This window comes from Erpetoichthys calabaricus, chromosome 2 (assembly GCF_900747795.2).
Source record: "Erpetoichthys calabaricus chromosome 2, fErpCal1.3, whole genome shotgun sequence".
In the NCBI taxonomy this organism is placed as follows: Eukaryota; Metazoa; Chordata; class Cladistia; order Polypteriformes; family Polypteridae; genus Erpetoichthys; species Erpetoichthys calabaricus.
In genome coordinates, this window is record NC_041395.2 from 221,967,650 (window position 1) to 222,544,191 (window position 576,542).

A 576,542-nucleotide genomic window follows, 5' to 3' on the forward strand; every position below is an offset into this window, starting at 1 on the left:
TAGACCTACCCCACCTCTCTACCCCCACTACAGCCCGCACAGTTCTCCCTCGAAATATGGGAGATCTTTATGCCCCACCTTGTAGAACACTTTGTCTGAAGAAGACCAAGGTGAGAGTTGCTATCAACATTTCAATAATAAGTTAAATTCCTGAGGGACACTTTTACTTGTTTTGGACAACATCTGGTGGGGCTTTACCCTACTGGCCCTTAATGCAGAAACGCTGCTGAGTGTGATTTTTACCACATTTAAAACATCGACCCCACATAGAAGTGGGAAAAGATGAAGAGGAAGATGTAGAAGAAAGGATATGGGGGAATTAACTGGAGGTAACACAGCCATTAACCCTTTTTCCTTCTCTAACTTCATCTCCAAGGAAACCAAACAAACATAAGAAGACTGATTTCATTTCATCTCCTGCCTCTTGTCTCGCCACGTTCAGTCTTCTCACTTAAGTAAACACAGATCTGTCACTTGTAGATCATGCAAAAGAAAAGCAAACTGATGTCATCTGAAACTATCTTTTCTTAACATTTTTCAACACACCGAAATACCATTAAATTGTATTATCCATGTCACCCCTTTCAAGTGTTCTTTGTTCTTTCATTACACAGCATCCAACAAGGTGCATGAACATGATGAGTTTGAAAGACTACAACTACAGGACAACCTGTAGGGACCAGCTTTTCAGAAAAAATTAAAGTTTTTTCATATCAGTTGTAATTTAATGGTTCATAAATGTGGCACCAAATGGTCCGAGTGACAAAGAATATAAGGTGCCAAACTGCTAGGTTAATCCAGAGGAGGCTTAGGTTTTAGAGTCCAAGTTAAGAAAGATGTAATTTCTGATGATGGAGTTGCTTGAATCCCCAAAATCCAATTGTTTGACAGAATCAACTGATCATCTGGCATCATCTCAAGGCCCTTTACAAAGCAGTCAAGAGTATAATACAGAAGTGAAAGGATGCTAAGGGCTGGCAGTCTGGCTGGGAGGACACCAGCTGGGAAGTGGAAAAGGGTGGCAATGCTGAGGACTGGGGATACTTTTTGGGCATCAGAGAATGCAGCATTTGGGATAGAAACGGCATGACTGGCACAGCATGTTCAGCGGACTTTGAAAAAATGGCAGCCAGGACAGTAGGCAGTCTGTTTAGGGGCCAAAGGCAGCTGATGAATGCTCGAGATGCAGATGGCTAAATAATAAGTGCCAGGAGCAGCAGGGGCCAAACGAGATGTATCACAAGCACTGACTGCAGAATATTGCCAGTGGTTGCACAAGGCAACAATTGATTGTGTGGAAGGTAGAGTGGAGAAAGATGCTGGATAAGTATTTTGCTCATTTGGACATAAATACATACAAAACGTGGGGTGTGTTGTAACAGTACTTTATGCTTTTTTCCACAGACAGAAAACCTATTAGTTTTTGGAGGAGCTGATGGAGAAAATATAATATTTTCTACTTCAGCCTTACTTTAAGAAAGGCTGTTTGCTCTCCTGGGATGACCAATTGCCCTCTGCTGTCAAAGCTAGGAGGGTGAGTCTCCAGAGACGAGTTTGTGTTTACTGTGTAAAAGGCAAAAAAAATAAAAAGAAATTAAGATAACCCCCCCCCCCCCAACACACACACACCCCCATACGCTGCCAGTAGTACACTGCCTCTAGAGAATCTCTACTGGGTTTTGAAGCACAGAGCCACACATTATTCATGCTGTGGGGATGCAGGCTGCAACATTAAGAAGAAAGCACTGAAACCCACAGCCAACATATGGAAAGGAACAAGAGTGTCAGCTTGCATTACCAGGTATCTCCAGCTCTATGAGAATTACAAACATATTGCTCTGATCTCATAAAACAATGATTCAGTCACCTGGGAGGGAGAGCTTCATTGAGTTACAAGCGTAACTGCTCTGCGTTCTGCGGTGAATTGTATCCTGTCAAACGCCATCAATATATTCTTTCATGTAGCATGTGGAATGGAAAATGGCGACCCAGTTAAAAAATGCATGCTTGTTATTTTTTTAATTGAGACTGGAGACTTCAAGAGAGGCCTGCAGGCAAATCCTTACCATGAGTGGTTTTATTTCCTCTGCACTGTAATTTTTACAGTCCCAACAAAGGAATTTCAGAGCAACCAAAAACAAGACTTTGGAAGTTTCAATGTATCTCTTTTCTTTGCACAATGGGATGGTGGCAACCTGGGAAAAATGCCGAGATGCTTCGCTCAGTCTAGACAGGCTTTGATCTGAATAAACTGAGTAAGGGTCCCCAGGATGAGCTAGGCTGCCGTTTAATTAGCGTTCTTCTCATTATAAGTTCATCAAGCACTGGTGTATGGTTACATAGGGGAATCCTGGAAAATAATAACACAAGTTTGTTCAATTATTCATTCAATCATTTTTGTGAAATATACTGTATCTGTGTAGGCACCATTGCTGTCCTGATTATGTGGACTGGCATCTTATCCTGAAGTAAGTGACTTCCTTGTGTAAATGGGTGCATGGATCACCTCTATGTAATTAAAAAATAATTTATCAGTCATTTTTTTAATCTTCATTATTATGACAGAATTCATTGCTGTGGGGAAACACTGGAATTAGAGAATAGAAAATAAATTGGCAACCAGCAGGATAGGTATTTATAACTGGATTTGACAGTTGTAAAAAAACAAACATCCATTCCTCCATTTATATCTTTTTGTCCAATTTAGATTCACAGGGAGCAAGACCCAGTCCTGACAGCAAAGGACTCAAAGCGGGAAACAATATTGGATATGGTGCCAGTCTAATACATAGCTTACTCACACATATCCCTGCACTCGTTCATAAAATACATGCATACCTACAAAACCAGTTTAATCCAGTTATCAGGGTATTAGCTTATCCTGGCAGTAATGGGTACAAAAACAGAAAAAAGCTGTGGACAGGCTATCAGTCTATGGCAGAGCCCACTTGTGCATATGCCAACACTCACACTTATAAAGGGCTAATTTAGAGTGTCCAATTAACCTACACAGCATGTCTTTGTGAATGTGTAGGGAAAATGTTAACACTCAGAGCGTATTTCTTGGAAAAACAGGGAAAAAATGCAAACTGCACACACACAGAAAAGCTGGATAAAGCAGTAATAATCATATATTAGTAATGGAGCTCATCATTGTTATTTATCCTCCCTTTCAAGGAGAATCTATCTTAAATAAATGACAAATGATCAGGCTCCTACGATTAAGGATAAGAATAAATTGTGTGTGTGTGTATACTGTATATACTCGGGTTGGCCATGTGTCCTAATACCTTTTCTCTTCCTCCCTCTGCAGACCAGAAGACTCACAACTGTTACATTACTGATATCACTTCCGGTGTCCATCCACTGAGACCCATCTCAACTTTTCTGAAGGACATAAAAATGGAAGCTCCGCCATCTTGAGTCTGGTTATTCATGAATGTGTGTTTTTGGTGTTTGTTGCTTTGACAACAGTTATACAGGGTTCACCATCTGGTTTCCCAACTCTTTATGACTTCCTTTGTGTTTTACTATATTTATATATTCAAGTTCTCCAAAAGGCTGGTTTCATTCTTTATTATATTTATAACAAACACACACAATTTTAATGAAAATAAACATTTAGAGGTCACTCGATTTCCAATTATTATCTCAACTAAACTGAACACCAGATCCATACTTGAAAGTCCATATCATTAACACTGGGAAAATTCTTGTGATGGTTTTTCAGTATGTCATTATACTTTTTGATGAGACATATTCCTCTTTCATCTGTGTCATTCGCTATTGTCATTCACACTGGCAGTTCACAAAATTTGTTGAAGATTGCATCATCTGTCTGCTGTTCTGTTGGCTTCTTGAGAAATGACTGAGACCTTTCTTTGCCTTTCCTGAAGGATATCAAAGAAGGACATTGTTCGTCCTGCTACCAGATCATCCAACTTCAGCTCTTCGGATTCTTTAATCAGATTTAGACACCGAGGAATGTCTGGTAATGGTAGCCACTGCAGGCATTGTCCCAGCTTTTCCAATTTTTCTGCTGAGACTCTATCATCAAGAAGGGCTAAATCAGAAATCAATTCGCCAATTAAGAAACCCACACAAGATTACATACATAGTAACTATACAAATAAAATGATCATAATGGAGCAACTTCTAAATGTTTCACAATCGGGCTGAAATTTCACAGGTAAGCAAATTATTCCTAATGAACAAAAATAAACCTTGTAGAGAAATGATGATTCAAAAACATCAACTCTTTGCATTTACAGTATCTATCTATCTATCTATCTATCTATCTATCTATCTATCTATCTATCTATCTATCTATCTATCTATCTATCTATCTATCTATCTATCTATCTATCTATCTATCTATCTATCTATCTATCTATCTATCTATCTATCTATCTATCTATCTATATATATATATATGTAGCACCTAGTGTGTGTGGGTGTGTGTTCACCCTGCAGTGGGGTTATACTGTAAGGTGGCTGGGATAGGCTCCAGCCACCATCTCCTTGCCACAACCCTGGTATGAATTAAGTGGGATAGAAAAGACATACAGTACTTTATTTATTTATTTATTTAGTATTGCATTTTTGCAAACTCTTCTCAGGAGACATGCAAGTAAGAATTGCATTGTGCTTTGTACATGTGACAATAAACTTTACTTGACTATGTTTGTTAAATGAAAGACCTCAATAATGGGATTGGACAGCAAAGTGGTGTCTAAAAATGCACGTTCTTTGAGGTAATACCTTCTTCTCTGGGAGATAAAGAAATGTGTTACACTTCTGGTACGGGATTACTACCATTCCTTTGACTTTTCAAAAACATTCCCCATGAAAGGCTGTTGATTCTTGAATTTTTGACACTGTCGAGGAAGATGCAAGGCTCCTGGTTTACAAGGAAAGTCCTTTGAACTCTGCAGTCTGGTGACATGTTTTTTATGGTTTGGTCTGGAGTAGTAGTCTTGTTATCTTGTTGTCATGCCTCTCATCATAATTTATAAAAGAAAAAGACTATATGTTTTGTGAGACACGCCTGGACCCACCACACTGAGACCACATCTTTATAAAAAGCACGAGTTTATTTTTCTCCACCTCGCACAACACACAGTGCTCCTGCACCAAACACTCCTAACACGGGCCTCTTCCACAATGTCCTTGGACCACCTTTTCTCTCTCCACAGGAGCTTCGTCCTGCTCCCATTCCCGACTCTAGCTCCCAGACTGTAGGAAGGCAGCCCCTTTTATGTTCACCCGGACATGCTCCAGGTGCTCGATGATGTTCTTCCGGCAGCACTTCCTGGTGTGGTGGAAGTGCTGCTTTTGCACCCAGAAACACTCCGGGTGTCCCTGGAAGAATCTTCCTCCATCTTCCCGGGTGTGGCGGAAGTGAATGTTTCCCAGGCTCCATGAGGTTCGGGGAGCCCCCTGGTGGGGGCCACGGGCCCCAACGGGCTTGAGCCTCCTTGCTCCTCTCCTGTGGTCCTCTCCTGATCCAGAGCGGTTGCGCCCTCGTGGCCCCTAGGACGTATACGCCACCTCCCGATCCTTCCAGGCGTCCCGGCTGGGTCTGTCGCCCAGCCTCCTGTGACAGTTTCTAATTTTCCCAACATAAATATTATAGATGAAGGCACTGAGATTTCACAGGTAATCATAGACATCCATGCTTCAGGATTTCAAATCTTTAGGGAATAAATAACTTGTTGGTCTTTCTCAAAAACTAGAGTCAGGTTACTTCTATACATGGTAGTCAAGTTCTAACGTGGGTCATGACTTAAAAGCAGCATGTTTTATATTAGCTGTTACTCATCAACAACATCATCAGACTACCCATTTGGGCTAAGTGAAGAGTTCTGGCTTATGCGTGTGGTCATCTATGGTCCTAAAAGTACTCATGGCCTGATCACCTTCCAGTCCACTAACTGAGCACTAGTAGCTGGAAGTCATCGAATGGAAATCAGAAGAGTTGTAACATGAACATCATGGGAGGCTGCTTATCAGGTAAGACACTGCAATGTGGGCCAACAGAAGCACTGAAACAAGCGGGTTGCAGCAGTACAGGTGAATAATGACAAGCACTTTGACAATGCATAGTCAGTGATGTGTAGACCCTCCGGATAATGTAGTGAAGGAATATTTTTTTATAAATTGCACAGCCTCTTTGTAAAATACATGCAATGTTATGAGTTTCTCCTCAAGGAGATCCTGTCATGATTCTTTTCTCATGCGGATGAAGTGTGGCACAATGATGTAGATCACAAAAATGAGATTTGGATGAAATCATCATAAAGATAAATGGGGTATTTTATTTCAAATATCAGTTGGATATGGCTTTGTGTTTTGCTGATTATCATTACAAAAGCAATTTTAGCTGCAAACCCCTGAAATTTAAAAGTAATGATTAGACCTGAAGGCAGAAGATTTGGTCTCTAAATTAAAACAAGTTTATTGTTTGTAAGTGCTTTGAATAAAATGGATATTCTGAGTAAGAGATATTACAGTTTTAACATATCTTCAGTGTATTTAATAAGTATATGAGGTTAATACATTTATAGTGATAAGGAGGTTTCGGACATGCCAGATTAATTTTAGTGATACATTAAAAAATGAGAGAGAAATATTTTAGACAGCCTCTAGATAGCATTTTAATAAGCATTTATTGTCAGATGCATCACTTAAGTTGATAACTACAACATCCGTTTGACAAAATATTGAACTGCCAGGGCTGTGACGCTGTGTCGGGTTGCCTTGGTTCCATGAAAATGCTGAAAATAGACAAACATGCAGCAGGTCTTTCAACATTAGCAACATCTTTTCTTCAGAAATTACTTTGCAATAACCTTAGTTTTATTTTTCAGTTAGAAGTGATCTCCGTGGGAACTAAAGTAAAGTGCTTGTCTCGCTCTCTTTTTGTCTATTTTGTAGTCTGCCTGTTTTTGACAGGCATATCACAAAGCATTAAGTGACATTAAGGGATCACCCACCCATGCACGCTTCCCGACAACAATGTCAGCCACAGATTTGCTAAAAATGCACTGGTAGAATGGAAATAGTACAGACATTTTAAAAGACTATGCCATTTATATGATTAAAGAAGATAGATAGATAGATAGATAGATAGATAGATAGATAGATAGATAGATAGATAGATAGATAGATAGATAGATAGATAGATAGATAGATAGATAGATAGATAGATAGATAGATAGATAGATAGATAGATAGAAAACATATTAATCCCAAAGGAAATAAGGAAATTGCAGGGTTACAGCAGCAGACAAAAACAAGCGCATATATAAATGTAAAGAATTATGATAATCTTAAGTATGCTAACAAGGTACAAATGCACATATAACAAGACGTCTCTATAAGTAACCTAACTATGTGTTAGTATTTACAACAACCACATTTATTTCTATCGTACAATTTCATACAACAATGTTGTTCAAATTGGTTTACAAGATAGATAGTATAACAGTTTACTCTGTTTCCTCATGTAAATCTTAATGGATGCCTTTTCAGGGAAGCCATTGACATAGCGACTGAAAACTCCTGAAGCCACTGGGTCGGCTTTGCTCTCTTTTTTGGTGATGACTATAGGCATATCACAAGGGATAATGGGCAACCAAGGGAGCCAGCCCAGCTTTTACAAAAAAAAAAAAAAAATTTTAAATGAGGAGCTAGCTTTCTAGTTGTACGGTTGGAAGAATAGATTATAATACATATCTGGAACAGAGTGGAGATTGTTTACCTGAAGACAAAAAGTCAACAACCTGAGAGGTTGTTCCTGATATTTACAAAAGGAAAAGTTATAGTACAGAGGAACAGAAAGGAGTCAAGGACCAACTTGCAGTACTGTAAACAAATTCAACCAACACTGATTGCTTTGGAAAGCCGTTTCTTGTCCTTAATCACAGGTACCCAGGAATAGACTGGTGGCTCCAACTGACAGGTTGGAAATGCAGTTTATTAGATAGATAGATAGATAGATAGATAGATAGATAGATAGATAGATAGATAGATAGATAGATAGATAGATAGATAGATAGATAGATAGATAGATAGATAGATCTTGACAATTAATTATATTTATGATTAACATCCTGTTCCGCAACAATAATTTACACTGCATAAAAATAATTTAATATTAATAGCTTATGCAGATCTTGTGTGTTTTGTGTAATGCAATTAAAAGATGGATTCTGTTCTTCCTACTGCTTTAGGACAATGCAGTATACAATATATGTGATCTGAAAACCTTCATAGACAGGTCCTCAAAAGACAGGATAGAAGATTTAACATTTTCCACTTTCATTATCTCTGCTTCATTTTGCAAGATGTTTCGCTGTCCGGAATGAGCCCATCCAGGTAGAAAGCATCTGCAAACAGCATTAGCTTGTCAGCGTTCTTGTTTCTCGGTTACTCGAGCTTGAAGTGAGACTTCCTGCATTAATGATGTGGAAGAAATTTATTGACACAACTTTTAATGCAACATGAATGGAAGAAAAAACGAGACACAGCCACAAGCAAGACTGAAGAAGGAAGAAAGGGATGTGCATCCGGCACCTCCAAGGCCCTGTGCTACTAAACCATTAGGTTCCCTTGAGCTCCATAGGCATATATTGCAGAAATGCATGATTTCTTGTGGTGTTGCAGGAATAGGCACCAACCCAAAATGGCTTGCTTAGATTTAGATTAATTTTCTTTTATACTCCTTTGAATTCAAAAGCAGGTAGGTCACTGCAAAGTCAAGCAACTGGAAAGGTGGTATTATTGGAATGACCTTTTCTATAATTTACTGCTACTGAGTTTATGATGATGATGAGCCAGCTGGAGTCTGTCTACTTCTTTAAGAAAAGAAATTATATATGAAAAAGCCAATGTCTTGATTAGAGATCACCATATTACCTCATTTTTCATTTTAATTCTCTCTCTGCTGCTTTATCGAAATAAAAATGTCCAAACAAAAACAAATAAGATGCATTACATAGTTTTTGTTGTGGTTATCTTCAAAGCTACCAATGCAACCTGTAATTGGGTGTCCCACCTTTATTAAGCCTAATGGACAGAAACCAACTGACTAAATCTCTGATGAATCCTGAAAAAACTTCATAGTCAAGATGTACTGCCTCTTTAGACATATTTGACTATCCCTTTACTTATTAAAGCCTTGCGTCTACTTCATTTATGATTCCTGCTTTGTACCATTTGCTGCCAGGATGGAGTTTGACAGTAGCTGAAAATATGATGGATGACTTTGCTGCCCATCTCAGTGTTCTACCATATCATGTGGGCACCAGTGGAATTTTCTTTCTTAGCATTACCATCGCTGCTGCACTGTCTGGACCCCAGCATGAGCTGCCACAGTGGGACTGAGTTCGTCAAGGTCATCATCTGTCACCTATTTATAACCTTTCTGTCTGACAACCATGCAGCCTTATGACAGACAGTATTCCCACTTATGCCAGCAAAACAATTCCAAACAATTCTCCTTTGTGTAAAAGTGTGCCTGCTGTGACAAAAAAACAACAAATGTCACAGCCACTGTACTTGAAGAAATAAAAAAGAGGCTTTATGTTTATTTTAAATTCACATATGTTTTATTTTTCCATTTTTTCAGTTATCAATGTCTGCCTACTCATTCATTTAACCATCTGGCCACCCATTATCAGCCCTGCTTAATCCATTTATTTTTAGGCCTGAATATTTTTTTATGTACAGTATAATAAAGATTGTAGGGTGGAATGGTGTTAATCGGAAGGATGCCTGTTTGAATCCTGTAAACACCGGAAGTGACTCTACTCCTTTGAGCCCTTGAGCAAGGCCCTTAACCTGCAATTGCTTCATCCTGGGTATGACGTTAAGCTGCATCCAACCCTGTTAGCAGGCCCTCCAATTTACAGGGGAAACTTGGGGGATTGGCACTCCTGCTGCCACAAAAAACCTCACACTGTTCCAGTGTGGTGCTGAGGTGTCACCCACTGCACTCAGGTCTTAAATCCAGGTGGTTTGTCTTGTGGTGGGTGCTGCAATGTGCTATCAGTGCATGCTCCCAACCTCTCCTCTCTCTATATATAATAAAGGTTAGGTCAGTATAGAGGCATTACAGTTAGCATTGCATCCTCCCAGTGTTGGGATCCTGACCTAAGTGGCACTAGTGTAGAGTTTGAATATCCTTCTCATATTTTCATAGATATTGCTCCGGCTCTTTCAATTTTTTTTCCCATATTGCAAAGACATGCTAGTTTAGCATGACTGGAAGCCCTAAATTCACTTTGTCAGAGTGAATGTGGCATTGGACGGACTGGAACCATGGCCAGGGTTCTTTTTTGCTACCATGTATTGGATTAGGTAGTCCGTAAAATGGATGGAAGTAATGATAATAGAAGTTTTGAGATACTTGATGACACTTTCATAGCCACTATTTTTAGAATCACAAGGAACAGAAATCTATCCTAGTCCCATTCAGTGGAAGTAGGAATCCATTTTGAAAACAATGTCCATATATCACTGGGGAAAATTATGTACATATATAAGAAGGTAGCACCACTGTGTCTCAGCTTCAAAGGAAAAGGTTTGTCCTGGTTGTCTTTTGTCCAGGTTTTGTCATTCCCCAACATTGTTTTCATATGCTGGTTAGGTTGATAGAAGACTCAAACTCCACAGCACTGTAAAAAGACAATGCTAATCTTTTCACCACTATACTAGCATTCTTTAAAGGCAAAGAATGCATGCTGACATATTGGAAACATTCTGAAATTGTCAAAAAATAAAATTATTTTCTGTTTTCCAAGCTAGCATTTTAGGAATTTCCTTAACGAGTCTTGAATGTTTCATAAAACCTAGGATCCAATATTTTATTAGGAGTGCACTTTCAGACTGGCAAAAGGCACAACTGAATAAATGAAAACCTATTTATGGCAAAATTGGAGGAGGATTTTATGTCAATGTGCCTCTTAAAACCAATGTTCTATCTCCATTACATTGATGATGTCTTCACAATCTGGACTGCCAGTGAGAAGGACCTCCTCCATTTTCATAATAAATACAATTCTTTCCAGCCCAACATAAGGCTGAAGCTTAATTGCTCAAAAACCCAAGTCAGCTTCCTTGACACCACCATTCACCTGAGAGATAACACCTTGTGACCTCTGTTTTTCACAGACCAACAGACAGACAGACAGACATACTTGAGAAGTGATAGCTTCTACCCCAAGCATATAAGGTGCTCCATCATTTTCAGCCATGCAATATGTTACAATTGTATTTGCTCAGACCCAACAGACTTGGATACTGCAGGAGCTAAGACAGGACTTCATTAGATAATTTGGGTATACTTCCAAAATAACAGACACTCAAATAAGAGCAGCTACTGCCATACCCAGAGACAACCTCCTGGAGTATAAAAAAACAAGGACAACAAGAACCACCGCCCCTTGTTGTCACCTATAACCCACATCTTGAAGCACTTCGAAAAATTATGAAAGAACTTCAGCCAATGCTAAATAATGATGAAACACTGAAAGATGTATTCCCAGAACCTCCCCTACTGAATTATTATTATTATTACTGGCATACAGACAACCACCAAACCTGCAGTAACTAATTGTTCAAAGCTCCCTAGGTGAACCGACTGATGATGGTATATCTCCCTGCCTACAAAAAAGATGTAAAATGTGTGCTCACATTTATAATACAGATTATATAGTTATACCACACAGCCAATAAGAGCATCTCATAAAGGGATCATTTTCTTGCAGAGTTATTATAAGCAAAAAAGAAAATTGAAATGAGCAGGAAATGGAAACATGCCCTATTAAGTACAGGAAAAACAGAAATGAGCAACCAAAGCCACAAGATTGAGTAAAAATCAAATGTCAGTGATCAAAAGGAAGTTCAAAAACTACTTGAAAAGACTACTACTAATTTTTTTTAAAAGATTGTATGTATATCCATAAATGTCAGCTGCATAACAGAATAGGTCACTTGACACCACTCAAAATATTACACAAGCAATAAAAATGAGATGTGAATCAAAATAAACCTATTCAAAACAGGTTAAAATAAAAATTAACCAATTAAAATCTTTGATGCAATAACTTAAACTAAGTAAAGTTGTATGTGTAAAACATTAATGTTACTACACATTACCAGCTAGTTCAGTTGTTGAGGGGTGAATTTATCAATCAACTTTATTTTAGATAGGACATTTGCTGGCACACAGTTTCAAGGTGATTTAAAGGGAAATTTGAATTAATTTCAATGTCCATCCATCCATCCATTTTCCATCCCGCTGAATCCGAACACAGGGTCACGGGGGTCTGCTGGAGCCAATCCCAGCCAACACAGGGCACAAGGCAGGAACCAATCCCGGGCAGGGTGCCAACCCACAGCAGTAATTTCAATGTAATAAAATAAAATATAAAATCACTTCGTATTTGATAGATTACAAGGAACTAAACTTTGAAGACCCTACAGAACTAAATATTACAGCAGGGTCAGGATATGCAGAGCAGGCAGGTAGAGAAAACAGAGTTACATGTATAAATAATTACAAAGGTAAGGGGGGAAGAGGTGATATTTGAAGTGTGATATAAATGGGACCACCAATGGTGCATCACAAAAAGAATTTGGAAAGACCTTCACAGATTAGGAGCCACTAAACTAAATAAGCATTCATACCCCTTGGGGGCAGAGCGCAGGGTCAGACTTTGTACAGTGCCCTTGGTGCAATTGAAGGTTAAGGGCCCTGCTCAAGGGCCCAGCAGAGTAGCATTTCTTTTGGCAGTAACCGGCATCCTTCGGGATGCCAGCGCAAATCCTTAGCCTCAGAGCCACCACTCCGCATCCGTAGAGCCACCACTCCGCCTTATTATTTTATTATAAGGCTGTAATATAGCAAAGTGTGTGAAAAGTGAAGGGGTCCGAATACTTTCAGAAAGCATTTTATGTGTGTGTGTATATATATATATATATATATATATATATATATATATATATATATATATATATATATATATATACAGTATATAGTCACACAAGTGCATATGGGAGGTAGCTAAAGTGCTCAAAAGAGGGTAATTCCATGCTGGACCAGGAGGTGGCAGATTGCACAAACCCTTTCTCTCTATCTTCTGCAGACCACCCTTGGGAAATTCCACCTGGGCCCAATGACATCACTTCCAGTTCCAGGTCCGATGACATCACTTTTTACATCTGGCTTTAAAAATGCTGTTTTGTTAGTCATACATCAGTTCTCTTCTGGACTCAACTGTGTAAAGAGATATTGTTGCTTTTTCCTTGATTTTTCAACCCAGTCTTCAAACTTTTTGTGATGTTTCTCATTTAATTTGACAATATATATATATATATATATATATATATATATATATATATATATATATATATATATATATATATATAAATAATATTACTAGCAAGATACCTGCGCTTCGCAGCGGCGAAGTACTGCCTTAAAATTTTTATTCAGAAGAAAAGTAAACCTTTTTAAACTGAGGGAAAATATACAAATAATTATTTGTTAAGGATCTCTTTGTATACCACGTTGTCAGTTTGGCCCTCCGGTTGTAATATGACCAAGCTGTGCGCTGAGCTTACTCTTGAGTATGCAACGTATAGTTGGTCATGTGAAAAGCAATCTTGCCTCAAATCACTGCCAACCTTTTGTAGGGTCTGTCCCTGAGACTTATTAATTGTCATTGCAAGAGCCTTACTGGAAATTGGAGGCGTTTGAATTGAAATGGGTTTCATCGATAACTTCACATCCAGCTTTTGAGAGTTTAAACATTCATAAACATCAAAGTGTCCACTACTCAAATTGTCACCTGTGAATCTAAGATGTTTAAGAGGCATTCGCGGTTGTCCAAAGGTGTAAAATATTTGGCCATTTCGGTACACTTGAAAGCGACAACCGAACAATTCAGCGGCAGCCATCAACTCACATGCAGAACCATAGGTGAAGGGCTTAAGCATTTCACTCTTATACTGCTCCTGTGTAGTATAATTATCTCCTGTACTATCATCAGTCCACACCTTGAACCTGTCCCAGCCATTCAATACATAAGACACAATCTTTCTCCGGATATCAAGAGTGAGCCTGATATGGCCGCGCAATATGTAACACAGAGAATGGAAAAGGCAGTTGCCATCTCTGGGCATGGAAACCACTCTGTAAGTGACAGTTGTTTGATCGATGGTGATCACCTCGATAGACATGTTAATGGGGTTACAGTTGGAACGATAAAGGAAATGCGTACCTGAACAATGTAAACTAAGTCTAAAATACCTACACAATAACTATAATCGTAATAAACGAACAATAAAACAGCAGAGAAGCCGTGGATTAAATAAAAAGGCTGCAGTTATCAGCAGGGAGACGTGAATACCGTGGCAAAGCAAGGAAGGGAATGAAGAGACCGGAGCGACAGATGGCCTTATATAGGCAGGCAGCCAACTACGTGGGAGGCGTGGGGACAGGGGACTATGGCAGGCTATGGACGTATATATGTATGTAAGTAGGATTCAGTTAGCGTTGGGAACCCGCGTACCAAATTTCTTGAAGATGGGCCTATAACTAACAAAGACCGTTGGAAAGTTCAATATGGCGGCTGACAGTGGCGTCATACTACCGAAATAAGTATGTACATCGGTTTTTGGTTAGTGCAGGGAAGCAGCCTACCAAATTTTGTGAAGATGGGGCAATAAATAAGAAAGTTTAACATGGTGGACGTTGTTGACCGTTTTGACCATTACGCGTAGAATTTCGAAATGAAACCTGCGTGCTTCCTTTTCATCGTCCCGGATGAAATAAAGTTGCAAAAATTTCCTGCCTTGTGCCCTGTGTTGGCAGGGATTGGCCCCTGTATTTAGGATATAGCGGGTTGGATAATGGATGGATGGACAGTTGTATGCATAGACCCATTTGCCCATTTTCATTTTTTTTCTTTCTTCAGTAATATTTCAGCAAACCCGAAGCTTGTCAGTTCAAATCCTAGTACTGACACCACTGTGTGACCCTGAGGAAGTCACTTCACCTGCAAAAAACAAAAGTAATGTAACAAATTGTACCTCAGATGTTGCAAGTTGCTGGAATAAAGGCATAAGTCAAATAGATAAATATGTATTATGCACATAGGAACTATTCATTTATTTTCAGTTAAGTCATCTGCAGCAAACCTTTATAAATGAGGGTTTCTCCTTTTTTCTCCTGTTTCTTCTTCATTGAGGTTTTCTCTTGGAGAGCTTTTTTCATTTCATTGAAAATTAAAGCAGCAGCTGCCAAAATATGTAGCTTTCTTATTAATTTTTCAACATTGTGTAAAATAACTTTATAAAGTAACATAAAAGGTTTAAATACTGGTTATCCTTTTACACTAAAATATTACTAAAGAGATACCAAAAAAGTAAAATGCATATGTTGTTTTTCTTTAAGGAGATTAAATATTACTGAAGAAAGAAAAAAAAACTAAAATAGCCAAATGGGGCTATGCATACGAACTTAAAAGGTTTAAATAAAACAGAAATATATACCTTTATTTTTACTTCCTTAACTTGTGGAGGGTGTATCCTGTAGCAAAGCCCTAACTTTTTTCGTGAAAGCCCGTTTCAGTCAATAAGTCTTAAAAACAGGTGTAAAGATATTGACAATAAGCTACGCAAACCCACCAAGACATTGGAATCGTTTAAATCAAGGCGCGAGTCGAAAAACACCATCCCATACTATTAGTTAACGATTAACACATTTCTATATTGCACATGTGTTGATATGTATGCTTACACACTGTTTCTTCTTCATTGAGGTTTTCTCTAGTATGTAGATCGGGGTAATTACATTCACGGCATTCGTAGTCTGAATCACAATCTGATTGTATGGGTGGTTACCTACCAGGTAACGCTTATGGTTGGCCAGCAATTCAGCTAACATCAGCCACGGTGCCTTCAGTTGTGAGAAGCAGATCATAGAATGGTTGAAAATAGTTTACTGTCAAATAATGCAAAGAGTATGCGACACGTGTTTCGCCCTAATTCTTGGCTCATCAGCCGTAAGGCAAGTGTAATTTAATAGCGGCGCGTCATTGAATAGCGGCACTGCAAGTTTAGTTTCTTTTCAATAAAGTCAGGCGTTAGGCAAGTGTCATTGAAAAGCGGCGCGTCAGTGAAGAGCGGCGCTGCAAGTTTAGTTTCTTTTCAATAAAGTCAGATGTTAGGCAAGTGTCATTGAATAGCGGCACGTCATTGAAGAGCGGTGCTGCAAGTTTAGTTTCTTTTCAATAAAGTCAGCCGTTAGGCAAGTGTCATAGAATAGCGGCGGTGCTGCAAGTTTGGTTTCTTTTCAATAAAGTCAGGCATTAGGCAAGTGTCATTGAATAGCAGCACTGCAAATTTAGTGTCTTTTCAATAAAGTCAGGCGTTAGGCAAGTGTCATAGAATAGCGGCGGCGCTGCAAGTTTAGTTTCTTTTCAATAAAGTCATGGCGTTAGGCAAGTGTCATTGAATAGCGGCGCGTGATTGAATAGCGGCGCTGCAAGATTAGTTTCTTTTCAATAAAGTCAGGCGTTAGGCAAGTGTCATTGAATAGCGGCACTGCAAATTTAGTTTCTTTTCAATAAAGTCAGGCGTTAGGCAAGTGTCATAGAATAGCGGCGGCGCTGCAAGTTTAGTTTCTTTTCAATAAAGTCAGGCGTTAGGCAAGTGTCATTGAATAGCGGCGCGTCAGTGAAGAGCGGCGCTGCAAGTTTAGTTTCTTTTCAATAAAGTCAGGCGTTAGGCAAGTGTCATTGAATAGCGGCACTGCAAATTTAGTTTCTTTTCAATAAAGTCAGGCGTTAGGCAAGTGTCATAGAATAGCGGCGGCACTGCAAGTTTGGTTTCTTTTCAATAAAGTCAGGCGTTAGGCAAGTGTGATAGAATATCGGCGGCGCTGCAAGTTTGGTTTCTTTTCAATAAAGTCAGGCGTTAGGCAAGTTTCATTGAATAGCGGCGCGTGATTGAATAGCGGCGCTGCAAGATTAGTTTCTTTTCAATAAAGTCAGGCGATAGGCAAGTGTCATTGAATAGCGGCGGCGCTGCAAGTTTAGTTTCTTTTCAATAAAGTCAGGCGCGCTTTGCAGTGGCGAAGTTCTGCTTTTAAATATTTATTAAGAAGAAAAGAAAACCTTTTTAAACTGAGGGAAAATATACCAATAACAATTTGTTAAGGATCTGTTTTTTTGTGAAGCTGCCTTTACACAGCCTGTCCACTGTTTTATAAACGAACGCCATATAAGGCCGTCCTTTCTCCTTCACAGTCAGTTCACGTGATTACGTGTGAGGCGTGATGACGCGATACGCAACCCCCGCAACCCCGCCTCCCACGGCCAGCGAGCTGCCATCCATTACTGTATATGGACAAAAAAGAGGTTCCAGTTATGACCGTTATGCGTTAAATTTTGAAATGAAACCTGCCTAACTTTTGTAAGTAAGCTGTAAGGAATGAGCCTGCCAAATTTCAGCCTTCCACCTACACGGGAAGTTGGAGAATTAGTGATGAGTGAGTGAGTGAGTGAGTGAGTGAGTGAGTGAGTGAGTGAGTGAGTGAGTGAGTGAGTGAGTGAGTGAGTCAGTCAGTCAGTCAGTCAGTCAGTCAGTCAGTCAGTCAGTCAGTCAGTGAGGGCTTTGCCTTTTATTGGTATAGATTAGTGCTGGGAATTGACTAAAAAAATTAACTAATCACATAATTGTATGGAACTAATGGTGATTAATCGCATCTAAGATTAAAACATACAATCATAAAATAAAAACATAAATTATGAAGTAAATACACATTGAATCCCAAAATTAATGTTGAATCAACACCAAATTAATTTTTTTAATTTAATGGCATAGTTTAAATTTAAACAATTATATCAAACCTGACCTTTTAGGAAAATACTACTTGAGCAAGTACAACCTGAATTTGAATGTCTTCCAAAAAGGCAAGATGAAAAGAAGGAAATAAGAATTAATTCTCAATTTGGTATGGCATATGAGACACAGAAGTGTCAAAAGAAAATTAAACAATTGAAATGACTGTAGATTGCGAATGCACTGCTAAAGACTGATTTAACTGAAATAAGCATCTCTTAAATGGGCATATACATCAAAATTTATGTTCATCACCATCAAAGACTTTATAATTGTGCTCTGAAGAAGTGTTTATCAAGTGGTGCACAATGATCTCTACCAAGGTGTGCCATATAGGACCACCTGTATGAGAGGGCAAAGGGACAACTCACCTGGGAAAATGTGTCCAAAGTGCTCACTAGGTGCTGTGTCTGCGAACAGCAACTTCCAAGCTGCTTTTTTTTCGCCGGCGTCTCTGATAGCCCCACCCCTTCGGACAAGTTAAGCATGTCAAAGAGATTTTATGCTTTTGTGATTGGTATAAAACTGGTGTGGCTTAGGATTTTTGGGTCAAACAGGGTGTACCTGGCAGCTGACCTTACTTGCCTTTTAACACTATATCCGTAGCCAAGATGGCACAGCAGTGCTTCCTCTTGCTTCATTGGCTGAACAAAGAAAGCCTACCTCTCCCAATTCTCACAACATTCTTCGGGTGCCATTGAGAGTGTTCTGAAAGGCTACATCACTGTCAGATTTGGGAACTGCAATGTCTCTGACTGTAAGTTCCTACAACAAATAGTGCACACAGCATACATGAATATTGGGGCCTATCTACCCTCCATTAAAAACATCTTTATAAACGGTTGCATTTGGAAATCATATAGACTTGAGAAGGATCACTCTAACCCCTCCCACTGTCTCTTTGTCCCACTTATATCTGGCAGAAGGTACTGTAGCATCCAAACAAGTTCTGCCAAGTTCTACAGCATTTTCTACCCATTGGCTGTCCGGATTCGGAACTCTGTGCTGCCCACCTGCCCTCAGATCTGCTTCCACTATCTTATTTATATGCAGTACACGTGTTACACTTGTTACTACTGTTGTTGTTTAATTGTTAGTTGTTGCTATTATCTATTTATTTTTTACTGTCTATTTCAAATTACTACTATCTATTCATTTACCTATTATTCATTATTTATTTATGTATCTACAGTATGTATAGCATTGTATACTTCTTTACCAGTCTTGCACTTGTCCCATGTTTATATATATGTTGCACTGCGGTTATTTTGTGTCACTGTATGCTGCAATACTGTGTATGACTGACTGGTATGACAATAGAGCCACTTGACTTGATTTGACTTGAATTAAACTTGCTGTATTCTTGCTATCGCTCATATAGAAAGACCACTTAAAGTGAATTGCATTTAAAGATGACAACGATGACTTAGCAGTAGATTTCAAACCATAGAAGATTTAAATATGTTATGAAAGGATACTTGAAAATTGGCTGGAAAAAAGCAAAAATGTCAAAACAGGTCTTTACAAGTTTAGTTCTAGACAGAACTGACTCTAGACAATACATGGCGGTTTTTAAACCTGACCGGGGAAGTGACGTCACTGGGACAGGAACCAGAAGTGGTGTTGTCAGACCCAGAACCGGAGGTGATGTCATTGGGTCTGTAACCGGATGTGACGTTGTCTGGCCCTGAGCCGAAAGTGACATCATCAAGCCCAGGCGGAATTTCCTGTGGTTGGTCTGCAAGGAAAAAAGAGAAAGGATCAGTGCATTCTGCCATCCCCTGGTCCGGCATGGAATTACCCTCTTTTGAGCCCTTTAGCTGCCTCCCATGCGTGCATGTGTGACAATGTAAACTCACAAATTAAAGTAATAAAAAACGCAAATTCAATGATTAACATAAACAAATAAGATAATATAAAGTCCATTAAAATTTTAATTAAGATATGGCTATGTGCCAAAGGAGAACAAGAAAATTAAGACTCCAGTCAACAGCATTACTAGGGGTCTACAGTGGATTATAACAGTCAAAGTAAGGCCAGCAGTCATAAAAACGGCACTTCAGAACAAGTAATTCACCTGAAGCTAAGAATGTTTCTGCCTGGCCAGTACTTGGATGGGAGACGTACCAGAAATGCTGGCTGCTAGAAAAGGTGTTGGTGAGGCCAGCAGGGGGTGCTTACTTTGTGGTTTGTGTGTGGATCCTAATGCCGCAGTGATGGGGACACTGTGCTGTTGAAATTGTGGCATCCTTTGGATGAGACATGAAACTGAGGTCTTGATTCTCTGTGGTCATAAAAGATCCTTGAGAATTCTTCATAAAGATTAGAGTGTATCCAGATTTCCTGGCTAATTTGCAGTCACAGCCTCATCCATCATGGTCTTCTATTCATCCTTTTTCTCTTATTGACTAAATGTCTTCCTCACCCATTCACCACTGAATAGCCAGTGTTTGGTGAGCATACTGGTACAGGAATTGTAAATTAAATTCTTTAGTCTCTTCTCCAAAGCTGTCTCCCATCCTTACCTTTCCTAGGTTCTTAAATAAAAAACGCACAGTCCTGGTTGAGCTGCCTAATACCCCTTATGGCCCAGCAAACAAATGACATTAGGCCATTGTAGGCTCAGTGTGCTCAAACATATTGATCCTATTTGGGAAGCCAATAATGTCCCAATAGTGGTTTAGATATTGGGGCAACATAGGCCCAGTGTGGGCAAACAGACAGAGAGGGCAGATTTGGTAAAGAACCTGAAAAAGTCCATACCTTACTAGTCCATACATCCATTTTCTATACCTGCTTATCCAGAGTAGGGTTGCTGGGAACCTGGGCCCTACCCCAGCAAGCAATGGGCACAGACTTGAACAGTCTTTGAAAAGGAGAATAGCCCATTACAGAGTGGATATACTCACACACACAAAGAACCACCAGTCCAACTTAACAGCATGATTGTGGACAATGGGAGAAGACCAGAGCACCTGGAGGAAACCAACATGGATAAAGGGAAAACATGCAGACTCCACGCAGAGAGGACCTGGGATGTGAACCGTGGTGTCCTTGCTCTGAGGCAGTAGTGTAGTCACTGCACCACCTCTTACTGCTCTGGTCCTTGAGTTTTTTTTTAGTTGCCTTTTTTAATTAATTAAAATATCAGTAATTTTGAAGATCCATCCATCCATCCATCCATCCTCTTCCGCTCATCCGAGGTCAGGTCGCGGGGGCAGCAGCTTGAGCAGAGATGCCCAGACTTCCCTCTCTCCAGCCACTTCTTCTAGCTCTTCTGGGAGAATCCCAAGGCGTTCCCAGGCCAGCCATGAGAAATAGTATCCTCCAGCGTGTCCTAGGTCTTCCCCGGGGCCTCCTCCCGGTTGGACGTGCCGGAATACCTCACCAGGGAGGCGTCCAGGAGGCATCCTGATCAGATGTCAGAGCCACCTCATCTGACTCCTCTCGATATGGAGGAGCAGCGGCTCCACTCTGAGTCCCTCCCGGATGACTGAGCTTCTCACCCTATCTTTAAGGGAGAGCCCAGACACCCTGCGGAGGAAACGCCGCTTGTATTCGCGATCTCGTTCTTTCGGTCACTACCCATAGCTCATGACCATAGGTGAGGGTAGGAACATAGAACGACTGGTAAATTGAGAGCTTTGCCTTACGGCTCAGCTCCTTTTTCACCATGACAGACCGATGCAGAGTTCGCATTACTGCGGATGCCGCACCGATCCGCCTGTTGATCTCCCGCTCCATTCTTCCCTCACTCGTGAACAAGACCCCGAGATACTTGAACTCCTCCACTTGAGGCAGGATCTCGCTCCCAACCCTGAGAGGGCACTCCACCCTTTTCCGGCTGAGGACCATGGTCTCGGATTTGGAGGTGAATCCAGAGAGATCTGAAGATCACGGCCTGATGAAGCAAACAGGACAACATTATCTGCAAAAAGCAGTGACCCAATCCTGAGTCCACCAAACCGGACCCCCTCAACACCCTGGCTGCGCCTAGAAATTCTGTCCATAAAAGTTATGAACAGAATTGGTGACAAAGGGCAGCCCTGGCGGAGTCCAGCTCTCACTGGAAACAGGTTCGACTTACTGCCAGCAATGTGGACAAAGCTCTGACACCGGTTGTACAGGGACCGAACAGCCCATATCAGGGGGTCTGGTACCCCATACTCCCGGAGCACCCCCCACAGGATTCCCCGAGGGACACGGTCGAACGCCTTTTCCAAGTCCACAAAACACATGTAGACTGGTTGAGCGAACTCCCATGCACCCTCCAGGACTCTGCTAAGGGTGTAGAGCTGGTCCACTGTTCCGTGACCAGGGCACAAACCACACTGTTCCTCCTGAATCCGAGGTTCGACTATCCGACGGACCCTCCTTTCCAGAACCCCCGAATAGACTTTTCCAGGGAGGCTGAGGAGTGTGATCCCTTCTTAAAGAGGGGAACCACTACCCCGGTCTGCCAATCCAGAGGCACTGTCCCTGATGTCCATGCAATGTTACAGAGACGTGTCAACCAAAACAGCCCTACAACATCCAGAGCCTTGAGGAACTCCGGGCGTATCTCATCCACCCCCGGGGCCCTGCCACCAAGGAGTTTTTTGACCACCTCGGTGACCTCAGTCCCAGAGATGGGGAAGCCCACCTCTGAGTCCCCAGGCTCTGCTTCCTCATTGGAAGGCATGTTAGTGGGATTGAGGAGGTCTTCGAAGTATTCCCCCCACCAACCCACAACGTCCCGAGTCGATGTCAGCAGCTAACCATCCCCATCATATACAGTGTTGACACTGCACTGCTTCCCCTTCCTGAGACGCCGGATGGTGGACCAGAATCTCCTCGAAGCCGCCTGAAAGTCGTTCTCCATGGCCACCCCAAACTCATCCCACGCCTGAGTTTTTGCCTCAGCAACCACTGAAGCCGCATTCCGCTTGGCCTGCCGGTACCTATCAGCAGTCTCCAGAGTCCCACAGGACAAAAGGGTCCTGTAGGACTCCTTCTTCAGCTTGACGGCATCCTCCACCAACGGGTTCGGGGATTGCCGCCACGACAGGCACCGACCACCTTACGGCCACAGCTCCGGTCAGCCGCCTCAACAATAGAGGCATGGAACATGGCCCATTCGGACTCAATGTCCCCCACCTCCCTCGGGACGTGGTCGAAGTTCTGCCGGGGGTGGGAGTTGAAGCTACTTCTGACAGGGGGCGCTGCCAGACGTTCCCAGCAGACCCTCACAACACATTTGGGCGTACCAGGCCTGAGGAGCATCCTCTCCCACCATCGAAGCCAACTCACCACGAGGTGGTGATCAGTTGACAGCTCCGCCCCTCTCTTCACCCGAGTGTCCAAGACATGTGGCCGCAAGTCCGACGAAACAACCACAAAGTCGATCATCGAACTGAGGCCTAGGGTGTCCTAGTGCCAAGTGCGCATATGATCACCCCTATGCTTGAACATGGTGTTCGTTATGGACAATCCGTGACGAGCACAGAAGTCCAATAACAAAACACCACTCGGGTTCAGATTGGGGGGGCCATTCCTCCCAATTACGCCCTTCCAGGTCTCACTGTCATTGACCACGTGAGCATTGAAGTCTCTCAGCAGTATGAGGGAGTCCCCAGAAGGTATGCCCTCTAGCACCCCCTCCAGGGACTCCAAAAAGGGTGGGTATTCCAAACTACTGTTCGGCGCATACGCGCAAACAACAGTTAGGACCTGTCCCACCACCCGAAGGCAGAGGGAGGCTACCCTCTCGTCCACCGGGGTAAACCCCAATGAACAGGCTCCAAGTCGGGAGGCAATAAGTATACCCACACCAGCTCGGCGCCTCTCACCGGGGGCAACTCCAGAGTAGTAGAGAGTCCAGGCCTGGCTCCAGAGGGGGGCCCCGGTGACCCGCGTCCGGGCAAGGGAAAACTCCGTCCAAATTTTTTATTCATCATAGAAGGTCTTTTGAACCGCATCTTGTCTCATCCCTCACCTAGGACCAGTTTGCCTTGAGTGACCCTACCAGGGGCATAAAGCCCCGGACCAACAGAGCTCCTAGGATCATTGGAACATGCAAACCGCTCCACCACATTAAGGTGGCGGTTCGAGAAGGGGAAATTTTGAAGATATACAATATATTGATTAATAAGGAAAGGAATAAAAAACACTAATGTGGCTTTAAATAATTCTTACAAAATATAAAATGCCTTTCTTTTGGATGTTACAACCCTGAACATGAAAATGCTACCAGTAATATTTATAAAAAAAATTGTACAATCTTAGCCAAAGTATCTAAAAATGATACTTTTTCATGTCAAATTGTTATTTGTAGATAAAACTTTATTTGTCCCTAGGGAAAAAGTTGGCTTTTTTGCAGAACCTTTTAAAATAAATAAATAGATAAATAAACATATTGTGACCACCACGGGGTGCCTCCTAAGCCTCAAATCCCAGATCCAACGATATAAAAACAGACCTGGGTGCAAATGCACATTTTTGATTTATCAAAAATATCTTTAACAGGTTTTTTTTTCCTTTTTATATAGCCAAATGCAGCACAGCAAAACAGCCATTTCTTTTCTTTCTCTTCAACTCCTCCCAAGCAAGTTTTGTCCAGTACCTCTCCCAACTCTGACTCAACTGGTTGAGATTGAGTGGGATCTTTTACTATGACCTGGGAGTTCTTCTACTAGGACATGGCCCATTGGAAGCACTTCCGGATCGACATGAAGTCCCTAAAAGTAGGGACTACGAATCATATACAGCTCCTCCTGCCGGCCCCCATGTAAAACAGGAGGGCTGCCCCATAGGACTACAGACCCCAGAATGCCCTGCGGGTGTCTGTGTGGGAATCCCCACCCAGGGATACTGCCATTTGGTCAGGGAGAAAATGTTCAGAAGTGTTCATCTACACTGGTCCTTCCACTGCACTGGCCTACTGGTTATTTAAGGATATTTCTTCAACCACAGTTGGAGTGCCAGTCCATGTGTGCCATCCATTACAATATATACACACAAATTATGGTCTGAACACACCCTAGAATGTCTGAAAAGGAACTATACTAGTGTATTGGCATTTGAATAAAGAAGCCCACGTCACAATTCTTGACACACTTCTGCTGAATAATTTGTTAACGGAAAGTCTTCAGTGTTACATTGTCATGGAGATAATGTGCAGTATTGAGCATAATGGCTGTCATGTATTCTCCCCCTCCTGAGGATCTCCTTACAGGCTCTGTTGAGGTATATAATAATCTGCCAGCATAAGATGGGGTGTTATTGCTAACATTGTCATCTCCTTGTTCTCTCTACAGTGCTGAGAACCCACACCGTGTGGTCAACTGAGTCTGCCCTTTATGGTTCATTCTCCATAAAAACCGAGTTTACTGGAGGGAGGTGAGAGTGTTGCCAAACCATCACCAAGCCAATGTGAAATTTACCAAATTTGTACTACCAGTGAATAATCCATTTTCGACCACGAGAGGAACTTTGCAAAGGGGTCCTTTGTAGCAGTCTCCACATTGGGCTAGTGTGGTGTTTAATTGGGAGTGTGTAGCTCACACATTTCCTTGGTCTACCCACAGGGGGCCATCTGTGTACATGTTTGCTGGGATAATTCGGTGACATATTTAGTGAGCAACAGGTGAGCAGGCCCTGAGACTATGTGCCAAACAAGAACAATCCAACCATTTTATTAGTATTGTCATGTGGACTGGAGCTTATCCCAACAGTATCAGGTGCAAGGTAAGAGTGTGAGTATGTTGACACTTCATCACACAGAACACCCACTGTCTGAAATGTCAGCCAGGATCCTGGGAAATTTCAACAATGCAAGAATAGCAGAACAGGGTGAGTGGATACATCATGGATCTGGATTCAAGTAAAAATTAGGTACATAGAATTAGAGATGAAGGCTACTGGATAATGGTACATAGAAACTACCAGTTTATCAAATGTTTGGTATTGAAGGCACTGAAGAAAGCAAAAACACAGTCCTCACAGTGCTGCCAGCTTTGTCCAGGTAAGAATAAGCCCTGTGTGCAGATAGATAATTGCATCCTTCGCTCCAGTCTTTGCCTGATAGGCAAACTGCAGTGGGTCCTGGTGGTCTACCACAACAGGACCTCTATAGTCCAGGTCTCTCAAAGGTCTTCATGATGTGAGATGTAAGTGACACTAGTCTGTAGTCACTAGGTGATGAGGCTCCTGCCTTCTTTGGAACAGGAACAATGCAGGATGTTTTACACAGCAGCAGCACTTTCTAAAGTCTTATGGACAGACTAAACAGGTGAAAGAGGACACCAGAAGGTTGGTCAGCACAGGCCTTAAGAACTGAAGGACTGATTCCATCTGGTCCTGCAGCTTTTCCTGCATGTAGCTTCCTCAGTTATCTCCTTACTTTGTCTTCAGTTATGGACAGTCCACACTGATGGTTAGAGGTGGACTTGTCACTCTCTATTCCAGTTGACATGGTAGGAGTTGTTGAAGAAGTAGGGATGGTGTGGGGAAACTGGTCATTACAAGAATGTGGCAGTGAGGGGGAAAATCGATTAAAAACTGGTTCAGTGTGTTAGCTTTGTCCACATTCCCTTCTAGCACCATAGCCCTCGATTTTTTGAGTCCAGTAATTACACCCAGTCCAATCTAGACATCCTTCATTTTATTCTGAGGAAGTATGTTTTCTATTTTAGCTTTGTAAGATTCATTTCCTTCACTCAGCTTTTCTTTAGCACATGTTGTACATCCTTCAGAGCCTCTTTGTCACCAGATTTGAATGCCCTCTTTTTCTCATTTAGGAGACCTTTTAGATCCTTAGTAATCCAGGGCTTGTTTTTTGGAAAGCATGACACTGTCTTTGTGGGTACCACTGAGTCGACACAGAAGATAATATAGTTTGCATAGTATGCAGGCAATGTGTGGTAAAAAGATTTGGCAAATTAACTATTATATTTCCTCACACTAACTTCATTCACACTAAAGATGGCTGCATCTCCTTGATAAATTACTTTGCCAGCCTTGTGGATACATTATATGAATCACTTACCAGCCTTGAAGGACACTATATGACACATTCCTTAATCTACTACAACATTTGTTTTCTTCTTTCAGAAATATAAAATGTAATCTGGAATATCTGTTCACTCATTCAGGGTCTATTCTACATCACAGATAAGACACAAACCAAACCTAAGAAGTAATTTGAAGCATAATGTAGTATGTCTAGATTTATAATCCACACCTTCTAAATGATAAGTGCCTGAATTAAGTTCATCTCATGACTTGAAATAAACAACAAGTACACTGAAGCCATGGCTGTATCAAATGAGGTATCCAAAACTAGAACTGTTCCAGCCAAATGTTAAGAAGTATATCCTTTCAGGAGCGGAGATGTCAGCTGTGCCACCAAAAAGCACCACAACTCTGCTACTCCGTCTCGCACTAGCTGCGGTGCTCTGCTCAGTTGCTTTCTAAAGACAGTGTGAAGCAGACATGCTGATGTGTGAGACGAACACAGTGAAAATTGGTACGAAAAGCAATTGGGTAGGTGGGAAATTAGTATGGTCCCCTAGGTATTCAGCTGGTGCGTCTGACGACCCATGAGATTTTAAGGTTTGAGGGGGGAATGATGGGGGAATGGCCTGGAAAGTCATTTTGACAGAATGACCAAAAACTGAGCTTTTATTGATACATGTAGGCGAGATGAATATTATGGAAATGCTTTTAGGATAATAAGGTCTCTGGGAAATAAAAATGAGTGCAGCCCTGAGGCAAATGTTGGTAAATGAGTACTGTGAAGCTTAAAGAAATAAACTGCCTAAGAGCGTATTTTGGATTGCTCTTATGGGAAAAGCTGTATTTGAAAACACAAGTTCACTGTAAACATTCAACAACACAGACCATTAAACTTACTATCAAGCCAAAGCCTAACAAATGAGAGGGTGAGAGGAGAACAGTCGTCAGAGGCATCTGATTTGTGCCGCTCCATGGCAGGCGAGTTCCGTGTTGCAGCTGACAATGCTCTTGTATCTGATACCCCAAACCCCCCTCCTTGTTGTAAACATTCGTCCTTCTAAATCTGTTAGTTTCATTGCAAGTAAACACAAATGTGTACAGACATATGGAAATGAGCACCCCACTGGAGAGATCCAAGTCGAGTCAGGCCTAGTTACACAATTCAATATTTCAATAAATGCTCCTGATATACCTGAACCTTGCATAGAGGCCACCATAGTGGAAAACACACCAATCAGGGATGGCTGGTTTTAGATAAGGGCCTCTTTACCACCAGCGCATTTAATGGACTGTAAGAAATGAACATGCCTGCTTCATGAGTTTTACTAGAGGTGTTTATTCTTGTACAATTCAATTTATCTGCCGATCTGCTGGAAAGGTACACTATATTGCTTTATATTACACTGAGACGTGCTAGGATTTTGAAAAAAAAAAATATTCCCAATGTCAAATAGAATCAAGGAATGTGCATCTACTAAAAGCAATGCAGCAACCTTTTCTGTGGACCTTCAGTGCAAAAGTACTTTGTACTGTTGATAAAAAATGTCATTTGCTTTGTTATAGAGTTGATTATACTGCACTCTCCAACTGACTTCACTAGTTTCTGGCTGAAGGCAGCAGCCCATCGTTTTTAGGAATTCAAATTTAAACACTTTCTTCACTTGCTCAACTGCTTCCCAGGATAAAACAAAAAGCAACCTCGTTTAAAAAGACAACTCCAATTATTACGTCTAACCTTATCCTGCCTGCTGATAAATAAACTTATGCCACCTCAATTGATATTCAGTTTACACCATAATGTTTGGGACAAAGCCACATTTTTCCTTGATTTAGCCCTCTGCTCCACAGTTTAAAATTACAAATCAAATGATTCAGATGTGATTAAAGTGCACATTTAAAAGGATTTGCCTAATATTCGGTCACACCATGTAGAAACGACAATATTTTTTTACATGATCCCCCAATTTCAGGCCTGAATAATGTTTTGGACAATTTCTGTCACAGTTGTTTGCGATTCCTTGGGTTTGTTTCATTGCTTCGTAAAATGCCTAGGGTTGCTTCTACAATTTGGGGTCTATAGTTGCCATTATTCAACATGAAAACAATGAAGCCATTATGAAGCTGAAAATCATGAATAAAACCATTAGAGACATCAGTAAAATATTGGGAGTACTTAAATCAACTCTTTGGAATATCATTTAAAAGAAAGAATATACTGGTGAATGCAGTAATCGCAAATGGACTGGTAAGCCAAAGAAGACTTCCAGTACTTATGACAGAGGAATCCCCACTATGGTAAAGAAAAAGCCCAAAACGCCTGTCCGACAGATCAGAAACAGTCTTTAGGAGGCAGATGTGTATGTGTCAGAGACTACTATCCACAGAAGACTTCATAAACAGATACACAGAGGCCACAATACAAGATGAACACCACTAGTTAGCCTCAAAAACAGGATGGCCACATTATAGTTTGCCAAAAATTACTTAGAAGAGCTTACAGAATTCTGGAAAAGAGTCTTGTGGACAGACAAGCCAAAGATAAACCTATGTCAGAGTAATGACAAGAGCAGAGTGTGGAGACAAAATGGAACTACACAAGATCCAAAGCACGTGGATGGTGGTAGAGGTGTTATGGCTTGGATAAGTATGGCTGCCATAGATACTGACACAATTATCTTCATTGATGATGGAACTGATGACAACAGTTGCACAAACTATTCTGAGGTGTATAGAAACCTCTTATCTGCTTAAATTCCAATCAATGCTTCCAAACAAATTGGATGGTGCTTTATCCTACAACAAGATAATGATACCAAATATACTGCTAAGGCAACAGATGAGTTTTTCAAAGATAACAAATGGAAAGTTTTTGAATGGCCATGCCAGTCATCCGATTTAAATCCAATGGAGCATGACTTCCATATGCTGAAGAGAAAACTTCAGACAACAAGCAGGAGCTGAAGATGGCTGCATTAGATGCTTGGCAGAGCATCACCAGAGAAGCTTCTTATGGAATGCATCTGATACTAGCAGACGTCAAAGTCCGAACCAAACCAGCAAAACCCAAAGTGATAACAAAAAAATATTAAATTCCTATACAAAGTTTCTTATCACGTAATGATAATTTACTCTCAATAATTACATCTGGAGAAGTTTTGTGTGCCACTATTTTAAACAGCACCACCACAATGTTGTCACGCATTGCGCAATCCAAGTGGTCACGTGATCACGAGAGGATGCCATAATTAACAAAAATGAAGTTGTGGCCATCCAAAACATCACAAAATAATGGTGCGGTGATGTCTCAGATATATTTTAAAAAAAAAACATCTAAACACAGATTAATGTGCAGCATATTCATTGAAATGCATTCTGCAATGTATACAGTCCCAAATCATAATGATTGAAAGAAAGAAAGAAAGAAAGAAAGAAAGAAAGAAAGAAAGAAAGAAAGAAAGAAAGAAAGAAAGAAAGAAAGAAAGAAAGAAAGACCTATTAAAAATAGAATGGTGCTGGAATGATTAGAAATACGATTTAGTCACCCCTTTATTAAATGCTTAGTTGCTAACATGTATCAGTAACTTCATAAGAAGTCAAGTCTCCCTCTGTCTCTCTCTTTCTCATTGAATATTGTTATCATATAATCATATAATTTAAATGAGACGTTTAAATGAGCCTTCACTATTCCAGTGGAATTCAACTGGGAAGCAAGAACTCAGTGGCACAGAATTAGTGAAGCCACATTTAAAAGATAATACAAAATACAGTATTGTGAATAGGAGACAGTAAGAAAGAGATGTTGGTTCAAGGACAAGAGTGGTCTCCCAATTTATCATCAACACATTGTAGAACATCTATTGTGAGACTCTGTTATCCTCGCTGAATGTCTTGATTAAACTACTTCAATTAGAAATAACATTTTTCCATTCATTCATTGTCAGAACCTGTTTATCTAATACAGGCTCCCAGGTAGCCATTCCCATATGAATGCTGCTGTCATGTAACACCATTGCATAGGCTCATCACCACACCTTTGGCTAAACCCATTTCATGCACTTCTGTCTGCACCTCTCACTTTAGGTCAAGCAAGTCAAGTGTAATTTGATGACACTGGAAGTGTGTGTGTTTATTAAACTAAAGTACTGTATGTTCTTAATTGCTATAACAAAGAGGTATGAAGTTTTATTTGATAAAGTTCTTACAAATCAAATCTAATTACAAATAAAATAACATATACTATTTCTTCAACAGCCCTTAACAAGCAATTTCACACAAACACAGTAAGACATATGCATCAGAAAGGTGAACAAGACCCTCAAAATGTTAAGTTCATGTGTCTCACAGCTTCTGGCTAAGTACTGTTTTGACAGTGCAGGGTTTGAATGGCCAAAGCTGTTTCCCAGATGTAAGAAGAGAGAAAAACAGTTGGGCTGGGATATGATCTTAATGGCTTTTTGTTTCTGTTCCACAATGTAGAGTAGATCCACAGTGGGTAGGTGGTGACCGATGTTTATAGAAAAGGTGCATGACACTTGTCGCAGGAGGCTGGGGGACACACCCGGCCGGGACGCCTGGAAGGACCGGGAGGTGGCGTATTTGTCCTTCGGGCCACGAGGGGGCAACCGCCCTGGATCGGAAGAGGACCATGGGAGAGGAGCAAGGAGGCTCAAGACCATTGGGGTCCGTGGTCACTGCCAGGGGGCACCCAGAGCCTCAGGGAGCCCGTGGAAACGTGTACTTCAGCCACACCCAGGAAAATGGAGGATGATCCTGCCAGGGACGCCCGGAGTGCTTCTGGGTGCAAGAGCAGCATTTCCGCCACACCAGAAAGTGCTGCCGGAAGAACATCAAGCACCTAGAGCACATCCGGATGAGTATAAAAGGGGCCGCCTCCCTCCAATCAGAGAGCTAGAGTCGGGAGTGGGAGCAGGACAAGGCTCCTGTGGAGATAGGAAAAGTGGCCCAAGGACAGAGACAGAAAAGCCTGGAGGAGAGGTGATTGGTGCAAGGAGCACAGTGTGCTTTGTGGGTTCTGTGTAAAAGCTTTAATAAACGTGTGTTTTGTATAAAGAAGTGGTGTCAGTCTGGTGTTGTCTGGGCATGTCTCACACACTCCATAACTGCTTTGTGTCCTTAGCAGACACATCACTATACTAGCTGTGTTAGAGAAGGCTGAAATATCCACAGAAAATGGTATGTGCTTCCTTCAGTACTCCCAAGAGGAGGTGCTAGAAATGGTACTGCTCAGAAGACCACTTAGGCAAATATATTTAAACTGAGTGCTGAACTTGACTCTTTATTCAGAAATGGAGTTTTTCACATTCTAGTTCTAGGCTGTTATTTCAACTTTTTGAATACTTGTGTTTTAAGAAGTCTTCTTTCTGACAGCTTGATCATGACTGCACCTACATTTGTTTGGTCTACTGTAGACATTTTTTTTAGCAAGTGCTCACTTGAAAGTATTAATTTAATTAATATGAATTAGTATCTCAGTGGTGTGACCTTCTGCTTGGGTCTTAGGAAGCATATCCTAATTCTCTTTGTTCACATGCAAAAAAAGGGAGTACCGAATGGTGGGTACCTGTTTTATCATGGAAGGTCTTAGGGCAGGGGTTCCCAACTGCAGGTGTCCGCATCCCCAGGGGGTGAAAGATGACATTTCAGTGGGTGTGGCAAAGAGGAAGGCTGCATAGCGATTCGCCAAATTTGAATGAGGTGTGTCGCCCGACGTTATTGTGGTGCAATCTGTGTCTAGCAGTGTGCCATCATTTGTAGATCATTTATTAGTGCTCCTGTTCTATGATATAAAAAGAATCAAGCATTGTGCCCACAATTGACACCTGTGAATGAGCTGCAAATAACTTTTTTTAAGAGAATGGGATTTGGACCGTGCAATGATCCATAGAGAAAGGCAAGGCCTAGTATTGATTTCTGTGCAAGCCCTGACTGTAAAACGTCACTGATTTTGAGGTTGGATTGACATTTTTTCCAGGAGGGGACAAGGGAAACCAAATTGGATACAATACCTGCTGCTTGCACTCTGCTGGAGGTCCTGGCAATTTTAATCGTGCAGCACATCTGTTTTTGAACTTCAGTGCAGGTATTATCAGAGAATAAAGCTTGTTGACTGTGTTTCATTGCTTAGTGGCATACTGGTACCCATTGCTTCATAAGGGTCTCCAATTCCCCCAAATCCCTCGATCATTGATCGTGTGTCATTTCCTTGCAGTGCTAGATGCTTAGTGGGATACCCCAGTCCTCGGATTGTCAATCAAGCTGTCTAATCTTCACTGGGGACACATCTAGAAATAAATGAGATTTATAAAGGTAAATTGTTCAATATATATTAAGATTTTATGCAATGAGATAAAGCTTATTTTTTTGGCTAAACTCTTCCACCTTTCCTTTATATTTGTGACCCCAGGTGACAAGATAGAGTACTGTACAATCAAAAGGATTATAAATTAACCTAAAGGTTCCTAAATATGCCCAAAACAGAAGCAGAGTAATATTAGTGTGACAAAATCATATCAATGCAACCTGGATAGTTAGCAGTTTGTCTTGCTGGTGTTATGATACTTGAGAGTTCCCAAGCACAAGGTCCCAAAAATTCCAAAAATTTTACTGTCAAACCCTGGCTAGATAAAACCACCTACAAAAATACAAGGAATGTAATCAAGGTACAGTAATCCCTTCTCCATCGCGGGGGTTGCGTTCCAGAGCCACCCGCGAAATAAGAAAATCCGCGAAGTAGAAACCATATGTTTATATGGTTATTTTTATATTGCCATGCTTGGGTCACAGATTTGCGCAGAAACACAGGAGGTTGTAGAGAGACAGGAACGTTATTCAAACACTGCAAACAAACATTTGTCTCTTTTTCAAAAGTTTAAACTGTGCTCCATGACAAGACAGAGATGACAGTTCTGTCTCACAATTAAAAGAATGCAAACATATCTTCCTCTTCAAAGGAGTGCGTGTCAGGAGCACAGAATGTCACATAGATAGAGAAAACAATCTCTAGCAAACAAATCAATAGGGCTGTTTGGCTTTTAAGTATGCGAAGCACCGTGGCACAAAGCTGTTGAAGGCGGCAGCTCACACCCCCTCCGTCAGGAGCAGACAAAGAGAGAGAGAGAGAGATAGAGAGAGACAGAGTTTGTTTTTCAGTCAAAAATCAATACGTGCCCTTCGAGCTTTTAAGTATGCGAAGCACCGTGCAGCATGCCGTTTCAGGAAGCAGCTGCACAAAAGATAGCAACGTGAAGATAATCTTTCAGCATTTTTAGACGAGCGTCCGTATCGTCTAGGTGTGCGAACAGCCCCCCTGCTCAATCCCCATACGTCAGGATCAGAGAAAGTCAGCACAAGATAGAGAGAAAAGTAAGCAATCTAGCTTCTCAGCCATCTGCCAATAGCGTCCCTTGTATGAAATCAACTGGGCAAACCAACTGAGGAAGCATGTACCAGAAATTAAAAGACCCATTGTCCGCAGAAATCAGCGAACCAGCAAAAAATCCGCGATATATATTTAAATATGCTTACATATAAAATCCGCGATGGAGTGAAGCCGCGAAAGGCGAAGCGCGATATAGCGAGGGATCACTGTATACATACTTGCAGCCAGGGTACCTTTCCTGCCTGGAGCTCAACTGCTTGTTTTGTGTCTTTGTTGTAACTATTTGATTTATTTGCATGTCTTACCATTTCTTTTGTTTATGATTTACTATATTCTCCATGTATTTTGTATGCGTATCAAAGCCTGTGTTATTTTCCATGTGTTTTTAGGGTGGTCCTCCAAGAGGTGTGGCCATCCACTGCAAGGTACTGACATCCACCATATAAATCTGGAGGGTCTCCCGTAGTTCCTGTTGGTTCTTTGTGAGTGTGCTTTAGAGATGGTGAGTTCCTGTGCCTTTTTCTGTGCATGTTGTGAATTATTGGATTTTCAACCTGTTTGGTTTCTTTTGGGTGCGGCACATGCGCTGTACCAGTGCATGCTGCCCATCCTGACCTCTTTTTTGACCTTGTCTTGGTTATTATATTGGCGCTTTGTTCTACTTGGATTGCCTTTGGTCCAGGCAGTTCCTTTGAAGTTTGTCTCTGTTACAGAACACTCTGTTAAGAATAAATCTTTTATTTTATAAAGATCCTTAGTTTGCACCTATTACTAGACAGCATTTGATTGGGATTTTCCCCTTTAGTGGGCATTTGTGGAAATGCTTTTTGGAATTTATTACGATTTGAGACTCTTAGTTCATGACAAATATATTGACAAAATTAGATGCTAAGGGTAATACACATAAACAGAAATACAATTAAAACAAACAAAAGAATCAAAAAGAAACAATGATGACACTGAACAGGTATTTGAACCCCAGCCAGATGAGGAATCCTGGCTGAAATGAAACAGCTAGGAGTGGGCCTTCATTATGTGTAGATAAGCAGGAGGATCTTTGTCTTAGGAAGCTGGTTGGTTTCTGTTCCGGCATGGAAGATGGAATGAAAGAAAGACAGAGACTCAGTCTCTGATCAGGCATGGCATCTGATTCTTCCTTGATGTACCTCTGTGATTAATTTATGCTGGTCTTGTGCTTCCTCAATGTACGTCTTGGGCCAGTGAGAGACATAGTGTAGGGACTGACTCTCCTGTCTTGCTCAAGCATGCCTTTTGACCAACCTTGTTTATCCATGACTTATACCCTTGAAACTTTTACCAAAGTACTTTTCACTGTAGCTCTTGGGTTAGGACAAATGGTTCTTATCTAGTAATGTCAAAAAGCTGCTATCTTTTTTAAGTAACCAGTTCAAACTCATCTTTTAAAGACATTATGTAGATAATTTCCACAAAATGTTAGATGTTAGAAATATACGGGAACAAAATGAAACGATAGCAACAGAGTAAGTTTCAGAAAATAAATGTGTTTTATGCAGTTCTTAAATCAGTTAATTCCTGAGAATAATGTTTTTTTCCATTACAGTTCAATAATGGCTTGATGGTATGGATGTAACTCACCATCCAGCAGGGAGCGTTAGCTCCATAAATAGACCAACTTCAGTGCATTGTGGAGAAGTTATTTGCTTACAGGGCAGCCTTAGAGCCACAGCTTCAACAAAATAACTACAATAACAACATAAACAATAAATTTATACTTAACTTGTAAGAAATATTTTTTCAACATACAAGTCCAAAATCAGGATCTGCCAGGCAAAAGAAATTATAGAAATGAACAAATTAGTTGGTGCTCTGTGTGCTCTGGCCCTAACTTACTCTAAACGTGGTTGGAGAAAGAAAGAATGAAAAGCTGCTATCATGGTATGGAGTCTGAGGGATGACCAGGTGAGCAGCTGTGGTGGTCTAGTGTATTAGGGGTACTCAAATGCCAAGATGCAACAACACTTTTTTTATACCTTTAAGATAAAACTGCCTTAAATCAATGTTTAGTGAGGCATGTTGGCACCACTCACACTACAAAATCTTGGGAACAAAATGTTTTTGCCGTTTTCTCCTGGAAGAATCCATTAAATATTTTTCTCACAGACTGATAGAGCATAATAATAAAAACAGAAAACAAGAATGAATAATAAAAAGGAAAAGTAATCGATGTAACATATAAAGTAGAAATAAAATTGATATGGTACAAGAAAGAATAATATGCCATAAGCAGGCTATTGGTTGAACGTCATGCCTGCCTACATCACAAGTTCTACTTCCACAAGCTGCCAGTCTTGACATTACTCATCAGGGTCTCCACTCTTTGTAACTGGTCTAGTCTGAAGCTCTAATACTCTAAGCAAGTCAAATGTGACATCCTTCATTCTCAAACCTGCTAAACACACTGTAGGACTGTGGGGGACTAGCATTAGGTACAAGGCAAGAACTAACCCTGGACTAGCCAGCAGTGCTTCACACTCTAATATGGCTGATGTAACACAAACTTTAAAGTTACTTTCCTAGGACATATGCATTAGACACACATCAGTCTGAATTCTAATGGTAGAAATATAGCATTGCTCAAATTGCCTTGAAAGCTGATTCAATGTACATTTTTTTTTACAAGAAAAAACGATGATTCTTATACTAATATTTATCATTTGGAATTTTCAGTGTTAGAGCAAAAATTGCCTTAAGGATTTCTCTTCCATTGCTGGCTTGTGTTTGAAGCTGACTTAGATGTAACAGTCAATCTCCGCTCTTTGGAGATTAAACTACACAGGGTACACATTCGCTTTTCTTCCTTTGCACTCTGCATGCACTCTGTCTGCTCCTCTGTCATAAAAATGAAAGTGCATTGGGACTTCGAATTGCCCCTGAAGGATTTCTTTTTCTTTAAACATTTTTGCTGAATTAAACTAGATTTTTATATGAGTGTTTACTCGTGCTTGATTTTATTACAAACATTTAATCTGATTTCAACCAGCATTAAATAATTAAATTTTATTTCTAGGATAAAAAGCTCAAAACACCACCTGATCCCTTTATTATACTGGGGAGGCAAGGAATAAAACCTGCAATTCTCTACAACACCTTTGTGCTCAAGTCTCTTAAAACCCATCAGCAGTCCTGGAAGTTTAAGTTATTGCATACATTGGAATTTTAATGCATCTTCTTTTTAACTCTTTCTATGTGAAGTGAACTTGTGCAATAAAGTCCTCCACTTTATGAACCCAGGAGAGCAGCTCCCCATTTAGTCTTTCTTCATGCCCCCTAAGCTGACAGGAATACAACTGGATTCTGAAAAGTCACCAGAACGTAATTAGGAACCAATTTTGACACATCTTCACAGACTGACGTGAGTCGCTGTGATCAAACTTCATCATTTACTGCAGATGTTTCATAAGTGGGGGGCAGGGGGTGTACGGTGTTGGTGAGCAACTAAGAGAAGAACTGCTGTGAAATCTAATTTTCTCTCATCAAGTGAGAAAAAGTGTGAAAAGAATGCAGTCTGTGTCCCTTGATCACCATGTGAACTCTGGCCTCTCTCTCACCCCACTCTGTTGCCTCTACAAGTCACGACGTGAGGAACTGAGGAATACAATATCAGTTGTAAATGAAGCCAATGTGATCCGTGAAAACAAGACCCTGCCGTTCTGCCACTCAGCAAGTAAGGTGTCACTTTGCCTGCAGAGCCATGGAATCAATCTGAATTCTTAAAGGACCAGAAATCAGGCTTCCAGGAGTGAATTATAATGTATGATTTGTTTTATTTTCCCATACGACAGATATTTCTAGAGAGACTCTGTTAAGGAACTCTAGTTGATCAGTGAAAATGAGGATTCTGTGTGTTTTTCATAGAAGAATCAATTCCTTATCCTTACAATGAGTAAAAAGAAATATTTGCCTTGTAAATTTCAACTAAAACTTGTAAAAGGTTCATTTTGCTGATATGCACCTTTTCCGTGATCTGTATTCATATATGTCAAGCGTTCAAATTCGAGGGACCTTCTCCATTTAGTCCCTAATCATATATAATTTTAACCTAGTCCAAATGCTGCCCCCCTTAGCCTGCAAAACTTGGCTCCATCATATAGCTCATATTTATAATGAGTAAGTGTATAGGAATTCTCTTGTTTAATTAGCCTCTGTACTCCTATAAGTGCTCATGACTTTCACTCTTAGCTAATTATATGTATTTGAGTAACTGTGTCTCCTATTCTATGAAGCAACACGGCTTCCCATCCAAGTCTATAACTCCCCACAAAAAATGTATTTGTTTATGATGCAATATGGCTTCATATGTTGGGTTTATTATTTTAAACACAAGAAAAGTTACAGTGAAAGTAACAATGAACTGCAACAACTACACAGATGACATGCAGCTTTACTTATCTATAGTACCTGATGACCCTGTTGCTGTGGGCTCTCTGATCCAATGTCTTAACGTATTTCTGAATAGGGAGAGTAGTAATTTCTTCAAGCAGTGGCGTAACTAGCTTGCTGAAGGTCCTACTGCAGTGCCCTGATGTGGGCCCCTCCTGTCTAGCATAACTCTTAGTAATTTATTCACATTTAGATTCTAGGGGCCAGCTGAACAGTGGCATCCATGACTGTGTCACTATCACACACTGGTGACAAACAAACCAGCTCTGTAAATGAAATTTGTAATAACTTTGTAAATCGCTTTATTATAGCAATTAGAAAAAATCAAATAAATTGTGGGACTGGAATTGGGAGGTGTGGGTAGTAGTACTAGTACATACATTTATGTAAATGGTGGACCCGCTTACTTTTCCAAGACATGAAGATGATTAAAATATAACATAAGCTACAAAGTAGAAACTGTTCTGTGCTATAAAATGAAGCAATTTCAATTTATAACAAATTAAAATGACAACACCGGCTGACAGGATATAACTACACAATTAACCTGTTTTACACAAGTTCTGAGAAAATGGACATCGTAAAGTGGTCATGCCCACAAATCCTCACGGAAGTGACATTAATGCACGGTAATACTAAGGTACACAATAAAACAGATTACAGATTTGTTAAACTGTTAAAGCTTACAAAAGTGTAACTGACTGACAAGTCACAAATCATATTACTTCTAATATCACTAGTACCTTAAAATACTCGTTTGCGTGCCTTCTGTTGTGCAAAACTTTCAACGATGTTTGACATGTCAAGTTGTCCAGCACACTCGTTTTTGATTGAGAGTACAGCCAAGCTACTAAATCTGTCTTGCGACGTGGTGCTTCCGAGGTAATTTTTGATGGGTTTTACCTTGGAGAACGATCATTCAGACGCAGCAACAGTCACTGGTATAGTCAGCAGTAACATGTAAAATGTGCAAACATCACTCAAAGTAGACGATGGCACACAGTGATCTATCAGCAACAGCTCAGCTACTTCAAAAACAGTCAACGTGATTGACAGTATGGATTGAATACATGCACAAAATGACAACAATTGAGCGCAAAATGCAGGTGAAATGTTAGTGCTATAGCATTCAACGAGAAGTTTGGAAGCAGCATACAATTTGTTGTCAACCATCGAGGTCAGAGTTGATGGTAACAAGACTGAATGTTGAAGCCACTGCATCAAGACTGTGAAAATGCTGTTTTAGTTAAGTTATTAAAAATGTTTAAAAAATCTATATGGCCCCAAGTGGACCCCCCAAGCTCGTAGGCCCTTGTGCTTTGCACAATCTGCCCAATCCATTGTTACACCAGTGTCTTCAAGGTAAATAAGGAATAAACAGAAATCTTAGTAGTTGGCAAAAATGGAACATATATTATTAGGACTGCATTTTTCTATATAAAAATCATTGCAAAGGTTAGGCATTTTACAACACTGCTGTGAAATTAGTTCACACTTTTGCTTTTAGCTAACTAGATAAGAGTAATACATTCCCAACTGGACTAACTAATAAAGACATCAATCAGTTGCAGCTAGTTCAGAATGTACCAGCAAGAATCTTAACCAGAAAAAGGAAATTAGAGTGCTTCTCACAAGTTTTAGCATTGATACTTTGGTTGCCCATATCCTTTAGAACCGAGTTTAAAGTACTACTAATGGTTTATAAAGCTTTAAATAATCTTGCTTCTTCCTATATTTTGGAATGCCTGTTCCTCCACAGTCCCTGTCTGCTTATTATTCCAAGAGCTAAACATAAAATGTTGAGATGGCCTTTTGCTGCCAGGCACCAAAAATCTGGAATACTTTACTATAGCCAAGCATAAACCATGATTAATTTTAAAAAACCTCCAAAAACACACTTTTTATTTTCTAACTAAATTTTAGTTATACTGTTAATATGCATTAGATGCATAGAATTATCATCTTCTTCATGGATTTGCAATTATTATTAATCTCGACTTTTCTCTGCTATCTACTGTTTTTTCTCTGGTAGTGTTCTGATCCACCACTGCCTGATCAAGGCACTTTGCAGCTGTCTGTGATTTTTGAATGAAGGCAGATATCCCAGCTGTCCACAAGATCCATTGCATCAAAACCTCTGGATCAAAGCCTGAAAACAATGAGGAACAACTTACTTTATGTCAGATAGAATGCCCAGTGAGGGCTCACCTGTCTGTTGAGCTTGGATACCTGCAGATTTTGTTTTTCTTTTTCTCCAGCTAATATGGAGTTTGGTTTTTGTTATCATCATACTCGTCTTTGGAGACTTAGAATTCAATACTACATATAAGGACTTTACCTTTCTACAAATTATATATCTGTTTTATGTAAGCCTGTATGGAATTTTTTTGTTATTTATTTATTATTAATATTAACTAATTTAATTTTTCTTTCATTTCTTGTAACTTTTCCTTTGGACATACTGTAACGCACTTTGAGCTACATCTCAATATATATAAAACCCATGTCTGTCTGTATGTCTGTTCGCTTTTCACGAGAGAACTACTAGATCAGGTTTTTTTCTATAATTTGCTTCAACATTCCGGTTGATTTTGCGACTTCTCTCATTGCACTACGAATCATAGTCACTTGCAGTACCGATTTATTTCCACGAATCTGAGAGACACGCAGAAGGCCGAGGGGAGGGGGGCAGGGCCCTCCTCACTGACATGCCAGCCTCAGGGCATTCCTTACCTTAGCTAGCGAACAAGAGAACTACTTAATGGATTTAGATTGGGTTTTTTTCTATAATTTGCGTGAATATTCTGGTTGATTTAGTGACTTCTCTCATTGCGCTAAGAATTATAGTTCACTTGCAGGAGCGATATATTTGCGCAAATCCGAGACAAAGGCTGCGTGTCGAGGGGAGGGGGAAGCATGACATAAGAAGTAGGGAGCCGGGGGGCCCTCTTCACTGTCCTGTTTTACTAGTATGTGGGCAACGCCATGGGGGATGTCTAGTATATATATATATATATATATATATATATATATATATATATATATATATATATATATATATACTGTATATATATTGTGATGGATGGCCAGGACCCATGCCCAGCTGGGACGCCTAGAAGGACCAGGAGAGGGATTACACCTCCCCTGGACCACAAGAAGGCAGCCGCACTGGTCTGTATGGGGGCCATGTCTTATTCCACCACATTCAGAACAGGTCATCCACCTGAAGCTAAACATGTTCGGGCCCAGCCACTTTGAATGGGAGACCAACCAGGAAAGGAGTGGGTTGCTGCTGGAAGTGGTGTTGGTGAGGCCAAGCATGGGGGTGCCTACCCTGCGGTCTGAATGTGGATCCCAATGCCCCAGTGCAATGACGGGGACACTGTATTGTACAAATGGTTCTGTCCTTCGGATGAGGCATAAAACTGAAGTTCTGATTCCCTATAGTCATAAAAGACCTCTTGACATCCTTCGTAATGAGTAGGGTCTATCCTGATGCCCAGGCTAAATTGTTCACCACAGCCTGGTCATTCTGGCCTCCTAGTTATCCCCGTCTCTGATTGGCTAACTATCTCTGACCCCTTCGCCACCTAAAGGCTAATGTGTGGTGAGCATACTGGCACAAAATGGTTTTCCATGTAGTTCATGAGTCCACATCTTAGAATATACACCTGGATGACTTCTCTTTTTAGCCTAAGTGCTTGAATAACCGTCCTTATCATCTTTTAATCCACCAGCCTATGAGCCTTTATTGTGTTTTATCTCAGCATATAAACTCATGCGACTCTTCTTCTTGGCCTATAAACCCATAAAGGTTTCTCAAACAACCTATGATTCTGCAAGAAGCTGTAAATAGATTTAAAAGCAATACTATGCTTATCAAGCTTAACCCACCGCCCACCTACAGCACAGGGAATTTTGTTGCCAGAAACTTTCAAAGAATATTATAATACTGCAGTTCAGTTCCATCTTTGTTTTTACTTCCTAGTATCTTTCTAGCTGTATAATAAAACTTCAGATAATTTAATTCATCACATTCATTTTCAATTGTATTTATATAATGATGAAGAAAATCCATTTAAAATAAACAGAAGCAGATAAGTGTTATCATGTTCCTCCTTTAGACAGATTATAATGTACTTGAGTGAGGCGATAAGTGGGGACAGAATTAGTTAGGCTGACCAGGATACTGCAGTTTATCTAGCCAGTACAGGCACTCATATTATAACGTGTGAAGGACAAAGGCAAAGGGCACATGAGGACCACTAATGGACAGAGCATTCATTTGGTTAACACTAATTCTTCTGTTTATGTCTTTAAAGGACTTATGCTAAAAAGATAAAATCATACAGTATGTAACAGAATTATTTCAATTTGTTATTACTTCCAATAGGCAACAGCATTTAATTTACTTCACATATACAATATTGGTGTTTTTTTCTTTAAAACAAAAATAGTATGGTATAAGTGAAATAGGACAGGGCACCCTTGGGTCCTAGTTTTGCAGAATTACCTGCTTCCAGGCTTGAGCTTTTCTCTCTTTTTCTTCCCTCTCTGCTGATATATTTTTCACAAGACACCTGAAAATAACCAATTTCTTAAAACACAGGGACAGCTTTTTATACCAGCACTCTGTTAACCCTTAACTACCTCAATGTTAAAATGGCATGACTCAATAAAGTCTTCCTGTATGACTTTACTTTACTGTGAAATTAGATTTTTTTTTCAGAAATTCATTATGTTTGAAGGGCACAGATTGGCTTCTCCTCACTATTTTCACTCTTTTTTGGTGCAGAGTGATGAAAAGTACTACCACTGGGATAACCATTCATAGCTCCCTTTACCTTCTTGTGGACCCCAGGCCCAGTATCCTGTTGCTAAGCCTGAGGGCCCATCCCCATTAACAGCAGGCAGCTTGTTGCGCTACAGATTTGACACGGGGGTTAATTGAATATTGCACCCCATCAATTCTCATCTACTAGTGCCCATTATGGCAAACACAAAGTGACAGTAAGAGGGCAGCTGGGGAGAATGCGCTAAAAGCCTGGAAATCATTGCGAAACAATGGAAAATGGGAGCGAAGCCCACTCCCTAGAAGAAGAACTTTCCAGAGCATGCACAAAAAAACTGCATTATCTGTAATGTGCAGATGGACTCCATTCTCAGCACTGCAGGGGGCCTCCATTGGTAAGAGTGAGCCCAACAAGAACTCAAAAGATCATGACTGATATAAAAGGTTTAATTTTACCTCACTGCATAGAAATGAGAGCTGGGATTTTACACCAATGCCTAGTCTCATTCTAAGCGATCCAAAGTGTGTGTCGCTTAACCCCTTAGAAGGTAATCGTGAGGAGGCTATCTGTTGTCCTGCAACCAAAGTTGACTCACTTCAAATCTGCAGCAGTGATGAGCTATTTGAGCTCTGAGTGTGATGAGGAAACCACTTGAGAGCTACTGTGACACCAAGAAAAAGGAGACAAGTGAAGAAAACATTAATCTAAGCTCAAAAAACGAGCCAACTGAGCTAGAAATCTTTTTTGTGCTTCCCTGCCATTTCTTCTTTGTTGTAGGTTAGGAAATAAATGCATATACTTTATAATTTAAACACAGACAAAACAATTTACAAAAACAAAATTGTGAAACTGTACAAAAGATAGAAAAAAACTGTGATATTCATGCATGCAGAAATATATAATATGTCACTGCTGAAAAAGCTGTGTGAAAAAGATAAATTAGTAAAATTATTTCATTCACAAAGTAAATGAGTTGTCACAAATTCTCATATTTGTTACATAGCTGTCTTTAAACCTACTGCCTTATGAATCCAGGCACCCGGTCATGTAAAATTTACTCATTGCTCCGAATGCTCTACACAGATTTCCTCTAGGGTCTCTGTTTTCCGATCATATCCCAAAAATATCTGTGAAGAGTATAAACGGGCCAAGAATGCATGCCAGGTATCAGTGCGAAAGAGTGTCCAGCAATCAATTGCTGTCCCATCCAGTATTGGAACTTGTATTTTCCCTTATACTTTCAGAAATTGCTCTGGGCCCCACAATCACTAAACTGGTTCAGAAAAAGATTACGTAGAACTTTATTAGATAGAAAGAACTTTATTTGTCCCCAGAGGGAAATTTGTCTTTAAACAGAAGCTCTTTAAACAAATAAATACAAAAATAGATAGATAAAAAATATATACACACACACACACACACACACACACACTATGGTCTGAAAACATAAAATGGATTGATATTAATAAAAGCTGAAAGTGATGGTATACATGGTAATGAAAAAAAAATCTTTATCTGACTGATTGAAATACTAATAACACAAGACCTATTCTACTGTCAAATAATAATAATAATAATAATAATACCATGTCTCTTTCTAACCCATTTAATCCAGACTTGGGTCATGGAGGGAGCTGGAACCATATCAACTAGCACAGGGCTCAAAGCAAGAACAAATCATGAACAGGGCTCCAGTCCATCACAGGGAGAACACACACATACATCCACCACCACACTAGGGCCAATTCAGCATCACTAATGCATATAAAGCAGAATGTCTTTAAATTGTTGGAGGAAACTGGAGCAACCATGCACACATGGGGAGAACATGCAAATTCAACGCAAACCCTATTCTCCTTTCTGTGAGACAGACAGTGCTACCACTGCACCACTACAGTATACCTCCAATAATACTACTACTACTAATAATAATGCAGTTCAGCAGCATACTGTGTATTTATTTGAACTTTTGTGGGCTATGAAAATATATTTCCATTAAAATACGTATGGTTTGTTTATTTACCAATTACCAAAGATTGCTATCACTAAGCCTTAAATCAAAATAAAAAGACAGGCAGGGGATGATTAACCTGAAAAACCATTATGGCAAAGCAAGAATCATTATTATGAGTGCATTAGTAAGAAACCTAAAATTCTCAAGAAATTACTTTTCCTTCTTTTGCAAGAAATCTATCTTTCCTCAGTTGGGTTTTGTAGTTCAGATGAGAAGCAAGTCTAATTCCCATCATTATATAATATGACTAGCCAAATTACCCACTGTTGCTGGGGGATATATTTGTGTAATGGGTTAAGGAAAGAAAGCAAGTATTTATATATTTTTGAAAGGTTGACCATTTTGTCATTGTTGGCAGAAATGCTAATGTCCCACCCATTGTCTGCACTACTAGTCAGTTTCTCAGCTCTCGTTAATGAAGAATATGTTCATTTTGTGTATGATTGGATTCCATAGCTCCTTGTTGAGTTGGAACCATGAACGCTACTACTTTGAATTTCCTGGTTTATCTGGTTTCAAAAATATATATTTAATTCCACATTAATAAAATGGATTGCTTATTGAATAACTGAATCCATGGACCACGGAAAACATCTACAGTTGGGGTGCCATGGGAGATTGGAGTTCACGGACATTGCTTCAGGTCTTTTTATTATTATAGGAGACAGCACCAGTGGCAGTATTTAATAACAGATAGATAGATAGATAGATAGATAGATAGATAGATAGATAGATAGATAGATAGATAGATAGATAGATAGATAGATAGATAGATAGATAGATGTGATTCAAAGTTGATTCATTTTTTATTGATTTAAAATGAATACAAATCACAATGTAGTATTGGCATCAAAGCCAAAAATTTTAACTGCTTCACCATAAAACAAACTTAAAGTAATGTCCACCAATGAGAAACAGTAAATGTTACTAGTGCAGTCCTCGGACATTTTCTTCCCACCATTCTGAATAGCAACACAGTATTTAGTAATGGTGTGCATGTCTACATGATTATTGACTTTTCAGAAATATAAAGTTGAGCTTTAATAAAAATGTAGTGTCATCAATCCATCCATCCATTTTCCAACCCGCTGAATCCGAACACAGGGTCACGGGGGTCTGCTGGAGCCAATCCCAGCCAACACAGGGCACAAGGCAGGAACCAATCCCGGGCAGGGTGCCAACCCACCGCAGGACACACACAAACACACCAAGCACACACTAGGGCCAATTTAGAATCGCCAATCCACCTAACCTGCATGTCTTTGGACTGTGGGAGGAAACCCACGCAGACACGGGGAGAACATGCAAACTCCACGCAAGGAGGACCCGGGAAGTGAACCCAGGTCCCCAGATCTCCCAACTGCGAGGCAGCAGTGCTACCCACTGCGCCACCGTGCCGCCTAGTGTCATCAATTCACTTCATAATTATTGTCAAACATGCAAACAATGCAAGAAATGAAGTCCTCATGTTTGACCAACACAGAGCAAGTCTGCCAGTTTTTGAGGGGCTTAAAGGTAGCAAAATGGGTCCTTAAGGGTTTTGGCAGCATTTTACACCCATTTTAGACCCATATATATTTCAAAACAAATGTCTATATTAAGATAACTGGGGAAAAAGTGTCTTTGGGAAATTCAAAGTGGCTAAACAAAGCCCAAAATGAGAGAAAAAGACAAACTGTTAGACAAAAGCTGTAATCCAGGGAGACAGTGAAATTGTTATCCAGATTAGTTGAGAAGAAAACGCAATACCCGTTGTCTGAGATGAGATCTCTCTTTGGACAGTACAGAACTTTGTGCACGGTGCTAATAGTATCCTCTCATCAGCCCCAGCGCATTCCAGATTAGAATTTTAATCCCCACGTCAACACTGGTTTTTGAGTTGCTCCCCACCCCATTACAACCCCTTTCTCTGAAATGCAGTATAGCCTTTATTTTAAGTTGGACCAACAGCAATGCACATGCAGAATTTATTGAAAACCAACCATTTTTGCATGATTGATGAACAAACAAACAGACAACCAAATGGACAAACATAACCAACATAGGGCAGCACGGTGGTGCAGTGATAGCGCTGCTGCCTCGCAGTAAGAAGACCCAGGTTCGCTTCCCGGGTCCTCCCTGCGTGGAGTTTGCATGTTCACCCCGTGTCTGCGTGGGTTTCCTCCCACAGTCCAAAGATATGCAGGTTAGGTGCATTGGTGATTCTAAATATGCTTGGTGCGTGCGTGTGTGTGTGTGTTTGTGTGTGTGCGCGCCCCGTGGTGGGCTGGCGACCTGCCTGGGGTTTGTTTCCTGCCTTGCGCCCTGTGCTGGCTGGGATTGGCTCCAGCAGACCCCTGTGACCCTGTAGTTAGGATATAGCGAGTTGAATAATGGATGGATGGATAACCAACATAACCAGCAACTTATGGTTTAATTTATACAGTACATAACCTTCTGACACATGTGCAGAAATCTCAAGACAATGGTGGCTGCTTATCGACCAGCTGATGCAACACTCAAGATTGTCAAGTAATGAAAGAATCACTAGTCAGTAACCAGGAAACAACTGAAACAAATACTAAAATACAATATATTAAAAATAACTACAGAAGTACCTTAAACCAGAGAAGAACCTGAATGCTGTCAAAATCCAATCCAGTCTTTCATTGTCCATCTGGGTTTTTTTTACATACTCCAGTTTTCCTTCACATTTCAGAAACAAGATCATTTATGATTAAAATTTGTGCACATTGGGTCCAATATGTCTTGTGATGAAATAACATCACATTCATGGAGACATTCTGCTTAAGCACCAAGCTCCCTGAATAGGATTCAGCTTCCAATTCAAAGTGGATTAAACAAAAACATGGATGACTAAACAGTTAAATCTGGCCTTTAGTCATAAGCTGTTAGCAGAATGAACATGGACTATCTTTACAAGAGGGGATTTGAAGATGATACAACAAGGAGCAGAGTCTCTGATTCGAATGGTGATATGTCTATCTGCTATCTTCATAATAAAGAAGTCCCATCTGTAGAATAATAAAAAAAATTAACCTCATACCTGATTCTGCTTACTGGCTTTCCTGTAACCTTAGAAGCAGACAACTTAGAAGAGTTGGGAGAAGCTCCCTTATCAACAGAGAGAAAGGAAGACAAAATGAGAGCAAGAAATTTTTCACAATGAATATGTTAAAGTGCCTGCTGGCAGTATGTTTATCTGTTTCTTTTCTTGGGAATTACTTACAGTAAACAACAGACTCAATTCTATAGCCAAATGCTTTATGCCTGCACTGTTTAGGATCTTTTATAAAACAAGGGCCCTCCCATCTACTCCCAGGAGCGCGCTACACTCCAGCCACTTCACGTCTCTGCTGCTCGCGTTGTCGGTGGGGGAGGGCTGCTGAACGCACGCTGAGGAGATGCTGTCTGATCAGCTGCTTTCTTTCTCCTGCTGCTGCCGAGCTGTGTGTTCTGCTTGTCGCGCTGTGCGTCGATCATTTAAAAGCCTGTACAGCAGCTGTCCTTTTGTCTCACTGCCTTGTCTCGCGTGACATTAAAGTGTCTCTCGCGGGACATCAAATTGTCTTCCGAGAATATCATGTATTGTCTCCTTCCAAGCCTTCCAAGACTGTTTTTTATAAAAAGAGAGATACAGTTACAGTAAGCAATTTATAGGCATTTGGAAAAAAAAACACAAAATCAGGGAACTTAAGATACACATTCCCTATTTACATTTACATCATTTAGCAGACGCTCTTATCCAGAGCGACTTACAACAGTGTTTGTTAGTTTTTTTTCACATACCCCTTGGGGTCAGAGCGCAGGGTCAGCCATTGTACAGCGCCCCCTGGAGCAATTACAGGTTAAGGGCCTTGCTCAAGGGCCCAGCAGAGTAGGATCTCTTTTGGCACTGACGGGGATTCGAACCGGCAACCTATTGGCAGTTCCTTTGTGCGTACAGTAATTGGAATAAGAAAGTTTGAAAACTGACAAATCGGTAAGAGTGAAGTAACTTCATTGTATCAGGATACACCTTTTACAAAAAGTCTCCGCTGAAGCCATTCATTGGGACCCTTCATTAATCATCCATGTCTTACAGTGCTATAACATATCCTTCCATAGCCAAAGGTACTTCATCAACACCCACCAGCCTCCGCTGTAGACACCCACATTGAACACAGCTTCATATCCCACACTGAACAGCATGAAAAAAATGGCAACCACATAGAAAACCCTTTTAGTAAGACTTTGTAAAAAGCTTGGAAATGAAATTGTGTCAACCTTATTAGGTTCTGTTTCTTTTCATGATATTAAGCATGCTTTGAGTTGTCGCCTGTTAGCAAAATGTTTCTTAGAAATAATAATTTAACAACAAATGCACTTTTTCAGAACCTTGTTATAGGTGCAGTACAATTCTGATATATTTTGCGTAATGAATGCATAGGACTTCTCTAGTCAAATCAAGAATTATAATTGAGAAAATACAGATTTACTCCCACCACGGCCTTGAACAGGAAAAACAGGTTAAGGAAGTGAATGAATGAATGGGAATGACTTCATGATACTAGCTTCTGGTTCTTAAGAAGGTCTGGGAACACAGTCAAAGTTGGAGTCTGCATTCAGAAAATATTGTAACCAATTGCAAAGCACACAAAGCAAAGACAATACAAATTAAATGAATTATGGAAGCAAAAAAAAGTCTGAAATTTGCATTCTGTAAAATGCCTCTCCTTCACTCAAAGTATTGCCAAGAGAGAACAAGTCAAAGCTGGCAGGACCTGCTGAACCCATTAGGTTTCAACTGCAGAAACTGCATCTTACATTATATTCCCAGGAGTTCAGTGATGAGCATTTCAAGGAGGGACCTCTTGGGGTCTGTGGAGGACTAAGAGTTGTTTCAGCAATGTCACTATGAAGACATGCCAAGGGGAGAAACAGTCAGGCTGCTGATTTACATCTGGGCACGTTGGGCAGGTAGTCTGATGAATCAACTACATTGATTATACATTTAAGGATATTTATTATTTCCACATGTTCTATCTATGTGCAGGTTATGAAATTACTTTGAAAAGGGGAATAAGAAAAATAATTTGGAAAAAGTACTTGTCTTTGACTAGAATCATCAATTAAGCCTTTGCACTTTCTTCAATCCAAAACATCAGTTACATTACAAATGGTAATTAAAACCCAACAATGTTTTATCAAATTCTAGTTTTCTGTTATATTTTAAAACTTTTTCCCATTTGTTCTTTCTTAATATGTATTGCATGGTGGTACAGTGGCTAGCACTGGTACTTTACAGATGCTGAATCCCATGTGCTGCACTTGCTGTCTGAGTGGAGCTTGTATATTCTCCCTGTGACTCAGGTATTCTGGATTTCATTCCATATTCAGAAAGGCATGTTTTCTAGGTTATCTGTCGACTTTAATTTGTCCTAATGTGGGTGTGTGTATAATGCTGATGTCACATTACATGACTTCTGACAACTATTAAACAGGGTTCTCCCTGAGACCTGAACCCTTTATGTTTGTCTTGTGTCAGTGAGTCACATCATATATATAATGTATATGTGCATGTATAAGGTTAAATGCCACAAAAAAAGGTTTGGGGTAGCTACCCCGTATAACCTAAGTTGGGTTTAGGAAAAATATTGAAATCGTTTTTCCACACTGAATTCAAGACAGAACTATTTATTTAATACAAAATGGCAGTTTTAAAGTCGAGCAGAGGAAGTGAGGTCTGCAGGGCTGGAGCTGGAATTGAGGTCATTGTAACCGGAACCAGAAGTGACATCATCGGGATCGGAACCGGAAGTGGTGTCATCAGAATCGGAACTGCCGTCATCAGGGCCAGGCAGAATTTCCCATAATGGTCTGCAGAAGAAAGACAGAGAGGGTTAGTGCCACCCCCTGGTGATGGACAGGTTGACAGATGAGATTCGACAGGAGTCCCTGTGGGCTATGATGTTTGCCGATGACATTGTGATCTGTAGCGATAGTAGGGAGCAGGTTGAGGAGATGTTGGAGAGGTGGAGATATGCCCTAGAGAGGAGAGGAATGAAAGTCAATAGGAACAAGACAAAATACATGTGTGTAAATGAGAGAGAGGTCAGTGGAATGGTGAGGATGCAGGAAGTACAGTTGGCGAAGGTGAATGAGTTTAAATACTTGGGATCAACATTACAGAGTAATGGGGATCGTGGAAGAGAGGTGAAAAAGAGCGTGCAGACAGGGTGGAATGGGTGGAGAAGAGTGTCTGGAGTGATTTGTGACAGACAGGTATCAGCAACAGTGAAAGGGAAGGTCTACAGGACGGTAGTGAGACCAGCTATGTTATATGTGTTGGAGATGGTGGCACTGACCAGAAAGCAGGAGACAGAGCTGGAGGTACCAGAGTTAAAGATGCTAAGATTTGTACTGGGTGTGACGAGGATGGATAGGATCAGAAATGAGTACATTAGAGGGTCAGCTTAAGTTGGATGGTTGGGAGACAAAATCAGAGAGGCGAGATTGCGTTGGTTTGGACATGTGCAGAGGAGAGATGCTGAGTATTTTGGGAGAAGGATGTTAAGGATACAGCTGCCAGGTAAGAGGAAAAGGGGAAGGCTAAGACAACGTTTCTCAACCTTTAAGTATTTGCGAACTGTTTTCATAACAGTTTTAATCGCGCCCCCCTAATGTTTTTTTGAAAGGAGCCCACTAATACCAAATTGTTCTTTTTTAATTAATGATATATCATAAATGCATATTTTATTATACCTACTTAACTTTTATCGACATTTATCTAACTCTGTATTTATTTTTCTAGTATCAGAATGTAGTTTAAGTTAATTTGTTTTGGTTTCAATAGATGTATTTTTCATATTTTTGATTATTGTTTTCTTTTTTTCACATCTTCGTGCCCCCCTAGGGGAGCCTGCCCCACAGGTTGAGAACCACTGGCCTAAGAGGAGGTTTATGGATATGGTAAGAGAGGACATGCAGGTGATGGGTGTAACAAAACAAGTTGCAGAGGACAGAAAGATATGGAAAAAGATGATCCGCTGTGGCAACCCCTAATGTGAGCATCTGAAAGAAGAAGAAGTGCCACCCCCTGATCCAGCATGGAATTACCCTCATTTGAGCCCTTTAACTGTCTCCTGCGCGCACATGTGTGACACAGGCCCTTCTTCAGCCCAGACCCATCGGGTTGGGTGTTGCTGACCGAGAGGTCATGAACTGCAGAAACAGCAGCAGCATTGGCGTGGAGAAAGCCTCGTCAATGAACAAGTGAAGAAGCTGTAGGTCAAGAAATCACCTCGTGACCATTGAGTTTGACTCAATGTGTAAGGCCATCCACTGTAAAGGTGCATGTAACCAAGGTGAACTCATGGCCCAAGAGATAGTACCTCATCTGTGTAATCGCCCATTTGATCACCTAGGCCTCCTGTTCCACCACCCGAGTTTCTGGCTCAAGAACATGACGGGGTGCTCAACACCATCAATCAATATAATTTGGAGTGAGAGGTAAGAAGAAGAACCACAACACAATCTCCCAGGCGGAACTCCCACAGAGATGTGCCCCAGTCATAATGTCAGGCCTGTGCTGCTTGCACCTCTTCCATGTGACTTTTTAGGATCGAATGAATGTTTCCAAATCTATCCTGTAACTGCACAATATACTCTAGTATATTTGAGAGGGGAATACCTCTTCCTCCCAACCTTCTTTTAAAATATCCAAGAGGCTGTGTAAAAGAAGTACAAAACGCACATAAAGGTTTGGGGTTTCTGGCCCCGTATACTGTAGAAAGTGATGAAAATACTTGTACATATCAATAAAACAGTTTTCATAACACCGTCCGCCATCATGGCGGATGGGAGAACATTTATCTAGCGGGACCGGAAATGGATGAATGGACTGATGGGAAGGAACCGAGATGGATGCTGGGACTGCTGACGTCATCGGGGTGAGACAGAGGGAAGGCGGAAGTGGCGTATTATTTTGCAGTGTTCAGGAGGATTCATGACGGCAGTGCATCTTTCTTTCTGTAGAAATAAAGAGAGAGAGGTTAGTACCCTGCCATTCCCGTCTGGCATATGATGTCGCGTTACATTTTGGATCGTTCCGCGGCTCCCTAATCGCGCATGCGTGACAGGCTGTAACAACTCAAAGGATGAAAAACCTGTAGAGGCTTGTGGGAGTTCCCTGTAGGCAAAAAGGATGAGTTCCTCCCTTCCTTGCTGATCACCTTGTGAAGCATCTGCTTGAGAGATTGATTAATCCTCTCCACTAGATCAACGGTTTGAGGATGATGCACCAAGGTCTTTCTTTATCCTAAGTAACTTGGGCGTTTCCCTGGACGTCTCTGAGGTAAAGGCCATCCCTTGGTCAATCAGGACTTTTTTTACGGATACTGACTCGTGCAAAGACCCTTACCAATTCCTGTGCAATGGCTTTGGAAGTGGTTGTGCACAAAGCTTCGAGGTATTGGGTAGCATAATCAACTAGGACTAAAATATATTTGTGTCCTGTGGCTGAGGGTTCTAGGAGTCACACTAGGTGGACCCTGATTTGTTCAAATGGAACATAAACAAGGAGAATGGGAACCAGAGGAGCATGGTCCCTCCTTGGAATTTGATGCATTTGAAACTCTGGACAGGACACGCAAAAGTGACAAACCTCCTCATTAATTCCCAGCCAATAAAATCAGAGTGTTTTCGGTCCTCAAATGGCTTCCTAGGAGGTGACTGTGTGCTAATTTGCAGACCTGCTCCGTTACCTGATAAAGAAGGTAATTTTGTAAGACAAAGTGAGGGCCCTGTGGCATGTGATGATGAGTGCATTGGCAATTAACCAGACCCATTGCATTTTTAGCAAATTTATGTGAATAATCATTCCGTAGTTCCCTTTTAAAGGAAGCCGGCCTCTTTCTAAAATGAAAGTACAATTGGGAGAGAGGGTCCAGGGTTGTGGTTTCATCCCGTACTGGTGATGACATTTCATTACACAACAGCGTGGGTATTGCCACATCACACTGAGTGGCCACATTTATCTCTCCTCCGGCTGTTTATACGGTGTGAAGGCAGCCTGGAATGTACATTCTTCATCCACCACTAGGCCCAAAAGAGGGTTTCAGAGTGGATGATGTTAAACCACTTTTTCTTTTAGACCAGTCTTGCCCCAGGAATGGAGGAGCGACCCTTCATAATTGATGAAACATGAGATGGACCTGTACCAGCGGGTTTCTCCAAGAATGCAGGTTAGACTGGTCTTACCCTTTAACCACTGTCGCTGCAACACATATCGGTGGGCAACAATGGAGATGTTGCTGCCAGAATCATGGAAAAGTCAGGGGGTTTGTGAGTGTACAACACCCTTCCTCCCTGATCCCCTCACATTCCCCTTTATCACCAAGCAGAGAACAAACCTGTGAATCTGGGGACTTCGGTGCTTACTCCAAGCGGTGATGGTTGAGCCTGTAATTTGGAACATGTTCCGTCTGGGTTAACTAAGGGATGGTTCTGCTGTTTCAGACTGCAATGCCACCCTAAGTCCTTCAAGGATCTTGATTAGCTCAAGGATGTTTTTAAATGGTTGTCCCCAGGCCTGCTGGGTGAAATGTTCCATTTAGCAGAAAATAGCAGGCCATTTGCTGTACTATCTGCTGAGTGTTGTTCTCATCTGGCCTTAGCCAATGCCAGCCCTAGCCCATATGGAGAATGCCTGTGAGTGGGTTGACCGCTCAGGGTCAAATCTATACTGCCTTAGTGACTTCACCTGCTGGTCTGGGGCTCCCTCATATTTAGTAAAGGATTCTGCCTTTGTGGGGAGGATGGCTTTCTCCTCTGAGAGATCATAAAAAGCCCTTGAGCCTCCCCTGTCTGGACAAGCCCAATTCTGTCAGCCCATCCCACACACTCAGAGGTAGGTAGTGTAGCCAAAAAGTAGAAGAAGAGTAAAAAGTAGTCATCCAAGAAATTACTCAAATAAGAGTAAAAAAGTATTTGGTGAAAGACTACTCAGGTACTGAGTAACTGTTTGAACATAATAAATGATTTATTTTTTAGAAATGTTGTAATAAGACAGACAAAAATATAAAATAATGTGCAAATTCTGCTATTTCCAAATAATAAAATAAAAAATGAGTAAAAATAAATAACATCTTTACAAAATAAAGATGCACAAATAACACAAAGTTCCAAATCTCAATTTTTCACAAAAAAGCTTTTGAAGCCAATACTTACAGTAGGTAACGTGTGTTTGAACAGTGCAAACTACTTACAGTGACAAGATATACTGTACACTGACAGGGGTCTGCAGCTTCAAAAAAAAAAAAAAAAAGCCAGTTTCAAATCCATAAAGCCGTGTCACTCTCTGTAGGCACAATTGCACGACTGCAGGGAGTTAATAAGGTAGTTGGAACGAGTCACACCTGCACGTGAGGGTGCGATCGTTCTCAATTGCTTCATTGGCTTTCTGCGGCGTTTGATTAAGGCCCACGGAGACGGAAGTATATATATATATACGGTTCGGCACAAAAAAAAGAAGGAGGAATCAAAAAAAAGAGTCTGTAGCGGACCGGCATCGTCACACACTTGCCGTCCAAATAGCATAGCTGATAGAAAATAACATTAGAACAAGGCAGCTTGTGCACGTACAAGAAGTTTCACTTTACCATGACTGTCTGTGTCTGTGCATGTTTGGTTAAAACATGCTTGTTCTTCACTCAGTGAAGTGAGGTTTAAGCTTCAGCAGGAGTTGGCTCTCAAGGTTCTTGCAGTGAAGCTGTGCGTTTAGCAATGAATACGAGCCCCGCATGACTAAAAGTCTCTCACAGGCTGCAGACGCAGGAAGTTTCTATGTGGTCATGTGACTGCATGGCTACGTCTGATTGGTGAAACTGAGTCATGTGATTATTGTTGCCATGTCTGATTGGTGAAACATAGTCATGTGATTATTGTTGCTACGTCTGATTGATGAAACAGTCATGCAGTAGATCCACTGGCGACTTATCTCTGGCAAAAATATAGCGTTATCTAATGTGTAAATGGAAAACAGTAACGAGTCGAGTGTTGCCCAATGTAGCGGAGTAAGAGTAGTGTTTCTTCTTCACAAATGTACTCAAGTAAAAGTAAAAAGTATGGTGCAGTAAAACTACTATTAGAAGTACAATTTTTTTTAAAAGTTACTCAAGTAAATGTAATGGAGTACATGTAACTCGTTACTGCCCACCTCTGCACACACTCCCCTTGGTATCTATTTTGCAAGACTATGGGTACTGGGGACAGAGCTTGCACCTCTTGCAGTACTCGCCTCACACTCAGAAACTTGGGTTTGGTACTCTCCCAACTGGACATCTGTATATGTTAGTTCCTCCAGGAGGTGTTTCAGGTCCTGTTCCTGGGACATCACGGAGCTAATTGGGCGGAGTGGTGGCTCTGAGGCTAAGGATCTGCACTGGTATCCAGAAGGTTGCCGGTTCGAATCCCTGTCACTGCCAAAAGAGGTCCTACTCTGCTGGGCCCTTGAGCAAGATCCTTAACCTGTAATTGCTCCAGGGGCGCAGTACAATGGCTGACCCTGTGCTCTGACCCCAAGGGGTATGCGAAAACTAACAAATTCCTAATACAAGAAATTGTATAAGGTGAAATAAAGAAAAAAAAAAAATCATGCTGACTAGGCCACTGTCAAAAGAAAGGACAAATGCCACAAAAAAGGTTTGGGGTAGCCACCCTGTATAATTTAAATTGTGTTTGGGAAAAATTGTGAAATCATTTCTCCACACTCAAGACATAACTGATTTATATGATACAAAATGGCAGCTTTAAAGTCAGACAGAGGAAGTGAGGTCAGCAGGGCCGGAGCTGGAAGTGAGATCATTGTAACCAGTACTGGATGTGACATCATCAGGACAGGAGCCGGAAGTTATGTTATCGCAGCCAGGTGGAATTTCCTGTAACTGGTCTGCAGAAGAAAGAGTGACAGGGTTAGTGCACTCTGCCACCCCCTGGTCCGACATGGAAGAGAATGTGTATTGTCATAAAATGACTCCAGACGGATACAAAGTTTTGGGGCAGCCACCCGTATATTATGTTCCTGGCTGCAAAAAGTTTTGAAATAAATCAAGTTGTTCACAAGACTGAGTCCAAAACAGAACTGAATAACTGGAAGTAAGATGGAGGTTTTAAAGGCTGGTGGAGGAAATTATGTCATTTATGCCGGAACTGGAAGTGACATCTTTGAGACTGGAAGTAATGTCACCAGAGGCGTGAGACCCAGAAGTGACATCATCAGAGACAACCAAAATACCGGAAGTGACATCATCACAAGCACCGGAAACTGGAATTGACGTCATCAGAGACGCTGGTACCTGGCGGGATTTCCCAGGAATGGTCTGCAAGGAACTGAGAGAGACAGTCAGCACACTCTGCCACCCCCTGGTCTGATGTAGCATTACAATTACTCAAGCCCTTTAGCTGCCTCCTATTCACACGTGTGTGACAGTAGGAATGGAAGTGAAGGTCTATGATATGGTTTACATATTTGTAGCTAGAGGTCCACAATGGGAGAAAATGAGTCACATATCTTAAAAATAGTTTTTTATTCCTAAGCTTTCAACAACCTGCCAGATGTCGTCATTGAAGGAAAGTGATTAGACATGCAGGAATCCAAGGCAAAATGTAGCATATGAATGGTGGTAGTGGAGGGGGAGGTTGTAAGGGAGGATGGTGGATTAATAAGGTGGGGTTCAGAAGGTGTTGGTCATAAAGTTTTTTTTTTAATTAGATATTCTTCTTCTTAAGCCTGTATATGATGGGTTCAAGTCCAAGTGTCTTTTAATAGCATTTTCATTTGACAACCAAGGTTCAGTCAGCTCTCTGGCACTTTTAGTGCTGGCCATGAATTTTACTTTCACAGTGTTCAGGTTAAAGGTGTGTCCAGTGGAACTTGTATTTGTGTAAATCAGAGACAGTGTGTCTTTTCTTCTGGCGACATTGCAATGTTCCTGTATATGTATGTGTTGCTTTTATATGTTTGTCCCATGTATACCACTGGGAATGCATTGCATGGAATGCTGTAAACTGTGTTTCTTGTCTCTGTGGTCGACTTTTTGCTTTTGATGCTGAAAAGGACAGTCCCTAAAGTGTTTGACAGTTTGTGCACTATCTTGATCCCAGATCTGGACTGGATGTGTGTTGTACTTTCTGACACCCCACAATGATAAGGGAGGGTGAGGTAAGTGCAGTGGGGGACCAAATTGGAGTAGACTGTTTGCTGAGGTCTGGGGTGACTCCTATGTAGGCATTGTTTTATAAATGTCTTGGGGTAGCCATTTGATGTGAAGATGAAAAAGATAATGCCTTTCATTCCTTTTTGTGTCCATTGTGTTATAATGGGTGTTAATCCTTTTCAATAAAATCCTAACACAATTCTATTTATGTGAAGAAGGGTGCTTGCTGGAAAAGTTTTTGTTTTTTTTTCTGTTTAACATTCCTTGTGATAAACACTTATAATTAAACTGGCATGGTTACCTCTTTCAATAGAAATGTCAAGGAAATTGATATATCTGTTCATGTATTTTTCCATTGTTCCATCAGATTGTGGTATGCAAAAGTTTGGGCACCCTTGGTTAAAAAGTCAGCCACAAAATAAACATACTGGTGTATGGTGTATTCTGTTATGACAGGTGAATTTTCAAAATCTCACTATGTGATTCTTGTTACTGAAAAAAAAACTGTGGGATTGTCTATGGCATAGAATCTGTTTCTACTGTTGCTTTTTGATTAATTTTTGCATTGAAGTAGTGGAAATTAATTCACATTTTATTGTGATCCCAATTTTGTGTTTTTAAAGGGTGCCATCATTTTCTGGTCATTTGTTTCAGACAACATAACATCACCAGGTCAAAGGTATCACTACTTGTCCAAGATTGTGGATTTTTAAAATGATTTTCTCTCCCTTCCTTCCTGTTTTTCGACTATTATTTTGATTCTATTTGACACTGAAATTGGGATTTGTTCTGGCTTTGACATTTTGATTGTATTCTTTCCCATTTATCAGCTTCATCTCCCAGTCCTTTTTTTCTCCAAATGGACAGAAGCCCTATCCAGGGCTGTTTCCTGCCTTGTGGACTTTGCTTCTGAAAAAGGTTTGCGCTGCCCACAATCCTCAGATGAATTATACATGTTATATTATAGTACATTATGTGTTTACATATTTACAGCAAAATTTTCATCATGGAATCAAAATTTTATAATTAAAGATTTATTTATATAAACAAAACATTAGCATGTAGTATTTGTCATTTGACATAATATCAAGTTATGTTTTCATTGAGATGCCTCAAAATATAATGGACCTGTCCAATGTTTCAGATAGATAGATAGATAGATAGATAGATAGATAGATAGATAGATAGATAGATAGATAGATAGATAGATAGATAGATAGATAGATAGATAGATAGATAGATAGATAGATAGATAGATAGATAGATAGATGGATAGATACTTTGTTTATCCCCAAGGGGAAATTAAAATTTTACTGAAACTCAAAAAACAATATATATAAATATTTTAACAGAAAACAAACCCAAAAACAAACATGGCTTAGATAATAGAGAGATGCTGCTGTCCATAACTGGGTTGTTGTTCCTGTCATGTTTTGTTTTTCAGCAAGTTTTTTAGATAGTATAAAGGCCTTCAATGGATCTTTCTTATTCAAGAAGAGTGGAAGCAGGTGCAGGGAATCTTGTGTAGTTCTCTCTCTGGTTAAGCAGACAGGCTATGAGAAGGCTAATTGTGGTCCCAGAATTGTGACACTTCCTTGAAAGGTTAGGGCAGTAGATACAGTAATGCCTCCTCAGAGAGGAGTAGAGCACAGCAGGTGGCTTATTCTAAAAGGCTAACAAATATTATGCTTGGATTGTCTAGTAGCATTGAAGCAGTGGATAATTTATGAAGTTACTAACTCATTCAGTTAGAGTAACACCGTCCTCTGGGGTGAAACATGGCCTCTTTACAGCTCTGGTGAATCAGGTGCACTAGAGCCTGAGGAATGCAATTTCCTGGTCAAGTGTCATTACTGATTCATGTCAACTGAATCATCCATCCATCCATTACCAAACCAACCAAATTCAGTCATGTATGCCGGAGCTTTTCCCAGCAGCCTCAGGTTCAAGGTAAGAATCTAAATGCAGCTCCAGCTCATTATAGGGCATACCCACTCACACAGCAGCACTTTCTCATATGGTATCAGTTTTATGGTATTAAATTAAGCTACCATTCTCTTTTGGAGTGTTTGAGACAAACTGGAGGATCCAGAAAGAATTCTATATGAAAAATGTGTCATTATTTCTTTGTGCTCACCTAAGCCTTTCATGAGTTTTTCCCTCTCAGATTTTTCCACAAGGTGTCATGAAAATACATGGATGTGCAACAAAACATCACATAAGCTAAGCAGCTTGAGCATGGGAAGGGTGCTGCATTCATCAAATGTATAATTGTTATTACTATTATTAAGCTATGTTTGACTGCTTTTCAATACAATTAGGCTTATCATGGTGCTAGAGAGTGCTAAAATGTTACATTTATGGGTTTCAGATCCGGCAGACTCATAAAACCACTGAAGGTTGTAGAGAAGTGCATGGTAAGGGCACTGTATTACAGGGATAGGGTTCTGTGTGAACCTGACAAAAATAAGAAAGGTCACTCCAGCAAGGGCAATAGATTTAGCAGTGCCATGGACAAAGTTGGAGTACCATCATGGAGTGGTAGCTCATAAGTGTAAGAAGACATTTACAGTTACTGGCTTTTATCCAAGCTTACAAAAGAGGTCCACATAGGTGAAGAGTAATCAAGGGGATAGAAATGGAACTAAACACTGGGGGACTTCTAATTTATTTCTGGCAGAAACTCAGTCTGTATACAATAGTCCCCAGCTCTATATTATGGTGGTCAGGATTCCACGTGGCGGTCTAAAATGTGTGATGAGATGCAAGATTGCAGAAACAGAGTCCAATAGTCCAATAGGGGCATCTCTGTTCTTACCTCAGATGTTACCTTTCCCTTGATGTTGCTGCTGGTGTCTCTCGGACTCGGAAGTCTATGTAAAAATGGTTAAGCCTGAGTGTCCCTTGGGGTAAGCTGTTATGAGTCGATGTAAAGTGTTAAGCGTGAATAGCATTAAGGACAATAACCTGTTGCCATCTTGTGGAATAAAAAACATCATTGCTGCAAAAAAATATGAATATTTCTATTCATTTTGCCACTCTGAGTGGGGATGAGCCTTCAACCAAAACACACAATGCCATGTAAACAAAAAACTGAAAGGCCAATATTCAAACAATCTGAAACTGAATCATTAATTGAAGCAAGCAATAGTGATGACAATGTGAATTGGTCAGTTTTAGCTGTTGACATGGATAGTGAAACTGATGCATATAGATAGCACAGTATAACATGACCACCATGATATGGCTGGTGACTTTAGTAGCATAGCATTGCAATAGGTGTACAGTATCTAAGAGGCGAAAAAGCAAAATGATTGTGATCAAGTAGAAGGTTAAGAAAGACATTAAGAAAGCCTCCTAAGCACTGTTCACAATGCACCAACTGTCAATGTTTGTGTCAAGGGAAATGTGTAAGTCACTAAGCTATGTGCTGTGGCAGCCTACGATAACACCATGGGTGGCATCGATCTTGTGGATCAGTTACTGACATTTGGTCCTCTCATGTGCAGGCAACACAAAAAAAGTGTAATAAAAGTGTGCCCCGACTGCAAAATTGGGCTGTGCATTGGTGACCATTTCAACGTAAATCACATAAAGGATGTGTTCCAAACTAAACATATTTTTTCTACTGTATTCATGTTGATGTTTTGGTATTTACATGTTTCTGCTATAGGAAATATTGTTTTGGGGTAATTTTTCTGATCATCAGACTAGGGAGCATGGAGTTGGGAGAACAGGAACAGGCAAGTGTCCATCTGGTGAGGTGGCAAATAAGAAATGGTAGGTTATAGTAGGTAATAGTATTGTACATTGTAGGTAATAGTTTATTTTCCCTTCATTGTTTTGTCTTGTGGTGGCATGGTGGCGCAGTGGGTAGCGCTGCTGCCTCTCAGTTGGGAGACCTGGGGACCTGGGTTCGCTTCCCGGGTCCTCCCTGCATGGAGTTTGCATGTTCTCCCCGTGTCTGCGTGGGTTTCCTCTAGGCGCTCCAGTTTCCTCTCACAGTCCAAAGACATGCAGGTTAGGTGGATTGGCGATTCTAAATTGGGCTTGGTGTGTGGGTGTGTTTGTGTGTGTCCTGTGGAGGGTTGGCACCCTGCCTGGGATTGGTTCCTGCCTTGTGTGCTGGGATTGGCTCCAGTAGACCCCCGTGACCCTGTGTTCGAATTCAGCGGGTTGGAAAATGGATGGATGGATGTTTTGTCTTGTGTGCCCCTTATTGTTAATCTGCCCTTCTGTAGTTTGTGTTGTAATAAAAACACTCTTTGTTAGATGCTATTTTGGGTTAGTGAAGTGCTCAAGCAACCACTTGAGGTCACACAGTGCTGCAGGCCTTACAAGTTCATCAGAAAATCCCAAGTCTATACCATGTATTCGAAATCAAGAAGAGATTGTGGAGAATATACAGTAGGTAAAGGATTACGTGAACAAAGAATTTAAAGAAATTCTTACAGCTTTATGAACAGAAAAATGCAGGGACTGATGAGCATTTTGAGTGTGCTGACTCTCCAAAAAGTTGTTTTTGAAAAATTGCTCCTCACAAAGCCATCATGCAGTGTAATCTTTGCCCGGCACTGAAAAGAGCAGCGCTTGCTAATTGCTCTGATTATGAGTCATGTCTAAAGATAACCCACATACATACGTGGGGTTGGAGTCCTGTGTGACTTTAATACTCAGCATTGCTACGTGCTCGAGCAGCTAAACTTTAGAATTCATAGACAGAGAAATAAATAACACACGCCCTACACATCTGTCTGTGTCAAATGAGCCGCTGGGACAAAAGGAGGCTCTACCAAAAGCTGTTAGGTTAACACAGGAACAGTAATACCATTCAGACAGATTAAAACTGGCTGTCAAAAACCCAGCGTATTGCACACTAAGTTTAAAAGTGGAAGTAAAGCAGAAAAAAAATGATCACCAACTGAAACATCAGGAGTCAAATAAAATGTGACAATTGGTAACTGTTTCCAATTGCCATGCAAGACAGCAAAGGCATAATTAGAAAGGGAAGCACTTTTGGATATATGAGTAAAATGTAAGTGCTAAATAAAAGCGTTAAGTGCTATTTGGGCATGTTTCACCAATTGTGGGAGTATAAGTAGAATTAATCTCAATTCTGTAATTCACATGGGCATTAGTGTCGTGCTTTGTTCTGAGGGTGGTGTTTTAGAGGCTTTGGTATATTAATCAGATGCCAATTATTTCATATCACTGAACTTCCTATTTAACCAGTTTGTTTTATTAATAGTATATGTGTTTAGCTCAGAAATATCGTCCATTCATTTTTGAACCAATTTATTTAAGTTATGAATGTAGAGAGGGGGTCACTAAGTTATACTAGAATGGAGCGCTAGCCCACCCCAAGGCACACTCACATATACCCACACACACTTACCCATTTAAAATTGAAAACTGGGATTATAACTGTACCACAGAAACATGAGGAGAAAATGTAAACTATAATCTGGCTTAAAATTGCAGACTTGAACTCTGGAACTGAGTGTTCCTCCTTCAAAGATATCTGACTCATTCTAAAAACAACAAAAAAAAACCAGTCAAAAACTTTTAATCTCGACTCAATCAATCTTTCAAAGAATGTACCATAAAAAGGAATTAATTCAAATTTTCTTTCAGTACTTTGTGGAAACCCCTTTGGCTGCAATTGTAGCTTCAAGTCTCCTTGGGTAAGTTTTTACAAGCTTTGCACACTTGGATTTGGACATCTTATTCCATTGTTCCTGGCAGATCCTCTCAGGCTCCTTTAGATTGGATGTCAAGCATTTGTAAACTGCCATCTTTGGGTGCGGTTTAAGTCTGGGATTTGGATGTGCCACTCAAGGGCAGTCAGAGATTTGTCCTGAAGCCTCTACAGTGGTGTCTTGGCTGTATGCTTCAGACCGTTGTCTTCCTGAAAAGTGAACCACTGCCACAATCTGAGCTCAAGCTCATTCAAGAGCAGGTTTTCTTTAAGGCTGCAGTCATCCTTTCCTCAATTCTGATCAGTCTTCCTGTCTATGCTGCTGAGAAGTATCCCTACCGCATGATGCAGCCACTATGCTTCATTGTAGGGATAATATTAGGCAGGTAATGAGCAGTGCTTGCTCTTTGCCAGACATAGTATTTGGAGTTCTGCCAATTGTTGTCTCATGAGACAAGACAGTTTTATCCACTTATGTTCTCAGAGTTCTTTAAATGTTATTTTCAAAACTTTAGACAGGAGTTAACCATCTACCATCTCAGCACAGAACTATCTGTTAGAGTAGCCATTGGGTTCTTGGTCACCTCCCTAATCAATGCCTTTCTTTCCCATTATTTCCCTTATTCAGTTTGGACTGGCCATTTCTAGGATGAGCCCTGGTGGTTCCAAACTTCATCCTTTTCACAATTATTGAGGCCACTGTCCTTCTGGGAGTTGTCAAAGCTTCAGAAATGGTTTTATTCCCATGCCCTAATCTACGCCTCACCACAATTTGATCAAAAACTTCTACAGACATCATGGCTTGGTTTTTGCCCAGACATTTACATACATTGACATTTATTTGCTTGGCGGATGCTTTTATCCAAAGTGACATACAACAGAAGTAAATATAATCGAGTACCATTAAGCTAGGGCCTGTTTGTTCAGCAAGTGTAGTAAGACAGATAACAAAAAGTTGAGAAGGTGTAATAACTAATAATTAACACTTATATATTTTAAAGGATAAAGCAATTAAACTTAACAAATTAACCAACAGTATAAAAAATTACAGAGTATATTTTTTCCTTATATTAATTAGAGAGATATTCACAGAACAGATGGTTTTCAATTGCTTCTTAAATACAGTGAAGGAGTCAGCAATACAAATGGAGGTAGGTATCCAATTAGGTGCTACACAGGAAAAGAGTCAAGCAGCAGCTTCAATGCACATGGGAACTGCTGCCAGAAGTGAGATGCAGTAGTCCAGATGTGACAAGACCAAAGTCTGGACCAGAAGTTGGGTGGCATTCTCTGTCAAATAAGGTCTGATCTTGCAGAAGTTGAATATTAAAGAAAGTGGAGTAATAAACTGGGAAAAGGCCATGTGACTTGTTGGACCTTATACAGTATGCACAGATGTGTGCATTTCTGAACAATGTACAGTCAATTCACTCCAATCAACTTCTAGATACATCTCAAAGACAATTAAAGAAAACACACTCTTAAAAATAACATTGCCAGAGTGGTTCTTCAGAGCGACACCATAGGGGAGGTTCCCAAAAGACCCATCCACATGAAAGTTCCAGAAAGAACCTTTATTTATTTAGATCCATAGCAGGCTACTTACAGTTGATAACCATGGGGAACAGATTTGTGAAATATCAGTAACTCATGATTTTAAAAGGACATACCATACATTACCACAGGCTATGTCTAGGTTTTCTTAATCTGTTAGTGTCTTGTCAGGTAGTCTAACATACATTAAACATCTCGGTATTTTTTCTTCATGTTAAGAAGTTTCTCAAAGCACAAAGAACCACCTTTATATGCAGAGAACTGCTCCCAGAATGAAATGGTGCTTTGTCAAGCAATGACTCTATGAGGAACCACACAACTCAATAAAGAACCATAAAATGCCATTAAAGAACCAGCATTTTTAAGAGTGCAGGATGCACATGGGGCGGCACGGTGGCGCAGTGGGTAGCGTTGCTGCCTCGCAGTTGGGAGATCTGGGGACCTGGGTTCGCTTCCCGGGTCCTCCCTGCGTGGAGTTTGCATGTTCTCCCCGTGTCTGCGTGGGTTTCCTCCGGGCGCTCCGGTTTCCTCCCACAGTCCACAGACATGCCAGTTAGGTGGATTGGCGATTCTAAATTGGCCCTAGTGTGTGCTTGGTGTGTGGGTGTGTTTGTGTGTGTCCTGCGGTGGGTTGGCACCCTGCCCGGGATTGGTTCCTGCCTTGTGCCCTGTGTTGGCTGGGATTGGCTCCAGCAGACCCCCGTGACCCTGTGTCGGATTCAGCGGGTTGGAAAATGGATGGATGGATGGAGGATGCACATGACCATGATTTGGAGTGCCACAGCAAAGTGAATACTTACATGAGGGATTTCAGTTTTTGATTTTTAATACATTTGCGAAACCTCCTGAAGACACAGTTTCACTTTGTCATTATAGATATTGACTCGAGTGCAGAATGATGGGGAAAATGGCTAGTTTATCCATTTGAAATTAAATTAAACACAGAAAGTGAAGAAGTCTGAATACTTTCTGAATCCACAGCACATTTTTATTTTGGTTCAGATTTTTTTTCTAGTTTTGTTCTTCTTATTTATTTTCTTTTTAAAACCAGATATTTAATGTTGAATTCCACTTTTAGTATGGAGTGAATTCATTTACATGTGTTCAACTCAACTACCTCTCAGGTTTGAATTTGATGGGGCCTTTCACAATTGGGCATTTCACATAGTAAAATTTAAATCCTATTATTATTATTATTTCAAAGACTTATTTATTTTATCAGCACCTGTTATACAATTAGGACTGCTGAGTCCGTTTTCCATGAGCCGTTCTATTACTTTCCCAGCAGTTGATTAACCATTTATAGTAATCATTTCAGTAACAAGCTCTCTGCTATCACAAAAAAAGCCTCTCGATTTAATTGAAGTGATTTTTTCCCTGAAAGTCCGTTTATTTACACTCCCAAGAGAGACTCCGTGCGCTTGAACATATGCCCATCGCCAAACAGCTGCTGCAGTACAGTATGCAGAGCCAATCTGAGAACTTACACTGTAGAAAAGATGACAGCTCGTACGTATACAGTACTCTGTTTAATGCTGCGTAGCTCTTATATACCCTTTAATGATGCCCCGATGTTGTTAATGAAGCGTCTTTCACTCAATCCTGAGCCACCACAACGCTGATTTTGTTGAGGAGATAGAGATATATAAAGAGAGTTGAAGTCTTCCTTATAATGACACATTGTTGGCAACACATCTTTTGCAGAGTGCGTATAAATTAAAAGAAAGCAAATGAAACAAGACAAATGAACTGAAGCGGGTTATTTCCATTAAAGAAAAAAAAACTGTGAAGGACACTGCCTCATCGAGATTTACTTTCTTTTTTTTCTTCTTCTTAGCTGTGCTTTCTCTGTCTCTCTTGCACGCTTCACTGACATCATTCTAGAGTGTGAATTTAAATTTGTCTCCTTTCTGATTTTACACGGCGTGTGTGTGCAGCCATCAAGTGCATTTATTTGATTGTATCAGCGGACAGTCTGTGCTTCCGAGGCGGCTGATTGGGATGTAAGTAGCAGGGCAGACTGCGCAACTCCGCTTTCAAACACTTCAAATAAAAAACTGCAAGGTGGGGCACCGACTTCACAATGACATGTTAATACAACACGGTACAAACTCTAAATATTTAAGGCTGTTCTTTTTCTTCAAGTATTGAATAATACGTACATTTTTTATTTATTGAATAATTTATACTGTATCTCCCAGATACTTCAGCTGTGCTTCAAATAAACTGGCCCTGTACAAAGAAGTGTGAGTAAGCCAGGCAATGAACTTTGAGATACAAAATTAAAGCAGTTCAGTAAAACAATGGATGGATTTCTCATGGAGAGCTTAGCACCTCTGTCTATCAGCTCCAGCAGACAATGAGATGTCTGTATGGAGTTTCATGTCACCACATCCTGCGTGTGTTGGCTGGTTATAGTCTAGTTTGCAAGTGTGCCATGAAATAGACTGACATCCCATCCAAGGCTACCTCCAGTTCCTTCAACGCATAATGGAGGGGATGGGGCATAGAATGTGATCAGATTTGGGGATGTTATGCCTTTTGGGCTGGACAGGAATTAAGGCATAGAAGTGATCATTGAGAGGACCATCGTTTTTTTGTCAGCCAAGCCTGACCTTTCTCTCCTTTTCTGCATCCATTGTCCATGCTGATAGTCACTTGGGGTTGGAGGTAATAGTTGCCTCTTGCTTCCCACTATCTTTAGCCGACATTATGCCATGACTCCCTAAGATATCAGGGTCTGTGTGAATGCATGGTCTTACACAAGAATAAAAATCTTAAACCTGGGGGGCTGGTCCCCCCTTGGAGTTTTGAGTCTTACCAGTTGTCATACACGTGCGCATGGGAGGCAGAAAAAGGGCTTGAGTAAGTGCAGTTCTGAGTCATACCAGGATGTGGCAGAGTGCACTGACTCTTTTTCTCCCTTTCCTGTAGACCATTCACGGGAGATTCCACCTGGACCTCTTGACGTCACTTCCGGGGCCAAGCCTATGGAAGGAGACCTTGCCGGCTCCGGCCCCTGTGATGTCATGTCCGGGCTCGAACCAATGGCTGAAGACCTTCGTGAGCCCGACCCCTTTGATCTCACTTCTTGTCTTTCCCTTTAAAAGCCTTCACCTTTTCCCTATTCCCTCAGTTCTGTTTTTGACTCGGTTTTGTGCACAGCAGTGCTATCATTTAAAAACGACAATTTGCAGCCAGGAAACCAAATATACGGTTGGCTTCCCCAAACCTTGCTATGGCTTTTTGTGGCTTTTGTGACACAGTATATATAATCAATGACTTTTCCACTTGGAGATTCTCTTATGGTCTTACATGTAGAGAAAATCAAAGACTGGTTGTGTGTGTCAGTTCCCCCTTGGCTTTTGTGAGCATCTTACCAATATATTAAATTGACAAATGTAGTTTTACACTAGTCCTACCAGTATATAAAATAAATGAGCTGTCCCCTTGGGCTTTCATGCACATCTAATATAAATGATGTAACAAAAATCAGGGGTATGTTATATGAAATGGACAAAAAGATCAAGGGTTACTGCTAGTAATCTAGTATATGATCGAGAAAAATATCAACGGCTGGGTGCAATAGATTATGGGTTAAGCCTCTGGAGCCCCCACCCTTACTGACACAACAGCTAAAAAACCACAATCCAAGGCCTGATGGATTTTAGCTTGCTTCTTAAGTGCCTCTGTCTCACAAGACAAAGCTCTCTGTCCCTCTTCTCCAGGCATTTTCATGGGCTCCCTTTACAGATGAATTCTCCACATGGCTCAGCGCAAGCAGATAACCTGTCCACAGACCTTGCAATACTGTAATAAAATTATTTGAAAATGAATGGTGGGGTTTCTAAATTTACAGTAAGAAGTGGTGGTGGAAGAGGAAGAGGTAGGCAGGCAGGTAATAATTCCAACACACTGAGACAATAAAAAATTAAAGCAGGAGGGTAGTGAGGAAGAAAACCACACTCACTTACCAGTCAGCTCAAACTCTGCTTACTGTTTAAAATAAACCCCATCAGTAACTTCAGGAAAAAGGATAAAGCAAAATGAGCTCCAGTATTGAGAAGATCTTTGCTGTTGGGTGGACAGTCATGAGATTTCGGCTGCATTGGCTGTCAGACCCTTACCATAGAAGAGAAACTCTTCACTGTGGGACATGGGATGGGGGGAGGTCAGATGTCTGACCCTTTACCTCTGTCCATGCATTCTGTTATAGTAGATGGTGAGATCAACCTTATATGGTGATGAATAATCAATCAATAGCATGTACTTAAATATAAACTGCTCAAAAAATTAAAGGAACACTTTGAAAACACATCAGATATCAATGGAAAAAAAAATCATGCTGCATATCTGTATTGATAGGGACTCGGTAATGTGTTAGGAACAAAAGGATGCACATCGTTTGATGGAAATGAAAAGTATCAACCTACAGAGGGCTGAATTCAAAGACACCCCGAAAATCAAAGTGAAAAAATAATGTGGTAGGCTAGTCCATTTTGCCGAAATTTCATTGCAGCAACTCAAAATCTTACTCAGTAGTTTGTATGGCCCCCATGTGCTTGTATGCATGCCTGACAATGTCAAGGCATACTCCTAATGAGATGACGGATGGTGTCCTGGGGGATCTCCTCCCAGATCTGAACCAGGGTCTGACAATGGGTCCAAGGATTTCATCCCGATACCTAATGGCAGTCAAGAAGCCATTGTGTAGCCTGAAGAGGTCTGTGCATCCCTCCATGGATATACCTCCCCAGACCATCACTAACCCCCCACCAAACCGGTCATGCTGAACGATGTTACAGGCAGTATAACGTTCTCCACGGCTTCCCCAGACCCTTTCATGTCTATCAATTGTGCTCAGGGTGAACCTGCTCTCATCTGTAAAAAGCACAGGGTGCCAGTGGTGGACCTGCCAATTCTGGTATTCTATGGCAAATGCCAATTGAGTGCCACGGTGTCGGGCAGTGAACACAGGGCCCACTAGAGGACGTCGGACCCTCAGGTCACCCTCATGAAGTCTGTTTCTGATTGTTTGGTTAGAGACGTTCACACCAGTGGACTGCTGGAGGTCATTTTGTAGGGCTCTGGCAGTGCTCATCTTGTTCCTCCTTTCCCAAAGCAGTAGATACCCATCCTGTTGATGGGTTAAGGACCTTCTACGGCCCTGTCCAGCTCTCCTAGAGTGTCTCCTGGAATCTCCTCCATGCCCTTGAGACTGTACTGGGAGACACAGCAAACCTTCTGGCAATGGCACATATTGATGTGTCATCCTGGAGAAGTTGGACTACCTGTGCAACCTCTGTAGGGTCCAGGTATCACCTCATGCTAGCAGTAGTGACACTGACAGTAAGCAAATGCAAAACTAGTGAAAAAACAGTCAGAAAAGGTGAGGAGGGAAAAATGTCAGTGGCACCCACCTGTTAAACCATTCCTGTTTTGGGGGTCATCTAATTATTGCCCCTCTAGTGCACCTGTTGTTAATTTTATTAACACCAAAGCAGCTGAAACTGATTAACAACCCCCTCTGCTAATTAACTGACCAGATCAATATCCCAGAAGTTTCAACGACTTGATGCTATACTGATTAAAAAGTGTTCCTTTAATTTTTTTTGACTCCAGATGAAAATAGTAAGGGGGGACATCTCAAATACTAGGGGAGGAATAGCAAAATAAAATCCTCACAATCCAACTGGTAAAAACAGTATGGGTGGAGGGGCTATTTGCTATTTCAGCTTCGACACAAGACATTTGCATCAGAACTGATAGTGAAGTGCCATGTATGGCAGCGTTGGTCCAGCATTCCCCAAATATATGCTGTGCTTTACTGTTTGTAATGCAATCTTGAAAATCAATAAAACATAATAATAATAATGAGAGGAAAAATAATCAGCCTTCTGATCTGCCCATTGAAAGAACAACAAGCTCATTGAGGATTGGTGTAATCAGATAAGGTGTGTCTCCCGAGCTCGGACTCCCAAGCTGCAGCTCTGTCTACTTCCTCTTTAGTCAAGTAAATGATTAGGTCAGTTTAATTATTGCTGGGAAACAGTGCACAATTATTTGTTCTGTAACTTTCCTATTAATAGCCTCGTCATTAACATTTCCACATGTGACATTAGAGCAGCAGCCTTTTAATCCGGTTTCACTGAAATCAACTCTATGAGTAAAAAATCCATAACTTGAGACATATTTTTAGAGATCTCATATTGTCAGTTTGACTGCCATTGATGAAATGTTGCTTGTCACACTGAAGCACCCCACTCCCAACTCAATGTACTCCTAAATAATGAATCTGAATACTTTATTCCCAGCACAGTGTGCTTCTTTAATTACTATGAGCCAACCCTAAAACAGCCTGTTCCATATTTTCTCTTGTCCTAATAATAACTGTAATATTCCTGACTTGGTCAGTGTAGCCCTAAATAATAAAGTTGAAATACTTAATTTTAAACATAATGGGATCACAATTATTATTCACGAACAACCTTAAAATACTTCTCTCTACCCAAATAGTAAATGTGAAACATTCCTATTTCTGATCGGTGTATCCCAAAATAATTAACCTTTGATGCTTAATTCTCTGCACATTGTGATGTTAATGGTAGGTGCCAGTTGTCAGATGAGCTAAAAGTAAGTTCTGTATAAAACAGGGACACAGCAATGCTAAAAAACAAAAAGAAACCCACACTGGAAGATATGTGACATGTCATGGTAGCGTGGAAAGCAATTTACAGTGAGGGGTGCTATATCCTCCAAATGGAAGGAGTATCCATCCATCCATCTGTTATCCAACCTGCTATATCCTAACTACAGGGTCACGGGTGTCTGCAGGAGCCAATCCCAGCCAACATAGGGCACAAGGCAGGAAATAAACCCGGGCAGGGCGCCAGCCCACCGCAGTGGAATGAGTATTCTGGAAGTAATTATTCCATGGACGCCAATGCAAGGGGAGCAAACAGTGAATCAAAGTGAAGTCTCCCAGGATGATAGATAATAGCAAGATGGGCTGATAATTTTATTAGAACCCATGCTATGCATTATGTAGAACAGACTACCTGATGGCTACAGGGAGAGTTGGGTAGCCCTTTAAATGGTAGCTGGGGCTAAGGACAGGTGGGATACCTGATGCTACCAGAGAGAGAATACAGAGGAAGAGGCCCCCATGACTTTCAGAAGAAGTTTCTCACCTCAAGGGTAGTTAAGGTAATCCTTATAGGGTGGTTTAAAACTTTTCCTTGGCCTGTGGCCCATGGAGTTCGGATTCGAAATATGAGATGGAACAAAAACATTACTGGGGGGAGGAAAAGAGGTCAGAGGAGTGACTAAGGGAGAGGGAGCTGGGCAATGGATACTTTGATGATATTTTACATGGGACAGGTGCCAGTTCATAGGCAGAGGAGCAGACCTGTGTAGGACACAGAAGGATTTATACTGCAGTAATTCCCTTCTCTTGGATTAGCTTCTATAAAAGGCTAACCCTTTTTTGCAACACCCACAATCTTCTTGCACCGATTCGCAACCATGTGCAATAGGAGAAAGGGAAGTTCACCAAGGGAAACTGTGGTCTTGTTCTTGCAGATTCTGTTGTGTTAACAAGTCTCGGCATTCTGACAATACTCCATGTGTTTTCACTGTGTGACGCTGTTTTATAGATAAATTTATTAAATTCCAACAATGGCAGTGCTAATGAAAGTGTCTTGCCAAGAATTCCTAAGAAAAAATGCATTGTGATGAGCTTAGTTGATTTTCAGTACATGAAATTAAGTGTTTATGGTAGCAGGGAGCAAAGGTGTGTAGTGAATAGGGTCAGCCGGAACCTAACCCCATTTTTCCCATAGGATCAACAAGAATTGAATATTCTTATGTTTTTGTACATTTTGTACTTTCCCCGTTTTCCTTATGTTTATTATTTGAACAATAAATGCCTTGTGGTTGTGCAAGTATTGACAACTCCACAGAATAATTGTTGGGGTGCCACCCTGCCTGTTCCCGTTTTCTTCAATGTCTTTTTTAAGAAAACAAAATGTGTGCTTGATGGTGTAAGTAACATAAAATGGATTTAACAAAATAGCCTCTCTGGGGCTTGCAGTGACAAGGCTTTCTTCTTTCTCCTTGGTCTGTGTTGTAGGTGACTCAGTCAGTTAAGTAACGTCTCTCTCTGGCCAGCTCAGAATTTCTGAGCTAGGGATTGGTAGAGGTCAGTTCCCCTCACTGGGCATCTTCTTGGTACTGTGGATGGAGAAGAAGAGGACATGATTAAAATTCTGAGCTGGAGATTGGAAGAGGTCAGTTGCCCTCACTGGGCATCTTCTTGGTACTGTGGAGGGAGAAGAAGAGGACGTGATTAGTGACAAGGCCCACTTTCATCCCAGAGAGGTAGTACATATCACAGGAGAGCCTTGAAGGTGATCCTCTGATGCTTATGCGTGACATCCTATTTTTGTGATACTTTGGCCTTCTCTGCCTCATTCACAGTATGGGAATCCTACCAGAGTGATCCCTACTGCCGATACTCTTTATTGATCTGAAAAAATCACATAAACAGCTCTGTTTGCCCCTAATAGCTGTAGTGTTATAACTTAACATAGCGCATTGCACTCCTAAATTAGGAACTTGACCTGAACTTTATTTTATTTTCTACAAAGCTGAGAAAGTGCTGCCTCTGATGAAGTGTATACTCTTCCAGACCACTTGAAAGTAAAAAACATGTTTGACATCTCAGACAAAAATGGGGAAATAAATCTTTTCTCAGTACAGTGATAACCTAATAATGAAACTGAAATACCCTGTTTTCAGCAAGAGTGTCATCCTAATAATAACTCTGACTTGACCCTAAATCATCCCAGTCCCTCTTCTCTTAATAATAATAGGAATAGGTCACCAATGACACACAGTGAACCCCCAAATAGTAGACCGTCATTCTTAACACTGTGCGCTCCTAATAATGAAGCTGAAGTAGCCTCCTTTCAGCACTAATAATAAGTCTTATTAATTACTCTCAGTCAACCTTAAAGCCAACTCCCTCTACCCCTTGAAATAACCGTGAAGTGGCCCATTCCAGCTCAGTGTACTCATAACCATGAAAATGATGTACTCCAGTTTCAATCTGTTGTGGCCCAGTGCTGAAGGTAAAATGACATTAGAACATTATTTGTACTCCTATTAATCTCAACCCTGTTATTCCTTGGTTTTGATTTTTTTTTAGATTTACTGTGTTGTTTTTATTGTGGTGTTCGATATGTATATTTCACAATGTGCTGTAATCTTGTGAAGCATCATGTAATAATGTACATTAATAGATCTATAAGAAATAGTTTCCTTGATTAACTGATTGATCCCCTCATAATTACACTGAAATGTCAATTCTCAGCTTTTTAGAGTCTAATAATTAAACCTACATTTATGACCTGTGTACTACTATTAGAAAATCTAAACTGACTCTTAAACACCCAATCTCCATCCTTTGCACCTCATTCTCCACCCTATGTAATTGTCCGCCCACTGTGAATATGAAACACCCCAGTGATTATTTGTGTTATTCTTAGTAGTCACACTGATATCAGGCTGCTCTTCTCCTTGCAGAAGCTGAATGAGGTGAATGTGGCAGACTTTCATGATGGCTGGTAAAAGTAAGTTACGCTTGACAAACACTTTAGTGAATTGCTACTAAAGACTAAAACATTCAACTTCAGTTGTTGTCAGCGTCTTCAAAATTCAATTTATAATAAAGCTGAACCTAAACTACTGGAAGGGCAGAAATGAATATCTAGCTTATGAACTGGAGTTCACACTGCTGCTCTTTGATATTTTCAACTCATACTTTAAATGCTTACATGTAATTCCATTTCTGATTAAATATTTATAAAATTGTACTTAAAAAGAAAACGTCAGTGTCCTCATATAAAGTAACCATCAAATTTTCCTTTAATAAATCCTCGTGGAGAGCCATAATCGAGGCACGTATTAAAGATTTGTCAGCTCAGATTTGCATGTGGATATTAAAAGTGCACAAAACAAAAGGAGCGAGCTTTCAGAATCCAGCGCTGTGCAGTTTTAATCAAAGCTGTCAGAATGCTTTGACCTCTGGGATGTGACAAAAGGAGTTGGGCTTCTGAAATTCAGCAGAAATGTTCACATTTATTAGGGGGACTTGTACACACACTGTGGTAAGAAATGAGGAAACAGGAAATGAGGAAAAACTTGGTAAAGTATTAGAATTCAGATGGAGCTAAACGTTTATAAGAAGGAGTGTTGTGTGTAATTTGTGACCTACAGTCCTTTCACCCCTCAACCCTAGACCACCAAAAGTAATTGTTCCAAAACTCTTTGCCACACTCCTCATCTTGCTTCATCCTTTCTTCTTTTTTTCTGCTAAAATGCAAGAGAGCAAGCAGATAGAGAGGGGAACTAAATTCATCCACCCCCAAGAAAGCCATCACATTTGTTATTGTTTTAATTGGGATAAATTGCAGGCCCAAAGCTTTACAATAGCCTTAAACCCAGTACTGGCTCTCCAGGAGCCTGCACAGCATGTGACATATGAGAAGGACACATCAGGATTTGCATCACATTTGCTCTGGTAAACAGACCCTGGGGGCTTTCTGTGAATAGAGAGAGTGAAAGAGAGAGAACACACACACTCCAAGATTGTATCACCACCACAGATTTGCTAAGGGGATGCAGCGATATTTAGGGGCTGGAGACTTCACACCATGTCAGGTGTCCAGTGTGTGTTTGATTGCTATTAGGGGCCTCTGCTCTGGTGCTCAGCTAACCTGAAACAATATGAATCTAGAGGGGGTTGAGCTAGGAACTGATAATTGGTAAACACAGACTTCAAGGCTTATGAAGAGACCTTTCTTGAGGATTTAATTGAAATTGTTGTTTATTTACCAGTGAAACATGCAGACCAGAAATACAATTCTACAAAAGGCTAGACAGTAAACTCTCCTTCCATTGTTTACAAGTGTTAGGAATTACACTTGATTATGAATTCTCCTGGAAGGATTGTTCTGGGGGATTATAAATAACTAGTTGAGCTACCTGGGTTTAAATCTATGTAATCAACACATAGACGTCATTTTTTATATTTGATACATGGGCTGTCCATTTGGTCTCGTATAATACACGACTGATTTCCTTACCAGATAAAGCTGCCAGTTTTCATTGCTTCCTCTCGGTGTTATTTGTCTAACTGACCACTCTTACAGTCAAAGTGATCTTCTGGGAAAAAGTGGTGATGGTTGCTACCATGTTGGCCTGGTTTTGTGACTCTATCCTAGACATGTTAGGGCTTTGTTTTCCCGACATTTTGTCAATTTATCATTATTTTAACTCATCCATCGGCCTCCACACAAAGTTAGCAGTCAATAGCATTACAGCTATAAACCTTCTTCACATGGCCAGAGAAAGTCGATACCATACTGACAACAAAATAGGCCGATAAGACAAATTTTCTTATTTTTAGGTCCTTATTTAATATTTTGTTTATCATTTTTGAGTTGTTTTTTGCCCTTCTTCTGCATGTTTTGCCTATTTTTAAATTTTTCTGAATAATTTCAGCAACCAGGCAGACACACAGACACACACATACAAACTTGTCCTTTTTTAAGGTGGATTGGCTTGTAAGGACAATGCTTTAATTGCAGTAAACTTTTCTGCCCACCACTAAATTGCCCAGCTGGTTGCTGATACCTAAAATTTTTTGAATTCACGGAACGTAACAGATCGATTTCAATTAAGACCAAGATCAAGGTTCAAGCCCCATTAGTTCACAAGTAGTTGTGTGACAGATGGACAGACACTAGCATTTTATACATATAGATTTTTTATTTTTTTGTTTTTGACATCTTTCAGAGTTTTTTGTAATTTTTGGTAGCAACCCCTTTTTGTATTAAATATCCCCTTTCTCGTGCCTTTAGAATTGTCTGTGCCTTGCTAAATTATTTTCTTGCCCAGTCCTCCCATCTAATGGATGCAATGAGCAAAGAACAACAGACTTGGGTTTAGGGAACGTATAATTATATACAGAGAGAAAGATTTTATTTATTGAGCATCTGTCCATTGTCAAAGCCCTTCAGAATTATACATCCATAGTACATTTGTTCAGATGCAGTTTTTACAGTTAGAGAAATGGATAGTTAAGTGATGTGATCAAGGTCAAACCCTGAGTCAGATGTGGGGACTAAACCAACAATCTTCCAGTTTAAACTCTAAATCTCCTGCCATTATGCCACACTGCTTGCCTAGTCTGCACACATCAGGTTTTATCAAGAGTCAAGGTCATTTCATTTCTGGTGAGTCCATATCCTTGATGAAGGAATAGGTGGGCACTAATTTTAACACAGAACACTTTACGGGTGGGCACTGTCTGTTGTTTCTGGATGAATACATTCTTTGGTTCAGCTAAGCAGCCCCAAAAATCTTAGAGGGTATTGTCTCTGAGAGATAGTAAGGCAATGTTGCAGACACAGAGTGTTGTGAAGCATTCACCCTTGATGGGTTTGAAACATTTTATTGTGTTACAATACCGTATCTTAAAACAGGATCAAACTTGAAAAAAAGCACTCATTTCAAAGGTAAATCAAAATTTGCAAATCATTTTCAATTAGTTGACATAGGTACTAACACATATTAGACTGTAGGTATGCACTAATGTTGATGCATCTTTGCATTTCTTTGTCAAGATGAATGCTGCTGATGAGAACTGTGCATGATGTAAAGCTTTGGGCAAGTGCTACCTGTGATTAAGTCATCTAACGTATACTACGCTGTATCACTTGGTAGTAAAGGACATGTCTGCCGTTGGAAACAAAAATGGGGTAGTTGAGAAAGAAGAATATAGAAAAGCTCAGAGTGCTCCTCAAATTTAATTCAGAAACAAGATGGGGTATCTCAAAAATAAAGTCCTCTTCTGACAGACCTTTGAGTGCAGCAGATTTTTAGATCCTGCCTGCAGCTTGGCAGCCACCACTGAGGCGGAACACAATGGGAATGCTTCCAGCTTTCTGGCAGGTATGTATTAATATGTATTTGTTCTGTGTCAGAAAGACAGCAGAGCACAGGTTTTGGGGAGGGGACTGTTATGCAAATGTCCAGAAAGTTTCCGTCTACTTTCCACTTGGATGAATACCCACCCCCCTGAAACACCGACTACCTTACACAACCCCCACGTCCATTCTGACAATCACCTCTTTGAGTTTCATCAAGATGAAGGCCATTTGCACCTGGCAACCCCTGGGGGATGGGACTGTACTGAAAATCTGAATCAAGAAAAGCTGCTTGGACTTCCCCTTCACTTTTAAAAAAGGTTATAGAGGTAGCATTGATGGTGATGATGTTGATTGTGATGACAAAATGTACTGTTGAGATTAATATGTAACATTTGTGTTAAAACCTAAACTGCTTCTAGTTGAGATGACTGAGAAAACAAAGTCAACTTATTAAAAATAATAAGGGTTTAAAAATATTAGAGAAAATAACAAAATGTACTAATGGGTTATAACAAATCTATCTATCTATCTATCTATCTATCTATCTATCTATCTATCTATCTATCTATCTATCTATCTATCTATCTATCTATCTATCTATCTATCTATCTATCTATCTATCTATCTATCTATCTATCTGCATCAGAAAAAATTTATGGCTTTGCTGATTTATTTGTTCCTTATTCATCTCTGTATACTTGTAAACTTATACCAGTCAATCTTAAATGAGGATCATGGCTCGCAATAAAAGAGGTCATGGCCTACCTGAGATGTGTTAGCTTTTTCCCTTAATTCTTCTAAAGAATCAGTTTTGATTTCAGAGAGTCAGACTCTTATAACACACAAATGAATGGCTTTCATATATGTAAATGTGAGCATGATGACCAAACACAGCTTATGTGTAGAAAAGCCATGACAGTAAAGAAATTTGATAGTCACCCCTGCACTCAGTGGTCAGTGCTGCTGCCCCAAGGATCCAGTTATCTGGAATTGAATCTCATTCTTCACATTATATGTATGTAATTTGCACTTTCTCCCCATGTTTACTTGCGTACTGCAATTAATTGCCCCTGAAAGGAGAAAGTGTTATATAGACTAGTATTAGGGTCTTGCCTGAAGAAGGGGCCTGAATTGCCGTGAAAGCTTGCATATTGTAATCTTTTTAGTTAGCCAATAAAAGGTGTCATTTTAACGTCTCACTATAGACTAGTATGTGTAAGTTGGCCCTTTGTGACTCTGTGTGTGTGTGTGTGTGTGTGAGTGATCCTAGATATAGATTGTCACTCTGTCAAGGCTTAGTTCTTGCCTTGTGTCAAGTTGGCTCTGCTTCGTCATGATCCTAATCTACAGTAAGTAAGAGCATTTAAGAATGCACATTATGTTGCACCTGCAAATTTATCTAAGTCACATTTTGTTAAATGTTCACTTATTATGCAACCAGACTGAACGATTGATTAAATTCATTTAAATACACTAAAAACAGATTTATTATGCTCCTTAATTCACTGAAACTACCCCCAACTGAAAGTAACCTGGTCTCCTTATATGCCCCGTGACCACCAAGGGGTGTCTGAGAACCCTAAACCACAGACACAGCAATACAGCACACAGTATATGAATAAAATGAAAGATATGTATTCACAAGGCATTTCTTCTCTCCAAAAATCTGCCGCAATTAAACAATAAATACAATTAACTAAATAATTCTTCCTCCGCTGAGTGTTGTCCTGATCTCAAATAAGTTCCCAGGTGAGGACGACTGCCATCTAGTGTATGTATGATAGATTTGCTACAGACTCCAGGCTATCGTTGGTTCATCCATAATTTGATATTGGCCAGATACAAAGTTAATTTTTTGTTCCGCCGCCCAATCCATCTGCGTTGTCACGCTAGCCTCCCATTTGGATAATGAATTATTTTTCATTCCAGCCAGGATGCCCCTTCTCCTCCTACAGTCCCTACAAGAATATACTGTTCCACTCTATCCTACCTGGGGCCTCATGTATAAATGGTGCGTACGCACAGAAATGTTGCATACGAATGTTTCCACGCACAAATCGCGATGTATAAAACCTAAACTTGGCGTAAAGCCACGCACATTTCCACGGTAACTCATACCTTGGCGTACGCAATTTCTCCGCTCGGTTTTGCAGACTGGCGGCACCCAGCGTCAAAGCAGTGCTACTGTTCCTGTGTGGTCTTTCTTAGATCCACATTCCTGACGCAGCTTTATAAATACACTGAAACTAACTGCATATTGTTTATTAGTGTAATGCATCTGATTGTAACTAACCTGCAGCAATATAATGGTCCAGGGAATAGCCATAGTATTCCAAATACCGTAACTGCTTTAGCGTTGTTACGCTCACTGCATCTTGTTCTTCTTTTTGCTGCTCCCGTTAAGGGTTGCCACTATGGATCATCTTTTTCAATATTACTCTCACTGAACCACTCAGAGTATTTATATCACTGTATCTGAGTGTGAATCACAGCAGCAGCTGATCGGAAAGAGAATTATCGGTATACAGTTTCAAGTACACACTACCTCAACCACGGCAAAAAGCGTCAAAGCCTTTCCTGTACGGACCTCGCGTTTCAGAAACAGTTTCATCCCAAGAACTATAAACGCACTCAATCAGTCCATCAAGTGCTCCTAATAGAACTGTTTGTACTTATAAGTACAATTACCTCACTGTAAACTTACACTACAGTTATAATATTGCACAACCTGCGCTACTTTATAAAGCGCGTATGATGACAATATCATTTTTAAGATGAAATGCAGCAAAATATGTTGCTTATAGTATACAGATAAAACTTTAACTTCATTTAAATAATCTGCATTGTTAATAATTAAACATGTGAGGACACGGTGCCGCAGCGTATAGCTGGTTCACGGATAGCTCCTGCCTTGCGCTGTATTATTGCTGGTGCTGACGCGACACTGGAAGGATAGACGGATAGAATAATTAAACATGTACTATGAAGATATTTCAATGTTCCTTAAAAGTTTTGAAGAATCGGCGTTCTAAGCTTACAAATGGCTTAACGTCTATTACAGAGCTGATTGTGTGGCGATTGGGTATTTGGAGAAAGAAAAGTACGTTTGAAAGAGACAGTACTTCTGTAATAAATTATTTCATCGAAGGTCGCACATGGCGCAGCAACCCTCTTGCGTGAGAAATCACTGCGCCACCGTGTTCCCATGTTTAAAAACATGCTTTCATTGCTATCATCATGAAAAAGATATCACGTATACATCTCAGTATTTTAATTATTCAGAGAGCTGTAATATCTCGAATGTAATGGATTCTGTGTCCTGTCGGAGAAAGAGAAAGAACGGAAGCACGTAGTGATTCACACACATAGAGCACATAGAAGATCAAATACAGAACAAAGCATTTAACGTGCTACTTGAGAAACTAGTAAAACAAACGATTTTAAGATGAAGTTTATGATGTTCTACTTTAATGGCAAAATAAACTACGTGATTAAAGTGGAAATTTTGAGATTAAAGTTGACATTTCGTGCTTTTTTCCCACTGTGTGCCTATTTGTTTTGTCTGTATCCTAATAAGCTTTCATATGACACTCAGGCGGTGGGCTACGACTCGCCTTTTCACGGCGACTTTGATATGTGATTTCTTTTTTATTTCGGGCACTGTGCGACTTTGTGAACTTGGATCTTTCAAGTTTCTCTGACACTCTGTCACTCGATCAACTTTCTTTTGTTGATTATACCACTGTTTAAACCAACAAATAGTACGTTTTTCCTTTGCCTCCACTTCGTATTCGCTGAAATTCTTATATTTTCCCCTGTGCTTTTCCCATTGTCTTTTCACAGAAGGCTATTTATATTGATTTGCATATTCAAAGAGGCGTAATTCTGGGAGGAGTTGGGGCGGGACAGAAGGCGCGTGCACGTGCATTACTTTTCACGCTGATCGGGATTTATGTAGTGGAAGAACGTGAAATTTTGCGTGCGCACAGATTCCTGCATCTGGATTTTTCTGTGCGTATGCACAATCCCGCTTTTGTGCTTACGCCATGTTATAGTGTGAGTTCTACGCACGGCATTATACATGAGGCCCCAGGTGACTACTTCTTCCAAAATATGCTACATTGGATGATGTTTCTCAGTTTTTTTAAAAGCTGCAAAATAGTGCCTCTTATGACCATCCATTATTCTGGATCTTTTCTGACTTTTTATTTTCCATTATGGGTTTTATAGATCACTGATTCCATTTCTGACACTTTTTTTTTTTTTCAAATTGTTTTAATATAGTTATAGCCTATTCACTTCTTTCCAACACCATTTTGTTTTTTTACAAGCCATTCAATTACTTTTGCCATTGGATTGTTATGAGGGAACTAATAGAAGTACACAGCATGTGACGTCATCATTGCAAACCTGCTCAGTTATCCAACATTACCGATTCCACTATAGACCTTTTTGTGTGTGTTTCATTGCTTAGAAGTCCCTGGTATTGATCCTTTTGCTAGGAATTCTGCCAAAATGAAGCACAGAAAGGGGTACAAACCACTGCCCCACCCCCCAAAAAAATCATAATAAATATGAATTTATTTACCATTAATTTTATTCACAGAAAAGACAACCACATGAATATAGGCTTGCCTAAAAAGGCAAAAATCTAAAGTAAACTAATCCAATAATCACAAAATCAGAATCATTGCCTTTTATGTTAGCAGGAGTCAAAACTAGGAAATCAAAAAACAAAGCACACAATCACAAACAGCAATCAAAAGTCAAAAACGCAATGCCAAAGCAGCTGATTCTTCTTCACCTTCAGCTTAAGTACTGCTGGGAGCCTCTAAATCAGACACCTGATTAGGCGGATACGTCCCCTTAGGTTCAATTTACAACAGGCACAGCAGATAACCAAAAACTTTAAGTATGTACTGAACATATAACCTATCAGGAAAATTAATTAACAACACCATAGCAAGAAAAATCACAATACTGCATAAATAAGAAGACAAAACAAAACTGAAGACCAGAATTAATATAGTATAATATACAAATAACAAAAAAGATTAAATAATCAAAAGATAAACTTGAGCCAAAGCAACAACCATGGCTTTACCATAAGTCTTTATTTGCTTCTTTTTCTCTACGACATTTCTGGCTTTAGTATTTGGTTTATTTTACTCTCTAATTAAGACTTTGGGCTCATGTAATTGACTAAGTTTCAACTTCTGGTCCCAAATCTAATCCACACTGCCTCCCGGACTCTCCAGGCAGGACACATCCAAACTACTCCACATCTACAGATGTTGCAGCACACATCTTTATAGCATTTAAGCTTTCAGATGCTATGTTCTTCATCTGGATATCTGCAACTCCAGTGACAAAATCAAACCTGAGTTTTGTTTTAGTTTTTAGTGACATGTTTAGACTAATTGAATTACAATAATATGCATATTTTTTTCACATAACATTTTTTAAGAGTATTACTAAAATGTATAATACACTATATGTATGTGTAACAATTTTTCACATGTCTCTTTAGATAAGAGTGCTTGCGAAAATAAAAATAATAAAATAAAAAGTTTATTATTTTTATGGTGTTATAAGGTTTATTTATCAAGGTAACACTTAGGATTGACTTGATTATTTCTAGTGCACCCAATGGCAGAGCTGTCACAATGTGGAAACTACAAGCCAAATAGCCATCTCCATTCATTCTTTCGACCAGTTACCAATAATATAACTTCCAGTTTGACTGTGATACATTCTTCTAGATGTGTTATGCATGACATACTGTGTTTCCAACAAAAAGTCTTGAGAGAGTTTCTCCAGAATAGCCAACCAAAGGTTTTCTCTACTTCAGATATACCTAGACCCTACAGATGAATTTTGCAAAATCTCAAACTCTAAAACATATGGAGATGTACTTCATGCTAATGTCCAAGTTTTCACTCTACCGGGAACAAGTATACACTTACAAGGGCTGCACATCACATCTGCTAAACATGGTAGAATATGATGATGATGCCAACTCAGGCAATGAGGGGCTGCAAGCCAGCTGGATCAGGGCCCTGACTTCTCTCAAGGACAGTTGGGCATTCATGAATCACAAAAATGTCTTAATTTAGTAAAAATGCACAGTATATACATGCATCACTTATACTTTATACAGATATATACAATGCATACTGTACATACATTACATTTATACAGAATATATGCAAGTGATATGTATGTGTTCTGTATGGTGTGTTCCTATAATTGCGATTGAATATAAAGATGTTCACAGACTTCTGTGTTGGTCTACCAACACAATAATAATAATAATAATAATAATAAAAATAATAATAATAATAATAATAATAATTAAACTGAAATATTTCAACTCATGGAATAGTGCTCCATCTTCAGGTTCCCAGACTGGTCAGTTGATCGTGCATAACCAGTACATTTTTGTGCATGTTTTTGCCAGTACTGTGATTTTCCTCCCACCTTCCCTAGATTTGCACATTATTCATCCATCCATCCATTTTTCCAACACGCTGAATCCGAACACAGGGTCACGGGGGTCTGCTGGAGCCAATCCCAGCCAACACAGGGCACAAGGCAGGGAACCAATCCTGGGCAGGGTGCCAACTCACCGCAGGACACACACAAACACACCCACACACCAAGCACACACTAGGGCCAATTTAGAAACGCCAATCCACCTAACCTGCATGTCTTTGGACTGTGGGAGGAAACCGGAGCGCCTGGAGGAAACCCACGCAGACACGGGGAGAACATGCAAACTCCACGCAGGGAGGACCCGGGAAGCGAACCCAGGTCCCCAGGTCTCTCAACTGCGAGGCAGCAGCGCTACCCACTGTGCCACCGTGCCGCCCTGCACATTATTCAGTGACTCTAAATTGGCCTTGTGCGGCAGTTTGCATAAATGTGTCCTGTGATGAAGTGGCACCCTTCTTTTTCACCATTTGCTACTGGGATAACCTCTGGACCCCTTTGACACTGAATTGAAATAAGCAAGTTTAAAATATTGAATAAATAAGCAGGTAAGTTCAGAATTGAACTCAAACAAGCTGATTCTGACAAAAACAAAATGAATTGATTCATACTTGGAGTGACATGGCAGTGCAGTTTTAAAAGGCTACTGACTGACAGGTTGGGGGACCAGTGCTTGATTCCTAGCTCAGTCAGAGGCTTTATGGATTTTAAATATTCTCTCTGGTTTCCTCGCATATCCAAAAGAAACAAATGTCATGTTAACTGTCATATTTAAATTTGGTTAGTGTGAAAGTGCCTTACAATGTCCTGGCATTTTATTTTAATTTAGAGTTGGCTCCCGCTTTGTTCCCAATGCTGTCAGGAAAGTCTTTACCATCCAGCGATCCTGAAATAGAAAAAAAGGATTCACAGAATGGATGGATGAATAGCCATTAAAGAATAAAGTGTTAGCATTGTGGAGGCATTCTGCATATGCTGAAGAGTTTCAGTTTTGCGGGACAACTTGCAGTTTCATAGCAGTTTATAAATTTGTCTGGCAACTGCTTTTCTTCTGTTTTTCGTTTGCTTAAGCCTCACCATAGAAATTCTGTATTACAGAATAATTGAAAGAAACCATTTTTTTCCTCATAATTAAAAACATAAAAATAACATAATATGAAGAATTCTATTATTTTAAAAGTGAAATGATGTGCTGCCCTTCAACCTGCCCAAGACAAAGCAAGCATTGAAAGAAAGAAAGAAAGAAAGAAAGAAAGAAAGAAAGAAAGAAAGAAAGAAAGAAAGAAAGAAAGAAAGAAAGAAAGAAAGAAAGAAAGAAAGAAAGAAAGATTAAATATCTCATCCCTATCAGGATTTCTCTTTGTGACAAGCAGACTTCTTGAAACTGTACCTTTCTCTGAATGTAATTTTATCCCCAACAACTGCAGGCACTGTGGGTAAGTACTGGAGCAAATATAGACAGCACAAGCAACAATGTCATTAGGGCAAAGACAGCTTACACCGTCATGCACAATGAGCTGCATTGTGTTACCCCGGTATGCACTAGAGCATAATTCCCAGCTGGGATTCAATTTGTGCTTGGGCAGCATTGGCTGTGAACGTCCAACACCTCATGCTGTTGCTCCTCTCTGTTGTGACCTACAGTATGTCATGATCATGATAATCCGTGGTCACATCATGCAATGACAACTGGGACCCAGGGGTAAAAGATAGTGGGTATTGACCTTTATGTCAACAAAAAATGATATTTCATTTCTTCTTACAAACCGTAAAATAAGTATTCTGGCTGCTTAGCCCAGCAAGTCAGTTTCTGCTGACCAATATCACCAAATTCAAAGGTGCATCTTTTTCTTTGGCTTCTCTGCAATGCCCTAACTCAGCACGGATTAACTAACTCCAGTAGCTGCTACATGTAAAAGTCAGTCTTTTGCATTTTTGATATCCCCATGTTTTGTGTAAGTGAGAAATAAATACTGCTTTTAGTTTTTTGTGCCTATAATAACTTAAACAGTAATAACTAACACCCACAACCCCCCCGCCCCCCACTACAACCGCCAGCGTGTTCCCTAGAACAGAACACATCTGTCTGCTTCATTGCTAATGCATACATTTTCTTCTGCTTGTACGCCTGTGTGCATGTTTGTGTGTGAGAATGCCAATCAACCCATTTTTAATTTATACAATGCCCTTTATATTGAAACAATCCCAAGATGGTTTACATGATAGTCAAGTAAGGATTCTTTCAGGTGAAGCTCTGTGTCACCCCCAGGGAGTGGGATCAGAACCTCCATGTCAATGTTTTCAAACCCAGCCCTTCATCTACTATGCCATACCTTCTGCCCATTCAACTATGTAAATGGAGGAACTCTTGCAGAAAAAAATGAATTTCTCATTAAAAAGTGTATTTGCCTGAAAAACTACAGTGGCAGGTTTCACATACTTTTATTAAAAATGTTTAGTTATTATGAGGTGTACATGAAGTGCATGGAAAACCAGTTGTTTTCTTTGGTAGCATTTTGACTTCCTTTCTCCATCATTACCTTCAAACCTATTAGTAGATTAAAGCGATTGGCAAGCTGTAACAAAATGAAAAGCATATTTCTATTTTTTCATAGTTTGTGGTGGTATGTGTTCTATTTACATCCTAGACTAGAGGTGTCAAACTCAGATTTTGGAGGGCTGAGGTGGCTGATGGGTTTTCTTTAGAGCCACATTCTTAATTGGTAACCTGTTTATGTAATGGAACACATTTCTCTTGCCTTAATTTTAACTGACTTGCTTTTTAACATTAAGAACCCTTAATTGTATCTTTTTTCCCATAACCATATTTAAACAATAAAAAGAGATGTAAACTAACAGGGGATCAACCAACTTGATCATTTTTGTACCTGTGTGTCCAATAAAATATCTGAAACTAGAAATATAAATGTATAAGACATATTAATCTGTTCTGGCCTGGTTTCTTCAGAAAAAAAGAATATTTTTTTGGAAATGTCTGGTAGAGGCGTATTGAGAGTCCTTTGAACTAAATAACAGGTTTCATTAATAGCAAGAATGTTAAGAAAGGAGGCCCTACAAAAACTAAGTATGTGACCCCTAAGTTAGCTGGTCATCTGATGGCTGCAGGTTAAGGTTCTAAATTTTAAAAATCAATTCAGTTAAAAGTTAAGCAAAAGGAGTATGTTCAATCAGAACGCTTTAATAGGTAATCAGTTTAGAAAACTGGAATGAAAACCTGAGGCCACTGCAGCCCTCCGGGATCTGAGTTTGACAGCACAGCCTGAGACTCCCACATAAAATAAATTGCATTCTCAAACCTGCTTAAGTCAATTCAGGTTCACAGAGCTTCATAGAGCCAGTTTGGAATTGCCAACTAGCCCAATACACTTGTCTTTAGAAATGTTCAAGGAAAGCAGGAGTGCTTAGAGGGTAAACTCATGCAATGATAGGATGAAAGTGCTAACTGCACAGGGAAATAAAGAAGTGTGGGATTGAACAGTGCTAACTACTGAACCACTATGCCATCCCGGGTATTATGTAGACTTGAAATTTGAACTTATCCATATCTTGTTGTAAAGCTAGGCTCTGCTCACAATGAATTAGTTAAGTCAAATATAAGATGGATGTATAGAAGGATTATAGAACTGTAAATGTTTAAATATTGTGAGATTTCTGAGCTCTTTTAAGACCCTCCCCAACTGTGCTGCACACCAAAATGAGGTTGACACGTCTGTCAAGGGTTGCTTGCCCGTCGCTGAGGCAACTGCAAGTTCACAGCCTCCCCACGTAACATGTCTGTCAACTGATGGTTGATGCGGAGAACATGCTAATCCAGCCACTGATCTGGACTCATCACTGCTTGTTTGCTGTGTCTGTCAGTATTGAAGTGGTAGCTCCCATCTGAATAAACACCCTGACTGTTTCTCTTTTGATTTTCTTGAAGCCTTTGGACTTAGCATCTTCTCTCGGTTGCAAGACAGTGACTCACGTATCACAACATAATTTGAATTAATATGCTTTCAGATGTTTATGACCCAGATAGCAATACACAGTTTTTATCCTACAAGAGAAGTCACTTATTAAACAACACTGTGCAGTTCTAGAACATATCAACAGGTGGTGTCCTATAGACCCCTACACTGATGTAAATCCAGTCTCATTTATTTATTGCATTTTTCCATCCTGGTGTGGCTAAATGATTCTCTATTGTACAATAGATACAAGGTATTTATCTTTTCTGCTAGCTCAATACATATTGGGAAATGGAGTGCATATATCTAACAAGAGAGAAACTGAATTGTTACTTTCCGAAAGCGTTTGTATAATGTAATGCCAAGGAAGAGTAAATGGTAAGTGATGCACTGACTTCAGGGGAAACACCACAAAATTTAATCAGGTGGTCACCGCACTGTGCATACTGAAAAGAATTATAAAAGGCCTTGGTACTTTAAAGAGATATATTTTTTCTGGTTGTACTCAAAAAATATTTTTCTATTAATTAATTTTTTTTTTTGCTTTTGAAATATTAATAGCAAAACCTTTTTATAATGCTCTGCAGCTACCTAGAAAAGATGCCTTATGAAAGAATAATTAATAAGTATTACCTTACATTTGAGTTTTTGACATATATTTGACTCCTATGCAAAGATTGGTTGTATGGTTTCTCTTGACTGTGTTTATAGAAGTATGAGATAGTAACTACTGGGATAGACACTCCATAAAATAATGGTAGTTGTAATTCTATATCCTTTGTAGAGTGATACATAATAATGTCCATTATGATTATGAAAGAACCTAACATTACATAACCTAACATTGTCAAAAACTCACAAGCAATCTAAATCAGGAGTTCAAAGAGCTGGAGCCTATCCTGGCAGTAGTGGGTACTGGGCAGAAACTAACTGTGGATGGATCATGAGTCAGCAATAACACCTCTAAGACCATCATGTTGAGCACAGGGGCCCCAAAAGGGTGTGTGCTCAGCCTGTTTCTCTTTACCCTGCAGACCCACGACTGTGTACCAATCTACAGTTCCAATCACATCGTCAAGTTTACGGACGATACAACCGTGGTCGGCCTCATCACCAACAATGATGAAGCCAACTACAGGCACAAGATGAGCCAACTGGTCCAGTGGTGTAAAGACAACAATCTCTTCCTGACCATGTTAAAGACCAAAGAGACTGTGGTCGATTTCAGGAGAGGTCATTCACAGCACCCCCCCCACTGACCATCAACGGTGCAGCTGTGGAAAGGGTGAGTAGCACCAAGTTCCTGGGGACGTGCATCTCCGAGGACCTCTCCTGGTTAGATAACACCACATCACTGGCCAAGAAAGCTCATAACCGCCACTACTTTCTATGCAAACAGAGGAGAGCACAAGTTCCACCCCCCATCATGTGCTCTTTCTACTGGGGCACAATCGAGAGCATCCTCACCAGCTGCATCTCTGTGTGGTATGGAGGCTGCACTGCCTCCTGTAGGAAGTCCCTGCAACGCATAGTGGATGTGGCCAGTAAGATCATTGGTGCCCCACTGCCTTCCCTCAAGGACATTTTCCACACCCGTCTCACCCGTACATCCATCAGCATTGCTGGTGACTCCTCCCACCCCTTACACTCCCTTTTTAACCTCCTCCCTTCAGGGAAAAGGTACCAGAGCCTCCAGCCCCGCTCCACAAGACTGTGTAACAGCTTCATCCACCAAGCTGTCAGGATGCTGAACTCTGTCCACTACCTTCCCCTCTTGCCCCCTGCCTCTGGACCGTAACAAGAATCACTATCTACCAAGTACCCTACCTCAGCTGGTATTATATATAAAGACTCAATATTACATCTGCTGCTAACTGTCTGTCTTTTTGTACATCTCATAAGCTACTCTATAATGCACCTTCTCATTTTTTACTATAATTGGCTTTTGCACTACTGACTATTGCACATTGTACACAGCTCCACTTTACAAATTCTAATGTTATTTATCTTATATGTTATACATTTATACTTTTTATATATATATATATTTTATTGTACTACGAAGATGAGAGAGAAACAGTATTTCGATTCTCCTGTATGTTCTGCACATATAGTGAATTGACAATAAAAGGCTATTAGATTTGATTCGATTAGATAAGGCCTGCTCAAATGCACAACCACACTGAAACCAAAAGACCTCCCAGACCCCCGTGGGCATTAATTTGGCAAGTACATATTTGAGAGGGAATCATTATAAAGTAATCTTTAAAAAAATAACGTATGTTCTTGATGTCTTACCATAAGTGTTTTGAATTAAAAGCACTTTATAAAGCTTAGTTGTAATATTTTTCTTGATTTCTCATTTTTGTCAGTACACATTAATAAAAGGCGCTATAGATAATAATAATCTTAACATTACTTGATTCTTTACATCTTTGAATCTTTTTGATATTACTCACAGAGAAAGGTGCTGTATAAAATAAAGACTTGTACTGCTAATTCTTTGCACTATTTGTTATTTTACTCATGTTATGTGGCAATACTACTTCTATTATTTAACAATTGGTTATTGATCTTGTCACACACGTGCGCATGGGAAACAGCTGAAGGGCCTAAACACTTGTAATTCTATGCCAGGCCAGGGGGCGCCGGAGTGTACTGACTATCTCTCTCAGTCCCTTGCAGACCTTTCCCGGGAAATCCCGCCTCTTGCCGGCCCCAAGGATGACGTCACTTCTGGACACGAGGACGCCACTCCCAGTTCCTGCAACGCTGACATGATTTCCTTTCCAGACCTTTAAAACTGCCATCTTGCCTCAGGACAGGCAGTTCTGTTCTGGACTCCAACCTATAAACAATTGTATCAAACGAAGCAATTTTGCAGCCGAGCATATTATACGGGTGGCTGACCCAACTCTTTATGATGTCTCTGACTCATTCTTGTGACAGTGGTGTAGTCGGCAGGATGCAGCTTTCCCAGAAGAAACCGGGAAGGAACCACGGAAGTACTCAGGTAGGAGAGTACCAGGGCCGTGTTTCCGGGTGGGTGGTGTGCTCAGCGGTCCGGAGTGGTAATAATTAATGGCCTTAGAGTTACAGCACTTCTGGATTCCGGCAGCAACATCTCTATTGTTGATTGCCGTTATGTACTACCGCAACAGGGGATGAGAAAAAAGACCAGTATCCGGTGTATACACGGCGAAACACGTTTATATAAAACCGCCCTGTGTGTCATCAGCTATGAGGGAGTAGTAAAAAAGTTCTCCGTGGCAGTCCACCCACACCCACCTTTTCATGTGATCCTAGGGCGGGACTGGTCTGACAGTAAATGTGGTGTACTGATAACCACTCCTCGTAACTCTGTAGGCCTAGTCATAGAAGGAACAAACCCGACTCAGGCTCTTTCCACGCCGTGTAACCGGCCGGAGGAAAGAGATACGGAAGACTCTGAGGACGACGGGGAGGTTCCTGGGCCGTCGCACATAAACACGTCATCAACCCGGGCCTCGACGAGCCGGGAGGACTCCCTGGCCCCTCTCTCCGAATTACAATTTCAATTCAATGAAAGACTGGCGTCTTTCAGGATAGAACAATGGAATGACAACTCCCTGAAGTTTGCTAAAAATGCAGTCGTGCTTGTCAATGGCCAATGCACTCATCTGCCCATGCCTTGCGACCCTCACTTTGTACTTGACAACGATCTGTTATATCGAGTAGCTGATCATGAGGGCGGTGTGCGGAAGTTGCTGCTAATCCCACGAACCTACCGGCGGCAGGTTTGTGAGTTGGCACACGCCCACCTCCTGGGAGGCCATCTAGGCACAGAAAAGACTTTAGAGCGGATTAAGCTCAGATTTTATTGGCCGGGAACAAATGAGGAGTTTCGCTGTTTTTGCATTTCTTGTCCAGAGTGTCAATTACGGCAAATTCCTTGGAAGGACCGCACTCCTCTCGTTCCCCTTCCCCTGATTGATGTTCCCTTTGAGCGTATTGGGGTCGATATAGTAGGACCTCTGGAGCCCTCGGCCCGAGGACATAAATATATATTAGTCCTGGTAGATTACGCTACCCGCTATCCAGAGGCAGTTCCGTTGCGCTCTGCCACTACTAAAGCTATCGCACGGGAACTAGTGGGTGTATTTGCACGTGTCGGGATCCCTAAAGAAATCCTTACGGATCAAGGGACGCCCTTTACCTCGGCAACGTTCAAGGACAACGGCCAAGTTACTCAAAATAAAGCACTTAAGGACCGCGGTGTATCATCCTCAAACCAATGGTCTTGTCGAGAGGTTCAATCAAACTCTCAAGCAAATGCTGCGCAAGGTGGTCAGCGGGGATGGGAGGAACTGGGATCAGCTCCTCCCCCTCGTACTCTTTGCTTATCGGGAAGTCGCACAAGCCTCTACGGGCTTCTCCCCTTTTGAACTGTTGTATGGATGACAACCCCGAGGGTTATTGGATGTTTTAAAAGAAGGATGGGAAGGAGAGGCTCTTCCCTCTGTCAATATATTAGAGTATATCGCACAGTTACGCGATCGATTCGGAAAAATCCGCCCTATTTTAAAAAGTTACATGGAAGAGGCGCAAGCAGCACAGGCCCACTATTATGATCGGGGCACGGTTCTCCGGGAGTTCCAACTGGGGGATTGTGTCATTGTGCGTCATTGTGTTGGTCCCTACCTCGCATTCAAAGTTGCTTGCCCATTGGCAAGGCCCGTATGAAGTTAAGGAGAGGAAAGGGCTCGTTGATTATTTGGTGAAACAACCCAATCGTCAGCCGAGCGAGTGGGTGTATCATGTTAACTTGCTGAAGCCGTGGAAGGAGAGGGACCCTGATCCCTCCTCTGCTCAGCCCCGCTCTTTCTTTGCTCAGAGTGACACCCTTAACTTTGGTCCCGACTTGAATGCTAAACAGAGACAGGAACTTGAGACAGCGATCTTGTCCGTTCCGGAGGTAGTGAGTGAGCAACCTGGAAGGACCTCTCTGATTGCGCACGACATAGTGACAGAACCCGGAGTTGTCGTACGAGAACACCCATATTGTCTTCCCGAAGCAAAGAAAGCAGAAGTGGAGCTTGAGATCAAGCGCATGCTGGAGTTAGGTGTGATTGAGGAAAGTTATAGTCCCTGGTTCAGTCCAATTGTCTTGGTCAGTAAGCCCGACGGGAGTTGGAGGTTTTGCAACAACTTCCATCGACTGAATAAAGTTTCCCAGTTTGACGCCTATCCAATGCCTCGCGTGGACGACCTCCTTGAGAGACTTGGACAAGCGAAGTTTTTGACCACACTTGACATGACAAAGGGGTACTGGCAGGTTCCTTTAACAGACTCTGCGAAGGCTAAGACCGCGTTTAGCACCCCTAGTGGGCACTGACAGTACAGGGTCCTCCCATTCGGGTTACATGGGGCTCCGGCAACTTTTCAGTGTCTGGTGGACAGAGTACTCTGGCCCCATAACGCGTTTAGTGCTGCCTATTTGGATGACGTTGTCATCTATTCCAGCACATGGAGGGATCATGTGCGGCAGGTGGAAACGGTATTGCGGACACTGGGTGAAGCCGGGCTTCGAATTAACTCAAAGAAGTGTTTCTTTGGATTAAAAGAAGCTAAGTATTTGGGCTACCTGGTGGGTCGTGGTGCAGTGAAACCACAGTGCTCCAAAGTTAATGCCATCCCAATACCAAGCGACAAGTGCAGGCTTTTCTCGGGTTAGCAGTGCACTACTACCGGTTTGTACCCCGGTTCTCCGAGAGAGCAGCACCCTTGACAGACCTAACAAAGAAGAGGGCCCCAAACCACGTGGTATGGACTGACAAGACTGCCGCTGCATTTTGTGACCTATATTACGTCAGCACCCATATTGAAAGCACCCAACTTTGCACTTCCTTTCATACTCCAGACGGACGCTTCGGACACAGGCCTGGGGGCCGTGCTGAACCAAAGTGTCAATGGTGTTGAACACCCCGTCATGTACCTGAGCCGGAAACTGTTGGATCGGGAGACCAGGTATGCGGCAGTGGAACAGGAGGCTTTTGCGATAAAATGGGCCATTACGCAGTTGAGGTACTACTTTTTGGGCCGTGAATTTACTCTGGTGACGGACCATGCACCCCTCCAGTGGATGGCCCATCACAAGGAGTCAAATCCGCAGGTCACTAGGTGGTTTCTTGACCTCCAACCATATAAGCTCTTGCTTGTTCACCGGAAAGGTTCTCTCCATGCCAATGCAGATGCTCTCTCTCGAGTCCACGACCTCATGGACAGGTCCGCCCGACCCACTGGGTCTGGGCTAAGGGGGGGCCTTGTCACACACGTGCGCATGGGAAACAGCTGAAGGGCCTAAACACTTGTAATTCTACACCAGGCCAGGGGGCGGTGGAGTGTACTGACTATCTCTCTCAGTCCCTTGCAGACCTTTCCCGGGAAATCCCGCCTTTTGCCGGCCCCAAGGATGACGTCACTTCCGACCACGAGAACGCCACTCCCAGTTCCTGCAACGCTGACGTCATTTCCTTTCCAGGCCTTTAAAACTGCCATCTTGCCTCAGGACAGGCAGTTCTGTTCTGGACTCCAACCTATAAACAATTGTATCAAATGAAGCAATTTTGCAGCCGAGCATATTGTACAGGTGGCTGTCCCAACTCTTTATGATGTCTCCGACTCATTCTTGTGACAATGTTAATTTAAATTACAATAATAATAATACATTTATTTATTTGTTATGTATACACATTCCAACAGCATGGGATACAGTTATGGATTATGATTTGCTTTAATTTTATTAGTGGAATGTCAGCAAACATTTAAAAATATCTAATCTGATGATGCTTGTCTCTAACTGCCTGTGTTAATAAAGCTGTTCAAAATATTGAAATATCAAATGAGTCTGACATAACATCATGTAAAGTGGGAGCCTATTGCACCTAGACCTACAGGAACCACTCCTTACATAATTTCAATAGAAAACATGTGTGTCTTTATGTAAATTACAGATACTGAGTATCTTAGGATTATTGTTTTTCCAATTGGAACTATTCCAGCTGGATGGCACAGTGGCTTAGTGGTTAGCACTAAGGCTCTCATGGATACCAGTGTTTTGAGGTCAAATCATACATGAGGTATTGTTCATGTGAAGTTTGCATATCTTCCATATGTCTGCATGGGTTTTCCTCCAAGTTTTCTGTTTTTGTTTACGCTTTACCAAATATGGAAAGGTTAATTAAATTGCTGATTCTAAATTGCCTTTATATGAGTGTAAGCGTGGGTGTGCTCATGATTGGGACCCTGTTCAGTATTATTTGAGGCCTTACAGTCAGGGCTGCCACTCCAATGATACTGGATATGATTAAACAGGTTTGACAATGTATATACTTTATATATGAACTATTACAGTAAAGCTTTCTGTGGTGTTGGTTAATGGACACCGAATACTTCCTGGTACAGAAATTTTGAAACTCAATTTTTTAAGGATGAGGAGCAGGTAAACCCCTTGATATGTGTCTGTCTGAGTGGTATTTTATAAATATCATCATACTGTAGAAAAAGAAGAACTTTGCATTTTTCTTTCTGGTTGTAATGCATTTTTTATGGCCTAGCAGTTAAGGCAATGGACTGGAAATGACATGGTGGCTGCCTCAGTGTCTACAGCGCACCATACTGTGTGATATTTTGCAACTTCTCCATGTTAGGAATTGTATAACAAAAAAAAAGCAAATTATACTCTGTTTGTAAATATTTTGGGGATGGCATTAGGGAGAAAGAAATGATATAAAATAGCTTGCTTTACTAGTATTTTTCTCTTCAGTCTATCTATGAACATATCAGCACATGATTAGATGTTTGTACTTTTCTTTGAATGTGCTGAAGGCAGATAATTTCAGAATGGAAGTAAACCTAAATATATTGTAAAGTAACAGGCAGAGTTTTGGGGAACCAGAGGGTCCCTGTTTAATCCAAGGTGTATGCTGGAAAAAGTGGCCAAAAGAAACAGCATGTGAGGGTGCCAAATAATGAAAGGAAACTTGCTTCTGAGCAGTCCGTCTCAGTCATTGGCAGTCATCAAACTGACAGCTTCCAGTCCCTGGTGGCTTTATGGCACTGATTCCCAGAAGGAATGGGTCCCAATGACGTGGACCTGGAAGTGACTGTATACCAGTATCTATGCTAAATCTGCAAAATTAATAAAAATTAATTCATCAGTACAAATGTGATAAAACAGGCAATAAAGGATACAAGCAAAATGCTGACTTTAAAACGTCTACAAAACAAGACATTTGTGAATTTGTCAGGTCAAGATGGCAAATGCTCAAAGATGTGTTGAGTAGAATCATCACTGACAGATCTCCATGTTGAAATCTGAAAACATGAGGGAAGGAGACAGGACTGGTGGGAATGAGATGTGGAATGGTTTGACATGAAATAGTAGCTTACCAATTGTAGAAGATTCATTTATCTTATGATAACATCTGTCTACAAGACTCTCTTGAAAAAATTACACACTTGAGGGCCAGCATTTCAAAAAACACACAGCAGTTAGACAGGCTTTCTCTCTTTCACATTTCTCTAAAAAAGATTGAATCTGTGTCACCATTGAGCAGCAGTCCAGCTCTTCGTTTTATCCACCAGACAAACAGATACTTTGTGGTGATGGCAAATGCTCTTGACTATGATGACACATGAACCACACATATATAAATTAAATGTAGGTCTCTGAAATAAACCGAATAGCAAAATATACTTACAAAATTCACTGAAATATTATATTGATGAGGGCGGCACGGTGGCGCAGTGGGTAGCGCTGCTGCCTTGCAGTTGGGTGATCTGGGGACCTGGGTTCGCTTCCCGGGTCCTCCCTGCGTGGAGTTTGCATGTTCTCCCCGTGTCTGCGTGGTTTTCCTCCCACAGTCCAAAGACATGCAGGTTAGGTGGATTGGCGATTCTAAATTGGCCCTAGTGTGTGCTTGGTGTATGGGTGTGTTTGTGTGTGTCCTGCGGTGGGTTGGCACCCTGCCCAGGATTGTTTCCTGCCTTGTGCCCTGTGTTGGCTGGGATTGGCTCCAGCAGACCCCCGTGACCCTGTGTTCGGATTCAGCGGGTTGGAAAATGGATGGATTATATTGATGATCTTTAAACATTTACGCATGATCGCTGTTTACTACATCCTTCCCAATGTATGCAAAGAATGCAATATCACCATCACACTAATGCACTACATATCAGTTTTCTTCCAACAAGAGAATGACTTTTTTAGTGTGCCAAGGGTGAATGAGAAGAATGTAATCAATCAAGTCATAAATGGTGATGAACAACAAAGGCCTATATTTGTGAAGTTTTAACACAAGTCTTAATAGATAGATAGATAGATAGATAGATAGATAGATAGATAGATAGATAGATAGATACTTTATTAATCCCAATGGGAAATGTAAGCTGCCCCAAGATATGCCTGAACGTTGAGTTAAATCAGCCATTAGCAATGCAGTTAAAGCTTAGAATTGCAGTGCTGTTGCTGTATTGATTGTGTAATTTTATTTTTCTATATCTATGTCTCCTATGCCGAGAAAGATTTTTTGTTGTGGGTGGTGGTGGTTTTATTTATTGTTGGATTATTAACTATTTATAATTCTTTGTGCCCTAATGTTTATGATTAGTCACTACCAAAGCACAATACACAAGTTTCTGTTAACATCCCAAATATCGTATACTTTCTCCTGAAGTATTGCATAAGAAAGTATTATATGGAGTTGAAATTGTAACTTCTTTTCTTTCTTTTTTCTGTATGACATTTACACATTTGAGGCTTTCTTGAATATATAAATATTTATAACATGATATATGTCTACATATTTGTGTGTCTGTCTGTGAATGGATTCAGTTATGAACAGATTAATGGGATGCTGTCAAATTGAACAATTTTATTACAATCCTGAAACAGTTGAAATTAATATATTTTGAACAAAATCGGTTTATCAACACGATGAACATAAACTCCTTTTTTTCCTGGGTGTTACCCCAAAAATGTCCTTTCAAAAAATAATTCATTGTCATGCACAAGCACTTCAGAGTCATCTTCAGGGCTCTAGAAAGGTAAACAGTTCCACTCTGAGCCATTAAAATAGTCTTCCTCTCTGGCCACAATTCAGATGCTTCAGGATGGGAAGAGCAGTGAGGCCACTTCCACTCTTTCACCAAGTCCTGCCCTTTTTGGAAAGACCAGATTAAAGGACCATGGCAACCGGAAGCGTGCATTCATTCTGAACTGACCTGTCTACTAGACACTCTGCATCTTTTTAGGTAGCTTTTGGCTGTGATTTATTGCATCTTCATGTGCCTTTTTATTTCTTGTGTTCATTTTTCTTCCATATTAAACAAGGTTGTCTGCTGACTCCCCAACACTTTATGTTGAACTTGTGTCTTCTCTTACATTGTATAAATTTATTGAAAATGATAAGGCTTTGAAATTTCTTAGATTTTTCCATGTAGTTCTAGTTTGCTATAATTTTATATTATATTTAGATAAAGGCTTTGCACTTTGAGTGTTTCTTAGTACAGTGTTTCAAGTGTAACTGTTAGGGAAGAAAAATATGTGTCTTTGTAATCAGTGAAAGACAGGTTAGAAGACCTGACATGCTCACTCTGTAAAAGCCCATGTTTCTTCAGTTGCACTTAGCAAACATCTATACTATGTTAACTCTTGCTAAGCAAGGACTGCTTTAGGCTTTGTTACTAGTAATTTTGGACCAGAGATGTGCTGCCAACAAGATCTTTAAAAAAATTGGGAGACCCCTCTTTAGCTGGATTTGAACTCTTTTTGCCTTGAGTGCTTTTCTCTGTGATTCCCTTTTGCAAATAAGTGGGGTACTTTAAGCAAATTCATGGACATGTCTTTTCATGAACTGGTGTCCCACACAGAGTCAGTTTCTGCCAGAATCAATTCCCCAACTCCATATAGAATAGGTTTGGAGAATGGATGCATAAAAAATTTGTTTACTCTGTACAGTCCATTATACTCCATATGTACAGTATGTGACTGCATTGTTTTCATATTTTTTCAAACACAGATTTATTTTCCTTTACAATCCCATAACCGTTTACTGCTTATACTCTTCTGCACCATTACATCCAGATGTGTGAGTGTGGCTGATTCGTTCAGCATGGCTGTGTCTTTATGTGGGTAGGTATGTATGTGTTTTACATTTCCCCTGTTTTTTTTTTACCTTGCTCATCGCGCTGTATTGTTATTAGTGCCAGAGCATATCCCTGTGTTTGTGTGTGTGTGTGTTGTCGTGAGCCTACGGTACGTGTGAGCGGGTGCTTGCACCCGCTTTGTTTAATGAAGCTGCCAACACTTTTTCCCCCTTGGCAGATTCACAGCACAACCTTCAAGAGCAATGATATTAGGGAGGTTACAACAGCTTTCAGCCGTAAGCTGAACAAATAGGAAGACAAGAAAATTCCTGGCAAAAAAAATAAGAGGAACACGAATAGTAAACATGAATAACCTTTACATGATGATGTGCCCAAATGGTGCGTCTGCTATTAACGTGTTATTAGAATAACTGAACATCCCTGGAGATTTAGTGCAATTAAAAACAGATCAAGGGCCTCAAAATTTTGTAAATAAACAAATTAATGAAATGAAAGAAAGATTCCAGCACTTCAAAACGTTTTTTTTTAAATGACAGTGACATGATGGAAAGTACAGACCCAGGCAATTCAATACAAATGCACATGAAAACATCTGCAATACAAGAAAACACAATGGAGTCCGACAATGAAATATTTGAAACTTCTAACACAGATAGCATCTGCCTTAGGGCTCTCCTGGAAGGCACTTTCCAGTTAAGCTTAGGGTTGATTCCACAATCCTGCAATTTTATAAAAATTCAAGTATTTCAATAGTTATGAATTGTTATTCTATGTGCAGTTTCTCTCCTTGGCATCCTGCTGTGGCACTTGGTGCTACTGGTATACTGTTCAGCTGCTGTTCTGAAAAATTAATTGAATTGATCTGTTTCACTTGCCAGCAAGTCATACTAAAGAGTAACTTGTTCATATAGATAGCTACAGTGGCTCTTCTGGTCTTTTGGGCAGTGTACCTCTTCACGTGATGACAGCAGGTATTCTTCAAAGTGGTCATCTTCTCCACCATATTCCTCCTCTTGTACACTTCTGATCTCATTCACATTCCTCACTTCCACAGTAATTCACTATACTTTGGTCACTCCTGAAAGTGCACCCTGCCTTATGTGATCTTGAACCCCTCATCATTACACATGGCCAGACGTCTTTCCCTCTTAACACCTCCATACTTCATTGGCCATCAGTGTCACAGTGTCAGGAAGCGTCAGGCTTGGAGGAAGTAGCCAGTAAATAAGACAGTAAGACAATTTATTTAATGATAAGATGATTTACAAAGATTGCCTCATTGGTAAATGCATGTTTCATTTCAGGTTCTGTCCCTACTGCCCTCAAAACTGCTGCAGTTACCTCAATCCTTAAAAAACCTGACCTGGATCCTTCCTTTCTCTCCAGTTACAGGCCTATCTCTAATCTCCCTTTTTTGGCTAAGGTGATGGAACACATGGTTGCTACACAACTCCATGCTTTTCTTGTAGATAATACACTCTATGAGCCTTTTCAGTCTGGCTATCGTACACAGCACAGCACTGAGACAGCTCTTCTCTGTGTAGTCAATGATCTCTGGTCTGTTGATTGCGGTTCCCTTAATATTCTCCTCCTTCTTGACTTAAGTGCAGCATTTGACACTGTTACCATAAAATCCTCCTGTCACGTCTCTCTGCTGTAGACATCTCTGGCTTAGCCCTTCAATGGCTCACATCATATCTTTCTAGCAGTTTGTTACACTCGGCCGATATAAATCCTCCATCTCACCTGTGTCGCATGGTGTCCCTTAGGGTTCGGTCCTTGGGCCATTACTTTTTCTAATTTATATCCTTCCTTTGGGTCAGATTATTCGCAGACATGGTCTTAACTCCCACTGTTATGCAGACAATATACAGTTATATCTTAGTACAGACTCCCCTACAGATTCACCTCCCAGCACACTCACGGAATGCATCACTGATCTTAAGCTATGGATGGAAAATAACTTTCTCAAACTTAATGCCAATAAAACTGAAGTGTTACTGGTAGGTCCAAAATCCCAACTTTCTAAGGCATTCAATTTCTCTATTTCTGTTGATGGTACACTTGTCAAACTTGCTCCTGTTGTCAGAAATCTTGGTGTTTTGTTTGATCATCACTTAACTTTGAGTTACACATTAGGTCTCTTTCCAAAATTTCATTCTATCATCTCCGTAACATTGCCTGCCTCCGCCCATTTCTGTCCTTGTCTGATGCTCAAACTCTGGTTCATTGTTTCATAATGCCTCGTATTGATTACTGTAATTCCCTCTTCATTGGCCTCCCTGCAAAATCTGTACAGAAGCTATAGTATATTCAGAACTCTGCATCTAGAGTCCTCACCCACACAAAGCATTTTACTCACATCTCCCCTGTTCTCTCCCAGCTTCACTGGTTACCAGTTCCATCAAGGATTAAATTCAAGATTCTGCTTCTCACCTTTGTGGACGATTTTTGTGACTGAAGACAGAGAAGAAAATTAAAATTAGTCAAAACCTTTTATTAATACATACCAAGCAAGGGTAAAATGTCAGAGAAACACAGTCCTAGGACACCGCACTTCATCTGCCTCGAGCGCAGATGTCCTTGTTCTTTTATACCTTTCTAATCTCCTGATCGTTGACCATGTAAGCAAAAAATAGCATCCTGACTCATTGTACTTTTCCAGTTTTGTAAAGTCATTACCCTAAAGGTATATTTTCTTGTCACACACATCATCAAAAGAAACTTCCAGAAAGTATACATGCTTTTTGTCACGTACGCAAAACACAAACAAGTTTCATCACTCTGTCCTATTTTCTATACACACATACATTTTGTTCAATTACATCTTTTTTTTGTTTCCACACTCCTCCCTTTTTGAACAAAAATGATGTGGGCCTAATAATTCTATCTTGAAATGGTTGATGAAGGGGAAGGGGGAGAGAAAGTGGAAGAAGCTATACGAGACATGCGCTCCTCATGTAGCATATATGCCCTTTCCATAGAGGCGGTAAAGTACTTAGATATTATATTGCAAAACAAAGGGATAATACAACAACCAACCAGGAGGAGGAGACAAAATGTCACAACCAAAGAAATAAAAACAGATCTTATCCATTGTCCCCAGGATCCGAAGGAGGATGTAAACCACTGATCCCAGGGATTTGTAATGCCAGAATTAGTGGAAAGTTCTGTAGAGAGAGCAGTGAGGCCTGCCAATGCACGAGTTATTGATCCATCTGGCGCGGTATTATTTGGAATATATGTACAACAAGCATCACCAAACATAGCACAAACACCTCCCTTTTCGGCAAGTAATATGTCCAAGGCTAGACGATTTTGCCAAGTCATCAGAGAAGTACGATCAAGCTGTTCATGTATACCTTCAATAGCGTCTTTGGTGAAGTTAAGGAAACGTTGTTGGTTATAATTAATCCAGTCTACATTCTTATTAATAGTAATTTGGGGTATGATAGATTCAAAACCGGCTGCGACTTGATTCCTAGCTTTAAATCTGTCTGGGACACCCCTAGGGACTCCAATAGCATCTATGTATACTCCAGGGCCATGTAAGGAGATATCAGTAGGCGTATGGAAAAGGGAGCGGGTATGTCGGAAATAAAAAAGGAGGTGTGGAATAATATGGGGAGTGAGAGGGAGGTAAGGATAGAAGTCTAAAAGGCATAGAAGTCTAAAAGGCATAACTAATTGGATTGGAGCACAGGTACCAGACCAATTAGGGGGAAAGGTGACAAATGAAAAAGTGGATGAAAGGGTAGAAATATTCATAATCCTAACAGGAGAAAAATCTGAACCAAAAGTTGGGGAGATGGGTGTGTGTGCCAGAGAATGAGGGGTGTTAGTAACAGGATTGTCAATCTTAATTAGAAATCTCCCTAAAGGGTCTGTTCCAGATACATATACCCCTAATACATAAATACCTGAGTTACAATGGTTGTCAGCACATACAATGAGAGGCATGTCCTTTTATGATAGAAAACCGATTTTTCAAACCTTATTTTTGGGCCTCAAAAGGTTGATAACCCCAGTCCTCAGTTCCAGTGTTAGCAAAAACCCATTGCCAGTTGTCGCAGTCACTTCCCCTCATACACACGTATTTGTCAGATCCGGTCCACTGGGCTTGTCGACCAGTCCCACAGTTGATAATAGAGCAGAAATCAAACTGCACTGATGTGGTGATTCCCAACGGGAAAGTCAAGGTGACCAGGGCAGTAGACAAGGGAAAAGAAAAACATAGTAGCACAGCAATCAAGGGTGCCATCTCTTGCAATGTGAGGCGTGAATCCAGGCAGGCAGTCCCTCAATTTTCACGGCGTGTGGTGTGGATAGAAGAATTTGGAATGGTCCTCTCCACCTAGGCTGATGCCAGTGTTTCCTCCGAGTATCTCGAACCAGGATCCAGGTGCCCAAACGAATTGGTAAATCCTTGGAAAGGGGGCTGGTCCTCCAGGCTTGATTAACCTGCTGGTGGATTTCCTTCAACGAGGTTCGCAAACCTGCAAGACTAGAGAAAATCATTGGGAGAAAAAGGTTTGTTATTGTGTATGAGTCCAGACTCCATCAGAGAGGGACCCTTCTTTGGACCATTTTCTCCTTTCGATATCCGTGGCTGCATTCTGTAAAGAAATAATTTGATTATCAGGGTCCTGGTCATTTCTCTGTTGGAATAAAGAAATTGGTGTGTTATTATATGCAGCCTCTTTAGCAAAGTGGTCAGCTAAATCATTCCCTTTGCTAGCAGGATCCTGTTTTCCCGTGTGAGCTTGACACCCAACAATCGCTAGCTCCGATGGTTTGGTTATAACTTCTAAAGGGATTCGATCAATTTCTGATGTTGGATGGGTTTGCCAGTACTGGTCTTAATTTGTGCTTAAAGGTTATCTATGCAATATATTTAAACGCGTCTTTTCCTTCATGCTTATTATTAACAAGGAAAACATACGTGCTTGAACCTTTATTCGTATCAAGTGTGCTGACCACTGCGTCACCATGCTCTTCCTTTATAGTACCTAAAATACACAACTTCCATTCATATCACAATTAGACACACACATTCATATCACAATTAGACACATTCCGCTTATCGCCAAAAAACTTGTCTCCCTTCTCATGTAATATTATTAAAAGAGCATTTTCCCTTCAAACTTGATCAGGGTTTAAAAGGAAAAATACCTTTGTATATTTACAAGCCTTAAACAAAAGTGGAGACAATTCATTTGCGCTAAACCAATTACACAAATCGATAATTATCTTTTTCAGTTTTTTAGTTAGAGCTCTCCAGGACTGGTCTTAAATTCCCTTAGTTTCCATAGTGTTCCATGATCATGGCAGACTCCAAAAGCATACCTGGAATCTGTATAAATTGTTACGATCTTCCCTTCGGACAGCTGACATGCTTAAGTGAGTGCTACGAGTTCAGCTGTTTTGTGCACTTAGCTTTATGAAATTTGATTTGCTTCCAGCAGGCGGTCCCCTTGGACCACTGCGTAACTGGTTGAGGGCGCTCCATTTTTCAATTGTAGCATTTGACAAAGTACAGAGTACATTCTGATACTCATAGGGATCCCTTTTAATACACTCTATAACATACAAAATCACCCAAAGCATTTTCAACACACTTCACCCCAGTATTATTCTATATTTACACTATATTTGGAAACAATGCAGCAAAGGAAACAGAAACAAATGGACTCTGAAGAAAAGCAAGTTACAGCAAAACCGCATTCCCAGAAAAAAAAGGCTACAGTCACAGAGAATATTAACTCACAAGAAAAAAGAAAAAGGACAGAAGAAATTTCATGAGAACTACATCCGTGCTTGCTAATACAGCTTCTGTTGTTGCAGCCACAGCACGAAGACACGGAGGAAGTGCTGCGGCCACTGGATCCAGTTTTTTTTTAGAAAAAAAATAAGTCACCGGTCTTTGTTTATCTCCATGTTGTTGCATCAGTACTGAATTCATAAATCCCTGCTTTTCGTCCACGAACAAAGTGAATGGACGAGAATAATCAGGCAAACCTAGCGCAGGCGCAGATAAAAGAGTAAATTTTGAGGTTACAGAGCCTTCTCAGCCAGTTGTTGCAACGGCTGTGCTCTTTCAGTAAAATTTAGAACCCACTGTCTGCAGTGGCTGTAATGCGATTTTACAGTTGTTTTGATTAGCTGCAGCTTAACTTTTAGAAACTTTATGGCCATTGTCCCCCAAAAACAGCAACAATTTCTGGGTATTCATTGTACAATTTTTTTTTTTCTTCTGTAGCGCTACTGTATCCCGTCCGGCCAAAAGCCTTCTATCTACATACTGTATCCCGTCCGGCCAAAAGCCTTCTAAATTTTTGGGCAAGAGCTTAACCATAAACACAAAGGGCTTCTCTGTATCCCTGAGGCATGACGGTCCATGTCCATCGGCGGTACCGCGTTTGACGAGATCGGGATGTACGGCGGAGATGCCAGCCTCTGCTTCGGGAGACAAAGGATATTGGGCACGGTGCGGGCGGAAGGAGGATTTCGGGTGGATCACCAGAGGCTCACGGTGGGCTATCCTTTGAAACACTACTTTAGTTATTAAATGGTCAGGAGTATCAAAAAATACCCGGAGTAACTTGTAACCAGTCTGTTCTTTCAAGGCATTTTTCCACCCATGGCCCTGTTTTCTCCCATTTAACAGTGTGAGATTTAGCTAAGGAAAAAATATGAGGCACTATGCCGCCAAGATAATATATGTGCTGTGAGCATGTAAGATGAACAGAAACAGCAGCCTTTGTGGATGAAATAAAAACACAGTAGATGTGAAAGGTTTCGGGGCAAATACCAGAAGTAAGGAAAAATTCTAGCCAGGTGGTGTCTACTTCTATAGGGAAGTATTGGGCAGTACAGTGTAAAATGTCAGGGGCCTGTAAATTGGGAAAAAACAAGGGGAAAAAGAGTGTAGGGCTTTGAGGAGAATGATGTGTGGGGAATTATCTAAAGTCCATGCTGCAAAAGAGGGTTTGGGGTAAGGGGTAATTTGACACAACAACTTGGGGGTTGAACAGAAAAAACAAAGCTGATTCAAACTTGAAAAAGGTGAGGTTGTCCAGAAGCAGTAAGCACAGTAACAGTTTCGTTCGAAGCAGGGACCTTTGCCAGCAAGCGAGTGGCACCAGTGTCGATTAAGAAAACAGTCTTAATGCCATCAACGAACAATGTCAGTAAAGGATCAGTCTCTGAATTATGGGTGAGCAAAGGTAGTTGAAAAGAGTGGCTGGAGGTCCCAGTGTTTTCCTATGGCCAGTATTGTTAGTCAGGGGTGTCAGAGGAAACAGGTGGAATAAGGGGAGGTGGGGGCTGTTGCTGTCTGTGAGGGCACTCCCGACGAAAATGTCCAGTTTCACCACAGGCGTAACAAGAGTAGGAATTAACATTGGGATTAAAGGGAGAGGGAATAAAAGGATTCTTAGTGTGGTCAACAGGAGGAGCTCTAAAACCACCTCGTCCTCTTCCTCGTCCTCGTCCCCTTCCTCTAAAGCCATATCCTCGACCTTGGTCAGGAGCATTCCTGGTATAATAGTTCATCTGTGTTGCCAATAATTTGGCATGAGAGTTCGATTCGGCCTGTTCAGCATGTCGTTTGACTTCATCAAACGTGGCACTTTCCCACTCAATACAGGAAGTGCGGACTTTGTTTTGTATATCAAAGTGCAAACCGGAAACAAAAGGTGGAACTGCAACTCGGGTGCGGTCATCAGCATTTCCCAAGCCCGAGTGATTAGCCATAAGGTCTTGAATCCTATGTGCCCATTCATCAACTGTTTCGTCTCTCTTTTGTTTTGCAGCAGAAATAAGGGACCAGTCCGTTCCTTTTTTATATGTTTCTGCAATATTTTGTCTCAACGCCTCCCATTGTGAGTTAAATTCGCCTTCTCCACCTATCCCCTGTCCTCGAGTTAAAGCTGGGTTCCATACCCATGGAATGTCATTGCGGACACCCCTGCTAACAGTGGCCCATGTGGTCCCAAACTTTCGACGAAGTACCTGGGTCCATTCAGCAGCATTAGGCTTATACATGCTATCTAATTGATCAAGTTGTTCAACAAATTTTAGTCCTCCTACTTCCTTTGGATCTGGAAGTGCATTCACGACATCTTTTAGTTCTTGGATGTCCCAATTCCGATTTATCATAACTGTTGTGGGATTTTGGGGTCCAGCTGGATGGGCAGGGTTATAATGGGGATTGGGAACTTCTATTAAAGGGCAAGTAAGTGAAGGATTAGAGGAGAAAAAAGTTGGAGCTGGTTTGTGAGTGGAGGTTTGACTTCGAGTGCATTTGGAGACGGGGGTTTGTCTAGTACAGGGTGGGTCATAGTGACCTGTGCCTGGGGAATCATCAGGGGAAACTTCTGCTAGTTGTAGTGCAGGGGGGGACAGTCGGAATGGGGAATAGAGGAGGGGATAATAGAGGTGTCTGAGGTCGGTTCTGAGGAGGGGAAAAAAAATAATAGGATAAATCTAAACCTGTTTTCTTTTCTATAAATTTTCTAGGAGACCCATTTTTACGGGGCGTCTGTTGATCCTCCGAAAATAATCCTTCCAGCACTAATGATTTTGATCCCCCTGTGCGGCGATTAACAGGCTTACTGTTATAAATTCCCATTATGTCCCCTTGCTCTCCTGGGTTCTGTATTTAATTTTCCAACTATATACTGATTCGCCTAATCCCTTGTACGTATGAATCAGCAAGGCATTAAGTGTGCCACTCACTAAACCTAAACTGTTCCCTTCTTAGTCCCAAGGGGAGACACCTAACTATCGATCCTGTCCCAGTTCCCAGGAGAACACAGTTTTGTTGCTTATTCTGTATGTAGATTTATTTATTTCGTCCTAACAGCAATCCTGTAATCTGTGCTCTTTTCGGTTTATATTTCCATACCACCCCGTTACTCGTCCCGTTAGCCTGTCCGCTCACATCCCCGGGTTCCAGCTCAGGTGACTTCGTGTCCGATTCGGTTCAAGTCTCCATCACCTTAAGCAACCCGTTGAGATATGAGTATGACTAGACGGTCAACAGGAAACTCGCCCTCCCGTTATTTAGAAAATAAAAAATATTCGGAAATCCCCCGGTGCTTACCCCAGCCTGGAAATGTGCAAGCTCTGTCTGGAAATCCGTTCAGTCACCGTGGATGTAGCAAAGAGGAGACCAGGGGCTCCTCACGCAAGAACTGTTTCAGGACAGGGCAGTCCTAACTTTTGCCGGAGCTGCATGCTCTGCTGCCGGATATCTCAAGTTAACGGCAGTCCGCTGGTAAGACGGATCACTGAAATGGTCTCGCTGGAGGAGTCGACCAGCCGTCTCTTGCCCCACGTTGGGCGCCAAAACTGTGGACGATTTTTGTGACTGAAGACAGAGAAGAAAATTAAAATTAGTCAAAACCTTTTATTAATACATACCAAGCAAGGGTAAAATGTCAGAGAAACACAGTCCTAGGACACCGCACTTCATCTGCCTCGAGCGCAGATGTCCTTGTTCTTTTATACCTTTCTAATCTCCTGATCGTTGACCATGTAAGCAAAAAATAGCATCCTGACTCATTGTACTTTTCCAGTTTTGTAAAGTCATTACCCTAAAGGTATATTTTCTTGTCACACACATCATCAAAAGAAACTTCCAGAAAGTATATATGCTTTTTGTCACGTACGCAAAACACAAACAAGTTTCATCACTCTGTCCTATTTTCTATACACACATACATTTTGTTCAATTACATCTTTTTTTTGTTTCCACACCTTCAAAGCCCTACATAACCTTGCCCCCCTCTACCTCACTCAGCTACTAGCGCCTTACACTCCTTTTCGCTCTCTCAAATCCTCAAGCAGTAATCTCCTTACTGTCCCATGCACCAGACTCTCCACCTTGGGAGGCAGGTCCTTCAGTGCTTACCGGACATTCCAGGTTGCCTGGCAAGGCTCCCAGTCAGCTCCACGAAGACTGACCACTGGTGTTCCTCAGGGCTCTGTCCTAGGACCCCTTCTCTTCTCCTTATACACAGGTTCTGTTGGGAATGTAATAGCTGGACATGGATTCTCTTACCACTGCTATGCGGATGACAGTCAACTCATTCTCTCCTTTCCACCCGATAACCAGCAGGTCTCAACCCGCATCTCAAACTGCCTTGCTGATATCTCCTCTTGGATGACTTCCCACCACCTCAAGTTGAATCCCAGCAAGACTGAACTCTTGTATATCAGAGGCAACTCATCTCCGAATCTTGACCTTGCAATCTCTCTTGACAACTCGGTTATCGTCCCCTCAAAAACGGCAAGAAGTCTTGGTGTCACTCTAGACGAAGAATTGTCTTTCTCTCCACACATCAGCAACCACTCCAGGTCCTGCAGATATCTCCTTTACAACATTAGGAGAATCCGCCCCTTTCTCACTACAGAGGCTACTCAGCTGCTCGTCCAGACCTTGGTCATCTCTAAGCTGGACTACTGCAACTCTCTGCTGTCTGGACTTTCACTAAAGGCAACACGACCACTTCAACTGATCCAGAATGCAGCTGCAAGACTCGTTTTTGATATTCCCAAATTCTCGCACACTACACCTCTGCTGCGGAACCTGCACTGGCTCCCTGTGGCTGCCCGCATCAGGTTCAAAACCCTAACACTTGCCTTTAAGGCCAAAACTGGAGCTGCACCACCTTACATATCAGCACTGGTCAAGCAGCGTGTCACTTCTCGCTGTCTCAGAACATCAAGCACTGCACGTCTCGAACCACCCTTACTTAAAAGAAGAGGACGACATGCATCAAGACTCTTTGCAGTGTTGGCTCCTCAGTGGTGGAACGAACTTCCTCTTGCTGTACGAACAGCGGAGACCCTCACTGTCTTCAAACGTCGCCTGAAGACACACTTCTTTCAACAGCACTTGGACTAAAGTCCCCATACTTTTTTTTTTCTACCCTTTTTTTCAAAAAAAAAAAAAAAAATTTTGTACTAACTTACTATTTTCTTCTAGCAGGGTTTTGTATACAACTTGGTCAGCGGTAACTTGTTTAATGACAGTAGATTTAATCCTAGCCTTAAAGACTGAAGAACAGTCGTAGACTACTAAGCACTGTTGTAAGTCGCTCTGGATAAGAGCGTTTGCTAAATGATGTAAATGTAAATGTAAATGTGCTATAATACCTCAACTCTGGAACTCTCTTCCTCAGTCTTTCCGAGATTGTTCCTGTTTCTGCACTTTTAAATCGTAACTGAAAACTTTCCTCTTCTACAAACTTAGAATTTTTTTTTACTCTGTATGCAAAGCGACCTTGGGTTTCTGAAAGGTGCTCAATAAATGTAGCCTATTATTATTATTTATTATTTAGATTTGTTGATGCTCACAGAAATAATTCCTCAATACAACATAAGGTATATTTCATTTACAAATATCCCTCAGGCAAGGATTTAAGCAAAACACACTTATACTCACGGATTACACAACTGTACATAATTTATAAGGTCCAGGTGCTAAGTTAATGCATCTTACAATTTGTGGGTAATTACTATAATGAATTCTAGTATTTCTGCTCTTTACTGGCCTGAGCCATTTCCACGTTGGAAGGAGAGAGAACAGAAAGTGGGTTGGGTGTCAGATGTTTTCTTAATGCAGTGGTCTGCAAGCATATGGCATGTGGTCCATGAGTTGACTCAGATAAACTTTCTTGCTGACAAGATCATACGAAATGGGCCTAAGACACCAACCAAGGAGTGCCCTGTCTGACTTTCTTATAAATGATAACATTTTTTACTTCTGTGCTACTCCATTTCACTATCATACAGTTATAGTGGTTGCTCCCTGTCTTTCTCTCAATTGACATTTCTTCAAGCTTGCAGTCTCTCTTCCACCCAGCCTAACTTCCTCACTACTTGAGACTCTTTTTTAAATCTACCTTGATGTTCACCTCAAGAGTCAACCCCTAAAAACATCAATTCCCTTAATTTCACATGGATGCTGAAGCACATTTCTTCTGATTGTGGTGCCCTGTGCAATGGCACCATTGCACAGTTTCAGATTGCAGGAACCTATAGCCATAACCGAATGACTGGGGGGTGGGAGAATTGGGAAACAAACAATGATGACTTCAAAAAATAGTCTGGTTTAGAGGTGCCAATAACTGTATACAATAATGTCTTGAAAAAATATATACAATTCAATGCAAGAACATTACAAAAAAAAAAGAGAAATAAGTGCAGGTAATATGTGCAATAATTGCAGTGACTCCAAACAAAAAGTGATTTTTCTTTCTCCTTCTTCTTTTACAGACAATTCACAATGGACAGACTGAAAAATAATTAAAAACAAAAAGTGAAGAATTAAACACAAAGACAATAATAAAAAAATGAGCACTCACAACCACAGATTACTTCCACCTAAAATATATTGTCACAAACTCCACAAAGAGCCATAGCAAGGTTTGGGGCAGCCACCTGTATATTATTTTCCTGGCTTCAAATTGCGAATAAATAACAGCACTGATGTGCACAAACTGGAGTCCAAAACAGAACTGAGGGAATAGGGAAAAGGTGGAGGCTTTTAAAGGTCAGGGTAGGAAGTGACGTCAAAGGGACCGGGATTGGAAAGGTCTTCAGCCATAGGCTCGAGCCCGGATGTGACATCAAGGGGGCCTGAGCCAGCAACGCCTTCCTCTATAGGTCTGGACCTGGAAGTGACATCAACAGGGCCAGGTGGAACTTTCCGTGAATGGTCTGCAGGAAAACGAGAAAAAGAGTCAGTGCACTCTGCCACATCCCGGTCAGATTCAGAATTGCCCTCTCTCAAGCCCTTTAGCTGCCTCCCATGCGCACGTGTGTGACAATATATACAAATCTGATGTAAATTGTCCTCACTAATACATACAAACTGTAAAATATGAGACAAGACCAGATGAATTGGGCTGGCACCTCAAAGGTGAATTCCATATAATTGATGGGAAAAAATAATGAATGATAGCAAATATGATACAGGTCTTTACAGACTGGAGTCAAACAACAGACTGATCCCCTTAAGAAGAAGCCTGACCGGAAGGAGTGTAAGCAAGAAACCGTGACTCGGAAGTGGCATCACTGAAGCTGCTTGATATGTAGGGGATAAAGGAGGAAAAGCATTAGGCAACAGTGCCAACCCTCGACTCGAGATGGAATTACCATTACATAAGACTTCAAACTGTCTCCCAAGTGCATGTGTGTGACAAAACTTAAGCACTCTTCTCTCTGCTCTACCAAATCAGTGAAAAAGTGTCTGCAAGTCCAAAGATCAGGCATAAGATGACCAATGGTCAGCTTCCTCACTTGCCTAGCCAATCTTTACTCATGTTTTCCAGGGTCCCCCAATAGCAAGCAATGTCAAGTCATTCACCCTATGTCTTCCACTGATCGGTTGCAGTATCATTATTTTAAACCTATACCTTTCCACCTTCTGCATGCAAATGTTTGCAGCTGCTCGTTCACGGCTTTGGAAAGTTACATGGGAACTTCAACTTCTTTTTATGCAGGCATATTCTTTGCCGGCAATGTCTTAAACTCAGTGCTCTGCTTTTTCCTTCTTGCAGCAGCTTTGGGTATGCACTGTCAAATGAATAGGCAGGAGCCAGTTTCCCTTATACTTGAAGCCTGGCTGCAAATTTGGGAATTGAAAGTACAATGGTACAGATTTGAGTCCACAATAAAACTGCCTGGATGAGGCAAAGATGGTGGCTTTAAGGGATGGCAGCGGAAGTGACGTCATCGGGGCCCGAACTGGAAGTTGTGCCATCAGGACCGGAAGTAGCATCATCAGGACCATGACCGAAGAGGGACGTCCTCGGGACCGGATGTGACATCCTCGAGACAGGAAGTTACATTATTGGGGTCATGACCAGAAGTGACGTTTTCAAGGCCAGGTGGAATTTCCCGTAACTGGTTTGCAGTGGAAAGAGAGAAAGGATTATTGCACCTCACCACCCCCTGGTCTAGTGTGGAATTACCCTGATTTGAGCTCTTTGGCTGCCTCCCATAAACACTTGTGCGACAGCACTTTGCCATTGGGTCACTTCAATTTGAAAGTATGCTTCTTTTTAATATAGTGGCGATGGATATGCACCTCGGCATAATGCCGGCTCAAGCTCAGGAAGCCCACTGATTTGTATGCCTCCAAATCATGCTTGTGCGACTTTGCCCCACCACAGCGTTCTTCCTCACTAGAGTGCTAAAATAACTGGTAAGTAACTTTTACCTCAAATATAACTATTTACCTCAACATGATAAGCTATACATAGCTATACAAAACACTACTTTTAAATTATCTGAGCACTCGGCTTGTCACACTGATGTATTAATTTTCTTGACATGGCTTTTGCTTTACTGTGTATTTGAAGTCCATGTGCCATAACACCATCGTCAAGGGTTTATTATTAACAATTGACTAAAATCTTGGACTTTGAACCATAAACCCAGCAAGATTCCACTGTTGGTCTGATAATGCAGACTTGTCTTCCAGTTTGACAGGGTTAAACACCTGTTAGGCTATAGATTCAAAGAGGGATGGTGTTTGACTCCCAGACATTAGAGAAGACACCAGGTAAGAGGCGTAGACCTGTGGGTTACACCAAAAAAAAGAAGCCAGCACATAGAGTAGCAGTATGAGAATTATAGAAAGAGCATTGCAAATTTGGTAGATTTATGTTTGTGTTGGGGATTTTGTTGTCTTTCTCAGGCCACCTTCAAAACCCATAACAATGGGAGTAGTGCAGGCATGAAAATTAAGGAGGTACTTTCCAAAAAAAAAAAAAAAATACATCCCTGCTAAGGTGTGCTAATTCACTGTTTGAGTTCTATGTAACATTCCTTCTTCTTTGCACCTAAGGCCATTATAATATTTTTGACATGACTACCTTTAGAAATAAGAATATGATAATTATAATGTGGAATGTACGGTAATTAGACCCATAGGAAAATTTTACTGTTCAAAGGTTGATCTTTGATGGCTCATGAGACTTTATAGAGATTCTCATTTGTGTTTCTTTTAAGAATCAACTTTGTCACAGATGTTCCTATAATTCCTTAGGAGAAGCAGCTTTAGACAAAAAACGGGATGCAACTAAGCTAAAAGAAGTCAAATTTGATTTTTAAAGCACGGCCTATTTTCTGACATCTCTTTCTAGTCTTGGTTTAACCTCGTTAAAGACTTTTTATTAGACTGATACCATTAGCCAAAGTGATGTAGACCATTTGCGATACAATCAGTTACACTTCTTTTGTTTTTCCAGTTGGAGCACAGACAGATGGAATGACTTGCTTGTGATCACACAGTGATGCCAGTAGTGGGATTTGAATCCCCAACATCTGAATTTGAAATCCAGAGTCTTAACCACTATACCAGACTGCTTGCCTTTTCTTCCAAACTGAGGATGTCCTAACTGGCAAACAGCAATAAAAATTTGAGCAACTAATAGTATTACTCAGAAGCAAGGACTACAGTAAAGTGTTTTAATACTACTGTCCATACATTTCACCATTTATTACTGAACACAGAATGCAAATACTTTGAAATCTGAAAAAAAAAAGATGATAAGACGCTACCTGGAAAATCTGAGCTCATTGTATGACTTGGCTGAGATGTCTGCTGAAATTCAAGAGGAGACTCTAATGAGAATATCAAGATAAAGCATTCAAGAGAAAAATCTGAGAAGCAGGAGGCAAAAGAAAATGTCTCCATTTTATTTCATTCTGATCTCATTGTTGTCTAGGAGAAACCAAAAAGAGATTAAGGAGATTGCTTTTTGATTTTTCATTCCTATGGGGAGGCTGTTGGCCATTGGTAGTCCTCGACATCGTTGACTTTGACAAAGTGTTGCTCAGTCCAAAATACTTTCAGAACCACAGTCTTGATGGTTAACATTTCTATTTGCAAAAGTGGAGTGAAAATGCAATGGGGAGGTGACAGCCATTAAGTTTAAAACTGGCACATGGGAATCTCTTTGTAGATGTGTCATGTTCTTTGCAGAGAGATAACCGTGTCAGACTTAGATATGATTTCTTTAACTTCCACTGAAGGAACAGCATCCGGCAAGCTTTCTTCACTTCAACAGAAAAGTTAACCTCCCATGTTAAACTGCTGCCATTGGTGCCACCCAGGAATTAAAATTCTCCACTGCCCCTAGAACCAGGTTATTGATGTATCCAAAATAAAAAGGACAGTCACGCAAGGGCAGCCCCAGGTGACCCAAATGTTTTTTGGCTTTTGTTTAACTGTGGTCTTAATATTTCTATTAAAAAAAATTGAATGATAAACCGCTTCAATCATGTGAGTCTTACTGTAACAAGCCCACTCCTCTTCTGTTCATACTTCCACACTTCTACTACATCCATCCCTACAGACAGACTATCTCATCCTGCCTGGAGGGTATTCTGCCAAGCTAGGTTTATTTACCATTCATTCTTTGTTCATTCATCCACTCTTGTGCTTCTTAATCAATATAGGGGTTGTCCGGACTACTGAATTTAAGATAATAATACGCTTGAAGAAAAATGCGGTAACTACTAGGGTATGTTCAGCGTACTGTTATTTTTCTTTTCTAATTATAATCTACAGCAGATGTTTTTCTTGCAGTTATTCATTTCAATCATTCAGTCATTTTTATTTTTAAGAAGTGCAGCCTGTGAAAGTAGTTTACAAAATAATTAAGAAAAAGCAGTAAATTGTATATTGAAGTACACTAAATTCCAGCCCAGCAGGAAAATTACACATAAGTAAATAAAATAACAGATATGAAGGAGAGATTTAAATGAAGATGAGGTAAATATCTTGCACACTGCTGTTTAGCCGCTGGTGTGTAAATGGACTTTCCTATCACCATCATTGGTTCTTCTACAAGATGGATTTTGCCATTTCTACCTCCTGTCCTGCCTCTTTATTGCCCCTTTCTTCCTAGCAACTCATTGCAATCTCAACACCTCATTACAGTGTCCCTGTATTAACAATTATTTTTGGTTGATTTGTTCGTTCATTCATTCCAATGCAGGCTTGTGGGCAACTGTCCAGGCATCACAAAGCAGAAACCAACCCTGAAAGAGAAATCAATGGCAAAGTCAATTTAGATTTAACTAACAAGCCAAACAACACGTGTTAGGAATATGGGCAGGAAACCAAAATGCTTAGAGAAATTCCATACTAACACTAGGAGAGTGGGCAGGTCTACAGAGCAGTGAAAGGACTGAGATTTGAAATCGGAAAGTTTGAGACAGCTGTGGGATCTTAGGATCAGTTCAGCTCAATTCCTTTATTTTTATACAACTCCATTTACAATAAGCTTGATGATAGCTGTTACTCAGTTTTCTAAATGTAAAGCAGCCCAAATATTCTCAGTATTGCCAAAAAAATGGGCTGCCTTTATTAAGAAAAAAACGATGATGTTTACACTAAACTTAAATTTGGGAGAATAGCTCCTGAAAAAATATATCTATTCTATATAAACATTTAACTAAAAAACAAGCAGAAAAATCCATGACTTTATGTTTGAGACAAAAATCATTCAAAGCATAAATTCATTTGAAGGTATTTGTTAATAATCCTGGTATATAGTAATTTGACACTTGAAGATGTATATTAAAATGAATCTTTTTTATAAATTTTAAAAAATATTTCTTCTTGTTTTTAAGTTAGGTCTCATGAAGCACCAGTCCCAAGGGGAAAATAAAAGCCTTAAAACTTACAGAATATGTCTATTTTTAAAGGCAAGAATATTATCAAATGATTATCGGTGTATTGAAACAACACACATGTTATAAATAAGCTTATCCATATCATTTAATTAATGAATAAAAAGCAGAACATTTCTTGCGATTAGTTATTCAGAAAAAACAGACTTCTCAGTACTCTACAACGCAAAAATTTCCCCCCTCTCTCCTACCACTGCCAAAATGACAACCATCCTCTGAGAAAAATTCCCTGCTCTAAATAAGACACAAACTGGACACCTAGAAAGGGGGTGTGGTAGCAATCAATCATTTCTACAATGACGGCAGTATATCCGGCCCACTTTTTACTACTGACCAATCATTAAAAAGGAGATGCACACCTATCAGTCTTTATTTCAAGCTACACATTCTCTCTTTGCATTTTCCTGGGCATGGATATATTTCATCTCCCAAAATAGTTTTCTTTGAAACACTTGATTCTTCAGCTTCATAATACCTTTGGGCATTTTGCTTCATAATATTGTTTGCAATCTGAGTTTTTATAAACAAGATGTTTACTTCCATGACATTAAAGCATGATTTGTTTTCCTTTGTCAATCATTTAAAATCGGAGAACTACACTCCGTGTGTTAGGACGGTGATGCATTTTTTACTGTTTTATTCATTACAAACACCATTCCTACATTTCAATAAAGAAAGTTCATCCTGTACAAGGCTTATTCAAGAGAGGTGAGGACAAAAACCTTTAATTTTTTATTAAAATTCATACAAACATCAATGTCTAAGTCTTACTGTAAATATACAGAGAGAATAGGTGACAAAATTCCAAAAATATTTCTGATGATCTATTGTATAATAGTGTTGGAGGAGAACAGGCATCCTAGCTGGAAAGGAGGACAGTTTATTACCTGGACAGGAGGCAAACACAGAAGAACAGACAGGTTGGCCAGCTGGATGAGAAAATAACTGTATGCCCATCTGGACTAATATGTTGTTTGGAAGCCATGAGTTGGGAGCAGTTCCATCCCCCATATGGCAGGTGGTAGCGATCCTCATGTGGCAGCCTACTTGGGACACCCGCAGGGGTGCTTGGGAATTGGAGTCCAGATGTGCTACCCTGTCAGGGTCCCTGGGTGCTGATCAAGGGCGCTGTTGGGGAAGGACCTCCCTACTTTCTATATGACCCTGAAGTGCTTCCAGGAAGGCAAGGTGTGGGACTGGAAGCATTCCTGGGTCCAGCTTGAAAAGAAGCAACACTTGACAGGAGGAAGAAAGGAGGAAGAACTGGTTTGATTTTGTATATATTATGACTGTTCCTAAAGGTGAATTTTGGAAAGGTGCTTGGTTTAATAAATATATTTTATTTAACCTACAAGTGTGCTGGGCTTTATTGTGTCTGTGGTTTGGGGCTTGGTGGCACCCCCTGTTGGTGACAATAGTAAAATTCACATTGCAGCACAAATGTTTTTGCTTTCAGAAGCTGTGGCCCATTGTGAATTAAAATCAGCATGGCTACAGATACTAATTAATAGATTTACATATCCATTGTGATCAGAAGAAGGTGGCTGCATATTGACCTGAAAACACCTGCACTGCCACTAGATAACACCAAGTCAATTGGTTGTCTACATTCATGGCACATAGTAACCATATGGATATGACAGCCGGATGATGTCTGAGCAATGTTGTCATTTCCCAAAAAAGAACATTGCTACCTTCTGTTATGAATCCCTGCTTCATGTGAAAACTGCAGCTTTTCTTGGCCTGTCATATCATCAGAGCTTGCATGGGACATTCTACAGTCTGCTCCCACAACATATTTTGGTCTTTCGTATGGCCACATGCCACAACTCATATCTGTTTGTATCACTATGATCCCCAGGTGCTTTCTGTGACAACAGCACCTTTGCTTGGCCAGTCATATTACCAGAACTTGTATGGGAGATTCTACAGTCTGCTCCTGCAACATATATTTGCCTCTTGTATCACCCCATGCCACAAATCATACCTCTCTTTATCAGCAAGATATCCCTGTGGGACTCTGTTTTGGATCAACACATTGTTCCTTTGCTCTAACTCTCATCTTTTCTGTATGCACATTTTCAAACAATTTCAAAAACATTCTTGTCAGAGAATGGTTGACAGCATGATATGATATTTGAAGAACATAATAAGTCTTTTCTTGAGGTTACGGTCTTATGGTCCTCTAGACTAGCTGCCCTTCCAGTCCCTGTAATGTAAAGACAGAAAACTATTTCTAGTTATTAAGTACTTTGCCTAAAGTGCTACTGTTCAATAGATGGCATGATGATGTAATCAGTCTTGGGTATGGCCTTTTGTCTTATCTGTTGAGTTGCATGGAAAGGAGAGATCAAAATTTCAAATTTGGGACTCACCATAATTCTATGGAAACACAAACAATTTAATTAGGGGTAGTATGTGAGTAACAAGAGGTTGATACAACCAAACACAAAAATGGGGCAGTTTGTTTGCCATAAGAAATTCCACACCAGCAGATCTTTAAAGAGTGATTCCAGCCTGATATTAGTGAGAATCCTTCACATTTTCTGGCAGATCACTCCAAAGCATGGCAGTCTTGTATCTTCAAGCTCCATAAGCTATGCTGATATTATTATAAGGAAACCAATCTTAGTGATTCCAGCTGGCACTCTACTGTATAAGCACTCAAGTAAAGAATTTATGAAAGAAGAGATGGATTCTAATTGAAGAGATGAATTGAGCATTGAAATAACAAGAAGGTCAACATGAAAAGATCTTACTGTTCACATCGGCTTATGTGCTGTAAAAAGTATAGTCATGTAATCTGTAGAAAAATATAAAGGAGTGCTTTGTAAATAAGTAAGTTGGTAAAGTGCTGAACAATATAATACAAGGCCATCGATCACTGTGTGACTTTGAGCAAGTCACTTAACAGCCCAGTGATCCAACCGCAAGCCTATGAGAACAAGGGTTAGGGGGTCATTTGAGTTGGAAAGATACAGGTGAACTTTGCAGATGTTCTTCAGAATGATGTTTAAACAGTAGCCAAGGTGTAACTTTTCAAATTCAGGCCACAGGAAAGAACAGTCTGTTCACAAAGTAGGATCAAATTCAATTCGATTCAACTTCATTGAGTGCAGACTCAAAACGCCTGCACTTATATTTAAAATACCACACAATAACAGCAAATTTACAAAACCATGCAACATTTTTATATTCACACATTACTTTAAATACACAGTAAAGAAAACGCCATGTCAATGATTTACAAAAACAAATCATGACAGTGTAAGTATATTAACATAATTCATTGTTCAGTTGACAATTTTGAGGAGAAAAACACAAAAGCTTCCGACAGAAGGATTCTTGGAGAAGAAAAATGTCTCATGGGGTAAAGTTTAGTTAACAGACAAAGTCACACCAAGGCCAACTGACCATCCTTCTTTTCTTGGGTATTCTATGACATGATAAGTATGTACTAAATCTAATAAGAAACAGCTCCAATCTTTATATGGTAGGTCACCAAGGCTCTCAATATCTCTAATGTTACTTTCAATGGGCACAAATGCAGCTCTGTTTTACTGATGGTCAGTTGTTCAAAGCTTTCCTGCCTCCATGCACTGAAATTGCTGAGGTAGCCAGTGAGTATGTCCATGCCATTCAGTAGTAATCATTATGAAAAGCGAACACATATAGCTATTGGGAATGTTGGAAAATCAAAAGGATGCAGGTAGACATTGTGTGACAAGCAGAAGAGCACTGACAGACTCTAGAGGAGAGAGTTTGTTGCTACAAGAAACTGACTAAGATGCCTGTCAGATGAGACAGATTCAGCAGATGGTCTGCTGCAAACAAATCTAAAAAGCTCTCACTTTTGTGTTTTGTGCTAGTTTTTAGGCAATATCTGTGAGAGAAGCTGCAGATTTCTTTCTCTTTGGATTGCTGGATTGTTCTCACTGGCTTCAAGATCATGATGATGCATTATTACCTCTTAAACAATATGAACAGCTTGCTTTATTTGTTTATTGATTTATTTTACAGATGCTTTAATAATCACTTCAGGATTTTTAAAAATGTTTTTATGAATGTTTCCTTAAAGTTAATAACTATAACTTAAAACTGTTTAATTTGGATGGCATTCTGGAATTACTATCTCACAGCTGTAACAGCAAAATTAATTTCTATAGCATAATTTCATAAAGAGTGTAGCTCAAAGTGTTTAACAAAACATAAAGAAAAAAATTACAGTTACAAACAACAACATTTATTTATATAGCATGTTTTCATACAAATTATATAGCTCAAAGTGCTCTACAAGATGAACAAATAAAAAATAAAAAAGGCAGTACTAATTAACGAAGAATAAAGTAAGGTCTGATGGCCAGGGAGGACAGAAAAAACAAAACAAAAAAACTCTAGAGGGCTGGAGAAAAAACAAAATCTGCAGGGGTTCTGAGGACACAAGACCACCCAGCTCCCACCTAGCATTCTATCTAACATAAATGATCTCAAAGTTAAAAAAAAAAAAGAAGAAATTGGGGGGGTATGGGGGTCCAAACAGCCAGGATAATAAACTAAATAACATAGTTTAGGCAATTTTGGGTCCTGTAATAGTTATAATCTGAAAAATCAAATTTTGATTTGACAGATACATGCTATGGTTAGATAGCCAGGCAGAGAAGGAAAGCAAAGACTTCAATTGTCATGAATGCCGGAGGGTAAATGTTGGTGTCAATGCCTTTGTTCCAAAGGCTTAGGTTCAAATCCAACCCAGTCACTATCTAAGTGGAGCCAGCACAACTACACCAGTTTTCGCACACATTGCTAGGAGATGCGTGTTAAGCAGATTAGTGTACAAGGGTGTTATTCTATAGACTGGCATTTTATCCACAGTTAATTCCTACCATGTGCAGGAAGCTCTCAGAATGCCCACCATTATGTAATAAAATGGGCACGTCTGGAGAATGTATTGTTATGTGTGTGCATATAGGGGACAGCTTAAGGGCTCTTGTGATTATAATTTCCTGCCATTGCAAGCATTGGCGCTGTGTTCTTTTCTCTTCCTCGCTTTACAGACCAGAAGAGTGAAATTTGTATTACCAGTGACATCACTTCTGGTGTCCGCCCACCTGCCCCAACTCATCCTACCAGAAGGACTCAAAGCCGGAAGATACACCATCTTAGAGCAGTTGAGTCCTGAACTCTGAAGTCTGAAAAGAAATCTATGCAATTATTATTACGTGTGTTTCTTGTTTATCATACCTTCAGTTATATGGGGTGACTGGGGTGGAACCCCAAATCTTTATTGCAGTCTTGTCTTTCTCTTACAGTATGAATAAGTGAATGAGTTAGCTCAATAAGGTGTTGCACTGCTTTGCCCAGCTGCAACACACTACCAGGCACACACAAGTTCAGTTTCTGGCCCAGCCAAAGTCTGTCTGTATCCTCTTCCTCAAACATCTAAAAGAAATGAGCCGTGTCAATTGGTGCAGATGTGCATTTAACTTTGCCCTGTGCTGTACTGGTGTCCTGTTAAGGTTTTGAGCCCGATGTTACCATTACATGCTCATAAAATTGATGGATTATCAGTTTTATTTATATCTGCACATTGAACGACTAGATATCACTGCTGACCTAGGGCTCTGCAGATCCTTGTCCAATTTTCTGTTTGTTCACAGACGGTATAGAACTTGCTTGTTCTCCCTGTGTCTATTGAAGATCTTTTTCCTGGGCACTCCAAGTTATTTTCACTTCCCATAGATGTGCAGTTTAGCTCAGCTGGTGAGTCTGAATCCAAGTGTGAGTGGGTGTGTGATTGAACTACCATTCTCTTTAAAGTTAGTTATAGTTTTGGTCCAAATTCTCCCAGGAAAGAAATTAAATGGGAAGCACATTCTGAAAACAAATGCATTTTATATCTAATTTTTATTTAAATAACTAGGGGGATTCGCCCCCTGCTCGCTTAGCTCGCCAACCACCCGGCCTGCGTTACACACCAGCTACTTCGCGTCTCTGCTGCTCACGTATGAATTTGACTTTCACCAAATAATAAATCTTTTAATTCTCGCAGATACGCCTCTTCATTGGGAAGAAACACTACTTTTTCCTGATGGCAACATGAATTAGATGATCTACAAGTCTCTGACTTAAAGTTTAAATCTGAACAATATATTCGATCTCTTTTCACTGCTCCGTTATTTCACTGAGTAATAATTTCCGTTTGTTTGTGCTAATGTGATCTTTACTATCATTTTTTTGAGACTTTTGAATTTTAGTACTTTCATTATCTCTAGCCTGCTCTGCTTGTGTATCGCGCCAACGTTTTTGAACCTCTTTACGACATTCTACTTTGTCATCTACTCTTTGTCTTTTACATCCGGCCCCGGGTGTGGTTAAATCTCTTTGCAGAAAGTCTCGTCTCACGGGACTTGAAAGTGTCTCTCTGAAAAAGTCTCATCTTGTTCCAGAATTTTTTTTACATAATAGAGAGATTTACTGCTCCTCTGTGTTGTGTTTCTCCTTCCTTTGTAAAACACCTAGCGATATTCTTCTCTGGGAAAGGGATTATAGGAATAACAAATTAATTTGCATGGAGGATCACAAATTCCTTTTCAATGCTTTTTCATTTTTGGAATGCCAGTAGACCTTTAAAGATTGAGCAAGTCAATAAAAATTGGACTTCAGCTCAATATCAGTGTGTGTCCTTCACATTTGTTTCAAAGTGTGGCAGTTTCCTAGCTTCAAAAATGGGGTGGCCAAGTAGTTAGAACTGCTGTCTCATATACTAAGTGCCCTGCGTTTGAGTCCTATGCTTAACAGTTTTATTTTTCAAGTTTGCATTTTTCTACACATATATTCACAGGTTTTTCATCCCACTTGCCCAAAGACACACAGGTTAGGCAAACTGGCGACCTTAAACTGGCTTTTTGTAGCTCTGTGTGTGAATGGGCACCCACAATTCAGAGCTGGTTTTTGCCTTGAGCTCAATGCAGTGTTACACTCTGACCCTGAATTGGGTTAGTGAGAATTTTTAATGTACTAAAATGAAAAACAAACAAGTCCATAAGCATTAGTGATTATTTTCTCCAACTGCATTTTCTTCCATGGCCTTTGTCTTGTTTATTCTGGGCTACGTTTCAATGGTGTAACCACAACAGCAGCAGCACTTTAATTGGCCAATAATCTTTATAAACTAGGAATGGATCCATAAGGCTAAAAGGAACAGTCAGCTATGAAGCATTGGAGTTCCCAGTTCCTTACATTTGCAGAGTCACAGTCAGCTTCAAATGAATCAGTTGTTTAAGTGAATACGTGGCACAGTGGAGTATCACAGAGAGTGAATGAAATGAGCGAATTACTCACTGAGATAAACTGAATTAAATGAATCGATTCAGAAAAAAGAATCAATGTGCCCATCATTACCGCATGCACTCTGATGCTTTCAGGAGCTCCAAGGGGCCGGGAATTTCGATTTGTCCAGACAAAAGTGACTACAGTATGAAGAGGCTGTGGAGCTAGAGCCAACACTGAATGCCAGGAGAAAAGGTTCTTTGGACAAGTGATTACACAGTTCATTATAAGTGCCGTGTTAACACTTAATTCAGTGTGAACTTTACCAGTCTGTGTGTCTTGAAATATGAGGCATGGGTATCCACAAAGGAGTTCATTATAGCAAATGTCAAGGAATATGCTAGTTTTAGTTGTATTTGTTCTTTTAATTTATCCTGTTCTATTGCTTTGTATCTTGTGTTGTGTACTTATTGAATTACTGTGCTTGATTTGCAAAGTTTTATCATGTGTATTGCTGTTGCTATTGCCTAATATTGTACATTGTAATTTTAAATTATAACTGCCCTAATTTTTACGCTTGCTTCTCCTGGTCTCTACTAATGGTTTATTTCTTGTATCTGATATGTGTTCTTATTCTTTAAATTGTACTGTAGAATAATTTCATTTTGTAATGGATGGAACACAGGGGAACAAAGATCCTTACCTGTCCAGGAGGCCAGTACAATGGAAGGACAGGGAAAGATGAATACTGCTGAATATTTTCTTCCTCATTACATCAGATGGCAGCATCCCTGGGTTGGGATTCCCACATAAAAGGTAGGAGGGCATGCTGGGATCTGTAGTCCAGTGGAACAGCCCTGCTGGGTTCCTTGTGGGCTGCCAGGGGAAGCTATTGGGATTCATAGTCCTTACTTTCATGGGTTTGCAGTTGACACATAACTAGTTCCAACAGACCAGAAGTACTGCCGAGTCATAGATAAAAGAAGATGCTTGATCTCAGCCAGGCAAGTCGGGAGAGGAGCTGGACAATACTCACCTAGGATGAGTTGAGGATAAAGGATAAAGCAAGCTGTTCATAAGAAAACACACCAAGCACACAATAGGGACATTTTATAATCGCCAATGCACCTAACCTGCATGTCTTTGGACTGTGGGAGGAAACCCACACAGACACGGGGAGAACATGCAAACTCCACGCAGGGAGGACCCGGGAAGCAAACCCAGGTCTCCTAACTGCGAGGTAGCAATTTAATAATGTAATACTGTTAATTCTATAAAGCTCCTTCTGGTGCCAGTTACTGTTAATACTGCTACATAAAATAAAAATGGAGTAATTGATTTATTCATTCATTTATTTATATGTTATATGATTATTTATTTGGGGGCAGCATGACTTCACAGATCCAAGAGTCTGGGTTCTTTTCCTTGCTCAGCTGCTGTCTGGTTGACATTTACAAATTTTCCCAGTGGGTTTTTCTTCCAAAAGCACAGTTACATTTCAAAATTTTAAAACGTTGCATTTCAGGTAAACTGGCCAGTCCTAAACTGGATAGTGTATGTAAGTCATGAAGCTGTGTCTCATCCCCAGGTGATTCCTCCAGGACAGGCTCAACCCTGAAAGGTGGAGGATTTATTCATAGTTTACAACAAAAGTATGAAACATCAGCTTCTTGTGTCACCAATGCACAACAACTGGACTTCTGAAATGCACCCGGGGTTGCATTTCTTCCTTTTCCTTTTGTTCATGTATTTTTGCCCCATGACTATGCTTGTTTTATAGTCCTGAGATATGCAGTTTCTTGAACTATAAATTGTATTAGTGTGAGTGTGCCTTGGGTGAACTGCCATCTCATCCAGAATTAGTTGGACTCATGTTCTTGTAAAACATTTGCTAGCAAGAAAGCTAGTTAAGATTGAGAGATGTCATGCAGGATTTATTTATACTGTTAAAGGCAGCAAACACCTATAAACACCCAGCAATTTTTTAAAGCTGCACCACTTCATTATAGGGTTGTGGAGATCCAGAGTCTGGGCACATGGCAGGAACTAGCCCACACCAAGAACGGCATTTGAGGGTGACAAAAAAGGGTGACTGCCACAAGCCCCATGCCTAAGGGGGACCTGCTTTTGAGGTCCACGTGTCCTGTTCAAGTGGATTTGTCAAGTTACAGTATATTCTCCAGTATATATATATATATTGTGAGGGATGGCTGGCCTGTCATCCCGGCCAACACCCCCATGCCATCAGATGGAGCTCTCCCTGCGGCATAGAGGTTCCCCAAATTCCAGCAGGGCCTCATGGACCTTGTAGTTTTTACAACCAGCCCTGCTGGATACCTCCTGGATGCTGGGGACCTCCAGGAGATGCTGTAGGGAGGCTCAGGGAATTCTACATGCCCTATAACCTGGAAGTACGTCATAGGCAAGGCGAAAAGGGAAATGACGTGCTTCCGGGATGAAGAAGAAGATTTTTATCTGACCCGGAAGTGATAGGAGATCACATGGACTGAGGGATTGGAAACACTTCTAGGTCAGGGAATATAAAAGGACTATTGGAAATCCCAAACGATGAGCTGAGCTGGGTGGAAGGGTGGCAATGCGTCTGGGAGTGGAGGATTGATTATTGTATTGATTTATATGAGTGTTGTGGAGAGGAGGGTGCTTTGTGCACATTATTATTATAATAAATTCAATATTTGGACTTTTATCTCTTTTATCTGGTGTCTAAAGTCTGGTCTGAGGGTTCAAGGGGTCGACAGTGCCTCGATTTGTCACTATATATATATATATATATATACTGTATATATTTGAGATGCTTCTAAGAGAAACCCTTTTAAAATGCCTCTTCAAGGTCAAATTCCATACATGTATGTCTTTGAAAACATTCCATAGTTCACCTTCATCGCCCGAAAAGGGTTGCCAATATAATCCCTTCCTAAAACAGGTATAGCCCATTAGTCGCTGGGTTTGCTTCTCCTATCTATAGAAAAAGACATTGCATCCAGATTAGACTACGAAAATGTCATTAACAGGCAGCACGGTGGCGCAGTGGGTAGCTCTGCTGCCTTGCAGTTAGGAGACCTGGGTTCGCTTCCCATGTCCTCCCTGTATGGAGTTTGCATGTTCTCCCCGTGGCTGTGTCAGTTTCCTCCCACAGTCCAAAGACATGCAGGTTAGGTGGATTGGCTTTTGTAAATTGTCCCTGGTGTGTGTGCCTTGCGGTGGGTTGGTGCCCCGTCTGGGGTTTGTTTTCTACCTAACCCCTTGACCCTGTAGTTAGGATATAGCAGGTTGGATAATGGATGGATGGATGTCATCAATGACTTTTCCAATCGGAAGGCAAGAAAAGTGGATTTTTGTCTCTGAACCTGGAAACCAGTAAGAGATTTCATGATGATACCTCCACGTTAATTTCACACTTCCTTTCGAAACACTGAAACTCAAATTTTATTTGTAGGTAGGCCATAAACATGTCCGAATATTAATGCACAAAAACATGTATTGCTAATGATAACTGGCTGACATGACATCAACGTGAGTTATGACTATGACATCCTGCATATCGAGACTCAGAGTATACTGTACTTGCAATTTGGGTACTTTTCTAGAAGAGGCTCTGTTAATTTCTGCATGACACCTCATCACATTTCGCACTGCCGTGGTATTGTCATGAATTATGAATTGCACTTTTTTAATATATTATATCATTATATTTTGATAAAGTCTGCATGTTATCTTGCAAAAATTTAGCTGAATACTGTAATGAGAAAATCCAGTGTATGTTAACATTATTTTTAATAAATTCATGTGCAAGTTTATACAGCCCACACATACTGGTAACAGCGTTTGACATAACCAGCCCCGCATGGGGTTGGTCAGTCCTAGGTCCTGCACACCCCTAAGTGGCCCACACTCACTAGTATTTCAAAGGTAATATGAAATTGCTACTAATATTTTCAGTGCCATTCATTTATTAGTGTAACAAAATGCTGATTCATTTTAAACATCTTTAAATTCTACCCTGCAGAACTGGAAGCAAAGGGAAGAAGCAGCCCTAGACAGATTGCCTATTTACTGCAGGGTGTACTCACTCATACCAGAGCAATTTTGGAGTCATCATTTATGCTGGTCTCATGCATTCTAAATGTGAAGTACTTGGTGGTGGGGATGGCAGTTTGTTACAGGGCACACTTACACTAGATAGCTATGGTAACCTCCATGTCTTTGAGAAGCAGGAGGAAAGTCAAAAGCAAGTGTAGGTTCCACGCTGTAAGTCGTTTGGCTGGGAATCGAACCCAGTGCCCTGAAGCAGTGAGGCAGTAACATTAGTCTTCACAATGCTTGTGAATGTGTGCTTCTGGCATTGAACAAATCAGAAACTTTATTACTTTAGTGTCTGCTCTGTGGGTTTTTCACTCATTAGGTCAATTGTGAGCACATGCTACTTAGAAGATGTGGCCTGAGGATGAAATAATCAGATCAAGGGTAGATAGTTATGTTCTGCTACTGAAAGTGTATGGAGAGCATTCTATTGATTGAAAAAACTTAACGTTCAAGTTAAGTTAAGTTAAGTTCAAGGTTTCAAGGCATCTATTTTATTCTCCCTGAATCTCAATGAAGGCATCATAAAGTATACTTTCAATGTAGACATTTCAAGGATCAACACACTTGTTATAAATAATATAGGAACAGATACAATGTTAGTAGTAGTGTTAAAATTTTGTCACATGTACAATGTATAGTGAAACTTTTTTTTAATTGCATATCTAGCCAACATGCAACATATGGAAACTCTCCGGGGTCAAGACAGACAAGAAATGCTTAAAATATATGGCTTCATGTTATTTAATTGAAAACACACATTAGTGCAGGGCAGAGAGAAGCAACACCAAAAGCTTTTGGAGAGGTAACAATGTGTTTGTCTGGTTTAAACATGGTCAGTGATGTTTAAAATGTTCCTCAAAAGCCATTTATTTCATCTGGTTACATTTTAAAGCCTGGTCATTTTCTTATTCCTGTTTGGGCAGTGGGTGTTTTCTTTTAAGATGCAGGCATTTCTGCTCAAATTATGTTTATTATTAAATGTCAATTTCACAATATAAACACAATTAGCATTTATTATAATTTCTCTCAAATCCTACTTAGGGTTTTTTTCCAGCTGTAAATTGGCTTGATATGAATGTGTGTGTGTGTGTGTGTGTGTTAGTGTGAGCTCTAATAAAGGGGCACCACAATCATGGTAAGTTTCTGCTTTGTGCTAGACCCTTGTAGAATCCTTGCTGGCAGTGACTATTACTCATAGTGAAATGCTACCTCTGATACACTGTAAAATTTATAGCATTTCAATGAGACTTAAACATATTATATGGTTGTATGCGTGTGAATAGGAGGCAGTTAAAAGGCCTGAAAGATAGCAATTACATGCCAGACCAGGGGGTGGCAGTGTTCACTAACCCTTTCTCTTTTTCTCCTGCAGACAAGTTGACGGAACTTGTGCCTGAACCTGTCAGCATCACTTCCAGTTTGGGGCCCAATGACATCACTTCTGGTTCCAGGCCCAATGACATCATTTCCCGTAACCCAGCTATAAAAATGCCATCTTAAACTCAATCTTTAAAGACCTTTGATTGCTGATTGCTGAAGTATACGGGGTGGTTACCACAAACCTTTTTCTCAGACTCCCTATTGTCTTTTCACTGTACTAATATACTTTAACACTGCTGTCTACCCTGTCATGCAACTACCAGCACAGCTCTGTAAAAGTTTCAGTTTGTTTTTTTGGGTGCATTTGCAAAAGGAATATATTGTTATTTTATTATGTTTTTTTACGTTATGTTATTCCAATTATTTATTCTTTTCTACATTTTCCTAGTGATGTTGTTGCATTTCCATTTTGAGTCTGTATTTTCTATGGACATTTCCACTTTGTGTGTTTTCTTTCAAGGGCTAAACCATTTTGCAGCTATGGATGTGCTACATTTGACTTGTGATGTCATCGTGTTTCCACTGTAAAAATGGCTTCTATATAATATAACACTGGGGGCTCTGCCCCCTGCTCGCTTTGCTCGCCAACCCCCATACAGGCCCTATGCACTAGTCATTTCCCAGATCTGCTGCTTGCAATGAATTGTGCTATGCTTTTGGATAAACACGAATATCAACTGTGTCTTTGATATCTCTGTCTTTCAAAACTATTATTGATGACGATTTATCACATGTTGGTTTATTACAGTATATACAGTATGCGAGTGTGATCTTTTCGATTCAAACAGAAATCCAAGAAAACTTCTTTGTCCGTGTTTTTCAGATAAATTTTGTGTAAAGTGCGATACTTTTGGACGTATGGATTTGTATCCATTATTGGCTGTAAAATTTCTAATATGTCTGATCGTTTAACTCTTTCGATTCTATGTTTCTATCGCTTCTCCGTGATCATAAATATAAACCTGACCGAATTGTGGTTACTTTGAAATTAAACTTGTAGTAGCTTTAATTTCATAGCATATGGTCCTGAATCGTGTAAATCTATGTTTTGAGCATTGAATGATGCGAACACAAACAGATTATTGTAGATTCAGATATTTTGCCTGTAGTGTTTGTGGATTTCACTTTCACCAAATAAAAAATCTTTTATATCTCGTGGATACACCTCTTCATTGGGAAGAAACACTACTTTTCCATGATGGCAACACAAATTAGACGATGTACAAGTCTCCGACTTAAACTTTAAAGCCGAACAATATCTACATACTTCTGTCGTATAACCTATGTCCATATATTCGATCTCTTTTCGCTGTTCCGTTATTTCACCGAGTAATAATTTCCGTTTGTTTGTGCTAATGTGATCTTTACTATCATTTATTGAGACTTTTGAATTTTAGTATTTTCATTATCTCTAACCTGCTCTGCATGTGTATCGTGCCAGCGTTTTTGAACCTCTTTACGACATTAAACTTTGTCATCTACTCTTTGTCTTTTACTTTTTGAGTTAGCGCTAATGCATTCTTTGCTATCATTTTCTGACGCTTTCGAATTTTAGTACTTTCATAATCTCTAACCTGCTCTGCAACATTTTTGAATCTCTATGACGTTCTACTTTGTCTTCTACTCTCTGTCTTTTATTTCCGCCCCCTCTTGACCTGTTATGTTTTCACTTCCACTTGATCCAGGCTGATTATAACTTTCATTATTTTCCAAATTTGCTCTTAGATTATTATTGTTCTTTTATGAATTCTTTTCTCTCCAACACTTTTGAGCCTTTTTTCGACGTGCTGCCCTTTCTTATTCGTTTAGTCATTGTTGTTTCATCTAGAACGTATAAAAGTATTGTCCAGAAAAGGAGTACATCGAAGGAAGCAAATAGATTGTATGTCTTGTATTAAAATGAGGAAAACGTAAAAATTTAAAAGAGCTGGGAGCACAGGAACCTTGTCTGACAGTAGCATTCACACGTATCAGAGGTGAGTGGACCGTGGGCGTGGTTAAATCTCTTGACACAAAGTCTCGACTCACGGGACCTGAAATTATCTCTCTGAAAAAGTCTTGTCTCGTCCCAGGATTTTTTTATATAACAGAGAGATATAATATAATATATATATATATATATATATATATATATATATGTGTAACTAGCTATGTTACCTAGAATAAATTTACAAGTATTTGAAATTTTATATTCCTTGCTTTACATGTACCTTCAGGATTTCTCCCATGTTTCTTGCCCAGTGAAGTCCATGTTTTTATTACCACCAATGATAGACGGGCCACCATTACTTGCTGTGAAAGCATTATTAGCATTCTTGACAATACTGCCTTCCTGAGAAGGCAACTCAAATTGCATGTTGGTATTTAGACCCTATGTTACTGTGTATGTCAGTTGGTTTGTTGCCATTGAAATTTTTACTTTTAATTTCTTTTTTATAAAAATTAAAAAATTGTTACAATCAGAAATTGAATTTCGCACCCCTAAAATATTGTGTCATCATCCCTACCACTAAGCCGCCAAAGCCAAACTGACCAAACCAGCCCAAAGCAAAAACTGACCAATCAGTTTGCTTGGAGGGACTGGACACACACACACACACACACCCATACACACACTGACAGTAGCATATTATTCTACAGTGGATTTGTAGTTAAAAGGTCAGCTTTGGTATCTATTCCCTGTCTGAGCTTTGCAGAAAGAAACTACCTTTTCTTAGAGACTCTGGTTACTGATCTTTTGGCTCTGAATACTTGACTATGATTTTTGAGTCACACTTTGGTTTTGACAACAGTATCTTTTTCTTTCCAATCATGAATTTACTTTGTTTTTCTTCTATGTTTAATCTCTGGTCCAATGACTTTCTAAAACTGCTGGCTCTACACCTCTTGTAAAATGTTGTCTGAGGAGACAGGCAAGTTTGAATTTCAATGTACTGTACAAACATAACCATTACATAGTGTACAAACTTTGATTTAATTAAAAATGAACCTCACAACAGAGTAGCACTCAAGAAATTAATCCAATTTCTTAGAGAAATATTCTGGTTTTAAAACTCATTTTGCATCTGCTTCTAAGTTGATTTTGTCCTTGAAATTCAGGTGAAAGATATAATAAGCTCTGGATTTCATCTGTTGTGACCACTCTGAGACATATCAGAATGTACATTGGGAAAGTAGTTGCAGAAAAGGACTGATGGGTATAAAGGAGCAGGCAAACACTTAGCCATCAAAATCAGATGAAAGTTTGTTGTTCTTGAGGCTAAGCATCTAATTAACCAACACACTAAGGCAAAAGTTTAAGGAGCCAAACTAACTAAACAACAATCTCTATCAAAGAGTTTGTTTGAAAATATCTAAAAGCTAGGGTGAAAAACAATTTGCATTGATGTCTTAAATACGGAGAAGACTCTGATGACACAACATGATATGTGACCTCTCTCTGTCATTTGACCAGCAGTGGCCATAGTGATAGTAAAGTACATGGCCACAGCCAAAAAAAAAGCAAATACTGTACAAAATGGTGGCAGGAACAACAAAAACTCATATAAAATGGCAGGGAGATGTTGACACTGTCATGATGATTAAAAATAAACAAACCCTCAAAAAAAAACCTATTGAAATACAAAAATGGTCATTTTTTGTTTCACCCAAGGGTTCTTCTGTAAGTGTGGTTTATTTTTCATTTAGATAAAATAAATTTTTGGTCATGCCTTATTCTTTTTGCACAATGTCTTTTGAAGGTGTCACATGGTCACAGTCGTCTTGCTGATGATATCATGGATGCAACCGTATTTATATTTGATGGCCACAGTTTGCATTATCTCTCGGAGGATACACAGCAATGAAAGCAGTTGTCTTTAGCAATAGTCAGTTTGGTTTTTAAGTAGGTCCTAGTGCTAGGTTTATGTTTGTAGTTTCGAATTTGTTTTGTCCCTGACTTCTGTTTCTTGACTTGCCCTATGGTTTTGATTTTGTGGCTTGACCCCTTGCTTCATTTTGACTACATCTCTGTCTTTTTGACCATCTCCTGGATTTGGTCATCATAATCCTTGGACACAACTTTCAACAGTAAGAAGTGATTATGAGCAGAAAAACAGCAAGATTCACAACTCTGACACTTACTAAAGACTACAAAAATTCTGTTGTGCTGTCCTTAAAGAAAGACCGCTTTGGATTTCTGACCCTCACTATCAAGTTTGTCCAATAGAACATTTACTAAGTCATTTTGATAGTGATATACAGATTTGGTTTATAGCCTTTAGTTTTCTAGGATCATTATTGTCACTTGTTCGTATAGTATAGTCAAATCCTTACTTTCACATGTTAAACAACATGCAATATGTCGGTGTCCATCTGCAATATGTATCATAGGGATGACTGTCCCGTGTGCCCTCATACCAGACCGGTACCATTTCCACCTCTTTTATCAGTCTTGTTCGTGACTCCCCAGCTAGCTCCTACCTAAACTGCCGTTCATTTCATAATGATTTTTATACCACCCTGCAGAAGTACTTCTCAATGTTAACCTTAAGCATTTTATTCATTAGTTCACGATTTATCAACCATTTGCCCTCTCCTGTCATCCTGAAAAAAGCAGCTCTCTAATTTTCATTATCTTATATTTCTAGCACCCTGACCAATTTCTTTCACTTTTCTCAGTTTGTGACCCTTCTATTTTAAACTTACCTTATTTGTTGGATTGCTACTAGTAGCTGAAGAAACGTTTTAGGATGTACCTTATTCATTCTCTGTATATTATTTCATGGACCCCAGTTGTGTGACACCTCTTCTTGACTATATTTGAGACCAGAGGCCTTGTTGTCATCCACAGTAAAAAATAATGCAAATACACAAATATTTGGTACAAATAAACAAATGAAGAAAACTTCATTACCCACATGACTAAAAAATCTGAAAATTCTATAGATCTGTTGTTGTAGCAGAAAGTGTATATAGCTTGAGCACTAATGCAATGCAATGACACAGATATAAGGGGGGTAAAAAGCCACTGTTGATGTCCTTTGTCAGTTAAATCTGTGGATGTAATTAATACGACACTTAGGTAAGAGCACATGCATTTCTCTACTCAAGTGCTTAGTTACAGCATGCAAATCAATGAAGCTTTAATGGTAAGCAGCCTGTTCCATATAGTGAAATCACTAATATCACCAGCATTTTATATGAGAATCATAAAGAAGAGCAGGTAATAAAAGTCAAGGCACTGAACATCTCTACTCAAGATCTGCATAAGAACCGAGAGCAGGTAGAACAAGTACTGTAAATCCATAATTATCATCAGAAGTGATAAGGGCAAAGACAGCCTTAGGTGAAGAACAAAGATAGAAACTGAGTTTACTTGAGAAAATATCAGTGCATAAATAAAAGTGAAATAAGGTGTCTGAGAATCAGTGTTAGAAAGTCAAAGAAAAGAGGTGGAACTTAATTTCTTTTAACATTATTAACCCCAAAAATGAAAAAAAGAAAACTCTTATTGTTAACTTGGGTGGCACAGTGGTAAGTGCTGCTGCCTTGCAGTAAGAAGACCAAGGATTGTGTCCCGGATCATCCCTACGTGGAGTTTGCATGCTTTCCCTGTGTCTGCTCGTGTTTCTTCCAGATTCTCTTGTTTCTTCCCACTGTCAATAAGCATGCAGGTTAGCAGAAGTGGTGATGCTAAATTTGCCCTAGTCTGTTTGGTGTGTTGTGTGTATGTGTGGTCACACTGCGATGGACTGGTGCCCTGCCCTGATCCTGGTCTGAATGAAGTAGGTTAGAAAATTACTTGACATATTGTTAACTTCTGATTAACAATGACATTGTTGGAATATCTGAAAAGGGATAATACAAACCTGCCATGACCAGTTCATTCTACCATTAGAGTCAGGTAAATATCTGGATTGTATCTGCTGGTCAAAACTGAACTCACTTTTCACAACTGACCAATGATGGGTCAATGCAAACTTTACACTCATGAAATTGTCTTGATGCATGACAACAGGGACTTTATTTGTGATCTCTGACAAACGATTAAAGTCCAATGACTTTCACATATTTGTACTAAGAATTCCTATAAACCCATAGGTGTAAAGGTGAACGCATCTGTTATAATATGTTTTGTTATTAAGTTTAATGTCACTGTTCTCTGTGCCCACTGTTACGGACTCATTCATACAGGCAGACCAAGTATGGTACACAGGGGCTCAGCATCAGCATTTAGAATTGCTGAGCCAAGCACAGGACTAGAGAGCCAAAGACAACTGGAGAATTGAATAGTCAGCCTAAAGACAGACTAGTATATTTCTGTCTTCTGTCGGCACACTATCCTCTTTCCTTGTTGGGAGAATGAGAACTGTATGTAGGCATTGTGCTCTTCCTGTATTTTTGAAGGTGGGGTTTGAGTCCTTTCCTGTCCTTGTTTGGATCCAGAGAAGGAGCCTGCACATGGAGCAACCAGAATATAAGGATGGACCTACGGCCAACGCTTTGAAGCTGCCGGGCGGAAGATTATGTCTTCCATCCTAGGCCGGGCGGAAGATTATGTCTTCCGTCCGGTGAAAATCCTTTCAGCGTGGCGACGAAAGATGGCAGACTGCATTGGTCAAGACCCCCACATTGCTTGATAGAGTCTGTCATAAGCTTCCCATCTGTAATACCGCGTGAACCCATCAGTAAAATTAGCTAGATTATTCTTTATACTTCTCGTGTAATCTTGTAACCATCATATTGCATGCTGGGTGGGGATAATACCTTTTTTTATTTAAAATTATTTAAACTCAGGTTAATTAAAACACCACAATTGAAAAGAACACATTTCCAGAGAGCTAATCCTTCTTAAGGAAACAGCATCTTTCATCAGTCTGAAGGCCACAAATTCCATTTTGATCAGCCAAATGAAAAATCAGGAAGTAGAATGCATAGAATGTAGTGAAGAAGAATAAGGAATACACATGCTTTGAACTTCACAAAACAGAAGAGAAGCTCATGTGTCTGATGCCTCATATTTTACATATAGTACCATAACAGAATGGGAAAAAATGAATTAAAAAGCAGGGACTGTTGATGAACTGTAGCTGTTAACCCCTCGTAAAATTCATCAGACAACAAGCCATTAACTGTCAGAAATAGGGGCAAGCATGGCTGTGCTGAGAGATTGATTCTTGGTCAGTAAATTTGACATGGGTTACGAATTTCAGTCATGTCATTTGACATGGTGCAGTGTCTGTGATTGACAAATCTGACATATCCCATGACCAAAAGTCGTATAATGTGATTAGATGCATTAAATGCATTTGTACTACAGTCACCTGGACCCCCTTGACAAAAAACAGGTGAACTTCATCAAACTAATTTTATGAATTCTAAAAGCAATTGGATGCACTGTTGATGGCTTAGGAGTGTCATATTAAAGGGAATGAATACTTATACTACCAATTAATTTGTGTTTTATATTAGTAGTTAATTTAGACCACTTTGCAGAGATCTGCTTTCACTTTGACATTAAAGAATCTTTTTCTGTGTATTAGTATCAAAAAGCCAAATTAAATCCATTGTATTCAATTTTGCATAAAAATAAAATATAAAAATTTCCATGGGGTTGTTGCACCTGTGTGTGTCGGAGGATCTCCTCACAGACTTGATAAAGGTATGTGATAACCTGTCTGGGGCGAGAGGGGGCATTGTTGCTAACATTCTGTTTCCCTTGTCTCCCTGCAGCAGTGAGAAACCGCCCAATGAGAGGCACTTTGCCCCGCCCATTCTGGTTCGTGTATTATAAGAAGCCCAGCTGTTTGGAAAGTGGTGTCATTTCCAATAAGAGCAACCTGCCAGACGGAGCGCTAGTGAATGACCCTTTATTTTGACAGCCAAGAGCCTATTACTTTGTAGTTGCATCCAACAGGCTATTTATTTTATCACCTAAAGGCGTGATTTTTGTTTTGGACTATGGTATTATATGGGATGACCCAGTTGGAGTCCCAACTTTCCTTTTGTGCTACGACTTTTCATTCCAGTACCTATCCACAGGGTGAATACATTTTTAATCACAGTATGATATGTTTTCCTTTAAAACTTTATTTTAACATATAAAATAATTAAAACAAAAGCAATATTTAGTTAATCAAAAAAACAATGGTAAAAACCCCAAGAGAATAATGCAATATATGCTTATAAATATTTTGCTACAATGAATCTTTCAGAAGCAAATAAAATTTTTAAGAGACAAATCTTTCAGTTTATCTTGAAATGCTGGAACAAAGAGTTACACATTGCTGACCCTTGCTGAGAGCTCCCTTTGAGAGACAGACAATTGTGTGAATCAGGATGGTCCTTGTAGTTTTCTTTTTAGTTCTTTTTCTTCTCTATCCCTTCTTCTGTTTCTCTTTCTGTAAAGCTTCTCCTGACCTGATGCATCATTTGAGAATACCACAAGTGTTAAAAAAAATGGATGATCTTAAAGTTCCTGCAATCAATTGAACAGTTAATTGTACGATCAGTCACTTGGCCTTGCTTTGATATAGTTCTTTTCCTGGTTAAGATCCATCCAGATCGCTAATAACAACACATATAGATGTATTTATATGGTTTGAATAAAATAAGTTAAATGATTCGTTCTGGGATATGCAGAGATGCAGCAGTGGGATTTGAATTTGCAACTGTTTTCAAAAAACTGGTTTTTTCAAAAATCAACAGGTTAAGTGTATTTTTATATGGTGCTTTTCAGCGAGTACAGGTCCTGCGAATGATAAATGTTCACAGGTTCACAGGCAATTACAGCTATGCACCACATAATGTCTGTTCGGGCAATGTCCGACCACAAATATGTCTGGGGTCTAATGAGGATATAATAGAGTTCAGAAATACTGACCAGAGAACAAGATGTAGTGGACATAAATGGATGTAGCAACTGCAACAGTCTCTCGCACACAACATGTGTGTCTTATGTCTCTTTTATATAAAGCAATTGTGCTGCCAGTACTGAACTGTACTTTCTATCATTATTTGTAATGTGAACTCTACCTATTTACAAAAACAAAGTTCATCATATAACAGTGTATGCTTTGACTCATATGCAGTAACACCCAGTCTCATGTAGCCGGAGCACTGTAGCACTCTCTCTCTGTATTTAGTCAAAACAGGTACAATACAGCATCTAATATAGCTTTGCTAATTACTGTACATAATACAGTGTTCGGCACAACGTCCAATCGAATAATGTCCTATTTCACAGAACAAATTGTGGAAGTTAAGTGTCGCATACCTGTACAAACTTTACAAATTACTAATTACATAATACAAACATATCAAGTCACAACAGTCCAAACTGATTAAAATAAATGTAACCAAACAATATTTGTCCATTAACACTGTTATTGAACTAAAGCTGGCTGACAAAGGCACAAAGGAAAACAAAAACTCTAGTCAGCAGCATCTCTGGTTAAACCTCAGGTTCACAGTCAGTTATAAGAGACAAAGTCAAAAAAGTCAGTTAGAGTCCTGAAGTCCTATACCAACTGGCTGCCTAGCCCCTCCTGTGCATTCTACAGTAGAGCCTCAGTGGACCATTTAATCTTATGATAGAATATTTCCACCCATTGATTCCAAACCTCCTAATATCTTAGGCATGTTTCCATGGGCAGGAAAACAGTGTGGTAATACAGCAGTGGCATCAAGTGTCACAACAGAGTGTGTCACGTGTCACAAGTCACAAGTGTCACAACAGAACAAGAAACAGAATAGAGGAGAGTTATGGTTCATATCATAGTACAGATGTTTTTACACAAATTACTATGAAATAAATTAAATAGGCACAACTAAGTACCTATAAATACCTATAAAGACCTATAAATACCTGGGAGTGCAGCTGGATGATAAATTAGACTGGACTGCCAATACTGATGCTCTGTGTAAGAAAGGACAGAGCCGACTATACTTCCTTAGAAGGCTGGCGTCCTTCAACATCTGCAATAAGATGCTGCAGATGTTCTATCAGATGGTTGTGGCGAGCGCCCTCTTCTACGCAGTGGTGTGCTGGGGAGGCAGCATTAAGAAGAAAGACGCCTCACGCCTGGACAAACTGGTGAGGAAGGCAGGCTCTATTGTTGGCATGGAGCTGGACAGTTTGACATCTGTGGCAGAGCAACAGGTGCTATGCAGGCTCCTATCAATTATGGAGAATCCACTGCATCCACTAAACAGTGTCATCTCCAGACAGAAGAGCAGCTTCAGCGACAGACTGCTGTCAATGTCTGCTCCACTGACAGACTAAGGAGATCGTTCCTCCCCCAAACTATGTGACTCTTCAATTCCACCCGGGGGGGTAAACATTAACATCATACAAAGTTATTGTCTGTTTTTACCTGCATTATTATCAATCTTTAATTTAATATTGTTTTTTTGTATCAGTATGCTGCTGCTGGAGTATGTGAACTTCCCCTTGGGATTAATAAAGTATCTATCTATCTATCTATCTATCTATCTATCTATCTATCTATCTATCTATCTATCTATCTATCTATCTATCTATCTATCTATCTATCTATCTATCTATCTATCTAATCGGTAGCTCTACTCAGGGTATTCTAGTCTAAAGTAGTGAGTCTTCAGCTTATGGTCAGAATTTTGGAAACTTTGGACAGACACAGCTACACTATTGATAGTTCCCAATGGAAGCATGCAAAATGACAACAGTAAAGGTCTAAGTGCTGTGCCCTGAATAACACCATATTTAACTTTTTTGTACATACTGAAATCGATTTGATAAATAGTAGGTAAACCACGCATGAACAGTACAGTACAGAGACCAATATAATTTTCTAGTCTATGTACTAGAATAGTAACTAGCAAATGATGTCAGAGGATTCACTTAAATCTCACTACATAATTGTTGCAGAACTGTCTTCAAAAAGTTTACTAAACAAACACACAGACAACAAAACTCATAAACAGAAGTTTCTAGGTAGAAAAGTGCCCAAAACTAAAATTCTCTATTTTTCATAGCTTAAAATTGAGAATTAATTGTGTGAAAGTCTTTGAATTAAGCAGGATTAATTATTTGCTGAATAGACGATACTGGGTGGCATGGTGGTGCAGTGGTAGCACTGCTGGAGTTCATGGTTCGCGTCCTGGGTTCTCAATGTGTGGAGTTTGTATGTTCTCACGTGTGATTGCATGAGTTTCCTCTGGGTTCTCAGGTTTCCTCCCACAGTCCAAAGACATGCAGGTTAGGTTGATTGGTAAGGCTAAATTGGCCCTAGTATGTGGCTTGTGTGTGTTTGTGTGTGTTTGCCATGAGATGGACTGGTGCCTTATCCAAGGTTTGTTGCTGGTTTGTGCCCTATGCTAGCTGGGATAGGCTCCAGCACCCCTCTGTGACCCTGTTCAGGACAAAGCAGTTTAGAAAATGACTGAATAGAAATGATACTATGATTATGTCATGTTTTTAGTGTAACATTTGGAATTTCCCCCTAATCTCTTGTCTTTTTTTCAGTTTATTTTTATTGTAATATTTGTAGTTTTGGCCTGGTTCCTTTTCCCACTAGCCTAAAATTTGGGCCTTCAGATGTAACCTGTAGAGCTCCATTCATTCCACTATATCTTTTGCTTTTGCTATTCAGCTCCCCCTTTCTGCTTCCCTGTGGCCTTCATTGGTCTTTTGACCATTTTCGTTTTGCTTTTTTGGTTTTGACTTTTGGCTGTTTTTTTGTTTCGGTTTGAAGTTTGGTTTTGTCAATCTGCACCTTACCTTATTGCTTGTGTTTTTTTCTTTGAAATTTTTATTTTTCTTGTTTATTAAAAATTTTCTTTTGTTACTTAACTTGTTCTTAAACTTTATTTTTGGTTTTGGAATGTTTTACATTATTTCAGATTTTGTTACTGAATAATTTTTGAGCTTTTTGTATTTCTTTTATTTAATTTAATAAAATAATTCATAGCTGTGTTTATTTCTTCTAGGGGTTATGACAGTTATCCCCACACCCCCACCCCCACCTTTTGTAATTTTATGCCTTAGGCTTTTCTGAGTGGTTAGCCTTTATGCCCTTTTTAAGTTTGTAGGCCGGAATCATAACAAATGGATTAAATAGGTAAGGAATCAATAATTTGATGAATACCATCTGGTTACAGTTGATTCTGAACTGAGGATTAAGAGGTAAATGAAAAAGACCATACAATCCTCTAAAGTAATTTATTTACGATAATTACTCAATTTAGTACATAAGTGTACTAAGAAAGCTAATCAAGCAAGAAAGAAGCAACACAAAGGAAATAACAGTGACTAGCAAACTATTAAAGTATTAACAGCTAAAATTTAAAAAGGAAAACGTCTCAAAAATTAACTCAAAAAATTTTAAATTAATCCTTTCACCATGAAGCTCAAAAAGGGGTGCAAATCTCAACACCACCAGGCAGACCAGAATTTTACCTTAGTCTGACTCCTCAGAGTTGGCATCACCAATGGCAGCAAAGCATCAAACTCAACAGGCAGGCTTCAGACCTGCATAGACCCAAAACAAATATCAAAAAAGGAAACCATTAAAAAACCTCTATAACTGTTTATTGAAAATATTCAAAGATATTTAAGAAAAAACTCAATGAAACCAAATAGGTTTAAGCAAACCCTCAGACAGAACCAGAGACATTACCTTAATTCCAAGTATGTCAAATCCAGCAAATTCAATGACACAAAGGAGCAAAGTTCACAAACAAGAAGTAAAAATCACTCCAGCTGCTTAGAGGTGGACCCACCTGTTTAGGCTCCAAATACATTTAGCAGGACAGAAGACAACAAACAGTATAACATGGACATTTAATATAGTACAAAACGGCATCATATTTAATAAATAAAATACATATAAAACAAAACCTAAAACACAATTAGATAGATAGATAGATAGATAGATAGATAGATAGATAGATAGATAGATAGATAGATAGATAGATAGATAGATAGATAGATTGAACTTTATTAGTGTCCGTGGGACATTAGACAAGTAATTACAGAAGTAGTAACTGAAAAATTATATTTAAACAGCAAAATATTAAATATACAAGGCACAATTGTGAGCCAAGGCAGCAACCCTGACTGTAACATCACAAAAATAGAGTGATGAACTCCAAAACCAAACACAAATCTAAGATCACTAAAGCCTAGTTTATACTTGATGACTCCACACAGCAAAAAATACATCAGATTTGGAGTTACAACCCTATGTGTGGCTGGAGTGCATGGTTTTTTCATCATGTGCTTCCCTATTTTTCTAACTATGTGGTGCAGTGCACATGGAAGCCGTGTATCCAAAATGGTGATCCAAAATGGGTGCCAGAATGATGAACAAAGTGCTGAATATCATGCAACAGGTCATCAAAATTCAAGGAAGAAATGCAAAAACATCTCTGAGGTAAAATACAAGTATAGATCATATTAATTATTACATACAGAATTAGTATATATAAATATACAGATTTGTTGAAACACACAGTAAAAAAATAGAAACAGATTAACATAAATGGAAAGCAACGATATCTGTTGCCACACATGTGTGCATGGGAAGCAGCTAAAGGGCTTGAAAGAAGGTAATTCTCGGTCGGACCAGGGTATGGTAGAGTGTCCTGACTCTTTCTTTTCTTTTCCCTGCAGACCAAATGTGGGAACCTCTGCCTGGGCCCTTGATTGTCTCTTCTGGTTTCAACCCTGAAGATGTCACTTTGGGTCCACCCCTGAAGACATCACTTTCTGTTTGTGGGGCAAAGTAGGGTGCTGCCTACAGCCAGATCTTAATAGTACCCAACAAATTGTCGAGCAGGTGGAAAGCTTCCTCCTTTAAACACCCAGCCCGACTATCTGGCCCAGCCAGTCTGGGGACAAACGTTTAAAAACATGAAGGACCCTTATCATGGTAATTGAGAATCTATAGGCAGTTTTGAGCTTGGGAGGTTCAGAAGCTCTGTGTGAAATGCTTCCCTAATACTGGGTCTTGCCGTCTCAGTCTGGAGCAGGTGCCAGGGATCCCTCATGCACCATGGTGGCGCTCACATAGTGGCAAGAAAGTTTGCGGGAAGGCCCCGGGAGGGAGGTGCTGCGCTCTGATCAATCCCCTGTCCACCCCTTACACTGGGATGGTTATTGTTAATGAATATAAGATTTCAGCTCTTTAGGATACCGGCAACAACATTTCTATTGTCACTCGCCTCTTAGTGTTAGTGTGACAGTGGTTAAAAATCAAGACCAGTCTGACCTGTGTTCACTGGGATGTCTGTCAATATAAGTCCGCTACCTGCTACATCTCATACGAAGGGACTTTAAAGAAATTGACAGTGGCTGTCTGTGACGATGCAGGTTCAGCTCCGTGCTCCCATCCATTGTGCGGGAGTCCTTGAACCCAACACCGTCGGTAATGTCACCGATGAGCTAGACAGTGAGGCAATAACACAGCAAGGGGATGATGTAAAAATGTGCAAAAGTGCTTTTATTACAATAAATCAAAACAAGTGTTCAAATCAAGTGCAGTGCATTCAAAATCTTCATTAAATAAATGATCCATAAAAGAAATGTGGAGGTTATAAACAATGCAAAAAAAACAATCCTTTAAAACGAGGTTAAAACTTTGTTCAGGAAGCAGTCTTTTAAAAAACAAATGCCAAGCCAGGTGCTTCTTTTAAACTAGCGTCTCACCTGCTTCTCCCGTTAGGGCCCTGCAGCAGGCGAGATGCTCTCTCTGCAGGTGACTGTCTCAATGTGCTTCTGCTCCCAGTCGCCGTACCGATCCTTGGCTCCGGTCGGCCCCTCCTGACAGTGACTTGGGACTCCCCAACAACCAAGGCTCCCACGCTGGGGACACCACGTCCCAAGTCCCGACTCCCGCTGCCTCCCGCGGCCTTAAGCGGAGAGCCACCCGTCTCCTGGTCACTCCCGTCCTTCATAAATGTAATATCTACGGTAGCGACCACATCTACTACTTCCCTGGGTGTCGGCCAAACACCCAGGCTGTCTGCTTAGCTGCCGCAAGCCTGCTCTCGCTCGCTTTCCTGCACCTGCTTTCTCTCACTCGCTCACTTCCTGCTTCCTTCTGCAACCTTCGTTTACTTTTCCTTTTTTCTTGTTCATCCTTCATCCCTAACCATCTCAGGCTTCTCTATATATAATGGACGTGGCAGCTGTGGCAATCAACAGCTCCACGGGTACAATTACGCTGTGGACCGTCCCTCACCTGTGCACTTAGGTGAGACACGCCCGCAGCACAAATCCACCCAGAAACCACTTCAGCCACACTACCATGCCCCCTAGCAACACCGCAAGCGCTGTGATTATTCATTTAAGACAAATTGGCCTTTGCTGGGAGAGCTGTGGACCCACAACACCAGACTGTCTTAGAAAACCCTCTGTTTCCCATGATACTAGGGTGAGACTGGTCTGATAATAAAAGTGTTTTTAACACTAGACACTCCGAGACAGCACTTGGGTCTAGTAACGGATGGTGAAAATATGTCTAAGGCTGCCTTCACACCTTGTACACAGCTGGATGAGAGAGCAGAGATGGTTGTGTGAGGTGACGTGGCAACTCCTAAGACGTCACACAGGGAGACGTCATCACCTGGTGCAACGACCACTCGGGAGGAAAGCACACCCCTTAAGGTTGAATCTGACCCGCTCTCCCAACTAGATTTTCAGTTTAGGCAGCTTCTTTTAAAAGGGAGCAATGGAATGATGACTCCCTTAAGTTTGCAAAAAATGCAGTAGTTCTCGTGAATGGCCATCGCACTCAACATCCTATGCCTCAAGGCCCCCACTTTGTACTAAATAATGATTTACTGTATTGGGTAACTGAGCACGAAGGTGAGATGTGGTCCCTGCTGTTAGTCCCACAGTCCTACCGTGAGCTAGCACACAACCACCTCCTGGGTGTCCACTTGGGCACCAAAAAAATCCTTGAGCGAATTAAGCTGGCCAGAAAACAACGAGGAGGTCCGCAGCTTTTGCACATCCTGCCCGGGGCGTCAACTGCGGGCAGATTTCTAGGAGGGACCGTGCTCCTCTACGTTCCATTCCCCTTATTGATGTTCCCTTTGAACGTATTGGAGTTGACCTGGTAGGACCCCTAGAGCCCTCGGCTATAGGACACAGGTATATATTAGTCCTAGTGGATTATGCCACCCAATATCTCGAAGCTGTTTCATTGTGCTCAGCTACGTCTAAAGCTATAGAATGGAAATTGGTAGGTGTCTTTGCGTGAGTCGACATCCCTAAAGAAGTCCTGGCAGACCAAGGGACGCCTTTCACCCCAGAGACTTTCAGGGAAACCGCCAAATTACTCAAAATAAAGCATTTAAGGACCTCGGTGTATCATCCTCAAACCTATGGTTCTATGGAGCGGTTTAATCAAACCCTCAAACAGATGCTCCATAAGGTTGTCAACGAGGATGGGAGGAACTGGAATCAGCTCCTCCCCCTCGTCCTTTTGCATATCGGGAAGTCCCACAAGCCTCTACCGGGTTTTCGCCTTTTGAATTACTGTATGGACAACAACCCTGGGCATATTGGATATTCTAAAGGAAGGTTGGGAGGAGGTGGTCCTCCCTTCCACAAATATATTAGAATGTATTGTGCAGTTACACAATAGATTTGCTGAGATTCAACCCTTTTTAAAGGCTCACATGGAAAAGGCACAAGCAGCTGAGGTCTGTTGTTATGACCGTGGCATGTATCTGTGGGAGTTCCGCCTGGGAGATCGGGTCATGGTACTTTTTCCTACCTCCCATTCCAAATTATTGCCTCATTGGCAAGGCCCACACAAAGTTAAGGAGAGAAAAGGACTCTCATCGATTATTTGGTGAAACAACCCAATTGTCGACCAAGCGAATGGGTTTATCATGTGAATTTGCTGAAACCGTGGAAGGACAGGAAATCTGAGCCCTTCACCGGACAGCCCCATTCACTCTTAAATTAGACCTTAACTTCGACCCTAATTTTACAACCCACCAGTGACAGGAACTGGAAACAGTCATCCTGTCTCTCTCGGAGGTATTAAGTGAAAAACCTGGGCAGACCTCACTGATTGCACATGACATTGTGACAGAGCCCGGTGTGATCATCCAAGAATGTCTGTATCGACTTCCCGTGATGAAAAGAGCAGAAGTGAAGTTGGAGATCAAGCCTTATGCTGGAACTAGGTGTGATGCAGGAGAGTCACAGTCCCTGGACCAGTCCGATTGTCTTGGTTGCTAAGCCTTACAGGAGTTGGAGGTTCTACAATAACTTCTGCTGGCTTAATCAAGTCTCCCAATTTGACGCCTATCCGATGCCACAAGTGAATGACCTCCTTGAGAGGCTAGGAAAGGCCAAATTTTTGACCACACTTGACATGACGAAGGGGTACTGGCAGGTTCTTTTAATGGACTCTGCAAAGGCTAAGACTGTGTTTAGCACCCCTAGTGGTCATTGGCAGTATCGGGTCCTTCCATTTGGGTTACATGGGGGACCTGGAACCTTCCAGCGTCTGGTGGATAAAGTGCTCCAGCCCCTCCTATAACTCCTATAGTGCTGCCTATCTGGATGACATTGTCATCTATTCTGGAAGGATCACCTACAGCATGTCCAAGACTTATGTTGGGGATTAGGGAAAGCTGGTCCACGGATTAATCCTAAGAAGTGCTTCTTTGGGTTAAATGAAGCCAAATATTTAGGCTACCTGGTGGGCCACAGTACGGTACGGCCACAGTGTTCCAAAATAGATGGCAAATCAAATAGGCCCTGTCCGAAGACCAAGAGGCAAGTTCAAGCTTTTCTCGGCTTATTGGGCTACTACCACCAGTTTGTTCCCTGATTTTTCTAGATTGCGATACCCTTGACTAATCTAACAAAGAAGAGGGCCCTGAATAATGTGGTATGTAATAATAACGCAGAAACTTCATTTTGTGACCTAAAACAAGCCCTTACTTCATCTTAATGGCTCCTAACTTTTCTTTGCCTTTTATCCTCCAGATGGATACTTCGAACACAGGTCTTGGTGCTGTGCTGAGCCAAAGCGTAGATGGTGTCAAGCACCCCGTCATGTTCCTGAGCCGGAAACTGTTGGATCGGGATGCCAGGTATGTGGCAGTGGAATGGGAGGCGTTGGTGATTAAATGGGCAATTACTCAGCTGAGATACTACTTCTTGGGCCGAGAGTTCACCCTAGTTACGGATGATGCCCCTTTACAGTGGATGGCTGTACACAAGGACTAAATGGCTTGAAAGAAAGTAATTCCCAGTTGTACCAGGGGGTGGCAGAGTGCACTGACCCTTTCTTTTTTTCCCCACAGACCAAATGCAGGAACTTTACTTGGACCCTTGAAAGTCACTTTCGGTTCCACCCCTGAAGATGTCACTTTCTCCAACTATCTTTAAAACTCACCATGTCTGTACCAAACCTCAGTTTAGTTTTGGACTCTAGTCTGCAAAGACAATTTTTCAACAACATTTTCAATTTAGCAGCCATTCTTAAGAATACGGGAGGATGCCCCAAACCACTAGTTTGTTTCAAGGCTCAATTATTTATCACACTGTCCATTAATTAATTGATGACTGTCAAAGAAGACATGGGATGAATGTTTCTTTGCCTGGCTGGGATGCTTGTTTAATGGAAGATGCAGTTGGGCAGGCATCCTGGATGGGTTGGTTAGTGGAAACTTTCACTGTCAGGAGGTTGTTATAGGGGAAGGACAGAGGGAGGCCGCCTCCCAGGACCATGTGTTCATCCAATAATGACAATATGCTGGGTGGGAACATCCCTCTGGAAATTCTTCCATTTGGACACTTGCAGGGCTTCATGGGAGTTGAAGTTCTGGTGGGCAGTCTTGTTGGGGTCCTCTGATACTGCTAGTGGGAGCTGCTTAGAGCAGGCTTCCCTGTCAAAGAGAGGTTCCTTCTACCCTGGAACTGGTTCCAGATGGCATCCTTGTTACACTGGAAGTGCTCCAGAATGACTCAGGAGAGGAGTTGGGGGGTGTGAACTCAACTGGGTGGAGTGGAGAAGGAAGAGTTGTATTGTTGGAATTGTGGATTGGTAAAAAAAATAAGCCTGTGAAAGGTACTTTGTAAAATAAATAAACTTTATTTGAATCTGGACTTCTCTTGGTGCAGTTGTGTCTGAGGTTTGGGGGTCACTGACACCCCTACAGTCCACAATGATCTATGAACAGTTAACAATGGAGGAGATTAAATTGTAAAAGAGACAGTCAAAGACAAAGTCAGACAGAGTTATAGTCCTAGAGACCTTGGCCAACTTGTCGCCTTCTGGGCATTCTATAGCAGAGTCAGTGCTGGACCATCCAATCTGATGACATAATCTTTCATTCCTGTCATTAAAATGTTCTCAGCATCTGAGATCACTGTTCTATACTCAGGAGAGCAGCTTGGCAGTAGAGCAATGACATCAAGTGCCACATTATGATATCGAGAAGAGAAACAAAATAGAGGATGGTCAGTAATGGTTTGCAAATATTCTATTACTTAAATTTTTCCACAAATGACTAACAAGCAGACATACAATATGTATAGCTAATTAGCACCTCGAGTCAAGGTATGCCAGATTAAAGTATTTAGTCTTCATCCTGGATTTAAAATCTGAGACTGAAGGGCATATAAGTAGGCAGATCATTCCACAGTTTCAGGACCCTGAAACTAAAAACTTGACTATCCACTATTAATTTATTAAACCTTGGAATCTTAATAGGCTAGCATCTTGAGATCTTAATGTGTACTCTGGTGTGCAAGTAATGATACATTCAGTAAGTAGGGCCTTGGACATTTAAGGCTTTATATGTTAAAAGGAGTGTTTTGAAATCAACCATTAGCTTAACTGGGTGCAAGTGTATGGACTTGAGAAATGGAGTTATGTGTTCATATTTTCTGGTTCTTGTAATAACTCTTACAGTAGCATTTTGAATTAACTGAAAGCTGCATAAAGAATGATTAGAACTGCCAGTGAGTAATGCATTCCAGTAGTCAATCCTACAAGAAATAAATGCAGGAAATAATTTCTCAGTATACTGCACATTTTAAAAAAATGTATTAATTTTCCAACATTTTTAGATAGTTGGATAGTTTTGTAATGTGTGTTTTAAATGATATGCTAGTATGAAAGATAATATCTAAATTGTGTGCTGATTTAGTAAAACTAATGGTGATTCCAACTCATAAGTTAAAGAGTGACAGAATGTTAGTGCAGTCAACATCATTCCCTTCAATAACGAATATGTCTGTTTTTCTGTATTCTGAGTCAACCTTTAACCCACTAAAACTATGAATGACACCATCAAAGAAACATTGTTTGGTGTAAAAGAAAGGTATAACTAGGTGTCATTTGCATATGAGTGAAGATTAATGTTATGTTTTCTACTAATAGTTCCCAATAGAAGCATGTAAAGTGAAAACATTAAAGGTCACAGTATTGAGCCCTGCGGAACACCATATTTAATTTCCATGTGTCAGCACATTTTTGTACGTACTGGTAATGATTTGATAAATAAGAACTAAATCAAACACAGTACTTGTGATTCCAATGTAATTTTCCACCCTATGTAGTAAAATAGAATGGTCAATGATATCAAATGTTACACTTAAATCTAACAACATAATTACTGTTGAATTTCCTTCATTAGAGGATATCAGGATGTTGTTTGCAACATGGATTAGTGTCATGTACTATGACTGGTGCAGAAGCCACACTGGAATTTCTCAAATAAATTATGATGTGTAATGTGAGATTGAAGCCTAGTAACTACTACTTTTTCAAATATTTTAAAGTGAAAGGTGTATTTGAAATGGGTCTATAATTATTAAGCAATTGTTTGTACTTGTACTTGTAAAATTTTTATTTTTATACTGTATTGAGGATTTGTTCCGTTCTGTGTATTGCACTGTATTGTATTGACCCCCTTCTTTTTGACACCCACTGCACGCCCAACCTACCTAGAAAGGGGTCTCTTTTTGAACTGCCTTTCCCAAGGTTTCTTCCATTTTTTCCCTGCAAGGGTTTTTTTGGGAGTTTTTCCTTGTCTTCTTAGAGAGTCAAGGCTGGGGGGCTGTCAAAAGACAGGGCCTGTTAAAGCCCATTGCGGCACTTCTTGTGTGATTTTGGGCTATCCAAAAATAAATTGTATTGTATTGTCTGATAACTGAAATTTTTAGTTCATTGGGGACTGTGCCATTCAGTATTAATAAAATTGTGAATGGGTGTTGCCAAAACATTGACTGAACTTTTTACAAGTTTAATTGGGACTGGGTCTTAACAGAACAAGATGCAGAGGACAGAAAGATATAGAAGAAGATATGGGAGCAGCCGAAAGAAGAAGATGAATTGGGACTGGGTCTAAGGAACATCTAGTGGATTTTATTTTAGAAATTAAAGTTATGACTTTCTGTTTTGTTGCAAAATTAAAATTACTCATCTTGTGTGCACGAGACGAGTCAAGGGTTGCTAATCTAGTATTAAGTTTGTGATGCTGAGATGTGGCTTCTTATACTGTCAATTTTCTCAGTAAACAAGTTCATTAAGTCTGCACTACATTGCTAATTTCTGTAGGTGTATTGCATTATTAGTTTACAATTCCCATTTGTTAGATTAGCCACAGTTCATGGGATTATTACTGTTGTTATCTACTATGCTAGAACAGTAGTCTGAGTTTACTAAAAAGAGAGCTTTTCTATACTTTGTAACATTCTCTGTCCAAGTCACATGGAAGACCTGCAGCTTTGTTGCTCTTCGTCTCCAGTTTTCGACATTCAATGTTTAAGAGTTTGAGTTCTCTCATTAAACCAGGGTGAGTTTCTATGCACTTTAATCATGTTTGTTTTGATGGGAGTTACTGCATCTAAAGCCTCTATCAAAGTCACAATATAATTTTATGTTAAATGATCCAAATAGTTTTAAACAATTATGCTTGAGTTTCTCAAAATATCTACAAATTTTGATGCAGAGTTACAATTTAGATTTCACACTGACCTTGTTTTAATCTGCGAGTGTACTGGTAAGGGCAGATCCAAATCAAAAGTAATTAAATAGTGATCAGAAAGAACTTCTTTTAATGGTACAATAATTACATTTTGAATCTCAACTCCATAAGTAATACTTAGATCAAATGTGTGGTTATAACTATGAATTGAACCATTGACAATCTGAGTTTAATAAATACAGTAAGAACATTTGCTAAAAGTGTCAGTTTCCCCATCACTATGTACAGTATATTAAAAATCCCCAGCAACACTAATGATTATAATTTATTGCTATATCGGATAAAAGCCTGCCCCATTCAGTCATAAACAATGAATATGGCCCTGCTAGTCTGCAGATTAAGACACAATTGTGTTAGAATCTGTTATATTTAAAACAAGCTCTTCATAGGATGTTAATTCTCCTAAATTTTTAGAAATGCTTGGAAGTTTATCACCTCTTTGACCAGTATTTAATGATTTATGAAGGAATGTATAAATGTTTGTTCATCTAAGAGAATAGTGTCAGATTTATAAGCTAGGCTTCAATGAAAGGACAGATCAGATTTTAAACTTAATATAATATCTTTTTTCTGAAACAGTTTTATTTACAAGACAGTGGATGTTTAGTAAGTAGCATTTTAAACTGCATGGATGTTTCTTTACTGGTGTTATATATTTTACTTTAATTTGAATAAGATTACTAAAACAGGTACCCCTTGTGGAGAATCAGATTTTAACTCTTGGTCTCATTATGCTTTTTACCCTTTATTTATCAAGTGATAGATTTTGCTTCAAGACTAACTGTATAAGACGTGCCACAACAGGGATTCTGGGTATCGGTTACAGGATAATAACAACAGCCTTTGATTTAAGATCACAATCCTAAGCAATTTTCAAAACAGTATCTAGAAAAGAGAATGAGAATCCCAAAAACAGAAAGAAAGGAGACAAAATGCCAGTAATTACAAAGAATAGGCAAAAGTGAAAAGGCAAAACTCACCAACTACCAAATGCTTATAATGTACCGCAGCGGAACTGAAATTTCCAAGAGCCTTTATAGGGCTGGGAGCAGCCACTCATCAGAGACTGACAGATCTTGAAGAACCACCTACAAAGCACAAGGGACATGCAAGAATATACTTTCACAAAAAAGAAACCAAACAATAAAAATTATACAATAATAAACATAAATAACATTAACATAAATGAAAATAACCAAAGGCCCAAAAATTAACAAAAAGGACATGACCCTGGCTTAAATATAACACAGTGGGAACAAGACCAAAAAAGCTTAGATTCAATGTTTCAGCCATTAGACTGAGGAGCTCTTAAATGAGGCATTAGGCTCCATTTAAGAACTGTCCAAATGGCATCAGACCTTTGGGATTAAATGTCTCCACCCCCCTTGGCTCCAAATCAAAGAACACAGATAGAAAAAATACTTACATGGGATTAAATTACTACAGAACATGGGCAAAACAATTACAAAATAATACTTAAATGAAGAATAATTACCAAGTAATAATTACATTTGCAAATGTGTCAAAAATGTCCCTACTAGTATTAAAGAAAAAAAAAGAAATAACACTACAAGACCAAAATCAGGGAACTGATCCCAGAATGATCTCAACACTATTTGAGTCCTCATTAGTGACTGACTACGTAAGTCACTTAACCTGTCTCCGTTCACATTGTACAACTATGTAGCCCAGTAACAGTAAATAGACTGGAACATTACTTTATAAAATTTACTTGATTGATTGATTGATGGATTCACTGATTGATTGATCACAATGGCCATCTCAGCATCCTAAAATAAAATTCAGGTAAACTGCCGTTCCTTACCAAGGAGTCATTTTTAAAATTGTGGGTCAGATGAAATTCAGAGATGTCATTCCCTCCCTTGGCAGACTGGAGCTTTGAACACAGTCGTTTTCGCTCAGTTGGTAGTTTGCCAGTGCCCTCTGTGTCTAATGGAGATTAAAACCACTCTTTAGCTGGCACACAGGAGCTCTTCCTGCGCTGCTTAGACAAATAAGGCTTCTCCAATCACGCCTCATTTTTTTTCAGCAGCGGTGACTCAGATTTCCAGGGCCCAGGGCAAAAACAGGAAATCTGTTGAACACAGGTAAGTTTGGATCTGCAGACTTCCTCTCAATTTCAACTCATCAGGACTTAGCCATGACTAGCAGCCCCAGTCTAATGAGCCGAAGAAGCTCCCCCATGTCAGCCATTGAGCTTCTGAAATACTTGATGCTCTGACAGCAGCAAAACACAAAGGAAATGCCAAGATTTTCAACACTTTCCTCAATAAAAAGAAAAATGTAAAGGCCACAGTGTTGTGTAAATCCATCATATGTTTTATTTCATTTATTTATTTTACGTAGAGTGCAGGCATGGCATAAAAATGATGTGAATATTAATATAATAGTGGCACTTCAGCGCCTCTGATTTATTGACTCAGACTTGAAGAAGAGGTTTGCCTCTTATGCATCACTTTATAAAATGTGCTTTTGGCAAGTGTTTGTATTAATAAAGAAGGCCATGATGTCCAGTAGCTAAAGTGATGTGGTTGATGGCAGGAGACTCCCAGCTGTTCAAGGCATGTCATAATTGATGTCTGCTTTGAGTTGGTCATGGTGGTTCTTCAAAATGCCAAGTTTAATAAATTAACCCTATTTATACACCAATAAGTAACATCCCAAGATATGTGAGGGGACACTTCCATTATGCTTGTACCTGTACTGCCAAATTAAGCTCCATATCACCTTTGAAATAGAACATAATAAAGCTCCTTATATAACAGCATCCATTTTTCTGATAATGTAGCTTTTACATTTTCTTATATACTTGTATTATGCACACCAACTTGCAATCTGTTCTCTTTCTTCTTAACATGGTCGACCAAAGATTTTACTAAGCCATTATTCTGCAGTTGGGCTCTTTGCAGAGCTCCTGCTTCTACTGTAGACCTGGCTGTTTTACACGGGGGTATATAATGGAGTGGGCTTTAAAGCCAGTGATGATGACACACACACACACACGCACACAACCATGCGCACACACACACACACCTCTCAGTACACTGCATATATACTTAGGTGAGCTGGCAACATTTATATAAAATGTTAGACTAGCTGGGTGGTCATCAAATTGATGCAACCTGCTGAGACAACATGACAAGAAACACCAGGTATGATACGTACTCTACATTATATTCACACTACAGTGCCTGCTGAGACAAAATATTACTCAGCTATAGCATCTTTCATACACATGAATGAAACGTTAATTTAAAAATCAAAGAACTGCAGCTTCATATTATTTCCCTTAAACAAAGTAAACAAATCACACCAGCATACAGACATATTCTTTAGCCGAATAAAATTCAGCTGTCACATTGAACTTGTACAACATTATGAGGTATGAATTATTGATTGGGAATACTAACCTGTGTTCAATTAATTATTGAGAAGAACCCCTAAGGAACAAGAACTGAGACAGACAAAGACATAGAGGAGGCACTTTGGACCAACAGCAGATTGCATGCCTTGGTTCAAAAACTGACATTAAGAATAACATATTTATCCTGTTTTCTCTGTCAGAAAGAACAACTAACACTGAAGCAGATTTTTTAACAGTTATGTTGTCCCTCATTCCTTTACTCATCTCAAGTCAACTGACCTCAAGCCCAACAATATCATCACCTGTTCTATTTTGAACTGTTCTCATCATTTGTGTACTACACAATTTAATGCTACAGTATGCACAATTCGTTCCTTTTTAGCTCAGAATTAACCAAACTCCTACAGTGTCGTTCTTCATCAATGGCTAAATTTAATGTAACAGACTGGCATTCTTCTTCTAGCTCATTTTTGTTCTTTACTTTGGACAATGGGAGTAAATGGGGTGAAAGGGTTGGCAGCCCAACTTTTCCATGGTTCTCCTCTCCCTTATTTGCCTTTCACGATAGATAGATAGATAGATAGATAGATAGATAGATAGATAGATAGATAGATAGATAGATAGATAGATAGATAGATAGATAGATAGATAGATAGATAGATAGATAGATAGATAGATAGATAGATAGATAGATAGATAGATAGATAGATAGATTGTGTCACGCATGGGTGTCTGAGGATCACCTTCCATGCTCAGATAAAATATGTAGTAACATGTCAGAACAAGAGGTGGGCACCAACACTAACAAAACCGTCTCTTTTCTCCTTTGTTGCTCTGAGAAACTGCCCAAGAAAGGCACTTCTGCCACACCTCCACTCAACAAAGCCATACCTTTCCAGTAGGGGCGATATAAATCCGAGAGCTCCCAGAAGATGGTATCTCAGTCAGATTAACTATGTCCCAAATGACAGAGCTCCTAGATCCAGACCTGCTCAAGAGAGATGTTAATTTAGAGAGACAGCTGAGGATTAAGAGCTAGATATTGCACCTGTTTTCCTTTGTGCCACCACACACTCATTTTCGTTTTTTGCTTTGGACACTGGGATTAAATGGGGTGACCTGGTTCTCCTCTCCCTTATGTGCCTTTCACAATCAATAGATAGATAGATAGATAGATAGATAGATAGATAGATAGATAGATAGATAGATAGATAGATAGATAGATAGATAGATAGATAGATAGATAGATAGATAGATAGATAGATAGATAGATTACATTACACTGGTTACAAGCAGTCAGATAGTCCTCAAAAATCAGTTGCTTTCCTGTGTCATAGCAGAAAACAGAAATCTCCAGAAGAGCCTATCAGTCTAGGTCAAACCGATAGATAGATAGATAGATAGATAGATATACCAAATGACCACAGAATCCACTGATATTTTTTATTTTCTCCTGTGTAAATTTTAATTATGTTCTTTCTCATTGACATCTGTTTTGAACCATGCTTTGCTGTATTGTGATTTAAATAAATGTTCACTTTATTTTACCACAGTTAGGAACAATAAGAAGCAAATTAAACTAAATAATGAGAACAAGAGGAGTCACTGTCCTAGAAACTCTCTTACCCAGACCAGTGCCTTTTACTGCCTTCCTATATCTTCTACAACACAGATGAGCTTTGCCCTTATCCTTTATCATTTTTCTTTCCTGCTTGTAATCCTTTCATAGACCAGGTCACTCGTCACAATATATACTGTATATAAATACAGGGTGGCACAGTGCCACAGCCATTAGCACTGCTGCCTCACAAATCAAGTATTATTATCCATGTGGAGTTTGTGCATTTGCTCTTTGTCTGTCTGAATGAATTTTCCTCCAAGACTCCAGTTTTCTTCTCACATTCAATAGCAATGTGCATTAGGTTAATGAGCAATTCCAAACTGTCTCCATATGAGTGTGAGATAGTTATGTGTGTTGACTAGTGCCCTCTCCAAGGTTGTTTTCTTCCTTGGCCCCAAAGGTGCTGAGATAGGCTCAAACCCACTACACTGCTGAATTTGATTTCAGATTGGGTTTGAGAATGATAAGATTATACTACATTTATATATTGCGTAATAAGAGATTAGTCAAAGATTTCGTTGTCCCAGGATGATATCCCCATTTAATGAGAAGAATGAAAAAGAACAAAGAAAATTGTCAAAATGTTGGTCCAGTATGACAAGAATTTGTCTCAAATTTGGCTTCCACTAAGGAGGACTCCCTTGACGGGAGCAGGCTCAAAAATGAACGCTGACTTCCAGCTGTCCTTCTTAACAAATAGGGTTATAACCAAATGGGCTGTGGCTACCAGGTGTAGAATGCAAGTGACACACTTCTATCCTTCACCACTTTTCCTACCTGAGCAGAGCCAGTAAAACACTCCCATGGCTTGCATGTGTGACAAATATCACGTGGCAAAAGTTTAATAAAACAAACAAAAGCTACATGTTCTGGTGTATATAGCTGTGCTTTTGTTCCAGTAGCACCACTTTGTCATCTTCAATTCCTGGTCATAACTTTGGGAGCTATGAGGTCTACAGACTGGAATTAAAGGGGGTGGCAAGGAGCTGGTGGCCAATACAAGGGAGCTCTTTGGGATCATTGTTTTTGCAGCTACGTAAAGAATAAACAAACAAACTGGTACGTGGCAGTGCAGCTCTTAAATCTATCCCTAGTGTTACATTTAAATTGGTTCCTGCTAGGCTTATGGTATTCCCCTACATGTGACAATTTTTCTAAGTAAATATAATTACTTACTTATACAGGTAACTTGTAATTGATGAATGAAATCTCTGATTGAAAATGGCCTACAGATTCCATTGTTCTATTGACTGAATGTGCTTCTACACAGATGTGGTCATTATGATAAGTAATTAAGCAATTAACATACCATCATGCTTCAGGTCATGTATAAAAATGCTGAGTAGACCCAGGTGCTCATTATGTTGTTTATCATGTCCGGAAAAGGAGATCTCAGTATCTATGAAAGAAGGTTGAATGCATTTGGCAGGAGATTCATTTAGGGGCAGCAGTAGACAAAAGCATAAACTTCTTTCCTGTGGCCTTGATACATTGATTTGAGTTGCAAAGAAAAACAGGCAGGCAGCTCTGAATCCCTTGAGGGAAAATATTAACTTAAGACTGAAGGAGGAGGAGGTATCATCAAGAGCTTCACCGAAAGGATATGCCATGGCCAGGTTACCCTGCATAAACTATTTATGATGCATTAGGTGTTTTTTTTATTTAATTTTCTTTTTTTTTTTTTTTTGTGGGTAAAATTATTTAAATAATACAAGCATTGGCCTACTGAACATGTCATCTGATCACATGAGTCATCCATCACAACATGTTGGTGGTCTAAGTAGGGTGCTAACCAAACAAAGCCTATGGCTTTTGGGCTGGGGTCCTCAGTGAAGGTTTCTGCTTGTATTATTATGTATTTCCCTGTCACAGACTCTTATAGAGGGCAAGGTAACTGCCAAGATTTGCAAAGCAAGTTCAGTCATGTGTGACGTGGTGAACCATTTTTATCTTTTGATAGTGGTGAAATATTCCAGGAAGATAATGCCCTCATCCACTAGATAATGATGGAGTGCAGAGAAGAACAATGATGTAATCCAAATACTATGTTCATTACAATCACAAGATCTCAATTCAAATGAATAACCAAATTTCTTAGAAACAAGTAAGCCCACGATTCGCCAGCGAATCGGAAATCCAAGAATGGCAATCAGTTTCTGCGTGATGAAATATCATGGAGGGTATATGTGGTGGTGTGGGCGGTCGCGTCCGGGCGGCTGTACAACCTGGCGTGCACACTTTACCTCAGGTTTAGTTCACAGGTCGTAGGCATGGTAAATTTCCATTTAATTCAATAACATGTATCCATACGGGCTCGTTTACAGGTTGTAGCCATACGGGCTCGTGTTTGTATTACTAATCATTGAGCTCCCTCCATTTGGATACGTGCCTCCTTTATCTGTGCTGTGTCAAAAGTGCGTTGTGGGCGCGCTCGTTCATTGTCCGGGCGGCTGTACAACCTGGCGTGCACGCTGCACCTCGTTTTGGAGCCGTGACTTCTTCGCTTGTGGTGTTTGTGAAGCACGTGGTAGGTGCCTCCGTTTATTGTTTGTATCCTAAACATGCCATACAGACTGCTGGCACATACATACTACTGACTCTGGGAGGCCGCTGCATTTGACTGTGGGTTATGGTGTTTGGGCGGTGTTTGGGCGCCACCTACTGATTTCTGGGAAGCCACTGCGTTTGACTCTGGGGCGCCGCGGCGCACTGTGCATGCGTGTTGGTGCCTCCGTGCATTTATTAAAACTGTGGATTAGTAATGTAGATTCTGGAGTTGCAGCTAAGATCAGTCAGGTCAGGTCAGGTTGGGGACCATTCACTGGTACACCACATGACGAAAAAGCTCAGGATCCTGGTTGCCAACCCCCCCAGGGCAGACACGCAGTCCAGTCCCATCCTCCAGAAATGACTATCTGCCGCAGCCAGGTGTTATGTGGGCGTCCCCTTGGCCTGGTCCAGCCATTCAGGTCCTCAACAATAAGGATCCTACGAGTTGGATCACCCTCTGGGAAACACGCCACATGGCAGTAGTGCCACAACTGACGCTCCATCACAATACAAGTAATGCGTCTCATTCGGGACTCCACGGGAAACTGCTTATTCGACATGAAATCAAACCAGCAGTACCCAAGGATTCTCCTAAGAGACACAATACCAAAGGAGTCCAGTCTAGTGTCCATGTCTCGCAACCATATAGTAAGACAGGAAGCAGCAGGACTCTAAAAACTCAGACCTTAGTCCTTTTGCATAGATATTGGAAGCGCCACACACCACTTTCCAGCAACCTCCTGACCCCCCCTATGCTCTTCCAATCCATCTAATGACTTCATAGGAAGAGTCACCAGAGACAGAAATGTCACTCTCGAGGTAAGCAAACTAACAATCTTAGCTGCATCAAAGACAGTATTAATCTACCAACATCAGCCAAACACCAAAGGATGGAATAACCCTCATGGGATGTTATCGTCCAGTGCTGTTCCGCATTCTAAATCCTATTAGACTAGAAGTGTTTTGTCAGCTTGTGATTGAAATTCACCTGATTCGTAACATTTACATATGCCCTTCCTTAAATGTGTCAGGTAATTGTTTCTATATTTTATATATTAATAATGGCTAAAGTCTTTAAATGTGAGGAGCACTTTCATAGTCAATGGGAAGTGTGCTGTTTAAAAATTAATTAAATGTATGTATGTATGTATGTATTTATTTCTTTATTTAGATAGATAGATGGGGAGACCTGGTTGGCATCTCAACTTTTCCTTGGTTCTCGTCTCCCTTATTTACCTTTCACGATCGATCGATTGATAGATAGTGTGGCGGATGGCCGAGACCCATGCCCGGTTGAGACGCCCCTTTGTCACTAGATCCGGGGGAGCAGCCATGGGAACCACGCTACGTCCCTTGGAACCTTTGTTGGCAGCCCCCCTGGGTTGCATCAGGGCCACTTTCGTGGAACACCGGAGCTCATCTTGGTTGGGCTCCATGGCCTCTGCCAGGGGGAGCTTCACAGAGCTTCACGGCTTAACAAGCCATTCGGGGTGGGAGCGCAGCCACACCCGGAAGTGCAGCCAGAAGTAGGTCAACGAGCACCTGCAGCACTTCTAGGTGGGCTATAAGGGAGGTAGAGGATGAAGCTGCCCTGGGAGGAGTGGAAGACAAAGTGTGATTTGGAGTGATTTTTCTTTGTGTGTTTTGAGGACTGTGTTGTGCTTGTGGGGTTCACGGGGAAGACGTGCCCCACAGGTGAAGGAAAAATAAATCTTTTTATTTATTTTACACGTGCCTCCGTTATCAGTCTGTTGGGTTGGCGCCAACCAAGTGCTAATATCATGATAGATAGATAGGATAGGTACTATATTAGATGGATGTAATAGTTGCTGTATATAGGATTCAAAATTGCAACTAAACAACCCTTAAAGTTCAGGTCATGCTATATGACCTTTCCAGAGATTTCCAAATGTAACCTTTATTTACTTAATTTCTGTGAGTTCAGTGCAATCATGTAGTTCGACATCCCCAATGACTTAGTCCAAGTGGTCTCACCTCACCATGAACAGGTTTGATTTTGTCTTAAGTTCTAGGGGTGGGCTCTGTGTAAGTGAGAGCTGACAACCAAGGAGTACAATTGCAGCCTCAGTGAAACATAAAGTGTGTGACTTGGACCTCCACATACAGAATTTTCATCGTCTAATGTCTTGTGTTTTAAGTACCACAACGTAATGGACAAAAAAAAAAGGCAATCATTCAAAAATTCGCCATGCCTGGAAACCATTTGTACAGCACTGGCATGGTCAGGCAGCACCTTATTGCCTCTTAGATAAAGAGTTGCACTTGTAATACCTTTAGAATTGTTAATTTGTGATAGTAAGTCATTATGGGGTCATCTCATTTGTCATTTGTGATTCTGAGTTGTTATTTGACATCCTCAGGTGACAAAATCGAAAGTCTTTACGTTTTACATCCCCTATGACTAGAAGTTGTGTAATGTGATGACAGCTTTTGGCTCTGTCACACTAGACAATTTTTCCAGCGATTTTCAGTCATACACTTTAACATAATCTTACAAAGTCTGTGCAATTGTGGCTCACTCCTGTGAAGTATGATATACCCAGTGATTCAATCTGACCATTCTATGTCTCACCCCAACTAAATCAAGCATATGGATTAATGTGTATAAGAGCTGACAACTAATGAGGGCTAATCTAGATCAACCATGCAGCCGCATGTTGGATGGGTATGCTTGTGGAGCTCACAAACAAAGGAGACGCTTGTCTGTCTGATATCTGGTGCTTTATGTACCATAACAGAATGGAGAAATGAAGAGAAAAGGACTAAGATTGTGGCTGATCTCTCCATATCTGAAAAACATTTTATACAGCACAAACAGTCAGGCAGTACATGATTGGCTATCATAAAAAGGATCAAACTCACGATACTCTGGAAATGTGATCCTGTGATGGAAAGCCATCGTAGAGTTGTGTAGCTTTCCATTCCTAGTGACCTTTAGTTGTATAATCAGACATTGTCAGGTGGCGATATCAGCAACTGTACTCATCAAATTTGACATCCTCTCTGTTTAGAAGTCATGTAATGTAACACCGGCTTTACACATGCATTCTAGTTTATTTGGACACACTAAATTGGCCTAATAGCAGGCAGTGTGGTATAGTGGTTAAGGCTTTGGACATCAAACAAAGAGGTTGTGGGTTTAAATCCTGCTACTGACACTATGTGACCCTGAGCAAGTCACTTCACCTGCCTGTGCTCTAATTGGAAAAACAAAAGAAATGTAACCAGATGTATCATAAAGGTTGCAAAGTGCTTTCAGTGAAGACATCAGACAAATAAAGGAATGTTAAATTAAATATTCAGATAAAGAAGACGGATAAATAAAAATGAATATGATATTGTTGGTAGAACCAACCACTGGTCACCCTCCTCAAATAGTTATGCTTCTATATTCAGAAAAGGTGTACAAGAGAAAGCCCCTAAAAGTGCCATTATACTAATTTAGAATATTTATTTGCTTGTACATTATTGAAAATGGTATGGTTTTCTTGCATTAAGAAATAGTCTTTTAACTGTGAAGATGCTTGATAGATAAAGACAACTCAAAAGATTACCTATCTAGCCATAAAAGCAGCCCCCTTCTAGCAGCTGCTACCTTACTTGGATTCTTTAGGGACTGTTAAAATAAAGAAAAGTACTGGTCAGAAACAACAAAGAAATATTTGAAAACACAATCTCATCAAGCACTTTCATCTTAATGTAAAATGAACTTTATTAAGCATATTTCACAGTGATACTGTTTATCGTGTAATGTCTTTGATAAATTCATAGTTGACAGATTTACATACTTGAAAAAACCCTGCTATGATTGCAAATGACAAAGCAAGGAAAAAAAATGCATATGAGCTTCTTTTGTGTTGTAGGTCAGTGACCGGAAGGGGAATGCCTTGTTTGAGATAAGAAACTGCTGAAGTGGGATAATTTCCCAACATCCAGTCACCAAAGTCATTCACATAGGGCTCCATGTACAGTATTTAAGTGCGTGTGTTGTGTACTGTATGAGTAAGTTAGCAGATTGAAGCGGCAGCCAAAAGGTGTTTTTTTTATCATTAAACATTGATTATTAGAGTAACTGCAACAGCAATAATCAAAATTTTTCAAAGACAGTGCATATTCACAAGTGACCCATTTTCCCCAAATTCTTCTGTTTTATTATCCATTTGTGGTATCTTCTGAATACTTCCTTTTGTTTTTGTATTTACAGTTTCTGCCGAAACCTTTGTTCAAGTTCGCTCCGATTTAATCAGGGTGCAGATGTTGCTTTTTTGATCTTCCCGTCTGATCTGCTGAGGCGAGACAAATATTTTTTGCTGCATCCCTACTTTAATACACAGCGGATCCACTCAGCTTTATTTATTTTTTAGTGGATGTATTTGTTGTTGGAGAAGTCGTGCTGAATGTGGCAGATGGGTAAGGCATTGCCTCCAGAGGAGCGGCTAACCTGGATATGGGATAAAGATAACGTAGTAATTCGGTGTAAAGATTTGCATTATTAGTTTTGATCAAGACGTAAATAAATGGACGCGTCGTAAAAACGTCCCATTAATCGAGAGCGGATAGAAAAGAGTGCTAGCGCGCCCCCTTGCGTCCAGCGTGAAAGTTAACAGTTGAAGGGGTTTGTTAAAGGAAAAAAAAGTACGATTTAAGCGTTTCAAGCAAACTGAACCATCTGTGGGTTCAATAAAAAAAGTGAAAGACCGTGTATATTCAGTGCGAACCAAATATCTGTTATTATGACTTATTCTAGTTTTATTAAAGGGATCGGTGTGCAGCTCGGATAAACCGGATATGTGCACATTGTCAGGGCCGGATTTATATGAAAAGAGGCCCTAGGCTATTCCACTTATGAGGCCCTTTCACCTTCCATTTTAAAGTTTGTAAATTACATGAGAGATAATAAAATTTTGCTAACAATTTGAATGTAGGCCCCTCTTGATCTTGAGGCCCTAGGCTGAAGCCTAGTTAGCCTATAGGAAAATCCGGCCCTGCACATTGTAGACACTGTGCACGTAAAACTGCAGTTCCTGGGTTGATCGAAACTTCCCCGAAGTGTAATTTAAAATATTGAGAACATTTTCAGAATTGTGTCAGCGCGCGTTAGTAACGTTCTACTTTTTGAGCCACGGCTTTAGTGCACATTTTGTAATGCGCAATTACTTATGCGTCCTATGTGACCACTGTGTTTGTTTGATGCGACTGCGTCTTTTGTTCAAGCCGCATGCACATGATAAGTGAATGTCACCCATTTTCAAGTCAGCTCAAACAGTGGAAGGTTTTTAGGGTGCTGAGCCAATAATAAATGAACGAAGCAATCCTGGACTGGGCGAGAGTCCCCTGCACAAATTCCCCTCCATTTTGTGTTTACATTAAATTATATATATATATATATATATATATATATATATATATATTATATATATATATATATATATATATATATATATATATATATATATATATATATATATATATATATATATATATATGAATTTTTTATGAACTTGTCGGCTAAGGCATATGTATTTCGATTTCACAACATTTCGGCATTCGACTTGATTCTTACTTAAACTGGAACAAACGTATTAAGAGCAGTTTGTAAATCAAGAAATGTACACATCGATTCCAGTGTCAAATCAATAACGGCAGTGACAGTTTTGGAAATGTTTTTGGATAGTGCTGCGATTCATCTTTCTTATTCCCAAAGCGAATTCATACGTTAAATTAAATTCACGTCAGCTAATGTAAAGCGAGAGCCATTAGCCAAGCTGAGCTAGTACTTAAGTGACCACCGCTCCTTTAACACGAAGCGGCGCCTTGGATCGCCTCTGTGTGGTGTCGGAGAGAATTGCACGATGCTGTCGGCGATACACTGTACTAGAAAGTAATAACGGTCTGAATGTGAACCTTTCCAATACAGGTTTCACCCACGTCGTTAATAAGAAATGAAAGCAAATAACATCGATCCTTTCTAAATAATGCTTGAAACCACAAAGATTATTCACATCAGTTTTCTTTTTGTTATTGTTTGGACATACGGACGCGCTTAAGGAAAACTGCATGGAATTATTACGATGACTATTTGATCATCTAGTCTTCAGAGAAGAACGCATTATAAGACGCTACCTTAAAAGGCAGCCATAGCGTTAAACTTGGAGACGGCAGGAGTGTAGATAATAACAATTTCTTTCTTTTTTTCAGTCATCCGTCCATTTTTAGAACCTACTTAATTTCACTCCATTTTAATTGTCGCGTGTCTCACCGATCACGGTGATTAGGCTGCGCTGCAGTTTGTTTACTCTTGTTAGAAGTCATTTTAATTTAGTAGCAGTGTCGGTGGAACACATTTTAGTAATTATAATAATAGTAGGTATAATAATGTGTGTGATGATGAGGATGATGACACCCACAATATTTAGAGCAAAGATCCAGTCGGATCAAAACATGTATCTCTTAATTGCTTCCTACAACTAAATCCCTATAGACTGGGAGTGATCTGCATAACCAACCCCTTTTTTAAGGCGGGTTTCTTTCTTTCTTTCTTTCTTTCTTTCTTTCTTTCTTTCTTTCTTTCTTTCTTTCTTTCTTTCTTTCTTTCTTTCTTTGTATAAGTAACGCATCGAATGAAATAATCCACACTTTGTTATAATAATCTAAAGTGCGGTGTAATAGATTATAAGTGAACTGCGAGTCATCGCTTCCTTTCCAGCGTTAATTCTTCTCTTTGAGCTGAAATCATCAGAAAACGTACAGGGATCCCGAGTACAGGGACGCAGATGCTAGTATAACGTATAGCATTCGGGTTGCAGAACTACATACACCATTACTGTGTTCCTAAATCATAACACTCGTGAGAACATAAGAACGCCTAACAGGTTCGCCGGGTGTATCACCGACTCTCCCCAGTTCGTACCCTAGATGCACATCCCACTGTATGGCAGGTGCGTGCGCTGTGTCATTATCTTTCTTCACGCTCCCTCTTTGCAGTTTCCACCGACACACAGTCAAGGCGCGTGCTGCTTCAGTCTCAGAAAAAAAAAGTGACTGTGCGCCAAACATTTAAGTGTTCAACACCCGCATCACTCTAGTTTCGCATTTCCATCCACGCAGGCACACAAGAGTGCCGTATGTGTCAGTGTACACTCTGCTCATCGTGATCCAGCCCCGCGCTCCCAGTGACTTGGGTGGCATGGTGCCCTCGCTCTTCAATCCAGATCCACATCTCCATCTACCGTAACGGATCACAGTGGCACGCTCTGTTATTGTCCATTCTACACCGTGTCCTGCGTACATGTGCAGCGCGTGCTTTCTGTCTTTTGCTCTATATTTCCGCATTTTGTGCTTTATTGCCAAACAGGAGTTATTGTAGAATTTGTTTCTTTCGTTACTCTGTATTTCCATTTGAGATCCTGCTCCGTATTTCAGGGCACGGTGCTCCGGGTTTTGCGAGGCGCTGTTCTTGAAACCTTCTTTGATTTTTTTTCCCCTCTAAGGATGGTTGCGTCGCGGATTGGTTGGTCGAAGTGGGACTCGGGAGAGAGAGCTGGAAGGCGAGATCTCTGACTCTGTGCGTCTCCTCGATTCTCCCTCTCTCGTTCTGTGTCTCTTTTTTTCCGTCTTCGTGTTTACACACCTTGGCATTGTTGAAGTGGAGCAGTGCGCCGGGAGGATGCCGGGGCGCAGATAACAGCGGAGCTGGAGCGTTGCGCACACTGGCGACTGGGCGCTTTCCCTCTCACTTTGTGTATTTTCTCCTGACTTTGCGATGCTTCACTGACAGACGCAACTTTGCGTTTTTAAAGCGAGGACAGCTTTAGACCCTTGAGAGCTAAGGAAGTTTGGCTGATCATAACACTTTTTTTGATTTTTCATTCTCATTTTTCGTTTATTCCATTTTTTGGAAAGGACATAGAAGTAACGTTTATTTTGATCCTGAAACATTTGTTTTTCTGTTCCGTTCACTTAGTCCCTAATAAGATTTGCCTCATCTTTAAACGCACATTCAACCGCACAAGTCGGCATCTGTTTGTACAAACGAGGCAATTATCGCGGCATCATTCTGTATTGTTATTACTGCTCACGGGTCCCCAAGCAAGCACTCTCTTCCCAGGCACTTCGTTTTCAAGGATCGGTTTATTATTTATTTATTTATTTAATCTACAAGAAACAACTTCCACGTTTATTTAAACGAAGAGCATCGGACGTTTGGCAGCGGAGGTGGAAGGAGGAACTGTCCAGGACCCCGGGGCCCGGAGAGTGGCATAGCCGGGGAGCGATGCGCACGTCTCGGATACAGGGCTCCGCGGCGCTCCGTCTCCTGCTGACTTCACTATGCGCTTGGAGCTTGTCGGATGCAGGTAAGCCGATTTGGGGTATGGTTGATTAAATTAAGACGAAATTGGTTACTTTTTGCAAGCCACATGAAAACTGACTTAAGGTAGAAGCATTGCTATTCTTATGGATTGAAGATATTATTTTCTGTGACACGCAGTTTTGCGGAGAGGCAAAGCATAAATGGCACATTAGATTGATACATAACAGTGTTGCTCAGTTTAGTTTAAGGAAATACTGTACACTATAATTATAAACGCGAAACAGAACCGATATTATTCTTTAGAAGAGGAAATGTATATGCTTTTTCAGCAAATTTGTGAGTCCGTAGGAGTAAGTTGATTTTAATCGTAGTTCTTCCCACGTGTTATTTCTCCCAAATGGATTTAGTTTCTGTTTGTGTAAAATGTATGTCTCACAGCCAAACGTAGCTGGCGATGATCGGCCGATTGGGCCTGTGTCTGCAGCCTTTAGCTAAAGTTCGGATGGAGCGAGCCCGTCCCGACTACCCGTACCATCGGGCAATGTGGGCAGCGTGATTCAGTCATCATCAATTTACTCGTTCGTGAAAACAGTCGCCAATGGTCAATTTGAGACTCACGAGGAAATGGATTAATTTGTCTTGAACAACTAAACATTTACCTAACACTATTGCAAACTCGCTATTTCGGAAAAAGGAGAAACGCTAAGAAAATACAAGACCCGATCGGCTGCAACCATCAGCCCAGTATAAAGGTACCCGCACGTGTTTAAAGATCTTCACTGCGAGTTTTAAGAAAGTGTGTCAAACTCGATCAAAAAGTAAATGCTCAGCATTCTGTTTTCACTTGATCTGAAAGAATATTTTATTAATGAACTTCATCTTAAAGATACAGATTTCCGTGATTAATATGTCTGCTATGTATCTGCCAGTGTTCAGTTATTCGGCGCAGTTGTCCGTTGATACGTGTTCAAATATGTTAATATGTGATTTTAGATATGTATGTTGTGTTATTTTAAAATACGATGTACGACGGCACTGTTGGATATTTCAAGGTCCGGCTTTTGGATTTCAGCGCTTTAAAAAATCCTGCACTTTTTTGTTAAAACAAAAGTAAAGTTTTTCAAGATAATCCATTTTTTAATTGGCATTCTATTGTTTGAAAAGTCACATTTGTAGAACATTTTGGAATTTTACGAACAAGAAAGTTGTTCTTATAAATGAGTAATATTTGGGTATAATCTTGGTGTAAAAGAACTGTCCATTTGCAGCTAGCTGCAATAACCAATCATATAGCCATGTCTATTAATAACTATTAATTGATTTAATATGTTGTACATAATGTCAGTAATAGTTAAAATTGAAACATCTGCTGCGGGGGTCATCCTTCTACACACTTGTATCAATGAATCCCAGATCTATCTATCTATCTATCTATCTATCTATCTATCTATCTATCTATCTATCTATCTATCTATCTATCTATCTATCTATCTATCTATCTTATTAAGAAATGTTTAGTTTCCGTAAATCTGATTGAACTTATGTCTTGCATTTGTATTCCAAATTCTAAAAATTATAACGCAAGTTGCAGGTATCCAAGAGGACGTGAGGGTCTGATCGCCTCCAACTTGAAAATGTCATCGCTAGTGATTTATATTACTATATTCCTTACATATTCTGAATGAAAAATGAAAAATATTGGCACCATGAGAGGCGTTGTCCGGAAAGGATGGCATTCATTTGTTAGTTGTATAAAGTAAACACTGATGGATATATTGCAACAACCACATATTATCTGTCCGTTAACACCAGGCGGATACGACCAAAAAACGAACTTCAAAAGTATAAAGCTGTAGTTTGTATCACTCGGGCCCTAAACATCACATTACACAGAGCGGCAATGCATATTTAGCTATATTGTTATATCAGAACATTGATCATGTTAATTAAACACTGTCAGCTTTACAATGAGATCAACACGAATGTTCCGATCGACTTTGTATCAGCAGTTAATGGACAAAGTGTCCAAAAATCGCATATATCTGGAGTCGTTTGTCTAGAGGCCTGGATATCTATCTATCTATCTATCTATCTATCTATCTATCTATCTATCTATCTATCTATCTATCTATCTATCTATCTATCTATCTATCTATCTATCTATCTATCTATCTATCTATCTATCTATCTATTAGCACGTTTATTTGTGTCAATCTATCATAGCGTGTCTTGTGGTAGTCATTGAAAACGCAAAATATCATATGGCTTAACGAAGACAGTCTTTAATGGGGCGGCAAATGCTGCCACATGATTAACTTCGTAATGGCATTACGCTAGACGACATCAACGTTTGTATATTTCAGCTATGCAAAAATGATCCAGACATTATCACATTTGGAGCAAGAGATAAAAATCCCATTTAATGCTATTATGTGGCAAAGACAATTTTCACATTCGCATAAATGTCGTTAGTGTCTGTATGGATACGCTTATGGTCTTCCAGCTGATGGTGGTGATTTCACGTAAAATATTACTTGGTGAGGTCACTCACTAATGGTGTGCTGAGTTAAAAGAGGTGTAATGGACGTCAACCGAATACATATGTGTTTTTACCAAATGTAAAACATTCAGGGCTCAACTTGTTAGTGTTTAAGAACGAAACCATCGGCGAGAGTTAGCAGTTTGCGTAACATTTGTGTGCAACTTTGCAGTTGCTGTCAGACTCAAAAGACGATTGTTGAGGAACTCACCTGCATCCTTTCTTTGCAGTCGTACATTAAAATCCACAAAACGTCCGAAAAGGTGGACCGTACTTTCAAATACATAATACAGTTCGTGTTTAGGGGAAAAAAGGAAGGACATAGGCGACCACACACAAGCCCAGCGTGAGATGATCACACACACACACAAACTAATCGTAAATGTTCAAATATTATAGTTGTTGATAAAATTATACTTCATATAAAAACAAGAAAAGATTTTAGCTGCTGATTTGGTGTGAAGTTTGTGGATGACATTGGCCCTTACCTATTGTTCAGTAGTTGCAAATAAAAGTCCGCAAATTCCTCTTCTAATATGCATGGTTTATATTACGACCAAGCAACTTGTTTCGATGCTGTGAAGTAGGCTATTGTTTAACAATAATGAATCAAGTTAATGGTCCTTGGCAGGATGCATTTAGCGGGTCCTGATGTGGGGTGGGGAGAAGCTTGCGAAGGCGTGTAAGAGTGCTGGAGTTTGTGTGCGCGTGTATGTGTGTGCCGAGTCGGGCGCTTTTGTGCTGCTCCGATGTTGCCACAGCGAACGACTGCTGGCGTGTCATTTGGCCAAGCGTTGAGCTTCCGTGTACGTGAGAGAAGATCGGAGTTCCTCGAGGTGTGCGTTTGTGGACATGGTCCGATATGAAAATAAAAATATTAGTGTTATCGCGTTTGTTTGTACAGTAAACAGCTCCAGATTGAACTTTTCTGCATTTTTGGAGGATTGGTTCGAGATAGTGAAACAGCAACACTTGTTAGATTTCTAAGTCAGATGCTGTAATGGTATTTAGTTAAATTAAAAAGAAAATGAAAAGCGTTGAAGCGTTCGTTTCTCACTTGAAAGGGCGCGTTTAAAATGTCATTTTTTCACTTTTCTGAATTCGCCAAAGCGCTTTCATAATCTGAAAATTGTGCGTTGTCAGGAATCGTTTTATGAATAAATAATAATGCCGAAAATGTGCGGAGCAGTGCAGAGCAGACGAAGATCATTAAATCCAGTCTCTTGGTAATAAAAGGCACTGTGTAAATCCTAGTTCATATTCTATGGTTTGTTATCCCGACCAGGATATTGAGAGGCTCCTGCACCCCGCTGATTCTCTTGCGCTGTAGGGAGAAGATTAATGATGGGTGGATGCGGCAGATAACCGCAAACTGTGCTTAGATTAGAAATAACGGTTCGCATTCGAACAGTTTTGGAGGCATACCGGTGTAATCACTGCGCACACCTTTAAACTTGTTCTTGCTTCTAACAAAGACAGAAATACTGGTTCATATATATATATATATATATATATATATATATATATATATATATATATATATATATATATATATATAATACAGATAGAGAGAGAGAGAGAAAGAGAGAGACAGAGAGAGAGAGACAGAGAGGCAGAGTGCCCACCGGCGCGCCCCATGCCATGCAATCTTTTACACTTTTTGGACTTTTTCATCAATCCACCAAGCCATCCGTCCCTTTATCCACCCAGTTTTTACTCTGTTTAATGCATTTCAGGGATAGAGCGGATACATATTTTTTTTTGTAGATTCTGAGCCTACAGAATATTTGAACGAGTATTAACGACTTGGAGTTTTCCATTCCCCTCTACAAAGGAAAATCTTTGCTAGACGGAAAGCCAGCTTTGCGGATCCAAGCATAACAATCATTTGATCTTCTGATTGTATTGCTGTGATTTATTTATTTATTGCTTCTGCAGACTATGCTTGAGTTAATTACACTGGAACTTAAAGTAAATATGCATATTCAGGAAAACCTCTTAGATAAAAAAAAGTCAATTGACAGTTCTGTTCTTTTTAGTTCTAGAATCCATAAAGGACACTTATATAAAAAAATGAAGAGTGACTTAAAAATTCTTTCCATTATTTTCCACGAAATACACTCATGTTGTTTTTGGCATGGTGGCACACTGCTGTTTCAGAACTCAGGAGTCCAAAATTGAAATATCTGTGGACTTTTCACATTTATGGCATATTTTAATGCCCCCCCTATCCCCCCCCCCCCCCCCAGTTTCCTCCCACCTCCCAAAGACTTGCAGTTTTGGGTGATCGCTGACTCATTTTAGTAAGGCCACTAAAATAATAGGTCTAGTATTTAGCATAGGGCAGAACACGTGCTCACTCCTTTTTGTATTCAATAGGGCACTGTTAAGGGGTTATAGCCCTCTAAAATATATCCTTGATCATTCTCATAGAGGTTCATAGCATATTTGAAATAACCATTAGGAGAAGACTCTTGGGGCAGGAAGAAACACTCTTTAATTTGTGTCCTCTAGATGGTGGTACTTTCTGCTCCTCTCAGGGTACATTTGTGCCTGGTGGATAGCGAAACAAGCGATAATTAGTTCTATAATAGGGGGATTGAAAATAGCAGGAAGACCAGGAATAGAATTGAAAGGGATCAGAGCTGTACTGAAATAAAGTGCTATAAAGTTGTCTTAAAATATAGATTTTGATGGTTTAGTAGACTGCTTTCCAGAGGGAAGGAAATGGACAACACTTCTCTGACCAGCATAAACAAAATGAATGTATAGATGACATACACCATCTATCTATCTATCTATCTATCTATCTATCTATCTATCTATCTATCTATCTATCTATCTATCTATCTATCTATCTATCTATCTATCTATCTATCTATCTATCTATCTATCTATCTATCTATCTATCTATCTATTAGACAGTCAGTCTATTTCTTTTCTTAAATACAGTCTTCATGATTCATTTTGCTTATGTTAATGAACCCCGTTCATGCAGGAAGCCTTGGTCAGAGCAGAGACAGGCGCATAGCAGGAGCAGTTCCTAGATGGGATAAAAGTTTAGCCATGTTACGCAGGGCAGATTTAGTTTTCTAGTCCACCCCAACAAAAGTTAAGCTTAGCACAGAACATGGGGAGAACACTGAAGACACCTTACCTGGAAATCAACAGGCCTATGTGGCATTAGAGATACTGTGTCCCGATCACAGCCCTATTTACATTACTTTGTGTCCAAGGTTAGTTATACAGGGTGGCCTCCATGATGTGCAAAGTGTGAATTATATCTGTATAAACAATTACTAAATAACGCTTTAATGAATATACAACAGGGTGTTTGTATTTATTTTATTTAAGGTTCACGTTATCTTAAATTGTATTGTACATACAGTAGTTAGAAACATGTTGATTTACATGTTTTTACTTTGTGCAGCCAAGAAAGATGTAAATTAATTATATGCTTGTTGCAACTTCCTTGTTTTGCTCCTTCATTTCCACTGCAATGTTAAATGATTATTTTGATTAACTAAAAAACCTTGAAGTATGAGCGTATTTCATTAAAAATAATCACCTATTAGGACCTTATCCTAATAGTAGTTAAATAATAGTAATAAGAAAAATTATACAAAGCACAATAATAGTTAAAAGAGGTAAAGATCTAGCTCTTGCTTTGAAATAGTAGTTCATGTATAAAGTTAAATTTAGAAATTTCAAAAAATTAAAAAACACTTTAAGTAGAGATTTGCAAGACCCCGTAAAACACACGCGATATACACTCTCTCTGTAGCCCTAAAAGCCTGGAGAAAACAAGTCACAGCAGTTTCTAATATCTTCACATTATACAGAAAGCTGACCAGAAAAGAAAGTTTTGACCTCAGGCATTCTTCGGGAATAAACAGAATGGCAAGGAAGCAAATAAAAATTCCAGCTTTAGATAAACAGTATGTTTAAAGTGCATTGGGATGGGATTCACAAATGTCTACATGATTTAAAAAGACTTCTTCCCCTTCTCTTAAATCACTTATAATGAACTTAGGGAGCAAAAGATGCCTTTCATCTCAGTTTAAGGTCACGGTGGCCTGACCCTGTCAAATCCCCAACACTCAGCTAGCTGTAGCAGGGGCAGTCCACTGGTCAGACAATGAAGTGCGATCTGGTGGGGTGTCCGCAGGGGGTCTTTGCCTTTGCTCAGATATAATCTGACACTCGTTCTCTCACATATGGAAGGGATTTTTTAAGAGTCAGTTTCTGTGTCGACAGGAAAGAGCAACCAGACATCAGTTGCCTGGAAGTTCTCACTCTGTCATGAAAATACAACAAATAAATAAATACTTGGAGGAACCGGTCGGCCTGCTTTAAAATGTGCCCTTAGGCTCATCAGTGGAAAAGAGCATGAGTGTTTTCATTAGTACAGCGCTCTGAAACGTGTATATAGTGCTCTGTCTGGGGCTTAAGAATTATCACAAGAAACTTTTATGGTGCGCATCTATAGTGAAGTTATTTGTAAATATTTTTGTTATTGGTGCTCAGGTAGTTTAGGTGATTTTCACGGCATCACAAATTAAGCCAAGTGACTGAACTACCAACTTTGTGGATTAAAGTCCACAGCCTTAGCCACTATAGTAAACTGTCATTGTAGGACAGCCAGTCCCATATTAAAAATGGATCTAATTTCAGCTTAGCTAAGTAGGCCACCAGAAATATTTAGATCACTGCCCTTGAAGCATTAAAGTTTTGTATGGTCATAACTCTAAGCAACATAATGTATTGACTCCCATCTAATATCATTTAGAAAGTTATACTGCTGAGCACCATCTCTTGGAAAATATTCAGTGTTCAGATGCCCCATTGATATTGCAATGGGTTCCTTTTGCTGCCAATACTTTAGTTTAGTGATGCTGTGTTTATTTGCTGTGTTCATTTGTTAGCCAGTGCGATAAAGCAACTCCCTTGTAAAGGATGGTGCAAGACAGATCTGCATCAGCTTCATGTCTCCACTCCAGATCACATACACATGGATGCTTGCAGACAAATGTTTGGTCAGAATATCATAACAGTTCTCCTTCAAGGGCAATTTCGAGCAACTGAAATGATACCAGAGTGTTTGAAACAGAATTATAATTTAGGTTACCACTACAATAGTTCAAAAAGTCTTCCTTAAACGAAAATGTTATCCTAGATTGTTCCATACAGTTCATATTAGTATAATGCTACCTGAAATGCTTTTCCTAGCTTGATCAGAGCTCCTCTTTTGAAATGTCGTAAAACGACAGTTCCTTTATCCGTGTGGTGGTATTACCCTGATTATTTGTTGTGTCTAATATACGGTACAGGCTATGCCATCATTTTTAATCCCTGCCTTTATAGCCATTCAAGTCCTGTTTATATGCATTAGCAGGTTATATAATTTTTCATTTGAGTTACGCTGTCTTCAGTGAACAACAGAAAGACAGAGATGTGGGGTGGGGGGGAAGAACGAAAGCTGCTTATGACTGTTGAAGAGAGAATTGAGATGCCAACATGATCAAACAAACAGGAGATTTCCCTTCTGTACTAAAAATCTTTCTAGAAGGTTTAAGCATAAGTAGCCAGTTAGTTTAGACAGAGCTGGTACTACCATTGGGACTACCTACAAGTATGCATCTGGCCTCTCTAATAGAATTTTATTTATATGGTGCCTTTCCCATGCTTAAGTTGCTTATTCATATCCTACATCCAGCTGTTCTTTGTTTAAAAGTTTGCTCTTACTTCCTGTGACTGTATGGATTTTCCTCTGGGCGCTCCTGTTTTTGCCCCACAGGTGCCAACACTGGCCAAACTATCCTTGAGTCCAGGACGATTTCCTGCCTTATACCCAGTGCTGCTGGAATAGTCTATGTCTCCCTGCTACCCAAAATTGGATTAAGTGGTCTTCAGAAAATTATGTTTTGTTATAGTCCCTTGACATGAACCCCACTGAGGGAAGATAATGGAGCCATTCTTCACTGGATTGAACAGAAAGTGAGGGAAGCATGCTTTCCACAGATACCCATTGTTCCTATACACCAGATGTCTTATTTTCTTAGGCTAAGGCGTAAACAGTAGACCAGATACAGATAAATAGGTATGAATGAAGGGCAGCAGAATGTTCCATTGGTAAAAGTGACTGCCTCACAACTGTGAAGACTTCAGTTTATTGCACAATCCTGGCAACTGTTCTCTTTCTGTCTTTGTCTCTTAACATTGTGGCTTCAGCCTGCAATTTAAAGACATTCATGTCATACTAAATGGTGCCTCAAAAGTGACCTGACATGAGTAAATGCACTTTTTAAAGGATAGGATTGGTTCCTACTGTACTTCTCATGCTGTCAGGATAGGCCCTGGTTCACCTACACTCTATTGTGGACTAAAACGTTTTATACTATATATGGACACTTCATAATTTTATGCAGGCAGTCTTCCACTTACTCAGAATTACATGTTTGTTTATTACCAATAACAAGCATAACTTTTGCTTGCTTTTAGTAGCAATTTGTTTGTACTTGTATGTATGATATATGACATTGAACATGTGTTTCTTGTCATGACACAATTTGGTGGAATTACTTAAATGAAAAAATAATTTAATTAAAAAAATAATTAAATTAAATTTAATTTAATAAGTTAATTTCAAAAATATTTGATTTATCAACTCAGAATCAAGGTAGTGATGATTAAAGGGAGTATTAACACAAAGGGAAATGGAAACATTTTCCTCTATTCGGTGTACCAAGACACAGTCTCTTTAACTGTTTGATCATGCGGCTCATCTGTTTGCCTCAAAGAACAGCAAGAAAACACGAGGTACTCCTAAGTTACATCTATCTATCTATCTATCTATCTATCTATCTATCTATCTATCTATCTATCTATCTATCTATCTATCTATCTATCTATCTCCGTCTGTCTGTCTGTCTGTCTGTCTGTCTGTCTGTCTGTCTGTCTGTCAGTCAGGCTGCACTACCTCTGTGCCTGTTGATTCCATGATTCCATTCTCAACTCCTAAATCTATAGTTATGGCAGAAAGCACTTCTACGGTAATCCCTAGCATTGCTGCCAGGGACAGGAATGCCCTGCTAAAATCCTAGGCCATGAACACTGAACCGCTGAGTCCAGTCCTTCTATTAATATTTCTGTTCTTTACGTCAATAAAAACACCTGTCCTAAACTGGATCTCTATGTTCGTAATTGCCGGAATTCATCTGGCCTATTATCAGGCTCATATAACCCTCCTTTTTTGTCTTGTGCCCTTAGAGTATTAACCTTTGGGGCATTCTCTGTAATGACAAGGTTTTACTGAAATTTATCTACAAGAACTTAACTGTACACAGTCTAAGTTGCTAGTTTGGATTTCATTTTTAAATGGCTTCTGCTATGCCTTTCTTCTGCTTTCTCACGCCCTATCTGTTCAAGGAACGTCTTTACTAGACATGCAGGTGATGCAACCCTTAATTTTTTATCCTTTTCTTTATCTAATCCACTTAATCAAACTCACAGACATAAATGGGAACATATCTGGGCAGCAGTAGGCAGGATCCAACCTTGAATGGGGCACCCGTTCATCATGGTGTCTCACAGGCATATACTTTATCATTTGAGGCCATTTTAGAGTCGCCATTTAACCTAACATGCACATCATTAGGAAGTGGCTGAAAAAAACCCGATACACACATGGAGAGATGTAGTTGCCAGACCTTGAATGCAGAATTCTGAAGCTGTGAGACAGCAGTGCTAACCACTGCACCACCATGCTGTCCCCTTTAGTTTATGGAAATTTTTCTTTTCTGTGTTCTGCTATACAGATAACACTGGCACAAGCACATGTGTTTATACATTGGCATGGCGTCACCACTATCAAATCAGTGCAGAAAGTCCTTTTACAGGAATCTTTTGGTGTGTCTTGTTGCCTTTGCCTGTTAAAGTGAAGCCAGATTATTATTTTTTTTTGTTGTTGTTATTTTTATTTTGGCTGTGTATAGCTGCCTTACTATTTTCACATGGCGGCACCGAAGGACAGATGATGATTTCAACTTCTATTCCCACCATCTGCCGGTGCCATTTGTTACCCCGTGGGCATCAAACACTGCCGCTGAGGCTGTCTTACCTTGCCAACCAACGGGCTCTGTAGTTGACAGGTCGGCTGAGCAATCCAGTGCCAGTTCTCTCATCTTTATTGGGCTTTGCCCAATCAATTTAGTGCAACCTTGCTGAGGGGCACAGGTGGCTTTTGCATTCTCACTAAGTGAACCACCCTGCTTTGCAATGCCTGGTACCTTAGTTGTGCCTGCCTCTTGGTATCTCAAAACAGTAGACTCACGAGGTATTCACATTTGAAATGAGTGTGAAACAGCACTTCATCGTTTCGTCTGCTTTGATATCTGTGCTAGAGTGGCAAATGACTCAAAAGACTGACTACTTCTGGACGGAAGCTGTTCTCTGTCTTCTGTACTGAGCTTAGTTGTTTTAAAAACATTCCATAAAAGTGAGGATAGCTGGTAACTTTTTCTTTCAAGGCTACATCCCTTTGTTGTTTCTTATGTCTATAATTAGACTGGGACTCCTCTGACATTGTGAATGACCTGTGTTAACCGTTGTAAAGATTTTCTTTTCTGCCTCAGTGCAAAGTTTTAGAAGCCCGAATAGTTTGTACAAAGTTACCCGGTAGATGCCTGGAGTTCTCATTCTTACTTTCAGTGAGTGCTATTGTTCTGTCTGAAGGGCAGAGGTCACCACAGCTGGGAGCTCACCTCCACTTTTGAATTGCGCTGCATTTAAGGACTGCCTAACCTTGGCTGTGCTTAAAAACTGTGAGCAGACCGGACCAAAGTTCAGACCAAGATGTGCTGAGCCTATTCGAGATGGAAACGAGTAAGACTACTTTTTGGATTGCCGAGCTGGAGAGCTGCCATCTTTCCAGGGTTGATCCAAAGTGGCCTAAAGCTTATCATGCCTTTTGCCTCCCTGAAGACTCGGCTTGCTTGTTAAAGGCTGTTTTGCTGGCGAGGATTTTACAAGCAATTCATGACCTTCAGTTCTTAACTGCTAAGAAAGTGGCACTGTGCCTTTTTTTAAAATATATATATATATTTTTTTTTTTTGCTTCGGTAATAAGCTCTTAACAAATGAATGTATTATTATCCTTCCATACAAAAAAAAAAATATTCTAACTGACTTCATTATTGAGCTGAGTGACTTCTGAAGGTTTTGTAGAATTTCGGTTGCATGGACAGGAAGAACTGGTGTGTGCGAGTGGAAGCAAAATGTTGGATTAGTGAGCTGTGGGTCATTAACTATGTACAGTATATAAGTATTGGCTCACATAGTACTCACAGAAGCATAAAGTAGTATTCGGTATTATGTCTGATAAACAAATTAGACCTCACAGTGTTTATTGTTCTTAGGATTAAGGTTTAGCCCCACCAAAAAAGTACAACAATTAGGGTTTAATGCTAGTTAGACTGAGTCCAAAATTTTATAACTGGCATCTTGCAGAGTGTTAGCCAATGAGCCATAACCACCAACATCTGTGAAGAGCACAGTCTCCTTTTGTGAGCAGACATTTTTCACTAGGCATGAGTGTGATCTTTCATTCCTTGGGACAAGGGATAATTAGAATTGGAATCTGATATTGTTTAGTCCCCTTAAGAAATCTTGTCCTCCCACTTTCCTTAGACTAACGTGATAAAAAATTGTTAATGCATTATACGGTGTTTACAATTTTGTTGTTTCTTAAGCTGCTTGTGAAAGATCCAGTCTAGGCCATGTGATAATTTGGCATCTTCTACTCCATATTGCCTTTCTGTAGGCCATTACTGGTTAGCATCTCTTTCTGTTTCTGGACTACACACAATACAATCCAATTTATTTTTATATAGCCCAAATCACACAAGAAGTGCCACAATGGGCTTTATCAGGCCCTGCCTTTTGATAGCCCCCCAACCTTGACTCTCTAAGAAAAACTGTAGTCGAAAAAAAATGGAAGAAACCTTGGGAAAGGCAGTTCAAAGAGAGACCCCTTTCCAGGTAGGATGAGCGTGGAGAATCAGTGCAGAATATGGTTTTCATTTTCTTTAAGTAGAACTCTAAGGTGCTAAGGTCTTCACGGGTTCTCAGTGCTGTCTCTGTGCTAGAAATGGGCTTGTCTTTTAGGACAAGTTAACAGAACTATCCATCCATCCATTGTCCAACCCACTGAATCCGAACACAGGGTCATGGGGGTCTGCTGGAGCCAATCCCAGCCAACACAGGGCACAAGGCAGGAACCAATCCCGGGCAGGGTGCCAACCCACCGCAGTTAACAGAACTATCCATCCATCCATTGTCCAACCCGCTGAATCCGAACACAGGGTCATGGGGGTCTGCTGGAGCCAATCCCAGCCAACACAGGGCACAAGGCAGGAACCAATCCCGGGCAGGGTGCCAACCCACCGCAGTTAACAGAACTAATTTATTTTATTTTCTAGACAGAAGCAAATATAAAACGGTGGTCCTCAATGTCTCAGCTTTGTCTGTTTTGAATGTAGTAGCTTGCATGCAGGGCCATTTTCTAGCATAGGCAAGCTACTACTTAAAGAAGGGAGGGTGATGAAGGCTGTGGCCACAACCAGGTATACCATGACTGTACTTTCAGGTTTTATTATTTATTTATTTATTTTGCTACAATAGGAAATCGTGACAAAGTATAACAAGGGATAAAGAGCAGACTGAGAATTTTTCCCCCCTAGTCTCCTAGTCCCAGGTTGTTTAAAAATTTATGCTACTCTAACTGATAACACTGCAAACAGCTTGCTTTTAATAACAGAGGTGAAAAAGACACCGGCACTGGAAAACAAATAGTGGAGTCTTTATTTTTCACAATCTAGTAAGCACATTAAAAAGAAAAGGAAAAAAAAAATCATTATGTGAGCAGCCATAGCAGCGTGATATACCAGTAGTGTTTGGTATTCCCAGCAGGAGATGCTGAATCTGAATCCACATCAAGGAGTAAGAAATATGGGGAACACTTTAGAACGGGAACTTGTTATAGCTGTTAGTCACTTATTGCTACCACATATGCCACAAACAAACTCTGTGTGGCATAGCAGTAAGTGACTAATAGATATATTATAAGTGACCCCTATATTAAAATTGATATTGCTACTTTGTAAGTCTTCTTAATATCAAACAAAGCATTGGTGAAAGTCTTGTGACAAATCCGTAAGTGACTGATAGATGCCCTATACGTGCTAAGTTGTCAATGGTATTTTGACATCAAACAAATCCTTTGTGAAAATCTTTTGACAAATAGAAGTGCTGTAAGTATTGTCTGTAATAATGTTGTCTTTGGTACTGTGTAAATTTATTTAATATCAAACAAAGCTTCTGTTAAAGTCTAATGACACACATTCAAATGACTAACAGATGCAGTTAGGCAGCTCTAATTGTGAGGTGATGTAATTAGTAATTTATATATGTTTTAAGATCAGTCAAAGGCTTTGCTAAGGTCCTGTTATGCAATAGTAAGTGACTAATAGATACCTTATAGGTATCATCGATGTTAAAATTGTCATTGGTGCATTGTAATTCTTATTACTGTTACACCGAACAAGGCCTTAGTTAACATTGTGACACTGCATTAAGTGAATAATTGATGGACTATAGGTAGGCCCCTATGTTGAAGTCGTCACTATCAATGAATATACAGGTAGATGCAACAGGTACACAATAGGTTGCCCCTATATTAAATCTCATACTGGAGCATGGGCATCAACAGTACAGGTTATTTTATCATCATCATCTGTGTTTTGTAAATCTTACTGAGATCAAATAAAGTCTTTGTTAAGGTCTCGTGACATGGCAGTAACTGGCTCAAATATGTATTTAGGTAGCCTCTATTCTAATAAAGATTCTAATACAGAAAGATCGTAGAATTTTCAGATTTTTTTCACTGATATCTGGTATACTGTGAGTTTGACCTACCATATATCTAATGTCATTACTGTACTGCTGAATTTTGTCTTCAGACTTTTCTATGTGCACCTTTTTATTCCAAAATAATCCCACCACTTCCGCCATTTTTAGATCAGCACTGCAGTCTTGTAACATATTACATCAGTTTTCATTGTACATCCCAGGTGGATCTGTACCATGCTTCAAGTTGCATCTAAATGCACGTTTGATTTGGAGTGCATTAGAAGTCATTTAATTTACAACTACAATTGGTATTGTAGTTGTAAAGCTAAAACTCATAAGACATTAGATTATGAAAAGTCTGCTTTGTTCTGCATCATATGTTAGTTCAGATGAGTCAGCGGTCATATAGTGTCTCCAAATCTTTTTGCTCCTGCCTTTCAAGGTGGTGTTTTGAGATCTTAAGGTCATAACCTTTCTATTGATTGGACAAGTATACTCTCCCATGCTAAACATTCCTGGTCTAAAATGTAGTTTAAAACATAAAAACCTTTAATGTTCTGAATCCTGCTCCTGCTTGAGTCAGATAGAGCCCAGTTGGTTGTGCTTAGGGCAAATATCAACAGGGTTAGCTGTATCGCACTTATTGGTTGCTCTGAAAAACACATACACACACACACACACACACACACACACACACACACACACATATATATATATATATATATAGTAAAATAATATGCCTTGACATAAGACAAAGGTTTTTGGGCAGCCACCCGTGTACTTGGCCTTGGCTGCAAAAATAAAGATATTGTTTAACACAATAGTGTACAGAACGGAGTTCAAAACAGAACTGATCAACAGAGGAAGGGAGATGGTTTTTATAGGGAGGTTGGTGGAAGTGATGTGGTTCTCGGGGCTGCGACAGGAAGTGACATCTTCAGAGCTGAGGCAGAAGTGACGTCTTCATATTCAGGTGGAATTTCCCGTGTCTGGTCTGCGGGGACAAAACAAGAGGGTTAAGTGCACCCCACCACCCTCCAGCTGGGCATGGAATTCCTTTCTTTTGGTCCCTGTGGATGGCTGCCATGCCAACATGTGTGACAATATATATATATATATATATATATATATATATATATATATATATATATATATATACAGTGATCCCACGCTATATCGTGCTTCGCCTTTCGCGGCTTCACTCTATCGCGGATTTTATATGTAAGCATATTTAAATATATATCGCGGATTTTTTGCTGGTTCGCGGATTTCTGAGGCCAATGGGTCTTTTAATTTCTGGTACATGCTTCCTCAGTTGGTTTGCCCAGTTGATTTCATACAAGGGACGCTATTGGCAGATGGCTGAGAAGCTACCCAGCTTACTTTTCTCTTTCTCTCTCTTGCGCTTTCTCTGATCCTGACGTAGGGGGTGTGAGCAGGGAGGCTGTTCGCACACCTAGACGATACGGAAGCTCGTCTAAAAATGCTGAAAGATTATCTTCACGTTGCTACCTTCTGTGCAGCTGCTTAGTGAAGCGACATGCTGCACGGTGCTTCGCATACTTAAAAGCTCGAAGGGCACGTATTGATTTTTGCATGTTTGTTTTTCTCTGTCTCTCTCTATCTCTCTCTCTCTCTCTCTCTCTCCCTGCTCCTGACGGAGGGGGTGTGAGCTGCCGCCTTCAACAGCTTTGTGCCGCCGGTGCTTCGCATACTTAAAAGCCAAACAGCCCTATTGATTTGTTTGCTTTCTCTGTCCTTATGACAGTCTCTGCTCCTGACGCACACTCCTTTGAAGAGGAAGATATGTTTGCATTCTTTTAATTGTGAGACAGAACTGTCATCTCTGTCTTGTCATGGAGCACAGTTTAAACTTTTGAAAAAGAGACAAATGTTTGTTTGCAGTGTTTGAATAACGTTCCTGTCTCTCTACAACCTCCTGTGTTTCTGCGCAAATCTGTGACCCAAGCATGACAATATAAAAATAACCATATAAACATATGGTTTCTACTTCGCGGATTTTCTTATTTCGCGGGTGGCTCTGGAACGCAACCCCCGCGATGGAGGAGGGATTACTGTATATATATATATATATATATATATATATACAAACAGTATATTGCTGTCTCTTGTGGCCTCTTTTTTACTACTGTTTGTCCTGAAGTTGCTATTTGCTCATATTCAATGACTTCTAATAACATTATCCAGTTTACTCCAATAATGGCACTGTGCATTATCAGTTTGTCGAACTTTTATTTATCTGAGCTTTCTAGTCCAACACTCTAAATTTGCAAGTGGATGGCTAAAGCTGTTTTGTGCGGCCTTAAATGCTGATAGGAAAGCTGGTGGTTCCAAGGCCCAGACACTGTGTTGACATACAGAAAGCGCAGATAACATCTGTCAGGAATCTGTGGAGACTAGACTTACAGACTCCTCTGTCTCCAAGCTGGGCAGACCTGTGTCCCATGAGACAGAGACTCTAAAAAACTCCAAAGACAGTATCAGAACTGCTAGATGTTTATACTGACTGCTGAGGCGCTCATGTAGCCATTTTGTTGTTGTTTTTTGGGTGTTTTATGTACTGTTGATACAGAATCAGAAAAATCAGAGCAGTATTGTACTAGCCTACCAGGCAATGTCAGAAAGCTTTGGCAAATATATGTTCTTAAAATGAGAGTAATACCTTTAGACATACATTATATTTGTAATTTATATGTACTGTCTGTTATTAGATAGCAAAACAAGTACATTTTGTATCACAGAAAAAGCTGTCAGAAAGAGCAAATGTAAAAGAAAAAACTGCAAGCCTCACCCTAGGATACTGGAGAATGGACATCCGGGAGAGTGATTTAAACTAATCCCAGCTCTTGCATGCCTTTTGTTGTCTACGTCACATTTACTTAAGCAGTAGTGTCACTTATCATCTGTTGTCTACATTTTGGCAGGGCAGACGCTGACTTAGATGTGATATTCTTTGCTCTTGGGATGTATCAGTTGACTTAGTATCAGTTGCCTTCCTTTGATGCCTACATATTGTAAAATAAGCCCCCATCTGTTTTTGGCAAGTTTGATAAATTCATCCATTATCTAACCCGCTTAATCCAGTTCATGGTCGTGGGGGGCTGGGGGGTCTTTCTGGCAGCATTGGATATAGGCTAGAAAGCAGCTTGGATGGGACACCATTCAGTCATACACCCATATTCATTTACATTTGCTGCTTAAATTAACAAGCATATTTTTTGGGACTGTGGGAGGAACGCTGGAATAACTGGAAAAACATCCAAATTGACAAGGGGAGAACATGCAAACTCCACACAGACTGGGACTAGGGTGTTACTGAGACTCCTGGAGCTGCAAGAAAGCAGTGCTTACAACAGAGGATTATAGCGTAACTTTTGTCACGTGCAGAGAGTACAGTGAAATTCTTACTTGCAGTAAAATTAAATGTAAAATTACAAATCCTGTGTTCCCCTTATGACATACATTGGCTGATTTGTATTGTGTTCTTCACTGGCTCAGCCTTTAGGGTTTGTGTAATCAAGCTGTAAGACAATAACATGAAGCATTCATCCATTTGCCTATCAATCGGGAAACCCCCTTGATTAATTTTAGGGTCACTGGGAGCTGAAACCCATCCTGATAGCATCACACACCATGAAGGAGTCATTCCTGATCAGGGTGCCACACACAGCCACTGCCACTTATACAGACCTAATGTAGAATTGCCACTTGACAAAATACTCACATCTTTAGGGTGTGTGAATGTAACTTCCATTGCTTCATATTTACTTTTTTGCTGTAGTTGAAACATTGTTTACCTCATCCAAATTCCAGTTACATAGACATTTTCCCTTTTATAGTAATACTAGTTAGATCCCTGTTGTTGTGCAGCTGGTGGGGGGTCACAGTGCTATGACAGTGGATGTAGAGTACAGGCCAAAACAACAACAAAAAAACCAATTTGTAAATCCTACCATTATAACTGAAATCCACAACACTTAAGAAGTTGGGTCCATTCTGCCATCTACTGTGTCCCAGCTTTTGTCAGTTTCTCTGTAACAATGAGGCTCCATTGCATTCCCCCAGGGCATAGAGTGTCTTCTTATAGTTTCATCATAGCTCTAGGCCGCAGGAAACATTCCACAGAGGAATGGAAGGCCTGCCAGGGTGTTGCTTCTTCACAGCGTCTAGCATTCTAGTAATGGGCACAAAGAGTACTGCTGTGTATACTTCGAAAGCTGGCCAGCTCTGTTAAGAGGTCTGTGCCTTTATATAAAGTCCAAGAAATAAAGAAAACGTTAAAGGCTGCAACTCAACACGAAAGTGGAGCTCATGTATTTGCACATAGCCTGTAGCAGTTCTTTGGACATTTCTCTCTGCTCCATCATCCAGCATGCAAATCGACAGTTGCTCTGTTCTTCAGGATAAATGTTTCCTGCTGTTGTGAAAGAGAAAGTGGGCCACAGAAGCTAGGAAGACAATTACATGACTATAAGCTCCATGGTTTTGCTAACCGTGTAAATGCCATGAAAAGAGAGTTATCTGTAAGCTGTTTTTTCGATATTTTCAGACATTTTCTCGGAAATATGTTGTTTTGTCGAGTATGAGCCATCAGTTTTGCACGTTTTGCTTGTTGCTGTGTCACGGCCTTCTTCATTTCTGCTGTGCAGATTTACAAGTCAACGGGAATTCATTTTCAGTTTACAACTGTGATGTTCATGAAATAGTAACTGAGCAACAATTGGAAACTATAAAATTAAATAACTGTCAAGCCACATGCTCACCACGTGGGAGGTTTTTTTTTTACTAGCCAGAGATATTAATATCAAACTTTTTAATTCAGCTAAAGTCTCTGGGGGCTGAAGCCTATCCTGGCAGTACTGGATTCAAAGCAAAAACCTCCTCTAGGTGTTCAGTCACAGGGTCTACTCACACACACAAATACCCACAGTCAGTTAATCTAACACTCATTTCTTTACGGAGCATGTGAGGAAAACAGGAATGTTTGGAGAAACACACACGCAGATAATGGGGAGAACATGCAAACACCACATGAACAACAACCAGGAGTAGGATGGAAGCTCAGGAGGCCTGGATTCATTAGATTCCAGCAGAAGTGCTAAGTGGGCTATCTATCATGCTATCCTAGGTTAAAAATTAGTAATTATATGTAAGGTTATCATACATTTTCTGTTTTTAGATGTTTTTCATTTTATAAAGTGTCAGAATTTAACACCAGTTCTTCATATCTGAATATATACATATAGAAATAACACCTCTGTGAAATTTCAGGATTTATGAAATTATTCATCCATCTGTTCATCTTTCTTTTTCTAATCCACTTAATTCAGAGTTAGGGTTTGTATTGAGATGGCGCATGTCCCAATAGCTTCGTAGGCAAAGCAGGAACTGTAACGGGGTGGGGTACCAGTTCACAGGACACATTTATTCATATCCTGTCCCTTTGGGTTCATTTTAAGTGACTAATTAACCAAAGCTACATGGCTTTCAGATGTGAGAAGCAAAATGTTACATCTGAAGAAAATTCACACAGACTGAACGTAAAAATTCCACATAGGCTGAGCCTGGAAGATTTGAATACATTCTTTTTATAACAATTACATGAGTAATCATGAAAGATATAAGTAATAAGTATGCCATTGTGTGCACATGCAGGATTGTCTTGGTCAAGATGGAAAATGTCTGTGAATGCTGTCACTTAGCTAATTGGTCTGTATCTCATGTACATGGTACAGACTTTATCTTACTCAGAATGACTGAAGCTTTTTAGTTTTGGAAAGCAAAAATGCAAGGCGTTTAGTTGGAAGATAAAGAAGAGTGTTATCTGATGATTTGCCTCCCAGAGAGTGGTTGTTGCTGTGATGAAGAATCCCATCTGTTTTGTGCAACTAGTGTTCTAATACAAAATATACTTGACTCCTGATTTGTTCTAGTAGTCTTTTGGGAGATGACTGAATATCTATTTGAGTCATTAAAATGCAGACTGTTTTTGTCATCTTAATGTTCGTCTATTCAACTTCCAAATCCACATATCAAGTTTAAGGTTACAGGGAGCCGGTGTCTATCCTGGCAGAATTAGGGACAAGGTGGGAACCAACTGTGGATGGAATAATCAATAAAAATGATTTTGAAAATTCTAACATGGGATTCCAGACTTGAAGGAGCTCATAAAAGGGATGTATGAGTTAATGGTGCCCTGCATGGGCTGGTGCCCTGCCCAGGGTTTGTTTCCTGCCTTGCGCCCTGGGTTGGCTGGGATTGGCTCCAGCAGACCCCTGTGACCCTGTAATTGGGATATAGTGGGTTGGATAATGGATGGATGGATGGATGGAGTTGATGGTCGTCATTAGTATCAATAATGCTTCAGAGGTAAGCCATTAGAAACAATGTCTGTGTACTGTGATAGAATTGAAATAATGGCATCTTCTTCTTTTGAGATTATGATTGTTTGTTGAAGAATTAGTGTAATATTTTAACTACTTTATAGTAACACTTGCCATGGTGCCTGTCGCAGACAGGTAATAGAATAATTAATAATGTTTGTTATCTCTTGCCTTACGTGTACTTTCTGCGCCTTTCCTCCATACTGGTGTGTGTGTGTGAATGCCTCTGTACCAGTGCTCCCTCTTTCAAGCATGTTCCTATAAAGCCTGCGTCTCATACTCTTCCATCATTTGTGAGGCAGCTTTCTCACCCTCCTGTCTGGTTTTATACTTGTAGTTTTTGAAGTCAACTCCCTTTGTGTGGTTCATATGCCTTTACTCCCCTCTGAGCATCTCGTACATCCTCCTCTGTCTTGCTGCCAAAGTCTAAATGATCAATCACTCCAAAGCCAAACTGACCAATCAGATTTGCTCAGAGAGACTGGACACACAGACCTTAGCATTTAATTATATGGCACATAATAGAAATAATGAGTCAATCCAGTACAAGAAGGGCACAGTCTTGTCAACTAATGCATCTCGGTAGTACTACAAAAACTATCTATTCATCTGCTTTCAAAATTGTGTAATCCAATGTTGTAAGAGGCTGGAAGTACTGGGCAGAAGGCTGAAATGAGGTATATATGGGATGCCAGATCACATTAACATACTGTCAGCCATACAACCCATTAATTAATCAAGCACAGATCTTTGAGAGGTGGAGAGAAAACCAGAGTATTCAGAGAAAAATTCAAGCCAACACAGGGAAAAAGGGCAAACTAAACCATGCAGAGATTTGAATTTAACTGTTTCCATAGACTATAATGTGTCATAGGTTTTGTGGAAGGAACAATAATTATATTTTTAAGTCCTTAAATGATAAAGCATGTCTCATAAGTAAATGTACTGTGTGCTTGTGAATATGTGTAAAAAGCGTATATTTTGTGGAATATTTGTCCACAGATCTTATTCTTGTCTATGAGCTGACATCAAATGTATGCATGTATACAAATAAGATGTAAAGCATTCATGCAATAAAAAGCAAATTTATTCATATTTGCATTTCTTTAATGAATGGGTTAGGGGGGCACATATACAGAAAGTAGGGCAGAGGCTTCAGATTGAGTGCCTGATGGGGTGTAACAGGGGAGTATTAAGAGATCACGTGTAGACAGTAGCTAGGCAAGCCAAATAGAAAGTTTTTAAAAAGGCAACTGCATGGCTACACATTTGCTACGTCTGTCCTTTTGCATTGCTTGCATTCACATTTTGAAAATGTATAAAAGTCATAACTGAAATTTGACGCGAGTTTGCAAAAACAAATAACACTGTGCAGCATCCATATAGATTAGGCTTGTCCCATTTTGTGACTGGCAGATTGTAAAGGTGGGGTGTGCTCGCTCTGTGTGAACGAGGGGAGGATGTGTGCAGAACAAATGGGCTGGCAGCAGAGAAAACAGCTCGTGAACTCGCTGAGGTTGAGCGTGTGCTAAACATTTGTTTTGTGAAAGATAATAGCACTCTTTGCATCGAGAATTTATTATATTATTCTGTTCATTGAGAAATTCTAGATATGCAGAAAGAAAAACATGCATTAGTCAAAAGGGAGGTTTGCCAAGAATTAAAATTTATTTCCAATTTCATCTGTATTCAGTAGATTTGCCAACCAGGTCTTTTTTTGGCAGGGAAAAACAATGATACATACACATACTGTACTGTATATGAGCTTTAGCACACACTGACAATGCGGTAAACAAAAACTGAGGATGATACTCAGATACAAAGCCAAAATAAATTACTGTCCCAGTGGCATCAAAGTAAAACAATACACAGTAGTGTTAGTCCTAATTAGCACTGGGAGGAGCTGCGCTGCTTACGCTGCCTCCTTAAAAAGCTTCTCTAATAATCATGTATTTGTGTATGTGTGTGTATATCTATATATATATATATATACACACACACATATATACAGTATACATACTATACTTAGTACACACACACACACAGTGTATATATAGAGACTATACATAGTACACACACACATGTACACACACATATATATACAGACTATACATAATACATACACACACACACACACACATATATATATATATATATATATATATATATATACAGTCTATACATATTATACATACTGTACACATGCATACAGAGTCTTCCAGTCTTCCATAATTAGGGAATCTAAGAAAAAATAAAAAAAATGACAGCTCTGTGTTACAGGTTTGTGCTCTGGATTCAGTCTTTGGTGACCTTCTGAATCTTATTTCCTTTGGGAATTATCTGGACTCGTTCTTGCTTACTTGAAGATGTATTGGGGACAAAGATACTAATACTATGATTATGAATGCCCTATATAATGTATGTATACACAGATCAACCACAGCATTGTAACCACGTTCCCAATATTGTGAATGTCCACATCATGCCACCTATACAGCTCTGATCCATCAAGACATGGTCCTCAATCGGATTGAGATCAGGGGAATTTGGAGGCAAAGTCATCGCCTTGAACTCTTTATCATCTTCCTCAAACTATTCCTGAAAATTTTTTATAGTGTGGTAGGGCACATTACCCTGCTGAAAGAGGGCACTGCTATTAGGGAATTTGGTTGCCATAAAGAAGTGTAAGTGGTTTTCAACAATCTTTAGGTAGGAGGCACATGTCAAAGTAACATCCACATGAATGCCAGAACCCAAGATTTCCCATCAGAACATTGCCCAGAGCATCATGCTTGCCTTCTTCCCATAGTACATCTTCTTACCAATGTACACTCATCTGGCTGTCCCCATGATCTAAAAAAAATGCGTTTCTTGCTCACATGCTTGTTGTAGGCACTTTTGGTTGTGGACATGGGTCAGGATATGCACTCTGAATGGTCTGCTCTATGCAGCCCTATGTGCAGCAAGCGGTGATGCACTGTGTGTTCTGTACCATTTCTCTCATAGTCAGCATTAAGTTTTTCTGCTTCTGTGGGATTGGATGAGACGGGCTAATCTTTGTTCCTCATGCATATCATAGAGTCTTGACCGGCCATGACTGGTTGCGGGTTTCACGGTTGTCCTGCCTTGGACCACTTTTGGAAGGCACTAACCACTGCATGCTGAGAACATCCGACAAGACCTGCCATTTTGAAGATGCTTTGACCAGTCGTTTAGCCATTATCATTTGCCCCTTTCAGAGTCGCTCAGATTCTTATGCTTGCCCATTTTTCCTGCTTTCAACACATCACCTTCAAGACCTGACCGTTCATTTACTGACTAATATATCCCACCACTTGACAGGTACCATTGTAATGAGATAATCAATGTTATTTACTTCACCAATTAGTGATAGATAGATAGATAGATAGATAGATAGATAGATAGATAGATAGATAGATAGATAGATAGATAGATAGATAGATAGATAGATAGTAATGTGGCCATTAGGGGGTGCTAGTGAGTTGTCTCCAAACCCGAATACGCCAGCTCAGGAAATTGAAAAAGTGATTTAATGGCAAAAAATTAATACTCAATGATAGGGGGTACATAAACAATGAATCAACAAAACAAATACATAACAATAACTAAAACAACCCCCAGGCCATCCTGATACAATAAAGTATTCTTCAGTAATCTGTAGGGGTGGTTGGGCCTTTTACACTTAAGAGACAACAGAATAAGGACTCATTCTTACCTTCCTTTAAGTTCTCTAGAGCCAGTCTAGCATGTCTTTATCTCGCCTGGTGAGCCTTTGCACTCATGTGCACTGCTTTTAATTCCAAGCTCCTTAGACTTTTGACTGGAATAGGGATTTTATTGTTCCCCCAGGGATCAATTTTGGGTCAAAGACCTGAATCAATTTCATAATCAGAAATACCCTACGAAACTCCTGTGGTCATCCTCTCATAACTCCCCCTGGTGGTCCAGAATGTCCCTGCAGTCACTGGAACCCGACATACATTAAAGGGGAAGACAACCCTGCAGAACCCTGATAATATAAATCAGGAAGGCATTCACAGATTAACACATCACCAAATAATATCTTTTGAATAACGTATTTGTGAGGTTCCTTCCTTCCCTATTTATTAGACCAGCATTCCTAGCAGCCCATTTTATTTTTTCTTTTTGCTGGTTAGCAGGCCATCTTTGATTGACAGCAAAGAAAAGAGACCAAAAATGGTTAATAGCTGGTGGTTAATGCATTTAGTGGTGCACCACCTAGAGGGCAGGTATAACAAATTGGAGTTCCTTTACTCTCTGCAGTGGCATTTCCAGTCGTATTTCCTTATCACACACTGTAGGGAGTCACCTGCTTTGATGGCGTATGAATGGAACTGGCTCTTCATAGGGGTTTAGAGATGCTAGAAATAGTTAATTTCATGGAAGTGCAACATAGAGTAGTGGAGACAGAGATGAGATATTGAGACTCACATAGTTTCAGTCATTTTGGGAATAAACCATTACGTGTATTTATTCTCCAGTCTGGTTATTTCCAATTCAGGTTGCAAGTCGCCAAAAAGTAGGAACCAATCCTGAATGTAGCACTCGTCCATTGCTGACTCCTGTGAGGTTTAGAATCACCAAACATCTACTACTATGTGATATGGAAAAACCTGCAATATCCATACGGATACTAGGAGAACATATACGTAAACTTCACAGTGACAGCTATGTGAAACCAGCAATCTGAAGCTGTAATAAAACAGAGCTAAACTATGCCTAAAAATTCACCCATAACATTTCTTTTATTTTCCCAGTTCATTTTTAACATTCAGAAGATAGTAGCGGTTTATCTACTTAGCCTAGACCTGAGAGGCACAGTCATTATGAAATGTGTGTCAATGGAACTTTGAGGAGAAATATTTGAGCTTATGAATAATGAATTTCTAAAACAGAATGTAAAAGATGTAACATTTATTAGTGATTCCATGTTTTGGACAGACATCAAACATTTAGCAGTCCTCACTTATACTGCAGATAAGGCTGATCCCAGCCATGCCAGTTTATAACATTCTGCACTTTTTTTTTACCAAAACTCTGGTGTTCTTTTAAAGGTTCTAGTTATATTCTATAAATTGCAACATATGCAAGTATTTGTTGAAACTTTAGACTTTTTTTGGCAGAGTGGAATAGTGGTTAGTTGTACTTCTTCACATCTCCTGTGAACTGGGTTCAATTTCAGACTTACAGTATGTTCCCCATTCTTAAATATATTTTCAATGATTAGTACATTGGATAGTCTGAATTGGCCTGCTCATGATGTACTGGTTGGGTTTGTTTCCTGCCTCAAGCCGTTTGTAGCTGGCCTAGTCTCAGGATTCCAGCAGTCCTGTCATGGACAAAGCAGGTTTAGAAAATGAATATGTGGCTGAATATTAAAAGTTTTGACAGTCAAATCTTATTTGGTTGAGTAGGGTTGACCAGCCAGCTCTGCTGTAGATGTTATCGATTGTCACATACTTACTTGTCCACTTTGTAGAACAGATTTAGTTGATTTTATTTGTTTATAAACCTGGGATGGAAGACAACCTTTGTCAACAGTGACAATAGGTAATAACAAGTGCATGTTGGGATTAAACTTTGCTCTAAACTGGTCCCGGGTTTTACTGCTTCCAGGCACCATTCAGGCCATGTGGATCATGTTACCGTCAGCACTGCTCACCAGGGTTCTGTTAATGGTCATTTCCCGTATGATCAGTCTCTTAAGTTTTATGGTTATGTACTAAGTTAGGAATTGATATAGGACTTCGTTCACCGCAGCAGTGCATTAGAGTTTTACTGCTAAGGTGGGACCAGCCAGGAATGCAGAGAATGGTTCCTTTGTGTTCTTTATACTGTATTATTCATCAATGTAAAGTGACCATCTTTAATATTTTAAATGTGTTTATAATGCAAAGATCCCCCCATTGGGTCCAGTTGAGCAGCTGCTGAGCTGCAAGGCATATTTCCTCAAGGGCAGCTGTTCACTCCCATTGTTTTGTGATATCAATTCATGGTGAATTGTAAGGTTGATCCACAAATCTTAAGAAACATGGGTCTCTGTCATGAAGGTAAAATGTTTTTTCCATTCTTTGTTCCTATATTAGTGGCTTTTAACCATTCTGTACCAATTTTCACATCTTGAAACCATGGTTACTCAGTACTACCCATTGGTGTTTCCAAGTATATTTGCCAGGTTGACATACTGGATGCTGGTGGGGACGGTGTATAATTTTTTTAGTTAAGTTTTTCCTCTGGCAATATTCTAAACTCTTATGCTCTTCTGGGGACAGAACTTCAGGTACTACAAGGTGATCAGTTTCTTATGGTGATTCTCCACGTTTTCAGAAGTGTGTCTTACATTGCCACCTGAGTCAACTTTATAAACACTGACTGGAAAAACTGTCTTCATTTAAAGTAAACATTACACAAAATTTTGATGTGAGGCAGCAGTAATGCCTCATCCTGCTACACCGCAGAAAATAATTTTATAAAATTGTATAAAAAAAAAGAAAAAAAATATATGTGCTTTCCATACATTTGCAGACTGTACCCACACTTGTACACATCTTACCTTTCTGGGACACCAAGTTGTATATTTACTATTTGAGAGAGCAGCCAGAATAAATAAATAGATCTAGTTATATATATCTATCAATCTGCTGTATACAAAATGTCACTGTCTGCATGTGTGTATGTGCGTGTGTGTGTGTGAGTGCTTGTTCAGTCCCTCCAAGCAATCTGATTGGTCAGTTTGGCTTTGATCTGATTAGTCAGTTGGGTTTTGGCTGCTCAGTGGTGGGAATTATGACACAATACATTAGTAGTTTAGTTCCTGATTGTGAAAACATTTTTTCTTTTTATAAAAAAAAGAGTTTATATGGAACATTTCAACAGCGACAAAGTGAATAAATTATAGAGCGAATTTGGGGCTGTAGATACTAGTGATGTAAACCCAGTTAGCCTTGAAAGATAGGAAGTATTTGCAAGAGTACCAGTGTTTTCACAGTAGGCAGCGGTGGCCTGTCTACCATTGATGTTGTCAAAAAGTAGACAGGAGATGAGTAAGGCGCCTGAAAATAACTGATCCTGAGAAACAAGCTTTACTGGAATGCGATCTAGAGAGGAAACCCCGGGCAAGAGTGGTTGAGACACAAGAGCATACCAAGATCAGGGGCAGGAAAAATGTTGAAGGTACATGCAAGGCAAAGAAGGTTTAGAGACACATGAAGATACCAAGGATAGGTGCAAGAGGAATGCTATTTTAATTTGTTAACCAAAGTTAGTACAGGGAGATAACTCTTGCTAGGACGAAGCAATCTGAACGAAACAATGTGCAATGTGCTCCTCAGTATATGGAGCTTCAATGAAGCCGGGATGCCCCTACGTCGAAGTGTTGAGGTAGTCGCCAGACAGCTGTTGTGATGTTTAACCTCCATCTGCAACTTCTGGGTCTAGGTCTCAGTCACTCGACTTTTCATCAGGGTGGTGGTGTACAGTATTGAGCAGCTCATCTTCATGGTGCGAACCTGTTGGGTCACCAATTTGTTTAAGCAATGTCAGAATCTACTGGATGATCGTGAGTTAACGGAAGGTTACTTCTAACAAGATGGAGCAATGTGTCACACATCGGCAAGGAGCATGGCAGAAACTGAGTCCTTCTTCGGCAACAAGGTAATTTCAAAGGGGCTTTGGCCACCATGGTCGCCGGATCATCTGACACCACCAGACTTCTTCCTTTGGGGTATGCACAAAGGAAAAGTCTATCGGAAGATATGTGGATATGTGGAAGATTTTTAGGAAAACATCTTACACTTGCCGATACATTCAGGAACATGGAGTGCCATGTCGAAATGTCTGGCAGAAATTGGAAACCACTTCCAGCATCACCCTTAATGCAATCGATTACACATATGTCAAGGTATATAGCATATTTTTTTGGTTCAGACTGCTTCATCCTAACGGGAGTTACAACAGAATATTTGGGGCCTCTTTCGAGTGAATCTCCCTATATATACTGTACATATGTATATACAGATTCTATGTCTTTATTTTATTTTGTTTTGCCACTTATCTCTCTCCTGCCCCACTCATTCATTAGGTTAATTGGTGACCCTAAACTGGCCGATATAAATGAGTGCGCATGCATTTACTACCAATGGACAGATGGTCTATTCACACTGCCAAGGCTGGCTCCAGTTCCCTCTGACCTTGTAATGGTCTAAATGGATTCTCAAATGCAATACCTTACACATTAGGCCTGGAGATAAATGACACCTTTGTGGAACGACAGTAATGAGTTTTACATCATATCATATTTGTAATGAATTTCATCCCGCTGCACAAGCACTTCATACAACTTTATAAATGTCACCTTGCTATAAACACGCTACAGTCAAGGTATGCCAATGTGTCAGAAAGGAGAGCTTTGTAATATTTTGGCTTGCTTGATGGAGAAAGTAGTTTAGCGGGAATTTATTAGAGTTGGTCTATTAACAGGTCAGTAAGATAGGCCAAGCTTTTCAGTTCTCCCTTACTGAGTTTTTAAAGTAATGTATTACAGCAGAGGTGGAGTTGGCTAATGGTTTCTAATTGGTGGAAACTCTTAATTTAAGTAATAGAATTCCTCTATGTGACTGAATAAAATTCCAGAGCTTTATCTAATGTCATGTATCCTAGTTTTTCAACAATTTCCACTCTTTTTTATAATACAGTAACAAGAAGCAAGTTTTTTGATTCTTGGGTGGAAAAAAGTCCAAATTTGTACTGTGCTTCTGGATTTATGTGCGCTTCACTCTATCTTTCAGTAAGGTTTTTCTCCAAAAGTAGACCAAAAAAAGATCTCCACCTTCATGTGAAGGAGTTCATAGCACTTTGTTCCTGCAGTCAAGGGAACCTAACAGAATCATGACTACCCATAAAATTGTAAAACCTACTTTATCTAATTGACGGTCATGGGGTGTAGCATTAGGTGTAAGGGAGAAATCAAACCTGACCAGGGCGTCAGTCTTTTATAGACCCTCCCATGTGCGCAGTCACCCAGGGCATGTTTACCTCTAACAATAAATTTGGCCCATGTGTTTGGGATGTGGAAAAAAGCTGGGAAACCCACAAAGACCTAGGGAACACATGCACCATTGGGTGGGATTAAACCACTGAGCTATTGTACCGCTCCAAGAGAATCAAGCAAATGAAAATATGGAGATGCATTTTTAGCAAATATAAACCAAAATTCTCATCACTGCAGTTAGTTCTCAGAAAGCTGATTAATCTCTCAGATATTAGTGCTGTCCTAGTTTTTATTTACAGAAATGGATCCCTTTTCATATACAAGAAAGAAAATACATTTGGGAAGGGGAGGTTCAAGATTTAATTTCATTTGAAAATAAATTCATATGTGAATTAACAATTTCTGCTATTTATAGAAAAAGACCCAAAGGTGAAAAACACATTAATGTTCACAAAATTGTGGGCTATGAAAATCATTTGTTGTGCTAAAAAATCACTTTCAGCAGTAGGCAAAGGTCCCTATTGGCCTTTACTTGAGAAGCAGATTTGGAAGTGTGAGTGAAGAAAATGTAGCAAAAAGAAATGATGCCCATCCTAGAAGAGTCTGTTTAAATTGTGGCCTCAAGGCTAAAAATGGCACGTTAGGTTATCTGGCTTGGTCCATGAAATTTAAAAGCATAATAATCATATCTATCTATCTATCTATCTATCTATCTATCTATCTATCTATCTATCTATCTATCTATCTATCTATCTATCTATCTATCTATCTATCTATCTATCTATCTATCTATCACTAATAGGTGAAGTAAATGCCTCATGGATTCAGTATCCTGAGATTTGATATTTTTCTTATCTGCGTAGAGTTTGCTTGTTCTTCCCACAGGTTAGATTAATTGGAGACTCTAAATTGACCTCAGTGAGAATGACTGTGAGTGTCTGTATGTGGCTGTCCTGCAATGGACTGTGATCTGTCCAGGGATGTTTTCCTGATTTGCATCTGGTGCTGTTAGGGTAGGCTGCTGCTGACAGTAACACTCAGCAGGATTAAGCAGGTTTAAGAATTTACGTAATTTATGTATTTATGAGAATGCATGCACACATAAATATACATACCTAAATATTGTAAAATAGATTGTTAATAAATAGTTAAGGTCCCTGGGAAAGCAATGCATAAGGTCCCATTTGTCCTGAGGACAATAATAAAGAAATAAGGTAAAATCAGTGCACAGTGCCAAGTTAAGATAAGTGCTTATGTGGGTTAGGATCTCAGTCCTACCTGGACCCTGGTTCTCAAATGAATGCTGATATTAAGTGTGGCATCTGTATATATATGCTCCAAGCCAGAAGGGTTGGGGCTTGTAATGTGTGGGCACAAGTTATGCCAGGTGTCTCCCTGTATCCTCTCCACCATTCTAAATGAGGAAATGGATGTAAGGTTAGTGGTTGTACTACACCCTGTGGCGACTGGCTTGGACACAGACAGGCAGACACGCTCATGTCACCCAACACGCGTTTATTTACAATACCTATTATGTACAAATGTCCATAAGTGCCACAAACCCCAATCTTCCCCAAAGTCCAGGCCAACCACTCTGCCTCTTCGGACCGCCTCCTTCTCTCTTTCTTGCACCTTGTCCTGCTTCCACCCGACTCCAGCCTCGAATGAAGGAAGGTGGCCCCTTTTATCTGTACCCGGATGTGTTCCAGGTGTGCACCGGCAATCCCGTGGACACGCCCCAGTGTGGCAGAAATGCCGGCTGTCCTTCTGGAAGCACTCCGGGTGTTCCCTCTCTGCTTCCCCCCAGCACTTTCTGGTGTGGTGGAAGTACTGGGGTCCAGGGTCCTTCAGACAGGGGGACGCCCCCTGGCGGTGACCACAGGCCCCTACAGGGTTGGGCTTCCAAGCCCTGTACCCATGGCCCCCAATACAACCAGGGCGGATGCCCCCTCGCGGTCTGGAGGAGGAATGAGACCTCCTCCTGTCTTCCTGGGCTTCCCGGCTGGGCATGAGCCCCGTCCGGGTGCCACAATCATCAATCTTTCTCCGAAATTTTCTTTGTCCACCACCTGTGAGACACTCCAGAGTATTATGTGAGTGAATTTATATATTTATTTTCATACATCTGTCCATCCATTTTCTAAACATACTTTATCCTGAGCAGGATTGCGGGGGAACAGAAGCCTATCCCAGCAAGCAATGGATGCAAGGCAGGAGAAATCCCTGAAAAGAACACGGGTGCAGGGTGAAGAAACACACACACCACACACCCACTAAGACCAATTGAAATATTGCCAATCCGCCTAGCCTGCATATCTTTGGAATATTGTAGGAAACTGGAGCACCCAGAGGAGTCCCACGCAGACACTGGGAGAACATTAGATTAGATAGATTAGATAAACTTTATTCCCATGGGGAAATTCAGATGCATAGAGCAGCAGAAACATAAAACAGATACAGATTCACAGGACAAATAATACAGTCAATCAATCAATACATGTATATCGTGCAGATATTTGAAAATGAACTCAATCAGTACATTGGGAGGAAGCATGGAATTGCCTGTTAGCAGTAGGCAAAAAAAACTCCCAGAGGCGCTTCTTAGCACACCAAGTTGGAATAAGCCTGTGATCATTTTATATATGAATAAAATGCAACATATATTGTGTGTGTGTGTATGTATATATATTGAGGCGGGCGGCTTGGGGCTGTGCCCAGCCAGGATGCCGAGAAGGACCAGGAGAGGGACTATGCTCATCAGGAGGCACATGGAGCACGTCCGGGTGGGGATAAAAGGGGCCATCTCCCTCCAGTCATCAGCTGGAGTCGGGTGGAAGAGGACGAAGCTTGGAGGAGTGGAGTGGAGGCGGTGAAGGAAGACAGGACTTGTGAGAAGCTCAGACTGAGGGTGTGTGGTGCAGGGGCTAGGTTGTGTGCAGGACTGGTTAAACTGTAAATAGTGTAAACAAACATGTTATGGGTTTGAATACTGATGTCTGCCTGTCTGTGGCAGGGCTGGTCTTTCACTATATATATATATATATATATATATATATATATATATATATATATATATATATATATATACAGTATGGATGGATGGATGGATGTATATGTGTGTGTTTATGTATATGTGTATATGTATGTGCATATCTATGTTGATATGTATATATATGTATATATATATGTTGATATGTGTATATATATATATATATATATATATATACAGTGATACCTCGCTATATCGCGCTTCGCCTTTCGCGGCTTCACTCCATCGCGGATTTTATATGTAAGCATATTTAAATATATATCGCGGATTTTTTGCTGGTTCGCGGATTTCTGCGGACAATGGGTCTTTTAATTTCTGGTACATGCTTCCTCAGTTGGTTTGCCCAGTTGATTTCATACAAGGGACGCTATTGGCAGATGGCTGAGAAGCTACCCAACTTACTTTTCTCTGTCTCTCTTGCGCTGACTTTCTCTGATCCTGACGTAGGGGGTGTGAGCAGGGGGGCTGTTCGCACACCTAGACGATACGGATGCTCGTCTAAAAATGCTGAAAGATTATCTTCACGTTGCTATCTTTTGTGCAGCTGCTTCCTGAAACGACATGCTGCACGGTGCTTCGCATACTTAAAAGCTCGAAGGGCACGTATTGATTTTTGACTGAAAAACAAACTCTGTCTCTCTCTATCTCTCTCTCTCTCTCTCTCTCTCTCCCTGCTCCTGACGGAGGGGGTGTAAGCTGCCGCCTTCAACAGCTTTGTGCCGCGGTGCTTCGCATACTTAAAAGCCAAACAGCCCTATTGATTTGTTTGCTAGAGATTGTTTTCTCTATCTATGTGACATTCAGTGCTCCTGATGCGCACTCCTTTGAAGAGGAAGATATGTTTGCATTCTTTTAATTGTGAGATGGAACTGTCATCTCTGTCTTGTCATGGAGCACAGTTTAAACTTTTGAAAAAGAGACAAATGTTTGTTTGCAGTGTTTGAATAACATTCCTGTCTCTCTACAACCTCCTGTGTTTCTGCGCAAATCTGTGACCCAAGCATGACAATATAAAAATAACAATATAAACATATGGTTTCTACTTCGCGGATTTTCTTATTTCTTATGCTCTGGAACGCAACCCCCGCGATGGAGGAGGGATTACTGTACTACATATATGCACTACATATATATATATATTGTCGAAGGAGGCTGGGCGTCAGACCCAGCCGGGACGGTTGGAAGGACCAGGTGGTGGCATATTTGTCCTCCAGGCCACGAGGGGGCAACCACCCTGGAGCAAAAGACGGCCACGGAAGGGGAGCAGGGAGGTTCAAGTCCATGGAGGCCCGTATCCACCGCCAGGGGGCGCCCCGAGCCTCACGGAGCCCGGGGCTTATTTACTTCCGCCACGCAAATGGACGTTGATCCTTCCAGGGTCACCCGGAGTGCTTCTGGTTGCTCTCCTGACACTTCTGCCACACCAGGAAGTGACGTCAGGCAGAGCACCTGGGGATCATCCGGGTGAGGATAAAAGGGGCTGCCTCCCTCCTATCAAAGAGCTGGAGTCGGGAGCAGGAGCTGGACGAAGCTCCTGGAGAGAGAGAAGGAGGCCCAGGGACAGTGAGAGAAAGGCCCAGAAGAAAGGTGACTGGGGCTAGTGGCACAGTGTGTTGTGCGGGACAGTGTTGTGTTCAGTGCAGGATTTACGTATAAGCTACACAAGCTATAGCTTAGGGCCCCCGCCTTCTTGGGGGCCCCCAAAACAAATTGTCCGAGTGAGCAATTGTCATATATACTTAAATATACTACAGCATTATTTGTCCCAATCAGGCCCGGCCTTAAGCATAGGCAAAGTAGGCGACCGCCTAGGGCCCCAGCATCCGGGGGGCCCCGGATCGACACCTTGGTCTAATTTTCACGCATTTCACAGAGCTTCCAGGGGGGCTCCGCCCCCTTCAGGGGGCCCCTGGACCCCCCTTTCGTCTAGGGCCCCATAATACCTAAGACCGGGCCTGGTTGTGTTGGAGAAAAGAGAAGAAAATAAAGCATGTCTTTTATAAAGATGTGGTGTCTGTCTGATGGTGTCTGGGCAAATATCACTATATATATATATATATATATATATATATATATATATATATATATATATATATATATATATATATATATAAAATATATGGTGTATTTTGATGGTGGTAGTCCATTTTAACTAATCCTAAAACTCTGCACGCCTCATTTCAGAAATAATCCTTATTGTGTTTCCTAGTGAACCACAGATCTGTAAAAGTTAGATGGATAACAAAGTATGGTCTCTGTTGAAGCTAAGGAGATTTCATTTTATTGTTAACTTTCTCTGTGTATTATTATTATTATTTCAAATTTGATTTATTTACACAGAGGTCCTTTGCCTGTCCAAAAAAGCATTGCATGCAAAGCTGGAATAGCCCTTGGATAGACTACAATTCTGACACAGCATCTACTCATACACCCACCTGTGTTCATTCCCAGTGGGCCAATTTTGAGGAACTAGCAAAATCAACAGCAAGTCTGTGAGAAACAGGATAAAACTGGACAGCCCAGACAAAATCTGTGCTACATGGAAAGAAAGTACCTTTGTTTCTACAGAGGGCAAGCAAACTTCTATCACTTTTAGAAACAGTTGGGCTCCTCTTCAGGTAGCTCAGAATGCAGCCACTTTAGAGATTGATTTTACTTTTGTTATCATTAGAATACAGTCGTTCCTAGCAAACGACTGATATCATTGTGCAGTCCTCTTGGTTTTCTGTTAATCTTCTAATCTCCATGTTCAGTACAGGGATACAGAATGTTATAGGGAGCCTGGGCCTTTCCTGGGCACCTCCATCAGACCATGGAAGCCCACACACGCATACAGACCCGCATTCAATTTCAGGTGGCCAGATATCCTAGCATGCACTTCTTTGGGATGTGGAAGTCACATATCATGTACTGTCTAGCCTTTATGCCTTTTGTACAGCTGTAAAAGCATAATTAACTGTGCCTCTTGTTTGTGGCTGAAGTTAATCTTAAATTTGCTAATATCTTTTTGGTGTTACAGGTGGTGTTTGCCAGTTTTGTTAACTGGCTGTTCGCTTTGCCAATCGGTGATTCTGAGTTGTGTGGGTATGAACACTTGAGTGGGTCCTGTGATGGGCTGGTTCCCTCTTTCAACGTTTGGTTCCTGCGTTTTGCCCAAATTGGATTTTAAGAATATAATTTTATGTTATTTATCACATTTCTGTTGTGCTTAAGCCCATTGTAAACATGAATAATGACATCTCTTTAACGCTAAACTGTTGGTAAGTCAAGTGATTGAAAAATGATCAGATCTGAGATGGTAGATTTTTTTTTCCCAGTTTAACATCATATTTGATGCTCACATATTTGTCTTTTCAAATCTGTATGAAAAAAAATGTACAAAAAATCATGTGCTCATTTTAGGCAAGCCCTGTACAGCCAGGCTTGCATGGCGCAAATGTAAAACGTTTTTCCTTTGGACCTGAGTGCTAGCTTCAGGCAGAGAAAAGCCACATCAGCACATGGTGTGAAGTTGAACTTCAGGTCCAGTCTATCACCTCTAATAAATAGCCATCCACTCAAGTGATTTTAAAAGCACTTTTAGCAAATGTGTTCTTTTTTTACTGCACCAAATCAGCTGGCTAAAAACTGCAAGACACTGGCGCACAAAGACCTGCCTAGAACCTGACAAATTTTCCTAAAGGAAATAAATTTAATTACAGGCATATATCACCTTTCAAGAAGGCGGTTACAACTGATTAGAGCTCCTCCAATGAAGCATTAGTAATCCGTCTCCTGAAACAGACACTCGCTCTATCCGAATGCAGAACACATTCTTTATTCATTTTCAGAAATATTTATTGTGAAATTGGTTTCTCTGTGTGGTTGCATAGTGGTGCAGGGATCAGCATAGTTTCCTCACAGGTTTGGTTCGAATCGCAGACTGGCTATTTCTTGTATCGTTTTGTTTTTTTCTCATTTCTCCCACATCCCTTTTATGTGTAGGTTTAGGTTTGGTTTATTAAGCAACTCTAAAATGCAGGATTTGTGGCAGTTTAGTTGGGTGCTTGACCGTACCCCTGCTCTCCATCCTGCGTTACTTCCTCCCTTGTGCCCAGTTCTCTCAGACTGGCTTATACCCCTAATGGAAAAAGCTGGATTTGAAAACGAATGGATGATTAGTCTGTTATTATTGTCTGCCAGAGTCGCTTTTATTGGAGCTGTATAATTAAACTGATATGGTCTAATGACAAATGAGAAATAAGGAATTAGTTAAAAAAGACAGAATTTCAAAATTACAGTAATCATGCTTACACAGCAGCCCTAATATAAAGGAAAAGGCAGAGATCATATGGCCTTTAACATTTCTTTATCTTGACATAATTTGATATACTATAAGTCTCGGGCCGTGCATGCCTGAGGACCAAAGCTTGAGGGCATAACAAATTAAAGCCGTGATTTATAGCAGTTATCAATTAAGACGATAAGCAGTTGTGAATTAGCAGGATGACTGCAGGTGGGAGCTGCAGGAGGCATGGACAGGCATAGCCAGGCACTGCAAAAAAAGCAATCGTTGGACCAGATTTGGACAGGGGCTGGCATGGCCAGGCTTTGGCAGGAACCACAGGAGTGAAAGCTTCACTTGGATTAGATCTGCGCAGGAGTCCTGCCTTTAAAGCTACAATCAGACCTTTTTGCTTTTTTTTTTCTCAGTTGTGCTGATTCTTCCCTCACTGTATTTTTCTAGTCGTTTTAAAAAGTCTTTCATTGTGATCTCTTTCAAATGAGCTCTCCTGCAGATCGGTTAAAAGAAAAAGGTGTAGGAGTGCAGAATGCAGCTGCTGTGTGCACAGAAGGCATTGTGATGAGGCTAGTCAGACATGGAACATTGCAGACCAGGGATCTTCATAGTGCTGAGATGTAGCACACCATGGCGCTATATGACATGAGGGTCATGGAAGTAAAAGGGAGAAACGGCAGGGAAGGCTTTGTAAATATAAGCCGTGAGAGTGACAGAAAATGAAAGGTAGCTATGATACATTGTTAAGCAGAGACATCCATCTTTTTTGTGAATCTGGTTTTCCATTCTAGTGTCCCCAGGAGCTAGTGGCATTGGGTACAAGGTAGGCTCACTCACACATGCAGCCACATCCACTAACCCAGAGAGATCCCACTCAGGCATGGAGCCAGGGAACCCAAGTCCCCAGAGCACTGAGGCAACCATTGCACCACACTGCTACCCAAGAATAGTGGCTCTCAAGTTCAGTCCTGGGTTACTCTGTGGCTGAAGGTTATTGTTCGTACCAGTTTCACAATTACTGAGTCATTTTACTTGAATTCATCTCTTTGTTGAACTTGCTGGTCTTTAATTTCGTCTGTTGCTCTGCATTTAGACAAGAGAAGTCGTTTAACACTTACATTTTTAAGAACGTTAGGCATATTTCTATTTTTGCCATTCTGTCTCTTTTGTTATTTTTCTATTAATTCTCCCTTTTTTTCTGTCGAGTTTGCTCCCTTAATTGTATCCTAATAATGACAATTAACAATGAGCACTACAGACATCCAGGCAAAAGACACTGAAAGCTGAAAGGCTGCAGCTACTGCAGTGTTATCCACTAGCAGGCTCATTAAGAAAAAAACAGAAACACCTGGAAAAGCAGAATGAAAATGATGGTGATGATGATGAAGAAAATCTTAAAAAACAAGATAAGAAGAATAAAATTATGCTCATGTAACATACATAAAAGTTTGCTATATTCTGATAAAAAGGTAGCAAACCCAGTTTTATAGTTCTGGATTGCTCCCAGAACACAGAAATGGGGAAATATAGCTTGCTTGATTAAGGGAGGAATTGGAATAAAAGTAGAAGTTGGTCAGGACAAAAACCTGCAGCCATAGTGTGGCACTGGAGCTACACTTGAGAATCACTGCCTTTTAGAATATACTGTATATGTTCAGTATAGAGGGTTCGATTTGGGTTGTGGATTATCATCGAGATTTTTATGTCCATCTTAAGCATTTCTTTAGCAGAGGAAGTTGAAATGGAGTTGGACACCCAGGGGGGTTGATTAGTTTCTAAACTAGTTTTGTAAAACTTACTTGTATGGAATGTTATTTGATTTTAATAAACTCTATAAAATTAAAAAAAAAAGGAATTGGACTCCCATAAGCACTATATAGTATGTATCTGAATCATAAATTAGTATCCATATTTGATGTTTGCTATTAATCTTAAATTGTCTACTAGCTTTGTGAGGTTCAGGGTCAGAGGGGCCTGCAGCCTATCTCTGTAGTATTGGGCACAACATGACAACCATTTCCGAATGGCATTCCAGTAGATATCAAATTAGTTCCAGTATAGAAAAGAGAGCTTTAAAACTTGACAGAGATGAACATTGATTTTTTTGGAGCAAAGCTAATGAAAAAGATGAGATTAATCATGGAAATGGAGTAACAATTGAGGGGCAGGACGTCTTTTCAGCTTGTGTCTTTGGATTTACTTTGCTACTCGATTTGGCTTACCTGTCTAATTATTGAATGAATAACTTTTACTTTACTATTTACTATACTCACATGATGACTTTTACTTTTAATGTGTCCATTATGGGGCACACTCACTCATACTGGACCAATTTAGTGTTAATAATTATCTCAATGTAGAGATGCCAGACATCTGGCAAAAGGACTTGTCCTTCTTTTTGACTTTGTGCCCTACGTCTGGCAGGCAAAGCTAAAAATCTTGAAAATATCTGGAACTTACATGTTGGCATACTGCCACTATTGCGTTTAAGGGGCTTGAGTGCCTGCATATCATGGTCTGAACCCCAGCCTTGCTCTTCCTATATTAGTATGATTGAAAGTCTAAGAGGGACTACAACTCCCTTCCTTGTATAGGCCAATATGTATTGGAGACCCCATGAGTAAAACTTTAAATGCACCCTCCTTTGTCCTCCTTTCCTGCTTTGTGTGTCCTCAGGTATATGGCAACCCTACCCAAAATGGGAGTTGATGCGAATGCATAAGCTTCACCAGGCCCGGTTTTAGGTATTATGGGGCCCTAGGCGAAAGGGGGGTCCAGGGGCTCCGCCCCCCTGGAAGCTCTGCGAAATGCGTGAAAATTAGACCAAGGAGTCGATCCGGGGCCCCCCGGACGCCGGGGCCCTAGGTGGTCGCCTACTTCGCCTATGCCTAAGGCCGGGCCTGGCTTCACACAGACAGTAACCAGGCTGGAATTTGAATCCAGTCTCCTATGACCAAACTGCTCCGTTTTCATATTTTTTATATCTTAGTTATGGCTTTTCATTTTTTAATGTTAAAATACCATATAATTTTGTCAAGGGAGAGAGAACTGAAGTTGCCGTAAGCAGGAAAGTAAGAAAACAAGGCATTTCTCACACCCGCTTAATCCAATTGAAGATTATACACAAATAAACATGCAAACTCTAACAGATTAATATGTGAATGCATGAAAATGTTAAAAAAAAAGCAGAATGTCGGTCAAAGGCAGTTAAATGATGACTGTGAGATAGAAGGTGGCACAGACACAGAGTCTGACAGCAAGCAAAAGGAAAAAAAGATAGCAAATGAGACTGAGGCTCTGAGGGAAATAGGAGAAGGAGATGAAATGATGCAGAAGAGAGACGAGGGAACAGGGAGCAGGAGAAATAAAAGTTAAAAAAAAAATGTAAACAAAGGGGAGATGAAGTGATAACAGTGAATGTGTGTAACTGCTCCAGTGATGTCGCTGCCGACTTCAGTGTCTAAATGTGTTTTCCTACACTGCGTTTACAAAGCACGTAGCAAAGCATTAGCTATCTTGCGTTCTGTCTGAATCGTCTTGTTTCCTAACATACTGTGCTTTATACTAATGCGTAATCCTCAGAGAAGCTGATGCAGATCCTTGTGTCAGCGTGTAAGTGTATTTTTATAAAGCAAGTGGACTGTCATTTTTCTGTACCCTTTGCGGTGATGTAATTACAGTCCTTGATTCGAGACGAAGCCCAGCTGGGTGGATGGTTCTCATGGCAGCCCTTGTTTTGTTTTGCAATAGCTGTTGGGACAGACTGAGCCAGGGCCTCTTCTGCACAGAAGTTCTTTTATGCCTTAAATGTTTCGAGGACATTATGTGTCTCGTTCTTCAGTGAGTGGCTCTGTTCAAAACCAGGAGGTGGTGATGAGTCCTGAAGAAAATATGAATCACCAAGGGATGAAACTCCGAATAATCTCCTCCGGTGCACAGACCAGATGGGGTACATTGTACGGCCCACAGATAACATCTCAATGGGAGACTTTTGTGCTCACTCTGAATGGAGTGTAGAAACTTCAAAATGGCTTTTCTTCTGCCTGACGGGGGCGGGGCAACACGTGGGAGGTTTCGTTGGTAAAATCTGAGTCGTAAACTTGTTTGATTTTCTTCTTCTTCTTCTTTTTTTTTTTGGAGCAGAGACTAGACGCCCCTGCCTTCAGGACACTCCCTGCAGTTCATTTAAAGTCCATTCCTGGGGAGCACAGGCTTCTGCTGAAACAACTGGAACACTTCATGTGTTATAATATGTTTATAATCCCGCATTGTCACAATGGGGTTACCCCGGTTACAAAGGTTGGAAAGCTACACAAAAGATTATTAAGGGGACACCCACTAACAAAATAATTCAGTTCATTTTTCATTGTGCAGCCCAGCCCACCAGTGTTTAAATGACAGGAGAAAAGTAATTTTATTTATTTTTTTCTCAGTCATAGTGTCTTACAATGTATGTATTGTGAGTGTGGGGTCTTGATGAATGAAGTGACTTGAACAATGTGGTTTCAAAAGTGCGTCTTGTTTTCTCTATCTAGGTTTGTTGAAGAGCAGCTATACTTTACCTCTTATGAGTATACTGCGTATGGATCAAATATCAGGTTTCTGACATCAAAACAACCTAAAAAGGCAACATAACTGAGAAAATGCTACCTTTGTCTTACAGATGTGTCTGTAACCTCCAATCATCCTTGGACAGAATCAGACCAATGCTCCCACTCTTTACAAAAATAATGGTTTCCTGAAAAAAATCCTTATAAGCTTATATTTCAAAAATCTAGGTAGGAAAGAGAGGTTTGGGTTCATTGATAATGTTTAATTGTTCATTGTTTATATCCTGTCATTTTCTCTTTATTTAATAAATCACAAAAAGTGTAATCACGTTTCATTTTAACGGGGTAAAACTGTATACATGTTTGAATCCCAAAATTGACACTCATCTTTCCTAAAGGGGACCCAAATTCCATTATAATGAAGTCAGTCACTTTCAATTATTAATGGTAGTTAAAAAAACACTCTTTAAAGTGGCATTTTTCCTTTATTAATGACTTTATATTATGATTGTTCATCGGCTCCCATTGAGCTCATTTGTAGCTAAGCTACTGTATTACCCAGCGTATACATACAGTAATTTGAGAACAAAACAAATGTATGCTACCCATTGTTTATGTTCACAGTAATTTAACAGTAAAGACAAATTAAATGGGCTCAAACATCATTAATATCACACTCATCGAACAAACTGAAACTAAACACAAGTGATGAGGGTGATCATGGCATCATTGCTGTGGACAAGTTGGTGATTGCAGCAGTGATGATGCAGAAGGAAATAATGAAGTGGCACAGAGTTCTTTGAACTCCATTTCTGGGTTGTCTACATCTTATAGCTGTTTAGATGCATTGCCCAGATGAAAATAATGCTGTGTAGCAACTGTGCCCAGATGAGAACAGTATATTGTATTGTATGCACACCAATGGGAATGGTGCCATGTTGCACCAAAGATGGAATAACACTGCATGAAAATGACTTGCAACTGAGATAAAGATGTCTTGCAACGAAAGAAAGGGTGCAGTAATGAAACCCACCGACGAAAGTGTGAAAAGTCTGAACTTCTTCTTCTTCTTCCTCTTTATCTTCTTCCACTTCTATGTGGGGTCAATGTCAGCCTTCTCCAAACAGCTCAGTCCTGCATCTCCTCCTCAGCCAAGCCCTTTTCCTTCAGATCTTCTTCTACTTTATCCATCCACCTCTGCTTGGGCTTCCCTCACTTTCTCTTCCCCTGTACTTCCATTCCCATCACTCTTTTGCCCACATATTTATTGTGAGTCCTCATCACATGCCCATACCACTTTAACCTACATTCCTGTACTTTCTTAGATATCTTTCCCACTTTTGCTGTGTCTCTGATTGTCATGTATACAGTATATGAAGAGTCAGCAACCTTGCTGCATTAGTATGTCTGTGGTGTGGAGCCGCAGTAGTGAGACTGCTTGCTGCTAGAAGACTCTGAGGTACTGGCACATCTCAGATCACAGTAGTAGAACAGGTACTTTTCCCTTAATTGCACATTAGATACGTTCTGCAGCTGAAATGAAGCAACTCTTAGTTCGTAACTGCTATGATATGTATCCGTTTTGTTATGTTCAGACTGAAAGAAAGGGTATTTTAGTCCTTGGTTGGGCTGTGTATGTTCCTAAAACAAGTGAATGTTTATCTCTATTTAAAGAACCACTCAAACATGATATATGACTCTTTTTGATGCAACTTGAATATAAATGTAGTTTTTCCCTTTCTGAAGAAAGCACATTTAAATTGTGTCTCCCTCTGAAGTAGCTGGAGGTGGTGTCTTCTTTTGAAGCAGCTAGGCCAGATGCAATTCTTTTGAAATGAATAGGTTTGGAATAGTTTGAATGAAATATCTCCGTTTGTAAGCCAGTGAAAATAAAGTTTGTCTCTGTCTGAAGCAGCAGGAAGTGGTGTCTCCTTTTGAAGCAGCTAAGTGTGGAGCAGCTCCAATGTGATGTGTTTCTGTACAGCACAGTCGGGCAGGTGTTCTTCCTAAAATGATGACTTTGGATGCATTTTGCAGCTTTAAGTTAATATCTTTGAGCACTCATTGAACAAGGGTGTAGTGGTCTGAAGTACCAGGGTGAGCTATGTGTCTCTTTCTCAAGCAGATGGATGTAGAAGTTTCTATTTTTGAAAAAGTTTGGTGTAGCTCAAATGAAAAATCTTTTGAAAGTAAGTGAAATAAAGAGTGTGTGTGTCTGGAGCAGCTGAAGGTGGTGTATCTGGGTGAGGGGTGGATCTTTTGAAACTGGTCAGATATGATCAACTTTGCTTTGTACAGCTTCAATGAAATGTATTAGTAAAGCAAATGAAACTAAATTGAGAACCTCTATGAAGCATCAAGAGCCACAGTCCCCTTTGGAAGCAACTAAGCCAGGTGCAGTGCTTTTGTTGTGAATTTGAACATACTGTCTCATTTTGTGTGCCAACAAAAGGGTAATGTGTCTTATTGAAAGCAGCTATGTGACGTGTACATCTTCTTTATTTGCTCATATTTGATAATGAAGGTTTTTGTGAGGCAACTCAAATGTAACATGTCTCTCTCTGTCTTAGGCAGCGGGAAGGGGTGCTAAGCAAATGACTGAAGCATTTATACATGATATAACTTTATTTGGAGAAGTTAAAATGTAAAGAAACCAAATTGAATTGTGTTTCCTTCTAAAGCATTTAGATGAGATGTGACTAAAACAGCTTTAATATCGTCCAATGTCTGTTACTGGTATAATGTTAAATGAAATGCATCAGTGTCTGGAGCACCGATAGTAGCCATAGTTTGACAAATTTTAGTTTAAGGGAAAATCCTTCCTTCCATGCACCCATTTTTGATCCTGCTTAGTGCAGCTCAAGGTCACAAAGGCCAGAGCCAATTCCAGCAGCATTGAATGGCATGTAGGATAGGGTATTACAAGCTTAAACTTTCAAGGAGTGCCTTTGGACCATGCTATTGTACTTGCTAAGTTGTTTTCATGTCACTGAATTATGTTTTATTATTGTGTTTGTTTCTTAAATAAAAAAAGAAGTGTAAAGTAATATGTAGATCACCAAAAATTCTAGTTTTTGCCAAACGGAGACTAGGCTGTTAGTGGAAGGAATCCCTTTGGTTTTATTGGGAAAACTTTAGTAAGTTAACTTTTCATAGGGACATTTTGAGTTGACAAAATCGCAAAGAGCTGAAACTTAGTAATTGCAGCACAACGTAATTAGTGACAAGCAAAGGTCAGAATACAGAGAAGTCAGAAAAACCCTGTGTATAAATCAAAACAGTGTTCAATAGTCAAAAAGGCAGAGCCAAAACTAGCAAAACAAATTCACTAACTCAAGGAAATGTAAAGATTTTCAGAGATTTAATCCTGAGTTATACAAAGCTTGTATATCTAAGTTATTGCAATGCCATCTTTTATAACAATCACTTGTTGACGTCAAAACTTCAGAGATAATTTCAGTAGCAACATACATATTGTATTACACAATTTGGCCATCACCATTCAAAACAAGAATGAAATGGAGGCACTCACTGTAGAAACACCTACTAAAATGGCATATCATTGAAAAAATAATAAAAATAATCATCTGAAAAATTCAGATGTGAGGGTCATTAGGCTTTCCGCCCTAGGAATCAAGTTACCCAAACTATTCTATAAAATTTGAGTAATTATTTACCACTCTGATGCTGATCTTTCTGATCATAAAATAGGTCTTTACAATAGCAATTGACAAGAAGAATTCATAATTAATTGCAGAATTACGGTATTTGAGGGTTCCTCTAGAGTGCCTCTTTCTCTTGCACGATTTTGCTCAAAAAATAATCAGCATATCGTTGACTCATAACAGGCTTAAGTTTCAAATTTGGTATTTTTCTGTCCATCCCTTTTAGCTCTAGATCGTCTTCAACAAACTGTGACACACAGACACACATACGCAATATTCCAGTGATAATGGTAAGAAAAATGCAATTAACAAATGGAATGATCATTATTAGAGCATTATTACCCTTAGAAGTGTAGACCTTTCATCAAGAGAAACTGCAAAAAAAAAAAAAAATCAAAGTGTCAGTGACTACAGTGTCCTTCACAATCCAAAGGGAAACTGATAGGAAGAGATCTGGCAAACCCAAAGTCACAACCGAACCAGAAGACACATTTCTGAGGGTCACCAGCTTGTGTGATAGGCACGTCATAGCATAACAGCTTCAAGCACAGCTTAACAGTGGTGGAAAAAATCAAATCTGAGCTTCTTCTGTGAAGAGTAGACTTTGTCCAGTTTGTAGTAGTCCACAGTCGGTATTTCAAGGCCCTATCTTGTCATTTAAGGAATGGCTATCTTATTGCCATTCACCCTGTTAAACCTGCAGCACAAAGTCTCGGTTCAGAGTGGTATTGCTTAACTCTGTTGAACCCTGAAGGTGATTCCCTCGTGTACATGTGTGGCAATACATACACACACACGCATGCGCACAACACACATACTGTACATATCACATGCATGCACACACACACACATATATATACAGTATATACGAGTAATGGCGCACTGCATGATAACGTGCAGTGAATACTCTTGACTTGAGCATTCATAGTTTTCCTACTCTTTCTCAGTACGTTTAGCATTTATTTGCTAAGAGGTTGATGCGCTTGCTGCTTCCTGAGCAGCTGTTCTTTTCTTCACCCTAGCGGCCTGCTTCTTCTCTTCTTTCGTCGGGCATCTTTTCGCATTAAAACTGATTAAGTCAGTTTATGTGTTGCAATTACTTAGTTCGTTTTCTTTTCATTTTTCACTTAAGCTGGCACTTAAGTCTTCAATCTGCCTTAAGAATGATTTAAGATATGAAGAGGTAGGGGAAGTGACGGCAAAGGTAGTAGGGATGAGAACGGCGCCCGTACGCATGTGCCATACGGCCACCCTCCTGGCCGCTGCCAAGAGTTGATTCTACAATAAAATAAAAGAAAAGAAAAAGAGAAATAAACTTGGAGGTCAATCATCATCCCGAAATCGGATAGTAGACGTCAGTATATGTATACCAAATTTCTGGTCAATAGGACAAACGATTTGCAAGCTACAGGTGATTTAAAATCCTGGACAGACAAACGAACAGCCACAGTAGTGTATATATTATATAAAGATATGTGTATGTGTGTGTGTGTGTGTGTGTGTGTGTGTATACCATATGTATGTATATATATAAATGTATTAATACATATATATATATATACATATAAATACATAGTTACATACAGTACATATAATATAATATCCATCCATCCCTCCATTATCCAACCCGCTATATCCTAACTACAGGATCACAGGGGTTGTCTGGAGATATAATATAATATAATATAATATAATATAATATAATATAATATAATATAATATAATATAATATAATATAATATAATATAATATAATATAATATAATTAACATGCAGACTTTTATCTGTTCTTTCATTGCTTCATGAGTATTCTGCTATTTTCTAATATGCTTCTATGGATCACTGAAATGCTTTATAAAACAATCTGGTACTTTGTGTAGTATTAAAAAAGTAAATTAAAGAAGTGTAAAGTCCTCATGCCTTAGTCATCTATCAAGACAATAAAAATTATTCTCCAAAGGACAATAAAAGTTACAGTACCTCTGAAGCAGTGCAAATGTGATCTATTTTTACAAATAGTTATGATATCTTATTGTATATAGAGTATATTGATGAGTGAAGTAACTAATCTAATCTATGGGAGCCAGTGCTGCTGCCTCACATGTTCATGAGCCCAGCCTAGTCATTAATAATATGGACTTTCCTCGTGCCTATTGTGTACCAGTGGGCTGTTTCCAGATGTTCAGTTTGTTCTTCCACACATCAAAGTCATCCACCCATTGTTGAACATGCTTGATCTGTTTGAGATTTGAGCCCAACTCAGCATTTCAAACAAAAAGCATGAGCAAATTTTGGATGGAACACCAGTTCATTACGGGGACACTTTCACACATACATCCACATGAAGTCATTTGGTGCCAGCATGGAGTCCCCTATTAAAAGTTTAGGTTCATTGTTAACTTTAAAGTGACCCTGTATGAGTGTATGGTGGGCAAGAATAAAGACTAGCACCCCCTGCTAGGTTGGCATTTGCTGTACATCTGGGTGAATCTTCAGTCTGTTGTGACCTTAAAATGAAAAACGTGGATCCAGTGGACAGTAGGGCCATCTACAGTAATATAAAGTGCATATTTTATTGCTCCATCTGTGCATATCAAACTCAACATACTTTCTACCACACTGTTTTTTTTGTTAGTAAAAACGCTTAAATTGTTAGATGCAAGCAGTATGAATGGTGCATTTGTCAACTGCTTTCTCTTTATGAAAGAAGCAGCTTAAATGCAATTCCAGGTACTCCTTTGACTACGCCATCCGTCTGTTTTCTCACCGACCACACGACACGCATGCCATTTTCCATGTTCCTCCCTGAGGCCATGCCGGCTTATTTCTTCCTGCTTTATTCAAACTCCCGTTGAAGGCTATTATTTTGCTTGCAGACTCAGTAATTAGGTTTATGACATGCTGCAGTGTCCCGTTGTGCACTGCACTCTGTCCTCCCCCCTTCTGCCCGCTTCTCTGTCCTCTTTCTGTCTCTTGCGTTTTATCGGCATGACAAGTTATTCAAGTTGCCCTTATCCTGCGTGACCAAGAGGTGTCCTCTTATTTTTGCTTGTGGATAAACATGGCGGCATTTGTTTTATTTATTTCCGAGCTCATATGCCTCTGCTTTGCTTATTATTATTTTTTTTAATCTGTTTCTGCCCCCATCCCCCTCAGGCTCCCTCTGTCTTTTAAACCTCTCCTCTCACTCCAGCAGAGCTCTGGAATTGCTACTTTGGAACAAGCGTGGAAAATCCCATTTTTCCAAGTTAAATGCTTATTAGCTCCATCTGCCTGGAGCAGTATTGTACCGTGCTGTGACCACCAGAACTGCAGAAAGCCGCATCTTAGCATAACAGAGGCAGCTGCGGGGCTATGTGGGGGACCGCCAAACAGAAATTATTGCACAGAACAAAAGCCAAGGGCCAGAAGGCAACTTGCAAAACAAAGTTTATAGTGTCGTCTCACGAGCATCCTTTTTTTTTTAACTTGAACAAATATGCAACTCTTCTCAGTCCACTTTATCTGCAAAATGGATCATCAAAGGGACTTTTGTGAATGCAAGTGTCCTCTTAGTCAATATTAACATTATTTTTCAGTATGCCTATCAAATGTAGCTATGCTTCTTTGAAAAAAGTGTATTATTATCAGAAACACCATTTTTTATATTTGTTTTAGGCTTCCGGGATGTTTTGGCATCCTGTCCAGAGTTGGCACCCCCTTTGCTGCTAGGACACTGAACTCCATTAAATGAGTTGGATGTTTTTAGTGCTGCAGTGAAATGTTGAAAAATCTGCTTTTATTCAAATGCTTTAAGTCTCCAAGGATCACTTGAAGGGCATTGTTCCAGTTAATTAAAGTTACAAAGATGGTGACCTTTTGAAATGTTTCATTACAAAGTTGACTTTCAGTCATGATGTTGTCGATTCCCTCGACATTGTTTTGGGGCAGGAAATTTTAACTGAGCTCCATTTTTAATGTGTTTTATTTAACGGGTTCTAGATGCCCAAATGCGCACCACCCTGTATGGCTTTAAAAGTGTTTATTTTTTAATGTATAATACCAAAAACTTAGGAAAATAATAAAAAACAAAAATTGACTGGTGACCCCAATAATGATAATTTTTTTCTGAATCGAAATGAAGGTGGAAGGAATCGCTCCATCCTAAAGTTTTAGAATGGAGTTTGCAATCAGGGTGGAAGAGTGGTTAGGCTTCTGTCTCATGGCTCAAATCCAGGTTTGCTCAATGTCTATGTAGGTGTCCGTTATGTTATAATTGAGTGCTCAGAACAGTCATCTAGGGTTGTCTCCCGCCTTATACTTAGTATTGCTGGGATAGGCTCCAGCTTTAAAGTGGATTGGTGTGCATCATTTACAGATGTATTGAGATAAGTGAAAGGTGCAAAAAACATTATGCAATAATTTGAAGATGTTTATATGTTTTAATTTTTGACAGCACCTTGGCTTTGACCAAAAAGGTTTTATCAGCAGCAAAACATCAGAATATTTCTGACCAGAAGGCTGACCAGCAGGTTTCAGAAATCTAGGATAAATCACACTCAGCAGGGTTTTTTCTCACTCACTGCTATATTCTTTCATTTTCATTTTGTGGTAGTGATATACTGTTAATCGGCACCTCCAAATTGACCTGTACTTGGGCAGTCCTTGGCATTGCTACCTCACTGCTCCAGAGTCCTGGGTTAAAATCCCATCTCTGGATCCTACCAGTGTGGAGCTTGCATGTTCTTCCCCAGTTTCTGTTTGTTTATCTAGTTTTTCAAAAATAATGGCTAGCTGTCTACAAAATATCACCCTGTCCAAAAAGAGCTAAACAAAAAACAAAGAAACAAGGGAGTATTTTGAAATGAAAATTATATTATGAATAAAAAACACTGGAATCTAAACACCTTATGAAATGCTGTACATGAAAATGAAAATATTACACAAAAAAGTGATTCATGTAGAGACCACAGAAGTCCTTCCAAAAGATCTGCAGATTCTCAATTTAGCAAGGAAATCAAGTATAAAAGGGTAACTGGAATATAAACACCTTATTATATGATGTACATAAATATGAAAATGTTACACAAACAAGCAGTTGTAGTAAATAATTCAAGCAGGAATAATCATTCATGTAGAGTCCATATAAAAGGCTAAGCAAATTTGTTTGTTCATCACTACACTTCACCATCCAAGTACTCTGTTTTCTTGAACTCATCTGAACAGTAAATCTGTCAACATTATTATAATGAGACACAGTATGTGACTACAGGTTATTGTGAGATTTAAATAATAATCAGGAGCTATGGTTAACGAAGACAGAGACGTAGTTAAGAAAGGTGAAAAAGTCAAAACTGGGAAATCAAGGATCAAAAGGGAGAGGCTCTAATTAACAGTTAAACAAAACAAAGTTAATACAGAGGCACAGACCAAGCAGGAGGGCCAAAAAGAAGCTAACTTCACTAAGTGAACTTTTTAAATGTCGTGTATCCACTGAAGGATAACGCATAATGTGAGCATCACGAGTTTATGACATCACCCTTGAGATGTCATCAGTGTGACGAACATGGTCAAGTGACGTTTGTAGTCTGCGTCTCATACACAAAAAAGAGAAAGATGTGAACAAAAAGCAAGTTTGTAAAATGAAATCAACAGAATCCTTACACTAAAAAAAACAAAACTCAAAATGCAAACACAAAAACACATACATAAAAAGTGTTAATATAAAAATTATGATTAGTTTTAGACAGAATTAGCAGCAGATATGTAGGTCATTCAAACACTATGTGTGTGAAAAAGAAGAAGACAGATAACAAACTTGATTAAAGCAACAATTCCATGTTATTTAAATAGTCTGTAAGGTTAAAGATAACCATGTTGCACAAATGAGATGAGAGGTCAGTGGGGAAACATTACAACTTGGAAATTTGAGTTATAAAGTTACCCTCAGTTTTCTATCATGTGCCAAATAAAACATTGAGTTGAAAGCTCCTCTTTTCTTTAATGGAACATCATATGAATTCATGGCCATGTACTTCTACTTCTAGTCTTTACAGTGCCCTAATTGTTGTGTTTCAGGGGCACAACAAATGATAAATAGAAAAAGACGCATAAACCAGACCAGGGCCTTCCCTATTCTGCTTACTTTACACTTCACCATAGGCAGCGTTACCTTTCAATAACACAGACAGGCTTCAGCCTATACAGTCCCATACAAGAGGTACTGGCTTTTGAAGTTCAAAACGCTAAAAAAATGCTTTAAGGATTCCAAAATACACCCAGAAATGTCTCTCAAGGGTAAGAAAACTGTAAACCTCTGTTTAGGAAGACCAACCCAATAAGGAATCTTTAGGATTTATTTTATATTCAACAAAAAAGGAACGAAAGTGGCAGAAAGATATGCCTAAAATGGCAGCCTGCAGCAAGCAGTCAAATCCAAAATCCAAGAATCAAAATTCCAAAGACAGCAGCAATAAATCTAGAAACCAGAAAATCAATATTAACTAATGATTATGCACGCTATGAGTGCCAGTGAACCACTGTAGGATCTGCATCCAGATCCAAAATATAAAGGCGAAGGGTGATCCTTTAGTAGTGACATCACATCCTCACTCACGTGCCATCCTCCCTTTGAGTCACTGTACCGCTCGTCATGTGTTTGAGCGTACCTTGCCTCCACTTACCTAGCGATACCTGTTTGTTCAGCAGACATTATCATCTAGAGATTTTTAAATAGTAACTTTTGTTGTTTTTGAGAGAGAGATCACAGCTATGTGTGTTTTAGAGGGTACCTGCTCATTGACAGTGATATCACGGCCATGTGCTCTTTTCCCCACGCGGGGGACGCTCTCCCATCAGAACTGAACACGATCAGATACAGTGGCAACGTTTGACATTGGAGCGTACCTGCCTTCTGCCTGGCCAGAGATACCTTGCCAACTTTTTACGTTTTTGGCAGTGAGATCACAGCTACATTCTCGCCCCTGATAACAAAACCAAAAATATTGTACCGTATATACTCGCATATAATGTTGGGTCTTGAAACCCGAAAAATCTATTATAAAATCAGACCCCGACTTATACGCCCATTCAAAAATACTACACTTAAGTTTATTTGTTTTTTTTTACATCTTCTTGTCTCCTCCAATCTCATATCAGTTTCTCAGATAGATCGAATTTTGTTGCAGCAGTGCAGTTACCATTTTCTTTCGCTACTTCAATGACTTTTAATTTAAAACCAGCTTCATATTTTCTTCTGATTGAACGCTCCATCATTGATAAGGGATGCTCTTACGGTAAAGGTGTATGAGGGTGTGAGATACAAAAAAACACAAAATAATGCAAACATCGCTTCGGAATAGTTCAGGCATTATCGTGTGATCATGTAGGCACAATACATAGAAAAAAGGAAGTGTGCTCTGTGGTTATTCTCTCAGGTGGGAGTTAGCATATCATAATATCTTGGACCAATAGCGTGAGTTTTCCGCATTCGACTTATACGACCGACATTATAAAATACCAGAAATTATATGGTAAAATCAAGTCCCAACATATCCGTGGGAGAACTTATCCGCGAGTATATACGGGTATATCAAGAGGCCCTCGGATACGAAAGCTATCAATATAAATTTTTCTCAACACAAATTATTACATTTTTTAAAATTTTTTATTGATTTTAAAGTTTGTTCTGTTTCACTACTACTTGGGTGAAGCCATGGGCGACAGACAGTAGATACAAATAATAAATAAACTAAATAATATTAACAAAATACATAATTACAATAGACACATGAAAAGTTTTATTTTTAAATAAAGAAAGAAAGCCCCAAAAAGGCGAACAAGCATAAGTCAGGACACATGCCCTGGTTGTAACATAATACTAAGTGGTTTGACATGTTTTAGGGCCTACTTCATCTCTCTTCTTCATAAGGGTCTGGGGCCTGCTATTAGCTCGAGGGGCCCAGGCAGTTTCTCAGCTTGTTTATGTTAAGTAATGGTCTGGCAATGCTGGAGGCAAGCAAACAAACAAAATGTGGATGAAACATCAGTCCATTGCTGTATAAAATCACACTAGATCCAGTTAATCTAAACTTCATGTTTTTGGGATGTGTGAGAAAAGCTGAAGGAAACCCCCCTACAGGCACGGGGGAATGTACAAGCTCTCCATGGACAGTGACCAGGCCCTTCTGTCACCATACTTCAAAAAATATCTATAGACTATCCAGTCTAAAAAGACTCGAAACGTTTGTACCATTCATTTTAGATGTTACTGGAAAGAAGTGGGAAGACAGAAGAGCTTGAATATTAAAAGGAGAAGGTTACAATGCTCCTTGTTAAAGATTTAAGCAGGAAAATTTAGGAAGTTTCATTTTATACATGCTAATGACCGCGGCTATGCTTATACATTAAAAAGTAAATTTGAAGGCCGCAATATCTCAAAAACAAGGACATCAAGAGAGGGATGAAGTATTACACAATTGAGTTATGTTGGTGTGATGTTTTTATAAAGCTGTGGGGACAGTTTTATGCTTTGGAAAGCTGGAAGGGATACATCCATAACAGGGGCTGCTCCTATACACTCAGCAGAGCACTGACTGTAGTACAGGTTACCAGAAAAAAAACATCCATCATTTCTATTCATTTCTCATTAGAGTGGGGATCTGACTTATCCCAGCACTCTGAAGCTAATCAGAAAAGTCTTTGCACATATTATAGGAGAGACTCTTCACATAATGCTAACAACTATAAAAGCCCTAAGAATTATTAAAAATTATGTTTTAAGTACTGTTTTTTCATTGGAGTGTATAAGATTAAATTATACACATTATATGCGTGGGCAGACTTATCAGCTCCACAAGTGTGAATGGTATTATTATTTTTTTTCATTAGCCTTATCATGGTTTCTGTCTCCATTCCTGCATATCCATCCCTCCATTTTTTTAATACTGTATTCAAATACAGGTTGGTGGGTAATAATAATAATTCTTTACATTTATATAGCGCTTTTCTCACTACTCAAATGACAGGAACAACTCCTGAACAGGTTGCCAGTCCATCACAGTGAACACTCATACACACACCAGGCCAGTTAACCCTAACATATTGGAATTTAGAATGTAAGAAGAAACCAGCATACCAAGAAGAAACTAAAAGAGATAGCACATAAGACAGTGAACAGGTCGAGTATCAATTAGGGTGAGGCAGCAGAGCTACCAACCATTATACCACTGAGCCACCACCACTTGCACATCTTTATGAATAAGTTGCTTCTGCTAGAATATACCTCAAAATATTTCCATCTGTTTATTCACAAAATTAGAAAGCAGGGCTTAGTGACTCTTGATGAAATGTTAATGAAAAATCGACTTCTGCATATGCGCCAGAACTGGAGATGTTTTACACTGTGTCTTGGATCATCGGGTCTGATCATACTGTCAAGTGAAACTCAGAATGACAGTCTGGAGAAGATTAGGTCAATCTCTGATGGCTTTGACTCCCCTGTGAGGACTACTGACACATTCTGTGAAATTTTAAAACATTTTACAGAAATACAATATCTTGACATGTTCAAGGAGCTCTATTAAAGTGAGAAAATACAGTATTTGATCAGATATGCATGAACGCCGTTGTACTCTAACAAGACTGCGCTGAGTTATAAGAGTCTAGAGAAACAAAATGAGTATAAACATGGTTTTGACTGAAAACTATGAATTATGTAAAAATTATGCAAATACTGTGACTGTTTTTGTTTTATTTTTAGATTGACTCTTATAATAATAATCAAAAAACAGAGCAGCTGTAAAGAAGCACATGATTGATCCCAGTAATTTCAGGCAGGTTATGATTGACGGGGGGGTTCACACTCAAGAGTAATCAGTCATTATCCAACCCACTATATCCTAACTACAGGGTCACGGGGGTCTGCTGGAGCCAATCCCAGCCAACACAGGGCTCATGGCAGGAACAAATCCCCGGGCAGGGTGCCACCCCACCGCAGGGCACACACACACAACCCACACACCAGGCACACACTAGAGACAATTTAGAATCGCCAATGCACCTAACCTGCATGTCTTTGGACTGTGGGAGGAAACCCACGCAGACACAGGGAGAACATACAAACTCCACGCAGGGAGGATCTGAGAAGCGAACCACTGTGTCACCATGCTGCCCCATGAGTGATCAATCGAACTCAAATGAACTTACCAGTGACTCAAGGCGCTTATACGGATGCACAAGGGGCTTGAGGGGATGGGAAAATGACCCGTGAGACTCAAATCCAGTTTATAATGTCCAGGTTAAGAAATGCTTTAATGCATTATGCAAGTCAGACTGGGCTTCATAAAGGTGGATGTTATTTTGTAGTGCCAGACAAGATACATGCAAAAAAGGTTATGGAGGGGTGTGAACTTGCTGATCATAATGAAGCCTTTGTTTAAACGTAGCATAACATATCCAGCTAGCTTGTAGAAAGCTGGAGGCTATCTCATCAACAGTGGAATAAGTCAGGAACCAAACCTGGATAGGTAGTACTGCAGTGCTCACTCACATTAACAGCCACACTTGCTCAAACAAATCAAGTTAAACTTAACACACATTATCAGTGAGATGCTGAAGAATTACTCGTTAAATCTTTCCCTAATTGGTCCACATGCCGGTTAAGTATCTTGCTCACGGGTACCAAAACATTATTGACAAGGCCAGTACTACATAGGGAATGGGCTCACATTATTTTGATAGAAACTTTTCTGTACTTTCAAAGTACAGAAACATACAATTATTGTTAAATATATTTCCAAAATTGAAGCAGTATTAGGTTAAGAGACTTCAACAGAGTCAGTGGCAAGTGGCTTATACCTTTAAGCCAAACTGCAGACAGTATATCTACTGTTTGATAAAACACTATTGTGTATGTGTGTGTTGTCACAAAAAGCAGACACAAGAGTCATAAAAAGGTTTAGGGCAGCCCCCTGTATAATACTCCCTGGCTGCAAATGGGTAAATTGCTAGCACTGATGTGCTCAGAACAGAGTCCAAAACAGAACTGAGTAGGTTAGTCAAATATGGTAGCTTTAAAGGCCAGAAAAGGAAGTGAAGTCATTGAGGGCTTAAGAGGAAGGGTCCTCTTCCATAGGTTCGGACCCAGATGTTATATCATCAAAAGGGCCAGAACAGGAAGTCTCTTCAGTCATGGGTTCTTCACCGGAAGTGACGTCATTAGGGCAATTTCCTGTGAACGGTCTGCAGGAAAGTGAGAAAATAGTCAGTGCACTCCACCATCCCCTGGTCTGGCCGTGGAATTACTCTCATTTAGACCCTTTAGCTGCCTCCCATGCGCACGTGTGTGACAGTGTGTTTGTGTGTGTGTGTGTGTGTGTGTGTGTGGTCTATCCAAGCAATTTGATTGGTCAGATTGGCTTTGGTCTGATTGGTCACTTTTGCTGTGATTGCTCAGTCAAACAGGAAGACAAGAAGTGTTGGGCAGGAGAAGTTAACATACATGAAGACACCAAGGAAAGGTATAGTAGGCACATTGAGAGTCGCCTCCAAACATAGGAAGTATTTACGACAACAAACATGAATGATGTTTTCATTCATAATGGAGGCCTGTCTGCCACTAGTGGTATTCAAAAAGCAGACAGCAGGAGTCTGAAAAGCAGGCTTTACCTGATCGTGATTGAGAGAGGAAGTACTAGCGAAGACAGACTGATACACACAAGGATACTGAAGAAAGGCCTAGGAGAAGCATTGAGGTTACACGAAGGGCACAAGATATCAAATATCAAATTTATTCTATTACCTGTCTTTGACAGGTAACGTAGATGGTAAATAATAGGATAGCTAACATTCTTCCATCCATTTTCTAAGTGGTTCGTGGGAACACACTGTCTTTCCCAAAGTATTGAATACAAGGCAAGAAGCAGACCTAGATGGGGCTTCAGTCTATCACAGTGACAGCGTGTAAGCACTTAGACACAGAATTGTCATTTGAACTAATGGGCTGCTCACTTACTGATTCAAGATTCCGGGTTTCAATCCTGTGCCCAGTCTTCCTGTGTCTGTATGGGATTTTCTTAAGGATTTCATCCCACATTACAAACATGAACATGTGGGGTTAACTGGTGCCTTTAAATTAGTTCTGTGTCAGTGTCCGTGAGTTTGACCTATGATGCACTGGTGCTATATCTTGACTTGATTTCTGTCTTGTGGCTGTTGGTACCTCGATAGGCACTGGCTCCTTACCAGTGTGAATGTCACTGTTATGTTATGGTAATTAATATAACATGTACATGTTTAATGTGTTTAATGAAAACCAGGACACCCAGAGGAAAACCTAGAGATACACTTGTTGAATGTGCAAGACCCATATACGCTGCCATTTGGACGTAAGTGTTTTTCTACTATGCCATCATTTAAAAGCCTTTGCACATAGCCAAGCACTACAGATATATTACAGATAATGCACCATGTGCCATTTTTAACACCCTTAGCCACCATGGTGAGCCTCATTCTTATTATTTTAATACTCATTTAGAATGTAAAGCAATCAGAAAGAATAAAGAAAGTGAAAGCAAAGTTAAATATGAAAAAATGATAGAAAACTTTGGAAGTGATCGTAGGCAATTGCACAGAGTTTCTAAAATAAAGATGTTTTTTTCAAAACTGTGCACCAGATGCCTAACCAGCTGCATAAGACTCCACTCAGCTGAAAAGGACAAGTGCGCCTCTTTCGTGCTCTGTTGCACACATGTGTCAAGGAGCCAGGTGGGTGGTTTAAAGAAGACGACATGGAAATGAGAATGCAACTCCTCCACCATTCAGTCCGATTCCATTCAATTCAAATCAGAACAATTCGCCGGGGTTCTTTCAGCAAGACATGTTATGACAAGTGTTTCCATACAATAACTCTGTATGAAAAGAAATATGAAAATGAAATGAAATGGAGAAATGCCCACGGAATATTAAATCGCCCCTAGCCCTGTACCCTTCACCACTCCGAGCAACAGTATGCACAGGCTCCTACATTCTCATCCCTGTCAATGGCAGGCTATAGAAGGTACCGTGGGTTTGAAATAACAAAAGAACCTCAGCAAGTGTGGACAAATGAATTGTCGGAACAAAAGTGTATGAGGGGCTGCGTGAGGCTGTCAGTGTGCAAAGAGGCAAAGGCTGCATGTGACGGTCTGGGTTGGCTGCAGCTGCCCTAATCCTCTTGTACCCGGAACTGTTGATAGCCATGACTGGAAGGAGCATGGGAATGAGGACAAATAACAGGCAATATATATATATTTATATATTTAAGGGTGGGCAAAAGTAGGTTTACAATTGTTTGTATGGAAAAAGACTGGCAGGCTATGATTATTACAATAGCTTTATTAACTTTATTAACTCAAAAGTATGTCACAATGGCACTGTACACTTAGGTACAATAAATAAATAATAATACAAGCATAAACTTTGTGTTTTGTGTACTCACAACTGTAAACTTACATTTGCCCACCCCTGTGTGTGTGTGTATATATATATATATATATATATATATATATATATATATATATATATATATATATATATATATATATATATTATATTCACGGCATTTGTAGTCTGAATCACAATCTGATTGTATGGGTGGTTACCTACCAGGTAACGCTTGTGGTTGGTCAGCAAGTCGGCTAACATCCGCCACGTGCCCTCTTTCAGTTGCAAGAAGCAAGCGTTACCTGGTAGGTAACCACCCATACAATCAGATTGTGATTCAGACTACGAATGCCGTGAATTTAATTACCCCGATCTACATGCTGTCAAATGAATGAACCACACGTCGTGGCGCAACGTTAGGGGCTTCGCCTCTAGCGCGGATGTCCGAGGTTCGATTCCCGTAAGGGAGTGCAGTGAGTGTGTACGCCTGATGAGCCCAGAATTAGGGTGAAATACGTGTCGCGTACTCTTTGCATTATTTGACAGTAAAACTATTTCAACCATATATATATATATATATATATATATATATATATATATATATATATATATATATATACAGTATATATAGTGAATATTCAGACCTTTCTGGTTCAAATCTGGTAAAGGTAATTTGGTACAAAAAGCCCATCCATCCATCCATTTTATGTCATGCATTATCTAATCTAAGAAACCAGAGTTTGACCCAGGTGCCAGGCAGGTGCCAACCCTGCCGCATGGCACAGCTTCACCATACATTAACTGTCTCTCTTCTTGGGCCCGTTTGAAGTTGGTAATTAATGTAACATGTCTGACCTTATAAAGAAAAGAGGAATGTCTGGGGAAAACCCCACATATGGTTAATCTAGGCCAGGCCATATAACTTATAACATACATCTTTAAGAGATAAGAGGAAATTGAAGTAAAAATCGACAGAAGCATGAGAGAGCATGCAAATGGTTACTGGGCTGGAAACTGAGCCTAGATCCTTAAAACTGTGAGGCAGCTTCTTCACTACTGTGCCACCCATAAACGCACTAGTAAACCCAACTTCTGGGAATGGATTCCTCTTTTTATTTGTGAAAGTGAATCCAAAATTTTTGAAACAGCTGCCTTTGTGCTCTGGGGAGAGTACAGTTAATCAATCTACACGTAAGATAAAAATTTGACCTTTGGAACACAAAGTATTCCTTTCCTGATTCTCTTTTTATATGTCTAATATTTCTCATTGAAAAGAATGGGAAAGAAATTATTCTGGGCTTATGGCAGTATGCCTATCAAATTATCTTGAATGAAGTCTGGTGGAGTCCGAGGTTCTGCATGTAAAAAAGATAAATGGCTGGGGTCAGTGCCACTGGGCTAGAAAGAATTGTCCTAGGAATATTCTTGCTATGTTTCATGCATGGTGGTGAGTGAAGGTTGAAATCCTAACCCAGTTACCATTTCTTCCCATGTTCTTCCTATGCGGAATTTGTTCGGGTACACTGGTGTGCTTATTCAGGTAAAGGACAACTCTAAATCAATCCTTTGTGAGTGAGTGTGCCCTGTGATGGATCGGTACCCTGTGTCGCACTGTGCACCAAGTTCTGCCAAGATCCAACAACCCTACAGGTGGATATGAACTTGACAATGGAGAAGGTAGCACCTATTAATGACCCTCTAAGCTGTGACATGAGACAAAGAATTGTCCAGACTCTGAGAGAGAGTCTGGATTCTGCCTGTCCCTGTAATATGTTAGAATTTGAACTAAAGCTAGTGACTGACATCCATGGTCATTGTTTTCACAATGGAAGAGTATTAGTCCTTGGCACTTATCGGTCCTGTGGGAATCTTCTTTTTTCAGCTGAAACTCCCAGGCTGTTTGGAGTGAGAGAAGATATTTTGTTTGAATAAGGGACAAACAGCTGTTTGGGGGGGACAGCCGGTGGGACCAGAGAGCCAGCCGTCTACTTTGAGCACTTCAGGTGAGCTGTGTTTTGTCAGGGTGGGGGTGTGCTCCGCCTCTGTGACACTACCTCACTGTTGATTTCCTGATAAGATCACAGTCTGGCGCCACTCTGATCGACAGATGGCCATGATCTGCAAGGCCATGCTCTTAAAGGAGCAGTGTGTGTAAACTTACCTGCACTCTTGAGCTCTGGTAATTGTAGGCGAGCTGACTTTCTGACACGCATTGTTCACTTCCAGTGTGCTGCATTGGCTGCTAAGTTTTGACAGACTGTTTTGTGACTTTTATTTTTCACTTAGTGAGTTGTATTTGGTGAGGTGTGTTGGCCAGTGTGAGCTTGTGCAAGAATTTAAACATGCTTAGCATCACTTGGGGTTTCCAAATGAGTGTGAACGTGTGCAGTATATGTGTGTGCCCTGAGTTCATTGCAGGGCTGGCTTCTATCTTGTTTCCCTAGGAAGTGCTGTGTTTGCATGTACATGAGTGTGCCCTGTTTCCCGAAAAGTGTAGGGTTTTTGGGAAGCTAGGCCCTGTATTACATAAGTGGGTTTAGAGCATGAATTATTGAGTAATTTGTGTTTTTTGTATACTGTGGCTATAAAACTGGTTAGTTGGATGATGCTTTTTAGAAAGTCCAATACTTTAGTGTTTGGTTTTGACGTATCAAATTTACCATACGGGATACAGTAAAGTGGCATGCATTAAAGTTTCAGGATAGTGCATATACTACTATGTGACCTTAGGTTTAGGAGCTAAAGCCATGAGCCCTGTTATTACTGCATTAGTTACCTATGCCATGTCTGAATGCCCCCCAAGAAGGCGGTTATGCACTCTAGTCCACAGGCATGGGCCATCTCTGCGAAGCTACTCGTCTCCCAAAAAACTGTCAAAGCTTTACCCCTGCGAGTTCAAGTTTCCATTGACCATAATTGCCTGTTTTTTGGGAAATTCATCGGTGCCGTTGCAGAGCCATGCTTGTGTGGCAGTTCACTGGAAAGATCTAATCTCTCCCCTCAGAATAGCGGCTATACGCAGTGTTTAGCGTCTCCAGAGATTACCCGTCTTGGCATTCAGACACAGTAAAAACACAGAGCATGTTGGCCTCCCAAAATGCGCAATGGCTGCTTTGTGATTGCCATTCACCTGGGTTGAACAAAGAGGGTTCTGTGCTTCTGATATGGCAGAGACTGAGGAAATATTTCTTTGTGCGTGTTTGTGTGTGTGTGTGTGTGTGCACAAGGGTGCAGCTGAGTAACTGTCCAAATGTCATTTGCAAATAAGTCAGTGAGATGAGAGGTTGAGGTATATCATGCCCACATATGAGGACCTTGGTACAATTGCGTATCTCCAGCCCAGTGCATCTTTATGATCAAACTGGATCTCGCATGGATTGAGTGTGTGTCTATGCGACACTGTAAATATGTGACACTCATGGGAACTGCTGATTGTCTAGCTATTTGTCTTTATATACTGTAACAAAGTATGAACAGTTTATATACACTATTAGGCGTGCCAAAGCCCACCTATGTGTTATTCACATGCTATGTAATTTTTTAGAGTTGCCACTTGTGATGTTTCTCACATCTTCCCACTGAGTTGTCTTCATGTCATTTACCAGTCAGCATTTTGGAAACAAATGTGTGGTTGCCTATGATTTTCTATTTGAGCTTAATAAAATATCAATCAATCAAAAATTACCTCAAATTTGTTTTAGTGAGAATTGACATAAAATTAAATTTATTTGGTGTGTATTACATCACTTTAAATACAAATCAGCAAAAAAATGTTATTCATAATATTATGTATAACTGACCTGGTTATTATTATCTTACATTATATTGTTCAGTGAGGTAAGAGGTCAAAGTTACATCATAACACAAACTAATTTCCCATCAGACTGCTCATATTTCCCTTTTGCCTCATAGTACACAAATGTAGCATTTGCATAGGGAAACTGGAAAATTCCCATTTAAACATGTCTTTAATTTAGTGAGATTTGCTCATTCACTTATGTTCATAGCAGTCACACATGACAGTCTCCGCTAAGTTCTTGAAAGGAGTGCAAAAGGTCGGCAAACACCTACGTCACAGCTGACTGTGTTTTTGTTTGAAGTAAAACTGGTTAGGTGATTATGAAAATTTGAGTGCCAATTCTATTCTATTATTTTTTTGCACAATATACTGAAACTGTAATGACATGATTGAGACCGAAACTAGACTGTGGATCTTTAACTTAAAAACTGCAACAATGATGTGGGGTCACTTTTTAGTGTCCCCTTTAGTTTCTCAAAGCTTGGTTCCACCAGACGGTCACCTCTTGCCATACTTCCTTACTGGTTTAAAAGCAGTGTTTTGCAAACAGACAATCCAAAACTATTTTAATGGAAATGAGCATAACAAATTTCTTTTTTGTTTTAGATGGAGAGTAGCTTTCATACTTTAGCCGCAGTCCAAATTTAGGACATTTGCAATAAAAAAAACAGACCTCCATGAAATGATGGAGTGACTTGTAGACATAAGCTGATGTCACATTACACAACCTTCAGTCATGGAGTACAGTATGTCTGGTTTGGTGACCACAGTCACTGATCTCATCGGCGGACCATGTCAGTTTACACGACTGAAGTTGCTACCCATGTCACATTACGAACTGAGTGCTGACCTTCCAGCACAGTTATACTCACCCGTTTTTGTTACAGCCAGTAACATGATGCCTGACGGAGCTGGAGCTGTACAAAGGGTTAACAGGCGCAGCGAGATCAACCACAGTCTCTGCCATTTTTTTCTTGTTTTCTATTCTGTTTTAGTATGTAAAACATGAGACATCACAAAGACAAGCCTTTCTTCTGTTTGCACGGTTCAGAACATTCAAGTTTATTCCTTGTTGCCATATTCTATGAATTGTATTCTCGGATGAGCATTCATTGGTTGTCAGCTCTCATGCACACAGGCCCCTCCCTATGACTAAAGACAAAATTAAACCTATTTGATTTTAATAGCACGAGTCACAGACTAGATGGAATGAGTCTCTTTGCACGTCACAGTAGGTGACTGGCTTCATGGGAGCAACACTGCCTGCCTCCAATTCACTAAGATTTTGTAAATGAAAGCTATAAGTAAAAATTGCTGGTAAAGTTGCGTAATGTGACATAAGTGTTAAGTGCCATTGCCACAGTCTTCTTCTATGAGTTCACTTGCCTCGGCATCAGAACATCGTATATGTGGATATTATTACATTTTGCATGCTTATATTTGCAGTTTTACAGTTTTCTTCACACATAAGCAGACTGAGTAAACTCGCAGGAATTCCACCCTTGCTTATTGGGTTATTTTTCTTCTTCAGGGATGCTAACAGAGATGTGACACTGCTTTTTCTTTTCTTCATAAATTTGCCGACAACAAACAAAAGAATTTTGCAAATTTGCTGTTACTGTTCTCAGCAAAGGAAAGCAGTCAAAATATCCTTTAACGTTCACTTTCTCATAATGAAATGGCGCACAGCACTTTGAACTGAAGCAAGTATGGCCATGGTGTACCGCGTGAGGGAGCGGTGGGAGATGCTGTCTCTCCCCAATGTAATTTAGCCTTTAGCTCAGTTGAGAAACTTATCCATTTGCTCGGACAGTGTTTTTGGGCCACTTGCATTGAATTACATGCAGATTTTTAAAAAATGATGAAAAATTTAATTTTTATTTTATCTCAGAAGCGAGAACTACCTGTATTTTGTGGGATAAGGCACTTTATAGGCACCGTCCCTATACAGACTCACAGCGGAGACACAGGTAAAATGAACAAAAAGACTTTATTTTCTTCAGCCATGGGACACTGTTTTCCCCGTGTCCCACTGGCCCTCAGCAGTCCCAAAAACACACACACAAAAGAAAAACACCACAAAAGCCACTCGTCTTTCTCTTCCACTCCTTCTAGGCAGCTTTGTCCTCCTCCTCCCGACTCTGGCGCGCCAAGTAGTGGCTGCAGGCTCCTTTTATAGCCCAGGAGGCTATGCAGCTCCCCTTGGCGGTGGCCATGGAGCCCCACAGGGATGAGCTCCGGTGTTCCACAATTGTGGCCCCGATGCAACCCAGGGGGGCTGCCACCGGGGGTTCCGGGGGACGTAGTGTTCATCCCAAGGCTGCTCCCCCAGATCCAGTGTCAAAGGGGCATCCCGGCTAGGCATGGATCCCGGCTGTCCGCCACAACTTGAAAATCTAAAAAAATATGCATCCCATATACCTTGAAGAAAAAAAAAATCGCATTATCAATCCAAAATGGCTCATTGAATTTCTGAAATGAGTTTCTGGTGTGCCTCCCAGAAAGAGAACTTCCCCAAAATGAACTATAGTGGCATAAATTATGAGGTAATTATTCAATATTTGTCTTTATTTCCATATCAAACAATGAAAAGTTTTGTGTGATTTTAAGCTTCTTTTACATTGTTTCTTATTCAAGTTAAGTTATGTTTAATTCAATTGCTTTTTCGTAAGTTATACTTTTCATTAGCTTTATATTTGGCAGCACTGTGGCATTGTAATTATTGTTTCCGTCTCATGGCTCTAGTGTTCAATGTTTGCTTCCTATTTCCCGCTCGCTGTTAATGTCACGTTTTGCTCCATTTCTCCATGTGCTTGTCGGTTTTTCCCAAGTTACTTCCCAAAGACATGGGTGTTAGGTTAATTGATCAGTCTACTGGGGCCCTGTTGGAATTGTGGGTACGGATGCTTTTAGTGGAGTGGCACTTGCTCAGCTCAGGACTGCAAAGCACTACAGTGAATGGTGAAGTTCACTTGGAGCACAGTTGCCATCTGTTTAGAACATACTGTATATACACCAACACATTACATCTTGCCTGTAGAAGGGGCCTGAGTTGCCTCGGCAGCTTGCATATTGCAATCTTTTTAGTTAGCCAATAAATGGTGTCATTTTGCTTGACTTCTCATTACATACTAGCTCAGAAAGGCAAGTAGTGTTACTAAAGACCTCAGCCGTCCTGCACTATCACTTTTCTCTGTCCTGCTCTCTGGTAAATTCTACAGGATCATTAACAGTCACACCAGTAGATTCAGGGGCAACAGGCCATAAGGTTACTCAACAACCAATTGATCTGACTAATGCATGTTCTTTTATAAGTATTGTATGTGTATATATATTTAGATAGATAAAGAGCTGGGATCCCTGCAGGGGAAGCCCGATTTTTTTTAGCTGATGATGTAATTGTGGTTCTGCAGAGAACGGAGATAAATGGCTGCTGTATCTAGCAGGCGTCATCAGCCTCTTGGTTTAGATAGATGCATCTCTCAGAGCAATCCATTTACCTTGGAAGAAGGTCCGGTAATGAATTTTGATTTCCAGTGATGGCGGGTTTACAGAGTTAGGGTGAAATTGACGTTGTGCCATAAGTGTAAGGTGGTAACAACTTTGAGTGGAACTGGAGTCATGAGGTGTCACTAAATTAAGCATTTCAAAGCCAAGTATCAGAACTGAAAAAATATATAGTTTAGCAAACAACAATGCTGTTCCAAGAATTGTAATCAGAAAACAGTACTGTAAATATCAATAACCAAAAATAAATAGGAACACATAACCAGATCCAAATTGTTAATCACAGTCAAAAAATTAGTGAATGGCCTCCCCTAGAAATTTCTCGTATACTCAGATATGGAGATGGATATTTGAGGAGTAAACTGCAAGACAAGGATATTTTTATATTATGTACATTAAACAACCATCAACAACAAATCAAATCAAATTAATGCACAATTATAAAAGTAAAGTTGAATAAATCAGACTCTGCAGTTGCATGAATAAAAAACTACTACTTCCGGTTAGCGGAAATAGCTCAAAAGTTGATAGAAATCTACATTTTGTACCCACTACTTGTAATAAAATTTTGTTGACCTAAGTGAAAGCGTATTCAAGTTATCGTGTTTACATACACATACACACACAGACAAAATTCCAAAAATGGTATCTTCGGACTCAGGGAGGTCTAAAACACTGAGATTAATCAAAATCTCGAAATTAAATTTTAGGAAGATTACAATGCTTTCTCTACAAGAAAGTAAATCAGACTCGGGGAGGTCTAAAACAAGTTTCAAGGTTGAATTTTTGGGTGATTACAATACTTTCCCTATACTTCGTATATGAGAAAGTTAAAAAAAAAAAAATTAATACAAAGGTCTTTAAGGAGAATCCAATATTGGACAACCAGGAAATGTATGATGCTGATTTTTATACCTTTGACCCAGTGATGTCATAGGCTGCACACTTCCAGGTGATCTTAACTAGCAATTAAGCAACTGTAGTGATCCATTCACTAAAAACTGCCCAAGTGATGTATGTCTTCCCAAGTTGCCAGGAAGGCAGACCATAATTTCCAGAGGTCTGCCTACACAATGGCAGCCTGAGATCCACCCAGACTGTCTTGCTTTGGCCTACACCATATCCAGAATGTGATTCTATATCAAAGTTCAAAAATGTATTCTTAAGAGTCCCAATCATATTAAAAATGCCCGACTAACCCTTGGCTAGCAGACAAAAAAAGGAATCTTTATAAAGAAAAAATATATTTCAGAAATGCTCTGTATAGCAAAAGAAAGCTCAAAGAGCAGAAAGGCACAAAAGGAGAATCCTTTAAAAGGCAGCCCAGTAACAAGCAGAGACCCAATCCACAATCTGAGCAGAATGGTCAAAAAACATAGTAATACACTCAAAAAATCAAGTAATCCAATAATAGTAATAAGGAAAAACATGAGAACTCACCAACACCCAGTGCATACAATATATTGCAGAGGGACTTCAATTCCCATGAGCCTTCATAGGGCTGGGAGCAGTCTGTCAACAGAGATTGACAGGTGGCCCTGCCTCTAGGGGATCCACTCACAAAACACAAGAGAACCAGCAGAATTAATTTAGGCACATAGGAACTACATAATAAACAAAACTGACTTAAAATTCATAATTAGTTAAATAAGACAAATAAATAACAATATTAATATTAACAACGATAATTAAAGGATAAAAACTGAACAAAATGGGCATAAAAAAGGAAGAGAGGAAACTGGCACACACATAACAGCAATGGCATAAGAAAAACAAAATGGCATCACTAGAGATCATTATTTATTCTCAGTATCATTAAAAATGTAATGTTTACAAAAACAAATGTGACCATGAGATTCCTTGACCTCTAAAATCCTTATAGCAAAGTTTTAGGAATTTTGAGGCCAAAGAGAAATTATGAAAAATCGCAAACAAAAAAGCCTGATCATTGTAAATGTCACACATCCTCCAAGGCAGAGATTCTTAACCTTTTTTGAGTCATGGACCCCTTTAAGAATCAGATGAAAGCTCTGGACTGCCATCCCCAGAAATATTCACATAAACACAGCTTTTCATACAATGAATATATGTGCTTTACTTATCGAGATTTGTTATCTCATATATATATATATATATTGTGACGGATGGCCGGGGCCCATGCCTGGCCGGGATGCCCCTTCACCACATCTGCCAGAGGGACAAGGGTGGGAAGCCCAGTATCTCCCCCTGGATGCTAGATGGCAGCCTCCCTGGGTTGCAGCGGTGCCTCGGACTCCCCCAGGGCTTCATGGGGGTTGGAGTTCTGTGCAGCTCTGTGGGGTTCTGCAGGCGCCACCGGGGGGTGCTGCAACAGGAGCTGCTGGCCCCTTGTGGGCACTGGTTTCGTCTTACCCAGAAGTGCAGCCGGATATCGCTAATCAACCACCTGGAACACTTCCAGGTACCCAATAAAAGGGAGCCAGCGACCACCACTCAGTGGCCAGAGTCGGGTGGAAGGAGGACAAAGCTTGCTGAGGAGGAGTGGTGGTGAAGGAAGAAGAAAGTGCTTGGTGTGATTTAGTGTGCTTTGGGACTGCGTTGTGTCTATAGGTACGGGGAAGGCGTAGCCCACAGATGAAGAAAAATAAATATTTGTTTTATTTTACACGTGCCTCCCATGTCCAATCTATATATATATATACAGTATATATATATATAATATATATATAGTGGTGTGAAAACTATTTGCCCCCTTCCTGATTTCTTATTCTTTTGCATGTTTATCACAAAATGTTTCTGATCATCAAACACATTTAACCATTAGTCAAATATAACACAAGTAAACACAAAATGCAGTTTTTAAATGATGGTGTTTATTATTTAGGGAGAAAAAAAATCCAAACCTACATGGCCCTGTGTGAAAAAGTAATTGCCCCCTTGTTAAAAAATAACCTAACTGTGGTGTATCACACCTGAGTTCAATTCCCGTAGCCACCCCCAGGCCTGATTACTGCCACACCTGTTTCAATCAAGAAATCACTTAAATAGGAGCTGCCTGACACAGAGAAGTAGACCAAAAGCACCTCAAAAGCTAGACATCATGCCAAGATCCAAAGAAATTCAGGAACAAATGAGAACAGAAGTAATTGAGATCTATCAGTCTGGTAAAGGTTAGAAAGCCATTTCTAAAGCTTTGGGGCTCCAGCGAACCACAGTGAGAGCCATTATCCACAAATGGCAAAAACATGGAACAGTGGTGAACCTTCCCAGGAGTGGCCGGCCGACCAAAATTACCCCAAGAGCGCAGAGACGACTCATCCGAGAGGTCACAAAAGACCCCAGGACAACGTCTAAAGAACTGCAGGCCTCACTTGCCTCAATTAAGGTCAGTGTTCACGACTCCACCATAAGAAAGAGACTGGGCAAAAACGGCCTGCATGGCAGATTTTCCAAGACGCAAACCACTGTTAAGCAAAAAGAACATTAGGGCTCGTTTCATTTTTGCTAAGAAACATCTCAATGATTGCCAAGACTTTTGGGAAAATACCTTGTGGACTGATGAGTCAAAAGTTGAACTTTTTGGAAGGCAAATGTCCCGTTACATCTGGCGTAAAAGGAAACACAGCATTTCAGAAAAAGAACATCATACCAACAGTAAAATATGGTGGTGGTAGTGTGATGGTCTGGGGTTGTTTTGCTGCTTCAGGACCTGGAAGGCTTGCTGTGATAGATGGAACCATGAATTCTACTGTCTACCAAAAAATCCTGAAGGAGAATGTCCGGCCATCTGTTCGTCAACTCAAGCTGAAGCGATCTTGGGTGCTGCAACAGGACAATGACCCAAAAACACCAGCAAATCCACCTCTGAATGGCTGAAGAAAAACAAAATGAAGACTTTGGAGTGGCCTAGTCAAAGTCCTGACCTGAATCCAATTGAGATGCTATGGCATGACTTAAAAAGGCGGTTCATGCTAGAAAACCCTCAAATAAAGCTGAATTACAACAATTTTGCAAAGATGAGTGGCCAAAATTCCTCCAGAGCGCTGTAAAAGACTCATTGCAAGTTATCGCAAACGCTTGATTGCAGTTATTGCTGCTAAGGGTGGCCCCAACCAGTTATTAGGTTCAGGGAGGCAATTACTTTTTCACACAGGGCCATTTACTTGTGTTATATTTGACTAATGGTTAAATGTGTTTGATGATCAGAAAACATTTTGTGTGACAAAACATGCAAAAGAATAAGAAAATCAGGAAGGGGGCAATAGTTTTTCACACCACTGTATATATATATATATATAATATATATATATATATATATATATATATATATATATATATATATGACATGTACAGAATATTATTAAACTTTAACGTAAACAATCTAAAAAAAGTCATGGGCACTCATTATAACTAAGAAATACAATCATCTTGTGCAAATGAAAACAGATCTACTACTACTACGTTTTCTACTACCATTACTACTACTACTACTACTACTACTACTACGTCTACTCTAAATCAACAGTACCATGCTGTATAGTGAATACAAATGCTGACCCCCTGAAACCCATCCATGGAACCGCTAGGGGTCCACGGACCTCAGGTTAAGAACCCCTGCTCTAAGGTGTCCTTGTCCACTGTGAAGGAACAGAATGGAAAAGATGTTAGGAACTTAACACTCCCAGCCTTCCCCCTGTCCCTCTCCTGACAGTTTCTTTTAAGCATTATATTACTGTCTCAGAAAAACAATTTAAGTTAAAATTTCATTGTACAATGTGCACATGACATTGAACTATTCAAAGCTAAGCACCATTAACTATAAAATACACGCACAGTAAAACATCTGTGAATAGATAGATAGATAGATAGATAGATAGATAGATAGATAGATAGATAGATAGATAGATAGATAGATAGATAGATAGATAGATAGATAGATAGATAGATAGATAGATAGATAGATACTTTATTAATCCCAGGGGGAAATTCACATATTCCAGCAGCAAAAATATTAAATTAAAGAGTAATAAAAAATGCAGATAAAAAAAACAGACAATAACTTGAATAATGTTCAACGTTTACCCCCTCTGGTGGAATTGAAGAGTCGCATAGTTTGGGGGAGGAATGATCTTCTCAGTCTGTCAGTGGAGCAGGACAGTGACAGCAGTCTGTCACTGAAACTGCTCCTCTGTCTGGAGATGACACTGTTTAATGGATGTAGTGGATTCTCCATAATTGATAGGAGCCTGCTGAGTGCCCGTTGCTCTGCTACGGATGTCAGACCGTCCAGCTCTATGCCAACAATAGAGCCTGCCTTCCTCACCAGTTTGTCCAGGCGTGAGGCATCCTTCTTCTTAATGCTGCCTCCCCAGCACACCACTGCGTAGAAGAGGGCACTCGCCACAACCATCTGATAGAACATCTGCAGCATCTTACTGCAGATGTTGAAGGATGCCAGTCTTCTAAGGAAGTATAAACCTAAAGTGTCCATAACTTGGCATAAATCTCTTCATTTAGGTTATTATCTGATTCTGTGCATTCTAGTTTTACTCCGTCAGCAGACGTTTTGGCAACTTTGTTTATTTAATGTGTCTTTTTGAGCTGGAATTGTAGTCATTGTCTTAAAAGATGAGGTCAAGGCTGCTCATTTTCAAAACACCATAACATTTGATTCAAAAAATATATATTTTTATGGATCAGTCTTTTCATTGAACATCCTTGTTAAAATAGAGGATAACATGTTTCACATGCCATGTCCTAGGGACAGCTGTTTGTGTGCCACTGACTATAGGTGTGGGACTTGGGAATGGTTTACTAGCACTTAAGTGTTTTGCTCATTTACAAATTCTCCCCTTCTACTACAATCCTTCTTTATTAAAGTATTATATTCTCAATGTCAATGTGTAGGTGTATAGTCTACATATAATACAAGCATCATCAGATGTGTGTCATGATATCTCAAAGGCTCAAAACCCATGTGCAGGTATGCGTTGACACTCATGCAGTGTAGTGTACTGTATGTCCACCATCATGTCACTGCTTACCTGATTGTGACCAAACTCTTCTCTCTAGCTGTGGTGTGGACCCGTTTCTAATAATTAGGTCTTATGCTCCCTCCAGCACAGAGCAATTTATACACTAATAATGATATGATCAGGCGTCTATGGGTTGGTCTTTTTAAAGGCATCATATAAATGCAATGTGTTTGTTTGTTTTTTCTCATTTGGTTCCATGCCTGTGTGTGTTCTGTTAGGCATGCAGTGGGTGCCTCTGTGCGTGTGTTCATGTTTGCATCATTTTAGTCAACAGTTTGTGTCTATATGTGGCTTTGTATACAAGTGTATATGTGACTCATAGCTGAGTGCTTTTGTTTGTGGAAATGTATCTGCTTATGCCTGTTTGTGTGACTGTTTGAGTGTATGTGGTTAGGAGAGAATGCAGGCCACAGGAATGGCCTCTTTAGTTTATCTTAGCACTACCTCCCACACTTGCCTGTATGTAAGGAGTGCCCTGCCTCGTTGTGGGTGAAGAGAAAGGCCCTGACGCTTGGGGGAATGTGAGAGCCCTCTATAATAAGAAGATATCAATGGGACATTTGGAGAGAGCTGCAAAGCAAATGTTGACCCTGGGTGCAGGCCCTCTGACTTTCCTGAGTACTGTGAGCAATTTAAAAGGGTTCGAGGGCTTTTCACTCAAAGATTGCCTGCGTTTCAAGTAGAACCTGTTCTCCATAGAGGTGAACTCCAGCCATCAGCTCGCTAATGGAGAGGCTGTATTACCATGTTAATGACCCTCTGGAGAGCGCTTCAGAGCTCGGAGATCGGCATGAGGCTGACAAGCAGGAGCCAGAGAGATCTCCGCTTCATTCGGGGGCCTCTGCCTGTCAACAGTCAGGAGTGAATCAATCTCTGAAATTGTTTTGAGGCCGAGAGCAGGCAGTATGAGAGCAGAGAGCAGCCAGGAAGAAAATACTACAAGAATGGAGAGCAGAGGAGTAGAAGTCAGAGTGAGAATGGGGAGGGTGCCTGTAGAGAGGAAGGGAGGCTCAGAAGAAAAGAGCAGCCACCTTTTAAAGGGACACAGAGAGTAAGAGACCTGCAGGATTATCTATCTATCTATCTATCTATCTATCTATCTATCTATCTATCTATCTATCTATCTATCTATCTATCTATCTATCTATCTATCTATCTATCTATCTATCTATCTATCTATCTATCTATCTATCTATCTATCAAATAGTTGTGAACCAACTGAAATAGCATAATTTATAATTAAAAAAGTACCATTAATAGATTACAATTCAATGCAATAAATGATATAAATAAAAGTTTAATAGCATACCTGTAGTGTAATAAATAAATTAATGTTTTATTGTCTGCGGTGGGTTGGCACCCTGCCTGGGATTGGTTCCTGCTTTGTGCCCTGTGTTGGCTGGGATTGGCTCCAGCAGACCCCCGTGACCCTGTGTTTGGATTCAGCGGGTTGGAAACTGGATGGGATGGATGGATGTTTTATTGTAGTAGTAGTAATAGCAGTTGTAGAATTGACACATAGACATTTTTTGTACCCACTTGTTCCAACAAAATGTCACTGGAGATACTGTTTCAGTAACACTGAATGCAAGATAGAAACTCCAAATAGGATGACAGTTCATCACAGAACACACTTAGGTTCGGTTTATACTTCACGCTCAGAACATGTATGCGCACACATCATGGCTGCCACACATTCCCAGTGTTCCTTTGATGCGTCTTCTGAGCACATCTTCAGAAATGTATGCGACACATGCGCAAGTTACAGTACCAGCAAAAATATGGGTGGCACGTATGTTCAAGTTTTGGTATGTGACGTTAGTATCGTTGCTTACTATCAACATGTGACGGTAAGCCACAATGCAGCTCCAACAGGATAAATATATGTGCTTCCATCTTTGATGAATGGTTCAATGTGGTAAAGCAAATCATCAAAATTAAATACTGACATATGAATGTTTTCATGGTGCTTTTCTTCATTCATTTTTCACATAGGCAATAAAAGTGTTGCGTATTCCCCGTCATAATGATGTGATGCATTTAAAATGCTCACATACTATGTTCAGTGTTGCTGTTGCCATCTCTTTTCACAACAGCATCAGAATGCAAAGAATTTTTATCTTTAACATCTTTAATCCCACAATTCACAACACATTGAAACTGGGTGTTGTTTTCTAATCATGATGATTTCTTACACTGCCATCTGGTGGCATCCTCCAAATTTACTTAAAGTACATGTGCAAGTGTAGTCATGCAGTCTATCTATCTATCTATCTATCTATCTATCTATCTATCTATCTATCTATCTATCTATCTATCTATCTATCTATCTATCTATCTATCTATCTATCTATCTATCTATTAGGGACCTGCAAAAAGTTGACTTGATGTTATTTTAGAGAAATTAGATGGATATGATTGGCAGAAAATTATTCAGCTCTTATTTGCTATTGTAGTAACCTTGCCATTATAAAACCCCTTGCAGTTTCAGACCTAGACCTCTCAGAGGGTGACTTATCAGTCTCAGTTTGGAGCAGAAATAGCAGAAATGAAAACCAGGCATTCTGTGTCCAAAATAGAAGTGTACATTGACCCATGTGGAAAACAAGCAAAATGGTTGTTTTAGACTGGTCTGTCTGTGGAGTCAATAGCATATATCTACAGTGACCTCGAAAGCTGAAGGACTTTACCGCTGATCTGAATCCTTTCTTCCTGTAGGTGCTGCATTGAGTACTCCAGAACTGTTAGGTAGTGTTTCCTGCAAAGAAGATACTGGAACACTTTTTAAATTTTCCCCTATAGTTGATATAGTTAGCTTTGGTGCCTGGGTTTCTATTAAAAGAGCCAAATGGCACTAGTTTACAGTCAGTTTTGTCACTGCAAGAGGCAGATTTTTGTCTGATATATTTTTAAATGATGGGGACCTCAGGGTTCTTTTTGGCTTTAGGTGTCAATTTACTGCAAAGAGTTGATATCAGTGGTCTCCCTAACTTTGTCAGTGGAATGGGAGTTGTGGTAGCTGCACGTCTATGGTTGGGATTTCTAGTTTTTTTTTTTTTTAACAAATAGTTAAATTCACTGTGTGTGTTTTGGGGGTATTGATACTGTACTAGAAAGTTTGAATGTTGTTATCCACTGTTTATTTAAAGCATTAAGTGTATTGGTGTTGCTTCACCTCCAAATATCTCAACTTCCATGCCTATAAACATTGGTCAGATAGTCATGTAGTAATTTAGCCAGTGAGGCAGAAAAGATGGCAGCCTCTTGTTTGGGTATGTTCAAGTGAGGAAGACAACTGTTGCATGTGTGACCTCCTCCTGACTCAGCATTCTGTGTGCACACAAAGTGTCACTATAGTGTTTCAGAAGGCTCTTACTGAGATCCTCCCCTGACATTGTACCACAGTCAGGGGCTTCCAGTGAAGACGTGACCCTGCGCCCCAAGGCATTCTCACAAGGCAGGGAGGCTAATTGGCTAGGAGGGTGGGGGTGGTAAGTGTCCCTGTCAGGGGAAAGAGATGTGGGACTTTGATGTGTGGCCAAGTCTGTTTGTAAAATTGAAATAAATAAAAAGGACATAAAAAAGACATTATTAAAAGCATTTTAATAGTATTAAACAATGCAAGGACATAGGACATGACTTAAAGGTTTGCTGTGCCAACTCATACTTTTATGTGCTTCTTGCATTGAAAGGGTTCAAAACCTTGTAGTAAATAATCCATTTAGCACACGCTGTTATTTCTCAGGCATCATGGGAATTTCACTTTGAGGGCATTGTTTGTTGCTCTGAAACCTCAATAAATGAATTCAGTCACACCTCACAGCAGGCCATCTACATAGACTGTGGTAAATTAGAATTGTTACTCACACAACCTTCCTCACTTACCCACTTTTCTAAAAAGGTAATTTAAGACCCCCATGTAGAATTGTTACAAAAAAGCTATGGTGAAAACATCCAATATTTTCTATTTCCAAATAAAAAAAAAAAACTTCAAAAAGATTGCCGAAGACTCCAGTCTGAAGAAGTAACATAAAAATGAAAAGGTGTCAATAATTCCCCTAAATATTCAATTGGTTGCACGCTTGGTTTGGTTTTAGCAGTTTTTATACCACCTATGTTTATCTTTTATTAAACCATGCTGCATTGTGGTGCTGTGGGTAGTGTTGCTGCATAATAACATTTGAACCCTGGTTCAGTTCTTGGCTCATATTCTTTACACATTCTTGCCATGTTGAAGTGGGCTCCTTTGCTATGGTTTTGTTAAGTCCTTAAGTCCAAAGGCTCTGACCTGAATGGTGGTCTTGTCCCATCTATGGCTGGGTCTTCCTATGCCATTGCTGCTGATATACTGTAGGCTTTTGGTTCCCAAAAACCTCAGCTCCTAGAAAATGATTTTTTCAGTGGATCAATCAATTGCACATCAAAACACATCTGTACCTTCATACATCAATACTATCAATTTCTAAACCTTTAATAGTGCTAAATAAGCAGTTTATTGCCACCAATAGGAATCTCTGTATTAAACTCACTGGAGCACAGGCTGAACCCAGGAGTTACCCCAGCCATTTTTTCTTTTTCTGCAGTATTCATTTAAGGATATCCAGGCAGTCGTCATTACTTGTGCTAGAGAATGAAAGTTGCTATGTTGATATCCAAAGGTCATATTATCCACATAGCTGAACTTGCGTGATGCTGGGGAGAGCAAGTCATGGATGTAAAGATCAAATAATAATAGTGCAAGAACTGAGCCCGGTGGCAAGTTTCCTGCTTTCACCTTAATAATCACCAGTAGATAACCGAAAGGTGTTTTTTAATGGAATGGTATTGAAATACAATTTTAGTCCTGCTTATCTCAGGATCACACTTGATCGATTCCTGAAGTACAAATCTCACATCAGCACACTAGTGGCCAAACTGAAAACAAGGAATAAACTAATCCAGAAGTTGGTTTGCATTCCTTGGGGAGCATCCAGTTGTCTTCAAACATCATCCTTGACAGTAGAGTACTGTGCCCCTGTATGGCTCAACATTTAACACACCAAGGATGTTGACATACAAATGAGTGCCACCATGAAAACCATCACAAGCATTGTGTACTTAACATCTACAGAGTTTAGATTAAATTAGATTAGATTAGATTCAACTTTATTGTCATTGTACAGGTAGAACGAAAAGCAGTTTAGAATCTAACCAGTCAGTGCACATAGTAGAGTAAGGAGCAATAAACAGAGGGTACAAATAGTACATTAAAGAGCAATAGACAGTAAGGTGCAATAAGTCAGCATACAGATGAGAATATATATCTATATGATATTTGAATTTACATGTAGTAGTATATACAAGGAAGAGTCGCATAGTTTACTGTCAAATAATGCAAAGAGTACACGACACGTGTTTCGCCCTTATTTGGGCTCATCAGGCATACACACTCGACTGCTCCTTTTTCAGGGATCGAACCTCGGACGTCTGCGTCAGAGACAAAGCCCCTTTACGCTGCGCCACGGCGTGTAGGTCGTTTATTTGACAGCCTGTAGGTCCGGAGTAATTACATTCATTGCATTCGTAGTCTGAGTCTCGACGACCTGAATTGTGTGGGTGTATATAGATATGAATACTGATCAGTTTGTACAGATACATGGTGCGAATAAATATAGAAATATAAAATATTTTATAAGAATAGATTTATGTAAACAGGTGAAAATATGCATAGAGTGCACTCAGAAATTATTCTTATTTAGAAAGGTCAGCATTGAGTGGTTTGAGAGTTCAAAATGGTGATGGTGTTATGAAAGAAACAGTTCCTGAGGCTGATGGCGCAGGACTGAAGGCGCCTGTAGTTCCTCCCTGATGGAAGGAGGGTAGACAGTCCATGGATGGCGTATGAGGCATCCTTGATGAAGCTGCGAGCCCTTCACAGACACTGTGTGTGCTGCAGGTCAGCAGTAGTTGACAGCGGGATGCCGATGATGTACTGGGCAGTTTTAACCACTGGGCAGGGCCTTCCTGTCAGCTATGGAGCAGTTGCCATACCACACCGTAATGTAGTTAGTCAATATGCTCTTGACCATGCAGCAGTGAAAGTTCAAAAGAATCTGAGCAGACAGGCAGGCAGAAAGTAAAGTCACTGTTGCGCTTTTTTAACCAGACTAGAAGTGCGTATTGTCCAGGAAGGGTTCTCAGAGATATGGAGGTCCAAGAATTTGAAGCTGGAAACACACTCCACCTCAGCCCCATTTATATGACACTCATTTATAAGACCCCCTTCTTTTGACACCCACTCCACGCCCAACCTACCTGGAAAGGGGTCTCTCTTTGAACTGCCTTTCCCAAGGTTTCTTCCATTTTTCCCTACTAGGTTTTTTTGGGAGTTTTTCCTTGTCTTCTTAGAGAGTCAAGGCTGGGGGGCTGTCAAGAGGCAGGGCTTGTTAAAGCCCATTGCAGCACTTCCTGTGTGATTTTGGGCTACACAAAAATAAACTGTATTGTATGGTTCTGTATTTACAGAAGAGGTGTACCTTTAAATGTCCACTTTTGATTCCACAATGGCATTGGTGGCAAACAAGCTCCAGTTTGTATACTGAAACTTCGGCTGTAAAGCAGAATCTTCCTCTTCAGGCCAGACTTTCATCGTTCTCACTGAAGGTCTCATGCATCTGATAAGTGGTGTGTATTTAGGGAGGAAGAGCAGGGAGAGGTGATCTGATTGTCCAAGGTGGGGGAGTGGAAAGGCCTTGTAGGATTCAGCAATGTTTGTATATATGTGATCTAAGATTCTGTCTCTTCGGGTGAGGCAGGAGACGTTTGGATGAAATGAGGGGAATACAGTTCTAAAGTTGTAATGGCTGAAATCGCCCACAGTAATGAAAGCCCCATTTGGATGTGCTGTTTGTTGTTTGCAAACAGCAGCAAGCAGTTCTTTCATTGCAAGCTTAGTGTTGGCATCCAGTGGTACATACAGTACACGGTAGTGATAGCAATAGACGTGAAAACGTGAAAAAGGTCTGCATTGATCATCAGGTATTCCAGATCAACAGTGTAATGACTTTTCGTTACAAACACATTGTTCACATAAATGCACAGACCTCCGCCGTTGATCTTACTGGTGTTCTCTATTGTTCTGTCGGCCCAGAAGACGGTGCGACCCCTCCAGCTCAGTAGCGGTGTCCAGGATACAGTCATTAAACCACACTTCTGTGAAAATCATGATCTTGCAGTCTGTAATACATATGTGTCAAGTGATCCAGAGTCCATAGTCTGTCTAGTTTTTTCCCCTCAGTAACATCACCCTGTTGCACCTCTGGCCTAAACAAGGTGTACTCCGTGAGTATAAAGAAGTAAATGAAAAATGACAAGCTGCCTGTCCAAAATTTACTTCTGGGCTAAAGTCAAGTAAACCATTGTTTGGGTTGCAGAACAGCTTGCTGCATGGGGCTTTAATCTATAACAAACATGAGAGAAATTTTAATAATAATAATAATAAATAATAATTCTTTGCATTTATATAGCGCTTTTCTCACTACTCAAAGCGCTAATTTTGGGCTAATAGCAACTGTAATTACTCCATCTTTAACAACACAATGAAGAGCAACTGTTCCAAGATAGTTCCAGTTTCTGGGTAAGGTATGGTGGAATTTTAACTGATTTCAAACACAGCACAGACGGTGCAACATTGCAAAGGTTAAGTGGGGCCTTTCCACTGGCCTTAGTTGTGTTTGAACTGACGATTGACGACATATTGTTGCATTGACCTGTGTTATCATAATGGGGCAACGTGAACATCTACCCAAAGAACGAAGCCATCGTCTAGCTTAGTCAATTAAATTTGAGAAAGAATCCAAGCCTAAATTTAACTCATTTTATATATATATATTTTTTTTTATTTCTGTAAAATCCATAAATAAATAGTCCCGCTAAGGTGTTGCCATTTTCTGATCCTCTCCCTGAACAGGATGTTACATGTTTGTAGCGCACATCATCTCCACATCAAGTCTATTCAAAGACACCAAATAACCTAAATAAAATAAACATGTGCTTTGAAAACCCAAATGGGTCGAACGCAGAATCATGGAGCTAGGTGGCCTGCATTAAACTATTGGTGTTGTTTAGTTTTTATTAATTATTTGAGCCATTTCTTTTAATTATTTGTCAGAAAGAGCATCACCATTACCATTACTCTGCAGTATATTAGAATACAAATGGATGCTCAGTGGTTAGCACTACAGCCACATAACTCCATTATCCTAAGTTGCAATTCCAGCCTGTCTGGAGTTTGCATGGTCTCTCCATGTCTGTGTGTTTTTTTCCTCCCAAATTCTAAAGGCTTGTGTGTTAGACCCTGTGTGGATGTGTATCACCCCATCCAAAGATCTTTTCTGCATGAACTTCCTATGAACTGGACAAAACGGTGGAAAAGTCAATGATTGGATGGATAGATGATGAATGATGTTAGGTGAGATCTGTTTTAATATATTTGGGCTCCATGTAGTGAGGATCTGCAGTAGCATTAGAAGCCATATACCCTCATTGACCTGCTGATGTACCCACCCAGCTCCATCCATTTCATCACCAGGCCATGCAAGAAATGGAAACAGGGAGTAATATACAGGGAAATAAGTGACCTGTTTACATAGCCTTATAAAATGTATAAAAAATTGGCAGCTATTTGTCTATGTACAAGAAAAATGGCTCAGATCATCCCACAATGTTCATGGTCATACTCAGAGTTTGCCCAGGATGGGGCCTGACTGCACATCACTTTTTAAAAGATTGTTTACTCTTGTATCTCAACAGATCTGTTTTGTTGGGGGGGGGGGGTTTGGGGATAACAGGAGAATTCTCAATTGCACACAGCAGCTTCTAAAGGCAACCAGATAGCAAAGTGTGAGAGGCCAGTCGTGCTGCTGCTTCATGCATTGTGGCACTTGACAGACATGGCTCCACAGCCTGCTGACCCTGAGGCTGGTTTGTGTTTCTGCAGCTGCTGCATGGAGGGAATGTGAGAGTGGGAGTCCGTCTGGAGCCGTCTTGTCTGCCAGCTCCTACACTGTGCAGGAAAGCACTAAGGTTTCAGCTTCACCCCCTTCTCTAGACTGACCCCTGACCCCGCTCTGCATTACGGATTTGTGGATTTTCTTTTTTTTTTTTTATTTATTTTTTTTTATGGTTCATCCCAAGATTATGATGGTCTAATCTCCATCATCTTCTAATTCAGATTAAATTTTGATTGTGCTTATTCCTTCATTACAAAATGGATTGGAGAGTCTTCTATTTATCAGGAGGCTATTGATTAATCTCTAAGCACCGGCCCTCTCCAGTTATCGGTTTGCGGGAGGCTGGTGAGTTGATAGGAAATCAGTACCCTAGTCACACTCTTCCTGTTTTAAATGGTGAAAAAAGAACTAAATTAATAAGTGCATCAGAAGCACATCAGGGTAGTAAACAAGAACTCTTCTGATGAAGTGATAATTTATTTCTGATGTGTGTATGTGTGCATCATAAAAGAATATTTGTTCTGTGGCTGGTGAAGCAATGCAGATTTTCAGTAAATTTAATTGGATTTGTCTGATGAGGAGAATGATATCTATTAAAGATAATCTGCTGTTTATACAATAGCCAGAGTGCACTGGCAGAAAGGAGCAAACAGCTATTTACGTAAATAAGATCTGCATAGCTTGTTGTTTGTTGCATACTGACTAATAGGTGATGTTTGCTAAATACCAGACAAATGATGGCATTGTAATCAATTCCTGTCTGAATAATCCCTGTGTCTGTTGTTTGATAAATAAATGATCTTACAGTTTATCTTTTCTTACTATGGAGTGCTCAGATGTTCCCTTGTATGTTCAGTAGCTGGAGGCCACTTTATTATTGTAATGGTGACTTAAAATGGTGGCTCCTTTTCAGAGTTTTCTGATTCCTTAACGGGAGCTCAAATGTTATTGACATAAAATCCCTAGAACTGATGCATCATGTACAGTGGCTCAGTGGTTAGCGATACCGACCTGCATCTCTAAGGATTTAGTTTCAGTTTTTTGTGGAGTCTGAATGCCTTACCTGTGTCAATGCAGGTACTCTAACTGAAAGGCATCTATTTTAAGTTCATTCATTCATTCATTCGTTCATTTATTCATTCATTCTCTGAACTCAGTTTATCCAATAAGGGGTTGCAGAGAATCAAAGCATTTCTTGTTAGCCTTATTCATTCATTCTTTTCCTTCTCTGCGACCTGCTAGTCTATTAAAGTTTGCAGAGTGGCAGGGTCTTTTTATAGCAGAATCAGCTGTAAGGCTAATGCATTAAAGGACACATTCAATCACACACACACACAGAACAATTGAGGGTACCTGGTTACCCCAATATATAAAACTCTTGAGTTGTGGAAAGACACCAGTGTATCCAAAAAATAAAACATATGGACACTAGGAAAACATTCAGAGTTCACACAGACATGACCATGTTGAATGGTGATGGTAAATTGGCAAATCTGATATCAGAGAATGAGAATGAAATTCTGATATCTCTGCAGTTGACTGGCTTTGCACCCATTACAACTGGGTTCGAATCCCCACAAACATGTACTAGAAATACAGACGATATGTGTGTTAAATAATTTGACTTATGTCTGTGAGTGTGACTGTGTGCATGATTGTGGCTGACTAGTGTCATTGGCACAGGCGCAGCTACCTGCAACATCAACAAGTAAACAGATTAGAAAATGAATGGATTTGTGAAAAAATTGTCCAAGCCTCACATCCCCAGCCCTAAACTGGTAAGGTAATGATGGATTTAAAGCTTACCAGTCAGAACTGGGGAAACATCAGTCGCACTATAGTGGTTTGTGGCGGTGTGTGAAGTGCTTGGGGTGAGGATCATCACCTTCAAGGTTGAGGTCATTGTTCTCAGTCTGAAAAGGGTGGAATGCCCTCTCCGTTTTGGGAATTAGGTGCTGCCTTAAGTTTAAGTATATCAGTGTCTTGTTCATGAGTGAGAGAAATAAAGCACCTGAGTGAGTACTGAAGCCACAACAGCCACACTTGTGTGGTTTGTAGCTGAATGAGGATCAGCACCTCCAAGTCTGAGCTCATGGTTTTCAGCCTGAATAAGGTAAGAGTGCTCTCTCTGGTTGGGAATAAGGTGCTGCTTTAAGCGGAGGAGTTTAAGTAACCTGGGGTTTTGATCACAAGTGAGGGAAGAGGGGACCAAGAGATCGACAGGTGGATCAGAGGGGCATCAGCAGTCATGCTTATGTTGTACTGGTCAGTCATGATCAAAAGAGAACTGAACCAAAAGGCAAAGCTCTCAGTTTACCAGTCAATCTACATTCCTACCCTTACCAAAGGCCTTGAGCTTTGGACAGTGACTGAAAGCAGTAGGTCATGGATACAAGTGATGGAAATGAACCTTCCATCACTGGGTTTGTGGTCTGAGCCTTAGAGATAGGATGAGGAACACAAACGAGGGAAGAGCCAAAGTAGAGCCGCTGCTGCTCTGCATCGGAAGGAGCTAGTTGAGGTGGTTCATGGATTTGATTAGGATGCCTCCTTGCGGAGGTGTTTTGGGCATGCCCAACTGGAAGGAGACATCAAGGTGCCCCAGCTGGCTTGGGGACACTACGGTATATCCCAGGATGAGTTGGAATAGGTGGCAAGGACAAAGGATGCCTAGGCATGTTTGCTTAGATTGTTACCCCCTTGATAAGCAGTAGAAGACAGATGGATGGATTGATGGATGGATTGGCACCCCATCCAATGTTGGCTGATTCACGCATTGCACCCTGTGCTATTGTGATAAACAGCTGCTCCTCGCCACCCTAAATAAAAATGGATTAGGTAGGTTAGGTCAGTAGATGGGTGGATGCAGAATATAATGCATCCTGCTTTTCTTAGGATGTCTTAATGATTTTATGACTGAACATTACTCTTACTAACAGATGCTGGATGAAGAAGGGGGATAGAAAAGGAATCCCTTCATATAACTGCCCAGGGGTGTGCATTGTGTGTCTTTTGAAAGCTCCATATACAGTAGTCTCATATACTTGTGTAATATCCAAGCAATCAATCAAACTTCACTTTTATAGCACCTTAACAAAGAGCGTGGACAAAGAGCTTTATGAAAGGGTCAAGAACAATATTAGTTAGACAAAAGAAGAAAGCACAATGCATCTAATATCAGCATTAAATGAGATGAATGCTTTCAGTGTAGGACCGGCTCTTCAATGAGTCGAGACAACAACAACCTCATTGAAGCCGCACAGGGAGAGGGCCAAATCCGCCGAGTGCTCCTGTTGAGCCTAAATTAAAAGGCAGGGATTTTCAACACCTATCAAAAAGGGGGTCTTTTTCTCCAGTTTCTTTTTGTCAGCTTTGAATAAATCACTGATCCCCATGCTGAGCCTCCCACACAGTCACTCTCAAGTGTGCTGGGCTCTTCAGATTGCCTGTTGGCTCCTCTCCACAGGCCCAGGGTTGCTCACTTGTAACATTTCTAACCCTTTTGATCCAGGGCCGCACAGGGACTCAAGTTCGAAGGCAGCCTGAAATGGAGTGCAAGTGTCATGATTGGTTTCTTTCTCAGTCCCATAGATGCATGTTAGGTTATATGACTGTGTGTGTGTGTGTGTGGGGGGGGGGGTTGTGTTCGTTCTAGGAATTGTTCCTATTTTGAGGCCAAAGGTACTGGCATCGAATAAAAAAAAAAAAGGTCCCTCTGTTTATTTTTATGTGACCTCTTTTGAAGCTCTGCTATTATTCCAGCCATACTTTTTAATTATATTCATTTAATCTTTAAATCGTATAAAGTAAGACTCGCACAGTCTCCCTGTACTATAGGTACACACCTCAAGAGTCTTAGTGAAGAGCGGAAGTCTGTGATGGCTTTGTGCCATTTGCTGTTTGAATAGGGTTTGTATTCTCCACACAATCTCCATTCTGAACTTTGGTAAGTAAGGCACTTGGGAGTCTTAACATTAGCTTTACAGAGCCTGTGGTTTATTTGGAAGCCTTCTGGCTCATGGTGGCTGCTCTTTCAGTCTGGTGTCGCTCGCTCTGCTTTCATCCATCTGAGTATTTATTAACAAACTGAAGGCCCATTTCAAATTGACACTACTGTTATAATTATAATAGTAGACGCTTTTAGCTTTGTATATTTATTAATGTCACAAGGTCTCTTTCATTCTTAATCTTAATGTTCTGAGGATATACTGCACACAGCGTACTGAAATGTCACAGTGGTTAGTACCGATGCCTTACAGTTCCACCAGCCTGAGTTTAATTTCCAGTCTTTGTGTTCTCCCATTGTTCATGTGAGATTTCTCTGGGTATGTCAGTTGTGCTGGTATGTGATTAAGTGGTGTCCCACCAAGCTTTGCCTCATACTGTGGACTTAATAATACCAGAATAGACTCCATAATGGAGAGAGAGTTCAGAAAATAAATTAGCACAAAAGCTCTCTCTCTCTCTTTTGCACCCCGGTTCTTTTCTGTGCTCTATTTTTCTTTAGTTTATTTTATTTTTCTGCTTTTAATTAACATACATGACCAAGTGAGTTTTTGAAATTAATTAATAAATAAAAAAAAATGTTTTATCACGACCGCCTCAGGAAACCTGAATTCAGCTCCCAGCCTGGTCACCATCTGTATGATGTTGGCATGTTCTGCCAGTGTCTGTGTGACTTTCCCTTGGTCCTCCAGTATGCTTGCTAAGATTGGCATTTGAGTTAACTAAAGTAGATTCTCAGTGGTGACTCTCACTGCATTCCATCTTAGGTCGGTTCCTACTCTTGACTCAATGCTGCCTGGATGGACTTTGACACTCAGCGATCCTATAATAGAAAAAAAGGTTTAGAATCTAGATGATAGTCAGTTTTACAATATAGATTTACTTTACTGCATATCACGATAACTGTGCGAATGATGTTCCATAGAACAAACATCACCTTTATCCTTCTAGTTTTATTCTTCCTGTCTGCTTAGATAAGCGGCAATCAACCTTTTGTTATCCTGTGCCTGAAATTTCATCAAAAGCCATGACCACATACCTTGTTAACTCATCTTATTACAATGGATTTCTGTCCACTCTCTTACAAAGCCCAGAAATGAAGCCCCTAATAAATACCAAGATTGCTGAACAGAGATCTTCAAAAGGCAGCCTACTCATTTTTCCAAGACCCCGCTGTGTTACTCTCACTGAACTATCATTCAGCTTTGTGGCAGCCGCACTCTGTCAATCTGTCTGTCTGGGAAGCATCTTCAGCCCAGAGATTCAAGTCCAGTCTTTGCTCTGTGGCGCCCTAAATCTGATATGGCTGCAGCCATGCTGTTTTGTCTGTTTCTGTATTATCCTGCCTCTTGGATAAATGGTCTTGGTGATTTTATCATCTGTATCTGCTATTATGTACTGTTTTTGCCATATAAAGTAAATTGCTCTGTAAAGCACTTTGTGATAATGCAAACTATAAAAGGTGCTATTAAAAAATAATGACTAAATTGCTTGTTTCTTCATCTGTCTGAATACTGGGTTACAGAGATTTACAGAACAATCCAAGTTAGCGTACATTCAGTTCTTTGTAAGAAATTTAGTGCATCAATTGAAGCTTGCCTTTGATTCTCTTAGTGAAACGGGGCTCTAACCTTCTGAGGTCAGCACAGTATGGGACATTCAGAGAGGCCAGCAAAGGGCCTGGGGAGATCTAGTGCTGGCCTCGACTCTACCCAAGCAGGCAGTTTTTTTAATCACACAGACACTTTTATTTTGCTTTATAGCTGCTAATACAGCAGGACTGGTGTAAAGTGGCGCTCGGATCAGTTTATCAGTTATCATCTCACATAAAGGTCAGATTTTATGAATTTTTAATGTAACTCCTCCTCCCTGACAGTTTCCCTAAATGTAATATTTCAAAACATGCAGGTTGTCAAGGTAGCACAGTTGTTAGCCTTGTAGTCTCACAACGCTTTTGATTAAGTTTTGATTAAGTTCTGTTTTTGGTGTCCAGTTTACATCTTCTTTCTGTGTTCAGATATTCTTTACCTTGAAACTTGCGTTTTTGACAGAGTTCATTTCATTCAATTTATTTTCATTTAGTTCTTAAATAGAAACTGTATAAATTAAGTATGAAAAAGTTGTCTGGGGACCATTTGCAAACGACTAATAGTGTTATGTCTGTCTGAGAGATGGCGTCGGGGTAAAGGGTCCGCCTCTGAGGAAACCGAAAACTCGCTTAGCCGCTAATAACACAAGCGAGGCCAGTACATCAGCAAAACGAAACCTCCGAAGAAAGACAAAGTCGCTTAGCCACTAACATCGGCAAAACGGTATCTCTTTTACTTTTCCTCCCGCCACTAATGCACATGCAACGCAAGCACGTTGGCAAAACAAATCCTGCTAGGAGAGAGATGCCCAGAGTAGTTCCTTTCAATTACCTGACATCTCTACATTTCAATTTTTTATCTGATGATTTCAATAGTTTCTAGGACTGTGGACTTTTTACAGCAAGGGGCTTACACAGCTAGTATTTGTATAAGTTTCACGAAAGAAATTCAGTGCAACTATTGTAATGGCAAGTACCTACTTTACTTAACTTTACTACAGTCAAACGTGTTGGCTACTAATTGCTCTGGTGCAGATTCATAAATGCAGTACAATACACAGCAGCAGACAATGATCACTAATCAGAGCAATGGCAACAAACAATAGTAATAAATAGCAAAGTAACAGTAAGTAACAGTATCTAACTAAAAAATAGAAGTGTCAGATATTATCAAATGCCCAGTGATGGACTGGCAGTCTATTCCTAACTTGCACCTGATATTGTAAAAATATGCCCCAGCACCCCCACAATACTGAACTGAATTACACAGAATTCAAAATACTGTGTTATGTTACAGTGTATGTAGCAAGAGACGCTGACATAGAGAGGTTGGGAGCATGCGCTGATAGTGTGCTGCCGCATCCACCACACGACAAACCACCTGGATTGGGACCCCTAGTGAGGCTGAAATGGAGATAAAAGGAAAGAAGGAAAGCAAATGTCAAAACGCGTTGGCTGAAGAAGAGTTGATTGGATGTTATTGACTAGACATTTTGTTCAGATTCCGCTTCCCATTAAAATCTGGCTTTATATGTTACAATTTATGTATCTGAAAGTTCATCTTCCACTGTTATGGCAACAAAACACAATAAGAAGCCTGAAGCTGTATAGCTCAAATTGTTTGTTTTGTTGGTTCTTGACAAATCAGTTGGTATTTACTTATATAAAATATACTGTACTCTAATATTACAGCAGAGATGTATAGTTGTATATAAAGTAGAGAGTGTCTGCTGCAAACAGAAGATGATCTCCTAATCAGAAGTTTGGGGATGGAGGCATTCTCCTGTAGCTATACTGGCCAAGACAGCCATACTCTGCACTTTGAATCCAGTGGTCTGAGCTCACCTAGTAGCGCTGAGTGAGTGAAGGGACACAACAAATATACTGTATTACCTGAACTGTCACCTTATATGTCACCTGACAGAAGTTCAACCAAGATGAACATTTTTCTAAGCTGATTGTCACATCTGTTGTGCCCCATCACGCATGTGGGTGTGGATATGTGGCATGTAATGGGCAAGTTCTCCAACTAGATAAAATTAAGCTTGATATCAAAATGTTATAAGGATTTGTCATGGATCCAGCAACCTGAGTTCAGATGTCTGTGTGGGTTTTTTCCAGGTACTCGTATACTTGAAAAAATAAGAATCAAGAATCAAATTGTACACAAAGTGAGACTGAGTCTGAGACAGGATTAAATGGGATACAGAGGGTGTGGGGTTTTATAGGGGACAGGTAGGAAGAATTGTGCCATTTGGGCTGCACTCAGAAGTGAGGTCAGGCGGGGGATTGGCTGGGAGGTCTGTGCAGGAACCCCAGGAAGTGGGGTTAGGTGGTCTTTTCTTCTGTGGATCTGCAGAGGAAGGAAAAAAGGTGTTAGAGTGCACTGCCCACCCTTGATCCGGTGTAACCATACATTTAGTCAAGCCCTTTGACAACCTAACATTCGCTTGTGTGTGACACCTTGTATATCCCAAAAGGCATGTGATTACAAATTAGGCTCTTACATTGAGTGGCTCCCCATCCAGGCCTGGTTCAGTTCTTGTGCCCAGAACTACTGGAATAGGTTTAAGCTCCCTACAGCCCTGAATTGGATTACGATGGTTTGAGAATGTTATGTTATTTAAAATTCTGAAAAGGAGTAAAAATTGAAGTAGGAATTTAAATAATACACTTAAAAAAAATGGCTAAAAAACCTTCCTCACTTTTGAACTACTTCTAAAGATGATGAGTATTATGCCTGCTGCTTTGGAGTACAGGATCATTTAGTAATTTGAATTTATTTCCAAGTACCTTCTAAGCCACAGTGAATGCATTTTCATTTCTAATGTCTATCATGACCATAGAAGGCCATGCATTCTGCAAGAACTGATTTGATTGTGGACAATATTTGCCTATTCTGATGTGTTATTGTGCCATTGCGAGAGATAATATACAGTCAACCCCGGGGTTACATTCCTAGAGCACCCGCTAATTGTGAAATATCACAAATTTTGGATGTGGCAAAAAATGCCTATAAATGCCTATTTTTATAGTTTAAACCCTAAATGATAGATAGATAGATAGATAGATAGATAGATAGATAGATAGATAGATAGATAGATAGATAGATAGATAGATAGATAGATAGATAGATAGATAGATAGATAGATACTTTATTAATCCCAGGGGGAAATTCACATATGCCCCCAGAACACTTTAATTTAATTTCAAACTCGGCTTAATACATTACCCTAAAAAATAAAAAAAAAAGGTAAACCCGTACTGTACAGTACTGTACTGCTGTGTCTCCTGCAGTGCTAGAATGTAAAATACCGGTTACCCCTATATGTACTGTAATTCATGCAAGCGCATTTTCTTTGGTATGCAATATCGTTTTCTTTGGTATAAGTAGGGTAAATACAGTAATAATTTAGTTTAATTTAATAAAAATACAGTAAAATGTACGGGTACTCACCAATAATGAATGACATTGATTGAAGATGATGATGATGATGAATTAGCTGTGCAGTATGATGAAGGTATGTAATGAAGATAATGACTGCACAGCAAAGCAGACGATTTACAGCTCCTCTGGTGGCACCTCTTCTTCAGGCACTTCAGGAGGAGTCTACCTTCTGACGGGTCTTCTTCTGGTGGGGTTTCGTGCTTTTCTTGAAAGGTTTGAGGATCATTGTGATGGGAAGTTGCTGTTGTTGTTTCTTCATGGTGGTGAGGAGGGTTTTATATGTCTGAATGGCAGCATCAATGCCACTATTAACTTTGAGAGCCAGAACCATATAAGGATCCTATGCTTTGGTTCATTGCTGGAAGCCTTTGAAGGTGCAGGGTGTTTGGGCGGCATATTAGGGCTTTAAGAAGAACAAAACGAAAAACACGAGAACACTCAGTGAAACACTCGAGATAGCTACATGCGGTAAACTGTTATGATGTGGGAATGCTGGGCTACATCTTCCGGAAATGCGTCATAGGGCAGCAGCCAATCAGCAGCAAGGAGAAATGAATAACGCTGTTTAATTGGCTACTTTCAAACCTCCCGTTTCTGAGTACAGGGGTACAGTATTTCACTATCCCAAGCTGCGTTTTCCTCTACGGTTGCTTTGTGTTCTCTCTTCAGTACTAAAAAATGTATATAGAGGAACCCAAAGTAATTTCCCCCATAGGATTGTATGTAAATACAATTAATCCATTTCGGACCGTACAAGCTGTATGTAAATATATTTTTTTAAAGATTTTTAAGCACAAAAATAGTTATACCATAGTAAACTAAATGTAAAAACATTGAATAACACTGAGAAAACCTTGAACAGAGAAAACTAACATTGCAAGAGTTCACACTACAGCCTTACGAACCACTCTCTGTAAACACTTTTTTTAATGAGTTTTAAGCACAGGGAGAAAAAACGAACATTTGAAAAATCTGTAATTTATACAAAAACTAACCATAAACAACCAAGAAAACTAACCTTGCATGAGTTGTGGTATGAAGGAAGTGAGGAGGAACTGGGTGGAGAGGAGATTACAGTTTTGAGGCAAAGTCCCTCTGCGCGATGCACGTCTGACTGAGAACAATGTACTGTACAGGGAGAGACTGAACACGTGCATAAATCACTGGCGCGTACGAACCAGAAGGGAAACGAAATAGAGGAAAAAGAGTTCATAGCGAATGCACAGGGAGGGACTGAACACGTGCGGAAGTCATTGGCGTGTATGAATCGGAAGGGAAACTGGCTTGTTTGTCACCCGAGTGTGTGGTCGTGAACAGATGCAAAAGTTTGGCGAACATTTTGGTCGTATCCCGATTTGTACGTGTTCAGAGATGTTCGTGACCTGAGGTTCCACTGTACAGTCTTATATTGTTTATGGAAATTTAGCTGAATTTACTTTAATATTTATGTTAAAAAATGTGTAAATTATATTATTCTTAATTTTGTTCTTAATAATTTAGTGTTAAAACCCATGAAAAATTATATATTGCCACAGATAAAGCCATAAAAAATTGCAGGGGATATTTGTAGATTCCACGAACAATTATTAGTTAGGTTCTAAGGAAAAATCCGCAAACGACTTATTTCGCGGGGGTCGACTGTACCAACATTTTATTGATTTTTGTTTAAATCAATGCAAAAGATTAATGACTACACAAAGCAGTGGCTTTATAAGTTAAAAGTAGTGTCTTTTTGATCTCCAGGTGAAGCCATCTAAATGTCAGTTCGCATTGTTCAAGCCCCTCTGACCACTCTATGCAGATCCATCTCAACTCTGAAATGGGGTTTGACCCTAATGCTGAAAGTGTGTTGTTTAGTCATTGGCTTTCTACAAAGCTGTGTACGTTTGCACTCCAGCATTTCTATATACATAGGGAAGTGTTAAATATATCTCAAAAAGAGCAAAATCGTTAGTGTTCTCCATAATTCAGTACACCATAGGTTTGGTGATCTCATTTCTCCCAGTCATTTTCATCGAAGTCCACATCTGGCTAGGGTTACAGAACTGGTTGTGTGTTAAATGTCTACACATTGGCAGTGCAATGGAAAGGACAATAGAGAATGACCTTCCCATCACTCTACTCTCAAATTGCCCACATTAAGCAAATTTTATGTGTCATTATCAATATTAAAACTACAAGCTAAATTACCCCTGTGCTGAAAGTTAAGAGCTACAGTTAGAATTATGGACTTAACATACCTAGCATTCATTCATTTAATGCTTTAATGGCTTGGCAGATGTTAAATAGTTTGTTCTGTGTGTTCCAGGTTTATGTTTTGAGCTTTTATAATTAATAAAATATAATGTTCAAAAATGGTGCAGTGTTTAGTGCTTGAGTTTTAGCTTTGAATCCTGGCTCTGAGCAGTCTGTTTAGAGCATGTACACTCTTTTCATGTCTACTGGGTGAGCGAGGTTACTTGGTATGAGTGTGTGTGTAAGTGTTCAACATCCAGAACAGTTTCTACCCTTGCACCTGATGGGCTGGGTACGTCATTTTAAGAATGGACTACAAAAATATATATTTTTTGTTTTAAATCCAGGACGGGTGGCAATTGTGATCAATGTTACTATTTTTTCCCAGTCATTTTCTCACCCGCTTAGTCCTGAACAGGGTCACAGCATATCCAAGCCAGCATAGGGTGCAAAGCAGGAACAAACCCAGGGCAGGGTGCCAGTCCATCGCAGGGCAAACACACAAACACACACATCCACCCCAGCCACACACTAGGGGGAATTTAGGATCTCCAGTTCACCTATCCTGCATGTGTTTGGACTTTGGGAGGTAACCCCAAACTCCACACAGGGAAGACTCATCACGTGAACCCTGGTCTCCATACTGCACGGCAGCAGTGCTACCACTGCACCACCATGCCATCTTTTTTTCCCAGTGGGATGTCTAATTGGTTAAGTAAAATCAAACAGAGTCATTTTTCAACTGCTTCAAAGGTCAACTAGCTGACCACCATGTTTCAGCTGATGAAACAATCACCACTGTTAGATTAAACTTTTAAATTCACATTTAAAAGAGTAATAGCGGGGATAACATGTTGATATATTAACATTCAGATATAAATTTAACACAGCTAGTTTAGCTGGTTATCAAGGAGAATAAATAACCGCATAAAGTACCTCTAAGATCTAAACTTATATGGTGCACTGAGAGTCAAAACAAAAAAAAATTCCACTTTCTGAAGCTACAATAACAGAAGGGAGTGTCACCTCCTGTAATATCTGTTTACAGAACAAAGATGGGAATGTAACATTTAGTCAGATTTACATGGAAATGGTAGTGTCCAAGCAAAACACCTCTATTACTTTCTGTAAGGCATCTGATTAACATTTGCACAGCCATGCAGACCACCTAATTTAATGAAGTATTGATTATTTCTGTTAACATTTCAATTATTGCTTCATATCTTTTGCAATTATTATCAATCACTGTTAACTTTGTTTTTAAAAGTCTGTCATATGATGATATTTGGTTTCAGGATTGTGACAAAGGTGCCATTTTTATTACTTATAATGTGCCGTAGCCCCCTCACTCGATGACGCAGCGAGACAGAAGTGCCATACTGCGCCTAATAGATTGCCTTGTGATGACAGCAATAATGTAAATGGAGGTGAGAAGTTTGTTTTAATGGTAAGGCTGAGCATTGGATTTAGCCTGTGTAGTACTTGATGGCTGGCATTTACTTTTACATCCCTCACCTGTACAGACTGAACTCCTGGGTCAGAGCGGCTCTTGTTCAAGAGCAGTTTCTTTGGGGAATGGCTTATACTTTGCTGTGCTTTTTCTAATGAAACATTAACTTTGCGAATGAGCTTTAAATGAAAGCATTACATTTGCTTCACTCATAATGTTCCATTTTACGTAATTCTCCTGTTGTGTGAGATATTGTAGTAATCTTTGGAAATGTCTCTGCAGTGTTTGTGAATTGCATTTTAAGCGATGCTGTTTAATTTTTAATATTTTTAAGCCCAATTCAAAAAGGTTACAGAAAATTGTGCTAGTCCGAAAACAAGTTCACCTATTTTGAAACCCGCTTAATCCACGGATGCCCAATTGCCAAAGAGGTAGTGATGCCAAAATGAGGTCTGTTTATATAGTTTTGCAATAACATTGCAGTTAGTGTGTTATAATAATGAGTTTTGAAATTTTACTTCTTCTAGGAAAAGTGGCTATGGAGAGGGGCATCGAGGCTGAAAAAAGAGAAATTATATGCATAATATAGCAGTTACAGTTAGAAGGCTTCATTCACACTTGAGCATGGGGTGCTCCCCTTAACTCCGATGGGTAAGGTGGCACTTTATAAATCAGAGGCCTTGTGTTTGCAGCCGGTCTGTCCATGTGAAGACATGAAACAGAGAAGGAGGGGGGGCGGTAACATCTATACAGTGAGTTGTAGTAGGTTAACTAATGAATCCTGGTTGACCACATAGATGGACTGGCATCCTGTCCAGTGTGGAGGAATATTTCAGACAAAATTAAATAAATGAACAAATAATCATCAAATGTGACAATAAATCTACTCTGTATATATAAAATCCTAAGCCTACTGTAAAAGTTCAACGATTTTGTGCAACGATTTTATGTGACTTTTTACAGTATGTCACAGGCTTATTTTTAAACCTACATATATATGTGTGGTATCATTCTTTTCAGAATGTATCTTACTTTAATGTTTTTAAATTATAAACTAAAAAATATCAAGAACTCACGTCCTGCGAGATGAGAATTTGTGCCAACAGATTTAACCACACCCAGGGCCGGAAATAAAAGACAAAGAGTTGGATAGCTGCTGTACAGGCTTTTAAATGGTTGAAGCGCTGTGCGAGATGCAGATCATGTGACACAGCAGCAGCAGCAAGCCAGTAGCTGATCGAGCAAAGAGGAGGTAAAAAAAAACTGTATTTGTTTCCCATTGTGTCACCGTTTAAGAGGGGGTTTCAGAGGAGCTACCACGTCTGCTTGGGGTGCGTTCAGCCACCCTCTTCACAAAACGAGCAGCAGAGATGCGAAGTGGCTGGCGCGTAGCACAGGCCATGGGGTTTGGCGAGCAAAGCGAGCTGGGGGTAATAATTCAATGTGTTACAAAATGTTTTTTGTTGCTTTTTTCTTTATGTATTTTCTAAATTATTTGTTTCAGTGGCACCAAACATAACCTGAAACACACCTTGAAATGAATATTGTCATTTTCACCTGTCAAAGCTGGGAGGGTGGGCTCTAGCAAGTACTGTGTTCTGATTGGTGAATCGTCTGTAGCAAGTAGGCTCACTGTCACAGCTTTGCACTGCCTTTGAGCCTCATTAGGATTCCCAAGGCAAGCAAAGCCCCTGCTCAGATTTGTGACTGTGCACGCCTGTGGTGGAGAGGGGTGCACGGAAATGTTGGCCAGAATTACAGAATTACGAAGTGGTTCTTTTAATACAACAAGCCCTGGATTCATCATCCTCTCAGCAGTCTGCCTCTGATGTGTGGTGTCTGCCTAGAAATGTGGCACTTGTTGGCACTCTGCGGACAATTTACCAATCAATACGCAGTATTCACTGGGGGCAACCAGGTGGAAAAGAAAGTTTTCATTTTATGGGGTATTTCATGTTGCATGTGGCGTCACTGAAGTAAGTAAGTGAAGAAATAATGAAATGCACAAAGAAATAAGCAGCAAAAAATATTTAATGACACATTTAATTATTTATGCACACATATGATTTGGTTTTTATTTATTTAGTGTTGCATTTCACAATACATGTATTCCTTTGCATATTTACTTATTTCAATTAGTCCAAAATAGTCTGCCATATTTACTACCTGGTGTACAGTCAGGATAAGGTTGTGTCATGCATCCAACCATTATCCAATCCACTATATCCTAACTACGGGGGTCTGCTGGAGCCAATCCCAGCCAACACAGGGCGCAAGGCAGGAAACAAACCCCGGGCAGGGTGCCAGCCCACCACAGGGTGTGCACACACACACACACCCACACACACATTAGGGACAATTTAGAATCGCCAATGCACCTAACCTGCATGTCTTTGGACTGTGGGAGGAAACTGGAGCACCCGGAGGAAACCCACGTAGACACGGGGAGAACATACAAACTCCACGCAGGGAGGACCCGTGAAGCGAACCCAGGTTTCCTTACTGCGAGGCATCTGTGACCATAAATTGAATTAGAGAATAAGGTAATAGAGAAACATCATCTCAGGAATTAATGATGATGTGCTTTATGAAAGGTGCTATATTAACTAAACATTGATCGAGCACATTATCACAAATGCAGTCTTTACTTTTTATCAGCTTATATTGATCCAAAGGACTTGGGCACCTTTTGGAATCCATTGCCATTACAAATCCTTATGCTGGAGAAATGTGTTAGCTTGACCTTGACATCCAAAAGATCAATGTCCCCCTCCCCAATACCGGCATTTCCTTGCTTTTAATTTGTTTGTTCCCAAATATGCACTATAGTTTCACCTTCTACTGGTGCAAAGATGAGTTTTCATTCAGTATCAGCTCAACCCCTTAGAATAAAACATTGTTAAGGGGGGGAGGGGGTGCATAGAATTCTACTGCTTCTTGACTAAAAGGGTCTAACTATGGAAAACGATGTGCAGCCAAACCCCCCCCCATTCACATTGTGCTGAGAAGATAACAGCATGCTGTATCTGTACAAATTCCTGGGCTATTTTATCTTTGTTTCATTTGTGTTAACCGTTTCATTTAATTGCATTATTGAATGTTTAGGTTATTTAGTGGTTTTATTGCATTGAATTAATGTCTGGCTGGAGGGCTGCAAATTTAAGGATTGAACTACCAGGCAGTTAAAGTTCACTTAGAAGGATGTGCTGTAAAGGAGAGGTCATCTGAGTCAAGGTGAGTCCACGGCCATGCAGGGTGAAAGGAAGAAGGCTTTTAAAATTATTTTTATTTAATTTTTTTTAATTTGATAAGTGCTAGGCAGGGATCGCAGTTAGGTACAGGGTCTGACCAGACGCTAACAGAGCTAAAAGCAATTCTTGTTTCTTTATTCCATTTTGGAATAAATTTCTCTTAATTTCTGTCAAATCTCTGTGCCATGTACATTGATTAGCACTGCTCACTCACAGAACAAGGGTCCTGGGTTTACATTCCAGCCCAATCGCCATCTGCATGGAGGAGAGAGTTCTGAAGGTCAAGTGCAGAGTTTGCTTGTTCTCCAGATGCATTATTAGAGTTGGTGTGAAGTTAGCATGTTTTCCACGTGCGTTCTCAGAGTCAGTGTAGAGTTTGCATGTTCTCCATGTGTGTTCCTAGAGTTGGTGTAGAATTTGCATGTTCTTCACATGCATTCTCAGGGTCATTGTAGAGTTTGAATGCCCTCCACATGTGTTCTCAGAGTTGGTATACAGTTTGCATGATCTCCACATGCATTTTCACAGTCGGTGTAGAGTTTGCATGTTCTCTATATTTGTTCTCATAGTTGGTGCAGAGTTTGCATGTTCTCCTCATGCATTCTTAGGATCATGGTAGAGTTTGAATGCCCTCCACATGTGTTCTCAGAGTCAGTGTACAGTTTGCATGATCTCCACGTGCATTTTCACAGTTGGTGTAGAGTTTGCATGTTCTCCATATGTGCTGTCAGAGTCAGTGTAGAGTTTGCATGTTCTCTATATTTGTTCTCATAGTCGGTGCAGAGTTTGCATGTTTTCCTCATGCATTCTTAGGGTCATGGTAGAGTTTGAATGCCCTCCACATGTGTTCTCAGAGTCAGTGTACAGTTTGCATGATCTCCATGTGAGTTTTCAGAGTCTGTGTAGAGTTTGTATTTTCTCCACATGCGTTTTTAGAATTGGTGTAGAGTTTGTGTGTTCTCCTCATGCATTCTTAGGATCATTGTAGAGTTTGAATGCCCTCCACATTTGTTCTCAGAGTCAGTGTACAGTTTGCATGATCTTCATGTCCATTTTCAGAGTCTGTTTAGAGTTTGCATGTTCTCCACATGTGTTCTTAGAGCAGGTGTAGAGTTTGTGTGTTCCCCATATGCGTTCTCAGGGTCATTGTAGAGTCTGAATGCCCTCCACATTTGTTCTAAGAGTTGGTTTACAGTTTGCATGATCTCCACGTGCGTTTTCACAGTCGGTGTAGAGTTTGCATGTTCTCCATATGTGTTGTCAGAGTCAGTGTAGAGTTTGCATGTTCTCTATATTTGTTATCATAGTCGGTGCAGAGTTTACATGTTCTCCTCATGCATTCTTAGGGTCATGGTAGAGTTTGAATGCCCTCCACATGTGTTCTCAGAGTCAGTGTACAATTTGCATGATCACCACATGCGTTTTCAGAGTCTGTGCAGAGTTTGTATTTTCTCTGTATGTGTTTTTAAAATTGGTGTAGAGTTTGTGTGCTCTACTCATGTATTCTTAGGGTCATTGTAGAGTTTGAATGCCCTCTACATGTGTTCTCGGAGTTGGTGTAGAGTTTGCATGTTTTCTACATGTGTTTTTAAAGTCTGAATAAACATTGCATGTTCTCTGCATGCACGTTTGGGATGTTCCTTCAGATCTTCTGGACGTGAATGTAGAATGTTAGTGAAATGTGACGATCTGGCTTTCAGGGATGGTTCCTGACTTGTTATTAGGCGATACAAGTATACACACCATCCCCTCCACTGTGCCCTTCTCTTACAAAATCCTTGCATCATTAGAAACAAAATATATATCACGTGTAACCTTAACCCTTTTGACATTTAAAGCTTGTAGCCTATGCTTTGAATATTTACCTGCCTCTCATTAATAGAAGCTAATCTTCGCTTTTCAAGCCCTAAGGCAGGTAAAAGTCATACCATAAAATATATAGCGGGCAAAAGTAAAGCCTTCTTGTTTGACCAGTGTTTATGCCCAGAGGCACTACTTAGTCTGGCCTCTGTGCGGTCACAACCCTGCCCATCAAGGATAGAGAACTGCTTGACCTCTGAGAATGAATGTCTCTGCGCCTCAGCTTCAGAGATCAGGCAGCTGCAGGCTGGAGCAGCCTTGCCAGTCCAGCAGCCTGCCAAGGTGGATCCCATTGAATGGACGTTAGCGGCTAGTTATGCAAGCTGTTTGAGTGATGCTAATTAATTTGGAGATGCTCACTGTCGACCTATCATTGCCTTCGCCTTCTCTTAATTCCCCCTGTATGCTTGCGTTTAATCTGTGAGCCGATAACGTGTGTCTCCCTGCGTTTGTGTTTTTCAAATGACTTCCCAGACTTTTCTCACAGCCGCTCCGGGGCCTCCATCCCTGCATCCTGTCAAATTTCTGCAGTAATTGCCTATTAAATAATTTAAATAATTTAAGACTAAGGGCGCTTCAATTATGCATTAATTTACATTAGTAATGCGGAGATGAGGCCTAAATGGACTTGCTGTTATTGTAATGGGCCCCTGTAGGATAGCCTTCCTATCTAAGTTATCGCAACGTACCAGGACCACGGGATTGAAAAGATGAGTGCAGCTAGGCCATGATGTTTTTAGGATGGGTCAGGATCTGATGCTTGTGCCGTTTCAGTGTGCGCTGCTTTAGATTTTGGTGACAAGCAGTGCAACAATAGTCAAGAAAGTGCAAATGCAGGGATGCCACAGACCCAGCATGCTCACGTGACTGAATGCTGCTATGGGATGGAGCTGAGGTTCTGCACGTGTGCAGCTGTGCTAACAATGTGGAAGGAAAGGCCAGACACAAGGGAGTTAAAGGTCTCTTACTTCTTGTGGTGATGTCATGGAAACATCTGAAGCTTTTTCCCATATCCTTTGATTTGGATAGCGGTGACCACAGACTTATCATCTAAGAGTGAATAACCACTGCTACTGTTGCAGGATGTTTGGCTGTTGGAAGCTGGCAAAGATGAAAGAAGTTGGGGAAATGTCAGATGTTTCAACCATAGGATGTCAAAGATCCTACAGACCTCATGACCTTTCAGATTAAAAAGATGTTGAAAATGGTATTGAGGGGATTTGGATATAATGGATAATAGGATGTCGGATGCCTTACTATTTAACACACCACCAGATTTTGCCAGCTTTGTGAAGTAACTGGTAAACATGAGGTTATGGAACTTGGAATTCATCGTGTAAGCTGAGGCTGTTCTTTGGTGTGCATGCCATTCTGTGATGGGTTCCTGCCTTGTCTCAATATTGTTTGGATATGCTGTGGCTCCTCAGAACCATAACTGAATTAAGTGGATTTGAGAATTGTCTGATGAATGAACAGATTGATAGATAGAACAATGGTTATGGCATGTCTCAGATGATAGTACATTGCAGGCATTAAAGTTGCATCAAGCAGTAAGAATGCAGCCTTCTCTAAGGCTTGCAGCATCACATTTGGGAATTACTGTCAGAGTTACAGAAAGCTGGTGGCAATTTCAAGTAAACAGAACGTTTATTATGTATAATATGCAGTGTCTACTCTATGCAACTGTAAACCATGTAAAAAGAAACGCAACAAGTGCCACAACACGTTACAAAAAGTAGCCACATCATATAGAAGACCCTGTTGTTTGGTTATTGAATATCAGATAAAACCAGATTCACCTCACAAAAGAACTGTGAAGACCAAAAGCCTGATTAACCATCAATCTTGTGTTCATTAGTCTGTTATGATTTTAGACCAATATATCTTCAAAAATACTTAATATAAGTTAACTAATGCCTCAGCAGTGTGGCTACGGCTGGATGCAACTTAAATAGGGCTTTATGTCACAAGTTGAAAGTTTTAAGTACTAATTATAAAAAAAACAAATTAATTACAAAAATACATCTCTCTCTATATATATAATCCAATGTTTGTCTGTCTGTCTGTCTGTATGTCTTTCTGCTTTTCATGAGAAAACTACTTAACGGATTTAGATAGGGTTTTTTTCTATAATTTGCTTGAACATTCCAGTTGATTTTGCGACCTCTCATCGTGCTAAGTATCATAGTTCGTTTGCAGCAGTGATTTATTTCTGAGAGACACACAGCGGGCCGTGGGGAGGGGGGCAGAGCCATTCTCACTCACGTGCCAACCTCAGGCGTAACTTACCTCCGCTTAGCTAGCAAACGAGAGAACTACTTATTGGATTTAGATCGGGTTTTTTTCTATAATTTGCTTGAAAATTCCAGTTGATTTTGCGACTTCTCACATTGCGCTAAAAATCATAGTTTGCTTGCAGGCGCGATATATTCGCGCTAATCCGAGACAGAGGCTGGGGAAGGGGAAGCGTGACATCAGGAATGGGGAGCCAGGCAGGGTCCTCTTTCCTGTTCTGTTTCACTACTACGCGGGTGGAACTGCATGGGATGGCTTGTTAAACATAAGTAGAAGCAATTGAAGGAACAAGTGAAAATTATTAAATTAACAAAAAATACAAATCAAGGACAAGAGTCAAAAGTTGTTTTTATAGCATTATATTTTGAAATTACCACAATGCCATTTTGTCTTTTCTGCGGACTTTGCAGTTTTGGGTGGTGATTGCTGGGCTGTGGGTCAGAAGTTATGTCTCATGATGCCACTAACATGACATGTTTTTTAGCCGGCAAAACTCCAGGCTGTTCAACCACTCAAATACTTGAACTGTGCTTTTTCTTTCTAGAAAACATTGGTTTATGAGTATCACAATCTGTTTTTCACTTTGAAATTGGTTTAGCAATTTAGCTTAGAAGCAGGTTACAGTTGATTTTCTGGTTTTAACTCTTGCTCTGTTCCTTGACTATGTTGTTATCTCCTAATCCATCTTTTCCACTGCTCACCTTGCTAGAGTAGTACGACTATGTGAATTATTTTATTAAATCTTTTAAATGAAGATTTCTTGGTAGTCCAGAAACAGATGAGCTGTTACACGGTAACCTGTATGGCAGCAAACATATTATTTTCATAACTTGGTCATATATCCCATGTGAAAACAACTTTCTATTAATTTTGAATGAACTGAATGACCAGGAACTGATTTATATTCACATGGAGGGGAACTATGGCTTTTGTGTATCCAAAGCGAAATTATCCAAGTGAAGCAAAAATTCATGCAAGTTATGTTTTCACCACAGAAGAAATTGAGACATTGTTAGACCATGCTTAAAAATTAATGGGAGAGTTGGCAGTCTAAATGACACAAATTGCCTTGGTTATTTCGCTCATAATGTCACTCACAGTTGTTAATTCCATGCTATTGTTCTTTTTATGTGCTGCCAGAGGGTAGAAACTGTAGTATCAACAGCCAGTCCCTCTATTACATACAATTGGAGTCTCCTCATGTCTCACAGATAGAGCAGTTGGATGTAGCAGGTCATCAAGAAAACGAGAACATGGCAAAATATGAAAGTGGGTCTTGTCATCTATGCTTAGTTTAGTTTCACTAGCAGAATAGCAGTTGTTCTTGCTGGTACTTGGATTGTACCTGTAGTGGCCAAATGTAATATGACAGTGGGCAGAAACATAGAAGCGCTGATTGTTCAAGCTCATATATTGGAGTCATTGGTGATTGATCGAAAGAGTGAATGTGAGGGGCTGGTGGAATTTCAAGCTCTGATGCCCACTCTTCTAGTTTTCTAGTCATGGCAAAACCTTAAAATACAGTTTTAAGGGGAAATGCATAACACATCCAATAACATTAGAGGTTTTTTTTAACTTTTCACACTAAACAGTTCTTTCAACTGCTAACAGTCACGTATTCCAAAAATGACTATTTTTAAATAAACTGTGGCCATGATTGCACTAGACTATAAGAGAAATTATCACATTTTCATACTGTCATGATATATTGCCAGTGTGATCACTCAAATCCTCAATGAACACCATGCATTCAGTGCTAAACTTTCTTAGGAGCAGTTGAACTAGTTCTCTGGGTAAAACACTATAAATACAAGACGTGCAAATCACCTGGAATGTCAGATTTGCTTCACGATAGCAAGCCTGAACACCTGGCCACAACCTGAACGGGCTGAAGGGTAAGCAGTCTTTTTCAGACTTTTTCCTTTATCCTATCACAAATCAGACTCAAGCTAAGCTCTGTTCAAGAGTGCAGTAAATTATAACCAGAGAGACTTGAATAAGGAGAATGGGGCACAATGCCAAATACAACTGTGAATGCTAACGGAGAACATTTAAACAATATGTGTAAAACATGACTAAATAAAGAAACCTAACCTAACCTAACCTAACCTAAAAAAACAACTTTTTTCATTACTCCATTGCAGATCCCTTGCTAACAATGGCACTTCTGCACACACTATATGAGTTCTTCTAAAAGGCTAACGGAATAGCAGCATACACAGGGATGTATCTCGAGACACTTTAAGGTTTAATGCAGAGGCAAAAATCTTCATTGCACAGTTAGGAACAAATAATTAAAAAAATTATTATTATTATTATTATTATTATTATTATTATTATTATTATTATTATTATTATTAACAGTCACTATCCCTTTAGCATGTCATAAATGAGAACTAATAGAGAATGGTGTCCAGTCTTAAGAATTGCTGCTCCGATACCCACCCAATTATGAGATTACTCTTATTAGTTGTTGTAGTAGTAGTAGTAATAGTAGTAAAAGTAGTGATAGTAGTAGTAGTAAAAGTAGTAGTAAGAGTAGTAGATACAAAGTAGCAATGTGTAAGACAGATATAAAACGTTTTAAGTACTCTGAGCCTAATATCTGATCTTTTCTGCTCTCTCCCCTTGTTGTCCTGTTCCTATAAGAATTAGATAGATAGATAGATAGATAGATAGATAGATAGATAGATAGATAGATAGATAGATAGATAGATAGATAGATAGATAGATAGATAGATAGATAGATAGATAGATAGATAGATAGATAGATAGATAGATAGATAGATAGATAGATAGATAGATAGATAGATAGATAGACACATTATGGTCTGAACAAACCCCTGAATGACTAAAAAGAAACAAAACTTCTGATATGCCAGTCCCAGTCCCAGTAAGGCATTATGCAGACATATTGCTGTTGGTATAAAGGAGCCCCAGTAGCGTTTCTTGACACACTGCTGAATAATTCATTGGGTGAAAGTGTAAAGTGTTAGTGTGTCACAGAGACAGCATGTGCAGCATTGATGCTGCCTTATGCTAGAGCTGTTCAGCCATTATGTTCCTTGCTGTCGTTGTGTTATATGCTAATATCGACTGGTTTGTTATATTCATTTTGCTCACTTGAGCGTGGTTCACTTTGCTGTGTCTTTGATTGCTGTTCTGTTTCCTATTTCACTTGCATGTCACTGCCATTCTTCTTGTTATGGTTCTGTCCACACACTAACTACAATGGACATTTAGTTGATAAGCCAAATAGAAGTTGCCACAGTATTGTGGCCCTATCTGATGGTCACATAACATACCTCAAATAGGACAATGGCTCCTTATGATGTATCAGATGGATGAGTCAAATGGCAGATGTAAAAGTACTGGCTGTATGTTGTAGTACTTGAGTTTTAAGAACAGACAGTGGAAACTGGCAAACACTGAAGTTGCATGATTAGTCAAGCTGTGGATCACGTGGCGTAGACCTACATCGAAAGGCCTTATCCCTGCCTTGTTAGAGGCACTGAATCAGCCTCAAGAGTAAGCCACGAACTCAACAACAGACATAAAGTGCTCTCCAGTTTTCAAAGTGTAAATGATAATCCATCTTCTGCCTCCCTGTGTTCGTTATTAAAAGCAGAGCACTTGTCAATTCCGAGTTTTGAGTCAGATGAACAAGCTTTGCTGCTGCTGAATTGAATCAACATTAAATAAAGCCTTTGTGTATTAAGTCCAGCCACTGCTATGGGCCTGAGCCATTTTTAATTGGCAGATGATGAGTCCTTTTAATTGAAAAGCAGAATGATTGCTGGAGCTGCCTTCTCACACAGTGCACACTGAAGGATGAGACCTTTTCTGTGCAGTTATATTGACTCCACACTGTCTGCTTTCATTTGTCGACATCTGCTTTCTTTATTTCTTTGTTTTCTTCCCACAAAGTTAATAAGCCCAACTAAAGCTTTACAGGCCAAGGTGTCATTTCTGTTCGGTGCCATTCGCTACCTTGAAAGATATCAGGCCTCAGAATTGCTGCAGCCTGCTTATCCTCAGGCAGATAGTGACACTAATGCTTCCTCTAATGAGTGTTTGCAAAACACTCACCACGGAGGAAGCTGCAGCCCCTGCAGTATAACAACACGCATGTGCACCCACATTAAAACGTGAAAATTCCTTTAGTCTTTTCCATTTTATGCCAGTGTAAGATGAATGATGAATAGGACAGGAGCTTTACATAAACAGCAGAGATTAGCATGGTGTAGAGAATGGTCTTGGACTCGAGGATGAGCTATGCTGAATACACAAGCACAAGCTTGACACAGTGATAGTGCCAAGGAGGGTGTTGAAGAGTAGCCTTGTGCTGGAAACAGCAGATGAAAGAAGATTTTGCAGGAAAGCATATATTCGTATGAGGTGAAGATGGCCAAGTGTCTGCTGAGGGGGGCCGAGGAATCAAAAGAGGATGTTGGGTGTTCCTGATATGTTTATGCTGAAACCAGTAGCCTGAAGAATGGTGTTGGGTCATAGGGATAATGAGTGGTGATGATGCTTATTGTTTATCTTGAGAAAATGAGCCCATAGAAATATGAAACACAAGGAGGGTGACAAGCTAATTGTTCATAGACTTTGAATGTATATATAAGTCAGTTTCTCAGAGAAGCCACACTTGGAAATGATGGTTACAGCTTATCAAATCAAAAAGAATAGTAAGTGAATCAATCCACAAAACACATAGGAGGCCACTTCTTAGGACTGTCACCTTACTATATAGCATTATCTGATCCTTAAATTTAATGGTAGTCATTAAACAGTCCAGATTAGACTTCACAGGTCCTCATAATTGCTACTAACAGCCATAGGCTTTCTACTGTATGTTTCTTTGCCACTTCTTCAGCTTCTTGCCCCCGCTCCATGTAATTGGTTGCAGTTCTTGGCAGTTAAAAGATTCAAGAAGAAACATTTCAATCTCAAAATATCAACTATATAATAAAACACTACGGTCTGGGCATGTGTGTCTGGGTTCTCCGAACAATCTGATTGGTCTGTTTGGCTTTGGAGTGATTGGTTAGTTTGCTTATGATGAACAAATCGAAAGAGGAAGTGCAAATGTGAGACACTTAAGGAGCGGTAAAGGTGTAGGAGGTACACCAGGAGCCGCCGTCAAAGGCAGAAGTATAAAAGGTCAGACAGGTGGCAAGCAAAAGTGTCTTGTAATGAGTCTGAGAAGAAGGTTTTATGGAAACGCGTTCGAGAAGAGAGGTTCAGACACACGAGGATACTGAGGAAAGGTGCTGAAGGTACATGTAAGTCAAGAGACATCAAATATTTTTACATTTATTCTATTACCTATCTAGGTAATGTGATTAGTAATATTATAAATGTTATATGTTTCCAGAGTGTTTATGTGTGTGCCATATAGTCGAAAACGTGCTACTCAGGGTTTTAGAACTTGTGTGTTCAAGTAGCCACTGGTGACTCCTTCATAAATCCTAGCAAAATCATATTTATCTGACAAAAAATATATGCAGAGCATCTGCATCTTGCGATTGTTAAAATGTTGGAGATTTACAGTCACACAGACCAATTAGCACGTTACTGCTACCCAGCATCACGCACGTCTCTCTTTTACCAGTGTTCACTCTTGGTGAACAGTGCATGTCGATTCATTGATCTTCTCACATCTGGTTTAGCAATCTACTTATCGTGAAAAATACCTTTTTTTTTTAAATTTGTAGGATGTGGGTCCTAATGAGTACCCCCTGAAAAGCACAATTTGATGATTGGGCATACTGTGTATGTATATTAATGTAGTCATTAGTAAACATTTCTAATAACTGCCTTTTCAGGGCTGCTTGAATTATTTGTATATTTTAGTGTTTTGCAAGGGCACTAAGGAACATTACTCCAGTGAATTAACAGGTTCTATTGTTTGCTTGTTTGTCAGAGTTTATGAATATACATAAGGAAAAAATGTGAAAGTTAATCAAGTATATGCTCTGCTTGTGTGAATGGATATATATATATAGATATATTCATGTTTGTATATATATATATATATATATTTATGAATGTGTGTGTGTAGGAGCTAGATCCCTTTGAGTGTATTCAGATGCTTAATTATTTGTATATTTTATAAATTTGCAAGAGCACCAAGGAGCATAGCCCCAGTGAATTGCCATACTCTGTTTTTATATGGATATATGAATAATCAAATAAAGAGTGCATAACCTAACAGTCTAGTTAGCCTTTTCTTTTGTCCATTTCATTTGTCCATACCACATAATAGGAGTACTAGCACTGAGATAAAAGTACAATCTGTTGGCCCCCAAGGGAGTGACATTGGAAATGGCTCTACATAGGGCATGGAGTCTCAACAGTTAGTGAACGTCCCTGGAAGTGCAGCATGGAGTAGTGGAGACAAACAGAAATGGAGCTGGAATCACATGGTGGTTTTAGACTTTTTGTTTTGATATTCTCTCCACCCCCCATCCCAATACTAACCCTGTAAAGTTTATTTTGAAGGCTCAGTTGTCCTGTTACAAGTCTATTTTGGTACCAGTTTTGTCCAGAATTGGTACCTGGCTGCAGTCCATCAAAATCCTGTATGGAAAAACAGGTGAAGAATGATTTCTGAAATGAAAAAATGGATTGAGCAAAATTCACAAGGTTCCCATAATGCATCACTGCATGCTTAGGTTTATAAAACACCGAGAAAATGAGATAAATAGTTCCACAGAGACTTTCCAAAACCATAGAATAGAAGCCTAGTCCTTTTTGTACCATATCTAATACAATTTCTAGGCCTGCTTAGCATGGGAGAGCTAAGCTGTTTATCCAATGTAAAGCTTCCCCACCCACATAAGGAAACAAAAGGGCTAAAATCAAAACAGGACACCTACTCAGGCATCCCCAAGGCACTATCCCTGTCACTCATCTGCTATTATTTTAAAAGTTACAACTGAAAAGTATAGAAAATGCTGAAATTGATAGTAAATATATTTTAATGGCTACTTTGATAGTGCTAATAGTACTACAAAATAGTAAATTTCCCTTAAAGAATCAGTGAATTCATATCTATCTATCTATCTATCTATCTATCTATCTATCTATCTATCTATCTATCTATCTATCTATCTATCTATCTATCTATCTATCTATCTATCTATCTATCTATGACAAAACAAAATAATCTATTGATGCTGAAGTATTATCTTCGGTCCTGGACGTCAGTCAGGACAATTCCGTACTTTCTCTCTTTCATGGCTAAAGGCTACCACAAGCTGAATGACTTTCTTAGCTGTTGGAGATGCTTGCCACACTGTAGATCTTTCTTTGCTTCCAACCATAATATTGTTATGTTTACTAAAGGAACAGTTGTGAGGTTCAGTTCTATATCAAAGAGGGACTGTCAGTACTATGTCAAGGTGATTTACTTCTCTGCTTCAGTGTCTGTTCTAGATACTCCATGGAGGGAGAATCTGAGAGTAGAAGGTGGCAGTGGGCCTGTGTGGTGGAAACTATATTTAAAAAAAAAATAAATTGTATTTTTGAGGACAAAAAGGAAACAGTTTTTCTTCTGTTTTTGTATTGTATTAGTCTGGGAATTATGTTTCAGTTTCCTTTCGGAATCTGTTTACAAAATTGATTGGAAATTTTAATATTTCTATGTTCATTTTTGGCACTACAGGTAAATACAACAAGAAAACAAAAGACATAAGATGCAGTTATTACATTTTCTACTTGGTGAAGCAAAATTGGTCATTTTGAAAATCTGTAGTAATAAAAATGTAGAACAGAGCCTACCAATGTTTTTTTGATTATAAAGTTGAATTTTTGATCAAGAATAATAATGGAGTTTGCCTATTATAAACTAATGAATAAAATGTTATTGCTTGAAAATGTGTTGGGGTTAAAAGGGTGCTGAGTTCTGTTGATGGACAGGAGATAAAAATTAATTTTCCCTGATTCACCGGTCACATGTTTGAAAATAAGGGGGTACTGAGAGGCTTTTGAACAGGCTTGGATTTTTTTCTCAACTCCTTGAATGTTGTTTTAATTTTGTATTATGGTAGCAACATTTTCAAAATATGACTGAAGCTGTTTATGAATTTTGAGTTACTAACCAATAGAGAAGTGCAAGTAGCACATTTGCTTTCTATAACTGATGCCATCTATCTATCTATCTATCTATCTATCTATCTATCTATCTATCTATCTATCTATCTATCTATCTATCTATCTATCTATCTATCTATCTATCTATCTATCTATCTATCTATCTATCTATCTATCTATCTATCTATCTATCCATCATGTGGCTCATCTGTTTGCCTCAAAGCATATGAGGAAAACACAAAGTACTCCTAAGTTAACTTGTGCTATCTATCTATCTATCTATCTATCTATCTATCTATCTATCTATCTATCTATCTATCTATCTATCTATCTATCTATCTATCTATCTATCTATCTATCTATCTATCTATCTATCTATCTATCTATCCATCATGTGGCTCATCTGTTTGCCTCAAAGCATATGAGGAAAACACAAAGTACTCCTAAGTTAACTTGTGCTATCTATCTATCTATCTATCTATCTATCTATCTATCTATCTATCTATCTATCTATCTATCTATCTATCTATCTATCTATCTATCTATCTATCTATCTATCTATCTATCTATCTATCTATCTATCTATCTATCTATCTATCTATCTATCTATCTATCTATCTATCTATCATGTGTGCTTGTCCATTATTTATTGCAGCATTGTTAAATTTTGATTTTATCCTACAACACTGAATTGGATTAACCAGGTATGAGAATGGCTCATTATGTTATGTTGCAACAGATTTTCTGTAATTCATGGGTATTCTATCTAGGGATGTTCTTCATTTTCATTACTTTATTCATCATTACTTTATTTCACTAATCCCCCAATAACACAAGTGTAGGGCATAACATGACATGGAAATAAACATGTGTGGCTCTAAAAACAGTTCATTGTTAACATTGAAGTATACTTACCATTAATTTTTTTATTGGGTGCAAAATTAAAAACAAATTGCATAGAGTCATTGCTAATGACTTGACTTTAGAGAGCTCATGGACATGAGAGCATTGAAGTGAAGCCTGAATAAGCAACCCACTGACTGTGCATATTTTTATACGTTTTCGCGGTGACTGTTAAACGCTGTGAAAATATTTACCGTTTGTTGTAATCGATCATAAAACTCTGAGCAGTTTCTTACTTAAGCGTTTAAAAATGTAATTAAAAAAGCTGAAAATGGTAAGGACCTTGAGACGTTCAATAAATAAAGTGAAACACTTGGTAAGTGTTCTTATTGAAGAAAAAAACATTAAAAGTGTCCCCCTTGCTTGCAGAATAAGGACACGCTTACATAAACAGGGCAGTGTAACTCCCTCCAGTGAGAAACTAAACGTAGACAGTGGTACCACAGTTAACTGTGGAATGAAAAAGCTTCTTGTTCTCACTGTAATAATATCACTGACTTCATTCTTTTGGGTCAACAAACCACAAGCCCTTGGACAAGTTTTTTATTTTTCTGCGGCTCGCATTTTTTTCCTTACCTCATAGTACTTTATAATAATGCCTCATTATATTGCACTGTGCATGTTTTCCACTGTAAAAGCACTCATAGACAACAAGATGACAGTTTGACGGTTAACTCCTTTTACCTAACATGTCTAAACAAAATGAAGTTTTTACCCTTCCCTGCCAATACACACACAATTAAAAGAAAATGAAACAGGAGTTACAACCACCTTGTCCCCATCCATATTTACTATTATGACAAACTGAAAGACAGGCAACTTTTTATTTAAAGAAAACCCTGATCCCATTTGCTTTGTTTTCCTTTCTTCCACTACAGTTTTTTTGTTCTCCTTGTACCTCAGCTTCAAGTGGCAATCGCACAGGGCAGTCAGTCTTTCTTTTTTTATATACTATTCTAAGGGATGCAAAACCCTTTTCAAAATGAACAAAAGTGCTATAGCGAATAAAATATAATACTGATTATTCAATACACGATAAAGAGAAATTTGTAAAGAGTCTGCTCAAGTGATGGTAGTCTATTGACAGTCTGAGTTGACAAAAGTGTAGAATTGGGATTTGTACAGTTGGTATGGATGGCTTTATTAGACCATAAAGTTACATGAATACCCAAGAAGAGGTGGGCTTTTAAAATTGACAAGACTGTGACTGGTATCCAAGCTTCACAGAAATAACTAGGAAGAGAGTTCTAGTGAGTAGGAGTATTCACTGAGAATTGTTTGATGAGAATATCAAGAAGGCCACCTGCAGGGGAACTCAGGGGTTTGTTGGGTGAATATGAGCCCAACTCCAACTAGTAATCTGAGTTTTTGGAATTAGCAGCCTTGTAAATCATTTATGTAAGATAAAATACTTTAAAGATAATATTTGTGATTTTAGATGCCAGCCCTTATGAGCCAGTTGCATTGCATTTGCTGTCTTCTTTTGGGAACACAGGTCTCAATGTTGCGTGTTTTTCCAGTGTCACTATCTTTTTTTACAGTGACTGTAACAAAGCTATATACTGTATACTGTTTCTCAGACTTCCTTTTGAATAGCAGTTGGTAAAACTGACCTAAACCCAAAGGTCTTAATCAAAATCATATTTAGACAAATCCATGTACTAAGGTTTTGTTGATTTTTCCAGACTAACAGACCTTGCAGCTATTTTTAACTATATTTTACAGTGTGAGCTGTATGTGTTTGCATACTGAAACCCATTTCATACATCGCAGAAGAACAAAAACTCCACTTGTTGATGACGTGTCAGTAGGTCAAGTAGGGAAGCATGAATTTATTTTCCCATCGATGGCTAGAAAAAAGTTAAAAGAGTTTTAATATTTTGGAATACAGGACCAACTATGTAACAGTGTCCCTTAACAAGGCACTGGAGCACTGAGCTGAAAATTCTGAGTCAGAGTGCCACCTTCTGGTCCAGCTGTGCCATTTCTTATTGGAAACCATTTTTTTATTAAGACATTTCTGTGTGCTAAGGAGGTCTCACCTTGCTTACCTACTGAGATCTGACAAGTCTCAGGCTGCACGCTAGTATAGCAGCTGGCTATAATTAGCTTATAGTGGTTTATTTTAGAGGCACAGCTTCAGTAAACAAAATGCCTCATATAAGAGGTACGGGTTTGAAAAGCTTGAGAAGGATAAACAGAATGAATTAGGTTGGAGGCAAGGAAGAACAAATGTGGTTGGCATTATTTATATAAAACCTATGAACACATGCTCTCTCTTTTTCTCTCTCACTGTGCATACAGTATATATATATATATATATATATAGATAGATAGATAGATAGATAGATAGATAGATAGATAGATAGATAGATAGATAGATAGATAGATAGATAGATAGATAGATATGTGTGTGTATGTGTGTGTGTGTCTGTACAAACACACACACATACACAGTATATGTATATTTTCCTCTTTAGAGGATTGATGGGTAGATTCATCCATGCATTATCAAACCCTGTTAATCCTGTTCATAGTCACAGAGCCAGAGACTATTATGACAGCATCAGCTGGTGCAAGGCCAGAAACAACACTGACTGGAGTGCCAGGCTTATCGTATGCCAGACTTTCACATGCACTCATACCCCCCATACCCTCACTTACTCATATAAGACAGAGGTACAGTATATATATATATATATATATATATATATATATATATATATATATATATATATATATATATATATATACTGTATATATGTATATATATATATATTTAAATTTTGCATGGACTCACATGTGAGATTACTATTACTACTACTACTGCTACTAATTTGTTTATTTATCATGTGGTTCTATCTATCTATCTATCTATCTATCTATCTATCTATCTATCTATCTATCTATCTATCTATCTATCTATCTATCTATCTATCTATCTATCTATCTATCTATCTATCTATCTATCTACACTAACTGAGCAAATTATTAGTAGTGACCTATATATAAAATAAACAGCTGTCCAATGGCCCAAGCACAAAGTAATGAAATAAGTAATCATCACTGATGACTCTTTGCTAAGATCTGTTTGTGGATCTCCATTGTACAGTAGGTTCAGGTGTACATATTCCAGCAGCGGCCGCATTTATATGGTCCTAACCAGAAGGGGCGGGGCACCTCAGAGGAAGGAAGCTGGAGTCAAATGGTGTCTTCTCACAGCTGATATATATATACATATATATACAGTGTATATATATATATATATATATATATATATATATATATATATATATATATATATATATATATATATATATATAGTATAGCGTATTTTTAACACCAGATACTTTAATACTTACGTGAAGACTTATGTATAGTAAAGTTCACATGTTGATTTAGGACATGAGTATGCATGACACCACAAGCTGCAACAATGGGGTCCATAAAATTTCACGGACTTTTTTTCTCATTTTTTTTGTTTTGGACTCGCACAAACATACATATTATAGAGGCTATAGAGAAATTGGTTAAAATTGCAAATACTTTATATAGCCCAAATAATACAGGTATTGATAAACTACCTCTGCATCATCATTTCCATAAACTTTACATTTTTTTTTCCAAATAAACCTCCCCCCCCCATTTTTTAACTAAAACAGAAGGTCAGCCACAACATGATTAGGTGAGTAAAAGCAGATCAGCAGTGAAAAGAAGTGGAAAGGGATCAAAAGAGCATTAGCTATAATTAATGGGAACAGGGCTCTCATCTGCCTGCGAGGCAGGGTGGCTTTGGAAAGCTGACAAGATCAATATTTCTTCCGTATGTGTACATATTTTGTCCATAACAAAGAGGTAAAGATCAGGCATTAGGCCATGAATACTGCTGCAGCACTGATGCTTTGTGCTAAAATGACTTGGGTCTCTTTTAGTGTAGTATTTCATTTAATCTGGGTTGGTAATAATTTTTGAATTCCATATAAATATACAGTATATGTCAAATGCAGATTCTGTCCCTGCACTGCCTGACTCTCTAATCCCCCACACGTCATTGTCACGGGAACAGTGGGATTAGGGTCAATGGAGGATAACTCCAGACCACCTGGCTTACAGGTGTTGACTGTTTTATCAAGCTCTGGAACACATTGGTTTTATTATAGCTAGAGATATGAGGCAAATCTCTTGCCTATCTGGTTAGGGCTGATTGATCAAAAGCCTAAATAACTTGGTAGGTGGGCTTTTAGTAGATCTTTGCATTTGTAAGAATTTGTGCTAATCCATTTGTTAGTTTGTTTTCTTTTTATAGTTCAAGATGGCACAACACTTACTGCAGATTTTAGAACAGAACTTTAAAACAATGTAAACGCTGAACAAAAGGCTACAAAATGTAAGTTGCCACAATTAAGCAAATAGTCCTCAGACAGACCTCACATAATTATCTGAAGTGATGGACACAAAAAACGATATGCACGTTTTAATATAGTAAGAAGGTCAAGTATTGAGCTTCTTCATTCTGTAACTGCACTCTATTACATCCCATTTCCTGTTGACCAATTGCCTTGCTTCCTCCTACTTTTCATATTTTTTAGTGATTAGGAACTTCAAATTACTACACATTAGAACCTATAGTAAAGTGAAGCTCTTCAAAATTAGAGATAATATGAACAGAATTATTGCAGGAACTGGTGAAAGCAAAGTATGTTTGGGAAGAAATCTGTTTTCTTAGAGGAGCAGTGTTGCAAATTGGATGAAATTTGCCCTTCAATTTATTAAATCACGTCCCTCTGCACGTGAACCTCAGGCACCATGCAGCCTCTCTGAAGTGTTCTCCACTACAACACCTTATCTTTTATACATACAGTTAACAGTGACAGGCTGCATTAACGATAATGGTGGTGGGGTTTGGTTTTCCCAGATGGATGATTCGATTTCAGTTTCAATCATTTACTTACAATCATTGACTTACAAGAAGATAAGCATAGATGATTTGGACGTGTTAATCATATCAAGGGTTCTACTAATCCTGGTGTTTAAGAGCTCAGTTGGAATGAAATCTGTGAGGGACTGAAGCCTTTTAACCTTCAGATATCCATAATACACACAGCACAGACATTATGGATAAACTAAAAAACTTGAGAAATGCATTTGGGCCATTAGGTGTTATTCATTTTAGCTAAACTTGTTGTGCTAAGGTTGGCTCAAATTCTGCCTTTTAGTGGATTACCTTTAGTTGGCTTACTGTTTTTATTCCAAGGGCAGCTGAGTGTTCCCATTGTGAGTGGCTCCAAAACACTTGTTATGTCAAGAGCAGGTCAAACTTTTCACTGCCCAGCTCAAGAAAGCTACTTAAGAAGGAGATGAATAGTGACTTAAAGAGCAATGCACCAGATGATCCTGCTGGCGAAGTGACTGAAATTAAACCAGAGCAGCACATTTCACTCTCCAAAGTAATACGATCCTTTGATCTTAAAGGGTTGCTCATGCTTGAGCTGCCGGCACCTTGGTGCACACTAAGGACCCCAAACATACATGTAATTATGTTTTATTTTCTGAGCCATCTAAAAGATGCCATCCGCTGACTGATCTCACTGCTGACTGCGCTTACAGCAGCAATCCCAGGTGATCACCTCTCTGATGCAAGAAACGGTAACATCCGAGACGTTCACTTCCAGCCTCAAGCAGCATTACTCACGTGTCTGCTCTACATGCACTATATGTGTCCCCTTTTTTTTTTGTCATATTTGGTCCTTCATTTCTTCACATGACTGAACAGAGATCAGCTGCTACTTCTGCGGATGCATGTAAGATCAGCCTTATGCAAAAGGGAGCTGCTTGGTCCCACTTCGTCTCTGCTTTCTATTTCATTTGGTCTTTTGGTGTGCATAAGCAGATTCTGATGTAATTTGGCGGCAATTCTGATCAAAACATGAAGTCCCAGGTGAGCAAAGGGTCAGCTGATACACACATATTCGCATGCTGTCACATCCACACTGCTGTGTAGTATCCCATGAACTCAAGGGTGCCGGTTCAACTAAATAGTGAAAATAATTAATAACGCTCGCTTTTGTGTTTTATTGTAAAGTTTATATTGTCTGTCATAGTTTTGTGTTATGGAGCCTGTAATAACAAATCCTGCTTCAACCTTCGTCCTCCAATTTTGTTTTCGTTTTTCCCTTCTAAGATCTCAGCCTTAGGTATGTCCTATGGTGATCCTGATTGGGAAAAAAGGCATTTTTGAATCCTATTTCTTTTATGCTCAGGTTTGTGTGGATGTTCTAATGTTTATGTTTATATTTTCATGTCCGTCCTCTAATGCTAGTTCAATTTTTTTCATATGTTTGCTGACCATGTGAGAGATAATCTACATGATGCACAAGTGTAGAACTATAAAACAATGATATTCATACATTAAGCAATCCTGGAGGAGTAATGTATGATTTCTGATCAGTCCTGTGTAGCACAGAATGTGTGAACATATCTCCTTTGCGGTTAATTTTCTGAAAGTACAAAAGAATAATATATATTACTAGGGGGCTCTGTCCCCTGCTCGCTTTGCTCATCAACCCCCGTGCGAGCGCTATGCATGAGGAAGCAGTTGTACAATTTAAACAGATTGTTATTTTCATGGGAATTGTTACATATGCATAATAGACCTAACTATTTTACATTATAGTAAAACGTAATAAATTGAAATAAAATTATGTTTCATGTTGCGTTAGAGGTATTTGTTGCGTTATATGTTTTCGTTCTGTTTGGCTCTGAAATGAACATGCAAAAACTTTTTAAACTTACACTTTAACTGTAAAACTTCAGTAAAAACAATATTTGGAATTAACTTTTTGTCAATATCGCTTTGAATTTTGATTCCGTGTTTGGACTTACATCGTGACAACACAATGTATAACTGCATGTGAGCGAATATCGTTTCTTTCTCTCTAATAAATAAACCGACTTTTTCGAATGTTTGTCCCTGTGATTTGTTAATTGTCATAGCAAAAGCTATTTTAACAGGAAACTGTAAACATTTTAATACGAATGGCATATCAAGATCTCATTTGGTTTCTAATGTTTTCCGTGGAAGATGTACGTGAGGAAAATGTAAAAAAGTATAAGACTTGAGAGCGCAGGAACTGTGTCTGACAAAAGCATTCACACAAATGAGAGGTGCGAGGACTGTTGGCATGGGCCATTAACCATAAATGGTTGAGAGGAGGGCAGGACTTGATAAAATGTCTTGGAAATAGTCTTGTCTCGTCTCAAGATTTTTTTTTTATAATAGAGAGATGTTTTCTCAAGGATTATATGGAAATTGCAGGTCTTTGCTCTGTTGTCTTATACTAGGGATCAGCTTATTCATAGATCAAGTGGTGCTGGTAACCAACACACCGAAGTGTCCACCAGGAGTGTTAGGTCAAAAATTTGAAAGTTAGGGCCTTTTTAATCTATCGGGGTTGGCTGAAGGGGCGTTTCTTGCCTACTTGTCCACTTAAATAATACATTTGAGTAATTATAATCCAACTGACCAGTAATGTGCACACCTCACTTATCCTATGGTGTCACCCTGCTATGTCAAATATGTAAGACTCTTATTGAGATAGAAGCAGATCGGGGACTGCTATGAACTCCTGAAAGTTGTGTCTCAGTGAAACTGTAGTAGAGACAGCATAAAAAAAATTCTGTATCTTTAGTAAAGCTGGAAAAAGTGATAAGATGGCTTGACCTTTTTAATTTGTTAGAGCTGTTAGAGGCAGAAGGGCTTGCTTTTTAATGCTTTACATGATTAAGAAAGAGAAAAAAGACAAAGTAAGAATTAAAATAAGAGAACACTAATTAACATAGAATAAAAGTAAGGTCCGATGGCCAGGGAGGACAGAAAAAACAAAAAAAACTCCAGGCGGCTGGATAAAAAATAAAATCTGCAGGGGTTCCAGGCCATGAGACCGCCCAGCCCCCTGTAGGCATTCTACCTAACATAAATTACCTCAATTAGTCCTCATTGTATTCAGGGTTCTCATGGAAGAACTTGATGATGACGGTCATGTGGACTTCTGGCCTTTAATCCATCAATGTAGGGACATCATGGTGCTTTGATTAGGTGGTGGTGGCGCAGGTCGCCACCACAGAAAACTTGAAAAAGAACAGAAGAGAAAGTTGGGGTTAGTGCGGAGTCTTTCAAATTAAACACATATTATCCATTGTTAAATTTTAGCCATTTTTTTAAGTGCCTTATTTTTCTTCATAAATTAGGTGCGTTTATTTCACAGTCATGTATGTGGTATGACTGAGGTGTGTCTAGCAACTTTTTATATAAGGCTTAAGCCATTACAAGCCATATCTAGCACTGACAATTGGTTTTGGTGTTGGTAGATTTGATGAGCTGATTTTGGTTTTGAGCTACTGTGGTGCTGAGGTGTCACCTGTTGTACGGCTGCATTCAGGTCCTAATCTGGGATCCTGAGGTGGTTCATCGTATGGTGGGTGTGGCAATGCTCTGTATCAGTGCATGCTCTCATCTCTCTCTCTGTCTCTGTCTCTGTCTCTCTCTCTCTTTCTCTCTCTATCTCTCTTACTCTCTTCTGGTTTGCAGGATCATGTTTAGAATTGTAAGGCTGCCTCAGATCCCCAAGATTATCCTTGCTGTTAGCAAACTGATCATCCTTAATAGAGTTTGTGAGCTGCTTCAGAATACTGAATGTCCATACTTTCATAAGGACAGTTGGGATCTGTTTTGGATTGTGATGAGTCATGTGCAAGTCATTATTGGCAGAGTTCGTAGGCTGCGTCACCTTCCACAGAGTAACATCACGATTGTCATTAGTGAAGTGACTTCAGATTCCTGACTGTCCCATTTGTCAACATGACAGTTGGTGGGCTGTTTTGGTTTCCTCATATCATACCTTCTAGTTGACATTCGTGGAAACAGTAGACTACTTCAGATTCTCAAAACTTGTACTTTAGTTTGTCGTAACCAATAAAAATGTTTGGTATCTTCAAATTTCTTGGGTGATTAATGTAGTGGTAGGGTGTTGTACCGTGTTAGCTATTGTGGATGCAATGATATTACAAACCGCCTGAAGAAGGGGCCTGAGTTGACTCGAAAGCTTGCATATTGTAATCTTTATAGTTAGCTAATAAAATGTGTCATTGGCTTCTCATTGGTTTATTAATGTGCAGTAACCTCTTCCCTTAACAAAGTCCTGACAGAGATTGAGCAGTTTCATCTAAAAGAATGTGGATATATAGTAGTTTGAAGATGTGTAACATTGACAGAGACCTGTGCATGCAGATTCAAAGCTGTCATGGCTACCATAGTGTATCGACTAAATAGTGACTTGTAGGTGGGGATACTTATGTGATCAGCTATTTTGTGTTATATATTTGTAGTAAATTAGACCACTTTGCAGAAATCTGTTTGGATTACTTCTGTTCTGTTTTGTGTATTGTGTTCACCATTTCTTGGCACCTATTACACCTACCTGGAAGGAAGTCTCTCTCTGAATTACCTTTCCCAAGATTACTTCCATTTGTTTTGCACATCTGTGTTGTTTTCTTGTCTTCTTAGAGACCTATTAAAGTCTACATTGTGTGATTTTGGGCTATACAAGAAGTAAATTGTTGTTGTTTTCACTTTGACATGTATTAGTGACAAACAAGCCAAACTAAATCCCCTGAGATTTAACATTGCATAATAAAATGTGAAACTTCTAAAGAGGTAAATACTTCTTTTAGGCTCTGTAATTGAGATGCTCCTTTGAACTACTTCTTGTATTCCATTTTTTTTTTTTTTTTTTACAATAATAATAAGAATTTTGTGAAGTGGTAATGAAAATGTGAAAATGAATTTTAAAGATGACTATATAAATCTCCATGTGAGCCCAGAGAATAATTGCCAAGGATATTTCCACTGATCAAATTAGGGAATTTAGATGGTCTGTGATCCTTTACACAGTAAGTGGAAGTGAGGTTTTCTGTTACGATCCTTCAGAGTTGAATGGCTCTCTTCATTGATCTTGTTGTGGGCTGCGTACAGCTCCATATTGACTGGTGTATGTAAAAGAGCCTTGTGAAAAACCTTATTGACACTCTTCATTCTGTTATTTAAAAAGCCTGCATGAAGCCTGCAATACAGAATATCCCAAATATACATACATACACGAATATGCCCTTTGGTTCAACAATGCTTGTGTAAATGATTTGTGTTTGGTGTGTTCATAATTTATAATTTCATTGTAATCGGTGGCGGTGAGGCTAATCTCTTCATCACCAGTAAATTCATACCTATTAATTAAATGACTGCTTAATTAGATGCCCTTTTTACCTATTTTTGCATCCAGAAGTTTAATTAACCTGAAGGAAGTGTCTGGCAGTGTGTGATGAGCTTTTTTAAAAGCACAGGTTTGATTTTTATTATTTTCTTGCTTTATAGACAAAATACAGTAAATACGTTTAGCCTCTTCAGTCTGAGAACAATTATTAATACAGAACTTTTTAGAAGGAAAAAAGTGACAATTTCTGACCAGCTACTGGTGAGAATGACATGTTTGTTGTTCTAGAAAAGCACATTTCAATCCATATAATGCAAGAAAAATATTACCCATTTTGTGATTTTTTTAAAATTTACTTTTATATTAAGAAGGTTTTGGGAGCCTGAGCCAGTCGTAACAGAAAGATAGAAGCTCCCCCTGGATGGGATGCCAGTCCCTCACAGAGAACACTTGCACACACATAAATACCTACATTCATACCTACCGCCCCAATTTAGGATAGCAAAGTTCCTAGAGACAATATACATGGACATGGGATGAACATGAAAACTCCCAGGCTGGGAATGCATTGCCTTTGAAGCTATGACACACTGAAATGAAATAAGCACCCATTGTCCTCGTCATATTTGTCTGTTGTTTCGCATGAAGCAACTCATTTCTCAGATTTGGTGTGTTTGGTATATTTTTTCATAAATGGATTTTTTTGGGGGAAAATACAACATTCATTGAGATATCTTGAATACAGCATGCTGTACACATTTTTGAAAACTCGCTTTCAAAAAGCAATGGTGAATATTCGAAATTGTCTGTCTTAAAGCAGAAAAGTATCCCCTGAGATTTCAATTACTAATTAATTTATTCTTTCAAATTTACCAATATCAAATTTGTCCAGTAGCTGTTCCTGAAGGCAAAACATATTCCCAATACAAGTTATTGAAATATTAGCAGAGTCCCATGACAACCAGGAACTTGCTGTGATATCACTGGGTGGAATTAAAAACAGAGATAACTCTCCATTGGGTACTTCTTCCAAAAAATGTTATGTTTAAGAAATATGAGGTACAGTTATCCAATCAACCAACAACTAGCAACAGAATATCAGTTGAGGCAGTTTTTACATTAGAATCCGCTCTTCATGAAAGCTGCTGAGCCACCTCGTGCCTGTCTGGATTTGGCTTTAACTACATGACATTGTAAAATGCTATTAAAAAACATTAATACATCTAATTACATTCTGTTATCCATGTTATTTTTGTGCATGACTCTTTGTTACTAAATTATGTAACAAACAAGAAAGGATTAAATAAGCAAAAATGCTTCAAATTTCAAAGCAGTTCACCAAGTCCTTGAATGCACCTTATTGTTGTGTTAATTGTGTTCATTTTTGCAATTTTTTTTCTAAAATAATTGTGGACACCTCTCAAGTAGAAATTAATATTTAGCCTGATAGTGACGAGATCAGACACAAGCAAATAAAATTCTGTAAATCTGTTCTAATACACAGTGAACATAACTTATTTAGCCAGGAGATCTATTGTCTATTGGTATAAATAAGTGGTGTCACGAAAAGCACAATGAGACATGAAAAGGTTTAGGGCAGCCACCCGTATATTATATCCTGGCTGCAAAGAGGTAAAGTATCAAGAGTTCTTTACTCATGCGAGTCCAAAAAGGAACTGAAAGACAAGAGGAGGAAGTGATGTCATCAAAGCTGGAACCGGAAGTGACATCAGCAACAGTGGCAGAACTGGGCAGAATTTCATGAGAATGGTCTGTAAGGGATTGGGAGAGACAATTAGTACACCTCGCCACCCCCTGGTCAGGCATGGAATTACTATTATTCAGCCCTTTAGTTGTCTCCTAATCGCATGTGTGTGACAGTGTTAACACTTTAGTTTAGGCATTACAAAAATGCATCTATTACTCATTTACTGTTGCATAACAAGGCTTCTTTTGGTGTTCATAATGCTTATAAAATATCAATAAATAAGTTTTTCTTCTCTGTGCAGTGCAGCATGTTGACATGCTGGTAACATTACTTATGAATATTGAAGATTCACAGGTCTTATACCTGTATTGACGTATGCAATATCAAGAGGCGTAAGTCTCACTTAAGACACCTCTGACCGTTACAAAGTGAAGTTGTTTTAGTAGGCCACATTGCACAGATGAATGATCACTTTACTGATACGTTATAAGTGTTATGAACACCAAGCAAAGCCTTTGTTAAGGTCTTGTTCCATAAGAGTAAATGAGTAATAGGTGCATCTTTGCAGTACCTAAACTGAAGTGTCACCAAATAAGCTTCCAGTTAATAGACAATTGTTACATCAAAAACCTGAGCTTCCCCAGTATGTTTTATTCCAAACATAATGTAATATTTTTCAGAGGTTCTGTTTTAATTCATTTCTATTTGTTTGGCGAGAGACACTTGCTCTAAAAGTCCTTTGATGAAGGTGAGTTAGTTAATCCTGCCCAGCTACTCCCCTTATTATTAACAGAGCCATATGGTCACAGTAAATTGGAAATGTTCTCTTTACTTAATCCTGTCTGGATCAGGGCCAAGTGATAGAAGTTGGGCTGAGTTGCGTGACACTGTTTTGATACAGGTGCTAGCTCTCTCTATTGCGGAGCGTGCTTTTTCTTTTTATAGAATGAGGACTTACAGAAGAAGTGTTTATTTGCTGTCAGACCTGATTCCCTTAGCATTAAGGTTTAAAAAAAAAAAATGAAGAAGAAGAATAATGTAGGGTGGCACGGTGGTGCAGTGGTAGCGCTGTCTGTCTCGCAGTTAGGAGACCCGGGTTCGCTTCTCGGGTCCTCCCTGCATGGAGTTTTCATGTTCTCCCTGTGTCTGCGTGGGTTTCCTCCCACAGTCCACAGACATGCAGGTTAGGTGGATTGGCGATTCTAAATTGGCCTTGGTGTGTGGGTGTGTTTGTGTGTGTCCTGCGGTGGGTTAGCACCCTGCCCAGGATTGTTTCCTGCCTTGTGCCCTGTGTTGGCTGGGATTGGCTCCAGCAGACCCCCGTGACCCTGTGTTCAGATTCAGTGGGTTAGAAAATGGATGGATGGATGGAAGAATAATGTATGACTGTTTACTTGTAAGTATCAGTTAAAAATTGCCTCTTGACTCTTGGAAAACTGAGGGGCTTTGTGTTGCCACAGAAAATGCCTCACAGTGTGTGGTCAACATTCCATTAGGCAAGAAGGACTTTCTGACATTAGCAGTCCATTTAAATTAAGGATCATAAATTATATGGCAGTTTTTCCGATAAAATTTGTCCATGGACCACTGATCAAATGTTCACCTTTCCTGTGTTCTGTGTTTGGGGTGGGCTACATAGCAGTGTTTGGGCTACACAGTGTGAAATGATTTACCCCACTTCCCTCTTTTCAAAAAAGTGGTGCTTTGGGGTACAAATCTCTGCTAACTGTATTTTTATTACAGCCTGGGTGCTTGTCCATGGAGGGCCAAAGTTAGTGTGGGTGGTTATAGATCATTTATGTGTGTTGTTTCCCAATTCTCTGATTTTAGACTGCTGGTTTGTAGTATAGACCTTATTCTTAGGAGACATGGGTTCTATTCACAAAACTTTAATCTATTTAAAGTGTCTATTATGCTCTTTATAAAGTTTTAAAAATGGGAAATTTCAGTTTTGACAAACCAGCATGGTTCATGTATTAATTGTCGCACACATCTTAGTTAATTTAGTTCACTGAACATCAGATAATGAAAAAATAAGGAAGAATAGCCACATGCTGATGAACATGGTAGAGTGAATAGGAACCTGCGAGAGTTAATACATCCATGTGGACCAACTTGATAAATACATAACTTAACTCACTTTAATACGTGATTTCATAGGTCCCATACACACATGAAGTCTGACCAAAGATGGACCCCAGTTACACAGTAACCATATACTCCAATTAAGAGACTGGCTTCAAAAACTCATGTATTGTCTGTGAGACCTAACCAGGTGAGACCATCTTAGAAATATTAGTCTGTTCCTATGAAAATAACCTGAATCACTAGTTGGGTAAGAGGAACACACTGTGCATCAATGGCTATTGATTCCCACCTCAGTATTGTTGTTAACCTGGATAAACAGGTTAGGGAGATGGATGGGTGGATGGTATACTTCTGAAAGGAGACACAACTCTAACTAATTTCTAAATTTTGTCTTTTCTTTTTTTCCTGTTTTTCTTAGGTAAGTCATATCAAAGCTACTCATCTTCCTTTCACTTCAGTTCTTGGTGCTACGCTAATGGGGTATGTGGTAGGACCAGAAAATGACAGAGGCAGATATGCAACCTGGAGGAAAAAAAAATAGATACAGCATCTGCTACAGCAAAGTGGGTAAAAAATATGTGTTTTTGTACAGACCATATCACTTCTGTTTGTAGCTGGATTGGACAAGTGTTAACTACCTAAAGTACATCCGATTCCTGGGAGTAATGTGTTTAATGCTGGTACTGTGTATATGACACTTTATGCATGTACCTCAAATCCATTTTGTTATTTAAACTCAAACAGCTTCAACATATAGAGGATATATTAATTTAGACTTTATAAATAATGCATTTTATTTATTTGCCGATATATTTTGAGATGCACTAAGCATGTGCTTTCATATAAGAAAACAAACACCCACAGGAGACTGCTGTTATTGCCCATGTGGGTGTTTTTTTAATGTCCTATGTCTCAAGAGCTGAGGTCTCACTTTCAGCAGGAACATCTGGTAAATTTTATTTCCAGTACCCTTTTAAACTTTTACTTTGTGCCGTATCTACTTTAGGATTTCTTATACAATATTTAGACTGAAGGTTTGGAACGGTTTGGAATGTTGGACTGTTTCATGCTAGTTCTGTTGACTGCAGAGAGAAATTGTCATAATCATTTTGATCCTTAATACAATGGAAATGAGCACAGTTGTGGAAAGTGATGTTTGCTGTTAACAACTGGGGTGGGGTTATGCTTCTCATCAGAAGGAACAATTTCATGATGGATCTAGTCTGGTGATCAGGCATCTATGGTGGGCCTGCTTTTCATCACTGCATTATCAATACTGATACAATGGACATTTTCTGCATTTTGAACTGTCAGTGAGTGGCATGATTTACTTTAATGGGGTCTGGACTGCAAGTCTTGTACAAAGAATTTCTTTCAGACCCCATTTCCAGGGGCTTGAGCATTTTGTGTTGCTCAGTGCAAGATATAACATAGTTATACATAAATGTGTTTGCACATTTTGAAAGGTATGGAGCCCTGTGCTGTGTGTGGGATGAACAGAATTTTCTGTTAAAGAGATGGAGTTGGACCACAGGATGTATACATTGCTGACTTTCTATGAGTCAATTTTGAGATAACCATTCCGAAATTTAACATTGGTAGACAGGAGATTTAACATGGTTGTGGCACATTTAACATGTGGTTTGTGCCATGCTAATTAACAATATTAAAAAAAGTATAAATACAATAGGAATCATGTAGATTAGTCATGAGACAGCAAACAGTTGGTAATCTAATATAATATGCTATAAAAAGCAAGTGCCACAAAGTCTTGCATAGCTTCATGCCAGATGAGAGCATTGTATTCAGAGAGGCTTACAATTTGGCCTGGAAAGTTGCATTTAATGACATTTTTTTCACGATTAAGAAAGATTTGTTTTTTTAATGACCCAAAGCTCTTTAAAGGAAAACCACCTATGGGTCATTCCAATTGCTTTGTATACTTCTGATGAAAGACACTGCTTAGTTCCTTCACACAAGGAAGTTGTCTGATTTAAAAGAAGTACTGGGCAAGGAAACATTTCATTTATCTTAGAAAATGGCGTACAAGAAACCTTTATGATTGATTTAGTGGATTCTCTGCAAGAACACTTTCTGGTTTCAACTTTACGAATCTTGTACAAGGAAAGCTATTTGAGCAACTTTGGCAGTTCCTTTTAAAAAAGATGAATGTTGGTCTGGGTGTGCCATCCAGTGATCTTCAGTACATTTGTCCAGGTTTTTTGAGTGGTTGAAACACCTAGCATAGCTAATTGTGAATTACCGACATAAGTGCATATTTAATGCAGTATCACCATTGGAAATCTTAAAGAAACCGTAAAGATCTGGGGATGAAATGAAAGTGATCAATTATGGCATTATTTTAATTTGAGCAGCAGAAATTATGATAAAACACTGGACATAGCTACTGCCGGCCTTTGTGCAAATAGTTAATAAATGAGGCAGCAGTACACATTTGGAAATTTCTAAAGACAGAACCAAATTTCAGACTCACTAGACAGTCATAAAGTTGATGGCTGAAATTCCTTATTCTGTAATTGCGCAAGAATAACTGTAACAGTCATTAACAGTCGCATTGAAATTAAGTGGAGTTGAACATCTAATGTAGAGCTTGTCTATAAAATGTAATGGCCACCTGCAATGGTTGCGACAAACATGGAGGCTAATGACATTGTCTTTCAGGAAGAAAGATACAAAGAAAAGAGAATTAAAAATCATATTCTAACAAAATGATAAGTAAAATGAAAAATATTAACATGATAAAGATGTTTCTTATGTTGCTATTATGATCACTGATCAATTTGTACATAAATATTCAGTTTTCTTATTTATTTCATTTTATTGGTATGACAGGTTTTATAAGCGCCTGTCTTAGAAAGTTAATGGTTTAAGTTAAATTCATATTAGTGTTTGCTTAATTTGAATAGAATATAATTTTTTCTCATAGCTATAGATTATGGTATAACCTTTCACCCCCTGTAAATTAATATGAGATTGAACATTCTTAGCTGTTTCTGTAATCCAGTGTGTTAATTAAGTCAGTGTGTTAGGTATAGGTCCCACTGCTAGCAGGGACTGAAAGACCCATTTGCAGTGTACAAATGGGACAGGCATATAGTTTTCTGACCATTTAGAAATGGTTCAGCTGTACTGTATTAGAAAACTTCAGAAACAAGATATAAAAGCTTTAAACAGAACTTTTCTTAAATCAGAACTTTACTTCGCAATACCAACTTTTCTCTATTTTTGTGTGAACTGTTTTACTTTGAATTTTTACCACAGCTATTAAAAATGAAGATGTTTATCTGTGGAATCATTTCAACATGTCAGGCTATTGCCCTAATCCCATGAAGCAAACTAAAGCTGCAGAACTTCAGTAATTTTGGATAAACGCAGCTACAGGTTTATTATTACTATTATGATCCCTGCTATTTTCCCATTATGGGTCATTTTGTACATAAATATTCTGTTTTCATATTAATTTCTTTCTCTGTTTATGATGGTGATGTTACTATTCTGCTATGTTAAATCAGGTTTTCGACACCAATGTTTGTTGCAGCCTGCCTATCTGCCCGAATCGTGACGCATGGCATTACCGCGCAATGGTTATTTAAAATGGTGGCACGACATGTCTAATATCCATGCTTTTGGATAATTTAAAACCAAACTCTACATTGTATTTAGATTTCCTGTTAGAAAGTTGCAACTTTCGCTCAGCCTTCTTTAACCTTCAGATTCAGGTCTAAGTGTTGGTTTTGTTGGTAGTTGGCTGCCTTTCAGATAATGAATGTTTGTCTTTTTAAGACTTCAAGTGAGCCTGATCCTTTTTTCCCTTCATCTACTGCTCTTTTCTTCATTCCTCTTTCCCAAGTACTATATATTCATCATAGTGTATACAGCAAATGATGTGAAACTATTCAAGATTTTCAAAAGAAAATTGTTTTATAACTAATTAATGTTTGGTTATTCCTATGACACCATGTCACTGTGAAAGTACTTCGGGGTATATGACCCTGCAGATGTTCACGATCCATAGGGGCCATCCATTGCAGAAAGATTCATCTGTCGGTCCAGACAAAATGTGCCTCACTCCACTCCACCTCGACCCCAGCAACTCCAGATCACCTTGCCAGCTCCTCTGCTTTAAGAAGGCATAAGTGTATTTTGAAAAAAGCATGAAAACTACCTTATAGAATGTAATAAAAGGAAATATGATCAATTAAAATGTTGGTACATGGGAACTTCCAGATTGTTTGAGAGAGCTCTGTACTGAGAAATGCTTTATTTATATGCAATTAAATTAGAGAATTCATCTGTATATTTTTTAACTATTGTCCTAAAATGTTTTATATGACAATGCTGGGTTAGAGAGTTCTAGCTATCATAAATCATTTTAACTGGTTTAGGGTGAATTGTGTGAGTAGGCCTCCTGATTGGCTGGAAGCCTCAAACATAGCCTTGTGATTGGCTAGGAGAGTTCCTCAGAAGGAAGATTTTAGAGTCTGTACAAGTAAGTTGGACTATTAATTAGCAAAACTTGCAGAGCATTATTCATCACCAAATGTCTTTCTATTTAAAGAGTGCCGTGTTCTTCGATTTTCTAATTTTGGAGTCTGCTTTTTTCTCGTTTGTTTGTTTGATTTGTGAATATATAATATAATCTGGCAAAGCTTAGCAGAGCAAACCCTGTAATTATGGCATTCTGCACCTGGGAGATAACAGTTTTAATGTAGATAATATATAGCAAGTCTGACTTTTCCTTATTTATTTTTTGTTCAGTCGGGTACCCAAATTTAAAGAGCTTTATTTTTTTCTCCTTTTACTCCTGTTTTGCTTATGTGAGGTGGCATTTTTCCAACATTGCTAACACGACATTAATCAAAAAGCCCAGAGTCATTTAATGTAATCAAAGGTAGAGACTTATGTTAGCAGGGCTGTAAAGCCATCCAACTGGGTTTATTTTAAACTTTTCCAGCAGCTGACAGAAAGTCTGTCCTCCACAGTAGCGTACGCCCCGAGGCTTCTTTGACAAACAGGTTTGTAATCTTTAGCTAAAATGATCTGTTTGAAGGATTTTCAAAATGCTTACATGGTAATTCCTTCCAGGAAAAAAAGCTACCTGGTCTCCTGTAATTACACAGCCTCAGCAAGTAGTGATTATGACAGTTAAAGATGGGGTCGTCTAACAACATGTGAGATGGAACCCTGTGACTAATGTTCCCCTTGTAGGGTTACTTTTATAGCTGACCTTAGGCAACGGGCTATTCATACAATAAATCATAAGTGTTCCATTCATTATATTTCCTAGTTTGGTTTGGGGGAAGTGCCCCATACATTAATTGTTAAGTACAACAGACTTTACTTCATGGTAAGATTGAGAACTCTCAAAACCTCGTAAGACCTTAGCAAGTTGGGGAAGTAATGTTGATCTCAGGTATTTCATGTCATTTTGTGTTTTTGTTAATCCGATGGCCTCCTTGTTATTCCTAGATTCCAGACATCCAGCACTTCCTGTTTTAATCTGTTATACTGTACATTAAACCTCCTCTTAACCAAAGGTTTGTTAGCCTTGAGTAAATGTACTCATTTTGAAAGGAAAAAGAGATCATCAGTGCTTAACATTAAGTAGTCAGACAAGCTGACCGGAAAAATTTAACAATTTCATGAAGTCAGCTCTCTAGTTACTGAGGGGGAAGGATATTGATATTTGCTGTGGGAGAGTAGCACTCAGTCTATAGTCTCCTCCTAGGCTGCACCACGATGCAAGTATATGTGTGTGCTCTGTGTGTGTGTGTGTGTGTGAGAGAGAGAGAGAGACAGGTCTCAGGTTCTTAAACCACCAAGAGATCTAAAATCAGTGTGCATGACCCATTTATTTCATTCAGAGCTGAGTGAAAAATTATCAAGGAAGATAACAATTGTGTACACCTCCTTGGCTATGTTGATTTAACCCTTAAGTTGTAACGCTTACAGTAGGCACTTCAAGTGGGGTTGTGCTCAGGCATCTTTCTCTGTTTCATCAGTTTCCAGGGCTATAGTTATAGCTTATTCTTGACTTGACCCCAGTTTATCAGAGCGTATTCTTCACACATGCTGAGGAAGCACATGATGAAGCAAATTAGCACCGGACACAATTTGTAGTGTGGGGGTCAGGGATCCAGTATGTAAAGTCTCACGGTTTCACCTGGACACTCTGGCTTCTTTTCACCTGCCAAGGAATGGCTGTGTTTGCCCTCTCTAAGCTGGCCCTTTGAATCACCCTACACGTTTATGATTTCTAGGAATAACAGTAATAATAATTACAGTAATCCCTCGCTATATCGCGCTTCGACTTTTTCAGCTTCACTCTATCGCAGATTTTATATGTAAGCATATCGAAATATATAACGTGGGTTTCTGCAGACAATGGGTCTTTTTACTTCTGGTACATGCTTCCTCAGTTGGTTTGCCCAGTTGATTTCATACAAGGGACGCTATTGGTGGATGGCTGAGAAGCTACCCAATCAGAGCTCGCAGTTAAGTTCCTGTGTGCTGATTGGCTCAGCGACGGAGTGCCGAAATCGATTCCGCTGCGTTAACCAGGAAGTCTCGTCTCGTTCATTCAGCATCAACGTGTTTTGCTGTGTAGAGTTTACTTTTGTGCTCTTTTGTGTTTATCTTTGTGCATAGTCTAGCTCTTCGTTATGGCTCCAAAACGATCTGCTCCTGCTACTGCTTCAGGGGCTGTGCCCAAGTGCCAACGGAAGATGCTAACGATTGGCGAAAAGGTAAAAGGTTTGGATATGTTTTATTTAAAAAGGAGGAAAGGAATATGAGATCTACAGCCGCAGTGTCCTTTAACCAGGACGCAAAACGAGTTGTAAGTGGACGTAATAAGGCGGTAAGGTTTATAAGAGTGTGGGAAGGGTTTATAAAGCCTTAAAATATATATAAATAATAAAAAAAAATATAATGTCGCTACTTCGTGGATTTTCACCTATCACGGAGGGCTCTGGAACGTAACCCCCGCGATAGATGAGGGATGAAAGTATTTACATTTATATAGGAATATCTCATCTAAATCCAAGAGTCACTAAAATGTGTGGCCAATAGACTTGCACAGTAGATTGGTGATGCTCCAAGTAAATTCATACCAGTTGCTCTAAATCTTCCAGCATTCACTGGTTTAATCACATTAAGTGTTACATAGTTTTGAGTGTATGTGTATTATTCAAATAGGCATATTTATTAAGGAATGCTGCAACTGAAACCCACACTGAGTCTGTGTGATCCTCACTGGATCTTTATACATCACATTTTTTTTCTTTTCCCAAAATTGAAAAGTTTCCTTAAATGAACCTACACCAAGAGAGCAAAGAACCCTGAAAGCATTCTAACAAAATGACATTTATTTTGAGATCTGGAAGGCTTCTTTGGAGCAGTGTGCACCTTTCCATTGGAAAATATTTTGGATGAGAGGTAGGTATTGTGATTGGTGTTCTTATTTTTATTTTTTTTTACACTTCCCTGAGGAGTTTTTGGACATCTTGGTGACTATACTGGGGTCTTGATTAAGGCATTTATTTCTGTTTTCCTGAGTTGTAACCTTTAAGTGTCATATCATGGTGCCATTTTGAATATTGATGGATGGCACTGTTTGGAGACTTTCAGGTCGGCCATTGCCCGAAGCAGAAGGCCCCAGAAGTGTACTTGCATAACGTCATTGGTGTGACCCCTTAAAAAAATAATTTATACAAACTGTCAGGCAAAAGTGCTAATCAATTCACCATCCCTGCTTGTAAAGCCACATTTTGAATTTTGCCATCAATTTATTTTTATTATGAAAAATCAATATTTTAGAAAAGATCACAACCACAGCAGGGGAATCAATCACCAAAAAAGAAAACTAATTCTTCAGCCATTCAATGTTATAATAGGGACGAGAACTTTATTTTTAAAGAAGAACAGAAAATATTGTCAAAATGTAGGTGTTTTATCTTAAATGGCTAGTCTATGAAGATTAAAGTTGTTCCCAGCTCTAATCTCCCATTAGTTTTATAAGCCTATTCATTGCACAGGTCCACTTTAAGATGCTGGCTTAGGCCACTCTTTATACATGCACTCAAAAGGGCTTTTCCTAATGACCTTTCTGGAGTGAACTCCCTGTCTCTCACGTTATCAGCAGTGCTGGGGTAACATTTCTGTAAGTTGTTTTTCCAGGACTCTCTACAACATTGCCCTCAGTGGGCAGACCTTGGGCCCTTCCTTGTCTTCTGTTGACCTGCCTGAGTGTGGCTTCTTGATGCTGTTTTTCTGTCCTTGCCTGGGAAAAGAAAGCAAGCTCAGAGGCATCTGTAGTTCCTTGTCCTTTATCCAAATTTTACCTGTGCTAACAGTTTAAACATCGCAAAGAGTAGAAGAAGCATAACAGAACAGAAATGTCCATTTTTAGGAAGGTTACTATCTGAGTGTGTTTAGTCTCAGAAATGATCCTTACGTTTGTAGAAATGCGTGCCTTCATATTCACATTTGCTATATGCATCATAAGCTATTAAAAGAACACTGTAAACCTTAATCAGTGATACCATAAAGGTCTCCTTCTGCTTTTTTCATATGTAAACCCAATTTTGTTGTGACTGTTGCCAGTATTTCTTTTCTTTACTTCATCCTTTTGTTGGTAAATTTATTCTTAACTAGCACAGGATAAACTCCCATAAAAAGGAACAATTGTTTTGTTTGTCTTTTGTGTTTCACAAAAGGTACCATTCATTTATGTAAGCATTGCTGCAATGCTTTTTGGAACTTGTGCAGCATCTTGTTAAGAGTTTCCATCAGGTGGTAAAGTATATTGGTTCTTTTGAGAAATCACTCTTAAGCCTTTAACATTAAGTCGCCCTTGAGTGAAATGAGAGTTTTACACGTTGGCTGCCCTTGCACCTTTTTCAAAGGATAGCAGAACAGTAAACTGAATGCATTCGAATTCAAAGAGCATGTTACTTTGGAGGTCGTTGTAGTAAAAACAAAATGAAATTGTGTTAATAAAATGGAAAACAGACAAAACATATCCACTTTCTTCTTTACATAAACCAAATACATTTTTTATTAAAGTGCACAAAATTGAGCTGTCATAAAGACACTCTTTTAAAAGAGTCTGTCATTTTACTTCAAAGGTGATTACTGCCCAAAAAAGTAAAACTGTTGAATGAGTACAAACAAGTAAACTCAGCGTGTTGCCTTTCACAGTCCAGTGGCCATTATTTAAGAGAAAAGGCCAAAGCATCTGTTTAAAGACATTTACGGTTATAATAAAAATTACTGAAAGTTGATTATTATAATTTTTTTATCATTGCACGCATCTTTTCTTAATGGAAACATCCACTGTTTTTCTTTTTAATTAGAAATCACAGTCGTATTTCTTTCCGGAACACTTCAGCAAAGGATTTGTATGCTGGGCCTTCTAAAGAGTCAATAAATAAGCTTGGCCCTTAAAAGGGCAGTTTGCTTTTGGTTCCAAAGAGAAACAATTGTTTTTACAATCATAATTGCAATGTTTTTGGCAGGCAGAATTTTTAGTCTTTTCATCAAATACTAAAATATGCTGAGTGTACACTTGAGTTTGCAACATAAAGCTGGCAACAATTGAAGAAAAAGCTTTCTTTAACTTTTAAGGTTAGTTTCTAGTTCCACCCTCCATGATGATCTGATTTTTTTCTCTTTAAGCCAACCTGATAGAAATGTTAAAAAGCATGAAGGGAGTTATCAGTATGGATACCAGCTCCTATTTTAAAATTAATTATTCATCTACAACACAAGACCACAAATGGAAGCTGGTGAAAAGTAAAATCTGCACACGTGTTGTAAGGTTTATCTCCAAGCAAAGAATGGTGGATACATGGGACAGGTCACTAAGCAGAACAGTAGATAGTAAAATTTTGGGACGTTCAGATCCTAGCTTTACATTATTTTAAAGATGATCTGGAACTGATGAGCTGTTTGGAGCTGAATAGCATGTTCTTATCAAAACATATCATAATTCTTCACTGCCATTGATACACACTGCCAGGAGAAAATCTCTGAAGATTTCCTCAGAATCACACTGCAGTGACCAGTTGTTCAATAAATAGTACAAGTTACCTGTGAAAGTGGTAAAGGCTTTGAGCATGTTGAAGCATAGACAAGAGTTTTCCTTCTGGTCCTCTCTCTTCTTCTAATAGCCAGGGCTGGAAACTTTATGTATACAGTATACTGTATATAGGGTGAGTCAAAATTCCGTTAACACTAATGGTACTGCTACAATATGTATATACTTATATAGAATTTGTGTGGACGATTTATGTGCCAGATATGGTACATGTGTTGAACATGATGGAGAACAGGTTGAGACATTCCTATAAATCATTTTGCACATATGAAGTATGTTTTGTGAATAAATTGTTTCCGCCATTGAAATGTTAACATGATTTTGACTCACCCTGTGTGTATATTATATTATATTATATTATATTATATTATATTATATTATATTATATTATATTATATTATATTATATTATATTTATACAAGCTCAGTGGGAGAAAGTAGTAAGAGGTGATGCATACTTCATATACAACACAGGGCACACCACTATGAATATCGTCCAATGATTAGCTTTGCCGTTTGCTATGGGGCTCGTGGACTGAAGATAAGTAGTGATGTGCCATGTGTGTTTGGTTCTCTCTGTGATAAATGGGTCACACAACGGACGTGAATGATTGGCAAAAAGGGGTTATATAAAAATACACATATACATATAAAAATATTAGCGAAATTGTGATATGTTTCCATGTGATGTTTACATGCAATGCTTATTTTACTTCAAAACCATACGTCATATAGTATACATCTATTGTATACCGTATATATTCGCATATAGGTTCTCCCGTGGATAAGTCAGGACTTGATTTTAACGTATAATTTCTGGTATTTTATAATGTTGGTCATATAAGTCGAATGCGGAAAACTCACGCTATTAGTCCAAGAAATTATGATATGCTAACACCCACCTGAGAGAGTAACCATGGAACACACTGCCTTTTTTTCTATGTATTATGCCTACGTGACCACACGGTAATACCTGAACTATTCTGAAGCAACGTTTGAACTGATCTGTGTTTTTTGTATCTCACACCCTCATACACATTTATCGTAAGAGCATCCCTTATCTATGATGGAGTGTTCAATCAGAAGAAAATATGAAGCTGGTTTTCAATTAAACATTGTTGAAGTAGCAAAAGAAATTATTAACTGTGCTGCTGCAACAAAATTCGATGCATCTTAGAAACTGTTGCGAGATTGGAGGAGACAAGAAGATGTAAAAAAAACAAAATTTAAGTGTCGCATTTTTCAATGGGCGTATAAGTCGGGGTCTGATTTTATGATTGATTTTTCGGGTTTCAAGACCCGACTTATATGTGAGTATATACGATATATCAATATTTTCATCTTCAGTTAGGAAAATACAACAATGATATTCTCATGTCAATATAACCAATTTAAAACACATATGTCTAACAAAATGCCTTATATACATTAATTCTGCTAAAAACAGTAGTAGTTCAGTTGCGTGTTAGCATTCGACAAATTAAGGCTATGTAATGACACATGCTTACAAATTGTAAAACTGCATTAACATTCAGTTGCCGACTAAATTATCATTGGTGATCATGCAGGAGAATTCTTATTCCTTCCACGTATTAAGTTAGATGCCAGTGATACTTCAGCAAGTAGATTACCATTCATCTTGCATAGATGAAAAGCATGACGGAAAATGTGATATAAAAACATTCCACAATATCGTTGCACTTTTAGGCTTGGGATTTTATATATAGAGAGTAGATATATACATATTTATTTGTTATTACATGTTGTAACCATCCATCTTTTTTATTTTCATTTCCCGTTTTTTAGTTTAGCGTAAGGGGGAGCTCTACCCTGGCAGCACCATTCATAGCTGAGCAGCCAACCCTAGGTATGCACCAAGTTCAACATGGGCACTATAAAGCACAAAACACATTCACAAGGGGCCAACATAAACTTTTGTATTAACCGTAGCACTCTTGTTTTTGGTACATGAGAGGAAAGCCCATATGGACATGGAGATTATTTGTTTCAGTCCTCCAGAAACAGTGCCTGATCAGAATTTCAAACCCAGTCCCAATTTGCATGTGTTATAAGGCAACAGTGACAACCACTATGGATCCATGTCAGCTGTACTTTATGCCATAGTGCTTAACAATTATGATAAACATTGGTTACTAGTCATACAGGGGATGCCTTTGACATTTTGTTTCTGGTAGAAATCTCCCTACTGCAGGACCAGCTTGAGCCTTATGGCGAAATTCCTCTTCTGAATATATTGACTGCAGTGTAACTACTAGATAATAATGTGTTTGATTTTAATGGTTATTACTGGACTTGACTCACAGGCAGGCCAGGGAAGGACACTGCACCGTGCAGACAGCACGCGTGTCAAGGACTTCAGAGAAGATTCAGCATGCTGTTGGCTTTGTGTGTCAGGTAAAGAGTCCCAGTTATAAGACGGCATGTTTAAATATTAAATCAACCCGTCGGGTGGTGTGGTTCATTTAATTGATTACATCATTTATCACAGTACGTGAGCTCTCCATCATGGTTTGAGCAGTGTTGCAGTGCAGATTCAGTCCAGTGTTTTCTCTAGAGAGATGTTTTCAAAGCAGAACCCATAGAAAGGATGCGGGAGTGTTAGTTGTAGCCCCACTTTCTTTTGCTCAGATCCTTATTCCTACCATCATTGTGGAAGATAATAAGAAAACAACTTTACAGTTCTTCTAAATGATTGTTTTTTCAAATTGATTGTTTTTTGTGACTATATGTTAAATTCTCATGTGTTAGGATTTATTCTGAGCAGCAGATATACAATACAGAGCAAGTTTAAAGGGCTGATCTTTGGAATTGTCAAATTAAGAGAGAAAATCAGAACACCAAAGCCAAACAACAATCATAAATCAGAGACAAAATGAGTGCAGGTTATCTGTGCCTGTCTTTTATAATCTGTGCAATACCATCTTGGACCATCAATACCATTTAACTACAAACAGAGGTACCTGCTTTGAAGAATATGCAGGTTCCAATAACAAACAGAATGTAAAATGTTGATGATCCTAAAAAGGGTAAACAAAATGGTGCCATAATAAATCATATGACAATAATTTACATACAGAAATGGAAAATAATTGAATTTTTTCCAAACGAGTAAAAAACGGCTCTGGCAAACCCCTAACAAAATGGATGAAAGTCTGTAGAATACTGGGCATTGCTTTAAGTGGGACCAACCTCCATAAACTGAAAATGACGACACATAAGCTTTAAATCCACCAAAGTTCTCATCTCTGTGCAGCCAGATATTGATGATCACAACATAAAACTCAAAATATGTTATCAACCTGAGTATTATTTTTATGCTTTTTGGTTTAGAAGACCTTCATGCACACAGTTTCAGAAGAACTAATAATAGCAGGCACAGTTGTAAGTAACAGTGCATCCCAAACAGAAATTGAAATTTACTTTTGTTGATTCCTTTATCTTAATTAGGTTCTTTAATGGTTGCTAATAGGTTATAACAAACATGTTTTGAGATTTTCCAGGTAAGGAAGATTTAAGTTTAGTTCTGCTCGCTACTCATGTCGCTGGAGAGTGGCGATGTATTGCATGTTTATTAGCCCATATAAGTACATTTTTGCTATATTCTGTACATGTAACAATAATAACCGTAAAAAATGATAAACATACTGACTAAAACTCATAAATAACAACATACAATGAACAAATCTGAAACCCCCAACTGCTCATATGCTCGTTGTGTCCTTGTCTGCTGAGCTGCTCCTGCTTACACATCTTCTCCCTCCTGCACACACAAAGGCACAGAGCTCAGCCTCTTCTTCCATCCCGCTGGCTACTGTCCCTTAAGACCTGCCATTTATGTGTCAGTCCTTGGCAGTCAAAGTGAGTAAATCCTGGTACTTGGCTGTGTAAATGTCCCATCCACTCCCCAGTGTCTCAACTCCTTCTTCTCAGGATTAAATCTTCAGTGACCTGAACAGCAGGCCTCTGCTGAGCTCTGCTTCTCTGATCCTGCAGTCTCAGTATCTGTTTGGGGACTTAGTGAAAATGTTTGAACCCTGCAGCCATCCTCTAATTTTTTGGGAAGCATAGCTTCCTCAGGATTACTCTTTCCTCCTTCCAAGGGATGTTGAGTTTTATTTAACTGGTGCTCTTTTTTACTTCAGAATCACTAAAAATGGCAGCATCCTTAAAAAAGCAGCAGGGAGCATCTAACAAAGTATGGGGGGAACTGTCTGAGTTATACCAGAGAGCCAGCAGGTGCTGCAGACTCCATGCTGAGATTCACTGTTTTCTCCAAGCAAAACTCTGACAGTGTTTGCCATCAGCAAATTCAAGGGCTGATGCAGGACCTTGGTTATTGAAAAGAGAAATGACACAGACCACCTCAGACTGGACATGGCACAGACGTGGGGGCTTTGTGTTTTTCAGATGAGGGCAGGAACAGGCTTTTGTAATGTATGACATCTTCACCCTTTAAGTCTTAGCAGCGATGTGCATACTGAGAAATTGACATACAATGGCAAAACTGGACAAAATGTAGAAAATACTTGTCAGGCTGATGTAGCGTCCATCTAATAGCCTTAAACTTGGCACCCTTGAAAATGCAAATAGGTGAGTGTTGGGTAGTCACAGAGGTGGAAATACCCTGTAACTGTGCACACCATCAGAGACAAAGTACATGCATTGCTAACCTGTTGCGTAAAATGAATGTTTCTGTAGCTCAGATGGATAAGCTGCTTGTTGTTGAACTACTACAAAAATCTGAAGGTCTGAATCCCTTTTGGGTGCTTTAGACTTGTTAACACTGGTGGCATCAGTGCGATATATGGAATGTGCAGATGGTGTATTGAGTTTATTATCTCTAAGTTTGAGGGACCATCCAAGCAGAAGGTTCTAGCAGCTCAGTTACATAGTTGATTGCTTTATATTTATGAGTGGAGTGGCTTCAAGGAAGGAACCCCAAGGAAGTTAATGTTGGCTACATCATTTGTGCATGCCGAAGAAGTTATAAATCTTTTTTACCAAATAGTTGTTATGAAATAGTCCCATAAAACACAGCAAGCAGAGGGCAGGCACAGAAATACCATAAACCATGGCAGTGTTCTACTGATCATAAAACCCACAGAAGGCCTCACCCTAGACAGCCATACCCCAAACTCAAAAAAGCAGGCTTCAGCCTCCACAGACCCAAAATAACTATTAAAATTGAAAACTATCATAAAATTATCCTTTAAAGGAGAGGATTACTACAAACCCCTGGTCTCCAGGACATAAAATTTGAAACAATGTTCTTTAAATTTCAGTAAAGAAAAGTAATTACAAAACAGGGAAGGCATTGAAGAAGGAGCACAGAAAATAGTCAAGAAATGTTTGCTTAAATATGCAACCCACAGCTAACAGCTCCAGTTCAAATCTTGTGCTTAGTCATTATCCATGTGGGATTTGCATATTATCCCAGGGTCAGCTTGGATTTTACTTTGGGTAACCCAGTTTTTTTTCCTGATCCCCAAAGGCAAGCAGGCCATTCTGTAATCTAAATTTACTCCTTCTGAATGTAAGTGTGGGTGTGTGAGAATGGGCCCTGGAATAGACTAACACCCTGTCCAGGGTAGCTGATTCCTGCTTACTCTCATTGTTGCCTGGATAGAAGTTATGTTATGGAAGTAATAATATGTAGTCAATGCTGCAGTTGTACTTGACTAAGAATTTTCAATGTTTTCTTGCAGAAATTTTGAAATTCATTGTGGCCAAGTGGTTATGGTGGTGTTTGCAAATGGCAGGGTGTGCCCTTCCATGGTTTTGTATCCAAAATGGAAGTGGCTGTCAGCAGCCATGGAAGAAGTGCCGTGAGACTTACTAACTAACATGATGTCATGCAAAGAAGGGCTATGTTGTAAACCTTGATAGAGAGTAAAATATTGTGCAAATAGATACTGAACTTTTGCTGCTATCAGTAATAAATAAGGCATTTTTTATATAATGCTTGAGATTCCTTAAATAAAAGGCATAAAGATAACATGATTTGAAAGCAGAAATACAGCTGTAATAGCTACATTACCTAACAATGACAGGTAACAGAATAAATATAAAAAAATTACCTCATATATCTTACCTTGTGTGCACCCTTGACATTCTTCCTACACCTTTCTTTGATATCCTTGGGTGTCTCAGCTTCACTTTCCTGGCACTTGCTTTCTTGATCGTGTTCCTATGAAGTCATTTTGAGGTGCTTTGTAGTGCTCTTTTTGACTACCACCAGTGGTAGATGGGCCCCCATTACCCAATGTGAAAACATCATTTGTATTCTTGTGAATATTTCCCATCTTTGAAGATGACACTCAGCATTCCTACTATGACATTTCTTGATATACAGTATTCTTGTAGGTCTCAGCCTCTTTTGCCCAGTGCTTCATCTCTCAATTGTGTTTCTGTAAGGCTTATTTCTCAGACTGTCATTCTGGGATACCTTGTTCGCCTTGTGCCTGCTTTGTCTTAACTAGAAAAAATGGTAAACAGGCCTTCATTACCCACCTGAAAACATAATTTGTATTCTTGGGAGTACTTCTCGTCTTTGAAGGTGACTCTCAGCATTCCTCCTACGTCTTTCCTCAAGATCATTTTTTGCCAGTCACTCAGTCTATCAATTACATTTCTTTAAAGCTTGCCACACAGAATCTGGTATTTTTTAAACGTCTTGCTCGCATCCTGTCCACATTTTGACCACCACTAGTGGTACACAGGCCCACATTATGCTTTGTTGAAAAGGGACTCAAGTTGCACCTAGTATTTAGCAACCCAACACTGCTTGGTGTGTTATCTCCCTTATTGTCTTTGAACTCCATTTTTGTAAAAAAAAATTTTGTAAAAAATGACATATCGTGTCATCATTCCTATCAGTGATCTACCAAAGCTAAACTGATCAATCACAGACTATAGCCAAACTGACTAATTACATTGCTCAGAGGGACTGGACACACACATACATACACAGACAGTAATGTAGAAAAATTATAAAATAGTTTGTAATAAATTATAATAGATTATATACATATATTTATATATATATATATATTAGCAGCTGGAGATCCACAAAGGGAGAAAAATGAATCACGTATCATAAAGTAGTTTTTATTCCTGAGCTTTCAGTCCCTACCAGGAGCCTTCATCAGAGGAAAATGCTTAGACATACAAGAATCAAAGTCTAAGCATCATAAGCATAATGTCTAAGCATATATACTGTAAATAGAGAGAAGCAGTTCAGCGAAGTGAAACCAGAGATGGTAATATTTTTAAAATGCAAGCAAACACACACTCACAGAAATGAATGAATCGGACTGTCCTGTAGGCAGCATGGTGGCGCAGTGGTAGCGCTGCTGCCTCACAGTTAGGAGACCTGGGTTCGCTTCCCAGGTCCTCCCTGCGTGGAGTTTGCATGTTCTACCTGTGTCTGCGTGGGTTTCCTCCAGATGCCCCGGTTTCCTCCCACAGTCCAAAGACATGCAGATTAGGTGGATTTGCGATTCTAAATTGACCCTAGTGTGTGCTTGGTGTGTGTATGTGTGTGTCCTGCGGTGGGATGGCGCCCTGCCCGGGATTGGTTCCTGCCTTGCGCCCTGTGTTGGCTGGGATAGGCTCCAGCAGACCCCTGTGACCCTGTTTTTGGATTCAGCGGGTTGGCGAATGGATGAATATATATATATATATATATATATATATATATATATATATATATATATATATATATATATATACAGTGGAACCTCGGTTTGCGAGCATAATGCGTTCCGGAAACGTGCTCGTAGTCCAAAGCACTCGTATATCAAAGTGAATTTCCCCATAAGAAATAATGGAAACTCAGATGATTTGTTCCACAACCCAAAACTATTCATATAAAAATGATTAATACAAAATATAAAGTAAAAATACATAAAACAAATTAACTTGCACTTTACCTTTGAAAAGAATCATGGCTGGTGTGAGTGAGTTTCTAAACTCTTGTGGGATTCCACCCAACTGGACGACATGTGGAAGAGCGTCCCAAAGCAATCGCAGTCTCCCAGTGCTGTAGCAGTTCTCCATAAAAGCATATCCGAAAAGATCGCGGACACACTATAAGCACCTGCCGTCAATGGGTGATACAAGGAACAAGGAACATTATAAATTTGCAGGGCCCTGCCTGACTGCTGTGTCTGTGTATAAATAACCGCGCTGTTGCTGTTTCAAGCTGAATAAAGCTTGTGTTGCTAAAGTACTGAGACTCAGCTTCATGTTTTAGGGTGCAAGACGGGGACTCGCACGTTACAGCACACACACACACACACACACACACACACACGCGCGCTCGCACACACAGTCACAATGCTAATGCTGTAGTAAACACTATACGCTCGTACAGATGTTGACTATATGAGTGAGGCACGCCGACTCAGACGGAGAATAGGAGACGATTGCCCACAATCCCGCAGCGAGAGAGAGAGAAGAACCAACAGCTCAGTTGTGATCACATGACGCTCAGCAGACAAACTACTCGTACTGCAAGACCTTGCTCGTTTATCAAGTGAAAAGTTATTAAAAATTTTTGCCAGTCTTGCCGTCTTGCAAAATACTCGTAAACCAAGTTACTCGCAAACCGAGGTTCCACTGTATATGTATATATATATATATATATATATATATATATATATATATATATATATATATATATATATATATATATATATATATATATGTACTACTTATAAAACAAACCATAAATGAGGAAATACTGAATCTCACTTGCAATGAGCACACCAATAGAATCACCAACATAAACATGTCAACATGATAGACAGGAATAGATCTTCCACTTAAACCAATTTAAGCTTAAAAAGTTGTGGCAGCGATCGCAGCAGTAATCTCAGGTGTTTTAAGGGCAAATATTTGTTTGATAATGTGAAATCTTACAGTAGGAGGATTTCCAACATCTACGGTGCTGTTTATAACACAACAAGCAAGCTCACTGACGTGACATCCAGCATACATAATCTAATAATAAGGAATGACTAGCAACAAAAACAAAATTTGCTTTTGTATCAATTCCCTGTTGGCACAGAACGACCGCATTTCACAAGCCTGTGTTCCCTACTAGCCAGGAAGATTTAAGATTTCAGATTTAGCAAGATCAGAGTTTGACGGATGTTGCAGTTATTGACATTTTTATCAAAGAGAGAGGAATTATTTGTAGTCCCGCTGAGAAGCTCATCCATATCTGTTTATGTCTCTCTGCAGTGTCTGGCTGGGCAGTAAGACAGACCCCTTAACTCACCCATTAGTGACACCCCTTAGCGCCACAAGGCCTTTTTTTAATGGCATTTTGGGATTTTTGGCTAACTCTGCCATTCTGACTGGTATGGCATCAGGTGAATTCCAGCAAGATTTTCTCTGCTACACAGCCAATTAAATTAACACTTAAAACGTATATGTGGAAATAATGCTGTATATACCATATACAGTTTTACAGATTACTTTACCACTATAAAAGTTTATTTAGCACTGGCGGTTTTTCTTGGTGAGAATAAAATTCATTGTTTAAGCAAAGAAGTACACATTTCAGTACCCAAAGAGCCACCTTAAACCCGACATTCATTAACAGACAGGAATGAACTGCTCTTTAATGAGTGGAGTTATTACAGCCCTCGGGGCCATGTTTGCCCACCCCTGGGCTACATGGACGGATTACAGCGGCTTGTGGGTTTTTGTTGCTATCTTTAAGTGCGTAAACCGCATGGAGACAGGCCTGAACTAGAAAGCTATCCAAGCAAACACCTCATGGCCTGATTATCATGCAGGATACTGAAAGTGAGAGACAGTCAGAGCTCTCCTATACCCGGCATGTCGATGTCGAGGAGGCACACGCTGTAACTGCAGCCCATGCTTGCATCTCAGGCCTCCTGGGGCTCACAGCGGGTAGCTCACACTGAACTGCACCGTCTAATTAAGGACAGCAAATCAACAGGAAGCGGCAGGAAAAAAAAGGTTTGCCTGAGTCAGGAGCTGGTGGACCAGAGAAAACAGCCAAATAACCTGGGAGTCTAATCTAATTTGAATGGGGTGGCTGTCACTGGCTTCCCACTGCCCTCTGACTGGATTGCCGGATTGAGAGCCGTTAGCATATTCAGACAATCTGGAAAGAATATCTCTCTGTCTATCCATTCTTTAAATGCTGTTTTTTTTTCTTTTTTCTTTCAGTTTTTCCTAGTATGAAAGATGAGCACCAGACCTAGGAGACAGTTAGAACAATTTCCGAGTTGACAAGTAGATAGCACCATGTCAACCGTGGATGGAAAACAGAGGATTGCACGGCTTGCCAACTGACCATCTTAGATTTCTGCCATTGTTTGAAATCAGCTCACCGGGGTGGATCTTACCTTCAGGTTACTTAAACCCCACCCTGTTCATTCAGAGTTCAGCTGGGAATCAGATTAAAGAGACTCATCAGCTGAGCCTCAGGCATTACCAGTCAAATGATTGTAAAGTTTGTAATTACAAGGGGCCGCAGTGTGCAGGCCGCAATTACCGCTCCCAGGAAAAAATGTTGCATGTCTTGTAATATCTTATCAGTAAAGCAGAAGCCGAGCAGTGACACAGATGGGCTTTTTCGGGAGGTGCAGGGTAGGAATAGCGACTGTATGGCTGCTAAAGAGTAATAAAAATGTACAGTGGTATTTATGCTCTCATTGCCTGTGCCTATCAACTAAATGAGAGACGTTCAAAGGAGCCCGCTCAGAGGCTAGCTGCTCGGTTTTGGCTGCGGATTAGCAGCCGTGGTTTTGTGCTTTATTTAATGCTTATCATCCACCACCACCCCCCCACCCCCCTCTAAGGACTGGCATACAAGCCTGGCTTTTGCAAATTTAGCTACTTTGCAAGTTCAGAAGTAATCTGAATATTTAATTGCTTAATACACCGTTTGAAGAGAAACTTAATATGCTTTCCGGTAATGTATTACATACAAGACTAGTTGTGTAGACAATTAAAAAATGAGGGCCTTGGGAACTGATATTACATAAAAGTCAGCATTCAGAATGGTAAGCAGTTCTGCTCTTTAATTCCCTCAAAGGCCAGGAGAGAATGAAACATTGATGCTATGTTCATGTCAGTTTTAACAAAATGCATGACGGGAAAGTGAAAGTCTTAGCGGGCCCCCGACCTTACTTATCTCAGTAGGGCACATCTAGCTTTGGGGTTCTCAGGATGTCCCATGAGAGTTGTCTGTTCTCCTTGGTGTCTGTAGCTTCACCGAATATATAAGCATGGATAAGCCAGCTGCTGGGGTTTCAGGGCTGCCATTGAGAGCTACGAAACAAACTGATGTTTAGAGGGAGCTACAATAGCTAGGGGGGGCTGGTTTGACTATATAGGGTATTGATATTACACTTTACTGCTAAAACATAAAATCAGATTAAAACAATGCAGTTTGCCATCTTATTAAATTTTAAATTTGCTCTTTTTTGGTTAGATTCCAGCTTCCCATGTATGTAAAGATGAATTTTAGGTCCATTGCTCCTCTTGCTATCCTGTTTGTTCTTCATTGTAAAAACTTCTTCCTACATCCTACATTAATTCATTGAGCCCACCTTTTTCCATTTCAGGCTAACAAATATAGCATGTCTCAGAAACCTTTTGCATAAAAGGGTCAAATGGGATGCCAGTCCCACTGCAAGCCAAACTCTGACGTATAAATTTAGATAATAAATTTCGGATTTATTGGTCATGCTAATCATATGTCTTTGCAGACACAAACATGGGAAGAGTAGATAAACAGTTCAAACTAAAGTTGTTTATGGTCCATTAGTGTATTTGTGTACATATGTGCTTCCAGCTTTGAACATTTTTTTACAGGTGGATTATACTGTATATACAGGGTTGGATTAACCATTAAGCAACATAAACATGTGCTTAGAGCATCAAGGGAAGTGGGCACCACAGACATTTTCATTTTCTGAATTTACCATGGACCATATGATACAAAACTGCAAATGGTGTAGCTGAACAAGGCTCCACCAAAAGGGGCCCCCACATTAAAATAAAAAATGACATGTATATATATATATATATATATATATATATATATATATATATATATATATATATATATATATATATATATACATATATATACATACATAATACATAAGTGCCTTGAGCATGGGAAAGGCACTATATAAATAAAATGTATTATTATTATTACAATAAAAAAATAATTATAAAATTGTAATAATAGAATTTAATTATATACAGTATATTAATCTTGGGGATACAACAAAATTAGAAGCTGGTAACTGCCACATGGTCAACTGAGGCTCACATGATCGTTCTTGTCCTGGTCATGTCAGATGTCCCATTCAGTTGTCCACTGAGAGTGAGTGCAGCTCATACATATGGAGGCACCAAAATCTTTTAGGTGTTTAGGACCTCTACAGGTCTTAATCCGGCCCTGTGTATACACAGTATTGAGTGCAAGGCTGATCCCAAATGCCAAGCCACATTCACTCCCACTCCCATTCACTCCAACACATTTTTCATTTGCAGGTCATCCTAACTACATGTCTTTGGATAGATTTCATGTGAACTTAGGAATAGTATAATAAACTTCAGAGAGAAATCAAACATTAGATTAACAAAGTTTCACAACTCTACTTACTACACTGCTGTGCTTCCTTATTATGAAAAATGAATGAATGAATGAATTCATTCATTCATTCACTAAACCAATACTTGGAGCCTGTGCTCACTGTGGTGGGTTCAGTGCTGGAATGTTCTCTGGATTCTCAGATGCAAGTCTGTTACCAGCAATGCTTGCTCACAAACCTGTACATTTGTACACCTTAACAATTTATATTTACCAGTCAGCCTCCCTGCTTATCTTTGCCTTCATGTGAACATCTGTATATGACAAACTCAACAGACATGAGGTTGTCAGATTTCCACAACTCCACGTACTGCATCACTGTGCTTTCTTATTATAAAACATTTTTATTTCATGTGTCTATCCATTCATTCATTTACTGAACCTACTTATTCCAGAACACGGAGCCTGTGCTCACTGTGCTGGGTTCAATGCTTCAGTACTCTCTGGATTTGATGTCAGTCTGTCGCATGAAACACTTACTCACTCACCCATACACTTTTACACCTGAATAATTTATATTTCCTAGACATCCTACCGGCATTTCTTTGCCTTCACGTGAACATCTGCATATAAGAAACACTATAGATAGGTATCAAGCTGAGGTTGTCAAAGTTCTTCAACTCCACTTACTACACTGCTTTGCTTTCTTATCTTAAAAATGTATTGATTCATTTGTTTATTCATTCATTCATTGAACCCACTTATTCCAGTATGTGGAGTGTGCTAGAGTGTGCTCACTCTACTAGATCAAAGGCTGGAATTCTCTCTGGATGGGATGCCAGTCTGTCACAGGGAACACTTATTCACTCACACTTACACTTTTATGCCAGGACAACTTATATTTAGCTGTCACCCTAACTTCATATCTTTGGATTGCGTTCTTGTAAACATCTCTGTATACAGTAATAAAATCTATAGATAGGGTTCTTCAGCTCTACATACTTATCATAAAAAAATAATAATTCTTTCGTTTATTCATTTATTCATTCAATATACCCATTTATTCCAGTCCATGGAGCCTGTGCACACTGTGATGGATTCACTTCCGTAATTCTCTCTGGATAGGATGCCAGTCTGCCACAGAGAACGCTCATTCACTCACACATACACTTTTACACCGGAACAATTTATATTTAGTGTCATTTTGACTGCATGTCTTTGGATTGCCTTCATGTAAACACCTCTATATAATAAACTCTTTAGAGAGGGATCAGGCTCAGCTTGTCAGATTTTTACAACTCTGCTTCCTGCACCACTATAAGAATATTGTGAAAGTGTTTTCATTCATTCATTCATTCATTCATTCATTCATTCATTCATTCATTCAATGAAACCATTTATGCTAGTGCATGGAGCCTGTGCTCACTATGCTGGGTTCAATGCCGGAATTCTGCCTGGATGTGATGCCAGTCTGTCACAGGGAACACTTACTCACTTGTTAATACACTTTTACACCAGAACAGTTTATATTTGACAGTCATCCTAACTGCATATCTTTGGATTGCCTTTACTTAAATATCTCTATATAAGAAAGAGTCTATAGAGAGGGACCAGGCTAAGGTGGTCAAAGTTCCACAACTCTAATTACTGCATTACTGTACTTTCTTATTATTAAAAATGCTAACTTCATTTGTTTCTTTATTCATCTATTGATTGAACCCACTTATTCCAGTACTTGGAGGCTGTGTTCATTGTGCTGGATTCAAGGCTGAAATCATCTCTGGATGGAATGCTAGTCTGTTACGGGGAATGCTTACTTATATTTATCCATATTTACCAGTCATCCTAATGGCATGTGTGTTTTTTTTTTATTAACACTGTAAGAACACATACACAACAGCAAGCGCTCAAGACTTATTGTCACTTTCTAGCTTGAATGTTCATTTATTTATTCATTTATTAAACTTGCCTACTGTGAATTTCCCCTTGGGATTAATAAAGTATCTATCTATCTATCTATCTATCTATCTATCTATCTATCTATCTATCTATCTATCTATCTATCTATCTATCTATCTATCTATCTATCTATCTATCTATCTATCTATCTATCTATCTATCTATCTATCTATCTATCTATCTATCTATCTATCTATCTATCTTATTTGATCACAGAGTCGTGAGGTGCTATAGCCTACCACAACAGCACTGGGTACATGCCAGAAACCAACCTTAAATGGGAACCTAGTCCATTGCAGAGGACAGTCATGCACACACACATTTAGAGCTGTTAGTCCTTAAACTATTCATTTTCAAAAGAAAGCCTGGTGGAAATGTGAGTCCAGGACACTGGATCTGTCAAACTTACTGATAACAGTTTGAAAACAAAAAGTATACAGCATCTATATAACGGATTGTTAATACTTAAAGTTCCTATGAAAGAACTGCAAAATAATATCGTTTTAATTCCTGGTGGAAATCAATCTCTTTACGTGACTTTTCAGTTTATTGATGAACATGCTAATGACTCATAGTTCTGTGTTTCTGTTGCGTTTCTGGTACTTATGACCCTCTGTATGTCTTTTGTACGACCTGTCGATGATCTCCAGTCAACATCTGACAAAGTGCTGTCGGCTCATTTACCATTCAGTTCACATATTTTATAGTAATCCTGGGATAGTGGACTATCATGTAGTCTTCCCACAAAAACCTTTCATTCCCTTAAACAAACAAGTCCAAACTAGTTTTTCCAAGTAAGTCTGTTTTATTGTCTTTTCTACTTAAAAACATTTAAACCACGTAACCCGTCTGTGTTTGATTTATCACTGTGTGTCATGCCTGACACAGCAGTATATTGAAAAGTGGATGTTGGCACATCACTTGAAGATCTCAGGCCTTGTAGCCTCAAAAAGCAGACAAGACTTGATCTCAATTGTCATAATGCTGAAGGAGCTTCAACCCCTCCCTGGGCTGTCACGTACTCTATGGAACTCAATCTGAGTTGTGTTTGCAAGATTGTGTTGTTTGACATTTCTAAGTCAAGTCCTAAGACCTGTTTCAAGAACATTTCTCTGAGTATTAACACTCGGTGATTGCACTTAGTGATGACTCAATGAGCTATGGGTTCAAGTGGCTTGTCTGTCTCCATAATGCTATGTTTTCTATTCTATATTTAAGATCTTTACATGATCTTTTTAGTGTTTCAAAACAGTGTAATCTTTTTTTTTACTATTTTAATGTATATGTTATTTTTATTCATTTTAATTCTCTCAGTCTAATATTGTTTCCAATGTAAAATGCTTTGTGAATGTGTATTCTTTATAGTGAAATAAAAATTGATTAATTGATTGACCTAGATTGAATAAGCCTGTGGAGGCGTCACTATGTCCAGGTAGAAGGAGCCTAATCCAACAGAGCTTATGTAAGGAGGCCTGAATGATAGCTGACCTGACCTCTGACACCTCTTAACGTCTTAAGATCCCTATCTGAAGTGCCTCAAGGAGAACATACCATAACTAGATTATTATGGGTTATTACATGTCTAAGCCAGCATGGTGGCCCAGTGGTTAGTGCTATAAAGACCTGCTTTTCAAGGCATTCCTAGGCAAGGTTGGAGGTAATATGTTTTCATCTTGTTCTGGGTCTGCCCCGAGGTCTTCCCCATTTATACATGCCTGAAACACATCCACAGGGAGGCATCCAAGAGGCATCCTAATCAGATGCCTGAGCCACATCATCTGGCTCCTTTTGATGCAAAGCAGCAGCACTACTTTGAAATCATCCCAAATGTCTGTGCTCCTCACCCTGTCTTTAAGGCTGAGCCCAGACACTTTGTGAGGGAAGTTCGTTTCTGCCTCTTGAATCTTCAGTCTAGTTCTTTCAGTCATTACCCAAAGGTTGTGACCATAGGTAAGGGTAGAAACATAGATTGACCAATAAATCGAGAGTTTTGCCTTTTGACTTGGCTCTGTCTTTAGCACATCTAACTGGTACAGCATCCACATAACTGCTGACACCACTCCAGTCCACCTGTCGATCTCTTGGTCCCTTCTTTCTTCACACATGAACAAGACCTCAAGACAGTTAAACTCCTCATCCTGACTGCTTCACACTTGGCCTCAAACCACCCCAATGTGCATCTGAGGTGACCACTCAATAAAACCAACAGGGTCCATTCATCTGCAAAAAGCAGAGACGCAAAGTAATTAAAGTCGAGCGTTTTCTCCTATAATTGAACATGTACATGTTAGATGAACTGGTGACTTTAAATCATCACAGTATGAGTGAGTCAGGATGTGCACGAGTCTGACCGGCCTCTGTAGACCACTACATTATTACCTTGTGCCCACTGCTGCTATAATCAGCTCAAACCTCCTTTGTGACCCTGAACTGTTTTAACTCTTTCAGGGCTGATGTCGACCTTTGTCAAAATTCAGGAATAGAGGATGGTAATCAACTGTAAACTGCAACAAAACTCACCCTTACATTTTAGTTTGATTCTCTTTGCTAGAAATAAAGTTACATAGCTTAGTTGATTTAATCTCAATTCCCTATTTGTGCATGAGTAGCGAAGAGCAAACAACCTCTAAAATGGCACCGACATCTGGCGAGAGACCAAAGCGAATGTGCAAAGCAAAATACTCCGTGGACATTTTACGTAATTTCGTTGAATACGACTCTGACTTGTCGGACTCCGTGTTTGATGCAAGCGATCTGGAGATGGATATCAGAAATGAAAGTGAGGTACCAGCATCATCTGATCGGTCCCCAGCTGATCGTGGTGCTGAACACTTTCGTGCAGCTAATGCGCCTACAGCAGCGTTTGCCTGAAAGGACCTCCACTTATGATGATAAGAGGTACAAACCATATTGCGTCACACTGCAACTGCCACCGCCACCCACCTGCTGTGCGAAGACAGCCATGCAGCTGTCCCACCATGCATTCCTGCTGACCATAGAGGTGCCCCCATGCAGCCACTGCCGCCAGAGACGCCGAACATGCGTCAACAGCAGGCACAGCACATAGGAAAAGACATTTTATGTTGACTTATGTGTGAAACCGTTGCTTTGTGTGCTTTTCAGGAAACTGAGTTTTTTGGAGAAAATATTTAGCCCTCAAAGAGTTAAGTAGGTTTGAGAATGAGTGAATTAATTGAAGGCCTGGTCTGAGTAGTGCCTGAGTAAAACTTTGACTGACCTGAACAGCTTATCAGTTACACATCTTTAAAAAAATTCAGACTGCCTACTGCTACCACTGCTGTGAGAGTGCAGTAGGCATATTAGACAGCCTTTAAAGCAAGCTATTTGTTGAAGACACCACAAACATATCAAGCTCCTTCTTTATCCTTATTTTTGGCCCTGATTCGACAGGCTTCAGTTGTGGAGTTTAGTTTGCAGGTTTGTGAGGCTTCTACATATCTGTGAAAATCAGCAGGAGAAAAACAATGCGTGAATAGATGATGCAAACAAACAGGGTTGATTGTAAGTGAAAGTACCAGGAGGTCTCTAGAGGCAGGGCTGTGTAAGTGGAATACTCCGGAGTGGAGAGAGAGAGCAATAAAAAGCTACACCAAGGTGCACTGCACCCCTTAATCGGCCTCACCTGCAGCAGTTTCAAGGGTCTGCACAGTGGTGTGCCCCTTCGCCGGCCTCCACGTCTTCTTGCATTAGCTTGCTGAACAGCTGGTGATTGGCATTTTGAGATAAGGCTGCCCTACAGCAGGCAATTTTTGTGGGATGGAGCCAGCAGGCATCTGATGAAATCACGGCACTTGTTGCAGGAGTCAGTGAAAACGAGCATTGTTTTCAATAGTAAGTAGACAGCAGATTGTCCATTCAACCTGGCAGTCTTATAAAGTGTGGGTTTACTTTAACCTCCAGGAGAAGGTGGTCACTGTAAAGGAATGCTAACCAATATTCACGAGTTTCACTTGAAGATTGTCACTCAGCCATTTCATAAAATGCACACCAAGATAGAGATGCAGTCCTGCCACTTCAAAGCTGGGAGGGCTATGAATATAAATTTGACCTCTTTCACTAAACTGTTTTATTCAAATCAAGGATTGTGATATATGGACCCACTCCTTTGCTAACATTATGAAGTGTTTAAATGTTTGCCTGCATGCTACACAAGCCATTCGTTTCTACCACTGAAAAGGCAAGGAACTGTCAGATCCTGCTTCTTGCTATTTGTATAATCTCACATGCTGAACAGATTCTGCAATCCAGAACTATGGCAAATTTATAAGATAATGGTCTTTGCTACCAAAACAAAAAAAAAAAAAAAGAAGACTTTCTTAGATGAGTCCTCCCCAGTCCCACTGAGGTATATAAACTCCACCTCCGCAGCCTCTACGGATGAGCCTGGGTCAATAATTCCACTCCATACGGAAAGAGATGACATTAGCAGCCTTGCTGAGATGCAAAAAACCCACAGACTGACTGAAAGGGGGCTGAGAATTGGTAATGTACACTGACAGGATAGTGGTCTAGACTGGGAGGAACTGTGAATCAATAGTAATGAGTAACTGACAAAGAACTGACCCAGTCCTCTGTGGATACACTACAGTAAAAGAGTCTTGTTGCAAATAAAAAGGGAACAAAGGAATTCAGTTGTGCCACAAGTGGAGGGGCATGTTGAGAATCAAGCAAGCCTAGAATGGCCAAATAAAAAGAAACATACGAGAAACAATAAAGTGATCAAACCAGAATGCACAAACTGACACACGGTTAGAGTGATCTATTTGTCTGTATTAAAATCCTCTTAAAGGAGTACTGCACCCAAAAATTATATTTTTTATATGTTACTTACCCCATGTAGTTTGTAGCAGTGGCTGAGAAACAACTAATCCGTTGATTTTCTGGGGAAAGGAAATAAAGTTTCTGACAGAATGGGACCCAGTAGTGACTTAACCCTGGACAATAGCAAACAATATTAAAAACATCCTTGAAAAAATCTGACGTTACTTGTGTCTAATAATCCACACATCAAGTCATCCAGATGTATGCTTACAACATGAAAACAAACATTTTTTTGTTATGTAGTTAAATAAATAATTCCAAAAAATGAATGTAGTGCACCAACAGGAAGCCCCTTCTCACAGGGGCACACTTTTAAGTTGACAGGACTCTTGACCAATGGTGAGAGTTGGACAGAATCATCTTATTTGGTGCCCAACTCAATAATATGTCCAATATAATGTGTCCAATAATGCAAATAGTTGGTTCTATGGATAAAAGGGTAGTGGTCCCGGGAAACAAAAAGTAAACCAATTTGAATCGGAGGGCATAGCAAGAAAGAAGCTTTGTTTTCTCTTTGTCATGATTACATCTGTGTGACTTTATTTAATAAAATCTAACGTCTTGATAGCTATTTTCAGGCCAATTTGAGAGTCGTCATTAGCGGTTAATTCCACGTCTCCAGGGGCGTGGCTTCATGGGTTGAGACCTGCTGTGTGATAAGATAAAAAGTCAGCTGGGTGCTCCTTTCGTTATCCGATCTGTGGATAAAAAAAAGTAAACAGTGCTTTTGTGCTTCTCGCTAGTTTTGTTTGGTTTGACCTCTTTGCCTGTTTTCTCAACTTTGATTCTTGTCTATTATTAGGTTTATTTTTATTTATTTTTTTTGTTTTGATTCATTCATGTGCTTTAGTAAAAAAATCACCTGTCCATTCCTCAGCAGGACAGTCAGAGGGTTTTGAGACCATATTAGTTAGTCCAATTTATCTACAGCTTTTTAATAAATAATCTTGGTGATGACATCACTGACTTTGGCCTTCATTGTCAAATTTATTTACCTTAGCTATGCTATCCTTACAGAGGTTAAAGGGGGTGACCAGGAGAGGAAATGTAAAAAATGGAAACGTGAAACCAAAGATCAGCCGTATTGTACGTCAGTGTCCAAATCTGTACCCAATAATCGTAGTAACAGAACCGAAAGCAAAAGTTAGGAACCATGAAATCGTAATTGCACAACTAATAAAAGGAAAAAGATAGATTTTTCTTTGATGGTTTGCAAACTCGGAGAGTGAAGCATCTATGCTGGTGACATCAACCATGACATTTTGGAAACTGCATACCATAGAACTTTTGTCACGTCATGACAACAGTGTCACAAAATAGCAACACCCTGGAAAAACAAATACTTGACGAAGACTGTAAATCATTTCTGTAATATAAATAAGTGCAAAAAAATTCAGCGACTTAAAAAAACTACAATAGGAATTAACCATTAATTGAATCCTAACTCTCATCTTATAAGTCAGTGGGAAACCGATGTTTTATATTATTTGAAATTGGAAAAAATCAAATTCTCAGTTAGAGGATCTGTTCAGAACTTTTTCAAAACCTGGCAGGATCTAATCGATAATATTTTAGAATAAGAAGAAATAATTATTTCCACATTTCTTTTCCTTCTCCATTTATCTTTATTGCCCTATTAAACTCAATAATTTAGGTATGTTTACAAGCTTTAAGTATTACTCCTTTGGCCATGCTCTCCTTCTCAGGGGTGGGGTTTGATTTGTTTTCAATCCTATTTTGTAAAAATTGATCTATTTGTACGGAATGATTACAATAAAATTAATAATAATAAAAAAAAAGGAATTAACCATTAATAAAAAAGTATACAAATTTGCCAACATATGAAATTATTACAAGCAGATCCTTTCATCATTTATTTCCTGCTGAGTATGATTTATATTCTCCATAAATGTATTATTAGCTTACATAAGTTCAGTGCATCATATCAGTACAGGAATCCATCCATTTTCCAACCCGCTATATCCTAACTACAGGGTCACAGGGGTCTGCTGCGCCAGGCAGGAAACAAACCCTGGGCAGGGCGCCAGCCCAGTGCAGGGCACACACACCAGGGACAATTTAGGATCGGCAAAGCACCTAACCTGCATGGCTTTGGACTGTGGGAGGAAACCCGATCACCCGGAGGAAACCCACGCGGACACGGGGAGAACATGCAGTCTCCACACAGGGAGGACCCAGGAAGCGGACCCAGGTCTCCTAACTGCGAGGCAGCAGTGCTACCACTGCGCCACTGTGCTGCTTAGTATGGGAATCCTCACTAGTAATTTCCCTCTCATCACACCCCAGACTGGGAGCTACACCATTGCCAATGTCGGTCACGCTGATGGGGTAGCTTGTGCTTTTTCAGCAAGTAAGAATCACACATGACAGTAGTGTCCCTACAAATCCGCTGAGAAAGGTCTTCAAAGTGCATTACATACTTTAACTTTGCTATTTCTCTTTTTCAACTGGACTTTTCGGGAACATATGATACTCTTGAGTTGTTAGGATGCTTGCATGGAGTTAGACAAAAAATGATCAGAGATTAAAGTAAATTAACTTTATTTCTATTGATGGAAAAAGCATGTTTGTAGCATCCATGCCCGACAATTGATGTGACCATCCTCTTAATCTAATAGCAGCTGGAACTGTTCTGATCAGTAGGTGATACTGCCCAGAAAATGGGCTTGCCAGTCAGTACACTGTAATGACGATACTTTCCAATAAAATTGGCTTGCTCATCAGAACATTGTCAATGAAAGCTTCTTGAGCTCTTGGTGTTTAGTGTTTGATTTTCTGTTAGTAATAAAGAAAACTCCTCTGGAGTACTGTGTTCAGTTTTGGTTTTCAGGATACAAAAATGACATAACAGTGTTAGAAAAAGTCATGAGAAGAGCAACTAGGCTGATTGCAAGATTGCGAGGAAAGATTAAAAGAGTTGAGCCTTTTCAGTTTAAGCAACAGGAGATTAAGAGGTGACATGATTAAAGTGTTTAAAATTATGAAGGGAATTAGTATAGTGGAGATTTTTAATTTAAAGTGAGTTCAGCAAGAACACAGGGCATCGGTTGGGAACTTATTAAGGGTAAATTTTGCCCAGACATTAGGAAGTTTTTCTTTACACAGAGAACCACACACCCATGAAATAAGTTACCAAGTAGTGTGGTAGACAGTAGGACTTTAGGGACCTACAAAGCTGGACTTGGTGTTATTTTGGATAACAGGAATTAAGTGGACAGGACTGGCGGGCTTTGTTTGGCCAAATGGCCTAAAGATGTGTCTTGTATAATGGTGTGTTTTTAAGATTTAAATTCATATTCTGGATCATTTTCTTAAAGGAAGCCTAAACTGACACAAGAAACTTTTTTTTTTGTGGAAAACCATCTTTACAGAGCCTACAATGCTGGAGAACTCATCCATGTTAAGTAAATTGCCCAGAGTCACTCATTAAGTTAGTGGTGAAGGCTGAACCCTGAAGCCTTTCGCTGTCTGGTCCACACATAAATGAACGATTTTTGAAAAACCCTATAATGCACAAGAAATCATTTAAGAGAAACAGAAACATAATGGAAATCAAATGATGCATAGACAGAAGAACGTGTTCAATTTGAAATCAGTATAGAAAGCAAGTGGGTAGCAATAAAAGCACCTGGTTGGTTTAGTGGGCAGCTGGTCAGACAGGTACAAGCTTTTGGCTGCATTAGCATCAACCCACATGCTGTACTCATTGACTTGGGTCAGCTGAATATTATGCTGATTTCTTTTTTTTTATTTCTTTTTTAAACAGCCCTGCCTGACTGGGCAAACTGGGGTGGAGACTTGTTTGTTGGCACATTTCTGTTGCAGCAGCTGTCTTTTCCCTATTCACTTCTCATACCGTTTATCTTGTTGTTGTGTCTCTTTTCTGTGTTTCAGCTCCTCTGAAAGTGCTGAGCAGCTGCTGTGCTTTGATCAGGTGTGTTTGCAAGGATTTCGAGGCAGTGCCCTACTGTGTACGCGTGTGCGTGTACCAGGAAAGACAGCGATGCGGCGTGGTGGGGGGTTTATCAGGAATGCAAATGTGGCATTTGAGAAGGGGTGAACTTTTGTAGCTTCGGAATCGGGGAATAAAGATCATCAGTAGGATGGGTAGGAAAGCTAAGCTCATGTACACCAGAAACACTAGGGATCTGGTGACAAAGAAACATTGTATGATATTTGCCATGCACAGGTCAGGCATATATTGCCTTTTTCCATCGGTATACCCCTTTGGTATTTTTCATATAGTGTGCCACTCCACATGACAAATTTTTGAATCACCCCTTCTAGGTTTAATTTAATTATTTGTTGTCTGTCTCTATTTTGTGTGTGTGTGTGTGTATATATTTATATTACAATGCAAAACAGCATGCCACTGTGGTGTATTGTTTAGAAAGTTGCTGGGTGAATCCGCAATCAACCCACTGAATGATTCTGAACACATTCTTTGACTATCCATTTGTGGCACACAAATCATTTATTTATAAGTTACTTTGGATAAATATTCACCTAAACAGGGAATGAAATGAAAGCAATAAATGAGTAACTGTTAGGGATTCTTCTTATAAAGTAATGGATAAATGGATTAATCTAGTCAGTTATAGACAGTTAACATATGACCGTTATTGAGTTAGCTCTCTTTTAAAAATGTTTAGATTGCACGGAATTGCATTTTGCTTTTCACCTTATTTATTGATTTCTTTATTTTACTATTTGCAGATACTCCCGCCCATACTCAATGAGCTTCCTAGCTCCCAGGGATAAACATTTTCACAGCGTTGCAGTGGCAGAAAACACAGTTTTCTTGCTGCAGATATGCACAGACCCTGTATGTAGGCTCAGGTCAAGAAAACTTTACAAATTTTGGCCACTAGGGTAACTGGAAGTGGCACACATGTCATTTAATGGCTGCAACCTTCCATTGCCGGTGCATGGTGGCTATGAGTCTAGGGATCTGCACTGGCAATCGGAAGGTTGCCGGTTCGAATCCCGTAAATGCCAATAGGGACTCTGCTCTGTTGGGCCCTTGAGCAAGGCCCTTAACCTACAATTGCTTAGTGCTTTGAGTAGTGAGAAAAGTGCTATAGAAATGCAAAGAATTATTATTTATTATGTCTGGGAACATAAGCTCATGTTGGTAACTGATAATAGGGCATCCAGACTATATTGTCCATATAATAATAATATAAATAAAATTTATTATTATTATTATTATATAGACAGAGTGGTATGGGAAGAGTGACAGTCGAATGAATCTAACTTGACCTGCATATGTTCCATGCATCCATCCCTCCATCCATCCATTTTCTTAAGTTGTTTATCCAGGGCAGGGTCTTGGTGAAGCTGGAGCTTAACCCAACAGTCATTTGGCACAAAGCAGGAATAATCAGGTTGTATATATACGCTCTGGTGTTCATTAATCTTAATTTTTTCTCATGAATGAAAGTTAAAATGAAACATGTTATTAACAAAAAAAAAAAAGAATAATTCTTATTAACTAAAACTAAAATAAAACTAACTAATGGAACTAAGCAAAAAAAAAAAAGTTTTTGTAATATTGATTTTCATGAGAAGTTGTCAGCATACGTGTTAAAACCACACAGTTGTAATTTTATTTTGGAAAAGAGGCTGGCACTGTTGTGCATTGATTAGTTTCAATTCCCAGTGCCCAGTTGCCTACCATTGCCTGTGTGGAGTTTGCACGTTCTCCCTTTGCTTTGCTCAGGATACTGTATTTTTCTGCTTTGTGTGTAATATTGCTGAGATAGCCATGGCCCCTTGCAACCCTAAACTGTGTTGAGCAGGTTTGAGAATATACTACAGGAGTACACATTCAGTGCTTATACTTAAACAAGCCCATACAGTACATGTGAATCATTATAGCATATGCCTAAGGCATCTGTCAATGATCCATCCATCCATTTTATACATTTATAGTGACATTAATATCACATGAACAGAATACGGTGAAAATCCTACTTGCATGTTTTTGTATTAGTTGCTTATCAATTATGGTGTTAGGGGGACATTAGCATTGATCCTGGCAGCACCGGGCTTAAGGCAGATGCCAGTTGTAGATGGGGTGGTTGACCGTCATTTAGCACATTTAAACATACACCACCACTCAACCATACTAGGTACACTTAGAGCTACCATTTCACCCAACATGTAAGTTTTTTATGTAATACAGTAATTAGAGGAAAACCTTACTTTATTCAAGCTCATCCCAGCATCATTTGATGCAGAGCTGAAAGCAGGTCACTTTATTGTGGCCAGGTAGACTACTGTGCCACTGGTTTAAATATGAAGTACTTGAAGAAAGTTCATGCAAACGCAGTGAGAGTGTACATGTGCCAACCTTGTAACAGTGGCCCAGCTGGGACTCAAACTGAGGTTCCAAGATCTGTTAGATAGCACAGCCGCCATAATGCTCAGATTTTATTAATCTTTTTAACTTTTTTCCAAATGCCAGCAGAGCACTTGAAATTTGCAGATGGACACAGCTGGAAAGCTAGGCTATAATTAACACAATTACATGCGGCTGAGAGGATGAGATACATGGGGGGCGACTGTGCGCCTTTCACTGGGGAGATGCAGTCCAAATGTCATCTTCCGTATTGTAGGCTTTTGCAAATGGGCTCCTGTGCAGGGTGGGATCTGTCCGAAGGAATGACAGGTCCCAGTTGAGAATATGTTGTAGCTGGCAGGCCATCAAAACCCAATAGTGATAAAGATGAGTACAATGTTGTCTTATGCTGAAACCTTGCTGTAACAGACGTGAGAGCCACGTTTAGACTGTAAAAAATTAGCAGGCACTGGGAGCAGTGGATAGTAGTTGATGTGATGCTAACCCATGCAACGTGAAGGCCATCACTTGAGTGATACATTTTCTGTTGATATGAGCAAGCTGTTGGTGAGTCAGCCATTCTTTATTTTATATAAAGTAGTTCTAACAGATTTCATTTTACTGATCGCAAAGTATCTGTGGTGAGATTCAGCATCATAACTCATTATTTGAATGAATTATAAGGCAGAAAATGCATCAACCTGTCTGGGAGTACAAGGTGACCGGCGTACACATCAGTGTCAGGCTCTGGTAGGGCCCATTGATGTCTGGGTGAACATCTCTCAGACAATGGCAGCCCAGAGAGGTCTCTACTGCACGTAATGAGTAATGATCTTTACATTCCCGGTAACCCTTGTATATAGCGCCTTTTACATTCAGTCACAATGCTCATTTAGAGAATGAATACCTAATGCAGTGTGCACTCTGAATTATCTTAAATCAGAGTATGAAGCCAAGGGATATGAGTAACCTCAAGTGGGTTTACTGCCTGATATTCCCAAGAGTCCAAGCTTATTTTAGACTGAAAGTGGATTTTTTTCTTTATATCCATAAAAAGAGTTGAGCAGCTAGGCCAAAACAATTCGTTCTTCTCGTCTTTTGAAACTGGTTGTCATTGATATATGGAATAGAGGGAATAAATGGCCACCATAAGTCAGAAAAACTACACTTTACAGAGTTTTTATCTGATGGGCTTAATTCTTTCAGCAATAGCATGACAGCATCTAATCATCAACATTTATGAAAACATCAATGGCCTTCTGAACTTCAGTCTAACCTCAGTTTGGCTGGCTAAGTGGTGTTTTATGACCTAAATAAAGAGGAACCCCCGCTGGCCTAACAGAAATGTGAGCTGGTACACTGAGGATATGCCTGCCGTAAACCCCTTGAGTAATCTGAGGACTTCTAAGCTAAATCTGAGAGTTCTAAATTGCTGCTGTTCAACTATTTAACCTTTGTTGCCTGTCACTTTTTTATGTGCATTACAGTTGACAAATGGACTTTTTAACGGAGCAGGAGTTAATTTTTTTTGCCATGGATGAGATGTGAAAGTCATACAATTTCTTGGTGTTCAGTTTCCAAATCAACATAATACGTTTAAAATGCACAACAAGAGCTATTTGCAATTTCTTCATATGTGATGATAAAACAAATGTAATTAGGTCTTTACCCACAGGGTGGTAAAAAAAAAAAGTTTTGTGCCAAATTCAAAATGTATTATAAAGGCACTCGACTTACATTGAAAACCAAAGAGAAGACCAAGCTATGACATCAAAAGACAAATCATGAAGTGACATTTGGGAACAGCCGGGTACTACAGCCAGTGACAATATCCAAATGCCAGCTTCTGATTTACTGAAGGTATGAAGAGCGAGGCTCCCCTTGGCAATGGAGGCAGCATGAACAAAAAGCCAAGCTAGCGATGGAGGCAGAGGAAGAGCTGAGATGGAGTTTCTCTTATTTAAGTTGGAGTAAGTGCCTTTATTGCTTCTGGTGCAGAAGACAAGCCCATTAATCTTTACGCTTGTTCACTTTAGAGAGGGCTTATTGTCAGAGTATTGATCTCCCTGCCTTACTGAAAGCCGGTGTAAGAACAGCAGTGGGCTTTTAAGAGCAGAGAGAGGGCTGAGGGATGGGGAAACAGCCGTTTGTCACGTCTGCGGCACGCTGTCAGAGTGCCAGACTAAAACCTATTCCTTTCCACCTTGTTTTGCACTAACACGGAGCCCCTGAGACAAGTGCAGAATCCATCTCCCCAGTTTCTTGTCGGAGTGAGGAGAGCTGCAGATTAACTGTTTCAATCCCTGCATGGTCATCTGCCACTTGCACTGACATATGATTAACTGCATGGACTTGATTCCTCCTTAAATTATTCCATCCAAAGAGTTGGCTGTAAACACCTTCCTGAGAAATGCAGTGACCGATTCATTATGTCTACTCTACTTATTATATATAACAGTCCAGTGCAACCTAGGCTTCAAAGTGACCAGTCAACTTGATGCAACAACCCTATTATCAGAACAGCAAGCAGCAAAGTATCCAGTCAGTTGTTTAAACTCTTTTGAAAAGCTGGCCAGACCCTATCAAAATAACCAAAGACCAGTTTATTAACCCGGGCAGGCAAAAACAGTGGCCAGATAGATACAGGAAAAACATGGCAATAAGCTGTCACGTATAGTACATTAGAGTTTTATTAATAGAGTGACCATTTAGGCAGACATTCCAGTGAACAGTCATCTACACTTAGAATAACCAACCAGCTATACATTTCTGGTTTGCTGTTTCTTCTGCTTGACATTTATGTGTGTGTTAGTATTTTACGGTTATCGTTTTGTAATTTTGAACATATGCAATCACTCTGGGCCTATACTAACTGAAAGCACTACACAAGAAAAAAGTTTAAACTGAACAATGTAATAAATATTAGAAATAATATTCCAGTGACCAATTACCTACAGTCGATTAACTTTATCAGATTACCAGTCAACTGTAGTATATATAAATGCAAAGAATTATTATTATTATTATTATTATTATTACTATATGAATACTACCAAACACTCCATTGATGAATCACCAACACTGTATTAACTCTGTCTGTGAAGAGTGTGACCAATCAGCTGAATATAACTGTCATACATCCCATTTCAGGTGCTCTAAATACCGCCAGACATTCTGGTGACACTTCTGGTGACAATTCACCTACATACTGTATATTAACTCTGACAGACAATAGAGCAACCAGTTGTTATGCCGGTCGTGAATACTCACTGTGCCTCAGCACCAGCTCACTCCACCTGCTTTTTTAATTCCTGTTGAACTCTTCGTATTGTCTTCTGGCACAGTGGTTTGGGAACAACAGTAAAGATGCTGTTAAAAATGAATTGGGAGATGTACTTGTTATCGAGAAACTAGAACAAAAATTGTTTTCTAGAATACTGAAGTATTGCTATCAAAAACAAAATCTAGGGGGCCGCAAAGTCAAAGCAGGATTTGCCAGGGATTGTTACCAAAACTACAAAAATATCACCAGAACAAAAATGCTCAGACTGTGAACCTCTTCGAGAAATGGAACACTATGAGTCGTTAACCAGAATGCCTAACTTCAAGATTTAAATCCATTATCTCAGACAGAGAGCTAGTGGAGCCTTTGTGACGTGGTATGTAGTGCCTCTTGGAAGGTATTCTTTAGCAGCAATGCCATGTGTCACTGCATCACCTCAGCAACAAAATGCTAGCTCTCTAAAATGGCCGTATAATGCTCTTTAAATTAAATAACAAAAATACGAATATCTTTCTCAAACTAAAAATTAAGCAAAAAGGCAAATATGGTTGTGTCTGTTGAAAATAAGGTTTTAAGAAAATTCATAACAAATGAAAAGAAAAAAATGATCTAAGGCATATTTAACAAGATGACCGAAGTTTACCAATTTTTAACACCAGTTATAAACACTGTTAAGTATTTCACAGAACTATTAAGAACTGTATATTAACTCTGCCAGGAAAGGAGCTGTTATGATTTTGCTGGGTCAGTTTACCTGAGGCTATGCCCACACTACCACATTTTTGTTTAAAAACGCAGACATTAGTCCCCATTTTCGCCTTTAATCCCCACTACTGTGGAGTTTTCAAAACAGGCACCTGTGAGAGCTGTCCCCAGCCTACTGTTGCATGAATGGGTGAAAACAACGAGTTTTGATGCACCTTCTAATCGCACTCTGATTGGTTCATGCTTATTACGTGTTCCTTTCCTGATTGGATTCTGCTTGTTACAATTTCTTAGCTGCCTTCCTCACCTTATGCTTGTGCGCTACTCTCAACAGCAATTCCTTCTCATTTCAATTCATAACAAAACAATCTTTTTTTTTTACTTTTTGTATTCTATATTGCTGCTCTCAGTGTTGTAGATCAATGTCTAGTGTGGTGAACTCTTCCTCTTCCCATATTCACCAATACATGCATGACAAGTGTAGGTGAATGGCTACATCAAATACATTTTTGGTCGTTTTAGTGTAGGCTGAGATGCTTTCATAAACAGTTGAAAATGTTAGTGTGGATGGGATTCATTTTTGTATTGAAAATGATGTTTATATATGTAGTGTGGATGCAGCCTGAGTATCTCTTTTCTCTCGTTTTTTCCTTTTGCTGTGTTGTTCTGAATTTTCTGTTCTGCTATTTATTGTTCATTTGTATTTGTAAATTGTTCTGTTTTAATTAATTGTTTTATGTTATTAAGTCGTGTACCTATTATGTTATTTGTTAAGTGGGAGCGGGGTCTCATGTAACAACCGTCAGGTGCTGCAGTCATTAAGGCTGCAGTTACTTGAGGTCTATTTTAATCACATGTGATCAAAGCTTTTTTTTTCCTGTGGCTATAGTGATCATTTTCCTGCTTGTGAGTTCTTGTGCTCTTTGATCATTTTAACTTTAAAGATTTTTAAAATTATTTTGTCAGTTTCTTATTTCTTGTTTTAAGAGTTTCAATTATGAACTTTGGATCTATTAGTTATTTGTTTTACTGATTTTGTAAATGTTTTGGTACTTTCTTTTCATTTTCTTAATTTTACAATAGTAAGTTTGAATTTTGGCTTTTGAACGTGACTGGCCAAGTTAACGTGTTATTAGTGCATTAACACCTTAATTAATTAACACTGACAATTATTTTATTGCACGTTAACGCAGTTTTTGTTATTATTATTATTATTTTGAAAGCCTCAGTCTCGCTAGCGATCGATAGAGATAACTGATCATGTTACAGCACTTTTCGATACACTTTTGCTAGAAGAAAAGTTAGCTTTGTTGATTTGACCTCGATTTCCTGCATGTGCAAAGTGAATGCTCAAAGCAAAATAATCTGTGGATGACTTTTTTCATATTATCGCTGAAATTGGACTCTGATTTGTTGGACTCTGATTTTGATGCAAGTGATCTGGAGATGTAGATCGAAAACAAAACTGAGGTACCGGCGTCAGCTGATTTGTCCTGCTGATTTGACGTGCTGAACACGTTCATGTAGCTGATGCACCTATGGCAGCGTTCACCTGGAAGGACAGACAACTTATGATTACAGGAGGTACAAACCATATTGCATCTCACTGCAACTGCCACCCCTGCGCATCTGTCTCACAAAGACAAAACAAACAGGCCCCGATAGCAGGCACAACAGGCAGCAACAGTCGTTTTATGTTGATTTATGTGTGAAACTATTGCTTTGTGAGTTTTTTGAAAAATAATTTGCCCTCAAAGAGTTGCTACTGAACATAGACTGTTTATGATGAAAGAAAATATTTCTGCTGGTATCTGTTCAGATAAAAAAGAAAACAGATTTAGAAATATTAACTAGTTGTTGCTCGGAAAGTGCATGTTATAAAGTTGTGATCGTGGCTCTGGACTCTGAGGGTAACTTGTTTTTCTATAACAAACTAGATAAAACGTTAATGCCCTGGCAGTGACAAATAGCTTTGATTTTATACTTGATTTGATTACATTAATGTTTAAGTTGAGATTTATAAGAAATATTTTAACTGCTACTATGTAAAGGGAATACTGCTGTTAAAAAGCATCTTATTTGTTTAAAGTGTTTGCAAACCAAATACACGCAATACACTACTTTTGAGTTCATTATTGAATTTTGCGCATAATAATGTGATTGTTGTGATTGTCTGTGATTAATCGCGATTAATCACATAGACTATCATTCAATTAATCACGATTAAAAAATTTAATTGCTGCCCAGCACTACTTTTGAATGATTTATTTTGTTTATCTTTTTAAGTTTATTTTTTTTAATTATTTAATTAAACCTAGCTTCATATTCAACAAGATGTGTTTGATGGTTTTCGGCCATACCCACAACAAGACTGACTGGTCAATGTGTAAAACCTGTGAATGATTCCAGTAACCAATCACTTGTAGTATATTAACTTTACCAAACAAAAGAGTGACCAGTCAGCTGTATAAACAGTGGCAGATAGTTAAGGGTCTAGTTAACAGCAGTATATTTAACTCTTGTCACACAATGGAATGATCAGCCAGTTTTTATAAACCCTGCAAATCATTCCGGCATCCAGTTGCCTAAAAGTATATTAACTCTGAAAGACAAAGAGTGTGACCAGTCACCTGTATCAACTCTACCGCACAACTGAGCCAAGTGACTATTCAATTCACCTGTGTAAACTGTGAAGGCCAGTGTTGTAACATTCATTCTTTTGAACAGTGCAGTGACCAGACACCCACTTAAACTCCTCTTCAAACCTGAATGATTAGTCACTTACATAATCTGTCAGATGACACAGTAACCAGCCAGCTGTATAAATTCTGTTGGTGGGGCCAGTGACAAAACAGCTATTTATAGCTGTGAAAAAGCATAGTGACCATTGTGATATGAAAACTTTAAAAGGCAGTCTGGAACCTGGTGGCCTGTATTATTTTTGCTGGCCAGAATCACATCCATCCAACTGTATAAATTCCATCACATTCAACTGATAGTTCAATCTGCCTCATAAAATATGACAAACATCCCAGTGGTCAATAATAAAGATAAAATTGCCAAACAGCCCTGGGACCAGTTCATTATAGGTTCTGCTTAGTAACAGAGTGACTAGTTCCATTGACACATTATCAAAATCTACATTCAGTCACAGGGAGTTGAAGCATGTCCTGGCAGCGTTGGGTGTCTAAAAGAAGCACACTGAACAGGGCACCAGTCCATTGCAGGGCACACGCAAAATCACTTGGCGGTCCATTTGGATTTGCTAATCTACCCACCATTGTATGGTTTAAGAGATGTAGAAGGTTAACTGGAGTACCTGGAGGAAAATCTGTGCAGGCAAGCTAGGAATGTGTAGACTCCACACAGATAAAGGCGTGGTAGAGATTGAACCGTGAATTTTGGATCCATGAGGTAACTACTGTGCTACATAAGTGATAAGTTAGTTATATGAAAATGTGATGGTTGGCCCAGAAGCTATTCAACTGTTTAAAGTCTGCTAGGTGGTCCTCAACTTACTGCCTAGAAAACTAGGTTGAATTGTCCTGCGATGATTAGCAATATAATGAACAGAAAAGTTACCTGACACCCATTTATATAGTTCCACATACTACCGGGAATTTTGCTATTGTAGATGCCACATGGGCTTTACGGGCATCTCAGCCAGAAGAGGGGATGGTTCCTTACCTGTTTGGAGCCTCCCATGTGGGAAGGAGAAGGGGATCAGACCCGGAAGGAAAGACCAGAAAGGATGGATGGACAGCCCACTGAAAAGGGAAAATGTCACTGAGGGTTTTTTACTCCCCCAGCAGGCTAGATGGCAGCAGCCCCAGATATCAGTGCCCAGTAGGAAGCCAGCAGGGCATGCTGGGAGATGTAGTCCAACAGATCAGCCCTGCTGGGGTCACTGGGAGCCACAGGAAGGTGCTTCAGGGAAACAAGCTCCTTGTTATAATGAACTTTCACATGACTAAGAAGTGCTTCCATCGAGCAGTAGCCCTGGCACCCAGAAGCTTAATAAAAGGGACCGCACTCCCTTACCCAGACAAGTCGTAGCTGGGAGGATGTGGGGCAACACTCGGCTAGAGGAGGGCAGTGTGGTGGTGGTGAGAAGAGAATCTTCTGCATGTGTTAACTTTGTGTTACATTTTGTTAATTTTCTTGAGGAGTGTGTGTAATAAATGCACTGTTATTTAAACCCAGGACTCTGTGTGTGTTCGTGTTGGGGTTTGGGGCTCGCTGACGGTCCGGTTTTCTTCACACTATACATCAGATTGAAAATTCATGTATACTGTATATTCTGTGCTGGCCAGCAGTGTGACAAGTCAGGCTTAGCTTGCTAGTGAGCAGTTACCACACTATTCTCTAGCCTGTTTGAAGTTTCCTCATGTTGAGACTTTGTGTTATGCTTTCGTCTGGAACCTAAATTTGTTAAATTGAAATATGTGCAGTTTGTTTTGGGATATCTGGAATTTTTTATTACTACAATAAAATGGTGCTGCCATTAGTGTTGGTTTGTAATGGCCACGACAATGCTGTTGATCTTAATGATGTTTACTGCTACTACATATTTGCCAATATTGTGACACATTGTGTAATCATGGTACCCACTTTAAAAGACTGGTGGCTGTGTAGCAAGTCATCTGTGCACTGAATTCTTTTCATACTTTTCAACAACTTTATTTAATTTACTGTAAGCTAAAAGGTACTTCCAAGCAGAGGTTAGAGTGCTGCCTGTTTCTTTTCACTTCTCATTTCCTTTGAGACTTTGGTTTTGATGATTGGCTTCTTCACTCTTTATTGCTATTAATCCCCTTTGTGCCTCTTTCACTGTAATTCAAACAGCTCCCATTTATACTTCCATCTCCCAGTTGCACAATTTCATTACTACCAATAGCCACTATTGTGCTGTTCTTAACACTTAAAGGCTCTTTCACATTACGTGACTTTTCCAATGATTTTTTTCCGACTACATTTACGTAATCTTAGCAAGGTGGAGACATTTGTGGCGTGCTCCCGTGATTACCAGTGGTATCTGTGACTCACCCAGGTAAAATTAACACTTTCAGGGAGTAGACCGACTTTTGTCAAAAGTAGAAGTTGATGGTGGTAATCAACTGTAAATTGTGATAAAACCGACGTTATTTTGTAGTTGGTCTCTCTTTGCTAGAAGGAAAGTTAGCTTCATTGGTCTGACCAAGAGTCCCTGTGCTCACATGAGTAGCGAGGAGCAAACAACGGCAAAAATGGCATCAACATCTGGTGAGAGATCGAAGTGAATGTGTAAAGCAAAATACTCCATGGATGATGTTTTGCATATTATCACTGAATTGGACTCCGATTTTAATACATGTGACCGAAAATGAATGTGAGGTACCAGCATTGGCTGATAGGTCCCCAGCTGATCGTGGTGCTGAACATGTTTGTGTAGCTGACGGACGTATGGCAACCTTCACATAGGACGACTGCCACTTACAATGTAAAGAGTTATAGACCAGATTGTGATGCCACCTGGCAGCCAGCCTGCCACACATACCTGATGTACTGGCACCACAGTGGCAGATGTTTTATGTTGATTTCTGTATGAAACCGTTGCTTTGTGTGCTTTTCAGAAAAAAATGAGTTTTTTGGAAAAAATATTCAGCCCTCAAAGAGTCGAGAACCAATGAGTGCTCAGCCGGAATTACAATACATATAATGCAGCCACAAAGAATGGAAATACATGTGTTTTGAACCTCACAGCCAGAAGAGAGACTTGTCTATTTGATGTTTAATGTCTTACTTCCCATAATAGAAAGGAAAAGGCTCTGTCAGTACATTATTGAAACTGTGCCTGAAAGTTGTCATGGATGTGTATAATTTGTCATACCCTGCGATTTCTAGTTTTGTAATTTGATACCCTCAGGCCATGAGGTCAGCAACTGCAGTCATCAAGTTTGACATTCCCTCCAATTAGAAGTGATGTAATGTGCCACCAGCTTAAGTAGTTAAACGTTAAACACTGCCAAAGTGCAAATTGACTAGTAAATCTTGTAAACAATGCCAGATTATAGAAACTATCTTGGACATTGTGAATGAAAGTGAAATGAGAACATTAGACAGTCTAGACGAAAACGGGACATAAAGCCCAACGCAGTTTGCTAATCCCATCTACTTAATTCTTACAAAGCAGTATCAGGTCTAGTTTTGAAATTCCCTAAAGTCCTACTGTCCATTACAATTCTTGGTTACTTATTTATTCCATGTGCCTATGGTTCTCTGTGTGGAGGAAAAACTTCCTAATATTTGTGTGAAATTTACCCTTAACAAGTTTACAACTGTGTCCCTGTGTTTTTGATGAACTAATTTTAAAATAACAGTCTCGATGCACTGTACTAATTCCCTTCATAATTTTAAACGTGTCAATTATGTCACCTCTTACTCTCCTTTTCCTTAAACTTAGAAGGCTCATCTCTTTTAATCTTTGTTCGTAATTCATCCCCTGTAGCCCTGGAATTAGCCTTTTGGCTCTTTTCTGGACCTTTTCTAGCGCTGCTATGTCCATTTTGTATTCTGGAGATCAAAACTGTACACAGTACTCCAGATGTGACTTGGCTTGCCTAAAGCATGAGCATATGGTTGATCTAGGACAGTTGGAATCTGGCCCTATATACAGTATCAGTATGTAAGTATAGTAGTATATTTTTGTATTCATTGAATGATGTTCCTCTTGTTTGGTTTACATAATTTATTTAATTTGTCTTATTTATACAGTAATTGTAGTTACAGTATTTTATTGTGTGCTCTTAACAGGAAGCATGATTAATAAAGAATTCATTAAATTTAATTAACATGTGCAAACACTGTACAGCTCACTAACCAGCAAGCTCAGTATATTTTCAAAACACTGTGACTGGTTTGGTTGTGCAGTGACCAGTGAGTTGCATTAGGCTTTTGTAAACAAGGAAGTCATCCCTTAACCACTAGTTGCTTGTTTTGTGCTGCCTTTTCCAGCGGGCTCCCTGACTGTGGTGTCCCTTCCATGCAGGGCTATCTGGCCTATCTCCCTGTCCTTCCAATCACTCCTGTTTCATCATGTCTCTCTGATGACCAGTGGCTGGATTTCAAGTTTTTTCCCCAGTATGAAGCTCAAAGCCATACCAGAATTGTTGAAGAATCCCCGCGTAGAAGAAGAAGAGGCCTTCTTTAAAATGCAAATGATGATTATTTCTGAGAGGTTTGAAGTTAATTGCAGTACCCTCAGGCTTTTTTTGAACATTTAAGTCCCTGGAATCTTCTTTCTTTTTTCTATAATTCTGTTGCTAACAGCAACTGTGTGTAATTGTTTAAGAACTATATTTGTGTTTGCCTGGCTTAAGATTTTTCTGGCTGAGGCCATGTCCTCCTTCTCCTCTGTTTTCTTCTTACTAGTTGCCGTATTTTGTTTGGTGCAGCTGCTAAGCAGAGTAAGCAGAGCAAAGTGAATAATTAAAAGACCTGGCCAATAGAGCAGGGAAAATCATTGGAAAAGATGTACATGTTCTGGGAAGTTTTATCTGCTTAATTATGTAATAAGTCAATGTGATTGTAGATAACTCTTACTGGTTCATAGAAAGTACTGTTTCCGGATCTTGCTATGTGTCGTGATTAAGCTGACCACCAGAAAGAAAATTTTAAAAAAGAGCTGTAGTTTTTGTTGTCATCACTACACCAGTTTTTTTGAATTGCAAAGATCTGGTAAATATGTTCACAAATGAAAAGTTTCAAGTAATCAATTAAGGGTCAAAGCCTTTGGGGTGGCCTCAATGGCCATATATCAAAAACTACATCAAATTAGCAGACACATCCCATGTGAAGGTTGCACAGCTCTCTTTCATTGTGTTTGGACTTGGATAACATTCCTTGGATAACAGAAAAAACTTGAGAACTTTGAAGAGAGACCAGTAAGTGTAAACATACAGGCATCTGAATGACTCTTCAATGAGAGATTATAGAGACAACCAGGTAGAACTTAATTCTTGTAAAGAAAATACAGAAAAGAACAAAGCAATTTATAGGGAGATATGAAATAACTTAACACATAGAGGTGTTAAAGCAAAAGAGAAAATGAATGGTCAAAATGGAGAGATGCAAGATGAGTAAAGAATGCATCTCCATTTTTTAAAATTTTATGGAGTTCAGGTAAGACAGGCACTGGGTGGCAGTGAAGATTTACCAGATAGCCGGGCAACTGCAGCAAAAATAGTAAGGGTGACAGCTAGAAGAGTGTTTGGAGTGACATCTGGACAGAAGAAGGAGGACAAAGAAACCTGGTGGTGGAAGGGAGAAGTGCAGGCAAATATACAGAGGTTGACGAAGAAGAAGTGGGATAGTCAGAGGGATGAAGAAAGAAGACAGGAGTACAAGGAGAAAAGGCACAAGGTGCAGAGAGAGGTGGCAAAGGCTAAAGAAAAGGAGTATGATGAGTTGTATGAGAGGTTGGACACTAAAGAGGGAGGAAAGGACCTGTAATGATTGGCTAGACAGAGGGACCGAGCTTGTAAAGATGTGCAACAGGTTAGGGTGATAAAGGATAAAGATAGAAACGTGCTCACAAGCAATAGCAGATGGCAGAGTTTTTTAACCAGATTGTTTACTGCAATCTTGGAAAGTGAGAGGATTCCTGAGGAGTGGAGAAAAACTGTACAGGAACCAATTTTTATGAATAAGGAGGATGTGCAGAACTGTATCAACTACAGAGGGATAAAATCGATCACCAACAGCATGAAGGTATGAGAAAGGGTAGTAGAAGCTACAGTAGCTTAAGAAGGCAGGTAAGGATTAGCGAGCAGCAGTAGCGTTTCATACTGGGAAAGAGTACTACAGATGTGATGTTTGCTTTTAGGAGAAATATAGAGAAGGTTAGAAGGAGTTGCAGAGAAGTATGTAAGAATGGTATAGGATATGTATGAGGAAAGTGCGACAGTGGTGAGGTCTGCGGTAGGAGTGATGGATATGTTTAAGGTTGAGGTAGGATTAAATCAGAGATCAGCTTTGAACCCTTCCTTATTTGCAGTGGTGATTGACAGGTTGACAGAGCAGATTAGACAGGAGTCCCCATGGACTATGATGTTTGCTGATGACATTGTAATCTGTAGCGATAGTAGGGAACAGGTTGAGGAGACCCTGGAGAGGTGGACATATGTTCTAGAGAGGAGAGGAATGAAGGTCAGTAGGACCAAGAGAGAATGCATATGTGTGATTGAGAGGGAGGTCAGTGGACTGGTGAGGATACAGGGAGCAGAGTTGGCAAAAGTGGATGAGTTTATATACTTGGGATCAACAGTACAGACTAATAGGGATTGTGGAAGAGAGGTGAAAAAGAGAGTGTACTGTATGTAGAGTGGAATGGGTGGAGAAGAGTGTCAGGAGTGATTTGTGACAGAGAGGTACCACCAAAAAGAGTGAAAGGGAAGGTAGTGAAACCAGCTACGTTATATGGGTTGGAGACAGTGGCGCTGACAAAAAGACAGGAGACAGAGCTGGAGGTGACAGAGTTAAAGATGTTAAGATTTGCATTGGGTGTGACAAGGATGGACATGATTAGAAATGAATACATTAGAGGGTTGGCTCAGGCTGGACGGTTTGGAGATGAAGCCAGAGAGGTGAGAGTGTGTTGGTTTGGACATGTGCTGAGGTGAGATGCTGGGTTTATTGGGAAAAAGATGCTAAGGATGGAGCTGCCAGGCAAGAAGAAAAGAGGAAGGCCTAAGACGAGTTTTATGGATGTGGTGAGAGAGGACTAACAGGTGGTGGGTGTGGCAGAGCAAACTGCAGAGGATGATATGGAAACAGATGATCCGTTATGGCAACCCCTAAGGAGAGTTGCCAAAAGAATAAGAAAATAAAACATAGAAAAACAGAGTTGACCTTTTGCAAAGAGGTGCGTTTTTTTATAGAAATGTTTGTTCTTTGGTTGTCTTAAATGGCCACGTGGCAGCTTTCTGGAATAATTTGGCTGGCTGCTAGCCACCCACTGATTTGGAGACTATCACCTGTTTTGCCAAGATTTATTCACTATGGAGGTCTCCAGCCCCTTCCACCTCAGTTCACACCACATTAAGCACAGAAAATATAATCCAGCCCTTCAATTGTTCCAAAAATCCAAGATGACACCTATATTATGATTTCACTCGGGCATTGTTGTGTGACACATTGGTTACCGATATTTCTGCCTGCCAGTCAGTCTGAGAATGACAGACTTCCACTTTTAACTCCTGATTGGCTAATTTTAAGCATCTCACCCATTATAACTGGTTTATTTTACACATTATGTTCTTTTTTTGTGTGTTATAGTTTTTATTTTGTTGAAAAATAATTTATTTTTGAGCTTGTGGGTGCTTTTTTTTGCTCTTTAGGCTCCAGTCTATAGATAGATAGGCACTCATATCTGTTCATAAAGGAAAAGGTGAACAAAACAAATTTAATTGATAAAGTCTTTGGTATCAGCTCCTAAATGTTTTAGTTGTTGATTGGATTCTTCAGGGGTTTTAAAGCATCATTAGGCTTTCCATGTTTACCTCAGCCTCTGTTGCTGCAACAATCTCTGGCAATATCCTGGCATATATTGTTTAAATGACAATATTCTTTTTCAATGTGCCATTAGTTTATTAAAATCAGAAAACGTACATGCAGCAAACTAACACAATTGCATCCAGATTTCATAAAAAATAATGGTCCCACTACACTAAATATTTTGTGAGCCTACTCAGTCCAGAGCACCAAATACCTCACAGTAGGAATCAGATGAAAATGTCTTTTATTTTTGTTTTGTTCGGCTGTATTTTTGGTAAGAAAATATAAAGACAGGCAGAATTTATGATAAAACAGTGACAACACACTTAAGTAATCCAAGGTCCATTATTGTTTCAGACAATATTCTCTTTCCATCTGTTTTTTTGATCTACTTTTTAAAGTATAAAGTATATGAATATGCAATAAATAAGCAAGGCAGTTTTGTGCCCCAGATGTGACAATCCTATAAAAAATAATATTGCTGAATTTGAAGTTTTAGTGAAGGTGTCTTGTCTCACAGTAAGTTCTTCCCCTGGCTGGGGTTGACATTTGTGTTTTTGTGTCTGCTTTGTTCATTTTTGATTCTTTGACATATGTTGTTTATATGCATTATTCTAAGTTTTGTTTTGTATTTTGTTTACATATGTAAGCTGATTGTGTTATTTATATTCCATATGTTTTATGGGTGGTCCCTCAAGAATTGGGGCCACCTGTCAGGAGCTGCCCTCCGCCCTATAAATCTGGAGGGTCTCCCACAGGTCTTGGTAGTTGATTTCTAATATGCCTGGTAGTGGTGAGTTTACTTGTGTTTTGATGTGCTTTTTGTTATATGCAGGTATTTTGACTTTCCTTTCTTTTCTTTTTGTTTATTTCTTTGGATTCTGTACAGAGACTTTATTGCCTTGAGTTTCAGGCAGCTCCTTTTTGCCTTTTGTTCTCTCCGGAGCTGGCTATTTGTTACAGAGCATTTTGTGAAATAAAGCTTTTTATTATTATTATTTATAATAATTGTGTTCTTGCCCTTATTCTAGCTGGAGTTTGACAGTATACCGCCCTCTAATGGGTATTTTTGGAAGTGCTTTTGAAACTTGTTACTGCCTGGGACTACTAGTCCACAGACAGAAGGGTACATAAATCTCAGACTGCTTTGGAGAGAACATAAAAGAGAAAGAATTTTGTCATCTGGTTTAGGGGCAAATGTGAAGTGAATTGGGGGACTGTTTGTAGCAGGAGATCAGTAGGCAGGCATGGAGGAGAAGGAGACGTTTAGTTGGAATTTCTGTTCTTGTTTTAGGACAACAACTTCCCAACTGTCAAGGGAACAGACAGGCATGTTGGTTTACTGGCATTTATGACTATATCTCCCACTGTCTCCTTTAATTTTTTTTCCCATAAACCTGACCAAATGAGAACACCTCCAGTGGGGAACCATGCCTTTTCCTAGCAAGTGCTGTCACAAAGTTATTGACAATGGTTCTCAGAGCACTTTACAGTTCTCATTAGAAATGTTTCATAGTTAAGACATAATGCTTCATTTACTCATGATCTAAGTATCTTTGGTGCACTCTTTTGCTAAATGTAATTCGACTTTTTAGCCTGTTTGGTGACTTCTGTTTTCTTTTCCACCAGGGAGGAAGCTCCTGCTCATTCTTATATTTAAATCTGTCTGTTAAGCAAGAATAAAAATAAGCCAAGTTTTGATGTGAGCAGGAAAAATTGATTAGGAGATGAAAAGGGGCTGGACAGAAGAATAGTCAGGGTCATGCAGGAGTCAACACCAGAAAGCAATAAACCAGAGTGACCAAGTGTGTAGGAGCAAAAAGTAAATTCAGGGTCTGAAAGGCAAAACTGAAACAAACGTGACACTAATACATATTCTTTAGAACTAACTTGTGCCTAGTCTGAAAATAGTTTGTTTCATTCACAGTCTCATTATTGAACATGCCAGATACCGCCATTTTACGTGACACACCACATCAAACCATAGAAATGTGGCGGCAACAGGAGAATGTGTCTTGACAACCATTACATAAAATAGCAGTGTCCAATATGGTGCAGAAGAACAAAAATTTGACATAAAAGTATTACCTGGTATGTGTTTCTGGTGCCTGAAGGCAAGATGTATTTGTCTGTTAGAGTTTCAGCCTTTGACTATAGCAAAAAATAAAAGGCCGATATGAAACCTTGCCATTCTACTACAGGTTATGCTCACACAAATTTAGCATCCCCAGTGTACCAAACAGTATGTCTTTGTAGTATGAAAGGATATGGCCGACATGCAGACGCCACACAGAATCAGACCTGCATCAGTAACTGTGAGGTGGCAGTGTTATCTACTCCATCAAGTTCTAAATTTGCTTCTTGCCAACATGTCATATTGTGTATCAGACACGTAACAGAAAATGAAAGACCTACAAAGCTACACCAAGCTGACGTGAACTCTTTCCGGAGAAATGTATTTTTGCACACAAGTGTATGAGTAAGTATGATAGTTCATTTTGAAGTTAGTCCTTGGAAGTGAGAGACAGGATCCTGCTGCGTAGCCTGCAAATTGACTAAGCACGAGTGAAGTGTGACTGTATACATGAGAATAATGAGTCTCTGCTCATACACAGAAAGCCAGAGACTGGATCCAGTTAGATGATTGGCACATGGTTCAGGGAACGTGAAATGTATGTGCATGTTGAGTGATTGTGCGCACTCATGGATGTTGGCATATTCTCTTCAAGAAAATGGCCCCACAAAAGATAGTGATTAGTGTGGTAAGTGAATATAGTAAAGGTCATCTCACTTGTTCATAACACTTTAAATAGATTAGATTTGTGAAAAAAACTTTGTTGTCAGGTTTTATCAGAGATACAAATGAACTGAAAGATAATGGAAAGTCTCAAGAAGTATAACTTCAGTGATATGTGGGTGGATATGCGTTAAAAAAAAAAGGAGTCTAAGGGTAGGCACACAATCTGGGAGCCAGATCTACAGATAAGATTCAAGGACTAATCAGGTTAGACCTTGCTTGTTCTCCAAAAACCTATGAGAGTATATTTGTACAAATATGAGAGTTGCATGGAATATTCAAACATCGAAACAGGTGGAAGTATGTGGCACCCCTGTTTTGCTTGTCATATTTGTCTCTACTTTCCATCTTTTCCTTGAAGGCTCTCTCTATATTCAGATCTTTTTTTGGGTTCAGCTGAATCTCTCTGTCGGTTAAAATATGTCCATACATCTTTGTTTTCCATGGGACAATGGAGCTTTGATAGATAGATAGATAGATAGATAGATAGATAGATAGATAGATAGATAGATAGATAGATAGATAGATAGATAGATAGATAGATAGATAGATAGATAGATAGATAGATAGATAGATAGATAGATAGATAGATAGATAGATAGATAGATACTTTATTAATCCCAAGGGGAAATTCACTTTGGGATATAATGATAAGGCACATTGTGTTTAGATCATTTTAAAAATATTATTCATTTTAAAAACATTATTGCTTTTGTTTTCTCTCCCTCTCTTTTTATTCTTTTCAACCATATGTCTGCCTGTTCCTACTATTTGCCTTTCTGTATTCTAGACTGTCATCCTGTGTGCTTTGAATTGCTCACCCATCATGCCTTACAAGATGTGATTCTTTTTGCTTGTTCTTTAAATTACTTCAGTTAAAAACATTTTGTAAGTAGTTGATGGGTAGCTCAGGTTTCAGTTGTGACGTTATATGAGAAAAAAATTGTATCCAATATTGTATCAAGAAGGACTAGTGGCCTTTGTAAGCACTTGTAGAGACCCCCAAATCATCATCCTGACTTGGATTAGGCTGGTTTGAGGATGTTATTACGTGTTATTACGTTATTGTTTTGTACACCTTTTTCATATTTTTACCCACTCTCAATACACTAATTAAGTAATATTAATTGTACATTCCAGGTAGAGAACTGCTTCGGGTGTTAACTGACACAGTTCAAGCGTCCTTTAATTTGTTTACAATTCAGGTATTACGTTTTATGTAACCATATGCAATATGTGTGTCAGTTGGGTGGACTCATACCCAATTCATGTCGCTTGACTTGTCTCCTTAACTAATTTACATGTCACTTGACTTTCCCTGACTTACTGTAAGTAGTTAAAAATGTTATTAAACCCAAAGGAAATTGCAGGGTTACAGCAGCAGACAAAAAAGGCACACATTCACATAAAGCAAGAATTACAATAACCTGAAGTATGCTAACAAGGTACAAATACACATATAACATGAATTCTTTATAAGTAAATTTACAAAGTGTAGGTAATTATTAACTGTAAAGTGATTAGAATTGCCCATATTTAGAAGTTAAAGTTTTAAGGTACAGGATGTCATTGTCACATTGCACATAGCATCATTGTCTCCCTCGAGATGTCCAACTAGACCAACTCAGTACCATTCAACAACTATGGAACAATACCTATTTGGCCAGGGGTGACTCATTTTAAAGGCTAATGGCTAAGGGTAGAAATGACATCCCAGAGCACTCCTTGGTATAACATAGTTGTTCCAGTCTGTTATTAAATGTGCTCCTCTGTTTAGCCAAATAATACAGGGGGTGAGAGCCATTGTCCAGTATAGTAAGCAACAGTCTGACTCCCAAGCTTGAACCCGCCTGCCAGTCAATTGACATCACCTGCACTAATGCCATTTCCTCAACGCACTACTGCATGGAAAAATACACTGTCCACTACTGGCTGGTGAAATATATGTTTAAGCCTGAGCCTTCTCAGTAAACAGAAGCGATTCTGACCCTTACTGTATACAGCCTCTCCATTTGTACTCCACTCAAACCTGTCGTTCAGATGCACACCAAGGTATTAGGTGTGTCCTCACCACCTCAATATCATCACTATCAGTGAGAACCATGTCAGAATGGGTTTGACCCTCCTGAAGTCTACTGTTATCTCCTTTGTCGTACTGATGGTGAGTTGCACATGGTTCAATTTGCACCTTTCAACAAAATCATTCACTAGTGCCCTAAATTCATTCTCCTGTCCAGCGCTGATATACCCAAATGTGGCTATGTCATCATAAAATTTGCGCAGAAGACACAATTCAGTCATGATTGTATTTAAAGTCTGTGGTGTACTGAGTAAAGAGAAATGGAACCAGTACAGCACCCTGTGGAACCCCTGTGCTACTCATGACCAATGTCAGATACATAGTTCTTAAGCCACACAAACTGTGTACTACCGGTTAAGTAATCTATTTCCCAGGATACAATGGTACCATCAAACCAGAAATTGAACAGAGTTTCCCCCCATCAGTTTGGGCTGTATGGTGATGAATGCACTAGAGAAGTCAACAAGCAATATCCTTACCCTACTACCTAATACCTTGTTTCTCAGGATTATTGTAGGCTCTGTTTCAACTGAAAGATGACAGCATCGTCCACCCCTTTGTTGTTCTAGTAGGTAAACTACAAAGGGTCCAGTATGGGTCCAGGGTATGGTGATGAATGCACTAGAGAAGTCAACAAGCAACATTCCTTACCCTACTATCTTGTTTCTCAGGATTAAGGTAGGCTCTGTTTCAGCTGAAAGATGACAGCATCGTCCACCCCTTTATTGTCCTAGTAGGTAAACTACAAAGGGCCCAGTGCTGTTCTGACCAGAGGTTGCAAGTGAGCCATTATTAGCCTTCTCAAGATCTTCATAATGTGTAAGGTCGGAGCCATGCCTGAAGTATTCATACACAGTTGGAGTATCAACAGCTTTTATCCATACCCAATTCAGGTGTCACTTGACCTATATTAATTTCACTATTATATACTATAATTGCTGCGGTGGGCTGGCACCCTGCCCGGGGTTTGTTTCCTGCCTTACGCCATGTGTTGGCTGGGATTGGCTCCAGCAGACCCCTGTGACCCTGTGGTTAGGATATAGCGGGTTGGATAATGGATGGATGAATACTATAACTGTCACTATACTTGTATCCATATCCAGTTCAGGTACCATGTGAAATTTTTCCATAACTTTTTTCATTTAACTTGTATACATACTCGATACTGCTTTTCTGTGACTCGTATCTTTGCTTAATTCAGGTGGCACTTGCCTCAAATTCATACTCAATTCGGACTCAGTGTTAGACTAATGCAGCTTATATCCATCATAATGCATGTGTCACATTACCTAATAGCCATACTGAAATATAAGTGCCAATTGGTATAAGCCAGGTGTCACATTATTGATATAAAATTCCAGTCCAGTCTTTTCAGATGCATCTGCACCAAAGGATGTTACCCCCGTGACTAGTACAATCAACACAGTGTCAGTTCAAATGTAGCTTGCTTGCTGTTGTGCCTACGATTTGTCCACATCAGGTACAGATTCTCTTTCCCAGTCAATATAACTAAAAGCTTTCCAAGTCCTTAATGTGCTCTCATAATCAAGAATAGTGTATGCCTCTCTCTTACAATTGTTACCTTTCTGAAGACTATTCCCAGCTGCATGTTTAAGACTGTATGTCCCCAAATATGCACCTGATCTCCTACTGACAAAATTAAACTGATAATGTTGGTTAGATTGATTTTTATTCATTTTCTCTTCAGAGGAAGCCCCTGAGAATATCATCTCATCACTAAGACACTAAGTCAGCATGGCTGAAACAAGTAATTAGAAATATACAAGTGACTGCTCAGAGATTTTCTCTGGCATGATGAAGTTACAGCACAAGGAGAAATGGAGGTCTGAGCTGGACGTCCACTTGAACTTACTGTAGTTGTTCCCCCCGGAGTGTGCGACTGGCCTTTGTGTGTCTTTATTAGAAGAGAGTGCACTCCAGCAGTTGGGGAGGACCTGGTGTCAATTCATTTACACAGTCTCCTTTGTCTGTGCAACAGATCACAGAAGTGAATCATGTAAGTAGAAACATGGATCATATTACAGCTTGCGGCCACAGCTTCCAGAAAATAGTAATGGAGCTGCTTCAGAAAGCAACCGCGAAGCTGCAGTGGAAAAAAGTATAAAATAAAACACAGAAACCTGCTCATTGGGGAGAGGTAAGTGCCAACTCTCACATACTACAGTGCCCTGGGAAATTGCCTTAAACTAGGTGTCCATTCGAGTGTCAGCAAGATTTATCTTGTGGCAGTGGCTTGTGTACACTGTCACACGCCACCTGGCCTGCAATCAGCTGTCTTCATCTCTGGCCAAGCTCCAGATTCGGCTAATTTGCACTTTGTTTTGCTGTGTAGGAGTCTGAGAGTGACTCACTCCCATAGCGTGAATGAGAATGACGCTGGCACCGGGATGCCATTCTGCTGAATCTTACCGTGTCCGTTATATCCTAGGGTGTTCGTGTGTACCAGCTACGGTGGGGGGAGGGCAAGCTGGCATGACCTACACCTTCCCACTCCAAGCTTTAAATACATTATTTAAAAGGGTTTTGTTTCCCAGCCTTTCACACTTCAGAACCTTCATGCAGAAACAGAATGCCACACCATCAAAATCCCAGTCCTGAATTTTCCTAATTTTGACCCTTAGAAGTTTTCTAACATTGTGGCAAATGTCTTAAAAATTTCAGTATTCCCTCAGCCTGTTTGTGTATAACGCAGTGTTATATATTTGGATGACTCCTTCATCCAAAGTGACATACAAGATCAGCATATAGTTAATTGTTTTTTTAAGTGACGCACAGACAGGTAAGGAGATTTTGTTGGTGTCACGCATCAAGCCAAACACTGGAGTCAGTATCCTTATGGTATAAAGGCTACTCAAGCACACTACCCATCCAGGATTATGTAGCCCATGTAGAGTATAAAAACTTCCAAGTATTCATGGTTTTAGTATGGGAGAACAAGAGTTGCCTCCCATGACACTCTAAGGACACTGAAGGATACAAAGACTTGTTGCGAGTGTCACCATTATTCCAGTCTTTTCCAATGTCTTATTCCATGGCTTAACTGTAGTAGTGTCAGAATAACATGTTTTTCCTTCCCAGCATGCACCCGTTTTATACTTCCCCCTTAGTTTTTGTTGTTTGAGATTTTTGGAGGACAAGCAAGGTCACGGCCACAGTAATGACAGCTCTCCACATGGGGTGGAGTAATGATAGACTGAAAAGACTCCTTTCAATTTGCAGCATTTTTTTTTTTCTTTCATTTTGTTTGCTCGTTTTGCTTGAAGTTGTTTTCAGCTCTCTTCTCTGTCTGGTCTGGTAGGCAGCAGGCACTGGACAGGAATGTAAATGATAGGGTGCAATGAGCCTCCCTCCTGCTCAACTGTTGGGCGGGCCCATCCAGAAGTCTTAGATACTTCCTGTCATCTAAGGGAAGATCAGTTATAAATGAAGATGTTTTGCAGAGGAATGTAAATTACAACTTTGTATTGCTTTAGCTGAGGAGGTTTGCTGGCAGCTTATTTTTTTTCTGGTGTCCACAGAGTTGATGACTGGCCTCAGACCTTCCTGCCCAGCTTAGAAATATATAATTATTAAATATACTTCTGCTTGTCTTGAGGCCTGTCATGTATGGCCAACAAAGTGGGGTCCTCTGGTGTTGGGCCATCTGCCATCAACAAGGTACAGTAAAGTGCCTATATATAATAGTACCCTAGGTTCTTGTCTATAAGCCGGACTCGTGTATAAGCCGGAGACCAAAAATCATACGAATTTTTAAAATAAAATCTTATCATAGATAAGCCGGACTCATGGATAAGCCGAACGTACTATAACCTATAACTAATAGAAGAGAGGGAGGTCAGTGGTCTCACTCGCACCCATTTAATTTCTTTAAGGGGGGAGAGAGTGTGAGATATTGGCGTCTCTCTCACTCCCCGCATGGCGCGGTTGGAGCGGCCGGAGTGCGTTCTTTCTGCTCTGGGCGTCGCCGAGTCAACACACGCGCATAGCGGTCATTTAAATTGTGATTTTATATGTAAGCATATTTAAATATATATCGCGGATTTTTTGCTGGTTCGCGGATTTCTGCGGACAATGGGTCTTTTAATTTCTGGTACATGCTTCCTCAGTTGGTTTGCCCAGTTGATTTCATACAAGGGACGCTATTGGCAGATGGCTGAGAAGCTAGATTGCTTACTTTTCTCTCTCTCTTGCGCTGACTATCTGTGATCCTGACGTATGGGGATTGAGCAGGGGGGCTGTTCGCACACCTAGACGATACGGACGCTTGTCTAAAAATGCTGAAAGATTATCTTCACGTTGCTATCTTTTGTGCAGCTTCCTGAAACGACAGGCTGCACGGTGCTTCGCATACTTAAAAGCTCGAAGGGCACGTATTGATTTTTGACTGAAAAACAAACTCTGTCTCTCTCTATCTCTCTCTCTCTCTCTCTCCCTGCTCCTGACGGAGGGGGTGTGAGCTGCCGCCTTCAACAGCTTTGTGCCGTGGTGCTTCGTATACTTAAAAGCCAAACAGCACCATTGATTTGTTTGCTAGAGATTGTTTTCTCTATCTATGTGACATTCTGTGCTCCTGACACGCACTCCTTTGAAGAGGAAGATATGTTTGCATTCTTTTAATTGTGAGACAGAACTGTCATCTCTGTCTTGTCATGGAGCACAGTTTAAACTTTTGAAAAAGAGACAAATGTTTGTTTGCAGTGTTTGAATAACGTTCCTGTCTCTCTACAACCTCCTGTGTTTCTGCGCAAATCTGTGACCCAAGCATGACAATATAAAAATAACCATATAAACATGGTTTCTACTTCGCGGATTTTCTTATTTCGCGGGTGGCTCTGGAACGCAACCCCCGCGATGGAGGAGGGATTACTGTATAAGCCGGATTTATGTATAAGCCGATATTCTGTTTTTTCATTTTCACAACTTTTTTCCTTAGATAAGCCGCGGCTTATAGACAAGAACTTAGGGTAGTTGTATTGTTAAATGCACAGAGTACAGTGAAATTCTTACTTACGTGTCTGAAAATGCAACATGTCACCGCTCTCTAGAAACGTAAAACTTCATTTTAATTTATATAAACACAGCTTACGTACAGGTAGAAATCAACAAATGGAGTTCATAAGAGAGGAAGCCTGTCCCGTGAAAAGCAAACCTGATGTTTAATGCCTCCATCCACCATCCATCTATTTAAATTACTCATTTACTCTACTGCATAGTCATAGGCAGCTAGGAGCTATTATAACACCATTTACAGCTGGTTCACTCACTCATACATGGTCAATAGTGTTGATCAGCAAAAATGACTGAAGCATTTTTCACAGTGAATTTGCTGGAAATTCACCATGCAGCAGGCTTGAGCATTTTTGTTTCCCAGCACCCCATGATGTTTTGTGAGGCCAGTGTCACATCACAGGAGCTGTAGCAGCCAGTGCTGGATTGGACAGCTTGAGTATAAAAGGCCGATCCCAGTAGTGGGCTAAAAATTACCAGAAAACAAATACGTTTAAATATGTAACCTACACAAAAAAAAAACTAGAAATGTGTGGGTGTATTCTTGCCAAAAACGTAATGTCTTTTTGTATAGACTTTTGTTTGACTTGTGTGAACCTTCTAAAATATTACCTAGAAAGCTGTGCAGTAAATGCAAACAGGGAGGAATGATGAATCCGCATGCTTTAGTGTTGCGCTTACTTGTTAGCAGCGGAACTGAACCAGCCAATACATTTGGGTAAAAAAAAAACATTGTGTACTTTTGGTGGGTATCTGCTATCAAATTTGTCTGGAGCAAACTTTAGTGAATTCACATTTCTTGCCTGAAACAAAATTTACAGTTCATATTTTTAATTCTATTAGTTTTACCATAGGGAAGCACATTGATGCAGTTGTTGGCACTGTTGCCTTGCAAATCAGGTCACATTTTTGGCCACAATGATTGGTCCAGCATAACTGACAGACACTTCATTAGCCCTTAAAAGACCATTGTACCATTATATGTCATTCATTACTAGTTCAGTTTATCCTTCCCCATTGACTTCAATGAATTCGGCGAAGTTCACAAACATTTCTGGAATTTCAAGAAACGCAAGGTGAAATGAATTCAGCATGGTTCGCACATCACTAATGGTCAATTCAGAGTCAACAGTCGGTCTCAAATAAATATATTTGGAATGTAAGAAGAAAATGTACTGCCGGAAGTAAACCATCCATCCATTATCCAACCCGTTATATCCTAACTATAGGGTCACGGGGGTATGCTGGAGCCAATCCCAGCCAACACAGGGCGCAAGGCAGGAAACAAACCCCAGGCAGGGCGCCAGCCCACAGCAGGGCACACACACACAAACCAAGCACACACTAGGGACAATTTAGAATCGCCAATGCACCTAACCTGCATGTCTTTGGACTGTGGGAGGAAACCTACGCAGACACGGGGAGAACATGCAAAATCCACGCAGCGAGGACCCGGGAAGTGAACCCAGGTCTCCTAACTGCGAGGCAGCAGCGCTACCCACTGCGCCACCGTGCCGCCCTAGAAGTAAACCAACCAAAACAGGCATATTTTAGAATATACACTGGCTAGGATTTAATCCAGGTCTGTAGATCTGGGAGGCAACAGTGTCAACAACTGTGCTCCTCTTGTCTAATGCAGGTGTTTCACAAGAGCAGATGGTGCTCTTTCGTTGATTGACTACTTTATGTCATATCACTTATCGTCTATGGGGGTGGAGCGAAAGCTTAGATTTGTCAAAACTTTCAATCTTCAGTTTTTGGCGGATCTCAACATTTTAGGGTCCGCTGATAATGAAAACATTGATATCTCGATCGTGAGTGTGTGGTGTGTGTCTGTCTGAGTGGGTGTGTTTGTGTGTCACAATTTGCTGAGGACGGTCTACAGCTTAAACGAGTGGATAGAAAATACCAAACTCGAAAGATAGGCCTGCTTTGAAATGACAAAGTGCTGATTAGTTTTTGAGCCAAATCATGCAAGAGAAAGAGGCACTCTATTGGAACCCTCAAACACCAAAATTCTGCAATTAATTATGAGTTCTTCTCATCAATTACTATCGTAATGACCTATTTTATGATCAGAAAGATCAGCATCAGAGCGGTAAGTACTGAAATGTTATAGAATAGCTCGGGTAACTTGGTCCCTAGAACATAAAGCCTACTGAAGCTCATGTTTGAATTTTTTGATTAGTCTTTACCTAGCACTTTAAATTCTTAGAGAGGAGATGTAGATCAGATTGATGATAAAGCAATATATTCATCCACTGCAATTATATGGTTGTAGTAAGATGAAGGAAGCAACCAAACCCTGAAGACCACCTCAGGGTACATTCACTCACAAGCGGGCAAATACACAAGGCCAATTTTAACCTAACTTGTAAGTCACTAGGAGAACCAGCAAAGTCCATAGAATGTATACTCTGGAAATGTAAGACAGAAACATTAACCACTGTTCCGCCAAGATCTGTTTGCCAAGAAATTAATCACATTTTTCAATCTATGTGGCCCGGGCTATATTTCATATTGTAATTATAACTCCTATTCATTTACTGAAATTACTTTCTCCAGGAGCCTGGCAGACCAGTCTAAGCAGTATTAGCCACAAGGCAGGTACAAACTCTGGATGAGCTGCCAGTCTGTTGTAGAGCATATTTTCTCATACAGTTCTATTTTGAGTGAAAAGTTAGCTTTACTTGAATGGTTTGGAAATGTGGGAAGAAAACCAGCGAACTTGGGGAAGGCAGGTTAAGGGAGAATATGCAGAATTAACACAGCAACCAAGCCAAGATTCAAATCTGGTCTCCTGGAATTTTGAGATTAATAGGTATGCCGGCATGCATCCAGTTTGTAATAAGGTTAATTATGAAGGATCCATTCATCCATTCTCTAACTTGCTTATACACATCAGCCTCAGTGCCTGTCCTAACAGTGCAAGGCAAGAATTAGCCTGGGTGGGATGCCAGTCATTATTAAAATGCTATGAAAAATAAAACTGATCTCATTTCATAGGTTTTTCTGACAGTTATGACTTTTTGTCAAAGTGATTGCTTTTTGTTTGTAGTATGAAAAAAAAAAGCATTCAGCATTAATTATGCTGGACAAAATTATGCTGGACTCCTTCCTCATCATGATGGGTACATGTTGATATGGCGTCAGTGATTTATGATGGATTTATCTACTTTACATGATTATTAGGCCGCTACTGAATTCATTGTAGTATTTCTATTCGATCTTGTTGAGATTTTTTGAAATTATCTTTAATTATCCTCACATCTAAAATAGTAGCTGTGATTGTAATCAGATCTGTTGGACTTAACCAGCGGCTCCTGTCACCATCTGTGCTACGTGGCCTAATGACATACAGGAGTATTGAAGTAATAATTGGTTAATTAGAATGTGCTTTGGAAAAAAAGGGTAAGATAATACACGATAATTTGTTGCTACAGAAGAAATTAAAATAGGTTTTTTTTTTTTTTTAATTTATGATGGTATTAAATAGAGTAAGACCACCAAGCCCTCTGCCAGCTAATTTTCCATTTGAGGGCCATGGCCAAAGTATGCCGCATTATGTGTCAAGCACACATTTTAATTACACACGTTCATCTGGATGGTTTGTACCCAGTTCTCCAGCACTTTTCACTGTGGATCCTTCTGGGCTGATAGTGATGTTAGCAGACAATTTAGGCATTGTATTTTTTTTTCTCAAAAAGAAAATAGAAAACTTAAAACAGTCGAATAATATTTTAATGAAGGAACCCCTTAAATATTAAAAAGATCTGACATGAACATAAATAAAAATTTGAAGTGCAGCATTAAGGGCAGGAGAGAACCCTGAGTAGGCAAAATTTGCAGACTAAGCCTGGAAAGTGGGCCATGGAGTCATGACAATGGCCAATGGTGAGTCCACTCTTTTTTGTAATAAAGTGGCTCCTAAGGTACAAACTTGCAAAATAATATATCTGTCTTTTGCCTTATAGCTTACTGTATAATATAATATCCATTCCTGTCTATGGGATGAAATGTGGTGCCTTTCTGGGGCAAGTCATTACTCTCCCCAGACTCTGCACTCTGACTTCTCCCAGTGCTCCATTCTGGGGACTCATTAATAGCCTTTGCATCTAAAATTGACTTTGAGGCCTACATTGCTAAGCCCACCTCAGCCTGCCCTCTGAAGATAGAGTAATTTTCTCCCATCTCTTCCCTTATTATAAAACAGGTTAGCACAACTTGGAAGATGCACATTAAACAGTATCTACCAAATAAGAATAGCCGTCCATTCATCCATCCATTTAAACTTGGTTATTCCAGCTCACATGCTGCCCTTTCCTAACAGACAGGAATAACATGCAAACCCCCCATAGACAGTGCCCAACTTGAATTTGAATACAGTCTTCTGAGGCAGAAGCTCTAATCACTGTGCCATCTCACAGCCTGGAATATACATCATACAGTCTGGGGATTATAGCCTTTGTGCTAAAATTGACTTTGAGGTATCTATTACTATATGTCTTTAAAAGCCAAGCCCACCTCAAACTACCCTCTGAAGACACATCCCCAGACTCTGCACTCCTTGACTTCTTCTCCCAGTTCTCCATTCTGGGAACTCCTTAATAGCCTTTGCATCTAAAATTGACTTTGAGGCCTACATTGCTAAGCCCACCTCAGTCTCACCTCTGAAGATAGAGTAATTGTGAATTTCCCCTTGGGATTAATAAAGTATCTATCTATCTATCTATCTATCTATCTATCTATCTATCTATCTATCTATCTATCTATCTATCTATCTATCTATCTATCTATCTATCTATCTATCTATCTATCTATCTATCTATCTATCTATCTATCTAATTTCCTTCCATCTCTTCCCTTATTAGAAAACTGGTTAGCACACCTTGGAAGACACACATTAAATAGTGTGTACCAAATAAGAACAGTCATTCATCAGTCTACCCATCCATCCTTCCATCAGATGTTGTTTATTCCAGATCACGTGCAGTCCAGTCCCTACAGCACTGAGTCAAGTCTACAGACACACAGGAATAACATGCAAAATCCACACAGACTGCGCTGTACCTGAATTTGAATTCAGTCTCTTGAGGCAGCAACTCACTATGTGCCAACACAAAGCCTAGAATAAACATCATAAATTTCCATCCATCCATCCATTTTCCAACCCGCTGAATCCGAACACAGGGTCACGGGGGTCTGCTGGAGCCAATCCCAGCCAACACAGGGCGCAAGGCAGGAACCAATCCCGGGCAGGGTGCCAACCCACCGCAGGACACACACAAACACACCCACATACCAAGCACACACAAGGGCCAATTTAGAATCGCCAATCCACCTAACCAGCATGTCTTTGGACTGTGGGAGGAAACCGGAACGCCTGGAGGAAACCCACGCAGACATGGGGAGAACATGCAAACTCCACGCAGGGAGGACCCGGGAAGCAAACCCAGGTCCCCAGGTCTCCCAACTGCGAGGTAGCAGCACTACCCACTGCGCCACCGTGCTGCCCACATCATAAATTTAAATACGAAAAAATCAAATGTTGTAGTCTTAATTATAAAATGTATCAATACCTTTTAACTTAAAGTTTATTTTGTTCACAAACGTTGTGAAGGGGACAATAGAGGGGAGATTTTAGGAATTTGAATTATCATGTGTAATTTATGGTGTGGATACATTTTTATTTTAATATAACAATCTTAAAAAGCAGTTAGCACAGTTTCATCACAGCTTTATAGTCAGTGGCTAGGTGGAATCTACATGTTCTTCCTATGTCCATACATGTTTTTTGTCTTAAGTATTCTAGTTTTTTTCTCAGTTCCCAAAGTCAAACAGTTTAGATTTAATGGAAACTCTAAATTGATCTCCTAAATGTGTGTGTTAGTTGGTTTCTGGTATGCAACCATTGTTTCTGGCATCAGCTCAGCACAAATCTAAAAATCAAAAAGCAAGCTCAGGGTAAAATGGATGTATACAGGTAGATTACATTACTACTGTAATTAGTGATTGGTTATTGTCTGTGTGTGTGGTTTTCTCCTGTGTATAGACAGGTTTTCCTCCAGTTTTTGTCCACGCCTCAAAAATGTGTATTTTAGCTTAAATGGTGGCTCTAAAATGGCCATATAGCGTATGTATGTATATATTGAGTGTGAGTGTGCCCTGAGGTGGACTGGCATCCCGTCCAGGTTTGGCTCCTGCTTTGCATCTAATATTATCATTGTGACAGACTCCAGCTACATCGGCACCTCATGGAGTAATGGAATAGATGGAACAGTTTCAGAAAATGCAGACGTGGATGGATTTAAATAGTAAGCTTTACAGCTTCAAAACCTTCTGATTCAGTTCCGTACCTGGCCATTGCTTACAGTATGTAGATGTTTTCCACATGTTAATTTTTTTCCAGGTATTCCAGAGTTAAACTGAAATTCTGGAATCACATAGATAAACTTAGGGTTTTGTAATTTTGTCTGCTACAGTTTTATGACAGTGAGCCTGTTATGGATTGACATCTTTCCAGGGTTCAGGACTCTCTGCAGTACTCCACACCACTTCTTTAGAATGAGCAAGTTAAAAAAAAATGGATGGATTAAATACATATTGTAATCAGTGCTTTTCCTCACCATATATCAGATTTTAACAGGAATAAAGCAGGCCTGTGAGACAGCGTGGTGCTAACGTGTGGGCCCTTGGTGCATCCTGTACAATTTAATATGTCTGGAACTGCCCACTGCAGCACATTTTCTGTTAGGTTGTTATTATCTGCCTGGATGTTTCTTTTTTATAGTTTTAAGAAAAGAGACTCCAAACCACAGCACACTAAGTCAAGAAAACCATGGCCTTTGCTTTGTTGGCTGGCGCAGGGACAAGCTGCAGTGGTCCGGGTGTGTCTGGAATTGGTATAGTCCACTGATTAGTTGGTCAACTCTTCTAACGGCTGGGCCAGGCCAAGGGTCAGCAATTCTGGTTTTGACTTTACCACTTCTGCGTATCCCCATGACATTACAGGCTCCACTTTGGCCTGCAGTACTTTTTCATGCAGTGGTAACTGTGGCCATTAAACATGAAGCCAGCCCTGTTGTTAGAAGCAGCAAACGTCAAGCCTTCACGATACTCATCAGTAATTTCTGGCTGCACAACACAGATGGTGTGCAGCTCTTGCTATTTGTCAGCAATCAGAACTACTGTTTATACTAAACAGGTTTGAAACAGATTAGAATTTAATCACTTGTTTCCTGTTTCCAAAAATGTATTTGTGCAGAGCATAAAACTATTTTATTTCAATTCCTTATACACATAGCACATAATTATTGCAATTTAAGAACCATAACAGTTTGTCGCAGCACAAGATTGCAACATGAAGACAATTGACTGCAATTATTTTTGTGTTTAAGTTCAAATCATTTCACAGGGAGAATGCCTAATGTGCAAATGCAAGAAGGATGAGTACAATTGTGCCACTCAATTGAGAACACGTCCTACCTCACAGTACTTGTAGTGTGTGCCTGTTCTCTCAGTGTTCATGTGGATTTTCTCAGGCACTTTGGTTTTCCTTGCATTTACAAAAGATGTGCAGGTTGATGATGCCCACTTCGACTTTTATGGGTATAAGTGTGTGTGTGAGAGTGTGCCTCAAGATGGAATGCTGTCTGTTCAGGGATGATTCCTGCATTGTGCTTGAAGCTGCTGGGATAGACTCCAGCCTATACAACTCTGAACTAGATGAATCAGATTCAGTAATGGATTGTGAGATGAATAGAAGTTTCCAGGCACTAAGAAGTGAAACTTGGACTAGAAACCTCAGGATATAAAGTGATATCTGGTTAAAATTAATCTGTTAATCTTGAGTGGAAATCTAGTGACATTTATAGTCACTCCAAGCCTAGTAGTTTCTGTGTGTAGCTTGTATCTGCATTGGGAATATCCACAGAATAGAAACCAAATCTGGACAGGGCTGTGCTCCACATTGCACTCAAGTAACAGCTGGTTCAGATGAATCTATTCACCTGCAGTGAAACTCAAGTGTCATGTATAGACATCTCAGGCCACTGTCAAATGTAGTTTACAAGTTCTCTCTATATCTGTGTGGAGCCATTCCACAAAGCAAGAACCATCTCTGGACTGTGCACCCGTGGACACTGTTATCAAGTGGCATCTGATTAAATTTAAGTTATCAGTTTGCAGGAAAGAATCAAGAGGCATTTATAGTCATCTTGGAGCTAACACTGTCTGTGTGTAGTTTGCAGGGTCTCCCAGTATATGTGTGGAGCCTGTCCACAAGGCTGGCATGCCCACTCCAAATACTATCATATAACATCTGATTCAAGCAATAATATATGGTCAAAATCAAATTATATTTACCATCATCCTGGTCCAGGTATTTTCTCATCATGTCTGTGTGGATTTTTCTCTGGTACTATGAATTGGCTCTGTAGGTGTTTGACACCCCCTCAACCCTGCATTGGACTAATGGTCACAGTCTCCTTCCTGAGCTATATGAGGTATTGAAGGCAGGAGATGACATAAAGCCTCATTGCTGTTAGACTAGTTGGTCATAGCAATCCATTTCTATTTTTATGGAAGCTTTTATTGTTATTTTTCATTCCTCATGTTCATGTATTATAAGAATCCATTATCTGTATTTAACAAGGTAATGGGACTCTAAAGCCTATTCTGTCCATAACAGACAGTCCTTGGATTGGACTTCAGTCCAATGCAAGGCCCACTTGCTCACACCTGCACTTAGAGATACTGGCCATTACCAAGCTACCTAATGGATTGTCTTTGAACTGTGGGACTGTGGAAGCAAAACTTACATGAGAACATGGGGAACACATAAATCTGATAAAGAAGACACTGTTGTGGGGAGTCCTCCTATGATCTATATCACCTGCACTTCAGAACTGGTAATCCACTTGTAGTTAAGCATGTTTTTTGGCCCTTGGATGCATGCCTTGTTGCCTGGATGGGACACCAACTAGGAATAGCTTGGGGTGGTCCTGGAAGGCGATCACATGGTGCTTATCCTGTTGTCTGTGTGTGTGGATCCCAATGCTCCATGATGGGAACAATGTTCTGTAAAAACTGGCAACGTCCTTTGAATGAGATGTAAAACCGGGGTTCTGCCCTCTCAGTGGTCATAAAAGATGCCTGGGCATCTTTCAAAAAGGAAAGGGTGTTTCCCAGACATCCATTCTGGCCCCCTAATCATCCCCTCTCCCTTGTTGGCTTATTCTCTCTCTCCCCTTCACCACTGAATAGCTAGTGTGTGATGAGAATACTGGTGTAAAAATGACTACTGTCACATCACCCAAGTGGATGCTATGCATTAGTGGTGGTTGAAGTGGTTCCCCACTGTTTATGTAAGGCGCTCTGAGTAGGTTAGAAAAGCTCTATATAAATGTAATTAATTATGAATTAATTCATCTAAGAGCTTATTGTGACCCATAGTCCCCGGATCAGTCTTCCTTCTACACTTAGCATAAGAAGCATCCTCTCAGAATTGGACTTAATTTGTTTTTTCCTTTGTTGTTTGGTCAGCAGAGACTCTTTTTGGGAACTGTCAGGTTCTAAAAGTTTTGAGATACCAGGGGATATGCTTTGCACCTTTCTCACCTGCTCTGAGCCTTGTGAAAGAGTGGCTGAGCTGGCGGCGTAAGATGTGTGCTGATAACGCAGTTGCTTTGGTAACTGACAACACAGTCGCACACCTGGCAATGAAGCAGTCGTGAATATATGGGTACCAGCATGCACTTTGGAAATGAGTCTGCGTGCCTTGATCTTGATAGTGGAACCGTATGTGCTACTGTCTTGGCACAGGCCCTTAGAGGAGAGTCACAGACTAGGCAGAGTTTGCCCTCCTGTGTGCCTTTTGTTATTCTCTTCTGTTTTTTGTGCATGAATATTAATATTGATTTATTTTCTCATCTTTCTCATCTTAACAGAGTTGCCAGAAGCAGGCACAACAAAGCAGAGATCAGTCCTTTGTGGCGCTTACTAACTTACGCCAGACCAGTGTAGTACCATTAGATGTAGTAGCCAGCATTTGAGAAGAAAATGCATTTCTTGTAAGAACATTTGAAGAATTTACATTACCCAATCAGACTGCTTATAAACTCAGGTCCCTAAGTATGTGACACAGCAGCAGAAACATGTCACTGTGGTTATTTAGACTGATACTTTAATATGAAGTGAAACATTTCTGGTCCTTTTGTATTTCTATAACTGGAGGCCTGGCTGGTTAAAGTGACCTACTTGGAATCATGAAAGGAAGTCAGTAACGGGAACTGAAGTGGCTGTCTTGTACCTTTTGGCTCCCTAGTTGGACACACTATCTGAACACATCTGTTAAATGCTTTGATTTGCTGTGCTAGCTGGCCATCTCCTCCAAAATTTACCCAGAAGGTCTCATTATCCACTTGTCACCATCTTCTTTTTTGCTTTTTCAGTGTCGCCAGCTTTTTCACCTTGCCTTTGCATCCTTTTGACGCACATGATAACATACACGTGAAATATACAAAGAAGCTCGATTTAATGCAAGGAAAGGTGCTTTAAAGGCAACTGAAACATGTTTGGATGAACTCAGAAAATGATTCTTAACATTCTGATTAGCTTCAGAAAAAAATGTGGGGGTAGATGTTTGTTTTTTTTTTATAGTATGTTATAACTTTACCACTTTGCTTTAAATAGAACAGTATTTGGTTATTTATAATTTATAAAACAAATATAATGGTTATAGGCATGTGTATATAATCCAGTCATTTGAATCTATAAGTTTGTATCCCAACATCCATATCAATTTTCTTTTAATATATGCCTGTTTTGCCAAAGTTTTCTTGTAAGGTAAATTGGTGAATCTGTATTGGGTTTAATTCAGTAAAAGTAGGTGTGCCAAGAATATGCACTGGTAGCCTGGTGCCTCCCTTGTAATGCTGCCAGGACCTCTGGTCCCAGTAATCTTGAACATCATTAAATGGACAATGATAATGAGTGAATGTTAACTGGTTATTTTTACATATGAATAGGTACCCCAAATCCCTGAATTGTTAAAAAAATCTTTATTAAGAACTCCGTCAATTAATAAAACACAATCATTGTTGTTTCGATGTTCAATATTACCAGATGTGCTTTTTTGGCATGGAGAAAAACAATTGCAAAAGTCACGCACTCAATTGTAGAATAAATGACAGGAATATACACAATGTCACTCGGTGGACTGACTGAAGAAGACTATAGGAATACGATACCAAGCTGCATAGTCGAGAACTACACCCTACCTGTGTGCTATTTGTCAATTCCAGGAGTCCCCCATTGTATATAAAATGTTTTTGTATTATTATATATTATTAGTGATGAGCGAACCCCACAGAATTTGCTTCACGTTGAGTTTGGCAAATTAGAGGAAATGTTCAGAAATTTCACCAAACTCAGCAAAACTCAATCAAGTCAATGGGGATGTAGGAACCGAACTAGTTTTGAGTGAATTATAATGGTGCAATTGTTCTTTAAGTATCAGTGAGGGCTAGGGAAATACCTGCCAACTATATTGTGGCAAGTGCCTTCTTCTACGCAGTGGTATAAGGAGGCAGCATAAAGAAGAAGGATGCCTCACACCTAGACAAACTGGTGAGGAAGGCAGGCTCTATTGTAGGCATGGAGCTGGACAGTTTGACATCTGTGGCAGAGCGACGGGCACTGAGCAGGCTCCTGTCAATCATGGAGAATCCACTGCATCCACTAAACAGTATCATCTCCAGACAGAGGAGCAGCTTCAGCGACAGACTGCTGTCACTGTCCTGCTCCACTGACAGACTGAGAAGATTGTTCCTCCCCCACACTATGCGACTCTTCAATTCCACCCGGGAAGGGGGTAAACGTTAACATTATTTAAAGTTATTGTCTGTTTTTTACCTGCATTTTTATTACTCTTTAATTTAATATTTTTTTTTATCAATATGCTGCTGCTGGAGTATGTGAATTTCCTGTTGGGATTAATAAAGTATCTATCTATCTATCTATCTATCTATCTATCTATCTATCTATCTATCTATCTATCTATCTATCTATCTATCTATCTATCTATCTATCTATCTATTAGACTGATTATTGTGGCTGTGAGGGAGCAGTGCTAACAACTGAGAAAAATTGAATTAAATATCATAACAGTAAATCTTCTTGCAGACAGTGGCAAACAGAAATCATGAATTTCCTAAAGTTCTCCCTCACACAGATAAAATATAAGTTAATTTGCTCTCTTGAACCAAAAAAGTTTTGTTTTTTTCTGTCATTCACGCTAAATATTGTGGATTCTTCTCTCCTTCCTGTTTGTTTCATCTGCATAGCACACTGGGTAATATCATTAAAGAGTAGGCATACTTATTACATACAGATCACAGAGTACAATGTGTAGTGTACAAGTCCAAGAAGTTCAAGCTTTATAACACACTGGTGAGGCCTCATCTGGAGTATTATGTGCAGTTTGGTCTCCAGGCTACAAAAAGGACATAGCAGCACTAGAATGTCCAGAGAAGAGCAACTAGGACTACAGGAGATGAATTATGAAGAAAGATCGAATGAGCTAAACCTTTTCAGTTTAAGAAAAAGAAGATTAAGAGGAGATATAATTGAAGTGTCTAAAATTATGAAGGGAATTAGTACAGTGGATTCAGACTGTCACCATGAAATGAATTCATTAAGAACACGGGGATATAGTTGGAAACCTTTTAAGGGTAAATTTTACACAAACATTAGGAAGTTTTTCTTTACACAGAGAACCATAAACACATGGAATACGCTATCAAGTAGTGTGGTAGACAGTAGGATTTTATGGACTTTCAAAACTCGACTTTTTACAAGAATTGATTGGATAGGACTGGCAAGCTTTGTTGGGCTGATTGGCATGTTCTCATCTAAATCTTCCTAATGTTCTAAAAGTCTATACAAAAACACATTACCTTTAAGATACAAATACATGGACACATTTTTATTTTCTTTCTGTATTTTGTGTTTAAATTTATTCGCAAGTGAATTTCTAGGACAATATTCAGTGAACAAGGTCACTAGAGAACACAACATATTCGCTGTGAAAAGCGTTTTGGCAAATTTAACTCATCAACACTACTGTACATATCATATGTAAAATATTATAAAAAATAAAAGCTATAAATATATAGAGGTTCAAAAAGTTCTTTTTAACTCTGTTTATTAAGAATTTCAAAAACAAATTACATCACTTTTCTACATAGCTTCCTTTGCGAACAATTTTCCCAGTCACATGACACTCTCAGACAATGGCCAATTACTACTCCTCCTGCCTTCACCGTTTCCAATGAAAATATAAAAGTGAGGAAACTTTTTAAACTCCCCTCATATATACAGTCCCATGATCATCTGTTTGGAGTCTGCATGTTCTTCCTGTGATGAGATGCATTTTCTCCAGATACCACCTTATCATAGTCTCATTAAGTGGACTGGTTGCTCTAAATTTAGCCTTTGGTTTTAGGCATGTGCATACCATGTAAAGCAATGGTCCATCCAGAGATGGTTTTTCCCCTACATGTGAAGCTTCCAGGTTAGGCTCATTTTTCTGGAAAGTCTGAAATTCAGTGAGTGTTTTTCGGAACTGATAAATGAATAGATGTATGCAGGAACAATATTGATGAAGATGTTTAATCTGGGAGATTATTTTCATAGTTTACCATAATCACAGGATTACTTCCCTAGTAACAACTCGCAATTTAGTTTTTATAAAAGCACCGCCTAGTTAGGAGTCCAACCAGGACTATTTTTTCCTCAACATGATAAAATTGTACCACGAACTGATTACCCATTCAGGCTAGTTTCATACTTTGGGATTTACTCTGAAGAACCACAACCCTTAATAGGAGGCAGGGGATATATCTAAATAAATTCTTGCTTACATAAAATGACACACTTCCAATCTATCCGGAGTAATTCCTGCATGTCTGGAAGTGGGAATGGCACACATGGTTTCTTCACAAAAACTTTCCAGCGGATATACAAAAAGAATGACAGCAATGCAGGCTAGTGTTGCATCACACTATACAAGAGGAATATACTGTAATACTAATGCAATTATTTTCAAACAGGTTGCAGTTTTCCACACCAAGCCAAGCCCTACATGACACTGCCAGCTTTTCTGTCATTATACCTAATCTGTAGGCGTAGTATTAACAATTATTGATATTCCATCTTCTATCCATATGTTAAAAATGCTACTGGCTTTAAAATTGGATTGACGAGATGCTATGGATGTGGCATATTAGACTACCTGGTGGACAAAAAACATCAAGCAATGGGTTCAAATCCCATGATTCACTTGGTGACGCATAGTAAATCACTCATCATGACTGTGCATTTCTAAAAAAAAAAGGGCATTTCTTAAGTACATTAAGAGGATGTTTGCATTAACAAGCCATATGGAATTAAAGCTGTTTGCTTGTTTGGATTATTATTTACAGGGTCTGTATCTACTGTGTCTTATCCTTCCATCCATTTTTAAAACTTTCAGGAGACAGTTCTAGCAACAGTGAAAACAAAATAGAAAGCAGCCGTGGAGGGCGTGATAGCCCATTACAGGACAGAATCACACTGTACTAGCAGGTGAATGAAGGGTCACCAATTAAGTTAATATATTACTGTATCTGTTTACAGTGTAGGAAACGCTAGAGTACTAAATTCAGATATAGAATAATTGTATCCAGCATAGAACACCCCTGGAAATACAGCATGTTTTTTAAGAATTTTCCTAAAACCATGAAGCCTTTTTCCACAGTGCCCACTGCACAGGAAAAAGAAATATAGTGCTGGTGAAATAATGCCCTGTCTTGTTTTTTTAATGCTGGCTTACACTTACAATAAAAATTGGAAGGATGATCTCCCACCAAAGAGCAAATTGTCATAGTGGGTTTTTGACTGTTGGCAGTGTCCTCTTCTTAGGAGCAGTAGGCATTATCCTGAGGTGTAGGCTATGCTTATTTGTATTTGTCTGTAGGTGAACTTTAATCTTAACAACACTACAATTATTTTCCAATAAACAATGTACTCTATGAGGAGAAAATTGAGCAGGCAATGTTGGAAGCAGAAAAGGATAGCAAAAATCAAAGTCAGAAAACAAGATAAGGTCTTAGCTAAAGAGAGCAATCAAAACAAAAGGATGAAAGCAAAAATGCAACCTTTGGATAAAACTTTGAAAAGAGATTTGTATCAAGAAAGATCCTATTTGTTTTTTATTTTTATTTTTTTCCAAAATAAGAATACTCAAAATTAAGTACGGCTATGTTAGGTAAATCTTCTCATTGACAAAATATGCCAAATACACCTAATCATATGCTTAGGAACAAGAGTTTCTGTTAAACACAATATCGATGCACCAATAAAAATGACTAAATCTAAGCGAAAATCATACAAGATGGTGCTATGGTGATGTCAGTGCCAGAACAACAAAATTTATGGTCATAAGAAAACAATCATGTCAAATGTCTGATTGAAAAGGATATAACCTGGGAAGCCAATGTCATAACATACAGGGCTTGCTGGCTTTGTCTGCAATCTTGGAATTTCTTTTACTACAAGCTTTCCGATTAAATTTCTCAAAGAATCACATACTAATCTGACTGGCTCCTGTTTAATCTCTGTGTTCTTTTTTTGCTTATATACAAGCAGCTGGCCCATCTCATGCATGCACACTTGAACTTGAAAATTCCTACTTTTCCTTTTTAGTTGTTAAGTTCCTGCATCCAGTATCTCCATTTTGTCTTCTTGTGTTGCATCTAAATGTTATATGGTCTTAATCCTACAGCATGTGAATTGTGAATGCGTATTTGTGTAAATTTGCTCAACAATTAATAAATGGACAGATATTGCTGGGCACCATGTATGTTAATCCGTTTTGAAGCATTTAATTTTCTGTCTGTTTAAACAAATGTGTGTACTCATTATGCAATTATTAATTTGTAAACTTTGAGTGTGCCTGCAGTCAGTGAATAACGGCGTAAAAAATTAAACTGAAATGAATTAAATGTCATTGTGATGGTATGGGTCGCTCCACACTCCCAGCACCACCACAATCATATGCAAGGAAATTGAGCATATATATTATGTGTGTAGAGCATTTAAAGTCATAGACGAAAGCGACATTAATTGTTGATTATTTTGTATTTCTTGCTGCAGTCGTCTGATCCGTAATTCAAACCAGCCCCCTACCAACTACTGAGCCACCATGCTGCCTTACTATATGTTACTCCACACAGTTACTCTGTATGTGACCCCATATATAATTTGCTTTTCTGTCTCTAAGCCTCAGGTAAACTGAATTTAATCCATTTCATCTGGCAAACTGAAGGAGTTAAAACTTCAGGCAAATGATTCTGTGCAAGTGATTTAACTGTCTTTCTTTTTGTAACATAGTAATAAAAAGGTATAAAGTTTTTCTCTGCAATAAAAATCACAATAAAAATTCTGAAAACTAACAGAGCAGTTTAGTTTAAGCTGCAGATCAACTCTTTTCTATATGACTGAAGATGTTGTTTCCCCCAGCTTAACTGAATAATTGGATTGCTCCCTGCTTCCTCTTAAAATGTCATCTTGTCATATCAGGCTCTTGGCACTTCAATGATGTTAGAAACTACAATCCTCACTTTGTGCCACTGTCCCACTTTTTAAGACGTCCTGGAAGCAGAGTGGCTTCCATCCATCCATTACTGAACTGGCTTAATCCATTTTAGGATTATAGTCCCAGTCCATCGTAAGACACATTGATATACCCAGTCACACTCACTCGCCATTTCACGTGACTCATGTGCCTTTGGGATTAGGGTAGAAAAAAATCCATACAGACAAGGAAAGAAATGTACAAATTGCACACAAATAGCAGCCAGTAGCAAAGTATGGCAATTACTGAATTTTTTTCACGACTTTTTATTCAATAAGAAGGTGTGCTATATGTCTATTCCTGAGCTTTACTCAGCAAACCGTTAATTTTTATGACTGCACGCATTAAAGGCGCTACATTTTTGGGGCTGGTAGCACTTTTGTGATTTGTGTGCACTTTTTCTATCGACAATGTGAAGGCTAAATGAATAATTAACTCTCCGCTTACGGCTATGTCCCTACTCATTCAGTAAGCTAAAAGCAATAGCATTTTTTTAACCAATCAGCCCTTTCCAGTGTTTTATTGAGTAATTTAAAAAAGTGGTAAAAATAAATAAATCCAATTACAACATGCATCTATTAAGAAAACACTTAGGAAATCAAATATCCAATTAGCGTAATTAGCATAACCCCACAGCTGAGCAGCGAGAGAGTGGATGCCTATGGTATGTGAATGGCTCACTGGCCACAAAACGACCCTGAAAGGCTCTTAGGACCTGTAAAGGAAGGAGGGTGAGGCCCATGCCCTGGTAATGGTAGTGCTAGGTATTTATGCCAGCTAGTCGTGATGATCTCCTTAGCTCATTAAACCTTCATCTTGTAGATTGTCTTGAGCTAGCCACTTCAGACAAGACAGCTTATGAGTACAAGACTGATTTTTTTAAATCACCACATTAAAATTTGGCTTGGCTGACTTAATGGTGCTAAGTGATGAGGACTGGAGACTTTGTCCCTTGCTTTGATGTGGTTATCCCTTATGGGAGTAAAATTTGCTACGCTGAAATAACATACCATTACTGATGCTCTGGTTTAGGAAGTGAGATGTCATCCTTTTTAACCTTATTTAACAAATTAAAAGAATCCCAGAAGCCTTAGGACCTTGTCAGTTAAGCATGTCAGAAAGGACCTGCTGTTGCATGCAGGAAAGGTTCAAGATGGTGGGCTCATTAGCATATTACAGTCAATCTTAGGACCATCTGATTAGTGGTCTTCTTACCTCCGATGTCTGTTAGTAGTAAACAATTTGTAGCATCTGGGGTCTTCTGCTTATGCCCAGGCCCTGTTTTAGTTTACAAATGCAAACATTTGTCTCCATTTGTATCCCTTCTCCACATTACTTTGTCATTTTCAACCTATGAAATTGAATTCTTCTAAAAACACACTCCAGGAGCAGATGCTTTTATAAAAAGTGCAGCATTTCAATTTTTTTAGGTGAAAATGTCGATTTCGGAATACACTGGACCCACTCTGGTTGGTTGATGCTTATTACGTGGCTATTCCCCGATTGGATCCTGCTCGTTACAGTGTCTCATTCCCTGATTGGTTATCCACACAGAAGGAAATATACGTGCAACGTAGTGAACATTGAAAAGTTGCTCTCCATGGTACTTGTTGTGTTTCTTACCTGTCTGCATCTAAATCCCAATCTAAATTGTGCAATTTTTAGAAATTGTGGTCAAGTAACTGCTGTCACTGCATGATAGACTTAGCAGTCGTATGTGCTCAAATTGCATGAGCATGTTTGGTCTGATTGACAGGCCACGATGTCCATATTTTTTGGGAAATTTGATGGTGACATTACAAAATTAGCTTGTGAGACTACTCACACTACAAGAGAAATTTATGACGTGACAGAAACTCTTCTGATAATGCGACAGCCCAATTGTGAGATGCAATTGAGCATCACAAATCTCTCTCATACTGCACATGAAACAATGATTTGGGCCAACTCGGAAAATCAGCAGTCAATTCGACTTAAAATCTTGCCAAAAAGTGTATTCCCATTTGAAGACATCTATGCTGCACACATGCCCAATGTAGGCAGATGTCATGGGTGTTTTTGGTCGTTTTAATATGAATGGAAATTCTTTTTCGCTAACAGTATAAAAATGCTAGTGTGAACAAAGATATTTTTTGTTTAAAAATGCCATTTTTAAATGAAAACATAGTAGTGTGGATTTAAGTTCAGATTAGGCAGCCAAATAAAGAGAGGTCTTTATGAATGTCTGTCTTAATGACTTCTCTTTCAGGTATGAGTAGCTAGACCAAAGTGTTAGAGCTGGCATCTGCTTTTAAATTGCACTGTTTTGTAATTTAACTCTTCAGGGATCACAATATTTCATCTGGCTGCTTTCCAGCCCATCTCACTGACCTGAAGAGGAAGACCTACCTGTCAGATAAGAAATGTGCTGAACATATATGCAGATGTAGCAATTTGCTAACTCCATTAAAACTGTCATACTGAGATGTGGTGGAGGCAGTAAAGAAACGTGCAAAAGATAGAAAAGGATGAATGAAAAACATATATGCAACCACCAAAAGATAGCTGGAAACATATATAAAGAATTGGAAAGTTGCATATTTGGTATATTTGAGCATAGGCCTTGCATGTCGAGAAGCCAGGCAGCATTCATTCTCATTGCAGAACAACTTCCAGGATTACAGTGTTTGTGGTGGTAGCATGTTCTCTGTGTGTACACTTTGGGTTTTCAATAGGGGGTTTATTACATCCTAATTTTGTATTGGTTAGGTTGAACGACAACTCGAAATTAGCTTGGTATGATAAAGAGTAGGTAATTTGGTGCTGCGCTTTTTATTTACAAGTGAAATGCAAGGGTGACTGAGTTCCAAGGCCCAATCACTTTGTGTGGAGTTTTAATGCTCTCCTTGCACCTTGGTGAGTTTTCCCCAAGTACTCTGGTCTTCCTCCCACATCCCAAAATCATGTAAATTTGATTGATTGCAACTCCACATTGACTCCACAAAGGTAAAGTATGGTTTTTCCCTGAGATGAGCTGCCTTCTTATCTACTCTTGGTTCCTGCCTTATATCTGATGCAATGAGGATAATTTCTGGCTCCCTGAGACCTTTTAATGGAATATACGAGATGAGAAGATCGATGGATGGAAGGGATGCTGGAACTTTAAAAGTATATGGGACTCAATGTGGTTAGCCCCTTTCTATATCCTGTTTTAGTGTCAAAGCAGGCACACTCCAACTAAAATTTATGCCATGAGCATAAGTGAGGCACATGAGGAATTTAACGATTCCCTCAATTATATTCTTGAATTTGCTCCAGCATTTATTTTTACAGATACCTTTTCCAGCAGACTGAGCACCGCTTAGTGATGTGGCCTCCAGCCAGAAATTCTTCAGCTCACACCAAGATGCGTTGAAAATGGAGCTGTTGGAATTTCTGAATGACCTCTCATTGCTGTGGGGTATCAAGTCTAGCCAGGGGACAGATTTTGGGTTAGATCAGCAGGCTACGACATCCTGTTGATCATCAAGTATTTGCTAAAACTTTGAATAAACAGAAAATGTACTTGTCGTATGATTTATGTAAGCAATAATATGAATTTGAAATCAACACAGACACAAGATAAAATAATGATTCAGTCATTAAATACAAAGATAACTGATGAAAGATGGCTAGACTTATGCCGTCGTGTATCGGTGGTCTTTTGCAGTCAGCTTTGCAGATGGGTAAATTTATTTTAGATCTCCATAACAGTCCAGCTTCTCTTGATTTGTACTCATTTTCAGCAGTGAATTTCAATCTGTTGGTTTGTGTGATTTTTACTATTATTTTTACAATATAATCATAGAATATGTGTTTATATGTATATATAGTTTTTTTAATTTTGATAATCTTTTAATTCTGTTCATTCTAATTCTGTTAATTCACCAGGTAAAATTGTCAGTATATGCACTCATGCTTTGCAATGCAATGCCTTCCCCAACAACTAGCCATATGGGGGTGCTAGGTGTAACACTACTAGGGAAATTATAACTAGGGAAATTATAAGTCTTTAATTTTGTAGGGTTTATTCCTTTTTTCTTCTCTGGTAGACAAAACTGGAAGTCTTTATATATAGTGTATCCCAGTCAGGAAGTAAAAAACAGCATAACTGTAAGAAGCTACCAATCCTGATGAAGAAAGTCCAGTAAAACACCTATCTATATTTTCTTTTAGAAAATAGGTGAACTGCCTCAAAAAGATAGTGTTTGAACTGTATAAAAGAAAGACCAATACTGTGCAAATAACATTTTGATTAAATAAAAATACTTAATATTAAATGATATATATGCATTGTGGACCACCAGGGTGCATACAGCCGCCCTAACCCGACACAGACAGGCAGACACAAGTTCCACTCCAGCACACACATTTATTTCTCTGCTCAGCATAGTACATAAAGCACAGTCCTTTTCCTTCTCTTTCTCTCCACCTCCACCCCTCTCCCAGCAAGCTTTGTCCACTTCCTCCCGACTCTGGCTCCTCGAATGGAGTGAGGCGGCTCCTTTTATTCTGCTCCTAGGAGTGCTCCAGGTGGCTCATCAGCATTACCTGGAATCACCCCCAGGTGTGGTGGAAGTCCATTGTAGGGCTCTGCAGCTCTCCCTGGCAGCCCCCACGGAAGCCAACAGGGCTGTACGAAATTCCAAGTCCCAGCGTGTCCTGCAGGAATCCGTGGTGCTACAGCCGCCCAGGAGGGCTGCACTCTAGCATCCCAGGGGCGGTGGTGCTCGGAGATGCTCTCTCCTCCGGTCCTTCCATCCAGCTGGTGTCCTGGCCGGGTAATGGCAAGGCCACCCATCACAACATTAATGAGAATCTTCATTGAAAAACACTCTTCCTTGGTTGTCTTAGTGCCACCAATCAGGGTGGACTTTGCCATATAGGTGAACTAGGTGGTCCTCTAGGTTGGCCAAGTTTTCTGGGGATAGCATTTTGACTACTATAATAGACATACAGTATCATGTGGTGTCAGAAATGGATGGCTTTGAGTGAATTTTGTCACCCAGATCCTGATTTTCCAGGCTGGGAAAATCAGAAGACCTCCATACCCCACCCCCTCACCTCGCTTTTCAATCTGCAGTACTATGTATAGCAATTGCCTTCACAACTCTGTGGTTTAGGCATGACATTTTCACCTTTGCCTAGGGCAGCAAAAAGGCTAGAGCCGGCACTGGAGACAATCGATTACTACGTAAAGACATAAAATTCATAGCCCATTGTAATCCATTTTCTACTATAAATCTATATGGAATGTAACATAGATAGATAGATAGATAGATAGATAGATAGATAGATAGATAGATAGATAGATAGATAGATAGATAGATAGATAGATAGATAGATAGATAGATAGATAGATAGAGTGGTGTGAAAAAAAATTTGCCCCCTTCCTGATTTCTTATTCTTTTGCATGTTTGTCACACAAAATGTTTCTGATCATCAAACACATTTAACCATTAGTCAAATATAACACAAGTAAACACAAAATGCAGTTTTTAAATGATGGTGTTTATTATTTAGGGAGAAAAAAAAATCCAAACCTACATGGCCCTGTGTGAAAAAGTAATTGCCCCCTTGTTAAAAAATAACCTAACTGTGGTGTATCACACCTGAGTTCAATTTCCGTAGCCACCCCCACGCCTGATTACTGCCACACCTGTTTCAATCAAGAAATCACTTAAATAGGAGCTGCCTGACACAGAGAAGTAGACCAAAAGCACCTCAAAAGCTAGACATCATGCCAAGATCCAAAGAAATTCAGGAACAAATGAGAACAGAAGTAATTGAGATCTATCAGTCTGGTAAAGGTTATAAAGCCATTTCTAAAGCTTTGGGACTCCAGCGAACCACAGTGAGAGCCATTATCCACAAATGGCAAAAACATGGAACAGTGGTGAACCTTCCCAGGAGTGGCCGGCCGACCAAAATTACCCCAAGAGCGCAGAGACGACTCATCCGAGAGGTCACAAAAGACCCCAGGACAACGTCTAAAGAACTGCAGGCCTCACTTGCCTCAATTAAGGTCAGTGTTCACGACTCCACCATAAGAAAGAGACTGGGCAAAAACGGCCTGCATGGCAAATTTCCAAGACGCAAACCACTGTTAAGCAAAAAGAACATTAGGGCTCGTCTCAATTTTGCTAAGAAACATCTCAATGATTGCCAAGACTTTTGGGAAAATACCTTGTGGACTGATGAGTCAAAAGTTGAACTTTTTGGAAGGCAAATGTCCCGTTACATCTGGCGTAAAAGGAACACAGCATTTCAGAAAAAGAACATCATACCAACAGTAAAATATGGTGGTGGTAGTGTGATGGTCTGGGGTTGTTTTGCTGCTTCAGGACCTGGAAGGCTTGCTGTGATAGATGGAACCATGAATTCTACTGTCTACCAAAAAATCCTGAAGGAGAATGTCCAGCCATCTGTTCGTCAACTCAAGCTGAAGCGATCTTGGGTGCTGCAACAGGACAATGACCCAAAACACACCAGCAAATCCACCTCTGAATGGCTGAAGAAAAACAAAATGAAGACTTTGGAGTGGCCTAGTCAAAGTCCTGACCTGAATCCAATTGAGATGCTATGGCATGACCTTAAAAAGGCGGTTCATGCTAGAAAACCCTCAAATAAAGCTGAATTACAACAATTTTGCAAAGATGAGTGGGCCAAAATTCCTCCAGAGCGCTGTAAAAGACTCATTGCAAGTTATCGCAAACGCTTGATTGCAGTTATTGCTGCTAAGGGTGGCCCAACCAGTTATTAGGTTCAGGGGGCAATTACTTTTTCACACAGGGCCATGTAGGTTTTGATTTTTTTTTCTCCCTAAATAATAAAAACCACCATTTACAAACTGCATTTTGTGTTTACTTGTGTTATATTTGACTAATGGTTAAATGTGTTTGATGATCAGAAACATTTTGTGTGACAAACATGCAAAAGAATAAGAAATCAGGAAGGGGGCAAATAGTTTTTCACACCACTGTAGATAGATAGATAGATAGATAGATAGATAGATAGATAGATAGATAGATAGATAGATAGATAGATAGATTTTAAACAGACTGTACAATTAGCCATATTAACATACACCATTCTATAATATTAAGTATATTAAACAGGTACTACTTTCACACATTTCTTTCACATTTTGCAACTAGAAACTTGTTTTCTATAAAACGTAAAACATCATTTATATCCCAGATTTCTTTACATATATCTGTTTGATTAGTTAATTTATAACATGCAAATTTTAACTTTCAATCTGCTGTGAATGAGCACTTTGAACATTTATAAAGCATCTGTAGTTAGTTCATTTTTATCCATATTTTTTCTAGGCTGTTAGCTTAACCTGTTGTTTTTCCTGGAGAAAGAATATAGATAGATAGATAGATAGATAGATAGATAGATAGATAGATAGATAGATAGATAGATAGATAGATAGATAGATAGATAGATAGATAGATAGATAGATAGATAGATAGATGGATTGACGGACGGATGGGTGGACAGACAGACAGACAGACAGACAGATAGATAATAATACATTTTATTTATATAGCGCCTTTCCCACACTCAAGGCACTTCACAGAGTTTAGGAAAGAACGGTAGGGTATATAGTATATAGAATTGTACTAAACCAGATAAATAAATAAAGAAGAGTAACATAGTAAATTCAGAGAAAAAAAAGCCTAACAGACAACATAATTGATGGTCTAGCACACACACACACAGGTTACATGAACATCTTGACATAAAGGTAAACTGAAAGAAGGGTAATAAAGTCAGGTAGAGTTAAAAGCCTTCCTAAACAGATGAGTTTTGAGTTGTTTTTTAAAAGAATTCATGGAGTCAGCTGACCTAATTAATTTCGGTAGGTCATTCCAGAGTGTGAGCGCTATACAGCTGAAGGCCCTGTCACCCATGGAGTGTAGATTAGTGTGGGGCACAACAATCAGAGGACCTTAGTGGGCATACAGGCACATAGTGATGGAGAAGGTCACTGATGTAGTTTGTCGTAATGGTCGTTTAAGGCTTTGTAGATTATTAGTAGGATTTTATATTCGATTCTGTAAGACACAGGGAGCCAGTGAAGGCGGAGCAGGATGGGTGTGATGTGCTTGCTGCTGCTGGTTTGAGTAAGGACTCTTGCAGCCGAGTTTTGAATAAGCTGGAGCTGTGATATAAGATTAGAAGGGGCACCTGCCAGTAGGGAATTACAATAATGGATGCAGAATGTGATAAATGCATGGACAAGTTTCTCAGTGTTAGATAGATAGATTATTATTGGGTTTAGAACACAAAATTGGTCAAAGTAATACTGGACACAGCTGTTAACACTTGTTTTTTTTTTATTTTTTATTTTTTTCCTCTCACCTAATGGAGTTATGAACAATGGCACCTCCACCATGCTTCTCACGATACCCAAGTTGATTTTACACCATCCAAGCAGCAGCCTCACACAGCCATTTTGTCCCAGTCATGCTAGCAGACACCTTTTGTAGAGCTGCTGCTCTCTTTTCACCCTGATAGACACAGCCATGACACACATTATGAGGGGTAGTATCTGTGTCATCTTCATAAAGGCTGCATATCTGCAGTATCTTTATCCATATGCAGTCACATTATAATACCCACCTATCTGCTTATATTTACTTTAATTTCCTCCAAACCATTTAGCAGGCACAACAGCCCAAATGGAGATTTTGGATTTTAGTTCAAATATTACTGTTACTACAGTTAATTTAACAGTTTAGGTACATTTTTTTTCTGGAGAAACTGCCATTTTATAGTTTAATTTAATTGGAAACTACAAGTTGACCTGGCTTGGGTGGGTGTATATCCGTGTGTACCCCCTGTGATGCACAGGCTTCCCCTTGAGCATCGGTTACTACTTTGCGCCCGATGCTGCCCAAGATCCTTAAATGGAATGAGCAAGTTTGATAAGGGATGGAGGGATTTATGTCTGCAATTTATTAATTTCCTTTCTCATTATTCCAATTAAGGTCTGCAATGGCCAGAATTTATCCCTTAAGCACTTGGCATAAGACATGAACCAACCCTGGAAGGTGGTGCTAGTCTATTATAGGCTTGATGTATATAACGTATTTAATCTATTAATTTTATTCTTTAATATATATTACTATTACATATGAGAAAAAAAGAAAGGTCATTTGTAACTGCATGGCCAACAGTGCAGGTTTCCTTATACTGTATCGATTCTGCTGTTAAATAATGGAACAGTTTCTACATGACTTGATTCATACTTACATGAATCCGTATTTGCGTCCTCATTCCTGCAACTAGGCCTTGTCCACATTCCCATGGAGTGTGCACATGAACGTGCTTCTAAAGTCTTTGAGGTATTTTTTATCACATCTCCAAAGACATCTGATTAGGTTGGCTCTGCAGTGGTCTTGTGTGAGTGTGTGGCCTGAGTGGGCCATGCAAAGAAATGCTGTCCTGCCAGGGGTTACTTTCTTTCCCTCTGTCCAGAGCTGTCTGGCGTAGGCTTAGTCTCATGTGACCTTGAATTGGATGATGTGGGTTTGAGCAAGTCTTAATATCAGGTTAACTGATGGCCTCTGTGAATTTGTGTGTGAGTGTGTCCTATGATGGCATGACACCCCGCCCACGTGCCCAAAACCGTCAGAATAAGCTCTAGACCCTGCCACCCTGCATTGGACAAAGTGGGCTTGGACGTATAAGGGGGGTTAATCTTTCATAGCATTTGGGTTAAACTGATATAAAAATATTTAAAGAGGCAAGCTGGAGAAATGATGTGAGGGGTTTGAAATGAAAGAATAAAAACATGTGAGAATGTGTATGAGATAAATAAAACTGGGAGGGTATTAAAAACTAATGAAGATGAAGTGATGAAGAGTGAGATAAATACGTAACAAATGTAGAGGGTCAAGGAAAGTTGGGAAGCTTAAAGGAGAAATGTGAAAAATATGACAGAATTTAAAAGAGAAGGAAGGATGGAGAAGGGAACAAAAAGTATAAATGAGATGAAAGAAAGGAGAGAAAGTGAATGTGTAGGAGCTACAGCAAGAGTGCAGATGATAGATAGAGGAGCAGAGTGGCAGAAAGTGATGTGAGGAAAACAATGAAAATGCAGATGGCAACAGAAAAGTCCGGGGAAAATGGATGTTTTCAATAAGTGAAAGAAAGAAGAAGACAAAGATGAGCTTACAGAGAATATAAAGGAACGGAGAGAGTATATATATAAAAAAAGAGAGAGAGAGCGAGAAGTGCTAAAATGAAAAATGAGCTGCCTGTGTCCACTGGCGCAAGTGACTTTGGAGAGAATGGGCACAGAATGCATCTCTCAAATGAAGCCACCTTATTGTGCACACTGCAGGGATGAGGGGAAACGTTCCGGCTTGTGGGATGCTCTCAGCTTTGCTGATGGATGCCACAGAGCTTTGTGTCTCAAACTATTCCTTAAACCTTTGCCTTCTTGCGAAGGTGTCAGCTCGTGAGTCACAGTTCACAGCCTTATCTGGATTAGCTAATGACATATTCAGAAGACATGCACACATCCTCCCACGCCAAGCTTGTTACTTTTTTGAGCTGTACATCATTTTGTCGTTGTCTAAGATTTTTTTTTTTTCCTTTTGCAGAAGCTCTCTAATGAGGCACAGGGCTTGATACAGCATGCACCAGTACAGCCAATGAGTCGGAAGAATCCTAAGTGGCATCATGGCTGATTTTATTCTCTGTTTTCACAGAGAGTTGTGCAGTGTAATAAGCAGAAGGTTGCTTGATGTGTTTAAGGGCTGCAGTTTTTAGCCCTTATGAGGTAACTGCTTGACTGGACACATTTCTGTTGAATGCTCTTCTGCTAGTAAAGCATGATTTGAACAAAGAGCTCCAATAATTATACTGATCTCCTGACACCCCAAAAAATAGACTGGGTGGTAACACTAGGCATCAGTGTCACTTTCTGAAGTCATTGTTATCTTCTCATGGGTTCAATTTTCTTACTTTACTAGAAGCAGCAGCCAGAACTTGACATTGGAGATTTGTCGCTACCCTGGTATTTTTTTTTTTTTGATTTCTCGCAACTGTAATAACATCATATACAATAAGGAGTCAACTTCAGACCAGGTCATTGCAGTCCATCCTAGAGATCCTGAAAAGATCAATTGGTCATCTGCTGTTCACTGGTCTGGGAGAATCCCGAAATTGTGAACTGCTGACCTAGTGAGGCGCAATTTGTAGGCCGCTGTGGGCTGTGGTGTGAAAAGGTCTGATAAGGTACAGCACTCGTGTTAATGGAGCTGATCTCCTGACCTCCATGACCACAAACGCAATCAGCGACACTGTTGTTAATATGTATCTAATCTCCCAGCAGCAGCCTTGGTGCAAAGCTCAGGCATATGCCATATTAATCTGTGCAGATGGGGTTTTCATTTCTTATTTTTCAGTCTTTTTTTCTAAACTGGTATAAGATAATGTGCACTGTCCTGCCCTTGTACTATTGTTAGTAGGCTTGCTTGGGTAACCTTAATCCTTAGTCCTTTAAGAAGGGATTTTATAGTGCTCTTAAATTATCAATAATATGTGTGCAGTCACGAGCATGTAGGTGAGTGTTGTGTATATATATATCAAATATAGTCTTTTTGAGTCATCGCTTGAGTGTATTTGTGTACATGCAGATACAGTATGAGGTACTCTTTATAGCATATATTTAGGTTTAGAAAGACATACCCGGGGTGAGACATCCAGCCCCCAAATGCCTTTATAAAGTATATCTACTTTAAGTCTACATGTGTTTGTGGACTTGTGGAGCATGTATGAATTCTCCATAAGTATCCAAAAGGTGTGCTAATAGGCATTGTGGGTATATTTGGAATTTGGCACAGAGTAAAGGCAATGTGTATGCATTATGAATTTGTGAGCATGGAAAATTCTGTGTTGCAAACTATCTATGTACTGTACACTTGAGGGAACCTATTTGTTCCTAAACTGACTTTGGACTGTTGTTTGTTGAAATACCACATTGAAAATTCCTGTTTGGTGATTGCTTGGATCATATGTGTTTAGGTGGGTGTGAACATGTTTACGGGAGTGTGAGAAACAGTCAGTGCATTAAGCTAGGAGAATTTTAGTGTAAGAAATGAGTATACATCGATTCAAAGAAGCAGATTTCGATTTTTCATTTGGTGTAGATGGCAGGAAGGTCCAATTCAATGTTGTTCATGACAAGAGTGTGTGAATGCATTGTTGTGTACATATTGAGTGCAATAATTTGTTTTTATGTACATGATGACCATTCTTTCTGAGCCGAGACCATTTTAAGTTCATTGCTTTCAGGTAAAATTTAATTTTTGTTTTTTTAGATAATTTGTCAACATTTTAAGTCCTTGAATATTAGTTTTATGTATTTGTTTAGACATCACTCTATTTTTAGGTAGCTTAGGATTTCCAGAATGCTTTCCCCTCACAGAATGGTTGCTGCTTACCAGACAATGGATGATGCCAAAATAATAAGCCTATAAACAATAAACCTATTGTAATAAAAGCACAGGATAGTTAGAAAGAGTTGGGGCACTTTTAAGGCAAACCCTTTATATTTGACTGTCAAAAATAAAGAAAGAAAGTAAAAAGGTTTGAGGGTCTATTCAAATGGTACTCAGAACGTTGACTGATTCCAAGAAGATGGCGCTGCCCCTTAAGAGGAGGCCAGACTGGAAGGGGCGTGGCCAGGTGGCAACAACCTAGAAGTTGTGTCACGAGACTGGCAGTCACTCAGTCTGTAGGAGCAAAAGGAGGAGAAGGATTAGGTACCAGTGGCAACCCTCAGCTGGGGTGGAATTACAACTAGATGGGCCTTCAAGTTGTCTCCCAAGTACACATGTGTGACATTATTTAAGAAAAAACGAGTGCAGGAAATTGACATCTGTACTTTACACAAAAAGTTAATACTCTCCTAGTGTAAAAGTTATTAATGTAATCAAGTCTCTACCTCCTAGTCTATGATTTCTAGTTTTATCCAAAATAATAGTTTGCCTGATCGAAAAAAACGTGATCTGTCTTATGATTTTGATTTCCACGTTTGCAATCTTGTCACTGCCGCCTATTAAATAAAATAAATAAAACCACCAGCAGCACTCTATAATTTTATTAAAGGTCATACAGGCACACCTAGATCTGGAATTCAGCTTACTGTTTACTATGCTTCCTCAGTTCCTGTTGAGTGCTTTCATTTTGTTATTGTTTCTTAGCTCAACTTTGTGTTTTTTGGCGTTGTACTCTTATAATCCATTTGGTCTAATTTGTTCAAAATGGTGTAATAATGAACTCTTTTGCTTCAGAGTTCCTAACCTGCTATTTACAGATCTACTCAAAACTGCGCTAAGTAAGTAAGTCCTAACATTTGGGGAGTAATCTAATGATCAAGAGTGAAAGGTTTCTGGAGAGTGGAGTGCATGCTACTATGGCATTATGTGTTTGCATTATTCTGTAGGAGTTCATTTTTGGACAGGGTGATCTTTATGTTACCTTTTTGTCTTATTATAGATAGATAGATAGATAGATAGATAGATAGATAGATAGATAGATAGATAGATAGATAGATAGATAGATAGATAGATAGATAGATAGATAGATAGATAGATAGATAGATAGATAGATAGATAGATAGATAGATAGATAGATAGATAGATAGATAGATAGATAGATAGATAGATACTTTATTAATTATATGGAAAATTAGTCCCAGGAGTTGGTAACATACTTGATGAAAAACTTTGTAAATATCACGAATGTAACAATACAATTGTTTTTTGTTAGTAACTCTAAAAAACCACTTATTTTTACTGCCATACTTAACGCAAAATTCATTTTTTGTACTCACTTAAACCAGTACAAATTTAATAGGATAAAAACCTATTCCAGCAGCACTGTGTACAAAGCGAGAAGTGCACTCCATTGCAGGATTCAATCACAAGGACCAATTAGATAGATAGATAGATAGATAGATAGATAGATAGATAGATAGATAGATAGATAGATAGATAGATAGATAGATAGATAGATAGATAGATAGATAGATAGATAGATAGATACATACATACATACATACATACATACATACATACATACATACATACATACATACATACATACATACATACTTTATTAAACCCAAGGGGAAATTCACATACTCCAGCAGCAGCATACTGATAAAGAAAATATCAAATTAAAGAGTGATAACAATGCAGGTATACACAATTAGAGAGGCTAGATAGCCTAACGTACACACCTTCTAGATGTGGAAGTTCTACGCGGAAATTACGGGTTTGGATTCTGGTAGGAGTTTACTTAAAGATAGGCAAAGGTTTGGGAAGACAACAGTCTTCCTTTAATTACAAAGTTTATAGAAGTAAGAGTACACTGTTTAGTGACAATATTTCGCTTGCAGGCAAGTCCCTTGGAGATGCAACAGATCCAGTAAAGAAAATTGGTCCCTGCACTCATCTTCTTTCATTCTCCCCCTCTCTACTCATATGTCTTCTTTAGACAATTTCCCTTGGCATGTCTTCAGAAAGTCCTTTTATATGTTGCTGGTCCACTGAGGACGTTCTGTCATCTTTAAGACTTCTGTTGGTTCTGTTCCTTTGGCAACCCACACTCAAATGTTTCTCCTTAACAAACCCCATGTTGAACACTTGTTTAACTGACCAGGATAAACTTTGAACCAGTATACTGACCCTATAGCACTGAACAAGATTAAACAAGTTGGATAATGGGTTGTTACATGGATTGTGGGAGAAGTGCTAACCGCTGCATGCCCTAAATTGAATTTTCTTTAAAGGAATCATTTAAATTCTGAAATAATAAGTAATATAAAAAGAATCAATGTTAAAATTAAAATAAAAGTTCCCTTTCTTGTGCAAAAGCGGACTTAATTGGAGGCAAGCATATCTTCTTTACACCTACTTTATCTGTTCTCATTATCCTCTGATGAGTGTTGATTTTTTTTCATCTTTTTCCTGCACCGAAGACTAATTTGAGTTCCCTTATCTCAATGAACTCATGTTTCTGGCTGGAACCTAAAAAGCAATCATAGTTCAAAAAAGGCAGAAACGCTGACACATTTGGGGAGGGTGAAATAAAATTCTTCTTGAGGAGAACAAAAGCTAAAGCTTTACCTGTCAGTGTTAATAAATCTGAATATTGCCAGCAAATTCCAATACCAGCATCTCCTGTCACTTGCTGTCTGTTCATTCGAACTCCAGGATGTTGCGATACGGAGGGAGAATAGAGAGATAGACTGCCAGGGACACAGAAGGCATCATGGAGGTGCTGTCCTTGCAGAAACCAGGAGCCAGGAGTAAAAAAAAGAAATTGCAGGAATAGAAAGAGTAGTGTGTCAGTATCTGCTGTGGTGCAGGAGACAATGGCTGCTTGAGCTTGACCATATTTTGCAGGCAGTTCTCTTCCTAGGGAACCTTAGAGTCTTGCTTTTGTAACAATGTTGCCATAAACCGCCGAGTGACTTGCTTTACGAAAGCACATATCTGAGTCTGTAACTGCCTTAAACTACAAGACTCCAGTAAGCTTTTTAACATTGTTGGTCAACATGGAGAATAGAGAATAGAGGGTGATGCAGTATTTACTACTCCGATTTGCACAAAATGAATTGGGCTAATTGACTGGTGAGCTAAGCCTTGCATCATTGTTTACAGTGCAACGAAGAGAACGCACATTTGGAGTGGTTCTCAGTACTACAAAGCTTTCAGTGCATGCAGTTCACATAAATAGTGGGATAGTGAAGTGGGTGCCATATAACAGGTATTGGGCGCTAGTGACTTTGGAAAATCTTTTCTATTGATTGATCAGTCTCTTCTCACAGCAACTGAATAAATGATGTTATGGATCTCAACATCCAAAATAAGTTTCTTGCTGTAGGTTGATAGGCTGGGAGTACAATGGCTGTTCATTGAGGTATAAAGAGCAGTCATTTGAGTTGGTTTATGCCCCCTGGGTGCCTCCGCTTGATGCGTACCTGACAAATGTAACTGTTAAAACACTGGGGCATGCTGGAGAGACTGCGCTTGCTTGGTGATTTACCGAGATAAACTCGGTCTGCTTACACCACAATCCCAATTAAGGAAAGTAGATAGAAAATGATGATAATACTTTCAACACAATAAAAAAGTTTATTTTCAGCTTCTTTCTACTTCTTGACATCTATACAAATTGCGACATCAGCCACAGCACTGGCCATCAGCCCAGAGTCATAATCGTGGTCAGTTTTTATTATTATTTAATAAGGGATATCTTTTATGGAGTGTAGCTGGTGCACGATTCCAGGGATGTGTCTTGTATCAAAATATATTGTATCTGCAAAATGGATAGTTTAACACCCTCAGGCAACAGAGTTTCAGAAGGCAAAGTTAGAACCTGTTAATGCTGAGCTGAGGTATGCATTTAATTGTAGCACCTCAAAGCATTAGAGAGCTTCTCTGGCTGGAGGATAGAGGAAGAAGGACTGCAATACTAGCTTGCTGTAGCGTGCGTGCGGCAATCAGATCTTAACCCAATCTTCGGGTTTTTGACAATACTGCTGTTGGCATTAAGGGTGAAGCTCAGTGGAGGACAACTGTGTGAACGCACCTCATACTCTATTAGCATGGAGCTCTTTAGATTCTTCTTGATATTCTTTCAGTGTTGTAGTCCACTATGGTGGAACTGTAAAATTTCAAGACGTCTGTTATGGAATAATGGTGGATCGTGTAGCTTCCAAAAAAATATCTCATAATTATGTTCAGTATAAAGATCTTATGCTCCGGTTTCCTCCCACAGTCCAAAGACATGCAGGTTAGATGCATAGGTGATTCTAAATTGTCCCTAGTGTGTGCTTGTTGTGTGTGTGTGCCCTACAGTGGGATGGCACCCTGCCTGGGGTTTGTTTCCTGCCTTGCGCCCTGTGTTGGCTGGGATTGGCTCCAGCAGACCCCCGTGATCGTGTAGTTAGGATATAGTGGGTTGGTTAATGGATGAATGGATGGATAAAAATCTTAGAAAGGCCTCAGTGGAAAAAGGTGGCTACCACTTCATTTTAAACCTTTAGTCCAAAAGTAAGTATTATACCTTACCACTGATTTCCCTTATTGTGTAGTCCAGAAACAGGCATTGTTAACTTGCCCCTAATTCACTTGTTTTTAAAGACAGAGCAATTTCTGTATGCAGCCACACCTCAACTTTTCTTTATCGTGTTTCTTGCTATAATGGCTCTTGATTTTTTACACCATAAACTTGGTGTTAGGATTGTTTTCTTGGAATTAAGTACATTACACATCTCTTAAAACATTTATGAAGATGTGTCACACTGTGCTTAGCCTTATAATATGGAAGCTGCATGCTCAGCACCTCTCTCTGTGTGCCCCGCCAGGACAGTGCCCATACGCTCTGATCCTCCTAATCTTACGTCTCTTGTTTTGCTACGATGCAGTTGTGCAGTGGCTGCATTTATCACTAAACAGCATTGTCATTATGAAAAGATGGCTCCAAAATAACTGAAACACTGTTAAACCAGCTGTAAAGGTAATGAAATTTAATTTTGTTTTTACATAAATTTGTTTAATTTTGTTGTGAGAGGAGTCCACTATGTTTGATGGCCTGGGAGATGAGCCTTCCCTCTGCATGAGAGTACTGAAGACACTATGTCTGTCTCGTGTCCCAAACGTAGGCTAAAGTGCAGACACATTCCCTTAATGACCTCTTTAACATTTTCTTAATTATAACAATGCTGAATTCATTGTTCTATAGCATGGAAAAATGGATAGCTGTATGCTTCTATAGGTGTCAAGTGTGTATCAGTTTTATTTGGAGAAATTGTTTTTGGGGTTTTACTGATGGGCTTGGAATGGACTATTATTTTTCCATTTAACTCTATGATGGCTGAATATTTTTTCCAAGAAACTCACTTTTCTGAAAAGCACACAAAGCAATGGTTTAACACATAAAAAAATCAATATAAAACACCTGTTGATGTGTGCCATTGCTGCTGTCGTCGCCTGTTTGTCATCTCTCAACGGCCAGCAGGAATGCACGGCAGGCCAGCTGCTTGGCTATCTGCATGAGGCAGGTGGAAAATGGAGGCAGTCGCAGTACAACGCATTCTGTTTTGTACCTCTTGTCATTGTAAGTGGAGGTCCTCCCAGGCAAACGATGCCATAGGTGCATCAGATACACGAACATGTTCAGCATCACGATGCTGGTATGTCACTTTCATTTTCGATGACATCTCGCTAGATGTCGATGCCATTTTAGAGGTTATCTGCTCTTTGCTACTTATGCATGCACAGGGAATCGAGGTCAAATCAACAAAGCTAACTTTCCTTCTAGCAAACAGAGTTGAACTGAAAAGTAATGGCGAGTTTTGTCGCCGTTTACATCTGATTACTGTCCTCTCTGGTGAATTTTGACAAAAGTTGACATCCACCCTGAAAGAGTTAAAATAATCAGAAACAGTTTTTTGATATGTGCTTTTTTTATTTGCTAAATGTTTTCAGGAGCAGATTAGAATTCGATAACTAGGGATGACTGTATTAGTTCATTAATAGATTGGTGTGATGGCACAAAGCAGTGAATGTTGCTGTCTTGTAAATACTGGTGACTTATACTGGATTCAGTTCCTAGTCTGATAACTGGCTATGTCGAGTCTGAATGCTTTAAGCTTTTCAGCATAAGTATGAGTCTTTTTCTTAAACTATTCTGGATTTTTGTGAAATCAAAAAATAATTGCAAGTTAGATTACACTTCACTCTTATAGAGTCCCATAAGAATAAGTATAATAGTGTGTGTAAGCCTGTGGTCCGGTGTTGCTTCCTACCTTGGGTCTCATGCCGTTTGGATAAGCAAGCAATGGAGAGAGTGGACTAACAAAATTAAAGAATGAATGTCAGTCGTATACTGGTTAAGTGGATACTTCTCATAAAGTACAGTGTCTCAGTTATGTAATTAAACGTACTCACTTTCATACACCTCTTAAAAGAGCTATAGTGGGAACATCCTAAAGTGGATAAAGAAGGCCACCTTACCCAGAGCCAGACAGTCCCCACACCACCCCTGCTGGGGTTCAAATCCTTGTGTTATGTCTGTTTTCTTCATTTTTGATTCTTTATTTACATTAAAGTTAATTTCTTTGATTATGTGTTATTATTCTTTGTTTTTAATTTTTACTTTGTTTGTTGGCTGCCTATATTACATTTCATGTGTTTTCTGAGTGATCCCTCAAGAAGCTGGGATGCCAGGAATTGCCCTCCACGCTATAAATATGTAGGGTCTCCCACAGTTCCTAGCAGTTCATTTCATCCATGTGGTTTTGCAATGCTTGTGCTATTTTCAATTTTCTGGATTTATTTAGCATGTTACTCTGTGTTTTAACTACTCATTGGGAAATGTATTGGAACTGTGCTTTTGGAATTGCCTTCAACAGGAATTGTATGCCTTTTGTGCTCATATTTTTCTTATGAAGAATAGATATTTTTGTATGTAAAGAGTCTTTGTTTTCCCTTGTTTCTGGCCAAGTTTGACAGTTTCCCTCTCTAGTAAGCATTTTTAGGGAATACATGCTTTAGACCTAGATGTAACAGCCAGAAGAGGGTTATAATCCCTCCATTGTACCCCTGGGACTTCTCCTAACAGACCTTGTCTTCTACTGTGTGTGTAAACCAGAGAAGCTCCTTAGCATCTGTCTAAACCACCTTGATCTGGAGAAGCAGTGAACAGTTTCACTCTTAAGTCCTCCTATATTCTGAACTCACCAAGCTCTGTTCAAGAATCTCATTTGTGCTAATTGCATTAACAATCTCAATATTTTACTCTCTACCCAGAGTCCAAGAGCATGATAATATATGATATTATGGGCTATAAGCTGAAAATTTAACACATTTTAATTTAAAAATATCTCGGTTATTAATGATTCTGTAATTGACTAATCTGTCCTACTACTTGCTGCACTTCACTAATGGACATTTTTCAGGCAATCTCTTACGTTACAAGTAATCACTTTAAAGTGACCAAGAAGATGAGGGCCACAGGAGTCTGTTTTTCTGAAAAGTTTGTAAAGTTTTAAATTAATTAAATCTTTACATCTGAAATTTCTCTCTTAGTAGTTTGAAAAGAAAAAGGCAGTTGGTAAATATGCAAAACTCTTTAGCGTATTTATAGTTTGTTTAATTGATTGATTAGATTTCATTGAAATTTAGCACATTAGCCTGTAATGAAAAACCAGGGTTGAAAAGATAAATAAGTGTTATGTCTTAGGAGACGGTGCTGCTGCTTTCAGACTGAGAGTGCAAACTGTCTGAAAAAGTGACGATGATGTTATATTTCATAATTGCATTGAACAGTTCATCTATCTATCTATCTATCTATCTATCTATCTATCTATCTATCTATCTATCTATCTATCTATCTATCTATCTATCTATCTATCTATCTAGCTATCTAGCTATCTAGCTATCTATCTATCTATCTATCTATCTATCTATCTATCTATCTATCTATCTATCTATCTATCTATTGTGAGATATGCCCAGACACCACCAGACTAACACCACATCTTTATACAAAAGCACACACATTTATTCACAGTTCTTGTACAACACAGTCCCGCACAGCACACTGTGCTCCCAGCACTAATCACCTTGTACACGGGCCTCTCTTTAAATGTCCATTGGCCGCCTTTCCTCTCTCCATGGGAGCCTCGTTCTGCTCCCACTCCCGACTCTAGCTCCCTGATTGTAGGGAGGCGGCCCCTTTTATTCTCACCTGGATGTGCTCCCGGTGCTTGACGATGTTTTTCCGGCAGCACTTCCAAAGTGCTGCTGTTGCACCCGGAAGCACTCTGGGCGTCCCTGGAAGGCTCTTCTTCTATCTTCCCGGGTGTGGCGGAAGTGAATGCCTCCTGGGCTCTCTGAGGCTTGGGGCACCCCCTGGCAGTGGCCACAGGTCCCAACAGGCTTGAGCCTCCATGCTCCTCTCCCGATCCAGGGCGGTTGCCCCCTCGTGGCCCGGAGGACGAATATGCCACCTCCTGGTCCTTCCAGGCATCCCGGCTGGGTCTGTCCCCAAACCGCTTGTGACACTATCTATCTATCTATCTATCTATCTATCTATCTATCTATCTATCTATCTATCTATCTATCTATCTATCTATCTATCTATCTATCTATCTATCTATCTATCTATCTATCTATCTATCTATCTATCTATCTATCTATCTATCTATCTATCTATCTATCTATCTAATGGACCTTTTCACATGCTTCTCCCACAGGTACTGATTATAGCGACCTTCTTCCTGATTCATTCCCCTCCGCCCCTGCTGAGCCTCTCCCTGTGTTCCAACAAGAGCCAGAAGATGCCTACATTGTGAAGAATAAGCCAGTGCAGCTGCGCTGCAGGGCCACTCCAGCCACACAGATTTACTTCAAGTGTAATGGTGATTGGGTGAACCAGAATGATCACATCACCAAGGAGAGCCTGGATGTCATCACAGGTAATGTACTGGAGTGTGTGTCTTACTCTTCCAGACTTGATCATATTTATTAGAGTGGTGATGCTGATAAGAGATTTTAGCTGTCCACTGGAATGTAGATTTTTCTGGTGCTACTTGATGTATTAGTGACATCAAACAGCACTACAATCATTCAACTTACATACTTTAATCCTTGTATATCCTGGATTTAATAAACAAAAGTAAACCATTCATTGAATGGTACCTGAGCCAACTCAATCAGACAGTAAAAGTATTCAGTCAAATTGGATTGCTTCTGCAGGTTCTAAATTCTCATTGACTTATGTTTTAAGCTGATTTGAGATCAAGTGCTTGACCAAAAAGTTGACCTAACCTACCTTCATACTCCTCAACATCTTGTAGGCGCATGAACCTTAACAGTTGATTTAAATTTGATCTTGTTACTTTAAGACTGTCTGATCTCTTTCATCTTGCAGATGTCTATTTTGTGTACAAATAAACAGAAATGCATTAGTCCCATTACTGAATCCATTTTTCACTCTGGAGGTCACAGGGAACTGGTAGCCAATTTGTAACAAACTGTGTTAGCAGAAGTGATGGAGCCCCAGTCCATTGTAGGGTACACACACTCAAACTCACCCTAATTCTTCCAGAGCCCATTCAGCTTCACCAGTAAACGTGGGACAAACAGTAATAACTTGCTGACAATCAGAGCAAGTAAGCATTGCACTGCACAGTCAATTTGAACTTGAAGCTGAATCAGTACTATAATGTGGAAATTTTAATGTCTCTACCAAAACAAAAGTTAATTATGGCAGAGTGGATAAGCTTAATATATGTAACCAAACGAAGAAAGAACAAAGAGACTCACTAAAGAGCTTAAGGATCAAGGTTCTTTTATTTGCCATTTGTGCATAAAACCAACAGTCAAAGCACATTGGAATTCTTGTGCAGAGCTCTGTCCGAGTCATAGTAAAACATTAAAAAAATGTAAAAACAGTAACAACAATATAATAAATAATATAGATTATACCAGCACTATACAGAAAGGTGGTAATATCTACACAAAAAATATAATATATTGTAGGTATTGCACAGTTAAAATAGTGCACATTTTTCACTCGTCATTTACATGACAAGTGAAGTGAGGTAGTGTGAGATTATTACACATATTCAATAATTTTGTTTTGCCATCAGTCTGACTGTGGCGAGGAAAAAGCTATTGAAAAACCTTGTTTTGTGAGTGATGATGCTGTCCGCTCTGCTGTGTCTCATGTGTACATACAGGTTTTGTGTCTGAGCAGAGAGTGAACTGGATGGTGTGAGTCCCTGATAATTCCCTCTGCTCTTTTCCGACAACGATGTGTGTACATAAAGTCCATGGAAGGAAGTTTTGTCCCTGTGACCCTCTCCGCAGTCTTTATGACTCTTTGCAAAGCCTTCCTCTCTGCCTGTGTGGTGTTCCCATACCAAACAGTGATACCTGCAGTGAGAATACTCTCTATCAGTCCTCTGTAGGCCTGGGTGAGAGGGTGATGGTTCAGGCTGGCTTTCCTGAGCAGACTAATAAAATATAGCCTTTGCTGGGCTTTTTTCACAAAAAGATGTAGGTATTTCCATAAGATATAATTTAGTTTGGGCAAATAGAAGCATTTCAGATCAATCATGTGCTTTTCTTTATGTGGAATGTACTGAAAGGAGGATATTTTGTGGCAAAAAAACACATTGGACATAACCTGGGGAGTAGTTTGTGAGTCTTTGTGTTGGCTGTATGGCCTTGTCATGGGTTCATTGTGTTCTTTATGTTTATATTGGACATCCTTGGGAACATGAGGACATTCAATATGTTTACTGTAAAAAAGGGCTGTGGTGTTATTTTCCTGTTAAAATGAAGAGGACATATACAAATGTTTCTCAACGTGAATACTGCTCTTCATTCGAAGGACATCAAAGTGAAGCTAGATTTCTCTATATGTTATTCCAGTCGTTCTCGCATGATGGTTGCTACAGCTATGACGGGAGTCTCTCATAGATGGTTTTATTTTTAGAAAAGACAAAGGTTTTTTTTTTTTTTAGCTGCCTCTTATTGAAGACGTCTGATGTGTTTGACATCCATTTCTAGGGAATGTGGAAAGTTTTACTTGATAGCACCTTTGACCAGGAAGACACCCTGTATATGTGATCAAGTGAATCTTCATATGAGTCACTCCAAGGACTGTAGCCTTATAAGACAAGTGGATTACAATGTATATTTTATCCTTTACTTTATTACAGAAGGCCTTACCTAGAACCTTCTGTTTCATGAGTGTGTAGATCAGTGTGAGCCTTGATCTGAGGCCATTAGACAGGCCGTGGACTTTAACACTGAAATACTGAGGCATTTGCTGCCCCCCCAGAAACACACACACGCCCACCATTCTGTATGCTTCATGTGAAAAAAGTCATATAGCCCACTAAAGTCCATCAATCATATTATCTCAGCAAAATGTACGGGCTCCAGTGGGATTCCCTCACTAGATGCTTATTGTTAAAAATCTGTTAACTACCAGACTTCCATTTTCTGGCTTAATTTGTGGTTCACTTTTTAAAACTATTTAAAGAAGTGAAGAGAGATGTAATTTGTTTGCATTGCCTAATAATTGTAATTTTCTTACTCTTTGCTTGTCAGGTCTTGTGGTTCGTGAGGTGGACATTGAGGTCTCCCGGACACATGTGGAGGAACTGTTTGGACTGGAAGATTACTGGTGCCAGTGTGTGGCTTGGAGCTCAGCTGGAACTACCAAGAGTCGAAGAGCCTATGTCCGCATTGCCTGTAGGTCCATTGTTCGTCCTGATTCACAAATGACAACTTTGTGTGTTTTACACCCCGTGCATTCAATTGTAATGTCCATTGTCTGTGTCTTCCACTAGGATCTCTTGATCTATAAATGACTTTCTTTTTTTATTTAAAAAGCAACTTCATTGTGTTCCTGAATATTTAATTTATCTTTTGCACTCGGCCTCTGTGTCCTTCATCATTCTTCAGGGTTAAAAACCTGTCTAACCATAGTGTTGCTTCCATTTCTCCCACCCAAAAACTGCTTCTGCAGACCTCCGGAAGAATTTTGAACAGGAGCCTTTAGGGAAGGAGGTGCGCCTCGAACATGAAGTTCTGCTTCAGTGTCGACCCCCAGAGGGCATCCCGGCAGCCGAGGTAATAACATTGCATTTATTTTTTTCTCCTTGTGCAGACTGCCACTGTTTAGCAGATGCTTGCTGCGAAGACGCGTCTGTGCGCAAAGCTTAATTAGACACAGGCAGCCTGCGGCCATCTTCACCCCTCCCTGTTTGCTTCATGACACGTGCGTTGGCGCTCTTCCCTCCACTGCCTGCAGAGGTGTGGAGTCCATCTTGCCCACTGCACCATGCAGAGAGCTAAATCAGGCAGGAAGCTGCCCAGAGGCAAGATCTGCCACCCCTGATATCAACGCCAGCATCGCTGAAAGCTCACATACGCGGGTGGCAGTTGGCAAGGAGCATGTTGGCAGCGTTTCGAAAACAAGTTTGGTGCAAATATATGACTCTGTGTACGAGCTGAAATGGTGTTAATGGAGCCAGTTCACAGCTCTGGGTGCAGAAGAAAGAGGAATAAAAGGATGCCAATCAGTGGATTGGAATGTGATTTTTGTTAAGGTTATATAATGACCAAAGTTTGGTTTATTAGTGGCAGAGAAAATTCAGAAAAAATACAGCTTCCAAACTCGACAGCTTTCAGTCAACTTCTTACAATGAAACTCAGTATGGAGAATTTATTGTGGAATAAGCAGCATCTTTAAAGAACTAAATATTGTCACTGAGCATCTCTTTTATAGTATTTATGAATTCTGTGAAGCTGTATGTCATTTCCAATGAAGGGTTAAACTTGACGACCCGAGTGCTCTGTACGGTTTCTTTAACCCCCAGAGGTGCACATATTGCACTCAGATTAACCTCTTTAATAATTGAAGTGTTTCTTTCACTTATGGTACAAACTGAGCAGCACTTACAGTTGCAGTTTGGTACAAGCGAAGCAGGCCCCACTCCTAGAGTAATCAGTAGAAGATTACATTTTATAGCTTTGTATGTCTCATACAAATCCATATATTCTACCTGCTACAGTATATACTATGTATACTCTATATATACAAGATGTGCATAAAGGTGTGGGGCCCTAAAAAAAGAACACCCTGTTTATTTGCCACAAGGCAAAAGGGAAAAATGCAAACTGAAAAACGTATTAGCACTTGAATCGGTGCTGGCATGTCTTTCATGGTGCCGTTTTTGCAGCTGATGTTAACTTAATAATTCCTCCTGTTCTTAAAAAATGGTTCAGGAAGAGGAGGAGTTTAAGGATTAGGCTGGAAGGAAATTGTCGTAACCTGTTTTCATTTGTGGGTATGGTCTTGGAGGCTAGGGGTAGAACCAGGTTAAGTCAGATATTGCACTCCATCCACATTTACGACACTTCATTTCAATAAAGCACTTGAAAAATCTCATATGGGCAGCATCCTGTATCATTAATCCAGCTACAGTATGTGTGAGGGAAGTTATTGTTTATGGATTGTTGTGTATATTTTTATGTATGTATTTTTATAGAACTGTCACGTCTTTTTTTAAAATCCTTAATACAGTCTGGGGACGTGGAGATTGGGGACTGTGGCTGCAGAAGCCTATCCCAGCTAGAATAGGGCACAAGGCAGGAACAAATCCTAGACAGGGTGCCAGTCACACCACATACACACACACCAAACACACATCTGGGCCAGTTTAGCACCAATTCTCCTTACCTGCATGTTTTTGAACAGTTGGAGGAAACCGAAGCAGCCATAGGAAACTCACACAGACATGGGAAGAACATGCAGACTCCATGCAGGCAGGACCCAGGGCACAAATCCTGTTCTCCTTATCATGAGGCAGCAGTGTTACCAGTGCACCACCCTATTTTATAGATATGTATACTGCTGTAATAGAGAAAAGGATTTCTACCGCTTCACTTAAAATGGCAATAATTTACCCATGTGATTTAACCAAGTTTTTTACTTTAAGTTAGTCTATTGGATAATTAACTGCTCATTACGTCAATATGATATTGACGCAACTTCCAGTCTTTGGGGATGTCAGACTTGCCCAGTACAGTTGCTGATATCATTGCTAGACCACGACTGTTTACACGACTGTAAATCAATGGTCATGTTACATTTCGTGATTCTGTACCGAACTTCCAGCACAGTGATGCATGCTTCATTTTGTGATAGTCAATAACGTTCAACCTGATGGTGCCAGTGTTGTATGAAGTGGTTAAAAGCTGCTGTACATCAAGTTCAGACACAACCTTGAATGTGGGAATGGTGCTATATAAATGAAATGTACTATTATTATTATTATTTTGTTACTAATCTAATCCCACTTTTTCCTTTTTTCCATCCTCCTGTGATGTGTAAAACAAGAGACATCAGACAGACAAGCTTCTTTTCTGTTTGTGAGGTCCAAAATACCGGCTTTCCTTACTCCTGTCGCTGCATTATAAGCATTGTGCTTCCAAAAAGCGCATTCATTGGCTATCAGCTCTCATGCATACAAGTCCACCCTACAACCAAACACAAAATCAAAGTGGTTTGACTTTATCAGAGCAAGTTGTGGACTAGTTGGAGTGAGTCACTGGGCATGTCACATTACACAACTGAATTCATGGGAGCATGCCACCAACTCAATCACGTTACATTAATGAAAATCGCTGGAAAAGTCATCTATTTTGAGAGAGCCTTTAGCTGTCATTTATTATCTGTGCGTATATATGCTTGGCAATGTCTTCATCTAGTCAGAGCAACTGAAGAGGAACTATTGTGAGGCTGGAAAAGGAAGTGACATCTGTAGACGGGGGTTCTGGACCGGATAGGACAACCTTAGAGGGTGCCAGAAGTGATGTCATCAGTGGGAGGATCAGAGGTGGTGCTACTGGGAGGTACGTTCTTCATTTGGTCTGCAGATGAACAAAAGGAGTGAGTGTTAGAAGGCAGCACCATCTCCTGGTCCAGCTGAGAAATTACACTATTTGAGCCTGTAAACTGTCTCCCATGTGCACGTGTGTTGCAATATATATGTTGTGGACGCTAGGTGGCACTGTTGCCCCTTAAACCCAACAGACAGACACACAGGACACAGGATAAAAGCACCGAGAAGTATTTTTAATTCTCTTTTCTTCTTTACATGGTGCCCTAAGCACCACAGACACAATAAGCAGAAAAATAAGAACCACAAAGCACAGTGGTCTTCTCTCTCTCTCTACTCTTTCTCCTCCACACCTCTCAGCAAGCATTGTCCACCTCCTCCCGACTCAGGATCACCTGCTGGGTGTTTTGCAGTCCTTTAAATAGTCCTTGACCCGGAAGTGTTTCTGCTCTTCCATCCATGTGACCTGATAGCACTTCCGGGTCAGATGGAAAATTCAAGGTTTTAATCAGCCCAGAAGTACTTAAAGGCTTCCGTCCTCGTGATCCATTAGTACTTCCAGGCTAGGTGAGAATGTATTCTCCTACCATCTTCCCATAACGTCCCCTGATGGCATCCATGGTACCCAGCAGGACTGTGTTACCAACCTCCATGTCCCATAGTGCCCTGCGGGAATCTGGTACACTGCTGCAGTCCTGGGGAGCTGCCATCTAGTGTCTTGGGGGATGCAGTGTCCTTGAAAAGCTGCCTTCCCAATCCTTTCATCTCAGGGGCATCCCGGCCGTCTCTTACAATGTATATATAAAATCTTTTGCAGGTGATTTTAGAATATTTATTTAAAAGAAATCCACAACAGTATGCTAGCCAGAGTAGTTTTGATTGGTTTGACATTAATCTGTTTAAAGCTTATTAAACTTCTATGACATCTCCTGATCAGTAATTAGATTAATTTTGGTATACAGCATAAGCTAACAATGTGTAGCTATAGTTTGGAGGGTATTTCATTTTGGAATAAAAGGGTTACATCTCTGTTGTTTACAGATGTTGCTATAACTTTGGCCTCATCAGACTGTGGTTGTTAGATACACACTTGAATGATTTGCAGCTGAGTGTGATTTGCATAAGATAAGAATTAGCATGTTCAAATTTGAGGTCATGGTCCTCTCCTAGAAACAAGTGGCTTGTGCTCATCAGGTTATGGGGTGAGCAGCTGTTCCAATTGGGGCAGTTCATGTACATCTGTGTCTTGTTCCTGAGTGAGTGAGTGTATAGGAGATCATGAGATTGACTGGCAAATGGTTGTGACAGCTATTTTACAAATGTTGCAGCAGACTGTGGTGGTGAAACACAAGCTAAATCTGCAGACATATCTGTTGAATTACCAGTCAGTCTACATCCCCTTCCTTACCTGTGGAAATGAGCTCTGGGCAGTAAGTGAAAGAATGAGATCACAGTTATATAGATGGTCTAAATGCATAGGGTTTCTGCACTAACTTTTCATAAATGGGTGAAGAGCTTTGTAATATTGAAGAATCTCAGATCAGCACTGCTTCTTTTGCAGATTGAGATTAGAAAGTTGAGGTAGTTTTAACATATAAATAGGCTCTCTCTATTGAAGGTCGGACTTAGGACACAGTGAAGGGGTTATATTACTCTTGATCCTCCTGGGAGTGTTTGATTAGTTCCCCAGAAAGGGTTGGTGAAATTTCTGGGGATAGGGAAGCCTGGTCAGCCCATTTCAGCTCAGTGATCTTCACCAAGAAGGGAAAAAAAAAACAGTATTGAAAAGGATGGTCGGATAGATCAGATAGTTTAGATAGATTAAACTGGTTTAAATTATTCAAACTGAATCTCTATCATTGCAAATTTTAATCCAATTACTATTATAACTGATTCAAATCCAACAGTGAAGGGATTGGGTGAGAAGTTGGTAAACACATACTGTATAATGAATGACATATGCTGGAAATTCAACTTTAGCTAACTTCACACACTGACCAAATACCATACCAAATATAGTATAAGGTAGGCAAGCAAAGCAGTGTTGGATATAATTATTGTTAATCAACTCTGTTAATGATATTTTATTTGCCTGCATGTGTTAATTATTGTTTTTTAAGTAACAATTGAAGTGTTAATTTCTCTGTATTTATTTATTCATGGAGCACTTTACTAAAACACAAATCCACCTTAATAAAAGGATACACATCTGTGTCTGACTGTGTGTCTGTCCGGTTGCTTTTATCTGTCATTCCAAAAGAAGACACATTACAGACATTTTTATAAATAAAATGAATTACGTTTGTCATTCCAATAGACTGTGCAACACAATCATTAACACTGCCTTTACGAATCCCATATGGCATATAACAGAGACACAGTGCACTGCAAACGCAGATGTCTCTGTTGATTTCAACCCATCTTCGACAATTCACTCAGCTGGTAATAAGCAGAAAGTAATGGGGAACTTTTAAACCAAGCTGACTGGGGTGACATGAGCACATAAAACATTAACTTACATGAATATTTGTAAAGTGCTGTGGAAGTATATGAAAACAAAGTGCTGCTATGCTGTCTGGCTGTCATCCTGTTCAGGGCTTGTCTTTGTCTTGCGCCTGATGTTGCTGCTGGAATAAGCAGTGGCCACAACTACTCTGAAGTAAACTGAGCAGGTTCAGTTCCTTTATTGATGCATACTGCACAGCAAGAATTACAGTAAAGGTGAGATATAGTGTGCTGATTAAGCAGTTTGATTAATAATAATAATAATAAAACAGCGTCCTCACTTATGCTAGCTACCTCACAAGGAAAGAGAATGGATGCTATTAGACCATCTCACTACTCATCACCTCAGGAAGCGCTGTGACTCAGCCTTTAAGGCTGAGTGCTCAAAGATGTTTATCTTTAAAACTTTTACAACTTAATCTTTTAATCCCTGCTCTTTGATAAAGTAAGGATTCCTAGGTTTTCAATGATGTGTTATATGCCTTTTTTATGATTGCTGTGTTATCATACAGATTTCCAACTGATGAGTAATCAAGTGCATTGTAGTCTCTAATAAAGGCTTTTATAATAAAAGAAATGTTAAAAAAAAACTGTCCACGAAACCTGTATGTTCAGTTTCATATCCTGAGCTAACCAGCTATAATGGTTGCTATCAGCTCCAATGCTTTGCTTGTTCTTTGCTCATAGCTGTCCTCAGTACAGAAGTAGAGGTATGCAGAAGTACAAAATAATATCTGCTTGGAAAAAATACAATCGATGAGCTGAGCCGGAGAGCATATAACCAATAAAAAAAATGGAGACATTGATTCTTTAAAGGGAAGGCAGCTCATGGACTTTTGAGCCACCAGATGAATCACAGAAATCTCAAGTGCACAACATGTACAACACCTTCCTTAGTACACAAAGTAGTATGGTAGCAAAGAATCATGTCACTTGTTAATCTGTATACTGTATATAAAAGGCAAAGCCTTCACTGACTCATTAGTAATTCTCCCACTTTCCATATAGGTGGGAAGCTGAAATTTTGCGTGCTCATTCCTTGCAGTATATTGCAACACCCAAGGGGTGGAAACAGGTGTACCCCGTAAACTGTATATATAGATAGGGGAAACCCTTCCTCACTATTTCTGCGACTTCCAAAATACAGTACGTTGGAAGCCCAAATTTTCCATGCTCATCCTTTACACCGTACTTACAAACATTAAGTATGTTTCATTTCACGCCGTGCCCCATAACGAACTTTCGAAAATAACGTCTTCTTTTTGGTGGTTCTCACCATTATGCCATAAGGAACTTTCGAAATTGACCTCTCCTTTTGGCGGTTTCATTCCTTATTTCCTTTAACAGACGATTTATTTCACGGCAGAGATGCACAAGGGCCGCCCCCAGTCCCCCTTCCTTTTTCCGCACGGCCGCTATCCACACACCTACCACGTGGTTGGCTCCCTGCCTATATACATTAATGACATCCCGTGCTTATGCGCCTCCTCACTCGCTTCCTTACTTTCCTCAGCTGTTTGTCGTGCTAATGGCTCCCTTCTTCTTTACTCCACCGCTTCAAGGGTGGAAGGACTGCTCATTCTCCTTTCAAGCTACCTCTAAACCTCACACATACTGATTCCCCTATGTGTAACACATCCAAGCAGAGCACCATGGTGCAAGTGCTGCACAGTTGCAAGCTCATTGTATGGGATGAATGCACTATGGCACACAGACCAGGTGTTGAGGCTTTAGACAGGACCCTACAAGACATGAGAAACATGACAAAAATGATGGGAGGCTTGACAGTCTTGCTGGCTGGAGACTTCCGGCAGACCTTACCAGTTGTCCCAAGAGGACCACGCTCCGACAAAGTTAAAGCATGTCTGAAGTCTTCATACCTATGGCCTAAGACCAACGTTCTTACCTTAAGAATAAACATGAGGGTTTACTTGAACTGCAACAAAAAAGCCGGAGAGTTCGCTGCTCTCCTCATTAACATAGGTGATGGTAATTTAATTGAACAGAACTGTAAAATCAATGTTCCTAACAATCTCTGTCTCCTGGTGAATACCTTGCAAACCCTTATTTAAAATATTTAACCTAACCTACGAAATCTGTATGAAAAGGATGTCTCATGGTTGAGGGAGAGAGGTATTCTAACACCAAAAAATGACATGACTTCACATATAAACACCATTTTACTTCACCAACTAATTTCCAAAATAAAAACATGTAAGTCTATTGACGCTGTTGTAGAACTAGAGGACGCGGTGCACTATCCAGTAGAGTTTCTTCACGCTCTTAATCCTCCAGGCTTTCCTCTGAATGCTCTACTTTTGAAGGTTGGCGCACCGATTATGTTACTACGAAACTTACAACCACCAAAACTTTGTAACGACACCAGGCTTCAGATCAAATCTCTGCACAAGAACCTCATTGAGGCAACTGTCTTCACTGGAACTGGCTCAGGGGAGACTGTATTTATTCCTCGCATCCCTCTCATACCCTCTGACCTCCCATTCCAATTCAAACGCCTCCAATTTCCAGTAACGGTCTGCTTTGCTATGACAGTAAATAAGTCACAGGGCCAGACTCTAAAAAAGGTCGGAATTGACTTGACACAAGATTACTTCTCACATGGCTAACTGTACGTTGCATGCTCAAGAGTAAGCTCAGCAGATAGCTTAGTCATTTTACAGCCGGAGGGCAGAACTGCAAACGTCGTTTACAAAGAGATCCTTACATCCTAAAAATGTGCATTTCTTATACACAACATTTACAATCATAAATTAAACTCTTTACAATCATCAAATTCACTCTCAATACTAAAATAAGCCTACAACAATTACACTGACAATCATGTTACGTTATTTTTAAAATGTTTACTTTTCTTTTTCGTAACTTCTTTAACACACTACTTCTCCACTGCAAAGCGCAGGTATTTTGCTAGTAAGCTATATTTTTAAAATGCAGTGACATATAGGTTTATATGATCATTATTGCCACAAGAACAGTGAACCTCTTACTTGCCTATGCACAGACAAGAAGGGAGTGGCATGGCAAACTTCTTTATCATTATCTGTGTGCAGCCTCAACATATGAAAAAGTCTAGTGCTGTAAGATGAGAAAGATAGCTAATTTGAAGCTATTTTGAAGTGGTCAAAGCTTAAAGAAAGACAAAAAATTCAGACTTACCATAATCACGTTTGGCAGTCTTTATTGGGGTTTAACCAGGTATTTCTGTTTCGTCCACTCTCTGTAGTCCTCATCTGGCTTTATTTCCAACTGTTATCTCCGTCTGCTTCCATTTTGTCACATCTCTTCATTCAGTCATTTCCTGACTTTCACTCCACATGTCCAAACCACTTTATCCTTTTTCTCCTCAAAACAACACCTGTTGCCCACACACCACTTGTGATGATGTGACTATGGAGTCCATGGCAGTGTGCGTGTTTCTAGTAACAACTACATTTAGGGCTTGGTAGATGCAAGCAACTGCAGAATGGGGCGACCATGGGGCATGCAGTGTGTAGGTGAGCTGATAGCTTAGCTGCTCCACTCCGGCATTAGGGTGTCGCATCTACACAAGCTGGTGGAGAGTGAGGGGTATGGAAAAAAATGCAGGGTTTTCAAGAGAGAAAGAGAGCAAAAACTCAGGCAAGCAAATGGGGCAGACGACTGGATGATTTGGGAAGTTCTGTCCATGGGGAACATGCGGATGATGCTAACAGAGCAAGATCACTTCCGCTGAATACCCTGGGAGCAGGAGCGACCAACAGGGCTCTGAAGATTGTTCAGAAGTCTCCTGAAGGAGAAGTTGGTAGAACGATGGATCTCGGCTTGGGGTGTCACAGCAATGACCAGCTGAGGTGGCTGTGGACCATGACATTTTTTAAAGGTGTTTCATCTTCCAGTTGAGTATACCTGGCGGGTGAGCTGGGGGCTGAGAAATTTTAGAGAGGCACCAAGGCTACGAAGAGAAAGAAGTCCTGATTTGAACTTTCTGGTTTGAACTTTTCTAGAATTTATTTATCTACCATGAGAAGAGCACTGTTTTTTTTATCTTGGATTATTTATTTGCTTATTGTACTACACACTTTGTTTTGCAACTGCTAGAAGAATAGAAGCACTAAGCACTTGGAAGCACAAACTCTGGAGATTTATGTATCCTCATTGCCCAGTCCATTCTCGGTACATGACTACTGTGGGCCAGCTGTGGCCATCACATTACTAAAAATGAAAATATAAGACCTAACAGTGGACAACAGCTACAGTCCCCCATGTGTAAAATCCTTGGTCACAACCCTAACTAGGCAGCAGAGTTGGTATCGAGTAAGTGAATACTCTAACTGCCTAGTTGCTGTGAAACAATCTTAATTGCAGCATGGGTATTTCAAACAGAACAATGATAAGAACAATGGCAGCAGCTTGAAAAGACACATTAACTTTAGATCCGTCCACAAGGTATACCCTGTTTTACAACACGAAGGTAGGTCTGGTTAAGACACCTGTTCGTATTATGGTATGGTCATAGCACATGCCCACCTTGAGAGCGTGTTATTTAACTGTGGGAAGTACTGTAACTTCCACAAACAGATGGAGAAAGGGCAAATTAGTGTTGTCCACTCTGATGAGTGATGAGGCAGTGCTAGCTATTATGTGTGACTCAGTGAATATTTGATTCACGTACGGGGATCTACAGTGACACTAAAAGGATTGTACGATAAAGCAATATCTGCAATTTGCGTGGTCAGTCTCAATGATTTTAACAGAAAATGGACATAATTTTTGGAAGGGTTGGCCCAGTGGCACAGTGTAAGTAAGACTAGGCCAAAATCCCGATTATGTTTCTGTCTGTGTGGAACGTGTCAGTTTTGCCAAATCTGTTTGAGACTTTTTCTAGTTTTTTTTGCCACACCCTGACTATTTATATGTTCAGAAGATTGGTTACTCTTAGCTGGTCCAGTATGGACGAATATGGAGTTGTGTTTGAGTGTGCCATTTGATGGGCTGCTCAGAGTTGGTTGTAGCCTTGTGCCCAGTGTTACCAAGATACAGGGTTTGGCTTCTTGTGACCCTAAAATTGTATTAAGCAGATTCAGTAAACAAAATTGGCATGATAAGCAAGTCTTCTTGCTCTCTAAGCCAGAAGCTGTTCAAAATGTCTCTTTGTTCTCAGGGAGCCTCAAAGACTAAAAACAGAGCTTATAGTGAAACACATTTAATCACGTTAAAAGAAAAAAGCTCCCTTTGAAACACTACACTATGTGCTGGTAACCTGTCTGAGCCAGGGGGTAGTGTCCTGCTTTCCTAGTACATCATAACACAATTTAAAATATGTCTTCTGCAGATTGTTTTCAGCTTGGAATGCGCAGTAGTTATAGGGCTGGGATATACAGTAAAACCCCTTATGGGCATTCTCTCCAGATACATTCATTATACAAGTAAGCATTGAAATTAAAGCATTAATTCAATTTTGCTGGAACTTGAGCTTTTTCCAAGAAATACTTTTCCTCAAAAACTTAAAACTAGTAAAGGCAGCTTGGTGTTCTTTAAATGGGCCCCGCTCACTCACACTTGCACGGACCAGGATTCATTTCCCAGCTCAGTCCCCTACCTCGGTGGAGTTTGCACATTCTCCCAGCGTCAGTCAGGGTTTTCTTCAATAACCACAGTTTCCTCCCATTTGCTAAAGACATCCAGGTTAAGGTTAATTGGAAACCTAAATCTGTCTTGTTGAAGGAGATGAGCGCTGCAATGAAATGCCCTCCATCTAGGGATGTTTCCTGCCTTGAACCTGTTACTGCTGGAATCGGCTCTGTATCCCCCTACCCTTTTAAGTTCATTGAGGCATAGATGGATTAAAAATGCAAAACAAACCCTCCTTTCATAAAGTCACAAACAACAGCGTACACTATATCTGTCAGGTCTTATTAGCAGCCCCAACCCTGACTACACATTTGAATGACACACAGCTTAAAGAATATTAAATTATATTAAATTATCCTTGCCATCTTTCTAGAGTGATGTGAAAAAAAAAAAAAAACCTGTACTTTCATTTATGTCTACAGAAATGTGCACTTCACTTCAAATCAGTCCAGACCTATAAAAAGATAGCAAAAAGTCTCATTTGTACAAATTGTTGAATTAGGCCATGTCGTTCACCTACATTTGAAAAATTTCTAAGGCACTCTCGTATAATTGTTTCAATCCCTAACACATATTGTATTTAACCTTGGATATACTGGGAATTGTTTCAGTGACAGTTATCCGTTTTACTTCACAGCATAATGCACTCTGTATTCTTATTTTAGATTATAAATAATTTATTATATGTATTTATCTGGATCAGCCACGGTACAGAAATCCATGTGTGTGTCCTATATACTGCATGCAGCGAACCACTCTCAAGATTGAGAAAGACCTTTGACGTGGGACACAGTCTGAATTTTTTATACAAACTGTGTTAGCACATTAAATTGTTGAGATTGTGCCCACTCACTAAGAAAGGTGATGTAAATAAGATTGATTAATTGATTTCTCTGTACCAGGCAAACAATATATCCTCTTAAAATGCATATGTACTACCTACTTTACAAACTTTATCATTTTAGCATTAAGATGTTGTATCAAAACCAAGAAAAAGTGTTCATCTCCAGTGATTTTTTTTTTATTTCAAGCATAGTGATACTAACTGATACAAAATCAATCAATCGTTCATTTAAAAAACCTTCTTATTCTAGTAGAAAACAGGGAGGGCGATTGACAGGAAACAACCCCGAAAATGAGGACATGTCATCTTAGGGCACAGTTACTCATTCACATACTGTTGGACTAATCTAAACTATACAGCTTTAGGAAGTATTTGCAGAAAAAATAACACAGATGCAGAAATACTAAATTCAGCAAATACATGGCGAAGAAGGGAACTGAACTCAGGTTCCTAGAAATGTTAGGCCATTGTTGTACCCCCAAATAAGGAAGATGTTTATTTTATATAGCAACATATAGTATGCTGAATCAGAAGCAGATTTTTAGAGCAAAGGTCTATCTATCTATCTATCTATCTATCTATCTATCTATCTATCTATCTATCTATCTATCTATCTATCTATCTATCTATCTATCTATCTATCTATCTATCTATCTATCTATCTATCTATCTATCTATCTATCTATCTATGAACCAGCATCCCAGCCATGAGGAACTCTGCTCCCTTGACTGGACAGGATGCCATTCTAGAACAAGATCAGCGAGGGAGCTTTGACATTCCCCCTCCACATCAGGACATGGACCTGGAAGGATGTTACTGTAGCTAATATGCCGGGCGAGGATAGAGTCTCAGCAGCCAAAGAGGAACACAGTGGTTGGGCTTGGGAGGATAGAAGGACAGGACAGTGGATAACTGCTTACCATGGGCAGAACCTCCACCTGTATAATAGGAATCATTATCCCATATGATGAGCCCCAGTATGGATAATCATGGAGCAACATGGAAGTTCTGTTCACATGGGGCTGCCCCACCGGGTTCTGTGGGGGCTTCCAGGTTAGAGCCATCAGATATCAATTGCAGCATGACTGGTGCGGTCCCACCTGATGCACAAGAGCTTCCCAGAAAGCACCAGAAGTATCCCCGGGTTGGGAGTTAAAAGAGAGCCCTCCACTTGACCCAGGGAGTCTGAGTCAGGTGAGGAGACAGACAACACTCGCCTGGATGGAGTTGAGGAGATCGGAGAGAATACTGGACTGAAGAAAGTGCTGTGCTATACTGTCGGGTATTAGAACCTTTTATTGCAATGTGGGGAAGAAACCTGTACAAGGTACACTTTGGTTGCTTGATTTGAAGCCAGGCGAGTGTCTATGGTAGTTGTATCTGGAGTTTGGGGTGCTGGTCTGCCCCCTAGTGGGCACAAAATATATGAATGGGCTCAACTATAAATATTAATTTTTATTATTTCAGCACTCTACTAAATAATACCTATCACACCCTTGCTGAATTATTTAAGTTATCTTCTCCTGTTATGAAAACTCACCTACACTACTACCATACATTCTTCCGTTGCTGTTATTCTTCTTACTTGTGCCTTTAAATGATATTGTTATTTTCTTCTACATTCTCTGTAAGTGATATGCCTATCATCACAAGCCACTGGTGCCTCTTTGATTTTGTGAGCTAGCATAATCCGCTCTCCCTAGTGAACATTATCAGTCCTGAATGTGTCACACTGGGATCTTCCCAATAACAAGATCCCTGTTATACTTGCATTTATCATAACTCTAGTGAAAATGTCCCTTAGCTTGAATGACAAGCTTCTCCTTTTTTCTCAGAATCAGGAGTGATAGATGTGTGGTTGAAAAAGAGGTGCCATGCAAAGAAGGGAGGTCAGACAATTTAATCAGGCCTCCTTTTGGTGTAAGTGGGGATAGGGTGAGGAACAAGTAATTGAGATGGCATTAAGCGTCATAATAGGGAAACGTCTCCATGGTGCCAGCCACAGATTACACAGTCTCTCCTGCAATTTCACAAATTGCAAGTGGCACTTAGCTCAACAGGTACCTTAATGAATTAAGGGATAAAATCAGTTTCTGAATTTACTTGAAATATACCCTGAGCTGTGCCTTATATCAAGCCACTGCAATCCTAGTGGCCAAATGAATCCACTGCAATGTGATGCTGTGGTTTTTCTTCCATAAATAACAGTGAGTAACTCTGTAGGGGCCTTGAGGAAGAAAGGCGTACTTGCGCTGAGTAGAGTACATGGTGGCTTATCCTGGGAAGATACAGTAAGTGTATAATCTTCAGGAAGGAATGTATTGTGTAGAATTGTTTGTTCCCAATGCATACCTTGAAGATTAAAGAATTTAATGTATTAATAAATTAATAAACAAAAAATATATACATACAGCATATACTATATTGTTGGTTGTGGGAAGGACGGGACTTAAACAAAATGATGTGGTGCTATCTGGGCCACCGCATTTACTTGAAATGAAGAAAAGAACTGAAAATAACAGGCACATGATAGCACAAGGGTTAACAAAAGGTAAGATTTTAGCCATTGGCTTCGTAGCGCTAGGCTCTGGAGAGCAGTGTAGTCACAGGGTCACAGAACATGATGCACTTATCTCCTGAATAAGACAGCAACTTTTCAGAGAGCCTTGCTTGTATAGCTCCCAGACTCAAAGGGACATGGTCAGTTACTTTCAGTGGGCATCTTCACTGAGCTGTGGGTAATAAGAGTTAGTGATCGTGCCCCCCTGATATCCTGGAGTGGTAGCAGTTTCTTTAGACGAGCCCAGAAGGTGACTTTCGGACGCACATATGTGACAGTATATACAAGGATTGGGCATAAGAAGGTTTGCAGTTGTTCATTTGGAAAAAGAAATGCAGGTTATGGTTATTACAATAACCTTGTTAACTCAATAGCTTTATTAACTTTATTAACTGAAAAGAATGAGTTAACCCTAAACCTAAGCCTAATCCTAACTCTAAACCTAACCCTAATGTCACAGTGCACTTAGGTTCACTATCGTAAATGCTCAAATTACCAGCCTCACGTACTCACAACTATAAACCTACTTTTGCCCACAACTGTATATGTTGGACTTCTGAGTTGCACAAAAAGATAGTCAGTAGGATACTTGCAAACCATTTTTTGTTCTTGAACTTGACGAAACAGAACTGGAGCCTTTATTTAAGCACACAGCAAACTTGACAATTTCTTCAATTGCTCTACTCCAGTTGTGGATTCTTCAGATTCAAAGAACTCAAAAGCATCTTCCTCTGAAGTGTCAAGTTAAAGGGAATCAGAAGCTGAGCTGTAAACCGTCTGAACAGAACAAAGAACAAAATACTGTGTAAATGTAAGTGACCTGACTTTACAGCTTCCTAACACTGTGAGATATATGATTTACTCACTGCTGCTTTAGCTGTTTGTAGTTTATTCCACACAAGTAAATTCTAAGCGGTTTGAAAGTGTGTTTTCTGTACTTGAATCAGCCATAGAGATCAACAGCACAGCATGACTGCTCGCAATATATATATACTAGGGGGCTTTGCCCCCTGCTCGCTTCGCTCGGCAACCCCTGTGTTTGGTTAATTGGATATACAATTTTACATTTTTTTTTTTGGAATTGTTTCAATTTCATTACTTTCACTTTTACTTTAAAGCTTCATTAAAAACAATATTTTTTGGAGACACATTGTGACAACGCAACGTATAACTGCCCGTGAGTGAATATTGTTTCTGTTTCTGTAATAAATAATCCGAGTTTTTCTGTTTGTCCCTGTGATTTATTGATTGTCATAGCAAAAGATATTCTCACGATAAACTGTAAACATTTTACTACAAATGGCATATCACGGTCTCCTTTGGTGTGTAATGTTATTCGCGGAATATATACATCACCTTTCTCTTTGCCTGTTAAAATTTGCATCGCTTCTCTGAGATCATCAATATACACCCGACCGAATTGTGTACTCTTTGAAATTTAACTTGTCGTTCCTTTAACTGTTGTGGGACCACAGATTCTCATAGCATATGGTCCATTATTGTGTAAATCCACGTTTTGTCCATTGAATGATGCGAATGCGAAAAGACTTTGTTGTCTACTCTTTTTTTCAGACCTCAATTTGTCCTGGTATTTTTTCAATTACACCTGGTTCTGATGATTAATCACCTTTTGTTTGCGGTAATGCAATCGTTTCTATCTTTTCTTTGATACTGTAGTGACTGACATGATAAAGTGTCACAAAAGTTTTACTTGAACAATCGCTGACTTCCTAACCCCAAACACAACTTTCTAGCACCCTCTCCAACGCCCCCCCCTTACCGCATGAAATCAATACCCCGCTATCAGTCCTCCGTGCTGCACTCCGCCTTCCCTCAATCGGACCTAACAGTCACTTAAAACCAAAAAGCCGTCAACCTGGCTGGGACGCTACAATACTTTCGAATTTTACCGCTTTCATATTCTGTACCTTTGTCTGCATGTGTATCGCGCCATCGTTTGTTTGAGCCTTTCGAATTCCACTGCTTTCATAATCTCTTATCTGCCTTTTTTTCTCTCCAATGCCTTTGGGTCTCTATTCTCCGTATTGTCCTTATACGCTTTATATGCGATGAGAGCACATGATTTGTGTGTACTATGTGCTTTTACACGATTGATTTTTTTTTGATGGGTGTGCTCTTATATATTCCGTACTATCTTTGTGGACCTTTGCGGACCCCGTAGTGTCTTACGTTTGACTCTGGGGTGCAGTGCAGAATCCTCTTTTCTGTGTGGCTGTGTCATTAGTCCTCAGCTATGGGTGCGTTGTTTATCCAGGCGGGCTCGTGTTTGTATATCCGTCAGTCGAGCTCGTTCGTTCTGAACCCGTGCCTGCTTTGCTTCCACAGTTTCAGACGCGTGTTGTAGGCGCCTGCGTTCATTGATCTTATCCAGGTGAACTTGTGTGTGTATCATTGAGCTGTATTGTGTTTGAATTTGGTGTAAAGCGTTCAGCGGTTTGTACAATCCCAAGCAGCACATTATTCCTAACTTGACTCCGCAGTAGTGCCACTCACAATATGGCAGTGACGCCTGCGCCTTCCGTATTATCTCGGGTTTCACTATGCTGTGTAGTGTGGACGTTTGCGGCATCCGTACTCTCTCTGGTTTGACTTTGGGCGGGGCTCCGAATCCTGTTGTGTTTGTTTGTTCTGTGGCCGTTCTCTGGGGCCGTGTGTTAGTTGAGCTGTATTGTGTTTGAATTTGGTGTAAAGCGTTCAGCGGTTTGTACAATCCCAAGCAGCACATTTGTTTTATTTGCTATTTCCGTTAGTTGAGCTGTACGCGCCTGCGCAGTACGTCTCATGGTCCCATCGCCGTGTACCTGCGTCCATGCCATCCGGTTACCTGCGTCCATGCCATCCGGTTTACCATTCTCGGTTAGTAATATGGATATTGTAACAAAGGCGCTTTATTGCGCCCGACCCGGCACAGACTCACACTGAGGCATGTATAAAATAAACCAAATATTTATTTTTCTTCACCTGTGCGGCACGTCTTCCCCGTAATCCCCACAGGCACAACACAGTCCCAAACAGCAACACAAATATAACACACTCCTCTCTGGCACCACCACTCCTCCCGTCAAGCTTCGTCCTCCTCCTCCCAACTCTGGCCGCTGAGTGGTGGTTGCTGGCTCCTTTTATAGTCCACCCGGAAGTGCTCCAGGTGCTTGATCGCCGGGTTCCAGCTGCACTTCGGGGTGTGATGAATACGCTGCCCATACAGGCTCAGGAGTCCCAGTTACATAAAGATGTTGTTCTTGTTTAAAATGGTGATGCATATTTGGCTCTTAAAGACTTAATGTGCATGCTTTTGTTAGGTGTGTGCTGCCTTAAGCCCATTGCTGCCAGAATAGGCGTTGGCTCCTGCAGCCCTAACTTCAACTAAACAGGTTTGATGATGGCTGGATGGACTTTTTCCCTGTATGTCAGTGTCTATGCTACGATCAAGTAGAAGTATTTTGGAGACAAACCAAAAGTCTACCTTATAGTCCAAATTGGCAGTAGTTCTTTCTAGGGTATAGCTGATTGCTTCTGTTGATTTAAAATGGCTAGCTGGAATAGAAGACCAGTTTTGTGAACCAACATGGAGGTCCCCTCTGCATCCTCCTTGTTATTTTGCCTGCAAAGAGTAAATTGTTGTAGTTATGTGAGAAAGGTGCATGCCTCCTATAGCCACTGAGATGATTGGTTCCTTTGGATTGCATGAAAATGAAGGACATGTTCCATTTATTTTGCCCTTTATGCTGTTTGGCTTTTCCATGCTGCCCTATATGTTTTATGCCCTACATATGTTATACTTTTGTTGCCGTATTAATTTTTACAGTTTTACCCACCATCCTCTACACCATTTTTATGTAATGCCTCCTTTTTCTATTTACAGAGAGGTTAACTAAAACAAAAAATCAGCTATAGATTCTTCATATCTGAAAAAATGAAACAGTGAAAGGTTTATGCTTCTAATGTACAGTCTTTTACGTCTTCGCCCCTGTTTTCTTTGATCATAAATCAAATGGTCTTGTAGATTACCCATGTGTGTTCCACCTCTCTGTTGTTTTTAGCAATTTTTAAGGAGTCTCCATTCATCTATTCAGACGGCCCTGCAACTTCCATTTCCCATTTTATAGATTTGACTTAAAAGGATCAGCCATGAGTTATCTGTTTCGGCAGTTTGTTAAGATCTGCAGGCTGTGAAGAGCCGATTTGTTTTGTCTACTTCAGCAGTCAAAGAGCGTTTGCTCTCATCTTGAATGTCATGTATTACGGACTGTGAACAGGAGTCTGTCATCAGCTGTTTCAGTAGCTAAGAATATGTCCATTCCTGAAAATTCTGTGGGATAAAAGGGATATTTCAAACCAACTAATTATACAGAACAAGCACTACAAATAAAAAGAATCACAGCTACTTGGGGATACTTAAACGTGACAAGATTTGAGTGAGCTGAACTTCAAACATTAATGTAATGAACAGACATTGACACACACAGACACACATACATAACCATGCCGTTGTAGTGAACACTGTGTAAATGTGAGGCTGTGCCTGAAATAGTGTTAGAACTTTCAGTCTCCATATTGCAAGGAGGACAAAAGAAAGTCCAGAGACTAGTTTATAAAATGGACAAAATTAGTGAGGATATCAGATAATTCTTTTAAAGAAGTTCTTAAATAAGGGTACGCATGATTGAGGTAAATGTACTGTATAAATTTTACAAAGAGTTCTGTCTGCTGTGGGGCCTATTAGTAGGTAGACTTTTAGAAAGTGGTACCTTGGGGATCTTCAGATCACAGTCACATTCGGCTTGTAGAAGGTGGTACCTTGGGGACCTTCAGATCACTGTCACATTCTGGAAATGGGACATGAATGGGAATTTGCAGAACTGTGGTGAGCTTGAACAGTCTGTCAATGTCAAAATGTTTTTTATGTTCTTATGTGCAGTGTGCCTAGAAACAGATAAACAGAATGACTGACTTCTCACTTTCTGTATGGTGGCTGCCATTGTTCTTGGAATGAGAGAAAATGAACTATCTCTCAAGTGCATCCACTAGTTCGTTTAGCATTTTTGGAAGAATCAAATTTCTGTCTTGAAGTAGCCTGTTCATTTCTGTTTCACATTACAAGGGGCATGCAGGGATCCCACCAGACATAATCCATCCATCCATTTTCCAACCCGCTGAATCCGAACACAGGGTCACGGGGGTCTGCTGGAGCCAATCCCAGCCAACACAGGGCACAAGGCAGGAACCAATCCCGGGCAGGGTGCCAACCCACCGCAGGACGCACACAAACACACCCACACACCAAGCACACACTAGGGCCAATTTAGAATCACCAATCCACCTAACCTGCATGTCTTTGGACGGTGGGAGGAAACCGGAGCGCCCGGAGAAAACCCACGCAGACACGGGGAGAACATGCAAACTCCACGCAGGGAGGACCCGGGAAGCGAACCCAGGTCTCCTAACTGTGAGGCAGCAGCGCTACCACTGCCGCCCACCAGACATATTTAGCTTGCTAAAAGTCAGTCAATAGTCATTTATGAAAGTATTCATTTTCACTATCTCCCGCATCCATGATGCTTAAAATTAAGTAATGGTGACCAACAAAAATGGCATTTCATAAAACATGTGTCTTTGGTAATGGATTGACAGAGGTAAACTAAAACTCCTTAGTCCCTAATATTATGGTATAGCCTGCATTTAATTCCTGGCTCTAGCTTGCTGTTTTTTTGTTTATTATGTTTATTGTCTTTGATATAGTGTGTTGATGAATGTGTGTTTATTTTCTTTTATTGTGCTTTAATGGATGTTATTTTGTTGTATTATGTTTTTTATGATTTTTATGATGGCAGGACCCCCTGTGGCTGCAGCTGGGCAGCCACTGTCCAGTCCTTTATAACCCTGTAAACACTGAAGTATTTTGTTTTGACATTGTGGGGCATACATACAGTATGTTTATCATCTTTCTTGTTGGATTATGATTATGTAAGTTCCCTTATTTGATTATGTTTTTGTTTATCGAACTTTGGCTTTTCTTAGATTAAAGATTCTGTATAACTGAATGGCTTTGTTTCCTTGTGTGGTTTGCCTGTTTAGGCATATCCCTTTTCATTCTGTTTATTTTGGCTAGAAGTTGCATTTTTCCATTTGTGAGATTTTGAATGTAGTAGTAGGGTGTTGTACCATGTTAGCCATTATGGATACAATGAGGAGTCAAGCAAAGTGACATCTTTTATTGGCTAGCTAAATAAATTGCAATATGCAAGTCAGGCCCCTTCTTCAGGCAGTTTATAATCTGTTTGTAAGTCGTAATTACAAACTGCCTGAAGAAAAGCGGCCTGAGTGGCCTCAAAAGCTTGCATATTGTAATCTTTTTAGTTAGCCAATAAAAGATGACATTTTCCTTGACTTTTCATTGAGATTGTGATTGTAAAAAAACTTCAGTCTTTTTGTTGGGACAAAAAGCCAGCTTCTAGATTTTTGGGGTATGGCTCATATTGATAAAATGTCTCAGTACACAAGTGAGACCTATTCCTGGAGGCAGACACCTCAGTTTTAAGTTTTGAGAGCCCAGACAATTATAACACTTAACAAGCAGAGTCAAACAACTGGATAAATGTTCATTATATGGTTGAAGAAACTATAGATGAAAATCTGCAAAATTGAAACTTCTTTATATTTATTTCTACATAAAGTCAGCGTGAGAAATATCCGCAACTGCTAAATAATATAGTTTCTACCAATACACCCAGTCACATATGTTTATGGGCCAGTGTCCTACAATATGCAGGCAACAAGCCTACATTAACCCTGGATAAAATCTGTAAAGTGGGGTGAAAAAAAACATGAAAACAAAAAAATAAATTAAAAAAAACAGAAACTAGAAAATAGGAGAAGATCCTGACTGTAAACACGACTACTACCCTATTTCTTCGTAAAGTCACAGTGGAAAAGCAACAAGTCTAGCCTAAACACTGATCTATTAGTTCAGTGTAAATGATGTATTTGCCAATATGTTTTAGCCACATTAAGTGAATGAATCTTTCTTTGTTCCTGCTAAAATAATGATTAAAATAACCAACACCTACTCAGCTGCTTTCCATTGATTGCCTAATCGTGACCACCTTAAAGGCCATGTGACTTCCAGCTATCACTTCACTTGTAGCTCCTGTACATGTGTGAAGATGAAGCTGTTACTTCAAGTGGTGCTGGATCTCGTTACAGGTCATCAAGCAGTTTGTTTCTGAGCATTCACTGCAGGCTTATAAAAATCACTCGGCTGTGTTGAGAGCCTCTGCCCTGCACAGCTCTTGGCTAACAAAAACCTAGCAGAATTGTTTTAAATAAATCAATAGTCATTTATACAGTGCTGGATACTCATGAGTGGGCCTTCAACTCTGACCCCCTGTTTATAAATCTGAGATGTGTTTGAATGCAATTAGAGTTTACCGCTTCCATGGCACTTATTAAGCAGAAGAATGCATTCTCTGTAAATTGTATGAATAAATAATAACAAAGCTTATAGACTGTGAAAGATTTCAGACTGATCCACTATTCATTGACAGTGGCAAACTACAGGGGGATCTCAGAGGAAGGGTGGCTTCTGTAAATAGGGTGAAGGTCGTCTGACTTTTATTTGCTCTTCTGCCCCTAGGTGGAATGGCTGAAGAATGAAGATCCCATTGACCCGGCTATGGACTCCAACTTCCTGATCACTATTGACCACAACCTGATTATCAAGCAAGCCCGGCTCTCCGACACTGCAAACTACACCTGTGTGGCCAAAAATATTGTAGCGAAGCGACGCAGCACTACTGCCACCGTCATTGTATATGGTAATCCTGCAAAGTTAACTGCTTCTTAATTGCGTCTCAAAAAATAGTAACATTACTCATAATTAATGTTGAGTTTCTTACCTTGGAAACTTTTATCAGGACATCTTCCGAGTCTAAAACAGAGGTGGAGATTTCTTGGGAAGGTTGATGGAGATGGCAGCTCGCTTTTAATACTGGGCCCAGAAACAGTATCCTTGGACACAGATAGAGTATTATGGGAGGCAGAAGAAGAGAGTGATTATAGGGGGCAATGACAAGGTTGGGAGACATGAATGATAAGAAAGGAATAGAAGGAAAGGGAGTAAAAAAGTGAAGAGGAAAACAGGACAGCTTTTGAGCATGGCACTCAGTAAATAAATAATTAAATGACAGTAAGTAATTTTGGTGTCCAAGGCGACTGCCTCCCACATACATTCTGTGCTCTACTGTCACAGCTCGGTTCATCTTATGATGAGAGAACTACTCTGAAGGCGAGGACTTGGCCCTCTGATGTAGGCTTCATTACTAAACAAATTTGGGGGGTTAAAAGTTATTTTTTGATAGGCAAGGTGGCATGGGGTATAGTACTGCTATCTCAAAGTTCTGAGTGATTGGGTTTGAAACTTGAGGTTCTCACTGTGTCTCTGTGGGCTTTTCACTGGGGCACTATGGTTCTGCTCCACCATCCCAAAGGCTTGTGAGAGTTAATTGGCAAGTTGAAATCTAGGGAGAAATCAATTGGGTTGAGAAGATAGATAGATAGATAGATAGATAGATAGATAGATAGATAGATAGATAGATAGATAGATAGATAGATAGATAGATAGATAGATAGATAGATAGATAGATAGATAGATAGATAGATAGATAGATAGATAGATAGATAGATAGATAGATAGATAGATAGATAGATAGATAGAACTTGCTTCTCACTCTACTTTTCTGTTTCCAGTGAATGGTGGCTGGTCCACTTGGACGGAGTGGTCCCCATGCAACACCCGCTGTGGACGAGGCTGGCAAAAAAGGACCCGGACTTGCACAAACCCTGCTCCCCTAAATGGAGGCTCCTTCTGTGAGGGTCTTCCATATCAAAGGATTGCCTGTGCCACCATGTGTCCAGGTATTGCCCTTGAAGAGGCTCTTTTTTTAGCCATGTTTTTTTTTTTTACACTGAACAGATGCAGAGTCATAAAATAAATAACACAAGATGAACACATTTGCAGTTGGTTACAGTACTGGGGGAACAGAAAAAGTGGGTCTTCAGAAATACACTAACCTGGCAAATGTGAAATTCAAAGTAAATACTCCATATAATAAACAGAAAGAGAAAGTCATTACCTAAAGCATCTTAAGGCCTGAATTCCCATTTCTCAAGATAAGGCTTAAGTGACCTTTTGATCCTAATGATGTCTGACATGACATCTTTGGAGATGAGATATGGATGCCCATTGTCTCAGAGCTATAATCCTTATGATCCCAGACCCAAATGTTAGTCCTGTACATCTGAAATGTTGACCCCCATCAACACTTTCTTCACTGGCCTTCTCTTAACTCCAGCCGGTCATATTGTTAATTTACCTAGGGCTCCTTTTTAGTGGAGATCTTGACCATCATTGTGGCTTCTCTAAATATTATGGGCAAGTGTTTGTTCTTCAAAAGCAGCATTTACTTTGAAGTTTTTTTCCAAATCTTGTGCATAAACAGTGTCATCCCCATTCCCTACTGTTCATTTGTTAATTAAGCATCCATTCGTAGATGATTGCCTGCATGCTGAATCACCTATCACTACATTTTGAATGTCAGCCCCAGGTTCTAGACACTCTGCATTTTGATCTGCTCCATCTGGCAGTTTCCCAGGGTGGTCTTTGACTGCTGTGTGTATTTCATAGCAGTCTGGGGATTATCAGAGACTTCCTGTGGTCAGATATTAACCTTGGGCTCTCCTGTGTGTGTCTCCTAGTTGATGGTGGTTGGACTGAGTGGACTAAGTGGTCGGCCTGCGGCACGGAGTGCACACACTGGCGCAGTCGGGAGTGCCAGGCACCAGCACCCAAAAATGGGGGCAAAGACTGCAGCGGTCTGCTCCTGGAGTCCAAGAACTGCACTGGTGGGCTGTGTATGCAGAGTGAGTACAACGGATTGCGTAGGATCATAGCAAGGCCTCTGGGAGGCAGCTGAAGAGGGAGAGCCTACAGCCAGATAGACAGTTTATGTAGTAGAATTGAGAAGGAGCACAGCTTGGAATGAAAACCAAAAATGTGAAGTCCAGTTACTGGCAGAAGAGACAGCACGTTCTGGTTATGGGGTGTGTTGCTTAGGGCAAAGCAACAGTCAGTAAGAGCAGTCAGCATCAGAAAGCATTGTTCTCCCATCATCCATAAGCTGATTTCTCAATGGGGTGGAGAGCTGTCTAGAGCCTTGACTAGTCAATGGTTCCAATATATCATCCCATCCTCATTTTTCATTCCTTTATTTGGTTTTGTTTTGTTTTTGTTTTTTTGTTTTTTTCAAACAGATAAAAAAGTTTTTAATGAACCTATTAACCATCGTAAGTTTTCATTTCATTTTGTTTCTCATGTCTCACTAACATGCACCACTGCTTCCCACGCTAACACCATTTCTGCTTGGGCAGGGCGTGCCTTGGGAACAGCCTGCAGCCATCTTTACAGAATCAAGCGTTTCTTCTTTTTTCTTTCTTCTGGATGAAAAAAAAAAGAAAAAAAACTAAGGCCATATCTTTTTGTGGCCAGAGTTCTTTCTTTCTTTCTTTCTTTCTTTCTTTCTTTCTTTCTTTCTTTCTTTCTTTCTTTCTTTCTTTCTTTCTTTCTTTCTTTCTTTCTTTCTTTCTAACTGCTTGCAGGATCATCAATAGTGCATAAGTAGATGAGTGTCTATCACAGACGAGATATGTATATAGATAAGCTATGCAAAACATCCCTACATCCCTTTAGCTAAGCTGCTTGATGGCCGGCTTTGGGTTGCAGCACTTGGGGGGTTTATTTTGGAAGGGTCATTTACACCAGAAGTGTCTAGTTTTCAGAACCAAATTCTAAATGGATGGCATGTTGTCAGTGGCTGGGTTAAAAATTAAATATGGAGACAAGCTTACTGCTTTGTTATAAGAGCTGCCAGCTTTCATTCCAACTGAGCTCAAACCTTAAGTCAAGCTTAAGTCAAACCTTAAAAACGGAAGTTCAAGAAATGGACCTTTTGCTGCTCTGCATTAGCTTTCATCTTGTGGATTTCTTTTCCATGAAGCTAAAGAAATTAATTAATAAATGTTGGTCCCATTATTTAAATTATTGCAAAGTAGCAAAGATGGTATCATGTATTATATGGTAATGCATCATCTCCTGGTAAATAAAATTGAAACGTACGAGTACATTAAAAAGAGATAAAATCCAAAGTGAATGCAAACACATTCCACTAGTAATTCAATAAATATATATTGATTGACAGACAAAGTAGCAACTTCTTAATGAGCAGACACAGGTGGAATTGATAATGCACCAGGAGCCTCTGCGTGCGATGCAGTGATTTATGTCCGCTCATTGTGCTCTTTGAAGAGCTGGGGCGCATTGTCGGGAATGCTTGAGCTGCCTGTTCAAATGCTAAACTATATGCAGTTCTTATCATTAAAAAGAATAAACGCACACCTTTGCTGTAATCCACAAGCCATACCAAACACACCAGCATCTTCTTCAGCCCATAGGCTGAGAGCATGAACAGCTTATGCAGGAAATCTAGAAAAGCAATAAACTCAGTTCAAGTCGTCGTAGGCGGTTGCCATAAGTTTAATTTGCCTTTCATTAACTGAACTGCAGCAAATTCTCCTGTTCTCAGGTTTACAGTGTGAAATCAGGTAAAGGTCCACATTATATATTTTACAAGAATTTATTTATTTATTTAGTTGAAATTTTTTTGCTAATTTTTTTTTTTTTTGCTTATTTGCTTATAAATGGAATACAGGAGAGGGAATAAAATAAAGTGAGCTCATCCACCCCATTTCATTGTGTTATTTGCCTCTATATGGGCACAATAAATGTAAGAATTATTTTTGGTAAGCTCCATTTAAATGCTGAAATTGAATTTGTAACAAGCACAGCAAAGGCACAATATACAACTCTGAGAACTTAAGCATCGCCTGAGTTTGCTAACCTCTCTTTGAAAAGACGGACTCAAGCTGGTGGGTTAGTTCTGGCAGAAATAGAATAATTAAGCAAAAATTCATCAGATTGTTAGGAATTTTCCTATATCTAAAAACGATTAGCCAGAAAACATACTGATGCTATGGTACTCCATGCCTAGGACTGAATAGCATTGAATCATTCACAAGTCGAAATTTGATCTACATGAGTTTTATACAGGCACAAAGTATACATGTATGTTTGATTAATGACATATCACAGTGTACCAAATGCCAAAAATATCAAATGCCTGTATGTTATAATATGTCCAGTCACTCAAATGGGTGATCATAGTGTTGAAACTGGCCCAGTGTAAGTTATTGTGTCCTGTCGATTATGTGGTTTAAGTAAATGAATGAATAACAAAATTGCCACTGGGACAGGCCTTAGTGTTTTGCCACCTTGAAAACCGTTTTGAGTGGTTTTGGAAATTAAGAACATAAGAAACATGGAGTACTACAAAACATGGATCTACTACTCATAGTTAATGTTATGTAACAAGCATCAATAAAGTGGTTAGTATCTCTGTAATGTGACCTACTAAAATAACCTCTCTTTGGGATGGTCAGAGGTGGCTTAAGTGAGACATGTTTTTCCTGACATTGCCTGCTTCAGTATATAAGACCTGTGAGTCCTTCACACTCACAAGTAATGTTACCAGTGTATCAAAGGCTCTTAATATGCTACACTAAACAGAGCTGAATAAACACTTCCCTGAGGCTTCACATGTTTTATTAAGCCCAAAAGAAGGTCTTGTTATGCAACAACATATGAGTAATAAATGTTTTTTTGCAGCACCCAAACTAAGTGTTACCAATTGATTTTAAACTAAGTGATTACTAGGTTTTTGAAAAAACATCTAAGAACGTCAATTTCCTCCTTCTAAAATACAGATTTTGCTGGGAATAGGTAATTGGTGTCCTTTTTAATTCCTGCCTTGACACAAAGTTAACAAAATAACTCGTCACAGAGTATTGATCAGTCATTTGAGCATTACAACACCTAGATCCTAAAAAGTAGACAGATTCAGACCATCAGCATTGTCATATGGCATGAGCCAGGCCATTGGGCAGCACTCCTTAATCATGTCGCCAGGCCTATGACTATACTGTTTGAATCAAATAATTCCAAAGTTCAGTTTTATATGCAATACAGCATTAATTCCTCCATCATACCAGTTCTAAATGCCTGTGGATTGGAGTGGGTGTCTAGATTTTTGTTTGATGTCCTGCTACCATGGCCAGTTCTTTGAAAGCAAGAATGCTCAGTGATCACTTAAACATGACAATGTGCTTGCATTGCTTCTGAGACCTTATAGTCTGATAATACAATACGTAGAACACTTCTGGTGTCAATGCTCCTTTTCTGCTTTGGTTTTTCCTGATACTTCTCAGTAAATATTCATATATAACATCACTGGGTGTTTGTATTGTGCTTCTCAAGTAATATTTTTGTAATATTCTAATCTTGGGGGTCAGTTTTTAAGGTTGGCTTGATGGAAGCACTTACAAGTTAATGGGGTGATGGTGTGTTTCTAGATGAAAGCTTTTTAATATGCTCTTTCCCGTCTTTTTTATTTTAGGCTTGGAATCCACTGGCGATGTAGCACTGTACGCCGGCCTGGTAGTGGCTCTTTTTGTATTCTTAGTGATTGTGATGGCGGTTGGTGTGGTAATTTATCGACGGACGTGCCGCAATTTTGAATCCGACATCACAGACTCCTCTGCAGCCCTCACAGGCAGCTTTCATCCGATCAACTTTAAACCACGGCACGGTGAGTGAAAGGAAGCGTTTGTTTAGGGTGTGCCGTATAAGCAGTAGATGAGCCAAGGTGGGGGCCACAGCAGATAAATGGTGTCATATTTTTGGCTCAAGGTGTACATGACGCTACTGACACCTGAACCTGAAGTCATAGATGTTTCTGGTAATTGGGGTCAATTGGAAGCACCAAACAAACTGAGAAGAGTTCAGGAGAGTCTCCTCTGGTGGGTCTTCACTTGTGAATCAGTGACTATAAAGACCAGTATTGTCATAAAGATATGTTTGATGACAGGGAGGGAGAACACAAAGTATGGAGTAATTAGAAGGCAACCTCTGCTGACCTTCTATGTTAAAGGGGCACTTACACTGTCTGTTCAGTATAGTGGCTACCTCACTTTCTAATTTCCTGATACTACCAAACTCCATTCTCCATTTCACCCCCTGTTAATCTTTTATTGTCTTGGGCCACTTTTCTCCATGTCAGAATCGAGTCAAGGAACAACCAGATTAGAGCACTCTCTGGTGGCTGCCTAGTGTTGCTGCACTTTGAGACTACTTCAGACTTTAAAGTGCCAAGTCTCCAAGGCAGCTCCCAAGACTTCTAATTTTTGCTTTGAGTATATTGGCTCATAGTGGATCTATTACCCTGAAATAATTGTACACCTGCCAGTCTTCCATAATTTGTCTTCCTGGGCTAGAAGATGAGACTCCCATGGCGTGAGTTGAGGTGTTGGCCCATAGCATCCTAGGGAGAATTACAGACTTCCTTCCAAAATAACATGCTCAGTCTTTCAGTCTGGTACCCTTGTATGATTTAATTTCATTGAATAATTCCTTAAAACAATACACCAGTTTATTGCAGCCCATGAATGCCCAAACTGGTGAGCACATGGACTTTCCAACTTTTAGACTGGTTTTCACTTACCCTTTCCTGTGTCACCTGTGCATCATTCCCTACCCCTGTTAGTCCCAAATGGAATATTTATAAAAGGTTTGTATCATTTTCTTATAAACGTACAACTGGAATGGATTCACAAATGTAATTTTTTTCTCAACCTAAGACACAGTTTGCAGCCATTTGTTTTTCTCAACAGACAACTCTCACCTTCTGAACACCTCTCTCCAGCCAGACCTAACAGCTAATGCAGGACTGTACCGAGGGCCTATGTTCTCACTGCAGGATTCAGGGGACAAGATTCCTATGACCACCTCACCCTTGCTAGATCCCCTGCCCAACCTGAAGATAAAGGTCTACAATTCATCAACAGTGTCATCTCTGGGATTGCCCAATGGTGACCAAGTCGGCGAATTTTATGGTCAAGCAGCTGGCACCTACCCAGGTGGGGGAATCAATAGCAATCAGGTTCGGGACAGTGAAATAATGAACATCAAGAACAAGGCACTTAATTCATCCCATGCCCCACCCAGGGAAACCACCACCACCGTGAGTGGGACATTTGGGTGCTTAGGAGGCCGACTTTCTATCCCTAACACAGGTACTCACATTTTTAGAGCGGTTTTGTTTCTTGTGTTCAGTAGCATATCCAAATAAAACTTGAAGCTATGCAGTAACTTTTCAAATTCAGTACCTTGTTTCTCTTTTTCTGTTCAACAGGTGTAAGTCTCATGGTGCCCCAGGGTACCATTCCTCAGGGCAAGTTTTATGAGATGTACCTCATCATCAATAAGCATGATAGCACTATGTGAGTCTTCACACTTCTTTTCCTTTTAAGATCCTGCAGTCCCTTTTTTCTTTAGGTAGACCCTGTGGCCACATATTTGACTGTCACATTGACCTTGCTCTGTTATACACTGACCCTATTTCTTGCTGTGAAAGGACTCCACTCTCATTTACTATCCTCTTCTGTCTGTCAAGCATTGCCCCAGGGTATGTAGCATGTCCTGCACTATGCTGAGCTCTTGAATTTAAGTCACTCAGACACTCTCTTCTCCTGTCTGGTCTTAGGTCGTCCTCTGCACCCCTCTTATCGGACTCCGTTTTTGACACTGATCAAATATGTATGCATGCTCTATCTGAAGCTGCTCCAGTCCTTATAATTTGTAGATGTGTTTCCCCACTTGTCTGTAGCTGGTTCAGATAGACCTCTTCTCACTGATGCATTGGAAAATGTGAAGCAGTGAGACATTCAATGTCCTTTAAGTGTATGTATTCATCCATTATCATCTTGAGGGAAAGGAGCCTATCTTAATGACATGAGGCACAAAACAGGAGCCAGCTCTGGCTATGGTGCCCATCTAATATATGGCATGCTCTCACACACACGCCCAACCTCAGGTATTTGAGACCAGTTTAGAGTTGCCACTTAGCCTATTTCACACATTTTTTAGGGTGTTGAAGGAAATCCGCACAGGCCTGGTCATGACCCCAGCAACTCTGAAATGAAATCAGCAGTTAAGGCAGTGGATGGGTGAACAACGAGCCAGGGCTGATAACTACAGTATGAGAGGGGACCCAAAAATTCCTGGAATCTGTCAATAGCACTGGAGTAGTGTGTAAATACTGACTATGCCACTAGTTATCATATGCCTACAGGCTTGTTAGTCAGTTGCCGAGCGTCATCATGCTGATTTCATCAAGTGCGTAATTCTGACATTTATTCTACAGTCATTCACGTGACTTTACTGATTTTTTTCGCCCAAGCCAAAAAAAAAGCACATCAGGTCATATCGAACATCATGACAGCCATGACTTTGTTTTTCAATATTGACGGATTTGTTAATAAACAGGTTGTTCCCCATGAACAGACTGTTAACCAGCAGCATTATACTGATATGCTGAGGCATCTGTGGGGAAGCATCAGGATAAAAACATCCAGAGCAGTGGCGTATGCATTTTGCACCATGACAGCATACCTACACACACCACATTGTCAGTCAAAGACTTTTTAACCAAAAACAATTTGGTTGTTGCTTTGCAACCCCTGAATTTGCCAGATGCCACTCCCTGTGACTCCTTTTTGTTCCTGAAATTCAAATTGACACTGAAGGGAAGATGATTTTGCTATCGTGGAAGAAATCCAGAAAAAAATTGCAGAAGGCTCTAAACATGGTAACATAAGATGAATACAGGAAATGCTTATAGGAACGGGAGAAGCACTGGGACAAGAGCACTGCTTCTCAAAAAGGAGAATTTTGACGTTGACTGAAATAGAATTGCTGTATAATAATGATTCGGGGAATTTTCGGCCCCGAGCGCCGTATATTTTTCTTTTTGGATCAAATGGTTAACTCCAGTGTTGGATGACTACAGTTTTTAATTTAAAATAAACTCTACACATCTATGTCTTGCCATGAGGCTTTTCATTTACTTATTTCTGCTATCACTTCCGTGGATTCAAATGAGGCTGAAGTGTGAAATGGGAAAGGGAATGGGAAAGTGCATTGTTCCTTTCACATTTGGTGCACAAAAGTGCATTCACTCATAACTAAGCTTTTATTGTTCTGTTTTGTCGATTGGCCTTTTAAATACAAGCAGTCTGCATCAAACAGGGCTAGGTGTGAGTGATAATGAATCAGCTCTTTCTCTATGGGTGATACAGTACGCTTAAATTTACTCGTAAGGTGTTTCAGTGATAAAATAGACATATTTTATGCACAGCATAATAGTTTACATTTTATCTATACATTAATCGATTTGTTGAATCCACTTCATATAATTTTAGGGCTTTGGTTGAGAAGAATGTTTTATATTGTATGTAATAACATGAAACATCACTAAATTCTTTTAATACTTTCAGTCGTCTCAAGTGTTTTAGAAGACACCAAGCAAACTTGTGAGTAATGCCAAATCAATTTACAGAATATGTTGCACATAATGAATCAACATTGCATTAAAATTTGACTTTAATGGTTAAAAAATAAAAACATTTAATTGTTTGCCAACTCAAGTCTACAGCACTGCTTCATCTGTATTCCGTCATATTGCTTGGAGGTGAGAATGAAGCAGCGTGCCTTTGAACACATGAAATAAGAAACAGATCGCTAGAGTCCAACACTTTGAGATAACACCTCCACACATTTCTTTACTTCATATATTTCAAAAATGAACAACAGAAAATTTGGTAATTTTGAATTACCGAAAATTAATTCATAAATGTGTCAGCATTCAATTTACAGGGTCCACTGTGGGAAGTAGAATTAAGGGTTTTAAAAGAGTTTTAAAACAAGGTGATAATGTTGAATCTGCATTTAAGGGGAGCTGGAGATTATCCTAACCTTGTTAAAGTATATATTTCTGAAAAAAGAAAAAATAGAAAAATGATTTAGGGGTGCCAGTGCTGACCTAAATGGGGTAATAAGCCCTGTGTCACCAAAGGTGAATTTTCCCTTCTAAAGGGCTTAACTAACTTAACTAACTCTCACTAAGAAATCAAACATCATGGATTGTGAGACTGAAGATGCATCTGAAGAATATCTGTCTAACAGGATAAGTGTAAGATGTAATCTGAAGTATACCACTTGAAGCTACACATTTTCGGGCCTGGCCAGCACATGGAAAAGCTTGGGTTGCTGTGTAAAGGCTAGCAGGGTACATTTAGCCTGTGATCTGAAGGTGAATCCCAATGTCCCAGTGCAGTGATGGAAACACTGTGATGTAAAAATGGCGCCATCCTTCAGATACGATGTAAAACCAAAGGCCTGACTCTCTGTGGTCATAAAAGATCCCTGGGCATCTTTCATAAAGAGTAGGGTGTATCCTGATGTCCAGGCTAAATTGCCCACTCCGGGCCTAGTCATTCTGGCGCCCTCATCATCCAATGTGTGGTTAGCATACTGGCACAAAAATGGCAGCATTCGCATCATCCAGGTGGGTGCTACACATTACAATACAATACAATTTATTTTTGTATAGCCCAACATCACACAAGAAGTGCCGCAATCGGCTTTAACAGGCCCTACCTTTTGATAGCCCCCCAGCCTTGACTTTCTAAGACAAGGAAAAACTCCCAAAAAAAATTCTAGTAGGGAAAAAATGGAAGAAACCTTGGGAAAAGCAGTTCAAAGAGAGACCCCTTTCCATTTTTAAAATCTGGCAAATATCAAAAAGTATTTTTTTTCACCTATAGCTCAAAGCACCTTTGGGGTTTCCCATAGCAGCCATAGTGAGTCCAGTTAAACAGTGCATAATGACTGTTTTGTCTCGTCATCACCAGGAGCTGCTTTTCTGACATGCTATTAATCAATGCCCTTTATTCCCTCCATTTCAATACCCCATATAACATACTGTAGCTTCTAAAGAAAAGATGTGATAGTTCAAAAGTGTTAGAAGTTACACACATCTGTCCAGCCACACGTCTTCAATTCAAATAAAGTTTACATGGGCTGAAATTTTACAAGCTGCATTGTGTACCAGGGGAAAACAAACAAGTTAATGCACACACCTTTGCACACATGCTGGCAAGTGTAGAGTCACAACCTAACCTAACCGACATCTTTGGCATATGTAAAGAAAAGGCCACAGGGACACTGGGAGAATGTACAAAACCATAGAAACATCATACATGCCTGGACTGAGACCCAGGACTCTGCAGCAAGTAAAGCAGTTAAAAGAAAAACAAGCTAGTGAGAACTACAATTAGAGAACAGATTACATGCAAAGCATAAACTGCCCCTTATTATAAAAAGAGCGTATAATGGAATCCTGTAGCCCCCATGCCTTCCAGACTCAGGGTTGACCACTTTTGTCTTAACACATGAACTTTTGTCCTTTTTCTTAGAGGGTTACGTATAAACATTAACTAGGCTAATTTTTATAGTGAGGAAGCAATTTATAATTTTTTCAAGTAAATAGCAATGGCATTTCTTTGGATTTCTGTGAACAGTTGTTCAGCACACCATCCTGACAGGGCTAGTGCTAGGGTTAGGGAATGCTAGAAATGTGGCAATGAATGCTAATGCTCAGCTCATGCTGTTTTCTCATTTGGGGGGTAGCATTAAGAGCATCCACAGGCCACTACATCTGAGCCTCCTTCCACACACATTCACATTCTGTCCAGGGTTAGGGGTCAGGGTTAGGGAACTCTCTCTTCCCTGGCTTTTAATTGATTGAATTAATATTTCCATTCCTTGTCATGCACTCCATGTTTATACCTGTCTTTTACAACCATCATTATTCTTTCCAGTTTCTTTGAATACCAAATAATCTCTGATCCTGTCCAATCCTACAGGCTACCCTCGGAGGGCACACAAACACTTCTCAGCCCCATGGTGACATGTGGCCCCACTGGGATGTTGCTTTGTCGTCCAGTTGTCCTCTCCCTACCACATTGTGCTGACCTGGCCTCCTCAGACTGGATGGTGAAGCTGAAGACACAGTCCCATCAAGGCAATTGGGAAGTGAGTCATTTTAGTTACCATTTCCAAAATAATTTAACTAATATCCTAAGAGGTGTTTGGTGAAGAGAATGTGGTGATTATTTGAATTGTGGCTTGAACAGATTCCAAATTTAAATTAACACCAAGTACAGCGAACTAAATAAAATAATACTGTTTTTCTTGAGGTTCTGTAAAGTTTAATTTCCTCTTGGGGACAAATAAAATCTATCTATCTATCTATCTATCTATCTATCTATCTATCTATCTATCTATCTATCTATCTATCTATCTATCTATCTATCTATCTATCTATCTATCTATCTATCTATCCATCCATGAAAGGATACAGAGTGCACGCAGTGCAGGATTTACGTATAAGCTACACAAGCTATAGCTTAGGGCCCCCGCCTTCTTGGGGGCCCCCAAAACAAATTGTCCGATTGAGCAATTGTCATATATACTTAAATATACTACAGCATTATTTGTCCCAATCAGGCCCGGCATTAGGCATAGGCGAAGTTGGCGACCGCCTAGGGCCCCGGCGTCCGGGGGGCCCCGGATCGACTCCTTGGTCTAATTTTCACGCATTTCACAGAGCTTCCAGGGGGGCTCCGCCCCCCTCAGGGGGCCCCTGGACCCCCCTTTCGCCTAGGGCCCCATAATACCTAAGACCGGGCCTGAGTGCACGTAGTATTATTTATCATAGTGTACACATGGTGGGAATAGAACAAATATACACACATGTGAGTCTGTCTAGTCAAGGGTTAGAGTTCTGTCTACCAGGAAGGGTAGCTGATCCACTTGCCTATCTCAATTTTACCTTCATCAGTCTGTTCCTACTGGCACCTTATGATCTCTCTTATTCCCCTGGTTTCTCTTCTTTCAACCAGTTAAGTTCTCAACTCTCAGTACCATGCCTCAACTATAATGCTCACTGGTCTGATACCCAAAACATGCATTTAAACCTTAACCAGGAACTACATCTAGATAAAGGAATGGCGTATCAAATTACAGGATCTGTCCTGCTAGGACTTGCCTTGGTGATCCCAGGCATCTCTTCAACTCCGTGTTCTCCTAAAGAGCTAGGCCTGTGCCAGGTCACCTTTCCATAATAAAAGGGAGCAAGAATTCATGTTTAGATCTACCTACTACTACTTTTCAGCTTGGGGAACTTCTGATCTGTTTCAAATTGTCCCCCATTGTCTTCCACCCATCTGTGCAGTCTAGGAGTAATTGATTTCATGATGTTGTGACAAAGCTTCACCTATTGGTATAGGTCTGGTGTTGCCAGTGTGCAATCCTCTTATAGCCCAACCCCAGTTCTGCAATATATAAAATCAGTTATGCCTGCCTGCAAGCTCTCCTTCAGAAATGCAAGATGTGACCAAATGGGGGCCATGTTAAGCTTAAAATTACAGGTTGGTATTTTAATGGAATATAGCAGATGAGCTGAAAATACAAGTAAACCCATTGCCAATTATAACACACAGCTTGTGTTACAGGATGCAGAGAACATAATAAGGGTGATTATTTTTATTTTGTTAATTACTAAATTCTGTTCAGATTGCATCTTCTGCAAGGCCACTTACATGATCAAGAACTATTCTTTGCAACTCTTTTGAATAACTGGCCCTCAGGCAGGTTAAATTCCTTGCTTAGAATCAGAGTCAGGGATTCATCAGATATCTTAGGTGTTCCAGGTTAGGTGTATCAGTCACTAGACCACCTAATAATTTACAGGAAAGGAAATTTGACTAGCAGAATTGTGTTTTTTCAATACTTTATAGGTTTGTAGCATCATTATTTTCACATAATCAGAGTAAAATTAACTTCTTACTTGCATGTGCTAATCAACATGCAACACACGAGCAAGAATAGTGAGTAGGATCAAATGGAAACTATATTCCTTATCTGACAAGCATCCAGACAGCAGTGATACTTGGATACCCTGTGCCAATTGATTTATTTGTATCAAAAGAACCAGGATCCGCTGTGATTTTTTTTACCATAACTTGATCCTCCAACTGGCATAAATCAGCATGAACCAAGACTACCAGACCAAGTGATGTTTTTCCTATCCTACAACTGTTAGTGTTGCTAAGCCCTTCTTATTTTTTCACTGCACATAAGTTTGTCCATGTTTGAAATCTCTCAGGCCTCTATTTCTGTCCAATTTTGTTAGAGATCTGCAACTTCACCTCCTAAAATCTGATATTGTTGTCAGGACCATATTGTTACCATATTAATATTTGATAATGTTATGATTTGATAATGATATGAAGGCAGTGCATCTAGTGCTTGAGTAAATAGTCAGGAAGGTCTCAGGTTCCTCCAATAAGCACATCACTTATCCTGCTGCTGGTTATGTTATTTTGCTTTTCTCAGGGTTGTGCAGTAGCTCAGTGGCTAACCCGACTGGCTCACAGATCCAAGACCCTGGGTTTGATTCCTGGATGGTCATTCTTTATGAAGAGTTTGCTAATTGATCCCATGCTGACATGAGGATTACTCCAGACTTTAATCCCTTATCCCTAAAGAGGCATCATCAGGACTGATTGTGTTCATAAGAATCCCTTATGAAAAATTTGAAATCACTTGAGGTTTTTTTGTTTGTCTGTGAAAAAATCCATAAAATATGATATACTGTTCTACTGCTTGGGTCTAGCAAGACACTGAGCTTTTTGCAATTTCCTCCTACTTTCGTTCCAAAAAAACTCTTCATTTTATTCCATTTTTGGTCCACATTTTGTGGTTGGAAATTACACCTGTGAAATAAGGAGTAAATCTATAGGTGTCTTCAGAAGAAATAATCAGGAGGTCTTGAAGTTGTGCAGGGCACATCAACTGACCCCGTGGGTTCATCTCCTAATGGGATTCGAGGGGTCAAAGTTACTTAATTTTCACAAAACTTTGAAAAAGTGGGGATTGGTAATATAGGCATATGGAGTGTCATTTTATGCTATTTCAAGGTTGCTGAACATGAATATGAAAATATTTTTTAATATTTGATCCTTTACCTGTGGTCCTAGCTCTCTCAAAAGGCTGAAATGACAAACTTAAACACATAGGAGATCCTTTCAGGCTATAATGGTCACCATTTATTAATATGGATTTTTGATCCTTCACTAGAGATCTCACCCTGTATGAACCTCTTACTAGATGGTACAAACGACAGAATTTTATTCCAAACGAGTATAATTAGACTTTCCACATTTAATTTGAAGCACACATTTTAATATTTTAAATATTTGACCTAACCATTCTTGTTTATTATGTACTTCTACCTCACAAAATAAATCATTACATTTCTTATTAACATCCTGAATTAGGGCAACTTATGCTAATTCAGACTTTTTACTGTGTCAGATTTTTCCAGAAGTGTGTATACAGTATAGCATGTGTGGTCATTCAGGGTTGGCTCCTTCTTGTAAGCAAGATCAGAAATTTGATGAATATGGCACTGTGGTTTGTTATTCACCATACAAATATTAAGTAAACCTTTAAAGCCTATTGCTGATTGATGAATACACTGCAAAAAATGAAATCTAAGCAAGTGAAAAGTTTTTGTATCAAGTGTGATGGACAGCACCCATAGCCTGACACCCTATGCAGGATGGACACTGGCCTATTACCTCTACAGAAGATGCCAACACTATGAAAAGTATGTTGGCATCCCGGTGGGTATGGAGCTGAAACAGTTACCTGCCTGGGAGTCCAGCACATTGAAAAGACAAGGGAAGATGATGGGATGTGACTATGGTCTTGCCTAGTATGATAGAGGGCAGCACGTGTGGCCTCAGTACCCAAATGGACACTTGCAGGGCATGCTGGGAATTGTAGTGCCGTGGAGCAGCCCTGTTAGATTCCACAGGTGACACCAGGAGGAGCCCTGGGGATTTGTGGTCCCTGCTCTTGATGACTTACGCTTGACCCAGAAGTGCTTCTATCAGACTGTCTCCTAGCACTGGAAGTACTCCTGGATCTAAGATAAAGGAAGCCACAAGACAGATAAGGCTTGCCTGGAGGAGTAGAAAGAGAAGGAAAAGGAGAGTTGTGTTTATTATTGCGAAGAAGCCTGTTATTGAGATACTTTATTATAATAATCCTTTTATTTGAACCCGGGACTTGTGTCGTTGTGGTCGTGTCTAGGGTTTGGGGTGCTGTAACACCCCCCTACTGGTCACACAAACTATTATATCCTGTTTTCCTTATTGTAAAATCTATTGACTTATCAAGACATTTCTATTTAAGATTATTTAGCATATTTTAAGAAATCTTGTCAAGTAAATTTTGCTTACCCCATTGACACTTTTTTACTAAACAAAAGCATCACAAATCCCATTTCAAGTTTTGTTTTTCTCTTTTTTACATATGCATTTTTTTTGCAGTGTATTAGTGACTTGTAGATTTATAACTTGCTTTTCTGTTGGTCAATGAATGACCTCCTGTGTTTGTCTTGTAGACCTTTTAGACCCTTCTGATCTCATAAACATTGCTGCTTGCTTCCATTAGACTCTGGTTGTTTTGATCACCCAAAAAAATGATAAGCAGCACAACAGAGGGTGCTATATATGAGTAATGTGACTCATTTTATAATTGGAGACGCAAAAGCAGAATTGGCAAATGGCCACTGGCCAAACATGATTCCCATTCTTCCCTAGTTATCTGTCTCCTGGGAAACAAGCAGTTAATCTAGAAATGAAGCATTTTTGAATGTCTATGATAAAGTGTTGTACAAATGTCAATTCCATGCATCAAGACCAAAAAAAAATGCTATAAAGTGTAAAGTTCCAGCGCCACATTCCAAGTGACTGTGGAAGTTAAAAGAGATAAAAGAAGCCATGTCTGAAAGCTTTGCAAGCGGGTGCTTCAGAGCACGGCGTGAACTTATTTCCTGGGAAACACGTCTCTTACAAGCTCTAACAATCTCAGAAAGCCTTAACAATGTGTGCTTTTTCAAACAGGCGCTTTGGCATAGGGCAGCAAGCCATCTTTATTGCCTCTTTAGAGCTGAGCTGCTTCCGGCCACAGTCATTTTTATCATTACTGTAATTATTATTCGAGGCTTCCTTTGCACTGGCATGTTGTATAGATAACTGGATCTAATCTATTTGATGTGCTGATCCCTGCAGCTATTAGTTGCTTTAAATGAAATTGCATTGAAGTGATATTAAGTATTTTATCAGGAAAAGAGGCTCTCTGGGAGATTAAATGTGTTGTTTGCTGGGGTGTGCCAGTGTCTCCTCTTTGGTTTTGTTTTATCACAATTAATTCAGATATACCATCGGTAAGCATGTTGATTACTGGACATTACATTGGCATCGCTGTCCGCAGCTAATGCTAGCCTTAAGAACAGAGGTAAAAACACTAAATTCCTCTGGGAGAAATTGGTGGCCTGTTTCACATTTCTTCGTCAGAGCATTTACTCAAGCATAGCTATCCTTTCATTTTCTTAATTCACTTAATCCAGTTTATAGTTTTGAGGAATGAGCTTTCACTACAACAGTGGGTCCAAACTTGAAAGGGCAGCCAGTTCGTCAAAGAGCCCACTCACTGACACGGGGTCAGTTTAGAGTAATAGAACAACTGAACATGCGTGTCTTTGATATATAAGAAGAACATGCAAACTGTATGCAGTGAGTAGTCCTCACCTTTTAGGGTTGTTTTTGAAGCTCAACCTCAAATACAACTAACCAACAGTATTTTAGTTAATACGCTCCGTATCCTGACAGATTTTGCTTAGTTGGTAAGCACAGGACATGTAAATATAAATCAATGGGCAGAATTACAAATCATTCATCTGTTATATAAAGCAGATAAACACAAGTAAGGGAATCTTGGATGGGACAGAAAATTCTGTGTCCTGTGGTCAGATAAATTATCAGAAAAATAACATGACATTCTCAAACCTGCTTAATCCAACGCAGTCTTGCAGTGGGCCAGAGCCCATCCTGGTAACATTAAATAAATGACCCCCTCACGCTTTTAAGCCCCCTCATTAAGTTACACAAAGTGCACTGCAACCCTTGAGTGGTCACAGATTGCCCCCCATGATTTTAAAGATATAAAGGGCAAGCAGTAGATCTCCTTTACAACTTTTTATTACGTTTTTGCTTAACAACTGACAAAATATATGGTAAGTCTGGCAGTTAAGTGGATAGCATTGCAGCCTCACACTTTCAGGGCCCTGAATTCAAAGACTATAGAATGTGAAGTCTGCGTATTCCCCTGATATATTTTATCTTATTTTTGCTTCCACATCCCAAATCCATGCATGTTCAAGCCATTTCTATTTGATCAAGTGTGTGAATTCCAATGAAGTAGCTTACGATCCAAGTAAAACTACAGTAGACTTCCAATCCCTGTAAACGAAGAGGTAAAATTAAAGAAAAACATGGACGAGCTGCACAGTCTGGCAGCATTGCAGGTCCATAGAGATTCAAACCTGCATTTGTCTCTTCTTTTTCAGGTAACCACACAACGGTAGAAGACTTATAGGCAGATAGATTTTTCTTGTTGTATAGTTCAACACTTGTGTTCAATCTGTTGCCTCTGACAAGTTCAGTATGAAAGTACAGTTTGGCCTGCCTCATCTGCAAGTATTTGGTTCCAGGACCCCCTGTGCAAAAACTGCAGATGCTTGGGACTTATTTAAAAGGATAAAGGCGATTGCACATGAGGGCGTTTGCAATGGGACTGGGGCACGCCATCGGTAGCATCAGCCAGCGCATGTTGTTTCTTGTGTGTATTTATCAGGCAGCACTGCATGCAGGAATTTCAAATGCTCTTTTTCGTTAATTTTCTAAATTGGTTTGTATATTTTCAAACCGTGGATGGTCAAAACTGTGGATGCTAACTCCACAGATAAGGCGGGCCAACTGTATATTAAAAAAAAAATTGTCAAGAAGTTAAGGGCCTACCTTTTGTTGTATCTTTCTGTGTTACAGTATGGTCAATGAAGAATTAGTTAGTAGGCTGTAGGACATGAGCATATCTGTTACTTTTGGATTGCAGATTTGGTGTGGTCAGCTACACAACAAATGTAGTCCATTGGCTAGGAAATTAAAGAGGGAAATTTAAAACAAATTCCTGATCAATCGCATATTAAAACATCCTCTTTTTCGTCATCTTCTTCTTCTTCTTCACTCTTTCCCTAATAAGTATCCCTTTTCATTGTGTGATTTATCATTCACTTCTGCTCACAAGCTTTGTTGTAGCTGAGCATCTCCAAGGCCTTGTTTTGCTTGAGCTCATGCCTCCCTCCTCAATTCCCAAGGTCGCTTAGACTGCATATTTTTAGTTGAGATAAAACTTCGGGATTCTGAACAAAGTGGCCTCCAGAGGGCTTTGTTTGGTGTATGGGCGAAAGGTTTTTTTTATTATCATTTTCTCTGCTATCCAATGACCTTCAATTAAGCAAATGATATAGGCCAGAAGTCAAGTGAGCCATAACGTATTTATGCTTGCCTTCTGTATTTTGTTGCATTTCTGCTAAGCCAACACTACTTTCCACATTTTCACTTTAATATATAATTGTTAAAATTATTTAATTGTACCTGTTCAGTTTTTATTAACTTTAAAATCACGGACATATTTTCAGCATGTTTGACTTTCAGCTTCAAGAGGGTGGCATGGTTAATAGTGCTGCTACCTCAAACCCCAAAGTTGAAATTTCAGTGCAGTCGCTATCAAGTCCAAGTTCAAGCTTATTGTCATGCCTACACCACAGAGGGAGATTCTGTCTTACTTGTCTCTTACAGACAGTGTTATAACAAAAACAAAAGACAATGAACACCACTCCATACATGAAATACAACACCAGATAATATACAGTATACAAGAACCTCACTGCAGATGTGCACTTTCAGTTATATATATGAGTGGCTGCTAAATAACTTATGTCCTGATGATTAACACTGTCCCTGTATCTAGTGGCATGAGCGCTAATGGTCCTGAATTATTTATGGGAATGTAGGAAAGAGAAAAGTGACTGTGTGGGATGGCTCAGGTCTTTAATAACACTGTTTGCCTTTCTAAGGGAGGATGTGTTATATATACACTGTATGTCCTGAACGTTGAGAAGCCACGTATCAGTAACATCCTGTGCCGCCTTCACTTCTTTCTGCATTGCTTTACACTTTCGAGCTGAGCAAGTGCCATACCAGGATGTCATGAAGCCAGTCTGTATGGACTATTAGCATACCAGGAAACATGCAGGATTTTCTCAGATATTTTAAGAATTTAAAAGGCTGGTGTACCTCCTTGGCTATAGCAGAGATATGTTGTGTCCACTTCAGATCATCAGTGATGCTAAGTCCATAGATTGGACTCTTCACAGCATCTCCTCCAAAGCAGATTGCAGTTTGGTTTGCCTTGTTCTTTTTGAGATCTATGGCTTTGTTGACATTAAAAGAGAGATTGTTGTTTGTCACTACTGTGTCAAAGGCAAGCCTTTTTTCTGTAAGCTGTTTTTAGGATTGTTGGTGATCAGATTTAATATGATAGTGTCATCAGCAAATTTAATAATAGACTTGGAGCTGTCTCTAGTTTCACAGTCAGAGGTGAACTAGGAGTACACCAGGAGGCTGAGCACACTGCCCTCTGGAATGCCTGGTTTGAGGATTAGTGTGGAGGCAGTGATGCTGCCCATCTGTACATGCTAGAGTCTGCCATTCAGGAAGTCTAAAATTCAGCAACAAAGGGTGCCAATAAGTTACATGTTAAGGACTTTGGTGATCCATCTTGATGTGTTAAGTGTTACATGCTAAGCTATAGTATATAAACAGGACTCTGGTACAGTAATACTTATTATCAAGATGTACCAGGATGATGTGACGTGCAAGGTTTATGGCCTCCTCTGAGGCAGTAAGCAAGCTGAAGATGTCTAGAGTCTTGGATATATGGTTCCTGCTATAATAATTTCAGTTCATTTTCAGAGAATCAGCCTTAGTGATTAAGGTTCGGCTCTACCAGTGAACTTGAAAGAAATCATATCCCTCAAAATAAAAGAGTAAATAGGCCACCAAAGCAAAGCACTGTACTATTTCCTTGCCCTCTTGATAGACGCTAGTATTCCCAACATTATTGTTTGTGTTCAGTAAGAATGTGGTCCATTTTCATTACTATTTACTGTATGCATTTATAGGACAGTCTTTCACATTAGACTTCAGTATACATACATTATATCGTAGGCAGTGTTTACCCACCTTTGTGGTATCATGGCCCAGTCGCGACCCACCCTTTCCCCCTCTGTGAATCGAGCATGATTGTCAATGAGGGGTTAGGGAGGTCGTCCAGGATCTGCCACAGTCCATCTGCAACGCTTCCACTGTGAATCAAGCACAATCTTCACTCTGGTGGATGGGGTTTAGTGTGGGGTCATCTACGATCCCCCTACGATGCTGCAACTGTAAATCGAGCATGATCGTTGGGGCAGTGAGGATGGATGCATGGTTTCATCTGGGGTTGGCCGCGGCCCACCAGTTGGGAAAAGTTGTCATAGAAGGATCTCCAGCTAGAAAGAGATGGTCAGTGGCAAAGTCAGATGAGGCAAGAGAGTACATGACAGGGATCTACACAACACAATAGCTACTCAACATGCCAAAAAAGAGGATAAAATTGGACAATCTGGGCAGTATGCCTTTGTTGTTTAAATGTGGAACATCCAGATGCTTATGTCTGTTACTATGTACTGTATAAAAACGTAATGGTGATTTGCTTTCACTGCGATAGACTGGTGCCCTGTCTAGGTGTTGTCTCTGCCTTGTGCCTAGGACAGACTCCAGCAGCCCTGCAACCCTGTATTGGATAAGAGAGTGGAGTTGTTTTCACTGAATATTATTTTGTATTTTATTTTAAGAGTACAATATTATGAATAGTAGGATGACATGGTGGAGTAGCAGTTAACGCAGAAGTTTCACAGTTCTAGAGTCATTTGCTCAAATCCTGGCCTAGCCACTCCCTGTTTGGAGTTCGTACATCCTGTCCATGTTTACGTGTTTTTCCCTGGGCACACTGATTTTCCTTTTACAATCTAAAGATGCAGCGGTGACATTGATTGGTGACTTTAATCAATCGTTGGTTAAGAATGCTTACCTATGGGTGAGTGTGCCTTGTAATGAACTGCTAAACCATTCAGAGTTGGTTCCTTTGGTGTTGCTGACTTAACTCCCAATGACATGTAACCTTAAAATCTGACATATGTGTGGAAAATAAATAAATAACAGGAACTGCACACCTGTGCCTCGTAGCTTAGCAACAATGGGTTCAAATCCTTCAGCAGTCCCAGTCAGTGTAGAGGCTGCACATTCTCCCTGTATCCACATGGGGTTCTTCTGCAGATATTCCCAAAGAGGTGCATTTTACTTTCTTCTATTTCTTGACGGTGGCCTGGTATACATGTGATAGACTGGCAGCAAGAACAGAGTTGGCTCTTGGCCTGCACCCTGTTCTTCCTAGATAGGCTTATGTCCTGTGACCTTTGGATTAAGTACATTTAGAGGATGAAGTATATCATTATATTTGTAAATCTCAGTTAGATTAGTTGACAATTCCATATTGGCTTGTGTGGGTGTGTATGTGAACAAGCAGAGTGATGAACTGGCACCCAGTCCAGTACAGGGCTGGTTTTAGCATCATGCCTAGTGCTGCTAGGATAGGTTTCCACCACCCACAACCCTGAATTGGGTTAGGTAGGGCTGACAAGGTTAATATTATGAATGAAAAGCATCCCATATAAAACTGATCTCACTGAATTAAATATAAAACCCAAGTGCAGATCCTTCATACTGAATACCCACTAACATGTTAAAGAGATCCTTTAATAAATTGCAACGATTATTGAGGAGATATTTATTCAGCTTTCACTTAAGTCATTCATATTTTTCCTGTCTTTATAGTGGCACCAATCGTGATTCAGAAAATCAACACTTGGTACCTGAAAATGGACATACTGTATATTGTCCATCTTCCAGTTATTTACAGAATGATCTGCTTCCTTTGAAGTGTCATGGGGAGAAGGAACACATCTCAACAGCATAGGACACAAGGCAGGAGCACTAACCATTGTATCAGCATGCCCACCATCCTTGCACCCATTAACTTTTAATCACTGCTTTTTTGTCCATTCAAGTCTTTTGGACATAAAAGCTGGTTCAGCAACCTCAGGTGCAAGTCAGGAGGTTCAAACAGAGGAATTACTCGCTAATCATCCAAACTGAAGAACATCACTCAGAATGACTGTTACAGAGAGAGGGCACAAAGCATTTTTCTCAAACCGAATAACTCACCCACCTTTTCCTGAACATAATGGCTCTCTGCAGTTTTACAGGTGTTTTTAGCTTCCCTTTACAGATCGGTGATTTTCAGCTACAATTATATTGCTAGTTGGCTCGGTTTTCATGAATGTTTTTATTTAACACTAGAAGGAATCAACCCTTTCTGCTTCTGTAGAGCTGACTGAGCAGCAAAATTACAAATGAACTATGGGAGCCATGTTTAGATCTCTGCTGAATTACCGAGATTTTGGAGCTACAGCAGGAAAATATACTAGAGCTGCCCGCAACAACCAAATTGTTATCCAGTTCCATCTGTTAGTTACGCAAACTGATTAAAGATGTGCATTTTATAATAACATGAGGCTTTACTAGGTTGACATAAAAATGATAATAAAAAAGATAAAGTTTGCTTGTTCTCCTCTAGTCTGTTTTTCAGCATCTTCTCAAATCCCAGAATGTGCACATTATGTTAATTTAAGACTGCATTGTTCCTGTATGAGAGTCTGTATGTATGTGAGCCCTTTGGTAAAGGGGTATCTCATTTAGTTATGTTTGTTTGTATTTGTGCCAATGCACACGATGGACTGGCATGCAGCCGGATCTGTACATAGTGCTGTTGGAATAGCCTGAGGCTCCCTCCAACCTTGAAATGGACTAAACAGATTAAGAAAATGGAAAGGCAGAAAATACTTTGCATGTATATATCATAACAAAATGGATCAATTTCCTAAATCTAGTTTATACAAAGTTGCCATGAGCCAGAGTCTATGCCAGCAGGTCCAAGCACAAATCTGGGACCATCACTTAGATAAGTTGCCAGTTCATTATAGGTCTCACTCAAGCACATTCTAGGGTTAACTTAGAGTTGCCATTAAACCTAACCTACACATATGTGAGATGTAGGAGGGTGCCGGAATATGTGTACAAAAACCACACTGACAGTGACTCTCCACATGATACAGTCATTTATCTCCCAATGCCCCATGAAGGGCCATTTATTTAATCAGGTTAGAATTGGGTAAAAGCTCCTTGAGCTTGATGGTAAAATCTTTTCTTTTTTCCAATGCCAGGAGGTGGTAACTCTGGACGAGGAGACACTCAGCACACCCTGCTACTGCCATCTTGAAGCTCAGTCTTGTCATATCCTCCTGGACCAGCTGGGCACCTACAGTCTAGTTGGGGAGTCTTACTCGAGTGCCGCTCTCAAGCGTCTCCAGCTAGCGATCTTTGCTCCCATAACGTGCTCTTCACTGGAGTACAGCCTCAAGGTTTACTGCATCGAGGACACGCCGGATGCACTGAAGGTGAGTATACAGCTTGGTTCAGCCCTGGTGCAGGCCAGGCCATAGTCACTGTGCATGCTTGTGCAGCCTCCTGAAAGCACATTTCTTATTTTGTGTAACTGCAGTATAAAGGAGACTGGCAGGCTGCCTTCCTTTGCAGGGCATGCGGAGATGACGCGTCCCATGAAGCTGCTAGATATCACACCTCCTGATAAGAAGCTTGGGTAACAGCAGAGCTGAGAGAGTAACATGACTCACTCTGCAATCAATTTCTGTATTTCTAGACAAAATGTAACATTGTCCCCACATATGGGAAGTAAATGCACAGTTCTCTTTTATTTTACCTCAGTCCACCTCGATCTTCTGCTGCTAGCTCATGGGAAATAAAAGTAAACTCCTTTTTCATTTTAAGTGAAGAAGGTCTTGCTTGTAGTGCAACTTACGTGCATCCAAATGATATTTTAAATAAGCCAAGCTAAGTGATATAGCCTACTCAAAGGTGGCACACAATAAAAGCAGTTTTGTGTCTTTTTTATAATTCTAAATTTCTTCTTCTTCTTCTTCTTTCGGCTGCTCCCGTTAGGGGTTGCCACAGCAGATCATCTTCTTCCATATCTTCCTGTCCTCTGCATCTTGCTCTGTTACACCCACCACCTGCATGTAATCTCTCACCACATCCATAAACCTTCTCTTAGGCCTTCCCTTTTCCTCTTCCCTGGCAGCTCTATCCTTAGCATCCTTCTCCCAATATACCCAACATCTCTCCTCTGCACACGTCCAAACCAACACAATCTCGCCTCTCTGACTTTGTCTCCCAACCGTCCAACTTGAGCTGACCCTCTAATGTACTCATTTCTAATCTTATCCATCCTCGTCACACCCAATGCAAATCTTAGCATCTTTAACTCTGCTACCTCCAGCTCTGTCTCCTGCTTTCTGGTCAGTGCCACCGTCTCTAATCCATATAACATAGCTGGTCTCACTACCGACCTGTAGACCTTCCCTTTCACTCCTGCTGATACCCATCTGTCACAAATTACTCCTGACACTCTTCTCCACCCATTCCACCCTGCCTGCACTCTCTTTTTCACCTCTCTTCCACAATCCCCATTACTCTGTACTGTTGATCCCAAGTATTTAAACTCATCCACCTTCGCCAACGCTACTCCCTGCATCCTCACCATTCCACTGACCTCCCTCTCATTTATACATATGTATTCTGTCTTGTTCCTACTGACCTTCATTCCTCCCCTCTTTAGAGCATATCTCCACCTCTCCAGGGTCTCCTCAACCTGTTCCCTATTATCGCTACAGATCACAATGTCATCAGCAAACATCATAGTCCACGGGGACTCCTGTCTAATATCGTCTGTTAGCCTGTCCATCACCATTGCAAATAAAAAAGAGCTCAGAGCTGATCCCTGAATTTATAATGCTAAATTTAGAAGACAAAATTTACTATAGCAAGAGGAGAAAGGTGTCACAGTCATTGATATTGCTGCCCCATGCATCCAGATTTGAAATCCATGCCCTTGACTGTGTGGAGTTTGCATGTTCTTTCTTGTTCCATGTGTTTTTTCCTGTATACTCAGGCTATCCTCCCACACCGCTAGAGATATTCATGTTGCGTTCAGTGAAGTATTCTGAATTATCCCTTACTGAGTGTTGATGGGTCAGACCTGCAATGGTCTCACACCCTGTCACTCCTAATGCTCCCAAGATAATGAAAAAAAAAGAAAACTATCATATTACTTATTATGAAATTTAAACATAAGGAAATTAAAACTTCTAGATTTTTAATTACTTGTATCCTGTTTCGTCTAAGTAGGCAGCATCTGCACCAGTTGTGCCAGTACGCTTCTAAATTTCTCAAGACATGTCCCTCACTGCACCTTTCACTTGCTGTTGCTTGGCAACATCAATTATTTGGAGAACACTTGGGATTTTTTGAGCTTCTGAGCTTTATACTCATAACCTCTTATCAAGGCTTGATTATTAAGGCTGTCAAGTTTCTGATTAGTTTCTCAGCTTCCTCTTTTGTTGATCCCACCTTTACTTAGTTCAGACCAGCTGACTTTGTAACTTAAGTCCATGCATTGATTGAAATTACCACATTGTCTCTGGCTGTTGACCTTAATTAAAGTACATCTACCCTCATATCCCCACACTAGCTGCTTTCTTGCCAATCTCATATATTTGGTCTCTATTGGCTGAGCAAGCTGCTAGTGCAGAGTTAACTGTGGGTACATATAAGAAATGTTTGTAAGGGATGCGGTATGTTTCATATGACAAAATGAGAAGATCACTACCTCTTGTGATCTATGTGTACTGTCCCCTGTGGCTGTTTGGGGCAGAGTAGCAACTCAGGACTTACATCAGCTTCAAATTCTCTGGTGTTGTACTTGGGTTGTTTCTTTTTTCTTGGAAGTAACTTGCAGAATGACTTTGCCCTGTATTGTGATTTTACCTAATTCATTTCTTATTACTTATTATCCCAAATTGATACGGACCTTTAGATTTTTCTTCAAGCAGCATGGTGGCACATTAGTTATCACTACTACCCCACTGCTTCAGAAACCCTGCTGCAATTACCAGCCTGGTAACTGTCTGTATGGAGCTTGCACATTATCCTCTCAGTTACAATGAGTTTCTTTAAAATTCAATGACAACCCCAAAAGTGTTGTGATTGTGGGAGAATTCATGTACATGCAGTGATTCCAACCATGTATCTGCTGCCAGAACCCTTCACATCTGAGCATTGGTACAAGCATGTCTAGAACATCTATGGACAGTTTCATCTTCACCTGTAAGAGATTGTTTTGAAGCATTTTAATAACATTTGTGCGCATGTTATTTCACATTTCTTTCTGCACCCAGTCTACAGATTTGACCGTTTCCTACATTTCCATCATGGCTGACAAATTTCACCTCACATCTCTATGGTTCAGGTTTCCACTGTCAGTATGAAATTACTTCTCCTTAGAGTTAAGTGGGCTTTTCTTATACATCATACATATGTATATTATTTTAATTGGTAAAAATGACTTGGCCTGTTAAGTATGAATGTGGCCTGTGAAGAATTTGTAAACCCCTCAAGGTTGCTTCCCTATACTTGTATAAGAATAAGTCTCCTTGAACAATGCATGAATAAAATGTTTGTCATTAAACCGGTTAGTTTCAAGTTTCTGATTATTTAACCTGTTGCTTTTTCATGACTTTTAAACTTAAAGTATTAAGATAAGTTACAATCAGATTTGCAAAATGCTGTATGTGGTAGTCCTGTCCTAGTAAAATTAAAATCAATTTGGTGGCCATGAAAAAACCACCGTCCTGAGGACATAATCACACAAGCAAGTAATGGATGAGCTTGTAGTGATAGGATCAGCATTATCATTTAATGAATGAAGAAATGTACCTATCCTGAATATAAGATCTGACCAGAGTATGTTACAAGCTAGAACAGTTTTATTGTTGGATAAGAAGAGAAGAACTGTGCACCATGATACATGTGGACAATGAATGGCCTTCCAGTTACTTTACATCACTGTCCATCCCACTTATTCCAGGCCAGAGACTATCCAAGCTGCATTGGGCACAAATCAGCAATCACCCTTGAACAGGGAACCAGTCGATAGTAGAACATAGACACACACACACAAAGCCGTATGGATAATTTAGTGCCACCACTCAGCCTAATTCATGCGTCTTAGAGCAGAAAATCAAATGTAAATCCACACCGACACAGGAGGACTGTGCAGACGCCACACAGTGACAAGCAAGGATTCAAGCCCAGAACTGTGTAGTTATGAAACAGGCGTACAAACCTACACAACCATAATTCCCCACTTTATATTTTTAATAGAATACATTTCCAGATGCACTTACCTTTAAAAAATCATTTGGGGCAAGTTATTCAACTCTCTCTATTAAAGAGAGAGAAAAAAATCAGTGGTTCCTGAAGAATCCAATGATATTTTGCTAAATGAAACACCTCATATTTTTCATCTATAATTTGGCAACCCTATGAGTGCCAGAGAGGCAGCTGCTTAATTAAAGCTTAAATTGCCACCCGCCAACTGGCACAAAAAGAAAATACCACACTTTGAACGTTTTGCTTTTTTTCTTTCTTTTCATAAGTACATGGTTCAAATGTTCCTCCAGTTTAGATTTCACAAAAAAAAAATTAACTGATGGAATTAAAAAAAAACAAAAAAAAAAAACAGTAAAGTTCGTAATTAATGATGCGGCTTCCCACAAAGAGCATACTTCACAGTCGCTTATCACGAAGAGACAAGCCTGCTCTCTTTTCAAAGTGGGCCTCCTTTATTTACTTACTTTTAAAGTAAATCAATAAACCTGCGCTCTGTTTAGAAAGGTTTTATTTTTTAGCCTGTGGATCATTTGCAAAGTCTAGCCATTTCATCTAGACCATGAAATATGGCTCACAACCACCCACTGTGTCAGATATTATTCCTTACATAATGACCTGATTAGATTATAAATCTGCCAATTAAGATGCTTAGCTCTTCTAGTTCTTTTTCGTAAAGTAACCATAAAGTGAAAATTGAAGCAACAATTAACCATTAACACTAGAGGCTGATGGCTTTACATTTTGATGACCATACATTTTGTGTCAGTCATCCTCTTATACCAATCTTCTTGTCTCAGTCAGTCAGTAAATTTATTCAGAAGCACCACACCAAGCGGAGCTGCCTCAAGGCGCTCGACTTAGTAAATGAATTACAAGAGTGCAATTATAACAGCAGCATACAGCATAAGTGAAAATTAATAAAGCACTGATACGAAAACATAATAAAAAATGGTGTTTGGTGCATTATGGAATAATGAAATGCCCTCTTCAGATAAATTACTCGATCATTCCATATTGCACTGTATGTCTCCATTGCTCCTGACACGCAACACAGAGTTTCTGTCAATTTAAAGGCTCCTCCAGACGTGAAGGAGTTGATTGTTACTTTATTAACTTCAGGCAAGTCGGGAGATAATCTAATTGTCGAACCAGATATTTTTGTAGGTTACAAGCTTTTGAGAAGCGGCAATCCAAGATATAAAATTGAAAAGGTGGCTTAGAGGGTTTATTAATGGGCGACGCTGGGGTTACAAACAGTACACTCAGTATAAGGTTAAAATAAATATAATGGGGCATATCAAGGCTAAGTATAAAAAAATGAATTTCACTTGCCATTTAGCTCATGTGTTCAGATGACTAGATCACATTCATAATGTAGTGATTAAATTAAAAAAAGTGTCATCTCATGCATCATGGTCCATATCTCTGAGAGCGTTGGATGTGTTCTGTATTACTGAATCTCACAGTGTGGGGAGAGGGAGCTTTGAAACTTGAAGACAGGCAGGAGGGGGGCTGCCTGCACCCTAATTGTCAACCGCACACATTAATTGTACTCAAAAGAGGAGCCGAAAGACATTAAGACATGGCCCCTTACATTGTACAGAGGGCTCCCTCGATGTGAAAAATAACTAATGGCAATTGCAAGGGTGAAACCTGAAATCAAAAACGAAGGGCATGGCTTTGAAAAGAGCTTCAAAAGCATAGCCCTTTGTTACAATTTTGTTTGATTTAAGCCCATATTCTATCATTTTCTTTTCAACAATCCCCTTTTAAATTGCGACATATTTTCTAGTCTGCAGGATGCCTATTAAACCTTGAGGATTCTATTTGTGAGTATGCAAAATTATTCCATATTCCAGAATGCTTATTGCCAATGATACATCACTGATAAAAAAAATATATATAATTTTATATACATGAACTAGACAGTGCTGTAGCTTTGAAAACATGTTAGTTTCAGAAAGCTAAAATTAGTCAATTAAAAGTTACACCTGAACCAGCAGTTTTGATCTCTAGAACTGACATGATGGAGCTGTCAGGATGAAGCATCGTACAGGAATTTGAAACTTGAGAAATTAATTGCCTGCCATGTTTTGTCTTGAAGTACATTCTCCAATGAGAAGATTGCCTCTTTAGGGCCAGAATTGAACTGTATATACGGAATTTGTAAATAAGTATAGACTGTGATTCATTAGCTTGGGAGGTGTACACTATCACCGAGGTGGGACTTGGAGTGAATTCATGTCCTGCATGCTTTATGTGGTCTGATCTCAGCAGTTTCATGGGACTCAAATACAGCTGCTAGAGTCAGTGGGTTTGTTATTTGTCCTATTTTATGCATTATATCATGTCCCTTCTGTTGGCTTCGATTTACAGTAAATCAATTAGAAGGACCTAGAGAGTTGTTGGGAATGAAATGCTTCTGTCTTCATTTTCAGGAAATCCTTGAGGTAGAGAAGACCCTTGGTGGCTACCTGCTTGAAGAGCCGAAGCCTCTGTTTTTTAAGGACAGTTACCATAACCTACGGCTCTCCATTCATGATATCCCACACTCCTTGTGGAGGAGTAAATTACTTGCCAAGTATCAGGTAAGAAAGCTGAGCATTGAACAAAGATAGAGCCATTGTTTGTTTATTCCCTGACTCAGCAAATCTACACATGTGTGAAGTAGGCTATTATGATGGCTAACTGAAAGGTTTGATGAATTGTCACTGGTACATTTTTATATTCAGTTCCCATATATCAACTGCCCCAACCATACATTTGGCCTGAACTAGGAGTTTATTGATAAATTGCTGGGCTAAAGTAGTATAGAAACAAAAGCATGACTATTGTGGGAAACTTAACCCCTAAACTTCCCAGCACAAGAAGTCAAAATGGTACAATTCACAGAAATGTCCTGGCTTAAGTAAAAGGTCAAAATGAAAAAAAAAGTCACAATAGCCTTACTTAAGATATGGTGACATTACTGACAGTTGTAGATAACAAGGACGACGATAAAGAGCTGGAGCACCATAGTGATCCCTGTCTAACTGAAAATAAGCCACAAAAGAACTAATGCAGCAAAATTAAGTCGGTGCATCTTTTCAGATGGCAGTGGAACTGGTTTTCAGGCTGGAGAACGTTAAGTGGTGGGTTGAGGAGGTTGGGAGACAGAAGTGACGTCAGTGGTGATTCGAGTGTCAATCACTGCTTCTGCAGATGGAGAAAGAGAAAAAGCATTTGGTGACAGCACCAAGCTCTGGCTTGAAGTGTAATTACATCTAGAATAGCCCTGAAGTTGTCTTCAATGCACACATGTTTAACACTGTAATATGATCATAAAGGAATCAAGAGATAAATTGTATATATCTGAAAATACCTTTGTTGTGGAAGTTTGTTTTCTTTCAGGTTTAACCAGAAATTGGTTGAATGGAGAAATAGGGAAGGTTTTCTTTATCTGAGGAGAGGAAGAAATAGTAGACGTTTTCTTAAAAGTTTTTACTCAACATAAAAATGCACTCTCTGTTTCACAGTTGTTTCTTTATTAGTTGGTGAAAGTGTTTTCGAGCAGCATTGTGTTTAGGTGGTAGTGAAGAAGCAGTTAATCAGATGGTAATTGACACTTTTTAGATATAACTGAATGTTTTTCAATTTATGGGAACAGAATGAAGCTGCTATATTATACATATTGAAATCCTGGGTTAGGGTTAGGGTTAGGGTTAGGGCTTTTCTGTTTTTTAGTTTCTCAATAATTGTTATGTTTATGTCTTGAGTGTGGCTTTGTGATTCAACTGCTTTGTGAAAATAATGTATTTCTTCCATAAAATGTTATTAATAGTAATAGCTAATTTTGTTTTAGACAAAAACAAAAATAATAGTGACATCAGGAATTACACAGTTTTCTTCAAGTTCCATTATGTTGTACTGTTACTGTATATGATAACAATATTGACCTGAGAAAAGAACAGATCATCCTGAAGTATGAACAGAAAAATGCCAATTAATTCTTGCAATGGCTGTTGGTGGCATGTGTGAAAAATACAAGTCATGCACTCTTAGTGCAAATATTGTTTGGTGATTTGAAAGGACGCAAGGATGCTTTATTAGTAATAAAAGAACAGAAATTGTATGTTATATTTGAAACATTTTCCTATTTTATTATTAGTGGAAAATGTTATCAAAGAATGTTACTGACCGTTTTAAAGGTTGTTCTGGAAAAGATCTCCACCAGCACTGATGCAAAAATCCAATTACCATCCCATGTTCATGAAAACCAACCTCACCCTTGCTGTTGTTTTAATCATATATTGACTTATGAAGACTTCTTTTCATACAAGTCGCAATGTCAGCGATGCACTCTGTGCTGTGGATGAAAGATATTCTTTGTTTCAGTGCATTGCTCAGTAGTACTCTACTTTTTCACTGTTTGCTGTCTTATACATTTACAGGAGCACTCATAATGCAATATTGCTCCATGAATTCCTATGTGTCAGTTTGAAGGAGCCTGGATAAACATACAACACCATATTTGAAATATGAGTATATGAGTATATGGATTTGGACTTTATTCAGTTGTGCCAGTCATGCTTCCTTAAGATATATATATCAAAGTATATAAAAAACATAAACTGGAGGTTTAAATTTAAAGTTTAGATTAGCAAAAACTGAAAAAAGTAATTTTCAGAATATTACAAATAGGCCTTCTTCAGAGAATAACTAATAGGTTACAACCTACAGATGTTCTGCAGCAATTAAAGTAACTTAAGCCTTGTAAGTTGGAGCAAACAGTTTGCATAGGTGTCCCAACTTCTGCTGATTACTTTAAAACCCTCTGTCTTAAAGCAGAGTTGAAACAGACTGTGCTATTACACCCTCTAAAGTACTACTTGAACAATATTCCCGTGATAATGGCAAGAAAACAGCAATTAGCAAATGAATTGAGACAGAGCATTATTTCCCTTAAAAATGTAGGCCTTTCATTTAGAAAATGACAAAAAAAAAATCACAGTGTGAGTGAGTACGGTGTCCTACACAATCCAAAAGTAGTTGGAAACTAGAAGAAACTCTGATAGGAAGAAACAGGCAGACCCAAAGTCACAACCCAATCAGAAGATAAGTTTGCATGAAGGGATGGTTCCTCGGTGTGTGACACCAACTGTCAAACATGGAGGAAGAAGTGCAATGGTTTATGGTTCTTTTGCCAGAGCCAGAGTTGGTGACTTGTACACCGTGACTAGCATTTTGAATCAAAAAGGGTTACCAGAGTTTGGCTGTTATAGCCGCAGAAACTGGCTAATTGGAACCAAAAAAAATTCAATAAAGGTTTGTACACTTAATGATTCATTGACTTATTTTTTCATTTGCCATTGTTTATTTGTTCTATGCCAGTGTAATATTGTCCAAGCAGTACTGTTCCAACTCTGTGTTAAGACAGATGGAGGGCGTCTAAGTAATCAACAGAAGTTGGGACACCTGTTCAAACTGCTTCAACTTATAAGGTTTAACTTACTTTAATTGCTGCAGAACATCTGTAAGTTGCAGTGGTGTGGGGGGGGGGGGGTAAGGGGTGACATCTGTCCCCAGGCGCAGCATCCAGGGGGTGCCAAATTGATGTTACAAACAGGCAAACAGGAGGGGGCACGAAATCTTCAGTTGTCCTCAGGCGCTGAAAACCCTAGCTACGCCACTGGTAGGTTGTAACCTATCAGCTGTTCCCTGAAGAAGGCTCATTTCCTTGTTTTCAGTTTTTTCTAACCTAAACTTTTAATGCAAACCTCTGGCAGTTTACTGCTTACCTTTTCACCATTTTAGGTCACTCATTGCATTTCAACTGATTAAATTTGAAAAAAAAAAAATGGAAGAACTGTGGTGTTCTAAAACTTTTGCAGTTAATATATATGTTTGGGCTTTACCAATTTTAGAATTTTATTACTAAAGCATGAGGTTGCTCCATTTTTATCTCTATCCATGTTCTTATGTCAGTTAGTGCACAGAGTTTGAATATTTCTAGAATAACAAAATAGATTATTTTTTTGTTTGAGTAAAGGAAGGAATATAGTTTTATGTGACTTTTTTGTCAAGAAATTAATTGTCTGAGGTCCCAAGAACATTAATTTATCAGTAACACTTATGTAACAGTCTTCACTAGTAACACCTGAGATGAACTTCCATTATATTCTAGACTTAAAATTAAGCACAAGGGACAGTTTTAGCAGCTTGTGGTACCATTTAAAGTGAAGCCAAGACAACAGACAGTTAACACAGAAAAAAATGTGGTTAAATTAGAAACTCTATAAAAGCAATGGCTGAGCAACAAAGTAAATCCAAATGTACAGTGAGGTAGGTAGGAGAAAATCCAGGTATTGGGAACATTACAGATTTTTAGGAGGCCTAGAAAGAAAACAGAGAAACTAGTAAACACCAAATTAACATAGTGAATGACTCTCAGGTTAAGTATGTGCCCAAGCTGGCACAAAGAAACACCAGATTGTGGCAGAGGAAAGAGGACGTGACCATGGACACTAACAGCTACTTGGTCTAACACTACAACATACCCCAAGTATTCACTTTGGTCAACTGTAGTAGTGGTTGCCTGCTAGGTGCATAGAATCCACTTGTATATCACACACATTTTTGCTGGTAAATTTTATAAAGTCAAAGTCACTTCTGATTGGTGACTAAATTTAGTGAATAGACTCATTTATGCAGTTTCCATATGCTTTTCCTGGTCAGGGTTCTAGTAAGCTGCATTGACCATGCCATCTTATCCTCAGCAGTTCCTGAAATTAAAACGTTAGGAACTCCTAGGCTAGCTGATAAATAGTGACTGCTGAGTTTGCCTGGTAGACCTTCCATGAAAGATACCTGCAAAGTATTTCCCTAAACCATATTAACGGGGTTCTCTCGATTCAGTGAAGTAACAGTTGCACTCTTAATCTTCCAGTACTTAAGAGTAGAACAGTTGATTGTTGATCTCTTTGCTCCTTCGCCATATTTACCATATTATCCCCTTCCCCAAACCATATCAACTGGTTTCTCTTGATTCGGAGAAGTAACAGTGGTACTTTTGATCTTCCTGTATACAAGAGTAGAACAGCTGATTGTTGAACTCTTCACTTTTTCACAGAGAGCATATCTGGGAAATCTGAGCAGGAATCTTTTGCCCACATATACAGTGTGGAGGTTCAGCCCTTTTACACAGACAGACAGATCACAGAAGTCCAAAAACACACACATTTAACATTCTTTTTGGCTTTACAGCACCACACAATGTACTAATCGGCTATAAATAGCTCACAGTCCCTTCTTCTTTCTTTCCTTTTCTTTATTCTTCTGCCTCCTCTACTCCTCTCCTCGCAAGTTCTGTCCTCTGCTTACCGACTCTGGCTCTCCGAATGGAGTGAGGCAACCCTTTTCTATAATGTCCCGGATGTGCTCCAGGTGCTTCGTGATGATCTCCCGGCAGCACTTCCTGGTGTGGCGGAAGTGCTGCATGGGTACTTGGTTCCTGTTCTGGCAGCACTTTCTGGTGCCCCCTGGCGGTGGCCACAGGCCCCAACATGGTTGAGCTTCTAAGCTCCAATCCCGTGGCCCCGATGCAAACCAGGATGGCTGCCCTCTCGTGTCCTGGGGGAGGTATTGTCCCTATCCCGGTCCTTCCGCCTTCCAGGTGTCACAACAGGCCCACATATACAGGCCTTTTGCCCACATGTAGAGGGCCACATGTTCTTTATGTCAGAAGACAGTATTAAATAATAGTAGCCAAAGTACTCGGTTTTGCCTGGGTATGCATAAACGGGAGGAAAAGCTGTTTGAAATTTCATATGGTTAAACATAACTCAAGACACTTAGACAAAAGCTGTAATCCTGCAAGACTATGAAATTGTTACGCAAAATAATTGAAAATGATATGCTGTTCATACCTGTGATCTTAGATGAGAATCTCCTTAGGCCACTAAAAAACTTTCTGCATGCTGATCATGATATACTTGCCGCAGCACACTCATGTTGCCTTGAGTTGCCCCCTTCCATTATAACCCCTCTTCTGAATATGACATATAGCACAGATCATTACATTTGGCCAACAGCAAGACACATACAAAATTTAGTGAAAATCACTTTAGCCGTTTTGTATGATCGGCAAATAAAGAAACAGAAATCCAAACTTCTTAGTTTTATTTGTATAGTTATTTTTTATAAATTGAATAAAATCTACAGAGTGTAGTACTAGCATATATGCCACATATATATAATAAGCCATGTGAGTGTTCTGCCACAAACAGTGTAATCTTCATTTTCATAATAATGCCACACACAATGCAAAAGTTACAAAAAAAACACTGAGAATTGTAAGGTTACCTTGTCAAAGGAGATCTCTTCTTGAACCTTCACTGCTGTCTCCAGTTGTCCTCCAGGATCTCAAAAATGAACTTAAGAACCCAGACCAGTCCTGTCACTTCCTTCACTATTATTAAAAGATTAGATGATATTGGCCAATACTGTATTTGAAACTCTTTGTTCACACATCTTTGTTCACACATATTTTGGCCAATATTGTCCAAATACACAGGAAGTAGATCTGCTCACTTATTACTGCCCTGCTTGTCTCTGAGCTCCTGCAGCCAGTGGCAATCAGCTATTTGGGTTTCACCAAATCCCATATTTTCACATCTGCTTCATTCTTTATATGCTTTGGCTGTTGCAAAACTGCACTAATCAAAGTGAAATATATGGGCAGGAAAAACCTGACTTCTAGTGTGATTTTATGGTAGGTTTGTTGGCCTCAGTAGTTTTGTGGATGATATGTTGCTCCACAAAGATGAATGGCCAGCTAAATAGAAGATGTGGATGCCGCATTTTCCAGCTTCATATGTCACCGCTCTATAATGATGCATTAAAACTGCTGCTTGTTAGGAGTGGAACAGCATACTTCATCCAAGCCTTTGAGCTATAAAGCATGGTAAAATGGAAGCTTCAAAACGTGGGTCACTGCCAAAAATACCCCTGCCAGCTGAAATAACTTAAATCTCTACCGCCAGAACGGGGAAATACACAATACATTCAGAATTAAATGTTCTTATTTGGTAGCAGATTTCAAAAACAGCAATGGATGGATTTTCTTTATATTTTCCCTTCAAGGTAAATCTTACAATACATAAGCTTAGTACCTGCTGCAGTTTTCTGAAGAATTAAATATTGAAATGCACTGCTGGGTGACTGCTTACAATTCTGAACAGAAAACCAAGCCACACATGCTGAGCAGAAAGGAGAGGGTTGAGAGTGCTGGGCCAGAACCAGGCATCTCACAGAATAAACTGATAAAATATGAAACAGTACAATTCAGAGCCCTGCTGTGATCAGAACTCTGCCACAACAGTAGTAATTTATCAAGAGGTCTTCTGATCTGATTAAATGTAAAAAAAAAAAAAACAACAGCACAACATTGTACTTCATTTAGAATGTTCAAAGCAGTGTGTGGAGCTGGGGTGGTGGGTTTGTTCTATTTGGGGTGCTTACAGGTGTATCTCTTATTCATAAAGTAGTAAAACTGAGGAAAAATTAAACGTGTTTATAAAAAAAAGGAGGAATTAGCTGGACAATATCAACCTTAAAGGCTCATGGGTGATGAATGAAAGGCAGGGGTGAAGGCTTAACCTTTTGACATTGACTAATTAACTCTTACGCCATTGATGCAGTCCGTCTCCCTCAAAGTGCACAGATCCACTTACCACATACATTATTCTGCAGTATAACCTGAAGCACCCTTTCATTCACATGTTGCCTCTCTATCCACTTGACGTTTGACTCCTTTTTGACTTCTGACTTACATGTTCCTAAACTAATTTTTCACTTTCCCTGACTCCATGGCCATATTACAAGCCCATCACCTGTAGAAAGTTCATTTTTGTTACACAGACACTTATCCCAATAGAGTGCAACTATCAAATTCACATTTGTTCACAGTTAGCACACCCCTGGCCTGCACCGATCCAGTTATGGTCACAATATGATCAAGTATGATCACTTGTAATAGTAGTAGTAGCACTGGCATGTATGGAATAAAGTTAAATTCTTTTTTGCATGTCTGACCAACAAACAACACATATAGGTTTGTAGGGTCATCAGCTAAGACAGGTTCAAATATAAGTAATCAACTATTTTTTCTCATTTTTGGATATGTATGAATTAATTATATATGTTTAATGAAAATTTGAATGCAAAGTAAAAAACTAAAACCTCAGCTTTAACGTTTGCAGTGGATCATCTATTGGAATGTATTTTGTTATTCGTGTAGTAATAAAGTTCATTGCTTTTGTCATTCCAACAGATGGCGCATCACAAACATTTGTAGTAATAAAATGCACGACTACAAATGTGTGTGGTGTGCCATCTGTTGGAATGGAAAATGAAACCTGTTATGTGCCATGTGGTTTTGGGATTCGTAAAAACAGTGTTAATGTTTGTGATGTACCATCTGTAGGAATGACAAAGACATAGCAACACACAGACACTTATCCTGGTGGATTATTGCCATATGTATTGAGTATAATGAAACTCTTACTTACTGTACATGTGCTAATCACCATGCAGCATGTCGCCACACTCCAGTTCTATTATTAGTGAGTATAACTGCCTTTCTTCTGACTTCCTTATTTGAAATAGGTTCTGCAAACTGTGATCATCTGACAATATCGGAAGTCAAGGTGACATAGCTATGGGTGTAAGACATTTGGCAGGACCAGGCTTTAGAGCAGTAATGCTACTCTTCTCATGTATTTGACAGGACGATACTGTAGGATGATAATGGTGTATAGTCACCATCTCAGTGCACAACAGTTCTTTCAGCTTCCTTCAGTCCTGATACTTGGTTCATAGTTTACTTATTAAAACATGTGGACTCTATTGACACACAACAAGCTATCTTAATACCAAGCTTAGGTTGCAGTGGAAAGAGTGCCATATTATAAAATCACAAGCCATAGATGCTCAAATAGCAGCTGTAATGTGTATTCTGTGATTTATGAAGTAAAGTAGGCAAATGTTTTGAGGCTTGTACTTGAGGTTTATCCCACCCTAAATAGATACACAGTCAATTCCTCCACAAAAACTGAAGATGAATCCAAAAAAAGCACACCAAAACCCCAGTGAGCAGGGTTAAGGGAATGATGTCTTGTCGTGAGGGAATTATTTGATGCTCTTATGATAGGAAACCACATTATTGGCCTCTCAGGAACATGAAGACTAATAGCCAAAGAAACTCACATTGGAACCATAGAATGGTGTAGGTTTAAATCTTCATTTACTGTATGTTCACTATGCATCATATGGCTAGTCACTTGACCTTACTTTAAGATTGTGTATTTTGGGAGGTTGTGATGCATCATTTGGTGATGCTTTGTTTCATCATTCTTACCTAATGGCTTAAGGAGACTGGATTCAGATACCTACCCACTCAATGTCCAGGTAGAGTTTACTCATTCTTTAGGGTCAGTGCAGTTCTTCTTTATATAACACTGCAACAACTTCAACAAAAGGAGGCATTCGGCCCAACAAAGCTCATCAAGCCTACTCACCTATTTTGGTTTCCTTTCACCTCCTAAACACATGTATGTTTGCTTGGTGGCCAGTGAGGTCTAGTGGCATTGTCCTCGAAATCCCCAAAACCACGTGCTTAGTTGCCACCTCAGACTCTTTCTATTACCAATGAGCAAGTCCGTGAACTCGCCTGTTGTGCAACCTAAATAGAAGTAAATGGTATTATGCTGTATCTTAGTAGTTGTTCTGTATAAAAGGTCACGTTTGTTTATTGAGTTTGCCCTGACCAGTGTAGATTCTTGGCTTGGGTACACTGGTAGACTAGAGCACCCTACAACCCTTTAGTTGCTATGCAGGTTCAGACGTATGGATGGACAGGGGAGCCATTGGCTTGTTTATAACCTTGTTAAAACAAAATAGTAAAAAATATGATTAAACATTTGGATATTACAGAGATATATTGACCTCAAGAAACAACTGGTCAGACCCCAGCTTTCACTCACTGACCCTAGCAGCCCATTTCCGCACTTCCAAATGCGACTGATCCACAGTGGCCAGCTACGTTAACGACCGACTGTGGTCACCACACATCGTTTTGTGGCACAATGACGCTACTTTATACAGTGCTGCCATACTCTGAAAATAGAGACAATGAAAAAAAAATGTTTTCAGAGGTAAGGCAGTAAACCTTTAAACAACTTGTCTGCTTGGTAATTAAACCAAAAAAGCTGATGTACTTCCAGCTTTTGTCAATGCTGCTGTAGAAATGCAGAACTCTTGTTCTGCATTTGGTATTTTATTTCTTTTCCCACTTAAAGAAAATGTCAGTACGAACTAATGGGGGAGTTTTTTCTTTTTCTTCATCAATCATCTTTTTATAAAACATTTAGACTAACAGAGAGCTTTGCACCTTCAGTTCAGTGACAAACTGCTTCCTGACTGGCACTGATTTAATTAGGCCCTGAGCACAAGATTCTCATAGACAATTGTTCTGCTGTTTTATTTGAAGATTTTTTTTTTCTTAAAATAAAAATTGTTATTCAAAGCATGTGCCATCTAATATTAGAAAAAAAATCAATGAATGAAGGTTAAATTCACAAAAGCTTGCTAATTTGATCTCGTTTCATTTAATTTTGCAGTTGTTAGATTTAAGCATTCTAGGAGGACTTCAGCAGCAGCCGTCCCTGGCCGCCCCAGGTCTGTTTGTTCAACTGCGTTTTTATTCTCTGGGAAGCATGGAATTAAAAACAAAGCCACCCCAACCTGTAAAAATGTTTACTTTTCATGCTTGATTGTGTGAGATTGAAATGCTGTCTGCTCTAAGGGAAGATGTTAACAGGGTATCACTTCACTTCCCGGGTCTGCTGCTTGAATTATTATGGTGTTGCGAATTCAGCAGCTCATTAAACATTAATTAAAGACTGCAATTGTGTAACTCAAATTGCACATTTAAACATGCAAGGAGGCTTTAGGTTCTGCACAGGTGGGTCTCCATATTTAGACAGAACTATAATTTTAGGTTTCAGGTTGTGCAGCATTTATCTCTCTTTATTTTATGTACCCCTTTTTAGCATTAGAGGTTTTCTGGATGCAAAAATCCATCCTGGCTTCAAGCCCAAAGCAAGCAGTAGCACTGCTCTATCACAGGACCAGCAGGCACATCCAGAAATCCCTGGTTCTGTAGGGGTGGCACAGTGGTTAGTACTGCTAGCTTACAACATCAGGAGGCTGAGTTCATCTCAACCAAGACAGTGTTTGCATGAAGCTGGCACATCCGATCTTTCACATTTCAAAAACCTTCAAGTTAGGTTGACTGGCGCCTCTAAATGTGTTTGATGTAAATGAGTGTGTCTAACAGTGGACCAGCATCTCATTAACTTCAATATAGTTTGTGTTATGGACTTTTGGGATGCTCCAAACCCAAAACACCCAGGATGCCAAAATGCCAATAAACCTACGCTTATAGTATCGGTTCATAAACTGTGGGTTGTGGACCATATTTTTCTGGAGATTCAAAATAATATATTATGGGAAAGGGTCACGCTCAGGTTATGGAGTGTCTTGCGATGGGTCATCACAAGCAGTTTAGGCAAACGCCATTGATTTGCTACTATCAGCGGTGATTCTCCCAGGGGCACCCCACCCCAGCCCCAGATGACATTTGGTAGCAATTCTTGGGTCACAAAAATGTCAAAATTGGATGGTGTAAAGTTAAAAGTGAGGGAGGGATGAACAAAGGAACTAAAACACAATGCAGTTAAAGAAAAACAATAACTTTTATTGGTGTGGGACTTTGGCTAACTGTTGGCATGGCTGCCCACTTACCCAGTCAAACTTTGCACCATGCAATTCCAATGTAACTTCTCTCCCTGTCTCTTTCAGTTCCAGCCTGTCTTCATTCCTCTAGCTGAGCCTTTGCCAAAGACTCACCTGCCAACTAAAAGGTCAACTAAATTCAGCAACTAGGGGGACTTCAGTAATGGCCACATCTGAAGTAACACCAGAAGCCCTGTCCTGGGTGATATACTGTATGCTATAGAGATCTCCTAGGCTAATATGTGTGGAGTTCCTTCTGGTGGCCCCAGATGTTCTTGTAGTTCAATGCCCCAGGTGAGAATTATAGGGACATGCAACCTCTAGGTAGCCTGTCCACTCAACTGCTCAGCCTGGTTACCAACATAATACCTCAGACATCACCCCCAGTACTGCTCTTTCATAGATTGGAGGACTTCTAATTTGGTCTCTTCAGCCCTTATCCACTGTTTTTCTAAACCCTAAGAATAATTAACTCCAAGGACATTTAGAAGATTAGAATTTCAATGAGATTAGGCCGTTCAGTCTAACAAAGCTCACTAGTCCTATCCTGGTTCAAGCATCTACTCCGGCAGCATTGTAATCTTGGTTCTAGTGTGACTGTGACTCTTTTCTCTTGTTCTTCTCATTTCAAGACCTTGAAAGGTCTTATATCTAACTGCTAGCCCATGCTGGTGGCCATATTGGTTGATTTGTTCTTATAACTCATAATCATTTGTTTTTGTAAATTGCCTTAGATCATTTGTTAACAGTGGTAGTTACTGTTTTCATCTTGACTCCATTTGCACTTAATTCTGGGCACTATAACCCTGAAATGAATTACATCGATTTTCTCTGGCTCCTATGATCTTGAACTGACTGACATGGATTTTTAAAATGGATTGATGTTTCTTGTAAATTTCAATGTAAAGATTATAGCCTTTACTTTAGAATTTCCTAAGGTGTTATGTTTTGAAATTTTCTCATTCATTTATAGGTTTACGTTTAGGTAGACTTTATTATCCCATAGGGATTTGTAGACATTCATGTCATTTACTATACAATACAATCTGAATAATTCCGGGCTTTATAGAGGTATAGGGGATGTGTTTGTAATTTCAAATTTCAATATTGTTATTACCGCATTCCTAAAGGGTAGTCCATTCCAATCATACTCTAATGTGTCCTTTCAGCAGAACACCACATCTTATTTGGTATCTTTATTCTGTCTTTCTGCACTCATGCAGCGATCATCAGACACGGTACGTGTGCTCTTACTCATTCAGTCCGATTCGGAGAAGCATTTCTGTAGACAGCAGCCAGCATGTATGATGAACAAATGCACTTGTAACAAACTTAAGAGATGCAGTTTCATTCGTTTGCACCAATGTCTGCATTTTGAAAGCTTTCTGCCCTTTCACAGCTATTAAAACAGCAGCTTCTAATCAACCAGGCTGAATGCAGCCCTGTGGGATAACAAAAGCAGTCATAAAAGGAGCCAATCTTTGCTAATGTCTTGGAAAATACAAGGAGAAAAAAACAATAAGGCACATTTATGAATCCACAGACCTTGTGGAGATTTATAAATGCACACAGCTTAATTGAAAGGAAATTCAATGAAAATCTGCAAATAAAGAGTGTTCAGCCAGAAATTGCAACCCTTTGAAGAAGTTGTAAATTTAGAAATTTTACTACCAGAATTTTTACATGCAACATGCCACTTATCTATTCCTCTTAAGAATGGCCTAATTCAGTTCAGAGGACTCTCCTGGCAGCATCGTTCTCAAGGCTGGTACCAACCTTTAACAGGCCCAAAATGAAATATAATCAATAATTAAAAAAAAAAAAATGATGAAAACTTAATAGAAACTTTTCTTGCAATATTTACTGGCCAACCCCATTGTCAAAGTCAATACTGTGCAGAAGTACATTTGGCACTCATTAGCTTTGAGTTCTCTTTGATACTGCTGTGTTTTTAGGATTCTCAGGACTTTCTTTATAGATTTCATTGTCCAAATAAATACAGAGCAATGGTGAACAGCAACATTCAAGTGGTTTCATAAATATCTGTTCATCCCTATATTGGACTGGCACCCTACTCCTCCCTTGTGCCAGTGTGCTGTAATACTTTCCAGCCACCATCAATATAGAGTTGCGTTATGCAGGTTCAGAAAATGGATGATCAGATATTCCTTTAGACTTTCAAGAAAGGACTGCATGATTGAGGTCATTGTGCTGATGGAATGTTGATTCTTTACCTCAGTGTGAGGCCTTTTGTGGCTAAACGTTCCCCCTGAGTTGATTTTGTTCCACCATTTGTGCCTATAAATTGTGACCATTCCTGTTGATGAAACACAATCCTGATAACCTGATGATGCCAGTTCCCTGATTCATCATAGAGATTGTGCTAGACATCATTATTAAAGAGTACATTTGATATTTTTCAAGGAAAAATTATTCACAATTAACAGTATATATGCATTTGCCATGTGAAATTGAGTTCTAAAGTAAATGTAACATAGGCTGTCCTGGCATTTTATATAAGAAGCCATGAGACATGAGGCACTACCAGAAAATAAAAGCCTAAAGACTTATCGATTTTGCTTACTTTGAAGTGGCACAAGTTTTGATATAACAAAGCATGTCATCCATGTTTCCGATGCATGTTTGTGACAACAAAAGGGATTTGCAGATAATCATTTATAACAAATCACTTGTATTATTTTTCTTGAGGCAAGGATGTGTTTTTTTATTTGCTTGTGTGATGGCAGTGGTGTTCATGGGAGGAGTCCTCACATAAACATGGAAGTAACTCAACATGATGCCAAGCGCAGGGCAGGAACAGTTTAGTGTGATTTTGTCTTTCGAGAGGAAAACACACAATTTGGGGGTGAAAGGTTGTTGCAGAGGAAGACAAATGCTGAGGTAGCACACACAATTGGCATTGTTTTAAAATGTTTGAATCTCATAATATTGATTTTTTTTTGTTGGAAAATTACAAGAATAAGCTGTTTTACAATGTTTCTGTTTATGTGAGGTCCTTGTGTTCTTCCCATTCTTTCCTCCAGGAGCTCTGACTTCCATCCACATCCCCAAAGACATTTTGTTTAACTGGTTAACTGATTTATTTATTTTCCACTATTTATCCGAGATCAGGTCGCGGAGGTAACAGTCTTAGCAATGACACCCGAACATCCCATTCCACGCTACACTTGCCAACTCATACTGAGGGATCCCTTGGCGTTTCCAGGCCATCTGGGAGATATAATCATCAAAGCAAGTCCTGGGTCTTCCTCAGGGTCTCCTCCCAGCTGGTTGTGCCCATAAAACCTCCACAGGAAGGCGTCCAGGAGGCATTCATATTAGATGCTTGAACCACCTTAGTTGGCTTCTCTCAATGCAGAGGGTCAGTGGCTCTAATCCAAGCCTCTGTGGATGTCTGTGGTTCTTACCTTGTCTTTAAGGGAGAGCCCAGCCACCCTTGAGGGAAAGCTCATTTTGGCTGCTTGTACCCACAATCTCATTCTTTCAGTCATTACCCCAAAGATCATGACCATAGATAAGGGTAGGGACATAGAATGACTGTTAAATCAAACCAGTAAAGATCAGTATAGCGACCACTTAACTTTGCTCACCGCCCCTGTCAATATCAACAACCCCAAGGTACTTAAACTCTTCCACTTGTAACTCACCTTCCTTTCAGATAGGGCAGTTCACCTTTTTGCTACTGTGGACCATGGCTTCAGATTTGGAGGTGCTGATCCTCCTCCTTTCCGATTCATACTCGGTCACAAACTTTCCCAAAGCATTCCGGAGTTCACAGCTCGAAGAAGCCAACAAAGCCAAGTCGTCTGCAAAAAGCAGTGACACAATTCTAAGCCCACCGAACAGGACACTGATTAACTGATGACTTTAAATTCATGCTGTGTCAGTTTGAAAGTGAGTGTGTATCTGACAGGACCATGAAAATGGCTGAATGCACTGTCCACAGCTGCTTCATGCCTAACTGTACCTCAAACTGTGAATACATTCTAAGGAGATTTTAAAAGCACTCCTATTAGTTTCAAGATGGGATCAGTGCTTGATAACTTTCTTGGCTTGAAAAATTGGCATAATCAGAAAAGTTTTTAAGCTTTTGTTTGCAGTGGTGTCCCATGCTTCCATTATAAAATGTTAGGACAAGCTATAGAAAACACTTAAGTTTATAACACTATTTCATGTGGCAAATGCATATATATCAGTTATAACCTTAACTTGAAAAATACTGAACTAATCCTTTAAGACCAAGCAATTCTTATATTTCATGCCACATGCCTTCTTGCCATAAGTGGATTCTTCATCTCCATACTCACCATAAACTGTCCTTCAATGAAGCAGTACAAACATGTGTTCTAATAACTCATCCCTAAAGCCGTTCAACAGTTCCGCCTTATGTCATTAACCAAGATCCTAGTCGCACGGTGTCTCCTGTAGGAAGGGTGTCTATGCATTCTTTTCAACACTCCACGTAAGTTATTATGACTATTCCTAGATCTCCTCACAACCATACAGGTATCTTCTAAGCCGCTATGTTACTGAACTTAACATTGGCAGTCATTACTTGAGATTTATATAACACAACAATTTTCTATCCATTGGGCACAAGGCTGGAAACAGTCCTGGACATGGCACAGCCCTTTACAGACTCACCATCATATTGGGTTAACTTAGAGTCTCCAGTTAACCTTGATGTATGGGAAGACATCTCACACAGGTAAGGCAGAGGGGGATTTTAAACCTGCGACACTAGCATTTCTGCTTACCACCTGGAGACTTTTACTTTTCGGAGTTTCCTGAAATCACATAAAAATTTAACGAAGATTTAGAGAAACCTCCCTAGGAAAGTGCGATGCAAGCAAATGCATTTCAAAGTATCCTAACAAAAGGGAGATAGTTGCAAAATCAAGACAGGCATCCATTCATTCATTCTCTATTCTGTTTAGTCCGTATATATTGTGTTATGTGTTTAAGTGATATTAAGTTCTTATTGTAATTCAAGTGCAATGTTATTCTAGTAATAAATCATTTTAGATGGAAGCCTTTGCAGAGCACAATATTACAAGATGCTTCACAAAGCCAGCAAGAGTAGAATTGAAAGTAAGATGATTGAACACAAGATCTTTGAATGTATTGTAGTTAGTGAAATGTATTATATTGATTTCAGATAAATGCATCTACCAAATAAAAATAATGTTTAAACATGCAACCATTCATTTTTAAACCTGCTTAATACAGTTATAAGATGACTAGAGGCCAAAGCCTACCTCAGTATCTTGTACATGACAGATGTCAGTAAGGGATGGGGTGCCAGTCCATTTCAGAATTATTATTATTATTATTATTATTATTATTATTATTATTATTATTATTATTGTTATTATTATTATCTCTACTGCCTCCAGCATTCTCCTGGGTCCTAGTTCCACACCCAGTTGTTGTCCTCATGTTCTTCCCATTCTTACCTCCATTAAATCTGATTTCCATCCACATCTCTAGAGACATTCTGTTTATCTCATTGACTGTTGACTCCAGATTTGGGATGTGTGAATTTCATTGTGAGTGTGTACCTGACAGGACCATGCGATGGCTGAATTCCCTCTCCAGGGATGTTTCGTGCCTTGCTGTATTGCAAACTGTGAAAAATTTAAGGGAGATTTTAAAAGCACTCTTATTAAAAGTGACTAGTTATACCACCCTGGGGATGGGGACAAGTGAAACCTCCTTTTAAGATACTTTCTAATTCAGGTGCCTACCTTTAACTCAAAAAGTTAATTTTAAGCCCAAGTGTTTGCTTAAGGAACAACCTAAAATAATCATTGAAAGCCTTTATGTTGAAAGTGTTTTGATCATTTATCCATATTTTCACCTACCTGGAAGGGGGGGTCTCACTATGAATTGATCTTCTCAAGGCTTCTTCCATTTTTTTTAGAGATAGATAGATAGATAGATAGATAGATAGATAGATAGATAGATAGATAGATAGATAGATAGATAGATAGATAGATAGATAGATAGATAGATAGATAGATAGATAGATAGATACTTTATTAATCCCAAGGGGAAATTCACATACTCCAGTAGCAGCATATTGATAAAAAACAATATTAAATTAAAGAGTGATAACAATGCAGGTATACAGACAGACAATAACTTTGAATAATGTTAACGTTTACCCCCCCGGGTGGAATTGAAGAGTCGAAAAGTTTGGGGGAGGAACGATCTCCTCAGTCTGTCAGTGGAGCAGGACAGTGACAGCAGTCTGTCGCTGAAGCTGCTCCTCTGTCTGGAGATGACACCGTTTAGTGGATGCAGTGGATTCTCCATAATTGATAGGAGCCTTTTGAGCGCCCGTCACTCTGCCACAGATGTCAAACTGTCCAGCTCCATGCCTACAATAGAGCCTGCTTTCCTCACCAGTTTGTCCAGGCGTGAGGCGTCCTTCTTCTTAATGCTGCCTCCCCAGCACACCACAGCATAGAAGATGGCACTCGCCACAACTGTCTGATAGAACATCTGCAGTATCTTATTGCAGATGTTGAAGGATGCCAGTCTTCTAAGGAAGTATAGCTGGCTCTGTCCTTTCTTGCACAGAGCATCAGTATTGGCAGTCCAGTCCAATTTATCATCCAGCTGCACTCCCAGTATTTATAGGTCTGTACCCTCTGCACACAGTCACCTCTGATGATCACGGGGTCCAGGAGGGGTCTAGGCCTCCTAAAATCCTCCACCAGCTCCTTGGTTTTGCTGGTGTTCAAGTGTAGGTGGTTTGAGTCACACCATTTAACAAAGTCCTTGATGAGGTTCTTATACTCCTCCTCCTGCCCACTCCTGATGCAGCCCACGATAGCAGTGTCGTCAGCAAACTTTTGCACGTGGCAGGACTCCGAGTTGTATTGGAAGTCCGATGTATATAGGCTGAACAGGACTGGAGAAAGTACAGTCCCCTGCGGTGCTTCTGTGGTGCTGACCACAATGTCAGACCTGCAATTCCCAAGAAGCACATACTGAGGTCTGTTTGCAAGATAGTCCACGATCCATGCCACCAGGTATGAATCTACTCCCATCTCTGTCAGCTTTTCCCTGAGGAGCAGAGGTTGGATGGTGTTGAAGGCGCTAGAGAAGTCCAGAAACATAATTCTTTCAGCACCACTGCCTCCGTCCAAGTGGGAGAGGGATCGGTGTAGCATGTAGATGATGGCATCTTCCGCTCCCACCTTTTCCTGGTATGCGAACTGCAAAGGGTCGAGGGTGTGGCGTACCTGTGGCCTCAGGTGGTGAAGCATCAGCCGCTCCATGGTCTTCATCACATGTGACGTCAGAGCGACAGGCCGGAAGTCGTTCAGCTCACTAGAATGTGATACCTTTGGGACTGGGGTGATACAAGATGTTTTCCAAAGCCTCGGGACTCTCCCCTGTTCCAGGTTCAGGTTGAAGATGCGCTGTAGAGGACTCACCAGCTCCAGCGCACAGACCTTCAGCAGTCGTGGCGATACTCCATCTGGACCCGCTGCTTTGCTGGCACAAAGTTTCCTCAGCTCTCTGCTCACCTGCGCTGCTGTAATTGTGGGTGGGGATGTCTCTCCTATGCTGTTATCAGCAGAAGGATGGGTGGAGGGTGCAGTACTCCGAGGTGAGAGTGGGTTAGGGTGGTCAAACCTGTTAAAGAAGTTGTTCATTTGGTTTGCTCTCTTCATGTCTCTCTCGATGGTGGCACCCCGCTTCAAGCTGCAGCCAGTGATGATCTTCATCCCATCCCATCATAAGAGGGAGTTTTTTCTTGTCTTTTTTAGAGAGTCACGTTTTGGGGGCTGTAATGAAGTAGGGCCTGTTAAAGCCCATGGAAACTATATGAGAAAGTTGTAGTTGTTTCTGTTGTTTCCTGCACTGGACTTGTATCTTGTCAGCTTTATATCCTGACCTTCAATTAGATTAACTGACTTTGAGAATGTATGCGTACTTGCATAGATGCTATAGAAAGATGAATAAAATGATGCAGCCGAAATTTTTTATGTAAAGTTCTCCAAGTGTTCTTATCATTTTCTCGGCACCCTCGATGATTTCTACACGTTTCTACAGTAACCGCCTTATCACCACCACCACCATTGCCACTGCATTAGTGTCAGATGGTGTGCTGCTTCTTCCTCACCTTGTCTATGGATCTGTAATGGTTGCCACTTTCCAGGTGTGATCCACCTGGATCTCTTCAGCTAAGTGCGCCAATTAAATAAAGCTTCTGACATTTGTGCAAGAGGCTGAACAAATCTCAACCTGTTTAGATAGAATATCCTCATGGGCAGAAAAGCAGCAAATGAAATTCAACATTTCTAAATGCAAATACACTGCAATCAGTGTGGGAGTGTTGGAATTAAGTACACAGTGAAGAGTTTGAAGGAACAGCAGGCTGAAAACTAAGAAGGCTCAATCTTTTTTTTTACGCTAGAATACCAGGTTTATGGCCGAGAAAGTTGTTGAAACACCTACTAAAAATATTTTTTAAAATGTGCTAAATTTATATAGTGCCTTTAAACAAATATTCTGTATTCAATTGAAGATGAGAGAAGACCGTCATGCATTTAGAGTTAATTAAATAAAGATTAAAATAATTTTTTAAGCTTTTCAAAAATGTAACACTATCAATGCACTCAGAGTCATGGTGGCAAGAGTCTATACCAGCAGCAAGGTCAGAAACATCCCGGGACAGGGCACCAGTCAACTACAGAGTCAACTATGACACAGTACCAGATAGTCACCAGTTATTCCAACATCCAGAATATAGGAGATAAACTGGAGTACCATGAAGAAAAACAGACATGGGGGTTACTCTAGTAATAACACAACTTGACTTTCAGTATACCAGCATGGCATATGTAGACCTATAGTATTGAGCATAACTATATACAAGGTGTTTAAGGGTTGGTCTGTATCATTCAACCATTTAAAAACATCTAGAACTCCCAGTCCCCTTGTGTCATAATGTGTGATGTTGCTTGTGAATGCTTAATATTGTAGCAGCCATGCACTAGTCTGTTATAGTTCGGTGATGGCACCACTCTCACAGATAATAGCAGCCTGAGCTTATTTAGGTCAAAAGGTTAGGTCAGCAGTTTTCAATCAGAGGAGGGATAGAACTGTGGTGGGCTCTAATAAAAAAAAAACTGATCTTGATTATGTAATGTATGAGACAGACTTTACTATAAATTGCTCTGCGTGTTGTAATGTGCTGTTTTGGGCTGCAGTGTAAAGTTGTGTATCTGTTAGTTGTCTTGGTATTTCTTTTTTTTGTGAGTGATACAATAAACGTGGACCTGCTTCTGACGCCTCTGTTGTCAGCTGAATTATTGAACGTAGATAATGTTATACTATCTTTCTCATTATAAATCTGATGATACGTAGAACATAACAGATGATATTCTCGACCGTGCTATTACCTAGAGTCTTGACATAGTACAGACGGAAACAAGAAGTTAATTTATCATTCTGAGGGTTCTATAAGAAAGAATGAGCACAAAGGGAGGTGTGCTTTGTCCGGAGACTTTAGGTCTCTATATTGTAAGCAGACGGAGGATGTGGTCAGGATTAGAGATGATCTCTTGTTACCAAAAATGCCCTAGTTTTTACACTGCATCTTCCTCAAATTAGGATTTGAACCACTCACATCACTCACTTTTGACAAAATGAACAAAGTACTACTAAACACTATCCTCTTTTTTTCCTTAGGAGATTCCTTTCTATCATATTTGGAGCGGCAGTCACCGTGCACTACATTGCACCTTCAACTTGGAGAGGCTCAGCCCAGCCACCATGGAACTCACCTGTAAGATATGTGTACGGCAGGTGGAGGGTGAAGGTCAAATCCTGCAGGTTCACGCGCTCATTCAGGAGGTAGGTGGAGCCTGTTGTTTTATGGACCGTGGATTAGATTAGATTAGATTAGATTAGATTAGATTAGATTAGATTAGATTAGATTAGATTAGATTAGATTAGATTAGGGGAAATTTAGATGCATACAGTAGCAGAAACATAAAAAGCAATTTATATGATTCTGTGTATTATCACAGAACAGATAATACAATCAATTAATCAGTCAATAAATAAATAAAGTGTATTATGGATTAAGGATTTGCAAAATGAACAGTATAAGCATTCACTTTGGGATATCGGGAGGAAGCACTGAATTGCCTGATAGTAGCAGGAAGAAAAGATCCCTAGCGGTGCTCTTTAGCACACCATGGTGGAATCAGTTTGTGGCTAAGAGTGCTCCAAGACACCACCTCTTGGAGGAGATTTTTCGTGATGGTGTCCAATTTTCCTACCATCCTTTTTTCCACAACTTCTTCCATTGTGTCCAGAATTAGTGCTGTGATGGAGAACACTTTCCTGATCATTTTGTTTAGGAATTGTGTGTCTGTGATAGCCATTACATATTTGTGATGGTCTTGATGTTGTCGCTTCTAAGAAGACAGACTTTGTGAACAATTCCCATCAAAAACCTGACATCTTCAGTTATATAAATTCAGTAAATGAGTGCTAAAGGAATCTTCACGTTTGATACTGTGAGTCTCAGACACAACTAGACACACAAGCCAGATTCAAAAGGAAACATTTGTCGCAAATACCTTATACATGTCTCTTCTCATTCCCCAATACAGAATTCTTTTCTTTTGCTTCTTCTCCACTTCTCCCACATGAGCTTTGCCCGACTCCACTCCCGACTCTGATTCACCTGGGGAAGGCGAAACAATTTCTTTTCAACCCAGACAGAGACTACTTCTGGCACAATATCACCTCCTTCAGGAGTCACTTCCGGGTCATGCAGATTCTCCACAGGACAGAGGAGTGTCTTTTTGACTGCTTCTCCTGGCTCAGCCTAACAGGGCTAACCATTAGGCCTACAGTTCCCATGCTGCCCTGTGGATGCACAAATGGGAGTTGCATTGCTGGGTGGATGTTTACCACCATTCTTACATTATGGGCAGAGTGATGGCTCTGAGGCTAGGGATTTGCAGTGGCATTCGGAAGGTTGCTAATTTAAATCCCGTAAACGTCAGAAGTGACTCTACTCTGTTGGGCCCTTGAGCAAGGCCCTTACCCTGCAATTGCTCCGTCCTGGGTGTGACGTTAATCTGCATCCAGCCCTGCATGTACGCACTCCAATCTGCAGGGAAAAACCTGAGGGTTGTTGGCAGAATTGGCACTCTAGCCACCATAAAACACCTTACACTGTTCCATTCCATCTGACCTAATGTGTTGCTGAGGTGTTACCCGCTGCATGCCTGCAGTATTGGGTCTTAATCTGGGATGCTGAGTTGGTTTGTCATGTGGTGGGTACAGTAATGCGCTATATCAGTGCGTACTCCTAACCTCTCTTACATTATGCAGGCCTACCACCTGGTAAAGGTATCAGAAACCAACCATCCTGGCCAGGATTCCAGCCAACCCATGTAATCTGTGACAATACTTTTGGGCAACACTGTGAATACCCAAGAGCAGTATGACTACCTAAACATGCATGCATTCTTGAATCTGTAAGTGGGGGAATGCGAGAGACCATCATAAGCAATCCTCTAGATCAGGGGTGCCCAACTCCAGTTCTAGAGGGCCACTGTGGCTGCAGGTTTTCATTCTAACCCTTTTCTTAATTAGTGACCTGTTTTTGCTGCTAATTAACTTCTTTTGAATTAATTTTAATTGACTTGGTTTTTAAGAAATGTTTCCCTGAATTTCTTCATCGTTCCTCTGAATTGCTTCATTTCTTTCCTTAAATGGCACTCAAACAGAAATGAAATGTGAAGTGAGTGAGCCAACAGAAGACCAACTAAGTCAGGGCCTCAAACTCCAACCCATTTCACTCCAACTAGTTGCTTAATGAGAAGCCGAGTCTTGTCGTTAATTAAACTCGTTCTTTAATTCCATGGCTTGTTGCTGCCCTCATTGTGCAATAGCAGACATTTCCAGAACTGTGAATTTTCTCTTTTCTAAGAGCAGATCAGAATTCCTGAGACCTTCACCTCTATTTATTTTCAGATATTGTGTGATGGACACAGTTTGCTGGTCCTGTTTTGGCTCGTTTTGTATCTCATTATTGTTTGGCTGCTAATTAAGGAAAAAGAAACAATTGAGGGGTCTGAGTCTTCAAGAGCAAGTCAAATAAAATGAATTCAAAAGAAGTTAATTAGCCACAAAAACAGGTCACTAATTAAGAAAAGGGTTAGAATGAAAACCTGCATCCACTGCGGCCCTCCAGGACTGGATCAAGATCAAGGGTGTCAAACTTAGATATCAGAGGGCCGCAGTGGCTGCAGGTTTTTGTTACAACCACTTTCTCAAATAGTAACCAGTCACTGCTGGTAACTGAACAGACTGCTTTCTAATTGTGATTGACTTGCTTGTTAAGACTCACACCTCTTAATTGTTTCTTTTCTTTTGACTAATCTATATATATAAAAATTTTTTCGCGTTTGAAATGGAAATTACGTATGACCACGTGATATGGAAATTACGTATGAAATAGAAATTACGTATGACCACATGATATGGAAATTACCTATGACCACAGAACATATTATAATACAGGAACTAATCATTTCATTTGTGGACGCCATTTTTATGTTGTCTTTATGAATTGTTATTATTTGTGTGAGAGTTATTTTACTGGTATTGAAAAGAAGCAAACACAAACATGCCGATCTATCCCATAGAAGTGCACCCCGCGTCGCCCTTTCCCAGCCCTCCTCTCTGGACTACAGTGCTGAGCCGTCCGCCACCTGACGCGTTCTGACAGAGAAGTTTTATTTATTCATCCACATGACTGTCGCTGAAACTGCCACATTATAACTTTTTTTTAGTTGGCAGTACTTGATAGTAGAAGAAATGAGGAAAACAGCTTTGCGTCTTTCTACTTTTTATCTGCGCCGTAAACAATGTGAACATGAGACCACCTTCAGCTGTGAGGGGTCGTGAGAACAAAGTGGACGCTGGGAATGTCGGGCTGCTCCGCCACAACATTCAAGGTTGCTTTTGTGATTAATTATTTTAACAAGTAAATCACAGGCATGTAGTGCAACGTTGTCAGGCAAAAATTTGGACGATCACATAGAAAATGTAATTTCTATACCACAACGGTCGTGTAGCGCCTTTCACAAGGGATCTACTACTTACCTGTTGTGTTATAGCACCTTTAAAATGTAGTTTACCCAAAACCACTCCAGTAGTGCTCAATATATCTTTACTTCTTAAATGTTAATGTTTTTTAACTTATAGACTACATTTTATTTTTTTCCCTTGCACTCAGTGAGCGAAGCCACTGGGTAATCAACTAGTAGCTAAATAAAAATAACACGCAAAGCAAGCAACATACGACCAGCTAAGACGAGGACCTCAAAATCTAACCAATTTGTTAATTGGAAGTCAGTTTATGTTGTTGGTCAAACTGCTTATTCAATTCCATGGCTTGTTGGTGCTCATATTCTACCACAACAGACATTTTCAAAACTGATAAATTTCCTTTTTTTTGAGGGCACCATCAAAATGTTTTGTGGAATAAAACTGATAGATATTTCAGAATAGGCTAGCTTGTTGTGTTGGCTCGCTTTGCATATCATTATTTTTTGAGTGCTGATTAAGGAAAAAAAGCAATTATGGGTTCTGGGTCTTAAAAAGCAAGCCAATTAAAATTAACGTAAATTAAGTTTGTTTCATTATCAATAGTAATTGGCCTGGAATGAAAACCTGCAGACACTGTTACCCTCCGGGATCGGAGTCTGACACCCCTGCTCCAGATTATTTTTGTTTAGCAGCTTCAGCATTTTTATCCTCATCAGCTTGTTCATAAATTTAACAATTCTGTATTAAAATGAAAATGAATATGAAAATTGACATCTGAAATGTGGGGTGTGAGTGCACCAAAGGGTACTCGATTTATAGTATTTATGAACATGAAAAAGCTGGCACAGACATTAGGACAGGGTTCCAGAATATTGGGTTCACATCCCAGGGACACACTATGCAGAATTTATGTGATCTCCAAGTTTGCATGAGGAAACCTGGGAAACCCCATAAGGAGAAGTGGGAACTTCAAACAGATAGTGCTAGGATTTGAATTCCAGACTGCAGAGGAGTGAAGCTAATCACTGTACACATTATAAGGAAAAGGTATATCAATATCAATTTTTAAAATGTATTGGAATTTATTTGAGCATATATATAAATCCTAAAAATAAATAATTGGGGAACACATTGAATGCCTGTGCATGGAAGTGTGTTTTCACATGAATATGACTTTATACATTTTTTTTCATTTAAATAACATTTTTAATTACTTGCACAATATCAGTATTGAATGAAATCTAGCTTATTTAAAGTAGATATCAATGCCTAAAAGGTAAGAAGAGAGGCCTAAAGGGTAAAGAACATGATAATTAAAAATAAGGCTAACAGTCTAGTAGGTCATGTCTTAAAAATGTTAGTACAAGAAAGGCACTATAAAAAAGGCATTATTATTATGTTTTAATGCATCTTAGAATTATACCGGTACTTAATTTGAATTCAGTGTTATATCCAGAGGTTTTTAGCATTCACCTTCCAGTTCAGTTACATGTGCCACTTTTCTCTTATCGGTTCTCTCCAGGCTGCTGCAGAGGTGCTCAGTGCCAGACCTGTAGATCAAATCAATGGGACAGTGACATATAATCTAATGTTTTTCTTCTTTTTTTTCAGAATGTTATACCATTTGACCCCTTCCCAGCACTACGGGGTCCCAATTCCTCCACTCAGGTGGGCCCATATGCCTTCCGTTTGCCATCATCAATCCGTCAGAAGATCTGTACCAGTTTAGACGCTCCCAGCACCCGCAGCAATGACTGGAGAATTCTGGCCCACAAACTTGGCTTTGACAGGTGAGTTTGGGCTCCTTGCTTGTTTTATTTCTGGGTATTGCTGACCCCTGGTGGAGAGGACGAGTTGCCAAGCACCTTGGAAAAAGCAAAGCCCAGCTGTTCACAAAGGCACTTGCAACTGGGAATTGCTTAAATGTTGTCTTTGCTTCTGCGATCTTAAAAGAGCCGCAGGGCAAGATATACTGAAATCCCTTTTCTTCTGGGGCTGCTGTGTCTTCAAAGGAAGCTGTCATCTTGTTTGTTCGCTCAGGTGAGACTGTGAAGAGACAATTTTGAGTTTCCAATCAGCATTTGGTTGATGCCATGTGTCTGTGCTTGTCCAATAGAGAGGAAATCAGAGATAATTCCTCTTTTGCTCCTCTCCATGGATGCTCTGGACACATTTATCTCGCTTTCACCCAGACAGACAGAGATAGTGTTTGACAGAGGCACACATAGAAAATCAAACGGCGAAAGAATTGTTTAACAAAACGTTTGATTTCAGTGATGTTTTCTAGGCAACATGCATATATTTTTATATTTTCAGTTTGCTCTAAAACTTCACCAACGAGGATTTAATGAAGAAAGCCATGAAATAATTGAATCTCCTTTACATTCATAAAGACAATGCCATATTAGATAGATAGATAGATAGATAGATAGATAGATAGATAGATAGATAGATAGATAGATAGATAGATAGATAGATAGATAGATAGATAGATAGATAGATAGATAGATAGATAGATAGATAGATAGATAGATAGATAGATAGATAGATAGATAGATACTTTATTAATCCCAAGGGGAAATTCACATTCTCCAGCAGCAGCATACTAATAAAAGCAATATTAAATTAAAGAGTGATAAAAATGCAGGTATAACAGACAGTAACTTTGAATAATGTTAACGTTTACTCCCCCGAGCGGAATTGAAGAGTCGCGTAGTGTGGGGGAGGAATGATCTCCTCAGTCTGTCAGTGAAACAGGACAGTGACAGCAGCCTGTCGCTGAAACTGCTCTTCTGTCTGGAGATGACACTGTTTAGTGGATGCAGTGGATTCTCCATAATTGACAGGAGCCTGCTCAGTGCCTGTCGCTCTGCCACGGATGTCCAGCTCAGTGCCAACAATAAAGCCTGCCTTCCTCACCGGTTTGTCCAGGCGTGAGGTGTCCCTCTTCTTTATGCTGCCTCCCCAGCACACCACCGCGTAGAAGAGGGCACTCGCCACAACCATCTGATAGAACATCTGCAGCATCTTATTGCAGATTTTGAAGGACGCCAGCCTTCTACGGACGTATAGTCGGCTCTGTTCTCTCTTGCATAGAGCATCAGTATTGGCAGTCTAGTCCAATTTATCATCCAGCTGCACTCCCAGGTATTTATAGGTCTGCACCCTCTGCAGACAGTCACCTCTGATGATCACGAGGTCCATGAGGGGCCTGGTCCTCCTAAAATCCACCACCAGCTCCTTGGTTTTGCTGGTGTTCAGTTGTAGGTGGTTTGAGTCGCACTATTTAACAAAGTCCTTGATTAGGTCCCTATACTCTTGATGCAGCCCACGATAGCAGTGTCGTCAGTGAACTTTTGCACGTGGCAGGACTCCAAGTTGTATTGGAAGTCCAATGTATATAGGCTGAACAGGACCGGAGAAAGTACAGTCCCCTGCGGCGTTCCTGTGTTGCTGACCACAATGTCAGACCTGCAGTTCCCTTGACGCACATACTGAGATCTTTCTGTTATTATGTGTTGTCTAGTAGTTGGCAGGTTCAATTGGCATCATGGACCCACTTCATTCCTCAACTTGTGAAAATTATTAGTAAACAGATGTGTTGTGTATATGTACTTTTTAAACATCTTCATTATGCGAATGTACATCTTCATTACTGTGGTGGGCTTTTTTCAACAACTTTTTTCACGTTGTCATTATGGGGTGTTGTGTGTAGAATTCTGAGGAAAAAAATGAATTTAATCCATTTTGGAATAAGGCTGTAACATAGGAAAATGTGGAAAAAGTGATGCGCTGTGAATACTTTCCGGATGTACTGTAAATTCTGGTGGTCTGTATCCTTGCTTTCCTAGGTAGTACCCCATGCACTCTCAATTGCCTGCCCTTTGACTAAACCTGCAGATCTATCCCTGACTTTAAAAAAGCCATGTAGGGTCTTGGCCATAGAAATCCAGTTGCTAACATAGCAGCCATTTAAGGTAGTAGGTATGCCTTTACTCACCGTCATTTTAGCTCAAAAAAACTTCTCAATTTACTTTTTTGCAAATCCCTCAATATATTTCCTTTTATAGTAAGGCTGCCACATTGATTATGGATTATTGAGCAGGCTCCATTTCTTTAAGTTGGTAAGGCAACATGACAAGTACGGTAATGTCTTACTGTACTGGTGTGATCCCAAGTACAATACAATGGAATACAATTTATTTATGTATAGCCCAAAATCACACAAGAAGTACCGCAATGGGCTTTAACAGGCCCTGCCTCTTGACAGCCCCCCAGCCTTGACTCTCTAAGAAGACAAGGAAAAACTCCCAAAAAAACCCTTGTAGGGAAAAAATGGAAGACATCTTGGGAAAGACAGTTTAAAGAGAGACCCCTTTCCAGGTAGGCTGGGCGTGCAGTGGGTGTCAAAAAGAAGGGGGTCAATACAATACAATACACAGAACAGAACACAAGTAATCCTCCATACAATATAATGGTGCAATAGAAACATTACAAGTACAGAGCAGAATTCAGCAGTAGATGATATCACATAATACGATTTGGATTTGTTCAGATACTGCCAGTTCTCCCATTATAAAATAATGATGAAAACAAATGCACTATTTTCATATACCTTTACATATAAAGAATGAATTTGAATATTTAAAATTATCCTGATCAAATAGTTATCAGCCCTTCCAAATCATTATTTTAGGTCTGCAGCTAAATCCATCATAGCTCAGCTTTTATTTGTTGTCTTTTTTCCTATATAATTCAACCCACGGGTTGAAAGCCACAACATTACTGATTCAGTTCCTGCATGTGAATGGACCCTGAAAATGTTTCATAACCTGTTGTCTGACCTTTCAAGTCGTTGTTTTAGTCTGTAGATAAATCCATCAAAGCCCTTTTAGCACTTGGTAATTACCATGTGGAGCTTCTTTAGGTCTTCAGAAACCCTCAGAACAACTTACTTACCTCCTCACTCTATATAAGATACAGGAAAAACAGCTTAGGATATTTCACAGCAAAAAAGAACAGTACCTACTTTTCTGTTCCGAGAAGCTGTATCTCAATAAGCCCAACCAAAATGGACTTAACATTCACAATTTAGATGTTCTTTGGTTACACTTTGAAAGCATAGAATGACTGTCATCTTACTGATGCTTGCCATGGTCTTAACAAAGAAAAGCCACTGCTAGTCCTGTAAGTCTAGGCGGCACAGTCTGATTGCTTGAACAGTGCCATTGTGACACTGTGTTCAAATAATGTCAGAGAGGCTGGGTGTTTGGGGAGTGGATTTAAAACATGAGGAGATTTGCTGTTTGCCTGAGTACACTTGGCAGTCAGCTAAATAAATCATAACATGTTGTCATAGAAAAGCATCCTCTCGTGTCCTTTCACATCTGGAATAAATGTCAACAGAGTTCAAATTGATCAAAATAACTGCTTTATTAACCTAAACCAGCAACGAAGTATGATTAATGTTATTAGTTTAAAACAAATTAATAAAGGAAAATAAATGCTACTACTGCCTTTGCACCCCGAGTCCTACTTGTCTTCTGAAGTGCTTGGCTTCCACGGCAGCTTTGGGCTACCCGCTGTCTGTTTAGGGCAACAGAGCATTGTATAGTATAGTGTCTTGCTTCAGGAAATATTACCTTGTTTTTATATAAAATATAAATATATTGTTTTTTTATCTTTTTTCCTAAAATAATAATAGCCCATAGCCCTAATCCACCTTTTTGAAATGAAAAGTGTATGTGTGTCTGTCTGGTTGCTATGTCTCAGTCATTCCAACAGATGACACATCACAAACATCTGTAATAATGTAACGCATTATATTTTTCATTCCAACACATGGTGCATCACAAATATTAATACTGCTTTGATTAATCCCATACCAAATGGCATATGACATACACATATGCATTGCATTTGCCATTCTAACAGATGGCATATCACAACCATTAGTACTGCTTTTATGAATCCATACCAAATGGCATATAACAAAGACATATGCATTGCATTTGCCACTCCAAAAACTGGTGTATTACAAACATTTGTAGTGCTGTGTGCCTGTCTGGTTCCTATGTCTCTGTCATTCCAACAGATGACACATCACAAAGATCTGTAGTAATTTAATGCATTATATTTGTCATTCCAACACATGGTGCATCACAAACATTAACACTGCTTTTATTAATCCCATACCAAATAGCATATGACATACACATATGCATTGCATTTGTCATTTTAACAGATGGCATATCACAACCATTAATAATGCCTTTATGATTCCCATACCAAATGGCATATAACAAAGACATATGCATTGAATGTGCCACTACAAAATATGGTGCATTACAAACATTTGTAGTACTGTATTTTATTACTACAAAGTTTGTAAAGCTTCTCCTGTTGGAATGACACATGCAATGCACTTTATTACTACATACATTACAAAATACATTCCTATAGATGGTACACTGCAAACATTAATGATGGGGTCTACATTGATTATTTAGATTTCAACCCATTTTACATGGGTGACACAACTATTTGCTATTTAAAGCAATTATGGTCACAGACCACATTGACATATTGATTATTCCCCCATTGTCCTCTCTCTCTCTCCCTCTCTCCTACCAAAGTGTTCCCAGGGAATTTCCTTATAAGGTATTTACCGCAGTGACCGGATCTACTTCACAGCGGTCAATGTCTGTCCACCATAGTGTGTAGAGGTCCACTTCAACTACGAGCATGGATTTCTACCCCACTCGGTTTTGCCTGAGATATTTTCTAATTGTTGCCCCAACATTCTCTTGCCAACGTGGGTACTCCTCTGCATTGGTGGTGTCTTAAAGCTGAGGAGTATCTGCCCACATCATTTTTAAGCTTTTCTCAAAAGCTCACACCTTGTTATCACAGTAATGTTTCTGGTTTGATTTGTTGAATTCCAAATGTCCTGAACCTTATGTAATTCTGCCATGCTGTGAGTGTAAGATCCTTTATGCCTCAGATGCATTATTTATACACTGATAGAAATGGTTAATATGAACTTTAATCTTTTTTTTTTTTCACAGATACCTGAACTACTTTGCCACCAAGTCTAGCCCGACTGGAGTGCTGCTGGATCTCTGGGAGGCTTGCCACCATGAAGATGCAGACCTCAATTCGCTGGCCACCGCCCTGGAGGAGATGGGAAAGAGTGAAGTTTTGGTGGTTATGACAAGTGAAGGAGACTGCTAACTAGGCAGACCTAGACCCACACTCCCCAAAAACCAGGCCCCCACTTAGAGGTGCAACCAGCACCCTGCAGTCAGGATGCACGCTGCGACATGGAAGTCACAATGAAAATAGTTGTGTCTAGCTGCCTTCTGGTGGTCTAGGAGACCACACCAGTGATGATGGTGTTGTGAAGAGCATGTGGTCAGGTATCACAGCAATCCGCATCTCATAATGAAATGTTGCAGTTGATGGATTCACCTCTGCTCCCTTGTTTGATCCGTTTTGCGGGCCTTGCCGGCTTCTCAAACTGGGAGACTAACACCGAACAGTTGCCTTAGATTCATCATTCAGTTCTCAACAGTAGATCATTGTGTCAATCCAGTAAGCCACTTCAATTGACTTTCAGAAAAAGCAAAGGCAAGAATGGGAGGATGGAAGGGGGGAGGTGATGGTTTGGAGTGGGAGGTTTTGGTGGTGGTGATGAAAATGCGAACTATTACATGAGAAGTTTGAGGGGTACAGTCCTTCATTCCCACCCTGGACCAACAAAAGGCCTTGCTTTTTGACTTTTATAGTAATGTTTGCCATGATTGAAAGCAGGAGGAGTGTTGGAGTGACACAGTTGGATTAGATGGGTTTTATGTGTCAGCTCTGATCTCCTTGCTTCCTGGGTGGGGTGGGGGGGCATGTGATGTGAGGGGAACAAATAATTGAATAGCTCTTGGAAAGCAGTAGCATGCTACATATGGTCACTAAGCCTGGAAATCAAACGACCATTCACTAGCCAGGTCCAATCCCCCTGCCTCCTTGTGCTTTCCACCAACAACACGCTTGGCTGACTGCCTACTCTGGAAGGTGCTGCATTTCTGTTAAAAAAAAAAAAAAAACAAACAAACAAACAAAAAAAAAAAAACTCTGCTGCTTTTCAGTCAGAATCAGTTTCCTGTAGCGCTGCGGGAATTATGAACTCAGGGTACAGTGTTGCTTGGCTCCAGTATGGAGGAGGTCTTGACCTTGCCTTAGGAAACCTCTTTGTGTACAGGTGTGTGACATGCTGACACACACCTAAAATGCTTTGCTAGTGCAGCATATTCTTCTTCAGTCGGAAGAGCTGGACGGAAATGTGGGGGCACTTCATCGTTTGACTGGGTAATCACCTTCTTGGGGTGTTGTCAGGCCATCAGACTGGAACCCAAGATGGGTGGCCGATACTGCAAGTACCTCTTGTGCGTATGTGTGTGCGTGTATGTGTGGCTCATGTGAACAGGAAATTGTCCCCCTCTTTCATCCTCTCTCTATTTTCAAGATAAGCTTCAGACGGCTTCGGAGCCATTAAGAGTTTCCTAGGAAACGCAATTTTCAGTTGTTATCCAGATTTTTGGATTTGTTTTTGTTTCTGTTTTCTTGTTAATTTAGCTTAATCAGAAACAAAAGTGTTCATTATTTAACGATACCTGCCTATCTATCTATCTATCTATCTATCTATCTATCTATCTATCTATCTATCTATCTATCTATCTATCTATCTATCTATTATTAATAGTTGTGGATGACCCCCCCACCCCTCCACCCCACCCCAGGGGGTAAAAATAAAAAAAGGCCTTCTGAACTTTATTGTATTTTTCATTTGAAACTGAGAGGGAGGCAAGCCATTGTGTTGATTTCTGATACCCTTGTGTTTCATATTGTCCACAGGAACTCATTAATGTCCCAGACTGCCTGGTAAAAGTGAGCATTGTACGCGGTCTGTTCTGTTGGGCTGGGGGTAAAGAGCTAAGCTGAGCGAATAGCCACATCTGTAACAATCCATGAAGCTGGTGGGTGGGATGCATGGCGGATGGTTAATGGTTATTCATTATTCTGTCTGATTCAATGTTTTACTCTTGTTAGTCTGCAACAGATAACAGCTTATTTTGCTCTGACCATACTGAAACAGCCCATCAGTCACTGTATATCTTTGTACCTGGCCTGAAACCACCATTGACTTTTCTTCCGCTATGTTTTTTTTTTTTTCTGTTTTTTTTTTTTAGCGTCTACACGCTCTGCCCAGATTGAAACTGTTGATCAGATATTTCACGTTACTAGAGCTGGAGAAGTCATTTGATTATCTCACTGTTTCTCATTTAAAATAGCATATATGATATCTCTGTCTGCCTGCCCTGAAACAGCCTATCAGATATTTCACTCTGCCTGTACCGAAGCAGCCAATTAATTATCTCACATTCCCTAGAATAAAACAGCAAATCTGACAACTCAGTCTGCCTGGCCTGAAACAGCCAATTAGATATTTTGCTCTGCCTAGATTGGAATGGCCAATCTGAAATGCTCTTGCACAACTGAAGCAGGTCCAAACTGCTCACTTTGAATGTATTGAAACAGTCAAGTTAAATATTTCTAATCGTAATGTAAGACATTAAAATGCATTAGCTTCTTGGTGGGCTGCGGATTAGTGCTGCTGCTGCTTCACAGCTCCCTGCTTGAGCTTGGCCTGTGTGGAGTTTTCATGTATTTCCAGACTCTACTAGGGTCATGTTTGGGTTTTCTCATGTCACCCAAAGACATGAAGAAAACGTTGTTCTTTGACTCTAAATTCATCTTATTTTGCTGAATAGTATCTGAGACACCATAAAACTGCAGTACAGTAGGCAAGATCAGGAAGTGGTTGGATGGATTAAGATCAGCTTCCTCAGTTTACCCTTTTGCATCTGATCATAGTTTTTACCTAAATGTCTCTCAGACTGCCTTGTTTTAGACCACCCTACAGCAGAGAACACCAAAGCCTTTTAACATTCCTCAGTATCAAGCATGCCAAACATTATGGGTCTCACCATTTCAGGGGTCCTTCACTCATTCGCCATATCTTGAAATATCTGTCTTCAATGTGTGTACTGTGAGATAATGAAATGTGTCCATTAAAACTCTGCAGAGAACATTTTTGTATTAGGAAATTTTGGCTTAGCAAGTCTCAGACAAAATTGGAGCTGAGTTCACCCATCTGGAATATGAGTTTGTGCCACACGTAGATGTGATAACATGTTTACCTTCAGACTCGTCTCGGATGTATTAGGCACAGGACTTTATATTTCACGCTTTGGATTTTCATGGACAAGCCTGACAAGTTGTAATGGGTCTGCCAAAATATGGATGCAGGCCCGTGGCACTTGATTGCAACTTTTTCAAATCCTATTGAATAAGATCTGCCAGTGATGACCATTACAGAGTGTCAGGTGTGATTGATTTGCAATACGTGGATAAGGGATTTCCCATATTAAAACACCAAGTTCATACCATCACTTAAAAGCTATCTTCTGTCAATTTTGCACTTTGTGAAGGTGTCATGGTGTTAAACGTGTCATAAGCTAAAGAAAAATGAGCAGGAAGAGCAGCTCAGATTTTACATTGGTACTTGTCTCCTTGTTAGATGCCACGTTGACCAAATGAAAATGAAAGGTTAGTCAGAAAGTAAAGTGCTGGCTAGCCTGGCTGGCATGTACTTTGCTCTTTGTGACTCGTCAAAAAAGTTGTACAAACGCATAGACATTTAACCGTTTATGTGGCCCACATACAGTCCTTTATCCAGCCTTTCATTGATGTGGACTCCTCTAATTATTGTTTGCCCCCAAAAGACCAAGTGTGGTTCTTTTTGCTTTTGGTGCGCCAATTTGGTCTTTGGTTATGGGGGATTATGAAGATTAAGAGAGGAAACTCCTGTGGAATTTTCACTGGTGCAACTTTTTTTATCTTCTCATGAAGATGCTTAGTGCAAATATGAACATCAGATGTAAAGGCAGGTGCAGTGGCCAGTGTGTCTTAGTCAGGACGTCTCATTATGAACCAGCAGTTACCTATATCAGAAAATATTGGCTCATTTTTAAACAGAATAACAAAGGTCAGTGTGCAGACCAGCATTCAATGTATAGGGCTATTATGAGCACTATGTGAATACTGTAGTGTGAACCAGGAGATATCTATAAAGACCAAATAATGATGTATTGAAAGTGGTCTTTTGAGCTAATGTTGGTGCTACGTTAAAAATCAGTTGATCTGATTCCTTATAAAGGTAAATGTAAGAATATCAATGTAGGCCACCTATTGGTGGCCTGTAAAATGGGAATTCAGCACTCAGTGTGCATCAGTCAATCTGATTCTTTGAAAGGATGATGCTGGTCAGGGTCAGATAGGACTAATATTGGGACCACATACAACATGAATCTTTGAAACAGTGGACCTTGAAATAGCAATATTAGCCAAAGAGTGGCATCTTATAAACCGGAGATTGAATGGTCAGTGGGTGTCAGACCATCTGATGATTTAAAATGATTGAACCCAAGGACAGCTGAGTATTGCTAATGTAAAAGATGGGCTAATGAGTCAGTGGGTGTCAGTCGCTCTCTTTCACTAAAAGTGTGAATCTGGAGATGCTTGTAAAGGGCAAATGTTGGAAAATTTTAAAATGGGGATACTGAGGTCATTGTGCATCAGTTAATCTGAAGCTATGAAAAAAAAAAGGTTTAGTGTTAGCAGCTTGTAAAGTGAGGACATCATGGTCAGTCTCTTGTCAGTTAATCAAGTTTGGACATAATTATATTTATATGGGGTTAGTGCTGACATCAGGGAAAAGTTGGGTACATTGTCCATAGTGTCAGTCGTGACCCAATTCCTTAAAAGGATGAACCTGTGGTTATCTCTCTAAGGCAAAAGTGGTTACAACTGTCAGTATACATTAGTCCATCTGATGTTTCCAAAGACTGAACCTGGAGATTAATGTGTGAGACTATTATTGTAAAAGAAGGACACATTGGTCATTGTATGTCGAGTGGTTGAAAGAGTGACAGTGGAGGTGGAGGTGGGAACCACTTAAAAGTGGTGAATCTAGAAATGTGTGTACAGTATGTGAAGCGCACTGTATTACAGGCAATGTGACTGACACAGTAGGGGTACAATCCATGGCCTGTAAACTTGGGGACCACACTTCTTTTGCAGTTTCAGGATTGACTCTGGTTTTACTGGACCCCCCGTTACTTGTTTTTGGACTGTTGACATCTTTAGGTTGTATGTTCAACGGTGGAGTAGTGCTCCCAGCATTCTTCCTTACTGTGTTATTTAGGTGGGTCAGCTAATGTGTGGCTCAGTTTATAGTTCTGGGTTCACCAGGCCCAATGCCCGTCCAGCAACCAAACAGTATAGGTGCAGGTTGATCTTTAAGCGCCAGAGCACCAAGCACGGGAGAAAAGATGGAGCAGACACAACCCAAGCTAGCCATATCGATCCACATCTGTGCCCTTTTTCACATCCTGATGTCATCTATTGCTGCCCAGTATAGTCCTTTCAGTCAGGGGCCTTTTTTGTAGGTTCTGGAAGCAGTAATATTCCTTGACGCAGTTAGCTTCAGGCCAGGTGGAACTGACTGACTTGTGGCAGAAAAAGAGCCAGTGGGATGCCTGTCCCCCATTCTGGTTTTAAATGTTTTTATTATTTATTTTATTATTGTTATTATTATTATTTCTTAATAAAAGTCAATGGAGGCCAAGCGTACTCTGGGACCATCAGCCATTGTCAACCTATTCTACTGTTGCTAAAGAAATTATGGCACTTTTATGTTGTCATAACTGTTAATGTTATCATCCTGATTGAAGAAAAGTGTTTAATTCATGAAAACAAAACCAAAACTTAAACAGTATCTACACCTTGACATATGTTATCGGGGAACATTTCATATTTTTATTTTTTTTTGCTTTTTATCATTTGATACTTTAATTTTCTTTGGATTTTTTGCAAATTCTAAGTACTATGCAAGTACAAGCATTGAAACATTTTGGATAATTTACTGTACAGAGGGGAGGTACATATTTTAGCAGCAAAGAGGGGAAATAAATAAATTGTGTGCCTCATGCTTCATGATTGAGGATAAGTCAGAGGGCGAGAAACGGCAGCCTGTCCTGCCTTCAGGTATCTTATGGGCTATAGTTAAAACTCAATTTAAAAGTTTGGAAATAAAATTACTGCTGTCTTGCAGGGGCTAAATCCACCTCTGACCTAATCCTAATTCACTGAAATAACAGGGCTCACCTATTTATATGGATTTTAAAATGCCTTTTATTGATACATACCCAAGATGCATTGCTGCATTGCAGCCCCCACTGATTCAGAGGGACATCCCTACCTGCACACTTGCTCGCCAAGCAGTTGAGTGTGTTGAGCAATCATGGTGGCCTGCATTCAAGCAAAAGGGGTAAGCAAGGTAGGATTTGGGGAGGGCTTCAGTGTGGAGCCCGTCTTCAACGAAATGTCAACCTCCCCTCTCTGCTCCAGTGCCCCCGATGCAACCTTACTTTTTGAGATTTGTAAGCAATAGAATATGCTAGAAGCAGTCAGCTCCTCTTTTTAAGCTGAAAAAAAGTGTTTGTTTTATTCTGTAAACTACCAATTGTAAATATGCGTTTAGCCTTCTTGTAACAAAAATCATTTTTATGCAATAAATTATATTTCCTAGTTTAACAAGAAAAAGGTTTGGTGTTTTTGTGTTGAAAAGTTACTGTGAGTATGGACTGAGTGAGCTTACAATTGGAATAAGTTTGTTTAGAAATGGATGGATGGATGGATGGATGGATGGAGATGTTTTTAATGACTGGTGGTGTGGAAGCAGGCCCTGCTGCTCCAGGTATATAGGTTTAGTTTCCAACCTGATCACACTTTGTGTGAAGTTTTCTTCATATTACACCCCTCTCCCTGCCATATACTGGTTAGGTTAACTTAAAAATCTAAACTGGCCCAGTTTATGAGAGAAGGAAGATTATTGTCCATTCCAGGGTTGGCTCCTGCTGTGTATCTGATGCTACTGGACTATGTTCTGAATGGATATATTTTATTATAATGGTTGGGGGAATTGGCAATACTAAATTGGTCCATCTGTGTGTTCACCCCGTGATGAACTGGCACCATGTCCAGTGATTGTTCCTGCCTTATTCTCTATGTTTGTTGGGATAGACTACAGCTCTCCTGTGACCCTAGTCAGGATCAAGCAGGTTAGAAAATGAATGGATGGATGGTTGCATGGATGGATGGATAGGTGATGACTTAGGCAGAGTATAAAGGAGCAGTCGAAAAATGTAAAACAATAAAGCCCTATGCCCCGCTTGTTCTACTTCTACTCACAAAGAGCACTGATTTCCAGATTTGGTGGCTAATAACCATACTGACAGGTACAAAATATTACAACCTTCTTACGGCCCACCAAACACTACACTATGTCTCTTACACTGACCTCTCTTTTTCTCACCAGTGGAACCCTTGCCTCTGATGTAGCTTCCACATCCAAACTCATTGGAGTAATGGGAATTGGTGGTGTTATCGACCCAATGTAATGATTGTTTGGGAAAATGGCAAGTCCATTCTGACTTGCTTTGAATTATTAAAAATGGGAATGATTTTATGTTTTAAGGGATATTCAGAAGAGCAGGCAGAGGTCAAAGATCAAATCTAAATTCATGGTCAAACAATCTTTCCAAAGTCAGTACCAAACAAACCCAACTAATAAAGTCCTCTTATACCTAACAGTCTTCCTTTGGGTTTTAAACAAAGTTAGGATGCAAGTCAATGCAAACTGATATCTTTTATACCAGTCTCACAATGTGTTGACACGTCACCTCATTGCCTATTCACTTCGTTGTCAACAACTTAGCTGAAAAAATGCAGAAAATGGTGACACTGGTCAAAAACACTCAACAAAATGATGATGCAAAGACATGGAGAATAATATAATAATAATAGTAATATTAGCAGGTCTAAAATTGTAGTAAAATGAATAAGGACAATAACTTATTTGGTAACTCCTGGAACTATTTCCAGGTCCACAGTTGCTTGGTAGAAGCCCTTGGACCTAAGTGTCAATGGTTGGCACAAGCACCAACCAATATTCAAGGAAAAAGAGATAACTTGTGTTCTCCAATAGAAAAAAAAAAAGACCCATTAATTCCATTCTAGCATACTGCGGTACTACTATTCATTCATTTAAACTTACTTTACTTATATTACACTGCCTTTGCAATATAGTGAGTGCTGCGTGAAAAAGTAGCCTGCAGATCAGAGTACATAACCACCATAACACACCTGTCTGTTGTTTTTATCATTGCATTTATATATGAGGACCAATATTAGCAACAGCCTCTGATGCACTGATGGAAGGGTTTCTTGGTTTTGATGCCAATATTCACCAGTTGCTGGATTGTGTGTTTCACAGGAGCACTCGGAATGAGATATTCTTTAACCCTAACCCTCATGTGTCAACCTGAAGAAGTCTGTACAAACATACAGCTCGACAATCAAAATACACTGCTCCAATGAATAAGCCATGTTTTCTTTTGAATGCAAACACAAATTATACAACTAACAAAATGAAACAGAACGTGAACAGGAACTTTCTGCTTACGTCACCTGACTATGTTTACTGCTGCTAAAACCAGAATGGGTCTGCTTACCATGTACAGGACTACTTTTTGTGGACCACCTTGTATATCCAATATACTGATCAGCCACAACATTAAGACCACTGGCAGTTGATGTGAATAATATTTCTTTTCTCTTCACACTGACACTTGTCAATGGATGGGATATATTAGACAACAAGTGAACAGTCAGTTCTTGAGATTAATGCGTTAGAAGCAGGAAAAATGGGCAAACATAAAGATCTGACCAACTTTGACATGGGTCAAATTGGCTAGTCGACTGGGTCAGAGCATACTTTTGGGGTTTCTCAGTATGCAGTGGTTAGTACTTACCAAATGTGGTCCAAAGAAGAACAACTGGTGAACCGATGACAGAGTCATGGGCACCCAATGCTTATTGATGCATATGGAGAGCAAAGGATAGCATGTTTGGTCCCACAGAAGAACTGCTGTTGCATAAATTGCTGAAAACCTTAATGATGGCCATGAGATAAAGGTGTCAAAGCACACAGTGGATTGCATCTTGTCCCATATGGTGCAGCGTAACTGCAGACTGGTCAGAGTACTCATGCTGAATCCTGTTCAATACACAAAGTGCCTATAACTGGCATGAGAGCATCAGAATTGTACCATGGAGTAAAAGAATCACATTTTCTTTCAGATCATGTAGACGGCCACATACATGTGCACTGTCTACCTGGGGAAGAGATGACAGCAAGATGCACTATGGAAAGAAGGCAAGCAGGCAGAGGCAGTGTGATGCTCTGGGCAATGTTCTGCTTTAAAACTTTGAGTTCTGACATTCTAGTGAATGTTACTTTGACATGAACCACCTATCAAAAAATTCTCACAGGCCATGTATGCTCCTTCATGGCCAACAATATTCCCTGATGATTGTGGTCTCTTTCAGGAGGATGTGGTACCCTGCCACATTGTAAAAATGTTTCAGGAATGGTTTAAGGAACATGATAAAGAGTTCAAGGTGTTGACCTGGTCTCCAAATTCCCCAGATCTCAAACCAATCAAGCATCTCTGAGATGAGCTGTAATAAGAAATACAATTCTTGGTGGTTCTCCCCGTGTCTGCGTGGGTTTCCTCTGGGCACTCTGGTTTCCTCCCACAGTCCAAAGACATGCTGGTTAGGTGGATTGGCGATTCTAAATTGGCCCTAGTGTGTGCTTGGTGTGTGGGTGTGTTTGTGTGTGTCCTGTGGTGGGTTGGCACCCTGCCCGGGATTGGTTCCTGCCTTGTGCCCTGTGTTGGCTGAGATTGGCTCCAGCAGACCCCCGTGACCCTGTGTTCGGATTCAGCGGGTTGGAAAATGGATGGATGGATGGATTCTTGGTGGCCCCACATCCCAACTCACAGCTCCTAAAGGATCTGCTGCTAATGTCTTGGTGCTAGATACCACAGGAAACCTTCAGATGTCTTCTGGGGTCCATGCCTTGAAAGATCACAGTGGCACGAGGGGGACCTACACAATATAATGATATATACAGTATATAAAAGAGAGAAATCCCAGAACAAAATACTGTACACTACAGTCTCTGTGGCCTCATTCAATACATCATAAGTGACAAATTCCTTCTCTGTCTGCAGAGTGGCCTCCCTGGTTTGTCACCTCTGCATCCTTCACTTTCTTTGCCTACACTTTTCCTTTCTTCTATTCAGATTTCTTCCTTTTGATTTCTTCATTCTCTGAACCTACCCATTTCAACAAATCTCTTCCCTCCAGCAACTAGGTACGCATCAACTTTGCACAAGACTGACACTAGTCCATTACAAGGCACACTCATCTGCACTATATTATCTTAACATGCATGATCTTAAGTTGAGCTAGGCAGCAAGATGACCTTGAGACAAACTTTGTTCTTGCTCTTCAGTTCCAAATGTCTCATTCAACAGACATATAATTTATTATTCCTATGTAACATCTTACCACTGAAGCTAAGTAAGAGTGCTCCTTAATTCAGGTAACCACAGTCCTGGCCTACGATGGCCCTGAAGAGCAAAGGTAGTATTTGGTAGTCCACTAGACATGATCTGTTGCTAGAGGTGTAAATTCTGCACTGACCCTGGGAGAACATATTAGGACTACTGATAAAATGAGAGAATTGCTGTATGCTTTCTTGTAATGCAGTGGAGTGCAGGGCACAATAGATCCAAAGTTTTGGGATTATCTTTCTTTTGACCAATCAGTGTTTCCTGTCAAAGACAGAGCCAGTCATTTGGTGTGGAGTGTGTTACATTTCGTTTGTAGCATGTGGTGATTGATTAAATATGGCTCAAGAAAATGAAATATTGCCTTCATGGCTATAATACAAGGCTGGCACAAGTAGATGATCTTGATCTTGTGTCCTCAGAGGTACAGTAGCTTGTTCAAGCCGCTTAGCAATCATATCTTGTAATAACAAATAAAATCCATTCTGATCACAATTGTGCTCTGGGCAAAGCTGTTTGAATAATGCAATTGGGGGGGAGGAATGCCAGTATAAAGACGCCTGGTACATATCAGCTTATTCTAAAGCCCGTGTTCCTCGTCAAAGCAAAGCGCAGTCACTCAGCCTGAAAGCCGCAGTGAGGTGAGCGCCGACACTAGATGATTGCCAGTTTGTTTAAACCTCCATTCCATATCTTTGCCCTCCAAAACCAGTCAGGCTGCTGGGATAAAGCAGCTCGGCTGTCACTAATCAGCAGGGCTCAGACGTGTCACTCGCTCTCTGAGGCTCGAGGAGTTAGTCATGGGGAACGGCAGGTGACAGCCCTCTGTTTCTTTTTAACAAAAAAAAAAAAAAAAACAGGTTATGGAAATCTTTCTTTTGTTCATTTTTACTGATATATATATATATATATATATATATATATATATATATATATATATATAGTGAAGCCCTGGGCGTGTACAGCCACCTTAATCTGACACAGACAGGCAGAGACACAAGTGCAACACACAACACACTTTTTTTCAAGACTGGAGAAGCTCTTTTGTTTGCTTCCCAGAGCACAGTACAGAGCACAATTCACAGTTCTTCCTTACTTTCCAATCCACAGTCCTTCTACCTCCACTCCTCCCTCGCAAGCTTCTTCCTTCTTCCTCCCGACTCTGGCTCCTTGAATGGAGTGAGCGGCTCATTTTATTTTAATCTTGGGAGTGCTCCAGGTGGCTCATCAGTATTACCTGGAATCACTCGCACTCGCATTGCAAGTCCATTGTGGGGCTCTGCAGCTCCCCCTGGCGGCCCCCATGGAACCCAACCATGCTGTGCCAAACTCCAAGTTCCAGCATGCCCTGTGGGAATCTGTGGTGCCACAGAAGCCCAGGAGGGCTGCCCTCTAGCATCCCAGGAGAGGTAGTGCCTCGGAGATGCTCTCTCCCCGGGTCTTTCCATCCCGCTGGTGTCCAAGAAGGGTAATGGACGAGGCTGCCCATCAAACTATATATATATAAATATATATATATATATATATATATATATATATATTGGTGTAGTGGAGAGAATGATTTTGAAATAGCCATTTAACTGATGGAAAGTATACTGTCCAGAGAACCATAGAGAAGCTGCCCCTCACCTGGTTAAGATGGAGTTCTTCAAAGGTGTACAGACAGTTCTGCTACAAATAAATGCTGGATATCATTATAAAAGTCCTTAAGAATTCATTCCAAGTCTAAAACGTTGTCAATACCAACCAAAAATTTAAAGATGGCTTTAATCAGATTGTTCCAAATGCATACAGTCTTCTTCTGCACTGTCAAGCACAGTGAAAATGGTGAAAAAAAATACTTTTGAAAATCAGATTGCTTCATAGTAGGATATGGTTTAAAAGAACAAGGCAATAATTCTTCTAATGACCCCCGGGCATCTAGAGGCTTAGGGTCTTGACTAGAAGGACCACTCACAAGGTCAGATTTTGCAGCCCATGAAAGCAACATTCTCAAGAAGCCTGACCAGGCTCAAGGCCGGCCTAGTCAATAGTTGCTGTACTGAGCACTGTCCAACAAACAGCCCATCTTTCAAAGATGACAATCGGGAGCTCTGTTTATGTGATTTTCTGCTTTTCTCCCTCCCATCATGCATGCACTCTCAGATCACATTTCATATCATCTAAGATTTGTTTGATTGTTATGCTGTATTCATCATATCCCACTAAATGAAAATGCTTTTCTTTTTCAACTTCACTGTCAATCTCCCTTCACAAGAGAAATTGTTCTTTTCATTGCTTATATGTTACAGAGACCAAAGTTAATCTCGGCAGAACAAGAAGAGAGCAGCACAGAGCAACACAGATAAGAGAAAATTCCCTTCATACGACCTAGTACTAACTATAACTGGAGGTTACAGTGTCCCCCAGCACTCCCAGAGGCTGCAATCATGGAAGAATCAGCACTATAGTGTTGCTCACCTTCATTTATAGATACCGTTATCTATCCCATTATTTCTTCAAGCTAGTTTCATAGATCAGTAGATTTGGATCTCTGATACTCCCTTCTTGTGTTATGAGCCCTAAATCCCTCCCCAAACAATCTTAGAGATTTGATTCACTGAAATATTGTCCTCCAACACTACCATAAACTCCTGGCACTGAATTTTTGTGTTCTAGTGTTACCTCATTGAATTTGGATATACTGGTGAAATACCACATCCGTCCCTTACTGCCTTTTAAGACTGACCTAATCTGATGCTTTTCACCTCAAGACTAATTTCGTTAAATGTATTGTCATAAAACATTTTATTCATCTGTCTTCATTAATCATCCACAGTTTCTCTCATAATTTGGATTCACTTTATTCCTGCCCTGAGTACTCTCAGATCACTGTTCGATTATACTCTAAGAAGTTGTCGTCACCAGCCACAATATTATTATTGTTTGGTTCTATGAATTGGATGAACTGACAATCTGTCCCTCAGTAGGTTGACTTAGTTGAAATGTGTCTCTCTATATACCAAATTCCTCGTTTGATTGGGTTATTATCCTCCTATACTGCTAGGGGTGAAGAAGTGTGCCCCAGAAGGTGACTTCACATAAGGCTTGAGCCATACTGTTCTCAGATGCCATCTTCACTGGATTATGGTCTCTCATATGCTAGCTCCACTGGAATACTAAACTTCAGTATTTCTTTGGATGATCTTTATTGATTATTGTACTTCAGAATTTTCAGTATCCTTGAGAATATAAGAATTCAGTGTGGTCTGCTCAGGATTATCTCTCAGATGCTGATGTCATTCAAATTGTATGACCGGTATCCTAGGGTCAGACTTCATTTTATTATGTTCCAGTGTTTTAAGATGCTGGCTTTGTCATAGTATTGTGCTACAATATTCCCAGAGACCATTTTCACCGAGATTATGGTCTTCCAGAGACTGTAGTCACAAGACCATTGTGCCTTTGTGTTCCCAGTCACTGCCCTACACAGATTCTGGCTTCATTGTTATACTGTGCCTCAGCATCTCCAGAGATGATTTTCAATCTTCATGGTGTACTGTATATGTTGCTCCAGTATTCTTTAGTTCATTTCTTCACTTCAGTATTGTAGTGAAGTTCTCACCAATACTATTATTTACTGTGCCACAGTAATTGCTTCCTAGGATGTTGTGCCCTAGGGTTCCTAGTTGTCATCTTCATAAGATGATTGTCTATCAGATCCTGGCTTTGTAAGGTGACTGTGTACCAATCTTAACAGGTATGGTTTGTAATGGCCTCCTAGATGCAGTATTCTTACCTAGTTTCCCGTGAGGCTATGTTCACTTAAATGTAGGTTCTATATATTCTAAGCAACTATATTTAATTTGTTATTGTGCCCCAATATATCTGGGACATACTGGGATACTGTGCAACAGTTTTCTTGACTTGATGGGAATATTGTGCCCTAGTATTCAGAGACGCTACCTGAACATAACCATATTTGGTTATTAAAGAAACCTTGATAGTTGTGTTATCACAACTGAAACATGTTACTTTGTGCTCTTAGAGGCTATTATCTTTGACATGTTGTGCGCCAATATTTCCAGGGAATATTTTCACTAGAAAATAGCCTCTGCGATGCTAAATTCTTTTTAATATTTTGCCTCAAAGACCCTGAAAAACTTCACTTGAGTGCTTTAATATTTTCAGGCCAGTTGTACTGAAGTAGGTTTTTCCAAAGGCTGATAATTTGCTCCAGTGTTCCCAGACACTATCTTTACTGGGATTTTAGTTTTCTAGACGCTGGCTTTGCTCCAGTATTGTACTTTAGTCTCCTGATGTATTATCATCACTTGAGTATCGTGCTCTGGCATTCCCACATACTGTTTTCCTTGGAGTATTGTGCTTGAGTGTTCCTAGGTATTGTTGTCATCAACTGTACTCACAGAATTTGACTTCTTTGGAATTTCATGCCCCATTATTACCAGGGACTAGCATTACTGGACCAATTATGCCGAGGGCCAACTGGGGCCGACTGTTGGCTTCACTTCAATACTGAGCCCTGGGATAATACGAGGAAAGATTATTTTTTTCAACAGATTTTTTCCCATGGCACTTATTTGGATGGTTTATATTTAAAAGTGCAGCTCTGCCGCATTGTTAGTACAAGAGACTTATCCCATGTAACACCCCCACCACCACCACCAAACTATTATAAAACTTATTATCTTACAAAACCGCAAAGCTACTAGAATTATGTTCATTATATGCTGTTGTTCCCAGACAGCTGGTTCCTAGAACAAATTCACACTTAATTATTTGATCAAAACTTTAGATAAAGAGGCCCACACAAATGATCGATGAATTCAGGGGCCAACATTTGGTTACCGATTAATCATGCATTTAAACAAGCCAACCGCGGTAAGGAACAGCTGCCAAATGCCTTTGAATGTAGGACCACACGGGCTGTTTGGTGATTGTCAGTGAGCAACATTTGCAATAATGCATTTACATGATTGAGAAACAGCAGGGTAATTAACCGCAGAGACGAAGACAAAAATATTGCATGAATGCATTATTAATGTGCAATAAATCATTCCACGCTGACAGTTCATCATTTTGCATCACAAGATTGAGATGTAAGGTAAGCCAAGCATCCATATAATATTGTGTGCTTTTTCGATTACCAAATACAAAAAGATGGAAAAGGCTGGGAATGAGTGACCACTGTCTTTGTAGGACATTCTGATTGTTGGACATTATCTGAAATAGCACTATAGAGTAAGTTTTTATAATAAAGGGAAATGTATGAAACTTCCATTCACTGCATTGCACGTTCAGGAGCAGGTGTCATAAGATGAATGAATAGAGACATTTATACACAGGTATGCCATTACCTTTTTTGCCAATGTAGACCACCATACATCCAGGTGTACTTGAATTCCAAGCTGTTGTATACTGTACAGATTCCAGAGTAGGTGTGCATAGCATGGTGTCATTCATTTTGGATTCTTGTGTGTTTTTCTTGTTTACCTGTCTGAATTGTCACATTATTGGGTACTGTATACCTATTCTGTGGCCTTAAGCTCGGCATGATTTCTTCTGGGCAAGGATTCTACAAGACACTGGATGCATTGGTCAGTAAAGGTGTATCAGTTGCATTGGACACTTGCTTCAGATTAGTTGGCTGCACAGCTCTTTCCTGGAGGTACTTGACAGGTCTGAGATCTGAGGACTATGCACGTCACTGAAGTAATGAAAACTTGCTGTCATGTTTATGGAACCATTCACTGACGATATTTGCCTTATGAGATGATATATTATCATACCAGAAGTGTTCATTCAAGTATGGATAAACTATAGCCATGAAGAAATGATTTTGGTGAGAAACAATATTCAAATGTGCCTTGCCATTTAGACATTGTCCAATGTGTTCCAGATGCCCTAATGTGTGCCAGGAAAACTTAACACTAAAAAGGGTGGCTCCATGGCCTCATGCTTCTTGCATTAAAAAATTCTGATCATTCCATCACCATGATGTAAAAGGAAACTAGATTCATTTGACTTGCGAATGGTTAATAACTTATCATTCACTTGTGCTCACTGGAGACACGCTTTCTGGTTTTTCCCAAATGATATTGGCATCCAACAGGGTCTTTAGCTGTTGTAGCCGGCCCATTTGACACAAAGTCCAGAAAATGGTATATTCTAACATGAAATTCTGCAAAACAGTGTTGAATTTGGATGTGATCTGCCTCGTGTGCCACTTCTGTACAATTCTTGCCGATCTCCTTTGCCCACTCTGTAGCAATGCCATTTGAAAGGCTTATTTTTTGTGTTCAATATGTCCTTTGTAAAGTTTGGGTTGTGATATTACTTTTTCAAAATAATTCGGGCCATTTCTAAGCAAGGAATTGTGGGATGCAGTGGGGCTTTGTGAGCATCGTAATTTTGTAGGTTTGTTTATTTTTTACCCTTTATAGATTAATGGGAAAGGCTGCCAGGGACACCTTATTTGATCAAATTTTCCATGTGCTCATTTAAAAATAATAAAGAAGAATTCCAAACCAGTGAGCAGACTTTAAAGCCTAAGATTCAGTTTTATAGCATCAGTTAATGACAGTGGAGTATATCTTAACCATACTTACATGTTCAATGTTGATCATCCTCAAATGCAGGCCTAGTAAGACTGTTAATATTAAAGGTTAAGTCAGAGTCCATGATTACACCTACGTAAATTCTTTGTCTCTGCCTTGACTTTTAATGCTAAGGGATCAAGTTTATTTCTAATACCCTCATTATTTCCAAATTGCCAACTGTGGCACCCATGCAAAGGTACTGTTGCACAGTTCTGGACTATGGGTGCCAGTAGACGTAACAGATTGACACGGGGGTAGGATAAGTGAGGAATAGTCCGGAAACAACTATCCAAAGTCAAGTATCTGTTTTATTCCCGACATGCTGATCCTATTTACAAAACAAATGTCTTGCAAAAATTTTTATAAAGTCCAATGTAAAGAAACTAACAAAACAAGAAAAAAAATAGTGCAGGCGTTATATACAATACTTACAGTGGCTTCAATTCTAAAGTGATGAAAACAACAAAAAGACTCTTCTTCTTCTTTCTTCCAGCAAGCTGACTCTGATCTTAACAACTACTATGTACAATGAACAATACATATTTTTACTACTAGACTAAGTGATTCAGAAACGCAGATGTGTACTTCAGCCTGAAGACCTGGTCAACTGATGACTCAGTGTTTGTACCACATTTTATACCATAAGCCATTTTGTCTATCCGATCCTCATTTACATTGCCTACAGTCTCCTAATAAACCATTACATTGGGACTGTAAAAAGCAACAGACTCAACACACGTAAAAAAGGTTTGGTGCAGCCACCCGTATAATATTCCTGGCTGCAAATGGTTTTTGAAATAGCACAGAGCTGTTAACAATACTGAGTCCAAAACAGAACTGACGAGGGTTGGAAAAGATGGCAGCTTTAAGGGATCAGACCGGAAGTGATGTAGGGGAACTGAAAGTAATGTCCTTCTGATGTCAGCCTGTGCGCCGGAAGTGACGTTCTTCTGGGCGCCAGAACTGGAAGTGACCTTCTTCTGGGTGCTGGAACCGGCATCATCAGCACTGAATCAGATAGGTTTTCCCACGTCTGGTCTGTAGAGATAACAGGAAACTGTTTAGTGCACCCCGCCACCCTCTTACCTGGTGTGGAATTACCTTTGCTTGGTCCTACAATGTCCCCCTACTCGCACATGTGTGACAAGACGTACCCAAACAGAAATTTCTGCTCAGGTGCAGTTCACCCTGTTTAAACCTCCCCACACTCACTCACTACCCGTCTGCCTAGGTGACGTAATGGCTACTCATTCAGACTCTGGTAAGTGCGTGCTGTGAAATTTCACCCACTTTTATTTCCTTTCTCTATCACACATGTGAGCATTTCAGCCGGCCTCCCTGAAACGAAGCCCTCTATTCTTCTAACTTGTTTCCCTGAACTTAGACGTAACACTTTCTCCTTCTCCCCTGCAGTGATTATGGGAGTGTGCCTCAGCACCCAGTCATCGGAAACCGTATGCCAACTAGTTTGAGCCCCACAGCTTGGTTTTGGGGTGGCTGTAGGCCTTCAAGCAGCCTTTGAGCAACCTTGTGCTCAAACACCAATGAAATAATGTGCAGCTACCATGCTAACCTGGGAAGGAGAACTAAAAGGGGTAACTGAAAACTTTCTTTCTCCTTAGGTTTTTTTTCTATGTCCGTGATAGGCTGAGCGCCTGTGCCTATCTTTTCTTTTTCCCTCTGCCACTGAACTTAGCCTTTCACTGCAACCAAAAAAGATACTACTCATCCATTGAGATAGATATACAAGACAACAGGTCAGATAGACCAGAGCATCAGGGTCATCAGTGGCTATAGATAAGTAAAGCTGCATGCCACAGGCATAGATGTGGTAGCTCTCCTGGGGCCCCATGTATAAACAGTGCATATGCACAAAAATGTTGTATACGAAAATTAAAATTGGTGTAAAGCCACGCACATTTTCATTGTAGCCTCACACCATGCGTATGCAAGTTTCTGCTCGGTTTTGCAAAAGGGCAGCCCCCAGTGTTAAAAGCAGTGGTAAAGTTTTTGTGTGGTGTCCTTGTCTTTTTTAGATTTGTATCCATGATGTGGGATTTATCAAATACACCAAAATTAATTACATATCGTTTATAAATTTGATTCATTTGATTGTAATCATTCTGTAATAATATAATGGTGCATGGAAGGGTCAAACTATTCCAACTACCATAGCTGCTTTAGTGCTGTTAGAAGACATCGCAAATGGAAGAATCAGAAGAGAGCACATATTTATTAATGATTACTGACTTCTAATTTGATTTTCGATTTCAGAGAGCTACCTTCTTGGAGCTGTGTGCCGAACTGGTGCCTCAAAGAGCCATGTAAAGTGTGGAGAATCTATCCATTGTAGTACTTGGTGCCTTCGCCACACTGTAAAGGTACCTTCAGGGAATGAATTAGCTTATGTAAACAGAAAGTACTTCCACTCTATTAATGTGTTGCTCTATAGTTCACTGAAAGTGTGTTGCATTGTGCAAGCATGTAGTATGCTGCAAATGTGGCACATAATCATGGCTTGCCCATACCTGAAGAGATGAAGTATGATAAACATGACCCTGACTCACCAAATGATAAGCCAAATTAGATAGCATTACAACTTCTTTTGAATGTAATTAGCAGAACATAAAAACAGGTAATCAGCAGCATTTAATTTTTACCCAATTCATTTAATTTGTGGTTAGTATCACATAGTACAGCCCGTATATTCCTTAGTTCATTGGCCACATCTCTTACAGCATCCACTATTGCATTTTGTGACTCCAGAACAGCGTCTGTCAGCATATAGCCAAATGGTCACCCAGGGGTTTCCGAGGAAGAGGTGCGTGTGCAGCCAGGACCCAAAGATGTGCTAGGCACAGCAGTATCATTGCTGCCTGGAGCCGTGTCCACTGAACAGGGCTAACTTTTTGTAATATTGTCTGAAACAGAAAAAACAGGACGGTGGGCTGTGACTCACATTTTCAAGGCAACTATGATATCTGATCACTTCTTTTTTATATTTTGGGCACTGTGCGACTTTCTGAACCTGAACTTTCAAGTGTCTCTGCCATGCTGCATTACTCCATCAATTTCTGTTTGTTGCTTATACCACTGCTTAAGCCGACAAATAGTACGTTCTTCCTTGCCTTGACTTTGCATTTGCTGAAATTCTTTTTTCCACATGCTTTTACCATTGTCTTTTAACAAAGCACTGAACAGAAGGGGCTATTTATATTGATTTGCTAAATATATGCTAAATTCTGGGATGTGCATGTGTGTTAAAATTCACATTCATTGGGATTTATAAAGGGGAATTGTGTGGAACTTGGTGTATGCACAGTTTTATGGAACTGGATTTTTTCTGAGTATGCACATTTCCAGTTTTGTCCATACACCATGTTTTAGTGTGAATTCTATGCACGGCATTATACATTAGGCCCCTTGTCTTTCAACATAAACCTGTTAAAATGGAAGCATGTAAAATAAAAAGGCAGTTAGTCCAGAATAGATTCTTGTAGTACACCATATAAAAAATCATGGACATTCCTTCTACAATTATCATGTGGAACAAGGAATTTTTAACCCTTTAAATAAGACTGAAACCAGTTTAACTAGGGCCGACATGTGGAAGATTCCTCAGGCAAGACTGAGCTTCTTCATTAGGTACATATAAGACACCCTCCCAAGTCTCAAAAACATACGTCTCTGGTGTGGCACAGAGGAGAATTTCCACCTCCATGATGTCCAGAACCCCAGCTTGCAGTACATTCGTTTGTATCAATGGAGTCATGACCAAGTTCTGTGAGAAGTGGCAGAGGTTTTGGAGTAATGCAGATGCAAAGTAAATAAGACCAGCCTGTCAACATTCCAATGGCAGATACACTTTATTGGGCAAGGAACCAGTTCACACAACACCAACCAGAAGGAGTGGTTTTTACTAATACCTGCATGCGAATGGAACATGAGGGTGGACCTTGACCAGATGAAACAGCTGAAATTCCCATGTGAGATCGCCATTACATCCCTACGTGCAGATATTGTCCTGTGGTCCATCTCTGCCAGGGCAGTGGTCATGGTCGAGCTCACTGTCCCATGGGAGGAAGGTATAGAGGCAGCCTTTAAGAGAAATAAGGAGAAGTACAATGAGTTGTTTGTGACACGCACAGAAGTAGAATGGGAGGTATCTGCCTACCTGCTAGAGGTTGGCTGCAGGGGCTTTGTTGGAAAATCCACCTAACAAGTTCTGAAAGCATTGGCTAAGGGGGCATACATACTAAGTGGCTCAGAATGAAAGATACAAGGTGGGATAAAAAGAATGTTGTGGTCAGCTGTGGGGAGTGGTAGGGAGACAGCTCTACAGCTGCCTCACCTCCTGGAGATGTTCTGGGTTTAAAGGGGTGAAACATCTTCAAAGGATGGCTCCCAGCTGATGACCCGGCAGGTGACCCAATAGAACCATTGCAAGAACCAGAACCAGGGAGAGAATATCTCCACTTCCATCTAAGTCACTACCAGAGGTGTCAAAGGTGGTTAATGAGAATTCTGTGGTTGATGGTGTCAAATGGTGTACTAAATGTAGCATGTACAGCAACCAATCATCCTCTGCTTTTCAGTCCATTTAACTGCCAGTTTGAGGTTCAACTCTGGAGAAAGTAGGACAGACTGCATCAAAGAGATACAGAAAAAGTCAGAGACACAATTTGAACATACTTCCAAAATTCTAGGGACCAGTTACTACCCCCAAATCCTTCTTCTTTGTCTTTCTTTTTACAATATGTAAAGTCCAGTAAAGGCTGCTTCTAAAGATCCTAACCTAACCTAACATTCTCAGACCAGCTTAATCAAATTCAGGGTCAATAGTGTCTGAACCTATTCCAGCAGAATTAGATGAAAGGCAGAAAACTGCCTTGGACAGGGCAAAAGTTCATCACAGGGCTGAATAACTATGTACAGTGTGCCCTCATTAATTATCCATTTGCTTTTCATTTGAAACATCCTGACAGCAGTGGAGTTCATGCGAAAGAAATGTCTGTGCCAGGAATGGCAGTCTGTTTCAGGCCTCACACGCACACATGCTTGGGGAATATGTAGCTTTGCCAGCTTTCCTAACCTTTGGACTTTGAAATGTAGCAGCAGCCCTGGAGTGTTCCCATATGATCATGAAAGATAGCAACTGAGTGAACTTGTCACAGGATGCTTTCCTCCTTGACTGAATGGAAACACAGGAAACAAGTACTGCTGGACGCCAATGAAACCGTCTCTCACAATAGAATTGTGATAGATTGGTACAAGTCCTGGATCAGTGGGGAAAAAATAGGTAAAGACAGGAAATAAGTAAAATGTGTAAAAGTACTATGACAATGATTCGCATTTTCTGCGTAAAAGAGTCTGCATACTGCTGAAGGGACGTCATTCTGTAGTGGATGGAAGCGGACTTCATCAAGAGGATGATTTTACATTCAAAACGTGAGGTCGCACAAAGGGATGGCAGTCAGAAAAAATAGAAGGGGGCATGCAAAAGAATAACAAGTCATAAAGATAACCCAAATAATTGGAATGTAAAGGGTGACGGGGCCATCTTGAGAAGTCATTTTGAGGGTGTGGGTGTGTTTGTGTGAGTTAGTGTGTCAGAGATTTTGAGTGAGAGATAGATAGTCAAACACTTAAAGAGCAGCTCAGTAGCCTGAATTAGCTCAGGGAGTTGGGGAAAGTGAGTGCAGAGGGCGTGGTATCTGAATCCAAGTGAGCAGCGTAAGGCAGAGCTGACAAGTCAGGAAGAAAAATCATTGGATCAGCATGGAAGAAGCCATGGAAGACTGGACTAGTAGTAGTAAGGTTGATGTGTTGTTTATCAGCAAGGTCGGATTAAGACCCCTATGGGTTCCAGTGTGATGAAATCTCAAAATACTCCAACCACTCCTCACTACACTTACTAGGACAAGCACATACTCATACCCTATACAAATAATATAAGTTAATAATAAATGAATGAGACACAGTAATTGAAGTAGGAGAAAAAACTTTATACTCACCTTCTGTTGTTGCACTCATCATTTTGTTCATTCAATTGTATTACAGTAAGGGCTAGGAATCGATTAAGAAAAATGAATTAATTAATCACATAAATGTATGCAATTAATCACGGTTAAGCACATCTAACATTAAAACATATGATAAAATAATTAATACAAAAATCATGAAGTAAATACACATGGAATCACAAATTTAATGTAGAATCAACACAAAAGAATAAAAAAAAATTAACGGCATAGTTTAAACTTAAACAATGACCTTAAACCTGAATTTTTAACAAAATGTTACTTGAGCAAGTACAACCTGAATTTGAATGCCTTCCTAAAAGGCAAGTTGAAAACAGGGCAATAAGAAAATTAGGACAACTTATTAATTTTCAAACTGACATAGCATATAAGACACAGAAGTGTCAAAGCAAACTTAAACGATCGAAACAACTGTTGACTTTAAATGTGCTGCTGAAGACTGATTTAAGTGAAAGAATGTGCATCTCTTAAATGGGCATACATTAAAACTTGTGCTAAAACTATGTAATTACTATCCTCAATTTTTCATCACCATCAGCGACTTGATAATTAGACTCTGCATAAGTGTTTTTCAACTGGTGCGCAGTGGAATTAACAGTGTAGTGCCCCTAGGTCCTAAGTTTGAGGAGGAAAGAAACTACCTGGAGAAGCCGACAAAAAGGAACTCTGTGATCGCTTTATATAACCCCTCTATACGGTCTTCTGCTTCAGTGTTACGGCCCAGAAGCATCCCTCTACTCACATGCTGTTTGTGCACACATTGCTCCTCCTTATCGTCTGCAGCCATGACACAGCAACCCCGTGTGACTGCTGTGCTGCGTCACCAATGCCAAGCAAAAATGCATTATATTTTTAAGACCCATGCCAATTTTTGGCAAAACATAGTATGGAACTGAGCAGTTTAGGATTGCATGTTTGCACTAAATAAACTACAAAACTTGATAGGGAGTCCTATGATCTCATTTGTATTATTTGGTGTATCACATCTCCTACAGTGGCCTTGTTGTCTACCACAGTGCTGTTCACACCTGTGTCGGTGTTATGGGATTTTGCTGCCAAAGCTGCTAGAAGCGGAAATATCATGCTTTCATTTGTATAAGGTCAGTTGCATTCATCTCAGCTGCAGTATTCATGGCATGTTCAGATTATCATTACAGTTTTTATTTTGAAAAAGCTGTCAATGTCAGCTAGTGTTAGCAGCTTTTAATTCATTCTTTTTTAAGTTTTCTTCAGCTCTTATTTTGATTTAACACCCATTTTTACTTTTGTTTTTTTGCAGTATGGTTAACACGTCATACATATGATCTCATAAAGGTGACTCAAGCTGCTCTGACCATGCCCTGTATCAACCAACCAGGGCTTATATTTTTCTTTTAAAAATGTTCAAATCAGGTCTGATTGGATAGGTTTATAATCATGAGGATCAAAGTGGGATTGGTGTGTTGGTTGCTGTATCTTGCGATACTCAACTTTTCCTGGTATTAGGCTGTTTTTTTTTTCCACCCGCATGGTAAGGCCCCTTTTTAAGCAGGGCCCCAGAACATGCACCCAAGTCACCCTGAGGGTAGATCTGATTATGCTAAAGAAGAAGACAGTCACCTGTTAACCTCATGTGAGAAAGCAAGGGAGAGATACTGTGTTTTACAATATATTAGGCTACAAGATCCAGTGATGATAACATGTCAGCCACATAATTCCATAAAAAAGAAATCACACAAACTGAAAATCCATCATCATACTGTCATACAATACAAAACCAAAGGACAGTATTAAAAGATAATCTCAACATCAGCATCAAATTATCAGTGAAAGGAATAACACAAATAAATATTCATAAACTTCAAGTTCTTGATCAATGGGCAAAGTGCTAAACTGTATTGTACATATGACTCGTGATGAAGACTACTTACTACAGCACAGTAAGCTTTATAAGTTCATGCACCCTTTAAATTGTGTCAAAAGAAAATCTACCAATTGGTTGCTTACAAGAGTTCTAGCCTTCAAGCTCCAAAGTGGAAATGAAAAGTTCAGGCTGCACTTGTGCACACCGAGCAAAGGTATGGCTAGAACACTGCAGGGTTGAAGCCCCTGACTAAGCAAGATGGAGATAGATTAACAGTTTCAGGCACAAAGAACACTTCACATACTCCGAAAAGAAATACAGTATTACACTAGATAAGGCATTACATTGAGCATATCAAGGAAGATTAGAAAAAATTCATTATGATGACTGACTTCAGTTTGCTATAAACAATTGAGCAATATGTTACAGTAAGTACATCAGAGTCAGCTCAGGTTGGACAGTTTGGAGACAAAGTCAGAGAGGCGAGATTGCATTGGTTTGGACATGTGCAGAGGAGAGACGCTGGGTATATTGGGAGAAGGATGCTAAGGATAGAGCTGCCAGGGAAGAGGAACAGAGGAAGGCCTAAGAGAAGGTTTATGGATGTGGTGAGAGAGGACATACAGGTGATGGGTGTAACAGAGCAAGATGTAGAGGACAGGAAGATATAGAAAAAGATGTGGCAACCCCTAACAGGAGCAGCCGACAGAAGAAGAAGAAGTGTGGAGGTGAGTTTATTACTTGTTTAATTTTTATCTGTTGGTTGATGTGTCACAGTGTCCTGCTTTCCCAAAATACGGAGACGCCACTGGTGATATGATGCGTAAGATGCAGGGAAAACTGAATGGGTCAATGTAGTGAAGGTAACATAGGCAAATAGACAGTGCAGAAGGCAACAAGACCAGTATTAAGTGGCAGAGTTCAAGTGCAAAGTGTGAAAAGCCATTTGGGTTTAGAAAACAATGTATCTAACAAAAAAGTAAAGAGTTATAAGGTAGACATTGACATATATAGAGAAAACAGGGTGAAAGTAGAAAATGAAGAAACAAAGAAGATGTAATGCAATGTACAGAAAAAAATAAAAAGGGTCAGAGTGTAAAAGCTGATGCATCTCATAGTTAATAAGCAGGGGCTAAATGCAGTGCGTGATGTGTCTGCTGGTAAATTAAAAAACCTGAATGCACAGGCTGACATGCTGTATATGGAAAACAATAAGGGTGAGAGCACAAAGAATAACGTACCATACAGAGGAAACAAATAAAGGGTGTAGCAGGAGAACATTTCATACTTAGATGCAGAAAGGCCAAACTGAGAACAGTGACTTATGCCACAGCAGTAGCAAAGAGTCAAAGAGCCTTGAGTTAAATGTCAAAAGCAAAGGTCAATGTGCAGAAGGTGTTGTATCATAAAGAGGAAAAATAAAGGCTGAAAGTGAATGAACAATAAAAAGTTAAAGTGCAGTGGGTGACGTTTTATGCAGACGATAAGGTCACTTTGCAGAAAGTGGCGTGTCACACAGGGGTAGCAAAGGCTGACAAGTCTAATACAAGCAACAGAAAAAGGCAGATTGCAGTTAGAAACAGGTTTCACAGACTAAATAGCAAGGGGCAGAGTGCAGAGGGTGGCGCGTCTCAGAGATTCATTTGAATGGGTCATGGCACAGAGGGTGGCACGTCTGTCTGGCTGCTCTTCACAAGCCCTGTCTTAGAAACCCCACCGCATGCTGTTTTAATATAACAGTCTCTCATATTTCATGTTGGATGTTTCCCTGGTATTGACTGCGGGGTGTGCTTTTTCATATTCAGTGAGAGTTTAAACAGTTTATGGCAGTCTCCCGCTGACCCGCTAAATAAACTCACCCTGAGTCAATAATAGATGCCATGGAAGGCTAAACAGAGCGCACACACATCATAATTTCAGATTTCACAGCTGCATTACTCTCTTCTGAAGCATCAACTTGTTGTTTTTTTCCCTCTTCAGATCTGTTAAAGGTCCACTGTCACTCAACAGTAGTCATGTTGCATTGTGTCACAAAGGAATGAAAGGGATGAAACATCGCAAAAGAGTAAAGCTGTTACACATCTTCAGCAGCAGCTGGTGAGGGAGCCAACAGTCTGAAAACAGTGGATGCCTCCCTGTTAAGATAAGCAAACCCCAAAATCTTAAAAGAAGGAGAGGCACACTATAAAATAAGAATTGTTTGAAAAGCCAACACAAACAAATTACACAGAGAGAGAGAGAGAGAGTTATCAAAACTAGGGGCACAACTAATATTTATACCGTAGATTGTGTGATGGACGGCACACATGCACTGGTGTCCCTGTCGGGATAGGTTACATTCGCTTACCTGGTCTGGAAGACCAAGGCATTGAGAGGGCACAAAGAAGGGCAAGATGTTTCCTGTTGATGCCAGAAGACTGATAAAGCATGCCAATTTGCAGGTGGTCATATTGGCTTCCCAGCAGGAATAGACTGAAGACTCATATCCGAAGAAAAGAAAGGACAGGGGGAGACATCCTGGCAGGACTACTTACTCCACTGGCAGGCTAAGCGGCAGCCTCCCTGACTGACACTGTCTGTGCGGAGGCATGCTGGGAACTGGAATCACGTAGAACAGCCTTGTCAGGTTCCATGGTTGCCACCAGGGGGTGCTCCAGGGATACATGATCCCTGCTTTGTGGAACTTCCGATTGACCCGAAAGTGCTTCCAATGGGATATGCCCTAGCACCAGAAGTACTCCCAGGGCTAAGATAAAAGGAGCCTCCATCCAAACAAATTGGAGTTGGGTGTGCAGGATGGACAAAGCTCGCCGGGGAGGTGTGGAGGAGATAAAAGAAAGAGTGCGAGAGGAAAAAGAATTTATAACAATAAGCCTTGCATTTGCTTCTGAGGCTTGTATCTGGGAGTTTAGGGTGCTGCAACAACCCCTCTCGTCATAATTGTCTGTAATGAAAGGGAAATGAGTCTTCCGGTTAGTCAAAGCCAAAAATAATGTCTCTCTGCACTTCACAGAATATGTTACTTTCTGCTATTTAAGTACACTGGACACCTTTTCTACCTAATGGCAGTATTTGAGGCACTATATTAAAAGCATGGTCATCATGCATGTTTGATATCATGGGCAGTGTTACTGCTTCACAGATCCACCCTCCTGAGTTTGTAATGCCATACCTGGGTGTTATCAGTATGGAGATGGACTGTTCTCCTTGTGCTTGCTTGCTTTTTTCCTCTCACACTTTAAGTAAGTGTGTGCTAAGTGTAATGACAAAGCAAAGACAGTGAGAAGTTTTGGGGCACCTGTAGGCAATTCTGTTTAAGTGATGTTTAAAAAAAAAAGAAAAAGAAAATGCAGGCAAAGCATCTTTTTAGATGGGAATCTGGGTTCAACTACCAAAGATTGTAGTTCTTCTGGTTAAGACCATTTCCGGCAAGAAGAGGCAGGTCTGAGAGGACGGACTCTATAAGTGACATCAGTGGTGGAAAAGCCATCAATCTTCAGGTCAGAAGAGGGAGAGAAAGACAAGGCATTATTATAGAGTGCCTACCCCTGGAGCGGTGGAGAATTACCGTCACCAGAGCATGTAAACTGTCCCTTATGCGCACGTCCAAGACACAGGTTGATCGGTGATTTAAAATGGGGTCAGTGGTTGTAAGTTTGTCCAGCAATAGCCTGGCATACCCTCCAGAGCTGGGTGCCGTCCAATGCCTGATGCTTCCTGTCATCATTAAGAGGTACTTGTTTTGTGCTTTTGGTCTCATTCTTCAGATGCTGTTATGTTTTAACATAGTTTTATTATTATTGTGCAACCATTTTAGTTCCAAAGGATGTCATTATTTTGTGCTTCTGAAGTTTTCTGTTGCTGGCAACAACCAGCAGTTGTTAACTTGTGGCGACTGGAAGTTTGTGAAGCATGGCATAATCACTACAATGATATAAAGATCGATGTTGTGAATTCCTAGTGTTCAAGATTGAGAATATCAGTCAGAGCACTTTTAGAATAGACCCATAATTTGAATTGATATATATTTGTATGATTGTTAAAAAATATATATATATATAATAACATTTAAACAATGTTTCACTGCTTGTCAGAAACGTTATATGAAGATATCAAGTGATTTGTACCGTAATCCAAATAACATTTGACAGGTTGTTACAAAAACACTGCTAGTCAGGGAAATTTGTTGTCCCTTCTTGTCCAGTGTTTCCAAAAGTTGATTCTGTTTCCAATCTTTGAAAAGGCCCATGAATCTCAAACTTAGGTTTTGTGAACATGAGGCTATTAATAAATACAGTAGTGTTCAAAAGCATGGCATCACCCAAATATTTTCATGTTTTTGACAGAAATTGTTACTTTTTGTTTTTAGTACAGTACCATTAAACTGACTGCGGTGGGCTGGTGCCCTGCCCGGGGTTTGTTCCCTGCCTTTGCGCTCTGTGTTGGCTGGGATTGACTCCAGCAGACCCCCGTGACCCTGTAGTTAGGATATAGCGGGTTGGATAAAGGATGGATGGATGGATTAAACTGATTTCAAAATAGAGCTAAGCTATTACTGAAGTTGCAAATGGCTATTACTACTTACTAATGGATGAAGAAGTGAAGTTTAGGGATGCCAGTACTTTGTGATGCATGAAAAGATCATTTAATTACTTTATTGGACAGAAAAAAACATGCATTAGCTATGGGACCAGAATTATAAAGGTTTCTCTAATAACCGATTAGCATTTAAACGTGATTAATTAAGGGTATGCTAAGAAAGCAACGGCTGCGGAAAATTAAATTTGGGGAATATGGTTTGCATTTCAATATTGATTTAAGTTCTGTTAACACAGAGAAAAGTGCCACATTATCAAGTAAGAGTCTCTGGTACAAAAGGAAGATGGGCAAATTGTCTATAGTTGAGGTCTTGACTGTCTAGGTGTATCTGGGTGGCTTGGTTTGGAGAAAAGCTCCAAAGGTCTGACGGCTTGATGATTTCCATCAAAAGAGCACTCAGATGTTAAATCATTAAGAGATACAGAAAGCCAGGGAGACACAGGGGTAGCGACTGCCTTTTTAACATCTTATTCAAATGTTCTTTTCAAAACATATGTTCAGTACTGCCTTCAATTCCTAGACTCCCTTTTTCTTTCTGTTCTCTGCTCAAGAATATTCTAACAAACTCTTGGTTATGAAAAAGATTTTATTATTGACCTTCTACTTTGTCTTCTTTTTACATGTGAAAGGGCCCTCTGAGTTGATATGGTATATAATATTCTAAGTATAAGCTAAAAGTCTAGCAGAAAATCTCATATATACTGTATGCTTTCCTACCCATTTGAAGCATAAATCACAGTGAAATATTAATTATTTATTCTATTTGCTGCACACTAAACTCCCCAATCTTCAATACCCATAGTGGTAGGTGAAAAGTGTGGTGCTTCTAATCAAATAATAACTGAGGTGAAGATGATACTAACAAGGTTTTGACGGTTTTGGATTGCATTCATGCCCTCTGGCTTTAGTTTTGCTTTGGAGGATAACTGCCAGAGATATTCTTGAATTGTTGGCTTTAAAAATTGGTAAAAGTGTATGCAGGACAAAAAAAAAACTCAATTTTGTAAGTAAGAAAACATTACTATGAAACATTAAATCCATCCATCCATCCATCCATCCATCCATCCATCCATCCATCCATCCATCCATCCATCCATCCATCCTCTTCCACTTATCCGAGGTCGGGTCGCGGGGGCAGCAGCTTGAGCAGAGATGCCCAGACTTCCCTCTCTCCGGCCACTTCTTCTAGCTTTTCCGGGAGAATCCCAAGGCGTTCCCAGGCCAGCTGGGAGACATAATCCCTCCAGCGTGTCCTGGGTCTTCCCCGGGGCCTCCTCCCGGTTGGACGTGCCCGGAACACCTCACCAGGGAGGCGTCCAGGAGGCATCCTGATCAGATGCCCGAGCCACCTCATCTGACTCCTCTCGATGCGGTAGCGGCTCTACTCTGAGCCTGTCCCGGATGACCGAGCTTCTCACCTTATCTTTAAGGGAGAGCCCAGACACCCTGCGGAGGAAACTAATTTCAGCCGCTTGTATTTGCGATCTCGTTCTTTCGGTCACTACTCATAGCTCATGACCATAGATGAGGGTAGGAACATAGATCGACTGGTAAATTGAGAGCTTTGCCTTACGGCTCAGCTCCTTTTTCACCACGACAGACCGATGCAGAGCCTGTCCGCCTGTCGATCTCACGCTCCATTCTTCCTTTACTCGTGAACAAGACCCCGAGATACTTGAACTCCTCCACTTGAGGCAGGATCTCGCTCCCAACCCTGAGAGGGCACTCCACCCTTTTCCGGCCGAGGACCATGGTCTCGGATTTGGAGGTACTGAATCCCATCCCAGCTGCTTCACACTCAGCTGTGAACCGATCCAATGAAAGCTGAAGATCACGGCCTGATGAAGCAAACAGGACAACATCATCTGCAAAAAGCAGTGACCCAATCCTGAGTCCACCAAAACGGACCCCCTCAACACCCTGGCTGCGCCTAGAAATTCTGTCCATAAAAGTTATGAACAGAATTGGTGACAAAGGGCAGCCCTGGCGGAGTCCAACTCTCACTGGAAACGGGTTCGACTTACTGCCGGCAATGCGTACCAAGCTCTGACACCGGTTGTACAGGGACCAAAGAGCCCTTATCAGGGGGTCCGGTACCCCATACTCCCGGAGCACCCCCCACAGGATTTCCCGAGGGACACGGTCGAACGCCTGTGTGAGACATTAAACATTTTCAATAACAGCTAGAAAACTGAAATCCACCCTAAGGGCTTAAAAGTTGCTTACCCACCGATCCAGAAACACTTTACACCAATAATGCTAAACCATTGGATTAGACTCCTAGTCCACATGAATGTGCTGCATGACTCAAAGAAAGTACTTGGCCAAATAAAACTCAGCTTAATCTATTCTGATTTTACATGGCCTCTTATTAGAGCGCATTCCATTACAAAATTACTATTTATTTTTTTCAACATCAGAGCATTAAGTATTTGACCATTCACTATATCAAGATATTTGACAGGATAATAGCTAAATTGTCCCAAAATTTCATCCAGATACTTTTTAAATGTTGGCAAATTTTCCTCATCAACTAACTCAGTAGTTTTGCATTCTTACAACTTTTTTTCCATCTTGAACTGAACTGTCATATAACTTCCAACTATGTCCACTAACTAAAAGAATTCTAATTAGTCAGAATCTTTTAGAACAGTAAAGAAAGACCAGTATTAGGTCCCCATAGCACTCACTATCAATACCTAATGTCATTCAGTCCCGTAGCCTGTCAGCATTGGACAAAGCGTTCAGTGCAGAACTGAATTCAGTCGCTTTTCTCTTTACAACTTCAGGTGCTGCTATGTCCTTTTCCAGTCTCACTGCTGTATTATAGAGCTTCACTTCACCATCTTTTTTATATTACATTATTTCTCATGGTAGCCTAACACTTTATTAAGCATTTCAATATGAGCTCATCCGTGATTTGAACCCACACACCACATGAGAATCAAATCTGAAGACTAGCAATCAATTGCTGCTAACTGCTTATTTACTTCTTCAATCAATAGAAATAAAAAAAATTCTTCTTGCTTAAAAAAGTTTTAAACCAGGGCAAAAAAAATAAAAATTAAATCTTTAAAATAATACAGCTCACTGTAAGACCAGGACAACAAATCAAAAAAAAAAAAAAAGATTATATTTAAATGAAACAGATTTAAAGAAAAAAGGGGGGTGGACTTATAACATGGAATCTTCCAGCTCCCCCTTTTCTGCACTTAGAATAAGCCACAAGCCAATCAGATGACTATTAAACAAGCTTCTACTGAAAATGAAAGGAGGAGTAAGAGCACACTTTAATATTATGATCCTCTCCTTAATAAAACAAATAATAAACGTTACTTAGATGAAAACTTAAAAACAGTGGTTTTCAAGTTTTGCTGGGAATGCCTATTGTGGCTGCAGTTTTTGTTCCAACCAATTTTACAATCAGTCAGCCATTTGCCCTCTAACTGCTTAATCTGCTGGCCTTTTTATATTCTCTTATTCTGCGTTTACAAAGGAGCAGTGCTGTGAGATTTACATTTAAAAGAAATGTGAAAATATTCATATTTTTGCCATTGTTTTTAGCTCTTAACCCTCTTTTGTCTTTTTCCTGTTAATTCACCTTTTTCTATCGAGTTTTTAGCTCAATTGTAATCTAATAATGACAATTAACGACATGCGGAGGAGACACCAGGGCAAGTGACACAGAATGTTGAAAGGCTACAGCTACTGCAGTGTTAACCACTATGTGCTCATTAGAAGAACAGAACCACCTGGAAAAGAGGAGTAACAATGATCATGATGATAAGGTGGATTGAACTCATGATTCAAAAACTAAAATCGTTCCAATGTAACAAATAAAAATGCTCTTGAGTTAGTATAGGCCTGAGTCAGTGTGCATCTGCAAAGGAAAAAGAAACAATTAAAGTTTATTTCCAAGCTGTAACAGGAAGGTTAAAGACACCACATTTTGGTTGTATAGCCTTCATCAGGTGTGCCACTGAAACAGAAGAAGCAGGTAACATATTGTGACACTAAAGGGCACTGTCGCTCCTCAAACCCCGCAGACAAACATCCAGGACACCAAGTAAAAAGTACTACAAATATTTTTAATTTCTTCGTTTCTTTGAAATTGTGCCACAGTGCACCACAATCACCGCAATGAACAATAAATCAATAATAATAACAATAACAATAATCCTCCTCTCCTCCCAGCAACTCCGTCACTCTGCCTCCCAACTCTGGCTCAGCTTGCTAGGTCTCTCATAGTCCTTTATACAGTTCTTGACCTGGAAGTGCTCCAGTCCTTCTGTCCATGTGATTCAATAGCACTTCCGGGTCAGATGAAAACTTGTATTTTTTTCTTCAGCCCGGTAGTACTTCTTCTGTTCTTCCGTCCCCATGACTTGGGAGTACTTCCGGGCTATAGGGAAAATAAAAATCCTGTGTCTCCCTGTAGCGTCACACAGTGGCGCCCACGGTACCCAGCAGGGTTGTGCATCCAAACACCATCTCCCATGATGCCCTGCGTGAATCCGGGGCACCTGTATGCTGCAGGGAAGACTCCATCTAGCAGCCTGGATGTGTCGGCCGGGATGAGCTGCCGGCCATCCATCACAATATATAGAAGAGAACAAAGCCAGGGCAGATGAAAAGAGAAAAGGGGAGAGTAGGTGTGAAAAGGCTGCCATTAAAGAAGATGAAGGGAGAGATTAAAAAGTTAGTCGGTCATTAAGACCTGGAGAAATATGTGATCCCAGGCTGAGAATTAGCTTAGCGTCATCTGTTTTCCTTTCCAACGTGTACACAGTAATGTGTATTTCAGTGTATCCAGTTTTGACACCAAAACATGGAAACTTGGAAATCACAGCTTGCTGATTTAAGGTAGGTCTATAGTGAAAAGCAGAAGTTGGTGAGAATGAAAAACTGCAGTGACTGAACTTGAGAACCACTGTTTTAAATCATTCATGCATAACACTTTTAGTTAATGTTTTTTTTTAAGTTATAACAGATAAGAATAATAGTGAATCAGAGCAAAATATTCGGAAATGATGTTTTGAGCTTCATATATAGTATGTATAACTAAACCATGTGCCCTGAAGCTTAAATTTGAAACACATTGGCAATATGTTTCCATGAGCTGTTTTATTATAATAATGCATTCATCCAGTATATTAATAGGAGCTCTTCTAATCTTTTGCTATCTCAGTCTCAGACTGTCACTTCAATATCCGGGTGTGACAGCCATCAGTTTTTTTTTTTGTTTTGCAACCCTCACAATAAGTCTTGTGTACGAGTTGCCATTATTGCTCATTCTGTAAACTGCTCCATGAAGGTAAAGCAGGTTAATAGACTGGCTGCTGCTTAAATTCTAAGGAGTAAACGTGCAGCTGAAATCAACCCTGTGAAAAGGGGCAAGTAAGTAAATCTGGAATCTGACTGCTTTCAGTGCACATTGCAAGACCCATTAGACTGATTTGGCAGCGGCACTGGGGATTATGAGTCACCTCAGACTATAAATAGTTAATGTGTCTGTTGTTAGGGAAGTGAAGCTATTTGATGTAATTTATCCCCGACTGATGTGTTGAGTGCATTATTAGGGCTGAGGTCAGCAGTGGGACACTGGGTTCTTTATTGCCCCTCTCAAGTCAGTGTGTGCCCAGGTGTTGCCTAGTAAAACTGCCAGGTTTCTGTATTTAATGTAGCACCTTTTGACAAATACTTTACAAAGCCAGAATAATCATTATTACACAAACAAATCCCTGGATTAGGTAAAGCATTGGATTGAATCATCCTAAATGCAAAGATCCTCTGATGATTTTGCCTTCCTCTTAAGACCATCCCAGACTAAAAATGTGGTATATTTTCAATCAACAAACAGTTAACAAAAAATCAAGTTGTAAAAAAAAAAAAATCTTTCCGCTTTACTTGGAAACCAAGTGCAAGGCCATCTTGCATTTATCTCATGAATGTTGCATTTCAATTCGCAGTTTCTGACTAATATCATATCCTCGCTTTCCTTATGTGCTCCGGCAACATAACATGACATTCCGCTCTGATGTCTAACTAAGAACTCCTCGGTTCCGCAGAAAAACAAAGCGCGTGCTCATTTTCTAAGCACTGCCATGAAAATGATCATTCCAAGGGTGAAAATAGACAGTATCACATCTCAATTCGAGACACAAAACACGTTCACCGAGATGCAAATTGATTTTTTAGGGGATAGCAGTAATTAGCAAAGCACTAATTTCAAGGCTTTACTGCAAAGCTTTGAACTGTTTTCACAGCATGTATATTATTATCGAGCCTGAATTCACTGAGATTATTAATAAAGGTTTTTACTAAACAAGTGGGCTTGAAAATGAGGAGTGGAAAAATAAAGAAAATAGTACACCATTTTTCACACAATAAGAAACCCAAACACAAGAAAGAGTGAAATTCTTTGGGGTCAAAGCCTTAAAGATGAAAATGAAATTGATCTGGGAATGGCAGATGCATCAAGGACAGCACAAGAAATGGTCCTCTTATTGGCAACTGTTTGAATTCATCAATGATTCAACAATTGGGGCTTGTATGCTTTTTATTTATTAAAGCCCAACATTTTTATTTACACTGGCATCAGTTGTATATTTTAAAGATTACAAAAGTAGCAACCTAGCTTTCTTGCATTCATATTGACTTAAACCCAATGACAAATGACAGAGCTGGCAGTGATGAGCGTAGGATATATCTGGGAGAAACAGAAGAAGAACGCCACATCAATGGTAAAATAGTGAATCATTAGGCAGCACCTAACATGCTTACAACCATTTGCCCTTCCTGGATCACAAGGGTTTAGATTAATTTATGACTTGTGCACATTACATTATTTATTGTCATGTCTACAATTGCCTACTTATGGACTGGTGTGGGTCTTTGGCAGCTTGCACTTCTTCCTTAGGGCAGATTCATCCACCCATATTTGTAACTCGAATCAGGGCCATAAAGAAACAGCTCACAAGTCAGGAACCAGCCTTGGATGAAGTGCCAGTTCAGAAGAGGTCATATAAAACTTATAAACCTATATTCACTTATATGAAGCCCATTATAAATTGCAGACTATCTTGACTTACAAGTATTCACATTGTATGCAGGGAAAAAATACACATAGATAAAGAGAAAATATGCAAAATCCACACAGGCAGTAAGTGGACTGGGGTTTGACACCAGGTGTGAAGCAGCAGGTTAGCCAATACCCTACCTTTCTTGGTGATAATTCTTTCAAAATATGGACAGATACGTATGGATTTGACACATTAAACAGAGTCAAGCAAAATATGTTCTCTGACAGCACATGGCTAAAAAATAGGCAGTCATGGTGTGAGGCTCCTTTACCTGTTTCCTACTTGTGATTTCACTGAATACTGGTAGGTCGAAGAGATCCTTTGACTTATTTCTTCTTCACTCTCTGAGCAGACTTGCCTGATACCATTTTCAACCAGACAATGTCTAACAACACACAGGTGTGTGATGGTCTGTTTTAGCTCCACACCCCCGGTTGCTTCCGGAAGCCTCTTCAACCCGGAAGCATTGATAGTCTTGAACCAAAATGAGCCAGGCAAATGAGGACACACATAATCAGCAAGGGGTTGGTGTAAAAGTGTTCAGTGCCTTTAATAAAACCAGAGTAAAGTATTCAAAAAGTGCAGTGCATAAAAGTATACCATAAATAAATAATCCACTATAATCTAAGTGTCCACTTGAGGTGAAAATCCAAGTAAATACTCCAGTAAAAATGAGGTTAAAATCACTGACAGGTTCCTTCCTTTAAAAACATCACCAAATTTAAGTTAAAGAAGCCTTAAACTTAAAGCAGTGGTATTTATAAGGATATAAGGAAGTGTGCTTACCATTTGTGTGATGAAGGAGCTGCCGTGAGAATGCGGGGCTGTCTAGTGGGTGAGTATTGTGAGGCACAGCGCGTCTGGGCACACATGGAGCTGGTATAATGGCCAGTACGGGCTCCACTGCATGTGTTCAATTTTACACGCCGGTGTCCTCGCAGCCTGCCCAGCACAAGCGGTTTAAGGTGAAAGAAAAAGCCGGCATTTGCCTATGTAAACTACGTTGAGTCAGAGATGGGGATCCCATATTGTAAACAAATGCATTTACTTACTGGTGAGTCGGCAATGGGTGTGCCTGAGCTCAGCATAGCCATTGGCTGTACAGGTTGGGCTTACGCGTGCGACTGGCAGGGGTTCAAGTTTGAATACAAAGTTTCTCAGGGCGTGTTGCATGAACATGCTAGCGTCTACTCGGATAGGTGCGTGTGGTAGACAGGGTGGCAGATTGGCTGGATAATCTTGCCGGTTACATTTAAGGAGTTGCTTGCCAACAGGGGTCGTCAGTGGACCTAACGGTGAGGTAGGAGTGAGCACTGCTAAGATATTGGAGGAGCAATTCTGATTTTGACGGCTTTGTAAATATTCTTCTATACATATAATTATATATCTCCTAGTGATCATTTTTGGTGGAGGTATATATACTTATTTGGTGCTGGGATAATTTTGATTTTGGGTTTGGTGCAATTGTTTTTCTTTTTGTATATACACACACTTGTTTTTGTTCGTGTGCATTTTTTTTTCTTTTCCTGTTGGAGGAGCTTCTTGAGCCAGAGATAAAGGAAGACTCCCTTCTTTGTTGGAGTGTGTGTTTAGTTTTTGTAGGAGTGCACTGTTTTTATAAATACACCATATTTTTCCTTTTTTTGTCTTTATTTATTTCTGAAGAAGTGTCAGTGCTGAAGGACTGTGCTTCAAAGCCCGCCTGACACTACTGCATTTTTTTTTGTTGTACAGCACTCTTGTAAATAAACATGCACCATTCACCCTTCAATTGTTGTCTGTGTCTCATCTCTCCACTCATCCTGTTCGGTTCATAAACTTTCAGATGTCCAGAGTGTAAGCTGAGGCCACTATCCCACTACACAGGATATCAGAGTCCCAGTGCCTCTCTCCAAAATCTGGTGTCTGCTCAGCTTATCTGTTCATGACCTTGCAGCATGAGGAGAGGCCCACTGACAGGTGCAATCTTCCACTTATCCCAGGTTCGGGTCCTACTGCCATTCTGTTGGCACCTGTAGAACTCCCTGTCAAACCTCACTCATGTCTCCTTCAGCCAGTCTGTCAGCATCACGGGGGGGACGCTGCATAACAGGGCCATTCCTACTCCTCTTCGTTGCTCAGTCAGTGTGTTCCTTCACCAGCCCCACACTCCCCTGGGGCACACTCTCGACCACCCACCTCCACTCTTTATCTCTCTGGTTCTTCAAAATCCTGCCTCTTTCTTTTTTGTTAACCTCTGATCTTTCTTCCTCTTTCTTTTCTTTGATCTGATCTCTTTTGTTCTGACCTATTTGTTCTCCCTTCCCTGTCATGCAGTCTCCCTTTATACTGCCCTTTTGGGTGCAAGTCTGCTCCTCAACCTGCTCCGAGGTGTGAATGAGACACCTGACTGACCCGCACGCATTCGCACATGAATGCGCGATCTGCCAAGCACCCAATAAACATCAGAGTGGCTCCTGTTTGGACCTGAATGCTACAGCACACAATTATTTATTTTAAAATTGCACTCCACCACAGATCTTTTATCACAAGCTGTCATATCCTGAATAATATAATTCTTATTAAAATGTTCTCCTCTTTCTGAAAGAGCATGTCAGGGACTTTGTGGAAGTCCAACTCCAGGAACCTTCACAACTTTTGCAGGCAACTGCCAAAAGAAGTTTGTTAGATATGCCACATGACAACATTCAGCACAAATTTAACTACATGTTTGTATTCCACAATGCTGTTTGGATTGTCTTCTTGTTTTTTTTTAATAAATGTTATACTTTTATCCCATTTTTTTGTTTATCCTATGTTTACATTCATGTCTCTGGTGACTCTTCCTATGAAGTCAGCAGGTGGATTGGGAGAGCATGAGGGGTCAAGAGGTCACTGGAAAGGGGTGTATGGTGCTCCCAATAATTCTGCAAAAGGGTGAAGGTCCAAGTCTTTAGAGTGCTGGTGCTTCCTGTTTTCCTATATGGACACTATCCAGTTATCTGAGATGAAGACTGGACTCCTTTCAGTACTGTGTTTCTCCAGAGAATTCTTGGGTAGTGCTGGTTTGACTTTGTGTGGAATGAGTGGTTGCCCACAAACACATGGGACATAACCAAGGCATTTTCCAATTACAAATTATCACAAAGAATATTGCACTTAATAAACAAAAGAAGCATTAATATAGATAGGTGGCACAAGATTGGACAAAACGGACAAGAAACACAACTATCAGTCCCAGCCAGGGGAGAAATGCTGGCTGAACCACAACAGCACTTCATTCTTCCACCATCACCTCTCTTTGTCTCCAGGAGGTCTCCTTCCTGTGGTTCTCCATAAAACCTACTCGCAATGTAACTTTGCTATTCTTCTCCCTCCATTCCACCACACTCTCAAATGACTACAATTCATTCAAAACGTTCTCCTTATATTTTGCTTTGTTGTAATTCTCTTGTTTACACTGGTCTCCTAGTCCATCACCACCACTTTATGCTGTGTTTCCCCATTTATGACCTTGTAATTTTTCAACACATTAGAAAGAAAATTTGGCTTTCCCTTCCTTCACAACTGTAAATCACAAACTGATTTACTTTCTATCTATTATATAAAAAAATCTTGGGTCGAGACATGATCATCTCGGGGTGACACTTTAACGTCACGTGAGACATGATCATCTCGGGGAGACACTTTAACGTCATGCGAGACGTGATCATCTCGGGGAGACACTTTGACGTCACACGAGACTAGATATTACAACTTTGGGAAGCAAGACCCATGAAACGTTGACTTTTGCATGACACGCCCTACTTACAAACAATTTAAAACAAGTTCACGGACATCTAACCTCACAGTTGTTGGAATGCTATTGGCAGAAACACTTCTTGTGCTCCCAGCTCTTAAAAATGTTACACATTCTAGATGGCATGTGAAAGACTAAGAAAGAGCAGCACGTCGAAAAGGGACACAAAAGCGTTGGAGAGAAAAGAAGGCAAAAAAGGGTGCACAAGAGAACAATAATAATCTATGTGCAAATTCAGAAAATAAGGAAAGTAATAATCAGCCCGGACTTCCCACGAGAGACACTTTAACGTCCAGCAAGGCAAAGCAGTGAGAGAAAAGGACAGCTGCTGTACAGGCTTTTAAATGATCGACACGCAGCGTGACAAGCAGAAAGACAGCAGCTGATCTGTCCGCATTTCCTTAGCATGTGTTCAGAAACAAAACCCCAAACCCCACAATGCAAGCGACAAAGATATGTGAAGTGGCAGGCGCTTAGCACGACCCAGGCGAATTGAGGACAGCTGTTGTACTGGCGAGAAGCAGAACAAGCAACACGGCAGGAGGAGCAGTAAGCAAGCAGGTGATCTGTTCGCATCTCCAAAGCATGCGTTCAGCCACCCCCTTCACAATGCGAGCGGCAGAGACGCAAAGTGGCTGGTGCGTGGTGCACCCCGGGGGTGGGCTCACGAAGTAAGCAGGGGGTAAAGCCCCCTAGTCTTCTAAAAAAAATGTGGTAACACTTACCAAATGAAATGCCATGGCAAAATATATCATCCTCTCCCCTTCCTCATTTCTTTCCCCTACTCCCCATTCTTCATATATCCTCTCTGTCATCTCTTTACTCTTACTCTTTCCCACATGCCCATAATAGGTTCCCAGCAACAATCAGCATTTCTCACTCTTCTTCAGCCTCCTTTTCCTCCACAAACTACTTGAGGAGTACATGCACAAATGACCTTAAGTACAGTCTCATCAAGGCCCAGTTTGACACTCCTCGCCCCATCACTCCTCCTATTCACAATGACAGAATTATCCTTATGTTCTTTGAATACTACTATCCCTACACCATTTTTCACTTGCTCATTTGCCCCACTGTACAATAACTTACAACCTCATCCCAATACCCCATTATTTCTCTTACATTTAGCTTCCTGCACACACAATACTGTACTTCTGCCTTTCTCCTGTCCGTTAATTCTTCCAACTCTCTTCCTTTTCCAGTCATTGTCACAACATTCAGTTTCCCCAAGTTACCTTCAAATTACCCTTCTACTTTACCTTCCCCATCTTCTTCTTTTGGGCTAGCTGCTTTAACCAGACCTGCCTTTGACCCAGTAGTCATCGCTTCTGTCCCACATGCATTTCAGAAGAGGTCATCCACCTAAAGCTAATCATGTTTTGTCCCAGCCAATACTTGGATAGGAGACCATCTAGGAAAAGCTTGGGTTACTATTGGAAGAGGTGTTCATTAGGCTAGCCTATGGGGGGGGGAGTTAAGGGGGTTGGGGGGGTTACACTGTGATCTGAATTTGGATCTCAATACGCCAGTGCAGTGATGGGGACAGTGTGCTGTAAAAATGGCACCATCCTTTGGTTGAGATTTAAAAACCGAGGTCCTAACTCTCTATGGTCAAAGAAGATCCCTGTGCATCTTTCGTAAGGAGCAGGGTGTGTCCCAATGTCCAGGCTATGTAAAGAATTATTATTAGATAGATAGATAGATAGATAGATAGATAGATAGATAGATAGATAGATAGATAGATAGATAGATAGATAGATAGATAGATAGATAGATAGATATTATTACTAGAGGGTTCCCCCCTGCTCACTTTGCTCGCCGGCCTGAGCTATGTGCCAGCCACTTCACGTCTCTGCCGCTCGGGTTGTGAAGAGGGGGGCTGAACACACCCCAAGGAGACACGGTCGCTCCTCCGAAACCTCCTCTTAAACGGTGATACAATGGGAAACAAATATAATTTTTTTTACCTCCTATTTGCTCGATCAGCTACTGGCTTGCTGCTGCTGCTGTCTGCATGATCTGCATCTCGCGCAGTGCTTCAAACATTTAAAAGCCTGTACAGCAGCTGTCCTACTCTTTGTCTTTTATTTCCAGCCCCAGGCATAGTTAAATCTCTTGGGACAAATTCTCGTCTTGTGGGAGATGAGCTCTTGATATTTAGTTTATAATTTATAAACAGAATAAGAATATGAAAATCTAACATCACATTAAAGTTTGATAAATTCTGAAAAGAATGATACCAAACATATATATGTAGGTTTTAAAATAAGTTCGATTTAAAGCGTGACAAAAAACGTGACATAAAAAGTCACATAAAATCGTTGCACTTTTGGGCTTAGGATTTTATATATAGAGAGTAGATTATTATTATTATTAAGGATAAGGCAAGGCCCCTATTCATAACCTACAGGTTATGCCCTACTATTTTCTAAAGCTAATGGGACCCATTTAGTCATTAATGGTTTTGAGTAAGGTTTTACAGCCGGATGCCCTTCGCTGACATTAATCCTCTGTATTTTTCCGGACTTAGGGAATGAAACCAGGTTGGGTTAGTTTGCCTCCTTGTTGGCTAGATTAAGTTTTCTCATCAAGTTGATTGGCTACTTATTTGGCTCAGTATGGGTGAGCGCGAGTGTATTCTGCTATGGACTGACAGCTTGTTCAGGGTTCATTCTTGCTTAATGCAACATAACAGCATATAGCAAGAATGAACCCTGAACAAGCTGCCAGTCCATAGCAGAACAAACCCACACACTGACTTATACAGAGATAAATAACGTGTCCAATCAAATTAATGAGCATGTATTTGGAATAGAAGAAAACCATATTACAGTTAAAAATCCAAACAGACATAAGAGTGTGCAAACTCCACACATATGCTTGCTGAGCATGGGATTCGAACAAAGCTCCAGAGTCCCACCTGGGTTCAAGTCTTTACCGCTCCAGGTATATCTTCAGTACTGAGCCTCACCCTCTTCTAAAGACAGCTAGCCAATGAGGGACCACTTTATTCTGTAGCCTACCTCTATGTATAGTATATTTTTAATACACAATATTTTCTCTATATGTTTATTTCATCACATTATGATATCTTTTATTCATTATTTGAATTTCTGTTTGTGCTGTAATATAAAATAGCTTATATACATTGGTCAATAATTCTTTCAGACTAAAAGCACTTAAATGGAAATAAGATTGGATATCAGTGAATAGAGTCACAACAGTGTAACAAATTTTAATTTGTAAATGTCAGTTGTACGTCAATGTGTAATTTTTTGCAGTTAACAAAAATAAACACAGAATTACTTTCAGATGACTTACTGACATTTCTTCTTCAATATATACTCATTTTGAATAAAATTAACAGCAAAGTGTTATTTTAAAAATATCTGCTTAAATCAGTGCTAAACAATTCAGTGAATTTAAACAAAATTACTACTTCCATCTCATTAAATACTAATGGTCCTCTTTCTCAGGCTCAGAGATATTTCAGTAACATCAAGATGTAAGCTGACAATTTTGCAAACTATTAGCTTCTTTAGAGACAGTAAAATGTTTTAGGAATAAGTGGGCATCTTTCATTTTTTGCAGTTTGATTGCAGTTACCGTAGTCGATTCATAAAGGATAGATTGGGAAAAATTGGTATTCAAGGAGAGCGGTGGTGGTATGTACAATTTAACCACAGCATCATTCAATTAAAGTTAATTTTATATTACAAGTTACTCAGTGTGCAATAAATGAAATAGACTTGTTCTGACAATAAAGCAACATCTCTATCAGGGACTTACCCATTTTTTTTTTACCTTTTAGAGTACAAAACTGACAAAATGTATTTATCCATTCTGGTTTCAGTTTCTAGTAAATAGACATGGGCACATTTTCTATATTTGATGAAAGCAAGTGCTGGTTTTGATCATTTGCATTATATTTTGTGTCTACCTTTCCGGTAGGTCAAGCTCTGGAGAGAATGGTTTGGCATTGGCCCCTGGATGCACTTTCCGCTTCTGCCTCATGTGCTTGCAGTTTGAGCTGAACATGCATAGACAACACAATGGAGGATGGCGGAGGAATAGGAGTTGCACCTAGAAAAGAGAGAGAGAAAATAATTTGAGTTCAAAACTTCCTTTCACATAATGTGGTAGGTTACTTATGTTACTATTACAGGGGTTCAAAAGAATAGGATGGAAGAATGTTGAAGACTGCCATTCCACTTAGAATTTGTATTTTATCAAACTTATATTTCTCTGGAAAATGCTATTTTCACTCGTTTCTTCTTAGTTTAAAAGAAATAAATATTAACACACAAATCATGTTAAAAAAATCAAGACATGCCACTTTGTCCCTTTAGAAATACTAAGGAGATACAGCCCTGTTTCAACCAGGGTATTATTTTCTTTGTCATTTCTCTAGTTTTTAGTTTTAATATTCTGTAATATTTATGTATCATGAATATATAATTCCTGGGTATTGCTCTTGTGTTGTTTGGGAGGAACTGCCCTCATCCTATTTATTCTAGCTGAACGCAGCTATCTGGTAGAAAATCAGTGGTGGACCTACATTTTTGGGGCCCTGAAGCTTGAACTGTTATGGGGGCCTCTTCACAACCAGCAATGAGTTCTGGGTAACCAATGTTCATAAAAACAGTTGGCTTTTGGTAATATTGGCCATTTTTAACCTTTATTACTTACCTTACGTTTCTAAATATAACATTTATTTTTGAGTAGGGGGTAATTAAAATATTGTATCTTTATGAATAACTTATTGAAAAAAAAGTCTTGTCTAGATCGCTGTGACGAGTGCTACCACATTGAAATTCACCTTAGCATTGTGATTGACGGCTCCCCGTTTTTGTTACGACACATCTACTGCTTGTATCTACCAAAGAAGATATTTTTAATACCTTTTAATTTACATTATTAGTTATTGTAATAGTATTACATGTTTAGTATATTTTAAGGTTTTATGAGATTATTTGTGTAAATAAAAAGTTACCAAAATGTTTTTCTTTACAATGACCACAAGCAATGAAACATGCTTTCATTTTTTCGATTATGGCAAGCCTAAGATAAATAGTTTTAATAAAAGTTTTAATTTCTCTCATAAATGTTAATAGTTTTTACAATTTCTATAATTATTTTATATTAGATATATTTAGAATGAAATATCCTTAATTTGAATATTTGTTTTGTTTACGGCTAGCCTACAAGAAACTTTAATAACCTTTGCATTTTTAACTATTATTTTGTATTGAATTGCACAATTTTATTAATATTATATTTTTTTAAAAAACACTTATCATACAGAAGACATCCAAAATTTTTAATCAATGTGGACTAAAGTCGCTTCTGGGGTTCCTCTGGGATTAGGAGCCCCGAGGCTTAAGCTTCAATAGTTTCATAGTACATCTGCCCCTGAAGATAATAAAATGTTAAGGAGAAATGATCTTTATTGTGAAAATTATTCAGATTTCTGCTTATTTGGATTATACATTAAACTTCTTTGCTTTTGGTTTCTTAATTTAGGCAAAACATTTTTGATTAATTTCTACTTCCTTTTCCTTGCCTTAAAAGTTTAGCTTTTCCTTTTCTTTATTTAATAAATCATTAAAATAAATGAACTTTGCTTCATTTTTGTTTGAAGGGAGGGAGATTTATGACCATTCTTTCTCTCAAAGGATATGTTCATGTTTTTTCAGATTGTTGTACTTTAAATGACTCAGCCCCATTTTGGGCCTATGCAGGCTGGAAAGTCTGCCCCTGGAGTTTCAGACCAGGCTGTTTCGTGCCTCAGAGCAAGTGGAGTCCTGTGCTTACATTTATTAAACAGCGAAGAATTGCTCCCAGGGGTAAAAAAAGTTTTGTCCTACCCCACAGCAAGACATGAGAAGTAGTTATGAAATGTCCAACATCCATTCCCAGTTAGAAGATCGAGCCCACGTTTGAGAATGAATGATGCCACGATTTTACGGCACCCCAACCTGCAAAATTCCACTCGTGATGACATTTTGTTGGTCTTCACCACAAAGATGATAATTATGAAATTCAAAGGGACATTATTACATTACAATAAAAGGTTTATGCCACACTCTTGAAGTACTCTAGAGAAATTCATTGAATCAGGCTATTTCCCAACAACATCCACATTAATACAATAACAAGCACCGAGATGGAAAGACTGAGACATGTGCAGAATGAGAATTAAGCCCAAGAATGGGTATGCTTATTAAAACAATAAATGATTCACAGGTGTACTTCCACAAGAATCACCTTTGTGCTGTTTATGCTTCATAAAATAAAAGATGCTGAAACTAGTCATGACTGTCCTTGCACTGTTTCCGAAGTTGCATTCACTCTTTCTTTGTTTCCGATTATCTTCCAGAGTCGCATGTTGTGCCTCTCTCCATGTTATTCCTTTATCTTCGCTGATGCTGTGTATATTCAAAACTCTGAGAGTCTCCACCTGTCTTTGTAAACCTTCCCAGGTTTGTAAAATGTAATAGGAATGTTCCAGCGGTTTGTGGAGGGCAAAGCTCTGTGTACCAGTGTTACTTTTTACTGTCAATCAACACATCTTACCCTGCCAAGATCTTCAAGATAATATGCTAGCTACTTCAATGCAGGTTGCATTTCTGAGGACCTGTGAGTTGATACTGGGATATTACTGCAGTTCACATGTCCGTGCTCATCCTCATTTAGAGCAGTGATCGTTATGTACTGTATGTGTCATCAAAAACACCCACAACTCCAGGAAAACCATCAATCTGCATCAATGCAGCTTGCTTTAATATTACCTCATGTGGAGTGGTGGGGGAATGTATAAATCTGTGTACTGCCCCAAGCATTGTAAGGGCATTCAAACTTTTTAGTGCAAAATTTAAGAAGTGGTTGGTTGTGACATGTCCAAATTATTGGTATCGCAAAGCTGTATTTTCCCTGTTTCCAAGAAATTTAACGTTACCAAAATTTTTATTTCATCCGACAGTGCATGGCTTCTTCGCATAAATGGAACAATCACATGATGTACAAGATTTGTTAGGGATATCGTTCCATCTCTGTCAATAGATATCTTTTCTTGAGTTCATTATTGTCCAGCATTTCCTAAATGTTCCGCCTTTCCCAGAATGTGTGTGCTGATCTCTGCCTCAATGTGGGGGTCGGTCGTGCCGGGGCCTGTCTTTGTGTTGCAGGAAGGGACTGCCTAGATCCATGTCGCTGGCCAAGGTGTGCCGATCCATATAGCGAAGCCAGAGCGGCAATGCTAATAGAAAGGGAGGATCTGCCACGTCTCGAGAAGCCGCGACAGAAGAGCTGCCACAAGACTCGCAACCCCATCGGGAGCAGGAAGAGGATGATGGCAGGGAACCGGAAGTCCCTCCCCGAGGCAGGTGAGGGATTGGATGGTGTGTGTCGTGTTCCCATCAATGATTGGTCAGAGGTGGGACTAGTGAATGTCCATCAGCACGAAGGACCAATTAACAGGTAAGTCCTCCGCCGGCTGATGCTCCATTTTTGCTTACGGCTCGGCGCGGTCCGGATGTTTCCCTTTGGTTCGCCGAGTTGTTTTGCCAAGTATTACGTGACCTTTGAGACTGCATAGTTGAGCTGGAGGGGATGGCGATCACGCCACAGAAGACGCTGGGACAGTGGACTGAGCGGTGCGGCGCTGGAATCTCTGACTGGGGAATGTAGTGGTGCAGGTAGGTGATGCCTATACTGTAAAGGGAAATGGAGACTCGAGCAAAAGGGTCTCGGGATTGCATGGTTCCAGTAACCGAGTAGCCGCTTCTCCAATAGTGGATGCGATGTGGAGGGCTGATTGCGTGGTGGGAGTGGAGCCAAGACGCCGGCTGATGAGTGCCGTGGGTCTTAATGCTCTACTCCCGAAGCCAGAATCAGTCTCATATCATTCCACAGGTGTGCAGACGGCCAGGGGTCTCTTCCCTTCCCATAGGAAGACTCAAACCGTCAGGGTGCCCCAGAGGAAAAGGAGGAACCAGAGGAGTAAAGCCAGCTCTTCCTGCAGAGAGAGACATGAGCCCGTGCACTCACGTACGGTGACGGGCCGCCCTCTGCAGTGGCAGAGGGAAGCCCCGAGGTCAGTTAAGATGGGAGTGCGAGCAGTCCCATTGGACAACCTGAAGAAGGGGGCAAAAAGGCCGCAGAGCAGGTGCCAAGGTTTCAGCTGCCAGGGTGCCGGCCGAAGCGGGGAGTGTTGGCCCTTTGGCATAGTGGAGGACGCCAGGCAGTGGTGTCAGGGCAACGTCTCTGCCCCTGTCTTTGCTTTGTGTGTTACAGGACTAGACCCTGGACGAGCGCGATTCAGATCTGCCCTTGTGGGACGGGCCGCTGTGCCTGACGGGTCTCTGCTGGTCGAAGGGGCAGTGTGGCAGGAGACTGGGAGCCAGACTCCTGGAAGAACAGGAAAGAGATCTATACGTCCCCTGGACCACGAGAGGCAACCGCCCTGGGTAGCAAGGGGACCACAGGGAAGTAGCAGGGAGGCTCAATCCCATGGGGGCCCATGGCTACTGCCAGGGGGCGCCTTATGCCTCATAAAGCCCAGGAGATCTACATTTCTGCTACACCTGGGAAGGTGGAGGAAGGACCTTCCAGCAACACTCAGAGTGCTTCCGGGTGCTCATGCGGCATTTCCGCTACACCAGGAAGTGCCGCCGGAAGAACGTCAGCGAGCACCTGGAGTAAATCCGGGTGACTATAAAGGGGGCCGCCTTCCTACAGTTGGGGAGCGAGAGTTAGTCTGATGGTGTTCGGGCGACCTCTCACTAAATATATATATATATATATATATATATATATATATATATTGTCGCAGATTGAGGCCCTTGCCGTCCTCTTGAACCCTCTGACTCAACTCCAGACACCAGGTAAAAGTCCAAATATTACTTTTATTGGAACAATAATGTGCACAAAGCACCCTCCACTCCACAATACTCATAAATCAATAATAACAATACTCTAATCAATCCTCCACACTCCCAGACACTTTGCCACCCTTCCTCCCAGCTCAGCTCAATGTCTGGGCTTACCCATGAGTCCTTTATACCCCCTGATCCACTTCCGGGTCGGATAAAAAGCTCCTTTCTTCAACCCGGAAGCACGTCGTTTCCTCTTGTCACGTGATCATGACGCACCTCCGGGTTATAGGTCAAGTAAGAGTCCGGCAGTCTCCCCACAGCGACTCCTGGTAGTCCCCAAGGTATCCAGCAGGGCTGTGCATATAAACTACAAAGTCCATGAGGCCCTGCTGGAATTCGGGGAACGTCCACGCTGTTGGGAGAGCTCCATCTGGCGGCCTGGGGGTGAGGGCTGGAATATTTAGCCGGCCACACACCACAATATATATATATATATATATAAAATTAGAATATTACCTAACATGTTCATGAAAGTTAGTCTAATTAGGGTAACAGAACTGTGTTTGTTTGTATTAGTCTCAAACCTGCTGGTATCGTTCATTTCTTTTTAAGATGTCTTATATGTATTACGATCACTCAGAAACAAAGCAAAAACTGTTTAGAGTCTTTGCTTTGAACAGAGATGCTTAAAACTTACCAATTTTAGCTCAGTGTACTGCAACTAATTTCGCAAAGAATTCATGTAATATCCATTTCTGGAACTTTAAGAATTTAGAGATTTACTTTCTTTTAATAATTGCTTTGTAAAATTCTATTTTTCTGTATGATTGACAGAAACATATTCTATTAGATGAAGAGTGGTCTGATATGAATATTTCCTAGATTAGTATAAAATAGGGAAAGGAGTGTTGCTAGGGGAGGTTTTATCTGTTTCTATCAAACAATGTCAGTCATCTTAGTTATGTTTTTGTGCTATATATATATATATATATATATATATAAAATGTATTTATTGTAGTTAGTGATTTACACATTCCCATAAGGGATCCACAGTCTCTGGAATATGCCAGAGGTTTACTACATCATTTCGTGGGAGTGATGTTATTATAGCCATTTCTCCCCTATAAAAAACAGGCCTGGTTCAATGTCAGCTTTTCTGACCTATTTGAAAAGCTAATCTCTGAATTTCTAAAATTAATTTTCACTTCTGCTTGTGCTGCTCTGTTTTCTCCCATGTCTGTGCTTTTGTGCATTATCAATTTGACTTTTCAGCACCTTTTCATTTTGTATTTTTGTGTGTAGTAATATGGTTTTATTTCCTGACCATCTAACTTTATCTGGCTTTGAGTATTTTTTTATGTATATTAGGAGCTAGTTTGGCTATGCAGATACATTCAGATGGAGATAATTACTTGGGGCTTAACCATAAAACATTTATAACTATCATGTTTCTTTTTGTCAGGCTAGTTACTTTTATACAATAACCAAGGTTTGATGCACGACCCATGGTTCTTTTCTTTCTATTTAATGGTTTTGTTATATTTTATAATAATAAGTATATATTTTATTTATATAGTGCCTTTCCCATGTTCAAGGTGCTTTTTGTTTTATTTTCTTTTCTTATCAAATATCTTTTTTTTATTACTTCTGTTTTATTATTCTCTTATGTTTGGCATGATCACACTTTTTGTTTTATTTGTTTTACGTCCCTGCAGTCTTATTTTGAGGTTGTTTCTGATCCATTTATGGTTTTATTGTTATAGTGAATCTTTGGCATAAAATAAGTTGTCACTTGTGAAGAAAAATTATTAGTGAATATCGTTCACATCTTATAAGACGCATATTGTTTTTACTTTAGGCACTGCTATGTTGTTGTTGCCATTATAGCTTATTTTATGTTGTTATTTCAGTATATGTTCTCGAAAAAATTCTTCTCTCTATATTGTTTTTTCGAAAGTCTTAAGCCCATTCTGACTATGGTTTATTTTTATATGACTATATGGAAATGCTTAATATTATTTTGTCTTCAAGTTAGGTTTCATTTTAGGATGTTCTCATTTCAGCTCCCATTTTTCTCCTTTTTATTTGTCTTGTCTGCAAGACTTTTCATAACAGTTGTTACAGTATTGTTTGGTTTGAGTACTAGAATTCACAGCTGGATTAATGGTCAGCGTCTTTGATATCCTAGTAACTAAGTTTATGTTTGAGGATATTCAAGTTAAGATCTCTGTATAATGATATGTTTGATTTTGAAAAAAGACTTAATTTTTAACCTCTGGCTCTCTTCCTTGACTGTGATTTTGCGTTACCATTTTGCATTTAGCTGAAAGTAGGATTGATTCTCTGCCAAAGAACCATACAATCAATCTGCATTCTTTAAAGCCATCCATCTCTCTGATGGTGTCATTTCAAAGTTAATCATATATCTCTTTATTCAATGCCTTTTGGTTCTTGTATTTTGTGTAATATGCCCAGTGGGGTGGGTCCCCTGACACTGCAGCTGTGGGACTGCTTCAGACATATTTAAGTTTGAGTAAGACTCATGGTCAGAGCTGAGGCATTGACTTATGATTATGTTTGTTTGGCTGTCCTTATAAATTTTTGTATTTTTTTAGCCTTTTTAGTTTTGCAGGATTTTAAAAACGCATTTTAAAAAATATATTAACGGAGCTCTATTTTTTATTGTGGGCTGGGCTTTTAAAGTTCTGCTCTCCCTTTCAAGTACAGAGATTAGTCCTGGCTCCTTGGGCCTGTGACACACAATTTTGGGGCTAGGCTACTTTACTGTATTGGTAGGCCTCATTGACTTTGACACACATGACACATTTTTTGCATCCAAAATAACAATGTACTTTTTTCATTTTAGTAGTCACCTAAGTCTTGATACTTGGATGCTATGGGAAAAGTAATGTGAAAATGTATTGTAAAAATGCTCTAGAATTATATGCAAAACCATTTGACTTACTGTATATTGGTAGCCCTTCAGCATTTTGGATAGTGAACCTCCCAGTGAACCTTCATCTGGGAAATTGTAGCTGCAATGTCTGCAAATTCATTTGTGAAATAATACATTTTATTCTTTTGACTTATGCTGAAGCCATACAACTCCTAGTTTCTGTTTGATTGACAGTCTAAAAGGAAGTGTGTAGGCAGAAGACATTGTCACTTCTTGATAATTTTTTGCAGGCATAATTTACCAACTCTTTTCATGCCTGATTAAATGATTATCTATTTCTTGCTTATTTTTTTGGCCTTGTTTTTTTTTTTTTTTTTTTTAAATATTCTAAGATCTAAGAGCCCTGAAAGACCACCTGTGGTAATTTATGGTTTTTTTCATTGTAGCTCATATTTCTTCTGATTTTATAGATTTGTTTTATATTGACTATGGTATGTTATTTTTTTATTGTTATTTTATATGATGTTGTTGTGCTGTCATTTTGTGTTTTGATTGCAGATGCTGCTATCTTTCTTTTTTTCCATGTTGGCGTCACTGCCCCATTGCTATTATGGAACTGCTGAAAGTGAGACATAGTGATGTCATTGTCCCTGAGCAACCTAGGAAGATGCAGGTGCTGCTTCAGTCCCAACTTTCAAGTTTTTAAATACCTGTGTGAAAAAATCATTGGTATGTTTAGTTAGTGGAAAGTCTAGGCAATTAGGACCTTGCATGTTATTTTAGCTATAGTTTCTGGTTTACAAATAAGGAGTTGGTCTTTTTGGCTTTGACTTCTGACTTTGTTTTCTTTCTCTCTAGCCATTGTAAATTTGTTTGCCTTTGGGAAACCGAAACCTTGATCATTTTAACATAATTTGAATCTATTATGTAAATTTAACGCAATAACAAGCAATAGTTTAATATACGGTAATCCTTGACATGAAGATATCAGCTTGATGTGTGATCTACTCATGTTGAAAATGAAGTAAACCTACAGTTGATTGTCAGATGAACATCCTTCAGTGGCACAACTGCCATCCATAAACTCACCAAGTACACTGAGAGTACCAGCCTAAAATGCCACATTACTGAGTTTGTGTTTTTTTGTGTTCTCTCTACTTCTGCTGCAATGTGGACAGTATCATCACTCACTTTGTTGAACAAAAAGATGCGTGCTAAGCAGACAAGTATTGAAAATGGAGGAAATAACTATCATAATGAAAATTAATGTCATGTACTCTTTTATCAAATATTTGCACATCTTTGAGGGTTTTTAAAACCTGTTTTCAAATCTGTGACAATGAAATCTTTCAGATCTCTATGTCCGTGATCTTCACAGATTGAGCAAAATGGGCATTTAATGTTTCTCCAACTAAAACTAAAACTTGGAGATGCTCTTTATTTACTGACTTTATTTTACATGACACTCTGGAGAAAAGATTTGTCTTACTTTAAGACATTGTAAAAAAAAAAAAAAACAAACGACTGTACATTTTCCATCCAATAACTGCTACTGTTTTTAAAAATGCTATCAAGGCTAAGTGCTGGCTGTAAAGTGTTTTTTTTTTCTATCAAAAACTGAAGTGAAGTTTAGTTTGTGACCTGAATTTTATATTTGGCACTAAGTCAACTAAGATTAGCAAAACATAGACGTAATCAAAACCACCAAGATTCAACATCAGTAAGTGAAAAAAGTTCCAGAACAACACTGGACATAGTTGGCATGGTGTCAGTATAGAGTAAGTAGGCATATGCCCACCCATTTTTCAAATTGACTCACCCTATTTTTTTGAAAAATTAAAATTAACATATTGCATAATTGCATTTAATTATATGTCTCCCTTGATTAGAATATCAGTTAATTATAAACTTATGTCAGAGGGGGAACATTTTTTGTACAATGGGTGGTATTCTTTTTCTCTTGGGCAAAAAATGTAAGAAATAAATGTAAAAGCCAATAGATGAAGGGGCAATAAGTACCCTTTGTTGAGACTGGGGTGATAAGTGAAAAGGCAAATTTCCTTAGTATTTCTGTTACAGGTTATTGTTGATATCTGTCTACAGAACATAGATATTTACCTGTCTTGCAAAAGAGTCACCTACTTTATTGGTATCTCATCAACGTACAATATTGTGATACAAAACTGCCTGCTTTCTTTGAAAATGAACGTATTCTCAGGACATTGGTTTCGAATCAACATGCAGTGGTATATGTACTTCTTGATACCTTACAACAATACTGTTGTTAAACCAATGAAAATGTGTTTACACTATTGCTATCAAAGGAAATTGGTATGTACCATTGTTTAAACAATCGTCATGTTGATCTAGGCAGAGACTGAAGGAGTTAGAAACTTCTGGGCAGTGGGTGGTGTAGAGAGAGACATTCCACTAGGAATGCTTTTAAGATCACTCGCATGGAGCACAGGGACTCGCAGGCAGATGAGGGTACATGGCTGACAAGACACGTGGCACACAGATGGTGACACCTACCTCCAGGGAGGAAGAGATAGTTTCACCAGAGAGACACTGGTTGTGCATCCAGCAAGAGAGGGAAGACTTACGAGAGGATTGAGCAAAGCCAGTGGATGAGAAGCAAGGCATGCCTAGGTCACTGTAGTAACATTTGGAACCCAAAAGTGACAAATTACATTAACTCCATGAGGGAGAGATGCCAAGAGGGTTTTGACAAGTTAGCAAGACATCTGTTGGGATATAAGCATTCTGCAAAGAGAGTGTTTCAGTAGGACAGTTGAAAGACTAATCATTTTGATAACACAGCGTGCAACTTGGACTTCGCACCACCAAAGGTTGTATCCTCTACCGTTATGTTTTAACTGACTTTTAGAGTGTGGACTGTGTGTTCTCTTTTTTAAAAGGTTTTCGCTCTTGATATTTTTTGACTCTTATCTAGTTTTATCTTCTTGCTGCATTTTATATTGCCTGGTATAATACAAGTTACTGTTGTTTTTCTTGACATTGCTGCCATCTCTTTCATTGTGTGTTTACTCACCACCCAATTTAAAGGAACCTATACACTATTATCTTTAAATTTCAAGAGTTCCTAGACTTTTAATAAAACCGGGTGGTGTAGTCGGATATTTTAACTGTGTTTAGATTAGATTGTCTATAAGTGTGACCTAGACACCCATCGCACTTACACAGCAAAATCACCAATGTTACGTTATCGGTATAAGAGCTAATTTAACTCTTAAAAAGTAATTGGAAGGATATTGACTGTGGTTGAACCTTCATGAAACCTAGATTCAAGGATGAAATGTTGGGATACCAACTAGATAACCGAATTTAATTCTTTCAAAAAAAAAAACATAAGAAACACATGATGGTACTACAAAACTGAAAATACAGACAGTAGCCCTCTCTCTATTAAAGGTGTTCCTCTGTTGTGTAGGTCTTGGCTTCTTGTGGAGCTCTGTCCTCTGTGTTTACTCGACTCAAAGCTAGATTCCTCCTTCACAGGGTGACCAGCTTTACAAGACCTGGCCTGGAACGGATGGAGGTCCGTTGCCCTCACTTGGCGGCTTCTCTGGGCTTTGGAGGCAGAAACAGGTGACGAGGTTAGCGACAGTGCATCCTCTCCTTTCAGGGTGGTACTGAATTACTCAGCTGAGCCTGGAAAGCAACCCACTAAAGCACATGTGTGACACTATATATTGATATAATATACACACTGCATAGATGGATGGTTACATTTATATATTGCTTTTCTACACACTCGGATTGCTTCACATAGACAGTAGGGGAGCCACGTCAACTGCCACCAATGTGCAACATCCACCTAGATGATGTGATGGTAGCCATTTTTGCACCACTGTGCTCACCACACATTAGCTAATAGGTGGTGAAAGGGTGAGAGAGATAGTTAGCCAGTTAGAGACAGAGGATGATTAGGAGCCAGAATGGACAAGGCTCTGGTGGTCAATTTAGCCAGTACACTGGGGAACACCCTACTGTTTTTGAATGAAGCCCATCAATCTTTTACGACCACATAGAGTCATTAACTTGGTTTTATACCTCATCCTAATGGATGGACACATGGAGATTTTAATGCATAAGTATACCTAACAAGCTTTAGAAAATAAGATTGACATTAAATTTTAAAAATTGCAACCACTCAAAACATCTGACGTTAACCGGAGGCTATATAGTAACCCACTGAATTTACTAGTTTTTGTAGGTACAGTATGTACTGTTAGAGGGAAATATGAATCTGGCAAGATAAGTGTGAACAATGTCTCGACAAATAACCCTTTTAGGTCTTAATTCGAAACCAAAATAAACAAAACTGTTAAACATTCCAGAGTTTGATGTCAGCACTGAACATTTCAGTGATGCTCCAATGGAAAGTAAAAACCTCGCTATTAGCTGTGCTCACTTTTGCATCAACACTTCTTCCAGTCAGTCATCAGTCAGTCAGTCATTCTCCAACCCGCTATATCCTAACACAGGGTCACAGGGGGTCTTCTGGAGCCAATCCCAGCCAACACAGGAAGCAAGGCAGGAACAAATCCCCAGGCAGGGTGCCAGCCCACTGCAGACTTCTACTAGGTAAGGTGGAAAATCTACAAGCACTACAGTGTTGTCTGATATTCATGAACCACCAACTCAATTAGCACTAAAGTTTCCATCTCCTTTTATAGTCAGTAGGGCACGTGTCTTTGTGGCTCATTAGTACAACAGATATGGTATGTCGCTGATACAGTATGTATGATATAGAATGATGATTTTATTTTATTTTATTTTGTTTTGCAAAAATATACAGACATTGAGGACAGGCTCACTCTTAGATTCAGAGACTTGAAACACACACATGAGGCATTTTCAAAACATGAGTCATTTAAAACTCACGGAGCAGCACTTTGTAAATGCAGATATTGAAAGGATTGTCATTACCATTGCCAAACAGGCAATCAGTCTGCTTGCTGTTATATAATGTTGCCGTTCAAAATTATACATGACATTATATGGGAGTTTGTACCTTGCAATAGACTAGTATCTCATACATATCCTGAAAAGGTAGGCAGTCAGTTTATTTTTACCATTTGTATTTGTATTGAATTAAATTAGATGGTATGATCACAAATGTGACCATACTAGATGATGATGGGAAAAAAGGTTACAATGGTATAACTATACTTCTAAAATTATGTTTTTTAAAATGAACATGTATACTCACTGAACAAATTATTAGGAACCCCAGTACACCTGTTTATCAATGCAATTATCTAACTAGCCAATCAGGTTGCAGCTCTGCAATGCATGAAGCCATGCAAATACAGGTCAGGAACATCAGTTAATATTCACATCAAACACCAGAATGAAGAAATAAAGGTGATTTCAGTGATTGTTGGTGCCAGACGAGCTGGTTTGATCATTCCTGTAACTGCTGATCTCTTGGGATGTTCATTCACAACAGTTTCTAGAATTTGCAGAGAATCATGTGAAAAACAAAAAACAACCAGTGAACGGCAGTTCTGCGGATGAAAGTGCCATGTTGATGAGAGCGGTCAGAGGTAATTGGCCAAACTGGTTCAAGCTGACAGAAAGGCTACAGTAATTCAGGTAACTGTTCTTTATAACTGTAGTGAGCCCAACAGCATGTCAGAATCATCAGTGGATGGATTACAAGAGCAGAAGACAACGCTGGGTTCCACTCCTGTTAGCCAAGAACAGAAAGCTGAGGCTGCAGTGGGCACAGGCTCACCAAAGCTGGATAGATGAAGACTGGAAAAATATAGTCTGGTCTGATGAATTTCGATTTCTGTTGAGGCACACTGATGGTATGATCAGAATTTGGCATCAACAGCCTGAATCCATGTACCCAACCAGCCTTCTATCAACAATCCAGGCTGGAGACATGATGTAATGTTGTGGGATATGTTTTCTTGGCACACTTTGTGCCCGTTGATACCAATCAATAATTTAAATATTGTTGCTGATCATTGTGGCGGATGGCTGGGGCCCTTACTCAGCCAGGAAGCCCACATTATACTGTTCTGGAAATACTCTATCCCCCGGTTCTTCCATAATCAGGGCGCCCTGGCCGGGTAAGGGCCCCGGCTGTCCGCCACACCATGTACATCCCTTCATGTTCTAATGGCTACTTCAAGTATGATAACGCACAGTGTCACAAAACAAAAGTCATCTCAAATTGTTTTCATGATCATGGCAATGAGTTCAATGCTCTTCAGTGGCCTTCCCTGTCACTGGATCTGAATCCAAAAGAACATCTTTGGGATATGGTGGAACAGGAGATATGCAGCAGGAATGTGTGACTGACAAATTTGCAGAAATTGCATGATGCAGTCATGTCTTATCTCAAATGACCATTTCTAACATTTTATGGAATCTGTGGCATGATGGACTGAGAGCAAATGGAGGCACTACCCTGTATTAATATAGTGTTCCTAACAGTTTGCTCAGTTAGGGTATATTTAACAAAATGAAAACAAAATAAATTAAATCCACTCATGACAAACATAGGCCCACCCTTTAATGAAATCCTGGTGCTGCTACTGCTTGAAAGTATTAAACTATTGCAGGATCAGACTTGGGTATACTGAAACTACTTGATCTCAAAGTGATTCAAATATGAGATCTCAAAGGTTTATTACAGAGAAGGTCTGATCCATCCAATATCAAATCCATGGGTGGTTAAAGTTTTAATTTTGTTAGATTTGATTTTTTTTTCATACAACCTGATCTCCTCGGTTCTATCATATTTTTTTTAATTTTACCACAAATAGGCCATTTTTCTGTTCTCTGAGTCTGGTAGTTAACCTTATAGAGATCCTCTTGGGGACTTAACCTTAGAGAAGTGCAGTTGTATCACTTTGCATGCTATAATCCGAGTGTCCTATATTAATAATAGCATGTCCTAAAGGCCAGCCACATTGTATCCTTGGAGACTGATCCTGTCAAAGTGTTGTGAAACTTGCTACCTTTTCCCTTTCAGGTTTCAGATTCTGAAGCACATCCCTCTGCCATGTTAGAAGCTGCTGGGGATATACAGAATTGAGATCTGTTTGACCTCTGAAGCTCACTGAGATTTAGCAGTGTGTATTTCTGCTTTGGGAAGTATTGACCTCTCATTGAACAGTCAAACGCATTAAACAGCTTGCCTCCAGAAGTTAAACTTGGAGGAGTTGCAGTATAAAGTATAAAGCCCTATCCAGCAATGTGTTTTTCACTTACCTTGTTTAAAGTTGACATCCACCAGTTTTATCTCTCTGCAGATATCTCAGGGACAACAGAAAGCAAGGAAAGAAAATAAATGTGTCAGTTAGTCTGTCCCACAGTATTCAAAACAGTGAGGATGGTTTTTGTTTATCCCACTTGGCAAAGCACCAGTGCCTTGACTTTACAGGGTACTACTGCCCCCTACTGTCTATAATTTTCCTATTTTTTTATGTTTTTTCAACAAAAAAGCACTAACTGAGGTAAAGAATTATAGAATGTATTAAACATTTAGCAATATATGAAATGGAAAATGAATTGAATTTCCCAAACAGCAGATATTAGTAAAGGTGATGTTAACAATTAAATATATGTAAAGCATGAAAATATGAAAAAGTGAAAAATTTTAAATGTGACATCAATACACTGTGAGATTCATTAATGATGGAAAATGCAGTTCTGATGCTATAAAATAAAATCATTGAGGAAATATGCAATACAGTAAAAAGCAAGTGAAGGGGATAGAGGAATACCAACACCTCCACCCCCACCATCTCATGCCCGAAAAACAAGTGCAATACGATCTTCTCCTTTTCTACAAATACAATTTGCCAGAAAGATGTTTTAATGATTTCTCACTTTGCTAAAATTCAACTAATGCATCCTTTTCTCTTAGCTGGTAAACCGGTTAGGCGAGGCAAGGCCATTTCAATAAAATTCGATCTTTTCAAAAGCTTTCTTTTTAAAATTCACTAGCGTACAGAACTTTTTTTTTAGCTGTTTGTTGTGTTCTCTAACCCTCCTGTTGTGCACAAACCCCTTACCGCAGAATTCTTCGGCACAGAGCTCTGTACTGAGACAGAGACATCAAAGCTGTCCAAGTGCTTATCTCTCTGCATAGCAACGAAAAATATGCAACAAGCTGATAAAATGCTGCAGAGTTGCTTGAGTGTCAAACAGCATCGCTTCCCTCTCTCATTAGATTTAGTTTAGTCCTTTCATGAACTTTGTGTAGCTCAGTTAATCTTCTTCCCGCTGCTTTCTGGCCAGCAATAGAAAATTCAACAGTGGGAGGTAGTGGTGTAAGAATTATTTTTCCCATATACAGCAGGAGTGTTAAGCTGCTATAAAAGCCCTCTGTGGATCTTGGCGTAGAACCCCCATCTCATAGATGAGAAGGCAGGGGGTGAAGACATGGTTTTACGATTCTAAAAAGTAAGGAAATTAGAAGCTGGTACGGTCTGGTCTGAGTAAACGGAGGGATTAGTCAGCTGATACAAGAGGAGTTTTCCTCACTATGCAGAACAGAACACAAAGATTCAAAGAGTAGTTGTGAAAGCACTTCTCATTGGACAGGGGTTAAACAGTCAGGAATTATGATTGGCTATTACAGGCAACAATTACAAAAGAAGGCAACATGGCCAATACAACAGATTTAGGAACTCTGCTTACAGTATTGAACAGGGTAGCTGATCATTTGAAAGTTAGATGTTTACAATGGTTGCTAAAGAGAGCAGCCAGCATGGGGTGATAAAAAACAGATTTAGAAGCACTCCTTTCCCTACAGAGCTCCTGGGATTAGTCCTCAGATTCCAGAAAAGCTTTCCTCATTGGACAGAGCAGTGAAAAAAGCAAACTGACGATTCAGGAGCTCTCATCATTGGACAGGGCAGTTGAGAGTTAAATAGTCAGTAATTACATTTGGTGGTTGTTACTGGAGAGAATTGTAAAAAATACAAAATCCAGAGATCAGTTAGCTAATGCAACAGTCCCCACCAAAGAGGGGCCAGACATATGAAGTACAGTAAATAGTAATTACTCACAGGTAGTACTGGCAATAATCACTGGACAGAGTACTCAGGGGAATACATTTAGGACGCTTCTTAATGTAACACTTCATCAGGATCACTTAGCTGGTACCAGATGAGTTTTTCCTAATAGACAAGGGAAAACAAAAGTCACACTGTTGATGACAGGACTCTTCTCATTGTACTGGGCAGATAGAGATTAAATAGTTACTACTGGAAATATGTATTATAAGTCATAACCAAAAAGCATGTAAAAACAGCCTGTTATAGTGCATTTATTAGTTACTTATGCCTGTGTAGTAAAAACATAGTCATTGTTAAGGTTTTGTTGCATTGCAGTCATGTATTTATTGCTGTACCAAAGGTATCCCATATAATAAAGTTGGTATTAGTGACTTGCTACGCTTTGTTACTCAAAACAAAGCTTAAATTAAGATCTTTTAACACTGCAGCAAGTAGCTAATAGATAAAATATAGTTAGCATTTATAAAAAATTTGTGATTGGTCCCTTATGTTATTAACACAAAACACGGGTCTTGGCTAATGTGTACTTCTAAACTTGCCTAAGTCAAGTGAGTTTGAACGTGTTTTCATAAAGGTGCCCGGCAAAAGGTTGTCAAGCAATGGTTCCTTTACCTTCCCATGATCTAAAATTGGATATACTGGACCGAGTAATTCATTACTGTTTGGGGTTTTCATGGATATGATACCAAGGAGCACCCGAGGATGTGAGGGTATCCGGTTGGATAGACTAGGGGTAGCATTGTTGCTTTATGCAGATGATTTTTTCTTCTTTTCCTCATCTAATTGTGACCTTTGGTATGCACTCAAGCAATTTACTGCCATGTGTGAAGTGGTTGGGATGAGGATCAGCACCTCCAAGTCTGAGGTTGTGACGATGTGGGTTCTATTCCATGCCCCCATTCAGCTTCTGGGAGCTCTGAACCCGACACTGTCGGTAATGTCACCGACGAGCTAGACAGTGAGGCACAACAAAGCAAGGGGATGCTGCAAAAGTGCCAAGTGCTTTTATTAAAACCAGAAAACAAAACAGTGTTCAAATAAATAAGTGCAGTGTCTCAAAAATCTTTAAATAAATAATCCAATAAAACAAGTGAACTGGTGAAAAGTGGAGGTTAAAATCCATTAGAAAAAAAAACTTTTAAAAAACCAACAAGGTTAAAACAACGGCTGGAAGCTGTCTTTTTAAAATCAGTGCCTTTCTTCTACTGGTGACTGGCGACTCCCCTGCTTCTCCCATCCAGGCAGTGCACCAGGGGAGTCACCCTAGCTACAGCTGACCTGCTCTACCTGCTGATCTGGAGGCTTCTCGATCCCTGGCTTCGGTTCTGCTCTCCCCAGACCGAGACTTGGGTTCCACAGTGACCAGGACGCTCACGCTGGGGCATGTTGGCCCTGTTGACTTGAGCTGTGGACCCGCTACACCACAGAGGTCATGTTCTGTCTTGGGAAAGAGTATATTGCTATTTCCAGTTGAGGGATGAAAAACTACCCTTATTGGAGGAGATTAAATGTCTCTGGATCTTGTTCCTGAGTGATGGAAAAGGAAACATAAACTCAACAAGTGAATTGAAGTGGCAATGGCTGTTCTGTGGGCAATGTACTAGTCTGTGGTGGTCAAGTGGGAGTTGAGTCTAAAGACAAAGCTCTCAGTTAAGCATTCAATCTACATCCCTCTCTTCACCCCTGTTCATAAGCTAAGTGTAGTTACTGATAAGTGTGATCATGAGTACAAGAGGCAGAAATTAGGTTTCTTTACAGGGTGGCCTACCTTATACTCTGTGATAGGGTGAGAAACTCAGCATTTCAGGGAGCCTTATAGCAGAGCTGCTGCTCCTCCGTATTGAGACAAGCCAGTTGAAGTGGTCTGGGTATGTCATTAGAATGCCCTCAGTGGTATTCCCCTAAAGATGCTCCAGGCATGTCGTACTGTGTAAACCCCAGGACACGCTGGAGGGATTATATCTCTTGGCTGGCTTGGGAATGCCTGGAAATTCCCCAGGAAGAACTGGAATCTGTAGCTGCGGACAGAGAAGTGTAGAGTGACCTGCTTGTCCTCCTGACACCATGACACTCACTAGGAAAAGTGGTTTCTGAAAAAGAGACAAGATTAGATGGATTCAATAACTGGATGGACTGATGCTTGCAAAAATAATTTGTATCATCTCTGCAAAACTTTCCCATGTTCCGTATTAAATATTTTTAAAATTATTGCCCACTACCTGTCCAGACAAGGTGCCATTTTTTGTGGCAACATCCAGCCTTCCATGAGAATGATATTAACCCTTAACCCAGGCTAGCTAATTTCTTTAACTTACACCAGTCAGATAGGAAATTGCACCACAAAAGAATAACCCTTTAATCAAAGCTTCTAGTGTTGCTTCTTTCCTTGTTATTAAAATAATGAAAAAAATCCAGGGAAATGAATTAGATACCTTGGCATTCCAGGCGTGATACTGGAACCATAATGAACAAATATTGTACGTGCAGAGAGAAAGATTGTTTGTAACTGATAAAACCAGAATGTGAGAGCCAAAAATCTGTCCTGTGATGGGCAATATTGAAGATTATATCCTTAAGGAATAGGAAGCAGACAAGCAATTAACCAACAACAGACGGGGCAGAAGGCTCAGATGTCATTGTCCATCTATCAACAATATCAAGGTCACTCCTGAAATCAGGACTTAAGGAATCAGTACCTCTAAGAAAACTTCTGTTAGGGAAGCAGATCAGCTCTAAATGGTTAATATGACATTTACATAGACAGGTAAGTTGTTGTTTCTTTTAATCAAATAGTGTACTCAAATATAAATAACAGTGAAGACAATCAAGCAACGAGCAAGTGAATCTTAGGAAAGAGTTTTATTTGAGTTAGTGATTAGACAGGGTTGAGAAGGGTTCCTGGGAGAGACTGGACTCAACCATATGTCATTAGGTTTGTTAGAACAGATGAACCTTAAAGCAGTGGTTCCTAGGATATTATGTACATGGTAAGGTCACCCATGGTAAACATGGTAAGAAGAGCATCCAGAGAAAGCAGCGATTCAACAGATAAGGGGCAAGAGGCACATACTTTATCTTAACAGTCTTATGGCATACAAATATGGTAGTGGGACAGTGAACTCCAGTTTTAGTGACCCTCCCCCCTTAATTCTACCAGATCAAGGTTACTAACCTATATACACTTAAACTGCTGAACATGCCCCATGATCACTGTTGAAAGAAAATTTGGCCATCTTGCAACCACCTCCATGAAACAATTCTTAAACTTAAACTGGGCCACTTGTCAAAAAGGTTGAAAACCACTGCTTTAAATAACTTTGATGACCATGGTGGCCTCTAACCTTTTGGTCTGAACCCTAATCTTGTTCAGCTGATTAGCATAATAATAATAATATAATCAAGTCCAAATTAAAATTTTGAAGGAAGCAATTCAGTTAAGTCCAGGATACAGATATAAGTTGAAAAAAGGGTACCTTAACAGAATGAAAGAGAAACTCACGATTGAAGGAAAATAACATCAATGGAAGATAATGATATATATGTTGGATGGCATGCTTTGAGGGCTATGAAGTGAGCAACTAAATGGTACAGACAAACACACACAGGATTTGTATTGTTTATTCCTATTTTAATTTTTTTTTGCTTTTGCTTATGTGTGTGTCAGAATGTGTTTAGCAAGGAAAGTGATTTATTTCTGTTTTTAGACATAGCATCTTTATTTTATTTGAAGCTCAGTTGTACAATTGATTAAATTCATAAGTAATGACATCTCATTTCTGATGAATAGTTAAGTCTCTGAAGACAAGACGATGGACAGTAGGCCTGAGCCTAAACAAAGAAAAACTAGTAAAATGACAAAAACAAGACAGCAAATTATAAAATAGCATTAGGGTAGTAGACTTTCCAGCTAGGAATTGGAACTATACTTGATGGTGTGGCAGACAGCAAGGGCCCTTACATGGCCAGTACGCCTTCATAAAGAAAGAACCGGGGGAGAGAACATGCACAGAGCATTATCTCCTTATCTCCCCTAGACCACTAAATGGCAGCTTTGGATTCCCACAGAGCTACATGGGAGTTGGAGTTCAGCAAAGCACTGATGGTTTCCATGGGTGCCACCAGGGGGTGCTGCAGGGATTGTAGAGCCATATTTTGTTTCGGAAGGCACTAACAGGCAACCAGAAGTATTCCTGTGTGCAGGATAAAAGAGGCTGGTGCCACTGCTCCAGGAGCCAGAGTTGGGAGGGAGAAGACGAAGCCTGTGGGGGAAGGGGTGAATGAGGAAGTAGAGAGAAAGAGAGAAGAAGAGACAGAGATGGAGAAAAAGAAACCACTCCTGTGTGCCTTTATGCTGAGCACTGTGTATTGTGCTGGGCTGTGGGAAACACTAATTGGGAAGTGTTTCACATGAATTTAAACTGTATGCTGTGAAAAACCTGTGTTTGCATCTCTCTGTGTCAGGTCCTGCAGGTCACAGTGGTAAATATTATTTCATTTAGATGCTCTTTGGACTCTGAATTTATTTAAGACTAGCAAAATACCCGTGCTTCGCAGTGGCGAAGTACTGCCTTAAAATTTTTATTAAGAAGAAAAGTAAACCTTTTAAAACTGAGGGAAAATATACAAATAATTATTTGTTAAGGATCTCTTTGTATACCACGTTGTCAGTTGTAATATGATCCGGTTGTAATATGTGTGCTGAGCTTACTCTTGAGCATGCAACGTATAGTTGGCCATGTGAAAAGCAATCTTGCCTCAAATCAATGCCAACCTTTTGTAGGGTCTGTCCCTGAGACTTATTAATTGTCATTGCGAAGCAGAGCCTTACTGGAAATTGGAGGCCTTTGAATTGAAATGGGTTTCATCGATAACTTCGCATCCAGCTTTTCAGAGTTTAAACATTCATAAACATCAAAGTATCCACTACTCAAATCGTCACCTGTGAATCTAAGATGTTTAAGAGGCATTGGCGGTTGTCCAAAGGTGTAAAATATTTGGCCATTTCAGTACACTTGAAAGCGACAACCAAACAATTCAGCAGTAGCCATCAACTCACATGCAGAACCAAGGAAGGGAATGAAGAGACCGGAGCAATGGACGGCCTATTAGTCCACCGCATTTGTGCTTCTTTTTCATCGTCCCAGATGAAATAAAGTTGCAAAGATTTCTGTTCCTCAGTCGGCATAGGTAAAAGACTGCCAATCAAGTGATACACTTGTCCCTGGACTTTAAATGAAGGCATAAAATTTCCCTGAACGATTTGGTTAGCACCAAATGACGTCATTTGGAATGTGCTGTTGTACTTTCGACTGTTGTTCAAGAAATGCTCACTTTGAGGATGCTCGCCATTTAACAGGCCCTCAAGAAGGTCAGGAAGCTTATGTAAAGCACAAACCAGGAGACTCGCATTTCCACCTATGAGCTTGACAATACTCACAATCAACATCCATGGATCCAATGTGTACTGTTTTGTTGTTTTCGTATGAGCAGCTTTTCATTATTGGGTTCGTACCTAGAAACAGAAGCTCTATTAACTTGTGGATTTGCCTGAGAGTATTTAGCGACAGCGTCTCTATGAACTTGTGGATTTGCCTGCGAGTATTTAGCAACAGCGTGTCTATGAACTTGTGGATTTTTCTGCGAGTATTTTAGCGGCAGTGTCACGAAGTTGTTTCTGTCTAGCTGCATCAGAAAATGTACGACGATGTCTGACACACCTCCTTTTCACTGTTTTCTCACAGCTTCCTAAATAAGCATGTACATCGGTTTCGGTTAGTGCAGGGAAGCCGCCTACCAAATTTCGTGAAGATGGGGCCATAAATACGAAAGTTTAACATGGCGGCCATTGTCGATCGTTATGACCGTTACGCATAGAATTTCGAAATTAAAGCTGCGTAACTTTTGTAAGTAAGCTGTAAGGAATGAGCCTGCCATATTTCAGCCTTCTACCTACACGGGAAGTTGGAGAGTTAGTGATGAGTGAGTCAGTGAGGGCTTTGCCTTTTATTATTTAACATGGCGGACGTTGTTGACCGTTATGACCGTTACGTGTAGAATTTCAAAATGAAACCTGCTTAACTTTTGTAAGTAAGCTGTAAGGAATGAGCCTGCCAAATTTCAGCCTTCTACCTACACGGGAAGTTGGAGAATTAGTGTTGAGTGAGTCAGTGAGGGCTTTGCATTTTATTAGTATAGATGAACATCAAACTGCAAACTTGCTGACTAAGGGTTATGCTTGGAAAGGAAAGCCTAGAAACATCATTGTTATGATTCAAAGGTTCCAAGCAGAAAATAAGGCCTGGCTACTAAAAAAATCTAGGTCCAGGCTTAGAATAAGGCCTAGAAACAAAAACAGGCCTTTCCCTCAAAACTATAAGTAGTCTTTGGCCTACACAAGCACAGAAGGGAAAAGGCCAAATAGTATTAAAAATAATCTTACACAATCCTCAAAGTAAAACATTTTAAAAGGGAAGAGGAGCCCTGAAAACTTCTGGCCCTAAGATACAAAAAGCAAAGGTACCTTAAATCTATGTACGGTTCATGGATTTCACAACTTTGACTCTTGTCAGTTTATTACGTGATAGCATATGGTAAAAAGCTTTGCAACATCCAGAAATGAATGTAGTTCACAAAATATAGAAATGAATGTAGTTAACATACAGATAAAAATAAACACACACAAGAAAACTCCAATCTGGACAAATTGTATAAAGAGTACAGATCCTAAGGCTGAGGTAGATGTGTGTGCTTGTAACCATATACATTTATTATTGTATTATATTTTGGTAGTCAACTAAGCCATTTTTGTCCATTTCCATTGCTCTGCAATTTTATATATTTTTGGTATTTGTTTATTGACGCCAGTTTCTACATGTAGCCAAGCACTTTATGTGGTCCAGAATAACATCAAGAGCAAAAGATAAAATTTTTGACACAGAAAAGAAAGGAAAACTAATTTCCAATGAAGATAAATGTTTACCTAACATATTTTGTATTAGGAAGTATTTTCTGCTCAAATATGTTATTTGATACGATAAGGAGCTACGTAAGCATACAAGTACATATATAAATACAACAAGCATTTAAGCAAACAAGTTGCATGTATACATAGAAGCCTGGCTTACAGCCATAAACACTTTCCCCCTGTCCAATATTACAGCCTTCTTTGCACGTATGACAGGATGTGTGTTTATTACTTATATTTAAATAATTTATTAACAAAAACATGAAAAAGAACAAAAACACTCCAGCACAAAGGCAAAAAAGCAATGCCTAAAAAGGCATTCTTCGAAATCAGATCCAAACAAAATCTAGAACCTCAGTCAAAACAGAATCAAAACAGTCAAAAAACAGAAAAATCCAAACAAAACTTACAAGAAATTCTATCCACAGAAGTTAATGCTGAAATATCATCCCTGCTTGACTTGGGCTGAAGGGGGACTTCAGATGCAGTGTCAGAGTGTGTCACCCCCTTTGGCTTCACTTTATGTGCACAAGGCACATTCACAGAAGCACAATTAAATATATAGTTAACATAATTAAAAAAAACACAGAATTAGACAAAATGATATACAGTGGAACCTTGGTTTGCGAGTAACTTGGTTTAATAAGTGTTTTGCAAGACGAGCTAAAATTTTGACTTGATAAATGAGCGAGGTCTCCAATATGAGCAGTATGTATACGCTTTGTCTGCTGAGTGTCATGTGATCACAACTGAGCTGAAGGTTCTTCTCTGTCTCTCTCGCTGCGGGATTGTGGGCAATCGTCTCCTATTCTCCGTCTGAGTCGGCGTGCCTCACTCATATACTCAACATCCGTACGAGCGTATACTGTTCACTACAGCATTGTGACTGTGTGTGTGTGTGTGTGCTGTGACGTGTGAGTCCCTGTCATGCATCCCAAAACACAAGGCTGAGTCTCAGTACTTTAGTGACACCAGCTTTATTCAGCTTGAAACAGCAACAGTGTGGTTATTTATTGTAGCAGGATGTGCCACTCTCCTATACACAGACACAGCAGTCGGACAGGATCATGGCCAAGTAGTACTGTGCCCTGCGCATTTATAATGTTCCTTGTTCCTTGTATCACCCATCGACGGCAGGCGCTTATGGCATGTCCGCGATCTTTTCGGATTTGCTTTTACGGCGAACTGCTACAGCGCTGGGAGACTGCGATTGCTTTGGGACGCTCTTCCGCGTGTTGTCCCGTTGGGTGGAATCCCACAAGAGTTTAGAAACTCACTCACACCAGCCATGATTCTTTTCAAAAATAAAGTGCAGGTTAATCTGTTTTATGTATTTTTACTTTATATTTTGTATTAGTCATTTTTATATGAATAGTTTTGGGTTATGGAACGAATCATCTGAGTTTCCATTATTTCTTATGGGGAAATTCACTTTGATATACGAGTGCTTTGGACTGCGAGCACGTTTTCATAATGAATTATGCCCACAAACCGAGGTTCCACTGTATAATAAATAAAATATAGAATGATCCAAAACTAAAACATAATTAATAACACAATATATGAATTAATAATTCAAAGACCTAAAGATCAGATAAACAGAAAATACACATAAGCCATGCCTGGCTAAACCATAACAATCATAGACTATGCTGTGTTCTTTTAAATTCTTTTCCATATTCAAGTACATAAGATTATACAGTATGTTCTATAATTTCATATATTTCCAATAAGACTGTCATTAAATAAAAAAAACTTTATTGCCAGCTACCATGTAACTATTTGCTGAAAGTGCTTATTTCAGTTTTTTGGGTCACAGAGAGCTCCTAGCTGTGTCAACTACAAGAATGAACAAAACACTGGATCGGACTCCATTGTGAAGTACTCTCACAATGGGAATATTAAAAATGACCAATTAACTCTAAAGTCACATATTAACTGAACACCTCAATTTTAAGATAAAGGTTGCAGTACCCAGGGGATATAACATATACAGACATGGCAAAACGTGTAAACTCCTCATAGATGATGACCAAGCTAAAAAGTGGCAGAAAAGTTGAAAAATATTCATAGACAACATGCAAACTGTAGTTCTGTTCCTTTCCCTTTGTGGCAATAGACACCCTTTAAACTTCGCCCAATCATTTGTAGTTGCACTCCGATTTTTAGGAATGAGACAAAATAAAACTATCTGTGCTATGGAAACATTTAGGCTTATAGTATTTTTATGAATTTCATAATTTTGCTGTTTACTCTGTGACTCAGTGATGGAAAAAAAAAGGCAAATAAAACTGATGACAGGATGCCTCCACTGCTGGGAGGACCGGGGGAGCAAGCGTGGCCAGCACGCTAGACCCCCTGGGTTGCAGCGGTGCCTCAGATTCCTGCAGGGCTTCATGGGAGTTGGAGTTTGGAGCATCCCTGTTGGGATTTGCAGGTGCCACCGGAGGTGCTGTAGCAGGAGCTGCTGAGCCCTTATGGGCAGTTCTTCCACCACACCTGGAAGTGCTGCCGGAAATGAATCATCAAGCACCTGGAGCACTTCCGGGTGCCTTATAAAAGGAGTCAGCAGCCACTACTCGGGGAGCCAGAGTCAGGAGGAGAAGGACGAAGCTTGATTGGAGTAGTGGAAAGAGAAATAGAAACAGAGGAGAAAGAATTGTATTTGTGCTCTGCTTTGGACTGTGTTGAGCTTGTGGGAACAGGGAAGGCGTTGCCCACAAGGTAAAAAAAAATTTTTTTTTAAATTTGTGTATCTTGAACTTGTGTCCCATGCTTGTCTGTGTCGGGTTAAGTTGGCAGTGCCAGCCTGGGTGGTCCACAATAAATAGATGTATTGATGGATCCATTTGTTATATACAGTACAGTAGGTGGTTAATGTTACATTTTACACCCATATATTCTTTACAGATTATGTGATCTGGATTGTGAACAAACAATGCTCTGTTGTGGTTTGCCCAGGTCAAGCTTGTTTTCAAGGAAAACGGCTCAACTGCCATATTTTCATTAATGTACTCTGGCCTCTGACACTGATTACACCACCATACTGAATTTTATAGGTTGAACTTGCCTACTCTGTAATTCAAAGAAACATTTAACAAAACCATTCTTAACTCCTGGTAGTCACACAGACCTCATATAATGTGGCTCTCAGTGAGCTGGAGTAAATGAGATGTTCAAATTGATGGATTGTTTCAGACAGTGGTCAGAAAGTTGTCTATGGGGATGAACTATATCACCCTATCATTAAATACATTTCCTGACACGGACTTGGAGGTTTTAATGAAAGCATTGATTCTTCTTCTTTTTTTTATTTTCCCTATTAGTTCAGATCTAAAAGCAGAAGGTGGAATGATGGTACCATAATTAGTATTGCTACCTCACAGCTTCTAAATTCAAATCCCAGTCTGAGGAGTTGGTGTAGACTCTATGCTTTTGTTTGGTATTCTCTGCTGTGAATGTTTAGATCTTTCTCCTAACTACAGGTTCACGGGGGTCTGCTGGATCCAATCCCAGCCAACACAGGGTGCAAGGCAGGAAACAAACCCTGGGCAGGGCGCACGCACAAACACACACCCACACACCAAGGACACACTAGGGACAATTTAGGATCACCAATGTACCTAACCTGCATGTCTTTGGACTGTGAGAGGAAACCGGAGCGCCCCAAGGAAACCCACGCAGACACGGGGAGAAGGTCTCCTTACTGCAAGGCAACAGCGGTTCCCACTGCGCCACCGTGCCACCCAAAAGAAATAATTTACATGGTAAATTGCATAGCAAGTGGCATACTTTCTTTAAAGGGGAACTGGCAGAAAGTGAGTCCACTGGGCGTACCTTCACTGGATGATCAAAAATGAGAGTTGTAACTGAAAGAGCAAACCAAACTTGAAATCATAAGATGGGTGAAGAGTCAAAACCTGAAGTTCTCTTAAATTAAATTGCATTAGATACTTTTCTTTCATAACAAAGAGTTCTATTTAATATTAAACAAAGATCTGGCATGGATTCAGCATTGTGACATTGCACTCCTCGTCATGAGTGATATGCGCGCCTAGAAATGGGGAGGTGTCATAGCAAAAACAACACAGAATGGCATTGACATGTGAGATTCATGAATAAAGTATAAAAATTAAAAAGATAAAAATTAATTTCTACAAAACAAATGAAAACAAAAAAGGTAAAAAGAACAGCAAATACACTCATATACTATACACAACCATGTCAAACAGGGTAACTGGCAACACTAAATTAGCCTGCATGATTGTGTGTGTGTTTGGGTGTGGAACGCCATGAACTGACACCCCTCAATGCCCAGTGCTACTAGTATACCTTGTCGCATCTCAACTGCTCAGTTGCGCAAAAGACAGACAGGAGAGAACTGAACTAGCACTTGCAGGAACAGTACTTCAGCTTTATTCAATATCAGGGAGCCTTAAGTCAAGAGTACAGCAAAGCACATAACTTCCTAGTTGTCTCTGTTACAGCAGTTCCCATTCTTGAGCTTAAATGAACCTGTAGTTGTTTTCTTTATGAAGACTCAACTGTAGAGAAAAAGGTGCAGCAGGGGCAACCCGGACAAGACAAGAGAGAGAACAGGACAACAGGTGAATGATCTGGCTTTAAAGACTCGTAATGATGTGCAATGAGAGCTTTACGTAGGCATGGCAGAAGCCTTACCGATATTTGGCATTCTAAGGCTGTTTCTTTCAAATTAGAATGTTGTATAGAAGAATGTTTGGCAGTCTCACAGTGTGTTTCTTTTGCATTACTTTGCTGTTTAAAAGAGTGTTTTCCCTGTGGCTGAAGCCACGCCAGGGGACGAGGCTCAGCATGAACAGTCTAAACATAAACTTGAATTGGTTGGGTTTAGCGAGCTTAGAAAATAAAACAATGACTTCACCTTCCCACGCTTAACCAACTCAAAAATCGCTTTGCATGGAATTTGTCTTCCTGGACTTTCTACAACACTGAAAAGCTGGAAAACCAGCTCCTCTAAAATGAGTATGGCCACTTATTAGTAAATATTAAAAAGTGACTAGGTGTTGTGTGATGGTCAAAAGGCAACAGTGCAGGCAGTTCAAGTGAACAAAGGCTTTCAGGCGTAGAATCAGGCCGACTCTTGCTTTCATATTTGATTAGTGTTGAATGGATGAAGAGACAGAACTGCCACCTCTTCGGCTTTAATATGCTTATGTTTTAAAAGCTCTAAGAGCAGCAATTTTCCTGTGAAATCTCATTTTCCAGAGAGTCTTTCACATGGCAATCTATTCTCTACTTCCTTTCAAGGAGCCGCTGCTATTCTAAGGCATTTGCCTCCAGGGCTCTGAGTCAGTTTATTGTGAGCTAATGTGATTTGAGGACTGGTCATGTTCACACTAGATGCTGTGCCTACTCTTGCCTACATTTTGTAAGTGGAACAAGCCAGTAAAGGTTAAGTGGGAGTCAAAACACAGCTTATCTCATTTCAAATTAACCTATAAAAGGATGACCCTAGCAGAAAATGGCTCAAGATTGCTTCCTTGTGCCAATTGCCAATGACACTAAGTGTCCAGTGTAAAAAAAACTGCCTCTCTATAGCAGGTAATGGAAGTTTTGTATATTAATATGTGTAATTATGTAAGTTTGGAGGTTAGGTAGCAGCAGGCTCAATCAAGCATACTTGAAGGCTGGAGCCTGGATACTGGGTATCAGGCAGTGTTAGAAATAATATCAGTCATAGTTATAACTCTCACTCTTATTATTTCACATGGCACCCAACCTTGCGTGAGACATGATGACTAGTTCTAGTGCTGATGGCCCACATATTCAGCACCTTAGGTTTGAAACCTGTGCCTGACCACTGCTTCTATGTAATTTTTGTCTTTCTGTGTCTTATGGTTTTCCTCCCACATCCTAAACAAATGTATGAAACAGGACTTCCATCACATAACCCTCTCCAGTTTCCCTATTGTCCAAACTGTTCCTCTGAATATGCCAAATCATCCGGCCCTGTCCCAACTGGACAAAAGACACACATTTGTTATAATGCTGTTCAAAGACTTCAGTTCAGCATTCAACACAACCATACCTCACAAGTTTATACTGGTGTTGAATCTGCTAGGCTAAGACACTTCCCTGTATAACTGTATCCTGGACTTTCTGCCAGTGAAACCACAAGCAGTCAGCATCAGAAATACCATATTCAGCACCGTTAAACTAAGCAGTGGTGCCCCTCAGGGCTGCATTCTCAGTCCACTTCTGTTCACTATGCTGACCTATGACTGTATGGTTGCCTACAACTCTAACACCATCATTGAGTTTGCTGATGACACCACGGTGGTGGGTCTCATCAGCAATGGCCATTGGAGATGATTCAGCTTACAGAATGGAGATATGATGACTGGTGGACTGGTTTAAAAGCAAACAATCTGTCTCTTAACGTGGAAAAGACTAAACAAATGATTATTGACTACAGAAAAGCCCATGCTGTCCACATTCCACTGCACATCAAGGGTAATTACAGTGGAACTGAGCAACAGCACCACATTCCCTTGGCTTTCACTTAGCAGATAACCTTACATGGTCAATTAACACTACCACAATAGCTGGGATGGTGCAGCAAAATCTCCACTTTCTTCAGTAGATGGAAGGAAGGCAAGCACACCCAATCCCCCACCTCCACCACCACATTCTACAGAGGCACCATCAAGAGGATTTTGACCAGCTGTATCACTGTCTGCTTTGGGTATTACAATGTCTCTGACTTCAGTGGCCTACAATGGATATTGCACACAGCATAAAAGATCATTGGCAGCACTTTATCCTCAGTTAAAGACATATTTATCAAGCATTGCATCTCAAAGCCTTCAGTACCATGGAGGGCTGCTCTTACCATTCCAACAGTCTCTTCGTCCCACTTTCATCTGGAGAAGGAAGTATAGTATCCAAACCATTTTTTCCAATTGATCTTATGCAAGAATGCTTTACTCATGGGCATTTGTGTATGTTCAAGAGTAAGCGGCTCCAGTGGCCTAATAATGTCATTATTATTTCACTGACACCTTTATCTAAGGCATCTCACAACATATAAGACACCATTGGTTATATTTCTTTTGATTTTCCATTTTAAGTACAGGCAAGTGAAGTGACTTGCTCATGGTCATGCACTGTTAGTAGCTGGATTTGAACCCACAACCTCAGGGTTTGACGTCCAAAGCCTTAACCATTATAACACAATGTCTGCTCAAAATATTAGCCCTTGGTAAAAATAAAATAATAATAATAAAAAAAACAACAAATTTTGTATACATAAATGCACTTAGTTAGTACTTATGATACATCTGATTAACTGACAGCACTGATACTAATGTTCATTGTCTTATGAAATTTCCTGTATGAAGCTGGGTAACACAGCTATTATTATGTATCTGTTAAACTGTGGATTGCTTTTTTCTACCGGTATGACATTTTGTACTGAATCACTTCCAGTCTTTAAAAGTCTACCTTTCTAGCCAAGATTCTATCGGAACATTTACACATCATTATCATAATAGCAATCCATGGAATAAAAGGATTCTAAGAGAACCAATTAGTAATATTTAATATAATTTAACATTAAAACAGCCAATCATTTAATTAAAGTATCTTATTAATTGTAATGAGCACTGAACACCCTTGATGATGGTAATTTAACACTTTAGAAGAAGTAACTGCCATATAGTAATATATAAATTTACACTTTTGTTTACCTTTGCTTTTAAATTAAGGTGTTTAATGTGTGCTAGTTAGTAATAAAAGGATTAACTAAATGGTCTTAAAGTTCAGTACTGTGGACCACCTTAACTGCATGTTCATTTCAACTACCTTCTGCTTTTAACAGGACTCCTGCCTTTATTAAACAAGCTGTTATTTCTCTGATTCTTTTTGTGTCAATCCAGAAATTGTAAAATGGGTTTGCTAAATTTTTAGGGGAATGTAGCAAGCATTTGTGTATGTGACATTAATTGTTGTTCCTTTTCTTGCCTTTTATGTTCTAGTCATTTAAGCTTTTTCTTATTAATTAGATCAAAAGTGAATTTTATACTAAATGTAGCTTTTTCCCTTTAGTATTCAGTGTCATTTGCACCTTTGGCTGTACTGCTCGTCATTAACCAGCAGTATTTGGATTCAATTAAGAGATAAACTCCACAAGAAAAGGTGAATTACAAAGAACATGCTAAAAGAAAGTTAACATTTAACAATAGGACAAAAAATACAAATTTCTAAATTTTGCTTACTAATATATATATACTAGAACATTATTTCCGATTGCTAAAAAAAGAGGAGAAAAAGACTTATTAAACAATTAGATCATTTAGAAGTAAGACTGAATCATTTATTTGTAAAACTGGTTGGAATGAAAACCCGCAGTCACAGCCGTACCCTTGTAGCAGTCAATACCACTGTGATTCATCACGTTTTTAGCGGTGTGTTAGATATGGATTGCATGTCAACCCGAAACTGCCTTCGGAACCCTTCCTGCGGTAAAGACAGATTACATAGATAATAAAATGAATTTATACAAGAAAAAAAATGACCCAGACAAACAGTGCAAAGAATCCAAATGTAATAACTCAGCTATATACAAATCATACAAACTCAACAATTATGTTCGGATTCCGTAATCGCACACCTCTTTTCTTTTTTAAAATTTATTAATTTTATTGTAATTGTATTTATTGTTACACACCTCTTTTCCAACACATGTTGTATGCAAATAACACGAAAAAACATGAACCCAAAATATCTCTGGGTGTCCACCCAGTTTCTCTTCGTAAAATAAAATATCCCACAATGTTTCCTTCGGATGTGCTATCCCAGAATAAAAGATTATTACAGTATTTGCTCACTCAGTTTTGATCCTCTTAACTGTCCCATCCACTTCTTTTGGTATACCAGGAGATGTTTGAGGTGGCCACCTCCAGACACTGAAGCCATCTCTTTTCTGGCTTTGAATAGCTCACACCTATAACCTCCACCATAAAGCTTGAGCTCAGTTTTCCTCTTCCTTTCCTCATTTTCATGCTGTTTTTTTAACAGTATATCTCCATCTGTATCCATGGCACCCTCCTGGAAATCGCTGTAACAGACCCATACTTCACAACTCCCTGTTGATGTATACTCAATACGTCACTCTTAGGCCTTATACTGTTTTCTATATGTGTGCAGACAGAGGCAGGGTTCACATTGGTAACACAACAGAGTGACAAAAGAAAAATCAGAAAATACATTTATGTGGCAGTGCTATACCCTAAGAGTGAACTTGTCTACCCCTGCATTAGGCCATACACTTCATGTCAGGATTTGTATATTCATGTTTTTTACAACTGTCATTAGAGAGCTACAAACTTGGCTCACCATATAAATTCAGTAACCAGACAACATCAGATTATCATGACATAAGATTACTTGTACCACTGCTAAAGCACACTAGATAGCACTAAATGGTATAACCAGGATCTCATTCCTTCTTCTAATATCCCATTTTATTTATGCTACTGTTCTTTGTGCATCCTTTTGTAAATTATGCTTTTGTCTTTCCCTTTTTTGAATTGTACTATTCTTTAATAAGTATATTGGTATATTACTGTTTATATATTTGTTATACATTTACATGTACTGTAGTTGTTATTTTCCTTGTATTTTGTGTTTTGAGCCTCTTGATGTTGCTGATGTGGGATCCCCCCCCCAGCCCTATTAAAAGTGAGGATAGCATGGGGCAAAGCTTGTAGTAGTAACATCAACAGTAATATTCAAATCCATCATTAGAGAAAAATGATCAGTAAAAGGAACATCACATATATCAATATTATTATCTGAAATACTGCGTATAAGAATGAGATCAAGGGTGTGACCGATAGAATGAGTAGGAGCATTAATATGCTGGATAAAATCAAATGTGTCCAATAATGATAAAAAAAAATTAAACAAAGGTTTAGATTGACAACAAACGTGTATGTTAAAATCGCCAACAATAAGTACTTTATCATATGAGAGCATAATATCAGCCATGAGAAATGAATGAATCATTAATTACAGGAGGCCTATAAACCACGGCACACAGCAAAGAGGAAGAGCTACACACTTCGAAAAGTTGCAGTTCAAAGTTACTAAACGGATCTCTTGTAACGCTCTGACAAAAGAACATACTTTTAAAAAGAGTGGCAATGCTCCTGCCAAGAAGAGACAGTTGAGGAGAGTTCACAAATGAATAACCTGATGGTACCAAGTTAGTAAAACATGAAGAGTCACCATTAACAATCCAGGTGTTGGTGATGAAAAAGAAGTCCAGTTTCTTTGAGGTAATAAAGTCTTACAGGATAAGAGTTTTATTAGACACTGATCTCATGTTCAGGAAAGCAGCCATGATAGACATAGAAAAGCTTGCTGCCAGATGATTTCTGGTGAGCGAGCGAAGGTTAGAAGCATTTACTCCCCTAGAACACACAGGGAAAGAATGATTCCACCTTGAGATGGAATATAGAGAAGAGGTGGAATATGAAACAGTACACCAACTACACTAGTGCTTTCCACCACTCTAGTTGGCAGCTTGGACTATTGCTGCATTCATGTGTTATCAGACTATTTGGAGCTCTGAGTTGTGACATTTTACCTTCCCACTTCAGTGCATTCACGTGGGTTTCCAGCTGGACTAGAAAAGCAATGTTATTGATTTGTTACTTGATCTGCAAAAAAGCAGTTAAACATAAAGTGCATTTTTCATGGAACCACAGAGCAAAATAAACATATAAAATGTGTATTACTTCACTCCAAATTAAATTCCACCAAAAAATGGCATTTCTGTCTGATCATGTTATATTTTTGATTTTTATTTTATAAAATTGAGCAAGGTGAAAGGTCAGTGTTACCTCACTGTTTGGAGAATTTGTGTAACTTTATTTTCTCCAAATTGTCTGAACTGTATCTCCATGTTTGTAGTGCATTCTCATGGAATTTCTGACTGCCATTACTGATTGTGTATGGAGTTTTATCTGACTTGAGAATAATTGACTGACTTTGGATTATCTTTAGCAATGAGTCCTGTTTCTCTCCAACAGGACAATGCCAGACATCTCTCAGGACTGCCTAGGTCATGACCACAGCCTTTTCTTGCCAACCATATCTCAGCATTTTACTTCAACATAGCACATTTAAGACATTTAGGAATACTAGCTAAAGTCCAATGCATAGCCTACTTGCCAATGCCTCCCAAGGGGAACATTACAACAAAGATTGACTGAATGTGTCACAGGACACCACTCATCACCTGTATGACCTCATGCCAAAATGGAAAGTCAGCCACAAAGGGTTCACTTAGTATTAGCAACCCCCACATTAAGCCTTGTTCTGGACTGTTAAATTATTCTTTAGCTGGTAGTTTAATTTCTTACTTACAAATGACCTTTTCTGTATTTTGGTTATAAGTGCTATTATTATACATAGTTTATATGAATTTATATGCATTCATCTCTTTAAGACATCCCAGTCTATCCCAGCTGCATCATATATATTACTTCACTGCTTGGAACTTTTAAATGAATAACACTATTGCTTAAAACGTAGTGCAGCGAACAATATTTTGTGTTTCATTAAGTTGTTGCCCACAGGCTTCCAACAGCTTTTAAAATCAATCAGTGTTCATACAATCCATAGACACCTTGTCCTAATATGTAAAGTTAAGTCTTCACATCTGTACATACCCCAAAACCACTCCACAACAAGCAAGTATATTTAATTTGTATTTTCGTTTGTTGTTATAAGAAAAGCTACAGTGTTAAATAGTAACAAGGTATTGTGTTACCACACTTGAGTATGTTTTAAGAATACTTCTGCTTCTGCTTTTTTGAGTATAAAAGTTTCTGTTGTGGCAGATGGCTGGAGACTTTGCCTGGCCAGGATGCTTGTGTACTGTAAGGACTGGGGGAGAGAGCATGCACAGGGCATTATCTCCCCAGAACACTTGATGGCAATACCCCTGGGTTGCTGCAGCGCCTCGGGTTTCCTTAGGGCTTCATGGAAGATGGAGACCTGCTACTCAGCCCTGTTGGGTCCCATGGGTGATGCAGGGACTGCAGAGCCCTGCTTCATTAGGCTCCCCCTTACTTCTGGACCAAGCCTACGGGATACTGGATGTACTGCTGGGTATTACATTATAGGAGCCAGCTGCCTCTGCTCCATGAGCCGGAATTGGGAGGAAGTTGACAAAGTTTGCTGGGGAAGGAGTGGAGGTGGACTGAGGCAGAGAGACAGACAGAAGGAAGAGAAAAAGAAGACGGAAAGACAAAGAAGACAGCATATTGCAGTGGGCTGATATGTACTTTATTGTTGTATTTGTGCTGTGGGAAACAATTGGCAAGAGTTTCCCATATTAAAAAGCCTTTGCGTGTTGCTTAACTTGTGTCTGTGCCTGTTGTAATGGGTAGCCGGAACCCTTACCTGGCCAGGACACCCAAAGTGTGGAAGGAACAGAGGAGAGAGTATTTTCAGGACAGTTCCTCCTCTGGGCTGACAGATGGCAGGCCCCTTGGTTTCCAGAACGGCCACAGGTCATAAGTATGAGAGCTCAACCCTGTTGGAACCCATGGCCACCACCAGGGGGTGCATAGACCTTTCCAAGGCCATATTTGGCCACACTTCCACCACACCCAGAAGTGTGGCCAGAAGAAGCTCATTGGGCACCTGGAGTCTTTCAGGTGCCGTATAAAAAGGGGCCAGTCCCCACCATTCAATGGCCAGAGTTGGGAGGAAGAAGACAAAGCATGAGAAGGAGTGGAGGCAGGTGGACTGGTGGAAAGGAATGGACTGAATTGTGTGTTGTGTAGTGATTGGTGCACTTTGCTGTGGGGAGCAGGGTGAAACGCTCCCCAATTGTAAATAAATGGGTGTAGTGTGGCAAAATCTGTCTCCTGCCTGTCTATGTCTGGGTGGCTTCACACTGTCTGCATTGGGTTTGAGGAGTTGGAGAGCCCCATTCAGGCCACACTGTCTACTTGCACTTTTACATCACTACATTTTCAAACAGAAATAGCTACTTCTATTCAATCATATATTGCTAGACATATTCATTACTGCAGTATTAAACCAGAAAACAAAAGGCTATGCAAATACACACAATGTTTTACTCAGTTATCTAAAATATATGCTTCCCGTGCATTTTTACATATACAAAAAAATTTACATATACAAAAGAATCTGAGATGATTTTCAAATGTTTAAATGTCTGAGACTAACACCCGATCTTTTGGCTGTCTGGGGTTTGGCGAGATGAGTCCCAGTCTCAGATATTCTCACAACCGATGCTGACTTAAGACACTGCCCTCACAGCAGCAAGATGCACATGTGCATTCACATGCTGTGGTTCACTCACCTTGTCACATGTGTTGCTTGTGTCTTCTCACATTATCCTGGGCATTATAGCTCCAAAATAGATTGTGAATTAGTCGGCAAAGCCAAAGAAGACGACAAGGACTTTTGTTTGAATGTGAAACTAGAAGAGATAAAGGTAAAGCACTTTATTAAATATTATTTAATGAAGGGCAATGCCTTATTAGGGTTTGTTTTGATGACTACTGTTATTATTTAACTAATTCTATCAATTTTAATTTAGTTAAGTGTTATTTGAATAAAAATTAGGGTACTTTTTCGGGCAAAGTAACACTTAAAATGTTATCAATTGAAACTAATTGTAATTAAATGTTTGCATTATGAAAATTCACTTTGCAAACAGGTTTTCAGGAATAAATTAGATACTCAAAGCTGAGGATGCCTGCACACCTCCCTAGCCCACCAAATTAAGATACAATCATGTAAATGTCCGCTTATGACTTGGCTCATACTTTAGTGATTGTAACACAATTCACAAACAAAAAGGTAGTCTGAATTAATTTTAGTTTGCAAGATCTTTTCTGAGTATATGTAAAAAACTGAGAAAGAACCTACATTTAGTTGTACTTTTCATATTTAAGTACGCTTAATATCAGATGCTTTAAAACTTCTACTTGAGTAGTTTGCTCATGGGCAAATTTTACTTTTCTTTGAGTCACTTTCCAGTAAGGTGTCAAGTATAGCAGTTGAGTACTGTGTTCATCACTCCCCACCTAGAATATTAAGACAACTACACGTGTGGAACAGAGGAACCATCACTTTAGGGTAAATATTCCCCAAACAACCAGCATTAAATACTGTGTTCTGTACCTTCTTCCTTAAAGGTAAACACACTTTTTACTGTTTAGCAGACATTTCTTAATTAAAATAATAAGACATTTTTGTTTATATTATCACCTGTACACATCCTATCTTATGCATTTTATAATTTCATTTGAGCTAATTCTTAAACCTATGTTTGTTTTTATTGATGGTTTACCAGCCTGTGAGTGAGTCTGCATGAGCTGAAGTATATTACATTGCCTTCACACTTTACTAAGGTCCTTACATCATCTTTAAAGAATCAGTCCATGCCACCGAAAGGGTTATTGAAAGCTGCTACTGTATTTGCCACCCTGTGTGGATCTGTCACCAAGAGCTGCTTGTGGAAGCCCAGTCGCTAATGACTTTCAGACAGAGTGTGAGACTTAAACAAAACACTGCAAGCTGACACTTGACAGTAAATAACCGAATTCTAGTATACAGAACGAACCTGTGAAATAAACAAATGCCATGTGTCAACACCTTATGGGCAACGTGATCTACACAATATAACCAAAAAAGTGAGATAAACACTTCCTGGCAACAGTGGGCACAAGACCACTGCTGGGAATGTCAGTGCAGAGTGAGATATGTTCATATCCTTCATACTCCAACTGTTTTTGTGAGACAGAAGGTTAGGCTCATTGACCCTTGATGAGTGTGGATTTGTATGTGCCTAAGTGTGCCCTGCAATGGGTTGGTAATTCCAGTACTGCCCAATATTCATGCAATAAGCACCATTTGATTTGGATAAGTCATTTAGAAATGTATGCATGGTGGCTTAGCATTAATTAAAATCTAATAACTGTGTAATGTATAGTAAAAATGTGAAATATTAAGAGTTTTCCATCACGTCTTGTTCTAAACCTGAAAAACCTGAAGCTTATCACAGCAGCAGTTATTTAAGAGCAGGAACACCTCCACAAAGTAGAGCAATACAACTTTCATGCAAGCAGCTACACCTAGCTAATTTATAAACTTCTGCTAAGCTGGAGTAATACAGTTTTAGGATATGTGGAGAAACTGGATTGATTTGGAGGATACTCACAAGGATCTAAGATGAGTGAAAAAAATTTAAGCAAAAAAAAAATTCAGTGGTGATGGCTCCATCTACCTGGGTAGACAACAGAATCACCCAGATAAGGACTCAGTTGGATTTGGAGTTGCATTGTTTGTGGGTGAACAATTCTTGAGTGGAAGTCCTTGGCACATCTGCTGCATGTGAAGGCTGATGGTTACGGTTAGGTGGTCACTGCTGCAGCTTTACTCCTCTCTCTTTTGTTCGACTGCAGTCGGGTTCCCTTCTCCTTGGTCATGGTGATGCCTAAACCTGTCACCAGGCGTCCACACTGATGTCAGCAGTCTTCAGGTTATGCTTGCAAGTGAAATGTGCTGACAGTACTCCATCATTATACACAGAAGTTCAATATGGTGTCCCGCAGGGCTCAGTACTGGGACCTTTACTGTTTTCACTTTACATGCTTCCACTGGGATCTATTATTAGGAAACATAATGTTAATTTTCACTCTTATGCAGATGACTCCCAGTTATACCTTTCATTTAAATCAAATGAAGATTCTCTGATGTTGTCTTTAATTAGTTGTGTTAGTGAATTAAAGGAGTGGATGAATGAGAACTACTTGTCTTTAAATACAGATAAAACAGAGATGTTAATTGTTGGAGGGAATCACGCTGATCATAACAATATTTTGTCATCATTTACCTCAGGTGGAATCCCAATTAATTTTACTGAATCAGCCCGCAATCTAGGAGTTATCTTTGACTCTAGCATATCATTTAAAGCGCATATTGCAAAGTTGTCCAAATCATGTTTCTTCCATCTTAAAAATGTTAGGAAATTAAGGCACTTTCTAAATAAACAGGATTCTGAGAAATTAATTCATGCATTTATCTCTAGTAGGATTGACTACTGCAATACGGTTTTCACTGGATGTTCAAACTGTTCTCTATGCAGCCTCCAGTTAATCCAAAATGCAGCTGCAAGAATTATTACAAGAACAAGAAAATACGAACACATAACTCCAGTTCTTAAATCCTTACACTGGCTCCCGGTTAAGTTTAGGGCAGATTCCAAAATCCTCCTTTTAACATATAAAGCATTAAATCGCCAAGGTCCGGCTTACTTGTCTGAACTTATCATGACTTACAAACCAGAGCGCACATTAAGATCTCAAGATGCCGGTCTCCTTATGGTTCCAAGGATTAATAAAATAACAATGGAAGGTTGAGCTTTTAGTTACAGGGCCCCTAAACTGTGGAATGGTCTGCCTGCTACTATAAAAGATGCCCCTTCGGTCTCAGCTTTTAAATCCCGGCTGAAAACTCACTACTTCAGTTTAGCATATCCTGACTAGAGCTGCTGATTAACTGTACATACTGCATCTCTGTTGTTAGTCATTATCACTAAAACATAAGTAACATGACAGTTATAATTGGATACTAACCCTCACCTTTTCTGTTTCTCTTCTTGGTACTCAAATGTGGCACTTGGTTCCACGGCCCACCTGCCAAGCTGTTTTGCCTGCCTAAGGTAAACAACAACAACAACATTTATTTATATAGCACATTTTCATACAAAAAGTAGCTCAAAGTGCTTTACATAATGAAGAGAAGAAAAATAAAAGACAAAATAAGAAATTAAAATAAGACAACATTAATTAACATAGAAAGGAGGAAGGTCCGATGGCCAGGGTGGACAGAAAAAACAAAAAAAAAAACTCCAGAAGGCTGGAGAAAAAAATAAAATCTGTAGGGGTTCCAGGCCACGAGACCGCCCAGTCCCCTTTGGGCATTCTACCTAACATAAATGAAATAGTCCTCTTTGTAGTTCGGGCTTTTCACGGAGTCACTTAATGCTGATGGTCATACAGACTTCTGGCTTTTAATCCATCCATCTTGTTGGAACATCATGGTGCTTTTGGGTAGATGGTGGTGGTGCACGCCACCACCAACAGGACACCGGAAAAGGAAACAGAAGAGAGAGTAGGGGTTAGTACAGATTTTGAATGAATAGTTATTATAATGAATTAGATATACAGAGTATCAGGATTAAATTACAGTGAAGTTATGAGAAGGCCATGTTAAAATAATGTGTTTTCAGTAGTTTTTTAAAGTGCTCCACTGTATTAGCCTGGCGAATTCCTACTGGCAGGCTATTCCAGATTTTAGGTGCATAACAGCAGAAGGCCGCCTCACCACTTCTTTTAAGTTTTGCTCTTGGAATTCTAAGGAGACACTCAGTTGAAGATCTGAGGTTACGATTTGGAATATAAGGTGTCAGACATTCCGATATATAAGCCGGGGCGAGATTATTTAAAGCTTTATAAACCATAAGCAGAATTTTAAAGTCAATTCTGAATGACACAGGTAACCAGTGTAGTGACATCAAAACTGGAGAAATGTGTTCGGATTTTCTTTTCCTGGTAAGGATTCTAGCAGCTGCATTCTGCACTAGTTGCAAACGATTGATGTCTTTTTTGGGTAGTCCTGAGAGGAGTACGTTACAGTAATCTAGCCGACTGAAAACAAACGCATGAACTAATTTCTCTGCATCTTTCGATGATATAAGAGGTCTAACTTTTGCTATGTTTCTTATGTGAAAAAATGCTGTCCTAGTGATCTGATTAATATGCTATTTAAAATTCAGATTACAATCAACGGTTACCCCTAAGCTTTTTACCTCCAATTTGACTTTTAATCCTAATGCATCCAGTTTATTTCTAATAGCCTCATTGTATCCATTATTGCCAATCACTAAGATTTCGGTTTTTTCTTTATTTAATTTGAGAAAGTTACTATTCATCCATTCTGAGATACAAGTTAGACAGTGTGTTAGCGAATCAAAAGATTTGGGGTCATCAGGTGCTATTGATAAATACAGCTGTGTGTCATCAGCATAGCTGTGGTAGCTCACGTTGTGCCCTGAGATAATCTGACCTAATGGAAGCATGTAGATTGAGAAGAGCAGCGGACCCAGGATAGAGCCTTGTGGAACACCATATAGAATATCATGTGTCTTTGAGTTATAATTACCACAACTAACAAGTAATTTTCTACCTGCCAGGATAGGATTCAAACCAATTTAAGACACTGCCAGAGAGGCCCACCCATTGACTAAGGCAATTCTTAAGAATATTATGATCAATGGTGTCAAATGCGGCACTCAGATCTAAGAGGATGAGAACAGATAAATGGCCTCTGTCTGCATTTACCCCGCAAGTCATTTACTACTTTAATGAGTGCAGTTTCTGTGCTGTGATTTGTTCTAAAACCTGACTCAAATTTATCAAGAATAGCATGTTTATTGAGGTGCTCATTTAACTGTATAATGACTGCCTTCTCTAGAATTTTACTTAAGAAAGGCAGGTTAGAGATGGGTCTATAATTTTCAAGAGCAGAGGGATCGAGATTATTTTTTCTTAAGTAGGGGGTTAACTACCGCAGTCTTAAGACAGTCTGGGAAGACCCCCGTATCTAATGACGAATTTACTATGTCAAGAACATTATCACTAAGCACGCCCGATACTTCTTTGAAAAAATTTGTTGGTATTGGGTCAAGGACACAGGTGGAGGGTTTCAGTTGAGAAGTTAGTCATCCCTGATGGAGGATCGCAGGAATCGTGGGAAAGAGGGGTCCTTTCATCGGATTGGCTGGCCCAGCACTGTTTCAGCCATGGAATGGCCAAATGGGGGAGGCAGCTTGATGGATGAGTTCTCCAGGACTCTAAAAATATCCAAATCTTATTATATGATATCATCTACTGTTAAATTCTGCTCCGTACTTCTAAAATTTTTATTTTTTTTTTTACTTCTAAAAAAATAAATAAATAAAACTTTTTATTTTATACTGTATTGAGGATTTGTTCTGTTCTGTGTGTTGTATTGTATTGTATTGACCCCCTTCTTTTGACACCCACTGCACGCCCAACATGCCTGGAAAGGGGTCTCTCTTTGCACTGCCTTTCCCGAGGTTTCTTCCATTTTTTTTTTAGGAGTTTTTCCCTGGCTTCTTAGAGAGTCAAGGCTGGGGGGCTGTCAAGAGGCAGGGCCTGTTAAAGGCCCATTGCGGCACTTCCTGTGTGATTTTCGGCTATACAAAAATAAACTGTATTGTAAACTGTATTGTAAGTGTCATTATTATATCTCAGGAGTGGTTGTCCTGTGGGCCAGGATCCTATGGCAAACTCTTTATACAAGATGTCTTTAGGGATGTGACTGTCATTCATGCATTGGACATGGCCCAGTCAATGCCGACATTGCTGTGTAAGGAGTTCGTACATGCTTGGTGTGCTGACCTGGTCCAGGACAATCTTATTTGACACATAATCCTTCCAGGAGATACTCAGGATTTGACGCGGGCACCACTGATGAAAGCTGTTGAGGTGGTCTTCTTGACGTAGGTATTTTGTCTAGCTCTTACTAACACAGAAAATAGTACTCAATACACAGGCTCTGTACGCTGTCATTTTGGTGGCTGTGGTGAGTTTGTTGTTTTCCTACTTTCTCTTGGAAAGCTTGGCTATGGTAGTGGAAACTTTTCCTATTTGTCTGTTGATCTCTGGATCGAGGGACAGGTTGGTAGGTGAATTCATCTTCTACTTTCAAGATGTGGTCACCAATGCTGATGCTGGGGACTTCACTGACATCCTGGCCCATAAATTCAGTCTTCTTCAGGCTGATGCAGAGGCCACACTCTTTTCAAGCATGTGAGAGTGAACTGACTAGCTTCTGGAGAACAAAGGTGAGATGTTAAGGCAGCATCATTAGTGAAGAGGATCTCCCTTACCTGACACACTTTGATCTTTGCCCTGACGCATGTAGGGCTGAAAAACTTGCTGTCGGACCTAGTATGTAGGCATACTCCACCCAATGCTTACAGAGGTGTAATTCTTCATTTAACATTATTGCTTTGCAGTTTATACAACTTGATCACCATCTGTGTGTAGTTTACACGGTCTACCAGTGTCTAAATGGTTTTTCCTCACATAACCTAAAGATGTAAGTTTATGTATAAATAACTACTCTAAAATGGTCAGATGTGGCCGTGGGTGTAAGTGCACCCTGTGGACTGGCTCCTGATGCAGCCAGGATAAGTTCTAACTCCATATGTCCTTAACATTTGAATTAATCAAATTCTGAAAATGGATGGATAAGTGGATTGAAACCAGTATCTTTTTATGGTAAACACAAATATTATAAGTAAACCTCAAATTGTATTAGATGAACATCTTAACCTCTCTCATTTTATTTAATTATAAATAGTCATATGGCATGTACACTCATTCTTCAGGAAAACTGGTTTAGTCAAAGAACATAAATCATGATGCTTTCAGTGGACTCCATACAGTGTGCATATAATTGTACAAAGAGTCCCCTCCCCAACATCATATACTGCACAGAAGCATTAAAGCAGGCCATTATCCTCATTTATTATTCATCCTGCAGGCATACACATTAATAAAACACCCAAGTGGCTAGACCCCTTCAGCATCTTCTAAATGGGACAATTTAACGCATAAACTTAAAAAGAGGCCTTCTGGGTTCTTACAACCAATCCCCCTCTCTAACAATGAGGCCCCTAAAACAGGTGCTTTCCTTCTATATTATGTGTCAGGTTGCCCACAGACTGCTCCTGTTTCTTTCTCTCTCTTTTAGGATTCTCAGTCACTTTCTTCCCAGATACTCAATTTAAAGCACAGCCCACCCAAGTGAGCCTGATCTGGCCCTAATTGCCAATGTACTTTTGGTAATTTAAATATTTATAGGTGTTAGCCCATTTGTTAAAGCAACCTCTGTTACTGCCTGTGACACCATGCAGTTTATTCTGCCATGGAGTGATTCTCTTAAGAGGGTAGGCAACAAAACAATTATTCTAGGTTCCATATAGCAGGAAAAACACCAAAGATGCATGGCAAGTGCACAAGAAAGGTATACTGTTTGAGCCTCACTGAAGAAGAACAATGATCTTTCAGAAAGCTTTATGGACAAAATTGTGCCACTAGCAGGCAGAAGTATTATATGTGTGGCAGGTAAAAGGAGGTTAATTGGGTAGCCATGATAAACTATGTGTGCTTATTCTGTCTTGATAGCAGCAGAGGAGCCCAATAAGACAAAGAGGAGGAAGATAATCGGTAGTTATTGTTAGCCCATTAAATACAGGTCAGCGACCAGCGGTACATCATGCTTAAGCAGTGTGGGAGGACAACAGTGACCTAGGGACTGTTTAGAGCGACCTGTCACCCTAGAAATGAAATATAAATGGGTGCTCCTTGTCAGATCTCCTTGAATTGCATGCATTTTGGAAGCAAACGTGCATTTTACGGTATTTATTTAAAAACTGCTGTGGAAAATCATTCCAGCCTACCCAGTTTGCAGACAGGACTACCTCTTAGTCCCACAGTGAACAGATAGGAGAAATGGACATTGTTAGCTTAGTAAGACAAATGCTCCTGCACTCCTCTTCTACCCCTACATCTGATCTTCTTTTTTTGAGGAAAAGACAGAATAATTAGCACTTAAATTAGAAATTGATTTATCTTTTCTGTTTTCATTTTGTGTCTTAGTAATGCAAGACAATACTGTTTAAGGACCATAATGAAGGTTATCAGTCAGACAATATTCGAAGGGCAAAGACAGAAGTAGAGCTAGAGAAAGGTATACATGGAAGCCAAACATGCAATGTACAATGGAGGTGTGGCAATAGCTATAGAAATGGTGTTTACTGGTTAAAAGGTGTGTTTGATAAATAAATGCAGCTGTATGCAGATAAAAATAAATGAGCAGTACACTATAAGAAAACTTCATCTGGAAATGAATAAATACGAAAAAAAAAGTTTTAAAGCATTTTTTTTCAATTCTTAAAAGACAGTTTTTAATGTAACAGTTACTTCATTTCAATTTCTCTGTTCAGATTGTTCAGTTCAGAATCACAGGGCAGTAGCATATCCCATCAGAATAACATGTAAAGCAGGAATTCACCATGGGTGGGGCAACAGTCCGTTAAAATGCACATATAATCGGATTAAGGTGAGTAACCTGGTTTCTTAATAATCCGTTGTCACACACGTGCACTTGAGAGACAAATTAAAGGCTAATCTGATTGTAATTCCACCCCGTGTCAAGGGTTGGCACTATTGCCTAATATTTCTCCTCCTTTCTTTCCTGCATATCAGACAACTGGCAATCCCAATGATGTTGCTTCTGGGTCACAGTCCCTTGGCACCAGCCCTTCTGGTGTGGCATCTTCTTATGGTTTGCTGCTGCCACCTTTGAATCAGTTGTGATTTGACTACTGTCTGCATAAGACTTGTTTGATTTTGTTGTCTATTTCCACTAATTATAAGGGGTTAGCCTCCAAGGTGCCCCAAATCTTTATTATGTTATTGTCTCCTGTTTTACACCATATTTACATGGGCCAGTAATCTTCTGGAGTTCTCTGTTGTTAACACTCTCTGATTTTATTAAACTAATCAACAGTACTAAGGTGTTGTACCGTGTTAGCCATTATGAATGTAGTGAAAAGTCAAGCAAAAACTTTTAGTTAGCCAATAAAAGATGTAATTTTGCTTGACTTCTCATTAAACTAATCAAAAAAGAGTTAAACGTTATCATCAGCTACCATGAACATGAAAATAAGCATAACTCTCTGATAATTTCCTTGTATTTTATAAATATGTTTAGTCAAATCAATGCTTTATATATAGGTTTTTGTTACTGGATTGCGAGTAGAAGACTCTTTACTAGTTGGCTGTACGACTGTACTTCTTACCTTACACCCAGTGCTGCTGGAATAATAATAATGCAGGTATTTTTATTTCAATAAGATAAGTATTGCATTAGGCTACCTGTTACATTAAAAAATAATCAGACTATGTTACACATGTTACTTTTAATATGTTACCCTACGGATCTCAAGATTGTGTTACTGAGTTTAGCACTGTACGTTCAGCTCATCAACATAAATGTATTGATTTCTGAAAAATACAAATTATTTTAGTCAGGATAAGGAATAATGCAATTGTTGAAAGCTTGTGTGAATTTAAGCTGGCAAACAGAATGCAGCAGAAATGTGCCGACTACAAAATCCTTAGCAGGAAGCCAATTAAGGGTTTAACATGGTCACATAATTGGGTTATTTGCAGAAAATTCTACCTCTTTTAACCAGGTTTCTTAGAGGCCAATAGCCTGACTTCTTTATACGGAATAAGGGTTTGTGTGGCATTTTAGAAATCATGTTTCACTGAATGTACAAATTTCATCACAAAGACAGGGACAGGATTGGAATTGAAACCTAATCAGCTGGAGCTGGGACGCCATCATATGTAAGTCTTAAGTCCAGAAATTCCTCACACATAACTGACAACTCTGTTTTTTACTCAAACTGTTCAATAAGTGATGTTCCCCCATTCTAAAAAAAATTCAACTGTCTTCAAAGAGAATGATGGGCAGAGAAACCAATTATGGCAGAGGTCTGGTGTCTACAGACTGCTCAAAAAAAATTTTCAGCCACATTATTCAAAGCAATACATGATAAATAATTGTAATTAAACCGAATAATCAAAATATCTCACTTATACTGTATTTAAGTTTAAACTGAATAAGCCGATTGTTGCTTAATGTCCGAGCCACTCAGTTGGGAAATTAAAAGCACCTTGCCTCCTGTACAGATATACATTAAAGGGTTCATTTTTCAATCTATTGTTAACTGTAAAGAGAGCATGTAATTCCTGACGGCTTTTACTGATATGAGGCAGCTTGTGTACTTCTTCGATTACACTGGAATGTTATTAGCCTGAAAGAAATGCATCATCGCACACACATGCACACACTGAGAAAGAAAGTGGCAAGATCTATGCATTTCTATTTCATAAGAAAATGCCCACATCACTCAAGGATGAAGAACATGTAAATTAAATAGGTACATACATTAAAATGATTAGGGATTCTTTTATGTACAAGATCAGGAGCAAGTCAAATGTACTAGTGGCAGCCAATCTTAGTCTGCTGTACTGTAAAAAAAAAAGTTGATAGAGGAATGAAAGAAAAAAGCGATCAGTGGGAGGGAAACTGAGAGGGAGTACATGGCAGAAAGTGGGAGTTTTAAAATTAATTTTATGATTCAATCAAGTTTACAGGATGTTCTTCCTCCGATAGGGAGGGGTTTTGGCCCTGTTTATTTACTATTAGCTCATTGGTGATTGGGGTCTCAGTGCAACTGAAGGCTACGAATGTGTGTACAGTTCACCGCTGCATTTTATTCTGCTGCTAGTAAAATGTGCTGTTAATCGAGCAAACTTGCAGAAAAAGTGCCCAGACTGCCTGGCACAACAATGCTTCACGTAACTAATGGGCAAATAGCACTGGAACATTTGTAACTTTGGTAAAAAGCTGTAAAGACTTTCCCATTTTTGTTTATAAAGCTATGGATTTTTCTGAATCTGATCATTGAAGAATGTGGCTGACGATTAATCATTTAGGATGAGGCTGAGAATAATCATTGTTATGTTGAAAAGTTATAAAAAGATCTGTTCCACTCCTTCTGACACGATCAGGCTTTTTTGTTATTGATTTTTTATAAATTCTTATTAACCTCTAAAAATTATGTTGACCTTTCTTTAAGGATTCGAGAGGCCAAGGAATCTTGTAGAAACATCTATTTTGGTACTTGATACGTTTTCAACAATGTTGAAACTAAGTAGCATTTTTCCTCATTGCCATTTTAGTTTATTTTTTTGTGGGCGCCGTCATTTGAGGAGTATTTGTGGACAGTTGGTATGTCGTTGCAACGTCAACCAGAAGTGTGTGGTGTGTAACATTTCTGTTTGCTTTACTAGTAGTGTTTTTACTTGGTTTGAAATTTATGATTTAGCAACATCTGATTTCAGTTCCCCTCAAAGCTACTACCACCATGTATAAACAGAACACTTGCACTTTTTAAAATTTTTTTTGATTTGATATACTTTGTTAATCCCTGAGAGGAAACTGTCTTTTCACATGACTTTTTAGAGGTTGGAGCCTAGGGCCATTGTACAGCGCCCCAGAGCAATTTTACAGGTTAAGGGCCTTGCTCAAGGGCCCAACAGAGTAGAATTCCTTCTGGTAGTAATGGGATTTGAACCGGCAACCTTCCAGATGTCAATGTAGATCCTAAGCCACAGAGCCACAACTTTGCCCACTTTGTTATCTCATCAATAAATTTGTAATGAATCTTGAGTTTTTTGCTGAAAACTTGTTTGTTTTATTTTTAAGCCATGCTTTGTTATGATATGCTTACAATTTAACCTTTTTTCTGCTCTCCAATGTGTTTTGGTGAAATTTTTTAGTCTCATAATAGGTTCTGGAAAATGAAGATTTTGGTTTTCTCAACAATTTTCTTATTTGAAGTTTATTTAAAGCAGAAGAGATATTTTTGCATATTTTTCAATGCTACTTTTATTATCGCAAGTGCTGCTATTTTCAGGGACAGTTTCAACCGTATTCCCAAGTAAATGACATGTAAGTGGTGTAATCAGCAAGACAGTATAAAGTCATACTGACTACTTCCTCATTAACCAAAGAAAAAGACAAAAAAATTAGCGTGAATATATTTAGTTAGTGTTCCTGGCAAAATGGGGCTTTTGTGCAATGAATTTTGACAATAAATTAAGGTTTTCGTTTTTGTTTTGAAAACATTGTCTATGTGACTTCCTGGTTACAAATCTTTGTCTTTTGGCTCACATTGCTTCTTCTAGTCCTTAACAAATTTACTGCCAACTCTTTTGTGCCAGTAGATGTTCTTTTAAAATTAGTACTGTTATTCTGGCAACCCCATTTTGTGTTTTGTTATTTGCATGGTCACAGCAATGTTGTTTATGGCTGCTATGGCCATTGCCAGTCTTGTGACAAACCGTGTCATCAGCGTTCACCTATATAAGATGGTAGTGTGTTAAACTACTGTATGTATCCAAGCTTTCATATTTACATCTCTTTAGAAGCCTTTATCTTCAATTTTTTCATATTCTGACAATGACTTTAGTTTTTTTGTGTGGCTTTGATGTACAGTTCTTTCTATTCTGTCCCCTTTTTGTTTAAACAGCTTGATTTTAAGACTGTTACCATTTGCTTTGGTCCATTCTCTTTTCCCTGTGGACACTATTTTGCCCAAGGTGTCCGTAACAAATTTCACTCTAGCAATGTAGCTGTGCCAGACTCACCTACTTTAGTAATTAAGCACAACAAATAAAACAGCAAAGAAGACAGCATATACACATAATAAACCACATAGTCTCCACTGACACAAAGTGCAATACATTCTGTTCACTGATAAGCTTGAAGGGACTGTTCTGCAATTTATGAAAATTTTTTAAACTTTCTCATAAATTTCTTTGTTATGAACATGGCACCATTTTGTTGTCTTTTTTACAATGGGCATTGCCATTTTGTGTGCTGTTTTTTATACAGTAGGTATCATGTAGAAAACCCAAACATTATGCGTAATGAATAGACTTCTTTAAAAAAGCAAACCACAGGCTTTAAAAAAATACAACTTTGAACTTTCCTTTCATTTTGCCCCTGATTTTGGGTTTTGTTTTGACTTAGTGATGTTTCAAACAAAAAAGTTTAGACCCTGATGGTTCTTAAAGACTTGTTTGCATCTCTAGCACTCAAATTTTAATTTGCAACATGGACTCCAGAACACTTAAATGGCCACCTCAAAGATATTGTGTTTGAACACATAAATTTAGCAGGTGGGGAAAAATCAAGTTCTTAAAAAAATGTATGCTATCACTGCACAGTAGATTTACTGTATTTAGCAGAATAAAAGCTAATCATCCCACAACCAGAGCAATAACTGGGAAATCCTGCAGCCTGCCAGGGATTTTTTAAAATGTCAAATAAGATTTGATTTACAGCTCAAATGTTTTGAAATAGGTAAGGTTAAAAGAGTTTAGGTAATATCTGTTAGCTGCCAAATCCTTGGAAAATGGTGTCTGCAATGTATTTAAAACAAAAATCTGCAAGCTTCAGAATTAGATTAGTTCTTGCAGATTTTTGAATAGTTTATGAAGTGCATAAAAGGCACAACAGAGCTACAGTATGAAGCAATTACTCTATTTAAAACAAGGAAATACAGCAAAGTCCCCAGTGACGCTAAGATTTAGGGACCTGGCAGGCTATACTAAATGGGATGATGTACAATTTATTGCGGGATTTAGAAACACACTAAATGATGAAATTAAGGAAGAAAAGGCAACATAAGATATAGATAATCCCTTGGATGGTGTAATGACTTAAGCATTGAAATTGGGGACTCCATAATTAAAACAGAAATGAGAAAAGGAATCCACATATCTATACTAATAAAAGGCAAAGCCCTCACTGACTCACTGACTGACTGACTGACTGACTCATCACTAATTCTCCAACTTCCCGTGTAGATAGAAGGCTGAAATTTGGCAGGCTCATTCCTTACAGCTTACTTACAAAAGTTAGGCAGGTTTTATTTCGAAATTCTACGCGTAATGGTCCATAACTGGAACCTGTTTGACTGACTCACTCATCACTAATTCTCCAACTTCCGTGTAGGTAGAAGTCTGAAATTTGGCAGGGCTCATTCCTTACAGCTTACTTTACAAAAGTTAGGCAGGTTTTATTTTGAAATTCTACGCGTAATGGTCATTACTGGAACCTGTTTGACTGACTCACTCATCACTAATTCTCCAACTTCCCGTGTAAGTAGAAGTCTGAAATTTGGCAGGCTCATTCCTTACAGCTTACTTACAAATGTTAGGCAGGTTTTATTTCGAAATTCTACGCGTAATGGTCATAACTGGAACCTGTTTGACTGACTCACTCATCACTAATTCTCCAACTTCCCGTGTAAGTAGAAGTCTGAAATTTGGCAGGCTCATTCCTTACAGCTTACTTACAAATGTTAGGCAGGTTTCATTTTGAAATTCTACGTGTAATGGTCATAACTGGAACCTGTTTTTTGTCCATATACTCTAATGGAGGAGGCGGAGTCACGTATCGCGTCATCACGTATTACGCCTCCTACGTAATCACGTGAACTGAAAACGAGGAAGAGATTTACAGTACAAGTCAAACGCGGGAACGAAGGTAAATGACGTTAATTGTTGACTGTCTTTTAATACTGTGTACTTGTTGAGTGTCTTTTAATACTGAGTAAGCATACATGTTAACACATGTGCAATTAAACGTGTGCATTTA

At 39.7% G+C, this 576,542-nt stretch overlaps 1 protein-coding gene across 3 annotated transcripts; it reads left to right on the plus strand.

The window, feature by feature from the left end:
* Nucleotides 1-167,856: 167,856 nt before the first annotated feature.
* On the plus strand, nucleotides 167,857-486,484 carry unc5b (unc-5 netrin receptor B). Of its 3 annotated transcripts, XM_028795196.2 has the most exons (17): nucleotides 167,857-168,978; nucleotides 391,577-391,798; nucleotides 394,446-394,589; nucleotides 394,867-394,970; nucleotides 416,940-417,120; nucleotides 418,052-418,219; nucleotides 419,060-419,224; nucleotides 419,615-419,647; nucleotides 422,869-423,060; nucleotides 424,142-424,543; nucleotides 424,663-424,750; nucleotides 429,236-429,404; nucleotides 441,730-441,963; nucleotides 448,252-448,401; nucleotides 469,379-469,543; nucleotides 474,377-474,555; nucleotides 479,833-486,484. In XM_028795196.2, the coding sequence occupies exons 1-17, from the start codon at nucleotides 168,897-168,899 to the stop codon at nucleotides 479,996-479,998; spliced, it is 2,844 nt and encodes a 947-aa protein (XP_028651029.1). In that variant the 5' UTR covers nucleotides 167,857-168,896; the 3' UTR covers nucleotides 479,999-486,484. The 3 variants fall into 3 exon arrangements, with proteins under 3 accessions (XP_028651029.1, XP_028651030.1, XP_028651031.1); XM_028795197.2 differs by lacking the exon at nucleotides 419,615-419,647 and having other exon boundaries at nucleotides 167,858-168,978; XM_028795198.2 differs by lacking the exons at nucleotides 419,060-419,224; nucleotides 419,615-419,647 and having other exon boundaries at nucleotides 167,859-168,978.
* The last annotated feature ends 90,058 nt before the right edge of the window (nucleotides 486,485-576,542 follow it).

Coding starts and splice junctions, on each gene's coding strand:
- unc5b (XM_028795196.2), top strand. CDS start 168,897: ATGCGCACGTCTCGGATACAGGGCTCCGCGGCGCTCCGTCTCCTGCTG. Junction 419,225..419,614: donor TGGTGGGCTGTGTATGCAGA/GTGAGTACAACG, acceptor TTTTTCAAACAG/ATAAAAAAGTTTTTAATGAA. Junction 448,402..469,378: donor AATTACTTGCCAAGTATCAG/GTAAGAAAGCTG, acceptor TTTTTTCCTTAG/GAGATTCCTTTCTATCATAT.